This window comes from Dermacentor andersoni, chromosome 9 (assembly GCF_023375885.2).
Source record: "Dermacentor andersoni chromosome 9, qqDerAnde1_hic_scaffold, whole genome shotgun sequence".
NCBI lineage: Eukaryota > Metazoa > Arthropoda > Arachnida > Ixodida > Ixodidae > Dermacentor > Dermacentor andersoni.
The window spans coordinates 3,009,312-3,586,027 of NC_092822.1; the positions used below are offsets into that span (position 1 = coordinate 3,009,312).

Sequence of the window (576,716 nt, forward strand, 5' to 3'; positions counted from 1 at the left end):
TACCGAAGCCCCACTGTCAACGAGAGCCTTCACTTCAATGCTATCTACCTTAATGGGCATACAGTAAGCTTGAAGACACCACATACACTGTCTCACTGACGCTCTTTTTCTGGGGTTTGTGATCCACGTTAGTCAGATGATGTGAAAGTAGTTTGTCTTGAACTACGGTAATTGGTTCTTCACCATCCCCACATACTGACGCTTCCCAGGGGTTTGTTTATGAAGCTATCTTCACATTCAGGTTACAGCAACGACTCAAGATGTTCACTCAGCTTACGAGAATCAAGTTGCTCTGTTCTACCACCTGGCTGTCTTCTGAATGTAATTCTTGGTACGGAGGTTTGTAGAAAGTTCAGAAGGTCATCAAGTGTTCTTAGACCTTTGAGCTGTACATGACTACGGATCTCGAAGCACAACCCTTGCGTTATCAGGGCTACAACAGGAGAGGACAGCTTCGGTTCTGCAGAATACAACAGGCGACGCTTCTCAAAACAGTACTCAAGTAGAAAGCCACATGTATATCTGAACCGTAGTGCAGCATACATACTGCATTGCCTTCGAAAGCCGCTAAAAAGTTGCTTTTCCACAGTTCCCAACACGCTGTTTCATGATCCATAAGTTGCACATCATACCATTTTCTGGCTATAGCACCCAAATAGCGGCGCATATTCAAAATCTTTGTGCCGTCGGAGTGCCACATATTCTTGTCACAGGCGTACTCGAAACACCACAGCCAGTAGTGCGCACTTTGCGAGTTTCCTTCACAAACATCCGGTTCAACAACGCCGCGTACTGATTGTCTCTCAATTAAGCGCTTGGACCAAAGTTCTCAGTATTTCATTCTGTTGCATATTGTGCCTTTGCAGTTGTTCTATAACAATCAAGTCTAGGCTGACCTTCCCGGCAGGCGTTTCCTCTTTGAGGGTACCACGTCGTGTGGGTTTCAGAACGAGTTTGGAGCTGTAGATTCACTGTCACCGATCCTGTGTGCACCAGGACTTGGTGGCCGATTGCAGCCGCCCGTCGATCAGCGCGGTAGAACTAACTTCGATAGGAAGGTCCGTCGCCGTGCACTTGGTATCGGCTGAAAACTCCGCCTGGTCGACGAAAAACGTCACCCGCATGTCTGGTCTTCGAAAACTATCGGCTGCGCCAAAATGTAGCGTTTTTAACTGGAACGGCAGTAGAAGATGATGATGATGATTATGTGTGGTGTTATATGGCGCAAGGGCCACTTATGGCCAAAGAGGGCCATGGCACATGGTAATGTTAACGATGTACTGCGGATGGTATGGACAATGAATTCCTCATGGTAGTGGTGATGTGGCTGTAAAATGGCCTAAAAAACCCGCTGTGGATACGTAAAACGTATACATGCTAAAATAATGCCACTGATTAGTTAGCGATGTGGGCTATAGCAATTGGGTTTTGTTAGAAACATGATGCGACAAAACAAAACAAAATGTAATAATGACACTAGAGCTTCACGAGAGCCCTTGAATACAAGGGCTGTTAGTCATGTGCTAAAAATCACCTGGCCAAATGATTTCCAGAGTGTCTGTTACAGCTAAAAACTGTAACACTAATTTCAAGTTACAAAGTGGCCCATTCCTAAGAAAGAATGCCGGATGAAGACGTATACTTTCACGATACGCAGAAGGAAAATACCTTTTCCTCTCTGCTTCTATTGCAGGACACTAAATAAGAACGTGCAGGACTGTGAGATTTCTGCCGCACTTACTACAAGTCGGAGGATACCCACCAGTCAAGAGGTAAGAGTGAGTGCCGTAAGTATGTCCTATTCTTAATCAGCAAAGGAGCGCTTCATTGTACCATGACCTTTTCTCCGATATCCAATGCCCTAGTTTGGGTTTGATCAAGTGCAGTTCATTGGATACCTGAGTATTCCACTGTTTCTGCCAGTGGATTTTGAGCTTGTGACGTAAGTATGGTTTAAGATCGGTGACTGGGATGGGTACGTTTGTGTCGGTGTCGCTAAAAACTACTGAGGTAGCTTTCTCGTCAGCAGCTTCATTTCCTTTTATGCCACTGTGGCCAGGTACTCAGCATATCATGACCACTTGTTTAGAACTGTAAGCTGAGCATAGAAATGTATGCAGTCCATTGCAGACAGTGTTTTTACGTTTTCGTAGATTCATTAGAGCTCGTACTACACTCAATGAGTCCGTGGACACAATAGCCCTAGTGAGATTCGTTTGCTTGATGTGCTTGACTGTAGAGAGTATTGCATATGCTTCCGCTGTAAAACTACATGTATGTGGATTCCATGTACCGGATATTAATAACGACGGTCCTAGTGCTGCGTACGCAACACCAGAAGGAGACTTAGAAGCATCTGTGTGAAATTCAGCACAAGAATACTGCTCCTGAAGTTGAAGAAAATGTGAATGTATGTGTGCTTCTGGTGCTCGTTTCCTCAGTGAGACGGGTGTCTTCCGCCATTTTATTCTAACTTATTCGTCCTTCACTTCTCCCTAGCCCACTTGATCTTCTTTCATGCATCCAGCGAAGACCGCTTCAATAAATAATTAAATAAACATTATCAAGACTGTCTGACGGCAAGATTCGAGCACAGGACCTCTTGCGCCCGATATTGAAACCCTTACGCCACGTATACGCATGCATCGACAAGCTGCACAGAACGAATTGGGCAAGTCGGCGCGTTTCGACCTCGACGGGCTTGAGCAGCCGTGCTTGCGTGCTGCTGTAGTAGCGTGATGAAGGACGGAGTCGAAAACCATCTCCCATATCGCACGTGGCAACCGCTCTTTCGTAAAGGATTTTTTTCTTAAAACGGTACGCAATCACCGACAGCCCGTTCAATCGATCTCTGTGAGCGGAGCAGCCTTTGCTAATTCGTTCGACTTACATTTGAAGGCACTAAAAGCGCGGCGCGTTAGTCGGCAGTCACGTGGTATTTTTTAAATTTGTCGCACTTTATAGAAAAGCTGGAAAAAAATTAAAGAGGGCAGTTACCTCAGCATAGATGAAATAATCCGATGTTTCCGATGAAGCGCTACAACTTTTGTATTGAAGATTTTTCGCTAGAGTTATAATATTAACTGATTTTTTTTAATTTGATTTTTTTATTCATTATAGATTACAGGTTATAATAACAAATAATATACAGAAGGAGGTCCCATAGTCAATGACTGTATCGGGACCTCCTGTTATTTATAAATATGCGCTTTCTAAAGCAACGAATTGAACTACATTAAAATCATATATAAGCAAACATGGAAGAAAATAAGTACTGGAGAATGCAAAACAAGATTACGAGTTAGTTACAAGAAACCTAACGAAGGAAATTATACAATTGCAAGGAGCAAATGCAGTAAAACCAAATGAGCTAAACGAATTGAACAGTAACGGTAATTTTGCCCAAACATGCAATACAAAAAAAAAGAATGTCAAATATGCATGACCATAAATGCAACAGTAGAAACAACAACAACAAAACAACTTCGAAATACACATGACTATTAATAAAAAAGAAAGGTATCAGAACAGCGGAATATTTGAAGTAATAAGGGTGAAGAAAAAGAGAAAAAAGAAAGGAAAGAAAAAAGAAGTTAACATTAAATATTTTCTGTTAGAAGAAAATTCTTCAGATGTTTTTTAAGTACGGATGTTGAACGCGAAGTTTTGACGCAAAGTGGTATGGAATTCCAAAATGAAAAGGCAACAAAATGAACTGATTGTTTGCCATAGTTTGTGCGCACCTGAGGTAAAATTAGATTATTGTGCAAAGCAAATCTAGTGACATTAGTGTTGATCAGGCAGGTTTTAGGAATTATACATGCAGGAACTTCATTATTCAATAACTTAAAAATAAGTATACCCAGATTATACATCACAGTTTTTTTGACAGACAGAATGTTATTACGGTGTAGCAATGGGAGAGCGCTAGTATTAATTTAATAAAATGAAAATTTAATAAAGCAAACTTTGTTAATTACCCTGCTTAGTTAATTAAAAAAATATATACAATGACGTGCTTCGTATGGCTCAGAAGAATACTGCGCCAATTCGACACGCGTAGCGCCCATGTTTTTTTTTTTTTTTAGTATTTGGCCCAAGTTAGCTGAAACACCCTGTGTATGTGAGTATGTTTATCTGTGTACATACGCCTGCAGCAGTGGCGTAGCCAGAAATTTCGTTCGTGGAAGGCTCACGTTGCAGCTCGGCCTCTTTAGCTTTAGCTTGGGTGCTCCTATCTAAATACATGTAGAAAGAGAATTCGTTTTTCTTGGCAACCACTGCACCAAATTTGGCGAGGTTTGTGGCATTTAAAAGAAAAACGTAAATTCTAGTGACTGTTGGTTTTGATTTTTCATTTAGGTTGTCACTTCTTTCTTAAGGATTGACCAAAATCGCAAATTTTCGGTAAACGGAACTATCAAGTTTAAAACTCAGTAACTCAACAAAGAAAAATTATATCACAATTCTGTGAATTGCATATAACAGTGCATGTACAGCGGGCAAAATTGATATGTTACACATTAATCTAAAAAAAATTAAGTATTATGGAAATACGGCTTCTGCAGAACCCTTGTACATAACGCAGCCAATTCACGTAAGATACAAATTGACATATCGAATTTGTCTTCTTTGAATGGTCTAATGGATGCCGTTTACAGAACCGCTATATCTATTCTTGATGCAGAGCTATTATTTGTAACCTGCGTGCTTCTATTTTTTCGAACTATCGAATTTTTCAAAGTATCTTAAACAAAGTTCAGGCCCTAAATCGTAATTCCGCTTCCAACAGACACTATAATTTAACTTCCTCCCTCAAATGCAACAAATTTCATTAAAGCGACTCAGGGGTTATCTCAGAAAAGCGTTTCTGCGTTTTACATGTATTTGAATAGGCGCATCGGAGTTGGGTCTGAGCTAAAGCTTCCTCTTAAACAATTTGTCTAGGGATCTAATACATAATTATTAACTGCATTTCCATTGCCAAAGATGCTGCAAACGAATTCTTGAACGCTACGCACTGTCAGTACAAGTAAAATATGCATTTTTTTCATAAAAGAATATACTCGTCTATGCCAAAAATTGTGCCCAAAATAACTGATATCAATGCTTCCATGTTTTTCGTCTGTTTAATAAGTAAAGAAAATATCACACGAACTTTATAACTATATCAGTTCGAAATCAGCAAAGCAGTGCATGCCGCTGATATGAAAAATGTAAAGGCCATGAAATGAACAAGTTGAGGACGAATATGTTAATGAAACTTTGTCATTCAAAATCCTTGTTTACATTCTTGTACATTTGCAACGGCCAGTGAAAAATCTCAATGACGCTGTCATTTGTTCTAATGTATTACGCAGGAGCAGCTGTCAGCGGTCGTGTATCGTGAGTAATTCCACCGAAATTATAGTCGCATCCGAGAGCACGTGTAAAAAGCATGAGTTCTGCAAAATGTACGAGGGCGAGTCAAATGAAAGTGAGCCAATGCGAATATATGACAAACGGGGTACTTTATTTAAAAGTAGCTTCCATGAGTATTTAGACATTTGTCCCATTGACTAACGAGCCGCGTGATTCCCGTCTCATAAAGCTCCTTGGGTTGCCACTTCAAAAAGTCTGCAACTGACTCTTTCACGTCATCGTCCGACACGAATCTACTTTCCTTTAGCTGTTTTTTTCGGTTGCCCCAAAACGTGGAAGTCGCAAGGCGACAGGTCTGAGATGTATGGCGGGTGTTGCAGCGTTTCCGCTTGAACTTTGCCAGTTTTGTATTAACAACATCAGTGACGTGGGGACGGGCATTGTCGTGGAACAAAATGACCCTATTCGTCAATGTTCCACGCAGTTTGTTCTTGATTGCGACACGCAGCCGGTCCAGCGTTTCACAATATCTAAAACAATTGATAGCCTCTCTAGATTTAGCAAATTCTATCAGTAATGGCCCTCGACGATCGAAAAAAAAAAGTCAACAACACCTTTCCGACGGAAATGACGGCCTTTGATTTCTTTGGCGGTGGTGAATTCGAATGTTTCTACTGTAAGCTCTGCCGTCGTGTTTCAGGCTCGTAGTAGTGGCATGATGCTTCGTCCCCGATCACAGTTGCATACAAGAAATCGTCACCCTCATTGTGATACCGGATCAGATGACTAAAGGCAGCGCCGAACTTCTGCGTCTTCTGGCGGTGGTTCAAAATCTTGGGCGTCCATTGCGCACCCAAGACCCTATAACCGAGATGTTCATGAATCATGGCGTGAACCGAACCGTGACTGATGTTCACACGCTCTGCCAATTCATCGACGCTTGTCCTCCGTTCTTGTCTCATCAGCTCATCAACCTTTGCAATTTTGTTAGGGGTGATTGCACGATGGCTTTGGCCCGGTCTCGGATCGTCTTTGCAACTTTCACGTCCTTCTTTTAACCGTTTGCTCCAACGCTTCACAGTGTCCAATGAAATGCAATGTTCAATGTACACGGCAGCCATAGGGCGACTAATTTCTTTTTGGGAAACACCTTCAGCTGTCAAAAACCTCACGGCGCCACGCTGCTCAACTTCAGGAGCGTCCATTACGTCGCGCAACCGTGTTCAATCCAGTGTATGAGAGCATTAAAGAACATTTATCCTCAGACCTGCATGTCGCTTTTGTAAATGAGAGATGCCTGTGTGCTACGCACAAGCCTCGCAGATAATGAACCGAACCATTTTTGCGCGGGGTGGGTAGCTCACTTTCATTTGACTACAATCGATACAATGGATACAAAGATACAATAGAATATACAGATGCGAAGATACAGCTTGATAAAGGGCAAGAAAGTTCACTGCACGTATAGACAAAACCTCGCAACAAGATATTTAAATATGTGTATAAGTCTCCAATTAATCTACGTATCTAAGAAAAAGTAATTGTATATAATGTGTCAAACAAGGCAAATAAACATGTTGTGAAATCACAGATTCACAGAATCCTAGATCCCGCCCCAATTATATCCACTCCCCCCGATGTATCGCGCGCGACGGAAGGCGGCGCGCTTGCTCCTCCCTTTTCTTCCTTGCGCAAACAAGACAGAGTCACCATCGTCGGCTCACCCGTTCGCTTTCACTCGCACATACAGCATGCTGGGCACGGTCACGATGTTATCGCCCTTGGACTTTATACGAAACATGAGGGCGACGGCGACGACAGGAATGCTCCTGGAGTGTCCACATAATTGCTACCGCATTAATATTTTTTTATTTTTTATTTATTTATTCAGCATTGATTTAGAAACACTGAAGGTCTTGGATGGCAAGGCTAAATGCAGCACATTGTCTGCCTGACTAAGGCCCTGTCACCCATACATTGCTCAACAGTGAGGTAGCATATCATAACATATAGATAGTATACACACATATCAATAGCGTGGATTAGACATACGTAGCATACATTACAAACATACGTGCATTAAATACAACAATCACTGTACAACTTTCTAAGTATAAACAGTTTAGGATCAACAGAGTAATATGAACACGAAAAAAGCTTTATATATATACAAGCACAATATGAAACGCACCTAAAATAATTGTACATAAAACACACAAGAAACCAATTAGCACAATGTCAATCAGAAAGGGAAACAAATATTTTTTAATGGCACTTTTAAAGCAGTTTAATGATCTGAAGTTCTGCGCGATAGGGATCGTGCTAGGATGTGCATTTATAAAGGATGGGACTAAGTATGCTAGTTGTTTTCTACCGTAGTTGGTCCTGCAAAATGGAACTCTAATATGGTCATGCCTGAAATTGTATTGGGTGTAACTTGAAAGGTGGTTTTGATAAAAAATTAGTGAATTTTTCTCGAGTTCGCCTCGTATCTATATAGCGAGCTTAAGTTCGTACAGCTGATTAATTTTTAAAAGTGCATGTTTTATGAAAAAAGGTGCCGTGTGATCGCGGGGTCCAAGGTTCTCAACACAGCGAACTGCTTGTTTTTGGAGACATATCAATCGATCCAAGTTTGATTGGAATGTAGTCCCCAATACCAACAGGCAATAACTAAGATGGGACTGAATTAAAGCATAATAAAGACGGCGTTTCAACCAAGTAGGAACAAGGTATCTAATCTTAAACAATATGCCTATTGACCTACATATGCTAGAATGAATCTTCGTTACATGAGGTGTAAAACTCAGGTTCTCATCAAAAAGCACACCTAAAAATTTAAAAGCTGAAGTCCACTCGATTACACGACTATTGAACTTTACACAAAAAGCACAGTCATCAGGCCTATTTCTAGGCTTAAAAACTACATATTTTGTTTTATTGACGTTTAACTGCAGGTGGTTCGCTGATAACCAAACTAAAAGTTGGTCTAACCAATTATTAGCTGTAATTTCTAGCACTCGTAGACTGTCACCTGAGAAAAATAAACTTGTGTCGTCAGCATACAAGACTATATCTGGAGTAAGCGGTATGTTTACAATATCGTTTACGTATAGAATAAAGAACAGTGGACCCAAAATTGACCCTTGAGGGACGCCGAGTGCAATTTCTTTTTTGTGTGAACAAAACCCATTATAACACGTGTATTGCTGTCTGGTAGTGAAGTAATTTTGAATCACTTTTAGGGCCACTCCGCGAACTCCGTAGTATGACAGTTTATTAAATAGGATGGTGTGTTCAATGGAGTCGAAAGCTTTTCTAATATCCAGGAAAAGACCAACCGTATATAGATTGTTCTCGATGTCACTCAGGAGTTTTTCTTTGATCTTAACAAGTGCCATTTCAGTAGATCTGTGTTCACGGAAGCCAAACTGTTGGTCCACAAGGGCGTGGTTTTATCTAGAAATTTAGTTAGTCTGCACTTTACGAGTCGTTCCAACACTTTTGAGAAAAGACGTAGTATGGATATCGGTCTATAGTTATTTAAATCAGCGACAGAGCCTCCCTTATGCAATAGAATCCCTTTGAAAATTTTTATAGAATCGGGAAAAATGCCATTCACGAAAGCACTGTTACAGATATGGCATAATGGAGCCGAGACAACAGATATAATAAGAGTATCCGGCAACTGAAGCGCCCATGGCCCATTACTTTCCGCTAAAGAAGTAACAAAATTGAACTTTCACCATGCGACAATTCGCTGCGCCGCAACAGTATTTTTCTTTTTCCTTTCATAGGGGGGCACCGAAATGAGAAAAACGCAAAGGGAATTTTGTTGGCCACAATCGAATGCCTACTTTGGGCACCTAATGTGGCTACTAAAGGAATATCGACGAAAACGCGAGACGCTTGGTCCACCGAAAACCATGCGCATACTGCTCGGTATCCTAAACTGGCGAGACAAGACTTTCTGGAGAGGCTGCGCTCAAGCGAATGCGGTGCAATCCGTCGAGTCCCCACAGTGATGGCGGCGAGCGACCATTGTTTCTTTTTCTCGTCTGCTAGCTAGAAAGTGTCCAAAACTCTGCTAGGCGAAAATGCATTCGGCCAGAGAAAACCGAACGCGCACCGAAGTGCGCCGCGCAGTGGTCGGGGCAACACGAGAAAAATGCATGCGCTCTGGCTGGCTCTGCCAGCCTGTGAGTAGCGAGTACAAAAAAATTGAAAGGCTCAATGTGTCCTCGCGAATAAAAGTCAAAGTAGAAAAATATAAATAAGAACTTAGTTACCTTGGATGGCTTTAGTGTCTTGACATGGATGCTTTGGCGCCGGTGAAAAAAAATTTTTGGGTATTTTTTTTATGTGACATGACGCCGCGAATGAACCACCACAACGCTTCGTCTCATGAGACCTCGCTGCGTGCATTGTCAACTTGTCTGATAGTGTGTTGATTTGGCTTGTCTCGTTGTGTGTTCCTATGTAAGACTTTGGAAAAGTCAATGCGCCTTTGGCGTCAAATATTTATAGGAACATTAAACCGACAAAGTTCCGCAATTGAAAATCTAAAGCACACGTTTGGAAATGTCAATGCACCTTTCGCATCAAAAGGTTATAGAACTTTATACCCATAAAGTTTCGAAATTGACATCCACACGTTCCGTAGATTCCTTGGCCTCCACGAGATGTCGCGGCGAGCCCGTTCGCCATCAAAACGCCCTTGAAACTTTGTGCTCGGAGGGGGCTGCTTGCGTTATGTGACTCCCGGTGCATGGGCGTTGCCACGAAATCCAGCCCGAGTTCGCAATTTTCGCGCTGAAATGTCATTTCGAGCGTGAAAAAGGCATTCTTGACAAAACCCAAAATGATTTCCGGCGCCGGGGGTTGCTTTGGTCGGCGGTGCATGCACAGCGCGAAAAAATTTCGGGGGGAGGGGGCTGAAGCCCCATAAGCCGCCCCTCCCCCCTGGCTACGCCCCTGGCCTGCAGTATGTATATGTACTGCGGGTGGGTGAGTATTCCAAGTTTCGAATGGGAATCAAGCAACTATTCCATTCATATTCGAAAATGAACTATTCGGAAGCTTTCAGTTTTGAAAACTAACCAAATATTTTGCAACTACCGACTGTTAAAGTGTAGTTACTGTCCTCTGTCCGCTAAAAATAAAGCATAGCAAATTATCACAAGTTAAACAATGACATTTGGATTGGATTGTAAAACTTTATTTGTCCAACAGATGTAGGGAAGGTTTTAAGCCTTCCCACCTAGACGACGGCCAGGAGTCCTTGGACCCTAGCGGCGGTTTCGGCCAGTCGGACGGTCTTCAGTTGAATCTCCGGATCGGAGCTGAGTAATAAGGTCTCCCATTGTTCTAAAGACTTTATTCTTCCCTCAGAGGGAGCCTGTGGGCATTCCCACAGAATGTGATTAAGATTAGCCCTGGCTTTACATAGCTTACACTGGCTGGAGTACTGACCCGGGTAGTAGAGGCTGCACGACACCGGGCTTGGAAATGAGTTGGTTTGCAGGCGACGCCAAGTGGAGGCCTGGCTCTTGTTTAAGGATATATCAGCCGGAGGATATTTAACCCGCCCTAGTCTGTAGTGTTGTGTGATCTCTCTGTAACACACTAAGCGGTCCCGCCCCGTGAAGCCTTCGGCTAGCCCACCAGCTCGGAATGCAAGTCCTCGAGCTAATTCGTGGGCCGCCTCGTTTCCAACGAGGGAGGCGTGCGCAGGTGCCCAGATTATTTCAATTTTCCTGCTATCTCTGCAGGTCTGCAGAATTCTGTTCGCCTCGGGAGAAATTCTGCCTCTGGCAAAGTTCATCACCGCAACCTTAGAGTCGCTGACTATAATTTTGGCTGAAGTACTTGCAATTTAAAGTGCTATGGCAGATTCTTCTCTAATCTGAGAGCAATCCGTTGGAACTGTGCCACTGGCTATCAATCTACTTTCAGCGCTCGCTACAGCTAGGGCCATGCGGCCGTTGCCATAGTCTGCAGCATCAACGTAGACCACGTCCTCAAGAGCCTCGGCCCGTTTCTCTCTGCATTCCTTGTGATGGATTGGGTGCATGTTCTGAGGTAGTGGTGGGATTATTAGTCGGTTCCGCACGCTTCGCGGCAAGTCGACTTTGATGCCTTCCTGCCCCTCATAGTTTATGCCTAGCCTAGCTAGGATTTTCCCGCCCGTAGGGCTTCCCGCAAGTCTCTCATACTGCCAGATCCTCACTGCTTCAATAATCTCCTCAAGAGTGCTGTGGAGCCCTAGAGCTAAAAGCTTTTCATTTGCAGTGCGGATGGGAAGCCCCAGCGCCTGTTTTATACTTTTACGTATGATGCCCTCAATCTTCTTCTTCTCGAATGACCTAAAACTGAGGAAGGGAGCAACATAAGCTATTCTACCTATAACAAAGGCCTGGACTAGCCTAACAAGATTCGCTTCTCTCATCCCGGACCGCCTGTTGGGAATCCTGCGGATCAGCCTCATGGTCTGCAGTGCGCAGCCGTCTAGTTTCCTTATTGTTTCGCCGTTAAAGCTGTTGGCCTGAATCAAAAGTCCCAGAACTCAGATTTTGTCCACTTTTGGAATGGGGATCCCCCCAGCTGTGAGGGAGATTTACGGTTCCTCCTTACTGGCCCTGCCTTTCGGCTGGTATAGAAGCAGTTCCGATTTTTGCGGCGAACGTCTAAGTCCCCTAGGTCCGACGTAACATTCAACTGCCTGGATAGCCCTTTGGAGGGTTTCCTCTATTTGGGCATCGCTGCCCCTAGCTATCCACAACGTGATGTCATCAGCGTACATAATAATAATAATAATAATCTTTATTCAGTATAGTTAAAACAGTATACAAAACGGAAGCGCCGAAGCCACAAGAGGGCTTGTGCGGCGACAACCGGCAGCCGCGGCAATCTACGCGCCACACCAGAACTCCATCAGAAGCTGGTTGTGCATTTGGCACAACCATCACACATTATCAAAGATGCACTGATAACATCAGTACATATTAAAGGTTCTCTAACGCTTGAACAGCAACTCTCAGTGTTTTGCGGGTGGACAAAGAAAATACATCGTCCGGTAGTTCATTGAAGATAGCAGGAACATAATAGCGTCTTGTTGCTTTACCGTAGTAAGTGCGCACTCTCGGTTTAAGATAACGAGGAACATGTCTCAACGGTACCGGTTTCGTATTTATGTGCCTGTATGCACTGCTCCAAAAATATTTAAATACTACGATTTGTTTAAAAAGATTCTCAAAAGAAGGCAAACCGGCTGTTCTAAAGACACTGCTGGGCAAATTCTCCTGTGGCATGTAGAGGACGCTTGTAGCGATGTTTTTCAAAATCCTATTAACTCGACATTTCCATGTGAAAGAGCAGTTAAAAAAACAACACATACCGTATCTTAAAACACTATACCCCAGAGCCTGGGCGATTAGTTTTCTGATAGAAAAAGGCATCATGGTTTTTAAATTAAACAACAAACATGCAACACTTCTAAGTTTCTTACAAATGTGGGTCAAATGAGTATTCCACGTCAGATCACTGTCTATGTGCACACCAAGATACTTAACAGACTGGACGCTAGCTATAGGTTGACAAGAGCACAAAGAGCAATATGAAGGGTGTAAATATATGGAAGCGACGCTTGGTACATCTTTGTGCGGGTTACGAAAAGAGACAAGTCTGGATTTGGTGCTATTTATTTGTATTAAGTTTGAGGCAAACCAATCACTAACTTTAATAGCGTCCTCTTGAAGGTTAGCCAGGGCACATGAAAACTCAGGGTTACTTGACACTAGTAAAGTGTCATCGGCATAAAGGAATACGGTGGATGCTTTCACGTGGTCACATATATCATTCACATATAAGTTGAACAACAAAGGAGATAAGATAGACCCTTGCGGGACACCGCACACCAGACTTACCGCGTCACTGCAGATAGGCCCAAACATGACTACTTGTGAGCGATTGTGAAGATAGTTTTTAATTAGTGACAAAACAGGACCCCTAAATCCATATGAATACAGTTTAGAGATTAAAATTTGATGATTTACTGTGTTGAAAGCTTTTTTTACGTCCAAAAAAAGCCCAAATGCCACCTCATTGTTGTCCAGGCTTTGGTGCAGTAAATCAGAGAGATTTTCTAATAGCACCTGTGTACCAGACCCACTAACAAATCCATACTGATTCACACTCATTAGGTCATGTTTAGCAACAAATGCATTCATCACAGAAAGTACGTGTTTTTCTAAAATCTGGGATATGCAGGAAAGAACAGAAATAGGGCGGTAGTTGGCAATATCATTCTTTTTCCCACTTTTGTACAGAGGAACAACGCGAGCACTCTTCAGTGAATCTGGTCATGTACCAGTTGCAATTATGCCGTTTAAAATAAATAGCAGAACATGTTTCAGAGCTGTAATGTTTCTTATCAGATCAGCTATGAAAATGTTGTCAAGTCCGGCGGATTTATTACGTTTGTTACGTTTCGCCTACGACGCGCGGTATAGCCGGCGCGGATGCAACGGACGCCGGGGCTTCGTTCAAAGCGTCGGACATTTTGGCCCGTTCAGCGCCGCCGATACGCTTCCCCGCCAAGCGCGTCCAGGCATGTTTCAATGCCACGTGTGTTCAAGTGTGCGTGTGTGTGTGTGTGTGTGCATGTTGGTGCCCACGCTTGTCAAAGCGCGGCAGCCGGGGAGAGGAGCTCCCCAAGTGTGAAGCGAGGAGGTCTGAGCGGCGCCGGCCCGGCGGATGCGTCACTACACTCGTCTCAACGTGTCTCTCAGCGTGTCCGTGGCGCCGTCACGTGCGCCTGTGACGAGGCGTTCCTTCTTGCCCTCAACTCCGAGAGTATAAGAGCAGCTGCCCCCGGACGCCAGGGGAGAGGCTCCGAATTCTTCCGTCGAGAAGCGTGCTCTCCCGTCTCTCCACTTCGGTCGACCTGACCGCCCGCTCTTTTGCGATGCTAGAATAAACAAGTTGTTCTGTTAGCAGTCGACTCATGCTTTGCCAGGACCTTCGGATGCTTCCAGTTGTGCCCCAGGCCGCCAGGCCAACGCTACCCTTGGGGCTTGCGACCCAGTTGCAACAACTCGTGCCAGCGGTCCGATTGCAACAACGGGCGTCAGCGCTGAGATACCAACAACTGTCTGCCAGCGGTGAGATCGCGACAACGGAGGCCAGCAGCGAAGATATGCGGTTGACTGTATGCTGAGCAGCACAACGACCATCCGGGAGCAGTGCAACGAGCTCTCTGTGATGACTGGTTGCCTGCAGCGGAACGACTGCGCTGAATTCTTGGCTGCGAGGTTTGGTGAGTGCGGGACTTTCTTCTTCTGAGTTTTGCCAGGCTTTTGTTAGTGTCAGAAACAGAGCTGGTAATTGTGGTTGTCGTTGCTGCCGGGTTAGTTTGCGGCAAGACAATAGTAGGCAGTAGAGAAAGCAACATTCAGAGCAGCCATGGATTGGAAGTCGTTGCGCAAACCGAGATTGCTGGAGCTTGCAAGAGAGTTAGGTCTGGATGTCTCAGACAAACTCAGAAAACCAGAACTGCTAAGGGCTATTCTTGAGTTAGAAGCTGAGAATGACGAGCTGTCGGAATGCCTTGAGACCATTGAGGAGAGGGAGACTGCAAAAAGACAGGAGCGCGAACGTAAAGAACAGAAAGAGAAAGATGAGCGCGAACGTAAAGAACAGAAAGAGCGAGAGCAACAAGAGAAAGAAAAAGAGCGCGACCGTCAACACGCTTTGGAAATGAAGCGTCTCGAGATAGAGATGGAACGCGCTCGTAATGGAAGTCAGGCACACGGTGCAGGAGAACGAGTATTGTTCAAAATGACTGACCTGATGCGGCCGTTTAAGCTTGGAGAGTACATTGGTTTGTTCCTGGTTAACTTTGAGCGAACGTGCGAGAAGCAGGGGTTCTCTCGGGAAACGTGGCCACAGCGCTTGCTCACTTTGTTACCCGGCGAGGCGGCCGACGTAGTCGCTCGCTTGAAGAGAGAGGAGGCAGAGGATTTCGACAAAGTGAAATCGAGTCTGCTAAAAAAGTACAGGCTGTCAGCGGAGGCGTTCCGTCGGAAGTTTCGGGAAAATGAGAAAGGCAGAAGTGAGTCATATACAGTGTTTGCCTACAGGCTAATGTCAAACATGCAGGAGTGGCCCAAAGAAGAGAAAGCGTTTGGTGACCACGAGAAAGTTCTGCAGTGTTTCGGGCTAGAACAGTTTTATAGTAGGTTACCTGAGAACGTGCGGCACTGGGTCTTGGATAGGCCAGACGTTAGTACGGTTGCTAAAGCCGCTGAGCTAGCCGAGGAGATTGTGACGCGTCGGGCTCGCGGAGCTAAAGACGGTCAAAAGGGTGAATTTGGCTCCAAGTTTGAGAGGCCGAAGTTCACACCCATGAGAGCAAGGGGGAACACACGTAGTGCGGATGCGAGTGAAAGCAGTCCGACCGAACCTAAGGAGACGGCGGCAGCCGAAGCCGAACGCAGAAAACGGTTCGAGATGAGGCAAGCGCGCGTGTGTTATACGTGTCAGAAGCCGGGTCACTTTTCGGCGCAGTGTCCAGAAACAAAAACAAAAGTCGTGTTTTTGTCATTATGCAGCACTGACGAGAACATGAAGCTTCTCGAGCCTTACATGCGAGACCTTCTCGTGAACGGGAAAGAGTGCCGAGTGCTTCGCGATTCCGCAGCTACAATGGATGTAGTTCACCCCTCCTACGTAGAACCCGATATGTTCACGGGCGAGTGCGCATGGATCAAGCAAGCCGTGGAAGCTCATAGCGTGTGTCTGCCCGTAGCAAAAGTGCTTATTGAAGGATCTTTCGGAGCGCTTGAGACGGAGGCCGCAGTGTCATCTATGCTGCCCCCCCCCCCCCCCCCAGTACCCGTACGTATTTTCGAACAGGTCCGATCACCTCCTGCGCGAGAAGGGGCTTTTGTTTGGTGAGGCTAGCGTTCAGGCCTTAACCAGATCGAAGGTTCGGGAGCTCGGTGCAAAGGCGGTAGTTGCGGGGCCGACGTTGTCGAACAATGAGAAAGGATCAGAGGCGCAGCAAGCTGATATTCAGAGCACGTCCGAACTGAATAAAATTGAGCCTGTAGCGTTGAAGGCACCAGATACTGGAGAGGAAATGCCCGACACGGGAAAGTTAGAAGAGCTATCTGCAGATTTGCTCATCGCGCCTACGTCAGACGGACTTAATAGGTTGCTAAAAGTCAGCCGGTCGGCTTTGATAGCCGAGCAAAAAAAGGATGGCAGCCTAGAAAACATACGCTGCATCGTCAAGGAAGGTATCGCCAAGAAAAATGCTCATTTTGTGGAAAGAGGTGGGGTCCTGTACCGGAAGTATCTAGACCGCAGGGGAGTGGAGTTCGATCAGCTGATCGTGCCTCAGTGCTACCGTCAGGATCTGTTGCGCTTGTCGCATGGGGGTTCGTGGTCCGGACACCTAGGAGTTAAGAAAACTAAGGACCGTCTCTTGCAAGAGTACTATTGGCCAGGGTGTTTTCGGGACGCAGACCACTTTGTGAGGACATGTGACACCTGTCAGCGGGTGGGCAAACCAGGGGACAAATCGAGGGCGCCGTTGAAGTTGGTACCTATCATTACGGAGCCTTTTAGACGGCTCGTTATTGATACAGTGGGACCTCTGCCGGTAACAACCACGGTGTACAGGCACATTTTGACTGTGATCTGCCCAGCGACAAAGTTCCCTGAAGCAGTGCCGCTTAAAGAACACAGCTCAGTTGAGATAGTCAATGCACTACTGTCCATATTTGCGCGAGTTGGTTTTCCTGCGGAAATCCAATCAGATCAGGGCACAGTGTTTACGAGCGCTTTGACGACAGCCTTTCTCGAAAGGTGCGGGGTAAAGCTGTTACACAGCTCAGTGTACCACCCACAGTCGAATTCCGTTGAGAAGCTCCACTCCGTCATGAAGCGCGTGTTGAGAGCATTGTGTTTTGAACAACAAAGTGACTGGGAGCTGTGTCTGCCTGGGGTGATGTTTGCATTGAGGACCGCGCCGCATGCGGCTACGGGGTTTTCGCCAGCTGAGCTAGTGTACGGTCGCTCGCTGCGATCTCCGCTTCGCATGCTTCGAAACGGATCACTGCCCTCTCCAATGGCTGCAGACCATCTCTTTCACAAATGGCCGCCTCCTGCGCTGGAGCCTCGCTTTGCAACAACATTCCTTTGAGGTGCGTTACAAAAAGGGGAGTCTCAACGCTAACGCCGATGGCTTAAGTCGAAGCCCCTAACGTAGGAATCAGCCTCAGAGTTGTTTGTTACTGATGTTTTTCTTCCTGAGGCAGGATTTTTAACATATTGCTTTTGTTTAGTGTTTCAAAGTGATGACGTGCTTTCTAGTGCAATTTTCCAATTTGTGGACGCGTTCTGAGTGCTGCTAGACTACTGTAAGGAACTAGGCAGTGGTATAAAAGGGGAAAGAGCCTGGCAGGACTTGGTGAGGGTTGTTTCGTGCTTGCTGACTGAGCGGTTGAGTTTCGGCGTAGTTCTAACGCTTGCCGGGAACGAGAACAAAAATGTCAACTTTCCCGAAGTCACTTTGCAGTGTCCTGTGTAAACCTGAACGAGAGAACGAGGCCTTCTCTGTGCGCTGCGCTCAAGAAACGCCGAAGGACGCCCGACTTCGGTTATGAGCATCATCGAGCGACATCCCTCCGGACAGCGGATGCAGTCCCCTGACCATCGGGATCTCCTTCCCCCGGCGGGGTGGTCTGTTACGTTTCGCCTACGACGCGCGGTATAGCCGGCGCGGATGCAACGGACGCCGGGGCTTCGTTCAAAGCGGCGGACATTTTGGCCCGTTCAGCGCCGCCGATACGCCTCCCCGCCAAGCGCGTCCAGGCATGTTTCAATGCCACGTGTCTTCAAGTGTGCGTGTGTGTGTGTGTGTGCATGTTGGTGCCCACGCTTGTCAAAGCGCGGCAGCCGGGGAGAGGAGCTGCCCAAGTGTGAAGCGAGGAGGTCTGACCGGCGCCGGCCCGGCGGATGCGTCACTACACTCGTCTCAACGTGTCTCTCAGCGTGTCCGTGGCGCCGTCACGTGCGCCTGTGACGAGGCGTTCCTTCTTGCCCTCAACTCCGAGAGTATAAGAGCAGCTGCCCCCGGACGCCAGGGGAGAGGCTCCGAATTCTTCCGTCGAGAAGCGTGCTCTCCCGTCTCTCCACTTCGGTCGACCTGACCGCCCGCTCTTTTGCGATGCTAGAATAAACAAGTTGTTCTGTTAGCAGTCGACTCATGCTTTGCCAGGACCTTCGGATGCTTCCAGTTGTGCCCCAGGCCGCCAGGCCAACGCTACCCTTGGGGCTTGCGACCCAGTTGCAACAACTCGTGCCAGCGGTCCGATTGCAACAACGGGCATCAGCGCTGAGATTCCAACACGTTTCAGACTAGACAAACTGCTGAAAAGATCAGATTCTGTCATAAGAGGAAGGAAGGCTGATGGCGATACACTGTTTTTAATCTTTGTCGAGCTCAAAGTTTGGACTGCGACCCGTTGCTCAGCCGAAAATACGTTATTGAACTCATTAGCCAAAATAGGCGACACTACACCGAAATTATGCTCCACTGCTTCTTGGACGGACAAGTGTATGTTACCACGTAACTGGTTTATCAGAGACCAAGTGTTCCTTACGTCGCGACGAGTGTTGTGAAACTGCTGTGCAAAGAACTTCCTCTTTGATAAGCGGATAAGCGCAGTTACCTTATTTCTGGTGCAACGACCCATTGGACCACAAATCTCCAGTGAATGTCCAAAGGACGTCCTATAAAGGATATTTTGATGTCCGTCGGACATCCCTAGAAGTCCCGATGATGTACTACGGATGTCCATAGGATCGTCCGACGCAAGAGAATTGCACATCCCACGAACGTCCATCGTACATCAAAATCAAATATCCGGACGTCCGCAGGACCTCTGAAGATAGCCCATTTGAGCACCAGCGTCCTAGGATGTCCAGCAGAGATAAAAAAACGGGACATTCGGACGTCCAAGAGATGTTTAAATACGGATTATTCTTATTGCATAACCCCGAGTACATCCTAAGGACATTTTTGTCAGGATATAGGATGCTTCTGGGACATTCTACCAATCGTCCAAAGGACGTTTGTGGGACATTTGGTTGGGGATTGAGGATATCCACAGGGCGTCCATATTGATTATAAATTACCATAATTGGGACGTTCCTCACAATGGAACCTACAGTGCAGCAAGCCTGCTGCAATTTACATACCATTAACAAAGTAAGCTGGTTTTGTGATGACTTGTGGGCAATGATGAAAAGGAACTGCACGGCTCTTGAAGATCCATCCCAGCGGTTCAATAAGGCGACCAAATATTTATGTCATGCAAAAGCTGAAGTACCAGGAGACAAGCCAGGAATGCACCCCACCGCATCTCAAAGCACGTTAAATGAAGACTGCAGTGCAACTGAGCATTGTGCACAAGGTTCCCTGCTACGCTAAGCAAATACATTACATACAACTTGTTAAAAATGCATTAATTCATAACATATAGACATGCAACCTATACTTTTTTGTGCTAACAGGGACGAAGCTACAGAACAAAGTTCTGCAGACTGCTGAATCGTTTGACAATCTCATCAAAAAATACAGCATTTATTTCAATAAAACAGTTGCAGGAAAATCACTCTTTGAACTCTAAAATGCACTCAGCAGTTTTCAGTAAAACCCAGCAATGCAAACAAATAAAACTCGATAATTTCTTCATACAAGCTCAGCTATTAGGAGTTATTTATACCACACCATGGTTAGTAAAAGTGCACATTAATCAAATTTCAGAATTCGCAGTGGGCCCACTATGGAACTTATCACGAGGCTTGCTGTGGGCTCACTTCCATGGTAGCAGGCACATCAATGCAAAATTTGCTGAAAAGTTTAGATATGTTAGCCACTTTAAGTTGCCAGAGCTTTTCCCTAGGCCATATTCAGTAGTTACATACACGAACACGAGTTCTGCTAAATTAAGATGTCACAACTACATTAGGCATTAACAAAATTACTCGAGGCTAGTTCAGTGGTCATATATAGATAAACAGCTGCTGTATAATCATCCATTTACACTCTAAAGACAGTTGCACCCTTTGGGGTGTATATTTGCCACAAAACAAGAATCGTCATCTGTCTTGCTCCCATTTCCTTTTTTTAACGCTGCAAGCGTGGTACTTCCAATGTCACGAATGGCATGCGCATTATCAGCATGACAGAGCATTCTCGACAGGAAAGTAACGAGTGCAGGGTTTTCAAGAAAAGAAATGCAAGCAAGACAGATAACGATTATTGTTCTGTGGCAAAATTACACCCCAAAGGGTGCAACTGTTCTTAGAGTATAGAGCAAATGCACTGTGCATCCATAACAAGTTCTGGCAAAGGTCACCAGAGCAAACATCGACACTTTCGTGTGTAGTGATAAGACCATTTCAGTTGAGCTAATAATACGCAGATGCACCTCGGCCAGTAAAAGAACATTAAAAGCCCTATGCAAGGGTGGGGGGAGGGGGGTACAAAGGTAGTAGGAGGGCTACTGTGGGCTGGCTCACTTTAACGGTCGCGGGCACATAAATGCAATATTTGCTAGAAAGTTCAGAGGTGTCTTAGCCATGACGGAAGCTACTCCACTTTCTGCAGGCCTCCTTAGCGGTTGCACACAGTAAATGTACTAAATATTTTATAGACACACTGGGCATTAAAAAATTACTAAAGGATCACTTAAGTAGTTGCAAACACGAACATTACTGGAGAGTTCACAGATACAAAAGCAGTTACAAGGCACTTGCTTCAACACAATACCAAACTGATGTCACAAGTACTAGAGTTACAAGACACTTGCTGCACTTGTAACACACACTTGTGCACTTTGATTTGCGTTTGCACTTGTGGTCACAAACGCAAATTCACCATAAGTGTTCATAGGCTTGAAGGCCTCTAAGCAAATCAGCAGAAGCTGAATGCGACCTTTCCGTGGTCACAGCCAAATATTGCTGAACTGTCACAGGTACCTTGGCAACTACAGAACTAAAAGCTTGCAGCGTGCTCGCTTCAGCAGTCATAGACAGAAAAATGCATTATATGAGTTCACCCATATGAAAAGCTAATAGAGGATTTGTGTGGGCTTGCTTCAGCGGCCACACATAAACACAATTTCATCCTAAAAATTCACGGCTATCAGACAGCCTCGATGGAAGTTACCAGAGGCAGAGCATGACTGTTCTTCAATGGCAGCAGTTACAAATACTTCTGAAAAGATCACAGGTATCTTAGCGACTAAACATTTCACTAAGGCTCACTGCAGGCTGGCTCAGCGGTCGAAGACGACTACACTGCAGTTCACGTGTACTAAGAAATTTAGTGGGGCATTTCTGCGAACTCGCTTGAACAGTCACAAAGACAAAAATTAACCCAGAGTTCACAGGTACATCGGCCCATAAGGAAGTCGCCACACGCTGGGTGAAGCCTTTCGTCCATAGTTTCAGATGCAGAACAGAAGAGGTCACAGGTACGCTACACAATTTACTAGTCATCCTGAAGGATCGGTTCCAGTGGTCGCAGACACGAAAATACACTCTTGAGATCAGAGGTACTAAGAAAGCAGATTTCCGTGGGCTTGTTTCTGTGCTGATCCTCAACAAAGAATGATGTCGACCCAAAGTGACACCAGGCTGATGGCGGGAACACAGCATGACTGTAAAGTATGCAATAAAAATGTGTTAGAAATGTTTATGAAAATTGCTATCGTAACAAACTGCACATTTAACAGCAACCTGCAGGTTCTGACAGCAACTTTGCTTCTTTGTGGCTTAATACAAACTCGTTGAGCGAACAGTTATCAGAAAAGAAGTAATGATTTCATCTCTGTACAAAGATAAAAGGAATTCTCCTAGTCGCTACGTCAGCATAGCATAGTTTCGTCCGAAAAGCGACGCAGCGATTGGGATAGCAAATTGCCAAACGGCTATATTTAAGCAGCTGTACGTGTTTTCGCCAATTTAAATTACAGTAAACCTTCGCTTCCTTGTTAAATTAACAAACAGTGTTGTGCGCAAAGCCAAACATGAACACATCTCTGACGGTAAACACGCTGTATGAACGCTGGCGTGAAGCGGGGCAGCAGCGACACGCGATCGCTTCTTGCTGCTTCCAGCCACAAAGCCTTTCCAGAGCCAAATTTACGCGAACTTCGACACTAAGCTGCGCGGGAACAGCGCCCACGAAGCCACTGCCCACCGCGGCGCACGTCCGCGTCAGCGGAATTTCATCAGGAGTGTCCGTACAATTTCTATCGCAATATAATACAAAAGTTAGGCGATTGTCGACTATATAACTCCAGTAAATATACAATGACAATATGGGGATACAACAGTCGGGTAATCTTGTCCAGCGCGTCGCGCACACATGTCAGCACATACGCTGGCCCAAATTATAGCAAATGCGAGAAAACTGAAGCAGCACGGTTGGTCAACCACCCTGTGTGCGAGGTGCTGCCATTGAAATAAAAATGCCTACAATATAGTTCCGTTATTTCGAACTTCCGCGATTGAATTGGTCTTGCAAATGCGATTACGCAAAGAAAACTCAAAGGGTAGACAAAACTTAAGCGACACGGTAAATCACCTGACAGAGTGAGTGAGTGAGTGAGTGGATAAACTTTTATTGGGTCCAGCAAAACGCGATAAAACGCGCACCCGACAGAAATTTAATTAACAGTCAAATTAAATTATTGCTTTTTTACGTGCCAAAATCACGATCTGATTACGAAGCACGCCATAGTGGGGGACTCCGGAATAATTTGGACCCTCTGGGGTTCTTAACATGCACCTAAATCTAACTACACGGGTGTTTTCGCGTATCGCCCTCATCAAAATGCGGGCGCCGTGGCCGGGACTCTATTACTCAAAATGCGACAACGTGCGAATTCGGAGCGATAGTCTAATAGGCGCAAACGATTCGATCGTTACAGACATCTGAGACGTAAGCTTGACCTCACCAACATACTAGCATGCACGTGAGAACGTGTAAATAAGCAGAAGTTCCATGTCGCCCGAAATTTCGTTATTCCCAGAAACGAACGTGTAGGGCATTGTATGACAGAAACGCGTGGAGAATTCAGCAGCGCGGCAGGCCAACCATCACGTGCAACAAGTGCTGCGATCGCGGTACAAATGCCCACAAATGTTTAGTTATTTCAACCGCATGCCATTTTACGATCGCTCTCGCAGTCGCGGTTACGCAAAGAAAACTCAAACGGCAGACGAAGCTCAATTGGCGACACGGTTAATCATGAGGGCGGGAGCGTGACGCAAATTTAGCAGTCAACGAAGATCGACAAACGTTCCTCATTATTAATACGAAACAATACGACCACGTGCGAGCGAGCTATAGTATAAGTAGCGTAAATGTGTCGATCGCTACAGGAAGCTGAGGCCTAAGCTTGGTCTTATTCCCCTAATAATAGCATGCATCCGTCCACATGCAAACAGGCAGCAGCCTAAAAAGTCGTCCAAAAGTTTTGTTATTTCGAAAAATATGCATGTCACTGTTTGGCACATATATGTATGCTGTAGGTAATGGGCCGGCCGCACTGCTGAACTTTACCACGCTTGTCTTTACGGCTGGTATACCAGCCGTAAAGACAAGCGTGGTAAAGTTCAGCAGTACGGCCGACCAATTAGCCATCACGCGCAGCAAGTGCTCCGATGCGATACAGATGCCTACATCTGTATTCCACGTCCCAAGTTCACGTACAAACGTGCACGGTTATTCCTTCTTCTAAGGTCAGCGACAACCTGTCCCATCATACTTCAAAACCCCCATTTCCACTTATTGTATAGAATCCCACCCCTCTTTGTAACGCTCTGCGTGACATCAAGAGTGTTGAAATAACTAAATTCGGTTAATCCATCGTTACGCAGTTTTTACGATTGCTATCGCGATTGTTAAGCAATCAAAACAGCAATGGCAGACGAAGCTTAAGCGACACGGTTACTCACTACGAGCGTGTGATGGAGTCAACTCTCACAAACTCTTATAATAAAAAAATTGCTACCACGTGCGAACGAGCTCATCAGCGCGCACGTTTCGTCGTTACAGAGCTGAGACGTGAATTTGACCTTAACACCATACTAGCATGCATCCGTTCCCGTGTAAATATGCAGAAACCTAACAAGTCGCCCAGATGTCTCGTTATTACGACAACGTGCACGGCACTGTTAGCCAAAAACATTACCAGCCGTAAATACACGAGCTGTTAAATTCAGCAGCGCGACCGGCCATCACGAGCAGCAAATTCTCAAATCGCGATACAAACGCTAACAAAGTTCTATTATTCCGAACGTACGCAGTATTACGATTACTTTGGCAATCGCTGTTACGCAAACAAAACGCCAACAGCACACGTAGCGAAGTTCAAGCGACACGGTTATCAGTACGAGCACGCGAAAGTATCAGTCAAGTGAGAAAAAGTTTCATGTTACGTACTAAAAAATACGACCACATGCGAACGGGCAATTAAGTAGGCGCAAACTTTTCGTTCGTCACAGGGAGCCGAGTAGTAAACTTGTCTTGAAGTCTAAGTCGCCCTAAATTTTAGTTATTCCATGAAACGTGCATGCACTGTTAGTAAGAATACAGCAGCCCTAAAGACAGGTGTATTAAAGTTCATCAGCGTTGCCGGCCATAACGTGCAGCAAGTACCCCGACCGCGATACAAATGCACACAGAATTTCAGCTATTTCAACCTTACGCAGTTGTACGATTGATTGCTCTCGCAATCACGGTTACGCAAAGAAAACGCAAACGAAGCTGAAGCGAGGCTATTCTGGACAGTGTGTGTCGGGAAGCTATTATAATTAATATTCATTTTCTTATTATTCGCCACTGTTCAGCAAAGACAACGACAACTCTTGCGGACTCATCCTGTGGGCAACATGTGAGTTAACGGTTCTAAAGTTACGAATTCAGATTCTTTTCTTTTTCTTTTTTTGCGCATCTCAGCGCTGCGCAGAAATATAGGACAGAGTAAGCTCAGACGTTTGCAGAAAAGTAGTACAATGCGACCAAACGCAACACAACGCATGGTCAATCGCCGATTGATGTTACCGTCGCTTGTTACCGTCGATTTGTTACCGTGCAAAAGATGGGCATGTACTACAATGCCCGTCATTCGATTATGCGCAGACATGACACTTGCAGGGCTGCTAATAGAAAAACATTAATTTCATGAACTGTTACTTACCTCTTGATAGGCGTAAGACGTACAGGTGCCGCAGAAATGGAGCTCCAAAGCGCATGACAAAAACGTTCACTAGAGCTGACCAACGCTCACCCTGGAACTCATGAGCTCATGGCACAACGATACAATCACCACGTTGAGAGAAAGCGCGCGAACTGAGCGTATGAGAGCGCGGAGCACACCAACCCAGCAACCTTCAGGCCTTGGCATTCCGAGCTTGCACAGAAGGGCGAAGAGATCCAATAAGACGGTGTCGTTACGTCATGTGACCGACTACGCACAAATCAGCGCAAAGCGTGCGTGTGAACGCAACAGATAGTGGTGATTCGACTGGGTAAAAGCAGTCACTGCTCTGTACAACGGCGGGGGTTGTAGGCGTTGCAGAGGTTGCCGTACTCTTCTTTCTCGACATCTTCGGAAAGCGTAGGAGCATAGAGCACGATTGATTCGGTTACGCCTTGCGGTAGGTGGTAATGCGCAGTAGTTCCGGCGTTCTGCCCGTTTCTTCGTAACGTTTCCTCCCAATATGCTTGTGCAATTTCGGTTGTTCATTTCAACTTCTCCATTTATCGTCTGCATTGGAAGTTTGATTATGAGTGCAGCAACATCACATAACTGGCTGTCATGTCCTTACGGAAGAGCGTGCGCTGAAGGCAGCCGTGGTAGAGATTTAATATGCCGCGATGATCAAGTAGTACGTGTAGGACTGTGTGTGTTGGTCCCACATATGGCCGGTATGGGACATCCCGTTGAAAACAACCTTCGGACATCCATAGGATTAAAGTTTTGGGATTTTGTTTAGATCCCAGAAGTTCAATCGTGTGGATGTCTGAAGGATGTCTTAAATAGGACATCCCGAATTTAATATCCACATGTTACCCTCTGGACGTCCTGAGCGGGACTTGGGACGTTCGGATCTAATCGGGATGTCCAGAGGATATTCGTGGTCCAATGGGGATATTCTGCTCGAAGTTTGTCATTTTTTTGGCGCCCTGCGGCATCGAGACCAGAAAGTGTCCTTTTCTTTGATAGCAGCCAGGATTTCTGCAGTCAGCCACTGGCAGTCAATTTTACGTTTCTTGACAACCAAAGTGTTTTTGCACACTTTCTTTATTTCGCCTAATATCCTGACCAAGCTATCGTACGCAGTGTCGTTAGTGTTATGGTGAGTAAATGAATCCCAATCATATTCAGTGACATGATTATCGAACTTTTTTTGGTCTAGAATGGTCACAACACACCTGGTAGAGTTAGTGTGCTGCATAGAGTCTGTTTTCATAAGGCGACACGCAATGTAATAGTGATCTGCCAGTTTCTGTCTGATTACAGCTCCGGACACTGAAGAAATGTCCCACGCACGGACGTTAGCGTGGTCAATGCAAGTAGTTGTAATGCGATTATTAAGAAATTCTTCTCTAGTAGGATCGGCGAAATGTGGTACAATGCCAAATTCTGCGAGTATTGTTAAGTAACTTTCAGTGCCATGGCGATCATCCTTCATCAAATCGATATTGATGTCCCCTATCATGCACACGTTTTTAGCAACAAAGTTGGTTTTCAGTATAGTTTGTAATTCTTCAATAAATCCCAACACATTTTGATTAGGAGGTCGGTACATAGCAAGAAGATAAAATGAAATACCACGACAGGATACTTCAAAGGCCATGACCTCCGCTGTGCCGAAGGAAACGGTAACCTCGGAGATCATCAATGATTCCTTGAAGCATACCGCAATGCCACCACCCCTGCTGTTGTTGCGTGTAATGAAATAGGCATGGTAACCGGGAAGCCTAAATACATCGGTTAGAGTGTCGGTAATGTTAATTTCCGTTAATACAAACACGTCAACAAAGTCACTGAGAGCACAGGCCGTAACCGCAAATTGATCCCAGTGTTTCCTGATGCTCCGAATATTAATGTGAAGAATGGTACAAGAACAACCCAACGCTGGCTGAAAGGTCTTAACAACGGAGTCGAAATCTGGAAACGACATGCTCTTTTGCGAGGAACTAACAAATCTTAGGTCATCTTATCAATGTCGCTTACAGACGAGATTTTTAGAGCAGTAGCACCCTCGGTCTTCCTCGCAAATATTTTCCCATTTCGCACCCAGACAAATTTAAATCCCTTTGCTTTGCCTTGAACCCTAGCCCTCCAAAAAAGTTCACTGTTCGCACGAGTCCGGTTCTCACTGAAAAAAAGGTCAGGAATCTGTTTGTTTTCGGCCAACGCCCTGAGTCGAGCCCTTGCCTGCAGCCATTTGTCTCGCAAGTCTGGTGACGTGAATCTAGCCAATACCACCGGTATTTTTCCCTGGCCTCCTGATAAGCGGTGAACAGCACATACCTGTTCCGCCATATGGTCATGCAAATTAAGCTTCACAGCCAGGTCCGACAAGACTGCCGGCAAGTCCTCATTTGCCGTGACCGGTAATCCGCTTATTTCCAGGTTAGCTCTGCGAGTATACTGTTCACTGTCATTTCAAGAAGCTTGTCGTATTGTGACGACATGAACGTGACTGATGCTTTTAACTCAGCAGTTGTGGTCTGCAGGGACTGACAAGTGAGCGTCAGCTTATCAACGTGTATGGGTATCAGTGCAAGACTGTCAATTACGTCTTTTAGACCAAGGATAGCTGTCAGCTTGTCTTCGAGGGAAGATAACCTTGCCAATATGCCTGAAGAGCTGTCCTGCGACAGCTTCCCAGAAGCGACAGTGGCTCTAGAGTCTCCGCGACATGTACGACAACGCCATTTCTCACGTTTCGCAGACCCCATTGACGTATATGTCGACTCAGCAATACCAGAACAGTGCTGCCCAAAATGATAAGACAAACTGCATTCCGCACAAGTAATGCTACACTCATCTTCAAAAATCGCATTGCATAAACCACACTCTACACTGCTATCAGTCATAGTACCGGATCAAACACTGTACGAAAAAACGCTTTACAGTCAGCGGCGGAAAAAAATCTATATATATGTATATATATATGCAGCTCACCTGCCAACAAACACAGTAACATTCAGAGCACTGCAACAGATTGCCGCTGACTGCAGGGTTGAAGTGGCTCGCGTAGCCTTTTGTAGCTGCTGCAGGCTCCAGTAGCGCCTTCCGGTGGGAACTTTCTTGTCCTTTGCTCTCGTGGTTCCCCTGGTATGAAGCGGTGAACAGCAACGGCCTGATGATAGTGCAATCTTGGTGACGGTGATAACTTGAATACGGTTGTCGCTCCGTCCCTCACTTCAAGACGCACGGGTGGTCATCCGATGAATGCTGCCAACAAACAGAGTAACATTCAGAGCACTGCAACAGATTGCCGCTGACTGCCTACAGCATATGCTGTGGTTTAGTCCTTCAATAGCCTCCAGTCTTTCAGAGAGTTTGATCATGGCCACATCGAAAAGAAAGGGCGAGAGCACAGAGCCCTGTGGGGTCCCTTTGCTGCCTAATTTAATGTCATCCGATTGGCATTCTCCAATCTGGATTTTTGCTTCTCGGTCTGACAAGAAGTCCCTAATGTAATTGTAGGTTCGTTCGCCTACTCCCAAGTCCTGAAGGTTCTCAAGAATGGCTTTATGTGTGACAAAAGTTTTCGAGGCAAACTAGAAACAAAATTAGTAATACAAACTTTGTTTACGGTTTAGCCGCGGAAGCCTACATGACAACCTGTCATTTTTGCTTGCAGTCTGTCATTTAGTATTTTTTGGCAGTCCGTAGTCATGTAGCAGTTCAATATTTTACGCTACAACCTATGATCTATATCACGACGCATCAATACGATGGACATTTAAGCAGTGTAGCGACGCGTCATATTGCTGAATTATTGACAAGGGCACCCGCCGTTGTTGCTCAGTGGCTATGGTGTTGGGCTGCTGAGCACGAGGTCGCGGGATCGAATCCCGGCCACGGCGGCCGCATTTCGATGGGGGCGAAATGCGAAAACACCCGTGTACTTAGATTTAGGTGCACGTTAAAGAACCCCAGGTGGTCGAAATTTCCGGTGTCCTCCACTACGGCGTGCCTCATAATCAGAAATTGGTTTTGGCACGTAAAACCCCATAATTTAACTTTAATTGACAAGGGCGGCCGAACCAACATTTCGCTTTTCCTGACAGCTTTCATCTTTTTTTCACAATCTGTGGCAATCATTTATTTAGTGTTTTTTGGAAAGCTAGTGATAGAGCAGCCATTCATTCTTGGAAAGTTCAATTGCAACCTGGCTCTAAAACTGTTGAGAAGCTATTCGTGCAGTTTTCTCAACTGGCAATTAGTGATTTCGTGTTTAAGACTTATACTTTGTCCCTGATAGATGTCATTCTTGCACGAGTCAGCGCTGGCGTGGTGCCCAATTACACCAAAATAAAAATTTCTTCTGTAAATATATGCGTCTACGTTGGATATTCAATTTGGTACTTGATGCTTATTATTCCTACGTATTCGATTCGTATTCGGAAACATTGGTATTCGCCCATATCTAATATGTATATTCGTATAAATATGTCGATTATATACGTATATGGGCGATCAATCCTAAGCTTTATTGAATTTTTAAAGATTGCTTGTTGCAGGTAACATAATTCTAGTCCTTAAGCTGGATTACTCAGGGGCGGACATGCATGCGAAATCGAAACAGATATTCAATTAATAACAAAAATTAATTCAATTACTTCTTAAGTGATTACGGCACATATTGCAAATTTAGAATTGTAGCCGGTCAGTTTTCAAGGCGTATCCATTTGGAATGAATTTTCATAATACCGCCATTTCTGAACTACGTTCTCAAACTCGCCGTAAAAATGCAGCGTTCCACCTACTTTTTTAACAAAGCGGTCTTTTATTCCTTGAAGCTCAAAAGTAACTGAAACGCCAAGGTATTTCGTGCCACAGTTTGGGAAATAGTACATCGAAATTGGTGTCCCCTTGGAAATTAAAGTGGATAAGCCTTGCAAATTCACCGGCTACAATTTGTAAATGGCAATATATGCCTTAATATAATTAACTACAGAGATCATTACTAATTTTTAATTAGTCGTATATGTGTTTAAAAGTTCACACGCTATTTATAGGCCCGCCTCTTGGAATAACCCAGCTCAAGGACAAGAATAATGCTATCTGCCATAGGCGTTTTTTAGAATTCCGTAAAACTTAAAAATTATCATCCCGCATAATATTTCCGATTATCAGCCTATCAACATGCGCAGGATCGTTACATTGGGATAAGACATCTCAACTTCGTTGTAAAGTATGCGCGTTCTATCCTACCGATATGTGTTCCTTTTTTGTTCCTTAGCTCTTTCAGGCATTTCTGCGTCATGATACAAGCTGAATGGCTCATTTATTGCGTTAATTTTGCAATTAATTGAACATGTATAACATTACTGTAGACAAAAGGCATGAGTGAATACTCTTTTCTTTCATTTTCTGACACGCGTAGTTGTGTTTTTATATTTCGTCCGTTTCTACATTCCATTCGTTATGTGTTGAACAATCATTGATGCGCCCTCTTCTCTCAGCCCTGTAGCAATTACTAACGGCACTAACTGACAATGAAATATTATGGGTATTAGTTGAACAAGAAACGATCACGCGCGACTGCGAAGCGAACGCTTCGGAGGGCGTCGAACGGCCGCCAGCCGCGCTTCGACCCGCCGGTCACGTGACGCCGCCGCACCGCGGCGACGCGTGCAGTGCCCGACGGCGGCAGAAGCAGCGCGCACTGCCAACCGCAACATGTTCGCTCTCGTGACGCCGTCACCGCCGCCGCCGCCGCCGATTATACTCGTGCAGCAGCAACGCAGCGAGGAAGCGTCGCCACGGCTGCGACGCCGCAACAGGGACAAGGCGTTCCCCGTCGAGGAGTTCGTGGACGCCGTGCAGCAACACCGCTTCCTCTTCGACCGCAACGAGCCGGAATTCAAGAACGTCGCCATGAAGGAGGCCATGTGGGAAGCCATCGGTCAGCAGTTCGGAATATCAGGTAGGCGCCGGAATGCGGCGCTTTCCGGCCTCGCCGCTCGGCGGCTGCAGAGAGAGCGGCAGTTGCGCGGAGGGCTTTTCGAAAGAGCTCACAGCGCATTCCTCCAGGCCGCGAAGCGCGCCCGGTTTGAATTAGAGGTGTGCGCCGTGTCGGCGTGTTACTAGAGGGAAATCTGGCGCTGCTGCGCTCTGGTTAATTACTGTGGAGATGAAGGAGACAGTTTAGGTTTCAGTTTTAGTGCAGCTAAGTCCGGTGGGATGTTTTTAAACGATACAACTGATCAGGAGTTTACAATACAAGGCCATGAAATACCCCGAGTGGCCGAATACAAATATCTCGGGGTATGGATAAACAAAGGGCAGATGTACACGGAAAAGCACGAACAGTCTCTCATAGCTAAAGGGCGAAGAGGTGCCGGGATAATGAAGCATAGGGCATTGTGGGGGTACAACAGGTATGAGGTACTGAGAGGTATTTGGAAGGGAGTAATGGTGCCGGGGCTTACTTTCGGAAATCCGGTCCTGTGTTTAAGGGCAGAGGTTCAGTCGAGACTAGAAGTAAATCAGAGAGCTCTGGGAAGATTAGCACTAGGTGCCCACGGGAAAACCACAAACGAAGCAGTACAGGGGGATATGGGCTGGGCATCGTTCGAAGCACGGGAAGGTCAGAGTAAAATCCTATACGAAAAGCGCCTGAGGAAATTGGACGATAACAGGTGGGCAGCTAAGGTATTTAAATACCTATACAGTACAGAAAGAGCGTTGACTCAATGGCGGAAAAGAACTAGGAAGCTAACCAGTAAGTATGCCAGACACGAGGACGAAGAAAGACAGAGCATTAAACGACAGGTTAAAAACGCGGAAGGTAAAAATTGGATAAATTCAATGGAAAAGAAGCATAGTGTTGAACTATATCGACACTGGAAACAGCAGATCAGAAAGGAAGCGTTTTATGATAACTCAAGAGGCAATGCCCTTCTCTTTGAAGCTAGGTCAGGATGTCTTAGAACGCGGAGCTATAAAAAGAAATTTAACGAAGAAGAAGACACATGTACTGTGTGTGGTAAATCTGTAGAAACAATAGAACACCTCATACTAAAATGTGATGGTATCAATCCCGATGTCGATGCGGCCACAGTCACGCTTCCTGAGGCCCTTGGGTTCAGAATGTAAATAAATATGCGGTGGAAATCAGCAAAAGGCGATTGGAGGATTGGTGGCTCAAAAGCAGAGAGGTGACATAAGGTTAAAACGGTAGGAAGACGTATTTAAAGAAAATCGAGATTTTTAATAACACACAGCACAGCTGAATAAATATAAAAGGCAGAATAAAAAGCTGAGCATGGTGGCAACTGCCATCACCCCGTTTCAAAGGGGACGCTCCTACCTTCCATCCATTTATGTAGACTGCCTCGATGCGCGCCACATAGAGTTTCCTACAAAAATTACTAGAGGGAACTCTGGCGCTAGTGTCTACGGGAGCTGCAATGGGAGCGGTTGTCCCAGCATGGGAATTATGGGAAGTACATGGGATTTGCCTAAACTTCGTCCTTTTGACTTCAAACGGCTTTGTGACTTTGTAAACTCGTCATTTTCAACAGTGTATTGCGCAATAAATAAGTAAATAAACATCATTAAAATTGCCCGACGGAAGGATTCGAACACAGGGACTCTAGCACAGAAGCCTGATATTGAAACCATTAAGCCACGGAAGCTTTTTTTTTTCTTTATTTCCTCGTTACAGAAATGCCATGCGAATACATTGTTAAAAAGAGAATCAGCTTAGCTTATGCTCTCTGAAATTAAAATCGCTTGAATTTAGCCAACTAAACCAGAGACTGTCGATCACGTCTTCATTGATTGTTGGGATCCCTTTTTTCATTGGGACATCTTACAACGAACATTAAAGAAAGCATTACCAATAACCCCACGTGGTATCAGATACTTAGATACAGGCAATAACGATATTCCATATGACCTTATTATGCTGCTGAGCCTCCATAGTATATGGTCCACAAGAATGTCGGTATGTCATGCTGATGTGAATGCCCATTCTGTGCGAGAAAACTTTATTGAAAGTGTCGTCTACATGCGTGAAGTGTACAAAGCCCAGAAAGAACCGCCCGATTGGTTGCCGCTGTTCGATGAGTTGATTAAGCCACGGAAGCATGTATCGACAAGCGAATGAAACGCCCTTGTGAATTTATCGCAGGCATGCCAGTGGAGACGCTTGGCGCGTTTCGGTTTGGCCACCTGGGCAAGCTCAATCGTTGCAATTAATAGCAATTGTACGCGTTCCCGGCGTGTTCTGCGTTTCGAAGAATATAGATTGCGCAGAAATATACGACAATAAGATTTACATAGCGTAATATACAAAGCCACAAGGACGTTTGAATCCACAAGCACGAAGATCAGACAAATCCATGTACTTCCCATCATTCCCATGGTAGGACAACGACTGCAGCGCCAGAGTTCCCTCTTGTAATTTTATGGCGCGCCATGATGCGCACCATGGTGATGTGCGCGCTCCCCTCCGAAGCCGTGCAGGGTGAAGACAACCGCGTCGTCTGCTACGGCGTCCGCCATTATGATGCCCGCTCCGTAGGCAGTCAACGGGCGTCGCGCAGCTGCATGTACAGTTCGCTTTGATAGCGTGTGCTGCTTTAATGATATGTCGAGAACACGAAATTTTCGTATCAGCAGTGTGAAGGTATCAGTTTAATATTCTGTCATTTTTATATTTAAATAGGAATTTCCAACTGGACTTGCTGGCAGCAGAAAACTGCCGTCCACGCCAGCCCCGCAGACCTTAAAAGAACGTCTTGTTGGGGTGACTGTTCACCTTGTTTAAAAGCACGAAACATACGCGGGCACGAGTCCCGCCGTCTTTCGCTGTGTCTGTGTGTGTCTCGTGCCTTTAACCAAAGTGTAAAGACTGTTTGGCTGCCTGCTGAAACCCGAATTTGTTTAACAAACCGCGTGCTGCCACGGGACAAAAGAATGATTGTCATCGCAAACACTACTTTCAAATCTTGTTTTCGAATCATTCATCAGTTAGCCCATTTACGGCTGAATGCTGCAACGCTGAGTAGAAAGCAATGATCGTAACAGTCAAATAACCACTCTGCAGTTGGAACGAGGCCGTGTGTAAGTGATGTTCTACCAATGTTGAATGGTTGTTTCGGGGTCACGGAAACTGCAATTATTGTGGCAGCTTTTCATTTGTGTCTGTCTTACCTGTTTGTGTCTGTGTTACCCAGCTGTGCAGACATTTGCGAATTTTTTAACGTCGCATATTTCAACCAATATCACATCCACGGCCTTTCGTTATGATTTCGTGGCATCGGGTGTGATGTATCCGTGGTAGAGGGCATATGAAATTTCTACCACCTGAGGTTTTATTAACATGCACCGATACCGAACTACAGCACCATGTGTTTAACCTCTATAGAAACTCGGCCGCCGCGGCTGGGTGGCTCCCAAGTCCTCAGGATCAGCAGTTGAGCGCGATAGCTACGGAGCTTATACATCCGGGCCGATTTTATTGCTTCATTGTAGTTCGAAACGTAATTTATATTTGTTCTGTGGGATATTACACACTAATACTACGAAATGAACCATTTCTGGCGCATTTTTTGTTTAGTTTGAGTATATAGCAAGCGCTTTCATTGAACGTGTTATTTTGTGGCCGTATGTTTAGCAGTGCTTCCATAGTTATTCTTAATTTTGTTTTGAATTCTTTTACCTTACTGTAAATATGCAGATGAGGGTAAACAAAATATTGAATGCATACCAGATTATTTAGTGCCTTACATGGGGCTTATATTGCACTAAATCACGACTCTCACGTAGTAATTGACTATAAAGCCCTGTTTAGCATATTTTCTGCACGAATATATTGTCAACTGGTAATTGCTATAAGCCGGTCATCCATGCTGTTAAAATAAAGTGGCCACACGGCTTCTCAACACTGAGAAAAAGTGCATTCAATAGATAGCAATTTCCGATGTGATAGCTTGTTTATTTGGTCGGGAACTTTAAGGATTTCAAAATCAACAAGTGCTACAACTCACTACAAATTAACTGCAGCGCATGTCTTGCTTCCATGCCCACTAATTCTCGCAGCTTCGAGCTGGCCCAGGTGAATGCTTAGCCTTACTCTTTCATAACTTGATATCAGCATGTGTTCCAGAGAATCCTTGTGTCGCTGGCATGCCTCCAGACTGCACTGAGCCCTCTTGATTAAATATTCTGTCACAGCCTTTAGAGGAGACATCAGGGTGAACAGGTTCTCAGTCCAGGACTTGATTCCTTTAAAGTGCTCTTCGCGGGTGTGAGCAAGCTCATAACTTCACCGCTCGGATAACATAAGTTCTTACCATCATGAACATACTCTTTTAGTGCAGTTAAATATGCATGCTCATGGCTTGTAGAGCCCAGCATTGCAGCCCTGCACTGCTCGCAGTTTTCGTTTTTTTTTTTTCAATATTTCTTTCACAAAAAAAGCCACCAATATGGTGCAAAATGCTGCAGTCAACTGAAGTCATTGCTTCCTCCAGTCATTCCGTGAGTGGTTCGTGCACTGGGGCATGCAACACCCGGGCATTTCGGACCAGAAAACGCCGTGCACGTGTCTCTCTCGACCGACCGTAACAAAATGTGGGGAGCGCAATGGCGGCCGGCGGTCGGAAGGCGGCACTGACCCCTTCACAGAATGACTCCACCCTTTGCGAGGGCGCGCGCATCGAGGCACCCTAGTGGTATGCATGGGACTGCCGGCATATCGGCATTTGGATAGGCGTGGTTCTTGGAGAGCCAGGCAAGCACCGTTCCGTCTCTCACAATCATAAATTTTCTACTAAAACAGCATGCAAAAAGCTGTTTTAGCTTTATTATTACACAAAAGCATGTTTTGTTTAACTATGAGAACTTGTTATTGCATGTACATTTATATGAAACGTAAAAAGTACAGCGGGCCGCTAAAGTTGGAAGACAGACTACAAGATTCGTGCTCACTTTGGAACAATTGGTCGTCTGTTCTTGCTTTTCTTCGCTTGGTTATGCATTGTAGGTGAGTAAAATTCACTGGAAGATGTAATATGCATCAATGGAAACATTTTATGTAGATTTTACTTTAATAACGCGTTATTCGTGTAGTCATATCCACGTTTTAGACGAAGCCTCTTACAACACCAGCCAACACAAGCCTCGCAGACACACATACTATAGTGCCTAGAATATACTGGCTAGTGTGCCGTGCACCCGCTCTTTTTAATGGCGGAGTGTGGCGCTGCCTGCAATGAATGCCCACGGTGGCCGACAGAGGTCGCTGCCATACGAGTGGGTACAGACTGCGCGTGTCGTCTGCTTCGCACATCAGTTTCGCAGTGGTTGCTTCGGTTTCTATGTTTGTGTTTTCTGTCTTATTACAGCATTGCGTGTTTGTTCTTGGTTTTGTGAAAGAGTGAGTGCGTAGCTGCTGTGTTTGTGTGCTTGTCATTACGAGAACTATGCGCCGGCGGTGAAAAAATGACGAAGCTAAAGAGAGAGTGCAAGGAGAAGACCTGCTTTGTGCTATTGTGTAGAAGCGGCTACCGCTCGAACAAAGGGCGTGTATCCTTGTTCACTCCACCATCTGATACGAAGCGGTAGCAGAATGGGCAAGAATGACCAGGAGAACGGACAGAAGGCTGGCACCAACTGCTGTGATGTGAAAAACATTTAGAAAACAGTTTATTCCAACGTGCATTCTCTATTACCGTGGATTAAAGGCGTTGTCCACGAGATTCCCCGCGATAAAACAAGCCTATTACCCTACGCCATACCAACGATATTGCTACGGAACAGTATTTGCAATGACGAAGAGGCGAGCAGTGAGAAGTCGACGACGACGATTGGAGGCTAGCGCGGGCAGTTGCCTCTTGGCCAAGTGCGGCGTATTCCCTTGTAAATATACTTGTATATAGCTTTTCGTCGTAGTCTTCTCACTGCTCGCTTCTTCGTCATTGCAAATACTGTTCCATAGCACTATTTCCTGAGTATCCTAAGCATGCACCTCGTGAGTGCCAGGAAAAAGAAAAACAAGAAAAAATGAGCAGTAGTGCTTTGAACTACTATACTGCAGGTTATGTACGTTGCACGAAAGATCACTGTAAAAAATTCTTGTGTACAGGCTTAATTCCTCTACGTAAGTAAAGCTGAAGCTAGTGCCAATGCTGCTTCATATTGCACTACACCCATTTTGACAATGGAGGTCTTGTCTATCTTAGTCAGACCTTGTCAACCACTGTGAAGGTCATGGAAGGTGCTTTTACTGTGTTCTTTAGCAAAAACAAGTTACATGTAGCGAGTCTAGCTGATTTTTCAGGTCAGCTCCAGACACTGGCATTTCCGCAACTAGGGTGCCCAGAGCATGAAAAACCATGGCTTTGACAGCAGTTGTAAAGCTCTCTTTTCTTGAGGTTTGGGATTTTGTAAAAGGCATCAACAAAGAGAGGCAAGCGCAAAGGCAACGGCAGAAGCTCTTTAAACTGCGTCACTGCCACTAAATCTATCTTCATGTATGTGTGCATTATCTCATATCTAGTGCTGTCTTAATTGTGCCTGCGTTTGACTGTTACGCTTGAATAAAATCTTTGTTACGCTCAAATAAAAGACATGTTTCCTATTTTTGTTCACGATATCAGAAATAAAAAGAAATCTGCATGTATTTACCTGGTATAAAGAATGTATAGTACAAGGAACACCACATTTCATTTTACAGGCTAACTTAGTAATTTACTTATTATCATACCTTCGGGGCCCAATGGGCATGATGAGGGGATAGTTACATGGTTTACAAACAATCAAAAACATTCATACCTATGAGGACAACAGTATAAGATAAATAGGCAGAAACAGCAGCAAATAAAATAAAAAGAAAGAACAGCAAAACTCGAGCCATTTCAGAAGATGATCGGTTACAATGGCCTTGAATGGTTATGCATTAATATAACATTAATAGAACAGTAACACAACCTTAAAATTCTTTTACTTTGTTAGAATAAAAAAATGCAGCCTAAAGCTTGCCCTTAAAAAAATTACGCTGCCATCATCGCTGGAATAAAAAACAAGTGTCCTTACTTATCGCCTAAGAGACACGAAGGCGAACGCCTTGTAAAGCCTACTGTAATCCACGCTAAACCTCCTTCATCCGCTCTAATCCACCTTACCTCCTTAATCCCCCTGATTCAACCCAATTCACCTTAATCCAATCGCTAATCAATAAATAAATTTGCTAATCATTAATCATCTCGGCTGGACATGCTTTTAGTTCGCTTCTGGCCTGGCCTTCCTTGGATCGTGTGATATATTCTGTACCTCACAACACGACCTTGAAACATGGAGATCTAAGGCTTCTGCCTTAAAAATTAAGTTTTCTCTTTGACAGCATGAAACACATGAGGTTCTCCGCTAGAAGCCGCGCTGAGCTAGCACAAGCTTTTCAAGCAAGCGACAAGTGCTAAAGAAGCCTGTCGTAATCAAAACAAACCCTAATCAGTAATCAGCTGCCCACATTTGAACTGTGCTGCTGCTACGGCTTAATAAAAACAAAAAGTGCAGCAACCCGCTTGCTGATGCTGTGGAAACACGGCGGGTTACGAAGACTGGATGGTGCCGCGGCAGCCAACAGCATTCATTGCATCCGGTGCCACCCGAGAGGCCACGGACGGCGCACTAGCCAGTATATTCTAGGCACTATACATATACGCCTCGTGCAGCGCCTATAGACCGTTTTTTCATGGGTGCCACCATATTGCTATGCAGTGGCGCCATCTATGGGCAGTCTGCATGCTGGCTTGGGCGAGTGCTCCGTTTTGCATGACAGCTCGGCCGTAGTTTCTGGCTTTTGTTTTCGTGCTCGTGCAGTCTATTTAGTATGACGTGGCGTCTTCTACGTGGAAAACGGTTCTGTGAGACGTACTGAAGAGCTTTAAGTCGGTATGGCCGGACTTTCTGCTGGCGTTGAGGCAGACGGAGCACGCAGCCCGATGGTGTGCGCGCCTGTTTGAACCTACGATCAGCCTCGGATATGAATTGTATATCTCTGAAAGTTCCATTCCCTAATGTGGCCTTATTGCAGTATTATCCTCTAGTTCTAAGCTGCAGTCTAGGAGCAATGAAGCATACGCGATGATTGTAACAGCATGGGTGCCGTTCTGCTATGATAGGAGCTGCGCTGTTATACTTTGACAAGCGTTCAAACTGTTAGCTGCAGATTACATTGCGTGACTACTTGGTTCGGTGGATGAAGTTTCCACCCATGAATGAAATAGTTTTGGTTAGTAATAACAGCATACCTTACAGTGGAAACTATACTTGTCCAGCAAAGCGATCGTTTACGAACTGCGCGAGCGTCCTAGGCAGTGGTAGGTGCTGGATTACAGATATCTTTGTTCTATATAGCGCATGGTCCAAACATGCGGCATCGAAGTTTATAAATGTATAAACGTTGTGCGGCGTGACTATGCGAGATCGTACCGCGTGGCTAGGCCGTTTTATCTTTATTTTTCGAGAAAGAGGATGATAACCGATATTTTTTTTTTCGGTTGTGTTCATTCTGTTGTCTACGACGCACTCACATGTATCACAGAAATTTTGTCCTCAAAAATAGCCATCGCATTGTTTTTATGCGATCTATCTCGGATGTTTTGGCTTTACAGGGCAATAAGGCAATGCCAAAGCACATAGCATATATATATGTATCACGCTGGTTCACCAACCGCAGTGATCGCTGTCTTGAGCAGCGCCATCGGCCTCATTCAGGAGGCTAGCGTAGACATATAGTGATTTCAAGCCTACTAGATTTGAAATGCGTGAGAATGATGCCGGTGTATCGCAAATATTTGATAGCGCCTGCTGCTTACATGTTTCATGGTTGTCTTAGGTTGGCTGTACACAAGCATGCGCTTCTTTATGTTTTAGTGCCTACGCCAAGTGATCAGATAGGAAGCAGATTTACCATTTCATGCTGGTAATGCAGACACCAGTTATCTTCATTTAAATAGAATCGATATACGCAAAATAGTTCACAACATATACACACACCGCGGTGAATAATGCGCATCACATGTTTGTGCCCCAAGAGATATTTCCGTGTACTGTAGTTACCGATGCACCGAAGGGCTTCCTTGACGACCTTATATGAACGGATATTGCGCAAATTTCGCAAAGTACGGTCTAAAACATCTCGAAATTGTTCCACAGCACGCAACAGCAATACTTTCAAGCAGCGCCGCGGCAGATCGCCCAAGCCAGAGAGGAGGAAAGGCTCGCAGCCAACACCCCCTATACAAGTTCTCTAGAGGGTGCTGTTGCAGCGCGCCTTTTTCTCCTCGCCCGATGAAAAGGTCTATAGAGGCGCCACTGATAGCCACTTAGCGGGTGCTTCCAACAGTACGCGCGGGAGCAGTAGCAGACGACAACCCTTTGCAGCAAGGATGGCTGAAGTTCGCGGCTGCGATTTCTCCTTTGTTCGGGCGTCAGGCTGCTGCTTCTGCAGTGACAGCTGTAGGGAAGACGCTTACCTCTGTGGGAGCGGGTATGAGCACGATGTTACCGGTGTTTGGGACAACATAGTCCATATACGTGCCAGCTGCGTCCCGAAGCCAAATGTCATGAACCCCATGTACAAGAAGTGGAGCTCATGTCAAGTAGCCGATAAATTTTGTTGAGTAATGTGATCTCTCGATCGTTCTTTCTTTTTAAATTCTCCCCTTGCCGTAATGCTGCTTTTGTACCTCAATAATCAGCACCTGTCGTTAGTGCAGACTTATATCATACAAATTCGCACGGTGCAATGTCTGCGTATGCCGTTGTGATTTTTCTGCCGATGAATACATGTGACCTCACCGAATAAGTGCAATCAAAGTCGCCTCAAGAAGAGTAATTGCGTATTTATTGATGGAAACGCGTACACTAGTCAATGAAGTCACCAAACGCACGAGTTAATAAAAGTGCGTGTTAGTGCTGTACCGCCGATGCAGTTCTGCTGCATACGCCGATGAACTGCCGTTCCCGCTGCAGTTTTTGCAATTTTAATTTCACCAAGGAAGCTGCTTGGAAACGTACAAAGCTAAAGTCTGACTAAATTTTCAGTACTTTCTTTTATTTTACTAGAGAAAGGTGCCACATGATATATTTAAAGGCAGCTAGGGCAGTGCCAGTCAAAGTAGATGAGCGCTGACGGCAAGGCCGGGTTTAGTCCTCTGCAGCGTAAGCATAATAAGAAAGAATTCAGTTGAGTACAAAATTCACATGCAAGAAGGGACTACGTTGTGAAACAAACAAATCGCTTGGCGTGTTAAGTCTGCTCAGGCAGCATCAAGGTGTGATGACTTCCCAAATGTGGTGCGAACTTTTCAGTGAATAATGGAACAAAAATACCATATGCAGCAACTATTAGCAATTCTCGCCCTGAGCTACCTATTTTCTAAACACATTAAAAAAAGAAAAACAATATCTAAGATGCCCTCGGGCGAAAATAATAAAGCTGTGAAAGAAGCACTTCCTTGGTATCATTCCGATAAGACACAGCGTGATTTATACCCTTTACAAACGAGGCACGGCGAAAACCTCGCAGCTCAACAGAATCAACAAGAGTTATGCATGGAGCAACCAGCAACAGTTAAACATGTGCGAAGCCACGCATAAAATAGATGTAAAAACATGAAGTGCACGACAGCTGGTGCCAGGATTTACCGGGCCACATAAAACCAACAATTTCAGTTCTTGCAAACTGCAGTAGCTTTAACATACAACACAATGCGCTCGTGCAGTTGTGCTGCCTAGCTAGCGCAACGCTGTGAAGAAGCGGAAAACAATATAAGCAGCAAACGGCATTCCGAACTTTAGCGAAACGCCTTTAAACCGCATGCTCCACTGCATACGAACTTGGTTGCTTACGCGTCTAACTATGATCGAGTGGAAAAAAACACCGATGAGACAAAGGAAAGGATGAGAAGAAGAAATTTCCTGCCGAAGCGACAATCCTTTGATACCATTGCTCCCACTGATGAGGCTTGTGGGGAATGATTAGAACCGTAACGTCAGCACGTTTTCACCAGTATTTGAGCGCCACACTCTGCAACAATTCTTCTTCGACATTCCTTGAAGCTTTGGCCACCCCACACATACAAAGGGTGTCGTCTATTTTGCTCTGAAAACGTGAATAAGACAGAGAAGCACTATCAAAGACGCAACAAACTACGGTGCGCGCGTGGCTCCTCTCCCGCGTTCTGCGCAAGGCCGCCACCAGTGGTGCGTCCATCGGCACAGACTACGCGTACACCATCATTCTCATGACGGCACAGCGGTCCTTAGGAAACTCCCATAGATGGTGGCGCCAGATTTCGCTCTAAATATTATAGTGAGAAACTCTATGGTTTCGACCGTTGGCGGCAGCGTGGTGGTCGTTTCTAGTCGGCGTCGGCGCAGCTATAGCAGCGCAGCGCCGGGTTATCATCGGCGGCGGCCCATGGCCATTTTTCGTTGACAGCGCCGGCGGTGTGGCAACCGAAACCACAAATTTAAAAAGCCGTTTCCCTACACCCTTTGCTAAACTGGTTGAAATTCTGGCCTTTTCATGCTAAGGACTGAGAGGACCGAATGCAAAGGTGTTGAAAGTGAGAGAAATACAAAACGTTTTGTGTTTTGTTCCTCAGCCGACACATATAAAAAATTCATTGGGCACATATCTAAAAGCGTCTACGTTGAATGTGTTTTGTATATTCCTTTCTCCACGAATGTGCAGATCCTTGCTGTTACGTCCAAATCGCAATTGTTCTATTTTTTCTGTGCCTCTACGATACGATACATTTTTCCATTGAGCAAGGAAGCAGTGAAATTGTCTAGAAATGCTAAGCCAGCACCGACGCCCGTGACACTCGCTAGATAAGTTAACCTTGCTTCCACTTGTTCTGAACGAGATTGTGTTTATACAATATGCTTTACGTAAAAAAAAGAACAGACCTCTTCTATGACCAACTTTTGTTGGGTCAGCCCTTAAAGGGACATAGTGAGTTGACGTGGACTGTTTAAATACCATTCCAGAGACTCGCATCGCTTGTTTCGTGCCAAGGAAAGACTTAGTTTACGAGAGAATTGCATCTGAAGGGTCTGAGCACCTTTTCGAAATTCAAATATCCTGCCAGCTAACCGGGGGAGTGGTGACATTGCATGCGCCCAGCAGACGGCAGTAGCGAGCAAGACAGGGCAGTGAATCCGCCGCTGCATCTGCTTTTTGGTCAAGTGGAGTCGACCGTTCGGGTATCCTGCTACATCACATGGAAGCTGAATTAGCTGCTACTTACAGTTTGTGCGAGTTTTCCAAGCCAGCGAAACCAGCGCAGCACTATGCGATAACGAAACTACTGAAACGCGAGAGCGTCGGCGGCACAGAGTCGAGCGAAAACGGAACCATTCGACTGCCCGCATCGTTGTCAAGGCTAATTTCAATGAGTTATTTTTTTCTAAATATTAAATAGAAGTGGACAAGTAGCGTTTTATTTTGTCTTGTAATACAAGCCTGTTTTTTTTTTTTTGCAACGAGTGATTGAGTACTAGTGACGGAATTTAACTGAGAAGTGCTTTCGTCACCTGGCAAGTACTTGAATGTCCCGGGGAGTCTCTAACCACATTGTACATTTACCTAGATTTCTCGATTATTAAGGCTGTTTGCAATAGATTCCCGAGCACTAATCTATCACTTTAGCTTGACTTAATATTTGCCTTTAATGTCCCTTTAAGCTGTCAACCAATCAGCAGATGTTATAATGCAACTTCCCAACTGGACAAAAGTGAAATCACTTGTTCTGAATATTAATCACGCTGTGCTTGTGTAACTTTTCTTATAACGTTCTATTTCCCTGAAGAACAAAGAATCAAAATACTTTTTTTTCTGCAGGAGGTGAACATTCTTTTTTCAGCTGAGATATGTTATGATGCGGTAGAAAACAATTTGATCAATTTGTTAACTCGTCATCACCAGGTTGGATGAACGAAGTGTGGATTAGTCGAAGTTCAGGCATTGCTCGGATGCACAATTATTTCCGAAAATAAAGAGTTCTTTTTTAACCTGCACATCGAAACTGTTTCATGGTTCAGTGCAGCTATCAGTGTCAGTTGCATTCAGTTATTTGTATGACTGCTACAAAGAAACAGCACTATGCAGTAGACATGTAAAAATATTTTTTTTTTACACATAAAAATGTAGAAAAACTTCGAATGCAACGGCCTGTGTAATATGGCATGCGAAAACATCCGACCGGCATATCTTAAACACATCGGGGCCAGAAATTTATATCTTGCTACAAGTTGCATCTTTCATGTTAACGCCGCTATCAGACATATCGCCGATTCTACACGCAACTACAGTGCCCATGACCATGTCCAGGAATTTTGGACATTCTCCTTCGGAACTTCACAGCAACACACAAGTGTAACTTAATGGGAAATTTTTTTTTTTCAAAATTATATTTCAGGATATCGGCTGAGGGTCGAAAAGTTTCAACTGACTACAACAAGAGGGTAGCCCCTTCTAACAACATATGCATTTTGGCACTTACTCGAAACATTGGTGGTGTGTTAATGCAGCTAAAGCAGGTCAGACAGTGGCGGTGAAGTCCCACTACAGGAGGAAATCGTTTTGCGCCCTCCCGCCAAAGGGCACAATGAAGAAGCGCCAAATTTAAACCATAAAGCGATTTGCTACAATTGGTAATGGTAGAGGGAGTGTTATGCAGCCTGTTAGCACGTGCAGGTTTTTGAGAAGCAGCCGAGATGGTACAGAGTGGTTATGCGTGTGCATGTCTTGAGCGCGCCTGGGTATGGTTGTATGCGCGTGTGCACTCTGTGTATGAGTGTGCGGGCGTGTGCCTCCGTATTTGCGTTTGCATGTGCGCGAGTGTGTGTTTGCGGCGTGTGTGTGTGCCTGCGTGTGCGCGTGGTTGCGGTGCATGTGTGGCCGCGTATGAACGTGTACGCGTGCCAACGTGTGTTTTCGAATTTCAACATGCACGATTGCGAACAAATGTGCGCGTGTTTGTGTGCGCATGGATGCCTGTGCATGTGTATAGTGTGTGTGTATGACGGACGGAGAGAGAGTACGTGCGTGTGAGGGAGAGTGCGTTTGTGGGCGGGGGAGACAGAGAGTGTGTGTGTGAGAGAGGGTGAGAGAGAGACTGTGCGTGTGTGTGCGAGGGAAGAGAGTGTGCGCGTGCTAGTGCCTCTGTATTTGCATATGCTTGCACGCGAGTGCGTGTGTGAGCGTTCGCAGCGTGTGTGCATGCCTGCATCTGCATGTTAGTGCATGTGTGTGTGCGCTTTCATGCTTGCAGTGCATGCATGGCAGCGTGTGAACGTGCAGGTGTGTGACCGTGCGTGTTCGTGTTTCAGCATGCATGCCTGTGGACAAAAGTGTGCGTGTTTGTGTGCGCATGGATATCTGTGCGTGCGATGGAGAGAGCGTGTAAGTGCTTGTGAGGAAGAGAGAGTGTGCGAGGGAGAGAGAGTGCGTCCCACGAAACACACAAGCAGCTATTTGATGTCTAAAAGATGTCTTGAACGGCTAATTCAAAAGTCTATGAGCTGTCTTGATCAAGACATTTTGTAGCCATGGACATCTGTAATTACTTCAGTAAGCCCTGCTAATGTTACGCTAAAAGTTGGCTAATGGACAGCTTGACAAGAACAACTGAAGACTTCGTTTAACATACTCTCAAATTTTTGCGGCAGCTGTTATAGTAACACGAGGTTTACCCACAGTTACAATTTATTTTAAATGAGGCACGGACACCAGAAAAAAAAGTTTATATTGTCGGGTAGAGTGGTGCACAGGTAGTTTTTCCAGATGCGAACCATGGGAATAGTGTAGTACAGCCTCATTGGTCAATTAGTGCTTTTTACTTAGACCAATCAATTGAATGCCACCTGTCAGAATTATTTTGCAAATAAAATAAGATCTGTATTGTATGCTGATATCATGCCAATGTTCTGCCCATTGATATCATGCCCACTGACCTAAACAAGAACACCTCCGCATGAAACACGTCATTATTGACAAAACTTCACCCTGCTGGGTCTCCACCAAATTGAAATAGTTTCTAGCAGGGAAACATTTTGTCAGTGATGCTGCAGTTCAGGTAAAAATTACATGGTTTCAGCTACAGGGGGCACAATAGCCTGACATCTGTATATGAAACAGAACGCTGTGCTGCAATGAATTGTTCAGAAATAAAGGATAGTACACATCTGGAAAAACACTCTGCAAACCATTCTAACTGGCAATATAAATATGTTTTTTTTTTCTGATGTCCATGCTTCATTTAAAAGTAAATTGTAACTTACTTTGTGGGTGCCCCTTGTAAGGTAATGCCACATGCTTGTATAGCATCACACAGAAATAATGGCCAGTTCTTCGATACACCATCCTTTAGAGAATGCCTTGCACGTTGCATGTTACCGGAACTGAAAGATAAATCATAATATGCTGTTATTTTTTTCATACACTGTACGATGAGATTTTCATTCATAAAAGATGATTGCAAGCAAAAATGCAGCAAGACATCTACTTCACACCATGTCACATAGTCATACTTTATTACCTAATAAATTAGAAAAGATGCAGAAAGTGTAATTAGCAAGAGTGACAAATAGCAGCAAAGGTGAGCATTTTAAATTATGGGGTTTCACATGCCAAAACCACTTTCTGATTATGAGGCACACCGTAGTGGAGCACTCCGGAAACTTGGACCACCTGGGGTTCTTTAAGGTGCACCCAAATCTAAGTACACGGGTGTTTTCGCATTTCGCCCCCATCGAAATATGGCCGCCGTTGCTGGGATTCGATCTCACGACCTCGTGCTCAGCAGCCTAAGACCATAGCCACTGAGCAACCATGGCGGGTAAAGGTGAGCATGGATAAATCTTGAAGATGATTGCCGCCGCTGCCAGAGCAGGCCAGCCTTCGTAGGAGAGCACTGGCTGCCCACAAAAGCTTGCCGTCACAGGCTACGCGTGAAGGTTCTTGTAGACATAGACAAGCAATACCTGCACAGAAGAGGGAAAAAAGGCGAGGGAGGAAATGGGAATGTTGAAATTGGAACTTCAATTAGCAATATGTGCTAAGTAAGAAGTTTGGCTCACATTAAAAATAAATTTAAGCACTCCTTTCTCTTAAATTACGGGTATCTTAAGGTATGTATGTGATGATGTTTAAGATGACTAGCATATTTCATGGAATATAGTTATTAAATTGCAGAGCAGAGTCAAAGTCAGCCTTGAAATTAATATATGGTGTTTTGTGGCTAAAAAGCTCCTTATCAACTTGTCAAGCAAGTCTGAGAAGCTTCCTGCAAAATATAATCACTTTAAAACAGTAATACACTTTGCAGGTAAATGATGTACTAACTTAATTAAAAAGTTAAATAGTGTTTTATATTGTTAAACTAAAAGCAAGTTTGGCATTTTGTATTGCCTAGCTGTTGCCTTTTTTTTTTTTCGAACTTATACATGACACAGTACAGAGTAAGCAGGTAGCATGCAAAGGAGGACTGGTGATAAAGCAGTGTTCCAAAGCAACACTCCTAGCTGGATCAATCACTTTTGTTGACATATTTTCATGGGACTCTAATTGGCTTAGGGCAATCCCTCACACAATGATGCATCATCTTGGATGATGCGTCATACAACATTGAAAGTATCTCATGATGTGATCAACCGATAACATTGCCCACTGTCTTGGAAGTGTTCACATGCTGTTTGCGCGAGAAAGTGCAAAGTGATTCATAGAGGTAGCAAATTCATCAGTGCATCTATAGCCTCAGGTAATTCTGAGCATCTACGTTGACCCGCAATTGAGAAGCCACTGCACACAAAAAGGTGTATTCAAGTAATGGTCCATGCTGAATAATTGCCCACCAAGTGAAAAGTCAAATGTGGCAGGCTAATGGGCCAGGGAAAAATAAATTGCTAAATTCTGATAACACCTCCAATGATATTATTGAAATAGGTGACAAAAAACAGCACAGGTAAAATTACAGTTATGACAAAATTTTAAAAGCACCTCTGCAAACTGCTAGAACCCTCAGCATCATACCTGTTCTACACGCACATCAATTGTAGCGGCAAAGCATATCTTTTACAGCACACGCAAATCTTAAATTAGACTGCTTGCTGATGCTGTACAGTAAATTCCTGTAAAGAAACTAAATCATACGGAAAACATTTACAATACAGAACTGATCACATACTGGCTTGAATACATTTGTGCATTAGGGAAGCAAGGTGTAATGTACACTGTTGTAGCAAATTTTTACTCAGGGTATGGAATACTCATATGACACAACAGAGTTAATTTGTAAGTTATTACATAGCGGTGACTACCTACAGGTAAATTTTGTAAGGCTTAGGGAAACTAATTATTAGTAGAACTGTGTATGTACACTGGCACTGAGAAATTGGTTATAATAGTAGCAGCTTATAAGGGACCAGTGCAAGAAAGTGCCCATTTGTGAGACACCAACTAGCTATTTTACCACAAAGCACTCCCTGGCCTTAAAGGCTAAACCCCATGAGCGCGATTTTGTGTGCGACAGCGACGAGCGATGACTTCGAGCGACGGATCGGGCCGTCGCGTGAAGGGATCGCTCGGTCTTGTCGTGCGATCGCTCGGTTCTGCAAATCTAGAATTCGGCGCTCGTCGCCCGGAAGTGCTATGAGCGACCAGCCAATAGCGCGAAGCCGGAACTGGATGTACATAACTCAAGTACTTCCGATTGTCGCACAGAACGAGCATACAATTGAATTTTTGTACGTGCAAGGATAAGAACCTACTGCAAGAATTTCAGAAATATTTTATGCTGCTTTTTACAGTAAAACACATCAACTTAAGTTAATAAAGCACGCGTCACGCTACTTTCGGCGCCTATATTGCTGCCCTCATACCGGCAACACTGGGGAGACGTCGCTCGAAGTCATCGCTCGCATGGGGTACGACTTGTAGATGACGAGCGAACGCGACAGCCATCTCCATCGCGTCGCTTGTCGCTGTCGCGAGCAAGATCGCTTGCATGGGGTTTATACTTAACCCATATACAAAGCACTGGGAGGACCAGAGAGTGTACAGTTTGTTGGCTTACACTGATCATGATGAGGTCCCATCATCCAGCTAGCGCCAAGGTACAAGAAGGATGTCCAGCCGTTTATGGAGTGAAAGGAACAAAAGAGCATCAAGTTGGTAGAAAGACAGATTTGCAATTACAAATGAGGTGACCCAGTCATAGTGATTCATTAATAAATGCCAAGCAGTCGTGATTGCACTCCCAGATGAAGCACCTACTAGGCTAAAAGTTTTGCTGCTTATTTATAACAAAACAAGTGAAATTTGTACATCAGCAGACGATTGCATTTGGAATCGTATACATGAAGTAAACATTGCAGTTATATTTTTCTTTTGCCATAAAGTGGGAACGCTACACGCTGCATAGTCACTGACACATGTGCGCGCGCTCGCAACGCTGTAACCCATGCAAGAACAAAGGGACACAAAATAGGGCGAGTTCAGTCTGGTTCAGGATTACAACCAGCGCCATCTTCGAATGCACTCCCTTCGGTTGGTTCGTGCTACGTTAACCACAAAGAGTAACAAGCAGGGCGAAGTTCTGACTGGTGTTGCGGAAGTCGTGGAGCGCGGTAGTGCTGAACTGCTGAACACAAGCAGAACCCTCGTATAAAAGTAAAGGTGACGAAAACACGCAGGGCGAGAGAGCCTACTCATCAAGAATTGTCGTGGGTAACATCTAAAAATATTCACATTGTTGACGAAAAACGAAGTACAATGTATTTCACTTACCAGAAAAAGTGTTGCCCAAACGTGCGACGTACAAAGACGCATCGAGACATGAAGGCGGCGAATGCAGATCCCGCCATTGTGCTAGTAAGTCGTCGGCAAAAACACGCAATACAGTTGACGGCACGAAGCACTGATGCAAAACACACGGCAAACAGTATCAGCACAGCTAAATGACTCCAGCTAATATCCAGTATAAATGTATATAACGGCTTAGAATGACGTACAACTGGCATAACGAACCCACGACCGAGACATTGCGGGCGGCAGTGACTGCTTTTTTTCAAACTTCCTGCCTCCCAGTGTTTCCAGCATGGAATGAGATGTCTGACAAATTTGGAGCTTGCCTATACTTGACTGCCGCCGAAGTGGTCGCAGGGCAGTGGCTCTGTGACTCCGTGTGGTCGCTGCAACACCGGCGTTTCGCTCCTGCGGCTGTCAGTACCTGTGCGAGCATAGAACGATTTCCAGGCATCGTGTGCATGCCCTGTATGGAAAACAATAACACGCCCTTGATTGTTGAAGTTCTGGTGCGAAATTATTTAACATTAAAGCCAACTTATTATGTTGCTTCCAACGAGTTCGATTTGTCTGTGGCATCTTTTATTCACTAACGCCGACGGTGGACGGTAACCGCACTTTTAACATGTCATCTGGCATTTTATGCACTTTTAGACAAAAAGATCTAAAAAAGTTCTTGGGTTAGACGTTCTGAATGTGTTTACCAACATAGACTCTATGTGTACAGTGTAGTAGAAGAGTTATAGTGCGCTCACAACGTGGCAGAGCTTGACGCCCTTCATGTCGCCACTGACAGGTGGCGCGGTTCGCAGCGTCACCTGAAACTTTCCTACGCGTTGCAGTAAAGCGGCTATTGCACGTTGCTGTTTTGACCGTAATAAAAGTAAAATGCACAAAACTTCTTTTGCTGCACCTTTGCAGTGTGCACTGAACTAAATTACTATTGTTGCGGTTGATCTACAGATGGTTGGCGATGTTTTGTTGCCGGAAGCACGAATGAACTAACCTTGCTATTAACACTGTTCTGTTAATAGCTTGATACGGTCGCTGCAGTCACCGTAGCAAGGGACACTCGTTTTCTCCTGCTGATCAATAAAATTGCTAGTCTGGTTTTGCCACAACGACCGCGCATCCGCATTTCCAGCACCACCGCGCCGAATTTACCCACCACTTCGTTTTTTTCTTTCTTTCGCAGGTAAGGCGCGTGCTGCGTGGAAGTGTGTTGTAGTAAAGCAAGCGTTTTCATGTTGCCCTGTCTATTCAAGAAATTTAATATTTAGGTATCACTGCTGCACAAGTTAAGTTGGTTAGTTGGTTGTTTATGGATTACATCGTTCTTATAGTTAACACGACATGAAATCGAAAGGATGACAATACCAGGTACATTTGTGCAATAACAATATTTATTAACAACGAAATAAAGAATGTAGGCACCAGAAAACGTAGGTTCACAAATTGTATATGAACAAGTACCAGGCGCTCTCCTCACGAAGTCTTAGCGATCTTTCGGTGCATCAATCTCTTCCTATTCTCATATTTTTCACAATTAATACCCTTCGTAAAAAAATGCAGCCGGGTTGTAATGTAAAAGCTGATCACATTCTTAGTGAGCTCAGCTGCATGTTCGCTGCAGCCAGTTGTGCCTGTGCATTTTGTCTTCACCAGGCTCAGCACATCCAAGATGCTATCGGCATGCAGTTGCCTCTTGCTGAAGCATACGGTGAACATGTCTTCCAGCATTTTGATAAAAGAAAAAAGTACACCACGTGGGTAGAGAAGCCCGTCTCTGTCCTTGTGCATTGTGATTGCAGCAATTCAGGAGTCCAGATGAAATCGTCAGACCATCCATGCAAGCCTGGCAGTCTGTTTTCATTACGCACCTTCGTGCAACATACCCTGACATATAGTAAATTATGCAAGAGTGACTTCTCTCTATGTGTTGGTCACGATCTGCTCTAGACAACATCACTTCGGCACCAGGTAAATTGCCCGAACCAATGAGAGCATCAACCTGATCCCACAAGTTGTTAATTGCTGGGAAGGCAGCTGGTGCTGCTCACTTGCGCATCAAGCAAGGCACTTACTGCACATGGATCCGCATTCCCGTATCTTATGGTCTTCACTAAACTGTAAAAGGACATGCAATTCATTGTAATAAGAAACTGTGTGGGTGTCGGGTGGTCGTTGCAGCCTGAGGCTTGTCTGACGATTCCGAACAAATTCTCAATAGGGTCCTGACTAAGTCGAGATGTCATAAGGTACCTAAACCCTAAACTTGCGAGGTACGAAAGAAGCTCAAGTGTGCTTGAGATGCTGACACGGAGCCCAGTCGCTGTTGACTCGCTCAAGAACCCTCCAGCTCCACCTGCATGCTTCTCCCAAGCCGCCAGGTACTCCAAAAAACCTGAGAGAGCTTCGGCTGAGGAAGAGTTCGGTCTCAGGGCTTCTCCCGGGAACCGAGATGTCATAACACAGATGAGGCGGTTGATCCTCCTGTCAAAAGATCATGTAACTCATTATGAGTTTAAGGTCATCCAAACAAATGTTCTATAACTTTACTTATGTTATTGCAATAGCAATTATAGGGACACACCATGCAAAAATTTGTCGTCGTGGCACTGATGCTATCATTATCAGTGCATCGCCTCTTGGGTGAAGCTGTCACATTTTACAGATGCACTTTAATTTCAAGTTAAAAAACACACATACGCTAGTATACACATCTATCTACGTACATAAAATAGGCATACATACTAGCTGTGTGACCGCCATATTCACTTATTCAACAGCATCATGACAATTGCCAGATTATTACCTGAAAAATTCCTGTGTGCCATCTATGGGTCCAGTCTTTGCCTCAATGTCAGCCTTGTAGAGGTGAAGGCCTTGACAAACTCTCTCACCGAAGAGTTGGAAAGCGTATGAAACTCTTTGCTGTTCAAAAGAATTTGGCTGCAAGAGGAATATTGTTATGCCCGGCATTGCCTTTAACGTAAGGCTGCTGGAGTCGATCTTGTAAGCTTCCCTCACGTGGCACATTGTTACCTGAACAAAAGCAAAATAATTACTACACTTGGAAACAAATCAAATTAATCACTTTTGCTCAAACAAACGATTTGGCAAATGTGATATCTGAAGAATTTGATTTTATAATAATGTCTCCTTTTTGTCCCCTAATGACTAAAGAAGATGACTTATGTGTCCGTCAGGTGTGTTGGAAGGGCACTTCATCAGGCCATTTATCAAGCACTTGATTAGGTGCGGAAAGTCTGATATGAAGTGGAAGTGACGTCTGTCATCAACTGGATGTTCAACTTTGCACTTCACGTCTCCTGCTGTTCTCTGGAAGCCGAGAACTTTCCACATATGGCGGTTCCATACAGCGCCGTCACAAGTAATAAAATCAACAAAAGGCCACTTCTTTCTGTGAGTATTGTGGCTTCTATTATTACTGCCTTTCGTTGCAAATGTCCCAATCATTTGCGTCCACCCACCGACGAATGGCGCAAATAGAATCACCATGCCGTGATCTGAGTGCAGAGTTTTATCTGCTGCAGTGGTGAACTTCCCTAAATCTACAAACCTTTTGATTTGGCCAGATTGTTTTACAGTCAGATGCTCCGAGAGCTTGAGCTCATCTACAAGAAGCCCACCATGCTTCTTGAATGGGTCCATGTTTTGTGTCTTGTGTTTAAGATCCTCCAACACTTTATTGCTGAAGCCAAATGCTGATCAATACAGGGCCATGTATCGCTTGAGTGTGGACTTACTTGGTAATGCAAGTACTTCATTGTCCCTTATGTGGTCATAAAGACAGGAACTCTTCATTTTCATTATGATGCATTCGAGGATCCACATTTTGCTATAGCAGAAACCTTTCTTTTTCACTGCTGCTGCAGCAAAGCATTGCTTTACACATTTCTGTTGCTTCAGAGGAAGCTTTGAAATCTGTTTACTCAATGCTTCTTCTGTAACTTCTGCATTGTGCCCCCGCATCTTTTCAACGTCTTTCTTCATTGTGGCAATCTGCGAAGCGAACCGCTTGCTCTGACGGGCCACTGATCTCAGCTTTTGGGCAATAGTTTTACGAGGCCTGGCAGGCACTCGACGGACTCTGGACTTCCTTGTAAGAAGTGCCTTCCAGAAGTATCTGCAGCTCAAGCATTGTCCACCTGAAAGCAAGATGCGCGAAAATTGTTGAAAATACTTATTTAAACATACCAAAACAAAAAATCATATGTCACAAAGAAAAAGCATATACCGCCAGGTAAGTGAGAACCGCAAAATTAGGTAACTATACATTACTCACCTTTGGCTGTTACTTTTCCGCTGCAGTTGGCATTGAAGTGCGTCTCATGCTTGATCTTGAGCTGCTTTCCGAGTACTGCTGTCAAAAAACACGCATCATATTCTTTGGCATTCAGAGTGCCAACACATAGTTCAGTAGCTTCCACGCTTTTCAGCACGTTCTCTGCTTGTTTCTGAGATTTCAGGCTGAGTTCCTTAATCAGTTGTCCCCTAATGTATACCTTGCAGTAAACATTGGGTTGCCTGTCGCAGAGGAACGCGACTACTTTATTGGTCATGACAACGCCTTCTAGGTTGGTCGACGTGCAATAAAGCACTCCGTCAAGGTCGGGGAGTTGATGTGAACTCCAATACTTGAAAGGAGTCTTTAAATCAAAAAGAAACAAAAAACAGTGTTGACACTCTGCCGTAATGCCCTCCTCTTGCGCCGAGTCATAGTCTATCCGGGAAGCACAGGGAGCAGCCGGTGAAAACTCCTGATTATTGTCCAGTGCCAGTGCCTCCTCTATGCTTGGCACTGCCAGTGCACGTCGGATTGTTTTCTTCGTGGGTGCTTGGTCACTTTCGCACCTTTTCCTTTTGTTCCTGGGCTTCGGTGTCGTCTTCGTCAGGTACTGCGGTAAACTCGGAAGAGTCGTGGGAACAGCGTTTTGTGATAGCAGTGGCTTCTCACGAGGAATGCGCACCTCCTTGCTGTCTATAAGGTGCACGAAGTCCCTAATTATGAATCGCGGTTTGAAGTGCAACTCACAGACCGCGCAACATTCATTCAGTGTCTTATCTGCACGGTGGAGGTTCCTCTCCCATTCCTTTCACTGTTCTTCATCACGTGGAACGCTGAACAAAGACGCCTTTGGTGCATCTTTCATGCGACTGTAGCCAGTTCTGCACCCAGGTGCAAAGCAGTAATTTCGACGGCGGCTTGCCATTCACACTCACTCACAGTGCACATTAAGTAAAGCGTCAAGCACAGAGCAAGCACAGAGTATACTGCTGAAAACGCCGGGGGGACTTGCTGTCGACAGCATGTTAGTCCAACAGAACACACTGCACACGAAGCGAGGGCAAGTTTTCAGGAGAAACAGGTAGCAGCGCCTCTGGCGGGCACCAGAGCAGTCGACGCTGAGTGCGCCACGGCGACGCGGTGCAGGGATGCGGCAGTAAGCACACTGCCCCTATTCCAGTACACTGTATCTATGTGTGTGTGCATGCGAGGGTGTTTGTGTGTTTTCGGGTGGAAGCGAACATTTTCCTGCTTACATCTACTCTTGGAAACAAACGCGATGTGGAGACCATTAAAACCCGTGTTTAAATCCCCGAGACAAGAACGAATGACACTGCAATTGTAGCATTATCTCTTTCTGAAAGCGAAACCGACAAAAAAAGTGCCTGTGATGTCAGTATTGCCGCCCTTGGCTGGCACGGCCCCGTAAGAAGCTGCCAAGCGGTTCACATTCGTTATCTTGCTGCCGTCGGTGGCAGCGCACTGTCTTGAGGGCAATGACGCGCTAAATCTGCACTATTATTCAATCGTGTATCATTTCTGTGACCAAGCACTATTATTCAATCATGTATCATTTCTGTGACCAAGCAAGCTTTCGGCAGCGCATGTTCATTGCTACATTGACATTTCAACTTTAAACGGCTTGCCTTCGGAAAAACAATGTACATTTCAACTTTAAACGGCTTGCCTTCGGAAAAACAATGTGAATAAATACCGACAGTCATCTGGCCACAAGGAACTTGCTCACGGAGCCGTGCCATTCATGACAATATCTAAAAAGGCTGGAAGCGGTCAGGCCGATGTTACCCACAATCTTTTTCCGCGTCAGTTAAGCTTTCAGAGAGCCCTTAATTGCAAAATATTTGTTCTTAGCTCTTACAGGAGCATGTTTAATAAGCATATATTCGCTCAACTACACAATGTCCAAGACAGGCTCCAAACTACTCATTTGCTTTCCAAAATCAATTATTTAAAAGATAATTAACATACCTTCGTGAATTACGCACACAACCGCTCAACTTGCTCCGTATCCGGAGGTTACCATCTGAACACTCGACTGATAACAATAATTTCAGAAAGATTTACATTGATCTATTTCTTATAATTTGGTGCCATTAAGAAAAGGCCGCCTGTATTGATAGTGCAGGAGGCACCTAATAAAGCAGGTGCGAATGCTCGGACAGGTTTTCTTGATGCAATTTAAGTTGATGAACTTAGAACACATAAACCCAACTGTGCACCTCTGTCTTTACAATGTATTCTCCTACTCTGTACAAGAAATGCCTCAGTGCCACGGTACATTAAAAAAGGTGTGTGGGAGCATTATTTGCTCTCCCTAATAGATTTCTGAGCGTTCGTGGCATCATGCAGTTTTGTTTTCCTGGCGTCATCAGCAATGAAAACAGCACATACCTAGGGGCCCAAGCAAGTAGACTACTTCTGCCACTGGGTCGGCGTAAGATTACAGACAGACGGACGGACAGACAGTGAATTCAGGTCTGCTTTATCTTGCAGGAGTAATTGACATATCGCACAACAGAAGGTCCCCGGACTGATGTATGATGACGACATTCTGCCACTAGCATACAATGCACGTGATTTAGACACTTGCGAATATTTGTGGCAACGTGGTGACAAACCTAGGCCTTAAGTTTAGCACAGATAAATTGGGAATTATGATCTTTAATGAAAGGACGAATAATTACATAATGTCAATTCAACAGCAAGTCATATGCATAGTCAAACAATATAAATACCTATGCGTATATACAGGGTGTCCCACATAACTTGAGCCAAACATTAAAAATATGCAAATACAACGTAGCTGAACAGACTCAAGGTAATGTTGTTTGCCATCGCTTGGAGATACTCAGATTAATTTTTTTCATTCGGCTTATTTAGATAATTAACTTTAATTAATCAACTTCTCAAATATAATTTGGTGAAAAGTGTAAATGAAAAAATTGTGTAGCCACATAAAAACTCCGATCAAGCAAAAATGCAATGCCTCATAGCCCCGTAAGACAGAGGCTACAAGCACTCAGCAAAGTGAAGCAAACAGTGCTTAAATTCTTTCTAATCACGCATACAACATACAAAACAGCATGTCGAAAAATATCATCAATGGCTCATCAATGGTTCATCAATGGTTTTCCCGGACGGGAAAGAAGACCGTGCTGCTCTTGGGGCGGCACTGCATTATTTTCATCGTGCTGAAATCCTCCTCCAGCGTAGCACTCGACGGTAGACGGCGCTCTTCCTTCCCGCTTTACTCGCTCTCGAGCGCGCGAGATGAGCCGCAATCGTCTGTTCCCCTCGCACGCTTTCACTCGTACATACGGCGTGAAGCGACGGTGTTATCGCCCTTGGACTTTATACGGAACATCACGCCGTTGCCAATGGCAAAAATGCGCCTAGTGTCCGTATAATTGCTATCGCAGTAAAATGTTGGGATAGGGTACGCGCAAGCTCGGATACGTTAACAGAAACAAGCAAGCGCGTGGCAGTAGATTCCTGAATGCAGCACAGTCTCTTGATAATAACCACCTGTATTCACGACGAGCGTGTGTCCAGACGCATTGCATCTGGTCGGCTGGTGCTGCGCATGTGTGTACCTTTACCGACAACGCAAGTGGTTATCTAGAGACGGTACTTCAGGTATTGACGGCCACCGCCTCGCACGTTTCGTTAACATACCTAAACTCTGCACACATGCCGCCCAGCGAGCCACTTGAGCTAAATGGTGAACATTTATACTTAATAAAACTGCGCTAAAACACACGAGGAAAAAGAGGACGTGCTTGTGTCTGCCTTTCTTCATCCCCATTTCTTTAAGCGTTGTTTCACCACGAATTAGCTCCTGCAGTTTTGTTTAAATTCAGTGCGAGGCGGCCGTGGGAGCCATTCGCGAGCAGCGATAAGCGCATCCAGTTCTACCCACGTGATAGAGGCAAAGTCGCTCACTATCGCAGTACTTGACTACGTTGTCGGTCGTAGATGCGCTGACATGATGAAATTGCCCTTAGTCATTTGAACAGAGCACTGCCGCCGCACAGAACACTGCCGCCGCACTCTCGTAGCGCTTCAGTTTTACACGTACAGTTTCGCAAGCGTTCACTCAGCGTGGCCACGGGTGTTTACCGTTTGCACGCACTGAATGAAACTGCAATTTTCTCGGGAACTTGATGTAAAATAGAAGCGTATTCCTTCAGGAAATAAAAGTTCGTTGGTACAGTAATATGCCCTCAGTCTTAGACTTGCGCGGTGGACACAGCAGTCGCCGTGATCTAAAAACAGTCAAGTTTCTGGAGCAATGACTTGCGCGCATCGGTGTAAATGCGCGAAGCCTTTAGTAAGCCTACCCGTTGTCGCGCATGCCACTTTAGCAGCCGCATCAGAGCAATAAATGACACATTGTCCCTGCTATTGTACAATAGCCCCCGCAGAAATGTGCCGGCAGGCAACCTTTTGCCCCTCTTCCGGCAATGCATGTATAGGCGATGCCAAATGAAATAAATGGTTGCTGCGACGCAGGCAACAAGGCGATGAGCAAGTGGCGCAACATGCGTGACAAGTACTTCAAGCTGCGCAAGCAGGAGCTGCTGAACCGGCGCCTGTGCACGCCACGCTTTCGGAAGCCGGTCAAGGTGTGGCCCTTCTACCACGTGATGCGCCAGCTGTTCGATAGCAAGAACGCCGCGACGCTGGAAGACTCGCAACCGTGAGTAGGGTAAAAAAATTCACTGACAATTCCGATACTTCCTAACGCGAAATTTGAGCACAGCTCTATACGCATTTTCATTTTGCAATATATTGAGGCAAACAATTTGAAAGAGGCACGTAGCAGAGTCAGCAATCTTCGAAACTTTCATCTGCGGGTCAAGCGTGTCAGTTTTATATATGACTCGTTAAAGGTTCCAGGGTTATCGCTGGTGCCGCTTGGCTTCCATAAAGTGCTACACAATTTGCATTGCGCATACAATCAGATTACAAAACAATAGCAAACAGTGACAATTCAAATAAGCGCAAATGAGACCAAACCAAGCAAACAAAACAAGCGAGAGCGACAGCTGACGATAGTACAAAAGAAGCGGTCTGGCTGAGACCAAACACGAGTACGCATCGAGCGGTCGGGTGGGTCCACATGAAACCTGTTTCCCGCTTGCACGTCACTGAAGAGGCTGCTCTCATTGGTCTTTGCCATTCGCGGCTCGTGTCTTTTCATATGCCGCTCTGCATTCACTCTTTCATCTTTCGCTGTTGCTCTCGTTCGCTTGGTTACGCAGCCACTGCCACTCGCCGCAGGAAAGGGCCATTAAAAGCTGTGCTCTAAAAAATGACTTACATACTGTCCAGCAGCCGCAGAAATATGCATCGCAAAAAAGTCAGAAGCACCATTCGATACATAACCTTGATCCAACCATTGTAGACTAGAATTTTCAGCACATGCAGGGCACAGCCATCTTGTTCTGCGGGCACAGATGTGAACGAGCAAGAGGGCACACATCATGTACTTTTTGCATGCATGGTGATACATACGGTCTGGACCGGATGAGGTGTGTCTTCTCTGCAGGAAGCAAGAGACAAAGGCAGGCATCATGATGACAAGAATTGTTTTTACATTATATGTAGAAAGTTGTGACTCAATCACAGTCTTTAATGGTTGTGGTTAACACGGGGTGCAGGACAGCGTTAAATAACCTCCCGTGTAGAGCCGAGACAACCGGCAGAGAGGTACATTGTCAAGGAAAGCGGAAGGACCTCCTCAGAAAAAGTCTACCTGGCCCTCGTGGTTTCTTTGTTCTCAGAGTCATCACGGGGAGGCGGTGTGGGTGTGCAGGTGCCAGTGTCTAAGTGTCCGCCGCAGACTTTTGGTCCTCTTGTCAATTTGAGATTGCCATAACCTCCTCCCTTTCGTTGCATTATAGTGTACTAGAATATGGGGTAGTGTGTTCAGGGAGGACTCACGGCTGCTGCATTTCATGTCAAAAGATACGAGACGGCACCACCAGAGCATGGTGTGTTGCATGAACAGTGAACAGAAAGTGGAAATGAAAACAGTGAACAGACAGCAAACAGGGCCAGGAAATACAGTGGCAATACAGGGCCAGGAAATACCTCGGATAAGAGAATATAAATACCTTGGTATATGGATAAACGAAGGCAATAGATTTATGGAAACACAGGAAAAAACAATGACGGTAAAGGAGAAGAGAAATGCGGCCATAATGAAGCACAGAGCGCTGTGGGGATACAATAGGTACAAGGTGCTCCGGGGTACGTGGAAAGGTGTAATGGTTCCAGGACTTACTTTTGGAAATGCGGTTGTTTGCTATAAATCAGGGGTACAATCAGGACTCGATGGGAACCAAAGGTCCATGGGACGCCTCTCATTGGGCGCTCACGGGAAGACTACAAATGAAGCTGTGCAGGGTGATATGGGCTGGACTAGTTTTGAAGTGAGTGAAGCTCGCAGTAAAATTGATTATGAAGAACGCCTGAGGAATATGGAAGAAAGTAAATGGGCTGGGAGAGTGTTCAGGTATCTGTACAGGAAAAACATTGATTCACAGTGGAGGAAAAGAACTAGGAAGCTTACCAGCAAGTATGCGGCCTGTAGAGTAGGCAACACAGCAACAAAGAATGTCAAGACAAAAGTCAGAGAGGCTGAAATAATCTCATGGGTGGCGGCAATGTAAAAGAAACCTGCCATGAGTAATTACTTAAGAGGAAAGAACGAAATCAGGAAAGAAACAATTTATGATAAGTCAAAGGGAAGCTCATTACTTTTCGAAGCGAGATCGGGATGCCTTAGAACACGCACCTATAAAGTGAGATATAAGAAGGAAGAAGAAGCATGTGCTTGCTGCGGTAAAGCTAGGGAAACGATGGAGCTGGTTTTATTACAATGTGAAGACGTCTGTCCAGCGGTCAATTTAGGCACCACTGGTCTCCTTGAAGCCCTTGGGTGCTGCGAGAGCAGGGAGAAAATAAACATGTCCACAATAGAGATTAGTAAGAGGCGATAGGAAGATGGTGGAAGAAAAGTAGGGAAATGACAAAAAAATTGGAGACGTACAAAAGCAAAGTTCGCAATAGGGGGTCAGAAAATTTGGTTGTGGGAGTTCATAGCGTTTCTTATTTCTTTTCTTTATTTTTTTTTTCAACGTAGGTAGGATATTAGGCAGTAAAAGCTTGGTGGCGCAATCCACCGCCCTGTTCCAAAGGCGATGCTTATAACATCCATCCTGTTACATCTTGCATGGCTTCCGATGCTCTGCGGTGCTCTGCATACATTGCGCTTAAGAATCTGCTTTTTAATCATGTCCCTGCTTCAACAGCATTGTCCAAATCATTAACTATGGCTTCTCAGGTGGAGCCACCACGAGGTTCAAGAAGAGAGCTAATTTCCTCACCAAGATATGCATTGCCCGAGCTGTCTGCTTTTGCGAAGTTATAAGATGACAAGCAGTTTACAACAATCAGGAACTGAGTTGGTGTGGGATGCACTCAAAACGTTTACACACTTTGGGGCTTATCTTGACCCCAAATGATAATCTTCATCTGCTTTGCTTGTGTTTCCTCTCTTGAAAATTCGGAGCTCACTACTTTCCCATCGAGAATGCCGTGTCAAGCTGATAACACGCAAGCCATTCGTGACTAGGAAGTGCCAGGCTCACAGCATTAAAGAAAGTAAATGCGGGCAAGACAGATGACCAATATTGTTTGGGGACAAAATACAACCCAAGGGGTGTAAACTTTTTTTAGAGTGTGATCATTCGATCCACATTATTGTCTGACAATGCACAGAGAACAACTGTGGAAGTGCCCATGCAATTCTTAAAATTACATGTCACACTTGAAAAAAATGTATCAATGATAACCTACTCCTTCTTATGAAGATATCACTCAAAAAATACATGCACATTATGTAACGAGACTGGCAATATGCATTTCTAAAGTCTCAGGATCAACAATCTATTGGATATAGCAAAATTAATTCATTACAAGATGATTATTTACCTAATTACTTAATAATTTATATAGTATGAGTAATGGAAACCATAAATATTGTAATTACTTATTTAATTAGTTATCATAAGTTCTAATTACATGAGTTATTCCAAAGTAGGAAAACTGTGTTCAGCTCTTTATGTTGCGGTGAGAACCGCTGTATATAATGCTAAGAGATTTATTAGCAACGGGCGCGAACGGGTAGCTGTCACAAGCGTTCGGCGAAAGACAGCAACCACTAGCTCATGCCGGTGGCGATGGTGCTGTGGCGCAGGCGGCTACTCTTCTTCGTTACAATCGCCCTCCGCAGAAAAAGGCGCCATCCTGGCGGCTTAAGGCGAAGAGACTACGATTGGGTCGTAGTACGGCTTAATGCGAGAGACGTGGACAAGTTCGCGGCCGCGATGGCGTAGGTCCGTCGATGGCGTGAGGGGCTCTACGATGTAATTGACGGAGGACGTTTGCTCGAGAACGCGGTAGGGTCCTAGGTACTTTGCGACAAGTTTTGAGGAGAGGCCGGGTGTAGTAGCGGGTACCCGAAGCCATACGAGAGAGCCAGGGATAAAAGTTGGTGCAGAACGGCCGGCAGGTTGACGGGATTGCTGCTGCCACTGGTCCTCGGTGGAAAAAGAGCGGGCAAGCTGGCGGCATTCCTCGGCATGACGAGCAGCTTCAGATAGCGGAGTACTTTCGGAGGCGTCAGGTGTATATGACAGAATGGTATCGAGAGTAGTAGAAGGTTCTCGTCTGTATAGGAGAAAGTAAGGGGAAAAACCAGTAGTTGCTTGGGTCGCAGTATTGTACGCATACGTCACGAAAGGGAGAACTTGGTCCCAGTTTGAATGATCAGAGGCGACGTACATGGAGAGCATATCGCCAAGAGTACGGTTGAAGCGCTCGGTCATGCCGTTAGTTTGCGGATGGTACGCTGTACTGGTGCGGTGAACGATTCGGCATTCGTCGAGTAGTGCCTTCAAAGCCTCGGAAAGAAAGGCGCGGCCTCTATCGCTCAGAAGTTCGCGAGGGGCACCGTGGCGAAGAACGAAATGTCGCAACAGAAACGATGCAACGTCGCGGGCGGTGGCAGTCGGCAGAGCAGCTGTTTCAGCATAGCGGGTCAAGTGATCCACTGCAACAATAATCCAGCGGTTGCCTGCTGGAGTGGAGGGTAGCGGTCCGTAGATGTCTATACCAACACGATCAAAGGGCCGACGAGGGCAGGGAAGGGGTTGTGACGGGTAGACTTGTCCGGGAGGTAATTTTCGGCGTTGGCACTGAGCACAGGAGCGAATGAACTTTCTGACGTAGTTATACATGCCGCGCCAGTAAAATCGGATGCGTAGCCGAGCATAGGTCTTGAAGAGGCCGGCATGTGCGCACTGAGGGTCTGCGTGGAAAGCGTCGCAGATAAGGTCACGGAGATGGCGGGGTATCACGAGAAGCCACTTGCGACCGTCAGAGAGGTAATTACGACGATAAAGAAGGCCGTCGCGAATGCAGAAGTGGGTAGCCTGGCGGCGAAGAGCGCAAGATGGTGAAGAGGTGGATGGATCAGAAAGGACGCTGATGAGAGCACTGATCCAGGGATCCTTGCGCTGCTCCGACGGCATGTTGCGCAGTGCATGAGATGGAACTGTGGGCTCAAGGGCGGATAGGCAAGCGCAGTCAGCGGAGACCGGTGAGCGAGAAAGGGCGTCAGCGTCCGTGTGTTTGCGGCCGGAACGGTAGAGGACGCGGATGTCGTACTCCTGTAGCTTAAGGGCCCAGCGAGCAAGTCGGCCAGATGGGTCTTTAAGGGTAGACAGCCAACAAAGGGCGTGATGGTCAGTGACGACATCGAAAGCGTGGCCATACAAATAAGGACGGAATTTGCCAAGTGCCCAAATAATGGCTAAACACTCTTTCTCTGTAACAGAGTAATTAGCCTCGGCCTTTGTCAGAGTTCGGCTCGCGTAGGCAACGACATATTCATCAAAGCCCGCTTTTCGTTGTGCGAGTACGGCGCCAAGTCCGACGCCGCTGGCATCGGTGTGGACCTCTGTGGGCGCTGCAGGATCGAAGTGGCGGAGGATAGGTGGCGAGGTTAGCAGGTGGCGTAATTTCGTGAAGGCGTCATCACAGGCGGGTGACCAAGCGGAAAGTTCTTTGTCGCCACTTAGAAGGGCTGTCAGGGGTGCACTTATGGAAGCGAAATTTCGAATGAAACGTCGGAAGTATGAGCATAAACCAAGGAAACTTTGAAGCTCCTTTAACTTCTTTGGTTGCGGAAAGTCGGTGACAGCGCGGAGCTTGGCTGGATCCGGAAGGACGCCGTCTCGTGATACAACATGGCCAAGAATAGTGAGCTCTCGGGCGCCGAAACGACATTTTTTTAAGTTAAGTTGAAGTCCCGCGTCAGTGAGGCATTTGAGAACTTGCTCGAGACGGCTGAGATGGGTTCGGAAATCAGCAGAAAAGACAACTACGTCATCCAGCTAGCATAAACATGTGTTCCATTTGAGGCCGCGTAAAATATTATCCATCATTCTCTCAAAAGTGGCTGGGGCGTTGCACAGGCCGAAAGGCATTACGATGAATTCGTACAATCCATCAGGTGTTACAAATGCTGTTTTAGGTCGATCAGATGGTGCCAAGGGGACTTGCCAGTATCCGGAACGTAAATCCAGCGAAGAAAAGAACTCAGCTCCCTGCAAACAGTCGAGGGCGTCGTCGATGCGCGGCAACGGGTAAACGTTTTTGCACGTTATCTTGTTCAGACGTCGGTAGTCGACGCAGAATCGAATAGAGCCATCCTTTTTCTTAACGAGGACGACCGGTGATGCCCAGGGACTGTTGGAAGGCTGCACAACGCCATGCTTGAGCATGTCAGCAACCTGGTGGTCAATGACACGGCGCTCAGAGGCGGAAACTCGGTAAGGGCGCTGCCGCAAAGGTGCATGACTGCCGGTATCTATCTGGTGAAAGACGGTCGATGTGCGGCCCAAACCGGAAGCATGGCTGTCGAAAGAAGCGCTGAACCTCTGCAGGAGAGCAATAAGCTGGCTTCGTTCTGAAGATGACGTGCCATCGTCGATGGAGCAGTGGAAAGCGTCGAGGAGTGACTGATCAATCGCAGAGTCACAAGTAAGTGCGCCAAGGCCCGCAGAAGTAGAAACGGCAGGAGTGTCAAAGATGCAAAAGGTGTCGACCGGTTGAACAAGGCCTAGGCATTCACCATGAGATAAAGCTAAAGGGCAGGCTGTGGGATTGTCGACGACCATTTTCGTGACGCCATTGCGAAGAGTAAGGAGAGCAATGGGCAGCGGAGAACATCGGCGGCGAATGAACAGCTCAGAGGGCGTAAAGAGAACAGTGGCATCAGAAATAGCGGCGCACGACACAGGCACAAGCAGGGAAGAGCGTGGAGGGACGGAATTGTCTTCGGACACAAACAGTTTAACACTGGAAGGGTCGTTTTCGATAGGCTCGACGTCGGGAAGTGCAGAAAGTTCGAGTTCGGCGTGACAACAGTCAATAACGGCGTTATTATTTGCAAGGAAGTCCCAGCCTAATATGATGTCATGGGAACAAGTGGGCAGCACGACGAATTCGACGGTATACAGTAGACCTTGAATGAAGACGCGAGCAGTACAGGCAGCGAGAGGCGTTATATTTTGAGCGTTCGCGGTTCGAAGGGAGAAGTCGGAGAGAGGCGTCAAAACCTTTCGTAGTGTGCGGCAGAGTTCGGCGGAAATTACGGATACGGCGGCTCCTGTATCTACAAGTGCCAGGACGGCGATTCCTTCGACAGAGACTTCAATGACGTTGGCTGGAGAGGGATGAGGACTTGGGCATTGCGACGTGGACGCAGTTCGTGCCTCGGGAACTGCGGCCATCAGTTTTCCTGCTCGGTGGACACGGGACGACGCCGCATCGGAGAAAGCGAGCGACGACGGGGAGATGGTGAGCGGCGAGTAGAGGCGGTTGGGCGGTCAGGGGAAAAGGAAGAGGTAGGAAGGCTGGAAGGCGAAGAGGAAAACGGAGCGGGGAAAGGTGGCGCTCGCCGGATGTTCTGAAGAGGAAGCATGCCACGACGACAATGGCGCGCCACGTGACCAGCATTACCGCAAGCAAAACATATTGGGCGGTCATCGAAGGTGCGCCACTGGTGGGGGTAAGGTCCGAGTCGCGGTTGAGGATTCGCAAAATGCTGTCGGTCAGGAAGCGGCATAGGAGGAAAATGCCGGCGTTCGTGAAGCGGCATAGATGGCGGCAAAAATGTCGGTGGTCGATGCATAGAGGGCGGCAGGGGCGTTTGTGGACGAGATCGGGAAACTGCTTCAGCGTAAGTGAGAGGAGCCGTGACTGGTGTCTGCTCAACGGCTGGAGGAACGGCTTGAGAGACTTGTTCTTGAATGAAGTCGCGGATCGTAGGATGCAAAGCAGGGGGTGGTTCCTGGACAGAAGATATCAAAGATAGCTGGCGGGCGACCTCTGCGCGAACGAATTCCTGGATTTTTACGAAGAGAGCAGCATGGTTGTCGTCGACTCCAAGGCTTGATAGAGAGTCGGCGGGTGGGGTGGGACGTCGGGTGTGAAGCCGTTGCCTGCGCAACTCGTCGTAACTCTGGCACAATTCTATCACTTCAGCGACAGTGTGAGGACTCTTCGATAATAACATTTGAAATGCGTCGTCCTGAATACCCTTCATTATATGTTTTATCTTCTCCTCCTCTGACATCGACGCATTCACCCGTTTGCAAAGGTCGACAATGTCCTCAATGTAGCTTGTGAAGTTTTCTCCGGCCTCTTGGGCTCGTGTGCGCAAACGTTGTTCTGCACGAAGCTTTCTTACTGCAGGCCGACCGAAAACTTGGGTAAAGTTGGTCTTGAAGACCAACCACGAAGTGAGGTCGGCTTCATGGTTTAGAAACCATAGTTTCGCAACGTCCGTAAGATAAAATGCGACATTTCTCAACTTGGTAACGTCGTCCCACTGGTTATGGGCACTCACTCGCTCATAGGACGAGATCCAATCTTCAACGTCTTTGTCATCTGTGCCGGAGAAGCTAGGGGGATCTCGCTGACGCAAGGCACCGGCACAAACCAAGGTGGCCGGCGCCGTTGGAGGAGCTGGAGGAGTGCGTGCGTCGTCGGGCATGATGGGGGGTAGAGTGCGACTCCGAAGTTCCAGGGTGGTCGAAACCCAGCACCTCCACCACTTGCTAAGAGATTTATTAGCAACGGGCGCGAACGGGTAGCTGTCACAAGCGTTCGGCGAAAGACAGCAACCACTAGCTCATGCCGGTGGCGATGGTGCTGTGGCGCAGGCGGCTACTCTTCTTCGTTACAATAATTCGAAATGGGATACCTCAGGGCAAATTGAGCCTTTATTTTAAAGAACGCGTCGTTTGAGCGACATAAACTAAAAAAAAATACCACAAGCTACACAACCTTCGATGTATGCGCTAGCGGCACGCTGACAGCGGCAGGAAAGAGCGACGGACGTTGGCGGCGGCGGCGCTGCAGTCGCGTGGGCTGGCATCCAAGTGCCGGACTTTTCAACACTTGCCGCCTAAGGGCTATACATGGTGCATGCTGCCCCTGAACAGGATCTCACGCGTAATGCAAAGACGTGGGATCGTTCCCCACCTGCGGCAAGTTGTTTATTCATCAACTTTCATTGCCATTAATTTGTCATTTCTGTAAATCAATTAGTAAGTACTAGTAATTGCCCCTGTTTTTCCTAAGTGTCTTAGTTTGTTGGCTTCTCCATGATATGATTGATAAAAATCTGGCCCCTCGGTTAACCCCCTTCTACAGTTGGATACAACTCAAGTCTGCAGTGAAGCCCTGCCCATGCCCAGGCTGCAAATAGTTCATACTTCAGACCTTCCCTGTTGCCTAACTAAGGCGGTAACCGCAAAAATGGAATTATAAGTGCATAATTTTATACGTTCTCACTCATCTATTATAGTGGAATGGTGAAAGCCTAATTCTTTATTGAACTTAAATAAAACGCTTGATTCGTTATAACTATTTATTTTCAAGTATCGCTTCAGTTAGCAGTAAAGTTTCATGAGCAAAACGGTGTCAGCAGGGAAATGAACTGTACTACGAACTTTTTATGAGTGAAATGCTCAGACTGCATACACTTTGTCCATGTCTGTTGCTCACCTCATCTCTTCCGTCGACAAAAAGACACTTCAAGAACAGCAGACGCTCCTGAGGTATCAAGTACGACGCTATTTTGAAGTGGTCGCATGACGACAATTTTGTTTGCTTATGTGATTGGCTCACAAATTTCGTGCAGTCCACGTGCCTTGGTTGCCACCTGCTGTTTCTTTAATTTGTTTGTTACATGCTTTGTTGCCCGAGTCAGCGCACGGAGTTGCTGGGGCCAAAGTGGTGATGTTTTCTGGGAGAGGAGGGCAATCGACAAAGCAAAGCGAGCAAGAACATTGCCTGGACTTGCGACGCTCAATTTCAGGCCGATCATGACAGCTAGCATCTCAAGAAAGTACCGAGAAAGAATTCATTGCTTTCCTCCTTCACGTCAGCATCACAGACGCTAAATGAGGCGGGACCCATCTTCGCAAAATGGTCACTCGTTTTGCATTTCGCACATGCCCGTCTCTTCGCGGGACACTTGATTTTTTAATGGCTGTTGTAACCACAGAACCTGCAGAATAATAGCATGTCGCGTTTTGCAGACTCCTTAAGGACGTTCGAATGGCATCCGCGTTTATGTTCGCAGAGCTCTTATGGATTTCTAGGTCCTGGAACTTGAACTGTCCTTGCTGTTTTCTTACACTTTAAATCCTGCCTTTGCCACGGCAGTGTAGCTTACGTAAGGCTTGCATTGATCAGTACAATCTAACAACAACACGATCATGGATCAGTCGTTTATTCAAATTTCACAAGTCACAACATATTTCGGAGATTTCACAGAGCCACTGAATACGGCAAATCATTTCTGCGGAATAGCGCAAGGTGGAGGAACGTTTACGAGGAAGGTTCACTACACTGGGTGACAGCTTTTTTCATTCCTGAACCTTCCTCCACCTTGAGAGGTTCTGCATGCAAAACTGTTCTGTCAGATATTCATGCAGTGCCTCTCTGCTTTGAGTTTTCGATTAATTAGCACTCGCTCTACTAGCCTTTGTGGTTAGCTCAGATGGCGTAGAGCGACCGCTGCCCCGTAAACGCATTTGTCTCGGGTTCAGTCACTGGACCTGGAAGAATTTTTCTTCAATTGCGAAACTTTCTCATAATCCTGTAAGGGTTTTCTTTGTAGCCCAGTGCTACACTAGGGTGGATGGCAATTTTTTTTACAGTGAAGCTAGTTTCACTAGTATCGTGTCCACATGTAGAAACAAACTATCATCATCAAGTTTAGCTCCACCTTCGTCATAGTCTTCCACAGCTGGCTTGTTGGCACCCCTCGGCGCTACCGCGCGAACGCGCTCGTGCCACTGCTTCTGTGTTCGTCGTCATCATTAATTAATTAAGAAACACAAAGACGTAATGAATGATTGAGAAAGACATTAATGAACCGTCAGGATTCACCCAGTGATAAACACTGGGGCCGCACGTTTCAGCTTCGCTGGTTAACCATATGTACGGAGTGCTCGAGCTGATAACTTTTCGTAGTGTTAACTATATTATCAGAGTTAACTATTAGATGTTAACTATATTACTATGTTATGCAAGGTTTGTTTCCGAAACGGTAACACTATTTTGCTTTACCCACTTTTACGCTAACGTTAAACTAAAACGGTCCAATATAAAGAACAGGGGCGGTCCCAATATACTATATTGTGGTGCCCCGGAAGTAACCGGCAAATCACACAAGCAGAGACCATAACTGGAAACACACAGTTTCACTCGAAAGGCGAAGCATCGATTGCGATAGCAAACTACAAGACCGCTATACAAAATAAGGATAGGAGTTTTATCGGGCGTATAAACATGCAAACATTTGCTTATTAATTAAATTAACTGTCACGATCCACCCGGGTTCGTGAACAAGGGAGGGCTCGAGGCACCCTCCGTTAGACGGACGCTCTGCAGCGTTGTGGTGCTGAACGATGACTGACCGCTGAGCAGCTGTGCTCGTCGGTGTTTATTGCCGTGCGGTGACCAGTGTTGCCTGCCGAGCTTGGCAGGCCACCGAGCCTGGAAGTTCCTGGCGAAAACTGGAGCTCCCGACTCTGGCAAAGGCCTGGGATGGGCACCCTTGGTCAGCAGCCAGCTTCTGCTTCAGCTGCTTCAAGAGCACTGTGGATCGGAGGTCCGGATGCAAGACGTCCAAGGGTGTCTTGACCATCTGACCCAGCAGGATCTCACAGGGGGCGTGGCCAGTGACATCGTGGGGCGTGCTCCGGTACTGAAACAGTATCCGGGCAATCTGCATCCAGAAATCCCCAGTCTGGCTCTTCTTGAGCTTGTCCTTGATAATTTGCACCACCCGCTCGGCTGCAGCATTTGAAGCAGGGTGGTACGGCAGAACCATCATCCGGCGGATTTCGTTCTTCGTCAGCCAGGCCAGGTACTCTGTGTTAGCGAAAGTAGGACCATTGTCGGACACGATAACATCTGGCAACCCCTGGGCGGCGAAGACCTGTCGTAGCGCTGCAATGGTCACGCCTGCTGATGGAGTGGTGACAGGTAGAACCTCCACCCACTTCGAAAAGGCGTCCACCACCACCAGGAAGTAATCGCCCTTGAAGGGTCCCGCAAAATCCACATGTAGGCAGGTGTAGCAAGCATGTGACGCCCCCGCAGGCATAATGTTCGTTCGCCGCCAGGCTCGGTGGCCTGCCAAGCTCGGCAGGCAACATTGATCACCGCACTGCAATAAACACTGACGAGCACAGCTGCTCGGCGGTCAGTCATCGTTCAGCACCACCCTAGAACCCCACAGTAGGCAGCCCTGCTGCAAGCTCAGCTCAGCGGCCTTATGGCTATAGGCCTGCTGCACCAATTCCTCTCCACGGGACACCGCCTTGACCACCTGAGACAGGACTGGGTCCCGGCTGGTCGCTTGAGATACCGCAGATCTGAGTACCTCCGAGTACGCATGTTCCAGCATGAACACGTCAGCAGGTTCTGGCACAGCATCAGGCATCTCTGGCAGGGGCAGGCAGGCTCAGGGCATTAGCAGGTCCCAGGTCCTTTCCCGGACGGTAAACCAGCTGGTTACTGTAAGCTGCCAGCCTCAAGACCCAGCGTACCACTCGAGGTGATGCCTGCACAGGAACTGCCTTGTCAGGCCCCAGCAGCCCCAACAGCTGCTTGTGGTCCGTGACCGCCTCGAATTGCCGGCCCCACAAATACTGGTGGAAGCGTTCGACACCGAACATGAGGGCCAAACCTTCCTTGTCCAGCTGGCTGTAACGTTGCTCTGCAGCATAAAGCTGTCGAGAAGCAAACGACAGAGGGCGTTCCTGGCCATCTTTGTCCCGGTGTGCCAGGATGGCTCCCACACCGTACGGCGACGCATCTACGGTAAGAACGACAGGCTTAGCAGGATCGAAGTGCACCAGCACTGGAGCCTTGGTGATTAGCTCTTTGCTGCGCTTGAAGGCCCGGTCCTACTCCTTCTTCCAGACCCATTGCTGACCATCTCGAAGCGGAAGATGGAGCGGCTGTGGATGCTCCAACAGGTTCGGCAGAAAACTCCTGTAGAAGTTGATGAGGCCGAGGTAGCTCTGAAGCTCCTTCTTGTTCTGGGGCTTAGGTGCCTTGAGCACAGCATCAACTTTGTGGGGAGCCAGGGCTAGGCCTGCCTGGGAAATGACATCCCAATTACTCAACGCTGGGGGCTAGGAAAATCCACTTTTCCAGCTTGAGCTTGAGGCCGGCGTCCTGCAGTCGTGCCAGGACGTTGTGCAGGTTCTGCAGGTGGGCCCCGTCATCGCTGCCAGTAACCAGGATGTCGTCCAAGTACACCGTCACGTGCCTCATGCTCCTGAAGAGGTTGTCCATCCCCCTCTGGAATATGGCTGGGGCCGAGGCCACGCCAAACGGTAAGCGCGTGTACTGAAAGAGCCCCAAAGTTGTCGATATTGTGAGACACTTCTGGGAGGCATTCTGGAGCACCAGCTGCCGGTAACCATCTCTGAGGTCCGCTTGGTAAACTTCTGTCCACCGGACAATGCTGACCAGAGATCTTCGATCCGGGGCAGCGGGTACTTCTCGATGATAGTGACGGGGTTGATGGTAACCTTGAAATCCCCGCAGATCCTGACACTGTTATCTCGCTTGAGGACTGGTACGATGAGAGCGGCCCATTCAGATGTCTTGACAGGTACCAGGATGCCCTCTCGCTGTAACCGTTGCAGCTCCTGGGTGACCCCGTCCTTCAGGGTGAACGGCAGTGGGCGAGGTTTGAAAAAACGTGGCTGGGCTCCCTCAGGTACATGGATGCCAGCCGTCGTGCCGACAAATGTGCCCACCCCTGGCTGGAAGAGGGACTTGAACTCGGTCAGAAGGCTGGGGATGTCTTTCACCACATGCACGCTGGCTTCCTGGTACTCTGGCAGACAAATGCCCAGTGCATGAATCCAGTTTCGGCCCAGCAGCGTCGGCGACGACCCCTTCGTTAAGTAAAGGGGAAGAGTTGCCTCCCTGTCGTCAAAGCGAACGCTGATCTGTGCCTGACCCTGGACCTGGGAGAGTTGCCCGGAGTAGCTGCGCAGCATCACACCTGAAGCCTCGACGGACGTGCCGGGGAAAGTACGCTTGAAGAGTTGCCTGGCCATTACTCACACGCTGGCCCCCGTGTCCAGCTCCATGGAAATGGGGTGCCCGCAGATTTCGACGGTCAGCATGTACGGCGGCACAGATGACGGTAAAAAGCCTGTGTGCCACATGTCGAAAATCAGCGGGTCCTCGGCCACGACGTGGAGCTTGGCCGCGGAAGAACTTTAGCCTGCTGCCGCACGCCCCCGCCGCATACCCTTGCGATGGCTACCCTGGCTGTGGGCTTGTGTGGTACCTGGGCTTGAGTCAGGCTGCTGCTGCTGTTTGCTGTTCGTCCTCCCCCTTCGGCGTACACGTGCCAGGTGCCCAGTTTTCCCACACGTAAAGCATTGTGCTTGAGAGAACTGGCACTGTGAGAGGGAGTGGGCACCACCACAGCGACCGCAGGTACTGCCCTTTGTCGCCAACTCGTTGACCGCCGCTTCCGCCGACGGTGAGCCAGTCGCACGGGAAATCTCGCCGGCGTCCTTGGCGGCAGCTTCCATTGCCAGCACTGCCTTCACAGCGTTGTCCAGTGAAGGGTCAGGAAGCTCCAGGAGTCGCGTCTGCATGGCGGGGTTGTTGATGCTGCAGACGAAACGGTCCCGGAGCAGCCAGTCCGGCTGGTCCCCGAAAACACAGGCACTCGCTAACCCTCGTAGCGCAGCAACGAACTGCCTGAGGGTCTCTCCTTCCCGGCGGCTCCAGTTGTTGAAGCGGAAACGCTCCATTAGTGTGGACGGTGCTGGGTTGAAATGCGAACGCAGTATGGCGAGCAGCTCACCCAGCGTCTTAACGTGCGGTGTGGCTGGCTTGAGAAGGTCGAGCAAGAGGCTGAAGACGCGGGTCCCGCAGCTGGCCAGGGCTTTGCCCGCATGAGTTCGTATCCCATCCTCTTCGCCAGTGTCACAATCCACCCGGGTTCGTGAACAAGGGAGGGCTCGAGACACCCTCCGTTAGACGGACGCTCTGCAGTGTGGTGGTGCTGAACGATGACTGACCACTGAGCAGCTGTGCTCGTCGGTGTTTATTGCAGTGCGGTGACTAATGCTGCCTGCCGAGCTTGGCAGGCCACCAAGCCTGGCGGCGGATGAACATTATGCCTGAGGGGGCGTCACATGCTTGCTAGATTAACAAGCGCAGTGTTAGCGCGCACAGGCAAACATGCACACATCACACTCAATGACCGCAAACAGTCACTGTCAAAACGCTGGTGTGAGGAGGCATGGCAGCAGCAGTGAGTGAAGTGACCTTCATGCTGTCTATCGCTTCAACGCAAACTGAGTGGCGAGAACACAGCACGCACAAAAGTATGAGCCGTCGGCTCACCTACGACTCTGCCCCGAATGCAGATCGCCTTCAAGATGGGGTGCGCGCGACCGTGAATACGTAGTTGCTGCCAGATTACATCGCCCCCCCCCCCCCCCCTTCCTCTCCTTCCGGTGGCTTGTGTGCAACTAAAGACGGTGCGCTTCCTCCTTGCATGCGCAAAATTGAGCCGTGATCGTTGGCTGCCCTCGCACACTTTTACTCGCATATACAGCATATGGCGCGCGGCAACGGTGTTATCGCCCTTGGACTTTATACGGAACATCGTGGCGACAGCAACGGACTGCAACGGAATGCACCTGGAGTGTCTATATAATTGTTATCGCAATAAAAATAAATTGGACGTGGTTTGTTAAATAGGCAGAAATCCAATGAATTATTAAAGAGTGCGCCTTATTTTAAGAATAAGCGCTTGGCATGAAGCAAAGTCGAAAGGTTCTCAAAATGAAAGTAAAAAATAATTACATCAGTTTGTCCACATTTATCGAGGACACACGCAAAACTGTGAGTTACTGTGCGACCACAGAAAAGCTCCTCCTAAAGCCATGCAGAAAAGGTGAAATAATGTCTGCCAAAAAGTGAATCATGCAGTTTGCAACAACAATGTGTTCAAGTAGTTTACAGCAGGCAGAAGTAAGATATATCGGGCTATAATTTGCCAGCTGTGCATTGTTCATTTTGCGTGCATGTGCATAGCCTATACGTAAAACTTACCTGTGGCACATAGCACAATTCAAGTGCCAGTGCTTATCTCAAAACTGGTGTTATACTGAGCATTTTTTAAATTTGTATTTGTTTAGAAAGACCTCACAGGCCTATGAAGAGGCATAGGGGGAGGGGGGCATATGGCACAGTTTATCACAAGATGCAATCGGTAAAAAGATATTGATGCATGAAGAGATTCAAATATTGGCACAAAACGATGAAATTTGCATATTTACAGAAAGATGTCAAAAAGAAAGAAAGATGTCAAAAAGAAAGAAAGATAAAAAGCAATGAACAGATAAGCAGTGCATAAAAACAGCAATGACAACAAGAAGTATTACATAAAAGCAGCGAGATACTTTGCGTTGAGATGTTATACACTGCGTAATGTCAAAAACAGAAAACAAACCATGGCATAACGCGTGACAATACATTGAAAACACAAATGTAGTGGGCTTGATAAATACCCATGTGTTAACTCAACTTTACGCACAGTGTGGAAAAAAATGTTTGACCAAATTACTGCAAAAGGCATCATGATTTCTAAGCGAAGCAATGCTATCCAGAAGGCTGTCCCAGAGACGGATAGCACAAGGCAGTGGTGAAAAGTCAAGTGTTTATGTCGCTCCAGATACACGGACATAGCTGAAATTGTGATATCTGCCCGATGTGAAGACGTGTTGTTTCAAGCATGGTAGCTAGGGATAATCTGTCAGAGTGAATGAACTTATGGAATAATGACAGCAGTGTAATATCATCACAAATGCTCAACAACTGCAACAATACTTCGGTATGATCTGCGTTATGCTAGACTGGGTTCTGTAATTATGAGTAACGAAACGACTTGCCCTATTCTGAATGATTTCCGACAATTAGGTATTGCTGGTGTGGAGACCAAATGGGAGACGCGTACTCTAGCTAGGGTCGCACGAATGTTAAGTAAGTCATTTTACGCAAGGCAGATAGAACACTGCACATGTTCCGGCGCAAGAACCCTAATGATTTGTATGCATTGGCAGAGACACACGTAATGTGTTTAGAGCATGATAGGCAAGGTGTAAGGTGCATGCCAAGATACTATTGCGGGGATATTGGGAGTATAGAAGATTGTATTTACAATATATATGTATATATATACAAAATGAGTCACAGTAGTTAAGATGGCTGACCACCAACAATACACAGCAGCCAGCGTCCCGCGATCTTCTTCTTCCTTTCTTCTTTCATCCTTTCATAACAGGACCCCCGGGTGGTCAAGCACCGTCTCGGCGCATGGTAGGCGAAGAATTGCAAGCAAAGCATGGCTTCAGCCGCAAAACGTGGACGCCGTCAACAGGCGTCGGACTTGAGGATGCATCAAACTGCAGCGGCGCAATCTCGTAATTTACATTGTTAACTTGGCATAGGACTTCATAAGGCCCTGTGTAGCGAGAGAGAAGCTTCTGGGAGAGGCCAACCTGACATGATGACCAAAGGAGCACCCAAGCACCTGGCGCAAACTTAACATCGCGATGGGACTGGTTATAACGCTCTTTTTTGTATATGCTGCGAGGCTAATAAACGAGATCGGGCAACTTGACGTGCCATGTGAGCGCGATTGATGACTTCACGAGCGTACTCAGTTGTAACACGTGGCACAGAAGGCAGGATGGCGTCGGACGGCAATGTGGGGTCGCGACCATATGAAAGGTAAAAGGGTGAGTATCCTGTGGTGTCATGTCGGGACGAGTTATGCGCGAATGTCAGGTAGGCCAGCGTGGCGTCCCAGTCACGGTGATTGTTGGAGACGTACATCGACAGCATCTCTGTGATTGTTCGGTTGAGACGTTCCGTAAGACTGTTCATTTGTGGGTGGTAGGCGGTGGACAGCTTGTGCTCAGTGGCACAAGAGTGGAGTAGGTCGCTGACAACTCAAGACAAGAATGAGCAGCCGCGGTCTCTAAGTAACTATCAAGGTGCACTGTGGTGGAGAATGGCATCATGGAGGAGAAAATCGGCGGCGTCTGTTGCGCAACTAGTCGGCAACGCCTTTGTTATCGCGTAGCGTGTCGCGTAATCAGTAGCGACGGTGATCCACTTATTCCCTCAAGTAGTCGTCGGAAAAGGGCCAAGCAAGTCAAAGCCTACGCAAAAAACCGGTTCAGAGGGAACTTCAATCGATGTAGTCATTCGACAGGTGGCAAGAGAGGTTATTCCGGCACTGACGCAATTTGCAAGTTGCGACACCACGACACACGGAGCGGTAGAGACCTGGCCAGAAGAACTGGCATCGTACGCGGTCGTATGTACGCAAAACACCAAGATGTCACGCCGTCGGTGCATCGTGAAGTTGTTCGAGAGTGACGGATCACAGATAACAAGGAAGGGCAAGGAGCAACTCAGGGCCGTCAAAGTTGATATTGAGGCGGTAGAGGCCATCATGCTGAAAGAACATGCGGCACATGGCGTCAGTGCTGCCAGACTGCACTCCGGCGATGATGGACTGGAAAGATTCGACGCGTTGTTGTTCAGCGTGCATGTCGATCATGTCAGTAAAAGCCATCATGCAGTTCACCGGATCATGCGCAGCAGGCTCAAGGGGATTCATGGGGTGACGAGAGAGGCAGTCAGCATCCTTGTGCAGACATCCAGACTTATAGTTGACAACAAACGAAAATTCCTGGAGCCGCAAAGCCCAGCGACCAAGCTGTCCTGTAGGGTCCCAGAGAGAAGACAGCCAGCAGAGTGCTTGGTGATCTGTAACGACCGAAAATGTGCGGCCATACAAATATGGCCGGAACTTGGCAACAGCCCAAACTAAAGCCAAGCACTCCCGCTCGGTGATGGAGTAATTTCTCTCAGTAGGTGACAACATGCGGCTGGTGTAAGCTATCACATACTCGGTACCATTCTGCTGTTGGGCGAGAACAGCGCCGATGCCCCACTTGCATCAGTGTGGACTTCGGTCGGTGTGGATAAAAGTGGGCAAGTATGGGAGGGGCGGTCAGTAACCCTATGAGAGCGGCGAATGTATGAGCCTGCTCCGGGCCCCATGAGAATGGCTTGTTCTTCTTTAGAAGATCTGTCAAGGGCCGAGCAACGTCGGCGAAGTTTTTGATGAAGTGGTGAAAGTAAGAACACAGGCCGACGAAGCAGCGCACGTCAGAAGCAGAACGTGGCACAGGGAAACTGCATACGGTGCAAGCTTTTTCTGGATCTGGTTGGACACCCGATTCGTCAACGAGGTGTCTGAACACGGTAATCTGACGGCACCTGAATTGACACTTCGAAGAGTTCAATTGGAGGCCGGCTTTGAAGACCACAAGAATGGCAGCGAGTCGGGTAAGGAGGCTGCCAAACATGGGAGAAAAAACAATAATGTTGCCAAGGTAACAGAGACAGGTGGTCCATTTGTAGCCTCACAGAAGAGTCCATCATACGTTCAAATGTCGCAGGAGCATTGCATATGCCAAAGGGCATGACTTTGAACTGATATAAACCATCTGGCATGATGAAGGCCGTCATCTCACAGTCCATTTCATCAACTGAAATCTGCCAGTAGCTGGATCAAAGATGGATGGACGAGAAGTATTTAGCTCTGTGCAAGCAGTCCAAGGCGTCATTGATGCATAGTAATGGGTAGACATCTTTTTGTGTGATCTTGTTTAAGTGGCGATAATCAATGCAATAACGCCAGGTACCATCTTTCTTTTTCACAAGGACGACAGGTGAAGCCCAAGGACTGGCTGATGGCTCGATGACCCCTTTGAGGAGCATTTTGTCCATTATGATTGGATGACTTGACGTTCAGCATGCGATACACGATAGGGACGCCGACGAATAGGATTCATGTCTCCGGTGTTCATACGGTGCTGAACAGCAGATAGATGTTTGGCCTAAAGGCCTGTCGCCGAAATCAAAGATATCACTGTACCATTCAAGCAGGAGACGTATGTCCATGGCTTGTGCTGAGGTGAGGTCAGGTGCAATCATTTTCGCGAAGTCCTCCATTAAGGAACCAGAGCTGTGAGCTGCAATTGGCGCTAATAAGCCACTCTTGGCGTTCAGACTCAATGTCAAATTGGGAACCACTACTAATGCTGGCCAAGAACATTCCGGCCAGAATCACTTGAGGGCACAGGCTGAAATTCAGAAGCGGTAGAACGAAGTCGTTATTAGCAACCGTGACCAACGTATGCGGAAAAGCAACGTTCCGGTTCAAAAGCACGGCTATGATGGGGCGAAGCACATATTCACCGTCAGAAACCTGTGGCTGGGCGGTCAAAGTGACGTAAGTAAGTGCCTCGGGTGACAGACGCACATCGTGAAGCGAGCACAAGTGCGGTGGGGCGGTGCTCGGAGCATCGGCGAGTTGAGGCAGTTCTAACTGAAGAATGCCGGTCGCGCAGTCGATGAGAGCAGAATGAGTGGATAAAAAGTCCAATCCAAGGATAACATCATGAGGGCAGTTGTCGATCACAGCAAAGAGAATGAGTAGGGTGGCCAGCTGTACTTACACACGCAGTACACATTCCATGAACAACCAGCATGCTGCCGTCAGCCACACAAAGCACTCGGGCAGCTGCTGGGGTGAGGACCTTTTTTAAACATCTACGTAGGCTAGCACTAGTCACAGATACGTGGGCTCCAGTGTAGATGAGTGCTTGGGCAGATACACAGTCTATTTTAACATCAATTACACTTCTCTTTGTGGGCACAAACAGAGGATTTGCTGCAGTAGTCGACAATGCAGCACCACCTTCAAGGGCTGCATTTCCTAGTTTTCCGAAAGGGGTGAGTCCAAAAGCCACAGGGGACGTAGGGCGACGTGGCTGCGACGAACGGGAAGATGGCCGACGTGTTTGTGGTGAACGAGACTAATGTCTGCGCGGCGATGGTGAGCGGCTGCACCACGTGTTCCGAGCAGAGTTGTCGGCGCTGTAGACTTGGCGGTGGGCGAAACATTGCGGGCATTTCCATCAAAACTGCTCAGGTTGGTCGGCGTGCAAGGTGTTGAGGACCACGAGTTGACAGCATTGGGCGACATGACCAATGCGGCGACAGGTGAAACATATCGGCTGGTCGTCCACAGTTCTCCATTTAGTCGGGTTGCGGTAACACAGAGAGAAGCGTCGGGATGGAGCGAAAATAGTACAAGGGCATTCGTTAGCTCTGGGATTGGCAACAGCACACACAGACAATGTTTTCAAGTTCCTGGAGAACGATAGCTTGTATAAGGGGAACTGAAAATGTGGTAGGATCTCGGCTACGCGAACAGAAAGCTGCGGCCGCCATCGCATCCAGTTCATGTCTAACGATTCGCACAACGTCCTCTGATGGCGACGCATGCTGCTGTGTGGGTTGATCTTCACACGTCGGCGTTGCGGCAGTATTGGGAAGTCTGGCGAATGGTTGCAAGACGCGTCGGCTTTTGGCCTGCTCGAACTGTCGGCACTCTTTAATGATTGCATCAACTGTAGAGCAGCTCTTGCACATGAGCAGATTAACAGTGTCGTCAGCAATGTCCTTAAGCACGTGCCCGACCTTCTCAGCTTCTGTCATGTCGTGATCGGCTTTACGACAAAGTGCAAGCATGTCCTGAATGTACGAGACATAGGACTCCGTGGGGGATTGGGCACGGGAGGCCAGTTCCTGCTTTGCGGCAATTTTACAGCCGGCTGCTTTGCCAAACAACTCTGTCAATTTCTCTTTGCATTGGTCCCGGCTGGTTAGCTCCTCTTCATGGTTTTCGTACCATACCTTTGCCGTGCCTTTTAGGTAGAAAAACAGGTTAGCTAGCATAAGTGTAGGGTCCCATCTGTTGATTCCACTCACGTGTCCGTAGATGGCCACCCACTCTTCAACGTCGGCGCCATCGGTCCCGCAGAAAATTCCAGGATCCTTGGGTTGCACAACGACAACCGAAGATGACAGCCACGTAACATGTGACGGTGATGTAGGAGGCAGCAACGACGTTGATCCCGAGTGCTCACCGTCATTCATGGTGCGGACAGTGATGCGACGTCCACTGCGGAGGTCCGTGTCCAGCCGTAGTACCCCGCACCTCTCACCAATATGTGACGGGGATGTTGGGAGTATAGAAGATTGTATTTACAATATATATATACAAAATGAGTTGGAGTAGTTAAGATGGCTGACTAACAACAACACGCAGCAGCCAGTGTCACGTGATCTTCTTCTTTCTCTCTTCTTTCATCCTTTTGTAACAACACTTATATTGTGCAGTCGGGGATATACTGCATTTACTCGATTCTAACACACCCTCGATTGGAACACGTACCCGATTTTCGTAACCAAAAAAATATAAAAATGAAAACCTCGATTGTAACGTGCAGCCATTTTCCATAACCAAAAAAAAAAAAAATGAAGAGTACAATACTGCGCACCTCGTGATTTCATATAGAAATACTATTTTCTCTCATTTGGAGAAAACAGACTTATTCCCAATACACTAAAGTTGTGATGAATAAAAACACAAATGGAAGGAGCACCTTGCTGCCAAGATTTTCACCGCGCTGGTACGAGTCGCATGGGGCAATAGATATCACTCGTCGTTGCTATCAGACAACTCCTTATCGCTATCAACAGACTAAAGCATTTCATCCTCGGTGCCGTCCATGGCATTCGAAATCCCGCACTTTTTAAAGGCCTTGTTGACCATGACAGACGGGATTGTGCACCATGCATCTTTCACCCACCCAACAAAGTCTTGCAGCGAGGCATGCTTCATTTTATATGCAGGCGTGAATTCGTGACAGCCACTGACAAGCCATTCGGTGTAGAGCGCTTAGATTCTATCTTTCACTGGCTTGTTCAAACAAACATCGAGCGACTGGAGCTGCGATGTCATGTCGCCGGGTATCATGACAAGGTCAGTGTTGCATTCAGCTAGCTTGTCCTTGATGCGCTGGTCAAGGTGGCACCTGAACACATCGAGCACAAGCACCCCACAGAGACCCAAACTGCCGCCGAGTCTCTTCTGCCAAACGTTACCAATCCAGTCAGCGACCAAGTCCGTGGTCATCCAACCTTTTTCATTTGCACGCACAATCACACCACTCAGAAACACGATTCCTTTCAGGAGCATCTTCCGTCTGAAGATATGGGGGCAGCTTGTGCCCATCCGCAGTGCAACAAAGCATTGCGGTGACTCCAGTTCTTTCATGGCTGGAAGACAAAACGCGCACTTGCTTCGCCCCCTTTTCAACGGTTATGGTGGCAGGTATGTCAAAGTAGAGCGGCGTCTGATCGGCATTTCCAATCTGTCCGAAGTGGTAGCCGTTTCTATGGTGCAACTTCAAAATGTACCGTTGAAAACTGTGCAATCTCTCTTCATATTCTTTGCGCAATTTTCGGCATACACCTGTCCGCCTTCAAAGAGGAAAGCCTTTTCTTTTCATAAAATTTGATAGCCGGAACCTGCTTGCTTTGAAGTCACTCCATTTTAGCCCTTTCTGTAGGGCTAACTGCATCGCCTGTACTTTGAGCAGATCGGTCGTCACAGGCTGCTGTGCCGCTTGTTGCTCTTGCACGTATTCCGCGAGCAGCTCTGTTATTTCAGTGAAGCGGCCCTGCTTCGGTCCACTGAAACCTTTCCTTGTTGCTTTTCTGGCGAAAATATTCTCCTTCTGTTTGCGCCAGTCTCTCACACAAGTTTCGGAAACTTCGAACGCCTGTGATGCGGCCCGATTTCCGTCCGTCTCTGCGCAAGTGATAACCTTCCTTTTAAATGCGGCATCATGGTGGACTCGGCGTGTCTTCGCAGTCGGCGCTTCCGTGCTGATTGAATAAATGCAGAAAACGGGAAGATGGGCAGTAGTTTCACCCATAGAGTTTCTCACCATATTACCTAGAGGGAAATCTGGCGCGGCTATGCTGTGGTATGTATGGGCAGGATGGGAATGCCAGTGTATTGTGACTTCGGATTGGCATCATTCTCGGAGAGCCAGGCAAGCACCGTTCTGTCTATCACAATGATTAATTTTCCACTAAAACAGCATGTAAAAAACTGCTTTTGTATTATTACACAAAAACATGTTTTGTTTAACTATGAGAACTTGACGAGACGTTTATTTTAGGGATCACTAGCAGTTTGTGTGCAGGCGTGAGCAAGAGCGGGCGCGAGAGAGAAAATCTGGGGGCTTTTGCTCCTTGAATATGCCTAGGCTCATTGTTGAGTGCCATGGGCTCCCTGCAATGGTCACGCGGCGCAGCGATCGGCTCAGCCGTCAGCGCCACCGTGTTAGTTGTGCGAAACACTGAGGCGGCCACTGCTACGGAGGCATGCTTTTGTGGCGCTCGTTTGAAACCTGTTGGACGTTCTAAATTGCAGTTTTAACACGATCGAAAACATCAAGGCATATTTTAGACCACTGACACTTGAGAAAGGACGTCAGATTTACGACTACAACCATGTATATCGTCTCAAAGAAGTAAACATCACGGACATCACAGTGAGGTGCTTAAATTAAATTATGGTGTTTTAGGTGCCAAAACCACGGTGTGATTAAAAGGCACGCTGTGGTGGGAGACTCCGGAATAATTTGGACCAACTGGGTCTTTAACGTGGACCTAATTCTAATTACACAGGTGTTTTGGTATTTCGACCCCATCGAAATTCGGCCGCCGTGGCCGGGATTTAATCCCGCGACCTCGTGCTTAGCAGCCCAACACCATAGCCATTTAGTAAAGCAATGAAGGGGGCTAGTTGGTGAACGTTCATGGTTATATTGCGCTCAGTTTTGCACAGACGATATTAAGTGAAGAACGGGACGTGGACGAACATAGCGCAATTGACGTAGCGCTGGTGTTGTATTGCACTACGTACGTCCACGTCCCGTCCTTCACTTAATATCGTCTGTGTAAAACAGAGCAATATTACCATGGCCATAGCCACTAAGCAACCACTGTAGGTCGCGAAGTATTTGTCACAACATAGGAAGCATGCTTACGACGTCGAACTCAAAGTTAGTTAACCAATAATTATTTTATGCCACTTAAGCGAGCAAATACAGTCGTGGACGTCTCTTAACTGTCAATTGTCGCTTCATTACTTGGAGCATGCCTTGCACCTCACAATTGTAGAGATTTTGGCAAATTGGCAGGTAAGTGCTTTTTTTCTCCATTGACAAAGTTCCTTGAGCATATTCTGGTATTGTTGTTCGGGCTCGAATGTGAGAGGGCATTACCACTGAAGCATCACAGAGAGCAATCAGCTGAGACTAAACAATGTGAAGACTGAACAAATATGCGCTAGCGTGCGCGAGAGAAATACTAATTTTTGAATACTCGACGTGTGCTGCAGTGTACTCCAACCTTAGTTCTGTTGTTCTAACCACGAGAAAATATCAGCGCGAATGAGCCCGGTTCCAGAATTCGCGTCTTGATCTTGGCATAGGAAGAAACACAGCGCGTACAAAGCTCCAGCACGGAGTGCTTACGAAGCTAGATTTGACACGTAACAACCACTGCGCATTTGTTTTGGAGTAAGACGAGCTAAACAACTACCTAAACTAATTTACAAGAGCGGGGAATCAGTTTACACACTGTGTGTTTTTACGGATACCGCTGCTGGTTTTTTTCTTCTTGTTTTTGCATTTACGTCTTAGTTCGTTTAACAGAAATTCGCAAAACCGACACGAACCGCGACGATCCACTTCAGCCACCGGGTTGCTTCTCCCGGTTTTGAAGGGAAGCGGTACAATTTGATACCGACATCCCTTTCACGGTTGTGACAATCCTTAACGCAGAAGTATCTGCACTTGTTCTTTTTGTTGACACTTCTCACGAAGGAGCTGCCAAGAGGCCGCGATGAATCCATTGGAAAATTGGAAAAGCAGGCTTTCAGGCAGGCCTGAGCGCACCATGGACAATGGTGAAATGACGGTGAGGGCCTACCCGCGGGTGCTCACCGCCGCTGCTAGGTGGCGCGACATGTACAGGCAAACTTCATTGCAGGGTGCCCATAGAGTTTCATATTAGTATTTATTTAGAAACTCTATGGCTGAGTGCAGCCGAGCTTGTTTTCCGACGCTGGCTGGCCGTGCGATGAGTGGGCACGGACGCCCCATTTAATGATCGCTGTGTCTGAAGGGGCAAGGTTCTGACTGGTGTTGTATAAGTCATGGGTCGCTTTTTTCACCGCGCCGATAGATTGCATCTTTTTGCACGCGCTGCTCCAAGAGGACACATGTAGCTGGCAAACAGAGGCCTCAGGAGAGCACCTGTGCAGGCAGCGCAGGATCTCCGGGGCACCCAAGCGATGGCAGGGGGATCAAAGCTGCAAAGCAGGGCGGCCCATGGGTTGATGCTGCGGTGGCCGAAGCGTGGCAGGGGGTGTTCGCATAAAAAATTGTCTGTCTGCTGTCGCGGACAGCCACACCCGTGGCATGCGCGGTTCTAGCTTTGGTGTCCTTGTTGCCACTTTGGTGTCCAGGAGGTGCCACTAATGCGAAATAATGACACATTGTTGCAATTAGTGAAAAACACGGTTGAATAAATATTGTTACGTCCAGACACCAACTTGTGACGCTAAGCTCAGTACTACCGCGCCCTGCAACTTCTACAACACCAGTCAGAAATTTGCCTCTGAAGGTACGTCGGACAGACTTTCTCACGCCTGCGGCGCTGGTGCTAAGTCAGCTGTCATGCCTGATTAACCCTCTCTTGCTTCTTACGGCGCTCTACCCAAAAAAGAAAAAAACAGCTTTTTCCGGGGGAGCAGTAGGGGCCGTAGTAGAGGCCTAGCGGTTGCCAAATCGATTGTCAGTGCTCGCTGCTTCACCTATTGTACCGTGCCAGCAGCCAGCATCCGAGCGTTGGCAAACTCGACCCCACTCCGCAATGCCTAGAGACAAACGCCTACAAGAAACCTCCTCTGTAGTGCCTAGGCAGAGTCATCTATTCAAGGAGCAAAAGCCCGAAAATTTTCTCTCTCACGCCTGCTCTTACTTGCGCAAACGGCTGGCGATCTCTCGAATGAACATCTCGTTGAGAACTTGTTATTGCATGTACAATTATATGAAACGTAAAAATTATCAGCGGGCCGCTAAAGTTGGAAGACAGAAGACAAGATTTGTGCTCGCATTGGAACAGTTTCTCATCTGTTCTTGCTTTTCTTCACTTGGTTATCTGTTGTAGGTGAGTAAACATCACTAGGAGATGTAATATGTGTGAATGAAAACATTTTATGAAGATTTTACTTAAAGAACGCATTATTTCTGTAGCCATATCCACGTTTTAGACGAAGCCTTTTACAACACCAGCCAACGCAAGCCTGGCAGACACATATACCGTCATTCCCATGACGGCACAGCACCCCTTAGGAGACTCCCATAGACGGTGGCACCAGATTTCCCTCTAGGTGTTATAGTTTGAAACTCTATGGTTACATGGGAATGATGGTATATGTGTCTGCGAGGCTTGCGTTGGCTGTTGTTGTAAGAGACTTCATCTAAAATGTAGATATGGCTACACAAATAACGCATTCTTAAAGTAAAATCTTCATAAAATGTTTCCATTCACGCATCTTACATCTTTACTCACTTACAATGCATGACCAAGCGAAGAAAAGCAAGAACAGACGACAAACTGTTTCAAAGCGAGCGCGAATCTTGTCGTCTGTCCTCCAACTTTAGCGGCCCGCTGATACTTTTTACGTATTATATAATTGTATATGCAATAACAAGGTCTCATAGTTAAACAAAACATGTTTTTGTGTAATAATAAAGCTAAAACAGCTTTTTACGTGCAGTTTTAGTAGAAAATGAATCATTGCGACAGATGGAACGGTGCTTGCCTGGCTCTCAGAGAACAATGCCAATCCGAAGTCACAATATACTGGCATTCCCATGCATACCACAGCACAGCAGTGCCAGATCTCCCTATAGGTAATATAGTGAGAAACTCTGTGGTTACACCAGTGCCTGGTTACACGTACAAGGAGGTATGCAGATGGAGGAAGCGACAGCAGCTAGGCTAGAAGCGTGTACGAGGCAGCCATTTTTCGAATGCTGATGGCGATATGGTAACACGGATTTAGGGTCGAACTCAATTCTAATGCGCATGCAATTTTTGGACCCATTTTATCGGAAAAAAGGTCCACATTAGGTTTGAGTAAATACGGTAATACTATTGTTCATGTGCTAGATAAGCTGCGAATTAACAGATTTACGGGTGAAAGACATTGTTTTACATTTTGACACGTTTAGTGTCGTGAGCCATGTAGTAGACCACTGGTTTACTATCTCTAGGTCTCGTTGGAGCAGTGTATGATCATCACTATTTGTTACTGAATGGTAGATTATGCGAGCATCGGTGAATACTCGTACGCAAGACGATATGTTGTTAGGCAGATCATTTATGTAGATTAGAAACAACAGAGGCCCAAGGGCACTTCCTTGTGGCACACCAGAAGTAACATTAGATTTGGGGGAATTGAAGTCATTAACAAAGGTAAATTGCTCTCGATTAGACAGAGTGTTACATAGCCATGACAATGTACAGGAGTCTAATTTTAACGCAGATAATTTCGATATGAAGCGGCAATGTGCAATACAACCAAACACTTTGGAAGAGTCAAGGAATAAGCAGTCAGTCTGTAAGTAGTGATTCATGTTAAGGTGGATATTTGTTGTAAATAAGTCTTTTCTGAAACCATGTTTATTGCGAAAAAATGAACTGTTCGATTCGAGATGGTTATAGATATGTGAAGCGATGACATGTTCGAGCATATTGCAGCATATGCAGGTAAGCAAGATGGGCCTGCAATTTTCACTCAAGTTTTTACTTCAATTTTTGCAAATCGGTATAACTTTTGCTATCTTCCAGTTGGAAAGAAGCATACCAGACATTAAGGACTGCCTGAATACATGAACCAGGATGACGCTTGAAACAGAAGTGGCATTTTTTAATATCTTGGAATTTATTCCATCAATGCCACAAGAAGACACTTTAAGGTTGCTTATTAGCGTAGCAATGCCCACGACCGTGATGTTTATCGATGCCATGTAATCGTAATCAAGGTCAGGTACGAAGGGTACATTTGAGCTATCCTCACTTGTGAACATGGATGTGAAATTCATTCTAAATGGGTATACCTTGTGAAATCACCAGCTGCAATTTGTAAATTTGAATGTCCCGTGAGGTGTTTCGTTAATATTTTAATATATTTATTGTTTGATTATGCACTTCGATATCTCGTGCAAGCAACATCCAACTCTGAATAATCCAGCTCCAGAACTGTGAAAGCTTCCACAGAGGACTTTTAGATGTTCTGTATAATCAAAAAAGAAGACCAAAAGACAAAACTTTATAGCGATAGCAAAGTATTACACAACTCGCAAATTGACATTTTTAGTTTTAGTTGCCATATAATTGCAGTAAACATGCATTCACTAATTTAATTAGAATCATGGTGTCACATGCACAGGCAAACATGAACCTATATTATTTTATGACTACGAACACATGTCACAATGCTGGCGTGATGAAGAGCGCAAGCCGAGAGGAGCAAACATTTCTGCTGCCTCTCCCTTCAATGCGTCATTGAAACTTGAGATTACGTGACCTCCAGCAGTAGGCGCATGCTATGACAGCGCACATACTACAACCACTAGCCAGCCTGGCTTGCCCAGGCTTTGCCCCTGCCAGAGATTACCTCCATGATAGGACAAAGGGGGTGCACAGCTGGGCTAGAGGAGTAGATATGTGCTCACCTGCCAATCTCCCTTCCTCCCCCCATCACTTGCATGTGCGCAAGAAGACTGCATGCGTCCCCTCCTGCCTACAGCATGCAGTGTGCGGGCCACAATAGGATCTTATCACACATCATACAGAACATCGCAGTGATGCCAATGGTAAAAATTCACCTGGAGTGTCTATATAATTGCTGTTGCAATAATATATCAATTTATGAGTAGGACTTCTGTGATATTCTCGAAAACATTGTTCAATGCCACGTAAGCTTCAAATTAATGTATATTTGTCCATTTCAGATACTTTAAGACATGCAATTTACAGAACTACAATATCTGTTATTGCTTCAGATTTATGGATATGCAAACTTCACGCTTTTATTACACTGCAACGGCAGTCAAGTGCTTGACATTGGGTTTCCCTGGTCTAATCAGTTCATTACTCTGATGATGATGATGATGATGATGACGACGACGATGATGATGATGAACCCCTGTCATGGCTTGCACCCACTATGGGGAATAGGCCAAGAATCGGTTGGCAGGAGGTAGCTGAAGGAAATCCTTTCTTGAAAATGAGAAGTGCAAGGTAAAATAAAAAAAATAAAATAAAAAGAGATGTCGCCACAGAAGGCATCTAACGACGATCTTTGTCATCATCAGGCCACCTAGTCGTCTCCAGTGTCACCATCGCCACAAGGCGATGAAGAACAAAGCTTATCCACAACCACTGGGAATAAAACCTGTGCGACTGAAGCCATGGGCATTTTGGAGGTGGACGTGCTAACCATCGGCTATCATGCAACAACAGCACTGGGAAATTGCTGCAAGGTATCACGCTTCACATGTAATCTCAGTGCGTTGGAGACTGTGCATGTATTTTAGAAGCTAGAACCAACATTACTGTACGTGGATAACATTATTCTTGGCAAGATCATGGCATGTTGGCGTGTAATTCTTTGAAAAAAATTATGGGGTTTTATGTGCCAAAACCACAATCTGATTATGGGGCACGTGTATTAGGGGCTCCGAAAATTTGGACCCCTGGGGTTATTTAATGTGCACCTAAATCTAAGTACAAGGGCATTTTTTCATTTCACCTCCCACTGAAATGCAGCCACTGTGGCCAGGATTCAATGTCGCAACCTCGTGGTTAGCAGCCCAACACCATTGCCACTAAGTGACCAAGGCGGGTGACGTGTGTAGTATAGTGTCGCCCCCTGCCAGATCTGTGTTATCATACATTTATGTTTCGTAGTAGTTTAGCTAGATGGTGCACCCCCCTTCTGTCATGTGACGAGCTGGGACCAATCAGGAGGTGTCATCTGGCGTGTGAAGTCCTTTTTAGTAATAAACAGCCGTGAGCCAGCTCAGTCCTTGTCCGGTTTTCATCAGGAGCAGTTCGCTCCGTGTCTCCCTCTCTGCGTCGGCGCTCGCCGCGCGTTCGCTGGTCGGGGGCCCTTGCTTGCCTGCTGCTGCCGACACAACATTTTATGGCGACGAAGATGGGATTCCCGCTGCGGTTCCGACCGAAGCCCCAGGAAACCAACGAGCTTCGTAAGTGAAGCGAACCTTCCTGTGTCCGCACGGCAGGCAAACGCCGCCGACGCACTTGGCGTCGCGAGGCTTCCGAGCCTAGGCCTTCTCGCCCCCCTTGTTTTTCCTTGCACCATTCCTGCTGCAGGGCAGCAGGAATTCCGCAGGGCAGCCGTCTGCGTCTGTCGTGACGGTAAGCGCTTTTGAAACTAAAAAAGATTTGGAAGTTCCGGTCGTAGTTAACGGCGTCTCCATGCGACTGCTGGTGGATACGGGAGCGTCTGTGTCATTCATGACGGCCGAAGATTTTAGAAATCACTTTGGTCGACAGCACAGGCTGTCACAAACAACAGTGGACTTGAGAAATTTCTCCAAGCAACGCATCGACATTCAAGGCCTGTTTCAAGCCACTGTCCAGTTTTTCCAAAGGTCATGCTCCGCCACGTTCCACGTAATGACTACAGGAACATCACTGCTGGGTTTAGACGCCGTCCAACGCTTGGGCATACAGATCGACGGTACGTCGCTGACATGTCGTCTACCATCGCTTCCTTCAGTACAGAGCCCCACAGGTGTGCCTCCGGGTTTTGATCACCTCTTCACTGACGAGTTGGGTCTCGTCAACAACTTTGTGCACCGAATTCATCGGCAGCAAGATGCGAAACCAGTATCTTCAAAGTTGCGCCGACTACCCCTGGCTCTCCGTGACCAGGTCACAAATGAATTGCGACGTCTCGAGGACTGCGACGTCATCGAGCGCGTCAAGGCTTCTGAGTGGGTGTCTCCACTCGTGGTGGTGCGCAAGAAGGATGGAACCATGCGGCTCTGTGTAGATCTACGGGAACAGGACAGTCTTGTGCCTCAAGTTCAAGAAAGGGTCTTGCAGAAACAGTGGCAGACTAAACAGTACGTAGACAAACGTAGAGGTGCTCAGGCAACTCGTATCAAGGTGGGAGACACCGTCAGAATAAGATTTAACAGGAAAGGATTTTTTAAGTACAGTAGACCTCGTACAGTTAAGGCCCAGATAGGACCATCTACTTTTCTACTCAGTGATGGGAAGACGTGGCATGTGTCTAAGTTAACCCTAGTGATAAAGGATTCAGCAGATAGTACATTGTGTACAAGTGATAGAGACTTTTTGTACTCATATTCAAACCTGGATAGTCATTCCGATGACTCGTCTGTCGTGACATCGTCCTTTCATAGTCATAAGCATCAATTAAGTAGTTCGTCTGACTGTGTCACTTCCGAGTCTACACAGTCAGCAATCGTTTCTGATTTCGTGGGGGAATCGGTAGCATCCCAGGACTTGTTGGGACGTCGAGAGGAGCTTCCTGGGCAACCCTCTCCAGCTTTGAGCGACAACCACATTCAGTTTTCCAACCAGGGGGAGGGAAATAGTAGTGGGACGACTGGGTCTTCAAAGTCGATCAATACGCGTCGCAACCCCCAAAGTTCTTCTGAGGTATGCACGCGTCCTCATCGTGACAGAAAACGGCCTCCGTGGCTCGATGATTATGTTTCTTGAATGTAGAGTGTATGGCCGTCTTCGAAATGCCACGGCTAGGGGCCTCGCTGTGACATTTAGGAGACAGTTACATTTTTCGTTCACACAGGTATAAAATGTGTTCCTTGTTGCGGTGCAGTGAGTCTTGTGCCGTGTTCCTTGTCGGATTTTGTTTTGACTGACTGCCTGTGTTTTGGTGCCCAAGACTGGTGCGCGTGTATGTGAACTTGGGCGGGGACGGACTGAATTTGTTGTAGACTTAAGTGCGTGCCTTATGTGCGACTGGGTCGCGTGTGTGTGAACGTGGGGGGGAACGAACTGAATTTGTTGTGGACTTAAGTGCGTGCCTTGTGTGCATCTGGTGCGCGTGTGTGTGAACGTGGGGGGGAACGAACTGAATTTGTCCTTGGACTTAAGTGCGCGTTTTATGTGCGCGTTTCACTGTATGCTTACTTTGTTTCCAGGGGGGGATGATGTAGTATAGTGTCGCCCCCTGCCAGATCTGTGTTATCATACATTTATGTTTCGTAGTAGTTTAGCTAGATGGCGCACCCCCCTTCTGTCATGTGACGAGCTGGGACCAATCAGGAGGTGTCATCTGGCGTGTGAAGTCCTTTTTAGTAATAAAAAGCCGCGAGCCAGCTCAGTCCTTGTCCGGTTTTCATCAGGAGCAGTTCGCTCCGTGTCTCCCTCTCTGCGTCGGCGCTCGCCGCGCATTCGCTGGTCGGGGGCCCCCGCTTGCCTGCCGCTGCCGACACAACAAAAAAATTATGGGGTTTTATGTGCCAAAACCATAATCTGATTATGGGGCACGTGTATTGGGGGCTCCGAAAATTTGGACCCCTGGGGTTCTTTAATGTGCACCTAAATCTAAGTACAAGGGCATTTTTGCATTTCACCTCCCACTGAAATGCAGCCACTGTGGCCAGGATTCAATGTCGCAACCTCGTGGTTAGCAGCCCAACACCATTGCCACTAAGCAACCAAGGCGGGTGACGTGCAATTCTTCGCTGTCATGCTCCACAAAATAGCATCGGCAGCACAAAAGAGGCATAGATGGTAATGATGATGGTCAACCTCAAAAATGGCACATGCCCACAGTATTACAGGACATGCTGATATCCATGCAGTGTGTGTAAAACAACATCGAAAGCACCAACGACGTGAATGCAGACAACGTTGCAGCGATAACACCCAAGTGCCGGTTGTAGCAGTACTGCAAATGCACAGAGGGGAGTAAATTGTTGAAATCTCTTAGGTGGCACAGGGCCACTTTGCTTGTGACATCAGTTGTAGTAGATTTCACCCCACAGTTGATTAATGGTGGGGCCTTCAAATCGAACCTTGAAACCTGGAAAGCAAAAAGCCTTTCACACAGCAACTTCATCTCCGGCAGCCTAAACATTCATTTACACAAACACTGGATTTGAGAATTGGTATAAGGAAACATTATATCTAAAGGTCATGTCAAATGCCAGGCTGCCGTTATGTCAGGTAAGTAGTTGCTTGGACGTTGTCCTACCGAATGATATAAACAGGTAACATGACTATGTTCACAAGTTTTCCAAATTTACTACACTGACCACAACGCAACCTGGCAATAATAACACACAAAAGAAACTGAAATATATGATGATGCTGCAAGATTGTCTGCAAATATTTTCAAACAGTAAAATGTTGGAAGTACCTTGGGACAAAAAAACAAAAAAAAGATTGCTGCTATATAGCCTTTGACAATATAGCTACAAACAAAAGGTTACGTAAAGCTGTAGATTTCAACAAAATAAATATAGCCTACTTAGACGTGAAAAATCTGAGAGGTAATTTTTCTCTGCCCATTTATGTATTTGGAACTTCGCAAGATGCATTACTTGCCATAGTGAAAGGAAGCTGTGTACACTGCAATGAAGACAGAGTCAACTAGTTTGCCTATCCACACTTTTCTGTCTTTAATATCATTAGTTTATAATTATAATTTATATATTAAACATACAGTAAACCTTTTCAGATAGCTACTTCAAATTAATACATTTTCACCACAACCAGCCAGCCACTGGTTTTTTGTTCAGTTCCTGGTGGTGGTTAAGCGCATTAAATGAGTGCTGCAAATGAGGATAAAGCAGGCAAGGTAATGGTGATCTTAACAGTGGGAGAAGCAGTAAATAAGTTCAAAGCTGAAGGAATTACTGATGTCTGCTCCTTTTTTTTTAACATAGCAAATTTCTGCAAATTTTGTCAAAGGTCCTAGGTCTAAATGAAAATTTGGCTTTCTGCAGTCGCTAGAATTTTACTTTCTCTCTTTCAAAAAATTTCAGTCAAATTGGTCCACTGGTTGTCTCATGAGAGTATTTCTGTGGATCACATGTACTCGAACTGGAAAATCAAAATTAGCACCGAGCTAAATCTTCCTCCTAAGTAGCATGGACACAAGACATGGCACTGAAACTATGTCAACATCAGCAGAATGGGACACAGGTCTGTCATATCTGTCTAATAACCTTTCATCCAGTCAGCATTAGGATGATGCTGTTGTGTTTGTTGTCAAATTATGACAGCTTGCTGCTAAATGACACAGCTAATGATCTTTAGTTCACGTGCCTTTGTTGCATTTTACAGGGAAGCAGCCGGAGGCCAGGAAGACTTGGTGGCTGAGCTGGCGTTTGACCCCACCTGGATCACGAACAGCAATGCCGACGCTCACGACCCCGAGTTGGCTTCCATCATGACCTTGCACATGGATAACGGGTGACAGCTTGTCCCTCGCCTGAACCGCTTTCTAAAAAAAAATTTTTCTGATTAACACCGGTTAGACATTTAAAATTATCCCTTCGACCATTGCGCCAACCGTATCTGCCGTATCTGCTGGGGGAAGGGCCATGAGTTGTTTCCCATTAGCGTGGAAGAATGTGAAGCTGCGTACACAGATAAACCAGGGCAAATTTTGAACCACGACTCAGGCATCAGTCCTGACAAAGACGCATTAAAATTTAATGAGGGAAATTCCTAAAGGGATGACTACACCTGCCTGCTAATTTGCCAATGCCAGCCTCTGGTGATTTTTCATGTGGCAAAGCGTAATGTACTGCGTCCTTGCTTGTGTCAGCCCAGGGCCGTAGCATGACATTGATTTCCGCGCAGGCCACTGACCGTTGCAAGCCAAATGCATTTGGCCACCACACCGATGTTGAGATCCTGTCATCTGCTCCAGACGCCTGGTGCTTGGGCATCTCACGACGTGTCCATAGGACCTGGTTGCAGCTCACTGCATAAGCGATTTCTATGCCAGACGCTTAGTGACTTTTTATGGGAAATGAGTCCTGTTATCTCACCTTGGCAGCATGTCTATGTCATTCAATGACCCTGAGCCACCAACGCAGACCTGTCCCTGTGGTAATGTCACGCTAGTGATTGGACTGTCATGGCTTCAGGCAGCAAACTACGCTCTCCTTCGCTCGTGGCAGCTCTCCGTCTTGAAACAATTCAGACACTCATGGATGGTAGTTTGACCTCCAAGATTATTTTATGTTACTATGAAGGAGCCATCGTTGGTGAGTGTGATGTGGAACCACTTACTTAAGCATACAAATGCGCAAATGCAAGCAAGCATAGTACGCATGAACAATTCTCGCACTTTTCGCTCTTCATTGCTCGCGCCTTCTGACGACTGTAATGCCAATTTACGCGCACAAACACACCACCTCGTAGGAATGCTTCTATAAATTTTGTCTAGGCTCCCAAATGCACCCTCAGCCATCATTCTCCATTACATTCAGGGCTAGAGAAACCATAAAAAGTTTCAGTTTCAATGTGGAGTTTCTACACAAGAATTTCTGCACAATGTACTCAAATTTTCTGAGTTGCTGAGCGGCACCTAGTTTAACGGTATTTTACGGCAACATGATGTGGATTCGTCGTGAAAAATGCTGCACTGACGGCAAAGAACTCATCAAATTGAGGCCGCCAGAAGAAGTGTCAAACATCTCTAAGGGCATTCAAAGCGACAAAGAAAATCTGGGGCCATGCTGTTTGTGCTACTGGGGCCTATACCACATGATACCTCCATACCTCTTTATGATTACTTTTACTATTTGTGTAGCATTCGCCAGCCTCTATTGCCGCATAATTTAGTTCAAACATCAAATAGTCCAAATTTTTAAAAACATTTTTTCTGCAAGACTTGTGGGGCAGTGCTTCCGTGACTTGCAACGATGGGTTTAGTCATTAGAATGAGAACCTACTCAAAGAAACGGGAAAGCGTTTCTAGTGACATGGAACATGGTTTATCGCCAAAAATGGACAAACAAAGATGTGCGCGTACAAGACAAGCTTCAACGAGTGTTATCTAAGTAACAATGTTCATAACATAGACAAAAAGCAGCCGCTGTGCGTGGAGCACACAAAACATATCTGAGCACCACTATCCTCAAACAAGATCACATTCTTTGCCCATACAAACGAGGCTTCATATTGACTAGTTAGAGTTGTTTTTTTTTTCTTCCTCATACCAGGTATGTTTCGGTACATTCCTGTCTCGTCTTGTTTTGGGCTTCTTCTTTAAAGAAAAAGCAAGTGTCTGGTGGCGGTAACATTCAACACAGCAGCCTGATGCTCTACCCGTTTAGCCACAGACAAATGTAGGGATATGGGGGTGCACTAAAGGTGGATAATAGCATTTTTGCGACTTGGAGATTTTATAAGTTTGAAGACCTATTGTTCCAAAACTAAAACATTGTACATCGTCAAACATTTATTGGGATAAATTTAAGCTATCAGAACTACTGGCCCAAGGAAGCTTATAGACTTATGTTGCCCACAGTATATTTGTAAAAAATTGCCAAACCGCTTTTTGAGAAAGTGCCGTTCACAGACCCCGAGATCAGTGGCTATGTGGGGCCACTTTAGCTAGTGTGATGAAGCTTAAACATTTTCTGATAAATCTTGAAATAGTTTCTTGCAAGTTTCCACAGAATATTTGCAGCTACATGTATTTATTTCATAACAACTTGAAAATGCCAATATTGCATTAAAAATTTCCCTAAAATTTTAGGGTACCTTCAAAGTACTGAGAAATCTAATAGTGCAAAAGCATTAAAGAAATAAAATGAAGGACACCGACCAACATAGAAGTGCTTGTGAACAAGGCTTCCGTAGCGAAGCCGAAACGTCTTTTAGATTTTTTCATTTTTTAGCACTTCTATGTTGGTCGGTGTCCTTCGTTTTATTTCTTCAATGCTTCATCCCGACCAGACGGGCTTCCGTCGAACCCTCGATTTCAGTGCAAAAGCATGTTGCAATATATTATATTAAATAGAAAAATTGAGCCTACCTTTATAACCCTATATAAAACTTGTTGGGCGAGTTGGTCCATACTGTGACGAAATAAATGGACCGCGCATATTCAAGAGTATTCGCGTATGCGCGTATTCATAGTAAGGAACACGGACAAGTGCTATGACCCTGTATAGTCATCCCTATCGGCTGTGTAGTTCTAATAAAAAATCGAAATTACATTCATATTGCACTCTGAGCTCGTTGTTGTAGTAGTAAAGAAAAATTGCTGACGTTGCGTCCTTTTTGCCTCTTTTGCGCCACAAAATAAGTTGAGCTTGAGTTTTCAGGGCTCCTATATATGTCCATATTTTTCCTACGGTATACGCTGAAGTAGCAAGCATGTGAGAGAGTGCGCAGCTAGCTGTAAAGGCTGGTCTAGGAAAACTGCTGGCACTTCTCTCCAACCACAGCTGCTATCTGAAATGCTCCTCGTTTATATGACCGATGCGCAAGTGGCAAAGTGCAATAATGTTATCTGGGTGAGTTCAGATAAAAACAGCTACAAAAGGGGATGCCAAATATCTTAAAGTAGAGCTCTTAGGCGGCTGTTCCTGGATTGAGCGTCGCCATCCCTCAGCGTAACTGCGCTCGTGCCACAGCTCGCACGTTTGTTGTCTTCTTCTACAGCTGGCTCCGATGCCGCTCATCATGCCAGTGTTCCCATACTGCCCCTCGCTCTTGTGCCACTGCTTCCACATTTGTCGTCTTCTTCTGCACTTGGCTCCGATGCCGCTCGTCATGCCAATGTTCCTATACTGTCCCTTGCACTCGTGCCACTGCTCGCACATTTGTCATTCTCTTCTACAGCTGGCTCCAATGTCGCTCGACATGCCAGTGTTCAGATACTGTCCCTCGCACTCATGCCACTGCTTCCACGTTTGTTGTCTTCTTCTTCACTTGCCTCTGATGCCGCTCGTCATGCCAATGTTCCCATACTGTCCCTTGCACTCGTGCCACTGCTCCCACGTTTGTTGTCTTCTTCTGCACTTGGCTCTGATGCCGCTCGTCATGCCAATGTTTCCATACTGTCCCTTGCACTCGTGCCACTGCTCGCACATTTGTCATTCTCTTCTACAGCTGGCTCCAATGCCGCTCGACATGCCAGTGTTCCGATACTGTCCCTCGCACTCATGCCACTGCTTCCACGTTTGTTGTCTTCTTCTGCACTTGCCTCTGATGCCGCTCGTCATGCCAATGTTCCCATACTGTCCCTTGCACTCGTGCCACTGCTTCCACATTTGTCGTCTTCTTCTGCACTTGGCTCCGATGCCGCTCGTCATGCCAATGTTCCCATACTGTCCCTTGCACTCGTGCCACTGCTCGCACATTTGTCATCCTCTTCTGCAGCTGGCTCTAATGCCGCTCATCATGCCAATGTTCCCATACTGTCCCTCGCACTCATGCCACTGCTTGCACATTTGTCGTCCTCTTCTACAGCTGGCTCCAATGCCGCTCGTCATGCCAATGTTCCCATACTGTCCCTCGCACTCATGCCACTGCTTGCACATTTGTCGTCCTCTTCTACAGCTGGCTCCAATGCCGCTTGTCGTGCCAATGTTCCCATACTGTCCCTCGCACTCATGCCACTGCTTGCACATTTGTCGTCCTCTTCTACAGCTGGCTCCAATGCCGCTCGTCATGCCAATGTTCCCATACTGTCCCTCGCACTCATGCCACTGCTTGCACATTTGTCGTCCTCTTCTACAGCTGGCTCCAATGCCGCTCGTCATGCCAATGTTCCCATACTGTCCCTCGCACTCATGCCACTGCTTGCACATTTGTCGTCCTCTTCTACAGCTGGCTCCAATGCCGCTCGTCATGCCAATGTTCCCATACTGTCCCTTGCACTCATGCCACTGCTCGCACATTTGTCATCCTCTTCTGCAGCTGGCTCCAATGCCGCTCGTCATGCCAATGTTCCCATACTGTCCCTTGCACTCATGCCACTGCTCGCACATTTGTCATCCTCTTCTGCAGCTGGCTCCAATGCCGCTCGTCATGCCAATGTTCCCATACTGTCCCTCGCACTCATGCCACTGCTTGCACATTTGTCGTCCTCTTCTACAGCTGGCTCCAATGCCACTCGTCATGCCAATGTTCTCATACTGTCCCTCACACGCATGCCACTGCTCCCACGTTTGATTTCTTCTACAGCTGGCTCCGATGCTGCTCATCATGTCAGTGTTCCCATACTGCCCCTTGCACTCATGGCACTGTTCCCACATTTGTTGTCTTCTACAGCTGGCTCCGATGCCGCTCGTCATGCCAGTGTTTCGATACTGTCCTTTGCACTCATGTCACTGCTCACACGTTTGTTGTCTTCTTCTACAGCTGGCTCCGATACTGCTCATCATACCAGTGTTCCCACACTGCCCCTCGCTCTCGTGCCACTGCTCGCACGTTTGTCGTCCTCTTCTACAGTTGGCTCTGATGCCGCTCATCATGCCAGTGTTCTCATACTGCCCAGCTTGCCGTGTTAATTCGAATATCAATCAATCAATCATTTATTTCAGTATCAAAGATATGAAGTTTTCACTGAAAACAAAAAATAGCGGGGCCCCCTTAGTCTCCTTTCCGAACACACCCGGCCATGGCAGAAGGGGGGGGGGGCATGGTCACCTGTCTGCCAAAATGACTGCCAAAACAGGAGTGGAGGCACAGCCTTCCACACTTGCCGCTTGCTGGGCACTATAGTAGAATACAACTTAACAAAATACAGCAGTTGGCAACAAAGGCACACAGACCGCCCGGGGCTGTGTTACTCCACCAACCAGTCACAGAAGCAAACAAAATTGTCATTGTGCGACCTTTTCAATTTGGCGTCGTACTTAATAGCTCCAGAGCGTCTGCTGTTCTTGAAGTCTTCATCGCTGTAAGCGATCAGGTGTGCAAAAGACATGGACAAAGTGTATGGAGTATGAGCATTTCACTCTTCAAAAGTCTGCGGTACAGTTCATTTTACTGCAGAGTTCGTTTTACTCATGAGACTTCACTGCCAACTGAAGTGAGACTTGACAATACATATTGTCAAGTTCGCGCTTGATTTTGTTTCTCGTCTTGTCATGTCCTCGCGCAGTTCACCCAAAAGTTAATATGCACCAATAATCCCAGCTAGAACCCTTCTTGACTATGAATAGTTGCACTGAATGAAGACATTATTTTCTACGTCCTTGCGGTTCGTTACTTTCCACCCTAAAGCCAGGTCTCTTCATATTGATTGTGTGTGTTGTATCAGCCATTTGGAAATCTTTTTTTAGCGAGATGTGCTATTGCTCGAGGATTCAACCTGAATTCAATTGTACCCGTGCGTTCATCGCATCGTAAAATTCATACTGTTAAAGTCAATGTACATTTTATTGTAATTTTTCATGGTTGGGCAGGACCACTGAAGAACTGCTGTTGGCTTGCCGGCGTGCTTTGCGAACTGGCCACTGGCATTGCGGGCGTCCTTTTGAGATAGCCCAATTGTCAAGCATTATCCAAAGGCACATAATTTTCAGCTCGGTTTCATGATTTCTGGGTGTTCTGCAACGGTGAGCGCTGTCGTTGCAGGCTTACTCGGCTGCTGAGCCTGAGGATGAGCTTAATCCCAGCTGCAGTGGCTGTGTTTCGGTAGAGGCAAAATGCAAGGCACCTGTATACTGTGTGACGTCAATGCATGTTGGAGAACTGCAGGTGGTAGTAATTATTCCAGAGCCCTCCATTGAGCCGTCCCTCATTACCAACGTGTTGCTTTCGCCACTTATCCAATGTCACTAAGAAGTCATGAGCTGTGTTTGACGATTTGAGGGCGCTGTGCAATTATTTTATGCCTAAATTGTCTTTGTACTGCCTTGAGCAAAACCATCCTAATACTTGTGTGATCATTTTAATTGTGCAGGTCAAATGTGTGATGCACTCTTGTAGTACAGAACAAGCAAGTGGTGTCAGTAACCATGAACATTAAATGGTGGAGAATTCATTTCAAATGTCTTACGCGCATGTCTGATTCATGCACTAGCCAAACATTGCCTGATATTAAACTCACACATGATGTTACTGCAACTGGCAATGCAGCTAAGAAGCTGTGCACTACGTGTCTCATAGCCCATGTACAGCTTTCGGAGATTAAACACCACACAGCATGCCATACATAATAGTATGCGCAGACATTCAGGCATCCTTGAAGGCACCCTTGATTAGCAAATGCCATGAACAGAGTACTGCAAACATAATTTTTGTGCTGTTGCACATTCAAAAATCGAGCTGCATGTGATAAGACATTTGCAAAGTTCGTATGCCTAAGGTAGGTGCTTGGTTGAGCTGCATTGGGCACTCGGATGGTGTAAGCAGCCAATATTTCATTCATCAGCCACTGTACCATAAGCAATTTATGCAGAGTACCATTACACTATAGCAGTCCACGAGACAATGTTGCCGGGTCAACTTTTCACTCTTGTTCATGTTAACTTAGTGTTGTGGCAAGGCATCTTTGAGACACACACTAGTAGATGGACCTTGTGTTTATTTTTCCATTCAAACAATATGTAGTGCTGAGCTCAAGTGAAGAGACCCAAGACTCAGTGGCTTCAGCGTGACAAAAGAGCATGCATTAGACTAGGAGAACACATACCTATGAACAGATGTACGTACATACATACCATAGCATCAACAGTAAAACTTTTTCATCTCTCTCTCTCTGTCAGGTGTTAACTTGATCATTCATCGTTGGTGCCCACTGGGAGGGTTCATGAGGAGATACAGAACATGCCTGAGAACTATGGTTGAGTATCGCTCAAGGGGCAGACTGCGGAGAGGCGATTGTGGATGCACTGATCCATACAAAATGCAAGTTCATGTTGAAACAACACGTGAAGTTAGAGCACTTCTTGCCTTGCAATGGAAGGTGAAATCCTAACTGAACGTAATCGACTTGCTGCCCACTGTCAATGTCCGCTGTTCAGAGAGGAGGAAACACAAGTGTAAAAAATATGTAATTTCTCACTATACTTTAATCCACTGTAATGGGGATGGAACACATTGGAGACTGGTCCTATGATGACTGCACTTACTTTGCGCTTGAGCCAAGAAAATACATTTGTTGACGTTGACCCACTTCTACCTATTGACTGTATTGACTAAATACTGACTTCAGTCTTTCATACACTGGCTGGAGACCAATGCCACACAAGCACTGCTTTTTGCTGTCCTGCTGAATCATGAAATTATAATTACTATCAATTATGATGGTACAATTATAATAAAACCGTAACTGTACACTGTAAGCTTTGCAAAATAATTAGGCAACCTTGTAGCAATACAAAACATCCTGAGCAGTGTCATGTCGCACACTGGCAAAACCAGCATTCATTATATGATACTGAAAAGCATTTGAGAAACAGGTCCCTTAGCACTTTTGTATTTGGACAAACAGCTGACCCACTGGGCCCCCTCAGGGACTCTAACTGGGTGTCCCTAGCGGCAACAGTTGCCACTTGTCCAGGACAACTGAGACCACATAGCTAGCTACTGAAAACTATACCCACAGCAAAATATTCACAAGCAGCTGCGTGAGGACAGAAGCTATTGAAGGAAGTCTGCATAAGCATTGTATGCCCTGCATGAATGGAAAAGTTCACTTACAGGCATTTTTGAAAAAAGCACATACATAATACATCATGTAATACACTTCAAATTCATTTGGAGTGTTTTGTTTCCCGAAATACAGGTCTTAAAGGTAGTCCTCAACTACTACATGCATGGAAAAGAGCACTATACCTTTGACAAACAGCACTCATATTGATTGACACAAAGATGTGGGGCTCCCGCACCGCGGGACGGCGCGCGTGAAGGTTGGCGCCATGAAAGATGATGAAGTGCGTGAGCTGCATGTTCTTCTCCTGGCCCGCCATTAAACAGAGGCATCTATTTTGTAAGACTCCGTCCTCAATCTACGTTACAATATGGCCAAAACCTTGGTTGTGCTTTATGAAACGCTTGAAAACAGTGCGGCTTTGCAAAAGGAGAAAACCGTTACAAAAGTGTGTGACTAATTGCTCACACCTTACCACTGACTGGTTCACAACAGAACCACCTGATGATGATGATGATGATGAACCACCTGATAACCCCACCTATATATACTGTGGCGAGGAAAGCATATGTCGCCTTGAAGAAGACAAGTCCACTTGTCGAAACGTTGGCTCCTGCATTCACCTTGTTCACGTTTTGCTCATCGCCTTGAATTGCCATCTCCCGGATTCCCCGTCTTTTCTCTGATGATGTTGAGTACTATGGTGCAAAAGCACCTTTGGCCAGAGAGCCCCATTCCACACATTACTTTTATTTACATTTACATTTACATTTAATTTACATTTATTTACATTACATTTACATTTAAGTGGCGCGGCGACAGGGTACTGCTGATGTTGCATTGGTAGAGCCTCAGCAACTTGGTCTTCAATAACCCGCCAGAGCGTAGGGGCGAGCTGTGTAGGAGGCTGCTGCGGCAGCGGCTGCTGTTGGGTTAGCTCAGCGAAGGGTAGTAGAGAAAGCTGACGTGCAATTTCCTCCCGCACGAAAGCTTGAATTTGTGTGAGCAGGGGGGAGCGATCAGAGAAGACTTTCATGGAAGAGAGGGCCTCGTCAGCCACTGAGGGGCGCCTGGTCAAATCGCGCTGCCTCCTCAACTCATCGTAGCTTTGGCACAAGTTTATGAGCTCTGCTACAGTGCGCGGACTCTTGGCGAGCAACATTTGGAAAATGTCATCGGCAATGCCCTTCAAAATGTGCTTCAATTTGTCATTTTCGGGCATAGAAACATCCACACGTTTGCATAGGTCAAGAACCTCTTCGATATAAGAGGTGAATGTTTCACCAGGTTGTTGTGCTCGCTCTCATAACCGCTGCTCGACACGCAACTTGTGGACGGCGGGGCGACCGAAAACTTCAGCAAAACTGGCCTTGAATGCGGACCAGGACTGAAAATCGGCTTCATGATTTTTAAACCATAGGTGAGCCACTCCCACAAGGTAGAAGATGACGGCATTTAACTTGGTGGTATCGTCCCATCAATTGTGCAAGCTCACCCGTTCATAGGTAGGCAACCAGTCATTGACGTCCTGCTCATCCGTACTGCTGAAAACCGCTGAATGGCGTTGCGGGACAGTGCCAGAGCAGGCAACGGAGGGTGGCAACGACGTCGGCTGGGGAGAGTCAGGCATGACGGGAAGCAGAGTCCGACACCGGAGTTCCATGGTGTAGATATTTTTGAATACCTGGCACCTTCCACCAATTGTAATGGAGTGTATTGAACAGTTCAGATGGTTGCGTCTGTTCGTAACCGAGAAGGCAGGTGACGCAGAGCAGGAACAGCTGGTTGCCCGAACGGCTCACACTCGTGCTAAGCACTGGCGATTCAGCTGGCCCACTGGTTGCACTGCAGGCACGGAACAGACGATCTGGCTGGCCTTGTCCTTGTGCTCTTCTTCTTCATTACAGTGGATATAAACATTTATTGTAAAACATTACAGTATTTGTAATCTTGTATAAAACTGTGACAAATTGTGGCTTTCACTTCTTGTGAAGATATGTGGTGCACGACGAGTTTTTACGTTGTAAGCATTTTATTTCAGTTCAATAAAAAATTAGGCTTTCACCATTCCACTATTATAGATAAGTGAAACCATAAAATTACGAGATTATAACCTTACTTTTGTGGTTTCTGCATTATTTAGGTAACAGGGAAAGTTTGAAGTATGACCTATTTCAGCCTCGTAGAGAAACAGTGACTTATGAGCAGGGCTTCACTGCAGACTTAAGTTGTATCTGACTGTAGAGCATCTTGTGCATTCTAATGGATACCAAGAAGGCAATGCTGGAAGGTTCTCACACGACATGCCCAGTGGCGCTTGCACTGCTTGCGATTCCCACATACCGTTCGTGAAAGGAAGACTTCCCATTTCTCCCCAATCCCGCTGGCATTTGCCACATGTGCTACTGTCGTGGGACACGATAATTCCTGTACACACGCACACTTTTTTCTCAATCATTCATTCGTAGCATGTTTGAGGGCCCTAATTTCCCTGCGCGCAAATGCTTAGTGAAGCGGTACTTTGTCAAATTTCGTGTGCTTTCTCTGCTGCCCAGAAAAATTAAAACCACCAAAGCTATGAACACGGAAAAAAATCATTTCGATATTTCTCAATGGGCTCTACAGTTCTCTATTGACAATTCTGCATTTAATGCAATACTTTGAATATTGGTTAATTAACTCTTGTCAAGTACTTACCTAAGCTCAAAAGTAAAATTGCTCAAGAGGACAGTTGACAATACTAAATTGGCTTTATTGTCATGATACACATGTGATTTCTTTAAAGCTCGACATAAGGTATCTGAAACAACCTGTACGTTCGTTATTTGACGTGAAATTGTTGAATCTCGTTTATTTACTCGATCTGCAGGGTTCACGTTCAGTGATCCATTTTCATTCCAGTAGGGCGGCCCGGGCCTTAGGCATCTCAGCCACATAATGACGATGGAGGTCTCAGCACGCTTGCATTCCTCGAACTCAGCTGGCGTGAGAAGCTTCTTGGGGTGACTAATTCTGGCTGGAAATGGTCCTGTTTCTGGCTGGAAATGCAGCCCCCAGGGTGCACTGAAGCGGGAAAGAGCGAGTGCCTCAATATTGAGAGTCCTGCGTCACTTTCATGCACCTAGGTCATCTAGTATCAATCATCACGTAGCTTGCTAAACATCTAGTGCTAACGTCAATGCCAACAATCGCCACTTATGGAAGAACACTGGCACGCTTTTTCAGGAAGCCAAGAGCGGATGCATAGAGTGATAGGTGTTTAGACAGTGTTTCACTGGCATCTCGAGCACTACGTAGGCATATGATAACTAGACCTGCTTCGCAAGAACGGTCAGGCAGATGGCAGGTGTAGTGCAAGGACTTAAGTTATGAGCAAGGACTTAATTTATGTGAACGTGGACTTTTCAAGAACTCTTGAGGGTTTTGAATTTTGTACCGAAAAGAATGAAGAAAAAAGGAGCAAAAGAAGGCAAGCCAGGCACAGCTTGCGCGCTTGCAGTGTCAAGGAATTTCAACAAGAGGAAAAAGAAAGAAGAGGTGTGTGCCGAATGAGCGGGGAGGCGCTCATGATGTGGAAGATGCAGGACCAGTTCACTGTTCTGGGAGCTCCTGCTGCAATACCTGAGGCGGCCCTGAGGATGCGCCTGCCTGTTAAAGCAGATGCGAAGCAGCACCTGGTGACGCTGTTTGGAGCAGGCCTGGCAGCGTAAGACTGTATCCGAGACGAGGCTTAATTGAGGCCTTTGCTTTGAGGCCTTTGCTTTGAGGCCACCACTTGCTCAAGGTGGCACATGAAGTTGTGGTGGTGGAAGCCACCTGCCTGACACCCGTTCGAATGCGCTGGCCACTGTAATGCAGCCGGGGCCCGCCGCCTGCCTCATCGTGGCCAGTGTCGTCATCGTGCCTTGGCTTGCCTCCCAGAAGAGTTAGTGCCTTGGCTCACCTCCCACGGGGGTCATTGTGCTTTGGCACACCTCCAACTAGAATCGTCACGACAGTTCTACTGCTGATCGTCATCACCATTGGAACTGAACCTGTGAAACGTTTTCACTCCTTTCTTGAACGTTGCGTGTAGGACTTAATGTAGACATGTGTTTGTTTTAGTGACTTTCATTCTGTTCTTTATGTTTACTGCTTGTTTTGATTTACTTTTACCATTTTCCATAAATGCTAGTTTATGTCTGTCTGCGCATCTCTGACGTTCATTACCACTTGACTGCACACAAACATGCGTGACAAACAACTGTTACAGCAGGAAATATCGAGCTACACTTGACAAGAATGCTTTGCACTAGAATTGTCTCCCCTTTCATAATTAAAATGAATAGTAGCTTTCTTTTGCCTGTTTTCATACTCAAATGTTCGTCACCATGCACCTACTAGCTCTGTGAGACGTGCTGTCGCTCGAGAGAAGGTTTACATGCTGTGCTCGGTGGTGCTATTGTGTGGCGTTTCTCCACCATCAATTATTTTCTTGCCTTCTGGTCCATGCTCTCGAAATGTACGCTTCTTTCACGGGTATTACACATTTCAATGCCATGTACTCACCAACCTGTTTGTGAGTATACTTTCACAACTTTCTTGGCACTTGGTGGCTGCGATGCTTCTGCAGTAACCTAGCTTCATTCATAAATCAAACTATATTATTGGCCCCTCTACTCTCAGTTAGAATTATTAACTCAGAATAGCAGGGCAATAATGTCATTGCCCTTCAAAAGATGGGAACGAAAGCCACGCAAGGGATATTGTACCGTAAATAATTCATATTGATGTTTTCAAACATGTTCCAAAACAGTGTTGTCATATCTGTTGTGTCATATTAAAATTTATTTTGTGTCGCGAATATTTGGGTGTGCCAGGAACAGCAAATATTTAGGTTTGTGAATAAAATCTGACAATACGAGCAGATTTTCACAGTCCCTTCCAGTTAATTTTAATGAAAGCCTGCTGTATTAAAGCTGAGTAATTGCAGTGCAAATAAATGTGACATTTAGGCACACAAACAAAGTGTGTCTTCCTGTTTTGTTTTCTTTCGCACTAGAATTACATCAGCTTTCAAGAACAATATGAGGTCCAACTATGGTATAGCTGATACAGAGCAAGCACATCACGGTAGAGCGCACACCTGCGCTTGACACATAAGGGTTGAAGGAAGTCATTTTGTGGCACCACATGAACTCGTGCTGTAATTGACCTGTCATTCGTCTCTTTTTCTATGTTACATGAAAGGACAGCGGTGTCGGTCAAGCAGGAGCCACCGGACGAAACGGATGCATTGGAACACGAAGCCAGGTTAGTTCTCGACTCGCCGCCCAATACAGCTACCACATGATTAAGCAATGATTATTGATGTGCAGGTTTTTGAGGCACATATGAAATTCTTGTAGACGGGATGAAATTTTAGAAATTGCATTCCATCCCTGCTTGGTCGATGATGATGATGTGTGGTTTTTTATGGCGCAAAGGCCAGGTTTGGCCAAAGAGCGCCAAGCCAATGGTAATGAGGTCAAAGTGAAGCGATAAATTATGAGCAATGGATGTAACAGGACTGTAAAGGGGCCTAAAGGATGGTCACTGTAAAGTGTGTAAAAGCTACATGTAATAAAACTATGACAATGACTATGAAGCGTGCCAAGGACGCGAAAGATGCATTCTGAAAGACTTACAATGTGCTAAAATTGGTCATTGGATAAAAATTCGGAAAAGCACTGCTGCCCTAACAGAGTCCTTGAAGTGCCAGGACCTAAAGGATTGTTCTATACAATGACTACTATAACAGCAGCATCCTCTAGAGAGAGGATGCACTACAATACTATTGGGCTATTAACATGCAAAACCACATCATTCAAAAACCTAGGACAGCTTTGGTGGTAAAAAGGGGTTCCTTACCAAGAAACATACCGGGATGGAGAGGGAGACAATACCGGTGTGCTAGAGGAAAACATTTCCTTCTTTCTCTTTCGGCTTCTCGACACTCCACAAGGACGTGGAGGATGGTGAGCCTTTCACCACATCTACCACAGGTAGAAGGTTCGTTGCCTGTAAGCAGAAAATTGTGAGTGCCATATGTGTGTCCTATTCTGAGTCGACAGAATAGGACATCAGTCCATCTTGTTTTTGTAACGGAGGGCCAGAAACCTATCCTTGGCTTAATCACATGGAGCTTATTATTTGTTTCATTGTCCCACATGCGTTGCCAGTAAATTTGCAGTTTCGTTTGCAAATAAGGCTTGAGGTCTGTGGCAGGAGTAGCAGTGGTGGAATTACCAGCTTGAGGTGTAAGTGATGCGGCCATTTCATTGGCCAGCACATTATCTTTGATGCATCTATGACCCAGCATATTGTCACATGTCCACTAGACGAATAAATATTGCACAAGAAAGAGTAAAGCTCAATGAAAACATTATTATTGTGTTTTCTTAAGGACATTAGTGTTTTTACAACACTTAATGAGCCCGTTAATATTAACACTTTCTCTAGTTTTAATTTCTTTATGTGTTTTACAGCAGACAGTACTGCATAGGCTTCTGCAGTAAAGATGCTTGTATGGGGGTTCAGTACACCTGCTTCAGAGAAAGAGGGTCCAACAGCTGCGTAAGACACGGCAACATGCGATTTTAATGCATCGGTGTAGAATTCCAAGCAACAGTACTTCAGTTGGAGTGCATGGAAATGCATTCATATTTCGAGCTCTGGTGCGTATTTTGTAACTCTTACAAAAGGTATATCACATTCTATCATCTACCAATCCCAAAGCGGTAGCTGCTTTGCTGGAAGCATTAAACGGTGTTCGAAGAGTGGGATATCCATTTCCACGCTAAGCTCCCTCACACGGAGTGAAAAAGGCTGTCTCACAGAGAGTCGATTACGGAAAAGTGCAGTGCATGTCGAATCGTTAATAGTTTCACAACATGGATGTTCAGGATTAGAGTGCACTTTAAGGAAATATGTAAAGCTGATGTATGATCTCTGCAGATTGACCACTCATTCGATTCTACAACAACAACAGGGCTTGTTCTAAATGCACCTGTGGCCAGACGGATACCCAGGTGGTAGATGGATTCCAGCATCTTTAGTGCACTCGGGGCGGCAGAGTTGTATACTATGGTGCCATAGTCTAACCGTGATTGAATGAGGCTCTTGTAAGTATTCATTATACACTTCCTGTCGCTACGCCATGTTGTGTATGATAGTATTTTCAGTAAGTTTATTGTTCTTAGACATTTCACTTTGACATATTTTATGTGTGGGATAAAAGATATTTTATTCTGAGATAGAAGCTTGGTTGTGCAGTGGTGGAATACAGGACATGGTACCATAAGCTGACTCAATTTCATGCAGTTCATTCTGGCTACCTAGAGCAGCAGACGAAGGACCAAGAAAGGACAAGACTCAGAAGCCTTGAATATTGCAACGCGTATCTACTCCCCTTGCGCAAAACACAGATGTTTGCTCCTCCGATGAGGCATGCCTGAAAACAAACAAAAATAACAACAAAAATTATGGCAAATCTCTTCTCTCAATGAGTGTCGTTGGTAATACAATTAGCATTCAAGCAATGCAGCGGCACACCGTATTTCCGAATTCACATTTATTTAACATCTATAGTGATCATTCTGACACTTCCGTTGCTTTGGTATCAAGATCTCTCGTTGCTTGCCAAGGTCTCTCATGAGCATAGCGATATTACTATGATTGCATGACACCGACGCTGTGATGAAGATGCGATGACGTTGATGGAACTACAAAGGCGTTATAACGACAACAGCGTGACGACGGCATGAGGACAATGTGGTGACGACGAGTGTGTGACGAGAGGTGGATGGCCAAGCTAGAATGTCGACGATGGCACCACCACGTCAGCATGACGATGGCAGTATGACTACGGTTGCATGAAAGTAGCTGTCTGACCACGACATAGTGACGACAATAGCTTGAAAAGGGTGGCATAATTACAGTTGTATGACACCAACATGATTACAATATAATGACAAAGGACTGACATTGATAGAGCAATGAAGCCGGTATAACGACGATGGCATGACGGCAATGGTTTGACGATGACTGCAAGACGATGATGGCGTAATGACGATATGAAGAGTGTCAGATGACAAAGTTAGAATGACGGTGATGGAACGGGCGCGATTGCAACACGACGATGGTATGACAATGGATGCATGACGACGATGGCATGACAACGGTATGAGGACAATGGGATGAAGACGAGTGTATGACGACAGTGGTGTGACGACGACTGTTGACGATAACACCATGACGATAGCAGGATGACAAAGCTGTAGACAACGAAACAACCACAATGGCATCACGACAGTAGTGTGATAACAACTGCATGACGACTCTATGGCAATGATGACTTTACAACGACGGCATGACGAGAGTCTGAGGACAAAGCTAGTATGAATGACGACGATGCAATGACCACAACCGCATCATGAGCACATACGCAGTAGGCCACGCTGCTAGACAACTTGGGTCACTAGGTCGGCGTAGAAGGCGTAACAACGAAGGTGTGACGAGAGTCAGATCACAAAGTTAGAATGACGACAATGAAATGACCACAATGCCATCACAACCACATGCACATAACTAGTGGCCCAAGCTGTTAGACAACTTGGTCGGCTTAAGAGGAAGCTTTAGCTCGGGCCCAACTCCGACGCAGCCTATTCAAGTTCATGTAAAAACGCAAAAACGTTTTTCTGAGATAACCCCTGGACCGATTTTAATGAAATTTGTTGCTTTTGAGAGAGAAAGTTAAATTCCAGTGACTATTGGAAACAGAATTTTGATTTTGGGCTTGAATTTGGTTAAAGAGATTTACAAAAATTCAGAAGTTTGAAAAAAATAGAAGCACGAAGTTTACAAACTAATAGCTCTGCATCAAGAACAGATATCGCGGTTCTGTAAACGGCATCCATTAGATCATTCAAAGCGGACAAATTTTCTATGTCATTTTACATCTTATGTAGTTTGTTACGTTGTTTACGAGAGTTCTGCAAAAGTTGTAATTACATATTAATAAATTTTTTGAGATTCATGTATAAGATGTCAAATTTGTCCGCTTTAGATGTGCTATAAGGTACAATTCACAGAATTGCGATATCACCTATTCTTGCTGAGTTACAGAGTTGTAAACTTGATAGTTTCGTTTTCTGAAAATTTGCGATTTTTGCCAACTTTTAATAAAAGATTGACAACCTAAATCGAAAATTCGAAACCAACAGTCACTAGATTTTAAGTTTTTCTTTTAAATGCAACACATCCTGTCAAATTTGGTGCTGTGGTTGCCAAGAAAAACGAATTCTCCTTTTACATGTATTTAGATAGGACCACCCGAGCTAAAGCTTCCTCTTAAGGATGTGGACAGATGGACGAACGGGCGGGCGGGCAAGCAGGCGGGCCCACCCGCCCGCCTGCCCGCTTGTGTCTGGGAGGGCTTTAGACCATCTTCGGCACTCGCTCTCTAGTTGAGGGTTGCGAACCTAAACTAAATTGTCACCACCAGTCACTCGGACAGCCCACACATATAAAAGAAATGAAAAATTGTGCATATCATGTCCCTGTCCTAATAGGTAAATTTGTTTGTAGCTATACTTTCATCTGTTGTCCATCTTGGCACTTTTACTGAAAGTTAGCATGCACGCACACTTACACAAACACACACCTCTGTTTGTTTGGGTACCACATTCGCAGCAGCCTGGTGGTCTCCGGCGGCAAAGACGGGCCAGCCGTGGACAGTGATCACGAAGACCTGGAGACGCTGGCATCACTGCAGCGCAGCATCACAGTGGCCAGGGCACTCTTTCACAAGTCAGTCGCAGTTCTCTGACCAGTGTTTTTATTATTTATTCAACTTTTAGGTGTTACTGTTTCGTACACTTCTGCTAGGATGCAGTAAAAGCCTTCTTTTCCTTGATGCCGCCATGGTGTGCTGACACCATGGTGTCAACGCTCTGCAAAATGACTTGTTCCCTTTGGAAAACAATGCGGGAACATGGGAACATGTCCAGCAGTGAAGTTGACAAGGACAAGCACTAGCTCAAGGCCGACCCACGATCAACTGTACATTCATCATTTCTACCGGCTGGCGTGGCTCCACTGGGCATTGATGCGAAGGGAGGCGAGAGGCCCAGATGCCGAGAACGGGCCAGCCATTATCTCAGCGCTCGGGCTTGGTGTCTCAGCTTGTTGATGACACTTCGCTAGCCAATGCCACTGGAAATGCTGAATGTGCGTGAGTGTTTAGTGTACATGCTGTATCAGGGATGGAAGTGCTGCACCAATTGTGGCATCATGCCCCAAACTGTTGAACTATGCCAACATGTGCCAAAGCTGTAATTTCAAATCAAGTCACAAAATTTAGCAGGATGTGCATGTTTAATGGCAACCACACAGCCATAGACATGCGTGGGCCAGCACATAGCCCTGCAATCCAAATCTAAGCAGTCCGTTTCAGCGTCATTCGAGTGTGGATGTGTTTGGTGGCATAATTTCAACTAGGCCACAAGTAAATGAAAACAATTTTGTGCTAAACAATGCATTACGAATGTTTTGTAAAGGTGTTACGTGTTTGCGTATATGCGGACCACCTAAAGGTGATCTGAACTGGCGCTCATTTCATGGGGCTGTTCTGAAGGAAAGCCGCACTGATTGAATAAGGTCATACAGTCTGCTCAGTGTGTAGCTCATCAGTTTCATTATATATATTAGCATTCAATTTTGCCCCCTATTGGTACATCTGCGTCGATTAACGGGCGAACCCCATGTGTGCGACATTCTAAATTTCGCATGGGCACCACGTCCGGTCACTGGGATGATAGCACGGTACACCAACAAACGACATGTTTCCTTTCATGAAACTTCTTGGTCACAAACATCCAATGGAAACCGCAATCGTCACTCAAATTTGCACTCAGGCTGCGCTATTTTCTGCACGGTTACACACGATCAGGCTTTTGCCACCACAGAAGGTCAGACAAGGATGCAAAGTTTTGTATTTATTCAACCTTAGCAGCCAAATGGTGCTTTTAATTAAATGTTTGGTGAAAAGGTGAACTGTTCTCGGCAACGATGTGACATGTGCAGATCACATCACAAAATTTTAATAAACCATCGTTCGATGCATAAAATATTGCCATTTTACATTTGCTTGATGGTGCCTGCGGAGGAACCGCGAATAAGCCTGAATAATTGAGCTACGATGCAGATTAGAGAGCCAGTGAAAATTGTTATACCTTTATTGTTTTCAGAAATATCTTAAGAGTTCCTTTCTCGGCAAGCGATATGAAATATTGGCCCACGTGCAATAACCAATATGTCACTTCACATTTATTGTGGTTATTCTGCTATCTTAACTGAAGGTCATTAAGCATTAAAACTTACCAGAGGGTGCTGTGCGAACGGCGTTCGCTGTATCTTGATAGGTGTTGTTCATGGTGGCCACTGTGAATATTTCTCATTTATTGTGCGGGAATATGGTTAATTATGTAAATTTAAAAATTTACCTAATCAATGAGATGTCACTGAAAAAGTTGTGGATGCCATTGAGAAGTGAACGTTAACAGCATTTAAAGCAACCTATAGGATTTGTGGAGACCTTTTTTTAATGAACAAGAAAGCCTGTGAAATAAATAAATAAATAATAACTAAAAAACATTGTGACCATGAAAACGCTTCTGCGCACCAAAGATTGGATCAATGTTTACACAAACCTTATCAAATAGGGGCACTTGGAACGAGCATCAAATTTCTTTGCTCAACGCATCAGCAGTTTTTGGCGCGCACCTTGGGTCCTTATCAAACGCGAGGTAGCGCAATTTTGTTAAGGTCTGCTTTCCAAACTGTTGCAAGACCGCGTCTCAGGTTTACACACTTGTAATAAACACAATGTACTATAGATGACGACACCTACGTCTGAGACCACTTTTATCACTGGTGTGGGGACACGTCGCGTGAATTTTTTTTATTTCACAGGCTTTGTCTTTCTTTTTCCTTGCTTTTTGTGTTTGTTGAAAAAAAGAACCACACAGGACCTAGGTTGCTACATACGCTGTTATCAGTCATTTCTTGATGCATTCCATAACCTTTGCATCGGCACCTTAATGAACAAGTAAGGTAATAAATTGAAGTAAGGCATGTTGTTGGGCTAGTCGGTTCATAGATTCAGCAAAATTTTAAACTGCACAATGAAGATGGGACATGCCTCATGCACAGTTTCATCATGATTGTTTGTTCCTTGTTTATCTATTTTGTAGAACCTTATAAATTTTCTGCCTTCATGATATAAAGTCAGTTGGAAGTCCGCGCTTTGTGTGTGCGCCGATGTTTCTGTTCATGTCCCGTCTTCTTCGTGCAGTTTAGAATTTTTCTGAAGGTAATAAATATTAGCTGGTTAAACTTAACTATTAGTCGCGTGTTCACAATGAAAAAAAAAAGACAACTAGCATTAACAAAAGCCTATCAACATAGAGTAGGTGCTGTGCGCAGAAAGCCCTTAGTTATTTCTCTCTTTGCCACATTTAGCTAGCACATCTGGTATGCAACTAATTTAATGGTGGTTTCTGAGAAACCTGTATGGTGTCTTTTATTGCTCCATGCTACAACAGTCGGGTGGGTTACAGTTTTTCCCTGTCATGGATTTTGCTCGCCTTCTGCTGAACTGATCTGCTGTAACCTAATAGTGCTCTGCAATGTCAAATAAAGAACTCCTTTTCTTAATCTGCCTGTATTTCACTCATATTGATCTTTACCAAGCTGCTCCAAGATGCGTAATCACTGCTCTGAAACAAATAATTCATGCTCCAAAGTGTCAAAAGAGCTGCTCCAAAACTTCCTTGGCTGCTTCCATCCCTGCTGTGTGAATATACTGAGTGTTTTACAACAAAGTTGTTAGGACACTTGAATGTGCTCAAGCACGTTTTGTGCCTGCTTTAACTGTTTTCTTGGAAAAAAGAAAGGTAAAAAAAATGTCGCTCACGAAGTTTATTATTTTCATATCATCAGGCAATGTCACAATTGTTAGGAGTGACATGCAGGTAGATCTTGAAGAGCGTGTTAATTATGGACTTAATAGAAAAAAAAATTTGAGGACACCTAAGCACTTCTCCTGAATTGTGAACGCGAAAGCATTAATGTCCAATTGAATGTCGCTAAGTGGTCATTCAAGTGTTTCGCTTCAAGTAATGTCTCAGAGTTTTTCTGCGGGTTATGCAATTGAATTGGTGTGGATTTCTTCCGCCTGCTGCTTGCGACACTTTGCTTTGGCTTTGCGTTGTCGAAGGGCTTCATCCTCTTGCCCCTTGAGACGCTTTGCTTGGCGATCCACTTCCACCTCAGGCTTTCGAATGGCTTTGTGCTGTCTCCTAGTGTGTTGTGCCGCTGGTCGTTCCGCCCGCTGTGTATTAGGAGAGCTCATGACGATGGTGGATTTCGTTGCCTGCCTCTTCACTCATTTTGCTGCATTCTTCCACTACTTTACTTCGTCTGCGGTGTACTGCCGTGGACAGCCACGTATCGCTACTGCCAAGGTTGCAGCCACCGACGATGTAGATGCTTCAGACTCCATAGCAGTATGTGCCGCCCAAGCAGCAAGCAGTAGCAGCCTGCGGTGCCACGCCGCATGCCACCGACATCCTGCGCAACAAGAGACCGAGGAAGCAGCAGTGGTTGGCAGGTGCTCGCCAGCAGCTAGGCCTATTGGGGGTGAGAGAGAGGTATGGACTGCGCGCCGGCTCTCAAGAGCAAGGGTGATGTGGCGTCATGGTGGTGTCCTCTCCCCATACGCAACACCTGGCGTGCTATTGTGGCAGCAGGTGTTCCGTTTTGCCTGCTCTGCTCCGTCGCGGTGCGCTCGTGATGTGGTGTTGCAGCCAATGGAAATTTAGGTGCTGTTTTGCTGCTACAGACTTCGGCTTTTTCGCTCAATAGGTCATTTGATGCTGTCGCATCAAAACTGCTAAACCCTCGTCTTCCACTGTTTAGAGGTGCTAAAATGCTTACAAAGTTTCCGCGCTGCCCTGGGAGGACCAAAGATGGCAGCGATTTTATATTTGAAGTAACTGGGGCCATGTTATAGGTGACCTTTTCCAAAAGTTTTAAGTGTGTAGATTAATTATGTGTTTTGAATGCAAATACTCCTTTTATCCCTATTTTCATGCCTTATACGAGTCCTGCAGTTGGTTTTTCCAGTCTCCTAGTTCAACTATGCGAGGCACATTGTTTATATTTCTTTGAAGTAGGAAACATGCAGGGGTGGAGCTGCCCAAAGTCATTTCAGAGTAATTTTGGGGCAAGTAAGGTTGCGTTTTGGAGCAGTTTGGAGTAAACAAAATTTCATTTTCGAGCAGCTTGGAGTAGACTAAATTTCATTTTGGAGCAGCTTGGAGTAGACTAAATTTCATTTTGGAGCAGCTCAATCTGAATTTTGGTAAAATAATGGAGTATGGCAGCACACTTTGAAAAACCACGACAAAATGCAGAATAAACCAACACAAGCGCTGTACTACAACTATCTTAAGCAATGTCTTAAGCTGAATGCTGAATATTGAAGTGGATTACCTTGATACTGAGACCGTCTAGTTCATGCAAATTTTGGTAATAGTGCCTGTAGATTTTTAATTAGTGGTGGCAATCACAAAGACATGCATTCTGCAATAGCGAGTCCAAAATTTCTAAAAGTACCCCAAGACATTTTTTATAAAGACATTTTTCTTTAATGTCTCGACAGTGTGGGTGAAGTGCCTGGGAATGCTCTTCACCACCAGACCATATGGAAAAGCCAGAGCTACGAACTACTGTGGTTTACTGAAAGCCATTTATACACAGCAGAAATAGTTTCGCCTTGCCACAAGCCAATCAAAATGTGGGGCGATAGAAGCACGCTTTGTAGATATAGCATTCTAGATTATGGAAAAGTGGGTTGAGCGGCGGCATGGCGCATGCTTTCCTGTAAAGCCGAAAGCATCAGTGGCAGTACAATTGAACTACATATTCCCGCGCCGAAGCTTATGATGATAGTGGAAAAGGTTCTCAAAGTATGCAGTCCAGTCGACACGGTAACATAATTTCTGGATTACCATATGTCACCGCAGACCTAGAGAGCCTCAATCAACCCGGGGCCAACATCATCATCAGCAGCCTGGTTACGCTCACTGCAGGGCAAAGGCCTCTCCCATACATCTCCAACTACCCCGGTCATGTACTAATTGTTGCTATGTTGTCCCTGCAAACTTCTTAATCTCATCTGCCCACCTAACTTTCTGCCGCCCCCTGTTACGCTTCCCTTCTCTTGGTATCCAGTCTGTAACCCTTAATGACCATTGGTTATCTTCCCTCCTCATTACATGTCCTGCCCATGCCCATGTCTTTTTCTTGATTTCAACTAAGATGTCATTAACTCACGTTTGTTCCCTCACCCAATCTGCTCTTTTCTTATCCCTTAATGTTACATCCATCATTCTTCTTTCCATAGCTCGTTGCGTTGTCAATTTAAGTAGAACCCTTTTCGTAAGCCTGCAGGTTTCTGCCCCATAGGTGAGTACTGGTAAGGCACAGCTGTTATACACTATTCTTTTGAGGGATAATGGCCACCTGCTGTTCATGATCTGAGAATGCCTGCCAAACGCACCCTGGCCCATTCTTATTCTTCTGATTATTTCAGTCTCATGATCCGAATCCGCAGTCACTACCTGCCCTAAGTAGATGTGTTCCCTTACCACTTCCAGTGCCTCGCTACCTATCGTAAACTGCTGTTCTCTTCCGAGACTGTTAAACATTACTTTAGTTTTCTGCAGATTAATTTTTAGACCCACTGCTCTGCTTTGGCTCTCCAGGTCAGTGAGCCAATATAATGTAAAACTATTCCAATCTGTTTTTATTCCAAATCCACTATTAGCCCTTCGTGATAGGTCAAAATTGCTCAGGCTTCTCCCATATAGGCACAAAAACACATTGGAATAGTTTTACGCTATATCAGCCTTAAGGACAGAGATGCCCACAAGCTGAACTTGCTTCAGCGCATGCCTCCCAAATGCAGGATTATTTCACATTCCATGAAATCCGAGCTTTGGCAGGCACTTAATTTTCATAATGTAATTGCTGCTACACCTTTGAATGTAAGGGGATGTACTGTCACGAACAAATGAAATGTGAATAAGAAATCACAAATTAGAACACCTTTCTTAGCTGAAAAATTAACAGGGTCTCTTATGTTATGTTATATTATCTCCAAGACGACTTGAAGGCGAAAGCCCAAGTGCATTGAAGACGTACACATGACGTAAGCATCCCTCTTAATTCGCTTAGTCTACTTTGCTTAGCCATCCCTCTTGATTCCGAAGGTTGTGGGTTTGAGTGTCTTAACTATAATTAAATGTGCCTTAATTAACCTTGATTTCATTAACACCAAAGGTCGTGAGTTCGATTCCGACCTATTAGAGTGGGTTTGAGTTTCTTAATTAACTACATTTTAATTACATGTGCCTTAATTAGCTTCACCTTAATTACCACCAAAGGTGGTGGGTTCGACTCCCATCAAAGGCCCAGGGTTTGACTTCGACCAAAGGTTGTGAGTTCAAGGGCCTGAACTCTATCTTAATTAACTCTTCCTGCATTAACGTCACCTTCATTAACATCAACAATCGTGGGATTCAGCTCCCAGCAAATGTCGTGGGTTCGAGTGCCTTAATTAACTATATCTTAAGTAACTTTGCCTTCATTAACATCAAATGTCATGGGTTTGACTCACAAATGGTCGTGGTTCGATCACACTAAAGGTTTGTAGCTGTTTCGTACCGTTCATGACGTTGACATGTTTTCACTCTAGGTCGACTGACTGATGATATTGTTACGTGTAGCTGGAGCCCAATACTATATACAAATTATTTACAGGGAAGGGAAGCTAACGGAAGGCCAAAATGGCGACGCTATATCAAGTGGGCCCACGTCGTCTTCTTCATCCTCAGTGCAGCCTCACTGTGGCGGCTGTTCCGTAGCATCACCCCCGGTGGTAGAAGCACCGTCCCGGTGCTTAATCTACACATCCGCGGTGAAAGGTGTCTGGTATCGCTTTAGTCTCGCCACGTGAACGACGTCACTTGCAGCCAACGATGACGCCGACAGGTCGGCGGGGATGACTTCATACGTGACATCGGTCACTTGTCGCACCACACGGTATGGGCCAGTGTGGCGCGACAGCAGCTTTTCTGAAAGGCCCACACGTCGAATGGGTGACCAGAGAAGCACCGGAGAAACCGGAGTAAAGTACACGTCACGATGGTGGTAATCATAGAGGCGTCTCTGATGCTCCTGTGAGGCCTCGAGACGGGTGCGGGTGAGCTGGCGCGCGAGGTCAGCGTGTGCGATCGCGTCGCGGGCGTATTCAGTGGTTGAACGTGTATAGGAGATAGAATGGTGAATAGCCGGCGGTGTCGTGACGCGATGAATTATACGCGAACGTCACATATGGTAAGTGAAGATCCCAGTCATGGTGGTCGGTCGCAACGTACTTTGAAAGCATGTCGGTGATGGTCCGGTTGAGGCGCTCCGTGAGGCCGTTGGTATGTGGGTAGTAGGACGTGCTGAACTTGTGCTTTGTCGAGCAGGAGCGGAGGATGTCCTCGACGACTGCCGACAGAAAGCTGCGGCCACGGTTAGTGAGTAATTGGCGCGGAGCACTGTGCACTAAAATGATGTCATAGAGCAGAAAGTCAGCAACGTCAGTAGCACAACTTGTCGGAAGGGCTCTGGTGATTGCGTACCGCGTCGCATAATCAGTAGTGACGGCGACCCATTTATTTCCGGAGCCCGAGAGAGGAAACGGTCCAAGAAGGTCTAGACCAACACGGAAAAAGGGTTCCAGTGGGATGTCGATCGGCTGGAGGTGTGGAGGGCTTCTTCCGGCGCTGACAGGGCTCACAAGCGGCAACGTAGCGCCGCACGGAGCGGGCGAGACCCGGCCAAAAGAATCGACGGCGTACACGGTCGTATGTGCGCGAGACGCCCAAGTGTCCAGCCAAGGGAGCGTCATGAAGTTGTTGGAGGACAGTCGAACGCAGGTGTGATGGAATTACGAACAGAAGGTCAAGGCTGTGTGTATCGAGAATGCGCTGGTATAATGTCCCCTCCTTAAGGAGAAACATCCGGGGAGAGGCGTCGCCAGGCGTTGACTTCAGATGGTCGATGAGGGCTCGTAATGAAGGATCGCGGCGTTGCTCGTTGCCGATTTCAAGCAACTGGGAGACAGAGAAAATGCAAGCGATGGCGTCCACATCAGCCGGTTCGTCGACGGGGTAGCGGGACAAACAATCGGCATCCTGGTGCAAGCGTCTTGTCTTATATACTACGGAGAAGATATATTCTTGCAGGCATAATGCCCAGCAAGCGAGTCGTCCCGTGGGGTCCTTGAGTGAGGATAGCCAGCAGAGCGCGTGGTGATCAGTGATGACACAGAAGGGGCGTCCGTACAAGTATGGACGAAACTTCACAACAGCCCACACAAGAGCGAGGCACTCGCTCTCTGTGATTGAATAATTGCGCTCAGCGGGTGATAGAAGTCGGCTGGCATAGGCTATAACGCGGTCATGTTCACGCTGGCGTTGTGCCAACACTGCTCCTATGCCGTGACCACTGGCATCAGTTCAAACTTCCGTTAAGGCAGACGGGTCAAAGTGTGCCAGAATTGGAGGTGTGGTAAGGAGAGTAGTGAGCTGCGAAAAAGATGCGGCATGGTCAGGTCCCCAAGAAAATGGGGCGTCTTTCTTCAAGAGGTCGGTAAGGGGACGTGCGATAGTCGCAAGATCCTTCACAAAGCGTCGGAAATATGCACACAGCCCTACGAAACTACAAACGTCCTTGGTAGACTTCGGAACAGGAAAGTTCGTAACGGCGCGAATTTTGTGTGGATCAGGTCGCACGCCTCTGGCGTCCACGAGGTGTCCAAGGACGGTGATTTGGCGGCGAGCGAAGTGACATTTTGACGAGCTCAACTGCAGACCGGTGCGGCAAAACACGTCAAGAATCGCTGAAAGACGGTCTAGATGCGTGTCAAATGTGGGCGAATAAACGATGACGTCGTCCAGATAGCACAAGCAGGTGGACCACTTGAACCCCTGAAGCAAAGAGTCCATCATTCGTTCGAAGGTGGCGGGCGTGTTACAGAGACCGAAAGGCATCACCTTGAACTGATAAAGGCCGTCAGGGGTAATAAATGCAGCCTTCTCTTGGTCCATGTCGTCGACGGATATCTGCCAGTAGCCGGACCGTAAGTCGATAGAAGAAAAATAGGTGGCACCGTACAAGCAGTCTAGAGCGTCATCAATACGTGGCAAAGGGTAGACGTCCTTTTTTGTGATTTTGTTCAGGTGGCGATAATCTACACAAAAACGCCACGTTCCATCCTTCTTTTTGACAAGTACGACGGGAAAAGCCCAGGGACTACAGGAAGGCTCGATAATGTCCTTTGCAAGCATCTTTTTGACTTCCTGTTAGATAACAGCTCATTCGGACGCAGAAACACGATATGGACGTCGGTGAATAGGGTTCGCATCGCCAGTGTTTATGCGATGGGTCACGACGGACGTTTGACCTAAGGGTCGATTGTCAAAGTAAAAAATGTCGCGATAGCCATCAAGAACGCGGCAAAGGGCTTCAGCTTGAACAGGTGTAAGGTCAGAGGAAACCATCTTCTCAATGTCGACGTCAGTACCGTGCGATGACGTCACGGTATGGGCTGAGCTATGACGATCTTCCACTGTGAATGGCTCGATCTCATCATCGTGCAAAGCGCTAATTATAGCCAATGAAATCCCCTGAGGCAGAACTTGCGTGGTTAGCGCGAAATTGACAAGGGGAAGGCAGGTGCGGTTGCCAGTAATTGTCAGCACAGTGTGCGGCACGGTAACACCATGTGTAAGTATAACTGCCGAAATTGGTGCGACCACGTAATTACCGTCAGGTACAGCTGGTGCAGACAACAAGTCGACGTGTGTCACAGATTGAGGCGGTAGGCGAATAAAATCCATGCAGCTCAAATGGCTTGGAGGCGGGTCCACAGGGTCGGCAAGAAGAGGCAAGTCAAGGCGAAGTGAGCCGGCCGAACAGTCAATGAGGGCCAAATGATTGGCAAGGAAATCCAGACCGAGAATGAGGTCGTGAGGGCAATGCTCGATGACGGTGAAGAGAACGACGGTTTGTCTCTCAGCAATGGTGAGTCGGGCAGAGCACACGCCAACAATAGCTACAGTCCCTCCGTCGGCGACTTGTACAAATCGGTTCGGGGCGGGCGTCAGAACTTTCGTGAGCCGACGGCGAAGAGCAGCACTCATAATGGACACATGCGCCCCAGTGTCAATCAACGCGCACACGGGAACATTGTCGACGTGAACGTCCAAAAGATTCTTGTTCGTGGGTAAGGTGAAGCGAGGATTTCGTGCCAATGTCGTCTTTGCAGCTTCACCTCCAGAAGCTGCACTGTCTAGTTTTCTGGTCGGGGGTGCAGTGAGTAGGTCAGAGAAGGAGCACGGCTTGACGGGGGCGAACGAGATTGACGACGGGAGGGAGAAGGCGAGCGGGAGAAGCGGGGTCGTGTCAGAGGTGTCGCAGGGTCAGATGATGGAGCGGACAAAGAAGAGACGAAGGAAAAGGACGCGCTAGAGGGGCGAGGGTGGTAATCAGGAGCATAGCGCATCGGAGAAGTCCAGCGGCTGCGGCAGTGGCGAGCAACATGTCTAATGCGTCGGCAATTAAAACAGATTGGCCTGTCGTCCACTGTTCGCCATTCGGAGGGGTTGCGCTGTCCGTAAGAGGAGTAAGAAGAGCGCGACGGGGATGTGCGTGGAGAAAGAGGTTCCGAGCGTATGGAACGAATGGATTGCAGGACAACGTTGGACAACTCTTGACGGACGACGGCCTGGATCAAGGAGATTGTCACCGGAGAATGATCAGGTGACGGGAATGAAGGGGCCGCCAGTTGTGCCGCTTCGACCTCACGACGAATGATGCGGGTTAAGTTGTCACATCGCGACGGCTGGTGGAAGAGGTCGTCACAGGATGACGTAGCAGCTGTGTTGGGAAGTCGCGTGATGTGCTGGGATACCCGGCGGCTTTTAGCATGCTCAAGACGGCGGCACTCCTTGAGGATCGCATCGATGCTGGTGACGTTCGTAAACACCAGTAAATTGAAGGCGTCGTCAGCAATGCTTTTGAGGACGTGATTAACCTTATCGTCCTCAGACATGGTTTCAGCCTTGGCACAAAGGGCCAAGACGTCGAGAATGTACGACACGTAGGACTCGATCGACATCTGTACACGTGTGGCAAGGGCTTTCTTGGCATTGACTTGGCGACCGAACGGATTGCCGAAAAGGTTGCGGAGCTTCTCTTTGAAGAGATCCCAGCTCGAGATCTCCTCTTCGTGAGTCTGGAACCATGCAAGTGGAGCTCCGTCAAGGTAGAAAAGAACGTTCGCAAGCATAATAGTCGGATCCCACCTGTGACTGGTGCTGATACGTTCGTATAAGCGGAGCCAGTCGTCAACATCAGGACTGCCAACTCCGTTGAAAACACCAGGATCTCGAGGGGAGGAAACGGCGACGTAGGTCGGGGCTGCAGGCGGAGACGGTTGCGTAGATGAAGTGCCGCCAGCAGGAGCCGAAGTTGTACTGTCGCCGTTGGGACCGCTGCGAAGCTCCATGACGGGTACGGGGAACGTCCACCTCCACCAAATTAATGTTACGTGTAGCTGGAGCCCAATAATATATACAAATTATTTACAGGGAAGGGAAGCTAACGGAAGGCCAAAATGGCGACGCTATATCAAGCGGGCCCACGTCGTCTTCTTCATCCTCAGTGCAGCCTCACTGTGGCGGCTGTTCCATAGAAATATGATGAGACATCTCATGCTGCTACTTATCTGGTTGACAAAGGAAGCATAGGGCTCGCACTAAGCTTGAAGCCAAAATTATGCCGGCATTACATATTAGTGAAAACAGATAGAAAAAAATATGTTCTAGTTAGCCCCAACTTATTTAACTGCCATGTCGCCACGCTTTATCATTCTCTTTCTAGGTATGGGTTTATGAGGTGGTTTCACTCTACACAGGAAATAATCTAATGAAGGCACTATCAGCATAAGTTCTATCGCAAACCATTCTGAAACTGCTCTATTTATTTCTTTTCCAGTTTAGGTGAACCTAAGAACATCTGTAACAGTGGCTTAATTCAGACTTTGAAACATACACATGGCACTACTCCAGGCTTAGAAACTAGCTGCCAGTCAACGTCTAATTTTTCAGACTCCGTAGGGGCTGCGACAACATCCGAAAAAGTGAATGCATGCGCTTTACTGTCCCAAAAGCTCAAATTGTCATAGGCACGTGCAGAACAGCTCTGAAGGCCTGCCTTATTAGGCATATCATAGCTCGTACTTCGAGAGGAGATGGTGGGTGCCTGCGTGTATAATTAAAGGGACTCTAAAGGCAAATACTAAGTTGGCGGGGATTGTTTACATATCATTCCAGAAACATTGCAATGCTTGTTTCGTGCCAAGAAAAACTCTGAAGGGTCCGAATACCTTTTTCGCAATTCAAATCTCCCGCCATCCAACCGAGGGAGTGGTGACGTTGCTTATGGCATCACCACACTTTGCTGCCGTCAGTGAGTAAAACAGCGCCCGACAGATGGTGGTACCGAGCCAAGAGAGGGTTCGCCACTGCAGCTTCTTTTTGGTCAAGTGGCGTGGACCGTTAGCGCATCTCGTGACATCACATGGAAGCTGAATTCTCTGCTACTTGCAGTTTGTGCGAGTTTCGAGAGCCAGCAAAACCAGCGCAGCACTACGCGATCAGGAAAGTAGTGAAGCATGAAAATGTGGGCGGCGCAGGGTCGAGCGAAAATGAAACGTTTCGACCGCCCGCGTCCTTGTCATTGGTAATTTTAATGAGTTCTCTTTTTTTTCTAAAGATGAAATAGAACTATACATGTAGCATTTTGTTTCATCCTATAATACAATACAAGGATGTTTCTTGCGATGAGTAGTTGAATACTAGTGACAGAATTTAACTGAGGAGTGCTTTCATCATCGGGCAAGTGCTTGAATGTCCTGGGGGAGTCTTTAATCAATGTCCTGCATTTACCTCAATTTCTCGATTAGTAAGGCTCTCTTCACGATAATATTGATGCCTTAGAGATTCTCGAGCACTAATCTATCACTTTAGCTTGACTTAGTATTTGCCTTTAGTGTCCCTTTAAAGAATACATACCATGTCCCGTGACAGTTGCCTCTTTACATCATGGTACGCTTCGCTATACATGTGCAATACTTAATGTGTGCTTGACCGTCTAACACTGCTGTATTGCGGCGAAGCTGACTTTTGGAAATCTACATCATGCAACGTGTCATACTTTCTGCACTTCGAAACCAACAGTCAAGATTACAGAAATGGAGTTGGTGCCATTGCAGACAGTGGCAAACTTTTTCAATGAAAATAACGACACTGAACATCGAGAAGTTTGGCAGTGAACGTCTGAAGAAGCTAGGCCTAGCGTTCCCGCGGTGGTGGGTGCCAGCAAATCAGCATGCCAGAGCGCTGGTTCGATAAGCTCAGCAGCCCTCCTCATTGCAGTATGTTGCAGCCTCAACCTCCCACTCCAAGATGTGACCAGCAAAGACGACATCCGTATTAACTCCACCAAGAATACCTTCACTATCAGCACCTCAGTCAAGTCCACGGCACTCATCTATGTTACCTTGAAATCTCTCCAATTAGATGCCCAGACATACGCCATGGCTGCCTACATTCCGCCGCTGAACGAATCTGAATGGGGGATCACCTACAATGCCTACTGGAATGAGACGCCGTCGGAAATCCTCGACGACTTCCTCCATTACAATCAGAGGTTCCTGTAGCAGCCGCTCGCCACCTGGGACAGACCACCTCCACCGTAATCACCTTTGCGCGGACCAAAGTACCCCGGTCGAACTGCTTCCGAACGGGTCTCTTTGTCTGCCACCCCTTCTATAGCTGCGTGGAGACCTACTTCAACTGCTGGCAAACCGGCTACCGCACCGATGTTTGCCCAAGCCTGTGACCCACCTCTGTCACCGATGTCGTGAAAATAACCCACCCACTCAGGAACCCATGTGCATACGAAACTGCATCATCTGCAGTAGCTCCCACCTCACTAGGGGAAAGAACTGAAAACACCGCTTCATGCATCCGCACCCAAAAAAGGCCAACACATCTTGAACTGAAGGCGAGGTACATGACCACGAATCCTGCGCACACCAGAAATCCCAGCACAGAGGAAGTTCCCAAACTTTGGATCACAATCGCGGGAGATCCCGCAGTTGATCTACCTCTTTCTCTCCCCTAGACACCAGCCAGAACTCCACCAAAAGGCGCAATCGCAGCAGCAGCCGCTCCGAGACACAGGCGAGTTGGATGGCCACAACCTCCCACAACCCTCCTCAACATGAGGACGTGCTCAACAGAATATCAGCCTTAGAAAAACTAGTCAAGTCCCTCCGTCAGGAAAATGTATTACTTAAACAAGCTCCACATCCAACACATCGCCTCCCCACCAGATTTAATTGCCCTCCAAGAAAATAACGGCCTGGCCAAATTACTGGGCTGTAAAATGTATCAGCCCCCTGATGTGCCGGTCGCGAGCATCGCGATCCTCCTCTACTGCAATATCACCGCAATTCACTATACTGCCGATGGCTCAGACGCAGGTACATCTTGCTTGAAATCATTCCACGAAAAAGGAGACCTAAATCTTTTTGTTTTCAACCTCTATAGCTCTCCCAAAGACAAAGGTTCTGGCATCCCAGGTCTCCTCCGAAAGGTAACCCATTTAGCGGCCAAAGCCCAACTCCTCATTTGTTGGCGACCTTAATGAGCACCCCTCTGCGTGGGGTTATCACAAAAGTAATCCCAAAGGCACTAAACTCTCTCTCACCACCCAGAAACTCAGCCTCACCATACTGAATGACCGCCAGACTACAACCCACATAGGGAACAGTGTCAGCATGGACGCCTCCTCCGACCTCACCCTCGTCAAACATATACGCAACACCCACTGGTCTAACACTGGTCACACTCTCGGCAGTGACCACTACATTCGCTGCCTAACCTTCGACACCATGCCTCACAAACGTCTCCCTCTCCGTACGCAAATCACAGATTGGGAAAAGTTCAGACACCTACGCGACCAAACTTCACCCACAGAGATTAATGTGACGAGTGGGTGCACGCCTTGACGTGTGGGTGCACACACTCAAAGACATTTCAGCCACTACAAAAGACACAGTAGCTCTTGATTCTAACCCCGCAAGAGATACCTAACTCCTCCACATGCGAGAAGCATACGCCAGCCTTCTTAAACACTGGAAAAGTCAACTGCACAACCGCCAGCTGTGTCGCAGGAGCACAAAACTGGAGCGCCGGATCGAAGACTACATGCTCAGTCTGGCGCGAAAGCAGTGGGGACAGATCTGCAACAGCATGAACGGACTGTTAGGCTCCAAAAAGTCACGGCATTTGTTGCAACATTTCCTTGATCCTACGCAATTAAAGTCCTCCCAACACGAGGTTTTATCAAGCCTCATTTATCAATTCCAAGATACTGACAAAGATCTGGTCGCCGATTTACATCACCGCTATCTAAACACGTCACACAACAACCCCCTCCCCACTTACAAAGGCCTCCCTAACAAGACCTTCGACACGGACGTCACTGACGCTGAAGTGCGCTATGCACTAAATCAACTCCGTACAACTTCGGCCCCGGGCCCAGACGGGGTCTCTAACAAAGCCCTCTGAAACCTTGATCTCACGTCTGTATCGGCGTTAACCGACCTTGAACTCCTACTGGCAGGAAAGCAAACTCCCCCAAGCGTGGCGAGATGCTTGAGTCACACTTATTTCAAAACCTGGCAAACCCCTGTCAATCAAAAACCTTCGCCCCATATCCCTTACCTCCTATATAGGCAAGTTGATGGAGCATGTTATCCTCAATTGTCTCCAAAATCATGTGGAAGACAACGACCTTCTCCCCCCAACCATGATTGGATTCTGTACCCGTCTCTCCACGCAGGACTTCATGCTTCAACTCTCGCGAGATATTCTCGACCCCACTTATAAAACGGGCACGAAGGCCATTCTCTGGCTCGACTTGACCAAAGCCTTTGACAACATCTCGCACAAAGCCACCCTCACTAACCTCTTCTCCATCAAACCCGGTGAACGCTTTTTCAACTACATATGCTTGTTCCTCTCCAAGTGGACTGCCAAGATTATGCTAGACAGTTTCAAGTCGGGTCCAATACCCCTAGACAGCTGCAGCACACGGCAAGCCTCAGTTCATGTGCCATTCCTCTTTAATCTCGCCCTTATCACGCTGAAAACTCGCCGCCATTTCGGGCCTGCAGCACTCCTTCTATGCAGACGACATCACCCTGTGGGTAACCGCTGGGCATGACGGCCAAGTGGCGGAGACACTGCAGAAGACGGTCGACATAATCGAGCTACACATCTCGGGCGTAGGACTAGACTGCTTTCACCAAAAGTCCAAACTTCTGGTCATCGGGGGCGCATCGCCAGGCCTTGGCGGCTACCCTATGCTCCGAATAACTGCAGGCGGCCTCCCTATAAAGGAGGTCTCCACCATCTGCGTTCTGAGTATGCTCATCCAGAGCAACCGTAGGAACACTGACACCCCTGTTAAACTGACCACAACGGTCACTCAAACCATCCGCCTCATTCGGCAAATTGCACAAAAACATCAGGGCATGAAGGAGGCTGTCCTCCGCTGACTGGTGCAAGCATTCGTCCTGAGCTGCTTTTCCTACACCCTACCTCATATCTACCTTACTCCCACTGAGAAACTAAAGGTAGATGGTCTCATCCGCCAAGCATATAAGTCAGCGCTACATCTCCCACAGACAACCTTTACAGCGAGACTCGCTTTAGGAATCCACAACACTCCCCATGCTGTGCGAGGCCCACCTCACCTCCCAGTACAATCGCCTCACCCGCACTCGATCGGGCAGGGCTATCCTCTACCGCCTTAACATAGACTTAGAGTCCTCAGACCCAGACCTCGTTCAACTCCCACCACACATTCACAATGCGTTAAAAATACGCCTTCCAAAGAATATGCATCTTATCCATCATAACGGTCACCATACGGCACGAGCACATGCCTTCGATGCCAATCACAGCCAGTACTCCAACTCCGTCTATGTTGATGCAGCCGAATACCCTACCCACGATGCATTCACACTGGCAGCACTAACTGGGAAAGGCACCTATCGCGGCTGCAACCATATATTCAACCTCCCTCGAAACAGCGGAAGAAGCTGCAATCGCTCTAGCGATAGCTAACATCACCGTCGGTATGATATTCAGGGACTCGAAAGCTGCCATACGCAACTTTGTAAAGGGCCGCTATCCCCCACCACCTTCCACCTCCTTCGTCACACCGCATGTCCCCTCCAAGAGATTGAATTGATCTGGGTACCAGCCCACTCCTCCAACCCAGGAAACGAGGCAGCCCTCACTAGCGCCCGAGGATTCGTTGGCCGGGCTGTGGACGTCTCTAACCTGAGGTCTGCGAGAAACAGGCTGGTCTCATTTCACGATATAGCACACCACTATCACCTTAACAGGCAACTCTACCCACCCCCTCACAGGACCTTAACCAAGACCCTCAAAATCATCTGGCCTCTCCCTCCTGCATTTATTGTGGTGATAGAGCCACATTATATCACATACATTGCAATTGTCCGGAGGACCTCCCTCCTCTGGAACTGGGTCAGCTCCTCACTTCCGAGCAGTGGGAGGCCATACTGCTCAACTCCAACTTGGCAGTACAGCTCCAGGCCGTCGAGCAGGCCAGAGAGGTTGCCGAGAGCCAGGGGCTTCCGGCCACCTAGTGTGACCAACAACCCACCATCTCCCAACCTTCTGCCGATGAATAAAGTCTTCCATCCATCCATTGCTAACGCGGTAGTTGCCGGAATGTCAGGCATGGACTCCGGTCGTCGATCTAGCTCGTGATCTCACGCCCAATCAACGAAGTAGTTTACTGGTCCGAACCACACCTCTATAAAAGAAGTTGTGGTGCAAACAAATTGGAAGCTATCTCGCCGCAACGACCTGCCTGCCACCACATAAGCTGGCAGCGAATTTTTGTCACAGCCGTATACGATACAGCAAAGCTTAACCAGTGGCGCTACATCAGTATCCAGCAGCAAAAGTTTGCTGTTTGGTGCCGAGTTGACCAAAATCTTGGTAGCGACCGTACCCCATTCTTACGCTGTGAGATCGCCACGCCAAGAATATAGTGGTGGATATGCAACAAATTGAATAGTGGAAAAGTTGCTCACGGTCGCTATGCCTGCGCCAATGTGTATATTATGTTCAAAAAATCGAATGAGACACCATACAGCGTCTGAAAGTTCGGTCACCATATTACGTTGGTCACACAGGAGTGTAGGATCTGGCTCGGCGCAAGCACGTTCACTCGCTGCTGCCAAAAAAATTGAGGTTGTCCCATTGCCTAAGCAGCCCGCACGCGTCGAGGTGGAAGGTATTGAATATAGACAGCAACTCACAGCAGAAACATGGTACAATCCCTTGACTCGGCCCACCGCGGAGCTAATGCAGCCACTGGTCCACACCATGCCACTTTAGATGGTGCAGTAAAACGGCACTTGAGGGTATAGTTCTATATTTTGAAAGCGCGAGCAACCCTTTGGCGCAAAGTGGGCGCAGATTTCCCATATTTTGCTGAAATGTAGCAGGATGTAGCAGCGTTCGCCTCTCAGGCAATTCGAATTCGGCACAATTGGCACAGCCGTAGCATCATTGGTTACGGTAGCTGTTTATATTCGTGCTAATGGTACCAGAGCAAAACCAGAGGCCACAGTGGCAACAATATAATGAAGCACTTGATGTGAGGGAAAAAAAGTTAAAAAAGGTGCCAGTTTGCTCACAGCATCCTCAGTCTACTTTTTGTTGTTTCGCACCTCAGCTATTGGAGCACCATGTCGCTAAATAACATGCTAAATACAGCCACCCTGGCCGTTCCTATAGCAGCGACGAAAGCCGCGAGTGCTGGAAGCGCCGTAAGGTCTAGTGCTATAAGCGCGAAAATTACGAGAAACTGTGCGGGAGGTAAACAGCTGCACTCTTTTTCAGAGACTGAATCCGCTCGCTGAACTGCCAGAGGACACGTGCCAAAGCTGTTCTGGTGCAGCGTGGTGCAATTTCGGTCCATTTTCTGTATTTGGTGCAGTTTGGAGCAGAAATTGGCATTTGTATCAAAATGTTACAGTTGGCGCAGGTGTCCCACCCCTACACATGTTTGTGGGTGTCATACGATAAATGTTTTGTCATGTATGTTAATTATAGCCTTTCTAGAAAATAATGCTTATTACAGCATTCCAGAGTGTCATATGGCTGTTCGCAATGTTTCCCCGAGTCCTTAAATAATACTATTTTACTGTAACTTCACATTTTGTGGAAGTGGGGGAACATGTTAAGTGCAATGCATAGCAAAACATTAACATTCCTAGTTTAATTAGTAGTTATCAAATATTTACTGAACCCTTATTTTCTCTCTATTTTCACGTGTTAGGCAATGTTCGTAGTTGGGTTACACGGTGTCCTCAGTGAACTAAACAATGTACCTTATTTGTATTGGATTTAGTTAAAATTAGGGGCAGGCTACAGGTAATGTGTAGGCAAAATACAAAGTATGCGGGCTAATTAGGACCTTACTCCTGCATTCAGAAATGCATCTTAACTTGAAAGCCATGCTTGACCTGATTTAATTATGCCTGTCATAAATGCACCACAGGAAACGCAATGAGCATCTCGGCCGCGTTCGCAGCAGGCGTCATTTATATCAAGTCAAGCATGGGCTTCAAGTTAAGATGCATTTTTAGTGTGGGGGTTAGTAGTAAATTACATATGCAAGTGATCTGGAGCGTTACACTGTACCTTCGTAGTACAATATAACGCTCCTGGTGAATAAGGTGCCTTTGTTGGTACCTCCATCGACGAAAAGTGACAGCTTTGATTTTCTCAGCATTGTGGGCTGGTCAATCATGGTCTTCGCCAAGACATCTTAATTGCGATTAGCATTCTTTACCTACTTCAGCCATTTTGAACCTACCTACCTACCTACCTACCTACCTACCCACCTACCTACCCACCTACCTACCCACCTACCTACCTACCTACCCACCTACCTACCTACCTGGCCACTTACACCGTCCCAGTGGCCTAACTTGTCTAATAGGTTAAGTCACTAAGTATGTGCTCATGGTCCTGATGCTGGTGTGGTCGTTTCACAGTTGTCATTCTAGCTTTGTGATCCGACTCTCATCGTGCCGGTGGCACCACGGCTTCTATACTGACCCAACGCCCCTCGTTGTCTAATAGCCTGGACCGTTAGGAATGTGCTCGTGGTTGCGATGCTGTTGCAGTCATTTCATTGTCATTCCAGCTTTGTCATGCGACTCTCCTCATGCCATCATGGTCAGGACATCATTGTCACACAGTCATCATGCATTCGTTATAACACCACTGTCTTGATGCCATTGTGGTCATTTCATAATTGTCACTCCAGCTTCGTCATCCGACTCTCATCATACTGTCGTCGTCATACATTTGTTATCATCCCATTGTCCTGATACCGTTATCATGCCATCATCGTCATTGTGTCATCATCATGAATACATTATCATCTCATAATCGTAATGCCGTAGCGGTCATTTTATTATGGTCACCGTAAACTTGTCATCCAATTCTCATCATGCTGTCTTCTTAACACAGTCGTCCATACCATTATCGTCACGCTTTTGTTTTCCCATTGTCATCATACTGAGTTTGCTGTATCATTGTCAGTCCTCCTTTGTCATTCTATCATAATCATGCTGTCATCATTCAGTCGTGATTATGTCATCGTGGTCATGCCATCGTCGTCATTGCATCACTGTCAGATAGTTGCTATCATGCATCCTTTGTCAGACCGTTGTCATTTCATCATGGTCATGCTATCATTGTCACTTCAGCTTTGTCATCCGAGTTTTGTCATTTTGTCATTGTCACACCATCATCGCCATACAGGCTTCATTATACAGTACTTGTCACGCCACTGTCATCACCGCGTCGTCATACAGCCGTCGTGTTGCTGTCACTTTCGTCCCATTGTCGTCACTCTAACTTCGATATGCAACTCTCATCATGCCGTCGTTGTCATACCTCCTTCGTCGAGCCATTGACGTCATTCTGTCATAATCATTCTGTTGTCATTCAATCATGATTATGCTGTCGTTGTCATGCCATCATCGTTGTTGCATTGTCAGACAGTCGCTATCATGCATGCGTTGTGATACTGCCATTGTTATGCCATCGTGGTTGTGTCATCGTCGTCATTCCAAGCTTTGTCATAAAGCAGTGTGCTTGCTTACTGGCTTTGGCTTTGCACTGCTAAGCATGAGGTTGCGGAATAAAATCCCGGCCGCGGCGGCTGCATTTCAATGGGGGCGAAATACAAAAACACTCATGTGCCGTGCTTTGGGAACTCGTGGTCAGAAATAATCCGGAGCTCCCGACTATGGCGTGTCTTATAATCAAATTGTGGTTTTGGCATGTAATACCCCAGAAAAAAAGATTCATCATCCCTTTGTCTTCATAATGTCGTCGTCACACCATCGTCATCATGCACTCAGTCTTCTCATTGTCATGTCTTCGTTGTCATGCTGTTGTCATTAAACCATCATCATCATTTAAGAATCATCTTCTCAAAATTGTCATGCCATCGTCATACCGCCTTTCCCGTTCCATTGACATCATTTCTTCGTTTACATTCCATCGTTGTGACTGTGTCGGCATGATACAGTCGTTTTCATGCCACTATGCTTGTGGGCGACCATAGCGAAGTGGAACAATACGGGAGTATGTCGCATACAGCCGAAGCAGCGAAAGTTTCAGAATGACCACTATTGATGCTAAATAAACTTCAGAAACATGGTGTGTTGCTACATTGCTCAAATACTAATCGCATCTTAAATTAAATTATGGGGTTTCACATGCCACAACCACTTTCTGATTATGAGGCACGCCATAGTGGGGGACTCTGGAAATTTGGACCACCCAGGGTTCTTTAACGGGCACCTAAATCTAAGTACACAGGTTTTTCACATTTCGCCCCCATTGAAATGCAGCCACCATGGCCAGCATTCGATCCCACTACCTCGTGCTTAGCAGCCCAACGCCATAGCCACTAAGCAACCATGGCAGGTCTTGATTGATTGCATTACCATCGATCGTGAGACGAGTTCTGCAGCCATTTATTTTTGAGTGCACAGGGCCCGAGCGACCATCTGCATGTGCATCTCCTTGTGTGCACGCATTTCAATTCTTCCTGAGACAGAGCAGTGGCTCAGCCTGATTGCACTAACACTGCGGGTTGCAAAGTGCGGCCCCAATGTTGACAAATTAAATGGTGAGCGACAAGCGGCGCATTTTTTGCCAAAACAGCTCGTGCCCACGAAATGTCCTAAACAATGCACCGCTTGTTCCTCCCTCAAATCATTCCACGGGAATGGACAAGTGAGCTAACGAGATGGACACAAGCTATGCAGAATTGTTTCGTGTATGTACGTTATGCCATCATCATCACGCAAATCCACAAGATAGCAATACTTTGCCATTTTATACCTACCTGATGGTCTGGAAAGTAATCATAGAGGGGTTATTAAGGTTTGCTTTATTAAAGGAATTTTGCTCATGACAACGTATATTTGTCGCAGTGAAGACATTTAAGTATCATTTCTTTTATTACTAAGTAATACTGTGATCAATATGGCCCGCAGCTTGGGTAAAGGCAGTAAAAATAGTAGTGCTTGGAAGTGTGTTTTGGCCTCAGTCAGCGTCGACAGGTGATGGCGTTCCTGCCTGACAACTGTCACCGCTTTCAGTCACCGCGGTGGCTCATCTTTTGACCAGTGTTGTAAAACGTTAAGTAATTACCCTACTGTAGAGTAGTTTGTGCATTTTGACTGCTTGCTAGAGCCTTAGAGGTGTGCGGCAATTGTAGGTCATATTAAGCAGTTTCAGCAATTGACCCTATTGATGACTTCTACAGAAAATTTTCCCCAACTTGATAATTTCAAATCAAATGCTGCTACATTGCACAAAATGCACAGCAATAAAAAAAATATGGCAGAAGACATCTCACGATAACTGTCACCGGTAATACGATAAGCATTTGAGCAATCTAGCGACGCATAGTGTTTCTGAAGTCACATTTATTTAACATCTGTAGTAGTCACTCAGAGAATTTCGTTGCTTCTGCTATGTGCAACATACTCCTTTATCGTCCCACTTTGCCGTGGTCACCCATGAGCCTAATGGCATGAAAGAAATTGTATGACGAAGAAGGAATGAAAGCAATGGAATGACAAAAGCACTAAATAAAGATGGCATGACGACAATGAGAAGACGATTATTCAACAATGATGATGATGCAATGATGACGGCGTGATGATGAAGACATGAGGACAATCGAATGACGATGATGGCTCGACCACGATGGCATAACAATGGCGGTATCACAACGGATGCACGATAGCAACTGTCTGACGACGACGAAGGCATGATAACAGCAGAATAATTACAGTAGTATGTAAAAGTTAGAATGATGACAGTGTAACGAACGCGACTGCATCACGACAAAGGCATGACAACAATGACATCACAACACATGAGGGAAATGCCTTAGCGAAGAGTTTGCGAGGACAATGATGTGAAGACGACTATATAATCAAGCCTGTATGATGATGATGCCGTGACAATGGCGGCATGATGAGAGTCATATGACGAAGCAGAAGTGATGACAATGGTACGACCACAATGGCATGACAACGATCTGATAAAGAATGCATGATAGAAACTATCTTACGACGACGCTGCAGTGATGACGGCATGACAGCGATGACATAATCAAGATTGAATAATGACAGCACGATTACAGTAGAATGACAAAGAAGGATTGACGACGATAGAACGCCAAAGGCACTATGACAGCAATGGGATAATGTCAGTGAAGTGATGACGATGGCAAAATGACAGAGTGATGATAATGGTATAACGATGAAGGCATGCTGAGAATGGGATGACAAATTTAGAATGATGACGATAGAAGAACTGCGACAGCATCACAACGATGGTATGACAATGTAATGCACCATGACACAATGACGATGACGGCATGATAATGGTATCAAGAGAATGGGGTGATGACAAATGTATGACAATGCCATGATGATGACTGTATCATGAAGCCTGTGTGACGATGATGGCCTGACAATGACGGCATCACGAAGCTGGAGTGATGACAATGGAATGTCCATGACGACATCATGACAGCGGTGTGAAAACGAATGCATGACGACTGTATGACAATGATGGCCTCACGACGACGGCATGAGGAGAGTTGGATGACAAAGCTAGAATGACGACAATGAAATTACTGCAACAGCATTGTAACCAGGAGCACATTCCTAGCGGTAGAGGCTATTAGACAAGGAGGCGCACTAGGTCGGCGTAGAAGGCGTGACGCCAACAACATGACAAGAGTCAGATCATGAAGCTAGAGCAACGACTATGGAACAATGACACCGGCATTAAGACCACGAGCACATACCTAGTGATCTAGGCTATGAGACAACTTAAACCACTGGGTCGGCGCAAATGGCTGAATAGGTAGATATGCTCAAAATGGCTGGAGTAGGGCAAGAACGCTAATCACATTAAATATAAAATAGCACACTTTGGGCGCAAAATGCCGTGTCATAGCAGCATTGTAACACATTATTGGTTGCATGGGTGTAATCTATGAGAGACATTGTAGTGGAGGGAATTAGTAATTTGTATTACCTGGAAGGTTCTTAACCGTGCATCCAAAGCACGGTACACTTGTTTTACATCAGTTAGGCTTATTGGAATGCGTCCGTTATTCGAACCCACGACTTTGACAAGTTTGGTGTTATAGTTGCATTACCTCTCATGACAGATCTGACTGACATTTGTGTGACTGCATCATACTTTGCAGACGGCGCAAAGACTTCAAGAATGCCGTTGAGTCGTTCGAGCCCCGTCCGGCTTCTGTTGAAACCTCCGATCACCCAGGCGGAGACTGTGACACCCTCCAGTGCGATGCGCGCACACAGACGGTAACACCCCCGCCTGTGACGGCTGAAGACGGCCTCGAACATTTCGGTCTCTTTGTGGCCCAGAGACTGCGCATGACGGACCCAGTGACGCAAGCACGTCTCATGTCATCCATCTTAAAGCTAGTTGTCGAAGCACCAAGTGGGCTTTCAGAATGATTGTGCGAATGATGTCTTCAGCATCGCTTTCCAATTGCATCGCCTACTTTGAAACAAAAAGGTGCATTGCTTAGTGGGTTCATCCCGTCGCCAGTAAGAACGCTCATAATGAAAAAAAAATTTATGCAGGCAGAACGCAATGTTGGCACCTAAACGAAACGAAGCTTTTGTGATATTGACCCTTTTCGCAGAGCAGTTTGTTCTATAGGAACGAGATGGTGCTTTCAGCAGCGCGCTGCATGTCGCGCGACAGTGCATACATACGAAACCATCACGGCTTTGACCTTGCTTCTGTGCCATCGGCTGTCGGAAATGAAACTAAGTTTTTGCTAATTCACTGTGCTGCAATCATGCCAGATTGAATCATGTGAATTGAAGACATGTGCAGTAGTTGGCTGCAAAAATAGTGACTGGCATATTAAATAAGGGGATGAATCTGTGTAGCCAAGTTCGCGGACCATTTCTGCAACTGTCCGTACATGTTACAACACTTCGAGATGTACGGCTTTCTTCAAGGATGCAGAAATTTGTTCATCCACTCGCATTGTATCGCTAACCTGCAAAGAAAGTGCTTCAGCCCTGGAACATTGGCATGAGTGAGTACCACTCGTTAAACAATGACAAAGACAATAGCACCACTTCCTGTCATAGTATGTTTAATGCGCAGTATCTATACTCGCAGACAACTTTCTGTGGCTATGAAGGGAAAGCTACGGAGGCAAAGTGCACACAAGTAAGAGCACTTCTGAAAGGAATCCCACGTTTTAGTCCACATTAGTTTAGGCTGGGGAAAGTAAAACATAAACAGGTACATAAGCAACAGGTAAATAAGACAGAACACACCACTGAGTGCAAAGGTTTACTTATTTTGCAGCTTTGCCCTTCTGCGTCTGGGCAACGTGAAAATTTTGCACATGGAAGCTGTGTCAATTCAGTGTCTGTTCCGAGCAACCAAAAGCACTGTCAAACGCTGCCAGACTGCTTGGCACGGTAACATATGTGCAGCATCCATGGTCCCGTAGCTTTCCCTTCATAGCCACAGAAAGTTGTCCACGAGTATACAGTGAAACCTCATTAAACCGTAGTTGGCTGAAGCTCGGAAAAAGTATGTACTAAACGGTAGTACTGCTTAACCGAAATAGCATGAGATTGCCCACTTACCTGTCAAAAACGGAACTCAGAGAGAGTGCGATGAAAGGGGAAAAAGACATGCAGTATTTATTCACTTCGCGCAACAAAAGTGTTATTTTCGTTTGATGCCGCGGCGGCCTAGTAGTGACGAGAGGGGCCTCAAACTTTTTGAAGCTGCAAGCCAGCTTTTCAGCCAGCCCCCTATTATCGGCAAACACTCGCATGGCAGATTCCTCGTTTGCGTTGCATATTCTCTGTGCACGGGTGCGGTAGCGTTGCAGAAGTCACGGGACACCTTTTTCATTGTGGGGTGCTGTTCTCATCATGACGATTGCATTCATGAGGCTGACGTAACGCGCAGCTTTTGCCACTGTCGGGCCTGAATCGCCCATGCTGTCACTTCTTGTGTCGTCCTCATCACTGTCGCTAAGCGACACTTCGGCAACAACAGAGGCAACGATGGCGAAAAGTCAAACCTCGTAGCCTACATCTCTTCGTGGTCGCAGCAGCGCTGCCGAGCAACTTCTTCGCATTCCAAATGCCGCACACAGTAGTCAACAGTAGACCCATATCGCGTGCCAGCTTCTTCGTGTCACGTTCGGTAGCACGAACGGTGTCTAATTTTTCTTCTATGCTGAGCACCCGGCATCTTTTTTTTGTATCCTAGCTTCGGCAATAACGCGAGTCCTTGCTTGCACGACGCCACAACACTCTCTGGCACGGTGGCGAAATGATGTTGATGTGCCTTCACGCACAAATGCACAGGGTGCTTGGAGGCCGTTCTGATCTCTGAGGCTTGTTGTTCTGCCGGGCCGCCCGATGGAGACGACATACCACCGTGTTTGCATGACGAAAAGTGGAAACACTACGTGTTAACCGATACGTACTCAATAAGCTGGTACGGTTTATGCAGATACAAAACACATTATGGTCAATGGCCTCTGAGTCGGGGGCTTGACTTTACTACTTTTAAAACGAAACTACTGTTTAAGCGGGTACGGTTTAACGAGGTTTTACTGAACACACATTTACCCCAACTGGCACGAAATATTATGCCCACTCTATCGCCAACGTGTCAATAAGTGAATGGGTGCACACTTTAATATATGTGCACCATACACGCACAATAAATGATGGACTACAACGATAGTGCACGAATGGTCGAAGCTGAATGTTTCGCGACAATCTACAAAAGTCAGCAAGTTACCAGCGATAATACATCTTTGCCACAAGGTATTACAATGGACAAAATGGCTATGTTTTAAGCCTTGCACCCAGCAAGAACAAATCTATCTGAACTGAGCACACCCACGAGCGATTAGGCAGAAATAATCAGACAGTGATGGCACCAAGGAAAATTACTGAATCGGAAATGTGACAACCTGCTGCTTCAAAAATATTTGGCAAATAAAGAACAAAGAGCAAAACACACTAATCCTGATTGAATTCATGAGCGGAAAGTTTGGATAGCTTGAAATACATATTTAGCCTCGCTTTTAAAACAAGCACCATATACGTAGCTCGCGCCATTTGGACATAGCTTAATGAGCTTCCAAAACACTTTTGCATGTTCTCTGAAGCTGTGGCCAAAGCTTCATGTCATCCACCCATTCACCATCTACGATGTCTCCTGAAACAGAGGTTTGCTAAGCCGCGCCAGTGTCATACACACTCATTGTAAATGCGGAGGCAACGGAGGCAGTAGAGGCAAGCAATGGATGCATCACCATGTGATCAAACATGATAACGCCCACAGAATCGCCGTGAAAAGGGTCAATATATTTTCATGTGCTTATCAAATGTCACGTAAGGTCAATTTGAATGTCGCAAGCAGCGTTCACTGAAGGTGCAAATGTGCAACTTCGACAAAAACGCTGAAACTGTGAGTTAAGAGCAAATGTGTTTATATTTTTTCTTGCAAGGTAGTGTCTTGGAGCGTATACAAGTCGTGCTTTTCTTACAAATCATGGAAGTGAATTATTTGCATTAATAGTATACACAATATATACTAGATTTTGAGGGTGCACCTTTAGAGGGTGCATGGTCGAAGATGGGACACAGCGATGAAGCTGTTGCAAGCCCGCACAACCGTCACAGGAATTTCGCGTGCTCCTGCACGCGAAAATAGTGGCATGCAGGATACGCGCAAACAAATACGTGGTGGCAAACATGTTAAGGGCATATTGAGAGGCGATATCAATGTGAGACTGTAGGTGTCCTTCATAAAATAGAGGGCCCACATTGTTAAGATTGGGTAGCGGGGTCAGAGGACTTCGAGCCGCTCCTGCATTCCTGTATGATCTACTTCGGCTTGATGAAGCTCTCAGTATGCAACCCCCACCTCCCCTTCCTTCCTGCCAATACAGACCAACTGTGATGCCATTGTGGGACACGTTTAACTGAGAATATGTGGTTGGATGGATGATGTTTGACTGCATCACGACAGACGATGGGTTCAGGAAACTACTAGAAAAGCAGGATCCACACACACCACCCTTGTGATCATGGTCGAGAATTTCAATCCGCGTCAAACTCGATTGCGAGCGAAAGTGACCGTGTAAGACCTTTATGGCCACTGCTAGCTGCCAAAGCCAACTGTCAAACAAACCAGCTAAGTGCATTCATTCAGCGACCTCTTCCTTCGTGGGGCAGTGAACCATGTGTGCTTGTGAGTACTTGCCACATTGTGTTCAGGGAACAGAGGCGCCTTTGTGATTGTGTGTGCCCTCACCCTGAAGGTGGAGTTTTCGGCGACTTCGAACACTTCGATTGGAGGAAGGTGTCATTGACGGTTTCTCTGGCCTATGGAAGACAGAGGGGATACAAAGGGCCATCTTGTGTGCTAGCAAGTGAGCCCCTCCAGTCATTTAGTGTGGTCAGACAGAAAGATGTGTAAGTGCTCCCATAACGATGTAGCTGCAGGCTACGATTTTATGTAATGCACTCTGTAGTTTTGCCAGTATGAGCTTTTTTTTCTGTAAGCAAGCTTTCCTTTAATTCTATGTAAATAAACTCTTTGCTTCGTTTCTCCTTGCTCCTGACCTTGTAACTTGTCTTCAAGTTAGCAACTCTCATCAAGAAAGCATTTTGCAGGCAGCTGGCTGCGCAGCATTGTTTGGGTTTGTGCAAAGCATTACCAAGTTGACCAATGTGTTCGCGTAAATCCAGTATTTGTGTGTGACATAAGTACAGTGAACTAGAATTAATGCAAGTGCGTGTGTGTGACGACAGCAGCAAGACGAACCGATGACAGTAATGACAGTTGCATGATTTCTACATAGCAAAAGGAGTGCAAAAGGAACGGCCACCTGTGTCCTTTTATAGCCGTTCAGATGAGTGGCGTGGTGCAGTTTTCCATCTTGGCTGAGCAGTGGTGACACTACTATAGTGTAATGTGATGCAGCACTGTCATACTCAGACAATATATGCATAAGGAAAGAGCACGCCTTAAAGTTTGACTGAGCAGTAGGCAGGACAGGTGCTGATCACACTTCTTAGACAGTACATCAGCGCCTACTTCTCTGTCTTGTGTTGCCATTCCTTTTGTGCTGCTTTTACTATAAAGACCGACCAACTCGCCCAGTTTTACGCTCCATTGCAATGATTTCTATGAACAATCAGATTGATGTAAACGAGTGGCATGAAGGTGCGAGATGGGTAAGAACTACAGAAACCAAATGCTCACTGACGGCAGCATGTGCTATCACTTGGAGGACACGAACGGGTGAGTTGATGGCAATACTGTAGCATAGCCACCTGTGTGCTTTGATAGCCTTTCAGATGAGTGGCGTTGTGCAGTTGCCCAGCAGTGATGGTGCTACGATAGTGTAATGTGATGAAGCATTGTCATACTCAGACAATATGTGCACAAGGAAAGAGCATGCCTCTATGTTTGACTAAGTAGTATTGTAACGATGAGAAGGGCCATAAAAGTCGAGTACGAGCTTTGGGAAGAACGAGGAGGCAGCACTTTGCTGTCTGGCGTTTAGAAATCAATGCTCATGGAAAACTTGGTCCACTGGGGCGGCATAATTTCTTGCCATGGTAATATCATGCCATGCATGCATGCATGCATTTCATGAATTTATCTCATTCTTGTCGTGTATGTCATGGCATTCATGGTAATCATGTCACGGCTTGACATACAGACCATAGCATTTATGCGAATCATTGTATGGGATTCGTGGCACGACATTTCATTAATCTCACACACGCATGTGAAATGCAAAGAAGTGCATGTAGTATGTCATTCAATCCATAATAGTAATCTCATTTATCATATTCATATCATGGTATGCATGGCATCTCATTTATGACATGATTGTAATTCATGTCATCTCCATTTTATAACAAGTTATATATCAGGATATCCAAGACATCAACAACATGCCTATATGTCATGAGGTATTGGGGTGGCTGTCATTTCTTTAACTGAATATGTATCAGGATATGTGTGGCGAGACAAATGTGTATGACAAGGTATGACATGCTCATGCATGTTCTGTCATGACACGAGTGCCATTCATGCCAGGTCATTCACATCCAGATATACATCAAGTTAAAGAAGCAACCATGGCAGCATGTCATTCATACCATTTATGTCATGCATACATGTCATGACAGGCATCTGATGTCACCGATTTCATGAGATGCACTTGTATGTCTTGTCATTTATGTCACGAAATCCATGCCATTCATATCAATCATGTGAGGTCATGCATGCATTTCATTCATGTCCTGACATATAGTAAGTTAAAGAAACGACCACAACGGCATCATGTCATTCATGCCATTTATACCAAGACATACATATCATTCATGTTATGTATGCATGCATGTCATGCTGCCTCATGCCTATTCTGATATATATCCAGTTGAAGAAACATAGGAGGATGGACAGACAGACAGACAAACAGAAAATGCCTGAAGTTTGTAGAGAATGTGAATCGGATGATGGCGTGGGCCAGCTCCTCCCTGTGACACCCCAGTAGCGTAGGCCAGCTACCCGCCTAGAAAAGCACCAGTGGTGCAGGCTAGAGTGCGACCCTCTGTGACGCCAGAACCCGTAACCATGGTACCCAACCCCAACAACTGGTGACAGTTGTGAGATGGACTTTAGATGACTCCCTGCCGCTGCAACATAATTTGGGGTTTGTGAAGATCACCATTGATGTCTCCAGTGATGATCACAGGCATCAACTTACCTGTGTCGGTGTCATAGCTTGGAATTACACTCAAGGGGAAAACTCAGCTAAACATAATTCCCACCTTCGCTTGACACGTGCCCGCCTAGCACCTGTTTGTCCATCCATTCATGAACAACACAATCATCCGATTCAACAATCATCACATCAATCATCAAACAATCATCAAACAATCATCAACACAATCATCCGAACAACAATCATCCGATTCATGAACAACACATAATAATTTTATTTCATCATCAGGCTAACTCGTCATCCCCAGCTTCGCCATTGCCACATCGTTAAACTCCACAATCGCCTTCAGTGGAATTTTAAGCCATGCCAGTAAGAGAGAGAAAATATTTCTTAAAATGAAGGGAAACCACGGTGTCCTTTGACGGGCACTGTGCATGGGTGGAGCCCTCAGTGCAGAACCTCATTCTTGTTTTCCTGTAGGAAGACAAGAAAGAGAGCTCACCATGCAATAAGCTACATAAGCATGCAGGGCGGCAGAAGAAAGGAAAAGTGGGCAGAGATTGAGCAGCAGTTAAATAGAGAACAAATAGGGGTGTGTGCAGTTACAGAAACACACCTTAGAGACTCGGAAGTGACTGAGAATTATGTTTGGGAAGGGTGCAACAGAATTAAATCGGAAAGAAAGGGAGGAGGAGTCGGAATGCTCATCCATCACGGTGCCAAATGGAAAAGAGTAAATTGAAAATGTCAAGAGCATCTTTGGTTATCAGGTACAATGAGTGGAAAGATAACTTGGCTAGGCGTGACATATTTGCGGACCGAAAATAATTGCACAGAGAAGCATCAAGAATTAGCAGAATGCCTAAATGCTGATATTAATTAAGGGTTCCGGGAATGACGCCAAAATTATCCTATTAGGTGACGTGAATGCCCACATACAGGATCTAGATGATTATATCAACAACGGGAAGTCAATGCTAGATCTTGGTGAGCAACATAACCTCATTATCAAGAATACAGGGCCTAAGTGTGATGGGCAGACCACGTGAGAAGCGGGAAACCAGCAACTGACCATTGATTACTGTCTGATGACAGAAGGAATTCATGATAAGTTTAGAGAAACTGTCATGGAAGAGGAAGGGTATAGCAGCATAGGGGGTGACCATAAACGGATCATTTTGAAAATGGAATATGCAGTTTGGAAAGAGAGCAAGCAGCTCAAAATGGCCAGTCCAAATTTGAACACTGAACAAATGACAAATATAGTCACAAGAGTCGAAGAACTTGGCAAATGGCCAAGCAAGGAGTGGGAATATAGTGAGCTTCTAGGTGTAATAACGACAGAAATACGGAAAAAGAACCAACATGTTTGTTGGAAAGAAAAAAAAAAGAAGCCAAAAAGCTGATGGAACAGGGAAATACGACGAGCGATCACCAAATGACAGAAAGCATCCTGAAAGCACAGGTAGGCAAAAAAAAGCGCAGTTGCTACAGGATGAAGTAGCCAGAAAATGGGAAATATAACAGGAGAAAAAATCTATGGTTCAAATACTGGAGCAAGCAAAGATAAAAGGTGAAAGTGAACATTGGGTGTCAGAAATACATGAGAAAAAGAAGGCCGCACCTAGGATATTTTGGAACCACATCAAATTATTTGGCAGCAAGTCTGGAACAGTACAACAACATATCCCAGACAAAGATGGAAACAAATTGGAAGGGGACATGGCATTAAAATATATTCGTAAAATAACAGCTGAATTTTTCCAAGGCAATGACGAGGTTGTGGTTGAGGAAAAAATGGGCATGAAAGAGAACCAGATGGAAAAAGAGCTGATGCTGACAAATTTCCCCATGTGAAGAGAAGGCAGGTGCGAGAATATACTCACTATCCCCCTGAGTGATCTTTCTCACTTCACCTACCATATTACACATGAATTTTTCAGGCCGAACTACTGTCAATAATGCTTGCTTTATGAAAGTTACCCCTTCATGCTACAAGAGTTATCATCACAGATTTGCTTTCTGTATGCAGCGCGCTTAACGCGTCTACAAATTTGACAAATTTGCAAACGTTTTATACATTAGCTCCACCCCACTTACGTTTAGTCCATTTAGTATCAATCTTAATGAAATAGCCAATTCTTTAGCACACGCTTCTTTAAATGGTCCGGTGTTATCTGTGCTGCCGGCAACTGTGCATTTCACTGCAGCTAGAAAAAGGCATATTTGTTTGACCAAAGACAGAAAAAGTCTCTCATTAGAAAAATCTACAGACTTTATGCATTTTAATTATTCTTGAAACCAACAATAGTGTCCTATCCGACGATTCTAAGTATAATTTACAAGGCTGCACTGCCGTATTACATACACTTAATCTTTTACTTGTACATATGTAGTCTGGTGGTATCCCCTTTGTGCTACCTCAACAATCCAGAATCCATCTATAATTTTTTACTATCGTGTCGCCAGTTTTCTAATATACGAAAATGATGTTTATCATTAATATAATTATTCAAAATTACCTCAGTGATTTTTTACGTCTACCATTGATTTTATGTATTCTTAATATCAAGTTCATGTTGCTAGTGCTATCAAGGCTGACAAACTTATTGCACACTACTTAATTTCATTTAATTTTGGTTTCTTTCCCGTCCTCAGTTATTCATTTATATTCCTTTTTTTCTAAATCATTTTACCACCTGGTTCGTGGCCTATCCCCCACAGTGGGTTGTTGCCCTTGAATAAGGCATCATCATCATCATCACCATCATCAGCATGGTTAACGCAGCCAAAGGACACGTAGCAGAATGGGGCATACCAGGTACGCTCTGGGATGATGAGCAGGATGAGCTGGAAGCCGGACATGACGGATGGCTCATCATGACAGCGGCAATCGAGTGGAGGCTGTGCTTCAGCTGCCATGACTGCGACCTGTAAGCTAAGTGGTTGCCTCACCGGAGACCTCAGCTACAGGCTGATGGCACTGTTTCTGAGAGCCCCTGTGACTATGATCAGCAGGCTAGTGGAGTTGGCCAGGTGATTCAGGTGCCTCGGTCACCCGGCCATTTTCACAGTCTGGCCAGATCAACCGTGAACCGGACAATGAAGACTGTGACGTTGAATCCACGATGCATCGGTGGGCCCAACAACTTTTTGATGGAAACAGCAACGGCAAGGAGACATAACAACACTGGCGAACTCAATGTAAATATTTTGAAGTTTCCAACACATTGGGGGTGAGGACTTTCGGGAATACATTGAATTAACTCGCACTGTGCGCAGTTTGTTGATTATCAGGATTTTTTATTGGGTTTGTAGTGTGCGTTCATTGATGATAAAAGGATTTCATTTTTCTGCTCATCCCCCACAAAGGCATTTTGCAACTCAAACGTTCCTTGCGTCGTGTTTACCACCAAAAGACCTCGGCAAAATAATGGCAAGCCTGCTGGGTTTTCTGAATACAGCAGAACCTCATTGATGAGTGCCCGTTACATACGTTTTCCCGGCGACAACATTCTAAATCGAGAACACAATAAATGACCCAATAGAGTTAAGCTCATTTTTTACCAGTTCATACGTTCCTGGAGAACATGATTTTTCGGCACCAACATTCAGTAAGCCACCAAACTGTGATCCTATGATACGTTTTCCAGTCACTAGATCGCATGTAAACAAGAAGATGCGCGAGGCACGCGTGATCGAAAACAGTATATAGCTGCTCGCTGCGGCAGCTTCACCACCATACTTGCCCTCTCGTCTCATGTGAAAATGCCATCGCACACTCAGTTTCTCATTTTGCTACTAGCAAATCTTCTGTGGGGTCGTCGTACACAGCATTCACAGCTATCACCGCCAATCTTATTGCAATAAGCGTTTTCACCTATTTGTTTCACAGCGTGTGGTGCCGTGGGAAGCATAGTGCACGCTTTCAGTAGGTGATAACTGAAACGCGCCGCCGTTCGCTGCTGCAGGCAGCGATCATATACGTTTTCCGGTCGCTAGATCCCATGTGAACAAGAAAAGGGGCGAGGTGTGTGCATTCGAGAACAGTATACAGCCGTCCTTCTCACGTGAGAACAAGGCGCGCATCGTTTCTTATTCCGGTAGCAGTAAATCTCCGCCTGGGTCGTCGCATGCCGCATTCACAGCTACGCACACTACAAGTCATAAACATCTTCATCTATATGTTTTACAGCATGTGGTGCGTATTGGGGGCGAAGACTTACAGAGTCACCATCTGTCAGAAGTGCCTCCCTTGCGTAGTACGAGGGATCACCGCGGCGCGCTCCTCATAGGTTTCGCTTACGGCGCTCAATAAAAACACCATACGGCAGCGCTCCGGAACATTTATGTAAGTACTCTCAAAATGAGGCAAGTTTTTGACTGTCAATATAATAATCTTGGGCAAACTGAAAGCACAGAATCGTTTACAGACGCTATCTCTTTACCGAATCCGTACTGTGAACGCCATTGCACGCAGTCGCCGCGATGGAGTCTCCCGAACCGGCTTCTTGCGTTAAAGGTAGGCAAACACTGGGAGTAAACTATGTTAAATATGTTCTTATAGTGGATTGTCTGTATAACCAAATGGAGCATAACAGAATGAAGCCTCAATGCAGCGATCGCACGGGTTTGCAGCAACCAACTGCGCGTCTGCATGCATGTTCGCGCACAATGTTTTGCTTTCGCTGTGAGCGCGTTTTCACACCATGCCGTGAGCTTTAGGCCGCAGCATATGAGCATTTGACAGTACACTAGCAACCGCTGTTGCGTGGACGCTATCAGAACTGTTCAAAAATATTTTCGTTATAGAGACTTCGATGCCTATGACGACTGTGATCTGCCATCGTGACAATTCAATCTGTTTTTTATCTTCTAAATTCTTGGACATCTCAATATTATTTCTCAAGTTGCATCGCACTGTATGTTTATCGGACTTCTCAGCGTGCAATTTCCCTCTGCTTCTTTTTCGTAATCCAGTGCATTAATTCATAACACAAACATGACCATATGCCATGCCTTCTTTTAATGTGTGTCGTACCGCTCCTTTCCGTTCCAGTGAACTTGCCAGTATCTAGCATCAACAAGTTTATAGACCAAACTGTCATGACATTAGCTGGACAGAGAGCGCGTGCGGGCGTCTCAGAATGCGTTTTCTGCTACTCACCAAACATTGCAGTTCCGGCGCCGTAGCACAAATCTTCCTCGCGTCTGTGCTTGCTGCATACCCGAGCTGCAGCTGATGGCTGTCTGCCGGTTCTAAGTTTCACGAGCCAAGCTTCACGCAGCTCCTTGTCCTGCGGCTACGTGTGAATAAGGCTGACACCGGGCTCCATTGCGTACGTCCGGCACTGCGGCACCGAGCAGTAAGCTAACATGCTGCACGCCTCCAAAGGCAGCCACTACCTATTAGTATAGTACTTTCAAATGTTGTCAAGCAGGCACCCAAGGCGTTAAAGCCTCACCACTTAACCAGAACCGCAGTGCAGCTGGGACTTTAAACTTTTGTTTTCAGCTCGCTTTGGCACTTCCGAAGCAGCCGACGTGGCCGCTGTGTCCACGTGATTCCTCATGCCTAGTCACGCCGACGGTGGCGGCAGCTTTTCCAGTGGTGGAGCTGGCCCCCAATAGTGCCATTGGTAGCATACTGCACACTTTTAGTAGGCGATAATCCAAATGTGGCACCATTCTCTGCAGCAGGCGGCGTGATGTAGGCATCACTTTTCGCTTCGGCTGCACCTGGCATCGCCCACCAGCTCGATTTCGTTTCAGTTTCCCGTCGCCCCCTTAAAACACCATGCAATGGGGAACCAGCGCTGGATAGGCGGCGCGTCGAAAAGAGTGCGTTGCACGCCGCCCTGGCGACGAAACGCGGCATATTCCAGCCACACAACCAGACGACACACACATACGCAGCCGTATTATAGTTCGTATGTTTCCGTCTTCGCGCCGCTTCAAATGGAGTTTTTGTAAAGAAGCTAGCGCCATCAAGTGAAGAAATGACGAAAGAAGCTTTTTAAGCTTTATACATTTTTCACAGTGCGTCGCGGCGAGCACGTGTTTCTTTAACGGTTGCGTCGTGTATCGATGCCATGCTTGCGTGGCTGCCTGCCTCGCAAATCTAGCAGTTATGGCTCCGGTCGTGCTAGGCTATGGTTTCGTAAGTATTAGTTGGCCTGAAGATATTCCATATTTCTCTGGCTAGACATAAAAAATTCTGATGTTACTTCGCCACAGCACTCAATGGAGAAGAAAGCTTTATCGCATCAGCTGACTCGCGCAAGCAAAGGTTTGAGTGCTCGGCTGCTTGATCCGTAACAATCCTGGCTACATTTAGCACTAATTACATTAATTTGCCGGATGCATCTCAGCGCCGAGTCCTCATCCGCATGCGCATTTTTATAAACACATAGGTGGCTTAGTCGCGCGTGCGCCGGCACTATGCGCATACAACTCGTATTACAAGGCAGCTTCCCTCCCACATAATTCTTGGCAATGAATGGATAATTTTTACCTTTCGTATCGTTCACTTGGTGCGGTGGCGTTGGAAGGGGCTTGGCGGTGGCATTGCGAAGGAAAAATGGTACATATGCCGAATGGTGCATGCTATTGCTCATTTTGTTTCCGACGAAATACCGACAGCAGATTCTGCTGTTTGGTACTGTCTGCCATGGCTGACCGTCTTCACTGTCGAATAAACCAAGGATACACGCGAAATTTGATTTAGAAACCAGCCCGACACCGCTTGACAGGGCGACAAGACGGGAGCTCACTCCGCTCGCCTGACTGCTTGGATCCAACGCCGCCTCCGTTCTTGTTCGTAGGGTTTAGATGGAAAGACGCAGAAGGATACATCCTCCCTCATCCCGACTTAGTTGTGGCACTTGTATACGCAACAGTATCGTCGGCGCCCTTTTGTTTTCCTTCGGCTTTAAGGGCACGCAACGCAATTTTCGTCCGCGGGGGAGGCTGCATTGTGCACGTTCTGACCGCCAGGGCGGCGCTGCAGGCGCCGTGAAAACTCCAGCGCTGGTTCCCCATAGAGAGTTTTAGAATAGGGGCCCCAAAGAAATAGCGTCGAAGCCACTGCGCATGCGCAGACGCAAACTGCGTTTGGGTTTTGCGCAGTTTTCTGTCGAGCACGCTATTTCACTGATTTAGCAAGAGCCCCAAAAGTTGCGTAAACAAATGTGGCGTCACCCATCGAAGCGACGGCTCTAACCTAGCCCCAAACTGGGTTCGATTCGCGGCAACATGTGAAGTTCGCAAGCTAGGAGAAGTGACTGCGGTTATCGCTTTCTCTCAACTAACCTGTTATGAAGATTGATTCATTAGATGCCGCTGGTTACGAATTTGATTGTGGATTTTATGGCTCGTAGGCCTAACACGGCTTAGCTTGGCTGGTGAAGGCACATAAAGTTGGCTACTCAAAACTGTGCGCAACTAATTGTTTGCTGCTTACAGAATAACCTCTAAAGTGTAATTAAATGCAGAAACACGAAAGTCAGTATTACTATTCTTATCACAAGATGGTGTATTTTATTTAATCATTTCTAATAGCTTTTCTTTGACACCGTAGTGGCGCTGTCAGTGCAAGACACTATCCGCAAACACAAAGATCTGTTCTAGAACTTTTCGCTCCCACGTGCCCCAACGCTAACACCCACACAGCTCTTTGGGGCCCCGAACTATTGGGCCCCTATTCTAAAACTCTCTAATAAAAAAAACAACAAAACACGTCTCGGGCTGCCGGAGCACCACCAGCTCGACGCACGTCGGCATCTCGTGCCGAAACGATCAGTGCAACGCTTCACACTACGTATATGTCAACAACTGATTGTGTCAAATTTTTTTTTTAGTGACTTCGGATCGTACTCTTTTTTGGTTAGTGCGTTTTTCTCGCGTTTTATTTAAAATGTAGGAACGAAGTTCTACTCTACTTGCTGACACTTCCTAGAAGCATGGATTATAAGAATCTGTTGGGGGTAGCCAGTTCTCAGGGACTAAGACGCAAAGAATTGCTTAGCCTTTACAATCAAGAACAACAAGAATCTCAGGAAGCATGCAAAGCCGAAAAGGAGATTTTGTCAAAGTTGCGTTGGCTGACGTGTCTATCGGAAAAGATGATGTGTACGAATCATCTGTTTTTCAAAAATGGAGCCACAGAGAACAAAGAAAATGAAAGTTAATGGCTTCATTCGACAATAACAGAGCCAGTGTTGGAGCTTATCTGTATTGTTTTGAAATAACTGCTGTGTAACAAGGCTGGGAGCGAACAGAGTGGGCGACAGCACTTTGTGTTTAGTAGGTGAAGCCTTGAACGTGTTTGGAAGAATGTCAGCAGCTGAGTAAATTAACTACAACAAAGTCAAAAATGCACTACAGCAGAGATTCAGGCTTACTGCTCAAGGATTCCATGAAAAATTTCTGAATTGTAAACCAAAACAATCAGAGACTAGTAAACAGTTTCTTGCCATCTGACAAACTATTTTGATAGATGGATAGAAATGTCAGACACAGAGAAGACGTATGAAGGGGTTAGGTTAGGTCACCTAACAATGTGACACAGAAGATGAGGACTACAGAGGCTATTCCAGCAGTATCGCTGGCAGTAGTCACACAATCTAGTATGCAGCAACCATTGCAGGCACTGAAGGTACCTATAACCAAAGTACTTTCAGTGACACTAACAGAATTCGTGGAAATGCAGAAAAAGGATGGCTCTGTCCAAGCTTGCTTCCAGAAGGAAAGAGAGTGAGCGACAAATAAGAGAAAGGACCATTTTCGAATTTCAGGGTAAAAAGTTATACAGGAGATGCAATTTGCCTTGGGCAGAGAAGTACTTCAGTTAGTGGTCACTAAATCGCTATGACAGGCGGTCTTGAGTTTGGGGCACTACAGAATCATGGCCGGACACCAAGACATAAAGAGAACAGTAGCTAGGATCACAGAATAATTTTTCTGGCCAGGACTACAAGTGAAGTAAACTGATTCGTGAAATCCTGCGACATTTGCCAGTGGATGATTCCAAAGGATGGGTGGGTCGAGTACCACTTCAGTTTCAGTTTCAGTTTATTTTTCGTTAATAACAATTTGTTGCAAGAAATGGTACACAGACAAAGGTCCCAAAGTCAGAGACTGCACTGGGACCCTTGGATTAGAAGTTATATAAAAAAATAAAGCCGAATACAGAGCAGAGAAACAAAATAGAAAATAAGCAAAAGATAACCAAGAAACTGAGGGATGACACACATAAAAGACAAAAGGAAGAGGAAAGATGCACAATCAATGGTAATTACAAAGCTTCTAATTAGCAAAATAACATTATAGAAAATTAATCAGACAGCAAATAATTATTGAGTTCATATTTGAAAGAGTACAAGGTAGACGATAACTTAATGGAATATGGAAGACTGTTCCAAAGTTTAAGCGCACAAAAAGAGGAACCCATGTTTCCGTAATTAGTATACTTCATTTTGTACGGTCCGTGCATCCTTACGTGGCTTCGTGCTTACCACCGGTGGACTTGCTATGGCTGGCTTCTTTCCTTCCGGCCTTTCTTTGACAGGTGCGACAGAAAGGCAGGACGCAAAGTCAGGCAGAAGGGTAGGCACGGCGCCAGGCGCCATGGAAGTCACGCTTCGGTGCTATTAATACTGTGGACGTAATCCCTCAAAATGTATCGAGGCTCAAAGCGGCGCCCACATACCGCTGAAGATTCAGTGAGAGGCTTGACTGCTCTTCGTAGATTGCGCTCCCACTTCTACCGAAGTTCATTTTCCGTTGGTGCAGCGAACAATGACGCTTTCGGAGTGCCCGGATAATCGTTGTGGCAGGTCGGAGCGTAGCAATGAGAGTCCATCTTTATTTTTGGCATCGTACCTCCTGTGCTGCAGTAAATGCAGGGATACACCTTCTTTTTCATATCATCCACTGTTTTTCACAAGAATGACCATGTTGAACATAACAGCGTTCGGAAAACACACGAAGCAAACAGCCGCACATGTCTGAGCCGGCCTGACTGTGCACTAGCAGCTAGAATGGATGGATTTTATGAGCGTCCCCTTTGGAACGGGGCAGTGGCTTGCACCACTAAGCTCTTGCTATTATACTGCCTAATGTCCTACGTAGGATAAAAAAGAAAAAAGAAAAGAAAACCACTATGAACTCCCACAGCCAAATTTTCTGACCCCATATTACGAACTTTGCTTTTGTACGTCTCCGTTTTTTTGTCATTTCCCTACTTTTCTTCCACCAATCTTCCGATCGCCTCTTACTAATCTCTATTGTGGACATGTTTACTTTTCCACTGCTCTTGCTGAACCCGAGGGCTTCAGGAGGCCAGTGGTGCCTAAATCGACCATTGGGCAGACGTCTTCGCATTCTAATAAAACGTACTCCATTGTTTGCCTAGCTTTACCGCAGCAAGCACATGCTTCTTCTTCCTTTTTATATCTCACTTTATAAGTGCATGTTCTAAGGCATCCCGATCTCGCTTTGAAAAGTAATGAGCTTCCCTTTGAGTTGTCATAAATTGTTTCTTTCCTGATTTCGTTTTTTCCTCTTAAGTAGCTACTCATGGCAGGTTTCCTTTCCATTGCCGCCACCAACGATATTATTTCAGCATCTCTGACTTGACGCTTGACATTCTCTCTTGCCGTGTTGCCCACCCTACAGGCCGCATACTTGCTGGTAAGCTTCCTAGTTCTTTTCCTCCACTGTGAATCAATGTTTTTCCTGTACAGATACCTCAACACTCTCCCAGCCCATTTACTTTCTTCCATATTCCTCAGTCATTCTTCATAATCAATTTTACTGTGAGCTTCCCTCACTTCAAAACTAGTCCAGCCCATATCAACCTGCGCAGCTTCATTTGCAGTCTTCCTGTGAACGCCCAATGTGAGGCGTCCCACTGACCTTTGGTTCCCATCGAGTCCTGATTGTACCCCTGATTTGAAGCAAACAACCACATTTCCAAAAGCAAGTCCTGGAACCAGCCCGGGTAACATCGGGAGTCCCCCAAGGAAGTGTTCTAGCTCCCCTTTTATTTCTAATTTTTATTAACGACTTACGTGCAAAAATCACAGGAAACATTAGGCTATTTGCAGATGACTGCATTCTTTATCGAAATATTAACTCGCATGATGACCACATAACATTAAACGACTTAAAAGCTGTATCTAACTGGTGTGCTTACTGGAAGATGACCATCAATACTAAGAAATCTGCTGTTCTTTCAATCACCAGAAAAAAGCTAACTCGAGCTTTATGTATGCCATTAACGACGTGCCACTAATACGAGTTCGTGAACACAAGTACCTCAGATTAACGTTAACACATGACTTCAGATGGAACTCCCATATAAACAACGTTACAGCGACTGCAATGAAATGACTTTTCTTTCTTGGAAGGCACCTCCGACTAGCACCACCCGATACAAAACTTCTAGCTTACAAAACTTTCGTCAGGTCAGTCCTTGAGTACGCAAATGTTATCTGCTTCTCATACACTAAACAACTAATTAAAAAACTAGAAAGTGTATGAAGGAAAGCTCTATGGTATATATACAATTCATTCTTTCCTTTAGCACTAAGAGAATGGAATAAACTGAGTGAATCCATTAGTAACAGTTCCTCATTAGATACATTTCCTAATTCACTGGAAAAACATCTCCTCGCCTTACAGCTCTGATTTACATACTCCGGTTTGTTGCCGATCTTCATAGCCTTACAATATAATCTACAAGTGTTCTTTTTGTATAATGCATTATACGCATGACTGCATCCTGTTTGTGAAGTTCCTTAGGTGTTTTATATCACATGTGCTTTCAGGTGGTTTTCTTTTTTCCTTTCTTGTTTGGTTTCTTATTCTCTCAGATTCTTCTTTGTTATAGTATATTGTACCCAAATATTGCATTTGCGATGAAGTAGTTAATTCTTTTGTTCAGTGAAGCCAAAACCTTTGCAATAACACGCTCGTGATTATATAATGTATTTATATTCTTTGTTCGCAAATACTACCATATGTACTTGCCCTTCCCGTTAGAATCCCATGAGGGATTGACAGTATGTAAAATAAATAAATAAATATATATATATATGAGATGGTGCTGTAGTAGCATGGGTTGTAAGCCCCCTGAATAGTATGCTGATGATGTCATTACTAAGCCATGTGGCGAGCGCAGCGACCGATACCATATATGGAAACAAAGCACTGGCGTGTGCTCCAGACCCAGACTTCGTCCATGCTGTCGCTGCTAGACATGTAATATGCTAGACATGCTAGACGCGCACGAGAATGTGCTCCACGCGAGACATGCGTTCCCGTGTTCGTGCTTTCTTTGCGAAGCAACCGGTGGAATTCAAAACACTTGAAGAGCTATGCTGAAATTTCACATTAAGGAGCATTGTAATCGTCGGTGAATTTTCTTCCTTCCCCCATAAGCCGCGCTCATGGCCGCTGGCGGCTTCGCTCGCAGTATGGCCAGCGGCTGCTTCACTTGCTTCCACAGGCTGTAGCTAGGACTGCCACACCAGAAGTGGAACATAGGAGGCTCTCCAAAAATGAAACTAGTCCCCGCCATCTTGCTAGATGCAAGAAGCATGAAACGCCATAGTGGCCATTGCCGAACGCAGTGTATGTTTGTTGTGTTTAGATTGTGCACGGTTGCAACTGATTGTGGCATGCTTGCCGAGGGCATTACAACACCTCAATATGTCATAGCTGCACCAGTCATGTAAGGATGATGCCTGGTTTACCTTTTCACTTGTAAAATAAGCTCTTGTCGTTTGCTCACGACCGTATGTACGACATGCATACATTTGCTTCAGTTGGAAATGGTTGGGAAAGTGCTCACACATATGCACATGTCAATGTAAATTTGTGTCTTAAATACGTACCCATTGGCACTTCACTTGGTATGATTTCGCATATAGCACATGCATGGGCTTCATATATCAGAAGGACGGGACGGGACTTTGCTCCTGGCTTGCAGTGGTCTTGGGTTGGGCTCGAACACGCTGTGCAGTTTCCTTCTACGACGACATACTGTTTGTTTCTACCACATGGTGTGCACCAAGTACTTAGCGCGCAGTGCTAGTATTTTACAAGAGAAGCCAGTGAGACAAACGCGCATAGCTAGAGAAGACGTGGACAGGATGAGCGCTGGACTTGTACAAGGGAAGAGTTGCAATTTCAGTGCTCGTTCTGTCCATTACCTTTGCATACGTGTATGTATGGTTCATAGGTTTTCTTCCATCTATTTGCACCAACTCATCTAGCAATAAATTCTGCTGTAAAAATCAGGCTTGAACGCAAGAGCATGAGCTCTCTATTACAAGAAAATCGCAGAGTGCTAAGATTCTGGGTATGCCACATTGCTGTGAAAAAAAGAAAAAACAGTGTGCGCACTGATTTCAATGCTTGTAATATTTATAAATTACTTAACACAGAACCTGGGCTCCCAACTGTGCTTCTATATAGTGAATGAATGTGCTTTTTAATTATTGTTAGGTATCACTTCGAAGTGTTTTCTGCTGTTTTGATGTGTGTGTAGCATTTTTTTTACTCATATGTTTCAACTGTCGTGTGTTTTAAAACAATAATTTTCTTTGGGCGCTTATAGATATAACAGAATATTCACAGTAAAGTTCCATACAACGAAACCTCTAGCTTCAGTATATGAAGATCAGGTCTTTCAGGATGTAATTAAATACATGGTTTAATTGTGGCACCTTTTTTGTGCAAACTATGTTGTGTGCTAGAATAAAGAGCAGTTCATATAGTATTGCGATTTAAATAAGGCCTCCAATGACATGAAGGCCTTTTCAGAACCATTTGCAGCAGATACAAAGTATTCAGTACAGTTTCTCCCCATGTCCAAGCCATGTCATAGCGCTCACAAAATATAAAATGATGGTCGTGCCGTGTGGTCAAACATTGGCAGGCGGAAAGTGTATTCAATCTTTATACAAGGTGGCTGAAAAGATCTCATGTGAGTTAGTTGGTAAACAGTGGTGAATATTCATTATGCAATCACATCACACGAACCTAGTTTGTGCAGAGAGACTATTCACAATTTAACCAAGTGAGGAAGTATGATTAGCGAAGCATATCACCTATTAGATTTCTCGAATCCTGCCGCAACAAATTGATACATGAATACTTTTACCGACAACAGTTTCACATGACCGTGGATTAGTATACTTCTTAAAGGGTTTCTCCTTTATTTTTCATTGCGGAACCACAAATGCAGTGGAGTGCCGCACCTATTCCACAGCTCACTATGCTGGAGTTTCCCTCTTTTTCTTGTAACAATATGGCCGGTGGCGGCTTCACTCGCTTCGTAGGCGGCTGTAGCGGCTGCCACTCCATAAGTTTTATATAACCTCCGTGGTTTGGGCAAAACTGCAGTGGCCGGACACGAGCCAGGGAGTCATAATAGGTTTAGTTTAATGTCCCAATTTATTCTGTTGGGTAGAGCAGAAAATTGGACTCATTGGTTTATACTCATGGTTGCGGGCGGCACAAGGTACAAAGAGAAAGAAAACCGAGACAAAACATAGTCACTGCCAAACTCCTGCCCACTGCACATTTAAATGGCATGTTAAAAAATAATTTAGCACAATTGCGAATAGATTATGTAATGGTGACTGATGCACCAATGAGTGAGGAGAAAGCAGGTATGAACATTCCCTCCAAGTCACTATCCTGGTCATATAGACCACAGCGCTACATCACTAAGATGCAGTGGCGGTGTGCGACTTTCGCATGCTGGCACTCTGTCGCTGCTGAACCGAGGCACCCCATGTGTTGAGAAATGACAGTGCCCATGCGGCAGTGCTGTAATAATTACTTCTGATGTTGCTGCACTTTTCACTCGCCTGGACGGGTTAAGGCAGGGCCATGCTAGCAGCAGGAGAGTGCGACTACTGCGCGAATGGGTCCAAGTCCCATTTAATTGCAGCAGCCGCTGAATAAACAACAAAGTGAATAGTATGCACTTTCTTTTATTCAAGTTTGCCCACAGCACGCTTTTTATGGGATATATACACAGTTTATTAATGTTATATTTACTTTTAGAGGCACCAAAGTAAGATCAGCTGACACTTTACAAGCAGTACATCGCTTTTAGATCAGAATAGCATTTTCAGCAAATTTGCGGTTGTCAATTTCGCCTGCTTCAGGAATTTCACTGTATAAGCTTGCCTGAATGAATTGGCATAGTATTTTATTTATTTATTTATTTATTTATTTATTTCCACAAGCAAGCAGGTACATGGTTGTGGCAGAAAAATAAGGGGAATAAAGCTGCGGAAAAGCAGCTTGACTGGCCCCAGGTTCCGTTTACAATGGCAGCAGCAGGGCAGGTGGGAAAATAAATGTAAGGCACTTGAAAAAGACAGAGACAAAGACATTGCACTCATGGTTGTCTAATGAAAATATCCTGTGCTGCTAATCTACCTATATGTATCAAAGTTTGCCCCAAAATAAAGATTTACAGTGCTGATTGTTATGTATGATAATGTAGCCTCATTCTCTATTGATCCAAGCTGAAGTAGTGAATTCTGATGACAGGTGCTGTATGCGGCAGAATGCACATGCGCCACATGAACGGAGGCCACCATTGCATGCATCGCAATCAATAAGTGATGGCATCTCAAACGTGCAGCTTCCTGCACCTCATCCTGCTTCCCCCAATTGCTGACCACTTGTGTTCTCCACTTTCACTCAGTGTTTTGACAGAGGCAAGTCATGGCATGATAAAATACCCATGGCATGTCTATGGGAAGGTGCTAGGAAGCTTCCAAGCTCTTCCAGTATAAGAAAACATACACGTATATGAGGGCAGCAGAAAAGTAACAAGAATTGTTTTTTATTTTCAAACATTTCTAAAACATTAATCAACTTTAAAGGACGCTCTACAAAATGCAATGAACTTGTCTTATCGCTTTATCCATTGTTCAAAACAGTTCAGTGCTTCCATTGTTTTCTTCATCACTTCCACACCTTAAACACTTTCCATTAAGTGCTCATGTCAGTATTGGAGATAGGTGCAATATCCGGGAAGCATAGAGAATGAGGCGAGGTTGTCACCCAGTTTTTTTCAACAAGCGCTGTGCTCAGCGACAGCTCAGGTGGCAGCGCTGGTGTGGTGCACAAGCTCATCGCCCGAGTTCTGCTGGTGTGAGCATTTTCTTTTAATTGCATCGCATCACACAATCACTTAAGTTAAGCATTTTAACGTGAAAATGCAGCTATAGTGTCTGGTCTTGCAGCACGAATTTAAGAATGAATCGGCTCTTTGATGTCAAAGCATCTCCGAAGAGAAAATAGAGCTTGATATGCATTGCCCTTGGTGCTGAGCCTCGAAATAAAGCAATGCTGTGAGCATGCAAAAATTTGCCCAAGTACACTGCTTCACCAAGTGATGAAGATGATAGCGCAGTATGCATGCCTAGAAGCGCGGGCAATTATTGCTGCTCTTTGGTTCAGTAAAAGGTTTCCATTGCTTTTGGGTCCCCCCTCATATTATCCACAGCCTCGGAAGTCTTCTGTGGTTGAAAGGGACTATGGCTGATTAAAGACAACAAAACAAAATATTATAAAGGAGTGTGCAGCGAGACAGAAATATGCAAAGAGCTTAAAATAGCTGTTTCTTTTTATTCAATGTTTTGTGTGTTTCTTACACACATCCACACACACAAAACAAACAAATATCCATGTCTAATAGTCCGCTAGGCAAATGGCCTGCACTGAAACAAGAAGAGCACATACAAAGAAAACAAATATAGCCCTTCAACATGAAACCAACAATAGCAAAGCAAGCTGCAGTAATAGAAAAAGTCATCAGTCCATTGTCTGTACAATAGAAAGAAAATGTACTGGAAAGGTAACAAGTACAAAAAAATGCAGCACAGACAAAGAAAACTAGCATTGGCATTGTACATTGGGTATTGTAATTCTGACATTACAGTCAGAATTACATATATATATATATATATATATATATATATATATATATATATATATTGATGACATACTTGAGTTGTCTTCAATTGTGAGCTCAGTTCACATCCTCATCACGTCATCTTGCTTGGTGCCATTCAGTCTGTCTTGCATCTGTGGTTATGCTTATATATTAATATTTATATATTACTGCTGCAAGTCTTTCCGTCTCTCTTGTTATGGGAGATGATAGTCACAATGATCTCAACAATTCTTGTAACAAAACAAGACACGAAAGCCCAGCATGCCCAACACAGCATGCAAAATCATACCGTATAATGTAGGAGAAAGCCAAGAAACAATGAAGGCATGCTATTTTTATGTACAAGCTAGAGCAATGATGTGTGTAGACACCAAAGGAAACAATAACGGGTGTGCAGGAGTGTACAGTTGCAGACTATACAGTCTTATAAAAGTGAATTTCTCTATATTTTAGGTCTTGCTGATTCGATAGACATCACAAGCAGAAACTACGCAATCACCACCCAGTGTCCACCTTCATTCCATCAGGGAAAATCAATGCAGTGCTAATAACTGCAACAATGCACCCATGTCAACACTCCACCTTGCAACATGCCGTGCTTTCTATGGACAAAGCCCAATTGCAAAGTGTTCAGGAAATGCATTCAACAATAAATGAACGTCATTTTTAATGCACGTCAAGCTCACTGCTCGAAACACAGAAAACGCTGTTCAATTTGCACCAGTGTGAGTGAATACAAATATGGTTTATGTCAGCACCAGCACTTGTCTCTTCAGTTGCCCCCATGCCATGAAAAGACCTGCATGCAGGCAATGACAGCACCCTTACATTTTGTCAGTCACTTGAAGGATGGATGGGTCACCATGCAATAATGGGCAGGGCACTATTGCTTCTGCTACTGGTTTGTTTTATTTCATGAAGATTTATTCATCTGCCACATCACAAGCAAGTACTTTGAGCCTCCTGTCCATGCGCTTCTTGGTATGCTCACATGTGCCTGAATTAAAGGGAACCCTTATTCTGTGTCCAGACAGTGATTTTACAAGTCACAAAGTCACTTGCTGCCACGCTCTACATAGCTCTTGTGTTTTTAAACATGAAGGAAAAGTACTAGCTTTAAAGGGCATGTTCTCTTTTGTATAGGTGCACAGTGTAAAAGACAAGCCAGCACGTTGCTTCACACTAGTGAGCTTTTTATATAGAGGTACAAGAGCTCCATGGTATCACTAGTAAAATGGTCGTGCCTGTGCTAAAGTTTTTATGCTTCTTTGTACTGAGAAACCATGCATAATTCATGCTGCAAGTCAGTGTGGCATGCTGGGCTGATTTTCTACAGAAAAGGACTGGGTGACTGGCAGGGATGCAGCAGATCACGTGATCAAAAGCACTGACTGACTGTGTGATGGAAAACAGCTTATCAGGGTGTGAAGCTCTTACACTCTAAAAACAGTTGCACCCTTTGGGGTGTATATTTGCCACACAACAATAATCGTCATCTGTCTTGTCTGCATTTCCTTTCTTTAACGAACGGCATGTGCGTTATCAGCATGACTTAGCATTCCTGAGAGGAAAGTAACGAGTGCAGCGTTTTCAAGGAAGGAAATGCGGGCAAGGCAGGTGGGGATTATTGCTGTGTGGCAAATATACACTCCAAAGGGTGTAAACTTTTCTTTGAGTCTATATAGCTCAGCTCAGCTCAGCTTACGTAGATTACATAGCTCAGCTTAAGATCTTGTGCAGTGCCACTATTTTCAAAAAGACAGGCTTCTACAACAAGCAATGCAGGTTCATCATTGATCACCAGTGGTGAAGCAAAATGTGCAGTGGAAGCAGTCTTTATTTCTTCTGCAACTGGCTGCACCTAAGGCTTTTCTGTGTCTCCCAGAAAACACAGCATTTGTTTGCACATGATCTACCTCCAACACCATTGGAAGAAAGAAAATGTACTATATTCTGCATGCAGTGTCATTTAGGCAAAAACCCGCATTTTGAGCAGTACGCTGTTTCAGGGTGGAGATTCAGGTAAAGCTTGGCACATAATCAGAAGAGCACAGCACATCTTGCATCAGTGTGGCTGGCTGGCTTTCCTCCCATGCTCATTGGAATGAAATTGAAGCTCCTGTGCTCAAGCAATCATCTCATGGTGAATAATGCATCCAATGATGGGGTGCCCATCACAAAGAGCAAGATCAAAACACATGTAGCCCACTTCTGTGAAAACATTACAACTTGCTTTCTAACCTTAAAGTGAGATGAACAGCTGCATTTTTATCTAATCAGAGCCTTGTGTATAGCTCTGAGGAGATTGGTGTCCTCCTAGGCAAATAAATAAATGGACAGTCAAAGAGATTAATGCAGAACAAGAAGCAGCTCCCAAGCTCAGAATTTACCAAACACACCCCCCGCACAGAAAAGCAGAGCACATGACAGCTGCAGATGCAAATAACAGTGCAGCGCATGTAGGTTTTGTAGCCCAAAGCAGTCTTGCAGGATGCATTCAAAGCAATGCTAGCCTCACACACAACTGAGGCTATGCCAGTAAGCGTTTGTGTCAGTGCAACTGGAAGATGTTGAATGTGCTTGAAAAGTGGGCTAAATGAAATGCTGAGAAGTAAATTTTACAGTTGTAGAAGAGACAAAAATGTGTGACAAATGCAGCAAAGCAATGTTCAACCCTGAACATGAAAGGCAACTGTATTTACATTATGCCAACATGGTAGTGCACATTAGCATAAAGCAAAACATGTTAACTGCAGCTGTGTAAAATGATGCACTTGTAGGTTAACAATGTATGGAAGAGCAAAGCTTTAAACTAAATGGCAGAGTTCCACCAATAGCTTTCTTTCTTTTTTGCATCGTTGGTTTCCAGGATAACCTTGGCCCATAAATACATTCTATAACTCACAGGTGTGCATTGTGTACTAGAAATACAACAGGGACACTGGACACACAAACAGATGCATGACAGTGCGCCCAGCATCTCATATTTCCTGTTTTTCCAGCATGATCAGTTACACCATTGCACCTTGTTTTATGCATGGTGCATCATGAACTTGCATTAAGTGATAAAACTTATCAAAATACTTATGATAAGCTTGTTCGAAATTTATACTGTCTAAAATCGAAAGTGATAGCATGCTGTTGAATATAATCTTGCAGAAGTACTAATTCAAGTACTGGCTAGCTATATGGTAAAGAATATTAACAGCAAAGCTGTTTAGGGACTCGCAATGTCCGTTGAGTGCGGTTGTCAGCATGCCTATGTCACGCCAGGCGAAGGTTCCCCGCTGGGCCAACAGGGGAGAGGATAGGAGTATATAAGAGAGAGCACGCCCATCAGACGACCATAGAGACGCCCTTTTGCGCCATGGACGCCAACGGTTAGGAGGTCCCAGTGCACATGCTGGTGAATTCTGCCTGTACCCACTTCGGAAACAGCGGACACCGAACGGCTAGAACGTCAGCGCACGCTCGTCAAAGCATCGGGGTTTTCCTGCATTTCCCTAAGAAACATGAACCGCATATCCTAGCTCAACGCAACGATACAGATGATAAATGAGAAGATTGGAGTAATAAACATTAGCAATAAATTGAGAGGATAATCAAACAAAACCAATAATTACTCAATAACAGAATAGATAATCATAAGAAAAGAATAGATTATCACATGAAAAGAAGAGATAATCACAAGAAAAGAACAGGTACACAAAAGATAATCACAAGGGAAACATAGGAGGACCACAGCTCCGTCGTTTCCTCAGATTTCACAAGCGTGGAACTGGCTTTAAATTTTTTTAACATTTTTAACCAACTTTTTAGTCAGCAAACAATTGTACAAATCCAAAAATAAACTGCTACATGAAATACTTAATGGCGAAATTTCTGACACATAACCGAGATTTGTGCAAGGTCATTTTTCACACAAATAAATAAAAAACTTCAAAATCAAGCAGATGTGCCAGAACAACACATTCAGTTGCCATGTTGAGCGAGGCCCTGCCACCCACAGTGCTCTGCTTTACACAATAACTGAACACCTTCGAACCATTATGTGTCCTAATATTTCTGTGCTTCGGAAAGACTCTCGGATTCCAAGCGGCTAAAAACTTTACACTATAATATTTACAGGTGCCTATGCAAATATGAACTGCACCGTAATCCTGCACTGCACAGCTCTCCTTGCCACACTTTTGAGACTGCGTTGTGACTTGCATATTCATTGTGTCAATCTTGACCTTACCACCTTTTTATTAGTGTTTCCAAATGTCAAATTCTGTCATCTATTCAGTGTCACCCCTATTGATCAGGGGCACACAAAGTAGGTCTGTGCACTGACTTTCCTCCAGTGCTGCAAGAAGACAAAACAGGCGGCACTTCACTTGGCTGAAGCAACTCTGTTTTCGAAGTGCTACGTTCACAGAGAACAGATGTTTTCCAATTCTAGTGGATGAACAATTGAGTTGTGAAGACACCGTGTGTTACAAAACAAAATAGGGCACGAAATGTGATCCCTTGTTAGATATGAGACGATGAGCCAGGAGTAAATTTTAAAAGCTTTTTTTTAAATTGTTATGAGACATATGCATGTATGATGTATAACCTGATTGGCATTTTTTTGTCTCTCAAAGTCCATAGCCTCTCTTGTCTTAAGTCATCACTTACACATAAAGCCCTATGGTATACTTCCTTTACTACTGATATAGAAGTGTTAACATATTAGTTAGTTAAATGGGGTTTAATGGCGCAAAAGCGGCTAAGGCTATGCTGCACCAAACACGAGGTGTTGTTCTTAACATATCCTGTAAACAGCTTTGTACCTGATTTACGTGTAACAATGTTAAGCTAAACAAATTAGGAAAATAAGATTGTCTTAAGAAATTCAGCTATCTCATCTCAAACATACCATACTGTTTTCAAACATATACACATTGGCTGCTCTTGGAATAAGGGCTGCCGTGTGAACCACTGCCGACACAGGGGTAACATCTTGCGGACACACTGCAATGCCCAAAGTTGGTGAGGAACGCTCTAATAAGGTCAAAACACAATTTCAGACCAGCTGCAGACAGGCAGGATTACAAAGTCCCCCCCCCCCCCCCCCCCACTGTATTAAAACAACTTCGAACCACACAGAGTTCTTCTGAAGCCATTTAGCACCAATTATAAGCAACTGGATTGAGAATACATGCACACTTGTGCTTTGGGTTTAGCACAATAGTTACAAGCAACATCTGCCAGTTTCATAATCATATGTAAGCACAATATAAAGGCTAAGCTCAACTTATGTTGTGGATGCAACCAGATTTATGCACCACATTTATACACTTGGAAATGCTCTTGTATCACCTTAGCATTTCCCCCTGTATTTTACACACTAGAATACAAATATTTGAAGACACAAACGTGCTCACGCACAAGATCTTAGCGCTTCATTAATGGAACTAAAAATTGAAATGATCAATTGCGCTTTTCCACTAGGGCCTTAACAGGACACATAAGTGATGTGAGGAGGGAAAAAAAATAAAATGCGACAGTCGCAGTAAAGCAATCTATAAAACAAAGAAGCAAAAGGAACTCACATGAGTTTTCATGCAAGATTTCAGACTACATTTTCATCCTATGACAATAATAAATGCATCTGTACACTCATAAAACAAGTTAGAGGAACACACCTAAACTATATCAGTCTTTAAATTGCACAATGGTGCCAAAAGCTAAGCGCCTTGGTATAACACACTGTCGTTACTGCCTCAGCCAGCTGTGTGTGCCATACTGTAATTGGGGTGCATTACCTCATTTGGGAGATGCCCAACAGTTCAAGGACCATTGTAAATGTAACACAGCACAAAGGGAACCTAAAATTAAAGATGTGCCTGCAGTTCACATTTTAGCACACATGCTCGTAGGCATCACCATTCCTGCACATCAGTCTGCTACATTCCTTTATTGCGCCAGATTGTGTATGCAAGTGTTTGGTTATTTTTGTTAAGATCAAGTGCCAAAAGCAGAGGTTGTGTGTGAAATGATACTTTCTCATCGAGACTACATCCTTGCTTTATTTGTGGGTCTATCAGTTTTCTTGGAATTTCCAACAGCAGAGCAAAACATGCAATACAAGTATGAATTTCGAAGTCATATGGTAAACTCAGACCAATACATATACATTATTTATAACATCAGAAATGTACAGTTCATTGACAGGTGACATGCAGGCAGTGTCTACAAATGTGTTCAATAAATATGTGGCCTTTGCACATGTAATATTTGCCTTACAACTACACTGACATTGTACAGCAGAACATAAGAACTTGACCAATGCAGCCACGAGGTCACAAGAATACTGGAAAGACTTACATTAACGACAACCAGCAGCTGCTTTTGTAGACAGCTTTTCTGGAACTACCTTTTGGTTTAAAGGTGCTTCGATTGGGGCTTTTTGGCACGACATGATTGAAGGTGTATTGATGCACTGCAGAGATGAACAGACACTGACAAAAAATAAAGACAGGTGTGAGGTACCTGCTCCTTTCTTGTTTTTTCGTCAATGTCAGTCTGTGTTCACCTTTGCAGTACATCAATTAACCTTCAGTCATGCCTTTTGGTAGACCACAACAGCAGAAAAAAAAAAAAGAATGCAGATCATTTTTGTCTTCCTTTTATTCTACAATGGTGACCTCATGGTATGGCCTCCATCACCAGCATGGAGTATTACATGTTAGCCACATTTGTATACTACAATAAAAGTGAGCTAAGAAAAAGAAAAGAAGAAAGCAGCCGTTTCTGAGAGGTACCTTCTGCCTTCTACACATTGGCCATTCGAATATTCCAACTTTCAACCTTTCTGTTAACTTTCATGATTACATTCTCAGCTTTGCTGACATGGCAGTCATCAGAATGAAAATTTGTGCGCCTGCATGAATTCCTTATCATTCATTTCTGATGTAAAAAAAAGTTTAGTATTCTGTTCTTTTTTTTTTTTTTTTCAACTGCGGTAACGCTATTATACTCCAAAAGTTTTTAGGAAACACGAGAATTTGCTCAACATACTTCTCAGAACAAGCAGGTGGATTTATGATTCAATCATAATACCCTCAAGAAATCTGCGACAACAATGTGTGGCTGATGTATGAAATGCTATCATAGATTGTCAGCTTGCCATACCTGGTTGGTAATGCACAAACAGTTTACCCCCCATTGTAACATAAAACTCTTGCAAGGTGACTTGATTCATTGGGTCCACACAAAACCACATTTTGTTTAAACCAGTGTTACCTTAACAAGTGATGCATACGTAACACTGTTGAAACCCAATGACAGTGATTGCAGCCAAGCTTTTTCACCATGACTTGGACATTTTGGCTAGAGTGACCAAAAATAGATTGCATTGCGTTTATGCCAACCACGCTGCTAAGAATCGTTTGGAGGCCTTAATTTGTTCAGATTATCTGAAAGACAAAGCTGTGTTCCTTCTCCTCCTTGCTACCATGACATGATTTGTTTCCCACAAGCAACCTTGGCACTAAGTCTTCTCCCAAATGCAGGTCCGCCACCACGGACATCTGGCACATATTGGCTTGTAGAAATGTTGAGGGTGATGTCACAACCTGCTCTGAGTGATTATGCTCTCATGTGGCAGAGCTCTACAGTGAAGGTGCACATTATTCAAACCAGAAGCTGCTTGACTCGTGTCTCTGGGCTGCACAGGACTCATCAAATGCAGGTACGAGATGAACACACAAGGATGACACACTGCACTCGTAGTGGTTGTCACTCCTCCCAGACTTGGCTGCTTTCTGAGAAAAGACAGGAAACAAATGCCCTTGTTTGCATGCCACAGCAGAGCCCCACAACATGCGACCCCGAAAAATGTAGCGAGGCACTACAGTTAAACATGGATACAGTCAGACCTTTGTCATCCTTTGTCATCACTCCCTGCCACCCACACAGGTTGCAAAGACTTTCACGTCAGCAGTATATTCTACCGTCAAGATTTTCTCCCGCCTGCATTCCGAGACTACCCCCGTGGGTCCTGCCTAAACCTTTCATTAATCTGCAGATCCCTGGAATCACAAAAAGTCTTACGTTTTATCCATTAGCCTCAAGCAACTTACCCTGTTTCACATTTATGCAGAGAACGGAGATACTGTACATATGTATACCAATGGCTGTGTCACACTATATGCCTCCATTGCAGCCTTCGTCATCCCACATATCATCATCGCATGGTGGTTTAAACTAGACCATAGATCAACATCAACTGCCACAGAACTTGATTCTATCCAGGAGGCGCTCTTTGATTTCTCTCCAAGGAGCCTTCTTGTGTATGGTAGATATTCTGCGATTACAAGCCAGCTCTTCAAACCATTGACTGTGTCCTCGGACAGGGCCCATATTATCCAGCGGCTATAGGAATTACAGAGCATCTTGACCATACAAATAGAAATGGCCATAATATCACCTTTCAGTAGGTACCTTCACTTTGTGGCGTGATAGAGAATGAACAGGCAGATGCTGCAGCAAAAACTGATTTAAATAATGCTACTGAGGTACGCATTCTGTTCTCACAAACATGCACAAATGCCTTACTTCGTTGCGTAATACGCAACCTTATGCTGCAGCACTGGACCCAACCAGATCGACGACACAATAAGGTGCATATATGGGACCCACAAACAATATTCTGTATGCCTCAAGAGTTCAAAAGAAGCCAAACGTGCATGGTGCACCAGATTCACCTTGGTGTCGATTTCACTTAGTGTTATAGGCATCTGATAGGTTGCAGTGATACTAGCCCGAACTGAATACTGTCAGCTGCCAGAAACACTTGACCATATATTTTGCGTTTGTCCTACATATGCGCGAGAATGACAGAAACTGGTCTCTTTCATTGCAAACGTCGATAAAAGGCCACAATCAGACGAGTTTATTTTAGGACCTCGGCCTAATGCAAACAGTGCAGCCCTGATAACCAGCGCCGCCATAGCCTTTCTACAAGCCACCGGGCTGGACACAAGGCTTTAAAGAGGCCACAACATTGTGAACTTGTATAAATGCACCTCCTTGTATATATGCCCTTTTCCTCCCCGTCCCTCTTCCCCAGTGTAGGGTAGCAGGCCAGGGCAAGTTATAGCTCAGGCCAACCCCGCTGCCTTTCTGTAAACAAATTTCTCTCTCCCTCTGTCAAACCCACTTATAACAATATTCAAGTGCCACAAAAATTCCATTCTTATGATCAATAATTGTTATTGCGGGGTTGCATGAAAAAAAAATCAAAATAGGGGGATCAGAGAGCTGTAGCGAGAAAAATATAATGGCGGGGAGGCCAGTGCCCCACCCAACTGCATTCCTCTATCTGGCTGCCGATTGGGTTCACTCGTTTAACTGCTTCCTGGGTGCTCCAATCGTGCGTAACAAGCCATGGCTGTCACCGTTAAAGAATGGCAGTGCTATAACAACTGCAAAGAGGGGTCAAGGGCGGCAAGCGATATGTGAGCTCCACCAAGGCATCGCTTTGGTGGCCTCAAAAGGGGCCTTTTAAAATATGCGAGAACATTGCCGTGGCAGCCTGTCAGCTTGAGAAATCCAGAACAAACACTGGGGCAAGACTGCCACAAGCATCTCACCACCCATGTACTTCTCACTGACTTGCACAAGAAAACCCCATGTCCGTCGGCCTTGTTTGCTTTGCACGAAGCTCACCAGTATCCTTCTCCAAGGCATCCAGTTGCTCTATGTAGTGCAGCAGAAGGTTCCTCGTGACAACGAAGCCCTGGAGGGACCTGCCCTACTGCACCGTCGCTGCTGTCGTCACTGTCGCTATCCAATGCAAGCACATTCACAACGATCGCTTCATCGGACAGAAGCACTCAGTTTCCAAATCTATAGCAGTGTGCTTTTTTTCTCACCGGCAACATCATGCATTGCCGATAATCAGCAGGCAGATCAGTGATCTTCCATTTCAGTGGCAAGTCAAACAACGCTGAGAAACCAAGTGGCCAGGAACGACTTTGATGCAACCAACAAAGATGAACGTGAGCGACCTAATCCATTGGCAAAACTACACAGTATGAGAGGCCAGTGGGCAAGCTGGGAGCAGCACAGTTGGCGCGGTCCTTTAGTGTTGCGGAGGATGGCGCAGCATAGAACTATGGGTGCAGCCCATTCATGTAAGGAGGGGTGGAAAGGCGAGGGAAGAGAGGCGCACGAGACTGGTAATGCAGAGAAAAATGAGCACACGGTGGATGTTATGGCACTGGGCCATCGTGCAGTGGCCCAAATTTCTTTTTTTCTTTTTCCTTTTCAAGGACTTTGCATTTCATTACTTTTTGGTACGGACACCTAGTAGCCAGATTTCATTATAACCGATAATGCGACATGGTGGCATTGTAGTAAGCAGGTTACTGCACCATAGAAAATATACAGAAGTTGACGGTGCACAGCTTCTCCTTGTTATAACCGATTTGTTAAAACCAGTACCATTATTTGTCATAAAATTTGTAACAGCAGTAGTGAAGGGGGAAGGGAGTGGTATCACTCCATCTTCCGTCAATAAAATTTGGTTGACAGTCAGCACTTGTGTCTCGTCCTTGTTACTTTGTGGATGCATGTGTTGGCGCTGTTACAATTTTTATGTCAAGTATGCACCAACTCGCCCAGAAAGAAGTTTTAATGAAGTACCGTTATAAGTGGGTTTGACTGTATATTGAACTCTGAGGTAGTGGAAGGGGATCCCAATAGTTCACTAAGTTGAAATATAAAATACTTGAAGCTTATCTGAAAACACCACACGTCTCAGACAGCCTCCTGAGAATGTGCAAAGCAGGAATTTACCGCACCCATGCCCAGAGCCACTCAGTGAAAAGATTGAGTGCCATTGATTTCATGTGGAGTGCGTGTGTAAGACTGGGAGGCCTTTCATGTTCTTGAAGCAGTTCAGTGATCCTCTTTCCTATAACAAAGGGCCGCCGGTAGCTTGCTTCACTGCAGGCTGGTTAGTTCTTTCTGCTATTAGTATGCTTCACCGCATTACACTATTGTGATGCAAAGTTTACTGAAACAAATCTGGCATAATAGAGCACAAATAAGACCCTTGCTGCCCGAGTGTTCCATGTTTTGAGGCACGCATCTTGCTAAATTTAACTGCATGACGTGTGCTGCCTTCATATTTAATGCCTTGACAGCATCTTTCATGGGTGCAGTGTGTGTCATATCAGGTCAACTAACACGCCATCTACACAGCCTCGAACTACACATGCCTTTCCTTGCCCGCTATTTCCACTAACCTCCGTTCCCTCGTTCTGGTATAAAATATCAAGTGCAATAATGGAAGTGAAAGGCATCATTCAAAGAGCCTGATAGATTGGATGAGCCCACTCACTAGTCATCATGCTTAAAAAAGACAACAGGTTGCAGTCATGCATGGACCCAAGAAAAATAAATTAATGCCATAAAAGGGAGCATTATCAGATGCCCCACCGAGAAGACATACAAGCGGAGCTGTCAGGTGCGAAGATGTTTTCTCGCCTTGACGCTAACGCCGGATTTCATCAGATCCTTCTGGATGAGCTGTCTTCCAAAATATGCATGTTCGCAACTCCCTTTGGCCGTTATCGGTTTCTTCAACTGCCTTTTGGCACTTCATTGGCAAGCTAAGTGTTTCAGAAGGCATTGATGAGATAGTTAATGGCCTGCCTGGTGTGTGTTTGTATGTAGATGTGCTCATTTCGGACACTACCAGAGAAGAACACGATGACAGGCTTAGAAACGCAATACAAGCAGCAGCAAAAGCAGGGCTGACATTCTACGTGTCAAAATGCTTGTTTGGCATTGAGGAAGCTTTATTTCTTGGTGACATTATCAGCAACAGGGGCATACGTCCTAACCCTGCTTTAGTCGAAGCTCTGCTGAAAATGCCAGCACCACAGAACAAGCTAGCTGTACAGAGGCTCTTAGACGTTGTCAACTACTTTGGAAAATGTGTACCCTCACTCTCCCAGCGCACTTCCATTTTGCGTTCGTTGCTGAAACACGATGTTTTTCACTCAACGCCCAACCATCTGAGCGAGTGGGAGGCTTATGCAAAAAGCTTAGTAAATCGCCACTTCTAGCAATTTTCAAGCCCAACAGAGAAATAAAGGTAACATCAGACACCTCGCAGTACGGTGTCGGCTTGGTGCTGATGCAACGTCACGTAAGTACCTGGAGGCCTGTGGCTATGCTTAAAGAGCTCTGAACGAATTGGAGCAACGCTATTCCCAAATCGAAAAGGAATCTCTGGCATTAGTTTTCGTATGCGAAAAGTTTTATCACTTTGTATACAGTCACCCGTTTGTTCTTGAGAGTGACCATCGCCCATTAATTTACACATAAAAAAATCCATTGCCGATACGCTGCCAAGAGTGCAGCATTTATTTTTGCGGTTGTTGAAATATCATTACACTTCAACTTTTGTTCCCGGAAAACAGATGGTTGTGGCAGACTTGCTTTCCCAGGCACCTGCTTCTGAAGATGACACAGCCTCGCCCACAAGTGACATCGAAATTCACGGAGTCACCATAGTGTTGGCACTCGTAAGTGAAAAACCGCTCCAAGGCTTGCAAGTGAGACCGAATGAGACATATAGCTCAACCAGGTACTACAAAAGCTTACGAAGGGGTGTGCTGTGAAAGGTCCGCTAAAGCCAGCTGCTTCCGAACTCTCTGTGGTAAAAGGGATCCTTTTGAAAAGAACTAAGGCTGTAGTGCCAAGTAGCATGTGCTTGGACATATTAAAGCACATTCATGCAGAGCATCTCGGCATTGGAAAATGCAAAGCTAGAGCAACACAGCTAGTATATACTGGCTAAACCTAAATTCTGATATTGAAATGCTAGTCCACAAGTGTCTGGTATGCGCCAGACTTATGTGTATAAGCAACAGTTATAACCACTAATCTTGTGCGGAGCACCTACACAAGCTTGGTACCGTGTTGGTGTTGATTTGTTTCAGTACATTATCTGTTTGCCTATGACTCAACGTCAAACTTTCCAGAAGTGGAACTATTGCCCAATACCACAGCCAGTTCTGTGATACAAAAATTGGGAGCTATCTTTTCCCATTGTGGTATACCTATCGAAGCTTGCATAGATACTGAATGGCCCACAGTTTGCCAGTAATGAATTTGCGTTATTTGCACAGCAGTATGATTTCAAATATATCACGTCCAGCCCAGGGTACACTCGGATGGTCTTGCTGAAAAAGCTGTACAGATAATTAATTGCATTCTAAAAAAGACAAAGGCAGTGAATTAAAGCTTTTGGCTTGGCGGCCTAAATTACAGAACAAGTCCATTGGAGGATGGCCGGTCACTATGGAAGCTGCTGCAAGGAAGATGTCTGCGCATGCCCATACCGGACCCTTGCTGCCACGTGAATGAGGAAGCACAAGCAGAGCAAGCACAGCAGACGTGCACTTCCCAGCCTCAAATGCAATGACCTCGTTCGCATAAAGGGGACGGCACAGGCACAAAAAGCTGCTTGAATTAGCTGGACCATGTTCCTTCTACATGGAAACACAAGACCGCAACACCTTACGCTGTAATCGGCAGCACCTCTTGGCAATGAAAAAACCTTTTGAGGATTATGATGAAGGCCAGGTTCAGGCCTCTCTAGAATCTCGCACATCCAGCTCATCAAGTGCACCAGTGGCAAGTTCTCGACAGCCACCTTCACAACCAGTTCTGCCACAATGAAGGTCACTGCATCAAACCCGTCCTCCTGAACGCCTGGGATATGATCAAAACTTCCAGCAGACAAGCCAACGGCGGTGAAGGGGAAGATGTATCATATCAGGTTAACCAGCACAAGCCATCTATACATTGTTGAACTACAGGTGCCTATATTTCCATTAACCCCCTTGCCCTCGTTCTGGTATAACATGCCAAGCGAAATAAACATAGCAGTTCACTGTTGTGTTGACACACGTGTTGTTTGTTTCTTTGACCATGACCCATTTGATACACAGTGTGAAGCAGCATTCGATATATTCGGTGTGGCAGTAAACGGGAGTTCAATTTATGCCTCGCAAAATGCTATACTTTTCCATGGGATTTCCAAGGGAATGTCAGATATGTTTGATCTAATCAATAATTCGATATATGTGGGTTCGATTTATTTAGGTTCGACTGTAGCTGCTAATCTTAAATCTTGAACAAAGGCAGCATGTTGGTACATACCAACACACGTGCTGCATCCAGATGGCTGAAACAAAGCTTTTTTTACTTAAATGGCAGGCTTCAGCGACACAACCCAGCTTTCCTGTGATGAGATTATCATGGCCACGCATAGTAGCAGAGAGTGTACAGAGAAGATCTTCCTTGAAGAAAACTGTTACTTCCACTACAGTCACACACTTCTACAAGGAAATCAATGACCTGTATACTGAAGGACTCTGCATGTTTCGTATGCTTTGTAGCTATTCTAGTGTATATGTACACAGGTGTGCTTACTGGTTGTGTAATTCTTGAATGTATGGTACTCTTTTTCTGGTTACTTATTCTTTGTTTGTGTATTTGTATGAATACTTATACTGGTGTCGTAGTGTTGTATACATTCTGAGGCAAAACTCATTGTCTCTTTTCTTTCGTTGTACTTATTGCTTGTATTCCCCTCCTGCAATAATGCCTGTATGACACTACAGGTTTTCAGTAATAAATAAATAAAATCATAAATTAAAAAGTTGACAGTCACTTTAGCATATGCTGAAGATGATGAAGGCAAAAGCCTGCACAATCACGAGACATTAATTAAACTACTTGGCATTCTCATTTGAATGCATTGTTACTTCCTATTGTTTCCACCAAAGGTTGTGGGTTTGAGTGTCTTAATTAGCCCCACCTTAATTACCTGTCTTAATTAAATTTGCCCTAATTAACTATTTCCATACCATTGGGAAAGTAGGTGTTTTTTGGAGGTGAAGGAAGTACTGCACTTCATATTTTATGTAATACATAAACAAAAAGTAGAATGAATGCACTTTTCATGCATAAAAGCTTTATTAACGAGATGTATGTCACAAAAGAAGTTATAATAAATTGCCAGAATCAAGATTGTGGGATAAAATTCAACAAAGTTTGTAAAGCCATGCTTGCATCTACTAAGAAATATACAAAATGTATTGCCGTCTAATAGGCACTACTCCGAAAAAATCAAAATTTTTCATTGAACAGGTATTCCACTACCAAAAATTAAGTGCGAGCGCTACAGTTTGGTGTCCGGGCTGTGGCCGCCGATGTTCCGGGCTGGCTTGCATTGCTGTCGCTCTCTGATTCAAAGTCCAACAAAAAGGTAGCATCCTCAAATCGCTGCAGCTCAATCAATAAAATCAGCTGCAGATGCAGCAGGATTACGACATCTTTGATCTTTCGAAGTGTGCGTGCCGCTCCTAGAGGCGGTCATTTTTGCTTTTTACTTTGATGATCACGAAGCTTTGGAGCATGTTAAAATATTAGTGCCTGGCGGGGAAAAAGCGAACTGCTTAGAAAACAAAAATTTAGTTCTCCTCTTTCACGTCCTATGATACAGGGTGTCCATGAGCGGCACAGGTCTCGAAAGTGGCATTTCAAACCATCGATAGCGGGCGACCATTTTTTCTTTCTACTTTGATGATTGCAAGAACTTCGGAAAGCGTTCAAGAATCACTGCCTGGGGGAAAAAAGCAAACTGCTTAAAAAATGAAAAACTATAGTTCTCCTCCTTTATGTCCGATAGTGCAGTGTGTCCATGAACAGCACAGAAGGTCTCAAAAGTGGCACTTCAAACCATCGTTAATGGGCTAACGATGCCCAATGGGCGTGGTACAGAAAGAGTTAACATCAGAGGTCGTAAGTTCAACTTTTACTAAAGGTCGAAGGTTCGACTCCCACCAAAGGTTGTGGGTTCGAGTGGCTTATTTACTCTATCTTAGTTAACTATGCCTTAGTTAGCTTTGCCTTCATTAACAACAAATGTCGCAGGTTCAACTCCTACCAATGGTCGTAGGTTCAACCACCAATTGTGGCACCATACTTTTGGTATTATTGAATTTTGGTGCGGTCGGACAGCCAATTTTTCTACCCATGAGTCATCTAAGGCTTTCGCTTTAATAAACTATCAGTTGAGTACTATTGATAATTCTGGATCACTACATGCAGTGGCCTAAGAAGTGCTCAATGATTAAGGCTGATTTTTCCTCCTGGATGTCTTAGAATCACTTTTACAATGTGAATACTTTTCACAGTTGGCAATGTCATTCAGGGTACCACAACTGCACACCATCTGCAGCACAACAACATGCCTGAACCTTTTAACCAGACCGCTGGTCACAAGTTAACAATGTGTGTTGCCTCTGACCTCAGCAACTGGGACTCCACTCTTACATTTGTGACCTATGCATAAAATAATACCACATAGACAGACCACCACTGCCTTTTGCCCACACATTCCCTCTGTATGGATGAAAACCTTCTAGTACAATAGGTGCTATTCTTCAGTACTGCCTTGTTGTCAATGGCTTAACCACCCTTTCCGAGGGTGCTTACTTGTGCCAATCAGCAGCGTCAGAAGCCTCACTGTGTCCTCATCCTCACCTAGCTGAGTGAGTGGCTTCAAATTATCATGGCCCCTATTGTGTCATCAAGCAAATGTCACCTGTCAACTACATGACTGAGCTTCTCATGCTGCTTGCTGACAACTGCCACCAAGGATGTTAAACTGTCAATTTCGAATGGCTCAAGCCACCTTGCGATTTTCATTGTCTGTTCTGTCAGGATGGCTCCCTCCCATCAAGGGCAGTAACTGTAGAGGGGATGAATGTGCACCACAGCTGAAAATAAATGGCTTTTCAGAGCGAGGCTGGGTATTGTTCTACTAGAACCAACAGACTCTATATGCAGTCAATGACCGATTCTTTGAACATGCCCAATAATTCGGACGCTTTTGCGGCACTGCCATGTAAACCATAGAGCAAAAAAACGTATGAAATTTCGGACGCAAAAAACCTTCGCCATCTGATTTTACGGACCTTATGCCATGACCATAGGTCCGAAACGGCACTAATCGTATTGCCCACCACTGCCATTTTATCTCGCTTCCTCTAACTGGTGCTCTTGCACACAGATCCGCTGGCAGACGTAGCCACCAATGCGACAACGCTAGGCCCAGCTACTTCGACATTCGCTACCAAGCTTCGTTCTGTTCGGTGCCATGTTTTCCACTGAACCAATTCACCGCTGTTAGCAATGGCGCCGACTCCACATTTGTAATCCTCGTCAATGTCTTGGAAGCTTATGCACGGCACGTTGCATAATGCCAGTTCCTGAAAATCAGCTTCGCCTCAATACAGCACTGTTAAGCAATGAAGCATACATAAAGTATTGCAGTGAAGCATACCAAGAGTGGGAAGGGGCAATCTGCCTTTCTCACGGCGCGACAGTGCAAGCACCCTGCCCTAGCGGATTAATCACGAAACATTTTGGAAGGGCAATGCATGTGGCCACGCGCCGAAATGTCCCCCCCCCCAGGAAAGAAAAGTGCTTGGACGCGTGCTGCTGCAAACACTCGTGCCATGTACCGCGTTAAAACTGTACTGGTAGCTCGACGTCGGTGCAGTGCCAAAAATGTCTGTAGCGTAAGACTGCAACTACACTTTAACAGAAAGCCGCCAGGGCTTCGTCCGAGTTGTCCGGACTGCATCATGAGCCAGGTAGTTGCCGCCTTTCATTGATGGCTAGCAAATTTAATGAAAAACCTGTGCGTTACACTTGGGTGACAATTAAACACATTGCGTTGCTGACGAAGTCTTCTTGCAGTGTCAGTCCTCATGTGGTGGTGGCAGCGCGTGCCTGACTTCATGTACTCGTAAGGCACGGTAACACTTGGTCAATACAAGACCGACAAGGCACTCATGCCAACAATTGACCGGCTATTATGAGTCACTGAAGCGATTTTATCATACCAGGTCGACAACGATGCAACCAACAAGCATGAGTTGTACTGCGACAGGCTTTCTTCTCGACAGCACCGGCAAAATCAGCGTGCCAACCATCATTCGACCAAACCCCGTACGATCGGCCGTCGGACAGACAACACAATAGCGACAGCGTCTTCACTTGTATATATAATTAATCATGCTCAAAACAAGTCAAACACGCCTACTAAGTTGAAATGCACAAGCATCAAGCTCTTTAAGCCGTGCCCATAAAGTTTGAGCCAATGTCGATCCTGTTCAGCAAAGATTAAGCCTGTCGCCGTCGAGTTTCTGCATCCGCTACAGGCGCATCTGAACTGGAATGTAAGCAGTTAAGTCGAACGAAACTGCTTTTATAGTTTAGTTCTAATCTTAGCGATTTGAACTCAACTACACTTCACTTCGCAAGGCGCGTACACAATAAGCGGCAAGCGGCGATACAGCGCTGTGCCAACATCTGTACCTCACCATACCTGTAGGCCATCGGTCGCATTCGCTACATATATAGGTGAGTCTGTATGTGTTGCTTTGCCGGCACATTCCTTAATTTCAGAGAGGCACTGTTTGCGTCTGCATCAAATGGCAAACAAGAGACAGTGCATTCGGTACAGCAGCATAAACAACCACCTTGCTCAGTTATACCAACACCGTGTGAGTGATGACATCCATGCGTTTTCGCGAGAGAACACGGCCTATAAATGAGCACTTATGTGAGCTCACTTTTCTCTAATAATGCTCTATGGCAAGCGCAAATTGTAAGTGTGATGTAGTAAAAGAAAAGTGAGAACCAGTAATAAATTAACAGCCCGTGATATATGTATCTGGATAACAGTTGCCATCGTGTAAGTGGTTTGGTCACTCATGCTGACTCATCTCAGGGTGGAACAACACGGCACATATGCACAAATATGTACGTTTTCCTCATTTTGGCAATATCTCATATCAGCGATGCACCTTGCCCACAATATTTGACGATAACAACGATCTGCGGCTGTAGATGTCAATGCAAATAAATGCACAGGTTTGATAAATTCGATACAGAAGGCTGCGCTCGAAGACTTCTTGAATATGCAATATGTCTAAATAATGTGTAAAAGGAATAAAAGAAAGCAAGTGCCAAGTGCACAAATCAGCGACAAATTCCAAGGCAGCCAAGTCAGCAAACGGAACTCTGGATACCTTTATCGACCGCACTGTTTGCAGAACAGCGCACTCAGGCCTGCTCACCCAGTAGTCGGTTAGTGCTACATGGTTTCCAGGAATGACATGCTGTCCTGAAGAAACCATTAATAATGATTCGCGATCCACATAATGCGAAATCGATGCGCACTCAACGTGGGCGCAGGTACACAAATCAACTGATGAAAGCCCTGGGACCCTTCCAAAACGTTTTCAGTGGCGTGCGGCAGAGGGCACAGGAAAATGAAAAAGGCAGATTGTCATGGGTCAAAGTATGTATTCCTTAATTATAAACACGTGCACACACCGTCTCCTATCACAGCATGCATACTGATAAGCATAATAAGTGTACTGGAAGGCCTTCAGAGCAATTTTGGACTTGCGTGTGGCAATTTGAGCCCTTGGGGGCAGTAAAAGGCATGCATTCATTTTTTTGGACTGCCCGATTTTTCGAACGTTTTCGCAGTCCCTAGGAAGTCCACGAAAAATCAGACGTTAACTGTATAGCAGCAAAATGAAGGTTGGACTACAACGACACTACTAAAATGAACAAGTTCTGGCGGTATACTCTTATAATGCCACCTTGTGTCAAACCAAACATTAGTAGCCTAAGCTTATAGGTCCAGTTATTTGGGGCAAACAAATCAGTTCACCACTTTAAAAAGATAAGCTGTTTACTAGTGCATAGTGCCTGATAACTGTCCGGGTGACCCAATGCATTCTGGCCAACCAGTAAAAGTGCTTTGCTAATGAGCCTGACCTGAGTGAACAGCTTTCAGCAGTAACCGCCCCCAGTCTCGCAGGAGTCCAGTGGCTCCTGCTTGAGCCAGGACGGGAACTCGGCAGCACGGCAGAGGTCCTCCGAATAGGTTGATGGGTATGCCCAGTTGGACCCTGGTGGGCTTGGCTCGGCTGGCTGCTCACACGCGTACTCCAAGGGCTGCTGTGCCCCGCCGCTCCACTGGCAATACGACTGGGTGCCATGCTGTGGGGGTGGGTGAACGTCTGGGAAGCCGTCCTGGTAGAACTGTGGTGGTGGCTGGACCAGCCGTTGCTGATTGTACTGAGCATTGTAGTAGCCACCCGTAGTGCTGTGGTAGTCCATCTGCTGCTGTTCATCTGAGGGGCCGACCTGGTGCTGCTGCTGTTGGGAATGAAGGTGTATTGGCTGCTGCTGCTGCTGCTGCTGCTGCTGCTGCTGCTGCTGCTGCTGCTGCTGCTGCTGCTGCTGCTGCTGCTGTGGTGCCATGTGGTTATTGGACAGGTGGTGCACTGGCTGGAGGCGCTGGTGTTGCATTGGGGGCTGTGGGGGGTGCATCCCAATAGCTGCAGGGCTGTAGTCAGATGGTGCATGGGCTGCAGTCTCGATGGTTTTTTTCTTACGGCCCCGCTTTCTAGGCTGTTCGGGTGGGTAGCTTCCAGGAATCATGTGGTCCCCAGGCTCCTCCTTAACCTGCGACAAACCTCTACTGATGGCCTTCCACAAACATGGGTTGCAAAGTGCAAGACAAAACATGCCTATTAGAAGCACTGTTTAAAGAAAAATTTCTGTGTAATGCTAAAATCTCATCTCATGCTGTCAATTATATAATAGGGCTTACATGTTGGGTGCTACCACCATGCGGTACCAATCCTTTCCTATATTTACAAATTCGCCCCCCCACAAAAACTCTTCTTAGCGGTGGGTGAATATAAACTTTTTTAATACGAATCAAATACGAATAGGAAGTATTGAACATTGAATTGAATAGTCAAATGCAGATGCATATATTTACAGCAGGAATACTTATTACGGTATAATTACGCACCATGCCGTGACTAATGCAAAAAAAAAATATATATACAGTTGAACCCACTTATAACAATATTTAAGTGCCACAAAAATTCCATTGTTATAACCGATAATTGTTATATCCGGATTGCATGAAGAAATCAAAATAGGGGATGGCAGAGCTGTTGTGAGAAAACTATAATGGTGGGGAGGCCAGTACCCCTCCCCACTGCTTTCCTCTATCCAGCTGCCGATTCCGTCCACTCGTTTACCTTCCTGGGCACTCTAATTGTGTGTAACAAGCCACGGCTGTTGGCGTTTAAGAATGGCACTGCTATAACAACTGCAAAGAGGGGTCACGGGCAGTAAGCAATGCACGACCTCCACCGAGGCATCGCTTTGGTGGCCCCAAAAGGTGCCTTTTAAAATATGTGAGAAGGTTGCCGCGGCAGCCTGTCAGCTTGAGAAATCCAGAAGAAACGCTGAGGCGAGATCACCACAAGCACATTAGCCACATACTTCTCACTGGATTGCACAAAAAAACCCTAAGTCCGTCAGCCTTACATGCTTTATGTGAAGCTTGCCGACATCCTTCTCCAGGGCATCCAGGTGTTCCATGTAGTGCAGCGGAAGATTCCTAGCGAAAACGAAGCCCCGGAGGGAGACTGAATCATCTGCCGGACCTCCTGTGAGGAACATTGAGGCAGTCTGCCCTACCACGTCATCGCTGCCGTCGTGATCCAATGCAAGCACATTCGTGACGATCTCCTCATAGGTTAGAAGCACTTTGTTTCGAAATTTGTAGCTGTGCGCTTTTTTTTTTTCGCTGACAACGTCACACATTGCTGATGATCAGTGGACGGATCAGCTATATTCCGTTTTGGCACCGAGTCAAACAAGGCTGAGAAACCATGTGGCCAGGAAAGACTTCGATGCAACCAACAAAGACGAACACGAGCAGTTTGCAGAACTGCCCTGCACTGAAGGATGAGGAGCCAGCGAGCAATCTGGGAGCCAGCGAGCAATCTGGGAGCTGTGCAGCTGACACGGTCCATTCATGTTTCGGAGGGGTGTGAGGGTGACGGGCGATAGGCGCGCGGAGAATGCTGCAAAATGACCATGCGGCGGCTGTTGGGGCAGCAGGTCATCGTGCAGCAGCCCGAACTTCTCTTTTTTTTTTTTTCTTTTCAGGGATTTCACATTTCACTACCTTTCGGCACGGACACCCAGCAGCCAGAATTCATTGTTATGACCAGTAATGCAGCATGGCGGCATTGTAGCAAGCAGGTTATTTCACCATGGAAAACATACAAAAGTTCATGGTGCAGCAGCTTCTCATTGTTATATCCGATATAAAATCAAATCAAATCATATTTTATTCTCCAGTAAGTATCTGGATGGTCACCTGGGCTAAAAGCTGCACGAACAGCTTGAACAGACAAGCTATTGTTAAAACCAGTATCATTATAAGTGGGTTCGACTGTACCAAGAACGAAACACCAGTTTTAAACACAAGATCATCAATTGTTAACCCTTTCGCTGTCACGGACGTACCGGTACGTCATCGCGCTTCCCCCCCACGGTGTCACTGACGTACCGGTACGTTCTCTATCGTGCGTTCAAAATTTCGCGCCTGAGCGCAAAGCAGGCGCTCCTGGATTGGCCACGCCATCTGTTGACTCTTTCTACGAGTTCGTATATTCGCCCCGACCTGTGTTAGTCCATGTATTGAAGAGTACGGTGCGACTGCCACTCCCCACTTTCTCTTTGCTGAGTGGCGCGGTGGCTCCGCGTTCGCTGGATCATGCGTCGCGCGCGTGTGGTTATGGGTTCAAGGGTTGTTCTGTAATCTCCGCTGGTTTAAAGGTTTTTATTTTTCTTCTGTTGGTGTGCCTGCTACGGCGCGTCAAGTTCAGGCGCACGTGCCGTTGCCTCTCCAAAAAGGGTGACTCGATTGCTGCTTTCGCTCTCTCGCCGCACCCTCGCTTCCGACTTGCAGCAGTAAACGTAAAGCCCTTCGAACTTTGTTTAGCCTTTTTCCATCTCCCTCTGTCTTCTTGATCACGCAACATCCCATTTCTCTCCGTTGCGCGGGCGACTGAAAGCGCATCCTCCCTGCGCGCGGGACCTTCGTCTGCTCATGGGAGCGGTGGCTGAATTCCGATTCAGAATACGAGCCGAGCTCGGATTCGGACTCGGACAAAGTCGCATGAGAGGAAGAGGGTGCCGCATCGTCAGATTCGGATGTTGAACGGATATTGTAGTCAGGCTGATGATGATGATGATGATTACTAACAACAGCTGCAGAACACTGAAATGTGCATATTGCATTGACTGTGTTATTTGTATACCAATCATAATCAAAAATAAATTGCTATGTTCATTCCCTGTTGTGCTCGTTCCCTGAAACCAAGCCGACACTGGGGGTGCGTCACGGCCAGAAACGTCCGACAGCGAAAGGGTTAATAGAGACTGTGCAGATTCTATGCACTGTGGAAATGATATTATAAGAAGCATATTGCTGGTACCTGGCTATCTAGCATTGTTTGGGGTTCTGCAGGGCGACACCAAGGGGAACAGCTTGTTTGTGTATATTAAGTAGTTCATCATGAGTGTACATGTCTGCGTCAACATTGGCATGACGACTACCACGTTGAGGAGGATCGTACGGCGGCAATGACACGATTTCCACGCCAGCTGTTTGAGGCAACCTTACGACATGACAATTGCTGGTTTCTACATACACGAATCCCTCGTTAGCTCAAATTTGCACATCTCGAAAAATCGGCTAAGTCGATATTTTTCGTGGCACCGAACCGATTCCCATACATGTCATGTATTTATTGCCCTTTATCTCGAAGTATTTTTGGGCCAAATTGCGCATATCTCGAAACCTTGTCTGAGAGCAGAAGAAAATCTCCGCCACTGGAACGTTTAACAAGCTTGGTGCGCGGCTGCCATGTCTACCACAAAGAGGACATTTTCGCCGAATGTCAAGTTGGAGCCTAGCAGCATAACTTTGTCAAGCAACCATGTGGCACATCATGTGACGGGAGAGAAATGTGCAAAGGCAGTCCCTGCAAAATAGCATGCTTGACGCAGTTCATTTTGTTCACTTTATGCAACACACATGATTTACCATCAGAGGTTTGATTTCCATTCTATGCAACATACCGTATTCACTCGATTCTAAGCACCCCCTTTTTTTCATGATCGCGATGCCCAAAGTGAGGGGGGGTGCTTAGATTCGAGAAATCTAGAATGACCCTTCCTCCCCCTTTTCGCTGTAACATCACGACGAGACGGGTGCGAGAAATAAAATGTTATTTTGCAAGCATCCTAAAGAAAAATGGGTGCTGACCGTGAGCCCACTGCTTGTGTCGGATGCTTAGTCACTATCATTGCCACTCATTAGTCCGCGCGGCTCTGCAGTCCAGCTGTGCGGCAAGATCGCGCCGCGGTCACCATTCCACCTCAGGACCCCGACGGCTCCGGCTCGATGACAGAGCGAGCAAGTGTGCTTGGCGGTCTTGGCTACGCGCTCTTCGTAACAAATAGGGGAGTGCTTAGATTCGCATGCAAACTTTTTCCCCAATTTTTTCACGAAAATAGAGGGGGGTGCTTAGAATCGGGGGGTGCTTAGAATCACGAAAATACGGTAGAATAAAAACGCACATGCTGCATGCATTCTGATACGCTCTGCTTGCATAGCGCATACTCGTGAATGCTCATGTCACTTGCATACGCAACCCATGTAGCACGAACTTACCATGAACAGTGCTACAGAAAGCGACGTGAGCATTTATGAGTATGCACTATGTGGGCAGGATGTACCGGGTGAATTCATCATTGCCAAAATTTCTGAGATAGCTACAAATGAAGGAAACGGTGAACGTTGCGACGACGAAAGACTTCAAGCGGTGCCGACATCAGCCAACCAAAGCAAGAAACACGCTTTGCTTGCTGCGAAATAAAGTTAAGTGCAGTGGCGGGAACAATTGGCTCATGCGATGTGGGAACCAGCTCAAAGACACCTTTCTAGGTCCAAGTGCTACTGCAAAGCAAACCAGCCTTACATAATTTCTATGCACTGAATAAAATGGCAGTGCCAAAAAATAGAGCTGTTTGATATCTCTGGTATGGTTCTATTTTTTCTTTGAAACCATTACAAAAAGCCAGTTTAGAAGCTCTTGTTGAAAAGCTAGTCAGTAGCGGTGAATTTTTTTAGAAATTACTCGACATTTCGCTGCAATTTCCGCAACATTGCTTATCTCGTAAATTCACTTATCTCGAAATTTCTTCTGGTTTTTACTACTTACAAGTATTGCTGTATTTAGCAGACAAGTATAAGCGAGAGACACACGAATTGTGATGTCATCGGCAACTACCTCCTGTGCAATGGCACGTACCTATGACTATGTCATGCGATGTATGTTAAAATGACAATGGCATTCATACTCGGGCAAAGAAATGTTAGAGCGTGATAAACTTGGACGATCATGAAGTTCGTACAACACTGCACAATATCTATGTAGCATGCTACGAGGAAAGCGCTGAGGAAAGTGGTCCAGTCCCGGAGGTAGTGCACTCTAACACGGCACCTCAGACTGCAGGCTGTCACAAGGAACGAAGACGAGCAATTGGCACAAGGCGCATGTGCCGTGCATTTCAAAGCGCTGGCTAGCTTTCGAACGAGATAATTGTGCATGCTATCATAGCCTAATGGTTAGAACACAATGCTGCTGTGCTCGACAGCAGAAGTTCCATTCCGCGATCGGTCATACATTATTTTCTTTTTATTCAAGCGAGGCGAGACAGGAACCTACCCAGCGACCTTCCTACATTCTACCTGCCACAAAATGCCAAGAATGAGGCAAAGCATGCTTCACATAAAAAACTGCACGAATAGACTCGTAACATCTTAACAAAAGCTGACTTTTGTGCCACAGACATGTAAAAGGGCCTGTTGCAAGGAAAACATCACTGGTTGTAGCATAAAAGATGAAACTGCTACATAACTAGACTGCCAATAACACTAATTGACAGCCTACAAGCAACAGTTTGTCACGTATGCTTCAACTGCAAATCGAAAACATAGCTTGCATTACCCATTTTTATTTCAGTGAGCTTCAGCTGTTTCAAGTTTTTACCAGGCACGAGCAACCCCTGCTCTAATTTGACCAAGCATTGCACGAGGCCATGGTCGCCGCTCATGCATTCAACCTTATTTTGCAGCAGCCGTAGGTACTCCCACGTCTGAACCATAGTTGGGACTTCACGTGGCTCTTCGTCCGCCGGCTCTTTGTCCTGATGAGGGCTACCAACAGTGTCAATTATCTCCACATCCGTCACTGGGGTGATCACGGCAGCAGCAGCGTCAAACGAATGTATCGAAGTCGCCTTCTACCTCTTGGGCAGCAATTTTATGAACAGCCTCGTACAGATTGCTGCAAGCCCAGTCACTGTCAGAGTCGGTGACGATGACAATTTATTCCCGAGCTGTGCAATCATGAGGTTTGCAAAACAAGAGTTTTTGACGACACTGCACCAATTCTACGGTTCGCGTGTCGGTGTTCACGCACCATCGCGTCCGCGCCATTGACAAATGTCTAGGAACAGAATTCAATGACCCTACCACGCATTTGGACTGTTTGTCTAAAGTCGGATGGTGCGAATCGAGCATGACCGGCTCGAGAAAATCACCAGGGAAACACCACCTTGCGTTAATCCGCCATGTTGATAGCCTGATTTGCCGCTGGCGACGCTCGGATTTTTCGTGTTTTCAGCAAAGTTATCAGTCGATTTGCACCATCAAAAGTTCAACGAAGCTAGGGACAGTGTTTTATTGTGATGCAGGACAATTATGGCGAGCGGCAAGCAAATTTTTAGACCGGCTTCTCAGAAGTCGTCTTCCCTATTTGTTAACGCAGCGCTTCACATCAAACATGGTACTTATCATCGGAGGGATACTTCTCTTGTGCTTTTCGGCACGTTTCAGCACCAAAAGTGCTTTTTAGAGCGGTAAAACTTGGCTCATCGATCGCACTCCATGGAATGCTACGGCGCAAGTCTGCCCACGGTCTTTTGGCCACTTTTTGGCATCTAAGAGACCATGGTTTTCTGGCATCACAAAGCGTCAGGAAAACTTTATTTCTGTCTGGATTCTATCACGGGAGATACCAGCGACGCAATTGTGACTGAGATTAATGGTTCGGGTGTGCTGCAGCATTTAATTTGACAGCTTCCGTTCACTTCGCAGTAAACAGCTGGGAGCACTCGGCACTCGCTTGGTACCCGTTACTAGGCGGTCATTGGTTGTGGGTTTGGTACTTTTGTGGCCTGTTCTGTGCCTGCATAAGACTTATTCGTCGGTGGTATTAATTTGACACTGCATGTGCAGAAGGGTCGCTGCCGCCGAGCGGCGACACTTGCTACTTCACTCTAAGTGGGTCAAGCTCTTCGTGCAGTTCGAGTAATGCGGCTTAAAATGCATGCATTTGGATCGGGACCACAAGAAATTTCGAATAAAGCAATATTTCGAGTAAAGCAATTTCGTTAAAATGATGGATTACTGTAGTTTTTCTGGGGCATCACACAGAAAAACAATGCTCACGATATTTCCAGGATAACTGCAATTTTATGTTGCAGGGTTTCAAGCGGTCACAATAGCTGTGTGATGCAGTTACGTTGTGTTTCAAACAACTCCATGTCCCACCCCTCCCTGCCCGGATAGTATGGCAGCGGGTCATAAAACAGTGTCACTTGGCTGCTAAGCCGCCCATGGGGATGTCAATGAGCTTCCCCCATTGGCTGACTTTTGGGCAGAATTCAGAACTGCGCTGGTGCAAGCGCAAGGCAGGGCCTGGGGAAACAACATCCAGGCATCTGAAGGTGCGTATGTGTTCCTCTTACACCCTTAAAAAAGTTTGCACCCTTTGGGGTGCATCCTGTCCCACAACAACAATTGTCATCAGTCTTGCCCACATTTCCTTTCTTTAACACTGAGAGCCCGGTACTTCCAAGTCACAAACGTCGTGCACGTTATCAGCATGGCATAGCATTCTCGACAGGAAAGTAGCCAGCGCAGCATTTTCAAGAAAGTATATGTAGCCAAGGCAGGTGACGATTATTGTTGTGGGACAAATATACACCCTAAACAGTGCAACTGTTTCAAGGGGGGAAGTGGGTATTCTGACCTTCATTAAGACCCCTTTTACCAAATTTAATGAAAATGTACAACCTTGTTCAGTTTTTCATGCTGATTCCAAATATACAATTGTTTTTAAAATATGCAAATTAGTTCTAAAGTTAACTAAAATTAATTAGCATTGTTTCTGGTAACAATAGAGCAAAAACTACTCATCAAAGTTTTGCTTTAGGCACATAGCTGGATACTAGGAACTATAAGCTTCACAATGGCAGGAATAGTTTTTTGGTATAACAATTATTAACAATTATACAGCACATCAAAGCTTTCTTTTCAAAATGGGTTCAAAGTGGCTGTTTAATGTATGGACAATAAAAAAATATTAAAACTCAGATACAAAAATCTGGTCCTACCATTGTGTGCATTATTCACGTAGCTCAGTACTGCAACAAAAATTACAATTCTAGGTGCTGCGAAATTACTGCGAAATCACTCCCAAAGGATGCAAATATTCAAAAATTCATGTTTTCAGAAAAAAAAAAATGGACAAGCTCATTTTTATTCCACTATAACAAAAACTATTGATATATCCACATCTAAATGGTCAGTAGCCACCAGGGATGTAATCTGTCTGCCTACAGCTACCAAAATGGCATTTCTTGAAGGCTTGTCGCAGATTTTCTGCAGATGGATGCTTGCGGGCTGATGCTGCTGCTCGCTGGTTATTTTTCTCGGCCATTCTCATGCTGTTCGGTAGCCCCTGATTCAAATGAAGCTCCTGGAGTATGGCAGATGAAGCTCTCTCGTTCCCCGAATTAAATTTAATTATTGCCTCAGTCACAGCAGCTTCAACAGCAAAATCCGAGGCATGCTGTTCCTTAGGTGCCAATGCCCAAATCATGGAATGCAAGCATTCATTATTGTTTTGGATCATGCTACGCTGGCACCTTTGAAGCAATTTTTCTTCTGAGAGGCGCTCATACACTGGTAGAAGGGCTTGACAAACATGGACAGGCAAATTATATCGACGCTTTGGGATGGGCTCATTTTTTGCTTGCGCATTATTCTGACGGCACCAAGAATCTAGACCAGATGGGCAAAGACTGTGTTTTCAAACCTTTTCCTTTGACCTGATGTGGCGGTATGTTGCCATCACAGCCTTCTGCATAGCCTTCACATCCCCTTTGTTGGATTTTAATGCCCATCTATAGTAGGCACTGAGTTTGGTGATCATGTCAACCGTCAATTTTCCTTTACCACGAAGTGTTTCAGAAGCAGAGCACTTGTGTTTGGCAACGAGAGTGCGCAAGGCAGTCCCCATCCATTTTTTGAACGTGATTTATGCAATCTTCCTTCACGACTGGCACAAAGCCATACACTTTGGCTTGTCTGAGAGCAAGAAATGCACGACTATCATCATCTGAGAGGACTGTGGTGTATCTCAGTTTGTGCAGCTGAAGTGACCTCCGGAACAGTATAAGCGTCGCTTCAACTTCCATCTCCCCGGCTTTTTTATTATTACTTTTTTTTTTGCACATATGGCTTGCCTTCCAATCTTGGTAGTCTGGGTCACCTGATTTCAGGTCGTGCACACACCCACACAGAAGTTGCTCAGGACAAAGTAGTCGGGCACAAGTCCGGAGAACAGTTTGATGACCGTGCCGACTCCGATGTGTGACGAATGGCTGCGCGTCATGCACGAGCCACCGTAGGATACCGCAATATTCCTGGAGTTCGCAACTTTCAAGTCAGTATACAATGACTTCACTGATAGTGCACATATGCCCATCAGCTTTTGGGCCACAGACGCTGGAACCAGCTTCTGTTTGAGATAGCCTTATCACGTTTTGTTATGAAGGCCACGATGCGAGATATTCATTGCAGCAAAAACGTCGTTTATTGCTGTTTGTCGATTTCCAGTGCTAATCATCGTACAAACGGCAAGAATGTTCCCTACGAAGGGGTTGACTGTTTTGTTGTTTTTCACATGCAGCAAGCTCCACTCAGAAACAACATCACCGCAGTTTTCACAAATGGCGAAAAGCTCGACTGCAATGCCATATTCTCGCTCCTCTGAGTCAAAAGTCACGGAGCCGCCACGGAGACTGCACTTTAGACGCGAGGCCAAAGCACTTATCGCTCCCGCACTGATAACATAAAACTGCGACTCCATCTCCGCCAGCCTGTCCGCACCATCGTTGATGCTCATACACATGTCCAATTTTCGCTTCGTTGCCGAAATTCCTACCAGTTGTTAGAGGTTTTCCCCTGCTTGCTTCTGCCGTTGGAGCAATTCCGCTGGCTGCACCATCTTTGTGTCGTGTCGAACGCTGCTCCTGTGATCACACGATGTCATTAGGCCTAGCTCGCTCTCGCCAGATCCATTGCACCCCACGTCGCAGCCATCACTTGATCCCTGTCTCCCCGGGGGACACGTGTCTTAGAGACCAAAAAATCACGAAAAAGAATGGGTTTCTTGAAAGTGGTATTTTCATAATATACAAACACTGCTGCATGTTCTGACCAAGCTTCCCACATCATGGATCAATATTTTAGCCGCAATATCAATTTATGTAACTGACGCGAGCTATAGTTTGACAGAAAGAAGCATAAAAAGGGGGCTTTTTTCATGCCACGCCACTGGTAAACGACGTATGCTGTCGTGGCCATCTTAGTCGCATTGGAAAGAACTACTTCTCTTCTTCAATTTCCCACCACATTTTTGTTCGTCCGCATATTCGCTACCGCACCAAGAAAAGCTCCAGCGTGCGACCCCATTCGCCCATTCAGTGCACGTGACTAAATAAAGTCCTGCGATTGGCTTAGGTGGCTGGCGCCGTCTGCTACAGCATGCGAACGTGCTTGAAAAGCGAACCGCGACGCCATTTTGAAAGCCGCTAGCGTAGCATGTAGTGATGTCGGAATGTTGGAAGTTTGGCAAGAAAATAAAGCGAGCACGCTACAACTTCAAAAAGTACTCCGACCCTGCTGAAAAACACAGCAACAACCACCTGCCGGTGGTTCCAAGCAACGGCTGCGACACCGGATGCAACGAACCTGGCAAGAGTGAGCTAGGCCTAGCCCGGCCTCGGAAGCTCCGCCACTTTCGTGGCAGAGGTAACTGGTGCCATCCATCGGGAGGACGGGAAAGCAACTCCGCTTCCCTGGCACGGCCTCTTAGATCAATGCACGCGGCGCACCGATCCAGGAGGCTGTGCCCTTTCACCCCTCCTCTCAACTCCTCTCCCCTTGCCCTCTTATGTAACTCTCTCACTTTCGAGTGTCATAGCGCGCGCCCGCAAGCCCGGCACCAGCTTAGCCCCGGCATGAAGTTTCATGTTTCGTTATCTGCTGTTATCGGGAAGCGTGCGCTGCTGTGCGTTGACCGGCATGGGTAGTTTCGTCAGTTTCGTGGTCCTCGGTAGCTGTGTGCTCGTGTTCCATGATGCTTCACCCGTTTCACGACTCGTACGTACCGCTCGTGCATTGTGCAGTGGTGCACGAATACCTCAAAAACAAGCCCTGCAAGGTTGTTCCGAGTGCCTAAAGACAACAGGTGAGCTCGCAGACCCACGGACATAAGAAGACCCATGTACACGAACACAGCCCTGTGCACGTGTGTGTTCCATGAGCCTCCGGACGTCGTTGCGCCTTGATTGTGCTACACTTCCCTCTTGCCGGTAGAGAAAGCTGACAAACAGATGTTCCTCCTCATTGTCATTTGGTCTATGACTTGTTTTTCTGTGCCAAGTCTCATTCTGCAACTTCACTAACTCGCCCAGCTTTCCATTTCGCCCTCAGTGCTTTTTCTGTGTCACCGTTCTACAAAAGTACTAACAGCTGAAAAATTATCTTTCGTGTTTATATATTATCTCAGTAATTGGCGATGGGAAGACCGCGCGAACAACCTTCATGTGTAGGCATGATACGCTTTTTTTTTTCTGGAAAGCATGAGCATTGCAAGTGTCCTATATGCAGATTTTTGCAGTTCGTGTTTATGGCATGAAGGAGTGCCCAGTAGGTATGACTTAGAGCCTTAAGTGACATAATATTACTGCTAAGCATTGCATTCAAGGTTAAAGAAAAGTCGTGTTGTTGGCTTATTTCACCTGGTCTTTGATTGAAGAATAAGCCTTCTTGCGAATGTTTTGTAGGTGCTGCTGCGAAAGCTGACTACCTTCTGCTCCCCCTTGCCACCGTTACTAAATTTGTGGCCAAGTGCAAAATAATGTCATAATGTGTACTTCCGTTTTTAGTGCAATGTTATTTTTGTTCTGCCGTGTCTTTTTCATTTTGTTCAGTAGTAATGAACATGTCACGCATTTCATATACTTTTGTGCAGGTTTATAAGTAAGCTGTGTTTTTTCTTGGTATGGCTGTCACTAAAACAATCTAAGCATTTTATTCTATTTTTTAGGTATTTTGCAAGTCATTGTTTTTGCCATTCCCAGTGAATTTTCCCTTTCTTTAGCTGTCATGACAATGTCACACACGTCGTCCAGTTTTGTGCAATATCTCCGTGAGTATATCAGAAGCTCTCAGTGCACATATCAGAAGCTCTTCTACACTTTGGTCTTAAGAGCATTATATAAACATCTCTTATATGTGTGTACATGAAAAGGCCTTCGCATTCTCTCGAGTTTTATTTATTTATTTTAGTTATTTCACTGCCTGTGAACATTTCTGTTGTTTAGTAGTCATGTGCATGTCATGCCTTTTTCACTTTTGTTTATTTTCTAAGCGTGTATCATACCAAGTTATGCAAAAATATTTGTTTTCAGAAACGGAAGTCAATAAAACGAGGCCAAAGATATGTTGTGTTGGAAGTGGAATTTATATACGTTCTGGCATAAGCTGGCACACTCAAAGTATGCATGTGTGCTAACACACGGCACACCACTCGCCAGTTCACAAACAGTGCCTGGGGTAGTGCACACGCACAATTAAAAAAAAAAGGAAACGCCGCAGACACGCAAAAAGAAAGCAAAAGTAAAGGTGCGCAGGGTGGAGAGGGAGCGGAGCGGGTCGGCATAATAAGAACAAAAAGAAAGAAAGGCGGTGGCACTAGATAGCGCACAGTGCTCTTAGGGAAGTGGGAAAAAAGAGTCCTGCTGCAGTACACACCTCATACATAACTCGTTTCAATGGTGGCAATACATTGTGTCGCTATAATGATTCAATGCTAATGCATTACCGTCGACAGTTGTTGTGAGATGGGTTCTGCCACAATTGTTTTTAATAGCGTACGTATACATAATTTGTGTATCCTTCAAAATAAATACACCAATGTAAAGATCTAGATGTTTCTTCAAACCGATCGCCCACTACCACTTGAGAATGTGTTTTGTCAGCTACAGCTCTGGCAATGGGGAAGACAATGGGACGTGGAGAGTTTCGCACATGAAAATAGGAGCAGCAATCTCTTCTTTTCCGGCAGCAAGACAAATGATGCCAGCGCTACATTATGCTTGCCTTGCACTGAAAGGTGTGTGCAGGGAGTAAACTACAGTGACTACATGCTCTAGGAGACATGAATGCTGCACGTCAATGTCCACACCAACCTCCTTGGTCAACACAGCAGTCATCCACAGTTTTGAAAAGAAAGGCACTTTTAGCAGTAACCACAGGCTGTGCATTTCTCAGAGAGCCAAGTTCTGTATATAATTTGCCCAGAATGATAGCAGAAAAATATTTTAGCAAGCAGAGATTCGGAAAACAAGCATTGGAAAGGAAATTGAAGTGTTTTACGTCTCTTAATGTATGTTATAAAGCTGCAATCTTCAGTTAGACGTTGGTGTAGCGGCACAGTCTCTGCCTCCCATGCAGAAAGTATGGGTTCGAGTCCCTTAGAGCTACAGAAATTGAAGCTAGTTGGTAGGGAATCATTGTGAAGTAAGGTAAGGCTTGTAGACATTGACACAAGAGAAGAGAAGCACACCACATAAACGCTGACTATCAACTGAAGGGCGTACTGCGGTGGAAAAGAAAGTAGACACAAAACTTATCTTCGCATGCTCAGATTTGGTAGTGTCACCCGTCAATCAGGTACACGTGCGAGCCTATGCGAGAGATAATTGTTTACACAATTTATTTCTTCTTTATGCAAGTTCATCGAAGGCAGGCTCATGCGTGCACTTCCGCTACTATTGATATGCCAGGCCTCAAGCATTAGACGCATTTCTCCCTTTCTGCTCCAGTGCGCCCTTCAGATGATAGTCGGCTTTTATGTTGTCTGGTTCTCTTGTGTTCGATTCCCTAAAAATGTACTTTCTTCTTTATAATTTCATTTTTTCTTCTTTTTTCAGATTGTACAGCAGTGAAAACATTATAAATAGTCCATTTCAACACATTCACAGCTTAACAGCAGCGCTATCTTTTTCCACTGATAGCTACAAAGAAATCTTACTAGTGGAATATAGAGACAATTGTATACGTACGTATGAGATATTTTCATGTTATCAGGAGATTATCAAACCAAAATAATACCGTATTTACTCGTATAATTGGTGCACTTTTTTTTTATCTTTCAGAAAATCGAAGTTTGGGGTGCGCCTATTACGCGGGGTAAAATTGCGAAATTGGGCGAAATTTTTTTCAGTCGCATTCTCGCGCTTTAAATTTGAACATGTGTCAGGAATATGGCTACTCTCACATAATTGACCAATAAATCCAGTATAAAAGAAAAACTAAAAGCTACCTGCTTACCTTTTAATGAGCAGGCAAGAAACGTCGACTGCATACACACGTAAAATTTATTTAGCCATGTCATGGATGCTCCTCTCCTTCCCCTATTCGAAGTCTGAGTTGGAGAGAACATACTCATCATCGCCGAGTGGAGACTCATCTTCTTTGTCTGAACTCCACAACATGTCATCTTCGCTCGCATCCAGTGCGTTGGAGATCCCCGTTTTCTTGAAGCTTTTCCTGACGACGTCATCAGAGATCTCTCGCCAGGCTTCCACGATCCATCCGCACAACATTTCCATAGGCGGCCTCTTTATTTTGCCATCTGGAGTTAGTTGACGCTGTCCTCCAGCCATCCAGTTAGTGTACAGCCTTCGAACGTCCTTAAAAGGCTTATTTAAGGACACGTCCAAAGGCCGCAGTACCAAAGTGAGGCCTCCCGGAATCACAGCAATATCCGTGTGCAGCTCTAACAACTTCTCGCATACACATTCTACAAGGTGCCCGCGAAAACCGTCCAAAACGAGCCTGGCTAGATACAACAGGCCGCCGGCCCCAGACGGTCTTGACCTAGTCCACCATCAACTACGTGGACATTCAACCTTTCTCCTGGACCCTGACGCAGATGTCGCGAGGGAAATTTCCCTTTGGGAGCGTCTTCCCCTTAAAAATAACATAAGGCGGTAGTTTGTGCCCATCCACAGTCTCTACCAACATCACAGTACATTGTTCTTTTTCCGCACCAGATGTTCAAATAAGCACACTGATATTTCGTGCATATTACTCAGTATGACAGCAATGGAGGCATTACTCATTCTCTGCCTTTATTCCATCCTTTTTTTCCTCCCCCTTGTCCGGCTCCAAGCACACGCCTTCTCATGGCGCTGCAGTAGGCAGCAACACCTTATATAACATATCCCCTCGTGAAAAAAAAATGGTTGTCCATTACTTCCTGATGCAGTCCTGCAGCACCTCTGGTGTCTTGTTGCGGGCGCTTCTCCTCACGCGCTCTTCGCATCTTGGCAAATTAAATGAAGCTTGTGCAGGGCTCAGGGGTGCATTATCTGCGCTTGATGTGTCAGGTTGTGACGGATGGCTTCCAGCCGCTCTAGTTGAATGATCGGATGCCGGTGACCAGTTCATGACAGCAGCGGTACCTAATTTCATTCTGCTGATAGCTTCAGGGTGAACGGCTGCTAATTTGGAAGCATTCCACACCCGCCCATCTTCCAATAGGTAAGAGGCGGGTCCACGTTTTCCCATAATTTTCTTGGGCACAGAAATCTGTGAAGATAACTTCCCATGAACTGCAGGTAATTTAACACGCACTTAGTCACCAACGGCGAAGTTGGGTTCCTTGGCACTGCGTTTTTGATCGGTGTAGCGCTTCGACGTCATTTGCTTGTTCTTGATGCACTCTCTCAACTGCTGTAGTGCCTTTGAAGGGTCATTGGTGAAACATTTGTCAGGCAATGCCACAATGTCAAGTCTGATGCGAGGTTGGCGTCCATGAAGAAGAACAGCGGGTGCAACACCAGCAGTCGCATGAGGCGTACAGCGATATGTTTGCAGGTAATCAAACATTGCTGTTCTTATATCACGACATTCTAACAGGGCTAATTGAATACAGGACTTTAATACCCTGTTAAATCTTTCCACCAAACCGTTAGCTTGTGGGTAATACACAGAAGAGTTGTAAAGCGTGATTCCGCACTCTGTGAAAAAATCTTCAAAATTCGCTGAAGAAAATTGTGGTCCATGATCGGATACGATACCATGTGAACATCCTTCTCTTGCGAAAAGTTCAAGTAGGAATTTGGTCACTGTAGACGTGGTCGCATCGCGTATGAAAGTCACCTCTGGCCACTTGCTGTAATAATCAATAAGTGTAATGGCAAATTGACAGTCAGCTGTAGCTTGCGTGAAAGGTCCCACAATGTCGATAGCAACTTTGTCCCAGGCTTTCTCGGGAAGAGTGACGGGTTGCATTGGGGCTGCAGATGTACATGCTGGTTTGTCACATGACTGGCAGGCTACACATGTGTGTACAAGTTCTTCAATGTGATTATCCATGCACGGCCACCAATATGACTCCCTAAGACGAGCTTTGGTACGACTAATTCCTGGGTGTAACTCATGAGCCAGATCCATAAGACAGCGGGTCAAAGCTGAAGGCACGACAATCCTGTCACCCCGGCAAAGAATGTCGCTAATAACAGAGAGTTCAGATCGCACGTGAAAGTAAGGTAGCAGCTCTTTTGACAAGGATTTCTTGTCAGGCCAAGAAGTAGTGTTAAACTGCTTAACTTGAGAGTTAGCCTGGTCGGCTGCACTTGCTGCTTGAAGCTCTTGCATGGTAACTACTGGTGACAAGACACATATAAATTCTTCTTCGGGTGCATCACGGATGAAACTCTGTACAGGCAGCCGGGAGAGTGTGTCAGCCACGACGTTTTCGCTACCCTTCCTGTATTCCATGATGTAGTTGTAGCACAGCAACCGTGATGACCAGTGCACTATCCTTAACGGACGGCGACCTGTGCCTTTCGTTGAGAGGAGCAGCGTGGTCTGTCCGCAAGATGAAAGGTCGGCCCCACAGGTAAACGTGCCAGTGCTCGCAGGCCCAGACGCATGCAAGTGCCTCACGTTCACCGACGGAATACTTCCGTTCATGCGGTTGAAGAGTATGTGAGGCGAACGCGACAGTTTGCAGTGATATTCCGTTATCCTGCTGCAGTACAGCACCTAATCCATATCCTGAAGCATCAGTGGTAACGTACACAGGTAACTGAGAATCAAAAAGGTGAAGAACTTCGCAAGATGTTATCGACGTTTTCAGCTGCTCCAAGCCGCTTTGGGCTGCCGCAGTCCAAGCGAAAAGCGCGTTTCCTTGAAGCAAAGCACGCATTGGCTCCACAACATCAGAAAAATGCGGGATGAACTTGGAGTAGAAGCCTGCAAGTCCCAGCAGTGAGCGAAGTTCATTGATATTTGTAGGTGATGGTGCCTTGGTTATCGCTTCGATAGATGACATCAGTGGGAACAACCCTTTGGTGCTGACAACATGGCCTAGGAAAGTCAACTCTGCAATGTCAAAAACACATTTATAGTTGGGCCGGAGGCCAACGTCAGAGAGCCGTTTCATAACAGTGTGCAAATTGGCCAAGTGATCCTCTCTGGAGCGTCCATACACGATTATGTCGTCAATGTAAAACAAGACGCATTTGCATCCTTGGAGGATCATATGCACCATCTTCTGAAATACTGACGGTGCCGATGCCAGTCCGAAGCAAACCCTCTTAAAGCGAAATAGTCCATCGTGCGTTATAAACGTCGTAAGATCACGACTCTCTGGACTTAGTGGTAACTGATGGTATGCAGAAGCTAAATCTAGCTTAGAGAATCGCTGTGCACCAGCCAAGCTGTTCAAAAGTTCCTCAGTTTGTGGCAGGGGAAAACTGTCCACTACTATAGCTTTGTTTGGCTCTCGTAGGTCTACACACATGCGAATTGAGCCATCCTTTTTTCTGGCTACAACAATTGATGAGACCCACTCTGAAGAATCGACGCGCTCAATGATGTCCTGAGCTTCCAATTTTTATACTTCTGCCGAGACTTGCTCACGAATTACGAGTGGTAGTCGTCTCAGTTTGCTGGCCGCAGGTTGAACAGATATGCGAACTCTGACCTTGTGAGTGAAAGCTTTGACAGTTCCTAGCTGCTTTTCAAACAAGTGCTCGAACTCGGAACGTAATTCAGGAAGAAGCACAGGAGTTTCTTGCGTCATTGGCAGACACCTGAGAGGTGACCCTTGAATCTTCATATCCAGAGCCGCGATACCATCTAAACCAAGAATGGTTGTTCCTCCCGACACAACATACAGAAGGACAGAAGTGCATCGGCCATGAAATGAAACTGGAGCAATGAAACATCCTTTTATAGGAATTGCGGACTTAGAATAATCGAGGAGCTGGACGGATGTTGATGTCAGAGGAAATACAGTATCGAAATGACGTCGGTAAAGTTATTCGGCTAGGATTGAAACCGATGATCCAGTGTCAATCAGGAACAACACAGAAATTCCTTCAGTTTCCAACACTGCATAAATTCCCTTCTTACGGCTCCAGATGTGACAAACACTTATGTGATCGTCCGTATCAGCTGTATCAGTGTCGTCTTCTGCGACATGCTGAATTTTTTTGTCAGACTTTCAGAAAGACTTGCACATCCTTTCCAGATGGCCAGTCTTGCCACATCTGCAACACTGATGTGTCTTAGCTTTGCAGTGAGGACTATTCGCCAGATGGTCCAAAGATCCACAACAATAACATTCTTGCTCTTTCAGAGCTCGACGACTTTCAGTTGGTGTTGTATAGTATGTGCACGTGCCACAGTGCTTTTCTCTCATATTTGAAGTGTTTGTGTTTTTAATGTGATGCACTTGTGCTTCATGTCGCGCAAGTTCTCTCGCTTCTCTAGTCGCCTGATCCTGCTGTCTCGCAATGGTAAGGGCCCGGGAAAGTGTAAGAGACTCTTCCAGTAAAAGACGTTCATGCAAGTATTCGCTAGTAGTTTTTCTATAAGCTGGTCGCGCATCATGTCGTCCGCCAAGTCACCGAAGTTGCACGCTCCTATGAGACCTCGTAGCGCGGTGACGTAATCGACCGCAGTCTCTCCTGGGGCTTGTGCACGTCGACGGAAACGGTGACGCGCTGCGGTGACATTGACAGAGCTCTTGTAGTGACCTTCAAGCGTCGCAATAGCGCAGTCAAACTCATCTAGGGCAGGAGTCGTCAACGTCCCTCCGGTGGCGCTCAAAGCCAAAAAACGCGGGTCGTCCTACGACGTAAGAGTCTTGAAGATATGTTGTCCTTCCAAGCCCAAGCAGTTGAGCAGAATCGCCTTTCGACACCTGGCAGGTAGGTCAGAGGCGCCCGAAGCCACCATGTAGTTCTTGAATGCTTGAATCCATTGCTCCCAGGGGATGAACGGTTGTCCAGGTGACGACAGGAATGGGGGTGGCGGTTGTAGCCCCGAAATACTCATCATAGAGGATGATATGCAGTATGGCACAGATGAAGGGCAAGCCGGTAGCACATGGGTTGTTAAATCCTCGTCGCCAAATATGTTATATCGTGCATATTACTCAGTACGACAGCAATGGAGGCATTACTCATTCCCTACCTTTATTCCATCCTCTTTTTCCTCCCCCTTGGGCGGCTCCAAGCACACGCCTTCTCATGGCGCTGCGGTAGGCAGCGACGCCTTATATAACATGCACTTCCTGCACCTTTCTCCTCTACAGTTGTGTTTCTCGGCATGTCAAAACAGAGGGGGGTCTGATTTGCATTCCCAATCTGGAACAAAATGAAGTTCTTTTGCTGCCAGAGCCGTATAACAAAATGGTGAAACTCCAGTACCTTGTCCTTGTATGCTGAGGGCAAGCGCTGGCACAATGTTGTGCGCCTTCTCAGGGTAAGTCCATGGCGTCGCATGAAGCACGTTGTCCATCCAGAGCTTGCCTTGAAATCTTTCGCTTCGATTCCCTTCGCTCGGGCAATTCTGCACGCCGGTCAGTCTGCACTATGTCGAGAGACACTGCACAATTGTCCTGTCAAAGGCCCCGTATGTGTTGAACGAGTTGCTCCTCCACTTGCAGATACTTTCTGGACTTTGCACCGCGGAAGGCCTGTCGCGACTTCTTGGTGGCCTGAAGTTTTTCCTGCTGACCTCGCCAGTAGCGAATGCTAGTTTCTTCGACACTGAAACGTCTGCTTGCAGCACGGTTCCCATGCTTGAGTGCATATTGCACAGCTTTCTGTTTGCATGCAGCCACGTAGCTCCCGCACTTCCCCATTGCGGAACACGCGACCACATGAACCACACGCCGCTTGCAAAATGGTGAGATCACAGAACACCTATACATGGTGAGATGCGGCGTTTTTTTTTTCTTTTCTTTGCCTGTGTGGAGCATTGATGGCGATGGCACTGCCGCTTGTGTCGAGTCGCCTGGCCTCCGAAAGTGACCCAGCTTTCTGAGCTGCCTCAGCGAAGGTAGCGAAAAGCTTACATCCGCGCGGCGGTTTGGAGGGAGGGGGGAGGGAGGGGGTATGGATAGTTGATGGAAGAACTATTTTTCGCTCGTTGATGCGTTCTTTTTTTTCTCTTGTTTTGTTTCCGTGGCCGCGTTAGGTCGTCATGCTCGCTGGCTTCGCAGCGGTTCGGGGAGGGGGGTATCTGTAGTTAATGATGGTTAACGGAAGAACTGGTTTTCGCGACGTTGTACGTACTGTGGGTCCTCAGCAACTGCGACGGCAGCAACACTAATGAGGACTTCTAGTAGTCGGTTCAGCAAATACGTTAATAGGCTTGGGTTGTGGAATGTGCATGCATGTTTCTTTTTTTTGCCTGAGATGGAGGGGGAGGAGGGCGTCGGCTCGCAATCGTGTAAATACGGTACTGATCACAGTGCCAAGTTCGGGGTGTGCCTATTATGCGCGGAAATAAAAAAACACGGATTCCGCAACCAAACACGGGGTTGCGCCTAATATGCGAGTGCGCCTATTATGTGAGTAAATACGGTACTGCAAACAGCTACTTTGTAGTGTGTACATTGCATATACACTTGCAGCAATGCGGCAAACAGTCGCAGTGACACTCATCTCTTTTCAGTTTGTGTGGCATTAAAAAAGGAAAGCCAGAGTGCTGCTGAGTCTTTATTCACCACGTGCAGTTCGTCTTTAAATTTTGCTGCATGTAAACCAGGCATAATGATAAAAACTCCTTAAGAGGAAGCTTTAGCTCGGGCCCAACTCCGACGCGGCCTATTCATATACATGTAAAACGCAAAAACGTTTTTCTGAGATAACCCCTGGACCAATTTTAATGAAGTTTGTTGCATTTGAGAGAGAAAGTTAAATTCTAGTGACTGTTGGAAGCGGAATTTCGATTTAGGTCCTGGATCTTGTTAAAAGAATTTTCAAAAATTCGGAAGTTCGAAAAAGATAGAAGAACGAAGTTTACAAATTCATAACTCCGCATCAAAAACAGATATTGCGGTTCTGTAAACGGCATCCATTAGACCATTGAAAGCGGACAAATATCATATGTGATTTTATATCTCACGTGAATTTGTTACGTTGTTTACAAAGGTTCTGCAAAAGCTGTATTTCCATATTACTAAATTTTTTTTAGATTCATGTATAGCATATCGATTTTGTCCGCTTTAGATGTACTATTAGATGCCATTCAAAGAATTGTATTATCGTTTTTCGTTTTAGAGTTACAGAGTTGTAAACTTGATAGTTCTTTTTTTGAAAATTTGCGGTATTTGTCAAATTTTAATAAAAAATTAAGGACCTAAATCAAAAATTTGAAAGCAACAGTCACTAGATTTAAAATTTTTCTTTTAAAAGCAACAAACCTCGTCAAATTTGGTGCAGTGGTTGCCGAGTAAAACTAATTCTCCTTTTACATGTATTTAGATAGGAGCACCCGAGCTAAAGCTTCCTCTTAAGAACGAGACATGGGAACACACTCAGTTCAAACAAACCAGACGTAGACAACACTTGTGTCACTGCTTGAAGGCGGTGAGACATACTGATGGTCACATGGTGTAAATATTGAGGTGAGAGGGAACACCTGGGCTTGAGGGGAGCGTAATGTTTAGCCAGTCGTACCTGTGTTATTATAGCACACTGGCACGAAAATCTCGAAAGAATGCATTCTTTGAAAGATAACATCTGTGTGCAGGTGTAGGACAAAAACTGTTTCAGGGACCCTTCTTAAGTCCCATTTCAGGAAGAGGGAAAAGCAGAAAAGAATGCATGCACTGTTACAAGTGAAAGCAGATCCAGACAGCACATGTACCTGCATGTGAGACGTGTTGTTGCCATCATATCCCGAGCTCCCGTCATCTGTGCCCTCGGTAGAAAAAGGGTCAGATTCATTTGTGGCTGCATCTTCATCATCGCATGGCTCTTCCTTTGTCTCCACCTAGCAGAGACAAACCCCATTACCAAGAAGAAAGATATGCATATCCCATGCACTGTGGGAATCAATGTTAAGCAAAGCATTTGGCAAGTACTTGACAATCATGTATAACACGAATGTGTGTGACATCAGCAAGACGACAATGATGGAAACAACAATAGAATACCTTTGACAGCATGATGACTGATTTTTTTGTGCTCTGCCCAAGAGCATTACAATCTGCACTACTGCGACCTGGGCCAATCTCAAAGGTGGCCTAATTTTGCACAGCTGATTATGTTGCCCTAGTTTCTACGAAGAAAGGACGAGGAAATATGAGCCATTCTTGAAGACAATGCAGTCGAGCACAGCACCTCTAAGTGCTGGCTGCCATGAGAGAAGCACGGGAAAAACTGGCACAATTCAACCCTCATTAATTCAGAAAATCGGATAATTTGTACTCGTCCTCTAGCCCGGCAGGCGTATACATTATATAATGCAATAAAACTCTCATTAATTTTGGATTAATTAGCTGCACATCTGTTAATTAGCACAGCTCTTGGAGCTCAGCAAGCGCAAAGTGCAGCAAATGTGCGACGTAAGAGAGCAAAAACAGCGCTAGCGTCCAACCCAAATGAAGCGGCGGAGGCCACATCGCCATAGTGGTCACCAAACCACATGACGATCCACATCGCCAAACTGGTGTGCGCGTCGGCTGTGTGCCTCTAAAACTGCAAGATCGCCATCCACAATCGCATTTATAGCAGCTGCGGTTTCGTCCACAGCCATTGCGAAAAACAGTAGTTTCGTTTTGACTCAGTGCACGTGTCGGACGAGTTCCCTTATAACTGCGTAGTCACCATCCATGATCGCAACAATAGTGACTGTGGTTTCGTCCACAGCAATTGTGGCAAACAGTAGTTTCATTTTGACTTGCTGCAAAGCTGTCAAGGATGGAGAGCACCAGCTACGTCGTGATCGACAGATTAACGGTTCATGACCAGCTCACTGGCGAAAAAAATAATCAGGATGTGCGCGTGGCAGTGAAAAGTGTGTCTGAAATGAAGTAGCGAAGCCTTTGCTGCTGCGAGGGCCAGTCAATCATGAGATGATGAGAATTGCAGCTTCCGTACTACTTTTGTGCAAAATAGGAACAGGATTTGCTCATTCATTCAGTAAATAAAAGCGTGTTGACGTAGAAGGTATTTGTTTATTGTTTCGTGGATAGCCTCAATAATTTGACATTCAGTTAATTTGGACATTATTTTTGGTCCAGTGAAATCCAAATTAACGATGTTTTACTGTTATGTTACGCATAAGAGTGGTAAGGCTGACCGTTACAGTTAAACTTATATAAGGAAGTTGGTAAATCGACAGTTTACATTGTTATATAGAAATGTTGTTATATTGAAATTTCAACCTTTTATGCAAATAAGTACAATTGCTGACAAGCTTTTCTTAAATGCAAGGGGCCATAAAATTTTCCAAATTATGGGGCAATCAGAAAAAGTTGTGGGAGAACCAATTTAATGATGACTGTCAACGGTAATGTGTTAGCATTGATTCAACATAGCAACACAACGTATTGGCACCATCGAAACAAGTTATATATGAAGTGTGTACTGCAATGGGGCTCCTCTTTAGTGCTTCACTAAGAACACTCAGCATCATTTAGTGCCGACAACGCGAGGGCTGCATATGGCCTCTGAAATGCATGGCCTGCAAATGTTTGTGATGGTGGAATTTAAGTGACAGAGACAGGGTTTTATGATATATTCAATTGCAGAATGTTTATTTACGTATGAGGTTTAGGTGCTTTTCGTAGACATCTTTAAATATAATAATGTGCATTTGAATATAAATAGATGGTATGTATGTTCTATAAATTTGAAAAGTTTAAGACAAAATGTCCATTGTTTCAGAAGCGATAATGAACAGCAGTGCATGGTCTTCTCGTTTGTCTCTGACAGCGACAAGCAGAGGGCAGTGGATAGAGAAGTACAACGCATACGTATGAGGTCTAAAGTGTGTTATTCCACAGATAAAGACGTGATCGAGTACACCACCAGTCCTCGCCGTGCGTATCATGTCGAGGGAGGAGCGTTCAACATCAAATGCTTTTGTTGAACTTGGCGGTAAGATCAGTCTTCTGGTAAGGCATGCCAGATGGCATCACGCAATGCCTTACTTGCTGTGATGTGTGGTGCGCGATGTGGTGCGGTGATCGGGACGGTCGAGAGCAGACGACGCTGAGTGCACGCGCGCCGAGCTGGAAGGAGGAAAACGACGACGCCGAAGAGCGCCCGGCACGTGAACGCGCGGCGCAGGAAAGACAACAAAAAGAAAAAAGCAACCAATTAGAAAAGACCACGGGGCGTCGGGCAGCCAATCTGAGAATGCCAAATCGGCCAGACCAAAAGAAAAAACGTGGTGCGCTGGCAGAACGGGGGCGACACGCAAGAGGACACGCAGGGAGACGCCGGGGAGACGCCAGGAGAGTCCCAGGAAACGACGGCAGGAGGAGGTCAACCACCGGAGCGGGCGTTGAAGACGGGCCGTCGGGTTCCGGACCTGAGCCCACCAGGACTTCACCCGCCCGGGGCCTCCTGCCAACCTGTTCCTGTGCGTCGCCCGTCTACCTGAGCGTGCCATCAGCTCTTCAAGGCCGGTGAGCTTCTGCGCCAGTGGGCAGGACGAGAACAGTCGGGCTACGGGCCCGAGTTCTACGCCAGCTGCCCGGCCAGAACGCCACCCCTGTCTGCCGTGCCGCCTGCTGCCCGGGGCCGGCGTTCGAGCTTCCGCGCCGTGGGCGAGAGGGGAGCACTCGGGCTACGGGCCCGAGCTCTCTGCCCGGCCAGAACGCCGCCGCCATCCACTCCAGCCACCCAGCCGCCAGCGTTACCTCGCCTCGCCAGAGCTGGCGCGCTCCCGGCGCCCGGTCGGTCAACCTACGCCGCGACCTTTGATGAGACCGGCGCCACTCCTTCTGCCAGCTTGTCGCCGCATTGCCGCGTCGAGACTGCGACGCGTCCCCGCCCTCTTGGCAAGCCCGGACTCGCACCCTCGTTAAAGCCCTAAGTGTGTTCCTTACCGCAATGTTTTCTTGAATGTTTATTTTATGCATGCTTTCCGTTTCGTTCTATTTGCTTTATGCCTTTTTATGTTTGATTAAAAGTCTTTGTGTGTGTGTTCAAACCAACGGCTTTGTCCTCAATTGGGTTCTCGGAGGCTCCGCCTAAGAGAACCATTAAAACATTGAGAACTCGAACCTTTGCACACTTCCCGTCACACTTGCTTGCTTGTTTGCTCATTATTTCATGGCAGTTACCCACTACGGGGGCTTGACTAAGAAGCCAATGCGTGATGGTGCTTGCAGACAGAGTTGTCTTCGTCATCAGGCTTCCTCATTTTCACAGTTAATTTTATGCTCTACTGCGCTAAGTGCATAGCTATTTTAAAATTTATTCTTCATTACAAGTTGGGATATCCACCTATTCTTTGGTCAATTCCCCATAGTGAGTAGGAGCCACATGTTTGACAGGAAAGAACAACAACATACGCTTGCGGCAATGGCCAGTTTGCAGTGGTTTGAAACCAAGTGAAACCACAGTTGGTTTCGAACCCTGCTCCCTCAACCCACACCCAATGGCACATAGCCAGCACTCCAAATCGCTGTCAAAGAGTTTCGTCTAACAGCGGTACCTACCCAGTCCCGAGTCTACAGTGACCCATGTTGGTGCGAAGGAGGTTCGTTGAAGAGCGGCACTCATGTACAAACTGCCACACACTCCTTGACGCATGTTGGTGCCATGGTTGGTTTCGAACTACATTACCTCAGCACAGCAGCCCGATGGACTACCCATTCAACCACGACCTGCCCAGTGACCCAGGTAGGTGGGAAAACAGTTAGATACAAACTAGGGGGCACAACACCGCTGCAGGAATGGCGCAGTCACCCTTATTAGTGTTCCAGGTGATCGTGCTGATGAATGTGCCCGTGGCTGCGTGCCCGGTAGCTTCAGTGTGTGCAGTGTGTGTATGTGCTGTGAACTATTTTGAGTGTATCAGTCTTAATTCAATGAAGAGAACCGGTGTCTCCGTATTACTAGCACGAAATGGTAAATCTGTTCACTATCTGATCGCTTGGCGTAGGGCCGAAAATATAAGAGCGCATGCTTGCCTACGGCCAACCTAAGGCAACTACGAAACATCTAAGCGGCAGGCGCTACCAAATATTTGTGATGCATCAGCATCTTTCTCACGCATTTCAAGTCTAGTAGGCTTGAAATCACTATATGTCTACGCTAGCCTCCTGCATGAGGCCGATGGCGCTGCTCAACACAGCAATCACTACAGTTGGGGAACCAGCACAATATATATATAAGCTATATGCTTCGGCATTGCCTTTTTGCTCTGTAAAGCCAGAATATCAGAGAGGGATCGCATAAAAAGAATGCGATGGCTATTTTTTAGGACAAAATTTCCATAATACGTGCGAGTGCTTCGTAGGGAACGGAACGAACACAACCGAAAAAAAAAAATCGGTTATCATTCTATATTTCTCAAGAAAGATCGTACGAGCTAACGCCACAGTACGACCTCGCATAGTCGCACCACACAGCATTTATAGATCTATAAACATTGATGCCGCATGCTTAAACCATGCGCTATATAGAACAAAGTTATCTATAATCCAGCACCTACCACTGCTTAGGGTGCTCACGCAGTTCGTAAACAGTCGCTTTGCTAGACAAGTATAGCTCACACTGTAAGGTATGCTGTTATTACTAACCAAAACAATTTTATTCATGGGTGGAAATCTCATCCACCGAACCAAGTAATCAGGCAATGTAATCTGCAGCTCACAGTTTGAATGCTTGTCAAAGTATAACAGCACAGCCCCTATCGTAGCAGAATGGTACCCACGCTGTTACGATCGTCGCATATGTTTCATTGCTCCTAAACCGCAGCTTAGAACTGGAGGATAACACTGCAATAAGGTCATATTAGTCAATGGAACATTCAGAAATACACAACTGATCTCCGAGGCTGATTGTGGGCTCAAATATGCGCGCACACCATTGCGCTGCATGCTCCGTCATGCCTCAACACCAGCAGAAAGTCCGGCCATATGGACTTAAGCCACTTCAGTACGTCTCACAGAACCGTATTCCATGTAGAAAACGCCAAGTCATACTAAATAGACCGCACGAGTGCGAAAACAAACGCCAGAAACTACCACCGAGCGTATACCTGCCATGCAAGACAGAGCGCTCGCCCAAGCCAGCATGCCAACTGCCCATAGATGGCGCCACTGCATAGCAATGTGGTGGCACCCACGAAAAAACGTTGTATAGAAACCAGTAATTGTGATATTCTACTACTCACAGAAACATGGCTCCACTCCGATATCACTGATGACTAAGTCCTACAACCATCAGCTGACTACAGCATCTATCGTAAAAACAGGGGTGGAAGAAGGGGCGGCGGGGTATTGATAGCCGTAAGAAAAAACATTACTGCCTTTCCACTTGAAATTTCAAGCCCACTTGAAATAACCTGGGTCTGCATTCCATCTTCACATTCTAAGAACGTATTTGGAATATGTTATAGAACACCACACAGCACAGAAACGTTCACATCTTATTTGTATGAAAATCTTTGCAAAATTACTACAAAATTTCCAAAAGCTAACACATTCTTATTTAGTGATATTAGTTACCCCGAAATTTACAAGGCTAACCTAATGTCACCCTACCAACACTCCAATGATTTCATAGCGCTTGCACTAGACTTCTTTCTAGTGCAAATGATTCAGAAACCCACCTGTGGCAATAATGTTCTTGACCTCGTTTTCACATCCATCCCTGAAACAGCTGCATCAGTTTCTTTGATGCCTGGTTTTAGTAATCATCTACTCGTTAACCTTACAATAGAACTACCCTTATACAAACGCACTACGACACCTAAGCGCATATTTAATTATATGAAGGCCGATTTCACTGCCATCACCATAGGTTTAGAGAATTTCTACAGCTCGTTCATACGTAACTTCGTTTCCCAACCTGTTGAGGAAAACTGGAAACTCTTTAAGGAAACACTAATGCAGCTTACACATGCTCATTTTCCACTAATTTACTTCCGAGTAAATAGTTCAAAATCGTGGTATCACAGGACGCTACACTCATTAAAAAATAAAAAGAAATGCCTGTTCAGAATTGCAAAGCGGCAAGGAACCCCGGGGTAGTGGCATGGTTAAAACATAAAGAGTCTGAAAAAACATACTGCTGTAACATTCGTAGCACTAAGCACAAATTATTTTCACATGAGCTCCAATCCAAGATACAAGATAACCCTAAGCAATTCTGGGCAGTGATTTCCCCTTGAAAAGACTCCGACCGAATTTCACGCCAAGACAATACCGGAGCACCTATTTCAGAAGAATCCTCAGTTGCTTTTAATAATTTTTTTATCTTGATGTTTACATGCGAGGATTATGCTACCATTCCCGCAATCGCAGACATGAACTACAGGTATATGGAACAAATAAAGATTGATGCCTCTGGCATCTTATCTCTAATTAAGAAACTGAAGGTCTCTACCTCAGCCGGCGTTGTATAGATAATAAAATTTTAAAGCACACATCCTCATATACAGCCCCATCGTATCACGCATTTTTGAGCAGTCCTTATCCACAGGAGAACTACCATGCGACATGAAAATTAGGAAGATCATTCCCATCTTTAACCCTTCACTGCACAATTGTTGTTTCCTCAAAATATTATTCATGGAGTTGTAGGGAAGCATAACAGTAGCTGAACTCCCATGGAAACTTACTTTAGTGAATTTCTGTGGTTTGAATTTGCAGAAAAAGGGTATGTTGAGTATTTGCAACAATGTGCAAATAAAGAAGAAGTTGAAAGTGAAAGATAGACTTAGTATAATTCATACTCAGATTCTTATTTGCATGTGACAATCATTGGTGCACCTATGATTTAGTGTGGAACAAAAAGAAGCACTTGTACATGCTTTTGCAGCACAGGTGGTTCCCACACTTCGTACAGTGCCTCATGCAGATTCCTGTCCAGCCAGGAAACAATGCAGTGTTTTCGGGTTATTGTCAAGATTTAGAACACAGAAGCACAGACGTAAGGCTGTGCCCGTGACGATGCAACACGGCAACGTGCGAAGGCACAGCATCCTTTTGAAGAGAAAAAAGGAAATTCGACCAGAAAACATCTTGCCCACATATTGAATCGAAACGGACTTACACTCGTGGTTGTCGTGACTAATTGAAAGGTCACTGCCTTCACTATCAGTACGAATTTCTCGGCCACACCACCATTTGGGAGTCATTTCACTTTTCCAAGGAAAATAAACCATGTACATGTTGTTGCATTTGTGCAACATACCAACGTTCCGTCGCCAGGAACAAATTATTCTGAGATAACAATGTTTTTTTTGAACCTACAGAGTCAGGAGGATGTGAAGCTTAGCGTAAGAATTTTTGTTTGCGCTTTGTCTTGTGGAGAAATACATTTATAATTGGCAAAACTTGCCTATATCACTGCTCGCGGGCTCGCGCAGCCTCCGCCACGTTTGGTTTGGTTTGGTAGAAGATGCAAAGGATGAGCACAGATGGCAGCACAAGGCGGCGCGTTTTACAGACCAATGTTGCGGAAGTGCAACAACGTGTATAGACAGCTCCAAACAGACTTTGCTTCGGTTTTTAACGCCATTCATCAGAATCTTGCGTAAATGCAACAAGGTGCAGTAAAGGGTTAAGTCTGTCAATAAAAGCAAGATAAGTAATTACCGAACCATATCATGAACAAGCATTCCACGTAAATCACTAGAGCATGTCATAGCATCTAATATTGTGCAGCACTTAGAAGCTAACAATTTCTTCTATGCAAAGCAACACGGTTTTAGGAAAGGACTTTCCTGTGAGACTTTACTAATCGAATTCACTAACGAGCTTTTCACATACATAGACAATGGTTTCCAGATTGATAGTATCTTTACTGACTTTTCCAAAGCCTTTGATCGTGTTCCCTACTCTAGATTGATAGCCAAACTATCATCATTACATTTAGACAGCCTTATATCATGGATAAGGAACTTCCTCACATACCGCAAACAGTTTACGTTTACTGACAATCATTCATCTTCCTTGGCCGATGTGTCATCTCGTGTGCCTCAAGGTAGCGTGCTGGGTCCGCCCGCTATTGTTTCTCATCTACATAAATGATTTGCCATCCAACATAACATCAGCAATCAGATTATTTGCTGACGATTGCATAGTTTATCACCAAATTAAGACACCCGACGACCACATCACTCTTCAAAGAGATCTAGATAAAATTACAAACTGGTGCATGCTATGGCAAATGTCACTAAATACAGAAAAATGCAAGATAATGTCCATCAGCCGAAAGAAAACAAACTCTCTTTACACTTACTTAGTAACAGTGCTGTCACTGTCACCCCCTTGTACAAATATCTTGGTATCCATATCACAACAAAGTTATCATGGAAGGCGCATATAAAACATGTTACAGCAAAAGCATCTAGCACACTTGGTTACCTAAAACGAAACCTACGTGAAACTCTTTCAGCCACTCGTGAAATAGCATACAGAACCTTTGTTCGTCCTCAGCTCAAATTCGCTTCTGCCATCTGGTCACCACCTTAGAAATATTTAATAAATTCTCTCGAATCTGTTCAAAACCGTGCCGCATGTTTCATCGCAAAAGATTACAGTAAGCATTCTAGCGTTACTGCTATAAAAAAATCACTATCACTCCCATCTCTTGAATCTAAAAGGACGATATCTCTGCTTTGCTGACTGTACAAAATCACTCACAGTTAACATGCAACTACATTACCCCTTCCCCGCCCATTTCGCACATCTCACCGCTTATATAACGCACACAGTTTCACACGTACGTTTGGCCACACAGATGCATTTAACAAATCTGCATTACATCTGGCAATAGCAGCTTGGAATGAAGCCACATTGTTGAAATAAATAATTTGGAATCATTTATAGAAACATTAAAAAAATTATTCTGTAGTTATGTGCACACATTGTTTCATTTGTACCATATGACTTAGCTGTTGTCATTCTCACTTCTTGCAAGAAGTTTATAGATATATATGCGTTTGCAGTTCTTTGCCAAGAGTGCGATGAGCCATGCGCATTTCTGATCGTCCAGAGTGTCATTGTTGTTTTTCGATTGCTTGATGTTAAACGGCGTCTTTTTTTTTTTCTACTGTTTGATTTGTTGTTCTTCTGTTTTCGCTACGTGTTGTTTCTCTTAGCCCCCTCACACAATACTCCAGTTGGAGCCTATGAGGTATGTGTACAAATAAATAAATAAATAAATAAATAAATAAATTGAAACGGGGTTTATTGCAGCTCGTTCAAGGGATCGCAGGTAGCCCTTGATCACGAGTCCTAGCACTTCGCATCAGCAGCCCGAGCTCGGGTCTCACGGCGAAGAGGAGCCATCCTGGCGACCTAAGGTGATGATACAATAAGGGGGCCGTAGTACGGCTTCAGGCAGCTGACGTGAGCCGTCTTGCGGCCACGGCGGCGTTTTTCCGAAGATGGTGTCACCGGTTCACCCACATAATTCACAGGCGGTGTACACGCAACGATCCGGTATGGACCTGATATTTCGGTGCAAGCTTTGGGCTAAGGCCTAGAGCTTGGAAGGGCAGCCGAAGCCAGACGTGAGAGTCAACAGTGAAGGACTGTGTGAGCTGATCACTGTTGTGGCGATTTTTGTGGATTCCTTGGGTATCCAACGCGAATGAGCGAGCCAGTTGGTGGCACTCTTCAGAATTGCGAGCAACTTTGGAAAGAGGGGTGAATTCAGAGGCATCCGGATGATACGGTAGTACAGTGCCGAGGGCAGCGGATGGTTCACTTCCATAAAGAAGGAAAAATGGTGAGAAGCCTGTGGTAGCCTGAACGGCGGTATTGTATGCGTATGTCACAAAAGAGAGGACATCGTCCCAATTGGAACGATCAGACGCAACATACATGGAGAGCATGTCACCAAGAGTGCGGTTGAATCATTCCGTTAGACCATTAGTCTGTGGGTGATACGCCGTAGCAGTGCGGTGAATAGTGCGGCACGCAGCGAGTAGCTCATTAATTACTTCGGACAAGAAGACACGGCCTTGGTTGCTGAGCAGTTCCCGTGGTGCGCCGTGCCGTAAGATTAATGTGGTGACATCGCGAGCAGCAGCCGAAGCAAGTGCAGCAGTTTCAGCATATCTTGTGAGGTGGTCTACTGCGACAATTATCCAACAATTTCCATTAGCAGTGCATGGAAGAGGCCCATAAAGGTCAATGCCAACCCGATCAAAAGGACATGCAGGACACGGTAAAGGTTGCAGAGGGCCTGGCATATGAGGAGATGTCTTGCATCGCTGACAGGCTGCACATGACCGAATGTATCTGCGGACATAAGAATATATGCCGCGCCAGTAGTACCGCTGGCGGAGCCGCTCGTAGGTTTTCCAAGACGCCAGCATGAGCTTGTTGTGGGTCAGCGTGAAAATACGTGCATACGTGGGAACGCAAATGGCAAGGGATGACTAGCAGCCATTTGCGACTGTCTGGCTGATAGTTTCGGTGGTACAAGATGGCGTCTCGTAGCACGAAGTGGGTGGCTTGGCGACGAAGAGCTCGAGGGCATGTAGCCGTTGAAGAACTGTTAAGAATGTCATTGAGAGACACAATCCATGGATCTTTTCTCTGTTCAGACGGCATGTCACTAACAGCAAGCGTAGCAAACGGGCACTCTATGGATGAGGGTGGCGTTTCCTCAGATCGCATGGGAGAACGGGAGAGTGCATCTGCATCAGAATGTTGGCACCCAGATCGATAGATGACGTGAATGTCAAATTCTTGGAGCCGAAGAGCCCAACATCCAAGACGCCCCGACGGGTCTTTCAGTGACGCAAGCCAGCAGAGCACATGGTGGTCTGTCACAACGTCGAACAGACAGCCGTACAAGTAAGGGCGAAATTTGTTTAAGGCCCAAATTATAGCCAAACATTCTTTTCCTGTGACAGAATAATTGGTTTCTGACTTCGTGAGGGCACGACTCGCATATGCAACCACATATTCTGGAAAGCCAGGCTTGCGTTGCGCAAGGACGGCTCCAAGACCAACGCCGCTGGCGTCCGTATGAACTTCGGTCGGTGCACTCGGGTCGTAGTGGCATAGAACAGGCGGTGAGGTAAGCAGACGACACAAAGTGGTGAAGGCTTGGTCGCATGCCGGAGTCCAGTCGCGAAGGTCACCAGGGCCAGCCAGGAGCTTCGTCAAGGGAGCGATGATGCAGGCAAAATTGCGCACAAAGCATTGAAAATAAGTGCAAAGACCGACAAAACTTCGGAGCTCTTTCACTGTAATCGGCCGTGGAAATTCTACGACAGCACGAAGTTCGCCAGGGTCGGGAAGGACGCCGTCTTTGGACACGACATGGCCAAGTACGGTCAGCTGTCGGGCTCCGAAACGGCACTTTTTCAAGTTAAGTTGAAGGCCGGCGGTGGTAAGGCAAGTAAGGACTTCGCGTAGACGAGAGAGGTGAGTGGTGAAATCAGGGGAGAAAACTACCACAGCGTCTAAATAACACAAGCACGTCTTCCATTTGAGGCCTCGCAGAATATTGTCCATCATCATTTCATATGTTGCGGATGCATTGCAGAGGCCGAATGGCATTACTGTAAACTCATACAGGACATCAGGCGTAATTAAAGCTGTCTTCGAGTGGTCGGATTCATCCACTGGCACTTGCCAATAGCCCGATCGCATGTCCAAAGAAGAAAAGAATTCGGCACCATGAAGATAATCCAGGGCGTCATCTATGCGCGGTAGAGGATAGACATCTTTTCGTGTAACCTAGTTGAGGTGACGACAGTCCACACAGAAACGAATCGAGCTATCTTTTTCTTAATGACTACTGCGGGAGACGACCAAGGGCTGAAGGATGGCTTGATAACACCACGTTGAAGCATGTCTTCAACTTGCTCGGTGATGGCACGACGCTCGGTGGATGACACGCAGTATGGACGCTAGCGTAATGGTGCGTGATGTCCCGTATCAATGTGGTGAGGGACGGTACTTGTGCGGCCTAATGATGCTTGGTTCCAGTCAAAAGATGCATGAAAATCATTTAAAACAGTAATTAGCCACTCACATTGTGTCGGCTCGAGGTCATCGGCAATAGAGCAACAAAAAACATACGGTGATACTCGGTTAGATGGCACATGGGGTGTCAGTGCTGTTACGTTGGCAGTATCCACGTCGTCGGCAACAGGGAAATGCACAATAACGTTAGCGTCCACTGTCTGGGTGGTACCAATAGTCTCGCCACAGTGCAAAGCCAAAGTGTACGAATTTGGGTTAGAAATCAGTATTTCTGCAGCACCATGGTGAACCGTGAGGAGGGCGAAAGGCAACAATATAGGCTGGCGGTGAATGAAGACGGCAGCGGGTTTTTGAAAACATGAGCGTCGCTTCGGCAAGCGATGCACATGAAAGAGGGACCAATACAGCACTGTGAGGGGGGAAGGTCAGTATCTGAAGCTACACAGATCCTGCTAACATCATGAACTTGAAAGTCGTGAGATGGCAAATCGCAGAGAACGGAGAACTGAACCTCAGCACGTGCACAGTCAATGACGGCGTGATGGCGCGACAGAAAATCCCAACCGAGAATCACATCGTGGGAGCAACAAGGTAACACAAAGAAATCAATCGAATACAAAATGTCTTGAATCAGCACCCTGGCAGTGCACATAGCGACAGGCTGAACTTGCTGTGCACTGGCTGTTCTAAGCAATAGTACCGAAGGCAGCATGGTCACTTTCCGTAATGCACGACAAAGCTTCTCACTAATCACAGATACAGCAGCACCTGCATCGACGAGCGCAAGAGATTGGATGCCATCAACGGACACTTCAATAATGTTAGTGGGGAAAAAACGTGGACTTTGATTTTCCAACGATGACGCAGTTCGTGCCTCAGGAACTGCGGAAATCAGTTTTCCGCCTCAGTAGTACTAGCACTGGGCCTATGATGCATGGGTGAGAGTGAGCGTCGACAAGGGGAAGGCGAGCGACGAGTACCGCAGAGCTTTGACTGAGGTGCTGGTATGTCATCAGCGGCGTAGACTTCCGGTGGTGGTCGTTGAGGCATACTGAATGGTCGGAAGCCGGAGCTAAGTGGTCGCGGGGTGCCCACAAAGGCCGGCAAGTGCCGGCGGCAGAAGTGCGCTACATGTCCCGGGGTACCACATGCATAGCATATTGGGCGGTTGTCAGCAGTGCGCTAAGGATTTGTACCCTGCTGCTGTGCACTGAAAAAGGGAGCCGCCGGCTGGCGAGGCGACGGCGGAGGAGAGAACACCGGCGGGCGAGGCGCTGAAGGCGGAGAAGAGAACCCCGGCAGACAAGATGCCCGTGCAACGGCTTCAGCATACGTCAGAGGCGCAGCCACGGGAGCCGGCTGACACGAAATTATCTGTTGGATCACTGGAGCCAAATATTGAGAAGGCTTCTCCGTGGTAGGCAAAATCAAGTGCTGTCGCACGACCTCCTCGGGCACAAATTCTTTTATTTGTGTCAGCAATGTTGCGTGGTTGTCGCCAATAACCAATGCTGCTAACGAATCTTCCGTAGGTGGTGGGCGCCAAGCAAAGATGCGTTGTTTCAGTAGCTCGTCAAAACTTTGGCACAAATTGATAACTTCGGCCACGGTACGTGGATCCTTCACCAACAAAATTTGAAAGGCGTCCTCATCAATGCCTTTCATAATGTGTGTTATCTTGTCCTGTTCTGCCATTGACGGATTCACGCACTTACACAGGTCAATGACATCTTCGATGTAACTTGTGAAAGTTTCACCAGGATGTTGCGCACGCCCCCGTAAGCGTTGTTTTGCGCGAAGCTTGCGCACAGCAGGGCGCCCAAACACTTCTGCGAAACTTGTCTTGAACGTGCTCCACATTGTGAAATCGTGTTCCTGGTTTCGAAACCAGAGGTTTGCGATGCCGGTTAAGTAAAACAGCACGTTGTGCAATTTGGTGACGTCGTCCCACTTGTTATGGTGGCTCACCCGTTCGTAAGATGACAACCAATCCTTCACGTCATGATCATCGGTGCCACTAAAGATGGCAAGATCACGCTGGCACAACGCGCTAGAAACGATGACCGCCGGAGGCTGTGGTGCATCTTCCTGGGTAGTTTCGTCAGGCATGGTCGCAGCAGTTGGCAGCGTCCGGCTTCGAAGTTCTAGTTTCTGAGGTTACGCAGCAGCTCCACCAAATGAAATGGGGTTTATTGCAGCTCGTTCGAGGGATCGCAGGTAGCTCTTGATCACAAGTCCTAGCGCTTCGCATCAGCAGCCCGAGCTCGGGTCTCGCACTGCAGCGGTGGCAGTCCGCACAGTGCCACACGCGTATTACCTACAAAATAATAAATAAATACAATGAAACAAACGCACACAGATAGATACATAGATAGCCCCTGGAAAGTGCATGAAGTAACATAAGTATGCGAACGCATTAAAAATTAACTTCAGTGAGAAAAAAAAATCATTTTGTTGCATTTGAGAGTCGGTGATCAAAGATACAGTTTTTCATGCTGTGTTCAGAATATTTTCATGTCAATGATACAAAGTGAAGCTTTTGCATCTACTGCGCCGCACCTGCTGACAAAGTCACCTGCAGTGGGACGACTCTCTCCATGTAGTTGGACCAATACAGCATCAAAACTCATTGGATGCCATAACAAAGCTTCACACATGAAAATGGGACGACAGGTCCCATTTCCAAAATGATCCCAAAATGGGACGACAGCCTCTTGTTCACGGCCACCATGTTTGATGTAAATTTGCAACATTGTGTACAAGTGTCATGTCTGAGAAATTGAGCAAAGTCTGGTGAGGGGTCCAAAATTTCAGTAGCTGTTACACATTGTTTCGGTATTGGTTCAGTGAGTAAAACAAGTCAGAGTTTCACCCAAAATGTTAAATATTGATAGCGATAGCAAAGTATTAGAAAACTGCATGAAACATCTTCGAAAATTCGACATTTTGTCAATTTGGACATTTCTTGCAGTCTCGCGAACTCTGAATTAACAAGGTTAATTTGTATTTCACGGAACTGAAAAAAAAAGAACGCCCGAATTAACGGAATGTGAAATGATCGAGGGTATCAAGAAAATAATAAACAAGTGTTTACAACATCAACATGTTTTTATTTACTGAATGAATGAGCAAATCCTGTCTCTATTCTGCGCAAACACAGTGTGGAAGCTGCAATTATCACTAGCTCAACTGGTTGCGAGGCGAAGGCCTCGCGACTTTTTTCGCAGCTTGGTGGTGGCATGCACCTTTATCTGAGACAAGTATTTAATTACCACACGCACATCCCGATTGTTTTTCGCCAGTGAACTGGTCGCCAGCAGATTGTCCATACATCGCGATGTAGCCAGTGCTCTTCAATGTCAACAGCTTTGCACTGACTAAAAACGAAACAAATGTTTGCCACAATCACTGTGGACAAAACTGTGGCCACTATATATGAATGCAATCATGGACCGCAACCTTGCGGTTCTGAAGGCACGTGGCCGACGCATGCACCAAGTCAAAAAGAAACTACTGTTTGCTGCAGCAACTGCGAGCGAAAGCGTGATCACTATCAACACGGTAACGAATGGTGACTATGACGTTAAGGCACGCAACCAACGCACGTACTGAGTCAAAATGATACTACTGTTTGCAGCTACCTCTGTGGACGAAAGCATGGTGGCTATCCACACGATTATGGATGGTGACCACGCAGTTATGAAGGCACGCAGCCAACGTGGTGCGTTGCATGGTAGTTAACGCAAGAATAAAGGCTTTAAAGGCACAAATAGGCACAAAGCATTCTGGCATTGGTATTCACATACAATTTCCGCTGATGACTATGGCGATACGGACTGAGCCACTTTGTTTCAGTTGTACACTGGTGCCATTTTTGCTCTTTTGCAGCGCTCCATGCTTGTCAAGCTCCAAGAGTTGTCTGAATTAACCGACGCGTACCCAGATACATGCAAATTAACGAGAGTTTGATTGCATTAAGAGGGGACGCGTCTTTCGCATCGCGAAATATTGCAAAAATCGATTTTTTGAAAATCACATTTCCAGTTTATATAACCCTTTTTCTATCTCATACCCAAATATCATCCCTGTAACACTTAGAAGTGCTCTAAAAATTCGTTTTATCAGCCCAGGCGGCGAGAAATCTCGCGGAAATCAAGAAAGAACAGCGTTTTTCAAGCCACAATATCTCCGGAACGGCGCGACCGAGCGCCGCCATCTTGGTCTCGTTGGAAAGCACATTTCTCCGTCTTCAAATTTGCCGCTTTAGCTATCTCCTCCATACAGAAACAAAAACACAAAAAGCAAATAATTGAAGGTCGTGCCGGAGCCTGCGATTGGCTGCGCCCGCCACATGACTCCAGCGCGGTTCGCCATAGGTCCGGCGCTCGAGTCGTCTGCTCGGCTCTTTGCACCTCGGAAGTCTGGACGTCTCCACTTGCCATAATCTCGACGTGTCAAAACGGGCGCTACGCGGACATCGCAGTAGTGTGGCCGATCCCTATGCTTGTGGACGTTTCAGACTCACGGCTAAGCATTCCGAGCATCGGCGACGCGGACTTCGCGACCAAGATTCACGCGCGGAATCCTCGGACATGCGGCTAAGCCTTTCAGCACTCGGTGTTTTGGAATTCGTGACCAAGCACATCGCGCACGCAATCCTCGGACACGCGGCGAAGCATTTCGCGCATAGGGAGTCTCCGACTCGGCGATCATGCACACCGCGCGCGGACTTCTCGGACCCTCACCTAAGCATTTTGTGCATCAGCGCCTCCGACTACGCGACTTCGAGCGTCGACTCCTCGAGTCCGCGTCTAGGAACTTCGCGCTTCGGCACATCGGACTGCGCGAATAAGCGCATCGAGTGTCGACTCCTCGTGCCCGTGACTAGGTATTTCGCGCGTCGGCACCTCGGACTGCGCGAATAAGCGCATCGAGCGTCGACTCCTCGAGCCCGCGAATAGGCATTTTGCGCGTCGGCACCTCGGACAGCGCGGCTAGGTACTTCGCGCGTCGGCACCTCGAACTGCGCGACTGAGCACATCGTGCGTCGGCTCCTTGTATCTGCGGCTAGGCATTTCGCACATCGGCACCTCGGACCCGCAACTAAGCATATCGCGCGTTCACTCTATTATCATATTGTCACGATAGCTCGTAACAATATCTATCATACCACCCCTTCATAAAGAGAACCTCATCATGAGCTCTGTTCACTAGGCCCTTTGGGCTGGCACAGACACCTGGCTGCAGAAGTGATCGAGGCATCATACAAACGTACAATTCTGGAAAGTACCTAGCAGCTGCATATCTATAACTGGTTCTGTGATCCTAAGTTCTACAGCCATTGTCAAGTAAAGATAACGTGGGAGGCTGCTGACACTCAGAGCCTTCATTCAGTAACATGGTCAATTCTACCAAAAAAAAAAAAAATGCCTCGCTGATTGTACTGAACATTGCTGTCAATCGGGCAGCCTACGGGTAGGGGCTGCCTGAATGTACACTGGAACTATATTCATGCCCACACAGAGTTCTGCACGTCACTTGGTTTGAAATAGAAGCATCATGTTCTTTGTAGCGCAGCAGCAGCAAAGAATGCCCCTCCCCCCTTTTTCTTTTTATAGAAAAATGGGGGGAGGGAAAGTACACCAGATCAGAGGTCACATGTATAAGAAGCCCCACATCACAAAACACCCCAAAGACTACAAATTCGGTGCCTTTTAGAGAACTGAAGAGAAGGTGAAACTTTGAGAGCCATTTTCTCAAAACTGTTTTTCTGCCTTTCTGCTCAGTTTCTGTAGCTGATTTCTTTGTTACTGTTTAACGTAGTTTTACTCCGTGTTTTTTTTTTTTTTACTTTCCTTGGGCTTCATTGCAGGTCATGACATTCTCACTTTCTTATCTTGGCCCTTTGTAAGTTTACGATATGGCTATTCGTCTACCCCAAAAGTGTGTTTGATGCGAAGGTAACATAAAATATGGCACTCCAAAAAATTTGTTGCAAAAAAAAAGCAAGAATGTCACGACTTTCAGCACACATTTAGCTATGCAGTCAATACTTAACAATCCTTCTATCACGTTTTTTAAGTTCCCCAGGCTCTCCAGAGAGTTAGAGGGAGAAAAATTCTGCTCAATAAAATTAAATAAGATGATCTCAAGATATCACTCTAAAACTTTTATGGAAGCATCAGAGAGACATTCTAAACATTTGTGCCAATTTTCACCAAATCCATAAAGAAATAAGGAAGTTGATTTTCAAAGCCACGTCCCCCTACTACACACGCCTGCTGGCACCAGCGGACAAGTCCGAATCATATAATTTTCTGAATAAACTCGGGGCGAATTAATGATGTTTTACTACACACACACACATACAGATATATATATTTTATATATTTGTTTATTCTGACGAAGGCCGTGCCACAGTCAAAACGTTAAAACTTTAAAAATTCCATTTTCGTAAGTGTGCGCCTTCGTTTCTTCAACTATATATATATATACACACACACACACACACGCGCACGCACGCCATGTAAAACTCCCAATGCTAAGCATCAATACGTTGTGCAGATCCAACACTCATTTTTTAATTTACATGAAGTGAAATTTTCGTGAAGCAGTTAATCTAATGCTATAAATTTGACCATTTCATTCCTGCATTTCTGGCGCAAAGCAAACTGGCATGTGCACCTGTGCTATAGAGTGTGACAACTCTCATATTCTTTTGTATTTCTTGATTTCTTTTTTACTCGTTTTAAATGTATACTGGCTGCTTCTTGACCAATCTCTTGTTGTGGGTATGTGCCATAGTATCGAAATCATCCTCATAAACAGGTGGCAGTCATCTCAAGGAGCTCGCTGCAGCATGTGTGTGTATGTTGGTGCACCATGACTCTGTTTACGAACTCAGTGTTGTGCGACTTGCCTTCGCCTTGTGTGTATAGGATTCGCCTGTGTGCTATAGATTTTTGGCCTAGGAGGTTGTTCTTTTCCTTTTCTTACTATATATATAGTGAAGTGATTGTGATAGTGACACCACAGGATATGCCAATGTCCCACAGCAGCGACCAACAGCCACCTCTGGCCACTGCAGCATGGACAACAGGCACCTGGATGCATCAGATGGAGCTACGCCCTTTCTCAGGAAAATTCGGCAAGGACGTGGAGGAATGGCTCGCCCACTACAAGCGTGTGAGCAAGTACAACGGCTGGAACTCCACGGCTCAGTTAGACAATGTCGTTTTCTTCCTCACAGACACTGCTTAAGTGTGGTTCAAGAACCACGAAGATACATTCGTAACGTGGGACAGCTTTGTTACTGACCTCACATAGTGCTTTGGAGATTCCACCACGAAAAGGAAGTGGGAGGAGCAGACATTGCTTCATAGTTCACAAGTCCCAGGTCAGACCTGTACTACATACAAAGAGGCCATCCTGAAGCTATGTAACATGGTCAGTTGAAAAGGGGCGGAATTACATACTCTGTCCTGGCTTGCAATTCAGCCCCTTTTCAAAACAAGCCTCTTGAAGTGCACTCCGTTACTTCTTTGTCATCCTTTGTTAAGAAGTCTTCCGATCAAGAGCAGAACAATACTGTTGATATTTCGGACATTTTATTAACAGCTGATGAGTGCAGTATTCTGCACCGTGGTCTAAATTTTTGTCCAGCTATAGGCAGACATAGTGAATTTCAACTGCTGAAAGATTTGGATAATATTGCCCATAACCTACGCCTACACAAGTACTTCCATGACCGGCCCAATTCGAGCTATTTGAAAAATGCATTACCTTTTGGCAAGCACTGGGTCCCTCCTTCACGACGCGATAGATGCTTGGATATGTATATCAAAGCAGTATAACAAGATATTCTGCAATTGTATCAAAAACAAGCACCCTTCTGCCGTAATTTGTCTGCCAGCAAAATGAATGCACTAGATATCTGTCCTCTCACTATGACATTGTCATTAAGCCTCCTGACAAAGGTAGTGCCGTTGTCATAATGAACAAGTCCGATTATACCACAGAGGCGCACAGACAAGTAGCAGATGCGATGTTTTATAAATGGATTTCGTTCAAATTATGATAGAGAAGCCTGTGAATCCTTTCTTATCTATAAGTTTGATGCCGTCGCATCTGGTTGGAATGAAAGTGTAGAAAAATTGAGTTGCCTGTCCGCACAGCCCATCACACCTTCCCTTGTTTCCCTTCTTTTTTACTAGTATGGCACTATTTTTCCTTTCTACTAGCACATCACTATTTTTTTTTCTTCATTTTTTGTTGTTGATTGGTGACATAGCACCTATTCGGTGATGTTTCCTGCTGTCATCTGACAATTGCCTTTCGAATTTAATTTTTTGTGCGTATCTTTAAATGATGTGTTTGAAAACGCCATCAAACGCAAACGCTTAAACTTCACTTTTTTCGTAAGGTATATTAGATAGTTCTCTTTTTCAAATAACATGCTTTACCAGGAATTCGTCAAGCCTGAATGTATCAAGATCTGCAGCCAATACGCTCAGAACATTGTTATGGTGTTACACTTAAATGCGTTTTCACTAAACAGGAAACACGACAAATTCACGTCATTGCTTGACAGTTTTCACTTTACATTCAGTGTAATTATGGTGACTGAGACATGGTGCAATGCACTTAGCAGCGCGCCCACACTAAAAGACTACAGACAACCTTCACTTAACAGAACAGATCAACGCGGCGGAGGAGTGGCCATATATGTTCTCAACACAGAGAGCTGTATGACGTTAAATGAATTCACCGAACTCGCATCAGATTATGTGGCTCTTAGCTTGCAAGGCGATGGTGCTATTTTTTCTGTAATTTATCGCCCTTCATCGGCAAATATGGCAAAGTCTTTAGGTTTTATTGATGCACTTTTGGAACATGCGTCGTTTAACAGGTGCCGCCTCGTTATTGGCGGTGATATCAATATTAACATTTCCCCGGAAAACAAATCCTCGGAAGATCTTTTAAATAACATAGCTTCGTGCGGTTTCATTATTATCATTACTACGCCCACTCGAGTATCGCCAACAAGTTCAACTATATTGGACCTTTTAATCACTAACATAGACACGCACGTCATCACTGCAGGTACAATCAGCAGCGATATAAGTGATCACTGCCTGATATTCATGGCCTTCGTAAGTTCTGCAACAGGAAAGAAAACTGCTTGCAGCCCAAAGCTTGTCTACCAGGCTATAACGCAGCCATCATAGATATATTTCGATCCGAAATTGAAGGTACGGACTGGGAGCCTGTTTTAAGCGAAACGACTGTAGAACCCGCATACGACACGTTCATAAAGCTCTTCAATGGCCACTACAGCAGCTGCTTTCCGATGAAATCATTTAAGACGGGAAAACGCACACGAAAACCTTGGATTAATCCGGAACTGAAGCGCATGATCACAGAAAAGCATAAACTTCATGATTCCTTTTTGAGAACGCGTGACGTCAATACTTTGGCGACTTTTAAAAAGCTACGGAACCGTTTAAATGCTTTACTAAAGAAAGCTAAAAAGGAATATTATGAGAACCTTTTCCAGACAGGATCGGATTGCCCACCTGATCGTATGTGGAAAATAATTCTGTACTGGGCAGAAGTTCAGTGATCAATGAAGAACACGAAATTGTCATTAATAACAAATCACTGTCAGGGATTTTAGCGAATATCACGCATCAGCAACAACCAGCCATGCTCCTCCCACAGACATGTCGTTGTTAGGATCGGCCTGCAGGGGTACTGCTCTGCAAAGCTATTTCAGCCCGCTGCACGTGCTTCGATCGACCCGCGGTGGGGGCGCCCTACAGAGAACCAGCGAGGACAGCGCTAACCAACCATGAACTTACTTCAGAGAACTGCGGACTACGGCAGCTCTGGAATTTAGAGGCGCCGGCTGGGGTCGGGCGTGACCACCCGGCTGCGGGGACGCAAGACAATGGACACTACGATGGCCGCATTGCGAAGGTCAGCTCCGAGTGCCGCGAAGGTCGTCTACCCTCGGTGGGGGGCAGTGAAAGTGCGTACTGTGTGTGTGAGCCCTCCTCCTCCAAAAAGGCGGGTCGTCTACGATGACGTCGAACGGAGTGTTTATAAGCAGCTGTTTGTCGCTGCTACAGTGTGCTCGTCATCGTGCTCTGTGCTCGTCAATGTACTCGTGAGCTGTGTGCTCGTAAGCTGTGTGCTGTATGCTCGTCTTGTGTGCTCCATTTGGGAGCCACGCTAGACTGTCGATGTATCTCTTGTTTAAAATGTAAATACTGTAAATAAACCCTGTTCACCTAGTTCCTCCCAAGTTCCTCTCTACGACCGACAACCCTTACATCGTACAGACTGGAACGAAATGTTTGGGAAACGGCATTTTTTCCACCCACAGATCCTTCCGAAGTATATAACACCTTCTCTGCATTAAAAAACAGTAAAGCCACTGATATTGATAATACAGTCAACGACTGAATTTTCGGACGCCCAAATTTTCGAACGTGCCTGATATTTCGTATGTCTTCGCGGCAGTGCCACAAGCCCCATAGAATCAATCTATAAGGACATCTGAAGTTTCGGATGCTCGAACCCCCCGCCGTCCAATTTTCCGGACTTTTTGACGCGACGGAAGTTCCTTTGGCACCTCGCGCAGCGCCCTTGCGCAGGAAATCGACTTGCAACCGAAGCATATCACCGTTTTGAACCACAACTAGCCAAATCTAGCCGTCACACACACTGACTTGGTCTGGCCACGCTGGCTCTGTTCATCGCCGCGCTTCCGCCTCCGGCGGAGTTTCTGGAGCGGCGCCATTTCATTTGTTTGCATAGGCCACGTTTTGGCTAGCGTGGTTAGGGTGGCTAGAAGGGGAGTTGGGAATACCGGCGGCGCAAACGTGACCCCACAGCGCACCGATACCGCGGGGCGGCGCTGTTGACCAAGGCGGAGTAAAGCGAGATATAAGAAGGAAGAAGAAGCATGTGCTTGCTGCGGTAAAGCTAGGGAAACGACGGAGCATATTTTATTAGAATGTGAAGACGTCTACCCAGCGGTCGATTTAGGCACCACTGGCCTCCTTGAAGCCCTTGGGTTCAGCGGGAGCAGTGGTAAAGCAAACAGGTCCGCAATAGACATTAGTAAGAGGCGATTGGAGGATTGGTGGAAGAAAAGTAGGGAAACGACAAAAGACGGAGATGTACAAAAGCGCAATTCGCAATAGGGGATCAGAAAGTTTGGACGCGGTAGTTCATAGTGTTTTTTTTTTCTTTTTTCATTGGTTAACCTAGGTAGGATATTAGGCAGCATAGTAGCAAGAGCTTGGTGGCGCAACCCACCGCCCCGTTCCAAATGGGACGCTAATAACATCCATCCATCCATCCGGTAAGCACGCAGCCAAAATGAGCGCCTCGCCAGCCTCGCGTCAGCTGCATCTCTACCACCGAAGTGAAAGTGAGCTCGTTTCGGGTATCGCGCGCTTTCTGCGAGCGTCAAAGAATGAATCTTTATCATGAAAACAATGTTATGTCAGCCCACATCATTACTCCTGTGAAATTTTACAGGCCCAGTTCGCACTGTATCGAGATTCAAACGCGTTTTGTCTGTGCGCATTTCGTGAGCTGGCTTTGGGTGTTAGGGGCAGTGGGGGGGGCTTCGAAATAATTTCGACCACTTCGGGTTCTTTAACGCGCACTGACATCATACGGCACACGGGCGCCTTGCATATCGCCTCCCTGAAAATGCGACCGTCGTCCTCGAGATCAGCAGTCAATCACCCTATGCGTACCGTAAGACCTGTAAACTGCAGACATTACCTGATAAAGTCTGGATGTATTTACAAACCACTTTTTGTCTGCTCTTGCAGACCAGTAGCATGTCATTTTGACGCTCATATAAGCAATTTACTATGATTGCAGTCAGTGAAGCAACAGATCTGGTCATGAAATCGTTTATTTACACGTGAGGAAAAAAATTTACAACACACAAGGTTTCAGTGTTTTCCGTTTCTTCTCACTGCTCTGCTGATTGACACCTTTAAGCAAAAAGTGAATCCTTGTGAGGCAATACAAACGTATAACTGAGGCTGTCAGGGTAGCAGAATGGTCTAAAGCAACCAATCTTTGACATTTAACCAATTGACTGCAAAATCTCGGCCACAGCTTTGGCATGCTAGCGTGTTACACTGAATTAAAAATTATGGGGTTCTATGTGCCAAAACCACTTTCTGATTATGAGGCACGCCGTAGTGGAGGGCTCCGGAAATTTTGACCACCTGGGGTTCTTTAACGTGCACCTAGATCTAAGTACACGGGTGTTCTCACATTTCGCCCCCATCGAAATGCAGCCGCCGTGGCCGGGATTCGATCCCACGACCTCGTGCTCAGCAGCCCAACACCATAGCCACTGAGCAACCACGGCATGTGTCACACTGAAGAAACGAGTGAGTTTGTTTTCAAGGGCATTGTCCAGCTTATAGAACGATTCTGAGGAATATAAAAGGCCCTAAAGTCCCACTCTTTGGATGCCTCTGGTGGAAGCTCTCTGGGTACAGTGGCTCTGGGTACAGCCACTGTACTCTGGGGATATTGCCTTTATGGCGCTTCGCAGTCTTCACAATGTGTGGGCAAAACACGCCTTCTCGCCACATAACCTGCAATGTAATAAACTAGCCGTGCGTCGCTGCGGTGCTTAACATAATTTTGGTGGTCCACAGCATCTCACCCTCGAATGACGGAATGTCGGGAGGAACACTCCAAAACAGGCGACGAGACCAACTGACAGCGGAGGGCGCAGGCCAGCGCGGAAGTACCACGCCGTAATACGGTAATACCACGCCGCGAGCAGCAGCGCCACGTTCCCCCTGGTGGCATCGGTGCGCAAGGGGGTCACGCGCGCCCGAAGGAAAGCGCCGCCAGTATTCACACCTCCCCTTCTAGCCACCCTAGCGTGGTGTGTGGTTGTGCTGTTGTGTCAAGTGTGCTCTGCGACGCTAGGCCTAGGTGCTTCGACGCTCGTCTGCGAACTCCACTGTTCGCAACTTGAGGATTTCGCTTGCCTTCGATGGCCCCAACTCCGTCGTCCTCGCTGATGGCATCGAAGCACGGAAAGCAGTACCGTCGGTTAACGATGGAGAAGAAAGCCGCCATTATTAAGCAAGTCGTGAGCGGCCCATCGCAGGCTGACGTGAGCAAGGAGTTTGGCATGGAGCAAGGAGTCAGGTTGTGGGGGATTCAGAAGACTCCAATGTTGAAAATGAGGAGCCGATGCCTGCGCCGCCTACAACCGCCGAGTTGACGCGAGCACTGTTGACTCTTTCATCGGTGTACAGTGCTGACATGACCCTAACTCAGATCGAGGTGAATATGATCGCATGCAGCCGGAACGCCGTCCAAACAACAATCAACAAGTTCTTCAAGCCACTGCAGCAATAAAACCGGCTGCTCGACGATGCACATGTACATAATAAACCGGCAGTCGGCTGCATACAGAGTTTTTGAATGCGTTTTTTATAGCCACTTCACTGATGCTTTGGAAGGGTTTCGGAAACCTGGTACTTCGCCCTTTACCTCTAGATCCGAGAAAAAAAGAAAAAAAGTGCGTTTTTTGCATGCATTCATTTTTTTCGGACTGCCTGAATTTTCGCACGTTTTTACGTTCCCTAGAGGGTCCGAAAAATTGGTCGTTGACTGTATCCAGATAACACCCGTAAAATATGTGATCGACATTATCTGCCCGTTCTTGGTCCATATCTTCAACCTAGCGATTGGTTCAGGGAGGTTTCCTGCTAAAATGAAATGAGCCAAAGTGTCTGTTATATTCAAAGGGGGGGGGGGGGGGAACAACATCGGAAACTAACGACCAATATCTGTTTTGCCTATATTTTCCAAGGGCCTTGAAAAGATAATTTTATGTCGACTACATAGTTTTTTTTTTTTTTTTTGAAGCACGAAATTATGTCTGAATGCCAGCACAGTTTCACAAGGGGTAAGTCGACTGAGTCTGCGCTCCTGGTACAAAAATAAATAATTCTCGAAAACATTGAAGAAGGAAAGTTAACTCTTGAAATCTTCATTGATTATAGCAAAGCATTTGATTCACTCTATCATAACGCTTTTAAGAAAACTAGAAGAATGTGGCATACGAGGTGTCGTTCACTCACTTTTGCAGTCTTATCTCTCCGATCGACAGCAGTGCATAGTTATAGATGGTTCTACGTCATCATTTCGCCCATTACTGAGTGGCGCACCCCAGGGAAGCATCTTGGGCCCCTTTTTATTTAATGTATATGTGAATGACTAACCTTCTATTGGTAAGTGTACAGATTTTGTTTTATACGCAGACCACACTAGCCTTTTCGTTTCTTCTGATAACGAGTCAGACTTGTTTTTATACGGCAATAATGTTCTGTCCAAAGTGTTCGAGTGGTCCTTATGTAACAGCCTACAAATCAATATAAAAAAATCAATGGCCGTTGTTTTTGCTGCAAAGAACAGATCTGTGTCATGCGTCGATTTAAGCATAGGTTCCCAGTCGCTTGATGCAGTACAGGAACACAAAATTTTGGGTGTTGTATTTTCTAGTAATGTGGAACTCGCACATAAACCTTGTAGCAAAGAAATTGTCTGCTGCTTTATCTGTGTTATTTAGATGCCATCATATGTTCCCACCTCGTGTAATGTTCCAGCTTTATCATTCCCTTTTTCGGTCGCATATAAACTATTGCACCTTAGTATGGGCTACGACTACACTACGTAACATTAACAGGCTGTTGCTGCTTGAAAAGGAAGCTATTCGTTGTATTCATAATGTTCACTATTTACATCTTACAAAACTGTTATTTCAAGAAAGCAGAATAATTAACGTCAAAGATCTTTATGCATACTGTCTTCTACACCAATTACAATTTGCAGATAAAAAAACCATACAATTCCTAAAAAATGTGTCAGCCCTCGTAGAACGACCCAGCACCCGTGTAACACGAGGATCGGAAAAATGGATGATAAGGCACCATTGAACAAATTACTTTATGCAAACCCTGACATACAACATACCCCCGCAATAAAATCAACTGCAGAAGTGGGTAAATGGAGATACGGTTCTATCACGCATGCTATTGCACAATATCTTTGTCTTTGATAAATTTCACCTGACTGTTTGAAATTTGTAAATTAGTTGGTTTCCATACCTATTCAGAATGTACTCATCACATGTATATTCATTTCATTTCTTGTAAGTTGCACGTGCACATTCTTGTTTGAAGTTGTCTGACTGTTTGAAATTTGTAAATTAGTTTGTTTCCATACCTATTCAGAATGTACTTATCACATGTATATTCATTTCATTTCTTGTAAGTTGCACGTGCGCATTCTTTACTGTTGCTTAACTTCCTTTTAATTATTGCTGTTAATAATGTTCATTTTTTAAAGTGTAACAGTATATATTCCCCTGGCGCTAATGTTATTCACCCTAATTTCAATGAGCTCGTAATGATTATGCATGTATGTAGATCTATTCATGCCCAGGGAAGTGGATATATACCACGTGTTGTATTAATGAAGCTACTTACGAAAGCTTATTGTTTGTATTGCGGATGTGTGCGATGCTGATGTTGCCTGGTGGTGGCCCCCTGGCCTTGTCAAGCTGTATGTTTACAGCTTTCTTGCCAGGGTGGCCTTCAACACTGTACCTTGTACATGTTGTAAATAAACTTGACTTAACTTGACTTGATCTGTTTAGACATGTATCAGTCGTTCTTCAGAATGACTGACATGCATTCTGTTTGTGCATTTTCTTTGTTTTTCACATAAGCATATCTTTATCTGGTTGATGTGCACATGTATATAAACTGCACTTGACGTAGTAGTTCTGTGGAAACCTGCAAGGTGGAGAGAAGTAACGAATAAAGGGAAAATCAGACATCTACCTGTTCGTAGCAATTGCTACAAAGGAAACCCCATACGGGTTCCTCGAAAGAAAAGCCTCACAGTTGAAGAAAAATTCTTCCTGGTCCGGGAGTTGAACCCGGGACCACCGCCTTTCCGGGGCAGCCACTCTACTATCTGAGCTAACCAAGGCGGCTAGCAGATGGCAGGGCGAAGTCGAATTTGTTGACAACACGAAGCAAAGGCAAGAGTTTGACGTAGTAGTTCTGCGAAAACCCACATGGTGGAGAGAAGTAATGAATAAAGACCAGGACGAATTCCTAGTCCCGGACCAGGACAAATTTTTCTTCAACTATGAGGCTTTTCTTTCGTGGAACCCGTATGGGTTTCCTTTGTAGCAATTGCTACAAACGGGTGGAGTCTGATTTTTCCTCTCTTCGTCTTCTCCTCTTCTTCGAAAGAACAGATGACAACCATGCCACGACTAGGCGGTCGGAAAAAAACACACACACCACGTGGTTTGTGGTGTGGCAGATCGCCGCTTTGCTCTCACGCCGTTGTAAGCGCCAGCGATGTTACTTTGTTCATGGCCTACGAGATCACATGCTTGCTCGTTTTGTGCGGGCAATCTCGGAGGCCATGCCTCGTTGCCGTTCGTTTTCCACGCCGCCGCTTTGCCCCAGGGGCACTGTAGCGCCAGCGACGTTACATTGCCGCTGGAGCGGCTGTTTGATGAGGGCGGGAATCGTTTCTGATCATAAAAATAAGCCTTGGTCCTCTGAGCGAGTTCATTAAACTGAAATATTGACTGTTCCGAAATTCGTTTAAGTGAAACATTTTTGCATAGAATCTATAAGAAAACTGCCGGGGATTTTTAAAAAGTTCGTTATTCTGAAATATTCGATAAACCCACGTTCGTACAACTGAGAGTTTACTGTAATTTGTTCTGTCACTTATTTCTTATTGCTGCCAGTCTGCATGGCATATTTGTCTAGCTGTGCTCACGGCAATCATGATGCAGTATATGAGACAGCGCAAACACAGACCTTGAGTTTAACGTCCGGGAACGTAACCTCGGATGGGTGCAGCATGGGTAGGTGCCCTCGCAGGTGGTCGCGCAACTTCTTCAGTGCCACATAGAATGGAAGCTTGTCCACTGCTCTGGGCAGCTGAGCACACCGAGCACTTGAAGATGGCATCACGAACACCGACTGCAGGAGCAGAGCAATTGTGCACAGGCTTGTACAGGCAAGCAGTCACCAGTAGCACAGCGCTTGGATGACACCCTGGTGGCATCAGGCATGGATTCAGGTTTGCTTCAAGAGGGCGGGGGGGGGGGGGGGGGGTCCGGCTTTGAGGTAGTGATTTATAATGATGACGACTGTACAGAGGCTTAAAATCAACAACAACAATAATAATAATAATAATAATAATAATAATGGTGACAACGATGATGATGATGATCAATTTATTAGTCTTTCTGAGCATTCTCACGATACATATTCTTTTTTAAACAAGAAGCCTTGGCATTCAGGCATGCCGCTTCACTTCTGTACTGAACACACAAATTTAAGGAAGGGGAATTCAAGACATCCGGACATCCCTCCTGGATCCGCGCATGAATAACATTAGACTTCTATTGCACGAAATGCAGGCGTGCTTATGCCCTGTCTTCAGCATAGTGTTTCTCACCATATTACCTAGAGCGAAAACTGGCACTACAATGCATGTGTATGCATGGGAATGTGCTGGGATGTAGTGGCTTCGGAATGGCATCATTCTCCAAGAGCCAGAACACCCTGAAGGCATGCCTAACTAGCACCATTCTGTCTGTCACAATGGGTCACATTTAACTAAAACAGCATGTATAAAGCAGTTTAAGTTTCTTTTTATGCGAAAACATGTTTTACTCAATTACGAGGACTTATGCATGGATGTACAATTATATGAAATGCAAAAAAGTATTGGTGGGCCCCCCAAGTTGGAAGTCGGACAACAACGTCTGCACTTGCCTTGTGACAGTTTATTGCCTGTTCTTGCTTTTCGTCACTTGATTATGCACTACAGGTGAGTAAACTTGATTGAAGGACGCAACATGTGGGAACAAAAGCTTTTTGTGACCATTTTATTTTAAGAAAGCTTTATCTGTGCAACTAAGTAATTATGCCAAACCTCGCTCAACACAAGCCCCATGCACCCATGTACAGTCATTCCCATGACACCACAGCACCCTTTAGGAAACTCGTATCGATAATGGTACCAGATTTCAGTTTAGGTAATACTCCGAGAAACTCTATGGCCTTCACAATAAGCAGTCCAAAAACCGTCCGACCCTGTTAGTAATAATAGGACACTGCATCAAATGCCTTTCTCAATGAACCTTTCTTTATAGATTTTATTAAGCTGAGACATGAAGGAAACAAACAAATAGGAGAGGCCCTGACGCCGCATTCTTAAAGTCGTAAGTGCAGCCATGTTTGTGTGCCATCTCCCTTTGTGCCTACAATTAGCTCGCTGGAGCAGATAGGTGCGAGCTTTGAACGTGTATTGCTATGAGCCGCCACAAGTCTGTGCTGCCAACGCATGTCAGAACAAAGCCTACAAAACTTCTGTAACAGTTTTAGTGAAGCAGACATGCTCCTGTGCTTTTCCGTGGCACGCTGAAGATGACAACGAGGAACCGCACCGCGATTACTTGTGTATGTCTGATGCTGGCTGACACCGACACTCACAGACACTAAGCAAAACTTTCAAGCTTAAATACCATACTCCAAGGTAAGCGTGTCTAGCAAACAGAATGTGCTGCAAGAAAGACACAGGCCGAAAAATTGTATCTTACTTTTCAGAGGCCAAGAGCAGCAGCGATAGCTTCAGGAGCGTGGTTGCTATGGAAGCATTGACATTCGGGGTACCAGTCCCAGTGCTCCTTTGCGAAAAACAGCATGTGACTTTTGCCACACTTTCTCCAAGATGTCCATGCTGTCTGGGGCCTCTCCTATGCTTTTCTTCCTCTATCAGCCAATACATATTTCTAAGTATAAAGCTGCCTAGATGCCGCGTTTACTCGCATAATGATTGCACTCGTGTAATGATTGCACCCCTGAATTTTGTAGTCAAAATTCGATTGTTTTTCTTTCCCATGCAATGATCGCACCCCGAACTTGTTGCAGCTATATGTCATGTGCCAAGTCTAGCTAATGATGATCACGCTTACCATTTGTCGAATGCCATGCGAATGACTCTTGAAGACATACCAAGCGGTCTGTACGCATCAAACATTCTTAAGCAGATGCTCCATTTCATTCCTTTTATCACTTTCCGTACTTCCACGAAAAAAAAAAAGCTACAACCAAACTTACCTTGGCTTTATTATTTGTAGGCTTCATAATGGTTTTGGGCAACAACAACAACAACAAAAAAGGTGCCTTTCGATTCTTCTCATCTGCATTCATGGACATGCAACAAATCGCAAGCCACAACGATAGTGGCCACGTTTACTCTGATATGTCAGCAGCGTACCCTTTTCACACGCCAACGCTTGTAACACAGCTAAGATATTCACCCACCCTCAGTGGAAACGTGCCGTATTAGGATAGTAGTGAAGACAAATGCCGCAGTTTCCGCAGCATGCCGGCCATGTGTTTCTATGTCAATGGCAGCTAAGCGCGCCCACTTGTTTCTGTCCCCTCAAGGTGGACATGGCTATGTTATTGTCGCAAACTTGTCGATATTTACAACATCAGATGTTCATTTGAGGGATCGCCAGTCGTTTATGCACAGGCGCGAGTAAGAGCACGCGCAAGAGAGAAAATCTGGGGGCTTTGGCTTCTTGAACATAAGAATTCTGCCTAGGTACTACGGAGGAGGTTTCTTAGCGCATGTGGTAGGAATTTGTCCCTAGGCATGCCGGGATTGAGGAGTGGGGTCGAGTTTGTTTACGCTTGGATGCTGGCTGCCAGTGCAGTAAAGTAGATGAAGCTGCGGGCCAAGTCAGTAGTGGCGGATCGTAGCTTTCTCGCGCCTTACAGTGATGTACCTCGTAAATAACATCACAGGTGTTTCTGTGGGAGTAATAATTACCGTAGTAGAGCTCAGGCTGCATATATTGAAAATCTGGAAGGCAGAGAACCTTAGCAACCGCAGTTGAACGGAAGTGGCTGAAAGGCCGCCGGTGACGATGATTGACCCAGCACCAGCGCCGCAGGCACGACAAAGTCTGTCCGACGTACCTTCAGACGCAAAGTTCTGACTGGTGTTGCAGAAGTCACGGGGTGCGGTAGTGCTGAACTTGGCGTTACAATTTGGCGGCTGGACGTAACTATATTTATTCAGTCGTGTTTTTTACTAATTGTAACAATGTGTCATTATTTTGCATTATTGGCGGCGCCTCCAGGACACCAAAGTGGCAACGAGGACACCAAAGCTAGAACCCGGACTTGTCTGCCATGGGTTGGGGCTCGCCGAGGCCTGCGCATGCCAGGGGTGTACAAGATCTATCACAGACAGCCAATTCTTTATGCGAACACCCCCTGGCACGCTTCGGCCTGCGCGGCCCCAACCCATGGGCTGCCCTGCTTCCAGCTTTGATCCGCCCGCTACCCCTTGGGTGCCCCGGAGATCCTGCGCCACCCGCTTTACTATAACCTCAGGTGCTCTCCTGAGGCCTTTGTTTGACGGTTACATGCGCCCTCCTGGAGCAGTGCTTGAAAAAATCCAATCTATTGTCGTGACGAAACAAGTGACCCGTGACTTATACAACACCAGTCAGAACCTTGCCCCTTCAGGCACAGCGATCACCAAATGGGACGTCCGTGCCCACTGCCTCACCGCGCGGGCACCCAGCGGCAGAGCGTAAACAAACTTGACCACACTCCACAATGCTGGCATGTCTAGGGGACAAACGTATACAACACGCGCTAAGAAACCTCCTCCGTAGTGCCTAGGCAGAGTCATATATTCAAGGAGCAAAAGCCCCCCACATTTTCTCTCTCGCGCCCGCTCTTACTCGCACCTGTGCACAGACTGGCGATCCCTCAAATCAATGCCTCGTGCCGCCTGCTTGTTGACCTGTTGTCATCCCGCAGCCAACGCAGGCTGAAAAAAAATTTTTTTTTTTCCTTTCGCCGGAAATTTAACCCGTGTAATAATCGCATCCCTGAACTTGCGTCAATTCTTTTTGACAAAATGTGCAACCATTATGCGAGTAAATACAGTAGTTGTTTTGAAGTACTGAGTAAAAGCAGAGCAGTGCATTGCAGAATGACTGCACCAGAACTTCCCACTAGTAGTATGTATCTACAAAAAAGGAAAAGGCTCAATCTTTAAATCACACACCAGGGGCCTATGACAGGATTTGGACTGGAATTCTGGTGCAGCAAGCAGGACAGAGACAACAGAGATGACACATGTTGTTTGCTGTCATGCTGCTATTGTTCATGTCCTCATTTCTGGTCTAAAACATGCACAGACTAGCCCTACAAGATGCTTTATTATGTCAAGCACCTTACTGTCTGCAGTGCTGTCTACAGTCTACACTGCATCTCACAAGGCTTTCATTATTGTGACAAAATGACAGTAAATAGAGTTACAGGATCTCTCTACCCTACAGCTTCAAGTATGCTTTCAAAGCAAACTTACAACTTTGGTCACATTGTACTACATGCCACACCAGCAATTTAAACCGGTGGTAGAGAACACATATATATCGTCAACTTCAGTCTAAACACTGCATCTTACTTCCTCTTTTAGTTATGTCAAAGCTCGTGTAACAGGTAGTCGTGCCCTGGCAAAAGAATAGACGTACCACATTGGTCCCTTCAATTGGCTCTGGCTGTCGCCCAAACACAAAGTTCTTGTTTCCAGAAAAAATTTCATAGATTCCTGAAAGCAATCAGAGACATAACATTACTTACTGGCATGCCAACAAGCTTGTTTCCACCATGATACAGCTGACATTTTCATTTGAGACAAACATCAGGCAAATTCTGTGACATATTTTTGCCAGCTCGATAGCTGCTCAAGATGCTTCACTGAAATTTCACTACCTTCAGACATCTTCCATCGGGCAACTGAAGGCAGTTGACAAGTATGACCTCAACATAATCCAAGTCTGCATTAGCCATTTCTTGTCACACCTTATTCCTTGCCACATCCTCAAGCCCACTGGTCGGAAGGGGCAGCAATAAAGCACTTTGCTCAAACTTTTCCCAATTATTACACACAGTATTTCGCAGCTTGCTTCAGCAAAACTCCCCTGGCAGAAGAAGGCACAAGGCTCTATGCCACCTTTCCTGCATCATCTTCCGATGGTGCCATCAAATTATTTGCCTTGTTATGAAACTCCCCTACTTTATAACAGAACAAAAACATGTTCCGACACATTTTACTTAAATGAAATGCAGTTACACAAAGCCTGCTACTTTCGTTGCTTTCCTTACACCATGTCAATAAAGTCCTCACACATTAGCCAGTTTGAGAGAAGTAGAAACAGCAGGGGCAACCTTTTGTCAGAATTTATTTGCAGCACTTTTTGTCTCTATGCACAACATGCATTAAACATGCTTTGCATGTTTGTGCAACATGCTTTGCTCCTAAATTTGCATCCAGATTTTTTGGGTGAGGCCCATGCCAAAGCAAAGAACAGATAAATGTTTATCCACGTTGGAAAACAGACATGGTTGCCACTGTGCCTTTATTCTAGCTCTGATCAATACTACCTCATTTGTTTAACACTGGCATGTAACGAGCGAGCTGGAGTCCGATTCCCTGCAAGCACACTGTACAAAGGTGGAAGTGCCGTGTTGCATATGAGGTAACACCAGACTGTTTTAAAACAAAACATGAAAACTGAATGTCGTCCCAGGTTTCTGTGTGCTGCGTTTCCCGTGCTGTGGGGAACAAAAAACACACATTGTGCTGCAAGGTGCACAGGGACAGGGACAATGCACTGGAATACAAATTCCATAAAAATGCTTAAAGTTGGTGAGCTTACAAACTGCACAAGCAACAGACTGCACAGAGGTGTGGCGGGGTGCACTTGTATGGCCCGTGCCATAGCCACACAGCATGTGCCATAAAAGCTTATAAAGGGAATGCCTGACTCATGTACTGTGTTGTGAAGTCGGAGGTCCAGAGTGGCCACTAAGGTTCCATGGCTGGTGCCGTACCAGGGGAAAGAGAGCTCCAAAGCAACATCCGAGCGACAAGAAAACAAGTTTTAAGTACAAATTTATGTGACGATGGTTTACAAGAACGGCTCCACGATTCTTGGAGAGCACTACATGTCCAAGCTTTTACATGTCCGAGCACCTCACGACACTCAAGCTCCCCTATTTAAGCAGTAGAATACTATCTTTCATCAGAAAAGGAATTCAATGTTCTTCTTCTCGGCCAATCGGAACTGTCGCACAGTCTGCAAGATCCTGTCCGTGGTGTTGCACCACTCTGCCGGACTTCGTGCCTCTGGTGTCCAACCTTCAATCCGCCCTCAATGCAATGAAGATGCAATTTCATGTGAAACCAGGGTCGACGCTGTTCCCACAATTAGTATGTTGCACACGGCCGATGACCCCTTTACAGATTGGGGTCCCAGAACTCATCCATTCGTCAGCTCCAGGTCATTGAACAGAAGACGTGACATATAATCGCTTGTCAATTATCTTGATGTGACGCTGGTTTTGTTGCCAGCTCTTTAGCATCGAAAAGACGATGAAGCATGAATGGCATTCCATAGCTGCGCGCTCGGCAGTGTGCAACCTTTGTCCAGAAGGACCACCACACACAACAACTGGTAATTACTTAAATATCTTTCTTTCTCAAATGCAGTGCAACTTTCCTACAAAATAAAGAGAGCCAAAATGTGCTGGCACTGAAGGGGTAAGCCAAAGCCAACAAAAGAGCCCATCATGCACCACCAAAAATCATGAAAGGAAAAAGAAGGGGAGGGGGGGGAATGCACACATCAATCTATTCTTTCAGCATAAACAATTTATTCTTCTGGCTTGCGGTATAAGCTGTGCCGTCTGACTACACCTACAACGAACTGCTACAAATGCGCAGTTGAGTTCAAGGGAAACTTAAGTGGTTTTGGAATTGGAAGATCTAGGGTGCTGTGAAAGCTGTCACAGTACATATAATTAAAGCCTTGAAATTATTTTCTCGAATGTACATATCGCAGCACAGCAATTGCTGGTTATCATAGCTCTGCCCCTCTTGCATTTCCAAGTGTACAGGGTGAAAGAAAAGCCACCAGAATAGATGTCAAAACACTGGTTATATGCATTAACGCAACAACCAGAACAGGCGTCAACACACGGGTTATATGCGTTAACACAACACGCATCAACACATGGCTTGCTCGCTTTGGAGCAAATTGTTGGATTAATTTTTCAGTCTTTCTGAACTAATCTTTAGTGAAAAAGAAATATGTTAATAAGCACACATATTTTTCAAGAACTGAACACTGTTGCTGGCATCACAAGCTTGTCATGCTTGTATTTTGTGTAGTGCTCTGTTGTGCAGTGAGTAATGGTTGCAACACACTTGCATAAGTTGAATAGCTTAACTTGCCATTGCATTTAATAACAGAGAAGTTATAACAAGGCGCCTTATCCGACCTTTAGCAATGATAGGTCCTCTTGTCGAAATGTTGGCCAGCCTTTTTGAGGCACTTTATCGTCTTTTATGCCACAGTGTTCTACTCGATCCAACAGCCCCCTTCTTGATTTTGGATTACTGACCACAGTAACAGCTGCCAGCTCTGTTCACCAGTGGCAGATGGTACAAATGCACTACAGTCGAACCCACTTACAACAATATTCAAGTGCCACGGAAATCCCATTGTTATAACTGATGACTGTTACAATTGGGTTGCATAAAAAAATCAAAATAGGGGGATGGCAGAGCTGTTGTGAGAAAACTATAAAGGTGGGGAATGCCCCTCCCTACCACACTCATCCATCTGGCTGCTGATTGTGTTCACTCTCTTAAATGCTCCCTGGGCGCTCCTGATCGGGCGTAACAAGCTGTGGCTGTTGGCTTTAAAAAATGGCACTGCTTTAACATGCAAAAAGGGGTCATGAGTGGCAAGCAATATGCAAGTTCCGCCGAGGCATCGCTTTAGTGGCCCCAAAATGGGCCTTTTAAAAAATGTGAGAAGGTTACCACGGCAGCCTGTGAGCTTGAGAAATCCAGAAGAAACGTTAAGGCGGGATCGCCACAAGCATCTCGCCACATACTTCTCACTGGCTTGCACGAGAAAACCCTATGTTCGTCAGCCTTGCATGCTTTACGTGAAGATTGCCGACATCCTTCCCCGAGGCATCCAGGTGCTCCACATAGTGCAGCGGAAGCTTCCTCACGAAAACGAAGCACCAGAGGGACTAAATCATCTGCCAGGCCTCCTGTGAGGACAACGTTGAGGCAGCCTGCCCTACCGGGTCATCGCTGCCATCATCGCTGTCGCTAACTGATGCAAGCACATTCGCAACGATAGCCTCATTGGTTAGAAGCACTTAGTTTGCAGATCTATAACCGTGTGATTTCTTTTCACCGGCAACATCATGCATTGCCGATGATCAGTGGGCAGATCAGCCATCTTCCGTTTCGGCGGCGAGTCAAACGAGGCTGAGAAACCACGTGGCCAGGAACGATTTTGACGCAACCAACAAAGACGAACGCCAGCGATTAAATTGTTTACAGAACTGCTCTGGATGAGGAGCCAGTGAGCGATCTGGGAGGAGCACAGTTGGCATGGTCCATTTGTGTTTCAGAGGGTGGTGCAGCATAGAGCTATGGGCACAGCGCATTCGTGTTGGGAGGGATGGAAGAGTGACGGGAGAGAGGCACGTGGAGAAGGCTGGAAAATGTGTGAGCGGTGACTGTTGGGACCATCATTCAGGGGCTCAAATTTCTCACTTTCTTTTTTTCTTTTTAAGTATTTCACATTTCACTACTTTTTGACACGGACACTCATCAACCAGACTTGAGCGTTATAACCGATAATGCAACATCGAGGCATTGTAGTACACAGGTTATTTCACCATGGAAAACATACAAAAGTGGATGGTGCAGCAGCTTCTCATTGTTATAACCGATATGTTGTTAAAACCGGTATCGTTATAAGTGAGTTCGATCGTAGCAGAAAGATTACAAAAATGGCATGTTGTGCTCTCGCAGGCTCACACAAGTTGGCACAAGGACCACACTAATAGATCAGCATAGCTGATGGCTAGTAGCCAGTGGCAACGGGTCTGCTTTGATGTGGAAGCAGAGCGGACTGCACTTCAAGAACCACCACTAATCAATAAAAAGAATGTATAGTGCTTTTCTCACAATTTACCTGCTACACGCTATAATCTTATGCAGAAAATAAGATAGAATGACATTCGCAGCTTCTTTGGTTTCAAAGTGTGGGCAGGGATGAGCCATCTGCCAATGTTGCAGTGGGCACAGCACTTGCTCTTGTTTGTGCAAGAGAGATTTGACAGTTGTCCTAATTTAGCATGAAAAACTAAATTCATACAACGCTTTAGTCTACCAGGCATTGTTAAGCATGTAAAACAAGTTGTATCTTGCGTTTGCACTGATGGTGCTTGGGGAGAGGTGCCCATCAAGCACAGGTGGCCATGGTCGTCCATTGTCTCATCAGTTGTGAGGCAGGTGCCGCACGGGCAGGAATAGCAGTGGGACCCATTTGCTCCCCAGCAGAGACATGTAACCATTTTGAAGGGGAAACAGCTGTTCACCGGCTGCCAGTTCCCGGCGAATGGCTAGGCGCTTGGTGCTAGTGAGTACACTTAAAACAATTGACAGTGCACACATTACCAGAGCAGCGAATCTGATCATTTAATACGTGGGAAGCCATTGCAGTTAGCTACGATTCCACTATGCTAAAATGCAGTAGTGGTTGAATCGAATGAAAAGAACCAATATCAAATATAGGCCTCATGCACATTTTACTTCGAGTGACAGCGAGTGGTTGCAATGGCGCTAAGGATTGGCACTGAATTGGAAGTCGCACAGATGTTTATTTGTTTATTTATTTTTTTAATTAATTAGCTAATTAATTAATTAAATCGTTACAGCACAAGAATGAGGAACATTTGTGGAAGCATAGTGGTGGATGTGCAACATCCTGCTGACCGCAGGCATCACATTGTCCACAAACTTAGGAAGAGGGAACTGGTTAAAATTGAGCAGAAGCAATAATCAGAGGAAAACTACTCAATTTAAACAATAGCTTCCCGTTAGACCTGCCCAAATATGCTGCTAGAGACACTTTTTGGTTAGCTTTATTGGTAATATGCTACAAGGCGTAAGGGTGCTGTGACGTTCCACTATTACAAACTACATTAAAACCCTTGTGAAGACATACAATGTAGGCCAGCCCACCACGACTGATTACATTGTCTCTGGGATCAGCCCTGCTTTGATTATACTTAATTTATTAGTTGTTAGTAACGACCAAACGAAGCCAGGAAACACTGAAGCCAAAGAGTGCATACTGGAATTCAACTGTGTGCATCTTTAAAAATTTTTATGTAGAAATAATTTAATTGAAAAGGAAATGAAGGACAACTTGTCACCACTGGGAGCAGAACCCACAGCCCCCAATGTGATGCATGCTATGTTTTACCAATCGAGCAGTGGTAGCTGCCGTTCCAAGTAGTGTTCATATTTGCTGTAAACTAAGGAGTGTTCATTATATTTATGAAATCTCTTTATTCATGTTAACAAAATTCCTACATTCAAGAGAAATTTGGGCCACTTCATTGTCTGCTTTATTTCATTATAATGAGGTTTGACTGCATTAACACTCACCATGTTGAGTTGCAGTCTCAGATTCTTTGACGCTCAACATTGTTCTTCAAGTAATTCTTATAAGGTCATATTCACACTCAAAGGAAAAGTTAGGTTCACACAAGTCTATTTTAGAAAGTCCTATTGCATGAGAGGACAACTTTAGATGTGAAGCGCACTTTGTGCAAAGCACCTTCCATACACCGTTCTACAGCCCACACATCCACATGGCTCCTGAAATAACCAAAGAGCAAGAATGTGTCCGACAATGAAAGAAGAGCTCTGGGAAACAGTATGGACTAGTGCAGTTCACCTTTCCCATTAAAGACTGCTATGCGGGGCTGGAATATTTTTAGCTTGTCCAGGAGTATCTCCGCACCTTCCTTGATCTCTTTCCTGCCGAAAAACAAGAAAGGAAACAGTGCTACATTGTGTGCGAGCAGCATCATTTGTAGAAGAGGCATAAGCCAGCAAGAACAAATGTATCTCTGCAGCAGCAGTGGTTTCAGCTTTTACATTTGAGCTTCCCGCTACAAAACCATGGAGATTAAAAGCCCCGCAGTCTTTTGTAATGCAATCGGGGCACAGCAGAAATGCTATAACAAAAATTAGCAGACATAGAACTATGGCTATAACATAACACGCTACTTGTTTATCAACTGCACGGCTGCACATCAAAGGGAACCTTCCCCTCGAGGCAAACTCTGGTTGACCACTTCAAGTACCTGCATGTGAATGCTCTCATTAGACTACTGCTGAATCTGTTGTATCTACGAGAAAAAGGTTAATTCTACATACTGTAAGACAATATTCAGCACAGGTTGTTAATCTATAAGTCAGTACCAAAAACAGATATTGCACTTCTACCAATTGCATGTGCTAGAGAAATGAAGCAGATAAATGTGATACAAGAGATTACATGAAATTTTTCAATTCATTCTTTTGTGTTAAGTGAAGGTCCCAGACATTGAAATCTTAGAAAAAATATACAGGCAAATCTCAGAGCACCCCGCAATATTGCTCTAGAATGATGTAGAATTGCTGCAGATGATTTTCGAAGTAAGCAAATAGCTTACACACACCAAATAAATCAAATGGAGAGACTAGAAATACTTTCAAAGTATATATTGCTATAATGTTTGATAATTGCGGCACAAATTATAGTCGCCATATTTTGGTAGATGGCATGACAGTGTGTTGGTGCCGGCAAGTGACGATGCAGATGATGAAGGCCCAACAATGATGGCAGCATGACCAAGACAACATAACAAGGGAATCACAACAGCATGACAACGACAGCGGCATAACAACAGTTGAATGACAACAATGTGACGACAATTGCATTACAACGGTTCAACATCTGTGCTTCCCTTTCCACTCCACAAAGGCCAAATACTCCTTAAACTACCTGCATTAAAATCATGCAGATTCTATTCACTGTGTGTGGAGTCAGTCTAAGTGATGCTGATGATGCCCAAGAAGACTGGAGACTGGTGCCCATGCAGCGATTACTGGTACCTTCTCCCAAACATTCAGGACTTCACGGTAATGTTGTATGGTGTGACTATCTTTTCTAAAATCCATCTTGTTCCCACCTATCATCAACTACCGGTTGCTGCCAGAGACATTCCCAAGACTGCCATCCCCACACTGTTCGGTCTTCTTGAATTTCTCTACACACCCTTCGGCTTATGGAACGCTGGCCAATCCTTTCAGCGTTTCATAGATTCCATTACTTGAGGTGTGTCTTTTGTCTTTGTGTACATTGATGACCTTCTCGTCGCAAGCTCTCGTGTAGAAGAACATCTTCAACACTTGGAGATCTTGTTTTCACGCCTTACCAGTAAAGGAATTGTCATCAACACCACCAAGAGCGAATTCGGTCGACTGGAACTCGTGTTCTTTGGGCATGTCGTCAAAGCTAACAGCAACTGGCCCTGGCCGTCCAAGGTTCATGTCATCGAAGACTTTCCACGACCGGCCCCACTCACCAAGCTTCTCCAGTTTCTCAGTTTCGTCAATTTCTACTGCCGATTCATTCCCAATTGCACATGACTTGTGGCTCCACTAGATGCTCTGCTGGGAAACAAGCGTACGGAAGTGCATCAGCGGACTGAAGAGGCCACCGAAGCATTTTCTTTTTTTTTCAATCCACCAACGCTTTCACAAAAGTCAAGCTTGCCCTTGCTGATGCTATGCTGCTCGGAGACCCAAAGCCAGATGCACCCACGGCCATCACGACAGACGCTTCAAACACAGCTATTGGTACTATTCTGCAGAAATTCATCAACATAAAGTGGTATCCACTCTCCTTTTTCTGCAAGAAAGTGAAGAATGCGCAGTCCTGCTACAGTGTGTTTGGCCGAAAATTACTCACCATTTAACTGGCTATCAGACATTTTCATCATTTCCTCGAAGGCCATGCATTTACTGTCTTAACAGGCCACAAACCCCTTGTGCATGCAAGGAATCATTTGGGGCTCTGTTACTCGCCTCGCAAGAGTCAACACCTTTCCTACATCTTGAAGTTTACAACAACGTTCCGTCATCTCAAGGGCACCGACAACATTCCAGCCAACGTTCTGAGCGGTGTCAATGCCACTTCTACATCAACATCAGAACCTCATCATCAATGTTGATTTACTTTCCAATCAACAGCATGACGACACCTAACTTCGAACTCTCCGGAATTCGTCAACCTCCCTGAAATTGCAGCACGCCGTACTGCCTCCAGATCGTCCATCAATTGTCTGCAACACATCTATCAGCACACCTCGACCATACATTTCGGCATCCCTTCGCAGACGTCTGTACGAAACCGTGTACAACTTGTCGCATCCCAGAATACGCACGACACATAAACTTCTTTCCGGTCATTTCATTTGGCCTCAACTAAGCACGCAATATTGTGACTGAGTTCGCTGCTGTTTGTTGCGTCAACGCTCCAAGATCTAGCGTCGCTCCATTCGGCCCGCCAAGTCCTTTTTTCTACCAGATGCTCATTCTGACACCATGCACCTGGACCTCATTGGCGCTCTCGCACCTTTGAAAGGTTACTACTACATATGGACATGCATCGACTGCTACACAAGGTGGGCAGAAACTACATCCATATTTGACATCTCAGCGCCCAATGTTGTAGCAGCTTTCATCTCTACATGGATTGCGAGGTTCGGCTGCCCATCCACAATAGTCACCAATCACGGTCGGCAGTTCAACTTGGCACTCTTCAACGAGCTACTCAAACTTCTCGGAACAACCCGTCTTCACACGACTGCTTACCACCTGCAGTCAAATGAACTTGTTGAATGTTTTCACCGGCATCTCAAATCCTCCCTTATGGCGCACGAATTGCCGGAGAAGTGGGTTCTACATTTGCCTCTCGTCTTATATGGCATAAGAGCTGCAGTCAAGAGTGACCTAGGTTGATCCTGTGCTGGGCTAGTCTACTGCACTCACCTACGCCTTCCATGCGATTTCTTTGCCGCCACCACCAAAACACCTATACCATCTCCTGCCAACTACATTGCTGAACTGCAAGCTTTCTTCAGCCAGATAGGCCCCGTGCCTACACGTCTGCAAGAAGCAAGGTCTCTGTATGTTTCTCCCGCACTCACCTCTGCTACCCACGTTTTCGTGCATAACTGTGCCACGCGGAAGCCTTTGCAGCCATACTACTTCGGACTATATTCTGTTCCCGAGTGCTGCCCGAGGACTTTTGTTGTGAACGTCAACGACCGACCAGACACAATTTCCCTGGAACATCTCAAGCCTGTCTACATTTGAAGCACCCTCGCTATCAACATTACCAGTGTGCCATGCAACTCTGCTGCATCCCCCGATGCCGCCTCCGTGCGTGACCCCCAAGACACGTCACGTCCCGTGGATTTCCCATCATTCGTTGAACTTTCCTCCTCTCCAAAGGAGGAACCCTCCATAGCAACAGCAGTATTGGTGTCGCATCAGAATTACGTACACACTCGCATTTACATGAGGCAGGTGCTGCTGGCACGTGCTGGCATGGGTTAGGGTTCGAAGATGTTAAAAATGCGCTAAACTAAGGGATCAGTCATGTCAGTTTGTTATCTCTCATGTAAGGCCGAGACTTTACCAGTCTGTGTGGTCACTCATTGCTGCAACATGAATGATGGCTTTTACTTAATCAAATGTGACAGTCATCGACAAAGCAAAAGAATAGTTGCTGACATATCCCAATATTCTATACCTCACTTACAGCTAACCACTTTATAACAGAGAGAGAAGATACAAAAAAAAAGCTACAGAAATTCTGAGGATGGTCTACTAATGCGTAAGCATTCTTTGACTCAGCTGTGACTTTCTCTTACTTAGTTTTGCTTACTTGCTTTTCCTAGCTTATGGGCATCTACCCATGGCCTTTCCTGTGGCAAAGAATGCTTAGGCTTTAGTAGATAATTGTCAGATTTTCTCGCTGCCTCCGGCCCCTTCAATGCAATCGTACCAATTGAGCAGGAACGCCGGGCAAAGGAGTGCTTCAATGTAGCAGCGCGGTCGAAAGGAAATACGAGCTGCTGCAGTAGCGCGTTGGGCATCGTATGAGGGGAGGGTGCATCGCCGCAATGCCATGCCACCCTCGCTCTCGCAAGCCTGTATTGTGCATGCATTCCTTGTCCACACAAGCTCTTGCCTGCATTCTAACTGTGCCTACGTAAGGCCCAATGAAAATATGCCAAGTGTCTCAATGCGCTAGCTTGCCTGCGAGGTGTTCATAACTCGAAGGACGCTCAGCAGCGTCGAATTGGACACTGGGCCAACCCAATATCTCTAGCTGGCTCACACCCAAATTTCTAGTTTCCCCTTCCCTCCCTCCCCACCCCCCAATATTTAAGTAGGCCTACCCAAAATTGAACTTGGCCCACGCCTACTATAACCTTCCCCATGCATTTTCTAAGGAACCCTATGTATCTCTATGGGTATTCTCTTTCTATATTATATTTCTGCTTGAAATTGTTCTTTATTGCTTAAAATCTACCAATCACCTACATTTACACTATCATAACGATTAAATGTCTTAACTTTCAAAATTGCGCATTTTTGTGCAGATACAAAGCATTACACTTCTTGCATGACAGGGCTGGGGAGCTCGCCAAAGAATGCTTACGCATAAAAGTTCATTACAATTGCTGTTGTCCATTAAACAACTTTTCAGGGGCCCAGTAAGTTGCAGGATCAATATTTATTGTACAAATGTCACGAACTTGGGATATTTGGCAAGGAGCGCGACACTTAAGTCTGCTTAACTAAAAAAACTCAGTGCACTTCCACTCTGTGAAGAAGGATAACCAGCGAAGCTCTGTAGGTGGGCCCCTTAATGACGAACTGCACTTCTGCCGCAGGTCGGCCCAGCATTGCACTATCTTCTGGATTTTTTTCTACACACGGACATGATAGTGAGAGAAGTAGCCCTTAACACCTTCGCTATAAAATTAGCCATTTGCAAAGCTATGCACACCATATGTACAGTGCTCAGCAATTCAAATGCATACTCAAACTGGATGGCGGCTGGCACTTTTTGCACCACTGGTGAGCACCGTGGGATCAGATGCAACCATACTGCATCACAAGCTGTCTTGCCCTCATCAAATATCACAGTGCATTAGCTCAGTTTGCCCAGTGGCCAACGATGGCACAACAAGGCTGGCAGCCAGTACCATGAGTACCATGAGTATTTGGTGTGTCACAAAAGTGCACGCAATCAAAGCGTGCGCCATGTACCACCCAAGCCAGCAAAGAACACGTCGGCCCCACGATAGCTTCGTTAGAGGGAGAGCGCATACGCCACCGATAACCAATGCGATCAACGGCGGCTAGAAACTTCTACAAGATACTCAAAGAAGAGAGAGGCGAGACAAGGCACGCACCAGAACACCCTCTCAGACCTCAACACACGGCAAGGAGTGCGAGAGAGAGGGGGACAGCCCGAGCATGCACTGACGGATGAATCACTGTGGCCGCAGCCAAAGACGTGAGAAATGTCAAGAAGATTCCCACGCTTTGTTCATGCTATGTGAGGACAACTCCGTCAGAAAGCTTTAAAAACGCTGGCGTAGGCTACAAAGGCGTCGTACTGGAATCCGAGAGAATCAGACAGGAGAACATGCCGGTGAAGAGATGTGAGTATAGATTGACCTTCTGCAGAAGAAGGGGATTCCCCGGCAAGCTGGCTGACGAGTTTCTTGAGCGTCTGCATTTCTGGAAGAAGTCCCTTCTTTGAGATTTACCTCAAGCTACGCCAAGGACGTCTGGCTCAAGACCAACACTGTCGAATATGAGTGGACACTTGCTGCGCCTATTCATTCTGTACTGTACATGTTGAACTCTTAGTGCTTGTCATTAATTATTTTCTAGAGTTTTGTTAATATCCATCTGGATTGCATTGTGATGTGTTTAGCCAAAGAGTGCATGTGTGAGTGTAACTGCCTTATTTGAATACATTTTGCTGAGTTTTGACAACTCTGGGCTCTGACTTGGTCTCTGGACCACAACCAGCGTTCGCTGGCACACCAGAAGGCCTCTTATTAATTTTCGGAGGCTGATAAGTCGGCTTTGGCATTCGGCCCGGTGTTGGCACCTCATTCATGGGGTGTGTGAACAGACTTTTGTCACTAAAACATCATTATCGAAATTCGTTGCAATTCCCATTTACAGTCACCTTCCATTACACTCGAACCTCGTTATAATGAAGGGGGAGCCGAAATTAGTTACATCCATTACTTCTTTATATACATTATTGCCATTTACTGCAATATATGGGTGCACAATTGTAAACAAGCTGGCAATCAGACAGTGTTCCAATGTGCGATTGAGGACACAAGCTAACTTCACGGCACCAGCTTGGCTCAGTCAGCTCATGGCCTCTGACACTGCACCAATGCTATCGCGATCTCGGAGGCCACGCCCAGTTGCCAGCCCACACAGCATGCCACAGGAAGAAGGGGAAGTGCATGCACGGCCTGGCTGTGATCCCCGAGATTGTGCTGAGGAGACCTCTTTGGCAAGGCCAATGTTACTAGATAGGGGCAGTTGGGAAAGTCCATGGGCTCACCACAGCAGCAAGGTGGCCCCTGGGTCTCGCCCAAAAAGAGGCGACGCTGTGATCGAGATGCCCCCTGTTCACGTGAGTTTTGCTCTGAGTGTCATCGACTTCATTGTCTGCTGCTGCTAGCATTTAGCTCAGGTAAACCGCCGCAGCCTTTTCAGAACACCTCCACGTCTCCAAAATTGATTAACGATGTGTGTTGCAAGAGGAATGTGTCACCCTGCCTCGAGCACAGTAACCTTCTCACTCAAGGAGGGCAACTCTGAACTGTTCTATAGGGCAGGAGGAGCTCTCAGTGCGCTGTCCGGGGCTAATGATTACATACCTAACCCAGTGCTGCTTAGGTACAGTGTTTACACTAACTTAAAGAGTAAATGCTCATAAACACATGAAGGGTGAATTTTTTCGCCGAGGTCCTTTTTCTTTTTAATTATGGCTCGCATGCCCACTTCTGTGATAAATGAATAAATAAACTGTGTGTAGCAAGCATACAATTTATTTATTTATTTATTTATTTACTTATTTATTCATTTATATTATTATTTTTTTATTTATTAAGAGTTGCAAGCATTACAAATGACGCAGCTACTTGAGTGCTGATATGACCGCACCAACATATATGTTTTGCCAACTGCAGTTTTAACACGCCCCTGCTTGCACATTACCGCATTTTTGTTGTGTTTGCATTAATTGTAAATGTTCTGTTTGCACTAACAAGCCTTATAAAGCTTGGAGAAGTGTAGAATAAGCAAGCAATACTCAACAAGGCAGAAAGAAAAGAAGGTATACAGGAATGTGTTCGAATGAAACGTGATAATTTTAGCTGGCTATGCTTGGCGTTCAGCTTACAAAGTGCTGTTCCAGGAATTTTTTTTCTCTGAAACTGCGACAAGCCTGCCCTGGTACAGCTCAACAGAAAAAAGACCTTTTGCCTCAGAGATTGTAGCGAACAGTAATATCCACTTGCACTTGCTTATCTTCTGCATTCAAGCAAGAGAGCAGAACTGCACAACAGTCATCTGCTCAGACTCTATCATGTTTGAACGGGCTGAACGCAGTTGGTTTTCAAATATCTGTTTGCTAACAAAGAGCAGCAGTCTTTATTTGCAGAAGAACTCGTCTGAAGGCGTATGCTAATCATGCCGCGTCGTCTGCTGTGCGGATGGTCTCACGTGACCTCGTCCCGGCGACAGATTGGAGCCACTTTTTCGAGAGAGTTTTCCAACTGACCTCATCTGGTAACACTGGGCAAGGCCCAACTGTGGCAGCCTGTACGATGCACTGCTGAGAAAAGAGAAGTGAATGCACTAAGCTTTTGCACCGCCACGCAGCATGGTGCAACTCGTGCAGGCTTGTGCGTGACCCCCAAGATTGAGTCGAGGAGATCTCGAAGGCCATGCTTAGCTGTGCCTACCTGCACAGCTCGCCATGCAGAAATAAATGCACACGTCTTTGGCACCGCTGCACTTAGCAGTGCAGCATGGTATGGCTCGCGTGGCCAGGCACGCCCAAGGAAGAGAGGTCAGTGGACAAGTTGTGAGCTAACAGTGAGCTGCTGCTTCAGCACAGGTGCGCAGCTATGCGCAGTCGTGAGAAAGAGCAGTGTTGCTCGATGGCATATTAAACGCAGGAATGCAGCAGTTTTGAACTGCCGTGGCAAACAAGTGCCGAACCCTGCGGAAAGTGATGTACTCGGCGCACAACAGTAGAGTATTCCTGGGCTTTGGAGACGAATCTAGTTCGTTATGTCCATTGGTAGGACAATTTCACTTAGTGAAAATGAGGTTTTAAATACATGGATCTCTATGGGGATTTCAAGGGGAATTTAATTTACTTGTTTATATTCATTATTTCGTTATAACTAGGTTCGAGTGCATATAATCTTTATGGAACTGGATCGAATTATCCGGTGGTGCGAATTAGAAGAGGCATTAAAAAACACCGCGAGAAACTACTTCTTCATTTAGCAGTATTTGCCAAATATTATTGCATCCTCAAATCAAGTGTGCACCTAGTTTTTACGGATTACTATTAGTACAAAAACAATGTGCACCCAAATCTAACGTGCACCAAATTTTATAACTCACACAAAGAAAGTAGCTTGCCTCCGATTCTGGCAATCACAAATAAGATAAAATCTGTAGTTTACCTTCACATAATGAAAATAATTTACACTTAATGTTCATCGTCGCAAATCTCTCAAGCAGCTTTTTATCACTGTGTGCAAACTACAACGTATCTTCTGTATGGTCCATTGTGTTTGATAATCTGCAGCTCTTGAACAACTCCATAAGTATAGCAAACAAGAAAATGACCTACGTCTGGACTAACCTTTTTGCCAGTTTGTCCTACATTGTATGAAAGTCTCTGGAGCACAGAAAACATGTGACACAACTAGGCTGCTGCTAGCTTAGCATATAATATAACTTGTCTTTTGAATGAGCCTATGCTTAATAAGCCTGAAAATGGTTCATCATCAATGCAATTCTAAGCAAAAGCTTATTCTGCCGCCATCTTGTGACGGCAAATTGCTGATAATGCTGGCTCTGGTATGCTGTTACATGCTGTGAATGCCATTTTGTGCGTGTGCAGGGATGTTATGGACCACTATTTTACAAAAAAGAAAGATGCACATTAAAATCGAGTAAAAACATTAATTATTCATTGTGAGCATTGCCATTTTCGCTTCGGTAGGAGACATCCACTCAATTATTGTCTCCTAAGCTCCTAAGGTTAGGGTTACCATTACAATCAGGAGCATGCATGCTGACTAGTCAAGCTCGAATTATCCAGCGAAAACCAATTTCAGGGTCAACATAACCAAAGTTTGGACCCATAGAAATGTATGGGTGACAATCAGCACCTTCAGTCAGAGTCGAATTAATGGAAGCCTACTGTATTATCATTCTGAGCTTTGAAGATGCACAACCTATTACAGTTAAACCTCGATATAACAAACTTCAATATTGCAAAATTCTCTATATAATGTAGTATTTAACTTTTCATAACCTCTTGTTCATAGAACACCATATATTTAGAACCTCATTGTAACAAAGTGTGCTTGTATGCAATTTCAATATAATGAAACTTTGCTTCCACCGCAAAGGAATGTAGAACACGCGAAAGCGTGGCTGGTTTTAGTTCGTACCGCCAATGTGAAGGTACTGTCAACGTGGCATGAAACAGTATCATTTATCGCCAGCTACTAAATCCATGGAAATGAATTGTTTTCTCATTCAAATTTGCTTTTATCGATTGCCCGATAATTCTGAGAATTCTGAAGCCCCTTTCCATGTAAGAAAAATTTATCGACAACTCTGCTTACTTGCATAAAAGGTCAAATTTCAGTACAATGAAATTTCGATTTAACGAAGCAAATTGCCAATTTTACCTACTTAGTTACATCGAGGTTTAACTGTAATTCGTTGCAAGTCCTACTTATTATAATATTGAGCTTTGAATCCTATCACACTCTGCTGCAACTGTGCCCTTCCCATGCTTGTTCCACAAGTTTTGGACAGCAGAGATTACAGCTAGCCATGGTGAAATGGTTCAACAACAGTCCCTCTTCCTAGCTGCTAAAAACACAACGCCACTTTTGTACTGCTAGCCACGAGATTGTACACTGAAAAGAAAAACATGGCAGTACCCTACATGAGAGGAATCAGTGAAGCACTCTGAAGAACCTTTAGCGAATATACAGTGGGAAAACTATGCAATACTGACGAGAAAGCTGAAGCAAAAGGTTTTACAAATTTCATGACACAGGGGAAACATACCCAGCAAACACTGAGATGTGGCAAGGCTGGGTACGTCAAAAGAAGAATCAAACAACATCACGTGGGCATCAAGAAGCACAATGTCAGCTCATACTTGTTGGAGGAACTTTATAAGAACACTATAACCACTTCAATGACTGGGATTCCACTTCTGTAATAAAGACAGAAAAGCATCCTTCTTTGCATTTGTTTTTATACATGTTATCAACTACCCATACAATTCTCCAGCTGGAAAAGTCCAAGCTGTGAAACATTTCTGGTTTCATAATTCAGTTAGGACTGTCAGCTATTTCCACCTGGGATTAAGACATCAAAAATATGTCCAACATTTTCATCATGTGTCTTAGACTCAGTTTTCGACTCCATGGTTTGTACCAGGGTTAGAATGTTGTTTGTTCCTTCTGACCTGGATAAATCAGCACTGCTTCGTGTTGTGCGAGCCACAATGTTGGTGAAGCCAATGCCATACTGGATAAGTTTGAAGTCATCCACAGCCGTCATGGGCTCGGGAATGAGGCCAGCCAAGAACAGGCAGCGCCCTGCATGAAAGAATGCAGCAGTCCAAAGTAGTCACATTCCACTACAGGGGGAGGTGCAGAACCCTGGAGGGACAATAATAAATCTTTTCTGTCTCATAAATGGACCTCTAGTTCTCCATTATAGTGAAGCTCGGTCCAACACATAAAATGGGGAAGGTAGACATTCGGGAGAAGGTAGATATTTGGGCAATTTGGTATAAATGTATGGTAAAATGAGGGTGTGTTCGCGTCCTTCCCCATCCTTGTCTTTTCACGCTACCCTCATTTTATCACTAAATGGAGGAGTATGCAGCATTGAATAAAATGCAACTGTAATGACATTAATAGACACTGGCCATCAATTAATTTCTTTTTCAGAAAAACGTCACCATGCAGCAAGCCAAAAAGCGGATGTCAAACCTCCTTTGACATCAGTATGCCCCAGTCATATGGCTTTAAGAAGAAACAAACCTCCCCATAAATGTTACCTTCAGCATTCTTGATGCTGTTATCACCATTTTTCAAAATTTTCTACTCCGCTGGAGCAACTGGCCTAAAACCATGTGCCTCCATCAAATGCGAGAGCCAACGAGAAAGAGCGTGCCGTGCGCAGCATGCGCAGCCAGTGCGCGAGGAGAAACGAGGAGGGGAGCGCACCAGGGAGGAGAGTGTCGTCACTTTCAAGTTATCAAGGGGCTTTATGCAAGGAAACTTCAAGGCGGGCATTTCTTCTTATAAATTAAAAAGCAGACACTGTCATAACTTCTGATGATGTGAAAAGTCGTTAATCTTGATTACAAGACAAGAATAAAAAAAATAAAAAAAGTGTAAAAAGTCGCAAGAGGTTTATAATGTTCAACCAATATTATTACAAATAAACCCGTTTTTTGAAAAAATGATGGCGAAAACACAAATGCCAACACCACCCGAGAGCAATGCAAATACTACGAGCATGCATTATGAACAAAATATTTTCATGGCCCCAAACAACGAAAATTCAGCAATATGCATTCCTCTCAGTCGCCATTGCATATGGCCGCTCATTAGCATAATTCCCGTTGCTTGTCGCACCACAAATTATGGCGAAAAGTCTCTACAATGGCGGCCCAGCACAACGTCACGAAACTCAGACAGGCCTTTACGATACGGCCCTTCCTGTGACGCTCCCCACGAGATATTCCTTCAGCCAATCAGCAAGCTGACACGGCGGTTATCATGAACCACCACCATATATTCACTAAATCGTACATGCATTACAAGGGCTTCTGCATGCCACCACTCACTTTCTTGTTAAAACACTAATGTCACAATATAGCTGCTGAACACCAGAAAAAAGTATTTAGTAGTCGCTAAAATTTGCAGCTCCATGTCACGTTTCATCATGTTGATGAAAACGCAAAATTGCATTTTCCAAAACTTCCGTTTCCTGCCAAAAATTTCATGGCACGTGAACTCTCGACAGCCAATCAGAAAGTCGACATGGTGGATATTGGCGGCCGTGCAGCCACCATGCGTGTAGAGAATAGAGCGGTGGGAATATTTTGAGTGGTGTGCGAACAGCGACGCCTCATCGTGCTGAGAGCAGCACATTGACAACTTGCGTGTCTTTCGGACATCCTCCGAGCGCTGGCGCTATATGTTCGGGGCTGCCAGCTCATTCCAAAGGGTAAAGTCACATCAACATCACATCATCATTCGCATTCGTTGTATGCAGTTGCATGTACTTCTGTGCTTTGTGCTGGTATACGTGTGTTGCTTTTGCACGGTTTTTTGCGGTATGTATCGTTTTGTGAACCTGTTCACCCATTTATTTTTTACCATGGCAATCAAAACAAGCGCTAACGAGACCAAACCGACCAAGCGTGAGCGAGAGCTGACGCAAGGAGACAGTACGAAATGAGCAGTCTGGCATGTCCGCATGACACCAGTTTCCCGCGCGCACATCACTGAAGGGGCTGCTCATTGGTTTCCGCCGTTCAGGGCTCGCGTCTTTCATCTACCACTCCGCATTTGCTCTTTTATCTTTCATTATGCTCATTCGCCGATGGCCCCAACACGAGCGCGCTATCTTACAGAAACTGCTTGAAGCACATGCAAAATCTGTGTGCTGGGATGGGCTCCGTTCCCACACCTCTCATAATATTCCTACACCATGAGCTATAGTACAATATAATAGAGCCCCAGAAGTGGAAAATCGAAGAAGCCCGCTATCACATCATTTCTGAAGTATACGTCTGTGCCACTGATTGGCCAAAGTGCGCACACCCGTCGCGTGCCTCGCTCCTATTGGTGCGGCGCTGTTTGTTGTGCTGATTCCTGCACACTTGACCACTGTCACGTTTCGTTGCATTTCTTTCACTATCTCTGTGGTTTCATCACGCCGTTGTTTACGTTTGTTCACTGCTTGCTTCTCGACAACGTTTAATAAAGTATCTTTTTTGCTTCCCAAATGGCTGGAGGAGAACATCATCTCAAGTTTACTACGTGTCAAGCATTTGGCAAAATGCGAATGCAGCCATGGAATACACAACGGAAAACGGCTAGGCCTGTCATGCTCCCAGAGTTGCTGGTCTGCCTAGAGATTCTGCCGGATCAAGTTCCAAGCTGCAAACTGGCAAGTCTAGCATCAACACTTCATCCGCCCGCATCTCACGTGTTGTTGCATGTTGGCACAGACCACATAGACACTGTTTTCTTCACCATTAAAGAAAGTAGCAAGCTCGCAGCGATTGCCAGTAAGCCAAAAACGTGCCTGGTGTCGCATTCGCAGTCTGCAACGGAGCGAAAGTTCGCGCTGTTGGGTGTCGACACGAAAGAGGACATCAACGACAGCAGAACTGAATTTGCAATCGTGGATTTACCCATCATACAAGTGTTTCTTGGACTCATGCTGCGTCCCGGGTGCAGCAAGAAAGTGGTGATGCTTTCAAAGGACCTCGGCAAGGAGTATGGGCTCTGGGTGGCAAGGCTTCTTTTGCACATTTTTGCAGAAGGATGTTCATTTAACTCAAAGGGGGACCATTAAAATATGCCTCTGAAAAGTCACGAGCGAAGATAGTGATCCAGGAGAGCAGGCCCGGTCTCTACTGTGGCCTCTACCGCTCCCCCAGAAACTTCAATGAAGCTTGTGCTGGAGTGATCCACCTGTGGCATGCGCAAATGGTGTGTCAAAGCCTTGCAAAGGATTGTCGGAGGTTTCACATGTCCAATAAGGAACACACGAACAGAAATGCTGTGACAAGCAAGCTTGCAAGAGGCACAGGCCAGCAACAGACTCTGCCTACAATCCTGGACTACTATAGGTCTAGGTGTGACCTGTGCTTAATGCACAATTGTGTGAATGTGCAAAAAAGATTTTTTCTGTTAATTTGAATTCTGGAATTTTACATGCCAAAACCAGGATATAATTCTGATTAATTTTGACCACCCGGGGTGCACTACAACACAAGTACATGAACTTTTTTGCATTTAGAAATGTGGCCACCACTGCTGGGATTTGATCCAGATTTTTTGTTGTGTCCATAAATTTTGTGCAAAGGACATATTTTGTTGTGGCCAAGAGCTTTGGGCAACTTTATTTGCACAGGGATGCCATTTGTGTGCCCTCTGTTCAACAAGGAACTAAAATAGAAATATGAAGGGGTTGGTGCTAGCTTCCTTGCATTGCTTCGAATGACTATGCACAATGCTGCAACCAATACCTCAGTGTTCTTTTTGTACAGTTGGCACATATATGTCATGAACTTGCTGCTGAAGTTTGGGGCTACATAGTGATGCAATTCACACTGCCGTATTGCTAGGCCAATAAAAGTTATAGTGAACAGAAAGTTTAGATTTTTACTTCTCAGTTTAATTTTTTTGGACATCACACACTGCCTTACGGACCATCTTCGCACATTCTTTGTAAGTACCAGTAAAATGTTACGTATCAATATATTCGTATTGAATGTATCTAGCCAGTGATACTATTTATTAATTTTCACAAATTATAAGTCAAACTTAGCAAAAATGTTGCGATCAAGTTTACATCTGTTTTTTCATGCTCTAAGTGCACTGAGAACAATATAATTAGCATCACCGGCTAGAGTTACTATCTGGCATTCTCACCATATATATTGTTTTTGATTTTGGCTAAGTGAAGTTTTTGAAAAGTTTTCAAAAGTTGAAAAGTAAGAAATCGACTGAATTTCTGTATTAACAACTTTCTATTGTTTGTTATAATGCAGATATACAAAATCTAATTAGATATTTGCAATCAGCAGAAAAAAACTGAACAATAGTGTTAATACACACTAAGATACATGCCCAGCACTGCCCCAGTAGAAACACATCATCCAGGAGGCATCCAGGCCATGCCCCAATATCTGCACCTTATGGAGAAGCATAGGGCATCCGCTGGTCATCCAGTTTTGAATATCCTACTAAGGATGTCCCAAAGATCTGGACGGCCCACACATGAATAGTTGCCCTCCCAGAAGCTTTGTTTTCCTTGAGACAGAATTATCTTTTCTCTTATCCTCTAATTATGATCCAAAGCTGATCATGTGTACATTATGTGTTGTGTATTGTGTGATGCAATTTATTTTTAAAGCTTCAATTTTTTGATGAAATTCTGTAAGCCAGTTCTCAGATGAAATACACAGAAAAGAGCAACACACATATTGCGCTGACTAGTAATCGTATGAACTTAATGCTTCTTGCTTTGAAGTTTATGCATTTGCAAAAAACAACAGAAAGAAAGGGGGGAGGGGGAACATAGATCAGACCTATCACGACAGATATAATATCTCCTTTTTGTACAGCAGCACTGATTGCGTGCTGATGCACGTCTCCTTTCTTGTGTATCAGAAAAGCTTCAAATATCTTCCAAGTGCACTCCTAATGGTAATTTTACACAATCTGACACCTGTTGAAATCCAGATGACACTTGCTATAGTGCATGGCAAGATGGCTACACATTGAACCCTTCAAAGAATTCCCTCAGATGGTCACTGATACAATGACCTGACCTGGCTGATGTAAACATCACCCACAAGACAGTGGAATCAAATTGACAACTTTGCTGTGGCGTTCGATATACCTTTTTGCATGGTATTTCTTGCATTCTATGGTTGCTCTTTTTTTCTTATTTAACCAATCTACACAGATTCTACAGCTGGTTATGAATATTAAAGAGAAGCATGACTCCTGCCTCAGTAACTGTCTATTTTGCCTTATGTGACACCTTATGGACATATGAGATTACTGCAATGCTTCTCTTATCGAAATTGTCAAGTGCTTCTGCTTAGTTTGATTTTCTTTCAGTGCCTTGTATTCAATCAACAGACCTTGCACCACACAGTTGTCTACTTGATTCCCCTGTCCTGTAGCCAATATTACATCGGCTGGACAGGCCAATGACCATCTGAGGGAACACAGAAATGCTTTGAAGAGTTCGATAGATAGCAATCTCGCCATGCATTCTAGCACGTGTAAGTGTCACCCAGATTTTGACACAACAAATCGGGTCAGATTGTGTGAAATTACCGTATGTAGTGTGCCTGGGAAATAGTTGAAGCCTTTTTGATACACAAGAAAGGAGACATGTGTCAGAACAACATCAGTGCTGCTGCCCAAAATGGAGATACTGTTAAACCTTGATATAACAAACTTCAATAGAATGAAATTCTCCACATAACAAAGTACTTAACTTTTCATAACCTCTTGGCCATAGAACACCATGTATTTAGAACTGCAATATAACAAAGTGTGTTTGTGTGCGATTTCAATATAATGAAATTTTGCTTCCACAGCAAAGGAATGCTGAGACAATAAATGGAAACTTCTGTGAACACGGATGGCCAAATGATTGAACTACAAGTGGCTGCTTGCAAACGCACCTCTCAAATCACATGTGGCGTGACAAGAGCGACCGCGGAAGTGGAGCCGCATCGTGTTCTGTATAAAGACCAAGTGCGACAAGATCTTATTGCGCCCGGCGCACTGTGTATTTTAGGTGCGGGTGAAAGCGGGCAAGGGTAAGACAAGGAAGATGGTGGCTTCATGGGTGATGCTTTCCCGTGCAAGCAAAGGGAAGGAGAAGGAGGGGAACGAGCTCGTAGTAATGCGATCAAGCTCAAGGGGGGGGGGGGGGTAAGTTGGGGCAGGTCTGGGCCGTGGCTGCGCATGGCTGTAAGCGTGAGTGAGTGCATACACAGCCGTGCAACCTGCTTTAGAGGTTATCTGCCACGTGTGCAAAAAGTGGGCATGCCGAGACAGCGTGGCACCATGTAAGCTGTCTTACCATGCGTTTAGTACTGCAGGTTGCGTAATTTCAAAATTTCGGTGATCCATTGGAACGAGAGACAGAGGAAGCATTTGCTCCCCACTGCTGGTGCTTTTCCTTGTTAGCGTCGTCCCAGTGCAGGTGACGCTATCAGCCGCGTCACAATTCACACCACCGAGAAAATACCATCGATGTACGCGGCATGAAACCATATCATTCGCCCCGCCTACCAAATTTATTAAAATGAATTGTTTTCTCATTCAAATTTGCTTTTTTTGATTGCCTTATAATTCGGAAAATTCTGTTGCCCCTTTTCGTGCAAGAAAAATTTATCAGCGACTGTACTTATTTGCATAAAAGGTCGAATTTCAACAGAACTATAACTGACTTCGTTATATCGAGGTTTAACTGTATTGTACCTATTGAGATAGGTCTTATCTGTGTTTCAACTCCTTTTTTCCATTGTTCTTTTTTTTTTTTTCAAATGTACAAACTTTAAAGCCAGGAGCAATAAACTCATACAGTAGCTAGTCAGTGCACTGCGTGTGCCGCTCTTTTCTGTGCATTTCGTCTGAGCGCTGGTCCTCCAGAATTTGAACTGTGCTAAAATAACTGGCCCAAATGTTTGCTATACTGAAGTTCAGTTTGTGGAATACACCACTTATTAGGAAGCTTGGCCTAGAAGAATAAAGAGTACACTGCATTGACATGCTCATACGTGTGCATGCAATATCTTGCTGCTTGGGCATCTGTCGTACATCATTTGCTGCAAACTCATACTGTGCAAAAGGCTCTGACACATCCACACCCATGATGTCCCTCGCACACGTGCAAAGGATGTCCACTGGATGCAGAAAGTGCAGCCAAACGATCATGTAAAGTAAGTCTGGTTAGATAAATTCAGCCCATCCCAAGGATATCCAATGGATATCACTGCAGTCACTAGGGTGATCCCTTATGTACATGGCCTTTTGCATTGCCCGAAGAAGAATGTACCTGTGCACACGGCAGCATTTAGGTGTTTTTTTCTTGTCCTTTTTACTTCTTGCTTTGTATTTGTGCTTTGCTTTTTTGTGTTTTTCGCATACATGATGATAGGTTCGCGTTCACTTAAGCTGCGACGCTGGCTTCATTTGCTACATGTAGTTGCACAAGCATGCTAGACAGACGTTAAGATTATCACAAATATATATCTTCAGTAGCACTGAGTTCCATGTTACATGTGTGCGTTATAAATGATATATCTCTACTGTGGCCTTTTAAGTGTTTAAACTTTTTTTCATATAAGTTCTCTTTCTTTTTCTCTTACATAATTTCTGTACTGCAATACTTATATACATGTCCTTCCTACTATGAGTTCATGCAAGATAGGCAGTATTGTGAAATAAGTAAATATATAAATAAATAAAGAAAGAAGATATGTAAAAACTGCAGGGCGATGACTGCTTTCTATAGCAACCAAACTTTTAAAAGTTTGCACCCTTATCAGGTAAGAAAAAGAAGATGCACATGCGTTGCAGCAAAGCAAGTGCAGTGTACAGCTGACGGTACAAGTTTACAGACTGCATGAGCACGTGCCAAACAGTCTTCCCGTGGCACTTCAAGTGTATCAGCTGGTGTCCAGAGCAGCACTAGGTCAGAGATCTGTCCTCTTGTTTGCCAGCACGTTTTGGTCGACACAGGCGTTTTCTATTTTTCTATTTCTCATGCAACGCACTCTCCAGCAGTCGTGGTGATGTGCTTCTGTCTGAACAAATATCACTTGAACTGATACAACATGCATGCCACTGGGCTGGGTGCTTTGCATGAGAATGAGGAAATAGAAAAGCATTGCACCGCACACGAAGCTTGACATGCCGGTGAACAACAAGAAGGCACAGTTAAGACGAAATGGTGGTTTCAACGGCAGGTGCTGCATAATTAGGTGGCAAAGAGAGGAAATATGGCATGTGTTTGCGTGGCCTGGCAACTTTGCTGACCAGGCAAAGCAGGAGTGGTGCATCAGTTGCCCTTAACATGTAGGAAATCATACATGAGTGGAAGTAGGAGATTGAGTAATCTCAGATTAAAAGAGCACGAGTGCTCTTTCAGGGACATCGAGACTACAGTGGCCAGTACACTGCCGACACAGAAGGCGCAAGCCAGATTTCATGAACGCAGTAGTTCTGTCAAGAGAAAGAATATTCATAGGGTGTACAAACATCAAGGCACTCAATATCAGGAGGAGGGAAGAGGGGTTTATTAGCCACCCTTCACTTAATCTTTCAGACAGGAAATATGTATGTCTATTTATGTTTATATTTATGTTCCACATGTAAAACATGTATGCGAATCGTGCCGTCGTTTGCGTACACTTGTATCTTTGTAGTCGTGATAATAACACAACACTCTGGCTATATACCAAATAAAATCTGTTTCCTTTTTCTTTTTCTTTTTTTCAGTAAACTCGTGCAAGTCTGTGGCCATATCTGTTCCATTTCTTGCCTTGTCTTGTCACACTGTTGTAACGATTAACTCATTTCGACAGACTAAACCACAATAGGCTTTCCATCTGGCTTCAGAGCACGGCACTGATATCTGCAAACATGACTGCCTGTACGTGCTTCAGGTGATGGGACCACACCCGTGAACAACCTAGGCCTCAGTGTTTGACATGGCTGATAACTGGCTTGGTAACCCTAGGTCGCGAGTGAAACTGTGTTCGTTCCTCAGCATGGCTTATTGAGGAGCTGGTGTTTCAGCTAGCTAGTATCTAAAGAGCATTAAATTCCCCTTTTATATCATCCTTTCTTCTGCTGCTTGGTCAGCTCATGCAACATGGGCGCATGCAATCACAGAGTGGGCTCAACATGTTTGCAGAACCAGGGTCTGCTTCCCACTCGAATGCGGAAACCCAACAAGATAAAGAAAAACCTTGGCAACTTTCAGGCATTATAGTCAAATTATTTTCATTGGAATAACTTTGCACTCCGAGCTACAGACGACATCGTCTCTTGTTATCTTTAGCAATACAAATACACTTGGCTGATAAATATGTTGACCTTCTACCCATGCCCCTCTGAGGTCTTATGAAAGGTACTTCAAGTTCTGCCTCGTACCTCGCAGGTCAAGTATCGCAGGTCAAACAGCAAGAGTCAAGTATTTAAAGAAGCACTCACAAAAATGGTTCCCAGGACCAGCATAGTGGTGACCTTTGAAAGCAGCAAAAAGGCCAGGGTTGATGCCAATCTGCAAAGACGGACAAGTGCATGATGGGCACTCCACAAGAGCTACATACTTCTTCCAATCCTAGCACACCAGCACTCAGCATCAAATTTGTGCAGAGCACTTATAACAACAACGGTGTTAGCAAGAAATTGGATAAAACAATGAGCAACCCTTGCACTGTGAGGTTATGTGTTTTCTAGGAAATTTGGCTAGTGGGTATCTGTGTTGAAAGGAAACGAAAGGCAAAATCCTGGAAAAGAAAGTTACAGCATAACTCATCTCATAACTCCCAGTGGTAAGGCGATTAGCGTTCGAGCAATGTAGCAACACACCACATGTCTCAAGTCAAGTTTATTTACCATCTGTGGTAGTCAACCTGAGACTTCCACTGGTTCGGCTATATATGAGATACTATACTTCGGCTATATAGAGCATGAACGGTAGTTTCCGTGGCTTCTCATCGGCACCTGGAGAGGTAGCGGCGGTAGGCCTAACCAGAAAGGCCGGAGTGCGACGTCACCGACATAGTTCGGGGCACTGACATCCGAGACGGAGGAGCTGGCCGGTCGATGCCACGACAACAAAGCTTGCAAGTCGGCAGGAGCACCGACTGGGATCAAAAGCCGACGCATATCGGACTTGGAGTGACGTGTGACAATGGAACCTTGTAAGAGCGTTTCTTTTTGTTAATGCGCAGCCATAGGCCAGGGTTGCCGGACTTGTGCGCGAAACGTGCTAAGGACGCACGTAGGCGAGGATAAAGACATTGTTTTAGCTATGCAAGTGTGGAGTTTTATTTTTTGCCAACTGAGTTTTGACTTTTCCATTTCGAGTTTGGTTAAATTAAAATCTGTTTGCTGTGCTTGCCTGCATCTCCCGACTCCATCTCTCCCAACATCCGCACGGCCCATTAGATCAGTGTGATATCCATCATCCTCTCTCTCTCTCACACACGTTATTGCTAAGTGGCACTTTTCCGGTGACTGCCTCACGTGCCAGTTGTTGTGTTTGTTTCGTTTTGCACACTCTGCACGAGAAACCCTGATCAATGGCATAATCACAATTAATGAGGCAGGCATGAGAGATGAAAGAGCAGTATTGCAGCACTGGAAAATGGTATAAAATGAGACGATTTCCTTCTTTGCATGGGCAACTGCACAACGTGGGAACAAGCTGACGAAAAGCAAGTACAGTGGCCCAGCAATTTTCCACACCTCATGGGGACTGAAAAATAGAAAAATTTATTCAGTCAATAAAATGTATTAAGCTTAGAACAGCTTGAAAAAAATCTCTAATAATGCCCTGCCTTGTACCACGCTTGGAGGTGATCAGATCAGCTTGGATTTGCACAAGAGTAATGTTTCCGTGGTCTCCGTACACAGTTGCACAGAGAGTCACCGTGTTGGCGATCTCCGCCGACAGAGATGACCATGAAGAGCTAAGAAAAGAGCCACATTTCTTTGCACCATTTGGCTCTTGCGAAGGTGCAAGAGGCGGCATTGAGCACACAAATAAAAAGCCACACAAACATACGCACAAGGATGCGACGCCTCCAAGGCACACTTGCTTTGCGGATGCACCACGTGCAGAATGGTGACAAAAACTTACCAAAACTGTCTTTCATAAATTTTTTTTTCTTGAACCAGTCATTGAAATGCGAACTTTTACCACAACCATCGTATTTGTCATCTCGCACTGATAACCAACATAGTCGCCATTCCTTTTTGCCATACTAGCCTGTTTCAGGATTCATTTATACCTTCAGAATACATTTATACCTTCAGAATATAGTTCAGAATGGAACCACCTTCCCAGCACCATCACCAGCATTGAAGATGCAGTTATTCAAGGCCGCCGTCGTTGAACACTTCTCAGAATAACCTGCACTGCTATTTTTTAATTCCGGTTTCTGTTATACATGCACAATAGTGTTGCGCATGGTATTGTCATTAAGGCCTCTGTTATTGAACTCTGTTAGAATAACCTACTCAGTTAATTATTCGTTTTCTATTTTATTTCACATATAACAATGTTGCTTCCATTATTACAATGGTATAAACAGTCCACCCAACCCCTCTGGGATGCCTTTCTCGGGCCCTGAGGGTATTCCAATAAATAATTTTTTTTTAAATCCACACCAAGTGATCATGATGATAGTGCTGACCGGAAAAAAAAAAAAGAAAAGAAGAAAAAAGTGTCGCCTAAGGCATTTTGTCAGCCAAGGAAGAGCTAGCATGGCCTCCGAGACTAGAGGATAGCGTACGCCTTCCAATCTTGGAGGCTATAGAGCGAGCCACTGGAAGCCAAGCCAGCAGAATATCCAACATTCCGACTTCTAAGATCAGGTAGCGTGGCTTGGAATGAGTGATTTAGTAGGGAAATTCGAACGTTGGGACCCAAATTCGTCCAAAAGATTGGCCGTGCAAATGCATTAGCTCTATGGGAACCCTGACCATGCATTTATTAAGTCCAGAATATCCATCAAGTCCGAATTTTTGGTGTCCGAAAAATCCATCAGCAACTGTGGATCTCTCTTTCTATGGTACAAAGTAAAACAAAAACACGCAGAAATTCAGCTTGTACGTTTTATTATTTCTCTAAACTTTAATCCGTCCTTGAAGCAACAGATTGAACAAATAACTGATGTTGCCTTGGGTAATTCTCCAAGTCCCATGTCACTATGAGTGACGTCACAGCACTGCGACGTACATAGGCACACAAGACCAATATACGTTGACTCTCCGGCTGGGCACGTGGCGCCCGCGAAAAGGGCAAATGGTGTTTGGTCTGAAATTTAAACTCTTTCCACAGTGCGTAGGGATGTAATACTTCACAGACACAATCATTAGTGTGCACTGTATGCACTGCGCTTGTCAGCTCAAAATGGCCAGACCTGGTGAGGGGCCTTTTAAATGATGACGATGATACGACAACAGTGGCTTAACGGTCACAACTGCATGAAAAAGCTGGAATGATTAGGATGGCATAACCACGACAGCATGACAATGGCAATATGACGATGGATGCATAATAGCGACAGTTAGACGACGCAATGACGATGATCACATGGCAGTGGTGGCATAATTATGACAGAATGACAAAGAATTGACATCGATGGAACAACAAAGGTGGTACAATGACAACGGCAATGGGATGATGTTACTAAAGTTATGACGATGGTAAAATGACAGTGTGATGATGACAACCTGATGACGACTGTGTGATGACGATAGTGTGACAACGAAAATATGAGAAGAGTCATATGATGAAGTTAGAACATCAATGAAACAACCGCAACAGCATCACAATGATGGTACGCAAAGAATTATTACTGTATGAAGACATAATGTCGACAATGTCATGGTAATGACATGACAACGAGTGTATGACGACAGTGACGTGACAACAACTGATCACTAAGCCTGTATGACAAAGATGGCGTGACGACGACGGCTTGTCGAGGGTCAAATGACGAAGCTGGAGTTAGGATGATGGAACTACCACGATGAGATCACAACAACGGTGTGACAACGAATGCATGACTGTATGACAACGGTATGTAGACTGCCTTTGAAACTGTAACAAACAGAACAGTGACTGAAAATGTACACAGGAGAAGCTGTTCAGCCTCGCAACATCATCAAAGCTGCCGTACGGTACAAGGACTAAGCCGGTGACCTTCCATTGTACGTGTACGTTGTAGACTATGGCGGACCAGCTCTACAAGGTCGCGAGTGGCTCGAAACATTTTGTTTGGACTGGGATGAAACCTGCGGTTTACCCAAGCTATGCCACTATTCGCACCCTGACGCAAGCCAAGAGGACCACGGCACGCAACTGAGTGGACTTCTGGACAAATATAGCACCAATTTTGATATGACATCCTTGGTAAGATAGAAGGTGAGTAAGCTAGCTCGTTTCTAAAGGAAAACTGTCCAAAGTTCCTTAAAGCTCGAAACATGTATTACGCATTACATTCAACAGTGGAGGAAGAGCTGCGAAAGCTACAGGGGATGGGCGTCATTACCCAAGTTTCCACTAGCGAGTTTACCACACCGATTGTACCGGTTGTTAAGAAGAGCAGGTCAGTACGTGTGTGTGGAGATTATAAGTAAAGGTTTAACTCTTCTAGACATAGAGCAGTACCCTCTACCTAGGCTGGATGAGACACTAGCTGCACTTGCTGGAGGGTGGTACTTTTTGAAGCTGGATATAAACAGGGCATACCAAAAGGTGGAAATGTCGGAATAATAAAAAAAGCTGCTCACGTTGAATACGCACAAAGGACTGTTTGCTGAAAGAGACTGCCCTTCGAAATCGCCTCGGCACTGGGGTGGTTCCAGTGCATTATGGATAACATCTTGAAAGGTCTGCCAGGAGTGACATGTTATCCAGACGATAATCTTGTGACAGAAGCTACTGCTGAAGAGCACCTCAGGAATCCTGAAGCAGTGCTTCAAACACTGGTGTGGAAAGGAGTCCAATTCAAGAGCCAGAAATGCAAGCTTTTCAAGGAAAGCCTTCAGTATCTTGTGCATGCTATCAGTAAGGTGGGTGTTGAACCAACAAATTAAATAATTCAAGCTCTTCTGAAAGCCCCAGCACCTGCTAACATAGCACAGCTGCGTTGGCTACTTGGACTCATTAACTACTATGGCAAGTTCACACCGCAACTGGCAGCGCCTGCTATACCCTTCTATAGATTGTTGCAGAAGGACATCTCTCAGTCCTGGGACCGAAACTGCGAGGACACAATTCAAGCTATCAAAGCAGTGCTGCCATCAGCCGAAGTTCTTGAGCACTATCACCCGGCGCACCCGCTGCAGCTGTCCTGCAATGTGTCTGCGTACGGTCTCGGCGGCCTGTTATCACATGTTATGAAAGACGGCATGGCAAGTGCAATTGCTTACGCTTCTAGGACACTATCAAAGGCAGAAGAAAACTATAGCCAGATTGAAAAGGAGGCACTTGCCTTAATCTTCGGCATCAAGGTAGGTTAAAACTGCGCGAAAAACGAGGACAGTGAAAGAAACATACAACACACCACAGCGCTCGTGGCGTGTTGTGCGTTTCTTTTGCCATCCTCGTTTTTGCGCAGTTTTAACCCACCTTCAAGTATGAACCAACTAGCCCTCAAGAACGTCCTACTTCAACATCAAGAAATTTCATTTTTATATTTATGGTAAAGAATTTATGTTAATCACAGACCATAAGCCTAGCAGCAGCTATAGCCTGCCGCATAAGTCTAGCGGCAGCTATGGCCGGGAGTCCATAACTGCCGCTAGACTGCAACGGTGGGCTGTAACGCTTTCAGCTTACAAGTACGACTTTGTCTACCGAAAGTCAGTTGACAACGTGGATGCAAACTGTCTTTTGTGACTGCTGTTAGAGACAAGTGAGGGAAAGGACAGCTTGTGCGAGACATTTTATACCCTTCGCTTAGCATTTCTTCTTGTTACAAGCAAAGAGATTGAGCACTACACCGCCCGTGATCCTGTTTTCAGCCTTGTCTTGGACTTCACCAGGAAAGGGTGGTGTTCACATGTTGATGACAAAGTGTTACAACCCTACTTTGCCAGACGCAGTGAACTGACTTTCCACGAAGGGTGCCTGATGCATGGAATACGAGTGGTTGTGCCGCCAAAGCTGCAACATCAGTCTTGGAGTAGATACACCAGGCATACCCAGGTATCATGTGGAGCAAGGAACTCGCCCAAAGCTACGTATGTTGGCCATCCGTCGAAAAGGATCTCGACAATCAAGTAAGACAGTGCATGTCATGCATGCAGCAGCTCAACATGCCGCAAAAGGCACTTGTGGTCGTGGCCTACGTAACCATGGCCACGTGTACATATTAACTTTGCAGGTCCATTCCGTAATCGTATGCTGCTAGTTGTAGAAGTGCATTCAAAATGGCCAGACGTGTACATCATGACATGTGCGTCCGCACAAGCAACCACAGCATGCAAAGTTTGCAATAGCAAAGTTACGCGATTTGTTCACTCGATACAGCACATCGGAGACAGCTGTTAGTGATCACGGCACACAGCTCACATCGTCAGAGCTCCAGGCGTTTATGAAAGAGCATGCCATTTGGCAAGTTTTTACTTCTGCTTATCACCCCAGCAGCAATGGACTGGCTGAAAGGTTCGTGAAGACGATAAAGAATGCCTTACGCAAAGGCCCTACAACAGAACATCTTGAAACATTGTCCAAATTCTTGATGGCATATCGGAACATGCCGCATGTGACGACTCTTGAGACACCGTCTTATCTTTTGTTTGGTCGCCAGATGCATACTCGTTTGGATGCACTGAAGCCCACTTTATCACATGCGGTCAGCACAAGTCAGTTCAAGCAAATGATGCGGCGAAGTACCGATCATACTGTGTTTCAAGCTAACAGACAAGTTTTGGTGTGCAATTTCAAGAGTGGACCAAGAGGGCTCAACGCAACTATCTTGCAGTGGAGGCGGCCAGTGTCATACAAGGCCAAGGTGCGGACACCCAACGGACCTTGTACGTGGAGGCGATACAAAGACCATTTGCTACGAGCCTCTGCTGCGACAGTGGTGTCCTCATTTGCGGTGAAAGAGGAGGCCGAAATCTCTTATCCAGTCCTTGCAGTTCCTCCGCCAGCATCAGCCTGTCTCTAAAACTAGACCTGCACCCGTAGTCAATGGAAACAGCCCTACAAGGTGGTACCCTCAACGAGCTGGGATTCCATCTGACTGATACCAGCTATCCTGACTCTTCAAATTGCGGTGGAGGTGGAGGAAGTTATACGAACCGTCGTAGTTTGTTACCGAAGTGATAAATGATGCGCCTAGTGACGTCAGCAGAGGCTCTATAGAAAGCGAGCATCTGCATAAGCACAGCCAGACGGCATTCTAGCTGCCGCCCAGTAAAGTACTACACAGCCTTTTTATCGCTTCTTGCTTTCGAGAACCCGCGAACACCACAGCAGCAACAGCGGCGGCTTACATTCTTTTCTTTTTCATGGCTTCACATTCCTTTCCCTTTCAGCACCGACACTCCGTAGCCAGATTTTGTTATGACTAGGGGTGTGCGAATACCGAATAGTACATTTAGAATAGAATACCAAATGGAATCAAGAAAAAGAAGCCAAACATCAGAAAATGTTTAACAAAATTTAATGCTCACTAATTTCAGACAAGAAAATGTGGTGCTGCACGTGCTCAGGAGTCTCCTAGGAATGCGTTGCAAGAATTTAGCAAGTTATCAGTAACTTAGGTACAGTGCTCAGCGATTGAAACGCAATACTCAGACAGCATGGCGGCCGGTACGTTTTGCACCACCAGTGACCGCTGAAGTGGCCGAATGGAGTTACGATGCATCAAATAGATTCTCGCTTTCATGTGACATAAAAATGTATGATTTCAGTGTCACCAGCGCCCAAAGGTGGCACAAGAAAGTACTGGCCGCCACATTGTCTGAGTATCGCATTTCATTCGCTGAGCACTGTACATATAAATCAAGATTTACAGTACTGTCTACTCTTATCAAAGGGAACCCCGAATTAGTATGCGAGCACTCATTACAGCTCAGTTCTAGTATATGAAGGTGTGAGAAAAAATTTTTTTGTTGATAGAATTTCTGTTGAATAGAGTCAAGTGCTTTGCTTCCTCTGAAACTAATGAATTAGTGACGTTCTGTAGTACAGAATAGTTTTGAGGTTCTCAATTTAATAATGGACCTGTGTTTTGTGGCAATAGTTTATTTATTGCATAGAAAGTTTTGCTTTCCAGCTTTTCTCTAAAACGCAGAAAGGCTATCACAACTTTACGGCAGGTGGGTTAGGTCAACCTACGCCACAGACGAAAGGGCCACGCATCATGTGACTCTAGTAGCTGGCACCAAAAGTAAAGAGCAGGCACTGTATGCATCATTTCACCGTCAGGTTTGGCTTGATTTGCCACCTGTCAAAGATTCTAAAACATGCAGGGCCACAGCAAGTTCACGCGACACTTCCCCCCCTCATTTCCCACTCATCAGCCGTCTGCGCCAATGCATGCAACCAGGTCATGACACCTTTGCGCCCACCCTGTAAATCCACAGCTAGTCACAGGCCTGCGTGGCACATGCAGCATACTCGCAGCGTAAGCTGAAGGAGCGGCACCACAGGAGCTCCATTTTCAGCACTACACATTACAGCGTCTTCACAGGGAAGTTTCTTCGCTTCGTTTTTACGAGAACGACTAGGCCTAATGGCTTAATCGAAAATTTCTGCCGGCCGATGTGGTAACGGGTTCAAGTTGACACGGAATGCTTGTCACTAGTATGTTTATACGGGTGGCTCATCATGTGAACAGTCCCAAGGCCACGCGGGCAGGTTAAACTGACAGCTGTAGACACGACATCAAGTTTCTCGTTGCGTGTCCCACACCATCTGTGTACCTGCAGGCGGCTAACCGGCCCGATCTTCAAGCTTCACAAAATACGCGCTGCTTTTGTTGCTATTCCCTCTTTCCTTGAGGTGCTATCATTTTGAACGGTCCTGTCGACCCGGACGAAACTTGTACTGACAGAGGTGGCCCTGGCCGAAGCGGTGCTGTTTTGTGAATTGCAGCATTCAGGCGCTTTGTGTGCAATCCCAGCATTGGGCCGACATCGGGTAGTCAGTGCATAAATCAGGAGAGCCCAAGGGGCCCAGACCCCCCTCCAAATTTTCAAGGAGGGTCTCGGCCTTTCCCTCGTCAGGTCAACTGCAGCACTGCAGTGCCTCTTCAAGAGGCATTGGAGGTGATTTTATTACCAGTCAAGCCTTGTGCAGAGCCATTCTAACTTTCCAATTTTTTTATTCATAATATAATCCCAACTAATTAGTTGATGTGGCATGAGCAAAAATAGGAAAGCAGGTACTGTCATACAGCTGCATGCATTTGCTTGAGTCGAGACGCTGCACACGACAGTCACCACACTTGGACTAAGATTCTTGACACAACATAAATGAGAAGAAAGGAAACCGAGGGCCCAATTTTTATTAGTCATATCATAAGAAGCTGACAAGCAAAGAACAGCATAGGGGAAATTACTTGCACTTATTAACTGAATTAAAGAAATGACAAATGAATGTAAATTAAAGCCTATGAAAAAATGTTTCAGTTTCACCCGAATGACAAAACATCGATTGCAATAGCAAATTAGTGGACAGCTATACGAAGGATAGCTATACGGTGCAGCGGTGGCGTAGAGGTAGAACACCCACCTCGCGTGCAAGGGGTCCGTGGTTCGCATCCCGGTGCTGCGCAATTTTCCACCGGATTCAAAAAAAAAAAAAAAAAAATCCGTGTGTTGATAAAATTGCATAAACAGGCCAGGAGTGTGGCCTGATCCCAGTGACAAGAACCGGTAACGCACTCCCTCACCAGAGCAGGATTGGCCACCCTGGTGCAGTACTTGGCCACTACCTCCTATATGAACACAAAAATCAAACCCCGGCCCTCAGTCCCCAGCAGCTGCGAAGCAACTGACCACAGCGGCGGTTGCTAAGAATCCCTGGCTTTGGACAGGCTGCCATTGGAATATGAACCTGGCAATGTTTAAAGCTAGAACGTTATCTAGTGAGGCGAGTCTAGCAGTGATATTGGAGGAATTAGAGGGCAGTAAATAGGATATAATACGGCTCAGTGAAGTTAGGAGGCCAAAAGAAGCATATACAGTGCTAAAAAGCGGGCATGTCCTGTGCTTCGGGGCTTAGCGGAGAGACGAGAACTAGGAGTCAGATTCCTGATTAATAAGAATATAGCTGGTAACACACAGGAATTCTATAGCATTAACAAGAGGGTGGCAGGTCTTGTTGTCACACTTAATAAGAGGTACAAAATGAAGGTTGTACAGGTCTACGGCCCTACATCCAGTCATGATGACCAGGAAGTCGAAAGCTTCTATGAAGACGTGGAATCGGCGATGGGTAGAGTGAAGACAAAATACACTATACTGATGGGTGACTTCAATGCCAAGGTAGGCAAGAAGCAGGCTGGCGACAAGGCAGTGGGGGAATATGGCATAGGCACTAGGAATAGCAGGGGAGAGTTATTAGTAGAGTTTGCGGAACTGAATAATATGCGGATAATGAATACCTTCTTCCGCAAGCGGGATAGCCGAAAGTGGACGTGGAGGAGCCCGAACGGCGAGACTAGAAATGAAATAGACCTCATACTCTGCTCTAACCCTGGCATCATACAAGATGTGGATGTGCTCAGCAAGATGCGCTGCAGTGACCATAGAATGGTAAGAACTCGAATTAGCCTAGACCTGAGGAGGGAACGGAAGAAACTGGCACAAAAGAAGCCGATCAATGAGTTAGCGGTAAGAGGGAAAATAGAGGAATTCCAGATCAAGCTACAGAACAAGTATTCGGCTTTAACTCAGGAAGAGGGCCTTAGTGTTGAAGCAATGAAAGACAATCTTGTGGGCATCATTAAGGAGTGTGCAATAGAAGTCGGTGGTAACTCCGTTAGACAGGATACCAATAAGCTATCGCAGGAGACGAAAGATCTGATCAAGAAACGCCAATGTATGAAAGCCTCTAGCCCTACAGCTAGAATAGAACTGGCAGTACTTTCGAAGTTAATCAACAAGCGTAAGACAGCTGACATAAGAAAGTATAATATGGATAGAATTGAACATGCTCTCAGGAACGGAGGAAGCCTAAAAGCAGTGAAGAAGAAACTAGGAATTGGCAAGAATCAGATGTATGCGTTAAGAGACAAAGCCGGCAATATCATTACTAATATGGGTGAGATAGTTCAAGTGGCTGAGGAGTTCTATAGAGATTTATACAGTACCAGTGGCACCCACGACGATAATGGAAGAGAGAATAGTCTAGAAAAATTCGAAATCCCACAGGTAACGCCGGAAGAAGTAAAGAAAGCCTTGGGAGCTATGCAAAGGGAGAAGGCAGCTGGGGACGATCAGGTAACAGCAGATTTGTTGAAGGATGGTGGGAAGACTGTTCTAGAGAAACTAGCCACCCTGTATACGCAATTCCTCATGACCTCAAGCATACCGGAATCTTGGAAGAACGCTAACATAATCCTAATCCATAAGAAAGGGGACGCCAAAGAGTTGAAAAATTATAGACCGATCAGCTTACTGTCAGTTGCCTACAAACTATTTACTAAGGTAATCGCAAATAGAATCAGGAACACCTTAGACTTTTGTCAAGCAAAGGACCAGGCAGGATTCTGTAAAGGCTACTCAACAATAGACCATATTCACACTATCAATCAGGTGATAGAGAAATGTGTGGAACATAACCAACCTTTATATATAGCTTTCATTGATTACGAGAAAGCGTTTGATTCTGTCGAAACCTCAGCAGTCATGGAGGCATTACGGAATCAGGGTGTAGACGAGCCGTATGTAAAAATACTGAAAGATATCTATGGCGGCTCCACAGCAACCGCAGTCCTCCATAAAGAAAGCAACAAAATCCCAATAAAGAAAGGCGTCAGGCAGGGAGATACGATCTCTTCAATGCTATTCACAGCGTGTTTACAGGAGGTATTCAGAGACCTGGATTGGGAAGAATTGGAGATAAAAGTTAATGGAGAATACCTTAGTAACTTGCGATTCGCTGATGATATTGCCTTGCTTAGTAACTCAGGGGACCAATTGCAATGCATGCTCACTGACCTGGTGAAGCAAAGCAGAAGAGTGGCTCTAAAAATTAATCTGCAGAAAACTAAAGTAATGTTCAACAGTGTCGGAAGAGAACAGCAATTTACAATAGGTAGCGAGGCACTGGAAGTGGTAAGGGAATACATTACTTAGGGCAGGTAGTGACGGCGGATCCGGATCATGAGATGGAAATAATCAGAAGAATAAGAATGGGCTGGAGTGCGTTTGGCAGGCATTCTCAGATCATGAACAGCAGGTTGCCATTATCCCTCAAGAGAAAAGTGTATAATAGCTGTGTCTTACCAGTACTCACCTACGGGGCAGAAACCTGGAGGCTCATGAAAAGGGTTCTACTTAAATTGAGGACGATGCAACGAGCTATGGAAAGAAGAATGATGGGTGTAACGTTAAGGGATAAGAAAAGAGCAGATTGGGTGAGGGAACAAATACGAGTTAATAACATCTTAGTTGAAATCAAGAAAAAGAAATGGGCATGGGCAGGACATGTAATGAGGAGGGAAGATAACCGATGGTCATTAAGGGTTACGGACTGGATTCCAAGGGAAGGAAAGCGTAGCAGGGGGCAGCAGAAAGTTAGGTGGGCGGATGAGATTAAGAAGTTTGCAGGGACAACATGGCCACAATTAGTACATGACCGGGGTTGTTGGAGAAGTATGGGAGAGGCCTTTGCCTTGCAGTGGGCGTAACCAGACTGATGATGATGATGATGATGATGATGATGATGATACGAAGTAAGGATAGTAGTTTTATCGGCCGTAAACACTTGTAAACCAAGGCATACTATACTTGCGGACAACTTTATGTGGCTATGAAGGGTAAGCTACTAGCGCATGGCTACTGCACGTGTTACCGCGCCAAGTAGTCCGGCGGTGTTTGACAGTGCTTTTGGTTGCTCGGCACAGACACTGAATCAACATAGCTTCCACGTGAAATGGTTTCAAGTTTCCCCAGATGTGTAAGGGAAAATCCACAAAGTAAGTAAACCTTTACACTCAGTGGTGTGTTTTGTCTTTTTACAGCGAAGCTGTTTATGGCTAGGTTCTGGCTGATCTCATCTCTGTGGACACAGACCAACAGTTTTTCTTACATGGACCAATACCGAAGATAGTGCAATACCAGGCTGATCCATGGCAGAGGTGAAGCATGTGTTAAGCACTCCCAGTACGTGGGTTGATCCCGAAGATAGAGCAATACTGGGCCAACCCATGGTGGAGATGAAGCAGGCATTAAGCACTCCCCATACGTGGGCCGATCCCAAAGATAGTGCAATACTGGGCCAATCCGCAGCGGAGGTGAAGCAGGCGTTAAGCACTCCCCATATGTGGGCCGATCCCGAAGATAAAGCAATGCCGGGCCGAACTACGGCGGAGGTGAAGCCCCAGGCGAAAATATTCAACTGGAATCCACCTGGCTCCAACTGACATTGACTGGGACGAACTGGTCCCAGTTACAGGCCAACCGGTCCCTGTTAGAAACGAACTGGGATGCAACTGGTTCCAGTTACAAGCCAACCGGACACCAACTGGCTCCAGTTGGGATCTAACTAGAACCATACCCAGTTGTACTGGAAGCAGATGGTCTCAGTTGGGCCCCAAATGGAACCTGAACCAGCTGTACAGGAAGCAAGTGGTTTCCATTTGGATTCCAACTGGAACTTTGACCAGTTGTGTAGTAGCAACTATAGTAGTTGTGATCCAAGTGATATCTTGACAAGTACTCATACAACTGTTCACATAAGAAAGATGAGCTAAGTGATATAATGCTGCAACGAATGCAACATTAGAGATGGGTTTTATCTGATAAAAGATTTATTTATATGGATAACTGAATGATGCATGATACCGTTGAGCATATGCGGAGCATGTTGCCTTGACACGTGAGCGTGCTATAGTTTCAGCGCACTAAATTTGTAATACTTGGCCCTAATCTTTTTCAGTTGTCCAATGAGGCATTGGTTCATCTCGTGACATTAAGCTGTGGTGTTATGGTAATGTTGCACCAACTCTGTTCCGCTGATGTCGTCGTCTAGCTAAGCGCTAGTGAGCTGAATGGTATTTGTTGGAAACAACTGGTGTTTGCAGCACAGCGATTACTTTGCTACGACAAAAAAGAAGATGCTCCACAATGCATAGTGCTTACTAGAGGGAACTACACATCCATGACCACATTTTAAAAAAAAATGCCATTTTTAAAAGGCCATTTTAAAAAAAAAAATGTTAGTTGCGTGTCTTGTCATGCTGGGCTAAAACCTCTCGGCTCAAACAACAATAATAATATAGCAACAAATTGAAATTATTTCGAATAGAAGTAAAATAATATTGTTACCTCACATAAACAGCCTAATTTTTCTTAATAGCAAGAAACTGCATCACAAAGACGAAACTGTGGAAATGTGACGGCGTAGTTTGGCAGACAAATTGACAGCAACCTAGTCGAGCGAGGCATGGAACGAGGCGTGCGCCATTGTAAAGATTTTTTCAAGAGGAACTTGTGGGGTCATCGCCTGCGTAACCTCATTTATGCAGTATTAGTGTTGGACATTTTCACCCTTGGAAGACAGCATGACTACAGGCCAACGGATGGCACCTGTTTTTAACACTGACTACGCGGCTTTGTGGATACATCACGTGTAGATTGACGTGCGCAGTTTTCCCTGGTCTTGATTCTGCCATTTGGAGGTAATTATATATTTATCTTATTTATGTTTCGAGTGCAAGTGGTTCTTTATCACAAAGGTGTAAATACTGCAGCACAGTGTCATTGACTCAAGTGTTGTACTACGTGACCTTTGTACACATAGAATGCTTGAGAGTTTGGTGCTTGTTTTTGAGCCCCATTATCTGCGAGTCTGACGCACCATTTTTTACATCACTCACAGAAGGTTCCAGCGTAATCGATGGTACCCCCATTACTTCCAGAAAGTACTACACAATTCGTGTTGTGCATACAATCTGATTACTCTAGGTTCGGCGAGAACATGTATACACAAGAAATAGAATGAACGATAACACTCCAGTAAGTTCCAATCATGCAGGCGCACCTTGCGCTGAGCGATAAATTTAAGTTGCTAGCAGATGAGTGCAGTCCCCGAGAAAAGGATAAATGAGTACATGTGTCAAAATGAACCAATGTCGTGCAAAACTTGTGCTTTGTGTAAGACTTGTATAAACTAGTGTGCATCTGTAGCTCTGTCTAACGTGTAACAGAAGCACATAGAGTGCGTATTCCCAAACTTGCTCCATATGTAGGCTATATTAGGGCAAGAAAATAAAAGAAAAAAAGCTCTGGCATAATAGAGCCATATGCAGGCATAAAGATAAGATGGTGATGTACAAGAGCTACAAAACATGCGATAGTTCGAACATTATACATCTGAATTCTTTTATAAGAAAAGGTCAGAGCACAAACGCTGCTGATAGTGTTAGTGATGCAGAATTCAGAAGAGTGAGCTTCAAATAAAACATGACTTGAATTAAAAAAATTGCAGTGCAAGATTTTCGCTTCAGTTGTAAATATGACAATTAATGAACACTTGCATGTACATGCAGCTCCACCCACTGTTACAGGCTCATTCGATCAAGGCGTGCTCATAATGAAACTTGTTTTTTCTTGCGTAGGCATTCAAATTTGCACAAAACATTGATCACATACAAGGGCACGTGAAAAAGGATCTCATGCTTCTGAATACTTGATCAGAAAAATGTTTCTTGAGAGGTTTTTGATATATAACACTGCTATCTCAGTGGTCAGTTGTGTCATGATCTACTTAAACTAAAAGCTGCAGTTACTGCTAAACAGGAGTTATTTGTCACTGCATACTCTTTATGTGGCCAATAGCTTCTGCTCAAGGACAGTTTTGGCGTTACATCAGGTCACGCTGTATTATGTGTATCAGAACTACTGATACACCAGTATGTGTATGACGTAGAAGTAAGATGCGTGATAGAATTGCTTGTATGAAGTAGTGATTGCTTTCTTATTGAATGCACATAAATATTTCTTTCAGGTGGTGATGTGCAAGAGCTACGAAACGTGTAAACGCGTGCCACGTCAAGGGAGCATTCAAAATGTTTCGTCATTAAACACAAGCTGCAATTGTTCCAATAAATGTCAATTTCAACACCAAGCTGCTTTGGCTACATAAGTTCAATGAACCGGCTGTTTCTTTGTGACATGCGATGGCAACCGCAAAGATGCATACAAGCTATGGCCAGCTTGAATCCCATTTGTATGTAAATGCTTACCTGTAGTTCCTGCTGGCCATAACTCACTATCCCTACTGCACAATCGATACCAGTTGCAATAGGCACTGTAATCTGTTCCGGTGGGGACCAACTGGGACCAGTTGCAATGGGGACCAACTGGGAATTGTACCATAAGCCAGTTGAACTCGAACCAAATGCATTCCCAGTGGCAAATTTTCACCACAGGCACGCGTTAAGCATTCACCATACGTGAAGATAGTGCAATGCTGGGCCAACCCGCAGTAGAGGTGAAGCAAGCGTTAAGCAGTCCCCGTATGTGGGCCGGTCCCGAAGATAGTGCAATACAAAGCCGATGCGTGGCAGAGGTGAAACAGGCATTAAGCACTACCCGCACGAGCGCCTATGCCGAAGACAGTGCATTGCCGGGCGGACTCGCAGCAGAGGGGCAGTTCATCATTAACGGGTCCACACTCACCGCTTCGCTGGTCATCCTTCTTCACAGAGTGGAAGGGCACTGAATTTTTTAACTGTTGCTAATAAGGCATTTCTGTTTCCTCTTCTCCAGACTCTGTATCATTACGGATGGCTTTCAAGATACAGCAGCCAGGCTGGGCGCATGCGGCTGCCCGTGCCGCCAGGAGTAGAATGCGGCCCGGAAACCTTGCGTGCAATGGAAGGTGTCGCGCAACGGAAGGCGGCGCGCAATGGAAGGTGGCATGCTTTGTCCCTGCCTTTCGCTGTTGCATGCGCGCGACTGAGCCATGATCACTGGTTCACCATCGCATGCTTTCACTCACACATACAGCGTACTGCATGCGGTGACTATTTTATAGCCAGTGGACTATACACGGAACCTCACAGCGATGACCACGGCAGAAATGCACCTGGAATGTCCGTATAATTCCTACAAAAATAAAACAACTGGTCACAGGTGGGGCAAGAGCCCACGTCTTCACATTATGCGTGCAATGCTCTTACCAATTGAGCTACCACGGCGTCGTTTTCCCATCCACTTTCTGAGGCATTTATGTTTATCTGGTAGAACTAAACCTGAGAGTGTTAGCCAGTGCCACAACTCACGGGCTTGACGGCGGACGTGGAACATCCTTTCTGCCACAGGCGTGTCGTGAGTCACCAATCTCAGGGGCGTGTGGATGTTACGAGAGATGGGGTTGGGAGGCGCAGAGCAGCACCGCAAACAGATTTTAATTACACTCTACCCTAAACTCAAAGTAAAACTCACTCAAACTAAAACACAATGAATAAATACTAACACTTATGCAACCTACTTAATGATCACTAAACATTTCCTTATTACCAGCTACATTATTCCTTGGCGTTTACTACGCAAAAATCAGGCTACCCTAGCCTATGGCTGCAATGCTACTAGAAAGGACCGTTTTTACTGGCTTTTGTCCTCGCGCATATCTTCCAAGTCCAAAGCGTGTCGGTTCTTCATCAAAGTCGGTGTTCTCACCAACTCCGTAAACGCTGCTGTTAAACGCGGCCAGTTAATTCGTCCGTCTCTGATGTCGGTGACGTGGCACCCTAACCTCACCGGTTAGGCCTAACTCCGGGTTTTTCCGCTGCTTCTTCGAGTGCCGACGAGATGCCCCGAGACTATCGTATGTGCTGGTCTGTCTCTGATGGGGGATCCTTCCTCGAGTGCCCGGCACTGCCGTGAGAGGCTGCAGCAGGTTCAAAGAGCCTCGCTCGAACGTCACCTAGGTCGATGGCCACCCCCTGGACCACCAGCGTCAAGGACTTGACCGAACCTCCATGGCTGCCATCGCCAGTACAATGCTGACACTACAACCTTCTTGGCCCAGAGCCACATCAATAATCCCAGCTAGGCGCCGCTTCTCCCTCGATCACAGCTTGGGTCACGCGCCTCGAGGGCTCGTGCCATTCAGACCGATACATGCACGTCGTCCTCTTCGTCCTTTCTGCGTTGCCTGCCTCTTACATATGACAGGGCGTCACATACATGTGTACGTGAACTTGCCCCACCCTGAAATATTTTTTTTTTTGTTCTATGGTAAATCAAATTACTTACTACAATGTACCCATGGCACATTATTGGTTTTAACAATAAAATCTGGATATTGGGTGTCTGCGCCGAAAAGAAATGAGATATCCAGGAAAAAGAAGAAAGAAACGAGCTGCTATTGCCACACCTACCTTTGGGCTGTGCACCCTGCATGGCCACACCGTCGCCCCTCTTCGTTCTCCTTTCCATTCTTTTGACGTAGGAACGAGGATGGAAGGAAGAGGGTTGCGCAAGGCCTGCGATGCAATGTGACGAAGGCATGCCGTGCAGGATGCGCGGAACAAGAAGAGAGTGATGAAGCAGCTCACTCTTTCTTATTTTTTTTTAAGGCAATGCTACAGAGGCATGCCGTGCAGGGGCTGCGCACGGCACGAAAGCCAGTATGACAAAGGGGCTTGCATTTTTTAGTATTTCTTTTATTTTTCTCTCATTTTTGGGCACATACCCAGTAGCCAGATTCAATTGTTGTAATTGATGAAGCGATGTGGGATTATTGTAGTAAGCAGTTTGTTTTACCATAGAACACTACAAAAGTTGGCCATGTATCGGTTGTTCATTGTTATATCTGATATAGTGTTAAAACAGGTACTGTTATAAGTGGTTATAAGTGGGTTCAACTGTACTTCCTTTTGTCAAAGTAAATTCTATTGATGTCAGTCCCCCGTTTTGTTCATGCTGCCCAGTTACAACAATTATCAGCTATAACAATGGAATTTTTTTGCCTTTTGAATATTGTTATAAGTGGGTTTAACTGCGCAGCAAACTTGATAGTCACAATATTCTAAACCGTTTGCTCATGGTCATCAGCAATAGCATGTGACGGTAACTTCACTGAAGAGATATAGCTAAATAGAATCTGTTGCTGGGCTAGTTGATTCCTACTTGCCAGTTTAACTAACACACATCTTAGACAGGACAAAAAGAGAGTGAGCGCCTGTCCCGTGACTGCTTTCTTTTGCCCATCTAATGTGCAAACCTGCAAGTACTATACTTCACCTTCCCGACTACTACATGCAGAGCACAAGGGCCAGCTCATCAGCGGCGTAACCAGGGGTGGCACACCGGGAACGTGCCCTCCCCTGCCCAAACTCCCCCTTCCATCCATGGTCAAGTGCACTTATTCCCGATCAAGGTTTGCATTGCCACCTAATTTTTTTCCTCTCCTTAACCCTTTACTCCAGTTGTGCAGTAGCAGGCAGGAAACAAGCTTCTAAAGCCAACCTATTCCATCAATAAACTTTTCTCTCTTCCATATCGAATAAATGTGGCCAAGGTCCATTTCATTTGACAATTAAATACAGCCTAAATATATCCTTTACCATCAGTAGTAACTATACAATTGACTGGCTGTAATTGGCACATGTTAAATCAGGTAAGCTGGTACCACACTTCACTTTACCACACTTCAAGGCAAGACTTTTTGTGAGCATTCAATTTTCTCTTGCACTCAAGCTGATAATTCCCTTCAGCACCCCTTCAATTTTCAGTCTCAGCACTACTTTATCATAAGCACAAGTAAAAATTCATTGCGACTGCTTTCTTCATTAATGCATCCTGACTATACTACTTACTTTAGTGTATAGTATTCCTCTGTGATGAAGCTTGACATAAGCATTTTAACTGACCAAAGCAGCAACAGGTATTTCTTTCACAGTGTCACATTCGCTTCATACTAAGACATTAAATTATTAAAATGAACTGGACATGTTTTCTTTGAGCAGTCTTAAGACTTTGAGCAGAAACCTGTGCCAGCTACACAGTAGAGGGAAAGACATACGATGACAATGTCCAGGTTGGGCACCAAATGGTCGGGCAAGGTCCGCTTGGCAACTTCTTCCTCGGGCATGCCCTCGAAGCGGTCAATGCGCTTTCTCTGCTTGAACGAATCTGTTATCTTTTCCTGCTTCAGAGGGCGGCGGGAATCATCCATGCTGTCAAGCCTGCAGAGGAGGTTGGCAATGGAATCAGGTACACAGCTTCACGCATGATGCTAAGACTTGTCAAAGCTCACATGAGGAAACAAGAGTGCTCAATGCCACTTGATACACTGGCATAAGTCTGAGACCAGCTCCCATGTGCTCCACCAGATTGTGACATTCTACCTGGTACAGAAGAAACTTTCACTATATGTCAGCTTCTGTGAATGTTTATGAGGGTGCCAAGCAAACTGCATCTGATTAAGCAGGTGCATTACATTTGCTGCTGTATGGGTGGCAAGAGCTCAGTCAAGCTGCAAGAAACCAGCTTTTTCTCTTGCCACTTATCTTCATTGTATCGTGTACATGAAAGATGAATATAAACTGATTGATTGATTGATTGATTGATTGATTGATTGATTGATTGATTGATTGATTGATTGATTGATTGATTGATTGATTAGTCAGTGCACTTCTCAGGCAAGTCAACAAAGACGGAACATGACATCTTGGTTTCAGCTTCTAATAAACTGAGTAAATTCTTGTTCACAATGGCATTCTTGTTCACTTTGATGCACAGAGGTGAGCGCCATCTGTTGCAAGGAACCCAGCAGTGCATGCAAGCAAGGCCACAGAAGCACCCAGAAAGTTCAGGAGAAGAGGCAAAGAAAGCTTTGTTTTATTATGCAAATGCAATGCAAAATGTATGCGTATTGACACTATGTGGCACACATATCGCAGTGCATGTCTCAGGGTGTCTACCAAATTCACATTTTCGAATTCCCCGAGTTTTCCAGGTTTTCCCTGAGCGACACGGAACTTTATCTTAAGTCAAGACAGGCTGACACCACTTTGCTCAATGCTGGCACTCTCAAGTAAGCATTTTAAGAAAACAAAAAAAAACCTAATATAGTTTGAATAGTAGGGAGTAGTGTTTATTTTATTCAAAATAAAAAATAGAAGGGAGGGGTTAGTAAAATGCACAGCAAATATCTTCAAAAAAGAAAAATGGTAAAGGCCATTGCAAATCGAGTTGAACATATTCAAATACGAAAAAAAAGAGATGCATACTTTCGAAAATTAGCTATTTCTATCAAGTGGTAGCAAGATCATTGGTATTAGGCCTGAACTTTGTCACAAGTGAGATTTTTCTCAGCAGCTGGAAAGTCAATCTCAACTGTCCTCACATACACTCAACCCATGCACAATGCCTCTGTTTTGTGTTTCACTGTTTTCAATAGTTTATTTTGGTTTGGATGATGGTCACCTTCATCTTTCCGTCAGCCAACACTTTGCTTCTTGAGCTCAAGCTCCTTCAAAGTAGAGGAGGCACAGTTCCTTTCCCGATCATTCCTGAATTTGACGGTCATTTCTGTTCTTGTCCTCATGGCGCCGCGTGTTCGCCCCACGGATGATTTGAAGCACCCTCTTGGTCAGTTGTACAGTCAACATCAAATTTTTCGGACTCCCCAAGGGCCACGAAAACATCCGAAAAAATGGATGCATGTCTTTTACTGCACCTAAGGGCTCAAGTTGTCACAGGCACGTCCGAAAAAGCTCTGTACACCTATTATTCATATCGGTGCTCCTACTGTGACAGAAGAGGATGGGTGCACACATGTGTATTTATGGAATACGTACTGTGTCCCGTGACAATTGCCCCTTTCCACGCTTGTTAAGCTTCACCGCAATAGTTCACGTATGCTTCACCGCGTAACATCCCGCTGCTGAGGCAAAGCTGTCATTCGGGAACTGCATTATGCAACGCGCCATGCTTTCTAAGCATCGAAGCCAATCGTGAGGATTACAAAGGCGGAGCCGGTGCCATTACTGACAGCGGTGAATTCTTTCAATGAAAAACACGGCACCGAATGGCAAGAACCTTAATAGCAAACATTGAAGCAGCTAATCCTCACGTTGCTGCGGTGGTGGCTACGGCTGCCAGCAAAGCTGAGTGCGAGAGCGCTGGTTTGAGGCAGCAAGATAACAAAAACGGCAGTGTTGGCTTTGATTAATACTGTTTTGGACCTGCGGTCACAGCAAAGAGCCCAGAAAATTGGACAGTGAAGTGTTCTTGCGTCTCAAATTACAGACGTTCTTATACATTGACTCTATGGGGGTACATGGTGGTGCCGCAAAGCCGTCCGCATTATCAAGCATTTCCCTAAAACGGGGCGTCCAGAAAATCGGCCGTTGACTGTACACTGACAACTCCTCCAGCCGACAACACAGCGCCAAAGACAATTTGTTATGCTTCCTTTTACTCGAGCCAGCACTAGGGCGACTTTCATTCCCTTTCAGTAAAATGGCAGCTAACTTTCCCTGATTGAAGCACAAATTCCCTGAGTTTGCCCTGAATTTTTCCAGACTATTCAATATCCCTGAGCATTCCCGGTTTCGCTGGTTGGTAGGCACCCTGGTGTCTCCTTGCGTGCTAGGACACATTTATAGGGCATTTTTCCGCTGCATGCTAGCAGGTGCTGGCGTGGCTCAGTGGTAGAGTAGGTGACTCCCACGCAGCTGTTCGAAGTTCGATCCCGGCGGGAACTGGGTAAATTTTTTTTTTCTAATTCCCGGCGGTAGCTGCTACAGACGACGGTCGCAGCAGGTACCAGTGCCAACCTAAACGATTACTGGAATGAGCCCATAACAGCTTATGTTGTAAAATGTGTATGGAGGGTCCTCCTCACTATTTCGTGAGCACTGCGTCACAGATGGCAACACCAAAGGAGCCACAACGTGGAAACAACACGACGACTGCACATTGGCAACAAACAACCTTGTACTGCACAGCCAGTCACATCAAGTCCACGCTCACTAATCCTGTTTTATATCAGCAATGATCACGATACGTCCATGCTCTTGCTTACCACCATTATGGCGCACTCTCGTCCCAATTGCCTTTGGTTCAAACTGTCATAATGCCAAAGCAGCTAGCAGTGCCTTTACGACTGGTTACATGAATGTCTTTGCAAGTAAGTTCATAGGGGGACACCGTGGCGAGACCAGATCTGCACATCCTCACTGTGCCTTTCTAGTTGTTGTGCCATCATTGCTGTCCAATCTTCCTCATAATGCACTTACAGTGTCTTTGATCACCAATATCAAAGAAACTGGCTTCCCAATACCCCAATGTGCTGTCTCACAGGCGCTTGCAACTCGACACCAGCAGCGTTTTGCCCGCTGCAGACAATGAGTCTGTGGTTGGCCGTTGTTTCACTGGCACCAATTCCTCCAAACTTATTGCAGGCACCTTGCCAGATGCTACCACAACATGTCTCAGAAGCATCCAAGCATGCCACTGAGCTTTTCTTCCCAATTCTGATGAACACTCTGACAAGAGTGTCACAGTTACATGCACCAAGCAAGCCCAGTCCCTTTATTGTGAGCTTATCCTCGACCGCAATGAACAGCGATGCTCTTTTCTATGAGTTCCACAAAAAGGCCTGTGTTGACACATAGCCCACATCAAGCTCACAGGAGCTACCTACAGCACAACCATCATATTGCAATCCCATCACAACCAAGACCTCGTTTGCAGCTGCTCACCCAAGCCAGACGAATTGTTTGCAACCCTAAGCCATACTCTTTCTGACATGGACCCTCTAGCCCCACTGGCATCAGCCTGCACTGAAGTTGTATAACTACACATAATTTCGTCTCATATATGCATTTACGTTTACATCCCATTCCTTCACATGCTCCTACTATCTGTAACCTTTTCATTACAAAACAAATTCCTTGCCTTCCAAACCAATTAATAAACACACTAATCTTCCTAACACTCTCTTTACTGCATGAATGTGTAGCGCCACCGCTCCAACTGCAATGATGAGAAAGTAGGCTGGGCACACAGTGGAGCGCCTCAGTGGGTCCAGCACATGACTGGATGGTGGCAATCTGAGCTGTGTCCGCCACAGCATGGCTGGCTCCCGCAATAAACATGGCGGCTCTTCACCGCTCAGCCACCAAATGATAGTGCGTAAGCGTACCCTTCAGCGATAGGATATTTCCGTGGCCGACCACGTTTCCGGATCACAGGAACTGGCTGCCCCGGCTCAAGACCCAAGGCCTGCTCCTGGTCTTCCACCTGTTATTTAAAACAAGCAGCCTTTATGTTTGTAGCCACTGAAAATCCAGCTGTTTATCTTGCCCACATTTAAGGCACAAAGATATAATAAATGACAAGTGCCACAACAAAGAACTTTAGACAATACAACCGAAAGTACTAAGCAGCATGTCAAGCGCACAAATGCCTTTGAAGATCTAATCATTTCAAATAACCAGTGCTGCTGCCCCTGCTAGAGTGGCTGGCTATAGAGTGGTAGTTTACGATTATGGTATCTGTCGTCAGTTTTAACATGCAGAAACTCTGACTGCACACAATCAGACACTATTTATAAACTGATCCTCCAAAGAATCTACATGCCATGCTGTGCAGCGTTCCAAAACACACATCCACAGCAAACACATGCATAAGTGAGTTGAAAAATAATGCCTTGAAACATAACATAAGAATATGGAGCTTGATGATGCACTAAATCTTAGCATGTGTGAACAGAAAGACATGTTTGCTATTAAAAAGGATCTAAATAATCCACATTGTAACAGAGAATGCAACCACCAACAACTAGGCTCCAACAGTCCATTCTGTGAGCCACCTATTTGGATTAAGAATGACAAGACATCAAACTATGTTGTTCTAAAATAATTTGTGTGGTAATAGCTTTTTAATGCGCATTAGGTTTTTTATAATTGTGCACAGGCATCAAATCAAATTTTTAAATGCTATTTGTCTCAATACAAGAAAAATTTAGAATCTTGTGTTGTGCGATTTCTGGAAACTTTCCAAAATAGCCCCAAATGTAGGCTGTTGAATCCTATTTGCCAACCTGTCACTCATGCTTTACAAATGCAGCTGCTCATGACAAAGTTCATTTACCCCTGTCCACAGTCTCCCGTGGTCTGAATCCACACTGGACACTTGGCCATCTGAGGCCTTCCCCGGCCAATTTGACATCAGACAAAAAAAAACAGGGTAAGAACTACGGGAGATCACACATCAGCAGTGAGTCATGCAAACAAAGCAGTATACAAGCCTACAATTTCACAAATTAATACATCAGAAGAAAATCATTTAGAAAAATTAAGACAAGAGTATGTGCCGTGTGCCAAGGAAAAAAGTTCCATGCAGGCTTAACTGTAGAATACATGAAAAACAACAAATCACAAGAAACTGCAATAAGGTTAGAGACTGGGCTAGTTGTTAACATGAGAAACTGACAGCACAACAAAAGTAAAGAGATTGCACAGGAGAGGAGAATCGAGATGGTGCCATATTTTGTACGTTGATTCTATGTGCATGAAAGCAGTTCACTAACTGGAGTAAAGTGTTTCTAACTAGTATTTGAAGGCCACATAATTATTCTACAGTGGACCAACCACAACTATATACTACAACTATAGAAGTTTCAAGCAACTTTTGCTGCTGTCTTGCGAATCAGTAATATTTGTGAAAATCTGTCACTATAACAATGTTAGAGATTTGAAAAGAAGTAATCATGAATATTTGCTAACATGCCATGGAGGGCAGCAACATGGTCCAAATGAGCTAGAGGCTGCACAAAGCTCGTCCTGATACCTCTTTCTGCACAATAAACAGGAATTAGGCACATTTCGTTCAGTTTCCTTTTTTTTTCTGCCTTAAAGAATGAAAAATTCCCTCCGTGCTGCACAACTCAAGCAAACACAATAAAAAGAACATCCTGAGACTGTCACTTCACCCCGGTACTTCGAAACGAGTGCGCTTATGTATCAGCTTTATCTCCAAGATGGCCAGCTACTTACTCGACTGGCAATGAATCAACAACTTCGCTAGGCATCAAGCCAGACGACTCCTTGGCATTCTGGATGAGATTTCTGGTTGAGATAGCAGCTCCCGCGAAGCTTCCATTGAATATTTCCTTTTCTTGAGTGCTTTCTTTTTCTATGCGCCACTGCAGTCATGGGCTTGGGTATACTTAAAATGGTATGAGTGCGAGCTAGATGGCATGAATCTATCGCTGAAAAACAATGCAAAATAAACATGGACAAGGGAGGAACACAGAATAAGCACTGTCCTGTGTCCGCTTTTCAGTGCTTGTCCTGTGTTCCTCCCTCGTTCATGTTTATTTCACGTTATTTTTCACCTACTTATGTATACGTCAGTGTTCTGTTTCATGGATTTCCTATAGAATCGGCATAATGCATTGTTTAAGAGGAAGCTTTAGCTCGGGCCTATTTACGATGCCAGCTACTCAAATAAATGCAAACCACAGAAATACTCTTGTAAAGAAACCACTGAACTAATTTGAATGAAATCCGTTGCATTTAGGAGAAAGTTAATTTACAGTGACTGCAACAAGCAGAAATTTAAGTTAGGACACGGAATTTTTTATAAGAATTGCTGAAAATCAGTAAACTTGAAAAAAAGAATTAATAGACACAAGGTTTACGAATCCGTAACTCAGCATCAAAACAAATGTCGAATTTCTATAAACTGTGTCCGTTGGAGCATCTAAAGCAGACAAGCTTCATGTATGAATTTACAACTTATGTGAATTTGTTACAATGTCTGAAATATTTTGCAAATGACATATTCTCAAACTATTGGTATATTTCAGGGTGGCATACGACGCATCATTCTTGTCCGCTTTAGATGCATTATAAAGTAGTTTACAGAATTGCAATATCACTTTTAGTTGTCGAGGTACACAATTGTATACTTCAATATTGTTTCTTGAGATTTTGAAATATTTATTAATTTTATTTTAAAAAAATTTTGACAACCGAAATAAAAAACAATAGTTTTGAAATCAATGCATTTTAACATTTTCTTCCAAATTCAATATAACTCATCAAATTCGGTGCAATGGTTGCTAAGAAAAAAATTGCAGATTTCCCATGGATTTAAATAGGAGTCCCTGAGCTGAAGCTTCCCCTAAAGTTTGAGTTAGAATAATAAATTTGTTGGTAGGATATATTTGCAAAGCTGCTTGGGAAGGAAGAAGAAGAAAGAAAGAAAGATGGCAGGAATGTTAATCAGAAGAGCATCTGGCTGGCGAAAAATAACTAAATGCTTACTTCTGGAATTTTATAACAGTTAGGTTAAATAATTTAGAACATGGGTTCTCAAGTGATGGGGCAAGTAGCCATAGCCCTGATCGTGCTAGCCGGCAAACGGGAAGTGGTCTACAGTGACTCCAGCCCGGCCGTCAAAGCCTTCGAACATGGCATCGTCTCCGACCAGGTGTTACGCTTCCTCCATAGCGCTGATTCGAGCACTCTCAAGCACCACACTGTTCATCTGGTTCCCCGCCCATCTCACTTGGGTGCCGGGCGCTCAGCCTCAACGACATCATCCATGACGCAGCGAGCATGCTTACCGACTGCACCATCCCCGGGCAACCCCATCTCGTAGAGCTAGAGGGCAACCGGGACGCGCTCATTATGCACAGTGAAATTACAAAGCACTTCTACCTGGGGCGCCGCATCTCCCCGCCACCAGACCGCAAATTTAACAGGTTGCAGGTGCTAACACTACGCTTACTACAGACACACATGTACCCAAACCCCACCAAATTACATGTCTTTTATTCCGACCTGTACCCCAGTGACACATGCCCCTCATGCGGAGACACAGCGACACTCGCACACATGCTCTGGGAGTGTAGAAATGCTCTTCCCGACTCTACCTCGGACAAGTGGGAGAGGTCCCTCAGAAGTTCACTACTCGCTGACCAGCAATGGGCCATCCTGCAGGACCATAATAAAGTTTTCCAGTCCAGTTCTCAAGGTGGGTTCATAGGTTCCGCAAGCCCCTCCTCGAGGTTCCGCAAGCAACTTATAAATTCACCCTGGTTCCGCACTCGCAAGCGGCTAAGACGGCGAACACGAGGTTACAGTGTACTAGAAGAGGCAGTGCAATGGGTGGTACTCTCCGCGTGGCTCTGGCATCGTCACCAGTGGCGGTGATGCTGCGATAAACCACTCTTCAAAAAGCAGTAGATGAAACACTTGCATCCACTGCGACCAGTGGCGTAGCCAGAAATTTCGTTCGGGGGGGGCTAACGTTGCAGCTCGGCCTCCTCCTAAGAGGAAACATTAGGTCGGATGCTCTTATCTAAATACATGTAGAAGGAGAATTGGTTTTTCTCGGCAACCACTGCACCAAATTTGATGAGGTTTGTTGCATTTAAAAGAAAAACTTAAATTCTAGTGACTGTTTGTTTCAAATTTTCGATTTAGGTAGTCAATATTTTATTGAAAAGTGGCAAAATCGAAAATTTTCAGGAAACGAAACAATGCAGTTTACAACTATGTATATCAGCAATGAAAATTGATATCCCAATTCTGTGATTTGCACATAACAGGACATCAACAGCGGACAAAGTTGATATGTTACACATGAGTAAAAAAATGAAGTCTTATGGAACTACGGCTTTTGCAGAACCCTTGTACATAACATAACCAATTCACATAAGATACAAATAGACATATCGAATTTGTCCACTTTGAATGGTGCAATGGATGCTGTTTACAGAAGCGGGATATCTGTTCTTGATGCAGAGCTATTAATTTGTAAACTTCGTGTTTCTATTTTTATCGAAGTTTCGAATTTTTCAAAATATTTTAAACAAAGTTCAGGCCCTAAATCGAAATTCCGCTTCCAACAGACACTAGAATTTAACTTACTCTCTGAAATGCGACAAATTTCATTAAAAGCGATTCAGGAGTTATCTCAGAAAAGCGTTTCTACGTTTTACATGTATCTGAATACGCCACGTCGGCGTTCGGCCCGAGCTAAAGCTTCCTCTTAAACAATTTGCCTATGGATCAAATACATGAATAATAACTGCATTATCATTGCCAAAGATGCTGCAAACGAATTCTTGAACGCTACGCACTGTCAATACAAGTAAAATATGTATTCTTTTCATAAAATATTATACTCGTATGTGCCAAAAATTGTGCCCAACATAACTGGTGTCAATGCTTCCATGTTTTTCGTCTTTTAATAAGTAAAGAAAATATCACACGAACTTTAGAACTACATCAGTTTGAAGCCACCAAAGCATTCCATGCCGCTGATATGAAAAATGTAAAGGCCATGAAATGAACAAGTTGAGGACAAATATGTTAATGAAACTTTGTCATTCAAGATCCTTGTTTACATTCTTATACATATGCAACGGCCAGTGAAAAATCTCAATGACGCTGTCATTTGTTCCAATGTATTACGCAGGAGCAGCTGTCACCGGTCGTGTATCGTGAGTAATTGCACCGAAATTATAGTCGCAACAGAGAGCACGTATAAAAAGCAGGAGTTTTGCAGAATATACGAGGGCGAGTCAAGTGAAAGTGAGCCAGTGCGAATATATGAAAAATGGGGTACTTTGTTTAAAAGTAGCCTTCATTTGCATTCAGACATTTGTCCCATTGACAAACGAGTCGTGTAATTCCCGTCTCATAGAGTTGCTTGGGTTGCTGCTTCAAAACGTCTGCAACTAACATTCACGTCATCGTCCGAGACGAATCTGGTTCCCTTGAGCTGTTTTTTCGGTTGCCCAAAAATGGGGAAGTCGCAAGGCGACAGGTCTGAGCTGTCTGGCGGATGTTGCAGCGTTCCCCGCTTGAACTTTGCCAGTTTTGTATTAACCACATCAGCGACGTAGGGACGGGTATTGTCGTGGAACAAGATGACCCCATTCGTCAATTTGTCACGCAGTTTGTTCTTGATTGCGACACGCAGCCGATCTGGCGTTTAGCAATATCGGAAACAATTGATAGTCTCTCAAGATTTAGCTAATTCTATCAGTAATGGCCCCTGACAATCGAAAAATAAATGTCAACAATACCTGTCCGGCGGAAATGACGGCCTTTGCTTTCTTTTGGGGTGGTGAATTCAAATGTTTCCATTATAAGATTTGCTGTCGTGATTCAGGCTCGTAGTAGTGGCATGATGGTTCGTCTCCGATCACAATTGCAGACAAGAAATCGTCACCCTTATTGTCGTACCGGATCAGATGAGTGAAGGCAGCGCCGAACATCTCCGTATTCTGGCGGTGGTCCAAAATCTTGGGCATCCATTGTGCATACAAGAGCCGATAGCCGAAATGTTCATGAATTACGGCGTGAACGGCGACGGTGAACCGAACCGTGAGCGATGTTCACACGCTCTGGCAGTTCATCGATGCTTATCCTCCGTTCTTGTGTCATCAGCTCATCAACCTTTGCAATTTTGTTAGGTGTGATTGCACGATGGCTTTGGCCCGGTCTGGGATCGTCTTTGTAACTTTCACGTCCTTCTTTGAACCGTTTGTTCTAACGCTTCACAGTGGCCAATGAAATGCAGACGTACACGGCAGCCATACGGTGACTTAATTTCTTTTTGGGAAACACCTTCAGCTGTCAAAAACCTCACGGCACTACGCTGCTCCAATTCTGGAGCGTCCATTACGTCACGCAACCATGTTCATCCCAGTGTATGAGAGCGTTAAAGAACATTTATCCTCAAACCTGCGTGTCACTTTTCTAAATCACAGATGCCTGTGTGCTACGCGCAGGCCTTGCAGATAATGAACAGAACCCTAATTGCGCGGGGTGGGTAGGCTCACTTTCATTTGATTGCCCTCGTACATTAGAAATGCGAAGATACAATGGAATATACAAATGCGAAGACACAGCTTGATAACGGGAAAAAAAGTGCCACTGGAAACATAGTTCACTGCACGTATACACAAAACATACGTATAAGTCTCCAATAAATCTACGTATCTAAGAAAGAGTCACGCTATATAATGGGTCAAACAAGGCAAATAAACATGTTGCGTAATCACAGATTCACAGAATCCTAGATCCCGCCCCCATTCCATCCACTCCCCCCGATGTATTGTGCGCGACCGAAGGCGGCGCGCTTGCTCCTCACTTTTCTCCCTTGCGTACGCAAGACTGAGCCACTATCGTCGGCTCACCCATTCCCCCTCACCCCCCACATGCTTTCACTCGCACATACAGCATGCGGTGCACGGTCACGATGTTATCGCCGTTAGAATTTATGCGGAACATGAGGGCGACGGCGACGGCAGGAATGCGCCTAGAGTCTCCATATAATTGTTATTGCAATAATATAATAAGAGTATCCGCAGCTGAAGCGTCCCATGGCCCATTACTTTCCGCAAAATAAGTAACGAAATAGAACTTTCACCACGCGACAATTCGCTGCGCCTCAACGTTTTTTTTTTTTTTTTCTCCTTTTGTGGGGCGGGGGCACCATAATGAAAAAATAACGCAAAGGAAAGTATGTTGGTCACAATCGAATACCTACTTTGGGCAACTAATGTGGCTATTAAAGGAATATCGAAGAAAACACGAGACGCTTGGTCCACCAAGAACCATGCGCATACTGCTCGGTATCCTACACCGGCAAGGCAAGACATTCTGGAGAGGTTGCGCTCAAGCGAACGCGGTGCAATCCGTCGTCCCCACAGTGGTGGCGGCGAGCGACCATTGTTTCTTTTTCTCGTCTGCTAGCCAGAAAGCGTCTAAAACTGCCAGACGAAAATGCACTCGGCCAGAGAAAACCGAATGTGCACCGAAGTGCGCCGCGCGGTGGTCGGGGCAACACGAGAAAAACGCATGCGCTCTGGCTGGCTCTCGCAGCCCGCGGGCAGGGGAGCGAGAACAAAAAAATTGCAGGGGATCAATGTGTCCTCGCGATTAAAAGTCAAAGTAGAAAAAATAAATAAGAACGTAGTTACCTTGGCTGGCTTTAGTGTCTTCACTGGATGCTTTGGCGCAGGTGAAAAATATCTTGATATTTTTTTATGTGACATGACGGCAGGAATGAACCACCACAACGCTTCGTCCCATCGGGCCTCGCTGCGGGCTTTGTACAACTTGTCGGATAGTGAGTTGATTTGGCTTGTCTCGTTGTATGGCCCGATGTGTTACTTTGGAAAAGTTAATGCACCTTTGGCGTCAAATATTTATGGGAACATTAAACTTACAAAGTTCCACAATTGAAAATCTAAAGCACATGTTTTGAAATATCAATGCACCTTTCACATCAAAAGTTTATGAGAACTTTATACCCATAAAGTTTCGGAATGGACATCCACGCGCTCCATAGATTCCATGATAGAGTGTAGATTCCGCGGCCTCCGCGAGATGCCGCGCCAGCCCATTCGCCATCAAAAGGTCTTTGAAATTTTGTGCTCGGATGGGGCTGCTAGCGTTATGTGACTCCCGGTGCATGGGCGTTGCCGCGAAATCCAGCCCGAGTTGGCAATTTTCGCGGTGAAATGGCTTTTTGAGCGTGAAAAAGACGTTCTAGACAAAATCCAGAATGATTTCCGGCGCCGGGGCTTGCTTTGGTCGGCGGTGAATGGACAGCACGAAAAAATTTCGGGGGGGGCTGAAGCCCCATAAGCCCCATAAGCCCCATAAGCCCCTGACTGCGACGCCCCTGACTGCGACGTACATATATGCTTGTTGAGCGCAGGATGTTTTGTACATATTTTTCCTCAAAGCACTTCATATTTATTTGGTCTGTATTCTCTGCTTACAATCAAGGAAATGCATGTTATATTTTGCCACATGTGCAAAAGCGGTTCCTGAAATTACTACAGCACATCTGTCCCTGCCACTGGGACCTAGCCACACTGTCGAGAACATGGCACTTTCGATCGCAGTTGAGTCCCGTCTGGATGAACTTTTTCAAGATGATTAAATATAATCACTCCTCTATGTTCAGCGACCAGGATTGATTTTGTTTAGCTGCCAGAGCTTGAGGGCGCAGGTGACAGTCTATGCAAACTTGAGTGAGCAGATTCAGATTGCACATAATCGCAATCGAGCGACTGTGCAACAGGGGAATTATACGAAACTAGTCCCCGCAACATGGAAAGTAAGGCTAAATTAAACTGTTACGTTGCTTGTTTGTTCTCTCCTTGGCACACCTTTCAACAGCATATTATAGGCGACACCTTGGATAGAAACAGAAACTGCGCTAATGAATAATGTTGAACAGCTGGACTTGTTGCTCCTGACGTGAACAGAAATGCTTGCAAATTGAAAAGTAGCACAGAAAAGGTGCATGCACGAGTTGAAGTCACATAAACCCACAGAAGCCATTTATTCTGAAAAAGTCACCAAGATTCATCTGTAGAATGATGATGATGATGAATGTTGATGAATGTGGTGTTTTGTGGTACAAGGGCCAAGTATTGCTAAAGAGCACCAGGCTGGTGTTAGTGAGATCGTAGTGGAGCTATGAATTATGAGAGGCAGATGTTGCGTGGCTGTAAAGGGACCTAAAAAAGAAACAGTTGCTGTAAAGTGCATAAAACCTATATGTAATAAAATTATGCCAATGGTTAATGAGGTCTACTATGGACATGAAAGTCACAATGCGAAATAATAATGATATAGTAAAATATGTCAGACATATACATTTGCAAGAAGCACTCCTGCCTTAACAGAGCCCTGCTATACAACACTACTACCACAGCGACATCCTCTGGAAAGAGGATGTGCTATGAATTTACGGGGCTAAAAACATGTAAGTCAACAACGTTCAAGAAATCTAAGACTGTTTTGGTGTCAAAAAACGGTTCTGGACCAAGAAACATTTTGGGATGAAGAGGGATATGCTGTTGGTATGCTACAGGAAAGTGTCTCTTTCTCTCAGCTTGTGCTTCCCAACACTCCAGGAGGACGTGGAGGATGGTCAGCCTCTCCCCACATCTACCGCAAGTTGGAAGTTCATTACCAGTGAGCAAAAAACTGTGGGTGCCATATGTATGTCCTATTCTGAGATGACAGAGAAGGACATCACTTAGTCATTCTTTTGTTGTGGAGGGCCATGAACCTAACTGTGGCTTAATCAAGTGAAGCTTATTATTCGTTTCAGTGCCCCACAAGTGTTGCCAGTGACTTCGCAGTTTCTTTTACAAGAAAGAGTGCAAATCTGTGGCTGGGACAGTAGCTGTAGGATTTACAACATGCGATGTAATTGACATGGCCATTTGCTCTGCTAGCAGATTACTCTTGATGCCTCAATGGCCAGGCACTTAGCATATAATGACATGCTGGTTAAATGTATACACTCTACACGGAGCAGAATAGAGCTAGATAAGTACAGGATTTTTTTGTTTACAGAGTGACTTCAAGGCTTTTACACAGCTTAGGGAGCCTGTGTACATAATTGCTTTATGAAGTTTTAATTTCTTTATAAGCTTCACAGCTGACAACAGTGCATAGGCCTCAGCCTGAAAGATACTTGTTCCCCGGTGGATTATACCGGATTCCAAGAAGGATCGACCGAAGGCTGCATAAAATACTCCAGCATGTTACTTAGAAGTGTCTGTGTAAAACACTGTGCAGGGGTGCTTGGACTGGAGTTCTAGAAATCGCATTCGGATTTCGAGCTCTGGAGCATGCTTTGTAACTTCTAGAAAAGATATATCACATTCTGCCACCTGCCACTCCCAAGGAGGTAACAGCTTGGTTTGATGCATTAAGCAATGTTCGAGGAGTGAGACATCCATTTCATCGCTAAGCTCCCTCGCAAGCAGTGAGAAAAGCTGTCTGACAGAGGGGGAGAGAGAGAGAGAGATAGAGAGAGAGAGAGAAAAGGGAAGGAAAGATGGGGAGGTTAGCCAGTGTAAATACCGGCTGGCTACGCTGTGCTGGGGAAAGGGGTAAAGGGAATAAAAGGAGAAGGAAGAGCAAAAAAAAAAAGAACAAGAAAAATGCACACAGTAACGCGATGTTATGCGCAACAATAGTCAAAGGCGTTCACACAATTTACATGTCCTTAAGAACTTGAGCAAAGCCCTTAAGGCCTTGAGCTCCGAAACCCATCTGGACCAGTGTCCTAGAACTTTCTCTTCTGTGAAGGGGCGATTGTCCAGTTTTTCGAGCACGGTCACGAGCACTTTTCTTTGCACATTGTAACGTGGACAGTCACAGAGGAGGTGCGCGATCGTTTCTTCGCAGCCGCAGGTGTCGCAAGCAGGGCTGTCGGCCATTCCAATGCGGAAGGAATAGGAGTTCGTGAAAGCCACGCCGAGCCATAGGCGGCACAGAAGTGTTGCTTCCGCTCGTGGCAACCCTGGTGGAAGACAGAGTTGCAAACTTGGGTCCAATCTGTGAAGACGTGTGTTCGTGAATTCACTGGTGTTCCACAGAGTCAGCGTAACCTCGCGTGCGAGGAAGCGAAGACTTGTGGCTGCATCTGTTCTTGACAGCGGTATGGTTACAATCTGGGCACCATAGTGGGCCAACCGGGCAACGTCATCCGCACTGTCATTTCCCGAAATTCCGCAGTGACCCGGTATCCACTGGCAGATGATGTTGTGTCCCTTGTCGATTGCGTAATAGTGGAGTAGTCGGATGTCTGTGACTAATTGTTCATTTGGTCCATGGTTGAAAGGGGACAGCAGACACTGGAGAGCTGCCTTTGGATCACAAAAGATGGACCGTGAATGTGGTGATTTGGGACCTATAAACTCCAGAGCAGCACGGATAGCTGCGAGTTCTGCAGCCGTCGATGACGTAACATGAGACGTCTTGAATTGATAGTGACAGATTGAGCGGGAAGTACCACTGCTCCAGCTGAACTTTTAGAGGAGACAGAATCGTCCGTGTAAACCTGAGTGCGTTCGTTGTGTTTTTCATGTAAGAATGAAAGGAAGGTTTGTTTGAGGGTGATAGATGACATCTCCGTTTTCTTTTTGATGCCGGGAATAACAATAAGGGCCTGGAGTGGATGCAGGCATGACAGCGGTAGAGATGGTCGTGCTGCAGGTGTGAAGTTTGACGGTAAACTTTCGTGGTTGGCGGCAATAATTCTGCTAAACGCTGAACGAGGTCGAGCGGCAGGAAGGGAAGCAAGATGATGCGATGGAAGTCGGGCGAAGTGCCTGATGAGCACCCTTAAGGAGTCGACACGAATATACGTATTGATAGGGTGGTCATGCACGATGGCTATTGTTGCTGCCGTTGATGCACACCTGGGAAGGCCAAGACAAGTTCGCAGAGCTTGAGCTTGTACAGATTGGAGGGCTCGGAGGTTGGTCTTACTGGTCCCACCTAGTACAGGTAAGCTGTAGCATAGGAGACCCAAGAACAGTGCATTATAGAGTTGGAGCATTGCACTCACAGACACACCCCATGACTTTCCTGCAAGAAATCTGAGCACGTCTGTTATCATCGCTAGTTTCCTTTTTAGGTAAGAGACGTGAAGACTCCAGGAGAGGTCTCGATCTATTATTACTCCTAGAAAATGGTGCGTCTTCTCGTAGGCAATAGGCTGTCCATTAATTCTAAAAACGTATTGTCTCATTGCTTCGCGCGTGAAAGCGACCATAGAGCCCTTCTGGGAGGACACCTCCAAACCTCGTGCTCGAAGATAGCTGGATGTTAGTGTGGCCGCTTTTTGCAGTCTGGCGCGCACCTGTGGACGCGTCACTCCTGATGACCAAATGCATATATCGTCTGCTAGATCAACACATGAACGGATTGTGGAAGGGTGTGAACCAGGTCGATGAGCACGAGGTTAAATAGAGTGGGGCTCAAGACTCCGCCTTGTGGTACTCCGCGGTAGGCGTTGTGTTGTGATGATGCACCATCCTCTGTTTGCACAAAGAATGACCTGTCTGTCAAGTAGCTGAATATCCATCGAAACACAAGTTTCCCTAGGCCGACATCGCCCAAGGCGTCCAGGATGGCTCGATGTGTTACGTTGTCATAAGCGCCTTTAACGTCCAGGAACATCGCCGCTGACAGTCTCCTTAGGCTTTTTTCATGTTGAACAGACGAGACAAGATCTATGACATTGTCTACTGAAGAGCGTCCGCGTCGAAAGCCTGCCATTGCGTCAGGGTATATCTTGTAGTGTTCTAAATACCACTCTAGACGTGTCAGCACCATCCTCTCCATCACTTTTCCTAGACAACTGGCCAGAGCAATGGGATGGTAAGACGCCACATCTAGGGGTGATTTACCTGGTTCAAGCAGAGGCACAAGGCAGCTGGACTTCCATGCAGCTGGAACCACTCCTTCCCGCCATGAATTGTTGTACACCTCTAGAAGAGCATGCCAGGCTGTTTGACTGAGGTTGCCAAGAGCTGCGTAAGTCACCCCGTCAGGCTCAGGCAATGAGGAACGTCTCCACGCTACCAAAGCCACTTGTAACTCTTCGATGGAAAACAGATTGTCCATACGAGAATTACGCGAGATCGGAACATCAAGGGGGTCATGTACGGGAAACGAGGATGGTAGACCCGCTACCCTTAAACAGAAATCCTCCGCTACGTCGATCTCTCGGCGACCTTGACTGAGAGCCAGGCATTTGAAGGGGTGGCGTTGTTGTGGTGATGTTCGAAGACCACGCACCGTTCTCCACATATGTGATAGGGGTTTATGTGGATCAAAGGAATCACAAAAAGTCTTCCATCTTAGAGACTGCAGGGAGTTGATCCGGCGTTGGATCGTCTTCTGTATGCGTCTCGCCTCCCTTAGGTCGTAGATGGACTTGGTGCGCCTGTACCTTCGTTCCGCGCGACAGCAAATTGCTCGAAGCCACTCCAATTCTGCTTCAAATTCAGAAAATTTAGGAATAGGCCTAAAAACTCTTGTGGCTTCTCGAGCAGCATCGTTAAAGAGCTCCTCGACGTTGCCAGATGGACATTGTTGGATCTTTTGGCAATTCTGCTCCATGAGCAACGTGTATTTAGGCCAGTCGATGCGTTGAAGAACTGTGGTAGAGTGTGACTTGCGTATGCCATCGATTTTAACGTACGTTGGAACGTGGTCACTACCATGTGTTTTGTTGTCCGGAAACCATTTCACACTGGCACTGAGGCATCTTGAAACAAAAGTTAAGTCCAGGCAGCTACTGTATGTCAATCCCCACAGAAAAGTGGGACTGCCATCATTTAGCCAGCAGAGTTCATGGTCCGACGCGAAGGATAGTACATGTCTTCCTCGACAATCCATCTTCAAGCTTCCCCATAGCGGGTGATGTGCATTGAAATCGCCGGTAAGAATCCATGGTCCAGGTGTCACTGTTAAAATTGTACTTAGCCTTGCGTTGTCAAATCAACTCGAAGGTGAAATATAGGCACCTACCAGCGTGAGTGAAACGTTCTTGCATTTTATAGTCAAACATATGTACTCATTGTCGTCATCAGGTGCCACTGGGTGTAAAAGATAAGTGAAATCGCATCTGACGTAGACGATGACTTTGCTGCAGTCGGTATAGGTGACAGACATGAAAGCTTCATATCCTGATAGGCGGAAAGCGCTCTCAATGTTTGGCTCACAAATGACAATGATTGGAAATTTGTGCTTGAAAACAAACGGACGAAAGTCCGAAATGCGGGATTTAAGGCCTCTGGCATTCCACTGGAAGAGGAACGCTTCCTTGACTTCTTTAAGGAATGAGTGCTGAGGAGCAGCCATGGTGCTTCTCAAGACAGGACAGTACCGGATTCAGAGCATTCAGTATTTCAAGTGCACCTCGAGCCGCCGGAGTGTGTACGACAGTCAGTAGTACTCGTAGCGTGTTCATAAGGGTCCGTATCATGGTGACGACTTGTTTGTTGTCATCTGGGCTGCTGCCAGAAGGTGAAGCATAATTCGGCGAGCGTGCTACATCTTGCTGCTCCGCTGGTTCGTCTAGCCTTGGCAACGGTGGCCACTCCTCGCATGAGGCAATGTTAGTCGAGACTTTCTGCTTAGGAACCTCGTTGCTTATATTGCTAGTTTTCTGTGGAAGTTTGTGGACTGTCAGTGGCAACGGTGCATCCTTAGCAATAGCAGTGGGTTTGCTAGATCTCCGGCGATGTGAACGCTAACGTCGCACTTTAGCGACAGCCTCCCTGTGTGACAAACCATCTCTGACCATTTGCCTCAAGACTTTAAGCTCATTTTTCACACGTGGGCAATTCTTTGAAGATGCATCGTGAGAGCCTTGACAATTGGCACACTTTTGGTTTTCTGCACGACATGCATCGAAGCTGTGCAACCCAGAGCATCGTGAGCACACGGCACCATTTGTGCAAACAGCACTAACGTGCCCTATCTATTGACACTTCCAGCACTGAAGCGGCCTTGGAACAAAAGGCCGTACTACGTGTCTGAAGTGCCCGACCTTGACATGTGACGGTAGGCTGTCTCCCTTAAATGTTAGCTTCATACAGTGTGAATGCAGGCTTGCAATATACAGTGCGAATACAGGCTTGCAATATGGCAATTCCCTCTGTCGCTGGCTTAATGAGTATATGCAGGTCAGCATCGCTAATGGAATTGTCGACGTCATACACCACACCGGCCGTAGAGTCACGATCGTCTTGTTTGTAGCAGCGTACGTTGACGCTATCCAGCACTTTAACGTTACTCAGAACGTCTAGTGCGCTGCGGTTTGTGACATCTATAGCAAGAATGTTCTTTCGGGCGTTGATCCTTATATCATTGATCTGACCCGGAACAAGCGCCTCGAGCGATACAGCTTGGCGGTTGAGCCGGTTTAGACTGTCGCTAGCAGCCACAGGCACGAATAAAATTGTGTGGTCCGATGACTTTCGCCTCGGGACCAGTTGTCTTACTTGTGGAAGGAGATGTCCTGACGAGTCTCCTCTTTGCTTTGCGCTTTGCTACGGGCACGAAGTCACTGTCATCTGAGGTTTCATCACTGGTCGTTGAATAGATCACAGTGTCCTCGCTGTCGGTGTCACTCGGGCGACTAGACCGTTTTCTCGGAGGGGCCGCTGTTGACGTGGAAGGACCCGGCACCCATCCAGGTGACTGCACGTCCATCGTAGTAGTGAAGGGAGCGGCGTCTCCCACAAAGTAGCTTGAAATTAGCAGAGGCAGAAAAGCAGCGTTCCACACAACACACTTCTTCGTCGTCCCCTGACAGAGGGATGATTATGAAAAAAGTGTAGCACACGTCATATCGTTAACAATATTAGAACACGGATGTTCATGATTAGAGTGAATTTTGAGAAAATATGTGAGGCTGATGTACCTTCTCTGCAGATGGAGTGACCACTCATTTGATTCTACATATATTCAGTACGACTTGTTCTGAAAGCACCAGTGGCCAGACGGATACCTAGATGGTGGACGGGATCTAGCATCTTTAGTGCGCCCAAGACGGCAGAGTTATATATGACGGCACCGAAGTTCAATCGTGACCGAATGAGGCTCTTGTAAAGATTCCTTAAACACTTTCTGTCACTACCCCACGTTGTGTGGGACAGAATTTTCAGTAAGTTCATTGTTTTTAGACATTTCCCTTTGAGATATTATATGTGTAGACTGAAAGTAAGCCTGGAGTCAAGTATAATATCTAGAAATTTGTGATCTTTGTAGACAGGTATTTGTTGTCCGCACAGTTCTACACAAGGATCTGGAATCAGGCCCCTCTTTCTTACAAAAAGAACACAGGAACTTTTGTGGGGGTTAAATTTAAATCCGTTTTTGTCTGCCCACTTATGGCAACTGGTTCAAGTCCTGCTGTACCTATCTCTCGCACACAGGAAGGTTACAGGTCTTGAAGCCTATTTGTATGTCGGCCACGAAGATGGAATAAAAGATAGCCGGTGGTAATGAGGCACGAAGTATGCTCATCTTAACGATAAAGAGTGTTAAGCTGAGCATGTCTCCCTGAGGTACACCAGCTTCCTGCATAAATGAACATGACAATACATTGCCGATTTTGATGCGGAAGGTACGATTAGACAAATAGCTTTCTATTAAGCTTAACACATTGTCACAGTCGCCCATTTCCAACAAGTCCCTCAAGATTCCGTAACGTCACGTTATGTCACATGCCTTCTCCATATAGCGGAACATTGATAAGAAAAACTGTAGTATATACAAATATGTTATGGATATTTCCTTTAATGCATACAAGATGATCAGTTGTTGACTGCCCTACTATGAAGCCACGCTGAGAGGGATAAAGTTTTTTGTTCATTTCAAGGAAATGTATGAGTCGCCGATTAATCAGTCTTTCAAACAGCTTACAAGGGCAACTTGTAAAAGCTATCAGATAGTAACTTGCCATCGACGAACAGTCTTTACCCTGCTTCAGAACAGGGACCCCAATTGCTTCTTTCTATGTATGCCTATCAGTAAAACAGATAGGCGAAGATGCTTATCGCAATACAATTGGTGGTGCAACGTGCAACAACACCGCTGCCACGTGCAATGACACCGGAGAAGATTTGCTGGTACCGAAGTGAGAAACTGAGTGTGCGCCGACATTTTCACAAGAGATGGGTGGGCAAGTATTGTGGTGAAGTTGCCGCGGCAGGCAACTGTATACAGTTCTAGATCATGCGTGCCTCGCGTATTTCTTCGTTTACATGGGATCTAGCGGCCAGAAAATGTATCATATGATCACAGTTTGGCGACATAGAGAGCATTGTTGCCGAAAAATCTTGTTTTCCGGGAATGTATGAACCAGCCAAAAATGATTGTAACTCTATTGCGTGATTACTTGCGTTCTCAATTGCGAATGCTGGCACCAGAAAAACATATCTAACAAGAATGTATCAACAAGGTTCTACTGCAAATCTTATTTCTGAGTTGATAGTTGAGTGGTGTGTGTGGGTGTGCGGGTGCGCGTGCACGCGTGTGCGTGCGTGCGTGTGTGTGTGTGTGTGGGGCAGACAGTAATCAAATGATTAACAAAAACTGCCTGCACTGACACTGCCTCAAGGGGTGTCGGAAGTGACAAGTGTTGACAAGCAACACTCTTGTTGATGACTACAACTACACCACCAGATGAGATGTTAGCCTCGTCGCGGTCTTTCCGAAAAATTACATAATGTAAGGAAGTTTTTGTATGTAGACTTTGGGTTCATTTCCTGGACACATGGGGCTTTTGGACTTTGTTTCTGAAGAAGCTCTTTAATATTGCTGTATGCATGTGATATTTGCTTGTTTGAACAAGGTGCATGGGCGCCATCACTCAAGAAAACATACAGGAAGTGCTCGCGCTTTGCCGGAAAGTCGACGAGCACATGACCGAGGTTGACAAGGTGAGCCATATCCTAAAAGGCATCGCGGACGACGGCTTCAATTTGCTCGTCTATAACGTCATTTCTATCGTCGACGCCATCGTCAAAGAATGCCGCCGCTTTGAAGTAGCCAAAAGCCGCCACGTCGTCCCATATTTTTCCCGGCTCCCAAACACCCCTGCCACTTCCTCTTGCTCCACTCTTACCGCCACACGACCATTTCAGGATAATGTCACCTGTATCATTTGCCGTGAGATTGAAGCGAGTCCGGCCCCCCTTCATCCACGACCCCCTGAAGGTACCTTCGACCAAGCGGCCCCCATTATTTCCGTTATCCAAGCAGTTGTGTGGCAAGGAATTGCAAACCTTGGCATCCCTACTGCCTGCGCTGCCTCCTGACCTGAGTCAGCACCCATTCCCATGTCCACAACCTGTAATGACCAGTATTTCACTCCCAGACCACACAATCCTGCCGAATGGCGAACCCCAGATGACAAACCGATCTGCTTCCGCTGCCACCGCGTTGATCATGTATCCTGCCACTGCCGTACCACCTGGATACTGCTGTACTGGAGCTCGTTCCCGGCTCCTCGCCCATAAGCCGACGCTCGCCGTTATTCACCTCGCCATCTGTACCCTACTTCTGATGCCCCTGACGGCTGCTCCTCCGTGCGATCGCCGTCACCTCAACGCCGTCGCTCCCCTTCACCCCAGCTTCGCCGATTTTCCTCACCAAACCGACGGACAGAAAACTAGGCCATGCAGCTCTTGGAGGTAGTGCTGCATCACGTTCGTTCTGTCCAAATCCTCCGTTGATGCTCCCCACTAACATGAACCTAATTGAAGTAGACGTAGATGGTTTTCCGTTGATGGCTATAATTGATACTGGAGCCCAAGTGTCCGTAATGAGCACTAACCTATGTTGTTGCCTCAAAAAAGTTCTTACGCCTGCCATCACTCGAGCCGTATGCATCGCCAATGGCGCCACTGTTGCCGTCAGGGGTATGTGCACTGCTCGCATAGGAATTGCTGGCCGCCAAGTTCCAGTCCTGTTCACCGTGCTGACCAGTTGCTCTCATGACCTAATCTTCGGGCTCGACTTTCTGACGACGCATTCTGGCTTCATCGACTGTACCACCTTCATCGCTGTGCCTAGAGCTTCCTCTTCTTTCAGACATTTGCCCCGAACAACCGAACACCCTTTGCACTATAGCTTTTGTTCGCTTACCTCCAAAAGCCCTAACCTTCGTCGAATTGGCCTCAATGGCAACCATGCCTGATGCTGACTATGTCGTCGCACCTATTTGTGATGCCCTCCTGGCGCACAATATCTCTGTGCCACACTTCGTCGTAACCCTTGCCGCTAATCCGATGTGTGTCCCCATTATCAATTTTGGCTTGACGAAGCAAGTGTTACCCGAAGGCATAGCGGTGGCCACGCTCCAGTCAGTGACAGACAACCACGTCACTGCTTTTTCATCTCCAGATCCTCCCGATTACCCGCAGGATGCCTTGAACCTCGACAGCCCATTACGTCCCATAGTCGCTCCGGACCTCGCACCTGACCAAGCAGCTGCCCTATATCGCCTTTTGCTTTCCTACCACGTCATATCTGACACTGACAATCGACCACTTGGTCAGACGTCCCTTGTTAAGCATCGTATAACCACTGGTGATGCTGTTCCCATTCACCGCTGACCGTATCGCGTGTCCATGGCAGAGCGGCAAGTTATTCAGCAGGAAGTCAACAAGATGCTCGCCAGATGCATTGTTGAGCCCTCATCAAGCCCTTTGGCGTCGCCGGTTGTGCTTGTCAAAAAAGAAAGATGGCACGTGGCGTTTATGCGTTGATTACCGCCACCTAAAAAATTAAATTATGGGGCTTTACGTGCCAAAACCACTTTCTGATTATGAGGCACGGTGTAGTGGAGGACTCCGGAAATTTCGAATGCCTGGGGTTCTTTAACGTGCACCTAAATCTAAGTACACGGGTGTTTTCGCATTTCGCCCCCATCGAAATGCGGCAGCCGTGGCTGGGATTCGATCCTGCGACCTCGTGCTCAGCAGCCTAACACCATAGCCACTGGTGGCGGGTGGTACCGCCACCTAAACCGAATTACTAAAAAGGACGTTTACCCTTTACCACGAATCGACCACGCTATTGATTGTCTTCACGGTGCCAAATACTTTTCATCCATTGACCTTCGATCTGGTTATTGGCAGATTTCCGTCAATGAGCAAGACCAAAAGACTGCTTTCGTCACTCCAGATGGCCTCTACCAATTCAAGGTTGTGCCGTTCGGTTTATGCAATGCCCCCGCCAAGTTTGAACGAATGATCAACTCTCTGCTTCAAGGTTTCAAATGGTCAATTTGCCTTTGTTACCTCAATGACGTCCTTGTATTCTCTCCTAGATTTGAGACGCACCTTGAGCGCGTCGCAGCTATCCTTGACATCTGACAGATTACAGTGCTAGGCCATCTCGTCGATGCTTCCGGAGTACAACCTGACCCAAAGAAGGTTCGAGCGGTATTGGCTTTTCCTGTACCTCGGTCTGTCAAAGTCATTCAGAGTGTTGTGGGACTCTGTTCTTATTTACCACAGTTCGTGAAAGATTTCGCAGCAATCGCTCGACCACTCACTGAACTTCTGCAGAAAGATGTGCCTTTTACGTGGGGTTCCCCTCGGGCTGCCGCATTTCCACGCCTTATCACGGTTCTCACCAATCCATCGGTCTTGGCCCACTTTGACCCGTTTGCACCTACAGAGGTGAGAACTGGTGCCAGTGGTTATGGGATCAGCGGCATCTTAACGCAATGCCAACACGGACACGACCGTGTTATAGCCTATGCTGGCCGGCTTCTGACAACTGCAGAGCACTATTCCATTACCGAGCGCGAATGTCTTGCTCTCGTCTGGGCTGTTTCAAAGTTCCGGCCATATTTATATGGCAAGCCCTTCTCAGTAATCACAGACCATCATGCACTCTGTTGGCTTTCGTTGCTCAAGGATCCTACTGGCCGGCTCAGTCGTTGGGCCCTCCGACTACAAGAATATCCCTATACAGTGACTTACATGTCAAGATGCCAACACCAGGACGCAGATTGCCTCTCTCGCTACCCTGTCGAAGACGCGACCTCTACGTCTGATACTGACACCGACGCCTGTGCTCTCTCCATTTTTCCACTGCTCCATGTCGCCGACGAGCAGCGCTGTGACCCGTCCTTGCGTATCACTATTGACTGCTTAAATGATATTGCGCGACAAAAAAACGACACGGACGTGAGAGAAGACGACACACCAAGCGCAGTGGCACAATAAACTTAGTTGAAAGTTTGCGCTTGGTGTGTCGTCTTCTCTCACGTCCGTGTCGTTTTTTTGTCGCGCAATATCATTTAAGTAATGGATTACCAACTTGCCCGGAATGCTGCTCTCATCATTGACTGCCTAGAATCATTGCTTCCCGACAGTTCCCTTCGCTTATTCACACTTCAAGATGGCGCACTCTACCGCCACAACATTCACCCCGACAGCCCTGCATTACTCCTTGTGATCCCTAAACACCTTCGTTCGGCTGTTCTGCGCGAACTTCATGACCTCCCCACTGCTGACCACCTGGGTGTGTCACGTACCTACGACCGGATCCGCCGATGCTTCTTTTGGCCAGGGCTTGCTCGCTACGTTCGAAGATATGTAGCTGCGTGTGAGAAATGCCAGCGACGCAAGACACCGTCGATGCTCCTTGCTGGCTACCTTCAACCACTCGACATTCGTGCGGAACCATTCTTTCGGTTTGGTTTAAACTTACTTGGCCCTTTTCCTCTTTCTACCTCTGGGAACAGGTGGATTGCTGTGGCCACGGATTACGCCACGTGCTACGCCATCACCTAAGCGCTTCCTACAAGCTGTGCCTCAGATGTCGCTGATTTTCTTCTACACGACGTGATTTTATTACATGGAGCTCCGTGACAACTTCTCACAGACCGTGGCAGGACATACCTATCAAAAGTTATCACGGACAGCCTGCAATCCTGTGCCATGAGACACAAGCTATCCATGTCATACCATCATCCGCAAACAAATGGGCTCACGGAGCGTCTCAATTGCACTCTCACAGACATGCTCGCGAAATATGTCTCTTCAGACCACACTGACTGGGACCTCACTCTACCATTTGTCACACTTGCTTACAATTCCTCACGGCACGACCACAGCAGGTTATTCCCCATTTTTCCTTCTGTTCAGCCGAGAACCAGCACTGCCCCTCGACACAACCATCCCTGTTCACGCGGCACCGACCAGTGAATATGCACTTGATGCCATTGCCCGCTGTGCCCATGCAAGGGAAATTGCCCGTGACCGCCTTCTGAAATCTCAAGAGAGTCAAGGGCATTTGTACGACCGGCCACACTGAGACGCACACTTCCCGCCTGGTTCTTTGGTGCTTCTATGGTCTACGTCGTGTCAGGTCGGCCTGTCAGAAAAACTGCTGTCTCGTTACACAGGCCCATACCGAGTGCTTCGTGTCGTGACTCCCGTCACCTACGAGATCGCACCTGACGCCCCATCTGGTTCCCAGTCCAGCGATATTGTGCACGTCACACAGTATCACCCTCCCAGTGGTGACATTTAGATGCTCCAGGACGTCGCTTCTGCCGCCGGGGGATTATGCTAGACACGTGTGATATTTTCTTGTTTCAACGAGGCGCGTGGGTGCCATCACTCGAGAAAAGAGGAGAAAGAAAAAAACTGGGCTCGCGCTGTAAATCTAACCGGTCAGTGCTGCAACCGCTGTTGTAAATATAACCTGTGAATATTTGCTCGTCTTACTGACTCATCCTTCACGTAACAATATCATCTAGACTGCATTGGAGTCCCCAGATATTCCACTACAATATCTGGGAGAAGAGGATGGTGCTGTGTGTCTAATCGGTGAAAGCAAATTAAGCCTACAGAGCCCTTTTCGGACCCTGTGATGCGGGGTTTCTCTTTTTTGAAGCGTTCGAGAGATTCCTGCTGCTCCTTAGGTGCTTGCTGCACAGTCTGGCTAGAAGATGTGTCGATCACCTCTTCAGGAGTGCTAGACACCTGCTCTTTCGAGCGTTTTGTTCACATTGAAGGCCTCACCTCGACAGACGGAACCCTAGGAGCGACCAACCCGGAAGTCGATGGCCCTTTCTTTTGGGACAGCGGAGCAGTGCTGGCTGCAGCCACGAAGGGGACAGATGGCATCACCGTCGGTTCATTGCATGTGGGCTGGACAGCTGCCGGAAACTGTTGTGTTGCTGCCCCCTGATGCGTCACATCGGCAAAGGTGTGCTTGGGCAGGTGGGATACCCGTTCATGCCTCCTTGAAAGTATATTTTTTCTTGCTTCAACTGTCACCATTTCCTTTTTTTTTTTTTTATTACAGGATGGGCACGACCACGAGAATGTGGTGTGCTCCCCATAACAGTTCATAGAGTGTAGGGAGTTTTCACAAGACTCAGATGAGTGTTCACGAGCACTGCATATTGCACAAGTTTGGCGGCCTCGGCAGTTCTGTGAGCTGAGGCTGAATCACTGGAATTTAAAACATCAGAGGATTTGTCACACATGCCCTGACCCGAAGTTTGATGTACCTGGCCTCGATGGACTTGGGCAAAACACTTGAGCCAAAAATGGGCACCAGGTGCTGTCTGGATTTCTTTGCCGTCGCGTCTCATCTTAATCCATTTAACGTTGATGACATTCTGCTCACTGAAGCCCTACAAGAGTTCAGCCTCAGTCATCTCCAACAAATCAATGTCTGAGACAATGCCACAGGTGGCGTCCATAGTACAGTGCGGGGTTACTGTTACTTGAACGTCTCCAAATAATACTAGATTGGGCAGCTTTTCATATTGCTTTTGATCATGGAGCTCCTTATAATGCCTTATAACCTGGTCCAAGAGCCTCAGTTACAGATTTAGAAACAAGAAAAGGGGAGATGGTGCATACTTGTCTTTCCGCTTTTTCCAAGTGAATCACACAGAATCATAGGAAATTCTGTCTCTGACGTTCAAAGAACTTAAACACATTTTCGGTATGCCCTATTTTTGAGGGCGATCAGGGAGTGGTAGGAAGGAACAGGCCATAGGAATATCTGGAGTTTTCAGCAGCAATGCCAGCCACTCACCATGCAGTCCAGCAAGGAGACGCCGCAGAAAGTGTAAAACAGCCCCTGCAAGTGCCAGCTGTAAATTACGGCTATAACCAAAAATTCATGAGCCATTCCACTCTGTGAAGGTGCATGACCAGCAAAGCTGATCTGATCGGCATTGAGCTTTGCAAGATGTGCCGGCACATGCAGGTACACATAACAGTTCATTGTCGAGAAACGTGGAATCGCAGCTTTTAGCAGAGCCTCTCTACATGTACTACACACAAGAAAGTCTGATGCACACTTGCAGGGAAAGCACCGCATAACACTTCCAACGCACGATGCCACTTCTCGTCGTCCCTCGCGGCAGCGATCGTAGTGAGGTCATTATCTAACCATATGTCACAGACGTTGCAAGTAGAGCCAAAATGACGATCAAGGAAGTCTCTTTGGAATCTTGCATTCGCACCCTTGAACTCATCCACGTTGGCCCCTTGAAGCTGAAAGCACTTCACGCCATTCTCTGACTCGCGGTATGCTTCGTCAGTTCTCGCTAGTCGCTTACATGCCGTCTCATGGGCACACTCGTCGGCCGCCGCATCAGCGTGCGCACGCCTTCGACGATCCCACTAACGTCACTGCTCCCTTCATCACAATTCATACGCATGCTGCTCTTCTGCAGTCATGACGACATACGGCCTACCCATTGCACCGGTGGAACGAAACAGAGATTAATTAAGTCATTCCCCTATTCGCCTGGCGCACCGCTTATACAGGCGCCACTGATAGCCACCTAGCAGGCACTTCCAACAGTACGCGAGGGAGCAGTAGCAGATGAAAACCTTTTGTAGCAAGGATGGCTAAAGTTCGCGGCTGCGATTTCTCCTTTGTTCAGGTGCCAGAATGCTTCTGTGGTGACAGCTGTAAGGAAAACGCTGGTCTCTGTGGGAGAGGGTATGAATGAACATGATGTTACCAGTGTTTGGGACAACCTGGTCCACACATGCCAGGTGCGTCCTGCAGACAAACGCCATGAACCCCATTTACATGAAGTGAAGCTCATGTTGACTAGCCACTAAATTTTGTGAAGTATTGCAAGATCTAAATAGTTTTTTTTTTTTTACATTCTACCCTTGCCGTAATAACTGCTTCTGTACCTCAATAATAAGTACCTGTTAGTGCAGACTCATATCAAACAAATCCACACGGTGCAATGTCTGCACATGCCGTTGTGATCTTTCTGCCGATGAATACATGTGACATCACCGAATAAGTACAGTTGATATTGCCTCAAGAAGAGTAATTGAGCCTTTATTGATGGAAATGCATACACTAGTCAACGAAGTCACCAAAGGCACAGGTTTAATAAAAGCGCGCATTAGTGCTGTGCCGCCAATGCAATTCTGCTGCATACGTAGATGAACTGCCATTCCTGCTGCAGTTTTTGCAATTTTATGTTCCTCAAGGGAGCTGCTTGGAAATTTACAAAGCAAAAGTCTGACCAACTTTTCAGTACTTTTGTTTAATGTTACTAGAGAGAGATGCCACATGATATGTTTAAAGGCAGAGCAGCGCCAGTCAAAGTAGATGAGCGCAGGCGGCAAGGCCGGGTTTAGTTCTCTGCAGCGTAAGCATAATAAAAAAGAACTCAGTTGAGTACAAAATTCACATGCAAGAAGGGACTATGTTGTGAAAAAAACAAACCACTTGGCATGTTAAGTCTGCTCAGACAGCATCGAGGTGTAATGACTTCCCAAAGGTGACACAAGCTTTTTAGCTAAAATGAAACAAAAATACCATATGCAGCAACTATTAGCAATTCTTGCCCTCAAGTGCCTATTTTCTAAACACATTTCCCAAAAATCCACAATATCTAATATGCCCTCGGGCGAAAAGAATAAAGCTTTTAAAGAAGTACTTGCTTGGTATCATTACGATAAGACACAGTGTGATTTAGACCCTTTACAAATGAGGCGGGGTGACAACCTCGCACCTCAAAAAAATCGACAAGAGTTATGCATGAAGCAACCAGCAACAGTTCAACATGCGCGAAGCCACACATAAAACAGATGCAAAAACATGAAGTGCGTGACTGCTGGTGTGAGGATTTACTGGGCCACATAAAACCAACAATTTCAGTTCTTGCAAGTTTCTGCAGCTTTAACATACAACACAATGCACTTGTCCAGTCGTGCTGCCTAACTAGCGCAACGCGGTAAAGAAGCGGCAAACAGTATAAGCAGCAAACGGCATACAGAACTTTAGCGAAATGCCTTTAACCGCATGCTGCACTGCAGACGAACTTTGTCACTTACCCGCCTAAACATGATCGAGTGCAAAAAACACTGACGCAACAAAGGAAAGGATGAGAACAAGAAATTTCCCTCCGAACGGAAGCGATCCATTGCTACCGTTGCTCCCACTGACGAGGCTTTGCGGGGAATGATTAGAACCGTATTGCGGAGACGTTTTTGCCAGTATCTGAGCCCCCAACCATACAACAATTCTTCTCCGACATTCCTTGAAGCTTTCGCCACCCCACATATGCGAAGGGGGTTGCTTATTTAGATCTGAAAACGTGAATAAGACAGAGAAGCACAATCAATGACGTAGCAATCTATGGCGCACGGCTGGCTCCTCTCCTGAGTGTTCTGCGCAAGGCCGCCATCAGTGGCACGTCCATCAGTGTGCACTACGCAAATAGATCCATAACGTCAGCCGCACACGAAAGAGCCATTGGTGATGATGATGGTCTTTTTGCACAACGGAACCAGCTGTGGAAGAAGACAATGACAAATGCACAAGTAGTGGCATGAGCGCGTTTGCATGGTTGGGCCGAGGGGCACCAACAAAGACGACGACGAAGCTCGATCCATTGCTGATGATGATCATTTCTGCTCGCAGATGAAACGAAACCCCAAATCTGTGCCACATACAGCTTCACTGTAAAATAGTATACCAAAGGTTGGTTACCCGCACAAGGTTAACCCTTGCTGCCCAGAAAACCAGAAGTTAAAGGTGTAGAAAACAAGAAAGATTGAAAGCGAAAGAGAAAAGTGAAGATTGAAGAGGTGGACAGGAAGCGGCGACTGCCGACTTCCTCTAGGTGTGTCAGTCTGGAGGTGTCTGTGTGAAGCAGAACCCAAAGAGGTGTGTTGCCTCCACCGAGGGGCCTTAAAGGTCTGAACACCCGAATTGGCTAGACTCCCAGGATTCTCCTTTCCCCAGACTCGGCTAAGCTGTGCATGACTACACACGGGAAGGTCCAACCCTCATATGCTCAGGTACGTGATGTCGCAACACACCAAACGCCTGCTCATGGAGACGCCCCCTGCAGGGCATCTGTGAAAATCATGTCATGCCCACACAGTTAACAAGAATGAGCAGAAGGAGAAGACTAGCACAACAGTGATGCCGGAAGCCAAGTGGCAGCTTCACTGAAACGGCAAAGCAGCTTATTGTTTTATTTATGGTGACCATGCATTGGCGAGCAGTTTAAAGACCCAGTGAAAACACTTTGTCCATGAGACATCCAATTGATGTCCTAATGTCCATGCACCATTTCATATACCAATAGGACATCTGCTGGACGTCAGTCTTGGATATACTATTATGAATGTCTCAAGGATATCCCACGGGGACCTGTTCCGGATTTTCTACCACGAATGTCCCAAGGTTATTTCACATGAACCTTCTTTCGACATGCACGTGAATATTTGTCCTCTAATTGAAGCTATGTCTCATGAGTTTTCTCGTAACAGAATTATGTTTTCTCGCATGTTCAAATTACAATCTGAAGTTATCACATCTGTAGCTTGTGTTTACGTTGTACCACCAATTTTCTGATGCAATGTTGTTTGAAAACTTCAATTAGTTCAATATGGCAACAGCGCTTGGCAGAAGGCCTAGAAGAATGAGGGGTATGCATGACGCACTTCTGCACACAAGCATGCACATGTAATGTGTGCACACAATGTATCTGTTTTTGATGCGTGAGCACTCTGCCCATTACATCCACCACACGGCGTGTGCTGCGACCGTAATTTGCATTATGGCTAACACTATGCAAAAGCGCCAGGCATATGTCAGTAAAATGTATGTAGCATGTCCACATAATGTCCCTGGTTGCATGTCCGCAGGACATGGAAAGTATGGCCAAATGGTCATGTGAGGGATGTTCGTAGGACGTGTTTGGCACATTCCTAGAATGTCAATGTCCTGGCAGTGGATATCGACAGGATATCCACAGGTCACCATTCTTGTCACTGGGGATATGGGTACAGCATTTTTCACAAAAAAAAGGGCACAATTCCATGGTCTGTGCAATCTGTAACAGTCGACAAGGGAACAGTGCTTGCGGCACCACTCCTAATCATCTTGTTTTCACTATTCAGATCTTGCTTATCATCATCTTCCAATGGTCATCCTGCTTATCCTGTGAACCTCCACTGTTCCATTCACTTGAGCCAGTCTCAAGCATGATTGAAGCCTGTCTCAGCAATATGCCAGCTGTGATACCAGCCTTTTCGCTCTACATTTCCTTCGGCCTCCCAGCCACATCGACACAGTCATCACCAGGAGACACTGATTTAAGCAGCTGACCCATTGACCTACACTTCTGTAGACACGGGAACAGTGCTTGCGGCACCACTCCTAATCATCTTGATTTGACTATGCAGGTGCATATAATTGCCTCTTTTCATGCCTCTCTTCATTTCGTTGACATCCACGTGCTGTAAAACACTAGAACACATCATCGCTCATTATATAACTAATTTTCTTGAAAGTAACAACTTGCTCTCTCCATTTCAGCATGGCTTTCGAAAGAAACTGTCGACATCTACGCAACTTTTAACAACTGTTCACGAAATCGCTCTAATGCTTGATTCTTCCGGACAAGTTGATCTTATCTTTCTTGATTTCAGTAAAGCGTTTGATCGTGTCCCTCATGGTAAATTTCTTGGAAAACTTACTAAGCTCGGCCTTCCTACATTTATCATAAATTGGATAAGAGCCTACCTTTCAAACCGTAGTCAGTTCGTAGACGTTAACGGCCATGCTTCTACTGCATTACCAGTTCCGTCCGGAGTACCTCAAGGAAGCGTACTCGGCCCGATCCTTTTCTTAATCTATGTTAATCTATAACTAGCACAATTCATCCACAAGTTAACATCAGATTGTTTGCAGATGATTGTCTTGTCTTTAAAGAGATTACTTGTCGTGATGATCAAGTTCAGTTAAGCACTAGCTTAGCCAGACTTAATGAATGGTGCACCACCTGGTCTATGACCCTAAATGCTCACAAAACTGTCTTACTTCGTGTCACGAACAAAAAGCAACCTATGGCATTTCCATATTGCATCAATAGTACACAAATAAAGGAAGTCTCGGAATATAAATATCTAGGCATGACGATTACCAACACTCTATCGTGGTTGAAACACATTGCGAACATTTGTGCATCCGCCTCTCGAAAGCTTGGCTTTCTGCGTCATAAACTGAAAACAACACCTTCAAATTTAAAACTTCTAGCATACAGAACTTATATATTGCCAAAACTAGAATACGCCTCAATAGTATGGGACCCCTATTACATAAAGGATAAGTATAAGCTTGAAATGGTTCAGAGGTGAGCAGTACGGTTCATTTTCAACAAGTTTAGGTCCACTGATTCGCCGTCACAACTAATGACCGGAAACAATATCCCTACCTTAGAAGCACGAAGAACTGTGGCACGACTAAAATTTCTTTTCACGATGTACGACAAGTCGCCTGAATTTAATGGACGAACATACATTCAACCTTACCTGTCACGCGCGTCTCGATACCGTCACGCTCACAACTTGCTCCCTTTCCGTGCACGCACTAACCTGTTTAAAAATTCATTCTTTCCTCGTACTGTTGTTCAGTGGAATGATCTACCCTCAGAAATTTTCTCTGCTGATAATTTCGAGCAGGCACTACTCATGTATTTTGCACAATGATATGGAATGTTATTTTTCCCCTCTTTTATTCATGTTATTTTTACTATCGCCTATGCAAGTGCATTTTGTTCCGATGAGAACTTGTTATTTTGATGTGATATTGACTATCACAGTGCATTTTTCTGATGGTGTGAATATCGTTCTTTGCAATACAAAAATGCCAATTTGTTACTTTCTTTTTCTCTTTGCTCTCTTCCTTTTTCTGTTCCATATATCTAGCAAAGAGCACATATTATTCTTGTCCTACATAAGTGTTTGCAGAAATATGCCCACCTGCTTGGTCTGTATAGATTGCAGTATGTACAAATAAATAAATAAATAAATAAATAAATAAAGAGATCTGATAATCGCTACCTGGTACGGTTTTCATGTCCACAGGTACTATTTGACGCCCCTCAAGATGTGCTCACTCGTGCCACATCTTTACTCAGCGTCGTCTTTCCATCCTTTCGATAAATTCTCCTCTGTTGGTGGAATGACGCAAGAAATCACAGTGTACGACTGTTTTTCTCTCACCCTACTGTTATTACGTTCGGGGGATGTCGAGTCTAACCATGGACCTAACACACGTTCCGAATCTCTGCATGATATTGAATCACTTCCTGCTGATCCTTCAGAACAAATGGATGTTTTGTTCAAGCTACTTAAGGATCTTCACACTTCAAACAATTGCTTATTTCAAAATTCCAAAACACAATCTGAATTAGCTGCCAACGTAAAGGCAATCAAGAATGTCCAGAAAAAACGCTGAAACGAAAAATTGCTGGTCTCCAAAATCACTTAGATGTACTCGAAAGAAAGAAAATATATAAAAAAACGTCGACCACATAACCAAAGAAATCTCAGACGTACATGTCAAGGTAAGCAGTACGACCTGTCGTTCGGAAGCGCTTGAGCTACGCCTCGTTGACATTGAAGACAGATCACGCCATGATAACTGTGCCTGACACCAAAGAATTACGGCAAAAATACCGAGACCGATTTAACATCAACAATTAAATCATTCTGCGATGCATTTCCAGATGACGCACTCTATCGAGCACACTGCCTCGGCCCTTTCGAACCTAACAATCGTCGCCCCCATAGTTGCAAAGTTTTCAAATTCCAAAACATGGGAGAAAGTGTCTGCGCTGCACAATCAATTCAAACAAAATAACCTTACAATTAGTGAAGACTCCTTGGTACCCACCCACGTTGCTCGCAAAAAGCAAATCGAGTTCGGTACCAGTCACCCCGGTTCCCCCAACTTTAAACACCGCTACAATAAATTGTTTATGAACAATAAATGCTATATTCATGACGTGTCTACCGATAGCACCCACAAAAGAGAGCACAACGCATCTGGCACATTACAGAATCATATGGTTCCACTACGGGCGTCACAATATGGATGCGTAAGGGGTAGTGGCCGAGCATCACAAACAGCTTTACCTTACTTGCCTAATGTTTTTACAAATATCAGAAGTCTTGTAAATAAATTTCATTCTTCATCTTCGACAATCGACACGTGCAAAGCAAATATTATTGCCTTGGCAGAAACTTGGCTCGCTGCTCATGTGCACGATTATGATACCTTCTGTGGCGCCGACAATTTCACTGTCTACTGCTGTGACCGATCTGCACGTCAAGGAGGAGGCGCTCCACAGTTTATAAAAATATTCCATAAGTTCACATAGATATTAACACTGAACTTGAAACCATATGGGCTTGCCTAACTCTCAGTCCCACAAAGGTAATCCTCGACGTTTGCTACTGCTCACCCTCATCATCTGCCACTTTCACTGAAGAGTTACACGATGCTATTAATCTAATTTTTTTCGAGTTTTCCCATAACACTGTTATTCTTACTCGGCAATATTAATGTTCCTAATTTAATATGGAATACACATCCACCAATCCAATGATCGCACCCCTAAATTTTGTAGTCAAAATTTGATTTTTTTTTCTTCTTTCACGTATAATTATCGCACCCTGAACTTGCCGCAGCGATGTGTCGTGTGCCAAGTCTAGCTAATGATGATGGCACTTACCATCTGTCGAATTCTACGCGAACGACTCTTCAAGACGTACCAAGCGGTCTGCATGCACAAAGCATTCCTAAGCAGATGCCCCATTTTAGTCCTTTCATCACTTTCCACACTTCCATGATAAAAAAAAAAGCTACAACCAAACTTGCCTTGGCTTTATTATTTGTAGGCTTTATAATGGTTGCGGTCAACAACAAAAAAGGCGCCTTTCGATTCTTCTCGTATGCACTCGTGGGCACGCAACAAATCGCGAGCGGCAATGATAGTAGCCACGTTTACACTGGTACGTTAGAAGTGTACCCTATTCATATGCCGACACTTGCAACACAGCTAAGATATTCGCCCACCCTTAGCGGAAATGTGCTGTATTACGATAGTAGTGAAGACAAATGCCGCAGTTTTCGCAGCATGCCCGCCATGTGTTTCTAAGTCACTGGCAGATAAGCACACCCATCTCTGTTTCTGTCCCTTCAAAGAGGACATGGCTATGTTATTGCCGCAGACTTGCCGATATTAACGATATTATTCATTAATGATACAGAAGAAACTGTTTCAATGTGCGTAATGTACTCACAAAAAGAAAAAAAAATCCCATTCAGTGCATTTGGCTTGCTCTGCTGGCCGCCATTTTTGTTTTGGTGTCCCGCGCTGTTACAGCGACAGCCACCTGTTTGTTGACCTGCTGTCATCCCGCAGCAAATACGGGATGAAAAATTTTTTTCCTTTCGCGGAAAATTTAACCAGTGTAATGACGCACCCATGAATTTGCGGCAATTTTTTTTACCAGAAAGTGCGATCATTATGCGAGTAAGTATGGTAGTTTCAATGGCTTGAACTTATGAATAAGGTATGATTCTCTGTAATTACTTTCTCATTCAGAATAGAAATTTGACTGCAAAATATAGAGTTCATCAAAGTTATGACCTAGTTGGCTTAAATGCTCGGCAACAGCTTTGGGAAGCTTTTTAGCTGTGTCCGCTTGAAGTTCATTTATACTGACGTTCATTGGTTGTTTAGTTTCACCAATATACTTTCGCTTACAGAAACAACATTCAAGCATATAAATGACATCCGAACTTGTACAAGTAAAGCTCGTTTTTACTTTGTGTGTATAACTATTTGCAGTGCTTTTAATTTTAATGTCACTTTGAAGGTGCCTGCAGGTTTTGCACCTGGAGCAACAACATGCTTTTGTTATAGGGGAATGATGTCGGCTGACTTTTGTGTGCAATAACATGTCTTTTAAAGTTTCTGTTGTGGTGAAAGGTAACCCTTGGTACATCCGGGAACACTTTTCTCCATTTGGCATTTTCATAGGATGTTGTTTATGTTTGGGAGGGCATTAGAATATGTTGTTATAAAGGCTGGCTGTCTGTCAGGTTCTGGTGTAGGCTGTTAGCTAATTCTGACTGTCTCTCCAATCTTGACACAGCATCATAAGCTCTGTCAAAAGCAACTTGTGGATAGTTTCTTTTCTAGCTTTGCTTTTAAGGTCATTTAGGTGGTGGATATAACCATTGTAATCACTGCAGATTCTTCTTATTTGTTTCACTTGTCTGACAAAAATTCCTTACTTCCAGTGTCGCGGGTGACGACTGTTGTAGTCTGAATATTGCTGGCTATTCGTAGGCTTCCGGTAAAGTGTCATTCTCAGTTTTTTGTTTTTTATGTAGACCATCATGTCAAGGAAGTTGATTTGACTAGGACAGTGGTTAGCAGTAAATTTAATACTTCGGTGAAAGCGATTGAAATGGCTAATTAAGTAGGTTAACGCGCTTGTGCCGTGTTCTCATATTATATGTCGTCAATGTAACGCAGATAGGAGTGGGGTTTTAAATGGTAGGATTTCAACAGGTCTGCTTCAAGCTGTCCCATGAAAATGTTCGCATACGTGGAAGTGAATGGTGTTCCCATGCTAGTGCCGACAGTTTGCAGGTAGTGAACAGAATCAAATTAAAGTTAGTTGAGCGTGAGAACTAACCAAAGATGTGACAGGTAAACTTCAGGAGTGTGTGCTTGGGGATTTACTGCGAGGGATTTCGATGCAGCTTCTATTTCTTCACTCATGGGTATGTTAGTGCACAGGGCAGTAACATCCAAAGTGACTAGAATAGTGCAGTCGGAAAGGATTTCATCATCATCATCATCAGCCTGGTTAAGCCCACTGCAGGGCAAAGGCCTCTCCCATACTTCTCCAACAACCCCGGTCATGTACTAATTGTCGCCATGTCGTCCCTGCAAACTTCTTAATCTAGCAGTCTAGCAGTGCTATTGGAGGAATTAGAGGGCAGTAAATGGGATATAATAGGGCTCAGTGAAGTTAGGAGGCCAAAAGAAGCATATACGGTGCTAAAAGGCGGGCACGTCCTGTGCTACCGGGGCTTAGCGGAGAGACACGAACTAGGAGTCTGATTCCTGATTAATAAGAATATAGCTGGTAACATACAGGAATTCTATAGCATTAACGAGAGGGTGGCAGGTCTTGTTGTGAAACTTAATAAGAGGTACAAAATGAAGGTTGTACAGGAAAGGATTTGGTTGGCGTTAATGCCATTGATAATTCGAAGGAAGTGCGGCACGTCTTGCACAAAAAAGATGGGAGGGTGGTGAGGATGTTTGACAGATGGTGAGTTAAGAATTTAGATAGCGACTCGGTAGGTGTGTTATTATTAGACACTATACACCGACTTGGGATTCCTGCTGTAAATATTTTTTCTACTGGAATCTTATGCATTTTAGGAGAATAAAAGCGGCCTTGTTCTTGTTCCTGGGCATCATGAAGCGATATTCAGATTGTGTGATTAGTTCCCTAGACAAGAGCTCCGCCATTTTGCTTTGCACAGTACTGCTGTAGTCTCAGGTTGGGTTAGAATCGAGTTTTCTGTAATGGATGGTTGCTCAGTTGTTTGAAGGCCTCATTCTTGTACTAACCTATAGACTAGATTATGATACTGCCACCTTTTTGTCTGCTGGGTTTATTACAACATAATTTTTTTCCGTAAGTTCTTTAAGGATTTGGTGCTGATCGGGGGACGAATTTTTTCGTTTCCGACAATGCTGCGCTGACTGTAAATTTTCCTTTGAGATTATCTTTATGTATAAATCAAGGTCTGGGCACTGTTCGGCTTCTCATGTCCACGTGCTAGGTGGTCCAAGAGAGTCTATCCTGCTTTCCTGCGTCTGGCCTATCGAAAAAGAACTCCTTGATGCACGTGCATCTTGAAAACTCTGTTATATCTTTATTTGTTTACCACATTGTTCATGGGACAAAATGTGAGACCACATTTCAGGAGATCAACTTCATCAGGGCTTAGACTCTGGGATATGTCTACTATGTTGCTGCAGTGCTCTGGATGCTCGCTTGTAGCACTATCGGTGGAGCTATGTGCTTTAGGGATTACATTAGTTTTCTTGGGTAGATCTGCAGCTCTAATATCTTTGTGCTTGTACCTAGTTTTGGCGAATTGTTCAAGTTCTCTTTTTTCCAGTTCAGATAAATTTATGCTGTCGAGCTCACTAGTAATTATCTTAAGTTGTTCCTTGCAGTGTTCTTCGAGAATATCAATTAAAGAGAGCGATGCACTTTCTAGGACAGCATTCCACTGTAATAATAGCCTGGAGAGTAAAGAGCCGAGGGCACATCTAAATTAATTTTGAGACCTTTTGGGATTTTCCTCTGTTTAATGCAGCTTGTGCTACCACGCGGAAGCACAAGTATCTGATATGGTGAATGTATGCACTGCGATGTTGTTACACCTTCTCTTAATGCTAATTTAACAATTCTAATGCGCACATACAGAGGGCCTTCTTTCTGCATAATTGCCATAATATGATCCAGGTTGATGTCAGATAAAATGGCAATCGCACAGCTTTTTTTTTTTTTTTTTGTGACGACATGCAAGCTATGATAGCAGCAAAGAATGGATGTTTGATGGTTTTGCTGAGGCTGCACAGAGCCTTTATTTTTGCTTCTCCTGCATCAAAATGCATCACCAACTTCCCCACAACAGCTGCAGTTGACCGAACATTGGTTGAATAAGTTATTGAGGTCAGTGAATATTGACAATATTCTGTGTCAGAAACAAGCTCATTTTACTTGAAGGGACCTTAACCTGTACAAAAAGTTTCTTAGTTACCCTTGAAGCTCATTTAAGCTAGGTTTTATGGTATTACACAGGTTAATTTCATGAGCATGTTGACAGCATGGAACATCAAGATTTATGTTTTAGAGAAGCATCCAAGCCTCTCATTCTAACACTTACGTTTTACATGAAAACAAAATGTGTAGTAAAGCTACATGACCACCAAAAGCTGGGGGGCTCAAAGACAAAAATGGGGAATAAAAATTATTTTCTTGTTTCTAAAATCATAACGGTATAATGAATCAAAACATGCGTGCATGGTGCAACATGTGTGCTTCGTGAGCTGGTAGTGTAAACCTCAATGTGTGCACATTCTCAGGCTTATTTGCATACAAGCGTCAAGTTGCAAATTTTGGTCACATCATGCCCAGCTAATGAGAGAGATTTTCAGTGAATTTAGCACAAAACAGGACTGCAATGTTTCCTGCACATGTTAAGCAATACAGTCGATGACCAATAATTTGGACTCCACAGGGATGTAAATAAGCCCAAATTATCCAATGTTCTATGGCAAAGAAGTCCGACATGGCTGTGGACGACACGAAGGACGCCGACAGGAAGACGCAATAGTGTAGACTTAGCCAGTCACACCAGGAACAGCATCTAGCCTGAGCCCCACTTCAGTAGCACTGGCGATCCGGCTGCGGAGCTCTGCACGGCGCACTTCTTCCTTACAACTTTCCCCCTCGCTGAAGACAGCGCCGCACAGGAGGCCTAAGGCATTGTGAGGACGAAGGGCTCGTGATACGGCCTGAGCCGATCTACATGCACAGTTTCGCGGCCTTGGCGACGCAGGTCCGTAGGGGGAATCAGAGGTTCGATGACATAGTTCACCAGAGAAGTTTGCCGTAGAACCCGATAGGGTCCATGGTATCGGGATACAAACTTGTAGGAGACACATGGTGTTGAAGTTGCAGGCACCCACAACCAAACGAGAGCGTCAGGTGAAAACTGGTGGTGGGGGCGCACGTCATTATGACAAAATTTCTTAAGCACTTGTTCTTGCATTGTAAGGGAGCGAGCTAGTTGCCGACATTCTTCTGCATACTGGGCGGCTTCGGAAACCGGTGTACCCTCTGATAAGTCGGGACGGTAAGGAAGAATAGTGTCAATAGGAAATGATGGTTCGTGGCGATATAGAAGAAAGAAGGGAGAAAAGCCCGTCGTTGATGGGGTGCCGTATTGTAGGCGTACGTGACATAGGGAAGGATGAGGTCCCAGTTGGTGTGGTTGAAGGCGACATAAATCGAAAGCATGTCGCCAAGAGTTTGGTTAAAGCACTCTGTCAATCCGTTTGTTTACAGGTGATATGCGGTGGTACATCGATGTATAACGCGGCAATCAGCGAGAAGTTCTTGAATGACATCAGCAAGAAAGATGCGGCCTCGGTCGCTCAGGAGTTCGCAGAGCGCCGTGACGTAAAACGAAGCGTTTAAGGAGGAAGCAGGAAACGTCACGAGCCATAGCGGCTGGCAAAGCGGCCGTTTCTGTATACCTAGTGAGGTGGTCCATAGCTACAATGACCCAGCAATTGCCAGCAGCTGTGTATGGCAGAGGTCCGTATAGGTTTATCCCAACCCGGTCAAAGGGTCGCGAAGGGCACGGCAAAGGTCGCATTGGTCCAGAAGGGCGGCAAGGATCAGGCTTGCGGCGTTACCATTCTGTGCAAGAGCGAATGTATTTTTGCACAAATGTGTACATACCGCGCCAATAAAACCTATGACATAGTCTGGCGTAGGTCTTGAAGAGACCAGCGTGTGTGCACTGAGGTTTGGCATGTAAAGCGGCGCATACATCAGTGCGGAGCTGCCGAAGTATTACAAGCAGCCATTTGCGGCTGTCGGAAGTGTAGTTAGACGATTCCGTCGCGGATGGCGAAGTGCAAAGCTTTTCGGCATAATGCTCGTGATAGTGGGCACGCAGGTGAATCAGAGATATAATCTATCAAAGATGAAATCCAGGAGTCCTTGTGCTGCTCGAAAGCCATGTCGACAGAAGCGAATGGGGGAAGTGGGTCTTCTAGGACGGAGATGCTGACAATGTCGGTGTGGACTGGCGAGCACGAAAGAGCATCGGCATCGGCATGCTTCTTGCCTGAGTGGTAGACAACTCGGATAACATACTCTTGGAGCCTCAGTACCCACCGGGCTAGGCGGCCGCAGGGATCCTTGAGAGACAACAACCAGCAAAGTACGTGGTGATCAGTAATGACATCGAAGGATCAGCCGTACAGGTACGGACAAAATTTTGTGATGGCCCAGATAATCGCTAGACATTCTTTTTCCGTGACTGAATAGTTTGCTTCAGCTTTCATGAGAGTGTGGCTTGCGTAAGCAACAACATATTCTTGGCAGCCGGGCTTTCGCTGGGCGAGCACAGCACCAAGACCAACACCGCTAGCATTCGTATGGATTTCCGTGGGAGCAGTTGGATCGAAATGGCGCAGTATCAGTGGCACTGTTAGCAGGCAACTTAGTGTCGCGAAGGCATCATCACAAGCCGGAACCACGCGGAAAGATTGGGTCTCCCCGAAGAAGCTCTGTCAGAGGTGCCATAATCGAAGCTAAATTCCGAATAAAGCGGCGGAAGTACAAGCAGAGGCCAATGAAACTGCGCAAATCTTTTAAAGACGTTGGCCTCAGGAATTCTGTAACAGCACGGAGCTTAGCGGCATCAGGGAGAACGCCGTCCTTTGACACATGTCCGAGAATTGTCAGCTTGCGTTCCCCAAAGTGACATTTTTTCAGGTTTAGTTGGAGGCCAGCGCCACTTAGACAGCGTAAAACTTGCTCCAAGCAATGAAGGTGAGTAGGAAAATTTGGTGCGAACGCTACTACATCATCCAAATAACAGAAGCATGTGTTCCATTTTAGGCCTCGAAGAATAGTGTCCATCATCCGCTCAAAAGTTGCAGGCGCATTGCAAAGTCCGAATGGCATCACACGAAATTCGTATAAGCCATCTTGTGTGATGAAAGCAGTTTTAGGCTTATTGTCTGCAGCCATAGGCACCTGCCAATAACCAGAGCGTAGGCCAAGGGAGGAAAAGAACTCCACCTTGTAAGCAGTCTAGGGCGGCGTCGATCCACGGCAATGGATAAACATCCTTTCGGGTTATTTTGTTTAGGCGACGGTAATCCACACAAATGTGGATCGAGCCATCCTTCTTTTTAACTAAAACAACTGGCAATGCCCATGGGCTGTCGGACGGTTCAATGACACCACGCTTTAGCCTGTCACCTACTTGCTCATCAATGATGCGGTGTTCTGTCGACGATACACGGTATGGTCGCTGCCGTAGCGGTGAATGAGAACTGGTGTCAATCCGGTAACATACAGTTGTCGTTCGGCCCAGGGAGGTGTTATGGGTGTCAAAAGCAGCGCGTAATTTCTCGAGGAGACGGAGAAGGTCATGGCGTTGCGTGGGGTTTAAGGCGTTGTCGATGATGTGGCTGAAAACGTCTTCAGGCAATGTGGCAGTTACAGGACTACAGTAGAGGGTATTGACCTCTGACGATCCAATAGGAAGTTCCAACGTGGTAATGGTGTCGTAAGACTCCACAGTGCCGAAAGATTCACCCCGAAGCAACGTAATCAGGAATGGGAAGTTGTTGTATACAGGGAGGTGAGTCATACCAGCTTGAAGGCCAAGCAGCGTGGTTGGTAGTGGTGAGAGGTGGCGATGAACGAAAGCAGTGGAAGGTGTGAAGAGTACGGTGGAGTCGGAGGCAACGAAACAGGATACAGGTGCCAGAACGGATGCATGTGGAGGTATTTGGATGTCGTCAGTGAGGGACAACTTGGTGCAGGAAAGCGAAACGTCATCAGATATGGCATTGCCAAGTAAAGAGAAGGCAACTTCTACACGGGAGCAATTAGATCTCTCAGACTTAGTGCTGCGTCCAAGAGAAGGCCTCAGGAATTACCATCTAGCATGTAATCTCTGAGGCCATACTTGATGTCTCTCGTCTCTGATGCCATGCTTGATGTCTCGTCGAGGGTGCCTGAGGAGATAATGGCGGCAGAATTAGCGTATGCGGACGGCGTCCGGATAATCTAATGTAGAGCTGGCGGCTTTCCGAAATATCGGTCATCTTTACACAATAAGTCTATGGGGCCATTGGCGGTGCCACGAAGCTGTCAGACTTACCGAGCATGTCCAGATTATCGGTGCGCTATTTATCGATTGGCAACTGTACGCACTTGCTTGGTGACAGATTTTAAACTGAACAGTTGTTAATTTTACAATAACCCAATGCATACACTTGCTTTCTCTCATCAAGTCATGTTTGCTGAATTCTTTTTCTGAGCTAGCTTAATTGTGAAGTAACCTCCATGGATTGCTGAGGCAAAAACTACCCGAACAGTCTCTAAAGAAAGCTGCCAACACTCTGTGTAAGTTCTACAAGTACAAATATAAGTGCTTCCATTCATTTTCAATTAACCATACATATTTTTGACAGATCACAGACTGTACCATGTGTATGATGCTATGTCAACTCTATGGCGCAAACATGTTTCATCACTGAGGTACCTCTTTTTCTGTACATGCTTGCAATCTGCTGCAACAGAATGGAAAAACAAAACAAAAAGCAAGATGTTTATAGCGACATTTGTCTACAGTAAATAAAACTGTACTAAAATTTAAAATTTAATTATGGGGTTTTATGTGCCAAAACTACAATCTCATTATGAGGCATGCCGTAGTGAGGGACTCTGGAATCATTTGTGCCACGTGAGGTTGTAAATTTGTACTGGTCCTAGAAAAGTGCCAGTGAATCATAATGGCTCCTCAACAACTGTGTACACCTGTGGGAAAAAGTATACAGACTGCAGGGTTGCCGAAAAATCGGAATTTCTTCGTAATTATCATGCATAAACAGGAAGTGAGGAGTGCACTAGAAAATTCGTAATGTCAAGTTTGGACCGCAATCTCTACTTTCAAGTTGCATTCACAGACTGAGAAGAAAATGAGTTTTACTGTGCAATCCCTGGTCCGTATACTTTTGCTCACGTGTGTACATAAATGGAAAGCATCACTAGGCCTTTTGCCTTTTGTCTACAAAGATCAGCGTGTCTTGAAGTGCATTCAGTGAATCCAATAATACCATTATTCAAAAGCAGCTTATGTCACACACCACCTGTGTTCTGCACAGCCTTTCAAGGAGGACAGGTTCAGAAAAGTACCAAACTTTTTTTTCTTTCTTTTCTTGAATTCTCTTTTGCGAGACTCAAACCTTCTTGCTTTGTCTGCTGGATGTGTTGCGACAGGTTGTGCATTGTGAAGAGCTCTGGTTCAACAGCTGTCCCCATGGCCTGCATTGTGTAGGTGACAGAGGATCTTAAATAATGGCCGATGGCAAAGCGTCCTCACACTTCCTAGATTTCACACTGCTCAGCTAGACTGCATAGGTATGCCATAAATACCATGGCTGCCAGCACAAATGGTAGTTAATAGGTACAAAACCAAGCTTGCTTCTGCAATTGCCTCACAAGGCGCTTCTTCAGTTCAAGATTAGCATGTGGGCGGTATGCACCAGAACCTCATGCTAGGGGATGAGAGAACTTTCTTCTGACAGATGATCGCACCGCCTATTTTAAAGTTGAGAGTTTACTATGAGCTGTCTCTGAATTAATGCTTTAACCTACCTAATTTGTAGAAGCAAGTTCCCAAAAATGATCATCTTTTTAATTAATTATCATCGAGCACAATGTACCAACTGCCGTCACATACAAATTTCTGATTGGGCATGCAGCTACACGACCTTTAAGCTAGACTAGTTGATTTTTGTTATACATTCATTTTGTTTAAGACTAAAACAAAAAACACAACAAATTAAAAAGAATAAAAGAAGAAATCAATAAAAAGTTTGTAAAGATATATACACCCAAGAGACAGCCAAAAGATAGAGTACGAAAAGCAAAAGGTGATAAAAGTTGCTGGCAAAGTATACATTTCAAAACTAATAGTCCAGATATGGTTAATCTATTTCTATAACACCGTGTGCACTGATCTATTAAGGCAATATTCTTTGTACCATCCTTGCCTCTTAATTATTTGTCTTTAATGAATTCTTCCTTGATGGTATCTGCGTGCTTGTCAGCTCTCTTTTGGAGAGGGCCCGGCAGCAAGCTAGCGATGGCCTGTGCTAATGTTCCACGCTTCTTCTTGGTGCAGTTCCCCGGACTTCGGAGCTTGCAGCTACTGGAGTCCTCCAGCTTTCGTGCCCTGTGCCCAGCATCTGTCGCCAGGTCAAGTCCAGGTGCAACACTTCCGCTCTTCAGGCATATTGCGGTGGAGCCAGTGGAGCCGTCCTGGGCCTCAAATCACCCGTTCATTGACAGCACATCATAGTCCGTGCATTCTGTACACGGCCACCAACCATATCTGCAAGCATTGTGGCTTTCACTCTGCCATCTGAACACCGGAACCACCCCTGTACATTCTGCGCATGCGTGGAATTCTGTTAAAAAGCTAGACTCGAGCAACGCGCCCTTTAATGAGGCTGGCAGCAAGCTAGCGATGGCCTGTGCTAACATTCCACACTTCTTCCTGGTGCGGGTAACAAACTCTTATTGCCTTTACGCAAAACCTAGTAGCCACCGTGCACTCTTTATGCTGCCAGGCCCACGGTGTTTTGTTCCATTGTGTGACTGTGCGCATATGCTGTTAAAGCTTCTCATGCTAGCTGCAGGGTGTCTACCAAGTTGACGTTTCCAAATTCCTTGAGCTTTCTAGGTTTTCCCTGAGTGCCCGCAAAATTCCCTGAGTGACACAGAACTTCGTTTTATGTCAAGACGGCCTGACACCATGTCGCCCTATGGTAGGCGGAGTCGCTGCCATTGCTGACAGCGGCGAATTCTTTCGATGAAAAAACACAGCACCAAACAGCAAGAAGCTTAACAGTGAACGTCGAAGCAGCGAGGCCTAGCATTGCTGCAGTGGTGGTTACGGCTGCCAGTGGATCCGCGTGCGATAGCGGCGGTGGTGGCTTTGATTAATGTGTTTTTGGACCTGCGGTCTCGGCAAAAAGTCCAGAAAGTCGGACGGCGACGGGTTCTTGCATCCAAAATTTCATACGTTCTCCTCCATTGGCTCTATATGTGGCTCCCTGCAATGGTCGGCGGCGCAGCGATCGGCTCAGCCGTCAGTGCCACCGTGTCAGTTCCGCGAAACACCGAGGCGGCCACTGCTGCGGAGGCATGCTTTTGCAGTGCTCGTTTGAAACTTGTCAGTCGTTCTAAATTGCAGTTTTAAGGCAATCAAAAACATCGAGGCCCGCTTTGGACCACCAATACTTGAGAAAGGATGTCAAATTTATGACTACAACCATGTACATCGTGTCAAAGAAGTAAACAGCACGAACATCGCAGTGAGGTGCCTAAATTAAATTATGGTGTTTTAGGTGCCAGAACCATGATCTGATTATGAGGCACACCGTAGTGGGGGACTCCTGAATAATTTCAACCACCTGGGGTTCTTTAACGTGAATCTAAACTTAAGTACACAGGCGTTTTCGCATTTCACCCCCATCGAAATGCGGCAGCTGTGACTGGGATTTGATCCCGCGACCTTGTGCTTAGCAGCCCAACACCATAGCCACCAGCGTGGGTCGCGAAGCGTTGGTCACAATAAAGTAGGCATGTTTACGGCGTTGAACTCAAAGTAAGTTAACAAATGATTATTTTACGCCACTTAAGTGAGCAAACACAGCCAGAGACATTTTTCAACTTCCATTTGTAGCTTCTTTACTTGAAGCATGACTTGCACCTCACAATTGCAGTGAAACATTGTTAAACCGTAGTTGGCCGGAGCTCGGAAAAAGTACGTACTCAACCATAGTACTGTTTAACCGAAATAGCACGAGATCGCCCACTTACCTGTCAAAAACGGAACACGGAACTCAGAGAGAGTGCGATGAAAGGGTAAAAAAACATGCAGTATTTATTCACTTCACGCAACAAAAGTGTTATTTTCATTTTTTGCCGCAGCGGCCTAGCAGCGATGACAGCAGCCTCAAACTTACTGAAGCTGCGTACCATCTTTTCAGCCAGCCCCCTTTTCTCGGCAAACACTCACATGGCAGATTCCTCGTTCGCGTTACGTATTCACCGTGCACGCGTGCGGTAGCGCTGCAGAAGTCGCAGAGCACCTTTTTCATTGTGGGATGCTGTTCTCGTCGTGACGATTGCATTCATGAGGCTGACGTAACGCGCAGCCTCTGCCACTGTCGGGCCTGAATCGCCTGTGCTGTCGTTTTCCATGTTGTCCTCATCACTGTCGGTAGTCCACACTTCGGCAACAACAAAGGCAACAATGGCGAAAATTCAAACCTCGTAGCCAACATCTCTTTGTGGTCGCAGCAGCGCTGCCGAGCAACTTCTTTGCATTCCAAATGCCACACACCGTAGTCAACAGCAGATCGCTGTAGCGTGCCAGCGCCGACTTCTTCGTGTCACGTTCGACAGCACGAACAATGTCTAATTTTTCTTCTATAGACAAGAAAGGCACCGCGAGCGGCGCTGCTGCGCCGGCGTTAAGAGCGCCGCATGCGGGGCAAAATTCAACTAGTAGACTAGCAGGTGGTATGCCTCTCCCATCTCTCGTTCGCACCACCTTGATTGCCTCTCGCACTGCACGTGTTTGGGCACGTTTCGTAGCGCGTGTGGTGTGTGCCTACGAGCGTGTACGTCGACGTTTTATTCGAAGGACGGCGTACACGCTCCTATTTGCCTTTAAGAAGATCAGTACGCTTGACGATTATTTTTATGTCTGCAATGCGGCGAAAGCGCAGTGTCTGCTTAGCCATGTAAGTGACGCTGAGCAGGTAATTGGAAACGACATCGTATGTGCCACCGGAAAAATCATTGGCATATATGATGCGTGTTAGCTGAAGTCATTTTTGCAGTTTCCCACAAATTGTTTGCTGCAAATTCGTGTTGTCTCTGATGGCGACAATGGACTTCCATCGACACTGTGCGGAAATAAACAAAATATATCGCCGCATAATAGCACACGTATGACATGCACACACAACTTTAACTAGTACATCCCCTACATTATAGAATAGAGGCAGCAATGTAAATAGTTTGGCCATTTTTTAACAGTGCTCAAGAGACGGATGTTGAAAGTATTAGCAATCATTTCTGCTTCAGTAATGCCAGCGCGACGAAGATGTGGGCGTGTATCGTCCAGTAACTTGACCGTTCGGTGCAGTGGTGATGCAGGAATGAACGCCGGTCATGTACAATGCATCGTGCACATATTCAATTTCTCGGCACACGTGAACTTCGGCCACTGATAATGCATGCAACAGAAGTGGTTTCCATTCTTGGGCAGAGCACACACAAATGAAACGCGAGAAAGAAGACAGGACAAGCGCTGGTCGAACAACTGAAAGCTTTTATATAAATAAAAGGATTATATACCGAGTAATCATGAAATTCATGTGGGTTACATACAAATACCGTCATACACTCACAAATTATCAATGTACGAGCTCGCTTCGTTTGCCAGTTTTTATTTCGTTCGGCGCACCGCAGTAATCCATGTCTGTCGTCTGCTTTTTTCGTACCATTTTCTTCAGAATCGGCAGAATTTCACTGGTGGCATCAACCCTTTCGTGTTTACATTGCTGTCGTGAGAGTTAACAACACAATAATAATTTCCGGTCATCCGGAGAGGCACCGTGGCAAACAAGAGACGTTTCGCGTGCAGCGCGAACTGAACGCGGGCACGACCGTGAAAGGAAGCAGCGGCGAAAACCTACACCCGTTGGAGATGAAATCGTTCCGCCAGGGGAGAAACGAGCGCTGGCGTCTAGGATGAAACTTGGCGTGCGGACATCTATGCTGAGCACCCGGCATCCTTTTTATCCGAGCTTCGGCATGACGTGAGTCCTCGCTTGCACAACACTCTCTGACACGGCGCCGAAATTATGTTGATGTTGATGTGGCTTCACGCGCAAACGCACAGGGCGCTTGGAGGCCATTGTTCTGATCTCTGAGGCTTGTTGTTCTGCTGGGCCACCCGATGGAGACGATGCACCACCGTGTTTGCGCGTCGAAAAGTGGAAACACTACATGTTAACCGACACGTAAGCAATAAGCTGGTACGGTTTATGCGGATACAAAACGCGTTATGTTCGATGGCCGCCGATTCGGGGATTTGACTTTACTACTTTTAAAACGAGACTACTGCTTATGCGGGTACGGTTTAAAGAGGTTTTACTGTATAAAGGTTTTGGCAAATCGGCAGGCAAGTTCTTTTTTTCTTCGTTAACAAAGTGCCTCGAGCATATTCTGGTATTGTCGTTCGGGCTCGAATGTGAGAAGTCATCACCGCTGAAATATAATAGAGAACAATCAGCTGAGACTAAACCACGTGAAGAGTGAACAAATGTGCATTAGAGCGTGCGAGAGAAATGCTAATTTGCGAACAATTAACATGTGCTGCGGTGTAGTTCCAGCCTTAGTTCTGTTGTTCTAAGCGCGAGAAAACATTGGGACGAATGAGCCCGGTTCCAGCAGTCGTGTCTTGATCTTGGTGCAGAAAGAAGCTGCACGTTGGCTTATTAATGCATGACAAAAAGCACAGTTTGTACAAAGATCCAGCACGGAGCGCTTACAAAGCTAGATTTCACACGTAACAACCACTGCGCATTTGTTTTGGAGTGAGAGCTAGACATCTATCTAAGTCAACTTACAACAGTGGGAATCAGTTCATGCGTCTTTGTGCAGTTGTCGCTTTATTGTCCATATTTAGGGATGCTGCTGCTGGCCCTCTTTTTTCTCCTTTTTGCATTTACGTCTTAGTTCAATTAACAGAAATTCGCAAGAGCGACACGAACCGCAACGATCCACTTCACCCGCTAGTTGCTTCCCACGGTTTTGAAAGAAAGTGGTAAAATTTGATGCAGACAACCCCTTCGCGGTTGTGACAGTCCTTAATGTAGCAGTATCTACGCTTGTCCTTTTTGTTCACACTTCTCACAGAGGAGCTGCCAAGAGGCCGTGGTGAATCCATTAGAAAATGGGAAAAGCAGGCCTACAGGCAGGCCTGAGCGCGCAGACAATGCTGAAATGACTGTGAGGGACTAGTCGCAGGTGCTCACTGCCGCTGCTAGGTGGCGCGACATGTACAGGCAAACTTCATTGCAGGGTGCTCATGGAATATGTGGTGGTGCCGTGAAGCCAACCGAATTATCGGGCATCCAAAAAGTCAGTCGACTGTACACTGGCAACTCCTCAAGCCGACGACACGGCGTCAAAGATGATTCGTTACGCTTCCTCTCGTTACTCGAGCCAGCATTACCGCGACTTTCGTTCCCTTTCAATAATATTAGAGCAAATTTTTCCTGATAGAAGCACTGATTCCCCGAGTTTTCCTTGAGTATTTCCAGACTATTAGGAATCCCTGAGAATTCCCAGTTTTCCCAGTTGGCTGACACCCTGTAGCTGGTGATATCAAATCTAACCCCAGCCCCAACAAAGAGATTCTTAATGTTTTGAAAGAACTGCAATCTGGGCAGACAGTAGCACTACAGCAACTAAAGTCTATTGAAAAAAAAGAAAAACTAGTTAATCATGATAAAACGTTCAGTGAAATTAAAGCACGGCTAGACAAAATTTAGAGAGCCTATGCTGGTATGGCGGCATGCAGATTCAATTGGGTAATCTTCATGAGATAAGCACCGAAAATATGGCACAGATAGGTGTACTGTCTGCCTGGATAAACAATGCTGAAAATAGATCCAGAAGAAATAACTTTGTTTTCTTTGGCATTGAAGATATACCAAAAGAATCATGGTATGATTCTGAGAAAATCATAATTGCACATTGTAAACAATATTTAGATGTACAGATAGAACCGCGTGATATTGAGCATGCACATCACATTGAGTCTTTCTAAACTGGAAAGTGCAGGCCTGTAATTGTGAGGTTTGCTCACTTTAAAGGCAAAGATTATGTTCTGTCTACTGCTTGTCAATTCAAAGATATGGGTCATGCCGTTGCACAAGATCTTGCCACAAGCACGCGCCTTGCCCAGAAACGCCTCACTGAGTTTAAAGGGCCCGTAAACTGCAGTACAAGTTGCGACATGAAAAGCTTATTGCAGGTTAAAAAACCTACTATTTCGACTACACCTCTAACCAGGTCATTGAGGCATGCCCTTAGCCATCATTGAGACCAAACTGTACACTGCGTCAATGGAATTGCCAGTCTTGATAATTCCTGCTTGCTAATATTCGAACTGTTGTTCCCAAGCGTGATGCACCGTGCAGTCTAATAGGCTCATCTTGTTCCAATGTGTTACTACTAACAGAAACATGGCTTAACACATTCATCGATGATACCGTAATTCTCCCTTAACTCTCGCATTTTGACATTTTCCGGAAAGATAGACCCGATAACTCGCACGGTCGGGGTGTATTAATTGCCACTAACCAAAACCTGCATTGTTCACTTGTAAACCCCTCTTCACAACTGAAAATGAGTTGTATTCAATGCATTGCTACACACCCGCACGTCCTCATTGATATTTGCTATCAGTCACCTTGAAGTTTAGAGAAATAATAAAACACACAAACGGAATGTCTGCGTGTTTTATGTTTTACTTCGCACCGAAGCATCAGAAATGTACTTCCGCTTCGTCTGCTGGTTCCCACGGTCGTGCGGTCACGTGCGCAGGTACCCAAACTACAGTGTTCCAGCGCGTGATCACGCTCTGTGATCCACTTGTTCTGCCTCAGTATTCATGTAGCACTGAATTATAAGACTAGTCATGTTTCCCTGTGCACAGTGCGCAAAATTGTGCGCTGCGCGAACGAGACAACAGCTCACACGTGGCGCAGTCAGCGGAAATGCGTAGCGCAGGAAAAAAAAAGGCGAGGGGAAAAAAGAATGAAGGCGGGGCCTGTGACGTATGCGTCATGCGATCCCCCAGGTCTGGTGCGAGAGAATGCAGAGAAGGAACTTCGCTTGCAAAGTCTAGACGGGGCGAGTGGAGAGAGCATCTTGCTTCGCAGTGGAGCCCGCCTGCTGAAATCATGGGTTCGCGGCACTGAAATATTTCTATCTCGGCTATTAATGAGCCAATTTGAAAAATTTTTGCGGCAGAATGCTCCCTAGAGGACACGTAACAACTTCCAGTGTATAACCAAAATTTGCTATGGGGCCTGGTGAGGGGCCCTTTAGCACAGCTCGTCACTGACCCAACACGCGTTACCGCTCACTCGTCCAACATTTTAGATCTTGTATTAACAACTCACCCTGATAACTTTACCCCCGTCACCTTATTGCGCAATCTGAGCGATCACCTGACAGTACATACTTCGTTTCATTGCAACATACTAAAGAAACAAAAAAAATTGAAAAACACTTACACTCTATGATAAAGAGGACTATGTCAGCTTGAAGCAAAAATTATTTGAGTACTTCGATACCTTCATCGCTAACTTTCCACTAAATTCTCTCGAGTCAAACTGGTTGCTCTTCAAAGCAGAGATGCATTGCCTTATACGTCTTTACATTCCCACCATTACAATAACAGAAAGAACCATATCACCATGGTTTAATGTATCCCTCAAATGACTAAATAATAAGAAGAAATGCCTGTTTCGATCAGCCAAATGATCTAACTCTTCTTCCACATGGCAGAAGTATTACGCAGTCGAGAAAGAATATGACAAGTTAACCTCTAAAACTAAACACAAGTTTCTTTCTACCACTTTACCAGTTATGCTGCAAACTAACCCAAAACGATTTTGGAAAACCATTAATCCTAATCAATGGAATGAGATTTCACTTAACAATAGCTTCAAACTTCCGATCCCTGAGACTGAGGTTGCCGATCTTAACACAGCATTTGGTTCAGTTTTTACTAATGAATAATGTGACAGCTTGCCCGAACCACCATACTTCGCATATCCACTCATGAAAAATTTCACATTCGATTCCATCTGCATTGTCAAAGTAATTGAATCATTGAAGAACTCGTCATCCATGGCAGTAGACGATATAAACGCCAAGGTGCTAAAAAATACTAAACATGTGTGTAGCCTGTTTTTATCACTCATATTCCAGGAATAACTTAACAGCGCTTCAATTCCACATGACTGGCAGGTGGGCAAGGTCATCCCAGTCTTCAAGAAAGGAAGTCGATCATCACCGAGTAACTAATGCCCTATTTCCATAACAAGCGTCTCCTTTAAAATAATGGAACATATGTTATACTTGCATATTGCTAACTTCCTAACATCTGTCCATTTTTTTCACCCAAGTCAACATGTTTCCCGAAAAAATTATTCCTGTGACACCCAACTTGCACTTTTCTTGCACGACTTACATTTAAACCTAAATCGCAATATCCTGACTCACACAACAGTTTTAGATTTCGAAAAAGCGTTCGATAAGGTCCCCCATGGTCGTCTCTTCATAAAGTTATCCAGTCTTTACATTCACCCGGGTGTTCTAAGCTGGATTCGAGGGTTTTTAACTAACCACCAGCAGTTCATATAAGCTAACTCACACTGTTCATGCTTAACACCCGTGCTTACAGGCGTACCTCAAGGTCTCGTATTTGGTCCCCTCTTTTTCTTAATATATATCAATGACCTGCCTTGTAATATTTCTTCTCATATCCGACTCTTCACAGATGACTGTGTGGTTTACCAAGGAATTACTAACGCCACTGACCATTTCGCGTTACAAGGTGACTTATCATGGATACAAAACTGGTGTAACACTTGGCTCATGTCATTAAATGTACCTAAAACAGTGTTTATGTCTAGTCACTGTCACTGTAATTACGATATGCCTAATTATAGCATCAATAACATGCAGGTTTCAACGACTGATTCATTCGAATATCTTGATGTGTATATCTCGCATGACTTAACTTGGACCTGTCATGTTAACCACATAATAAATTCTGCTAATTGTACTTAACAAATTTTTAACATCACATGGATCAAGCAATTAAAACACTATGGGGCTTCAGAGGAAGAGGTAGGTTTTCAGTCTTTATTCTTTAAAACTGAACAATCTTTCATTTTAAGCTCTCTTTTGTGAAATTATGAAAACTAATGATGCACTAAAGCAAGTACTAAATATGCAGCTGCAGTCATAGAGACAAAGTGTTTTGGATGATGTAGAAGTAAGTATATGGACACCAGTATTCTTCTTTGGAAGCACTAAAGTGAATCGTCCTTTGGTGTCTCCTAAAATAGGAAGGGAATTGACATAATCTCTTCAACAACCATAACAGCGAGCAACTGATGACCTAAGCAAGTAGTCTGTTGCAGAAATAAGTCAATATGAGAACAGCTGTCAGTGCAGTTCCTCCAAGGCAACTACTTTCTAATAGAATAATCCGTGTTATGCCCCACATCTAGCAGGAACATTGGAAGCACAAAGTGCACATGCCCAATAACCCACCTTGATTTTCTTCTTGCGGCCACGCTTTTTGGGTGTGCCAGGGCTGTCTTCCTCATCCTCTGGCTGGCCCACCTCGGCCATGCGATAGTGGCAGCCATTCTCCGGAGTCATCATGTATTGGGACTGCTGCTGAAAGTACGATGACCTTACGAATTCAGAGCCTGACTGATGATGCTGTGACGAAGAGTTCTGCTGTTGGTGCGGATGCTGCAACTGGTGCTGCTGTGGATGATGATTGTGATGACTCTGCAGAATATGGGGGTTAAGAACATCAAACACACCTCTGTAAACCCCAACACCTCTCAACAAATGACCAAGCACAAGTAATAACTCGAAAAAGCAAGTGTTGCCGCGTAGAAGTAAGCGTATGGAGCTGCTACAAGTACAATAGAACATCGTTCATACGTTTTGGAACAAATCACGAGAAAAAACGTACTGATTGGGAAAATGTATGATCCGAAGTCGGCGACGCACGTCGAGCTGGTGGTGTTTCGGCGGCCCGAGACGCATTTTGCTGTTTTCCTATTGCGTAGTGTTTTAAGAGGGCGACAGGAAACCAAAAGGAAATCGAGTTGGTGAGGGCTGCCGGATGCCGCCGAAGCGAAATGTGATGCCCACATCATGCCGCCTGCAGCAGGTAATGGCAGCGCATTTGGATTATCGCCTACTAAAAGCCTGCAGTACACTACCAATGGCACTACGCACCACATGCTGTAAAAGAGATAGGTGAAGATGCTGCTCGCAATAGGTTTGGCAGCGATAGCTGTGAATGCCGCGTGCGAAGATCCGGGCGGACATTCGCAGGTACAGGAATAAAAAACTGTGCACGCCATCATTTTCACGTGAGACAGGTGGCTATAGTTGTCGATTGAGCGCGCCTCGCATCTTTTCTTGTTTGTGTGGGATCTAGTGGCCGGAAAACGTATATGATCGCAGTCTGCAGCTAGGAACAGTGGTGTGTTTCAGTTATCGCCTATTAAAAGCATGCGCTATGCTTCCAACGGCACCACATGCTGTGAAATAGATAGGCGAAGATGCTTATCGCAATAAGATTGGCGGTGATTGCCGTGAATGCCACATGCGACGACACCGGAAAAGATTTGCTGGTACAGAAATTACAAACCGAGTGCGAGCCGACGTTTTCATGCAAAACGGGCGGCCGAGTATTGCGGTGAAGCTGCCGCTGTGGGCAGCTAATGTACTGTTGTCGATCGCACACGCCTTACGCATTTTCTTGTTTACATGAAGTCTAGTGGCCGGGAAACGTATCATACGATCGCGGTTTGGCAACGTAATGAACATTGGTGCCGAAGATAGTGTTTTTCGGGAATGGATGAAACAGTAAAAATGTGCATAACTATATTGGGTTGTTCTTTGTGTTCTCGATTTCAAACGTCAGCACCGGGAAAACGTATGTAACAGGAGCGTATCAACAAGGTTCTACTGTATTTCAAGTTTCAGCATGCCTCTCCTGCTTGAATGTGCCGCAGTTAGAATGCAGCAGCAGGATGTTCGCCAAACTGCATTGCTTTGAGAAATGCAACATCTCTGAGCACGGGTTCGCCAAATAAACACAACTCACTCCTCCAGGGAATTAGTCCTGAAAAAGGGCGGACGCTTGCAGTGCTTGAATCTTTTCATAGTGCTAATTCTTTCAATGCAAGACCAATGAGCCCGACAGTTAGTTGCTCAAACTCATTCAGAAAAGACATCTTTAGCTTTGGGTTCATGCCGACTCCCTGAAATCAGGCTCAGCTGGCCTCACTTCTAATCAGACTCGTGAAATTAAATTTCCGAGAATCAGAGACAACAGGACCCACATGGGCTCAGAATCGCCGTCAGACTCACCAGCTTGTTGCACGTTGTCATTAGGCATCAAAAAAATTTTGAGGATGTTCTGATAGGACGACCAAATTTTGTTTATGCTGCTTTGTGGAAAACACCGTGATGCAAGCATGTGCTAGAGGGTGCAGGTGAGCGCGCGTCTCCTCCTCTAGCCTGGTTGTATCTTTGCATGACATCGCTGAGCAGATACATGTCCTACATGCCCTCCGTCTTGAAGGCTATCTCCAACATATGCAAAGGTGGGTGAGCTGAGATGGCTTGTGGCTCCATGTATGCTGTTTTCCTGCACAACTAGTGTTGGAGGTTGCATAATCTCAAGTTTTGGAGATGCATTAAAGTGAGAGGCAGCAGGAAGTGGTTGCTCCTCTCTGTTTGTGCTCTTCATCACACCAGCACTGTGGCGGCGAGTGTTCGTGGTCATCAAGTGAGACCTGTTCGTGTTTGCCTGTGTACACACGACACCATGCTTGTTAATTTAATTATAGTAAGCGAATGTTTACTGCAATTTATACGGCTGATAAATCTATGACCCTTACTTCACGCAGTTGTCTAATACTTTGCTATCGCAATCATACATCACCTTTAGGGCAATATCGCAACTTTTTTTATACCTAACTTAACTCTTCTGGTTCTGTCCAGAATGAGTCAAAAATAAGTTCTTGCTCGTAACAATGATCCCTTTCTTACTGAAGCAGACTACAGACATTTAATATTCCCTTGAAATGTCTGTTCATGTTCATGACAGTGTAAGGTATCAATTACACTTGAGGTCACCTGCAACAACCTCAGTTATAATGAATGTTCAGTTGTTATGAACGAAGATAGCACGATGGTCATAATTTTGCACGAGTGACGGCGTCATCCATGAGGTGCAAGGCTTAACCTGTCAGCATTGAATTGGATGAAGAAAGTAAGCAGGTCGTAGAACTGATACCATCATCTGAAAGCAAATCATCGTGGTCGAGTACATTGCGTCACTGACACAATTCATCTGCAGCCAAGCTCTTCCTAATGATTTCATTGCCTTATTTTCACTTGTCCACTTATTACAAAATTCTTGGCTATGACAAACGCATTCTGCGTGACTGTGATGTTCAATATAAGTGGTCTTGACTGTACCCTTTTACACTGTCAAATGTCGCAAAGTGGTTACAGTGTCCACAACCCCAGCTCTTTCTCCCCTTTCACCATCATTGCTTCTTTTCTTCAAATTAACCTGAATAACAATCAGTGCACTTTTGCTCACAAATGGAATGCCTTCGTCTGGACATCAAGCTGACATGTTTTCCAAATGTCTCATATTTGTGCCTAGGTAGGAAACGAGTGCTATATGATCTGCTCAAACATGATGTGCATGAGCCTTTTAAACCACACGATACAATCCATGAACAAGCTAATTGTAGTGCTAGTCATAATCATCATCATCAGCCTGGTTACGCCCACTGCAGGGCAAAGGCCTCTCCCATACTTTTCCAACTACCCCGGTCATGTACTAATTGTGGCCGTGTTGTACCTGCAAACTTCTTAATCTCATCCGCCCACCTAACTTTCTGCCACCCTCTGCTATGTTTCCCTTGCCTTGGAATCCAGTCCGTAACCCCTAATGACCATCGGTTATCTTCCCTCCTCATTACATGTCCTGCCCATGCCCATTTCTTTTTCTTGATTTCAACTAAGATATCATTAACTCGCGTTTGTTCCCTTGCCCAATCTGCTCTTTTCTTATCCCTTACCGTTACACCTATCATTCTTCTTTCCATAGCTTGTTGCGTCGTCCTCAATTTAAGTAGAACCTTTTTCGTAAGCCTCCAGGTTTCTGCCCCGTACGTGAGTACTGGTAAGACAAAGCTGTTATATACTTTTCTCTTGAGGGATAATGGCAACCTGCTGTTCATGATCTGACAATGCCTGCCAAACGCACCCCAGCCCATTCTTATTCTTCTGATTATTTTCTCGTGATCCGGATCCGCAGTCACTACCTGTCCTAAGTAGATGTATTCCCTTACTGCTTCTAGTGCTTCGCTACCTATCGTAAACTGCTGTTCTCTTCCGAGACTGTTAAACATTACTTTAGTTTTCTGCGGATTAATTCTTAGACCCACCCTTCAGCTTTGCCTCTCCAGGTCAGTGAGCATGCATTGCAGTTGGTCCCCTGAGTTACTAAGCAAGGCAATACCATCAGCGAATCGCAAGTTACTAAGGTATTCTCCATTAACTCTTATCCCCAATTCTTCCCAATCCAGGTGCTAGTACTAATATTTAAATACCGCTTTATTTTTAAGGAATGAATAATGGCTCGTTACTAGCAATGATCAGTCCCAGTGTCTCTGTTAGGACTGTTTTTTACTCAATGGTTCCTACAGCATGTGACAAGTAAGATCAGGGCACATCTCATTAGATGAGTCTGCAATTCCTTGTCTCGCTAAGACATCCATTTTCTAAGATGATCTGCTTCTTATAGCAGTGCCATATTTCCAACGAGCCCCTAAGCAGCTTGTTAAACCACACAAAAGTAAAGATGTGCTGTCGTCTGTACAGCTTCATGAAAAACTATGCACAACTCTACTATCTGCAAATGTGCACAACCTGCAGTGGAGCTGAGAGGAAAACTACAGGAGAGACCATGGCCACCCAGGCACACAGTGCTGCTGCACACTGCCTAAAAATGCATTACACATATTCAATGAACCCAACAGCTGGTGCTGGTGTCTCTAAGCACCACCGAGCATGTTTATGACAAGATACAGGGGCAGGAACTGCGACCTCGACACAATGGTTGAGTTTGGCGACATTCCTACTTTCGCTTGTGCCAGCCATTGGGTTGAGTTCATGTAATGCATACCTATCTTTATAATGAGTACCTGATGCTCCTTGTTTGTTAGCTGTGCATGATGTAAAAATCTTATGTAGCAAAAAATATTGTAAGGAAGATGACGAACGTGCGTGCAGTCAGCAGCATTGGCAGCATCAAGCGCGCAGCAGAGGCTCGAGCTCGGGGACTGTGCTCGGTGCATCGTAGAACCGGCGGTCGCTACGAACCCCAATAAGCCTCCTTTATAAGTGGTGGAGCCGTGCTGGGTAACGTTCCACTTTACCATCCTGGAACTCCGTTCTCGGACGCTACCCTCTGCCATGCCGGACGCCGACCAGCAGACTCTTCCATCGCCACCCGTCCCTTGCGCTGGCACCGTTCGCCAGCGGGAGCCTCCCATCTTCAGCGGAACCGACAACAACGACGTTGAAGAGTGGCTGTCGTCCTACGAACGGGTGAGCGTTCACAACAAATGGAATGACTCGGACAAGCTGGCTTACGTATCATTCTACCTCGCGGGCGTGGCCAGTCTCTGGTTCAGAAATCATGAAAGGGATATCCGAACGTGGTCAGCGCTCAAGACGTTGATTACAGAAGTATTTGACCGACCCGCCATCAGGAAACTCCGAGCCGAGCAGCGTTTGCGTACACGCGCACAGGACACGGGTGAGACATTTACCAGCTATATAGAAGACGTTCTCGATTTGTGCAGGCGCGTGAACACTGCCATGACGGAAACGGAAAAGATCAAGCACGTCATGAAGGGAATCGACGATGACGCGTTCCAAATGCTTCTGGCCAAGGACCCGCGCACTGTTGCCGACGTCATCAGCTTGTGCCAGAGCTATGATGAATTGCGTAAGCAGCGAGCTCTGACAAGGCGACATCCCACACCAAATGCGGCATCACTCTGCAGCCTTACCACCGGCCCAGAACAAGCCTCCCTGATAACGCAAATCAAGGATTTCGTCCGCGAAGAAGTCGCACGACAGCTATCTCTGGTGTCCGTCACTCAGGAGTGACGGATCTGCCAGCACTTTGCCGTCTCATATCCGTAACGTGATCCATGAAGAGGTCGCGGAAGTGCTGCTGGCTGTCCACCAGCAGGATGTCGTGACTACACCAGTCACTTATGCTACGGTTGCTGCAATGGCCCCTCGCAGTGTGCCCGTGCATCGCTTCCAGCAGCCTGTGCACCGCCCTCCCTCTCACGTCCCCTGGACCACCACTGCTGTCGCTAACCCGTGGCGTACAACAGACAATCGCCCTATGTGCTTCGCATGTAGGTATCCCGGTCATGTCGCAAGGTTCTGCCGCCGCCGATCACAGGCGTTCGATGACGATCGCCGAGCACCCTATGTGCCGCCTGATGCAAATGCACCTTACAAACCCTTCGACCCATCACCAGCTCGCTCCCAGACTGATCGCCGTCCTCGCTTCGAACGCCTCCGGTCACCCTCCCCACGTCGTCGATCGCTTTCCCCTATGCGTCGACGACCCGTCTCTAACGAAGAGGGAAACTAGATGACGCAATTCCTGAGGCAAGAACTGCGCAAGTGTCGACATGCCGAAGTCCTCCTCCTTTACCTGCCAATGTCATTGATGGGTTTATCGAAGATGTCGCTACAGCCGCCTTAGTCGATACCGGAGCCGCTATTTCAGTTATGGATGCCCGGTTTTGCCGTTTGCTTCGTAAAGTGACGACGTCTCTGTCTGGATTGTTGCTTCGAACGGTGAGAGCTCAACCCATTCGCCCTACCGCTGCTTGTACTGCCCGTGTGATCATACAGAACGTTTTGTACACGATTGAATTCATAGTTCTTTCATCGTGCTCCCACGTCGTTATTCTAGGATGGGATTTTCTCTCACGCCACAATGCCATCATCAATTGCGCTCGGGCTGAGATTGAACTTTTCCACCTTGGTGACCTGGCCTCGGTCGATGCTCATCCTGCCGCTAAAATTGTCGTGAAAGAAGACACCTGTATCCCCCCGTGCTCTTCAGCATTCGTACCAGTCTTCTGTAGTACCATATCCGATGGGACGGTCTTCTTCATGCCCTCTCATCACTTTGTTACCCGAAAAGCGCTTCCTTTGCCCTTTGCAGCTCTTGACCTTGCCGCCGGTGTGAGCACGATGCCCATTTACAATCATCTTTCATCGCCGCTATCACTGCTCCTCCGCGAATGCCTTGGTTAGGTCGAGTCAGTCGATTCAACACAAATTGTCTCCGTCCTCGACGAAGTGTCTTCTACTGCCGCCCATGAACTGAGTTGTGGTATCCGTAACTTCTGGTTTCGGTTTTGGTTCTTTACATCAGGGCGCCACCCAGCGCCAAACACTGTAAGTGCCTCCTGTAAGTTGCGTCCTCAGAAATAAAGAGTCAGTCTTTGTCTGGTCCCCGACTGGAGCAGTCCGGCTCTTTTCTTGCGGCGCTGCGCGCCCCGGCCGTTTAGGCCTCATGCCATAACCCTTCCGTCCGGCCGCCCCATCGAAGCCACAACAAACTGGCGACGAGGTAAACCGCTCACTTCACTTTTACGGCCCCTTGCCTTTCTACTTCTGCTGCTCCCCTCCTTCCGGCATGCAAGACGCTACGTCCACTTCGACGTCATCCACCGCAACTCCCCCGCCTTTGTTCTCCGTGCCCAGCATGGCGTTCGCACCACACATGCCGCCTTTCCTTGCATTACCCGGTACTCCTTCGGTACCGTGGCTCACATGGAAACATTCTTTTTGCACGTTTCTTCAGGCGACCGGATGCGAAGCATTACAAGACGAGAGGAAGAAGGCCATTTTACTGAGCAACTTGGCTTCGAGGGGCAGCGTCTCTACTATGACCTCGCGTCGCAAATGGACCAGACGGCCGCTACGTTCGAAGACATTCTTCGCATCTTCGACCAACACTACGAAGAAAGCTCAAATCCCCTGGTGCACCGCATTATCTTCCGGGACAGGAAGCAACTACCTGGGGAAACCTTTCAGGACTTCGTCACCGCGCTACAAAGGCTAGCGCCTGCTTGTGCGTTCGGCGCTTGGCACGACGAGTCTCTTCGCGACCAAATTCTCCAAGGCGTCGCATCAAAAAGAGTTCGAGAATGGCTACTGTACGAAGGATCGTCTCTCATGCTCAAGAAAGCCGAGGAAATCGGACGAAGTGTGGAGCAAGTTGACAAGGAACTTGAAGTCTTCAGCAAGTCGTCTATTCAGCGTGTCTCGACGCAACGCCAAGATGGCGTCGCCAGCCATCTCCTTCCTCGCCCGGGCGCACAAGATGGCGGTCACCGCCCCCCTTCTCCCTCGACCCGGCGCCTTCAAGATGGCGATCAACGGCGTGGCGGGCAGTCGCATCAAGCGGCCGGCCAACGTGACGTCCGGCCCGAACTCCGCGAAGCCACTGGAGAACTCGCACCTCATTGTTACTGATGTGGTTCACCTCGCCACATCGCATCCGATCCAGCCTGTCCGGCAAAGCACGTTATCTGCCGTGCGTGCGGAAAAGTGGGACATTACGCTTCGGTTTGGCGTTCGAGGAACCGAACGCAGCTACAGCCTCCTGCTCGAACGCAGCTTGTTTCCGTTACCGCTGATACAGAATCAGCCTCTACAGTCCCGTTTGTGCTTAAAATTCAAGCACCAAATTTCCGTCCGGCAACAATTCGCGCCGAAGTCCTCATTGCGAATACTACACTCAAGTTGCTCGTGGACACAGGAGCTACAGTGTCGCTGATAACAGCTCCCTATACGAAGAACATTTCAAGGTTTTTCCATTATCTCCTTCGAGTCTTCGACTCAAGAATTATTCGCAGCAAGAAATTCTGCATTCAGGACGTTTCTCTGTGCTCGTCAAGTATCGCAACAATGCTGCAGTAGTGACATTTCACGTCACGAACCAAGGCACTTCTCTTCTGGGCTTAGATGCCATTCAAGCTTTGGGCATTGACATTCAAGGGTCTTCGCTCACATGACAAGTATCAGGACTTCCAGCTGACCCAAGCGTTCAGCCTCCGTCTCTTCCGCACAACGCTCGAACAGAGTTCGCCCATCTGTTCTCAGGACAATTGGGACTTGTGAAGGGCTTCGTCCACGACGTTCGTCTCCGACCTTCAGTACAACCAGTCTCAGCGAAACTGCGTCCTCTACCTCTGCTTCTCCGGGAGCAAGTCTCCGCCGAGCTGCAACGCCTGGAATCAGCTGATGTCATCGAATGAGTCACTGCGTCCAAGTGGATTTCTCCGCTTGTCGTCGTTCGAAAGAAGGACAATTCCATTCGACTTTGCGTCGATCTTCGAGACCCCAACAAGGCTATCATCATTGACGCCTTTCCACTACCGAGGGCTGACGAACTGTTGCATCGACTTGCTGGTGCTACCGTCTTTAGTAGGTTGGACTTGCAGTCCGCGTATCATCAGATTTTATTATCCGAGAAAAGCCGTGAGCTTACTACTTTTATAACTCATGACGGTCTTTTCCGCTTCAAGCGTGTGTGTTTCGGTTTGGCATCTGCGCCATCCGCTTTCCAGCAGATCATGTCATCTGTTTTGAAAGACTGTCCAGGCACCTTGTGCTACCTTGATGATGTGCTTGTATGGGGTCACACTCAACGTGACCACGACAGAAATTTGCAAACAGTCCTGTCTAGGATAAGTAATGCAGGCATGCAGCTTAACCACAAGTGCGTATTCAGTGTCCCAGAATTAACTTTCCTAGGACATAAAATTTCCGCAAACGGCATTTCGCCGATGGATAGTAAAATTCAGGCAATCGTGGAGGCACCACAGCCTAACGACAAAAAGGCTCTACATTCATTTCTGGGCCTCACGGGATACTATGCTAAATTTATCCCGCAGTATGCCGACGTAGTGGAACCGCTAAGGAAACTTTTAAGGCAAGGACAAGCCTTTGTCTGGGATCGGGATACTGAATGCAGCTTTCAGGCTATTAAAGACGTGCTTGCATCACGCCCGGTGGTACGCATGTTCCAACCGCATCTGCCTATTGTTGTGACGGTTGATGCTTCTGACGTTGGCATAGGAGCTGTCCTACAGCAAAAATGCGGAAATGAGCTCTTTACAGTAGCTTTTGCTTCTCGTACGTTATCTTCCGCAGAGCGACGGTACTCCGTAGGCGAACAGGAAGCATTGGCATGTCTGTTTGCATGTGAACATTGGCATGTTTACTTGTGGGGTCGACAGTTCACTCTACGAACTGATCACCAAGCTCTAGTTGCATTGCGATCTTCAAAGGGTCCTGGACAGCGACCGTTAAGAATTTCAAGGTGGAATGCAAGATTGCTGTATTACAATTTCTCCATTCAGTACTGTAAAGGTGACCAAAATGTCATTGCGGACGCATTGTAATGCCTACCTGTCCCTCCCGAATGTGAACCAGCACTAGATGAGGAAATAGTGTCTTTAGTTTCATCTTGTATTACAAAGGAGGAATTCCAAGCAGCCACACAGGCAGACCCAGTGTGCGAAGCATTAAAAGACAAAATAGTAAAATGATGGAGAACTGCGGCGGACCTTCCGCCAGAGTTACAGGCGTATGCTGCTGTACAGTCCGAATTGTTCTACATGGATAATCTGCTTCTCCAAGGTGAACGTATCATTCCTCCTTCTTCCTTGCGTCACACCCCCCTGTCTATTGCTCATGAAGGTCACTTAGGCATTACTAAAACCAAGCTCAGATTGAGAGGCATCTACTGGTGGCCTCACATGGATAGGCAAGTTGAGGAACTGGTGGGAAACTGCTTTGTGTGCCAACAAGCAGATAAATCTGCCAAACCATCTTTTGCACCATTACAACCTGTCGAATGGCCATTAAGACCATGGGAAAAGTTAGCCATAGACATAATAGACCCTCTTGATCGTGCGCCACAGTATGCTCGCTTTGCTTTGGTCATGGTTGACTATCATTCCAAATGGCCCGAAGTTGCTTTTATGCCTTCCGTCACATCGGAAGCCATCATGCACAGTCTCATGTCCATATTCAGTAGGGAAGGATTTCCTGATGCTATAGTGTCCGATAATGGACCACAGTTTGTTTCTGCACAGTTCGAAAACTTCCTGAAGGAAAGAGGCATTAAGCATTTCTTATCCTCTCTTTACTACCCACAGGCCAATGGCCAGGTAGAAAGATTTAACCGTGTCCTTAAAGAATTCATACAGATTGCTATTTTGGAACAGCGAGACCTCAGACTTGCGGTCTTAGAATACTTGGCAATTTACAGGTTTACTCCCCATATGACTACCGGTGTGTCTCCAGCTATGCTGCTCCATAGTCGACAACCACGAACTCGGCTGGACGTTGCAAACATGCCTCCAATTCATCCTGAATTTGCTTCTCCAAAGTTGCACCAGGAAGTGCAGAGTAGAGTACGTGAAAAACAGGAAAATACTAAAAAGTATGTGGATCGTCGTCGCGCAACTAAATGTCCTCAGTTTCAGCCAGGCGATCTGGTTAGGGTACGTACTTCACGGAAATCTGGTCCTAAATACTCCGGTCCGTTCAAGATTTACCGCAAAGTAGGTCGAAGTACTTTCCAGCTTGAAAATGACAAGCGTTGGAACGCGTCTAAACTGGTGAAGTACTCGGTACGTCAGGGGGAAACAAATGAAAGGGGTCATTTCAATGATGGAACATCCTTTGACGATCGTTTTCCACCTTTTCTTCCAGTTCCTACCGGTACTCATTTTCCTGCTGCAACCCCTTCTTTGCAACCACCTGTCTCACCACCACCACCCCTGGGTTCACCCCGTGCAGAACAGTCTCCTCAACGTCCGTGCGACACTCCTCCCCAAGACACTGCCCCTGCAGGCACTCGGGTCTCTGACACACCTTCTAGCCCCAGTACGAGTAACACTTCTGCTGTTCCTCCTCTACAACTTGAACCAGTCCTCCGTAGGTCTACACGCCATAGACAACCTCCGGAACGACTTAAGGATTATGTTTCCAAGTAGCTTGTTGCCTTGGGTTACTGTCTACAGAGGTTTCAACCCTCCCATGCGAATTCGGCTCTTAGCGCCAAAAGTATTTCCTTTCATGTTTGTTAGCTGAATAAGACATAAGCAGTATCCTTCAAATGGGGGGATTTCTGGCAGCATAAACGGTGCTATACGCACGCTGTACTTACTGCTATACTGCAGATTTATCAGTGGATTCTAGTTGTAGGAACACTTTTCTTCATTTCTTAGCATCCCCGCAGAAGGGATACCATACATTTCTTGTATGTTACGTTTCTTGCAGCATAGACATGTATGCATTTTCACTACGGTAGTAGCCGCCATACTAATTTGTCTTTCATGCCAAAAAGAAAGAAGTTTTAACATTGAAAGTCGTTAGCATTCTTAAGGGGGAGGGGGCACTATGGAGTGTAAAGTGCTTTTACGCACAATGCCAATCCACGACAGCCACAGAGACTGTCTCGAGTCAAGCTCAGGGCGAATGAGCCACCCATCAGTGCTGTCCCAGGGGGCACACAGATGTTTGTTACTGTATACTTATGTACTTTGTGAATTTTCTATGTGTTATCTGTGTGTGCAAGGCTGCATCTCATCGTCCTCCCAAGACGGGTACTGGAACTGCAGATCTGGAGTGCAATAACTCATTTCAGTGTTTATGTGCGTTTTTTTTTTTTAAATGGGGAAGCCAGAGATATCATTTTCTATTGTGTAAAGATGTATCACTAATCATGTGTATTAACAGTACTAACATGTGTTCTTTGACTCGTGACTTTTGTTGCGAGGAGAGCGAGTAGATCATTTTTCCTTTCAAGGGAGAGGTGATGTGGTATCCGTAACTTCTGGTTTCGGTTTTGGTTCTTGACATCAGGGCGCCACCCAGCGCCAAACACTGTAAGTGCCTCCTGTAAGTTGCCTCCTCAGAAATAAAGAGTCAGTCTTTGTCTGGTCCCCGACTGGAGCAGTCCGGCTCTTTTCTTGCGGCGCTGCGCGCCCCGGCCGTTTAGGCCTCATGCCGTAACCCTTCCGTCCGGCCGCCCCGTCGAAGCCACAACATGAGTGCCCTCTCCGTACCAGACTCAACATCGACTGGTGTGTTCAGCCCATTCATTGCCGAAGATGTGACGCCTTCGCAGCGATCTCAACTTGTCGCAATCCTTCAGCACTTCCGCCTTTCTTTCGACGTTGCGCAAACCTCTCTTGGCCATGCAACGACAGTCAAGCATTACATCGACACTGGCACTCACTCACCCCTGCGACAAAGACCATATCGCGTGTCCGCTACGGAACGTCGCGTCATTGCAGACCAGGTCGATGACATGCTCCCTCGAGGCATCATTCAACCTTCCCATAGCCCATGGGCCTCTCCTGTGGTCCTCGTCACAAAGAAGGACGGTTCCATCCGCTTCTGTGTTGACTTTCGACGGTTGAACAAGATCACGCTGAAGGACGTCTACCCATTACCACGCATTGATGAAGCTCTGGACTGTTTGCAGGGAGCCGAGTTCTTTTCTTCGCTGGATTTGCGGTCAGGCTACTGGCAGGTTCCGATGGCAGAGGCCGATCGCCCGAAAACTGCCTTTGTTACACCAGACGGCTTGTATGAATTCACCGTCATGCCTTTCGGACTTTGCAACGCACCTGCTACGTTCGAAAGAATGATGGATAATGTTCTGCGTGGCCTCAAATAGAAAATATGTCTTTGCTATCTTGACGACATTGTGGTGTTCGCCCCTGATTTGCCAACACACCTGCTCCGCCTCCAGCACGTACTCACTTGCTTGACCAACGCCGGGTTGCAACTTAACTTGAAGAAGTGTCGATTTGCTGTTCGTCAGCTAACAATTTTAGGCCATGTCGTGTCAAAGGAGGGCATTCGCCCGGATCCCAAGAAGCTACATGCTGTTACTGCCTTCCCAAAACGTACTACTATGAAAGAGCTACGCAGTTTTATCGGCCTCTGCTCTTACTTCCGGCGATTCGTTCGAAACTTTGCATCAATTATATCGTCTCTCACGCAGCTCCTTGGTGACGCTAGAGATCTCTCATCATGGTCTCCAGAGCGTGACGACGCCTTCACAACCTTGCGCTGTCTTCTCACAACGCCACCCATTCTTCGCCATTTTGACCCACAAGTGCTAACCGAAATCCATACCGATGCAAGCGGTGTAGGCCTTGGCGCTGTGTTGCCACAGCGTCAACCTGGCCACCCAGAATACGTTGTCGCATACGCGAGTCGCACGTTAACCAAGGTGGAGACCAATTACAGCGTTACAGAAAAGGAGTGTTTGGCCATTGTGTGGGCGCTTGGCAAGTTTCGCCTATATTTATACGGCCGATCTTTTGACGTAGTGACCGACCACCACGCACTATGTTGGCTGGCGACGCTTAAAGATCCATCGGGCCACCTTGCCCGCTGGGCATTGCGAATCCAAGAATACGACATTGGCATGGTGTACCGTTCCGGGCGAAAGCACTCCGACGCTGACGGGCTATACCGATCACCGCTTCCCCCGAAGGCCAGTCACGACTCCCCCTGCGAGTGCACATTATCCTCTCAGGACGTTGACACTATCGCTGCTGCACAGCGTAATGATCCCTGGACTGCATCTCTGCTCGACCTTCTCTCGGATACATCGAAAGCGCCAAGTGGCTCATTTCGCGATTCGCAACCAGCTACTATATCGACGCAACTATGCCCCAGAGGGACGCACCTGGTTACTCGTCATTCCGAGAATCTTGCGATCAGAGCTCTGCTCCTCGTTCCACGTCGACCCTCAGTGTGGCCATGCGGGAGTCTTCAAGACCTACGAAAGACTTCGACACCGCTATTACTGGCGGGGAATGTATAATTTCGTTCGAAAGTTCGTCCGCTCTTGTCATGAGTGCCAACGCCGGAAAGCGCCACCGCACAACTCTGCCGGTGAACTCCAGCCTTTACAATGCCCATCCCGACCCTTTGATCGCGTGGGCATAGATCTCTACGGGCCACTTCCGTTGACTCCTGCGGGCAACAGGTGGATAATCGTTGCGGTAGACCACTTAACCCGTTATTCGGAGACTGCTGCTCTACCAAATGCTACAGCGCAGGAGGTCGCCAATTTCCTACTTCGCCGTTTTCTCCTTCGTCATGGAGGTCCACGTGAACTTTTAACCGATAGAGGCCGTGCCTCCTTATCTGAAGTCATAGAACAACTGCTTGCTGAATGCGCTATTGTTCATTGTAAATGCACTGCTTATCACCCACAGACTAACGGTACCACGGAACGCTTTAATCGAACTCTTGGTGACATGCTCGCCATGTATGTCTCACCTGATCACTCTAATTGGGACCTAGTTCTTCCGTTTGTCACCTACGCCTACAACACCGCAACTCAGGCCACTACCGGATTCTCACCCTTTTACCTTCTTTACGGCCGTCATCCTTCGCACACCATCGACACCATTCTGCCCTACCAGCTGGACCCATCCGAATGCCTGCCGATCTCGGAAGCCACCAGACAAGCAGAGGAATGTCGCCAGCTTGCCCGCCGATTCACCTTGGACGACCAGAACCGCCAAAAAGCCGTTCACGATGCCCAGAACTCGACTCCCACTTTTCTCCCGGGCACTCTCGTCTGGTTGTTGGTGCCACACCGCACGCCTGGGCTCGCTTCAAAACTCCTTCCGAAGTACGACGGTCCACACCGCATTCTCGAGAGAACATCACCCGTTAATTACCTGGTTGAGCCGCTAACGCCACCGTCCGACATGCGACGTCGTAACCGCGAAGTCGTTCACGTTCAGCGTCTCAAGCCGTATCACAATTCCGTCCTTCCAGAAAACTAAGTCGCCAGGATGGCTCCTTTATTTCTGCGGGGCCATTGTAAGGAAGATGACGAACGTGCGCGCAGTCAGCAGCATCGGCAGCATCAAGCGCGCAGCAGAGGCTCGAGCTCGGGGACTGTGCTCGGTGCATCGTAGAACCAGCGGTCGCTACGAACCCCAATAAACCTCCTTTATAATATGTTGGTCTGTTGGTTATGGTGTTTATTACAAGCAACATTAGCCCGGCAGTCTGAGCCAGCAATTCATCCACCTGTTTATCTATTTCGCTGTACAGGAATCTGCTATCACATGTCTGTGAGTTCGGTGTCATGTAGATACTTCTTATAACCAAATACAGGTATAAACATGCTATTCTGGGAATCACTTAGTTGAGAGCACAGTGCCTTGGCTGCAACTTATGATTATCAAAATTAGAATTTCGCTGCACAGAAAAAACAAACAAGTGCAACAAGGTGGCCATAGCAAGCAGTGCTGACAAGCTTCCACCAGCAAAATCCCTTATGTTGCTTGTTATTGCACCTTGTATACATATATGCGTTTGGGCTAGGGCAAAAAATGTTTGTAGTGTGTACATGTGCTCATCTTTGTCTAATGGTGCTTGCAAATTTGAAGTAATTAAACGTTGCTGCCTGTGTGTCTCTATTCTTTAATAAACCTAGCAAAATAAGCAAGGCTGAGTGTCATAAGTGTAAAAAATGCAAACTATTGTAATTCGTTTATAGAACTACGCTCAAGCAGCATGGCTGAAACAATGACACACAGAGAAACAAATACCACAGAACAAGCACTTGTTCTGTGGTATTTCTCTTTCTCTGTGTGTCGTTGTTTCAGCCATGCTGTTTGAGCATAGTTCTAAAGATGAACCAACTAGCGCTCACCAAGATGTTACCAACTTCGTTTATAAGGCATGAGGAACTCATCATGGTATGTGTGCTTGCTGACCTGTGCTGTGTCTCCGTACGGGTCATACTCTGGTTCCTGCTTGATCACCACCGGTGGGTTCCACGTGTGCATGGATCCCCGGTAGTTATCCATGGTTGTGCCTTCTCCGTTCATGCCCCTGCAATGCACATGAAAGTGAAGACCCCTACATATGGCAGGGCCCTTGATTTCAGTCACCAACGCCAACGCACAAGCATGGTAAATCTTGAGGAAAGAGCTCCGAGTACGTTTGACTCTAAACCAAAAGAATTCAAAAACCAAGAATAAATAAAAGTACCAAAAAGTTAAGCCAAAAGTAGGCGGATGACTGCTTCTGCATTGTACAGACATTACACGTCGACAACATTCTCAGCCGCCTAAACACCACAGACCCTGACACATGGTTCATGTGTTAGCACAAAAAAAGACAAATCCTTCCCATTCGTCGAAGTACAAGTAAACGGAACAGGCGACTCTCTACTATAATTTGTCTACTGTAAACCAACCCATACAGGCCACTACCTCCCCTTCAATTCAAACCATCTGGCAAGCCACAAGGCATCAGTTATAAATACTTTATTAAAGGGAGCTGAAACTCACTGCATACTGATTGGACAGAAAAAGAAAAAAGAATAGTCCTCAACAAACTCGGAAGCAATGGCTACCCAAATTACTTCATTCAAATAACCAACCCTTTAGCCAAAATAAACACCAAACTACAGAAACTACAACCCTTGAATGCCCCCCATCCCCACAAACAAACATCCCTCCCTTACTTTGAAGGTGCCAGCAAAGCTATCAGCCAAATATTGAAGAAAGAAGGCCTCAGCATCGCCCACAAACCATCGAACACATTAAATAGCTTTCTTCCAACATCGAAAGGCCATCTACTAAGAGAAAAAGCTCAAGGCATTGTTTGCAAGATCAATTGTGCCAACTGTCCAGCAACTTACATTGGGTAAACAAAAAATCTAAACAAAAAATCATGCAACACAAGAAAGACGTCAGGACTTCCTCTCAAGCATGCAGTGCCATCGTCATACATTCAGAAGGTGCAAAACACAAGACTACATTCCATGATTTTTACATACGGCTCGTCTACACCCTGATTCCTTAATGCCTCCATGACTGCTGAGGTTTCGACAGAATCAAACGCTTTCTCATAATCAATGAAAGCTATATATAAGGGTTGGTTATATTCCGCACATTTCTCTATCACCTGATTGATAGTGTGAATATGATCTATTGTTGAGTAGCCTTTACGGAATCCTGCCTGGTCCTTTGCTTGACAGAAGTCTAAGGTGTTCCTGATTCTATTTGCGATTACCTTAGTAAATATTTTGTAGGCAACGGACAGTAAGCTGATCGGTCTATAATTTTTCAAGTCTTTGGCGTCCCCTTTCTTATGGATTAGGATTAGGTTAGCGTTCTTCCAAGATTCCGGTACGCTCGACGTCATGAGGCATTGCGTATACAGGGTGGCCAGTTTCTCTAGAACAATCTGCCCACCATCCTTCAACAAATCTGCTGTTACCTGATCTTCCCCAGCTGCCTTCCCCCTTTGCATTTCTCCCAAGGCTTTCTTTACTTCTTCCGGCGTTACCTTTGGGACTTCGAATTCCTCTAGACTATTTTCTCTTCCATTATCGTCGTGGGTGCCACTGGTACTGTATAAATCTCTATAGAACTCCTCAGCCACTTGAACTATCTCATCCATATTGGTAATGATATTGCCGGCTTTGTCTCTTAACGCATACATCTGATTCTTGCCAATTCCTAGTTTCTTCTTCACTGTTTTTAGGCTTCCGCCGTTCCTGAGAGCATGTTCAATTCTATCCATATTATACTTCCTTATGTCAGCTGTCTTACGCTTGTTGATTAACTTCGAAAGTTCTGCCAGTTCTATTCTAGCTGTAGGGTTAGAGGCTTTCATACATTGGCGTTTCTTGATCAGATCTTTCGTCGCCTGCGATAGTTTACTGGTATCCTGCCTAATCGAGTTACCACCGACTTCCATTGCACACTTCTTAATGATGCCCACAAGATTGTCGTTCATTGCTTCAACACTAAGGTCCTCTTCCTGAGTTAAAGCCGAATACCTGTTCTGTAGCTTGATCTGGAATTCCTCTATTTTCCCTCTTACCGCTAACTCATTGATCGGCTTCTTATGTACCAGTTTCTTCCGTTCCCTCCTCAGGTCTAGGCTAATTCGAGTTCTTACCATCCTGTGGTCACTGCAGCGCACCTTGCCGAGCACGTCCACATCTTGTATGATGCCAGGGTTAGCGCAGAGTATGAAGTCTATTTCATTTCTAGTCTCGCCGTTGGGGCTCCTCCACGTCCACTTTCGGCTATCCCGCTTGCGGAAGAAAGTATTCATTATCCTCATATTATTCTGTTCCGCAAACTCGACTAATAACTCCCCCCTGCTATTCCTAGTGCCTATGCCATATTCCCCCACTGCCTTGTCTCCAGCCTGCTTCTTGCCTACCTTGGCATTAAAGTCGCCCATTAGTATAGTGTATTTGGTTTTCACTCTACCCATCGCCGATTCCACGTCTTCATAGAAGCATTCGACTTCCTGGTCATCATGACTGGATGTAGGGGCGTAGACCTGTACAATCTTCATTTTGTACCTCTTATTAAGTTTAACAACAAGACCTGCCACCCTCTCGTTAATGCTATAGAATTCCTGTATGTTACCAGCTATATTCTTATTAATCAGGAATCCGACTCCTAGTTCTCTTCTTTCCTCTAGGCCGCGGTAACACAGGACGTGCCCGCTTTTTAGCACTGTATATGCTTCTTTTATATATATACATGCTTTTTATATATATATGCTGTATATATACCAAAGTTTTACAGACAGAGACAATCCCCCCAAAAAGGCTATTGCTACAGTCATGGCACATCCAGAACACGAAAAACATAAATAGTTCGAAGGGCAATGTCCCTACCATGTATGTAGGGACGCTGCCAAAATTGAGAAGCGACAAAAAAGAGGCGCAACAACCTGATCCACTCTTTGGCTCCCCTTCCTGACAGTCAAGAATGCACCCTTTTCCAGTGAAACTCTTCCTCCATCCCCCTATAATGAAGGACATTGAAAAGCTGCAACATCAGTTGTGGAACACCTGAGGAAGGAGCTGAGTTGGCCTGAAACGTCAGGTATAAGAAATCCACCTTTTGGTTGGAGTCGCTCCTAAATTTCTGATATGAATAAGTTCTGACTATAATTTTGGGCCAGTTGCTACATGCCCCACTGGCCCAAATCACCTAAACAAAATATATTGGCATGCTTCATTTGTGTGCTTAACATTATTGTTTTCTAAGGTTGGTGGAATTGCCATGAGAGGTAAGCTTGCGCAACATGCGAGACTTTTTTCTACTGCATGACTCTTCATTGCAACCCTGAACAGTGCTACAAATCTATGTCAGCCCGGGGCCTATGCAACGGTCGTTAGATGGTTTAAACGCACTGTATGATGATGGGCGAACTCAATCCATTTTCACTAAGTGCTGCAACACAGAGGGTGAACAATATTCATGGCATGCTTCAGCTGTTTATAACAAAGAAAGGCTACCTTTTCAGCGTCATTACTCGGCACTCACTGCTCTACTGCTTCCAGGAAGTCCGCTATGTGGGAACGCGCCGCACCTTTCACCTCACTTCCACTGGCTGACACCACTTTTTCCACATTGTATACATGATTTGCTTGATTCCCACAGTAGCTTCCCTTTTGCGATATTCTCGGGGTGTGCAAATAGTAGTCATTGAGACTGAATTGAATACGAATTTAATAGTGCCAGAAGCAAATCAAACAAGATACCTAATATTTTTTTCCAGTAGTTTGCAAATAATGTACAGCCTTCTCACTATTATATAAAACAAATTTCATATCCTAATGTTCATAACATTAGAAAATTTCTGTCACTGCGCTGCACAATATAAAGCATGCTTTATCAAAGGCACAAAGGGAGCATTAGGAACAAATAAACCGTTTATTTCAGGATTATGTTCAGTATTTCATTCCTTTGATATCTAAAAGGGTTGAAAATTGCAATTTTCAGGTAAGAATAGAAACACTACACCAACAACGAAAGATGGAATGGCTATAAAAAAGAAGGGTTGAACATAGAGAGTTGCTCTGTTTTGAAAACAAGTATTGGCAAAAGCTCAAAATAATTAAAAATAAGTTTATGAAAATGAACGAAAACATCTCATTGAGAAACTTGTGACATTCATTAAAAGATGCCGAGACAAACTTTGCAGGGTGGTCATTCAATTCATGTGCTATATAATAGAGGGGAATTGGAGAGAAGGTGCTGCTGCTGATTCAGCTTTTACTAACGATTTTACAAGCATTCACAGAAAAGACACCAGCTATCTTCTGTCCTTTAATTAGAGTCTACCGCAAACATCTGGTGTCATTTTCGTGGAAGGTATCCTAAAGTTTATGTTAAATCTTGATATCCGAAATCAGTAGAACCAGATGACATGCCCAATGCCTTCCTAAAATGGTATGCGTACTGATGCACTGTGTATTCGTGTTATGCACTAAAACTGTGAATGAGGGTGCTTTACCAGAGCACTGCCAGTGTCAAGGCTTTACACAAAACAGATGACAAAACATTAATTCAAAATTATCAGCTAGTTTCACTAACCTCAACAACCTGCACTTCCTCAAGAACATTCAGTACTCACAAGTGCATAGCATGGGTATTCAACCTCTCTTGTGAATGTTGCTTGCCCCTCCTACACTACCCAAAGTTATGGGTCCCTATACCCAATTGCAGTGCTTGCCAAGTTATATTCAACCAGTACACAACTGGTCGAAACTATCCATGATTTTGTAGCCACATGTTACATGAAGAGAAACAAGTAGATAAGACTTTTATCGACTTTCGAAAGGCATTCAGGAACATATTTTACAACAAACTCCTTTTACAAGAAACTCCTTCACAGATTAAGTTATGTAATTAGAAATTAGATATTACTGTCTTGAATATATTTTGCTAAGAGGTGGTGCAAATATGGCAGCAGTGGGTTCACTGGATCGTCGCAGTTGCCTACATCAAAGGGGCTACGTCATGCAAAATGAGTGGTGTTTGGTCGTGCAGGGAGTGCAGAAAGATGAAAAAATTGCCAAACTCAGCCACCAAGGTGTTGTATTTAGAAGAAAATAGAAGAACGATACAATCGATGCGTGTACATCATCTTCCTTTCTTTATTGTCCCCACGCAACTTCCTTTTTCTTCCTCCATATATGACATTTCCTCAGCTGATAAAAAAAAAAAAAAACTATCTTGCGTTTTCTTAACTCGAACGCTCTTCCATGGTGATGGGCCAGTTTATTTTTTATGCAGTAAAGACGGCTCTCTACTTGATTCACTGTTATGCGTTTGTGTTATGTCTTGCCATGACATAAATGGACAGTCAGCAGGCTTTTCAGCCAAAGACAACATGCTAACTTGAAGAGACTGGTTGGTTAGCGATAGAGCCCATTCTAAGAAACCAGAACGATTGGTCACAGCTTCTGGGTCCATTGCTTGAAACCTGGAAGCACTCCATAGTCAACCACATTCCAAAAGAAAGGACGCTGGTTTTCGTTGCTCAATAATCCTTTTGGGGTCTGAAAAGTGTGAAGAAATCTTGTCGCGAACTGTAGGCTTTCCTACACGGATGTAGTCTCCGACGACAAATTGTCTTGCTCAAGCTCCACAATGTCTATCTGTGTAAAGCTTTGAAGAAGCTTGTTTTTGTCCGACACGCTGACGCAGCATTTTCAGTGCCTGTGCTTGATTTTCATGAAAAGAATTATCCAGCAGGCCAACAATATTTAATCGCGTTCGTGGCAGTCGTCCATGCAGCAAAACGGTGGGCGCAACTCCCATTGTGGCCTGAAGTGTGCAGCGGTAGATGCCCAAGTAATCTGTGACAGCGACAAGAATATCACGCCGCTCATATATTGCCATCTGCACAACATACTTCAAAACTCTGTTGAACCTATCGACAAGACCGTTTGCTTGAGGGTGGTAGACAGACGAGAAACAATGGCATATGCCACATTCCTGAAGAAACTCTTCAAATTTAGCCGAGCCGAACTGCGAACCATAGTCGAAAACTATCTCATTGGGGTAGCTTTCACGAGCAAAACACTTGTACCAGGAAATTCTTGACTGCCACTGTAGAAACTTGTCTAAAAATATTCACTTCCGTCCATTTGCTGTGATAATAAGTGTCACTGCATAAAGACAATCGATGGGAGCTTGTTCAAAGGGTCCAATAATAACACCAACCTTCTCGCAAGCTTTGTCAGGGAGAGCTACTGGCTGCATAGGTGCTGCAGCTGGCCGTGCGGACTTATCACAGGACTGACAAACAGCACTGGTTCTAACTAGCTGTTGAACGTGTTTATCCATTTGAGGTCACCAGTACAACTCTCTCAGTTTACTTTTCGTACGACTGATCCCCAGATGGGATTCATGTGCAACTTCCATCAAACAAAGAGTAAGAATACTTGGAACCACTATCCTGTCAGCACAGTACAGTAAGTCGTGTACAATTGACAGTTCTGCACGCAGATGAAAATATGGCATTAGCTCCGCTTCTAGATCTTTTTTATGAGGCCAGGATGATGAAGTAAAGTCTACAACTTTGCAATAGTACTGTCAGTTGCCCTCACTGCTTGGAGTTTTGTGATCGTTACCATCGGAGAAAGAAGGCAAACAAACTCATCTTCCACACCAAGCTGAGCAACGTGAAATATGCATAGGGCGTTTTCCAGTACCTATCGTTGACAACGAGGCGACGAGAGCACTATGGTCAGTTTGCAAGACAGGGGGACGACCCCAAAGATAGACGTGCCAATGTTCACAGGCCCAAACGCATGCCAAGGCTTCATGTTCGCCTGCAGAATATCTTCGGTCTTGTGGGCTCAATGTGCGGGAGGCAAAGGCAACTGTCTGTAGAGTTCCCTTGTTACCTTGTTGCAGCACCACACCCAGTCTGTAACAACGTGCTCAGTATTGTTTTTGCTTCAGGTTTCTGTAATTCAGCTGACACTTGCTCGCGAACAGTAAAGGGCAACCTTCAGAGCTTGCTGGCAACTGGTGAAATGAACTCCCAAACCTTGACTCCGTTTGAATCCACTGGCAAATCCAAGCCATTTGTCACAGTTGTTCGTACTCTGAACATAGCTCAGATGGAAATACAGGAGTGCTAGGGGTCAGTGCAAGACACTGAAGCGATGTAACTTCAATCTTCATTTGTAGTGCCGCAATGACATATAGACCCAGAAGAGTGGTGCCCTCAGACACAACATACAAAGAATGCAAGTACTTCTGTCATGAAACATTGCTGATGCAATAAAGCATCCTTGAACTCCTATTTTAGAGCGCAGCTTTTTGGCGCCTGTTCCCGTGTTTCACGTGGCTGTCGGCCTCACCATAACCAAAGTCATCAACCATGTGCTGCTCTAGCTGCACGCGCTCCTGCTGCCATCTCTCATGCTCGGCACGAGTCTTGCTCTCCCCTTGTCCTCCAAAGCCAGATCACATGTTCTCACCTATCCTCTCACCCGCTTCCTCAGCGCAGCGCTGTTGCGGTGACTCTCACCGCTACCGTCCACTCTGCCCTTGCCGTCCCTTCTCCCGCTGTCGCAGCACTGCCGCGGTGCTGGTGGCGGGCATTCCTTGCCGCCTCACACGTGATCCACGGCTCTCCGCTCCTTCGTCTCCACGTCGCGTGGCTGTACGGCTCTCAGCCATGCCTCTCGCCTCCCCGTTTGTGGGGCGCGTTCCTCAGTAGCATTTGTCGCCTCTGGCAGTGCTTGCACCATGGTGTCCTTCTCCCGCCTCCACCCTTGCCCTATACCTCCCCTTACCTGGTGCCGTGCCATTGTGGCGACTCGAAGGACAGTTACAGCGTTTCGTCCCCTTACTTCTACTTCCCACACCCCAACCTTGTGCAGCCACATTGAGGCCTGTCTGTCAGTGAATGAGTGTGTGACCTCTACTCAATACCCCTGTTCTCCACCCATTCTTCACCTCAGAAGAAACATTAAATAATAATTGCTAATCTCCCTCCCCGTCTCCGCAGCAGTGACCCACTATAAGATTGCGCATCACCGGAGCGCCGGCTCAATAGCGACGGATCGCAGTGTGTGCTGCCCAATCTGAAATGCAGAATTGCCTCCATTTTGCACTGCGTATTCTGTATGCGGTTGCCTATTGTTGAAACAAGGCAGCAGCTGCGTTCAAAGATTGCATTACCAAGAAGAGTAATTGTCGGCCATATTTTTACTTGTGTAATGAAGCAGACAAACCTCATGTTTCCGATAGCAGCTCGGAGATGATGACGACGACGATGACCCGTGCTATGATCAGCAAGAGAGCTCAGGCTGTTCGCTGCTGCTAGGCTGCTGTTTATCTGCTGCTCCTCGCCTTTAATTAAACGTCATTACATTTGGTGGAGATTGCTGGAGTTCCTCAAGTCACCCTGGAGCTCCACAATCGTAAGTTGCCCACAGTCACCATGACTGATGTGACTTACACACCGACTGTACCCATGGCTGCCCCTGTCACTTGCACCGGCGTTCTCCATCAGTGCGACCCAGCCATCTTTTGTGGGACCAGAGAACATGATGTTGCAGATTGGCTGTCCTCCTATGAACGTGTAGGCGATCACAATAAGTGGGACGACCAGTCTAAACTGAATAACGTCATATTTTGCTTTGCTGACATTGCAAATTTATAGTTTAAGAATCACGAATCTGACGTTTCGAGTTGGTCCACATTCAAGACACATTTCGCCAAAGTGTTTGGCCGCCCCGCTGTCCACAAGTTATGTGCCGAACTGCGTCTACGCCAGTGAGCACAGCAACCAGGCGAGGCTTTCCCCAGCTATATTGAGGATGTCTTGGATCTCTGCAGCCGCGTTAATCCAACGATGGCGGAGGACGAGAAGATTAATCACATTCTGAAGCTGTCACTTATCACTGTCACCTATGCGTTGTCGGCCACCTACTGCTGAGGGAAACTGACTAGCGCAGTTCTGGAGACAAGAACTACAAGCTCGTCGGACTTTCTAAGGCCTCAAGTTTCACCACAGAATGTCATTGACATCCATGTCGAGGGAGCATCCGCCCAAGCGCTTATTGATACCTTGGCCGCCATTTCCATCATCCATGAAATCTTTTTTCGCTAGCTGAAAAAAGTCATGACCGCTCCATCTGGCATGGCACTCTGCACTGCTAGCGCACAACGCATTCATCCTATACAGCTGTATGCACCGCCCATGTAGTCATCCAAGATGTTTTGTACATCATTGAGTTTATTGTGTTGCCCTCCTGTTCTCATGATCTCATCCTCGGGTGGGACTTCCTGTCACGTCATTGTGCCATCATCGATTGTTCTTGCGCGCAAGCGGCCCTTTCACCGCTATGTGACTTGCCATCGGTCGGTGCCGACCTCAGCATTCACAAAGTCTTCATTGATGATGATACTGATCGACCTCCAGAGACGTCGGTGCTTGTGACCTTGTCGTGTACTGCCGTGTCAGACTCAACTGAGCAGTTTACACCATCTGACATGCTTGCTCACCGCAAGGAGTTATTTCTCCTGTTCGCCGTCCTCACTGTTAGGTCTGAATCTGCTTTGATAGCCATCTGTAATCCGCACCGGTATCCAGTGACCATACTGCGCGGTGAGACCTTAGGATTTGTGCAAGCTGTCATGTGTAATGAAGACCTTGATGTTCACGATGGCACCCCCCGTTTGCATCTGGACGCGATAACTTCTATCTCATCAACACCACCTTCAGCAGTTTTCGACGCCATCGCTGCAGACCTCTCGCCGTCTCATTGCACTCAACTTCTTACTCTACTGAACGAGTTCGTTTCTTCGTTCGACTGCAACGAACCATCCTTGGATCGCACGACAAGTGTCTCTCATACTATCGACACTGGTTCCCATGCCCCCTTGCAATAGTGTGCGTATTGCGTTTCCGCAGAAGGGCGCCTCACACGTGATCCACGGCTCTCCACTCCTTCGTCTCCACGTCGCGTGGCTGTACGGCTCTCAGCCATGCCTCTCGCCTTCCCGTTTGTGGGGCGTGCCATTGTGGGGCGTGCCCCGTTTGTGGGGCGTGTCCGCTTGTGCGGAAATGCACAAGCGGACGACATGCTGCAGTGTGGTACCATTCAGCCTTCTCAAAGCCCATGGTCGTCACCTGTCGTTCGAGTGAGAAAGAAAGGTGGCACCATTCGGTTGTGTATCGATTATCACCGCCTCAACAGGATTACAAAAAAAGGTGTCTACCCACTACCTCGGATCAATGATGCTCTTAACTGTCTGCAAGGTGCCGAATACTTCTTGTCTTTAGATCTCCGCTTTGGCTATTGGAAGGTTGCCATGGCTGAGGCTGACCACCCAAAGACAGCTTTCATCACTTCCGATGACCTGTACGAGTTTAACGTTATGCCTTTCGGGCTCTGCAATGCTCCCGCTACCTTCTGGCGCTTGATTGATACTATCCTTTGCGGACACAAGTGGAAGACTTGTTTATGTTACCTGGATGACATAGTTGTTTTCTCACAGGATTTTCCGACACATCTCGGCCGTATGCATGATATCCTGACCTGTCTCACTTCAGCTGGCCTACAGCTCAACCTCAAGAAGTGCCGTTTCGCTGCCCGAACATTAACTGTCTTTAACTGAAACACGGCGTTTAACTGAAACACAGTATTAACTGAAACAAGGCATCCTTCTTGATCCCGACAAGCTGCGCGCAGTTGCCGAGTTTCCAAAGCCCACATCTATCAAGGCCCTGGGCAGTTTCATAGGCCTGTGCTCTTATTTTCGACACTTCATGCGGAACTTTGCCTTTATTATCGCACCCTTGACGAAGTTGCTTACCGCAAGCAAAGGCATTTCCGCGTGGTCATCAGCACGCGATGAAACCTTTGACAAGTTATGCGAGTTGCTGACTGCACCGAAGATTCTTCACCATTACGACCCGACTGCGCCAACAGAGTTTCACACTGACGCGAGGGAAGAAGAAGACGACGACGGTGCAAGCAGTCGCATGTTGCCTCGGCTCCTGCATTTTTTCTTTTTGTGCCTACCCGATCACTTCAAGAGCCTGATTTCCTGCCTGGACCTTTGTGAGTGTTATCGACACTTCTTGACAGTTCTTTTATCAACTCCGACGTCCCTTACGTGAGCTGCAGCCCTTTTTAGGGCTCTCGGCTGACCGTCTCACTGCTGGGCCTAGATCCGCCTAGCATGGGCGCAGGAACGGAGCGCGATGGCGCGCGCACCTGGCGCGAGATCCACGATAACCTCTCAAGACAGCGTGAGCATCTTTCGCCACCAACATACCCCACAGTGGCTCATAGGACTCAATCAAGAGCAGAACCGAAGCCCCCGCCGCTGCCGTGCAGCGATTATAATATCATCCTAGGAGCTTGTGGGGGCCTCAACTGCGCTGAAATCCATGCATGCATCCTCAGACAAGTCATCCTCAAGGCTGCGGGGCTCCCCATCACCGACCGCACCAGTTCTGATCAAATTCGTGTCAACACCATCAACAATTACCGTTCTAATCAGAACACCAGACATGGAATGTGCAGATCTCTACCACAACATCCAGAGTCTGCAATTCAATGGTAACCCTTACGAAGTCGCCACCCATGTGGCCGATCCCATCGATACCTGCAGAGGATGCATTCACTTGCACCCAGATTACTCAGAAGATGACATCGCCTCAACCCTCCGCAGATGCAACCCAACATTGATTATTGGGGGTGCACGACGCCTGGGCAATACTGAAACCATCATGGTCATATTCCAAGGCAAAATCATCCCTTTCTACGTCAACTACGACGGCTGTTCACTTTGATGCCGCCCCTTCAGGCAGAAAGTAGAAGCCTGCACCCGATGCCGCGGGATTGGTCATCGTCAGGACGTCTGCACTAATGCCACCGACACACTCTGCCCTAAGTGTGGAATGAAAGATGCACCCATGGACCACGAATGTGACCCGATATGTGTTGTGTGCAATGGAAACCATCAAACCGGCTCCTCACTGTGCAAACAAAGGTTCAAACCGCGCCCTACACGTCCCAGGCATAAACAAGACACTTCACCCACCAACCGAACTCCCAGTCTCGACGGCACTCGCGACTCAAGCCGGTGAAGAAGTCGCAGCAAAAGCAAGGACTACGGGCCTGGCTATACAACCCAAGACGTCGCCTGGCCAGCTCTATCATCAAGCCCTACTCTCACCAACTCCTCGCGCAACCCACCCCAGGTAAGCTGGGCTAAGGTAGCCTCTTCCAGCTGCTCCTCAAACCAGACTGCTAATAATGAATCCCTCCTTGAAGAAAATACAATTCTAAAAGCCGAAATTCAAAGACTTAAACTAGAACTCCAATCGCGTCACCCCTCTACTTCAACCTCTGAAGCCCCTCTCTCTAACATGACCCTTTCGACTCATCATCCATCAGCTCTACCTGAAACCTCTTCACACCGCCCCATGGACACTAGCCCCTCCATTGAACCGGAACCGCTTCACCCTCCCCCCAGTAAACGTAAAACTCAGAGCACTCCGCGATCAGAGGACACCCTGGACGAGACAATCTTAAATTATAACGACAGGCTAACCGCTTTGGAGACTAAATTCCATAATATACTCACTGCAATTGAAAAAATCAATACAGATTACACAGCCAGGAATGAAAAGCTCGACAAATTTATTGAATTCGTACAAGCACACATCCAACAAACTACAGGTTGGATAGCTGGAGTCACTGCGAATCATCCTAACATAGTTGCACCTGCTCGATCTGCCTCCCCACCAGCTCCGCTTAACAATGGCCAATAACCCGACACGCTCCAAGTTTGAAGTGTGGCAGTGGAACTGTAGGAGGTTTCGAAAAAAGAAAGCACACCTCCAGCAGTTTCTAGCCTCCTCTTCTAATCTCCCAGCTGTCATTGCGCTTCAGGAAACTCACGGACTAATCAGCTTCCCAGGTTATAATGTCTATCAGAACAATAAGGTATTCCGGCCCGATACGGCAATTCTTATGCAAAAGCACCTCACTGCCAATCACTCCCAATTCAACAGCGTCGATTCGATTCAGAGCACGATTTTCTAGAAATTATTCCTCGCAAAAATAATGCATCTGGCCTTTACATTCTCAATATCTATAGTCGTCCACAAGACAAACGTCACCGCTTTGACTCCCTTTTCGCTCAAGCCATTGCCGCTGCCACCCACCACCCCCTCCTAATTCTTGGAGATTTCAACGCACCCAACCATTTGTGGGGTCACTCCGTTTCTACTCCTAAGGGCAGAGCCCTATGGATCCACATACAAGACCACAGACTCACATTACATAACGACATCGATGGACCAACCAGGCTAGGCAATAGCGTAGCTAAGGACACTTCCCCCGATCTTACGCTTACACACAGAATCTAGCACGTCACATGGCACAACTCACAAGTTAACCTCGGTAGCGACCATTACATCATTACCATCACACTACAATTCAAACTCAAACCCTTTGCACCCAAACGCCTCAGCCTTACCAATTGGGACAATTTTCGAGAGGCCCGCCAGATATCAGCTCCCACAAACATTCAAGACATTTCAGAATGGGTTCAGCAACTACACTCAGACGCCAAGACGCACACTACCACTCTGCTCCCCGAAACCGCTCTCACTATGGTTGATTCCAAGCTTCTACACATGTGGGAAGCCAAACAGTCTCTTCTCAAACGGTGGAAGAGGCAACGGTTCAACCGAAAACTAAGACTCAGAATTGCCAAATTAGACCTCCAGATCCAGGAGTACGCCACACAACCAGCCTGCCAACAGTGGGGCCAGGTATGTGAAAGCATGCATGACAACCTCGATAACAAGCGCACATGGCAACTCTTGCGACACTTATTAGACCCTACCACATCGCGCACACACCACAACCATAGCATAAACAAACTGCTACATGCACACAAAAACAATCTCAACGGATTCTTCAACGACCTCCGCCATAAACATCTGCCTCCCGCTCAGAAGTATGACATGCCAAAATATACTGGCGAACCCAACGAGCTACTTAGCGCCGCTATCACGAAAGCAGAGGTTCACCATGCCCTCGCCACCCTGCGCACAATGTCAGCACCAGGCCAACACCTTATTAACAATAAAATACTCCGCAATCGAGACGACAACTCTGTCACAGCCATCACAGCGTACTTCAATCACTGCTTTGACACTGGCACCCTCCCTAGTTTGTGGAAAGATGCCAGGGTAATTTTTATCCCAGAGCCAAACAAACCACTCAACACTTCTAATCTCAGGCCTATATCACTAACCTTTTGTCTAGGTAAAACACTCGAACACGTCATCCTCAACCGACTCAGTAAATACATGGAGGACAACAATCTTTATCCATCAGAAATGGTAGGTTTTCGAAAATCTCTCTCATGCCAAGATATCATGCTTCGAATGAAGCATGACATCATTACACCCAATAGCAGTCTAGATACACAAGCAATTCTCAGTCTGGACCTCCACGGAGCCTTCAATAACGTTTCACATTCCGCCATCCTCCGAGAGCTTAATCTCATTGGGGTTGGCAGAAAGACATATGACTACATATGTACCTCCTTATCCAACCGTACCGCAACGATACACATAGGCACAGAGCAATCCCTTTCATACGCTTTAGGTAGCTACGGCACACCCCAAAGCTCAGTGCTGTCCCCTTTTCTTTTTAATCTTTCTATGATGCCGATGGCGCAAGCATTACGGTCTATTCCCAATCTCAAGTTTTCACTTTGCGCCGATGACATCACTCTTTGGACGACTGGCGGCTCCGATGGAGAGATTCAAGACACTCTACAGGCCGCAGCAGACGCCGTCGTGGCTCATGCTGGGGCTATGAATCTCACATGCTCCCCTCAAAAATCCGAGCTACTTCTTCTGCCATCCCACCGGGGCGCCGGAAAACACATGTCTAGTATACAGGTCATCCTAAACCACATCCCCGTTACTAGAGTAGACAAGCTCCGGGTGCTTGGTTTACACATTCAAAGCAACCGGCTCACCACATATACCCTACATACACTACACACCACAGTCGATCACACCCTGCGCCTTCTAGGGCGAGTCTCCAATAAACACGGCGGACTAAAGGAGGCCGAACTTCTCTGCTTGATTCAGGCCTTCGTTATCAGTAAGATTACATTCGCAACATCATATCTACATTTCCTTAAATCAGAATCAGATAAGGTCGACACTTTTTTACGCAAAATATATAAATTCGCTCTGGGGGTCCCCTTACATACCTCCACTGAAAGGCTAATGCTTACTGGAACTTTCAACACACTTACTGAACTCACAGAAGCCCATCTCACATCCCAATATAGCAGACTTTCTAACACTGCAACAGGTCAACACATTCTACAAGCTCTTTCTATCACTCTGGCACCCATCATCAAGACTAAATACACCATTCCACATCACATACATGAGAACCTCTGCATCCCCCCACTTCCTAAAAACATGCACCCTGTGCATCACAAACAGCGCAGGAGGCAGCGAGCAAAGGCTCTCCAAAAACAATTCTCCACCTCTAAAGACGTGCTCTATGTTGATGCTGCCGAATATGGGAACAGAAATCATTACGCAATATCAGTCATTAACTCTCACAGCCAGGTCGCTGTGGCCGCCTCCATTCCTGGCTCTTCCTTGGAGGAGGCGGAGGAAGTGGCCATAGCCCTGGCCCTCACAATCCCAAATTCATCAGTTATCGTTAGCGACTCCAAAGCAGCCATACATAACTTCGGAGCAGGTAGGGTCTCTAAGCCAGCCCTTTCTCTCCTCTTGGCCCATCCTTTCCATCAAACTGTGGCATTAATCTGGACTCCCACGCATGCGGGCCTTGCCGGAAACGAGGCAGCTCATGCCAGTGCCCGAGGATTTACAGTCCGGGCTCAGGCATCAGATGTGTCGGACCTCGCCACGGAGGAGGCGCTGTTTACAGCGCGGGATCGACTTATTACTTACCACGACATCTGTACACACTACCGATTAGACCGCTTAACCATTCCGCCACTCATAAGCAAATGCCCGCGTAGGTGTGAAGTTCTGTGGCGACAGCTGCAGACTCGCACCTTTCCGTCCCCTTACCTCCTCCACCGCATTCATCCCGCCATTTACCTTTCTCCCTCTTGTAAATTCTGTGTCTCTCCCAAAGCAGACTTAAACCACATCATGTGGGAGTGCCCTAAGCACCCCCTTCCCCCTTTCCTGAAGCAATTAATATCTAGTGAGGAGCAGTGGGAGGCTGCCTTGCGCAGCTCCAGGCCCGATCTTCAGGAGGCCATCCTGGAGTGGACTGAGAGGATAAAGGAGGCCTACTTCAAGTAGTTCCTCCCCCCACCCTCTATTCCATTGCCCCCTTCCCTTTAAAGAGGGATAAATAAAGTTCTTCATCATCATCACACTGACGCCAGTGGTGTCGGCCTTGGTGAGGTCTTGGCCCAACAAAAAGCCACAGCAGTGACAGCGGTGACAGCGGTGTACGCACGTTTTTACAAGCATCCATTGCATTTTCCCGAGCGTAGCACCGAGGGATATTGAGAACTGCTGAGCACTGCTGAACGGCTGCTGAAACCACTATCTTATCGACGCATACGAAAGAGCACGACGACTGACCACAAGCGACGACTGGCGGGTGAGGCTTCAACAGGTCACGACATCTGGTCCTCATATATCTGGCACCGCCCCATGTATAAGCATTTTGGCAGCAGTGACAGCGGTGTACGCACATTTTTACAAGCATCCATCGCATTTTCCAGGTAGGTGCCCATATTTTTGCATTGATCTGGCATAGCTAGCATAATATTTAGCCACTGTCGCTGCTGCCCTTTGCCCTTTCTTTCCTGTGTGTGTTTGTTGTACCTATCATGTCAAAAGAGTTCGCAAAGCTGTTGCAAGATTTTAAAGAAGAAATGAGAGCCAAGTGGAAAAGCACAAAAGATGCTGTCGAACGAAGCATGCGCACAGATGAACGAAAAATGCATGCAGAATTTGAAGAAATAAAATCTATCTTATGTTAGCACAAGTCTCGATGATGCGAGCCATCGACTTGACTTTGTTCTGAACGAGAACAAAGGTATTAAGAAGAAAAATGGTGCTCTCAAACTCAGGATCAACGCTCTCGAAAAATATTTTGCTGACTGTCAAATAAACATGCTAAAACCGGAGCAATACTCGCAAAATCGAAACATTGTAATCAAGGGAATAGTAAAGGCAGGTGATGAAAACCTTGCACAGCTCCTGACGAAAGTTGGTGAAGCTATCGGAGAACCCATATCAGCTTGTGACACCGATGTGTGCCACAGGGTGCAGACTAAAGATAAAGATAAACCGAACATCATTGTCCAGTTTCAATGCCTCGAAAAATGTTACAAGGTTCTCAATGTTGCTCGAAAAAAGAAGATAACAAACGCTACCATCAGACTGCAAAACGATGCTCCAATCTATATAAGTGAGCACTTGTGCCCGTCAATGAAAAAAATCCTGGGGATGGGAATTTCCCGAAAGCGCAAAAATGGTGGAAGTTCGTTTGGACAAGGAATGAAAACATCTTTGCCCGTCACACAGAGACGTCACCTATCATTGCTATCTGTCGCGAAAGTGATGTGGAAAAGATTACCAGCACTTAACAATTGTAGTTTCAGAAGCAATCGATGATGTCTATTCGCAATGTTATGTCAGCTAGTTATATCGCCCCTGAAAACATTCAGCACATTGTGAAATCAAGAAAAAACAGCATTACGTTGTTCAAAGTGATGCACTTAAACGCACGGTCACTTCAACAAAAAAAAGATCACATCACTTTGTTGTTGGAATCATGTACCATAAACTTTGACCTTTTAATGTTCACATAAACGTGGTATACTAGTGAGTCAGAACATTTCATGCTGCCGGGGTTCAACCATTTCTTTTTAAACTGCACGGAGAGTAGAAGAGGTGGCATTGCCATTCTAGAGTTTTGTGAAGTAATTGAAGAATATAGCCTTATCACAAAAAACTACGAAGCCTTATGTATCAAGAAGGGTAGAAATGTATTCGCTGTTCTGTATCACCCTCCTAGCGGTTCTACGGCTCATTTCCTAACATTTATTGATCATATTTTGCTATGAATGTTATGTATGAATGTAATGCTATGAATTATATGCTTACTGTCGGTGAAGATTTTAATATAGATGTCTTGAACTCAGTTACAAGTAATAAATTTTTATCAGTGCTTGAGTACAACTCTTTTAAACATGTCATTACTATGCCAACACGAGTTACTGAATCAACAATGTCGTTGCTGGACACGTTTGTTACCAATTCTATGACAGAAGAAAGAATTTCAGGGGTGTTAAGTTGCGACATAAGCGATCACTTGCCTATATTTGTTTTCCTAAAAATGCACGCCAACCCGGCATACGTGAAACCAGAGGAATTCACGTACCACTCAGTGACATCTGGAACATTGAAGCACTTTAGGCACCATATCAAGCAATTGGATTGGAATGATATATTGGCCGATGGAGATGCAAACAAGTCGTATAATAACTTTACAACAACAGTTAAAGAACTTTACTTTGAGTCGTTTCCTCTTAAGACATATCACAGACCAAACAAATCATGGAAAACATGGATAAACTATCTCCAGCGACAGATAAACCATAAAGACAAGCTTTACCAGCAGTTCATTAAAACACGCAATGCAGTCTTATGGGCCGAATACAATACAGTACTGTAGAAATAAGTTGAATAAAGAAAAATAAAGGGCGAAAAGGGACTGCTACTACCACATCATCGATCCACAACATCCAGAGCGATGCAATACCATATGAAAAAAAACTCAATGAAGTACTGAATCAAGGAGCCACTCCCACTAAAATCGATAATCTGGAAATAGACGGAAAAACGTTAAATGGAATTGAGCTTGCAGAACAATTCAATCATTTCTTCATGAAAATAGGAAGTACCAGCCACAGCACACAAACAGCAACCGGCATAAATCCGATACCAAACACGCTTTTTCTTAAACCAACTTCCAGTTCTGAAGTAATTACACTATTCAGTAGAATAAAAAATAGTCGCAGCTGTGATTCTGACGGCATAGAAATGCGATCAATAAAGCATGTATCAGATGTCATAGCAGAAGTACGAACACATATCTACAACTTGGTGTTATCAACAGGTATTTTTCCAACGCTCATGCAGCTAGCAAAAGTTACCGCTATATACAAAGCAGGAGATAAAAACAATTTAAGCAATTATTGCCCAATATCTATACTCCCCATTTTCTCGAAATGCATTGAAAAAATAATAAACGATAGAATTGATATCTTTTTGAGAAAGTACAATCTTATTACCGAACGTCAATATGGTTTCAAAAAGAAACATTCAACTGAAAGTGCTCTATTAGCACAGAAAGAAATCATATTATACAATATCGAAAAGAGGCTTTCGACACTTGCATTAAATTTGCACTTCAGTAAGGCCTTTGATCGCGTAAGTCATGAATTATTATTAAATAAATTAAAATGCTATGGATTTAGAGGAATCTCACTCAAACTTATTCAGCCGTATTTGAGTGCACGCACGCAACCAATTAAAACCGAGTGCCACAAGGCACCATTATAGGACCTCTATTATTTTTATATTACATCAATGACATAATCAACATTGATGAAGATTGTAAATTTATCATTTATGCTGATGATTGCACACTATTTCTTTACCGGAAAAAAAGTTAGGTACTCTCGAGGTGCTAACAGCAAATACTTGTTATAAGCTTCCCGATTGGTGAACTAAAAACAATCTAACGGTAAATGAAACAAAAACAAAATGTGTCCTTTTTCGAGCCCTTGGCACATCCCTACAGTTACATAACCATATTACCCTAGGCCCACACACAATTACAGTAACCAAACCAATTAAGACGCTTGGAGTAATATTTATTGAACATGTCTCCTGGAATGAGCAAATAGATCAGATTTCCATTTCATTTCGTTTATTTACCTTAAAGACCCCTCTAGGGGGTATTACATCAGGGGTGGTGTACATAAAGAATGAATAAAAGACTCAATTTTGCGACAACAGGTGCTCAGTCACATTGGCAGAAAAAGATGATGGACAAGCTGAAAGCGAAGATATAATGAGGAAGGCCGTTCCAGTCTTTGACTGCATGAGAAAAAAAAGATGCTGAAGAATTAACAGTTCTCACACGTGTACGGAAAACTTGCAGTTGGTGACCAGAACGAGGAGATATGTATGCGGGCGGTGTGATGTAAGGAGCACTGTTAAATGATGAATAGTAAAGCTTATAGGATAGACAAAGTGTTGCTATGCGTCAGCGGAGGGATAAAGTTTGGAGCCCAGATTCCGCTTTGAGGGTAGTAACTTCGTGAGAATAGGATGAGTGAACAAATCTGATGGCACGATTTTGTACCACTTCAAGGTCATCTACGAGGCATACTTGATGCGGGGACCATATGGCTGACGCATACTCTAGCTTTGAATGGATAAGTGACTTATAGGCTAGTAATTTAACGTTTAATGTTTAAGATTAGCTTAAAGCTGAGACGTGTGGTTGGTGCTTTAAATTGTTGTCAATGTCTTTTGCCTCTTACCATGAAGCAACTTATTTATCAAACTCTCTTCCATGCTCGCTTGAACTACTGTGTTTCAAAATGGGGAAACACTACATTAACCAATTTGAATAAGCTAAAAATACTTCAGCAAGCTATTAGGGCAATAGAAAACATACCATACCTTGAACACACCAGACAACTTTTTGTTAAGCGTAAAATTGTTATGGCGAACGATATATACAAATGCAGGCTGCTACAATCCTACATTAGTGCAAATCGCGGGAAGCTTGACACATTTCTCACACTTTAAAATCTTGAACATACTCAATGTATTTACTTCCATCGGTATAAACCACCCTGGAAAACTCCATTCTCATGCACTATTTATGGAATGCAAAGGCTTAGCCGCACATTACCAAGCACTCTTAACTCATATGAGCAGCAAGACATTGAAATCAAAACACTAAACCCCACCAATGTAATTAGTTTGTTTTTGTAACCAGCCACCCCTATTGGGGTGTTGGAATCGTCTTTTTTAATTTTCTTAAACTGCCCAAAGAGTGCCGAAGGGACCACACAATGACTCATTTTATAAATAATTTCACATAGTTATGCAACAGCCTCAGGGAGGCAAAGCGCTGAAACGTGGCTGGTATTGCAATGAGCGCGTGGGAGCCCACGGTTCACTCTGCAGGGTCACAACGAGCTCAGCCAAAATCACATGCCACACGCTATAACCTGCAATGTGAGAGTTGCACTGAAGGCGGTAACCCCCGCCATCGAAGAAACGCAATTTAGCATCACTCTGACAAGTATCAGCCAGTGATCAGAGCGCTAAAGTTTTCTTTAAAATTGATTCACTCTGCAACTTAATTGGCCCAGCATGGAGCGACTTTTTGTCTATCGCCGAACCTTGCGTGTCTGTTCATTAACATAGACATCGTGTCGCGAAAATTCATTGTGCTTGGTGTCGCGGATGGACAGTGTGCGTCCGTAGAAGGAATTTCCACCAGTGCCAAAGTCCTATGTCATCAGGCTAGTGAAGACCATGTTTACTGTGTCCGGCTGAACTCAAAGAAACCATCTATGCTGAGACAAGGGTTGCCTATGTGAAGTCACAACTTTGGATTAGCCAATAATTTTTCTTCAAAAAGGTCTCAGCGATCCACTTCGCCAAAATCAGGCATGCTACTCTCCCTTCTTCTCTGTCCTTCTTTCCCTTGTTCATTGTTTCTTAGGCTACTCGTTTCTCTGTGTTTTACCTAGCCCATTTCATTTTGCTTTTGTGTATGTGTTTATTTGTGTATGTCTTGTCTTGCTTTCATGTTATTGATTTATTTGTATCTATGTGCCTTGTGCTACGAGTGTTCTGCACGAGTTTTCACTGCCGTGTTGAGCCAGCAGGTGATGTCGACGTGGATGGAGGCATGCCGACGGTGACGGCACGGCTTCGGATCAGGCTGTGCAGGCACGACGCTCGGCGCGGATCATGGCCGTGCTAAGGAGCAGCCACCGCCAGAAGCACCGGCACCAGAGGCCATTGCCAGACGCTGTTGAAGCGGCGTAACGTCACACGTGTGGCATGTGGGCCTGGTGTTTGGACTATCGAGAGATTATTTGCATATACTTTGTCTTTGTATGTCTTTCAAAGTGCTTACCTTATTTGCTTTTGTTTTGATTGATGGTGTGGTGAGGCCGATGTTTTCTTATTTTCACTTGTTTGCATTTGTGTCCGAATGCCATTGTGTATCTAAGCATTTGTCTTTTTATTGTTACCCTTGCTTTTTTTTCATTGGTGGATGCTTTATTGCACATGTTCGCGTTACAGCATAGGTTAGCATGAATTTTTGCTTTGTTGCGTGCCTCAGACCTATGCCTGTTTAATTTATTCTAATGGCTTGTTTCTTTTTTTTTTTTCTTTTTTTTGGGGGGCTGGTGATTTTTGGTTTCTACCTGTTAATGAGTAGCTCTGGTGCCGCATAGTAATGACTGTTTGTTGTTTTCTGCATCTTGATTTGACTGGCACTGAAGCCGCCAGCCTTGCATTTTTAGGGAGCATTTTTCAGGGGGGATGGCGCTCGCGGTGGATTCATGATGCTGCTACGTTGCGTTGCGTTTCTGCAGGCTTCATGCACCTCTCCTCCCTGCCTGGATGGGATGGCGGTGGGTCATAAAACACTGCCACTCGGCTGTCATCCCGCCCACAGGAAGGTCAACGGGCTTCGTCCACTGACCAACTTTTTGGTGGGATTCGGGCACTGCTTGCGTGTGCTCCGGGTAAGCACGTGGAGACCACATTGGGGCGTCAGAAGGTGCATACGTATTCCTCTCTGTCAGCGGCGGCCGCTTTGTCCGCCACCAGCTGATGATTACTTCGGCTCGTCGGGGTCCCGGCCTTGGCAAGCACAGGTACTCTTCCGTCGTGTTGATGTCCTGAGGCAACACCATCCGATCATGCCCCTGCCTGTTCTTCCATTCCTTTCTGCTTCCATTTTCTCTGCTGCGGGTTGCACGAAGGCAGGCGCTAGCCGGAGGATAGGCAGCCTCCTTCTGCTGGGTTCTTTGTTTTCTCTGGCGGTGACGACAAAGGAAGCTGACGCAGAAAGCTTGCCACTGAGTTTTCGTTTGTGCATATTTGCCAGCTTACCAAGCCTTCACTCACAACAAGAGTGACATTTTCAAAATTCTAGAAACAAAGTCTACTGATACGGCTTAATGCGCCTCTTTAGTCACATAAGCCTCTTTAATTCTTTAAGTGCGATGGACGAGTCTTACTCGGTTATAATATTTTTTAAGTAGGTGCTAAGGATGATAACATTTCGTCCATGGGCTTTGGCACTCTTTCAAAGTCCCAGTAATGGGCTGGGCTTGCCGAATGCATTTTTACGTTCTAGCGACTTTCTTCTTTCGCCACTCGGGGGCCTACAGACTCTGTCCATCTAAGCTTGTCCTGCAGAGATTTTAAAAATGGCTGCTGCCAATAGTGTTTTGCCATGCCCATCACAAAAGCGCAGCTTTCGTTTTAGTCAGTCGTCAAGCGCCAAAGATGATTTGCTCTGGCATAAAAACATTAATAGCGACGACAGTGTTTTCAGTTGTACAGATACATCCAGTAATACAGATGCCACCAACTACGACAATGGTATTGATATGGTGCGGTAGTGGACAAAGTTAGATGCACGAAACCTGCTGCCAGCATCTCCTTATTTTACATTTGTGTATTTTCAGACATAAGTTGTGAATTTATTACCCCCCTGCGCTACATTTTTCGAATCTGCAAAAAATAAGCTATCTAGATGTGCAATAAAAAGAAATGTCGTTTTCTGAACTCTTTTAAACATTTTTTGCCATTACTTCAGTGATTATGTGCAAATTTATACAAGCTAGAATGTCAACCAGACAAAAGCGTGGCAGTTTGGGCGAGTTGGTATGTCATGACCGTTTTAGGCTTGTAGCGCAGCTCAGAAAGAGCAAAAAAGGAAGGAGGTAGGGGTAATCAAAGGGAACGGAAAACAGAGTGAGCGCTAACTTCCAACTGATTACCCCTACCTCCTTCCTTTTTTGCTCTTTCTGAGCTGCGCTACAAGCCTAAAACAGTCAACTAGACACACATCTTGTTTGCTGGCTTGCACTAGCAATAGCAAAGGGAATAAAGTGATGGAGGGAGAAATTACACCGCATGCTTATCGGAGGCTCTGAGCAACTACCGAGATCACTTGAGATCAATAACTCCAGCAGTGCCAGGTTATCACCAAGAATATTTTTGAACCTAAATAAACACGACACCCACTATTTTGTTTTTGTAATCTTACAAGAAAATAAAATGTAGAAGAGCGCACAGCAAACAATACTTATTCCAAAAAAGATCAATCACAGAGCAAATCATACAGCACTGTCACATAAGGTAAGGGGGAAAAAAGCGGGTCAAAGGAGTTGCCACTGTTAAAATTCAACTGCACACAAAAGCAGAGGTGCCATAATAAATTGCCAGTGAAATAGAGATACATGGTTAAGAGTGTTGTATAGCAGGCTATGAAGCAAGAAATTATACAAGAAAGATTCTCAAAATTATTAGAAGTAAAGATACCTTGATTTGGGCGAGTTGGTTCATCTTGACAGTTTTCATAAAAAGATGCTAAAGACGAAGGCGAAGTCAAAGGAACACATACGACACGGCAACAGTCCTGTCATATATGATCCTTCGACTTCGTCTTTCGCACTTTTTTATGAAAACTATTAGAAGTATTAGTGCTTCAACTGGTTTTTCAAATGTTATAAAAATCTGATGTATCTACACTACTTGCCCACTTCTTTAAAGTAAAAAAGCAATAGAGTACATTAATAGACTCGCTGGCTCTTACAGAAAATTTATATTCAATCTAGACACTATGTGACTGTACAAGCCTCAAAAATGTATAAATTAAAGGGCACAGAGTATAGCGCAACTTTCCGTAAGTGCCAAAAAAATTAGCTTTGTCCATTAAGGCAAACATAAAAAATTAGTTCGACAGCAAATCACAGAAACCTTTGGAAATTAGAGACATTGTGAAAGGCCAACAGTTGCGGTGTTGCTCCTTTCCTTGTGCCCAGCTGCGTAGGCATTTTGTGACTACAGCCTGTCCAGTCATGATAGAATGACATCCTTGTGGTTCATGTGAAGACAGAAAAGCAGCACCTTCAGTGATGTGTGTTCGTCTTGGTATACATTCCCTGAAGCAGTGGTGGAGAGCAGAAAGAGCTAAGCCAGCTTTCATAAGCCTCTCATCGTCACCCTGTGACTTTTGAAGAGAAGGAAATTATTCAAGGGAAGCAAACACGAAACACACGCCCCCTGCACAGCCCACAGCTGTGTTTGTGAAATGCAGAACAAGGAACGCCTGTCCGAAGAACGAGACTTCCTTGATGAAGTGCCTGTTGTTTCCAGAATGGTGATGCATGCATATACGACAGGGGGAACATGCTGACAACCACCTTTTCCATAACTCTTTTACTAGGGTCACTCCATGCCAACTGTCTGAAATGCGGCGCTCAAACAATATCAATGTTTTTTCTAAAATTTCTGAAAAAATTACAAGAATATAAGCATTAGTTGCACAGTACTGAACAAAATATTTTGTATGGAAAAATTTTTTTGCGCCTGTGAAGGCCATTTTTTTTCATGAAACGGTGGAAAACCAGACGTGAAACAAACATTCGGCAAAAATCAACCCTTTTGCTCATTATTTCTAACTTTGTGTTTCTGCATTGCCTGAGCATTGTGCTTTCATTATAAATCATTTTCACAAACTGCCTTAATGTGTTTATTCCTTAGAACCGAAGTGAAAATGTACAAATTATAGCATTCTTGCAATTTCTTACACAAAAGATGGTCAGACAGAAAATCTGGAATTATTTTTATAGAGCTGTCCCTAAAATGTACTATCCTTTGAAGCTATTTTTACCAATGTGTGATGCACAGCCTCTAAATTAAGGCTGAATTTGGCAAAAATGCTATTTTGGCCTAAGGTGATCCACGGAAAAATACACTAAATAGCGGATATAATTGAGAAACATAACTTTTGCTGCAGAAATTTTATTCGAAGTAATTTTTGTTACCACTGAGAAACCTTTTCTTTAACCTGAGTTCCCCCATTACAATATTTTGGTTCATACTTCGACTTCACATCATAGCATCTTGGCGACCCACACAAACCAACTGAATTTCCTGTGCAAATCAGGGTGTTGTATCCGCAACATGTGGTTTTCTGTTCTCTTTTTCGTACTGTATTCTTTGTATATTATACCGCGTGATCATTTCTAAGTTTTATGTCGTTTTTAAAAATCGCCTGAGCCAGATAGCATAATTGTTGTTCTTGAACTGGATTATTTATTATGTGTTTTGATTTATCATGCAAGTAATGTCCGCTTCTCTGACTAGCCTGCTCAAGGACTAGAATTATGTTCCCTGCAACTGCTTATCTTTAAAAATTCCATAAAATTTAAATGTGATCACCCCATATAAAACGTCATGACAAACAAAGTCAAAAATATAACAATATCACTGACTTAATTACCACAATGTCCTGAATAACAAACAGCTGTACTTATTAGTTTCTTCATGCTTGGCATCACAAAGGCCCTTAGCTGCGTGTTTCAACAAAAGCTTCGTAGACTACAGTCTATCTGGCCCCAAGTAGCTGGAATAATAGAAGAGACACATTACAGAACTAGTGAAATAAGCTCAATAAAGCTGCCTATCAACAATATTCACCAAATGCATTCGTCTTTTTTCAATGGTTTCATAGTGACTGAATGTGTGTTGTGCAAGTGGTGCTTCCAGTTCATGCCCATGAAAGCGATTTATCGCCCACTCTACCACATTAAGCATAGGCGGCCGCACAGTATACTTCCAATAGCACGGAAGTGCACAATGTCCACCTACCTTAATAAGTACGTATACCTTAAGGATCTAAATTCTTACAAACTTATGGCAACCACGGTATTTATTTCTCTCCGTACATGCCACCACGTGCACCACCATGGTGTGTATTTCCGGCCAGTATGCTATGAGGTGAAGTCGAAGCACGAGCCAATATATTGGAATGGTGCGACTGTCACAGACGAAATTCCCGCCACTTTATGGACACTTACTCAGCACGTAGTCGTGCTGAATGTCACACAAGGCAAATGTGCTGATCAACAATGCGAGAAACACTCACCGGGGGAGGCCCCGGGACGGCTTGGAGGCGGGTCTGGCACCGCCACCGTTTCTCCGGACACGGGATGCTCACACGCCTTCGCTGCAACTGGAAAAGAGAGGATTAGTTAACACAAAGAGAACTTTCATCAGCTTTGCATCGAGGCTAGGTACATGCTACAAAACGTGACTGAGAAGCGAAAATGTGAACGTGCACCTATTTCAAGCATTGCAAATGTGTTCAATTAATAAATGTATGAGATAATGTATGAGATGCGTGGACAATTTTTATTAAACTATGGGGTTTTACATGCCAAAACTACACTATAATTATAATGTTTAGAAACAGCACAATGACGTACACTGGACAACAGAATAGAGGATGGGACACGCATGGCGCTGACTTACAACTGCGTTTATTCGAAAGAACACAATTGCTTTTTGAAGCCTTACATCAAGCGTGCGCGCATGCTCTATGTGAATAAAAGCACCTGGCATTCCCAAAACATTGCCTCGTGGAAGCGGGTGAGATTAACACCGTTGTTCACCCCTGTTCAGCAAGCCCATTTCCTTCAAAGATAAGGATACGGCAGCCATCGTGTTTTTTTCCAATTAACACAGTTGTAAGTCAATGCCGTGTGTGTCCCGTCCTCTATTCTGTTGTCCAGTGTATGTCATTGCGCTGTTTTAAACATCATGAAAAACCACCAACTCACCTAATCTGTTGTTTCTCTTCAGTTCATTATAATTATGAAGCATGCCGTTGTAGAAGACTCCAGAAACTTACAACCTGAGACCTTTAAAGTGTGGGATCACACGCGCATCCTGATATCTCCGGAGCGGCCACGTGGTTATCACGCGATAATCACGTGCTCGATCGCGAAAGGTGGCTGGGAGAGGGCACGTTCGCCGCTTCCGCTGCTCTTTGCACCTGGCCGTGATGCCGAAGCCAAGGCACCCCGTTCCCTCCTTTCCCTTTCTTGGAACCGGGGAGACTCCCTCTCCACTGCTCGGGGAGAAGCGCTATTCTCCCGATGCATCTTTGTCTTTCGGCTGAGGAGCTTGCAACTGGCTGCGTCTCAATTCAGCCGCTGAGACCGCCGCACGCAGTCCCCCTGCTGCGCTCAGCCTTTGTGAGCAACTGATCGCCCCAGGGCCCGAGCGCGGATCCCCTCTGGGTGAGCTGAACCTAACACTGTGCGGTTCATTTCGCCTCAGACGTGCAGAACACTCCGCCACTGTGGTTTTGTATTTGTATTTGTGGTTGCTGTTGGTGCTTGTTGGTACTTATATATTAAGGTGTATAAACACCTTGGGTCAAGACTCACCCTGTCCCCCCTGGCCTGAACCCACCGTGGTCGCAACTCACTGCGAACCGGCTGGGGGTTAGGGGTCACAGCTCTGACTTTTAGGGCTGCTGCGAAAGTGCTAGCGAGCGACTGCCGCTCCGTCGGCGCTGTGCGATCCAGGGAAGGGTCAGGTGCACACGCACGAACTTGAGTAATACCCTTATATTTGGCGCCCAACATGGGGCCAGAGGTGTGACAGGTTGAGTCTGTCTGTGTGAGTGACTGCCACCACACGAACGAACCATGGCAGCATACGGGGCTTACAGCCATTGTAGACGCTGTCACAGGTGGCTACCAACAGGCAACAATTCGAAGTGGAGGTAACTGCTACCGCTTAGTCATACCCTGCGGCGAACGTTAGCCCTGAAAAGTTAATCAGCTTCGAAGAGGGTAGCGCTACACATGAGGTGCTCTCTCCGGCAGGGCGTACCCTTGAAGGCGTGAGGCACATTACGCCGAGCCCTTCGCCAGAGTTTGCGGAGAGCATGGAGCCACAGCGGCACACTTGCTCAACGCGTCCCGCTCCTGTGCCAGACTTTACTGGCGAGAGCGAGCCTCGGCAGGCGCTCTTGCCTAATTGAAAGGTGCCATGCAGAACACTCTGCTGACATCCGCAGCAGCTGCTAGACCGAGAGTGAGGGTGGACATACCCACCTACAGCGGGTTCAATGATTCAGTTAGCGTCAACGAATAGCCGAGTGGCCAGCTCGCGCGATGGGCACTTCTCCTGCAGCGATACGACTTTACCGTTCGCTACAGGAGAGGAAAGAACAACGTTGTGGCGGACGCACTTTCGCGCGCGCCCTTTGACTGTGAGAAGAGTAACATTACTACTCAACTCACCTCGCCCGAAACTGAGCTTGAGAGCGGACTAACCGCTGCGACGATTGAGGTTGTCAGGAGGGGTAACATTAATACCCATCGTGACTCCTCAGTGGCTCAGCCTAAGAGCAGAGTAACTGTTACAATGCTCAACGGTGCTGGTCCCAAAGGAAGATCAGACGAACCCCCTTCTCAGGACGAAAGCGTGAACCACTTGGACTGCGTCAGTTCAGTGGGGAGCGAGTTCAGCAGAAAGGAGCTGTTAGAGGCACAGCGGGAGGATTCATTTTGTAAAAAGGTGTTTGAGGGGCTCTGGGAGCCTGGCAGCGTGGCCGCAGCGCACATGGATGCAGTGGGTATTGCTGTGGGTGCGCGGCGCACCGAAACAGCTGGTAATGCTGTGTGCACATTGGATTCTTACCACTAGACTCTGACGGCATCCTGCTGAGATACATTACCGCAGAGAAGGATACACACGAGTCCTTCAAAGCGGTGATTCCACGCACGCTGAGAGGAGCACTTTTACGCTACTTTCACGATACGTGCCTGGCCGGGCATGCGAGTAGGCCTAAGACTTATCTGAAGTTGTGCCATTTTGCTACCTGGCATGGAATGAAGTGGGATGTGAAGCACTACGCCCGCTCTTGCAACGTGTGCCAACGCATGAAGTCGCATGGTGGACGACCACCCGGGCTCATGCAGCCGATCAATAGCCGAACACCGTGGCAAATTATGGCATGTGACGTCATGGGACCTTGCCCCAAAACACCGAGCGGGAACCGATTCCTTCTTGTAGTCACAGACCATTTCAGCAAGTGGGTTGAACTGTTCCCCCTACGGAAGCTGATGGCACGCGTAATCATGGGAAAGCTGATCAAGATGTTAACACGATTTGGCTATCTTGAGCAGCTGATAACGGACAATGCGTCCTATATCACTGCCAAACTCTTCGTGGACCCTTGTACAGCTATCGGCATTAAGCACAGGAGAATAACCACGTACCATGCCCAGGCGAATCCCACTGAGCGTGTGAACCGCAACATTAAGCACATGCTCGTTGCATTCGCGGAGACGCACAATGAGTGGGTAGCTTGTTTTCCTGAAATTGGATTTGCGATCAGGTCGACAGTGAATTGGTCGACTGGGTGTACACACGCCACCCTCAACCTTGGGAGGGAGCTGTTAAATCTGGTAGAACGTACTCTACAAGAATGAAGCAGCATGGAACTGGTTGTTTTGTCGGCACGTGCCGATTATGCGACTGGGCTGCGCACGAAGGTAACAGAGGCTTTACGAAAAACGCGACGGAACCTAAGCACTGCACGTGTCGAGCAGAAAGTGCAGTACGACCGTTCTCATCAGGAAGTTCACTGCAAAGTGGGCGACCTAGTGTTGAGGCGGAATCACGTCCTGAGTGGCGCCAGTAAGAAATTCTCAGCTTCTCTGGCGCCGAAATGGACAGGACCGTACCGGGTGCGAGAGACTGCTTCTTCGCTCGTGTACAGGCTGGCGGACTTGAAGTTAAGACCGATCAGCCGACCGGTGCATGTATGTGATCTCAAACCCTACTACGACAGAGGGAATGAGTGGCCCGAGAAGAATGCTCTCCCACACCCGCAGGCAGCGGCATTGGGTGGCACAGCTCGACATTCGAGCCCAGTGCGGCGTTACAACTTGCGATCACGGCAAAACTAACTCTGTCCGGTTCGCAGAGGCTATATTATTGTGCGTGATATTGGACGGAATGCTCCTCCGATGTCTAGCATGCAGGCTTCCAGAGCGAGCACGCGCTTTCTCTTTGGAAGAAGCGAGATGGGCTAACCAAATTATCGCAGCAGCAGACCGCCCGTCTCCGCTGTGGGTACGAACGAGCAGGCCGTAAGCAGTCAGCAACGCAGTTCACGCAACAGGCGGCGAGAAAAGAGGATCCTCCGGCAGCCTACAACGAGGTGAGAAGCGCAGCGAGTGGCTTCCGGTCCAAAATGGTGGCAGCAGCACAGAATTCGCCGAACCGCGCCGCACAACCCCGCGACCAAGTTGCGAGCCCCGCAACCAAGCACCCAGCCTCAAGGCCGAGCCAGAATTTTAGCCCGCAAAGACAGAGAGGACCCCCTGCTACACAGCGAGGTGCAAGCCATCATCAGGGGTGGGTCGGCATGCCTTTGCCGATCTTGCGTGCCGAAACCCGCGAAGATGCGCAACGACAGAGAGAGAGCTGTGTCGTGATGAACAGAAAGAAACGCGTTCGACCATACCAGAGGGCAATGACCTCCGGGAACATCAGAAGACAGCTGTCCTGCGCCATCTCGAGGCTGGTTCGGGGATCGCGTCAACATAATCGAAGCAGCTAAGAGAAATCCAGGGGCCCTTTCACCACTACTGACCCGGCACGTCCGACTAGGCAGGTGGTGCCGCCGAGAAGCAAGGTGACCCAGACCCAGCGACCTTCTTGCCTCCTACTACATCCCGTTACTGTCAAGCTGCTCCGTACCATCATTCAATGTTCCGGCCTCGCTCGTGACTACCTACATGGCGACAATGGTGGTCTGCAGCTAGAGCTGCTTCCTCACCAACATGCAGCCAGCTGCTTCCTCACCAAACCGTGTTGATGTCGGAGTAGCATGTCCCTCTCAGGAAAGCCTCAGGTGACGGTGGCCTCTTTGTGGCTAAAGGGTGATTTTAAGGACGGGGGGATGTGGGATCGCACGCGCATCCTGATATCTCCGGAGCGGCCATGTGGTTATCACGCGATAATCACGTGCTCGCTCGCGGAGGGGGGCTGGAAGAGGGAACGTTCGCCGCTCCCACTGCTCTTTGCGCCTGGCCGCGACGCCGAAGCTTAGGCACCTCGTTTCCTCCTTTCCCTTTCTTGAAACCGGGGAGACTCCCTTTCTGTCGCTCGGGGAGAAGCGCTATTCTCCCGATGCATCTTTGTCTTTCAGCTGAGGAGCTTGCGACTGGCCGCATCTCAATTCAGCCGCTGAGACCGCCGCATGCAGTCCCTCTGCTGCGCTCGGCCTTTGTGAGCGACTGACTGCCCCAGGGCCCGAGCGCGGATCCACTCTGGATGAGCTGAACTCTTATCAGCCTCTTTTGTGGTTCTAACACTGTGCGGTTTCTTTCGCCTCAGACGTGCGGAACGCCCCTCCGCTGTGGTTTTGTATTTGTATTTGTGGTTGCTTTTGGTGCTTGTTGGTACTTCTATCTTAAGGTGAATAAACACCTTAGGTCGAGACTCACCCTGTCCCCCCTGGCCTGAACCCACCTGATCGCAACTCACTGCGAACTGGGGGTTAGGGGTCACAGCTCTGACTGTTAGGGCTGCTCCGAAAGTGCTAGCGAGCGACTGCTGCTCCGCCAGCACTGTGCGATTCAGAGAAGGGTCAGGTGCGCACGCGCAAGCCTGAGTAATACCCCTATAAAAGGGACTGACAACCAATTTTTAAAGGGACACTAAAGCGAAACAATAAATCAGTTTAGACTAATGAAGAATTCTTTCAGAACCCTGCAGGCAGTCATTACAAAAAAAATTGTTTGATTATTAGATGAGAAAATGAAGGTCCAAGTACCAGTATTTGAATTTCGCGACGAAATCCCAGCGCCGGTACGTCAGCGTGACGTCAGGGAATCCAAAGTATGTTTTCGCATTTGGGCCGCGTTGGCTGAGTAAAGGTTCCCGAAACTTGCCATGTTTAATATTTGGTTCCTTTAGAACACAATGTAGTCAACCTGTACTGCTATATATAATTAGTAGGCCCTAGAAGATACCATAAATATCCATGACGTCACAGCCACCAGGTGCAGGAACTTAAGTAGGCATCGCCACCCGTATTTCGTTCTTGCGCTTTTTCTGGCTTACCAAACGTCTTATCGTTGTAAGAGTGGTGTTTTTTTGGTGTTGTAGAAAGGTAATTTACTGATGCAGAAGAAATCCTTTTTCACTTTAGTGTCCCTTTAAGCACCTAGTTGTTTATGGCACAATGCAAAGCTCACCCTCAGTAGTGTTTATCTGCAGCGGTTACTTCCAAAAGCGCATGGATATTTAGTAAGCAGAATTTTTCTATTTCAACCACTTTCAATAATAAACAGCTGGTGCAATAAATTCATGCTGTTGTGCAGACATTTCTTATATTTGTACACTGTTTTCCCCCAAGTACACGCCTACGTCATGGCTAGCTGGTCCCCGTCATTGTAGTTCTGTCAATAGACAAGCCAAGCCAACTAATCAAAATGAAGGCAAAGGCAGCACCACTTTTCTGCTCACTACAAATGAAGGCTTATCTGTACATTGCAAATCAGGAAAAACTTATAATAATAAAAAGTATACTGCATTTCAACAATAATAAAAAGACCAGTAACCGCTTACACTAGTAGAAGGTCGCGTGGTGGACCCCTTATGCAACTTCGTGTTTTTGCCACGTGGGGTGCCAAAGGTCACTTTTTGCGGCCTTTTAGTGAGGAATTAAAAATATAAATCCACATTTATTGAGAAAAACATGGCTCATTTTAGCCGCTACAATAGAGAACCATTCCATCAGCGGAGTTATCTTGATTCATGTTCTGAGTGGTTGTCTATCCCGTAAACTTACCCCTGCCCAATACCAGACACACAGGCATCCTTGCGTTTTGCCCCCATCAAAATGTGGCTGCTGCACCTAAGATTTGATCCCATGACCTAAAAGTTATAAGGATGAATAAGCTACACTGTGGAAAAGGTAAGTGTTCTGCAAATTGCTTGTACAGGTAAATTTCGAGGCTGTGTTCACAAGAGAACTACTCGGTGTGTCAGGTAAAAACCTTGCACGAATTGAGAGTGTCAGGTGGGTGAGGGAGCCATATTAAGTGCCTTCAAAGGATAGCCATAAAATATGCTTGGTTGACAATTTGTAGACATAATAGTCACCAATTTATACAGTGGACATAAAAATGGGCTTCTGCTGCTGATGATGATACAGTCTATATATGCTTGCATAAACATGATGGAAAAATGTCCAAGTCGTGGAGCAAATAGTCGACAGGCAACAAATTGACTAAGTTCTATAGTACTTGCAGAACACTCTTTTGAGTAATGACATACATCCCTACAATGAAGGTTAAGCATGCACTTATTATGTGGTTTTTGCAAGTATGGGTAATGGTGATACCACAACTGCCATGACAAAGCACATGTTAAAGTATTCGGTATTTTAATTCAGCCAGAAGTGTGGTCGATTCCACCGACCAGAGAAGCATGCAGTGGCAATTTTTAGCATCGGATTAGACAATATGCAGTTCGTTGCGATCGGTTGAACCGTAAGGTTGCACTTATTTTCTTCATAACCAACAAAAAAAATACATAAGCTTCACAGCGTTTTCACCTAAGATGCAAGTACAAACATAACATTGTGTAAAGATGAAAGGCAGCAAAAGAAATAGGAAATAAAAATTCACGGACAATTACGATACTCCCTAATACGAAATCTGAGCACAGCTCTATATGTATTTTCATTTCACAATATATTGAGGCAAAGAATTTGCGAGAGTTCCTAGGTATACTTTGTGGCGCAAAATACATTTCTTGGAAAGGGACAAAAGGAAGGAAGGATGTAGTAGAGTCGGCAAACGTTGAAAATCTGATCTGCGGATCAAGCTCATAGGCTTTTATATATGAGTTGTCAAAGGTTCCAGTGTAATTGCTGGTGCTGCTTGGCTTCCAGAAATACTACACAACTAGCGTCACACATACGATCAGATTACAAAACAACTGCAAACCATGACAATAGAAACAAGAAACAAGCACGAACAAGATCAAACTAAGCAAACCGAGCAAGCGCAAGCGAGCGCTGTCATGTGCAGACGATAGTATGAAACCAGTGGTCCGACTGAGACCACATACGAGTAGTACGCATCAAGCGGTCAGGTGGGTGGGTCCGCACGAAAGCAGTTTCCCACGCGCACGTCACTGAAGGGGTTGCTTTCATTAGCGTGCACCATTCGCGGCTCGCGTCCTTTTTTATCTGCCGCTCTGTGTTTGCTCTTTCATCTTTCCCTGTTATACTCGTTCACTCGGTTACGCCAAGACCAATGGTGACACTCACCACAGGAACGGGTGCATAAGAGCTGCCCTCTAGAAAACGAGGTGGAAGAAGTGAACAAGTAAACCAGTCGTTCGGAGGGACGGCCTCTTTATTTTCATTACAATTAGAATATCCAAAGGGTAAAATTGTGACATGGGAGCAACAACTCGAGACGGTGCAGACCACTTCAACTCGAAGCATGCCTCGCTTTTCACTGGTCGCTTCATCTTGGCCATTTTTCTGGAACACGCGGCAACCCTCCTGGAGTGGCTGCTTTCCACAACTGCCGAGAGGTGGCACCATAAGCTTATACTAGCTAGAGGTGCTGTACAAGGAGCTCCCTAAAGGGAGCCTATATAGTAACTCTTATGCAAGCTAAGGACTTATTTTATGCAGTGATATTAAAGGGCCCCTCAGCAGGTCAGGCCATTTTGAACTGACAAGCACAGTGCATACAACGCACACTCACGATCGTGTCTACTAAGCAAGTGAACTAATTATATCCCACAGATGTCCATAGAACACCATGTTTTACACATTGCACACATCCTATAGACATCTATATTTCCCAAAATAACATTACAAATACATCCCATTGATGATGTAAGACTCGTCCAGATCACATTGCTGTAACATTGAAAGGATATCACAGCTGGACATAAGTGACCTCTTGAAGTTCATTTCAGGGATGCAGGAGGTCCACAGAACACCTAATGCATCTTTCTTGTTCATTATATAATGAGTTACATACCTGCAAGTGCCACAGCAGACGTACTATTGTATACAAATGAAATGCAAACAGCAGATCATGTGGCCGAAGCCTAACTGAAAGCAGTGTGCAGCATCAGCCAGCTACCACTGTACACATGCATGCACATGTGGTTTCGATGCGGAGTGTGGTGCTGCTTGTCCTACTGCGATAACATCACCCGCATTTTTCTTTTAAAGCTTGAATTCTCCACCCGCCACTACAGTGCCATTCCTATCTGTGATTACTGTTAAGGTGGCTAGCACTGTTGTTGTTCCTCCAGCGTAATATATTTTTGGTGCTATTCAAATTACCACAGACATTGGAAGCTTTGATGGTAGTAATAAAAGCAAAGCAGTACACATTAGGAAACTGGGCGCATTCCAACTATATCATGCTACAAACGCCGCACTGGTGCTAGCCACAATAACATTGTACTGCCAGGTGGGAATGGCCCTGCTATGGCATGATGAGAAAACAACTTTCAAACAAAATATGGGGAATGTTTATCGCATTAGGACGAACAGCATTGCACTCTGTGTGAGAACCACATGCCCACGTATGTGCACAATGACTGGCCAACGAGATGCACTGTAGTACGTCGTTATGCTTCGGCCGTGCACTCTGCTATTTGCATTTCATTTGTCCTCGATGGTACATCTGCTGAGGCACACTAATGCCACAGTTGCCACCATTGCCGGCAAGCAGCTGGTGACCTTGTTTGAAATGTTTTGTTAATGTGTAAACGTGTCAATATCAAAATATAAATTGCAACACTCACGCAATACCTTTCCTATCATATATAGTTGTGGCGCTCACCAAAATGTGAAAACAGGCTCACAAAATCGTAGACCTCTAGTTTGATTATTATGAATTACTACAAATCCTGCAATGGACATTTGCGATTTGCTAGGAAGTACTACCCTAGCAAACCACAAATATGCATTGGATGTACCACAAAAGACCAAATATCCAAGACATTTCACGATGTCTAGTTTACATTTATAATATGTTCCACTAATACATGGCAATCAAGGGTCATCCAAAGCACATCAAATGTCTTTGTAATTTGGCCATCTCTTGCACATACAAAGTTTCTGCCCATTGATTGTACACTGTGCATTGCGACTAGATGAACGCACCATGCCACAGAAATACAAGTAAATTGTCTCTAATGTCTAACAGTGAGATGCTGGGAGAAGAAAAATCGCGCTGTTGTCTGTTCCAGCACTATGGGGGGACATTTACTTTCGTTTTTTCCCATCATGCACATGTTCGGGATCCAACGAGAAGGAGAGTGTGTTCTTGAATTGCAAAATATCTATCTGTTCATTTTGAAAAGATTCAAGTTGAAGTATTAAAGCAAAGAATTTCAGTTATGACCACATGTAGCTTTACAGTGAAGCTGTATACAGCAAGCTGATCCATCCGTCCGTCTGTAACCTGTATGTAACTACTCCAGCGCAACACCATGTGCATGCGTGAAAAAAAAAAAAAAAGAGAGAGAGAAGGAGAGGTGCGTGACTGTCTGCGTCAGTAGTGACGTCGTTGCTCTCCATCGCGGCCGAGCCCGCGCAGCAGTTTCTCTCCAGCTCTGAAATGGGTAGGCCACGCGTCATACATCCAATCATTATGTTTTTTGCGCCGGAACTTGTGCAGTGTTCCATCTGCCTTGCATAAAATGGCTTACTTAACATTTGTGTGACCCGAGCTTGAGTACGCATCTCCCATTTGGTCTCCACACCAGCATTACCTAATTGAAGCGTTGGAAATCATTCAGAATAGGGCAAGTCATTTCATTACTCATAATTAAAGCACCCAGTTTAGCATAATGCAGATCAAAGCTGAACTATCGTTGCATTCATTGAGTAATCGCTGGGATATTGCACTGCTGTCATTATTCCATAAATTCGTTCATTCTGATGGATTATCCCTACCATGCTTGAAACATCACATTTTCACAATGCACATATTACCAAATAATTTCATCGATGTCCGTGTATATGGAGCAACACAAGCACTTAACTTTTCCCCACTGCCTCGCACTATCCGGCTCTGGAACAGCCTTCCGGATAACATTGCTTTGCTCAGAAGTCATGATGCCTTTTGCAGTAATTTGGTCAAACATTTTGCTCCAGACTGTGCGTAAGGTAGAGTTAGTAATCAGGTACTTATCATACCCATTATTTTTACATTTTCAATGCATTGGCACGCATTAGGCCACAAGTTTGTTTCCTGCTCTTTTGAACGAGCTCGTCTACGCCATGCCAATGCTGCAGCCAGGACACAAGAACAAGCTTGTGCAGCTGAGCGCAAGCAGCAACAGCGCACCGAGGATCCAGTTGCCTATCAAGTCCTCATTTAATGAACCGTCGGGATTAACCCAAGGAGGTTAAAGAAGAAAAACTGCTGGAGCAGAAGTCGCCTATACCGGCCTATGAGCTCGGGTGAAGCAGGCAGTGGCCATCTTGCGGCGGGCAAGAAGCAGCCTGCCAAGAGTTTTGCAGAGCTGTTCGCCGACTTTTCCAGCATATTTTATTTCCTTAATGAATTTTCAAGTTCTAATGCAAAACTGCGGACAATAAGGCAAGCCATATTGGAGGTCTCCGGATCACACTTACTTGAGTACTAGGCCATTTTTCCATTTTATTGGCATGATTATGCAGTCCCACAAAGTAGAAAAAAATTTGCACAATAATTGTTCTTTATTCACCTTCTTTAATGCAGAGTGGAAATTGATCAATCATGAAAGCTGTCATAACAAAAACCAATTAAACAGTGAAGGTGTAGCATGAGAAACAGCAGTACATGCAACAAACATAAGTATTTATCATTATTTTCATTGTCAAGTGTCGCCGTGGCTTTAGCATTAGTATCCTCATTGCATGGAGGGTCTCGGAACTTTGGTGGCGACCATTTCCTTTTAACCTGAAATGTAACATTTTCCTTTAATCTAGAGCAAGGCAATGCTAATCTGCAGCCTTATTTAAATCAGAAGGATAACGCTAACGTTTCAACTGCTTGTATGTCAACTTTCCTAAAAACACTCGAGCACGCTAGCACATTTTGGGATCCGCACAGCACCGTGCATGGCAAGATACGAGGACCTGAAACACATAATCTAGGGTGGCTTGGATTAACCCAGTGATAAACACCAGGCCCGCAGGTTTTAGCTTTGCTGGTTAACCAAGTGTATGGAGTGCTTTGGCGGTGATTTTTTGTAGCGTGGTTAAGAGTAGCAATTTTGCATGACCTCTGCAAGCATTGCTGTACACCGTGCACCAAAAGCCAAAATTTTCTATTTCAGTTAGGTCATCTTTTTTTTTGCATACATAAACACTTTCTTTTTTGGTTATATCTATTAGTATACTGTTCAATATATTGACACATGTACTCGTATATCTTTTTTGGGTGACCGCTTTTCACCGTCTAAAAAATGTTATCGCTCAGCGCGGGGTGCGCCCGCACAATTATTGGACGTTTCTGGAATGTTATCGGTAGTTCTTGCTGCTGTCTGTTGTCACCGAAGCTTGTGTAATTTGACTGCATGTGCGACGCGAATTGTGTAGAACTTTTTGAGACACGCGGGCGCCAGTGATTACTCTGGAACCTTCAATGGCTCATGTATAAAAGCAGACACGCTTGACCGGCAGACCAGATGTCACGATCGCTGACTGTGTTTTCCGCTATCATAGTGCTTTAAGTGTCGGCTGTTTTTGTGGGCACAAGTTCACCCTATAAAAGTTAGTTTCATCATTCACAGTAATGCTACTGTGTTCTTTGCCATCACTACTATGTGGCAATAAGTAATCTTTAACTTGCTGATACATTTGGACGGATTATAAGAAAAATTCGCAGTTCCACCCGAAAGGCTCAGCACCGATTGCGATAGCAAATTGATAGATAGTTGTACGAAGTAAGACAGTAGTTTCATCGGCCGTACAAACTTGTAAACATTCACTTACTAAGTAAATTAACAATGACAGAATATGTAAGCTAGACTCAAGGGGGACGTACAAAGAAACACACAGAGACAGCGTTGTCTTTGTGTATCTGCTTCTTTTTATGTCCTTGTTCAGTCGCTATTACACATTGTATCATGGATTCAAACCAACTAGCCCGTCAACGTGTTTTAATTAAATTAACCAGCACAATGTCACGCGCGCACAGGTAAACATGAACACACCTCACTTGATGAGTGCGGAAACTCGCTGTGAAAATTCTGGAGTGAGGAATCACGGCAGCAGCAAGCGAATTTACTTTCATGCATCTCTCGCTTCAGCGTGAATGAAACGTCAAAAGCACAGAGCATGTGAACCTACCGGCACTAAATGCACCCTGCAAGCATCGCAGATCACTTTGAAGATGAGGCCCGCATGGACCTGCACTTTAGCCATGTCGCAAACTGCTTTCAAGACATGCGAGCGCCGGCAACGCGTCCTTATGGCACCCACGATTCGCGTGGCCAACGCCATAGTAGACACCACGGGTGTATCCACACTTTGCGGAGCGCCGAGCAAGGAGAACATCGAGGCACCGTAGCAGCCACCAGAGAAGAGTGCCCCTCTTCCCTTGTCTCATCCCCCCTGCGTCGCGCGCCACAGCAGAGGGCACGCATCCGGGCCGCGTTCGTCGCACGTGCACGTGAGATTGAACCGGGTTCCCCGGCTAATCCTCACATGCTTTCACTCATACGGAACCTCACGGCGACGGTGACGGCAGAAATCTGCCTGGAATGTCCATATAATTGCTATCGCAATAAAAAAGAAGCTTCACACCTTGCAATACATTTCACTTCGCACTGCCGCACGCGAGCAGCATGAAATGTGCTTCATCGGTGTGTCTTTGCGACTTTTGTTCGGTTAATTATGGCCCAAGTACGTATATACTAGACAGAACTGTACAGTTGTGTACTAAAATTTAGAGATGTCCTTCTGATTGCTATTGTGGTACGTCTGTTTGCCGAAGCGCTCATAGAAATGTCATGAGGGCAACATTTTGGTATGGTTCATTTTCAGACATCTTTGTATCACTTGGTTCCTAATGCTCCTCTTTAAGTGTACGAGATATTTCTAATTTCCAATGCTCATCTCTAAGTCTCTGGAAGCATTATGTTTTTGGCACTTTCGTGGTGTGATAAGCTACCTGAGCAAGTTTCCTATCGAGATGAACATTCCATCGCAGGATACTGCTTGTGTGGATTTTCTTTTAGTATATATTGTGACGGGGATGTTGGGAGCACAGACAGACTGTATTTACAATATACATACAAGCACAGTCAATGTAGTTAAGATGGCTGACCAGCAACAACACACAGCAGCCAGCGTCTCGTGATCTTCCTTTCTCTTCTTTTATCGTTCCGTAACAGGGTGCTGAAGCGCCGTCTCGGCGCATGGTAGGCGAAGAATTACGAGCAAAGTATGGCTTCAGCCGCGAAACGTGCACGATGTCAACAGGCGTTGGACTTGAGGATAGATCCAACCGTAACGGCTAGATCTCGCAATTGACGTCGTTATATTAATGTAGGACTTCAAAAGACCCTGTGTAGCGAGAGAGAAGCTTCTGGGAGAGGCCGCCGACCCGACGACATGGTGACCAAATGAACACCCGAGCACCTGGGGCGAACTGAACATTGCGATGGCACCGGTCGTAACACTCTTTTTGCAGATGCTGTGAGGCTAATAAATCAGATCGGGCAACCTGACATGCCATGTGAGCGTAATCGATGACTTCACAAGCGTACTCAGTTGCAACATGTGGCACAGAAGGAAGGATGGTGTCAAACAGCAATGTGGGGTCGTGACCATACAAAAGATAAAAGGGTGAATATCCTGTGGTGTCATGTCGGGACGAGTTATACACGAACGTCACATAGGCCAGTGTAGCATCCCAGTCGCAGTGATCGTTGGAGACGTACATCGACAGCACCTCTGTGACTGTTCGGTTGAGACGTTCCGTAAGACCGTTTGTTTGTGGGTGGTAGGCAGTGGACAGCTTGTGCTCAGTGGCACAAGAGCGGAGGAGGTCGTCGACAACTCGAGACAAGAACGAGCCACCGCGGACTGTAAGTAACTATCAAGGTGCACCGTGGTGGAGAATGACATCATGGAGGAGAAAATCGGCATAAGTTGCACAGCTACTCGGCAACACCTCTGTTATCGCGTAGCATGTCCATAATCAGTAGCGACGGCGATCCACTTATTCCCTGTAGTCGTCGCCGGAAAAGGGCCAAGCAGGTCAAGGCCTACGCGAACGAAAGGTTCAGAGGGAACTTCAATTGGATGGAGTGGTCCAACAGCTGACAGAGGAGGTTTCTTCCGGTGCTGACACAATTCACAAGTTGCAAGATAACGATGCACAGAGCGGTAGAGACCTGGCCAGAAGAACGGGCATCGTACGCGGTCGTATGTACGCAAAACCTTAAGGTGTCCCGCCGTCGGTGCATCATGAAGTTGTTCGAGAACGACGGATCGCAGATGATGAGAAAGGACAAGGAGCAAGTCAGGGTGCTCAGGGTTATATTGCGGCGGTAGAAGATGCAGGGTGTCTACCAAGTTGACATTTTCGAATTCCCTGGGTTCCCAGGTTTTCTCTGAGCGACACAGAACTTTATTCTATGTCAGGACAGGCTGACACCACTTCACCCAATGCTGTCACTCTCAAGTAAGCATTTTAAGAAAATAAAAAAAAAAACTAATGCAGTTTGAATAGTAAGGAGTAGTGTTTACTTTATTCAAAATAGAAAATTGAAGGGCGGGGATAGTAAAATGCACAGCAAATATCTTCGAAAAAGAAAAATGCTAAAGGCCATTGCAAATCGAGTTGAACATATTCAAATACAAATAAAAGGAGATGCATACAGAAGCGAATATTTTCGAAAATGAGCTAGTTCTGTCAAGTGATAGCAAGATCATCGGTAAAAGGCCTGAACTTTGTCACAAGTGAGATTTTCTCAGCAGCTAGAAAGTTAGCCTCAACCGTTCTTACATACTCTCAGCCCACGCACAATGCCTCTGTCTTGTGTTTCACTGCATTCAAGAGTTTATTTTGGTTTGGATGAAGGTCACCTGCATCTTTCCGTCAGCCAACACTTTGCTTTTTGAGCTCAAGCTCCTTCAAAGTAGAGGCAGCACAGCTCCTTTCCCGATCATTCCCGAATGCGACGGTCATTGCTGTTCTTGCCCTCGTTCTGCCGCGCGTTCACCACACGGACCATGTGAAGCACCCTCTTGGTCAGTTGTACAGTCAACATCCGATTTTTCGGACTCCCTAGGGGTCACGAAAACGTCCGAAAAATAAAATCGAGCAGTTCGAAAAATCGATGCATGTCTTTTACTTAGGACTTGAGACTGACTCCAACCAAATAACTGAATTTTATTAGCCCGACGTTTCGGAGCCCATTCGGCTCCTTCTTCAGGTGGTTGTTCTGCGGGGGGTGGCGGTGTGCCGCTTTTAAAGCGTCTTTTTTGAAGAAAGGAGGGGGGAGCACGGGAGGTGGGGAGACACTTCACAGACGGAAAGGTGGGGGGAACAAAAGGAAAAGGGGGGGGGGGTGTTGTTGACGGCTTCCATGGTGCTGGGATGACTGGTGCTGGGGGGAGTGCTGGAGAGGGTGCCCTTGATGGGAGGTGGGTGGGGGGGGGGGAGGTTACAGGGTCGCGCCGACGTTTTTTGTGTTGGTGAAACAAGCGGGAGTCTACCTGGCTGTGCGTCCTTTTCTTTTCGTCATGTCGCCAAGGCCATGGACATACACCGAGGGTAGGTTGCCCTTTACGCGGTTTATGTTATTCCCCGTATTCTGAATGTGCCATGACTCCAGTAGTAGTCTCATTCACCAGTTCGTTTCTGTTTGAAGGATTTCAGTTTCCTGGAAAGCAATTTTGTGGTCAGCGTCTTCAGAGTGTTCAGCGACGGCACTGCGAATACGGTTGAATGTTCTGACGTCGTTCTCGTGTTGTCTAATCCTTTCTTTTAGATTTTTCGTTTCCCCGATGTACGACGCCGGACAGTCGGCACAACTGATCTTGTAGACGATGCCTTGAGCTTTTTCTTTAGGTGGACGATCTTTCGGTTTAGGGAGGAGGATATTGAAAGTGTTTATTGGTTTGTGCGCCACTTTGAGGCCTTCTTTTTTTAATATTCGGCTGAGCGCTTCGCTGATACCTCTGACGTACGGGATGGACACTCGCTTCTGGGGTTGGGGAGAAGTCAATGGCTGAAGGTCCCGCATTTTGCTTCTTTTTTGTTGTCTGGTTGTTGTCTGGTGACTTTTCGTGTTCCCCACTACGATCACTATCCACTTACTTGCATCAGATCATATCACCACTCACCGGAAGGACAGCATCGCACGTGCGCGACTCCGAGAATTTCATCAAACTCACATCAAAAGTACGTATCGAAGATGATGAATGTCTGGTCTCCTTTGATGTAATCTCTCTGTTCACAAGAGTACCCATTAGGTTGGCTGTTTCCGCAACTAGGGATGCCCTGGAACGTGACGATATGCTCAGTGAGAGAACCCCTTTGAGTGTAGACGAGATCTGCCGCCTTCTCGAACTGTGCCTGTCCAATACCTATTTCACCTTCCGAGGCAGCTACTACAAACAGGTTAAAGGAACTCCTATGGGGGCCTCAATTTCTGTTGCCATGGCTAACTTGACTATGGAGAGCATCGAGGAGAGAGCTTTAAATACTTTTTCCCCGAAACCAAAAGTCTTCCTCGGGTACGTGGATGATTGTTTTTGCATCGTGAAGACGAGCCAAGTCGAAAACTTGCAGAAACACTTAAACTCGATAGACCCGGATATACAGTTCACGTATGAGCGCGAACAGAACGGATCACTCCCATTCTTAGACGTACAAGTTACACGAAAAGACGGCACTCTAAAATTTTCAGTCTACCGAAAACCAACCCACACAGGCCGCTACCTTCATTTCCAATCCGACCATCCGGCAAACCACAAGGCGTCCGTTGTAAATTCTTTATTCAAACGAGCTGAAACTCATTCCTCATCGGAATCGGATCTAAAGAAAGAAAAGAGAACGGTTCTCAACGAACTTAAGAGGAATGGCTACACAGATGACTTCATTCGAAAAACAACCAGACAACAAAAAAGAAGAAGCAAAATGCGGGACCTTCAGCCATTGACTTCTCCCCAACCCCAGAAGCGAGTGTCCATCCCGTACGTCAGAGGTATCAGCGAAGCGCTCAGCCGAATACTAAAAAAAGAAGGCCTCAAAGTGGCGCACAAATCAATAAACACTTTCAATATCCTCCTCCCTAAACCGAAAGATCGTCCACCTAAAGAAAAAGCCCAAGGCGTCGTCTACAAAATCAGTTGTGCCGACTGTCCGGCGTCGTACATCGGGGAAACGAAAAATCTAAAAGAAAGGATTAGACAACACGAGAACGACGTCAGAACATTCAACCGTATTCGCAGTGCCGTCGCTGAACACTCTGAAGACGCCGACCACTAAATTGCTTTCCAGGAAACTGAAATCCTTCAAACAGAAACGAACTGGCGAAAGAGACTACTACTGGAGTCATGGCACATTCAGAATACGGGGAATAACATAAACCGCGTAAAGGGCAACCTACCCTCGGTGTATGTCCATGGCCTTGGCGACATGACGAAAAGAAGAAAAGGACGCACAGCCAGGTAGACTCCCGCTTGTTTCACCAACACAAAAAACGTCGGCGCGACCCTGTAACCTCCCCCCCCCCACCCACCTCCCATCAAGGGCACCCTCTGGAGCACTCCCCCCCAGCACCGGTCATCCCAGCACCATGGAAGCCGTCAACAACACCCCCCCCCCCCTTTTCCTTCTGTTCCCCCCCCCCCTTTCCGTCTGTGAAGTGTCTCCCCACCTCCTGTGCTCCCCCCTTCTTTCTTCAAAAAAGACGCTTTAAAAGCGGCACACCGCCACCCCCGAAGATCAACCCCCTGAAGAAGGAGCCGAATGGGCTCCGAAACGTCGGGCTAATAAAATTCAGTTATTTGGTTGGAGTCAGCCTCAAGTCCTAATCAATTTCCCAACCAGACAGGTAATTATGTCGAAATGTTTAGCTTCATGTCTTTTACTGCCCTTAAGGGCTCAAGTCGTCACAGGCACGTCCGAAAAAGCTCTGTACACCTATTAGGCATATCGGTGCTCAACTGTGACAGGAGACGGTGGGCGCACGCGTGTGTAATTATGGAATACGTACTGTGTCCCGTGACAATTGCCCCTTCCCACGCTTGTTAAGCTTCACCGCAATACTTCACGTGTGCTTCACCGCGAAACATCCCTATGCTGAGGCGAAGCTGCCATTCGTGAACCGCATTATGCAACGCGCCATGCTTTCTAAGCTTCGATGCCAATCGTGAGGATTACAAAGGCGGAGCCGGTGCCATTACTGACAGCGGTGAATTCTTTCAATGAAAAACACGGCATCGAATGGCAAGAACCTTAATAGCTAACGTCGAAGAAGCTAAGCCTCACGTTGCCGCGGTGGTGGCTACGGCTGCCAGCGGATCTGCGTGCGAGAGTGCTGGTTCGAGGCGGCAAGATAATCAAAACGGCGGTGTTAGCTTTGATTAATGCTGTTTTGGACCTGCGGTCACAGCAAAGAGTCCGGAAAATCGGATAGCGAAAGGTTCTAAATTGTGTCTGAAATCACAGACGTTCTTATACATTGACGCTATGGGGCACGTAGTGGTGCCGCGAATCCGTCCTAATTATCGGGCATTTCCCTAAAACAGAGTGTCCAGAAAATCGGTTGTTGACTGTACACTGGCAACTCCTCCAGCCGACGACACGGCGTCAAAGACAATTCGTTACGCTTCCTTTTACTCGAGCCAGCACTAGGGCGACTTTCGTTCCCTTTTAATAAAATGGCAGCTAATTTTCCCTGATTGAAGCACAATTTCCCTGATTCTCCCTAAGTTTTTCCAGACCATTCAATATCCCTGAGAATTCCCGATTTTCCCGGTTGGCAGACACCCTGGGATGCCGTCGTGCAGCACGAACACGCGGCACGTGCTGTCGGTGCTGCCAGATTGCACTCCAGCCGTGATGGGCTGTAAGGATTCGTCGCGTCTTTTATCAGCGCGCATGTCGGTCATGTCAGTCAAAGCCATCACGCAGGTCACCGGATCATGCGAAGCAGGACCAGGAGGATCTACGTTGTCATGAGAGAGGCAATCAGCGTCCTTGTGCAGACGTCCTCACTTGTAGTTCACAATAAATGAAAATTCCTGGAGCCGCAAAGCCCAGCGACCAAGCCGTCCTGTCGGGTCCCGGAGGGAAGACAGCCAGCAGAGGGCGTGGTGGTCTGTAACGACCGAGAACGTGCGGCCGTACAAATATGACCGGAACTTGGCGACAGCCCAAACTAACGCCAAGCACTCCCGCTCGGTGATGGAGTAATTTCTCTCAGCACGTGAAAGCAGGCGGCTGGCGTAAGCTATCACGCACTCGATACCATTCTGCTGTTGGGCGAGAACAGCGCCGATGCCGCGCTTGCGTCAGTGTGGACTTCGGTCGGTGCGGATAAAAGTGGGCAAGTATGGGAGGGGTGGTCAGAAACCTGATGAGAGCGGCGAACGCATGAGCCTGCTCCGGGCCCCATGAGAATGGCGTGTTCTTCTTTAGAAGGCCTGTCAAAGGCCGAGCAACGTCGGTGAAGTTTTTGACGAAACGGTGAAAGTAAGAACACAGGCAGACGAAGCCGCGCACGTTAGAAGCACAACGCGGCACAGGGAAACTGCGAACGGCGCAAACTTTTCCAGATCTTGTACATCGGATGCGTCAACGAGGTGTTCCAACACGGTAGTCTGACGGCGCCCGAATTGACATTTCGTGGAGTTCAGTTGGAGGCTGGCCTTTTGGAAGACCGCAAGAATGGCAGTGAGTCGGGTAAGGCAGCTGCCGAACGTGGGAAAAACAAAACAATAACGCCGTCAAGGTAACAAAGGCAGGTGGTCCATTTGTAGCCTTGCCGAAGAGAGTCCATCATACATGCAAATGTCGCAGGAGCATTGCATAGGCCAGAGGGCATGACTTTGGTATAAACCATCAGGCGTGATGAAGTCCGGCAGTCCTTTTCATCAACTGAAATCTGCCAGCAGCCGTATCGAAGATCAATGGACGAGAAGGATTTACCTCCGTGCAAGCAGTCCAAGGCGTCATCGATGCGTGATAGTGGGTAGGCGTCTTCTCGCGTAAGCTTGTTTATATGGCGATAATCGACGCAAAAACGCCAGGTATCATCTTTTTTTTTTTTTTTTTTCAAGGATGACAGGCGAAGCCCAAGGGCTGGCTGATGGTTCAATGACTCCTTTGCGGAGCATTTCGTCCACTTCTGATTGGATGATTCTACGTTCAGCGTGCAATACACAATAACGACGTCGACGAATACAATTCATGTCTCCAGTGTTTATACGGTGGTGAACAACAGATATTTGGCCTAAAGGCCTGTCCCCGAAATCAAAGATGTCACTGTACGATTCGAGCAAGAGACGTATGTCCGTGGCCTGTGCAGAGGTGAAGTCAGGTGCAATCATTTTCGCGAAGCCATCCGTTAAGGAACCAGAGCTGTGAGCTGCAAGTGGCGTTCTCGGCATTCAGACCCTCAATGTCAAATTCGAAACTAGTAGAAACGCTGGCCAAGAACATGCTGGCCGGAAGCACTTGAGGGCACCGGCAGAAATTCAGAAGCGGTAGAACGACGTCGTTATTAGTAACCGTGACCAGCGTATGTGGAACAGCAACGCTCCGGTTCAAAAGCAAGTCAACGATGTGGCAAAGCACACATTCACCGTCAGGAACCTGTGGCTGGGCGGTCAAAATGACGTAAGTGACTCAGGTGACAGACGCACATTGAGAAGCGAGCACAAGTGCGATGGGGCGGTGCACGAAGCATTGGCGAGTTGAGGCAGTTCCAACTGAAGAACGCCAGTTGTGCAGTCGATGAGAGCAAAATGAATGGATAAAAAATCCAATCCAAGGATAACGTCGTGAGGGCAGCTGTCGATCAGAGCAAAGAGAACAGAAGTAGGGCGGCCGGCTATACTTAAATGCGCAGTACACTTTCCAAGAACAACCAGCATGCCGCCGTCGGCTACACGAAGCACTCGGGCAGCTGCTAGGGTGAGGACCTTTAAACATCTACGTAGGCTAGCACTCATCAGAGATATGTGGGCTCCAGCGTCGACGAGTGCTTGGACAGGTACGACGTCTATTTTGACATCAATTACACTGCTCTTTGTGGGCACAGACAAAGGATTTGCTGCAGTAGTAGGCAATGCAGCACCACCTCTGAGGGCTGCATTTCTTAGTTTTCCAAGAGGGTGCGGCCAAAAGCCACAGGCGACGAAAGGCAACGTGGCTGTGGTGAATGAGCTGTTAGTCTCAGTGGCGGACGAAACAATGCGGGCATTTCCGTCAAAATGGCTCAGTTTGGTCGGCGTGCGAGGTGTTGAGGGTCACGAGTTGCGAAACTATCTGGCAAAATTACCAATGCGGCGACAGGTGAAAAATATCGACTGGTCGTCCACAGTTCTCCACTCAGTCGGGTTGCGATAACACAGAGAGGCGTCGGGGTGCAGCGAAAATATTAGAAGGATATTTGTTGGCTCTGGGGCTGGCGACAGCACAGACAGAATGTAGACCGATGTTTTCAAGTTCCTAGCAAACGATGGCTTGTACGAGGGGAACTGAAAAAAGGGTAGCATCAGGGCTACGCGAACAGAAGGCTGCAGGCGCCATCACATCCAGTTCACGTCGAACCATTCGCACCACGTCCTCTGATGGCAACTGCGATAACGTGCGGCGCATGGAAACTGCGCCGATACTATCTCATGTGTGACGTCACACCTGCCCATAAAATGTATGTGCTTGTGAATAAAGTGTTCTTGCTTTGTGTCATATCAACTGGCGACGAGGATGCTTAAACCCCGTAGGCAAATGCGGCAAATGAACCGGACGGCAGAAAAGTAGGCGCATTTTAGCGACTGAAAAGGCCTTCCTATCGAGTACGTGCTCTGGGAGTACAACACCACAGCTTGCAATGTGCGACACAGCGGCTTCCCAGAGCCCATGATGCAGTCTACCACATCAAGCTTCCATGGCAAAAAAAGTAGGGATAGAGCTCTTTGAGAGGCATCACCATACTTGCCTTCTGGTCAAGGTTCATAGAATTGTGCCTGCTGAACAGAGGCGCAACTGCAGCACCTGAGGAGTGTCTTCGCAAGACATGGAGTGCCGTGCACAGTTGTCAGTGACAACGCCCCTCAGTTCAATTGCTCAGACTTCAAGTGCTTTGCAGCAACATACGAGTATGTACAGCCACATCACATTGAGTGCAAGATACCTTCAATCAAACGGTAAAGTGGAAAGGGCAGTGAAAACTGTAAAAGCAATGCAAACAAGGAGGAGGACTCGTATCTAGCATTATTAGATTACAGAAATATTCCTGGGCCAAGTGGCCTTAGCCCCGCTCAGCTGCTAATGGGACGCAGGCGGGGGCATGACTGCGTTGTTTTCATAGCCAATTTCAGCCTCAAAGTTACGACATACAAGGCTGGCGAAAAGACGATGCTGAGGAGAAAAAGATGCACAAGTACTATTATGACAAACGCCGTGGAGCCAGACAACCGAGCAAACTGAAGCCTGGTCAGGAAGTGTGGATACCAGCTAAGGAAACAACTGGAGTGATACTTCACGAAATGTCTGAACCAATTAAGGTACTACACTCTTCAAACAAGCAGTGGCACCATGCGTGATAATAGAAGGGAAGTCATTGCCTTACCCAGTACCTTACTGGTATCCATACGAACTGAGACATGGACAGGCAGCCCCAGTGTCATCCAGCTATAGCAGGGAAACACCCGGTCACCACGTGCGTTTGATGGACAGGAAAGAAACATATGCCGGCAAACTAAGTCGGGCTGTGCCATGAAGAAGCCTTGTCGGCTAAGTTTGATAGGCGAGTGGTGTTCTTAGTGAACTCTTGCTTGGATGAGTGAGTGGTGTTTTCAGTGAATTGCTTGCACTCATTCCCAGTGAACTGCTCACATTGCCTTTTGGAGAGTGAATTGTGCGTTCAGTGAATGACTCGTCTTCTTTCCGTATCAGGGGAAAAAATAAGATCAAATAAAAAGGGGAGCTGTAATACCATTTTGCCCGGTAGGGGGCCTCAGGGAGTGACGGACACTGAATATTTAGGAGCGCTATATTGGAAATAAAGGAATTCTCACACTTGGCACGGCACCTGACAATAACTATAAGCTAATTGTGAAAAAAGTGTGCAGTGGTATTCTCTATCAGCAGGAGCATCAGTGGTATTCTCTATCAGCGGGAGTATCAGCATTCAATGCTTTATCCACTGCTGAGCTCTGCAACTAATATGCCCACCCACTGAAGTACTATAGCGCCAAACAGACGACACACCCACCCCAACCCCTTCTTTTCCCCTCCCTCTCCCCAAAAAGAAACAGAAAGAAAGAAAGAAAACAAAGGATGCCGGGGAAGATGATACAATGGTACAACACACCACCTGCACAAACCCGGAGGCCAGGGGTTTTAGGACAACCTCTTCTCCTTTCTGTTCATAAAAACAGCTGTAGCATGCTGGGACGTGGATTCCCAAGTACATATCACTCACTGGCGGAGTCACCCTAAGTGCACATCCAGCTCATTCTTCCCATCACAAAAAGGAGAAATGAAATAAACCCGATTCTTAGTCTATCCTCCTTAGTGGGTGCGATCCATGACAGAGGTTCATAATCACCATCATCACGATTTCAGCCTCGGGGGGGGGGGAACAGATAGGACGGCCACGTATTGCGCGTTCCCCCGAGGGACGGGCAGCCTTCGTCGAGCGGCGGCGAGAACTCGCGCGTGAAAGGGCTGGCCGTCAGCACGGCGATCCAGCTGTTAGAGGCACCATAAACTAAACTGTTAGAGGCACCCTAAACTAAAGAGTGATGAACCCACCAAAATTAACCTCATGATCAACAGAGCCTACAAGCAGGCTATACACTTATCAATTACGACTGGAAACGAAGTTCGATGCTCTAGGAATACACAATACTCTTGATGAGCTCAAAGAAGCAAAAAAAAATTGCCCAACTGGAGAGACTCTCACAGTCCCAGACGGGGTAACTGATTCTCCAATCACTCTGGATTACATACAACACCCAATTCGGACCAAAGCGAGACATTCCCACAGAGTTCAGAAAACACGTCTCACCATTGCCTAAGAACACCCACTCTTTATGCAGCCAAGAAAGCGCAGGTACGAAAAGAGCCAAATACTCATAAAAACACTTTGCAAACTCTATAAGGACGTGGCCTAGGTAGACGCGGCCGAGTACCATGATCGAGACACCATGACAGCGGCTGTACTAGATCAACAAAAATCAAACTATCGCTGCAAGCTCAGTCATTAGAACCTCGCCGGATGTCGGGGAGCAAGTCATGATCGCCTTGGCGTACACCTCCTCTATAGCCAAATTCATAATCAGCAACTCAAAGACAGCCATACGAAATTTCGTGAAAGGGCGCATTTCACCCGAAGCCCTTAAAATTTTGGCCAGGGTACCCGAAACTCGGCGCAGATAGACGCCACTCGTTTGGGCACCGGCGCACTTCCGGGAGACGAAGCCGCTCACAAAGCTCACCGTCTGCGGCCACACGACAACATCCTGCAGTGATTCCCTCTGCTGCCTCAGGCAGGGACCGGATGGTATCCTCCAATTCTACCGCCAGGGCAGGGGGCATTACCCCGCCGCTCACAAGAACTTGGATTAAAAGCAGTCAGTAAACTGGTGCCTCTTACAGACGCACACTTTCCCAAACCCAGTGACGTATGGTCACCTCTATCACAGGCTATGTACAGCAGATTGTAAATAATGCGCAGGTAGAGCCCATCGTCACCACATAATGTGGGCGTGCCCCCTGATAAGGACCAAAAAACGCACCAGCTCATTACCTCCCCTCCCAATCACCACCCTACAGCAGTCGGAGACTGCACTGCTCAGCTCAAACCTGGATATCCAACTGCGGGAAGTGTCCAGATGGCCGAAAACGCCACCTGAGGAAGAAGAGGACGGGTCCTCCCCTCCTCCCTAAACCCCATCTTGGACAAAATAAAGTTTACTACTACCTGAGAGTCTACTGATATTGAAAATGGTGCCCATTGATAACTAATGTACTGATAATGCATATCCAAGTGGTGAGACGCGTAAGCTTTTGCATAAAATGAAGCGATTTCGCATCTAATTTGGGAGCTGAGTTATTGCACACGCAGATTAGTTTACAGACACAAAAATCCACGGAACCCTAACCATAAATAGCTTCGTAGTAAGATGTCCCTAATAACATGGCATCAGGACCCGATCAAATCCCAATACATCTAATCAAAAACCTAGGTCCAAAGAGCAAGGCACTGCTGACGAATGGCATTAAACAAGTGATTAAAACGAAGAAAATTCATGTTGGATGGCATGAAAGCAAGATTAACATCTACAAAGGCAAAGGTGACAAGGATAGGACGAGCTCGCACAGGCCAGTTATAGTAACGTCAGTGCTATATAGATAGGGTAGTTCGTTTTCGAGTAAAACCCGATTTTACCCTATTTTTTCACCACGAACATGTTTCAGGAGAATTGAATTGCACCCGATTTCTCCCCGCATAGACCTTCCCAGTAGCAATCTCCACAATCATGCGCTGATGGTCTGCTGTTCTCTCCGGCGTTACTCCTGACTGGCAGCACATGGCTGCCAGTCGGGGAGTAACAAATTTAGGACGAGAAAAAAAGCAAAGAAAACGGCGCTTTGCCTACTGCAGATTAGTCTCGGGTATGTGCACTTGCTTCCATGGCTATCATGTGAAAAGAATGGGTGGCGAGTCGGTGGGTGAGTTGAGCGGCGAAGATATTTCGGGCACAGGTTTTCTACCAGTGAGGGCCCGAACGCCTATATCATTTTTCTTCAGCCAGCCTGCGTCACAGTGACCTAGACACGCTCGTCGATCGGCCTTGTTGAGAACCATGCAGCGTTCTGCATCCCCTGCGATTCACACAACTTGTGATATCCTCTTTCGACTGCCCACAAAAGAAGGGAAAGAAGCCACTGCACTCAAAATTCTGTTTTGACAGGAACAGCAAGATTCCGAGATTGAAAGGTCTTCAAAAAAGGGTCATGCTTTAGTGCGGGACGGAGACAGAAAGACAAACGAGAGAATGTGACCATCAAGTGATAGGAGGCTGGTGTCTTAGGTTTTCCTACAGGTTTTTTCGACAAATTCGAAGCACTGCTAACAAAGAACTCACCAGCCACCTGGAGAGAAGGAACTGGCGATGAAGTGCGTCACGCATCTGATTGGTTTAGAGTGCGAACTCTAACCAATGAGATGCATGATCGCCATCGTCACTTCCCATTACCAGGGGCGACTGGTGAGCGCAAAGCCACTGTTGCCAACATAAGACTCCAGTACGCAGCACGGGAAAATTCAGTGTGAAGATGGTAAGAAAATGAAAGACACTGTATGGCTGGTGTAAAGAGCATAAAGATCTCCAGATCGCAATGAAAGACGGTGAAGGCAGTCAGACATCAGTATGCAAATATTGCAACACCGAGATGGTCATCGATCCAGTGAAGAAGCCCTTGCATCATCTCGTCATAAGAAGTTCAAGACACAGGATGCTGAGAAGGCGGGAACATCTCGGCAGATGCTCTTTGGTATGTCCTGTAGACAATGTGTAGACGAAGCGGATGGCGTAATCCATGACTTCGTTCGTGCCCTAGCGCACAGTGAAATCAGCATGCACCAGATGGACGGACCTCTGGGGGACTGTATGCAAATACTGCAAAGCTGCGAAGGCCATGCCAACAGGACAAAGATATCGGCTGAAATACCTGAAAGACGCTTTTGACAAGGACATTGTGAAAATCCGCGATGATATGCAAGATGTGAAAGCGAGTGTCATCGACGAATCCCCAGGCATCACTGGAGTGCCTACCATCAACACTCTTTTGCGCTACTATAGCCAAAAGCCGTGAAGAAGCAGGTTGTTTTGGTCGATGTCGACAGAAAATGCTTCGAACAGCTACACGGCGACCACCATAGTCAGCAAGGCAAGATGTAGGCAAGACTGTAGGCAAGATGTACTGTAGGCAAGATGTGGCAAGACGTTGTGGCTCTAGCCACAGACTCAGCGGAGTACATGCGAAAAATGGTACGAGAAATCTGTCAAGCTGAAGGGATCCAAATCTTGCATGTGAAAGATTCAGCACACCTGATTCATGCGAGTGTTGACCACGCCATTTCTTTACCATGCATGTCAACAGTTCGATCCATAGTGATCAAGTTTGGAGCGTTATTTAAGCATGCTAACAAGCTCTACCAAAAGTACATCAAAATCAAAATTTGTGCTTCTAATGGCCTCTTTGGACCTGATGTTAAGAAGCCACCTTCTGTAGTCCCGAACAGATGGCAAAGCTTCTACAAAGCACTTGTGGTTGTCACAGAAATGTGGAGCTCGTTAACAGAACTTGCTGAAAGCTCGCATGATAGCAGAAAAGCAAACCGATAGCAAAGCAAAGCAAAGCAGATAGCAAAGCAAAGCAGTACGATAGCAGCAGAGTGTCAGCGAGCTTTCAACGATGATATGCAAAAGCAATCAGACCAGAGCTGTTTTGTCTATGTTACCTAAGAGCAGTGCCACATTAGTAAAAACATGTAAAGAGTTATTTTATTTATTTATATATACTGCGATCGGAAATCAGATCTTAGCAGGGTGGGTATACATAGAAATATGCAAGCATGTAAACGCACACAAAATTCATCAGATATGCAGGTATTTTTCAAACATTGGTGAAGAATACATAACATACAAGCAACTAACACACACAAATTCATAACATTGGCAGGCATTTTTCAAACATTGATAAGGAATTCTGGATAACAATATCAGAATTAAGATTATTCCAGTCTGTTATTGTCCTAGGAAAACAAGAATATTTGAAACAGTTATTCCATGCATTCATGGGGGTTATTGATAAAGCATGCCTTCGTCTCATGTTATAACCTGATGAGTAAGTAAAGAACTTGGAAGTATTAACCTTATAATGGCCGTTTACAAGTTGAAAGAGGAACTTTAATCGGCACATACGGTTGTGCACAGTCACGGGGGTAATCCACTGCATCTTACAAGCTCACCAACAGACGCACGGCCATATAAATTGAAAATAAACCTAACTACCTTATGCTGTACACGTTCCAGTTTTTTAATATTAGTTAAAGTGAATGGGTCCCAAATAATTAAGGCATATTCCAACAATGGACAAATGTAAGAATTGTACGCCAGTAAACGTACACTAGACATAGATGATTTCAGTGAGTGCCTCAAGAAAAACAGTTTATGCAAAGAATTGCAATGACAGTATCTATGTGCTTTGTCCAGGAAAGCTCATTGGTTATCCACAGGCCCAAATATTTGTACTCTCTTACCTCTGATAGAGATATGTTGTCAACATTAGTATATGCAAATTGAAGAGGTTTTTTCTTATGTGTGATTCTCATAAAAACTGTTTTTTCAAAATTAATAGACATTTGCCATTGTTCGCACCAAGCAATGACCTTTGCCAAGTCATTATTTAGACGCACCTGATAATCAACAGAAGATATTTTTTCATACAAAATACAGTCATCTGCATAAAGTTTCACGGAAACTGAAAGTTCTGCGACTATGTCATTAATAAACAATAGAAATAAATGTAGTCCCAAAACGGATATCTCTGGGGGACTCCAGATGCAACCTCTGCATTGTTAGAAGAAGCATTGTTTAAGGTGATGAATTGGTGTCTGTTAGTAAGGTACGCTCTGATCCAAGTAAGTATCTGTTCATTTTTTATATAATACCCTAATTTATGGATTAATTTATGTGACACTTTGTCAAATGCTTTACGAAAATCCATGAACACAATATCTGTTTGCTTCCCTTCGTTAATCGCCTGTGCGAGATTGTGAACAGTCCCAACTAATTGAGTACTTGTAGAAAACCTATGTCTGAAACCATGTTGGACATCTGCAAGTACCTTGTGCTCTTCTAAGAAACGTAATATATGTTTATGAATTATATGCTCTAAAATTTTGCATGATGTAGATGTAAGAGATACTGGTCGATAATTCTCTATATGTGCTTTTTTCCAGGATTTATGTAAAGGTTTGATTTCAGCCGTCCTCCAGTCATTCGGTAGGGAACCATCGCATAAAGATGTGGTGAATACGACATACAGGTACTTAGCACACCATTCCGCATAACGCTTTAAAAACGTGTTTGGTATGTTACTGGTCCTGGTGACTTTTAGTATCAACGTTCAATAGCAAATTAAAAACGCCACTTTCAGAAATTCTGCATGTAACTCGCCACAACATGGCACTGCACTGTTGAATGGAGCGTCTCAGACAAAGATGAAAACCAGCTAACACTGTGAAAGTTGGGAGCCGTCCTGGATCCATTTCAGAAGAGTCTGTTGGGGCAATCATTTGATGGCAACCACCAACCTCTTTTCATGTCCGTCACCGACAATGTAGATTCACTTAACGAGTTCAACCAATACTTGCTGGAAGCAAGCCCCACAAACACAGCTGTCAAACTCATTGAGTATTGGCATGACTCTACCGCTCTCTACCCAAGGCTGGCAAATGCTGCACTGACATTGTTGTGCTTAGCTAATGGAAGCTGTGATGTCGACAGAAATTTCTCCCAGCTGTGATAGTTTCAACGACTAGACAGGACTTGAATGGAGACTGACATGTTGCGCAGTCAGATGATAATGTATGTAAACAAGAGTGTGTAAAAAATCGATGACCAGCTTTGCATGAATAAAATTTTTCATTTCTTAGAAGTTATCAATGCTCTTAACTGTTGTCATTACTGATTCATTTCGAAACAAGCACCTAATTTCGAAGAGTGTATGCTAGAAAACCCTGGTGTCCCCCCCCCCCCAATTACCAGCTTGAAACAAACAACAATTTCAACGCGTTAAGAGTTACGAAGCCCGTGATACCTTCTGATAAAATAAACTGAGTGTATTACTTAGTACATCTGTAGATTTAACAAAAAAAAAAACGTATTTCGGAATGGTATCACAAAAAAAAAAGCTTTCTCCCCGATTATCAGTTTGAAAAATAGCACCTGATTTTTACCCCCAATCTTAAAAAAATATACATAAAACCCGAAAACGAACAACCCTATATATAGAATGGCAATGCTAGCCATCAAATGAGAACTGTCAAAATGGGCAGAAACAAATGATGTACTGGAGGAAATACAGAATGGGTTCAGATGAGGCAGATGCTCAGAAAATAATATTTTTGTTGTAACTCAGTGCATAGAGATTTCAGTAGCTCAGAATAGATCTTTATGGGTAGCATTTCTAAATTTTAAGGGAGCCTACGACAACGTAGACAAGGAGTAGTTATGGGATATTCTCAAGCACGAAGGCATAGATGACCATTTCATGGAGCAGCAGGGAGATATATAGAGGCAACTGAGTAAAAAATGTATGGGAAGCTAGGCCGAAATTGTAATGAAGTGGTGGAAATTCACAAAGGACTGAAGCAAGGATGCCCTTTGTCTGCACTGTTGTTCACGCTTTATGTTATGGGTGTCTACCAAGTTGACATTTCCAAATTCCCTGAGTTTTCCAAGTTTTCCCTGAGCACCTTTGCGAAATTCCCTGAATGAGCCAGAACTTTGTTTTATGTCAAGATAGGCTGACACTATGCTGCCCAATGCTGTCATTCTCTAGTAGGCATGTTGAAACAAAATAATGACAATCCAGTTTGAATAGTAAGGAGTAATATCTATGTTATTTAAAAAGAAAACAGAAAGAAGGTATTAGTAAAATGCACAGCGAAAAAAATGGTAAAACCCATTCCAAATTGAGTCAAATATATTCAAATACGAATGAAAAGGAGATGCATACAGAAGTAAATATTTTCGAATATGAGCTATTTCTATCAACTGATAGCAAGCTCATCGGTATGCGGCCTGAACTTTGTCACAACTAAGATTCTCTCTCAGCAGCTGGGAAGTCAATGTCAACTGCCCTGACATACTATCAGCCCATACACAACACCTTAGTGTTGGCTTTCACTGCTTTAAAGAGTTTATTTTGGTTTGCATGAAGGACACCTGCATCTCGGCGTCAGCCAACATTTTCTTTTTTGAGCTCAAGCTCCTTCAAAGAGGCGGCGGCACGCTTCCTTTCCCGTTACTTCCTCAGTGCGTCGGTCCTCTCTGTTCTCATCCTCCTTCTGCCACGCGTTCACCCCATGGATCATTTGAAGCATCCTCTTTGTCAGTTGTACAGTCAACGTCCGATTTTCCGGACTCCCTAGGGGCCGCAAAAACATCCGAAAAATCGGGCAGTCCGAAAGAAATGAATATGTCTTTAACTGCCCTTAAGGGCCAAAATTGCCACAGGCACGCCAGAAAAAGCTCTTAAGGCTTACCAGTACATTTATTAGGCATATCGGTGTTCGTACCATGACAGGAGACGGGGGTGCACGCGTGTATAATTAAGGAATACATACTGTGTCCCGTGACAATTGCCCCTTCCCACGCTTGTTATGCTTCACCGCGTAACACTGCTGTACTGGGGCGAAGCTAACTTTCAAAGACTGGCATTACGCAACGCGCAGTGCTTTGCGAGCTTCGAAGCCAATCGCGAGGATTACAAAGGCGGAATCGGTGCCATTGCTGACAGCGGCGAATTCTTTCAATGAAAAACACGGCATCACATGGCAAGAAGCTCAATAGCGAACGTAGGAGCAGCTAGGCCTAACGCTGCCGCGGTGGTGGCTACGGCTGCCAGCGGATCTGCGTGCGAGAGTGCCGGTTCGAGGCGGCGGCGGTGGCTTTGATTAATGCCATTTCAGAACTGCAGTCAGGGCAATATGCATTGACTATATTGAGTACGCGGTGGTGCCGCGAAGCCGTGCGAATTATCGGGCATGTCCGAAAAATCGGGCGTTGGAAAATCGGTCGTTAACAGCTCTGGAAATACCTCGTGCCGATGACACGGCGTCAATGACGATTCGTTGCGATTCCTCTGTTACTGGAGCCAGCATTAACACGACTTTCGCTCCCTTTCAATAAAATTACAGCTAATTTTTCCCTGATAGAAGCACAAATTCCCTGAGTTTTCCCTGAGTATTTCCAGACTATTGAAATTCCCTGAGAATTCCCGGTTTTCCCGGCTGGTAGCTAGACACCCTGATGTTAACAGCATGGAAATACAACTCGCAAACAGTCAATTATGATTCGATTTATCATACAGGCGTAATGGACAGATAGTGCAGCAGAAGGTCTCCGCACTGATGTATGCGGACGACATAGTGCTACTAGCGCACAACGCAAGAGATTCACAAACACTGGCCAATATGTGTGAAAAGACAAAGGTAGGTCTTAAATTTAGCACAGAGAAATTAGGAATTACGATCTTTATGAAGAGACGAGTAACTACGAAATGTCAATTCAACAGCAAGTCATACCCATAGTCAAGCAATATAAATACCTCGGCGTATACATAAACAAAGGAAAGACTTACTCAAGCACCAACCAAGATAATCTTAAAAAAAAAAAAAAGGAGGAAGCAGAATGCAGCAATAATGAAACAGGACCCGTTGGGGCCACCATAAATACGAGGTGGTGCGTGGAATCTGGAAAGGAGTCATGGTGCCAGCGCTGACATTCGCAAGTGCCATTCTGTGCTTCAAAAAGGATATCTTGTCTGGGTTGGAAGCTAACCAAAAATAGGTGGGCTGGTTGGCTTTGGGAGCCCTTGGAAAAACTACAAATGAGGCGTGCAAGGGGACATGGGTTGGCCTGGTTTGAAGTCAGAGAAGCGCAGAGCAAAATTAATTTTAAAGAAAGACTCAAGGAGCATGGATGAAAATAAATGGGCGGCTAAAGTGCACAAGTACCTGCACCTGAAAAGCGTGGACACAGAATGGAGGGAGAGGTCAAGAAAGTTGGCAACCAAGTACAGAGTAGGAGGAATCGGAGTGGAAGTGAGAGAAACAGAGACAGCAAATTGGATGCAAGGAATGAAAACGAAAAATACCGTGGAGATTTACAAGAATTAGGAAGAATAAATTAGAGGGGAAGCTCTGTACGGTAACACGAAGGGAAATGCTTTGCTTTTTGAGGCTCGAGCTGGTTGCCTAAGGACAGAAACATACAGGAGCAAATATCCCTAATTAGATGAGGAATGTGTATGCTGCAGCAGGAATCTGGAGACCATTCAGCACATCCTAATGGAATGTGAAGGTATTCACCCAGCGAAACCAGTACGTAAGGTACAGCTTCTGGAAGCAGTTGGATTTAAAGTGGAAGCCCGCACCCCCACCTCCCCCGAAATTAAGACGCATACCCCCCTCCCCGCCCACACCACCACTTATCACACACATTCCTAACGCGCCACGAAATCAATGTTGAAACTTGACAGCTATTCGGCAGTCAACATTTTGCTGCCTTTTTCACTCCTTTTGAATGGCAGTGGTTATCGGCATCTCCTGGGGTGTGAAGGCCAGTTTCCTCATCGATTCGGTGCCCACGCGATTTACTCGAGATTAATTCAGCATCGCTGTTGCTTCGTTAGTTCAACCTTATTTGTTTGGACTTATCCAGGGTCCAGGAAAGGGATTCGGTTTGTGGTCAGCTGGTCTGTATACACATGGAACGAATTGCAGCCAGAGAAAATGCCAAAGGCGTTTAACTTTTGCTTTTGCTTCATCATTTCCTCGAGTAACGACTTGCAGCGATGCTGACAGATTCTCGGAACCATATACCCGCAATATGGGTTAGCCAAGGTGGAAAGTAAAATAATACGCGACAGCGTCCATCATCAAACCCTGCAATAACCCTTCAACTCATTGGCAATATGACTGCCACCCGTTAACTCGTCTGGTTTTTCCCTAATTGTAGAGCTCTTTTCATGCAAAATTGCCAACTGGAAACAACAGTCGCAAGAAGTTGAGAAATGTGGCGATCTACTGAGGGAGAGAGCCAAGGCAACAGCCAAACAGGAAGGAAAAGCGAAATTTAACAAGTTTAACCGTTGTTTATGAAAACATTTATGGATGAACATCTTTTTATTTAAAAAGGAAGTAGAACAGAAAAAGGAAGTGGAGAAGAGTTTCGTGTGTTCTGAATGACGCTTCTACAGTTATCATTCGAGCCGCCCAACGCAGCCACTTCTCTGCTGTGCTTATGTAGGTGTTTTTCTAACCTTCCGCGGTGGACGTAGTACATCTAGAATCACAGGTTCCTGTGCCCTACGCAGTTGTATGGGACTGGCAGCCACGCATTGTGATGTAACTTCCCAGATAACAATACGAGTCGGTTGTGGCACTTAACTTGGTAGAGCATAAACGAGGGATCCAAAAGAACTGTGATTGTTCTGCAAATATATATTTCTCCTCATAACTGCCAGCCACTGTTAACCCTCCCCCCTACACCGCGAGGCTGCAAATAATTCGTACTTCAAACTTTTCCTGTTACCCAAATAAGGCGGCAACCACAAAAATAAAATGATTAGCGCGTAATTTTATACCTTTTGCCTCACCTATTATAGTGGAATAGCCAAAGCCTAATTCTTTATTGAACTGAAATAACATGCTTGCTTTGCTGCAACTATTTATTGTCAAGTTTCACTTCAGTTGGCAGTGAAGTTTCATGAGTAAAACGGTTTCAGCGGTGAAATGAACGGCACCGCAGACTTTTGAAGAGTGAAATGCTCAGAGTGTCTACACTTTGTCCATGTCTGTTGCACACCTCATTGCTTCCGCCGATGAAAAGACTCTTCAAGGACGGCAGATGCTCCGGAGGTATCAAGTACGGCGCCGTTTTGAAAAGGCCGCATGACGATTTTGTTTGTTTCTGTGATTGGCTGGCGAAGTAACACAACTCTGCACGGTTTGTGTGCCTTGGTTGCCAACTGCTGTTTTTCTTTTTATGTTGTATTCTACTAAAGTAATCTTTATTCTACACTTTGGCTTCATTACTTGTTCTTATCAGTGTTCTTCCTGCGCAAGCCCATTTGACGTAGTTCCTTGTTTGCCAAGTAAAAGAGAGGTGTATCGCACAGGCGTACCTGTAAGATACACCTTATGTCATTTCTCTTTTGTGGGTTTATATGTTTTTATGGCGAATGGTGGACGTTATCATTCACATATGTACTAGTAAAGTACCCCCCTCCCCCCCCCCCCTAAAGAATATCCTGGGTACATGCCTGGACATATATAGTAATGGTGAAAAAATAAAAACAGGGATGAGACGGATACGATCGGATCCATTACAGGCATAGGCAGCAGTACAATGTAGCTAGAGAAGATTAAAGAGATTTATACAAGAAAACTAGAAGGAAAAGCATTGATAGCATGCCTGAGTAACTCAAGCAGGCTAGGGGACCATTTGTTCCCGTCTCATTTCAAAGAGGATGCCAATAGATCATCATCATCATCATCATCATAATAATCCTTGGTTTTGACGACTTGGAAAGTAGACCTTGCTTTCAAAGCGTTGTTATAACAAAAGCGCCCCTCCGATAGCGGTGTAAAAGCGACAAGATAACCCCACGTGACGCACGTGCTTGAAATGTGTTGCGTTTTAAATGAGTAAGCATTTCTATGTTTACCCAACGAAAAAACTATCCGTCCGTCTCTCCTTCGCGTAATACGATCGCTTTCAAGATAGAGCCAGCCAGCCGTGGAAGATGACGACGATCGCGCGAGCAGTGGCACGAGCGCATCTCTGTGACCACGTGACGTGTGCAATCAGGCACTAGGCACGCACCAGAACTGTGGAGCAGCCGTGGCTTCGGATCGGAACGTCATCAGCGCACCTGGCGCCGCAGTAGTTTTCTTGCCCCATCAGTTCACGTTGCGCCGCCTTCCGCAACAGTTCGTGTCGCCGTACCACTGTCGCATTTACCGCATAACGGCGCCAAGACGTTTAGTGAAGAAGAACGGAAACGCAGGAACGCAGGGTATCAAGCGTGAATACAGATTACGCCAGAAACAAATGAACGAAGCTGCGCAGAGCGGGGAACTACAGCTGCCGAACGCAACAAACAAGAGAAACGACGCCGTGCCGACGCCGTCCGATACCGACGTTCCAGAGAAAGCTGCATACATTTGCTTCGTTTCCGATCATTTACCTCTTCATTTCACCCACGTCTACATCCACTGCGGGCTCTCTGTAACACGAATGAACATTGCTTCTACTCGCCTCTTCTAGGTCGTCTTGTGCAGGTCTCACCTAACAGTTCGGTGTTGAAACCACGCTTCTCCGTTTCACGTTCTCGCAATTATACCAAACCCACCAGCGCACGACCACTCAACACCACGTCGTTACTACGAAATGCTTACGCATCATTCAAATACTCCCTGAGGGGATTCTACGTACAGTTTTTCTACTCTTTGTCTCTCTTCTTGGTTGTTTTTGTTTCTTTCTTGTTTTTTTAGTCGGCTAGGAAGGGTAAATTGGCCACAAGATGTAATCACACCTACACCCGCCTGCCCCACCCCTTCTCCTGGTCAGGTGCGTGCCCCCCTACGCGTGGGTGCACGTCTTCATCTAGGGAGGCCGACCTCGCTACCTGTTTCTGCGCGACAACGATTAACCCCCACCTCCCGTGTTTCTTTTTTTCTGCTTCTTCTGGCGTCCTGCGAATAATTTCGGCCGCAAGAAATCCACTGCACCAAAAGAGCCCGGAAATACGAGACGAGTCTTACGGTTAAAACGCGCACAAACATACACGGGGTCCATGCAACAGGCTTCGGAAACGAGCACGCCCAGAAACACGACGACAGCGGAGCCAAAGAACCGCGCCGTCGCGTCATTCGACAGACACGGCGGCACTGCGTGCTTCCTCGGCCGACGCGACGGAGTCCCTGCGTACGCATGATAGAAAACAATTGTGAATAAAACCGCTGCAGGCACAGGACGGAGGGAGACGACAAGACATGGCGGTACTTGCAAGCGAGTTTTTATTGATATCTTTATCTGATATACTTTATCAATAAAAATTCAGTTGCAAGTACCGCCCTGTGCTGTCGTCTCCCTCCGTTCTGTGTCTCTAGCGGTTTTGTTCACGATGTCTCAGAACTGGCCTATAACTTTACCTTGCTAAATGGAAAACAAACTGCTAGGTAGCACAATGTCAACTGCAAGGCGAAATTAACTGGATTTTTCGCCCCATACTTCCCATTATTACAATGACGCGCACAGACGTATACGTTACAAAAGTAATTCTGACTATCCTGCCCGGCAGCTTCGTTTCCTGGACGCAATATATTTGTAATACACGTCAAGAATGTCACCGAATTACCCGTAAATCACCGTACCAGCGCGCAATGGTGGCTGTGCTCATAAGCAGGGTAATTTTGACGCTGGAAACGATGAATGACAACAGCGGCGCGCGCCTCGGCAGTCCCTGCCGCCCTTTTCACACCTGACGGGCAAACGATTTTCTGATGCCACATTTAATACGACTCGTTCAAATAGTCTCGTAAATAACATTTTCTCGCGGGAAATGCAATGCGCGGTGCGCCCGTCTTTCTACTGGAGAGGCGAGACTACGTCACGAAGCATTAATGCTCAAGCATCTGCTACAATGGCGCAAACCTCACGTTCGACTCGTCCAACTTGAAGCTGGAATTCACGTTTATTTTATTTCCACTGTCAAGGATATTTCGTTCATATCCACATGCAAGGTTTCACAAACCGGGCAGACTTCGGTTGCCTCACCTCAGGTATGAGCGGAGCAAGTGCTTATGCACGTTTATCAGAGGGTGTACGGTAATACGTACACACACACACCACACGTGGCACTCGCGTAGCGAAACAAGGAATTCTCGCCCCCAACGCACTGTAACGTAATGCACGGACTCAACAATTTTGTTGCGCGTCACGGAGAGTATCTCTCAAGCGCAAGGTACTGTTCAAGAAAGTGTTGTTAAGAATAGCCATACGGGGTGGCAACGTGCCAGCTTTCAGCCCGCTGCACGTGTTCCAAGCCCACCAGTCGGGGCGCCCTTCCAAGAGCTGCGGTCGGCAGGCAGCCACGTGGCGCGCGATCAACTCCGGAAATTGGTACTTGGCCGAGCCACCCGGGACGGAGCACAGTTTTACGAAGCCCTCGGTCGTCGACTCCGGAGCCTTTGTGTGTATGGGTTCGCATCTGTGTGTTTGCGTGTGTGTGGGCGTAAACGATAGTGCGGGGCGGCGGCAAGTTTACAATGCTTGGGCGAACCTTCCCGACCATTCGTGCTCCGTCCACGACCGAACGATGACGTCGAACTATGACGTCAAGCGGAGAGCTTATAAGCAGCGTTTGCCGGCTGCTAGGAGTGCTCGTGTCGTGATTGTTGTCGGGAGCTGAGTGCTCTGTCATACTAGAAATGTACTAGTGAGCTGTGTGCTCGTAAACTGTTTGCTGTATGTTAGTTTTGCGGGCTCCATATGGGAGTCGCCCAAGTCGGCCAATGTATGTCCTGTTTTAAATGTAAATCCTGCAATTAAAGCCTGCTCGCCCAGTCCTGTCGTCCCAAGTTCAACGCTACAGCTACGTCTGCCAAACTCTGACAACTGAATGGCAGCGGTGAGATCCGACTACGGCTCCTAGATCGGCCTACGACTCGGAGACAGCAACGGTAGCTGACGGACGTTGGCACATGGTGACCGACCGGCATCCTGATCAAGTTGGAGGCGACTTGAGATTGACCACCTCTTGCAACTGACTGGATACGGCGGGGAAGGACTGGTGATATGGTGCTGCTTCAGTGGGTAAGCGTTTGGTTTTGGCTGTAAGATTTACCAGGCTTCAATTTCACTGTGTTTTTGGATTTGATTCGCTGGGATCTTTTACTTGTATTTTGATTTGCGTGGGTATCGCAGCAAGTATTGTGTGACAGCAGAGCCAAAGCTTAAAGTAGCGACCATGGTCCTAATGTGTTTGACGAGAGCTGACCTGTTGTGGTTGTGTGAGGAGATCGAGGTAAACGTAGAGGAGGACTTGAAGGAGTCAGAGATTCGTAAAACCATTCTAGAAAGTAACAATGATTTGAAATTCATAGAACAAATGAGCAAACGAATTCTAAGTAAAAGACAGGAACAGGAATCAATTAAGCAAGAACGCCAAGAGCGTGAGCAGAGACGGCAAAAGCTTGAAAAAGAAATGGCAGCAGTAAAGAAACAGATAGAGGATTCGCAGCAGTTAAGCGCACGAAGTCAACAGCGGCTGGAGAAATCTGTAGGCTGGACGCAGCGAAAGTGGCAGGAAATAGACAGCAGATTTCAGTCGAAAGCCGAGAGAAGTAGTAGTACCCGTGAGAGTAGCAGCACGTTCACAAGTGAACTCGAAATGCTAGCAGCTAACGATGCCTTAGTGGCAACAGAGGCCGTTAAAGGCCAGAGTGAGAGCGACGAGGTGCTGTGCCAACAGAGGACTGTAGGGACAGCTAGGCCAGCTGCGAACAAATTGGCACAGTTACCGCGCGTGTGCGTCGCATCTCATGGTAGCGAGGTCGTTAGCGAGGTACAGAATACTACGGACTTGACAGACGCGAGCACCCATGTCGAGTCAGATCTGCGTGCAGAAGTAATGTGCCAGCTGGACGATGCAGTTGAGAGTAGTTCTCGGGGTGGCGAGCTCCGTAGCTCACGAGAGAACAACTGCATTGTTCAGGGATCGGTGCGGCTCTCCGCCAGTCTAGATAGCCTAGATAGGGATGATTCAGTTGTTAATCATTCGGACTGTGCGCGTGAGACAGCGATCGATACCAACGGGCTGTGTGCAGATGCACAGCGTGAGCTGGGCAATGCAGTAGAGGGCAGTTCGCAAGAGTGCGAGTTGCATCACTCGAGTAAAGCCTGCTGCATTGTTCCAGAGTCGGTTGAGCTGTCCGCCAGTCGAGGCAAAGTGAGAGTAGATTTAAATGTAAATCACTCAGACTGTGCGGGTAAGAGACCGATCCGAGCCGACGAGATGTGTAACGGCCAGCACGAGGCGCGAGATGACGGCATGAAAGTGAGTGCGAAGAAAAAGCGCCGTAAAAAGAAGCGCGGAACCGAAAGACGGTAACTAATGTAGCGCCGCCAAAGATGGCGAGAGACCCAAGAGGGCAGGGCGCGAGGAAAAAGGTGCGGTCGTCACTGACGATGTTGACGCATCGAAAACGTTCGAGCCACCGGTCAAAGGGGGACCGAGAAGCTTGTTCTGCACGGACGCGGACAAAGGGCACGGGGCAGTCAACTTCCTCGTCGTTCCGTCGTTCTCTTCGAAGCTCAGCGTGCAGTACAAAGAAGCGCAAGGTGGCAAGACGAGACCAGGTGGGGAGTAGCAACGCGGTCAGTCGAGGTCATGTTGAAAGCGGGGCGCGAGGACGCAAATTGGCAGGAGACTGTAACGTCTTGGGGGAGCTGATAGTTAGTCAGCCTTTTTGTTGTTCCTCGGCAGCCAGAGTAGCTTTCAAACCGCGGCCACCTCGGGTCCGACTCAAAGTATGAGTCAGACGAAAGCGTTTGGAAAGGGAAGCCAAGAGCCCTTCCGTAGAAACATGTTGTTTTGTTTGATTTTTTGAGCATCGGAGAATTTTCGCGAATTGAGACTGGGATTTCCTTCAATGTGTAAGGTTTGAGCTTTGTTTGTGTTTTCGTTAGAGAAGCTCCGAGATTTGAAAGATGCGTTTTATGTAAACCTGTAGTCTCGCGAGATGTTCATTACTGAGTACATAGGCTTTCTTTTTTGTATGTGTGTGAGTAACCTGTAGGTCAAGGTTATCGTTGAGAGGCCTATCGTAACGCGCGTGTGTGTTATTTAACCTTCTTTCTTTTTAGGTGTTTTTTATTTTTCTAAGGTTAAGTGCGTAGATTTTCAGTAAGTGCGTGATTTGCACTGAGAAGAGCTCTTAGGTCCATTAGCGCGTGTCCTGTGTGGACGGAAGGAAGCAGAACGTTTATGACTGGGTTGCTCGGGTGTGTCGAAGGCAGCCGTATTCTGACTTCTCTAGTACGCGTGCGAAGAGCTAGTTAGTAGAAGACACATTTGTTCGAAGGTTCCTCTGTGTTGCGTAAGTTACGCAAATTTGGTTGTTTATTTAAGGAACGTGTCCTGTGTGGACTAAAGGAACAAATGTGAGTCAGCATGATAAAAACTTTGTATGATGCAAGCACGTGTTCGGAATAGGGACCTCAAACTTAGCGCGTCTGTGATGACGTACCTGTGGTTGGCCAGACGGTTCAGTGGCAGCAGTACATGAGATAAGTACGCCACTGTGATAGGGTAGGAACAGGCTGTTCGCGAAGTTATGCTGCTGAAGTTATATTTGAGTATTGGTGTTTGAAAGGCTTTGGTTTAATTCTGCGTAAACCTTTACTCTTGTGCAGCGCGACGGTCGGGTTTGGTCGAACTCAGGAGGAACGTGAACGCTCGCTTTGGCGGCACGAAATTTTGGGGCAAAATTTGGGATTCCCAGTTGAGTGACTTGCATGGAAATTGTGATAGGAGGCCTGGTGGGTTAGCAGCTAATTCCGGGCGTTTGAACGCTGAGCGGTATTGTGTTGCCGGGTCGACTCTTCTGTGCCAGTTGTTGTAAGATGGGTGAAGGCATTCCAAGTATGCAGGGGTTGCAGAGAGCAAAGCCATCGTCTTGCTCGCCAGCCATTCTCTTCCTGCCCAGCGGTTGCCTGCACTGGCCAGGCGAGATTTTCCGGGCCATGGAGGAGCTGTTAAGAATGGCCATACGGGGTGGAAACGTGCCAGCTTTCAGCCCGCTGCACGTGTTCCAAGCCCACCAGTCGGGGCGCCCTTCCAAGAGCTGCGGTCGGCAGGCAGCCACGTGGCGCGCGATCAACTCCGGAAATTGGTACTTGGCCGAGCCACCCGGGACAAAGCAGTTCTACGAAGCCCTCTGACGTCGGCACTGAAAGCTGGGCGGTACCGAGAACTGCGGATGACCGGCAGCCACGTGGCGCGCGATCAACTCAGGAAATTGGTACTTGGCCGCACCACCCGAGACGGAGCACAGTTCTACGAAGCCCTCGGTCGTCGACTCCGGAGCCTTTGTGTGTATGGGTTCGCACCTGTGTGTTTGCGTGTGTGTGGGCGTAAACGATAGTGCGGGGCGGCGGCAAGTTTACAATGCTTGGGCGAACCTTCCCGACCATTCGTGCTCCGTCCACGACCGAACGATGACGTCGAACTATGACGTCAAGCGGAGAGCTTATAAGCAGCGTTTGCCGGCTGCTAGGAGTGCTCGTGTCGTGATCGTTGTCGGGAGCTGAGTGCTCTGTCATACTAGAAATGTACTAGTGAGCTGTGTGCTCGTAAACTGTTTGCTGTATGTTAGCTTTGCGGGCTCCATATGGGAGTCGCGCTAGTCAGCCAATGTATCTTGCTTAAACTGTTAATATGTAAATAAATCCTGTTCACCGAGTTCCTGTCTACGACCTTCATCTCCTTCAAATGGTGGCAGCGGCGAGATAGTCCGACGACTCCTACATCTGGTCGACAGCGGTAGGACCGTCCGACGAATCTAATAGTGTATACAACAAACTGCTAACGGCACGCACTGTACCAAGGAAGTCTTCAACAGACTTCAAACTACTAATGGACACCAACAGGCCCAAATGACAAACTTGTTGCCGGTGATGTTTTCTGCACCCTGCATACTGTTCAGTTGACCAGTACCCGACGCAAGAAACCATGAGGCACGGTATCCTTGAACGATTTTGACGGTTTTGTACAAACCTACTGCGTCGCCACGGTAGGTCCTGATCATCAAGTGACACATTTAAGCGCTGTGCGCAAAACAAGCAATTTATTACTAAGTTTTAAAAATGTGCATCGATACCGATCGCAGCGGCGCCACTCCCCTGAATTTTTAACTGGCCCGCTATATAATCTATGTAGCTAGCGCAATTGACGTCATATGGGCGAGCTATCCGATTGGCTATCCAGATTGTCGTCGATAATTTTTCCGACATTATGGTGAACAAATGTTCGTAATAGTTGGAATGTATGTTAATCTGTTTCTATTTTTAAAAAAACAGAGAATACGCTACAATTTATCACTACAGTCTAGCATTTCCGGTCCACAGCGAATGTCGTAGGCTTGTGTTACACAACGTACTCCGTGTTGACGCGAGCTGCGCGACCAATGCTCGTCTCGAGTTTTTCTTTATCTACCCGCTTGCGATTGTCACTTCGCGACGGATGACAACTTATACAATGGAGAGCTTTAGCATGTCCGGTATTCCGGTAAATGCAAATGCACTGGGCATTTTACCGGATTGGCGTAGCCAGGGGGGGGGGAAGGCGGGTCGCCCCCACTCCGAGATTTTCCGACTTTAACTTCTCCCCCCCGCCCCATTTCCCGCGAAACAGAAAGTTTCGGGAGATTGGCTCCGAAAGAGCGATGTGGATGAAACGGAAAGCTTGAATCTGAAAGCAAGGCGAAGACTAGCGGCTGTCCGAAGGGGAGGAGGGGGTTGTCGTATCACCCTACCAGGAAATTAAAGGGCCCCTCACAAGGCCTGGCCATTTAAAGCTGACAAGCGCTGTGCATACAATGTGCGCTAAGTATTACATCGCTACGCGCTGCGGAAAGAGCTGGAATTTCAAACCGAACGCCGTTTGCCCTTCTCCTTGCGGGCGCCGCGCTCCAAGCAGGATAGATGACGTATACGTGTTAGTGCGCCTACGTACATGTCTTTGCTGTGACGTCGCTCTTAGTGACTTCGATAATTATTCGAGGCAACATCTGTTATTTGTGCAATCTGTCGCATCGATAGACGAATTAAGGTATAGAGAAATAATAAATCACACAAACCCAATGTCTGTGTGTACTTGTTTTCGCACCGCGGCAAGAGAGGCGTACTTCCGTTTCGTCGGCTTGTTCCCACGTCGTGAAGTCGCGCGCGCCGACACCGAAACTGTGCCATTTTCTACCGTGTTCCAGCGAGCGATCATACTCTGTGATCCGCTTGTGTCAGCCTCAGTATTCGTGTAGCACCGACTTATACCGCTAGTCAGCTGTGCACGCTGTCCTCGTGCACAGCTTGCACAATCGTGCGCTGTGCGAAACGAGACACAAACACAACAGGAGGCGCGCGACACCGTCAGCGGTAGTGCGCCGCGCAGCAAGAAAGCGATGGGAACAAAGTGAAGGCGAGGCCTGTGACGTAGGCGTCACACGATCCTCGAGCTCCAGTATGGTTAACGCAGGGAAGGAATCCCGCTTGTGGAGGCTACGCGGAGCAAGTGGAGAGAGTCTCTCTTGGCAGTGGCACTCGCCTCCTGAAGTCATGGGTTCGCGGCGCTGAAATATTTCTACCTCGGCTATTAATGAACCAATTTGAAAAGAAAAAAATCTTGCGGCTCAACGCTCCTTAGAGGGAACGTAACAACTCCCAGTGTATAACAAAAATTTGATATAGGGCCTGGTGAGGGGCCCTTTAAATTTATCCAGTTTCCCTGCAACCACTGTCGTGACTATAGTAGCAGCGTTTCCTTGCCATCTCACGTCACCTTTTCCCTATCCCCTCCTCCCTCCCCCCTTTTAAAGAGTGACAAGACTGTTATTCACTCGTTTCGCGACTGTGTCGGTTTTACCAATTCTCTGCCTCCTCCCCCCCCCCCCCCCTCAGTACTTGGGTATAGTAAAAAGATAAGCACTGCAATTTCTGCAGTGGTTTTGCGGTGGGTCACGGATAATTACAGCTGTCATAAGGCTAATGTGGCGATCAACGCCCAGGGAGCTCCAAAGAGCATTGTGCACATTCGACGGAGTGCAAAGGCCCAAACGAGTTTCTCGCGTCTTCTTTCCTCTCTGCCACGCTCCTTCCATGTATTACCAGGTGCTTTTATCTCTGCTTTGCCGTTCATGCGTGCTATCAGTTTTCCGTGCGCGCGCAGCGACGCGCGCGGCGTCGCTGGACGCGTCTCGATCATATCTGTCTGCCTGCGTGCCAGCCAGCTCGCCGTCTCGTATACGTGACAATATATACACGCTCTGAACCACCTCCGACGAGGGCTAACTTTCGAAAAAAATAAGACTCGCTTTAAAACAACGCTTTGCGCACGCCAAAAATAGACCAAGGACGGGTGTGTGGGGCAAGGAAGCTAAGAAACCGCCACAACAGCTGGGAGGGCAGGTAGGAGAATGGCATCGAAGTCCACGCAGAAACAGAAATATAGGAATGTTAGCCGCCGTGCGCCGTTCAACAAACGGGTGAATGTTGAAGATTCTGACAGTGATTAACGGAAAAGAATGTTAAGGGGAGTGAAGTGATGAATACGAGGTGGGGGGGGGGGGCAGGCATGCGCATAGAAGGCGTCAAGAAAGAAGTTGGCGGATAGTTATGGACATAGGGAGCGCGTCTCGGCCCTGCCCGGTCGCCCAACAGCCGACAGACGTGGCCAGTCGCCTAGCTGAGGCTCACCTACCCCGTCCTAACACGTGCTGCTTAATTGTTGCGGAGAGTCCATCCTAACTAAACGACTCGGCAATTTTTAGAATAGACTGGTGTCGGTAGACACGACGCTTTCAAATCTCTCGGAGCTACTGGCCCTTATTTTACTGCCGATTACGGATGCCGTAATTTTCACAAAGGCTTCTAGACAGGAACCAGCCTTGCTTCGGACTGTCTGCCTCATCAATTCCCGAGTGTGATCAAATAAAAATATGCGTCGCGTGATTACTACAATACCATGATTGCAAGTTATTCCCAAACATCTCTTCAAACAAAAGTGAGTGAAACTCGCATCACATGATACTATCGAATTTATAGAGCAAAACTTCGCTCCTTTATTTTTAAACCTAGAATATAGCATGCTCACAACGCCGAAAGCGCGAGTGAGTGATAGAAAACTTGCAGGATAGTGCCCGCCCTCTCTCGTACGTAGCCGTGGCCGCACCACTCAGTGGACGGTTCGTTTTTACAAGTCATGTACCAGCTAGGTCATTGACAAATATGTGCATCAATTCGTAAACGAAATCTTAGTTTTTACAGCGAAGCTGCATATGGCTAGCCGATTCGTCCGTCCGCCTGTCGCCTGTACACCGAAAACTCCTCCGGCACAACCCCGTGCGCATGCGCGAAAGAAGAAAACAGGAAGCGAGGCGCGCGATTGGCTGCGCCAGTAGTGACGTCGTTGCTCGCTCACGCAGCCGAGCGCGCGAGCGGCAGTTTCTCTGGCTCCGAGAGGTTCCAATCAGTCGGTCGAAGTCAACGGACGTGTCGTCGGTGCGCTCCGCAACCACCGAGACGACGTGACCTTCACCGACCGCCTTTGCCCAGGCCGCTTTCGCCGGGAGTCATATGGGAAGCGGCTTTCTCGCCGTTTCCCACCGACCGCCTTTTCCCGGAACTTTTTGCCGCTCCCCGCGCCTCTATAGCTCTAAATCAGTTCCAACACGGCTGCCCCTGCCGGAGCCATAGCTGCCTTGGCGTGTTTTCTACACCATGAACCAAGAGCGCCAAGCGACCAGCTCTTCCGAGGTCCATGTTCTAAACGGGCGTGCAAAGGGCCTTCGGCCAATTCACCGCTCTGTTTCGATGGAACATTTATCTACCGCAACGTCATTTTCCAACGAGCAGGAGACGCAATCGGCGACGGAGAATGCCGCCGCGCATTCCTCGGCAACAACGAAGACGCCCGAGGTGGACACCGCGGGACTGGCCGCCGATCCCATCGTCGCCAATTTTCCCTCAACAACGAGAGGTGAACACTCCGACTCCGGGGAAAGGATGGAGGAAGATGCTGCCCCGAACATTTACGACGACAAAACTGACGACGACGCAGGTGGCTGTTGGAAGACAGTCATGCATAAGCGACGCATCCATCAAACGCACGCTAAAACGCAACCCTCCGAGGACATCTTGAGCATTCCGAACGCCTCTCAGCTTACCGTACACAAGCGCAGTCGGAATCAGAACCTGCCTCAACTTCCTTTGCACGATGAAAAGATAATTCTGCGGCCTCACGGAGGACTTTGTCTCGATAAGTGGACGCGCCCAGAACTCACCAGTGCTCTATGGATGATGATGATGTGTGGTGTTTTATGGCGCAAGGGCCAAGTATGGCCAAAGAGCGCCATGTCCGTGTTAATGAGTTTGCAGTGAAATCATGAGTTCGATGAGGTTGGTGTGACGTGGCTGTAGAGGGGCCTTAAAAATGTTCGCGCTAAAGTGCGCAAAATCTGTACAATAAGATTATGGCGATGTCTTATGACGTGTACTATGAACATTTAAGGTGCATTTAAAAAGAATGATACGATGTGTAAAAATATATATGGTTAAAAGATATGCTAGAGCACTGCTGCCTCCTTAGAGCCCTTGAAGAACAAGGGCCTGGAGGCATGTGCTATGCAAAACTGTTATCGCAGTGGCATCCTCTGGAGCGAGGATGCTCTACGAATTTAATGGGCATATAACGTGTAGTACGACATCATTTAAATAGCTGAGGATTGCCTTGGTGTCAAAAAGCGGTTCCTTGCCGAGAAACATAGCCAGGTGCAGAGGGATGTTATAATGGTAAGCAAGCGGAAAATGTTTCTTTCTCTCCGTTTCGGCTTCCCGACACTCCAGGAGCACGTGGAGGACGGTAAGCCTCTCACCGCATCTGCCACAGGTTGGAGGTTCACTTTCAGTAAGCAGGTAACTATGGGTGCCAAATGTGTGTCCTATTCTGAGGCGACAGAATAGGACATCTGTTCGCCGAGATTTTGTTGGGGAGGGCCAAAAACCTAACTGGGGCTTTATAACGTGCAGTTTGTTATTTGTTTGCGCGTCCCACGTGCACTGCCAGTGATGTCGCAGTTTATTTCGTAAGAAAGGCCTCAGATCTGTGACAGGCACATCAGCGGTAGGGTTAGCAGCTTGCGATGTGATTGACGTGGCCATCTCGTCCGCGAGAACGTTACCTTCGATTCCCCTATGGCCAGGGACCCAGCATATTATGATGTTCTGGTTAGATGAGTACGCTTTACACAATACCGAATACAGTTCATTGAATACGGGATTTTTATGTTTGTAGAGTGACATTAGGGCCTTCACGACGCTTAGAGAGTCTGTATAGATCGCTGCTTTTGGAAGTTTTGATCTTCTTATATGCTTCACAGCAGAGAGTAATGCGTAGGCCTCGGCCGTAAAGATGCTTGTTTCCGGATGCAGTACATCGGATTCCGAGAAGGATGGGCCGACGGCTGCATAGGATACCCCGGCATTTGACTTCGAAGCGTCTGTGTAGAACGCTGCGCAGGATTGTTTGTACTGCAGTTCTTGGAAATGCATTCTAATTTCGGCCTCAGGAGCGTGCTTTGTAACTTTTATAAAGGATATGTCACATTGTATCACCTGCCACTCCCAAGGAGGTAAGAGCTTGGTTAGGTGCATTAAGCGATGCTCGAGGAGTGGGACACGCATTTCATCGCTAATCTCCTTCACACGCAGCGAGAAAGGCTGTCTTATGGAGGGGCGATTGCTGAAAAGTGTAGCGCACGTCATATCGGTAACGGTATGAAAACATGGATGTTCAGGATTGGAGCGTACTTTAAGGAAATATGTAAAGCTAATGTATGATCTCTGTAGGTGGAGAGACCATTCATTCGATTCGGGCTTGTTCTGAAAGCGCCCGTGGCTAAGCGGATACCTAGATGGTGAACAGGGTCTAGCATCTTTAGCGCGCTCGGGGCGGCAGAGTGATAAATCACGGCGCCATAGTCTAGTCGTGATCGAATGAGGCTTTTATAGAGATTCATTAAGCACTTCCTGTCACTACCCCATGTAGTCTGGGATAGAAGTTTGATTATGTTCATTGTTTTCAGACATTTTTCTTTAAGATGTTTAATGTGGGGGACGAAAGTGAGTCTGTAGTCAAGTATGACACCTAGAAATTTGTGTTCTTTGTTTACAGGTATCTGTTGTCCACGCAGTTCTATGCAAGGATCTGGGATAAGTCCTCTGTTTCTTGTAAAAAGAACACAAGAGCTTTTGTTAGGATTGATCTTAAATCCATTCCTGTCTGCCCACACTGACACTTTGTTCAGGCCATGCTGTACCTGTCTCTCGCAGACTGCGAGGTTACAAGATTTGAAAGCTATTTGAATGTCGTCCACGTAGACAGAGTAAAAGATGGCCGGTGGTAATGAAGCACGAAGCGTATTCATCTTGACGATAAAGAGCGTGCAGCTGATCGCGCCTCCTTGGGGTACACCGGTTTCTTGCGTAAAAGGACGTGAGAGTGCATTGCCGACTTTTACGCGGAAGGTACGATTGGACAGATAGCTTTCTATTATGTTAAGCATTTTACCGTGGATGCCAATTTCTGACAGGTCCCTTGAGATTCCGTAACGCCACGTTGTGTCATACGCCTTTTCCATATCGAGAAATATCGATAGGAAGAACTGTTTATGTATAAATGCGTCCCGAATATTCCCTTCAACACGAATGAGATGATCGATTGTGGAGCGCCCTTCTCGGAAGCCGCACTGATAAGGATCAAGCATTTTGCTCTGTTCAAGGAAATGAATGAGTCGCCGATTTATCATTTTTTCAAACACCTTGCAAATGCAACTTGTGAGGGCTATCGGGCGGTAACTTGCCACTGAGGAAGGGTCTTTCCCTTGTTTCAGAACAGGGACCACAATGGCTTCCTTCCATGCGGTTGGAAGGTACCCTGCATCCCAGATGTTGTTGAAAAGTGTGAGTAGTGTAACCTGGGTGTCATTGTGTAAGTTTTTGAGCATTTCATACATGATTCTATCAGATCCTGGTGCGGAGCTCTTGCATGCGCTCAAGGCAGCTCTCAATTCGGCAATACTAAATGAACAGTTGTAAGGCTCATTCTCTCGACATTTTCTTGTTAATGGCTTACGTTCTTCTACTTGTTTATATTTCAGGAAGGATTGCGAATAATGATTTGAGCTTGATACACTCTCAAAGTGCTCCCCAAGTGAGTCGGCCTGATCTTGCAATGTATCGCCCTGTGTATTTACTAGAGGGAGTGAGTACGTTGGTCGACCTCTAATTCTATTTACCCTGTTCGACTTTGGCCTCGTCTGTAAACGAGGTAATACTCGATAAAAAGTTCTGCCAACTTTCTCTTCTGGCCTGCCTGCAGGTTCTCCTGCCTTGAGATTTTACTTTCTTAAAGTTAATAAGATTCTCTGCAGTGGGGGAAGCGCGTAGCAACCCCCACGCTTTGTTCTGTTTCTTACGAGCAATCCTACATTCGTCGTTCCACCACGGGACACGCCGTCTGCATGCCAAGCCGCTTCCTTGAGATATGCATTTAGATGCGGCATCTATTAAGAACGCTGTAAAATACTCCACAGCGGCATCAATTTCTAGAGAAGACATATCAGCCCATGAGATGCTAGATAGTGTTCGAAATTTCTCCCAGTCGGCTGTATCTATTTTCCACCTAGGAGCTTGTGGAGGAAGTTCATTTTCTTTGGATGTTCTTAGCAGTACGGGGAAGTGATCGCTCCCGTAAGGATTTCTCGTAACTTCCCATTCGAGTTCGGGCAGTATAGACGCGGAAACTATACTAAGATCTATTGACGAAAAGGTTCTGTTTGCAAGTGAGTAATATGTGGGCTCTTTCTTATTGAGAAGGCACGCTCCAGAAGAAAAAAGGAACTGTTCAACGAAACGACCTCGCGCATCGATGCGAGAGTCTCCCCACAAGGTATTGTGTGCATTGAAATCGCCAAGAACAACATAGGGTTCTGGCAATTCATCTATGAAGGACTGAAATTCAGGTTTGTTTAGTTTGTAATGTGGAGGTATGTAAAGTGAACAAATAGTGATGAGTTTGTTTAGCAGGACAACTCGAACCGCCACTGCTTCGAGGGCCGTTCGTAGCTGCAAACGTTGACACGCTATGCTTTTTTGAATTACAATGGCAACACCACCCGATGATGCGACAGCATCATCGCGGTCTTTGCGAAAGTAACGTGTTGTCGAAGAAAATTTGTGTGTTTTGGTTTTAAGTGTGTTTCCTGTAAACACAGCACTTTTGGATTGTGTTGGTGAATGAGTTCTTGTAGATCATCGAGATTCCTAAGAAGATCTCTGACATTCCATTGAATGATTTGTGTATCCATATTAAAGAAAAATTTGGTGCTGTGTTTACGGAAACGGAGGTGACGCCTTAGGTTACAGAGCTCTTTCGAGGCCCTGTAACGGGGGTTCTACCCTTTCTGGAGCGTTCGAGGGAGCCTCGCCGCTCCTTAGACGCTTGGTGCGCCTTGAGAATAGGTGTAGTGTCCATTGCCTCTTGTAAGGCGCTGGACACGTGCTCTTGCGAGCGAGATGTTTCCCGAGAGAGTCCCGCCTTGGAGGGCAGGACCCCTGCGCACACCAGCCCGGAGGTCGATGGGGCTCCCTGGGGGATTTGGCTGCGCCGGCTGTTGCCAGCGCTGGAAGGGGCCGGGGAGGTTGGGGCAGTCTCGGCTGCGCCCACCTTCGGGGTTGGTAGTCCCTTCTGCTCGGTTGGTGGAGCAGCGCAAGCTGCGACCACCGTGGGGGCAGATGGCGTGACTGCCGACTCAATATTTGTGGGCCGGAGGCCGTTGTGGCGCTGCCCCCTGACGCGCCACTTCGGCAAAGCTTTTCTTTGGCAGGTATGCTAACCGCCTTCGTGCCTCTTTGAACGATATGTTCTCTTTTACTTTTATGGTTACAATTTCTTTTTCCTTCTTCCAGGAGGGGCACGACCGCGAGTACGCGGCGTGATCCCCGTCACAGTTTACACAGTGAAAAGAGTTATTACAAGCTTCAGTGGCGTGTTCAAGGGCACTACATTTCGCACATGTTTGGCGGCCCCGGCAGCTCTGCGAACTGTGGCCGAAACGCTGGCATTTGAAACATCTTAGGGGATTCGGCACATATGGTCTGACACGGAGCTTGATGTACCCCGCCTCTACAGACTCGGGCAGAATACTTGAACCAAATGTGAGTATTAGGTGCTTTGTTTGAATTTCTTTTCCATCTCTTCTCATCTTAATTCTTCTCACATTGACGACATTCTGATCACTGAAGCCCTCCAGGAGCTCAGCCTCTGTCAGCTGGAGCAAATCGTCATCCGAGACAACGCCGCGGGTGGTGTTGAGAGTGCGGTGTGGAGTTACTGTTAGTGGAACATCTCCAAATGATACTAGACTGGGCAACTTTTCGTACTGTTTCTGATCATGGAGCTCTAACAGGAGATCACCACTTGCCAGCCTTGATACCTTGTAGCCTGGGCCAAGGACATCAGTTAAGGACCTGGAAACTAGAAAAGGGGAAATGTTTCGTACTTGTTTATCGGATTTTTCTGAGTGGATGACATGGTAACGTGGGAAGTTCGGTCTTTGACGTCCAAGGAACTGGAAAACTTCATCGGTGCGCCCTCTTTTGTGAGGGCGATCAGGAAGCGGAGGGAAGGAGGTTGCCATAAAGGGATTGAATTTTCGGCAATAACGCCAGCCACCCACCGTGGAGTCCTACAAGGGGACGCTACAGGGACTGTAAGAACAGGTCCTGCAAACGCCAGCTGTACGTTATCACTATAACCAAATATGAGATAACCTAGGTTGGTTATTCACACAAGGTTAACCCTTGCTGCCTGGAAAATTGGAAGTAAACGGAAGCTAGGAGGAGACAGGAAAGATGAAAAAGTAAGAGAAAGACGAAGATTAGAGGAAGAGAGAGACAGGAAAAGGCAACTACCGATTTCCCCCGGGTGGGTCAGTCTGGGGGTGCCGTCTACGTGAAGCCGAGGCCAAAGGGGTGTGTTGCCGCCGCCGAGGGGCCGTAAAGGTCCAAACACCCGGCATTGGCTCAACCCCCAGGATCCCCTTTTCCCCGGACACGGCTAAGCCGCGCACGGCTACACGCGGGAGGGTCCAACCCTCGTGTGCTCGGGTCCGTGGTGTCGCAACACACCAAACGCCTGCTGACGCAGACGCCCCTGCGGGGAGTGCTCTATGGAGTACAGTCGGCTTGACCACCGAGGATCGTCAGGACAACATATTCCGACAGCGACCTCAGCAGACCTTGGCAATCATCAGCACACCCCAGTCACACGTAGCCGACGCATTGTACAAGGTGAAAGAGCTGAACCTTGGTCAGCGGGTCTACCCCATCACAACATAGTTTGCGGCCCCAGACAATTCATGCAAGGAAATTGTTCCTAGTCTTTTTCCCGGTACACCGTCTTCCAAGCTAGTGGATGAACTTTTGGCTCCTGGAACTCGAATACTTCAAGCACGAATGATGGGTCAAACCAACGTTGCGTTGGTAACATTTGAAGGACTTAAAGTGCCTCGCTACGTGCGTTTCTATGGTGCAGAACTCCGCTGCTACCCCCATCGACCCCGCCAACTAGTTTGCAAGATATGTCACAAGCTCGGCCATTGGGCTGATTACTGTCCTACGCCGCAAGTGGTCATTTGCGCGACGTGCGGGACTGACAACTCCACTCCTTCGCATCTGTGCGCCCCACACTGCAGATCCTGTGACGGGACCCACCCTACAACGGATCCAAGCTGCCCGCGGCGTGCTAGGCAGACACTGACCAAAGCTTGGGTGCGCAAAGCTCTCGACAAAGAGCAGCGTGAACTCCAACCCTCCAGCGACCCGACCACAACTACAGATACGGCGGAGACCCGAACGTCACGCGCCCCAACGAGGGAGACCAGACAAGTTCGTTCGAGATCCTGTCGCAAGTTACGGACCCGCTCCAAGTCTCGGTCCCGATCCCGCGAGGCAACGGTGCGACTCCCGGAGAAGCGCCCTCCTTCCCCATCTTCCCAACAACCCTACAAGAAGGCCCTGCAGACCAACGCCCCAGCCAAGGTGACCCTGTTCCCTTCAGGGGTGCAGCGGACCCCGGAGAAGAAAATAGCAATGGAGGCGCCTAGAGTGATAGGTCGGGCGGAGGGTCCCCCACAGCTAGCTCTGCCCCGTAAATCTCTCCCTACCCCTTCCCCTATTACCAATTCGTTATCAACTCCCGATCCTCTAATAGAAATAGCCCGCCTACGTCGTGACATGGAGGCGCGCTGTGAGCGCCTGCAAAAACGAATGGAAGCGCTGGTGGCAGACATGAGCACTAGTATGCAGGCGGCTCTGGACAGGATAGAACGCCAAATGGAGGACCTTCGAATAGGGATTACGGAGCGAGTGAAATCATGTATAGAGTGCACTTTCGCACGCATGCAAGTTCCTGAGCTTAGCGGTAACAACGAAGCGGGCTTTCCGACTAAGGCTCTAGGCCGCAACCTTCAAATGTGGGCACCCGGCGTCCGCATCCCTATGCACGAACGCCCGCTTCCTCTCACGTCGATGATGGCGCCGCGTAACGCGGAGCAACTAGTGGTGTGGCATTGGAATTGTAGTGGATTCCGCCAAAAACGAGGTTCTCTACAGCAGTATATCGCCACATCCACGAGCCCTCCCGATGTCATCCTCTTCAGGAAGTCAACTGCACCCCTTCTTTATCCGGCTACAGCACGCTCTCGGTGTCTCTCCTCTTGTGGGAGCCTTAGTTTCGAAACATGTTACATGTCGCATGCATACGACTAGCATTGGTATTCCTCACCAAATATTGTAAATAATTACGCAAGGTAAACGCAGCGAGAGTCTGTTTATTCTCAATGTATACAGTTCTCTCCGTTCGCGTACGCACTGTTTTCAGCACCTACTAACAGAATTTGGTAGTTTTGGACGGGTTTGTGTGGTGGCCGGCGACTTTAACGCTCCGCATACTGCATGGGGTTACGTTAAATCGCTGGCTAAAGGGACCCGCCTGTGGAATGCCATCTGTAACATGAGATACACACTGCTTACCGACCCAGAGCACCCCACTCGGATAGGCAACAGCGTATCTCGTGACACCTCCTCCGACCTTACCTTCGTGCGCAATACTGACCCAGTCGTTGCGCACGGGCCTTTAGAGGAGCACCTTGGTAGTGACCACTACATTGTGGCGACTACCTTGTCATTACGGGGTGCGCGCAGGCCCGAGCGAAATGTGCGTATAACGGATTGGACGAAATTCAGAAAACGTCGTCAGGACCCTCCTGAGGGCCAGGGGTACGAACGCTGGCTTGACTCTCTCGCACAAGATCTAGAGGCCACCACGTGCACACTGCGCACCACAACCGAGACACCAGACATAGACACGCATTTACTTCATCTTTGGAACGCCCGCAGAGGGTTGACACGACGATGGAAACGACAACGCCCCAGCCGCAAACTTAGAAAACGTATATATCAAATTACACGGGAATCCCAGGAGTATGCAGAGACCCTTACGGGGAATAACTGGCGAGGATTTTGCGATCGCCACTCAGGCACATTGAGCCCAGCAAAAACGTGGTCGATTCTTCGCTCACTGACAGACCCCGCCACAACAAAGGGAAAAACACATTTCAACAGCTGCACATCCTAATGCACGAGTACAAGGACGATGTCTCGACACTCCTCAGGGAGCTAGAGAAGCATTTCATACCCACAGGCCCACCGCCGCAGTACCCTGACTATCCTTACGTAGGCGAGGCGAACGAATTGCTCGATGCAGACATCACATCTGACGAGGTGCGGGTGCTACTACAAGACCTACGCCGCAACAAGGCACCGGGAGCCGACTACATCGATTCGCCACCCTTCGTAACCTCAGTGACGCGGATATTAAGCACCTCACCCATATCTTCAATTATTGCTGGCGCAAGGGCATGCTTCCCCAAGCATGGCGAGGCGACATCACACTGATCCCCAAACCGGGCAAGCCTGTTAAGGTTGAAAACTTACGACCCATCTCCCTAACATCCTGCATCGGTAAGCTCAAGGAGCATGTACTCTTGCGGCGTCTGCAGCCCTTCCTCGAAGAAAAATCATTCTTTTCAAACTCTCAATTAGAATATTGAGCTCATCTGTCTGGCAAAGATGTGCTTTTACAATTGCGGGAGGAGCACTCATCGCCTTAGACATAAAAGGGGCATTCGATAATGTTGAACATGACCTCACCCTTCGCAATGTTGCCCATTCGCACTGTGGAATTCGTATGTACAACTACATCCGCGCGTTTCTTCGAGATCACACAGCCACCGTAGGAACGGGACCGCATCGATCCGATACGATTCGCCTTGTAGGACGTGGGACACCGCAGGGCTCAGTTCTTTCCCCTACTCTATTACAATATTGCTCTTGCAGGGCTCCCCCTGCTACTCGAGCAGATCCCTGATGTCGTCCACGCTATTTATGCGGACGACATTACTATCTCGTCGACAAGGGGTTCCGACAAAGCCATTCATGACCGACTGCAGTAAGCAGTCGACACAGTTTCTGAGTACGCGAGAAAATGCGGCTTAAGATGTGCTCCGGAAAAGTCGGAGCTCATAATCATTCGCCCCCGCAGCCGTTCCTCTACTCCCCCTATCACTGTGCACGTGGATGGCATACCCATACCACAGGTTAATCGTGCTCGCATCCTCGGCCTACACGTCCAAGCGGATGGCAGGTCTAACTATACTGTTGCACGTCTATCCAGACAGATTGAGCAAATTCTGGCCATGATCCGGAGGGTCTCCAACAGGCGCTTGGGCCTTCGAGAAGAGGAACTGCTGCGCTTGGTGGAAGCACGCGTGATCAGCCAGCTTACCTACCATCTCCCATTTCAGCGGTTGACCCAAACGCAGCAACTTCGCTTAGACGCAATGATTCGCAAAGCGAGGAAGCTGGCCCATGGCCTCCCGAACTATACTTCCACGCGCCGTCTCCTGTTGGGGTTAGCGTCTGACACCACGTGGCAAAAGGAATTTCATCCGACCATCTTCGTCGAAATGAGGCGTGATTTCTCCGGCGATGGTTGGCGTCCCGCACATCGTGCACAAAGAACTTTCTCTCACCGGACCTTTTACCAGGCCTCGTCGAAATGAAGCGTGACTTTCTAATTCGCCATGACCGTTTCGAGTGTGCCTGTCTGCCGGAAGCCCCGCAGTGTACAGCCTCTTTTGTGGGTGTGTGTGTGTGCGAGTGTAGAGAGGCCCTTTCCTCGAATTGGACCTAGAAGAGAACTTCCACGAACCCGCAAAGCGCAGAAGCGGCGGACAGGCGTCTACAATTCCGGGAGGCGGGACGACTTCTTCCTTCAGCAGGCTCGGTATAACCCGAGGACGAGGGGCCCTCTTTGCGTGCCGGTCACGTGACATCGACGGAAGTAAGATTCCGCTCACGATTGTAGACAGCCTATTTAAGGGGCTCCGAAATGTACTTTTGATCACTTCATACTGTTCTCATTTTCTTTCATCTACCTTTGAATAAACCGTGCAAGTTTCGCACTAGAAAATCGTCTCGCCCTTGTTTGGTCGCCATGGTCTAGCGGATGCCTGCAGCCCGCCGACAACGCCACGCTACCCAATAAGTAACGTCGGTCGAGCTTCGGTAGGCAGGCGCCGCTACTTCTCGGCAGCAGTACGATACGCTACCCTGGAGTACGCAACACTCCTTAACTTAGGGACACATAGCACACTAGGCGAGCTGCTAAAGGCACATGGGTCAGCCATCGCCAGCGCCTCCTACTCACTCCTACTGGCCGCCATCTTCTCACACGGCTAGGATACTCTGTCCCAGCCCTTGAGTCTGAAACCCGTCCAACGATCTTGTCGTCAGCGATACGCCAAGCACTAAGTATTCATCCATTGCCACGTAATATGCACCCCGAGCATGACGAAGGACGGCGCAAAGCCCGTGTACGATACACTGGCCGCATGCTTGCAAACATCCCGGAAACATACTTTATACACGGACACATCACGCACTCACGAGGGCTATACCTCGGTAGTTTTGGATGGCACTGAATCCCTGAGAGACTGCTGGAATGCGCGGAACAAATGCCGCTTACGGAGAAATTCTCGCTGTTGCTCTTGCAATTCGATACGCCACCTGCCTTTCTGAGGAAGTGTATATGTTGACGGACTCGCAACAGGCATGTCGGGCGTCCCTATCAGGACATGGCATCCCGAGAGCGGCGCACCAAATTCTCAAACAGATCCCGCAAAATGCACCAACCACACCTCCCCGCATCCTCTTACTCTGGACCCCTGGTCATACCTCGCTGCCGGGTAACGAACGCGCACATGCGGTTGCCCGAGAAATTTCCCTCCGGGCGGCTCGGCGTGGTGAGGCGACTAGTTCAGAGTAGGGGGATCCCTTGCTCCGTTACAAAGACATACTTCGTCATTATACACGCATTCGTCGCACTCACGCCGCACCACCGCCATCCTTCTCGCGAGAGGAAGCAGTGGCATTACGGCAGTTACAAACCGCAACTTTTCTAAATCTTGTCTCTCTCAATAAATTCTACCCACACTGTTATGCAGATCGTTGCCCTGGCTGTGGAAGCTCGCCCACAATCTTCCACGTCACGATTGAGTGCACTGCAAACCTCTTTCCTCCCTTGCCAACTCTCCTTTACCCCCTACGCAACAAAGAGCTGTGGGACGATGCCCTCCGCGACGGACCTCCGAGCTGTGATACAACGGGTTCGAAACATCGCCGGAATCATCTTAGGGACCCTGGACTGAGGGTTCCTCCCACACTGCTCTCGCCGTTCAATTATTAATAATAAAGATATTTTACCCTATCTCTCTCTCTCTGGCTCCGAAATGGGTAGGCCACGCATAATACGTATTCCTGAGGAGCAGGCAGCTTTCGATCAGCAACGTCGCGAGCAGAACCGGGAACGACCTCGTCTACGCCGTGCCGATGCTGCAGCCCGGGCACAAGAACAGGCTCGTGCAACCGAGCGCAAGCAGCAACTGCGTACCGAGGATCCAGCAGCCTACCACGCCGTCGTTTAACGAATCGTCGGGATGAACTCGGCGATAAACACCGGGGCCGCATGTTTCAGCTTCGCTGGTTAACCATCTGTACGAAGTGCTTGGGCGGTGATTTTTTTTCAATATCATCATTTTGAAATATAGCATAGGGATGATAGCATAATTGATGCAAAGTGGCTGTACACCTTAACAATGAAAAACTTTAGTCAGAAGTGTTATTTCAGCAACGCAAAGACGTGCATCCTCGGTGTGAAAGCATACTTGTTGGGGGTGCTGGGAGTTTGTCTTTGCGCGGTTTGCAACTTCCATATATATATATATATATATATATATATATATATATATATATATATATATATATATATATATATATATATGTGGGGAGAGATAGCGAAGAAGGGAGAGGAGTGGTAGTTGTCGGCGGAGAACTCCCCCCCCCCCCCCCCCCCCGAAATAAATTTCTGGCTACGCCACTGGTTCCGCTACTGAACAATACAAGTCATAACAACGGCCGTGTTCCGCAAAGAGTAGCTGCTGCTGAGCGCGACGTCGCTCTTCGGGTGAAAATAAAAACTCCACTCGTCGCTAAGGGGCACAGCGGCCGTATTCCATCCTGGCACAGATCTAGCGCGGTTTCTACCTTCGCGACGTCATACAATTTTGACACGCTAATTATTTTTAAGCTTGCTTTCGTATGTCTTCAATGCTAATGGCAATCATTACGGGTTCACACGAATGGGGCGAACTTACTTGTAACAGCAATGTGAAGCGGACCCTGCGACCTGCCGAGGCGTTTTCAAGAAACTGTCATTCTGCAGCGAGACGCTACCGAGGCACGCCTTCTCTCGCGCCCAGAACTGGAGAGAAGAAAAATATAAAACGAAAAATACGCCGTGCGATAAGAGCTGTGCCGAACACTCTGTTTACCTCACGAACATTCGTAATGGTCGGAAAGGCGGCGTTTATCGATCGGAGGACAGCGCGAGCTCGCTCGTGAAACAGCGAGGAGGGGAATTGTTACGCGGAATCAATAGCACAAGGCGAAGCTCCCCGTCCCTGCGCCAGATGAAAATTAGGCGGGGTGGCGCTCAGGCGAGTTCTTGCAAACAAGACGAGAGCCAAATCGGCACTGCAAATTAGGAGCGCGCACCTCCTAAACCTTAAGGCGGAAGATGTGGTCCAATAAGCAACAAGCGCACATGTTTATTACTATTATTCGGCTAACACTTCAGAACTAACATCAATTGAGGGACCTCGAAAAAGCTCGTGGAATCAAAAATTCACAGTTGTAGTGCTACTACGATGGCACTGTTAAACGCAAGGGAGACGCACACACACGTACAAAAACACATGCACACAGAAGTGAAAAGAAAGATGCTTAGTGTAGTGTTCAACAGGTTTCTCAAACAGATCAGTGGCCCAAACGAACACTTATGGTGCGAGAGATATGCCTGAAAATCAGACGCGAACCGGATAAGTTTACAACATCTTACGATGAATATTGGAACTTAGCAGGCGTGGCATATTGGTCTTTAAAACAACATGACCGTTTCAAATTACATTCGGGGTGCGATTACTTAGCCCGCGCAGTAACACTTTACCGCAGGCGCATTCTTCCGGGCAAAATGTGGGCGCAGCCGCGAGAAGCACAATGGGCAGTCAAGAAAATGGAACGAGCCCCAGTGAAATGCAAACGCCACGTCTCGGCCGCGTCTCAAGTTGGTTTCAGCAGCTCTTTAGTTTTACATGTCAATACGCTGCTGCGCCGCAGTTTGACGATGGCGGCTGCGTGCCCGGTCTTAGCGCAATTATACTGAGCACGGGTATAAACGAGAGCCAGGGCAGCCCTGCAGGGCGACTCTAGACGCTTCTAAAGTAGTCGGAGACAAAAAGAAAATGCACGAGCAGTCAGGGAAGATGAAATACACTACTTGCGGCATATACGATTCGGGTTCAGGTGCCGTGGTAAAGAATACAGTCTGCTCTCCTCATTTACAATAACCCCGCAACGCGAGCACATCATTGCGACACACATAGCTGTGGCCCATCGCTCGGTACACGGGAGCTACCGTCCGGGAACGCAGCCCGTTTCCTTGGCGTGCACCGTGTTGAGGCCGCCACACGAACATCAAGCGGTGCGCCAGCTCTGTGCCGAGTAAAGGCATTGGCCGAGTGGTCGCAAAGACGAGCCGCGGCTGTGCGGATAGCGGCGACGTCCGTCCGATCTCGCGGTCCTCAGCCCGCTTGCGAATCGGACGTCGTCGAGCAAGAGTCCGGCCTGACGTGCGACAACAGCCTTATATAAGAAAGAAGAGAAAAAAAGAGCGCTAGCTCGAGGCACTCACCTGCACCAAGCCATTTTAAGCGTTTTCCTAGTATTAACAACAAATTTAATCACTCTTTAAATGGGTCCTTTCGCAAATGTCCAACACATGGCGCCCCCTACAGGGATCAAAAGGCAGAATTGGCGCCACCTGATGCGAAGGAAAGAAAGCTCGCAAACGACAAGGTTGCTGCCATAGGTTGCGGCCGTAGCCACCGCCACCATGTAAGCTATACAGAGATTTACACGATGCTCTGTCCTTGCTCAAATATTGCAGCAAGAACGCACTTTATGGTCTAAATCTTCAATATACCACTTGACACTATTACTGGACTTTTTTGTTAAGAGGGAATAGCGGTTTTTCAAATTCACTTCCAGTACACTGCACTCTCTATAAAAAAAAGTTTGCACCATAGAGTTTTATATTGGTACACCTAGAGGAAAATCTGGCGCTGTGATCGTTCAACCATCATGGAAATGATGGGAAGTACAGGCTTCGGATTGGCAGTCTAAAAGTATTTTTTTGCAGTTTTGGTTTCGGTCCAAGCGCAATTGCTATAACCTGCAGTGGGAAAGTGCAACGCAAAGCTCTCTGCCTTTGTTATGTTGCCCGAAGTGGCGATAGCGCGCTGGGCGAGCGACTGGGACGATGTTTGTGTCGCGGTGTGGTGTCGAAGCCCTGACGAGAAAGCGACGGCATCGTAAACGTTGAAAGAACATGTTTTGAGCGTTTGGACCTTGGTTTGTTAAGTGTGTTAGGTTGGCACTGTAGTGTTACGTGCTTTATGAAACTTCAGAATAAGAAAAGGAAGGCACTACTGATACAAGACATAGACAATTGTACTTCTAGTGGCTTGACAATGAAATTTTATTGAGGGCTTCATCATGCATTGCTCGTTTATGTGCTCACTGAAATGCGTGTTTTAGGACTTTGAGAACACAAACTTACATGTGGTAGGAAAGGTTGCTGCTTCCTGGCTGTAGTCTAGTGTCGCAAAATGGGTAAGGGCAAAGCCGCGCCATAACGCTTCGGAAGCGGTACGTCAGTATAAGATATGATGAAGCATATATATATGCGTAGGAGGACGCTAGCGTCCTAGCCAGCACTGCAGCAGATGTGCTTAAAAGTACTTGAAGACGTTCAGCAATCGTGACAGCCGACGCAGCCTTTCGAAAGAGCATGAGAGTTCACAAGTGCCTGTCGTCTGCGAGAGAGAGAGAGAAAGAAAAAACTTTATTTTCATGCTCGGTGGTAACGTGGAAAGGCCCTCAGTCCAGAGCCTCGCTTGCGGCATTCTTCAGTGCAGCACTGATAAACGCTGCAAGGTACCGTTGGTCGTCGGCGCTGGCTGCTTCTGTCAGCCACCCGGCATGGGGTTTAGGGGAAAGATTTGTGGGGGTAGGAAGGGGAGGTGGGGGTGGTCCACAGGACCAGAGGATATGGGATGTGTTCGGGTGTTCGCCACAGTATCGGCAGGGTGGGGGATCTTCAGGTAAGAGGCCGTGGAGGAGGTGCATTCGCGCTGGTGTAGGGAGTGTTTCAGTCTGGGCCTGACGAATCAGTACACCCTGTTCACGGGTGAGCACTTTGCTGAGCTTGGAGAACTTGCGTCTTGCCTCTTGATATGGCCGAAGAAGCAGGGGAGCCCACCTTTTCGTCTGGGCTGGTCGCGGAATGCAGGGTGCCTGGTTCAAAGTCTCGCAGGCGAGCTGATTAGCTCTTTCATTTCCCGGCAGCCCGTCATGACCAGGTATCCAGATGATTTCCAGAGGACCCTGAAGGTGCTCTTGAATAAATGTAGAAATGTGGGCCGGGAGATCGTTGTGGAACAATTTCCTGCAAGCCGCCATGGAGTCGGTAAATATGATTTTTGGGTAGGCTGAGTTACTAAGGGGCATGTGTTTGATCGCGGTTGCGATCGCTGTCAGTTCCGCTAAGGTCGGATCTGTCTCTGGGAGTAACTCAGTATGTACAGTTTGGAGGTTGTTATTCACGACTGCTATAGCGGAGCCCCGTGCACCAACGCTAGCATCAGCGTAGAAGTATATGCCGTCAGGGTGTCTTGCCGTGTACCTCTTGAAGCAGGCAACTCGCTGTCGTCGCCTCTCCTTGCCTCGTTCTGGATTCATGTGGCGTGGCAGTGGAGCTATGGTTAGAAGTTCGCGTTGTTTCGGGGGTAGTGGGCACGTGTTCAGAAGGGGCGCAGCTTCTGGATGATGACCGCGATGCTATGGAGGATGTGCGCACCTTGACACGTGCGCTGCAAACGCAGTTCTTGGCGACGACGATGAATGCTGACTAGATCCGCCACCGTGTTATGGCAACCGATGTCAAGGAGGAGCTTAGTGCTGGCACTAAACGGGATGTCGATGGCCAGCTTTGTCGCCTTCCTGATGAGCGCACCAAGGCGATTGATATCTTGCTTACGGAGATCGGTATAGGGCAGGTGATAGCGCAGGCGCGACATAATTAGTGCGTTTCTTAGTTGAAGCATATCCGCCTCTTTGACTCCATTTGCTCGGTTGGAGACCCTACGCATCATGTGCAGCACCTGTTCTCCTTGCCTGAGCAGGTGATGCACCGTCGCAGCGGGACCTCCATCTTTCTGGATATGGAGACCGAGTATCTTAATACATTTTGGTTGGGAAATCAGCACGCCTTCGTTTACAATTTGTATGGTGGGCGGTCTCCATCTCTTGTGATGGGCCAGCAGCAACTCAGATTTTTCCGGCGCACATCTAAGGCCAATTGTTTGAGCAGCCTCATGCTACCTGTTCATAGCTTGTTGGAGAGTTTCTTGGATATGCCCTGGCGAACCCGTGTTGATCCAGATGGTAATATCATCTGCGTAGATCGCATATTTGATGTCGGGAATGTCTCGTAGCGCTCTGTGGACTACGCACATGGCAAGGTTAAAGAGAGTGGGCGAGATCACGGAACCCTGCGCGATACCTCTCTGCGGATGTTGTGAGGTGATGTCGCCTACTCGTAGCGTGTACGTGCGACTCCGTAAGAAGTCCCCGTCTGCGAGAAAAGTCTCTCGTTTGCAGCGAGCAGGTGTCGTAGCAGACGACACTTGCAGCATTCCGCTCAAGGGCGCAACACTTTGTCACAACATTTTTATTTCCATAAATACTTGATGAGCAGTTTTATATAAGTGCACGCACGGTTGTTGCTGCCGTTTCAAAAATTAATACATAATTATTCTCTGGCGTTACATCGGGAACAGAATCGCACAAGAATGCATACCCGGGTGTGCCCTGTTGATAAACCCGGATCACCCGGATAAACCATAGTGAACCGTGCTTCCATCTCAAAGTCATAGAAAGTTTGTGTAGGGTGATTCCACGAGAGATCAATACGGGTCAAAAAATTCATATTTTAGATTTCATTTAATATTTTATATTTTATGCACATATCACTCGGTAGCACTAAAGTGAACGTGGCTTCTTTTCCAAATGAATATTTTAGGAGGAAAAAAATAACGAGCTTCTTCAGTGTGGAGGTGCCTATTTCATGCACAAGGCATTTCCACACGTTCACAACGATGTGAAATACAATGTATTACAGATACAAAGAATACATTCTTGTGTGCAAAATGTAGACGTAAAGAATGGTCAGCTAGCACTGTTTGGGGCTTCCGTGCAAAACGGAAGTGTTTTAGGAAAATTCCTTAATTTGCTACAATCTTCAAAAGTTGCTATATTTAAAATTTTTTATCGACTAAACCAATCCATGTAGCCTTTTGAAATTTGCTGGACTGCGAGGCCTTAACCTATTCAGCAATTGTGCTGAATATTCTTGGTGTATCATAAATTACAATTTCTACAATTCGCCTCAGATTTGAAGTTTTGACAAAAATGAACGCTATTTAAAAATCAAAATAAAAAAAACCGTCGTAAATTTTTCTCAAGATCTCGCAAACAACTGTTCTCAGGCACGTGAAAAGGAATATTAAAAACATGTTGCATTATTTTGTTTGTAATCACAATACAGGTGGTAGAAATGAGAGCTTTGCCAGAATGCAGCGAGGTGCTAAGAAACAGGGACATCGGGGTAGAAAGAGCGTGCATAAGGCTCTGACTTGCCTAAACTTGACCGTAATTGCTACGTAAAGGCAGTTTTGACCTTATAATTAATTCTTCTGCATAAAAGTGCGTTAGTATACTACTTATTCGCTTGAATGGGAATGCAGAAGCGTCAACATAACCATTACGTGGCTCATTTTATTTAACAACAAGTGCGTGCACCTTGCAGCGTAGATAATTTGTGCCTTCTGTTAATGCAGGTTTGCATTTCTTTGTGCGCTACAGAATTAACGGTTAACTCTGTATGAATGTACAGAGGTAACAGAATGTACGGCAGGTAAATGCCTCTAAAAATGTCGTATTGATCATCACATGAACGTCATTATACAACCTAAGAGGCGGTGGTGGGAGTGGCGACGGTGTTGGTTAAGGCAGGGTTAGCTGGCAGATAGTGCCAGCGATTGTTTATTTTACCGTCTCTGAAGAAAAAGAAAAAAGAAATGGAACTGTTGGATTACTAAATAATTAAAAGTTCACAGACATAAGGATCACCACTTGTCGGAAACTTTAGTTTCTTAGAAGAGCTAGAAAGAAGCACGACACTTCCTCTTTCAGATACTTGGGTATTTTGGGAACATTACCTGTTCCGCGCACTCATGAGGAAATTGCCTTCTGTGCAAAGCCTCAACTAGAGCATTTATTTCTTCATTGAAGTATTGGCAGGACCAGATGAACTCTCGGCCAAACTTGCTGGTATACAATGCATGGGATAGTTGTTGAAGCACCACTGACGAATGCTAAACGATGATAGCGTGCTGAGAACACGTCCTCAGGTTACGAAGCGCTGCAGTACTGGCAGCTCTTTCCGCAATTTTCTATAGGACAAACTGACCACGTAGTTCTAATGAGGAGAATCCAATACGCAGTGGCACAGTTGCTTGCCTGTTGACTTACTGACCCGTAAGTGTACACTTGTTGATGATCCGCATATGCCGCATTGAAGTGCTCTAGCATGGAGGCAGGGAGAGGGCACAAGGAACTTCGAGCATAGTCGATGTATACGCTCACAAAGGCTTGATCCTTTTCCAATTACCTGCAGCAGTGCGAGACACTAATACCACGCGATCGAAATTGGTGGTATCAGGCTCGCTTAACCAAATGTGCCAAGACCCTATGCCTGGAACACGTGGCAAAGGTTACCACTGGTTCTGTTTGCGGCGGCGAAAGTTCTCTACTTCGTCTGCATCTGCATAGAGCAGTTTTACGTTTTTCAGCGTTGCGGTCATTTGCGCCACCATTTCAGAAGCTGACCTAATGACTGTAGTGCTGTCTGCTCCGAGAGTGTAGAGCGAGGCTTGGTGCTTTACTAAGCCACCATCGCAAGCGTTTTTCCCATGTCCTGCGGCCGAAAAAAGCCACTTCGTTGACGCGTGCTGCTACTGTGACAGCTCGTAAAGCTGATACTTGTTTTTGAAATGGCTACTGGCGCCATCAGACACGTATGTAACATGTTTGTCAAACTGAAGTTCTTCCTTCATGCACTCATAGACTTTTCTAGTGCAAAGTAAGCGTGTGCAGCATCATGACATACGTCATCACTGATGACAGCAAAACATTGAGTGGATCCTCTATTCGTGACGACACACATAAATAGCGAGACCTGTTTTTTGTGCCAATGGTACGATTGTACCTCGTTCAGTACAACAGCTGTCCAATTCTCTGCAAAGTCAAAGTGAAAGACACGGGATCCGTGCTGTTGGTGCCGTTTGGCGTCATGTATTGTTGATGCTTGAATGGCCCTTATGTAATCATGGGTGATCCACTTGACAAGCCATACACCAAGCGGCCGCAGAAAGGCAGTAGCCTGTGCTGTCTTTTTGACGAGGTCGCCATTTTCCCATACCGCATAGTTTACCTCTGTCTCTTCAGGGATTCCCAAACTTGTAGTAGTTAAAGCATCCTCATTTGCACAATAATTACAATCGCCCAGGAAACAATAAGTCGTGGGTGAGATGCAAAGACATAGTTCTTTGAGGTGGGTAATGGTGTAGGCACCTTCAGTGAGCTCTTCTAGCGCGGAAACACACTGTGTGGCGTTGGCGCAATACATGCAAAGGCACACTTCTTGTTGTGGAGCAACAAGAACTTATTTTGACCGAATAGAATAAAACTTTGAGAGCCCAATTGATGTATCCGGGTTGGTTTCCTTAAAGAGACGATATGTCTCCCGCACAGAGCGGGTCATGAACCTCTTGGCAGCATACTGTTTGTTCCCATCAATCGAAACGGATACTACATCCTTTTTCTTGGGACTCTGCCGAGAACATCCATGCTCGTCTTTGGTATAATATTCCACAGCGGTCTGGACGTCTGTTGGCTTCCACCGTGTTCTCTCAGGTGTGTCTGGTGCTGACCATATTCCACGCTTCTCGGGCCAACGTCGGGATTTGTATATCATGTAGGCTGACAAATTTGGAATGAGAGCCTGAACTTTTCGGCGCTCCAGTTGGCTTGGCAGCAGAGTCAACAAGCGCATTCGCTCTTGATACGAAGAGCACAAGTCATAGGCTTCTTTAAAGTTGGTGAACCATTTGGTGCACACGCCGCATTTGGTACCTGAGGGGTCCAAATGGCGCTTGCACTCTACGCAGTGAGGTTTGGACCTTGCAGTGCCACCGAGTTGAATTTGCTTTAGCACCGGGCGAAAGTTCCTTACTCGCGGATCTGATTTCTGCTGATGAACGTGAGGCAAAGATTCAAGTGGATGTAGGCACTCCTTTCTACCTCCCAGTTCGTCTTCTTCCGGTAAGAATTAATCAGCTGTTTCAGCAGGGGAAGCATCAGAAAAATAGAGCATTTCTTTTAGTCGCCGGAAACAATTTTGGCATATCTGGTCGTCATCCTGTGCATGGCGGGCAGCTCGCGGCAAGAGTTTCTGCAGTGCAGATACACCAATGTCTCCAACCTTGCGGAAATTTCTTTTAAGCGGTATTTTCTTCTTGTGCAGCTTCAAGTAATCTGCACAAAAGACCTTATCACCACTGTAACGGTGAGCCATCGCACCTCTACTCAAAGCTCAAATCACTGCGAACACTGTTAGCACTTGTCTATGATGAAGGATGACTGTGGGGTGTGCGCAGAACCCTCAGCACAAAACTGGCCTGTCGTCTGTTTCGAGGTCGTTCACGCCTGATACAAGCAAGCAGACGTAAAAATGACAGCTCCTACCTGAACGAAGTGGAGGCAAAAACTAAGGTGTACTAGATTGACTCTGTAGCTAATCCACATTCATTTTTTATAGTATGTAAGATAACGGTACCATCACCTATAGATGGTGTTTAAATGATGGCACCTATGACATATTACCGGCTCCCCGATTGCTTCCGGTGGTTGCAATCAGCAAGAGCATGACGTTCGAGATTAGCTTGTGTTACCCAAAGAGCGCCATCGCTGGGGCAATAATTTGGACACCAACTATACCTGAGAAACCATAAACTAAATCATTGCTTCCGAAACGGGGAACACGGTGTCTAATCTCGGAGTTGTCGAGCAGAAGGCAGCTCTTGAGTGCAGGGCAGACGGCAGTGCATCCGAAACAACCGGAGTGCACGTAGCTTCTTCTGGTTAAGGCGGCGGCCGCACTGCCAGAAAATTTCAACGTTTTTTACTTCACTTGATCCGTCTGCCACCGCCTCCCATGCATTCACTCCCTGTTCTGCTACACTCTACCAACTCGATCAAAAGAGAAGATTTTTACGGCAGCCGCATCTGAAAGCATGAACTAAATATGGGCGCCAATGATGGCCGAGGAGAGCCATCACACCAGGAATTTATGTCGGAAATTCATACATTTTAGAACGGCGCGCGGTTGAAATAATATAATTCTAGTTTACCAAAACTGCCTTTACGTAGCAATTACGGTCAAGTTTAGGCAAGTCAGAGCCTTATGTACGCTCTTTCTACCCCGATGTCCCTTTTTCTTAGCACCTTGCTGCATTCTGGAAAAGCTCTCATTTCTACCACCTGTATTGAGATTACAAACAAAATAATGCAACATGTTTTTTAATATTCTTTTTCACGAGCCTGAGAACAGTTGTTTGCGAGAATTTGAGGAAAATTTACGATGGTCATTTTTTTATTTTGATTTTTAAATAGCGTTCATTTTTGTCAAAACTTCAAATCTGAGGCGAATTGTAGAAATTGTAATTTATGATGCACCAAGAATATTCAGCACAATTGCTTAATAGGTTAAGGCCTCGCAGTCCAGCAAATTTCAAGAGGCTACATGGATTGGTTTAGTCGATAAAAAATTGTAAATATAGCAACTTTTGAAGATTGTAGCATATTAAGGAATTTTTCTAAAACACTTCTGTTTTGCACGGAATCCTCAAACAGTGCTAGCTGACCCTTCTTTACGTCTACATTTTGCACACAAGAATGTATTCTTTGTATCTATAATACATTGTATTTCACATCGTTGTGAACGTGTGAAAATGCCTTGTGCGTGAAATAGGCACCTCCACACGACCGCCGAAGCATATCGCGGCAAAGCCAACGCAGAACTAGATCGGGACTTCTCAACCGAAGAGATACGCACGGCGCTTCAGAACCTAAACAGCAAGTCAGCGCCGGGGCCGGACGGTGTAACTAACAAGGCACTTAGAAACCTCGACGAAACCTCAATCGAAACCCTCACAGAGGAAATCAACAAAATCTGGAGGAACGGAGCACTACCCGAAGACTGGAAAACGGCCCTCATCGTGCTCCTCCCAAAGCCTGGCAAGGCGCCCAACATCAATAACCTCAGACCTATCTCGCTGACGTCTTGCGTCGGTAAGGTAGCCACGCGGTCCTAAACAGGCTCTCGAGGCATCTCGAAGAAAAAGATATCTACCCCGCAGCAATGATCGGCTTTAGACCCGGGCTATCCACCCAAGACGCCATGAAGCTCGATCCTCAAGCATGAGATCATTGACGCAGACACGAGAGACGCGAGAGTAATCCTAGGGCTAGACCTCGAAAAGGCATTCGATAACTTATCACATGACTACATACTCGACACGATCTCCAGCCTCGACCTCGGCACGAGACTCTACGCTTATACAAAATCGTTCCTGAGCGACAGAACGGCCACCCTCCGTCTAGGGGAAATCAAGTCCCAGAAATACAAACTCGGCGGCAAGGGCACACCACAAGGTTCTGTCATCTAGCTCTCCGACGCTTTTTAACCTTGCGCTAGCCGGCCTAGTAAAGAAACTGGATCAAATCGAGAACGTCAAATACACGATATACGCAGATGACGTAACGCTTTGGGTCTCCGAAGGCAGCCTGGGATCAATTGAAAGCGCTCTGCAGCAAGCGATCGACGCGATCGAGGAATACCTCGCTCCCACCGGCCTACGATGTTCGCCTGCGAAGTCGGAGCTCCTCGTCTACAAACCATCGAGAAGCGGTCCCAAGCCAAAGAACGAAATCAGAGACACACACTCCATTACTCTCAGAACAAAAGACGGAGGAACCATTCCACACGTCAGCAAAATCAGAGTCCTTGGGATGCTCATTGAGAGCAACGGCTCTAACGCCGCGACAGTGGAGAAGATCGTGACAAAGTCGAATAATGCCTTGAATCTCATACGACGCGCAGCAAACAGACAACACGGCCTTAAGGAAGAAAATCTCCTCAAGCTAACACACACCTTTGCGCTATGCCACTTCACCTACGAGGCGGCCATGCACACATGGAAGGTAGCGGAGAAGGACAAACTCAATGTACAACTGAGGAAGCTAGTCAAACTAGCGCTGGGAATCCCCAAGAACACCGAGACAGAGCTCCTGCTGCAACTGGGGGTGCACAATACACTTGAAGAAATCGCCGAAGCTCAAGAACGGGCTCAATGGACAAGACTCTCTGGAACCAAACCAGGTAGAGAAATCCTAGCCAAACTAGGTCATGACACCACAGTAATGGAGAATCTATATCAAAGCGTTCCGACGGACACACGCAACTCCTACACGGTTCGCCCACTCCCGCGGAACATGAACCCCGCGCACCATCAACCCAGAAGGCTGGCACGCGGATCGTTCATCCTGCGCGAAATACGTCATAAGAAGATCTTAGCCTTCGTAGACGCGGCACAGTACCCGACCAGGAAGGCCTTCGTTGCCACCACGATCAATAAGCATTGTCAAGTCACAAACGCTCTCACAGTCAAGACCCACAAGTCCGAGATAGCAGAACAGGTCGCCATCACACTCGCGCTCACAGACCCGACCACCACTCACGTCTTCAGCGATTCACGCTCGGCCGTCAAATCCTTTCAGAAAGGAGCAATTGCAAGCCAAGCTCTACAAATAATCAATAGATCCGCACCGCTGCAGCATCACACCATCTGCTGGTTCCCGGCACACCTCGGAGAGATCGAGGACGCCCCTCGCAATCTTAATGAGATGGCTCACAGGAGCGCGCGAGACCTAACCCTCCACGACGCCACCTATTCTGGTCGTGACCATCCCAGCGAGAATCGGGACCCTCCCTCCACATATAACGAGATAACAAAGCACTTTTATCTAGACCGCAGAATATAGAGCACACCTCACAATAAGCTCACCAGGCCTCAAGCCCTCACGTTCAGAATGCTTCAAACAAACACGTACCCCACGCAGAACAGACTACATCACTACATGCCTGACCTATACAAAACATCATATTGCGAAAATTGCCATAGCACACTAGACGTACAGTCGCGGACAGAATAAAATGGACCACGGGATCTCCGAAAACGTTCAATTCCCGAGCAGCCTGTAGCAGTATCCAGTAAAACTGCCCACGACAACGTTGTTAGCATATTCTTGTCGAGGTCCAAAATGAAAATACCAGATTGCGTTGTGAGGTTGCGGAGATATTCAGCTTTTTCTTAGATTTCATGGTCCGTAATATTCTGTCCGCGACTGTACATCACTTGCTCTGGCCGTGTGTTCGGACCCACGCAAACAAGGATCAAGACTCTGCCAGTCTACAAGACGCATTATGCAGCACGGACCTGGCGGAGCAGCTCTGGGCCGTCCAGCGAGCCCACGATGCGTCCAGGGCGTTACAACTCCCGGTCCCAACGTGGGAGTAGCCCGCTCTATGGGACCTTGCACCCCGTAGCTCGCAGGACCTTTCAATAAAGTTACTCCATCCGCCCATCCATCCATCCATCCTTCCAGTGGCGGAGTGGTAGCGTCCCCGTCTCACACTTCGGGTACCCTGGTTCGATTCCCATCAGCCAATCTTGCAAGACGTTTTTTTTATTTATGAAGGGCCTTCTGGGATTTATCGCTCACGGCCAACGCCGCTGACACCGGTTTTCTGAGACACGAGCTCCTTAACGCTGTCGCGTTAAAACAATCAATGCCGCGGAGACCAAAGGTATGACACGCGCTCAACCACGCGGCCACGCCTCACTTTTCTACCAAACACGCACAGTAAAACCACTAATAGCTATTTGTCTTGCCACTTCTAAGCTACTATTTAAAGACTACAAACCATGGAGTTTCATATCAGTATACCCAGAGGAAAATCTGGCGCTGCGATCGTTCAACCATCATGGGAATGATGGGAAGTACAGGCTTCGGATTGGCATTCTATTGACTGGCAAACTAGTCTACAAGTATTTTTTGGCACTTTTGGTTTCGCTCCAAGCGCAATTGCCATAACCTGCAGTGGGGCAGTGCAACGCAAAGCTCTCTGCCTTTGTTATGTTGCTCGAAGTGGCGATAGCGCGTTGGGCCAGCGACTGGGACGATGTTTGTGTTGCGGTGTGGCGTCGAAGCCCTGACGAAAAAGCGACGGCATCGTAAACGTTGAAAGAACATGTTTTGAGCGTTTGGACCTTGGGTTGTTAATTAAGTGTGTTAGGTTAACACTGTAGCGTTACGTGCTTTATGAAACTTCAGAATAGGAAGAAGAAGGCACTACTGATACAAGACAGTTGTACTTCTAGTGGCTTGACAATCAAATTTTATTGAGAGCTTCATTATGCATTGCTTGTTAATGGGCTCATTGAAACGCTTTAGGACTTTGAGAACACAAACTTACTTGTGGTAGGAAAGGTTGCTGCTCCCTGGCTGTAGTCTAGTGTCGCAAAATGGGTAAGTGCAAAGCCACGTCATAACGCTTCGGAAGCGGTACGTCAATATAACATATGATGACGAAATACTTGTAGGAGGCCAATAGCGTCCTAGCTAGCACTGCAGCAGATGTGTTTAAAAGTACTTGAAGACGTTCAGCAATCGTGACAGCCGACACAGCCTTTCGAAAGAGCGAGAGAGTTCGCAAGTGCCTGTCCTCTGCGAGAAAAGTCTCGCGTTGCAGCGAGCAGGCGTCGTAGCAGACGACACTTGTAGCATTCCGCTCAAGGGCGCAACGCTTTCTCACAATACAATATTTTTATTTCCAGAAATACTTCATGAGTATTCTTATATAAGTACATGCACGGTTGTTATTGCTGTTGCAAAAATAAATTAATAATTATTCTTTGGCGTTAAATCGGGAACAGAATCGCACAAGTATGCATACCCTCGTGTGTCCTAGTAGCAAACCATAGTAAACCATGCTTCCATCTCAATGTAATACAAAGTTTATGTAGCGTGTTGTACATTATATAACATACTGCAGAAATAAAATTATATTTTACGCCATAATATCTGAGTACAGCTTTTTTTACTGCGCTGCAAGCAAAGACCACTAGTCTAAAGATTGAAGTCAATCCGAAGCCTGTACTTCCCATCATTCCCATGTAGGTTGAGGCAACGTTAGGTTGAGGCAAGGAGGATATATAAATCTATCCTCCTTGGGTTGAGGCAACGCTCACTAGAACCCCCGTAGACACTAGCGCCACATTTCCCTCTAGGGTATTATTTAGAAACTCTATGCTACAAACCTACAAATCACGACCTAGTGCTCCAAACACTCAACGTCCCACTCGGCTCCTACAAGGAGGATATGGGCTCCTACTGGTTGAGCAGCGCCATCTGGTGTCCGCCCCACTAAGTTCCATGCGCTGCCGCTGCTTATTTTCGTACCACTGTGAAAGGTACACAGTTTTCCTTCTCTAAGATTGGTTCTTAATTGTTTGACAAGGCAATAAACGGTGCCAAGTGTTATACTAAACAAAGCCAAAATGCGATCGTTCTGCAAAATTTGAGCAAGAACATCGCAGCGATGAATGCAAAATCTTTTTTCGAACATGCGCAGCGACATATTCAGGACCCTGTATACAACAGCGCAACTATGGTGACTGGAGCAGCGTGGCAGCTCCAGATTTCCTTCTAGGTAATATCATATTGGAATATAGCGAGAAACTCTATGGGCGGAGATAGTGCTGGTAGTATTGGCATAGCGAAAGAAATTGTACTGACATGCTTAGCCTGTATCATTTCTATGGTGCCACGCGCTCGTGTCCTCGTGTGCATTAGTCCGTTTGTGGTAATCTGTGGTCTGTTATCGCACTTGATTTAAATTGTGGGAATGCATGACATATATTCGTAACCGTACGCATGCCATGACTAGTGTGGTCTTGAATGAATTTTATCGTTTCTAATCGTGCGCTGCTGCTGTTGTGCGGTAGGGTTGTCATCATTTGATCCTCTCTGACCTCCGGAAGCGATGACAGTGCGTTCCCGGCGCCACAATCCAGAGAGCAGGTTCTCGCTCTCCCCGATGTAAACTTGTATAAAAAGGACTTGGCAATTTAAGTACGCTCTCCTCACTATCACGTCGCACATGCTTTTGCCTGCATTGCATCGACTAAATTAGTTCCAGCAACGAACATTAATTGTATGCAAAAAGACGTATTATGCATGCCTCAATGCGTTTAGTTAAAATTAAATAGCACCATAAGAAATCTGTGCAATTTCTTTTTTAATTTGTTCTAACCAACAAAGGGCCACACGACATCCAGTAAAACGAGGCATTTGGGCAGTTATGCTTAATTATTTTGCAGAATCCGTATTCACACATAGCCACTTTTTATCATATGTCTGGCAAGCATTAAGGACTTCAAAGGCAAGCACAGGCTCTTAATACTGAAGAAAACACTTCATTGAAGGACCCGTTACCAAATGGAGTTTTGTTGTCGACGCACAGTATAGTACGATTTCCTTTATATTTTTTCAGTAAGTATGCAGCAAGACGCATGAGGCTGTTTCTCTAAACAAACCGATGAAGTGTTAAAGAAATTGTGTCTCTGAATAATGCAGGAAAAAAAATGATTAACCAATTTTAGTCATGTTGCAGCATTAGACATTTTTAAATTGAGTGTTGCCACTCACATTTCACATGTTCAGAAATTGCAGAGAACTCTTGTTGTTTTCATTGGCATCTGAGCGCATTTCTCGGGTGCCAATGTCTTGCAGTCAACTTGGCTGTGAAGGCCCATTTGGCTCGGTGTGGAGCAAGGACAGCCCAGCTGGTTCCACCTTCTGGTAGCAGATGAGCATTGTGAATTGACAGTCTGCCAAATCGGTCCAGTTGGTACGCCAGTAAGCAGATGCAGACGCTGTAATTGATGAGCACAATGGAAAGTTTGCAATGTGAAGTTTCAATTGCAGTCCTCAATTTCAATTTACATGCAAAGGTGAGAAGACAAATCATATTTATGGCATAATTCCTTATACATGACTTTTACTGATGTCATCCAAGGTGCCATGTTGGTGAACTGGCACAATGAGTAGCTGCATCCATTGGTGTCTTGTGCAGCTCCAAACACAGCTGGTAGGGCAGAAGCCTCTCCTGACGTTTTCTTCCTTCATGGAAGAAATTTATTTATGGCACTGAATATGATACACTGATATCATCTTAAGTGCCTTATTGAAGAACCATCACAGTGACAAGCTGTGTCCGTAATGTCACATCCAAGCTATTTATACTTTTGCCCATGGGCGTGTGTACTTCGGTGAAGAAACAGTGCCATCTTTAATAAGACAAAAAGACACGAGCACGACGGACTAGCAACCAGAATGTTTATTCTTAGTGAAAGGCCAATTGCATGAGAGCAGGACACATTTTCAAAACGCATTTAAGGTATGCCAACTCCTTGAGATAGAATGTGGAGGTTTAACTGATGCACAGTTCAACGTACTTGTGGGTAGCAAATGCTTCTGACTTCTCATGCTTTTTTTTTGTTCGGGGTATATCTTCAAGGTGATGCATTGGTCAATGCCTGGAATGCATTTACACGCACACACATGGCTAACAGCACTCGTGTCTATCATCTCATCCCATTCAAAAGCAGTTTCCTCGCCGAAGCATTGTGCATTGCTGCTGTGCAGCTGTGTTTAGGTTTTTAGGATATGATGGTCCGAACGAACAATAAATGTCAAACTAAAGAGGCATGTGGTGATTCGAAACCCTGACAAAACTAGAACTATACTAATCACACAGCGCCGTGTGTGCAGCATGTGGACGAAGCTGCCGAAGGCCTACATGACAGGACACCATGCTATTGTGGTAAGGGCTTTGACAACTTGAGAGTACAGCTGCAGCAGACATTCACTGCCCGACATATTGTGTCACTGTGAAGTATAATATGTTGTGGCGTTGACCTGAATAAGGGCGGAAGAAAATGATTTCCTTCTGCCCTTTGGGCTCAAGGAGCCTGGTCTCACAATAAAGTTTATTTCTCTCTTCTGCCCTTTATCTGCTCAGCAACACATAATGCACCAACTGGCCCAACAGTCGATGATTCTAAGTATAAAATTGTTTTTGCAAGCACTAAAATTATTAGCAAGACAAAATTGTGTTTTGCCTTGTTTTTGGTTGTTAAAGAGCTGCGTGTGAGGTTACTGCTCTATGCCCATGCAGGATCCCTTTTCACAGCGGTCCTTTACAAAAAATTCTGGCAGAATGCATATCAAGATGAAGGCTTACACTATTGCGAGTAGCATTGAAGCAATGTAGCTACACGCTGCATTGCCACTGCTGGGCAATGAATTGTGTACTAGGCGCATGGCGCTCCTCTCTTGCGCTTCCCTCGGGACATGTCCATGCGTGGTGCATGTGTGAATATATATTTAGACAGGACTACCCAGTTGCCGAAGTTGCGTGGGTTATGAAAAACCGTTGGAAATGGACATAGACAGCTAGATAGATGCCGGAAAGTGTGTCAAGTATAAGATTGCCAATTGCAGTAAAAAAAAAAATGTGTTCACACTGTGTTAATGCCTTTCTGATAGATGTCACTTAGTCCAAAGGCCTTTGGAGTGTCCATGTGTCAGGGGTGTAACAGTCAAAGTTGGTGTGATGGGTACAAGTGATTTGCAAAGTAAACATTATATTTCAATACAGCCTAGTGCAAGGGCTTGTAATACCTTTTTTCTAATAATGAATATATATATATATGTAGCTATTTAACGTACATACTTACTCTATCCAATTTGTCACTGCATGACAATGTTTGTTCCTCATATTTGAAACGTTCAAAAAGCGCAGTGCAAAGGACAGGCCAAAAGCAGAGACGACATACACTGTGCTGTCCTGTCCTGTTTGTCCTATTCATGACTAGTACATCATGGTCGCATATTGTGGTTTTGTGTGTTTTATGAAGGACTTTTTGATGCCCAAGCACTTTTCCTGCGCGTTTTTATGAATTCATTGAATCTCAATTGGGAAATCAAGCAGGGATAATGCAACATAACTAGACGCTACCATAAAAGAAATAACATACTCAGAAAGAGACAGCAAATTGGCAATGAAAAACATCAACATTGGTGATCCTTCATGCGAACCCCACAGGGGCGTCTGCGTCAGCAGGCGTTTGGTGTGTTGCAACACCACGTACCCGAGCACACGAGGGTTGGCCCCTCCCGCGTGTAGCCGTGCGCGGCTTAGCCGTGTCCGGGGAAAAGAGGGCCCTGGGGGTTGAGCCGATGCCGGGTGTTCGGACCTTTAAGGCCCGCCGGCGGAGGCAGCACACCTCTTTGGCCTCTGCTTCACGTAGATGGCACCCCCGGACTGACCCACCCGGGGGAAATCGGCAGTCGTCCTTTCCTGTCTCTCTTCCATTTACTTCCTTCCTCCACGGCGGCAAGGGTTAACCTTGTGTAGCTATCCTACCTTGGGTACACCATATTTGGTTATAGTGACGGCGTACGGCTGGCGTCGTGCAGGCTTGATCACAAGCTCTGCCGCGTCCCCTCATTGGGCTCCGTGGTGGGTGGTCGGCGCTGTTGCCGAGCACACACACTTTCCTATGGCAGCTCAAATCTCTGTTGTCCATGATCGGCATCTGAAAAGATGCCGCACCGAAGTACCATTTCAATTCTCCTTTTGAAGCAACGCTCCATCTTTCCCCAAATACTATGTAGTCCACAGTGAAAGCAACACGCCTGTTAGAACGCTCTCCCCATTCCTTGTAGCCAAATGCCTAAAAGATAAAATCAGACCGACATACAAAGCCTCTAAAATGCCTAGCGGGGACCTCCTCCTAGAACTGAGTAATAAAGATCAAGCAGATAAGCTGTCTGAACTTACCAGTATTGGCGAGGCGACAGTGACTGTTTCAGCCCACAGAACATTCAATACAAGCAGGGGAGTAATATCTGAAGAAGACTTTATTGGTTTAAGCGACGAGGAACTGCTGGAAGGTTTCCAGGAACAAAATGTTACCAAAGTACAGAGAATAGTAATCCGCAGAAACTATCAAGAAATCCCCACCAAACACGTTATACTCACCTTCGGAACAAGCGTAATGCCTACCTCGCTCAATGCTGGTTATGTTAAAGTCAATGTGAGACCATATATACCAAACCCCAGACGATGTTTCAAGTGCCAAAGGTTTGGACACGCTTCACATGCATGCCGAGGACAAACAACTTGTGCTAAATGCAGCTCCAATGAACCCCAATCTGAGAATTGCACCTCTTCCCCACATTGTGTTAACTGCAAGGAAGATCACTCAGCTTATTCGCGGTCCTGCCCTTGCTGGAAAAAAGAAAAAGTAGTCATTGCTCTAACTGTAAAAGAAAAAATTTCGTTCTTTGAAGCCCGGCAGCTATCATATCTTCTGCGAAGAAGTTATGCCGATGTGACGCAGGCGGGGGCAGCGTCACAGAGGCCTCCGGAGTCCTCCGAGCCCACGCGCAGTGGTGCCGCAGTGACTCCTCCCGCCCCTGTGGTGGAAGCAGTCAGTACTGCTCCACCCTCTTCGATGGCCCTGCAGACACCAGTCCCGCAGGGCCCTAAAATCAAACGAACCCCAAGGCCCGAGGCACATGTCTCGGCGCCTAACTCTCGGTCCTCCAGCGCCTCAGAGAGAGCGATGGAGGTCGACACAAAAACCCCGGTGTCATTGACACCGAAGGACAAGCGCTCTCTCGAGCGCGGTAAGAGGGACAAAATCCCAGTAACCACTCAAAATAAGAAAGCGATAACCTAAAGGTTATCGCTCATTTGTATTAGTCTTTTTATCCATGTCACCTATAATCCCACCTCTTAGTTTTCCGTAGTGCCATTTCTGACCTTTCAATTTCAAGATGGCTTTTATTATCCATTGGAATTGTAGAGGGCTTTTACACAATTTAGGTGACATCAAAGACTTGTTAAGTAACTTCGCGCCTCTGGCCTTGTGCTTACAAGAAACAAACTTAGGCGAAAAGCACAAAAACATTTTAAAAGGCTTCACTGTTGTACGGTGCGATCGTACTCAGGCGAACCGGCTTTCGGGTGGTGTAGCTATAGTTCTACGGAGCGGCATTGCAGCTAGAGAAGTTGCCATTAATACTCACTTAGAAGCCGTTGCTGTCACGGTTTTAGCACATAAAACCATTACCATTTGTTCAATGTACATTCCACCACATTCACATTTTACTGTAAGACATCTGGAGTTAATTTTAAACCAGCTACCTAAACCTTTTTTAATAGCAGGTGATTTTAACGCTCATAACATATTATGGGGTAGCAAAACAACTGACACCAGGGGACAAACACTTGAAGATTTTATCCTGACTAACGAAATATGCCTTTTAATCACTGGTGCGGCAACCTACTGCTCCCCAAGCACAGGAGCCATGAGCTGTCTTGATCTGGGGCTGTGCACTGCATCTGTGTTGATCGATTTTAAATGGAGTGTTATTAACAATCCTTATGGTAGTGATCATATGCCCGGCATTATTAAAAAAACATCTCCTTTCCCTACAGTACCATTAAGATCACCCCGTTGGAAACTCCATCTAGCATACTGGCCTCTCTTCAGTGAGAAGGCGAGTCTGGATGACATATCAGATGATCAAACTATAGACGAAATGAATGAAAAGATTATTGCCTCCATACTTGCTGCAGCAGAACAGACGATCCCGCAATCCTCCGGCTTCTTAAGGAAAAAACTAAAACCCTGGTGGACAAATGAATGTACACAAACTAAAAAAGCACAAAACAAAGCGTGGGGTATCTTTCGGCGATACCCGACACAAGATAACCTCCTGTATTTCAAAAAAAGCAAAGGCGAAAGCCAGGTACACGCGTAGGCAAGCTGAAAGACAGTCTTGGCAAACGTATGTATCCTCCATCAATAGCTCAATAACATCCAAAAGAATGTGGGATCAGCTTCGTAAATTTAGAAGCGAGTACGCTCCTTATACGATCCCCATACTCTCACCTCCAGGTACACAGACGAATTTAAAAGAACAAGCAGACATATTAGGGCAGCATTTCCATAACATATCAAGCTCAACAAACTATTCCACTGAATTTCAAAAATATAAACAATCAGTAGAAAAACAAAAGCTTCCGACAACAGGAAGTTCCGAGAGATCATATAATGCCCCTTTAACACTTCCGGAAATGAACAGAGTACTTACTACTGGCAAAAAAACAGCGCCAGGTCCGGACAGAATACATTACACAGTGCTCGCACACCTATCCCCAAAAGCAATTAAGACATTGCTCCGTTTTTTAACATAATCTGGGAAACAGGAAAAATGCCGATTGAGTGGAAAAAAGCCATTATAATCCCTTTCTTGAAAGCTGGAAAGCATCCTACAACAGCTACCAGCTACCGGCCTATAGCACTAACAAGCTGTCTTGCCAAGTCCTATGAATCCATTACAAACATCAGATTGGCATACGGCCTCGAAACTGAGAACCTGCTCGACAATCATCAGTGTGGGTACAAGAAAGGCTGCTCTACAACAGATCAGTTAGTTCGGCTAGAACACGAGATACGTGCGGCCTTTCTACACAAGCAATACTGTCTCACTGTTTTCTTTGATCTAGAAAAGGCGTATGACACAACATGGAGGTATGGTATTTTAAGGGATTTAGCGGATTTAGGGATCCGCGGTAGAATGCTTAAATGTCTTGCTGATTTCATGTCCGATCGAACATTCCAAGTGCGTTTAGGAACGGTGCTGTCCCGCGTACTTATTCAGGAAAACGGAGTACCTCAGGGATGTGTATTGAGCACAACATTGTTTGTAGTGAAAATGAACTCGCTCAATAATGTAATTCCATCCTCCATAATGCATTTCTTATATGTGGATGATCTACAAATTGCGTGTCGTGCATCGAACATGGCAGCCTGCGAACGACAAATTCAAATTACATTAAACAAACTAATGCAATGGGCATCTGAAAACGGCTTTCGCTTCTCAAGTGAAAAAACTATTAGTGTTGTCTTTACACAAAAAAGGGGCCTACAACCAGATCTCATCCTTAAACTACAGGATGCCACGCTACCCGTGAAACAAGAACACAAGTTTCTGGGTGTTCGGTTTGATAAAAAGTTGAACTTTCTCGCGCACATCAATAGTATTAAAATCAAAGCGAACAATGCACTTAACATTCTAAAAATCCTCTCCCAGAAACGGTGGGGCTCTGACCGTAAATGCCTGCTACACATCTACCGCACTTTGGTGCGTAGCATATTAGACTACGGTAGCATTACATGTGGTTCAGCCAGACTATCTTACGTCCAACGACTTGATCCAGTCCATAACCTAGGACTACGACTGGCATGCGGTGCTTACAGAACATCGCCTGTCCAGAGCTTACATGTTGAATGTAATGAGCCTCCTTTACAGCATCGCAGAGCGCTACTAACTTTTTCCTACATACTCAGAATCCGATCCTCACCACAACACATATGCTACAACATCGTCACACAGTGCAGCTCACGCTTACATTATACAAATAAACCAAACATAATTAGGCCGCTTATCCTGCGGTACGAGGAATACTATCGGGATTATGACATCCCTCGCGAAGTCCTCCAGGTTGCCAGAAAGCCAGAACGTTTGCCCCCGTGGTGTGATTTCACGCCGTTAGCTGACTGGACACCAACACATTTAAAGAAAAGAGACACACCACATGAACACATCATACAAGAATTCCGCGCTCTTCAAAACAAGTATAAAGATTACATGAAATTTTATACAGATGGCTCTAAAACGGAAAAACACGTGGGTGTGGGGGCCACAACAGAAAATTGGGAAACAAGTATTCGACTACCTCAGCATGCCTCTGTCTACACAGCCGAAGTGTATGCAATATGGACGGTAGTTCAAAAGATCATTGCTGACAAACTTGAAAGCACTGTAATATACACAGATTCATTAAGCGTACTGAAGGCTCTTCACATGAAATCCCAAAGTGAACCCTTGTTAGGCAATATTTTGAACGCATTATCGTCAAACAAATATGGCAGATCAATTAAGTTTTGCTGGGTACCAAGCCATGTTGGAATATTGGGTAACGAAGCAGCGGATAGATGCGCATCAATGGCAGCGCACAAAAACATTCAAAATACAAGACTTCCATATAAAGACAGTGTCAATGTGATTCGGAAGGCCCTGACGTCAAAATGGCAACACGATTGGGACAATTGTTTAAGCAACAAGCTTCATCTAATTAAACCTGTAATTGGCGAGTGGAAATCATGCAGTCACCAGCAACGATTTTACGAGGTGATCTTGTGTCGACTTCGAATTGGACACACACATCTGACGCACAATTTCCTTCTCCGAAAAGAAAACCCGGCAACTTGCAAAAAATGTAATGAAGCTCTTAGAGTCATGCACATCTTAATAACATGTCCACACATTGATACACTGAGACGGAGGTTTTTACACAGCCTGTATAATTTGCACATTCCATTACACCCTGCCCTATTACTAGCAGATGACCCCCTAGTGCCATTTCCTAACCTCTTCGACTTTTTAGAAAAAACTGGTTATTTACACCAACTATAATGTAATGCAGGTTTACCTGCCCTAACGTTCCGTTTTATTTTGTCTTGTGACTGGAGCAGCATGGCCTTAGTTGCCTTTGTGCCACTAAACCCAAACTAACTAACTAACCTTCATGCGAATAAATATAGTCAGTGAAAAATGCTAGTGACTTATCGTATGAATAAAGTACCCATTGAAAAAAACTGAAAACAAACATTGAAAACAAAGTTGATAAAGGTATGTAGAAAATTCAAAAATGGGGGATAAAGGCTTTAATTTTAGCTAAATACTATTGTGAACGCAAATACAAAATAAATGTGCATACATGCGTCTTTATAGTTTGGTCATGTCATTTCACTAAGTATACGCGCCGTGCACGCCGACGGACGCGCCACTGGTGGCGGCCTTGTGCAGAACACGTGGGAGAGGAGCCTGGCGCGCGCCGTAGTTTGTTGTGTCGTTGATCGTGCTTCTCTGCCTTATTCACGTTTTCAGAGCAAGATAGGCAACACCATTCACACGTGTAGGGTGGCCCAAGCTTCAGGGAATATTGAAGAAGAATTGTTGCAGGGTGGAGGGCTCAAATACCGGTGAAAACGTGCCGGCGATACGGTTCTAATCATTCCCGGCAAAGCCTCATCAGCGGGAGCAACGGTAGCAAAAATGGATCGTCGCTTCGAAGGGAAATTTCTTGTTCTCATCCTTTCCTTTGTCTCGTCGGTGTTTTTTTCCACTCGATCATAGTTAGACGCGTGAGCAACGGAGTTCATCTGCAGTGCAGCATGAGGTTTAAAGGCATTTCGCTAAAGTTCGGAATGCTGTTTTCCGCTTCTTTACTGCGTTACGCTAGCTAGGCAGCACGACTGCACGAGCGCATTGCGTTGTATGTTAAAGCTACTGAAGTTTGCAAGAACTGAAATTGTTGGTTTCATGTGGCGCGGTAAATCCTCGCACCAGCTGTCGCGCACTTCATGTTTTTACATATATTTTGTGCGTGGCTTCGCACATGTTTAACTGTTGCTAGTTGTTCCATGCATAACTCTTGTCGATTCTTTTGAGCTGCGAAGTTTTCACCCTGCCTTGTTTGTAAAGGGTATAAATCATGCTGTGTCCTAGATATTATTTGCGTTTTTGGAAATGTGTTTAGAAAATAGGTAGTTCAGGGCGAGAATTGCTAATCGCTGCTACATATGGTATTTTTGTTCCATTTCTCGCTGAAAAGTGCGCGTCCTGTTTGGGAAGTCATAACACCTCGATGCTGCCTGAGCAAACAACACGCCGAGTGATTTGTTTGTTTCAAAACGTAGTCCCTTCTTGCATGTAAGTTTTGCACTCAACTGAATTCTTTCTTATACATACGCTGCAGACGACTAAACCGGGCCTTGCTGCCAGCGCTCATCTACTTTGACTGGCGCTGCTCTGCCTTTAAATATATGTGGCACCTCTCTCTAGTAATATAAAAAAGTACTGAAAAATTAGTCAGTGTTTAGCTTTGTACGTTTCCAAGCAGCTCCCTTGAGGAATTTAAAATTGCACAAACTGCAGCGGGAACGGTAGTTCATCGGCATATTCAGCAGAATTGCTTCGGCGGTACAACACTAACACACGCTTTTATTAACCTGTGTGTTTGGTGACTTCGTTGGCTAGTGTACGCGTTTCCATCAATAAATTGGCAATTACTCTTCTTGAGGCGACTTCGACTGCACTTATTCGGCGATGTCACATGTATTAATCGGCAGAAAAATCACAACGGCATATGCAGAGATTGCACCGTGTGGATTTGTTTGATATAAGTCTGCACTAATGACGTGTGCTTATTATTCAGGTACAGAAGCAGCATTGCGGCAAGGGTAGATTAAAAAAAACCATAGAGAGATCGCATTACTCAACAAAATTTATCGGCTAGTGAACATGAGCTCCACGTCATGTAAATGGGGTTCATGGCGTTTGTCTGCGGGACACACCTTGCACGTATGTGGACCATGTTGTCCCAAACACCGGTAACATCATGTTCATACCCGCTCGCACAGAGGTCAGCATCTTCCCTACAGCTGTCACCGCAGAAGAAGCAGCCTGGCACCCAAACAAAGGAGAAATCGCAGCTGCGAACTTCAGCCATCCTTGCTGCAAAGGGTTGTCGTCTGCTACTGCTCCCGCGTGTACTGTTAGAAGCGTCCGCTAGGTGGCTTTCAGTGGCACCTCTATAGGCAGTGCACGAGGTGTATAGGCTCCATACACTGGTCAGGGTCTGCAAAGAGAAGGTTGCCTCCCGTTGGTGTGCTTGAGCAACGTGCCTTTTCTCCAAATCCACTAACAATGCGACATGTGCCATTTTTATGTGTTCATTGTGTGACAGTGCACTGCATGTGTTAGTTTTGCCTCTGTCTATGTTTAAAGAATTCACCATTGAAAATGAGCATTGCAGCAACACAATGAGGCAAAGCCTGGCATGCAGACGCCTTATATGCAGGAGAATCCAATGCTAGACTTGTAGTATAGACTATAACAATTTAGGCCACCTAATTGTGAATAAAAGCAACAATTCTGATGGCAAGTGCGCCAAGGCTATTTGAGAGAACTTATTGGGTGAAACGGAACAAAGGATGCAAGAAAAAGACACTTGTCGGTGCTGACCCTTAAGGTGGAAGGACACACACAAAACATAAAAAAAAATATCAGAAGCCAGGATTGAAATTACTTTTTTTCCTCAATAAGCGTGTATTATTTAACGTACTCAACTATTTAAAGTGAAAGAAATTGTTCATTTTATTTTTTGGCAGGTAATTTTTGTCATATGTGTTTAAAGTGCAAGTCGTGCCGTCAGTAATAAGTAACTAATCAATTGCTCAATTGACTAAAGCTTTGTCGTTTATGTAGCTTAGTGTGGGACCTATGCAATGAACGAGGACAAATTTAATGTGACAAATATTAAGGAATTAATGTTTGAAAAACTAAGCAAAGTAAAAAGAACAGCTCATTTGGGCCAAATTTATTTGTAAAATGAGCTGTAAATTAAAAAAAAAATATTGTATCAATTTCTTTTGTCCTCGTTCATTACCCACATCTATATGGGAGAAATGCGTGTACAAAATTTCATTTGAAGATATTCATTCAGAAAAAAGTTATCAAAGTTTGCCTAACATGAGGTGGAGCAAAATCTTGTTTTGAGAAAAACATAAACAAGTGCTTCAAATCATGTGAAAGATGTCAAAAACAACACATACAGGCTATAGAGGCCTTGTGACCATTTTTAGAGATATTAATATAATTACAAATGCACAACTAATTACAAAAATACCCATTAATGTTACAGACATTAAATGAAAAAAAAGTATTTTGAATAGTACTTATATTAAAGAAAAGTACTGATTTTCAGAACCAAAGCAATGTGGTTTCGGTATTGCAATATGAGGCATGGGTTGGAAAACTCACTGTAACTCCCAAATTAATGATGGTAGGAAGATAATTTCTTTTCAACATGTTTCTGAATGTTTGGGCATACATAAAATGTTAAAAAAGAAATCAATCTTGTGCAAGAAAACTGGATTTTGAATGTGGCCTGCCATCTTAACTGAATGTTACTGGATTCATATATCCCACTTATCAATGGCGCAGAAATGTCAGCTAGTGCGGCAGAAAAATAAATGTAAATTTTGAGAAACCAGCAGGCGCAAGACCTGCTCTTTGTCATGCTTTTTTTTTTTAATGAACGGGGACAAACAAAGCATTCATTTCATTTCGTATGCATTACAGGGGTGTGCAGCAGCTGTTGGTCAGTGTTCCCAGCAAAGTCGTTGCCACGGTGCAGCGAGAATTGACCCTTGTGTAGTACTGGAGGTGAGTGCCCTGGGTGTATAGGCGGCCAGTCCCCCCACAGGCTGCACCGGAGTGGGCATGATGACTGGCAAGTACAAGTGAGGCGGAGAATGAAAGGTCAGGCAGCTGTGGTAGCCATTGTGTGACGGACACCTTGTCGTGCTCTTAATTTTCACCCTAATCTTTCTGCCTTGCCACTTGCAATTTTCAACATGTAGGGCAACTTAAATTTGGAGTGTATTTAATTATAGTGTGGATTTTCCACGCTTTCAAGAGCTCTTAATTAGGTTCTTGCTCAAGTGCAATACATGCTGTTAGTCACATACACAACGAATACTTTTTAGATGTTATATTGATTTATGCCTTTGGAATATGTAAGTGGCACACTACGGATATAATTATATACTTTGGTTGCATCCATCATTTCTATCTTCAGTGAATTGCACAGTTTCTTCTCAAAATAGGGATCTCACAAGTGTACGACCAGTAAGGATGGGCTAAATACTTATGCTATTTTGGTTTTTCCCCAGTTAGTTGTAATCCTGATTGGCACATCCACTTTAATACATGCAACCTAGGAATGCACTAAGCGCCCTCATGGGCCAAATAGCAATGACACAACGAAGCAGTGGAAGGCACAACTCACCTCACCAGGTGAGGCAAGGTGGCAAAGGCTAGTGGGGCCTCAGACTGGGGGGGAGGGATCCGACCGCCCCGCTTTCAAACCTCTTCACCCCCCCCCCAAGAAAAATATATATGTGTGTGTGTGTGTGTGTGCGTTTGTGTGTGTGTGTGCGTATATAATCCTGATCTGTTCAAGCGGTTTATAGCTTCAGTGAAAACTTAAACTACAGAGGCGGAAAACTTGCAGACTGTGATGCAAGGTTCGTGTACCCAAATGTTTTAACGGTTCTCTAGGCGGCGCCTCCGAGAACCTAATTGAGGACAAAGCCGTTGGTTCTGAAAACACACAAACTTTTAATGGAACTAGAAAGAGGCTTCAAAAAATAAATAGAAGGGAATAGAAAGCATAAAATAAACACTCAAATAGACATCACGGCAATAAGAAACACACTTGGGGCTAGTATGACGTTAAATAGTGCGCGTGTCCGGGCTTGCCACGACGGCAGGGACACATAACAGTCTCGATGCGGTGACGCGGCGACAAGCTGACGAAAGGAGTTGCGCCGGTCTCACCAAAGGTCGGGGTATAGGGTGGTTGACCGGGCAACGGGAGCGCCCTTGCTCTGGCTTGAAGATAGAGGCAGGCGGCTAGGCGGCACGAGTGGATGGCGGGGGTGTTCTGGCCGGGCAGCTAGGCGTAGGACTCAGGCCTGTAGCTCGACTGCTCTCGTCCAGCCCACGGGCACAGAAGCTCTAACACCGGCTTCGGGCAGCAGGCGGCATGACAGACGGGGGCGGCGTTCTCGCCGGGCAGCTGGGTGTAGAACTCGGGCCCGTAGTCCGACTGCTCTCATACTGCCCACGGGCACAGAAGCTCGCCGGCCTTGAGCAGCTGGCGGCACGCTCGGGTAGACTGGCGACGCGCAGGAACGGGTTGGCAGGAGGCCTCGGTCGGGTGAAGTCCTGCTGGCTTGGGTCCGGAACCCGATGGCCCGTCTTCAACTCCCGGTCCGGTGGCTGACCTTCTCCTGGTGTCGCTTCCTGGAACTCTCCCGACGTCTCGTCTCTTCTGCCAGCGCACCTCGCCTTTCCTTTCGCTCTGGACGATTAGTCATCTTCCAATTGGCTGCCTGACGCCCCATGGTCTTTCCTAATAGGTTGGCATTTTCTTCTTGTTTGCTTTTCTTGCGCCGCGCGTTCACATGCTGGACGCTCTTTGGCGTCGTCGTTTTCCTCCAGCACAGAATTCGCCTCGACGCGCGCACTCCTTGTCGTCTGCTTCTGTTAGTCCCGACCACCGCACCATGTCGCGCACCACACACATCACACAGACACAGCGTGCACCACAACCTATACTGGCATGCCAGACGTGCGCCGACTGTAACCAACTTCTGTAGCAATCGCCTACGCCCACTCTCACTCAGCTGTTGGTGCCGCTTTTATGACCTGCTCATTTGCTACTCTAGTGGGATGGCGTTGTAATTAGCGTGGCAGCTGTTGCATTGTGATGAACTCCTTACATAGTTGATTATTTGTGCGAACACAGTGACAGTAATATCACAAGGCTTTGATTGGTCACTTGGCTCCAAAAGTTGACTGCCAGAACCTGAAAAATGTTGGTGCATGTAGTCCGCTGCTCTCTAATATAGCGTAAAATATCCACTCCTAATGCCTTTTTCACACAGTAGCAAAGTGCGCTGATCTTGCACATTAAGTCACATTCTTTATAGAGTTTGTAATGTCCACAGCAGTTTCATTTTATACATTGTAAAGTTTGCTTCTGCACTTTTTAGAAACTGGAAACCACTGTAATGTTCAATCAAAGATTGATGAACACTCATTTGAACTCTTCAAGGTTGCCCGTGAATGTATTGAGAGTCCAAAAAGAGAATTACACATACAGCTTCACTGCATGCATGTCTTTCGCACCACTGTTATGCTGCCACTGTACCAAGCGGAAAAGCTAGCTTTGCAGTTTGAAAATAGTTCTGTGACACAAGGCCTACGGTGCAGCAAATTTTTTAAATCACTGGGATAGCTTTTGCAAGCTTTCAACGCGCCCAGACATCAAACAATATTTTAAAAAATCTCTATGGTAGAAAAACAGTATGAGAACACAGGATGAGCGCTGAGTATTTAAAATAAAGGTATGCTCACCTTTCCTTGAAACAGACTTGATCAATTTCTTGCAGATTGGGTGCAGGAATTACTAGTTAATATTTTTAGACAGATCCTCTGCCTTTCATTACGGCTCACAGCAGTAAATCCTAATGTCTTCTCTGACATTAGGCTATCTGTAATCAACTAAAAAAAAGGTTTATCCAATGAATCTTCTAAAGCAATTTTTTTCAGTCTCTTTTGGATGCTAGAAAAGGGAAATTTATGTCGTTTCGCATTGCAGTTGCCACCTGTGCTCGTTGTTTACCTTTCTTGCACCACTCCTCCTCCTCTAATCTTACTATTCAAGTGCAAGGACAACATAGAGGAAGTTACTTGTGCTTAATAAATGAAATAAAGAAACGATAAATTAATGGAAATGAAAGTGGATAAAAAAACAACTTGCCGCAGGTAGGGAACGATCCCACAACCTTCGCATTATGCGTGCGATGTTCCACCATTTGAGCTACCGCATCTTTTTCTTTTTTCTTTCATGGTATTTATTATAGTAGCATTCAACCCGACAATCACCAGTTCTGCATAGTCAGAGAATGGAGAGCACAATGAAAGTCACACACAGAAAAGGCAGCGTTCATACTGTGAGTAGAAACGTTGGTTTCACTTTAGAAGGGTAGTACGGATAAGCACCTCACCAAAATAGGGTACCAGTCCGGTTGTATATCGAGTCCATTTTAAACATGTTCTAGGTGTAGGGTCATTTCCCCATCCACTTTCCTGGGTATTTGTTTCCCTGTAGAACCCTGGGAGTGTTAGCCAGCACCGCCACTCACAGACCTTGGCGGCGGATGTAGAACATCCTTTCTGCTGCTGGCGTCACAAGAATGCGATCGTTTTGGGTGAAGGCAACCGGTCAATAAACCCACACATGCTACCTGAAGGCATCAATGTTGCCATATTCGAGACTCTCGTTATGTAATAAATGAAAAGAAGGGCGGTTAATTGAGGAGCCTGATTTTTATTATTCAAATCATAAGAAGTTTCTTATGATATGATTCATAAAAATCGGGCCCCTCGGTTAACCCCCTTTCTTCTCATTTATTGAAGTGCAAAACATTCACAAATTTTGTTTTCTTTTTATTTGTGAATTTATTCATTCACCACCAATACAAGCGCGTTTTTCCTGCCAAAATGGCAGCATGAGCATTGGAACAGATTGCCGAAGCAGGTGACAGTGAACCGGTTATAACTAGTGCCACTCTGCCCACACGCTCTGACCCTAGCAGCAAACCAGTTGAACTAGACCAGGTGTGCTGGGCAAGGGACATCTGTGCAGCTATGGAGTTCAGTAGGTCGTGGTATGTACATTGAAATTAAATGTGCTGTTGCATGAGCTCACGGAATCACAATGTGCTCTTTAGCAGCACCTGCATACCAGTCTTGTGCTCAATATAACAACATTTCACCCCTGGATATCTCGTGTCGTGCCCTAGAGCTCTTGGTTTATAGAGTATTTTTTTGTTTACATTTGTTGCACTCGGTAAAATGCTGCAAAGGACACTGCAAAGCTGTGCTGGTATTGAGCAACATGTTCTCTGAGCACAAGCCGGTTCAGAGATGACCAAATTCGCTGCAATACACTCGGGGAAACGTGCAGCATTTTTTTTTTGTGGTGGACACATTGGCAACATATTGTGTGCAAATACACATTTTATTGACATGGCTATGTTCATGAAGCCTTACATACTGCTAGAATGTCATACCGCTCTGTATTCGAGGGGAGAACACTTGTAAACTACACCGTGCTCTGCAAAGTGATGTGTCTGCATTCCAATCCATGAGGCAAGCCTGCAATCACATTGTTTTGGCAGCCCTGTGACAGATGGCGCATGGGTCAAACTCCACTGTGCGGAGCCCATAGGACAAACACTTGTTTCAACAAGTGCTAGGTGCAGCTGTTCCTTTGTTGCTGCAGAACAAAGCAAACCTACATGCGCTGTCTACAGCAATCAACATCTTGCTATCGCAGGTATGAAACGTTCGAGGCACTTGTCGAGGTTATTGCTGAACTGGCCAGGCAGGAAGACTTTTGGCCTATACAGTTTTATGCCGGTATTCTTTGTCCTTGGCGCTGCTCTTGAACTTGTGATGATCAAGTGGACTCCTGGAGGGCACACCAACTTCTGTGAGTTATTTGCCTTGTTTTGTGGCAATCTGTGCGTTTGCTTCTTCTCTTTCCAGTTTGGCCAGTCTTAAAGAACATGAAAATCACACTCCTGAAAACTACTTTTCTTGCTTTCACCAAAAATATTTTTATTACTTAACACCTGCACATTTCTCTCGCTCTATGTCCAAGTGTTCACATCATCTGAAGCAGCACTGGACCATGGTGGAAGACTGAGTGATGGTGTAACACATGGCACTGCAACTGCTATGGCTTGCGCACATTCAGCCAGCCATGCACTGCTGCATTTTAGTTGTAGCCAGGCTCCTTGCAGTAGATAGGCTGAACTGTGGCAAATCTGTGAGATTCCACTGTGCTTTTTTTTGAGCATGGCCAACTCGTTTGTGCAGTCGGATGTTTGTCGTGAGGCCGTGCCTGGCTCAGTGCACTGTACAGTGGAGAAGTGCATCCATGTTGCAGAAGTAGGGGTGCAGAAAAAGTCTGATGACATGGCCAGCGACACTTGCTGATGTAACATTTTCTTAGGATATGCGATAGGTTTGTACATTTTTTGGCAACACTTCTGCAGAGCCAGAATTGAAATGCTTCACCCCACAGTGTTTTAAAATGTGCAGTGGTGATTGCCTACACTGTCGGTCCAACAAGGCTTTGACAGGATTGGGCTTACAGCACTGCACTGGTTTTGTTGCAGGCAAGGACAAACAACTGTGTAAACTGTCAACTGTTTATTGTTGGCAGGCCACGCATTAAGTGCTATATAGGACAAGGAAGGTAGGGGTGCGTGGATATTAAATGTTTCAGAATGAACAAGAAAATCCGCCAGAACCCATTTGATATGATAATTAAATATGTATTCGAAGTTGGCGGATATCTTTTCTGTTTGAATATTGCCGCTAGGTGTCACGAGCCAGCGCTGAAAAAGAAGTTGGGACTGGAACGCGCGCTCAGCAAGAGACGGGCACTGGAGTAGAAGAAGTAGAAGCTGAGGACGCCGGCTTGAATTTATTGTACGCCATCTTGTACAACTGTCTGCCTCGCCGACGCCAGGCACATCTTACATTGTCTTTTCGTGACAAAACTGGTGGAGGTGCGGGGTATGGTTCACCCGATGCCACAAACCCCTCCTGGTAGCAGGAGTACCAGCCCTATACTAGTGGACACCCCTGTTCACCGGGCAAGCAGGAGAATCCGAGGATTGCCTCCGGAGCTTGATCCTCTCTCCGCAACAACATCGACGCCCGCACACACCGGTATGAAAGGAACATCGACGTCCCTACCGACCACTAGGCAAGGTACGGCCACAACGGCAACTCAGTATCTGCTGCAGAATCTCCGAGTGCCGAAAGTGTTCCACGGGGATATCTTCGAGGATGTAGAAGACTGGCTAGCCCAATTTGAGCGCGTTGCCGAGATAAACGAATGGAGCGACGCGGCGAAGTTAAGGAACGTCTATTTCAGCTTGGAGGACGGTGCCCACACTTGGTATGAGAACCGAGAAGGGCTCATCAAATCGTGGCTCGAGTTCCGTCGTGCCTTGCTAGAGACCTACACCAATGCTGATCGCCGCGAACGAGCCGAACGGGCGCTCCAATCCCGCATTCATCTACCGAACGAGAGCGTGACGACGTACGTGGAGGATATGACGCACCTCTTCCATCGGGTGGACCCAACCATGTCCGAGGAAAAGAAGCTGCGCCATCTAATGCGGGGAGTTAAGGAACAGCTATTTGCTGGCCTTGTTCGAAGCCTGCCGAAGACCGTGGCTGAATTCTTAACCGAAGCCACCACGATGGAAAAGATGTTACACCAGCGCTCAGCTTTCTATGAAAGGCAATTGAACGCAACTTCACCTTCGGACCAGCGCTCAGCTCTGTATGACAGGCACGCGAACGCTGCTTCACTGACGGACGCGATGGCCTTTGGAAACGTGGACGTTCTCCGAGACCTTATCCGCTCTGTGGTGCGTGATGAGCTTCAACGGCTCACCTGCCCGCCTCAGCCCACGCTAAGTTTCATTTCTGCCCTTGTGAGGAACGAAGTGCAGCAAGCGATCCAACGTCCCGTTCCAAGCAGTAATGCGCCGCCTGTGACAGCACAGTTGCAGCAGCCGTCGTATGCGGAAGTTTTGAGGCGAGTCCCTGTCCCCGCTCCGACCCATTTCGACCCCACCACGTCTTACGCCGCGTCATACGCCCCGCCGCTCCCATCAGTGCAACCGATCCAACGTATGGAGGATCGGCGGCCGCTCGAAAGGAAGTCTGACGTCTGGCGTACCCTGGACAGAAGGCCTCTGTGCTATCATTGTGGAGAAGCCGGTCACATATACCGCGAGTGCCCATACCGCCGCCTCGGACTGCAAGGTTTTGCCGCGGATTCACCAAGGCCCAGATATGGCAAAAGGCCTAGGGCGATTGAAGAATACTTGACCCAGCAGAGTGTGCCACTGTTCCCGCGGCGGCAGTCGCGCTCGCCGTCCCCCAGGCGTTCTTCCCCCGCTCCTAGAAGCCCCCCAATGGCAGCGCAGGGACGATCGCCAAGCCCTCGCCGGGAAAACTAAGAACAGCGACCTTCGGGGGCAAGGCCGCTGATAATCGCCCTTCCGAAGACCTCCCATCGACGCGAGCACGGTCTATTCAGCACGATTCAGCGATGACAGCAGCCGAACTCAGCGACAGACTCTCGCTACACATACCTGTTGTGCTCGACGGCCGCCACGTTAGTGTGTTATTGGACACGGGGGCCGACTACTCAATCTTGTGCGGAAAACTAGCGAAGGAACTTAGAAAAGTCATCACGCCTTGGTCTGGAACGCAAATTCGTACTGCTGGCGGGCACATCGTAACACCGTTGGGCATGTGCACGGTCAGAGTACAAATTCGTGGGTCCACGTTTCCAGCCAGCTGCCTTATACTCCGCGATTGTTCTCGGGACCTCATCTTGAGTGTCGACTTTCTGCGAGAGTATGGTGCCATTATAGACCTCCGGGAGCGCACAGTGACTTTTTCGACAGAAAGAGCAGCGAACAACCGCGACAATTGCCGACGTAACGCGCTTCGAGTTTACGCCGACAGTGTAACTGTACCACCACGCGCAAGTGTCCTGGTAATGGTCGTATGCGATGATCTGTGTGACGGTGAAGCTGTTGCCGAGGGCAATTCCTCTTTTATGCTTACTCATGGTGTATGTGCAGCCCGCAGTCTCATTATGCATCGAGGTGGACTTTCGGCGCTCCTCGTGACGAATTTCAGCCAGGAACATCGGCACCTATTTCGTCGTACTACTATCGCTTTCGCTGAGCCCATAGCCGACGTTGCTGAATGCTTTGCGTCTATGACGAAGGAGAACCCAGCTCAGACACTCAGCAATATCGACATCAATTCAGACCTGTCGGAGGAAAAGCAGAAAGCGCTGCGCGAGTTGCTCCTTCGGTTCAAGGAGTGCTTCGCATCTTCCTCTAAGGTACGCCAGACGCCCATCACGAGGCACCGAATAATCACGTATGACGATTCTCGTCCCATACGACAACTGCCTTATCGCGTATCGGCGAAAGAGCGCAACGTTATTAATGCACGAGTGAAAGAAATGCTCGACGATGACGTTATACAACCATCCCAAAGCCCTTGGTCATCGCCGGTGGTCCTCGTCAAAAAGAAAGACAGAACGCTTAGGTTCTGCGTTGACTACAGAAAGTTGAATAACGTCACAAAAAAAGACGTTTATCCGCTTCCGCGGATCGATGATTCGTTAGATCGACTGCGGCGAACCAGGTATTTTTCATCCATAGATCTGAAGAGCGGATATTGGCAAATCGTTGACGAACAAGATCGCGAAAAAACTGCCTTTGTTACCCCTGATGGACTGTACGAATATAAAGTACTTCCATTCGGCCTGTGTTCTGCACCGGCCACATTCCAGCGAATGATGGACACTGTTCTGACGGGTCTGAAGTGGCACAGCTGTTTAGTATACTTAGATGACATCGTCGTGTTTGCGGCGACCTTCGAAGAACATCTGAAGCGTTTAGAGGCGGTACTTGAGGCGCTCCGCTCCGCTAATCTCACACTAAAGCCAGAAAAGTGTCACTTCGGTTACGAAGAGCTGAAGTTTCTCGGGCATGTCGTGAACGCCGATGGCGTCCAGCCTGACCCAGACAAAACATCTGCTGTTGCTGCTTTTCCGACTCCTCGTGACAAGAAAGCAGTACGCCGCTTTCTCGGTCTGTGTGCGTACTATCGTCGCTTCATCGTTAATTTCTCGCGCATCGCCGAACCACTCATACGCCTCACGCGAGAAGACACACCCTTCGTTTGGACGGATGAGCAGGACGCAGCTTTCACCGAGTTACGGCAACGCCTGCAGGAATCACCCGTCCTCGCTCACTTTGACGAGGACGCTGACACCGAGGTACATACCGATGCAAGTAACATCGGTCTTGGCGCTGTACTCGTTCAACACCAGGAAGGCGTCGAGCGAGTCATCGCTTACGCCAGTCGCACACTTTCACGAGCCGAAATCAACTACTCCACCTCCGAGAAAGATTGTCTAGCGGTTGTGTGGGCCATCATGAAATTTCGGCCTTATCTCTACGGTCGCCCTTTCAAGGTGGTGACAGACCACCATTCCCTGTGTTGGTTAGCCAACTTACGAGACCCATCCGGGCGACTTGCTCGACGGAGTCTCCGTCTGCAGGAGTTCGATGTTACCATCGTATACAAATCGGGCCGCAAACACGAAGATGCTGACGCGTTGTCGCGTGCTCCCATCAAAACTTATGATAAGGACATGGACGAAGACGGCGCATTCCTTGGGGCCCTCACCGCATCTGACTTGATCATACGGCAGCGCGACGACGCCAAAATACGCCCTGTCATCGATCACCTAGAAGGCAAGAATGCTACAATCCCACGACACATTTCTCGCAGTCTTTCGACCTTCTGCCTGCGAAATGGTGTCCTCTACAAGAAAAACTCGAGTGCCAGCGACAAAGAGTATCTATTGGTCGTACCTGCCGCCCTTCGTGATGACATTCTCCTAGCCTACCATGATGAGTCCACGTCTGGACACTTGGGATTTTCACGCACTCTTGCAAGAGTACGCCAGACGTACTACTGTCCCAGACTTTCTACCACGGTGAAGCGTTACGTGCAAAGCTGCCGTGAGTGTCAACGCAGGAAGTCGCCGTCTTTGAAGCCCGGGGGGTTACTCCAACCCATTGCACCACCTAGCGTGCCCTTTGATCAAATCGGCATGGATCTTCTGGGACCCTTTCCCTTGTCAGCCAGCGGAAACAAGTGGATTATAGTCGCCACGGACTATCTAACACGCTACGCCGAGACGAAAGCTGTACAGCGTGCCACGGCCTACGAAGTTGCCCAGTTCTTTATCGATCACATAGTCCTCAGACATGGTGCCCCATCACATGCCATCACCGACAGAGGCACTGCCTTTACAGCCCAACTGATAGAGGACATATTCGAGCTGAGCTGTACACAACATCGCAAGGCGACTGCCTATCATCCGCAGACCAACGGACTGACGGAACGGCTAAACAAAACCATAGCTGACATGCTGTCTATGTATGTGGACGTCCAGCATAAAACATGGGATCAAGTCCTGCCGTACGTTACATTCGCGTACAACACCGCCATTCAGGAAACCACACGATTTACACCGTTCCGTCTTGTCTACGGGCGCAAGGTCCAGACCACGCTAGACGCTATGCTCTCGCACGACACCGACGCATCACTTACTGCCGACGCCGAGCAACTTACTCAACAGGCAGAGGAAGCTCGTCAACTCGCGCGCATACACATCGCGAAGCAGCAGAGTACAGATGCATGGCGCTATAACCTTCGACATCGGCAAGTCGAGTACCAGCCAGGTGACCAAGTCTGGGTGTGGACTCCAGTCCGTCGCCAGGGGCTGTCTGAGAAGCTCCTTACTAGATACTTTGGACCCTACAAAGTGATACGCCGCGTTAGTGAAGTGAACTATGAGGTCATTCCCAACGGTGCCGCGTCGCCTCGGTGTCGACAGCACCACTCGGAGATAGTGCATGTCATTCGCCTAAAACCGTATATCCCGCGTTAAGGCGACGCCAATCCGATCTCATAAGACTTCCACACTTCCTTTTTCTAGTTTAGTAAGCATCGGGTCGATGCCTTTCTTTTGGCGGGGGAATAATGCCGCTAGGTGTCACGAGCCAGCGCTGAAAAAGAAGTTGGGACTGGAACGCGCGCTCAGCAAGAGACGGGCGCTGGAGTAGAAGAAGTAGAAGCTGAGGACGCCGGCTTGAATTTATTGTACGCCATCTTGTACAACTGTCTGCCTCGCCGACGCCAGGCACATCTTACATTGTCTTTTCGTGACAATATATAATCAGTGGCAACTCTTGGAGTTTTCAGGGAGAAAGCCTAATGTAAGTGGTGACCAATCTGTGTGCATCCAGTGATGCACTGTTCCAGCATTTTATTGCTGTTGCAGTCAAAGTGCACCCAGTATAATCGTGCTCCACTTACCACAAATACTTTTGCAGCACACTGTTGTTGGCAACCCCTCGTGTCCTAAATTATGTAAAGGTGCCAGGACAAAAAATGTTTTATAAAATGAAGAGAAATACATCACGAGTACAGCAAGAGTGCGCACATGCACGCCGCAGTCTTTTGTGCCAGCTGCTGCGTATACTGTAGTTCCTTTTTCAATGGTGATGGTGATAGGTTCCACAGTGCTACCCAATGCTAACACTTAGTCCATTAGAACGTTGGCAACACAGTTGTAGTGCTTGAGCTGGGGTTACTCAGAGCAGTGGACATTAGGAGTGTGCGAATACTGAATAGTAGATTTTGAATTTAATATCGAACCGAATCAAGAAAAAAAAAATGCCGGATAACGAATATGATATTTTTTTAAAAAATTTTATGTTTACAAATTTTGGGCAAGCAAATATGGTGCTGCACATGCTCTGGAGTCTCCTAGCATTGCATAACAAGAATGTTTCAAGCTATCAGTAAGTGTAGGATGCATGGAGATCAAGGTACAGTCTCCTCTTACTAAACAAAACACCAAATTAGTATGGTGGCACTGATTGCAGCTCAGGTCTAGGATATGAAGATATGGAAAATATTTTTTCAGTATAATCTCTATTGAATAGAAGCAAGTGTTTTTTTTTTCTTTTACTCTGAAACTCGTGAATTAGTGAAGTTCAGTGGTACTGAATAGAAAAGAATCTCACTTTAACAGTGGACCTGTGTTTTGCGGCACTGTTATTTATTGCAGAGAAAGTCTTTCTTTCCAGTTTTTAAAATACAGAAGGGCTCAACATCTTTAGGGCAGTGGGATTATCGTAAGGCCACTTTGCGCAACAGACAAAAGGACCGGGCATCACTTGACTCGATCACCGCTCTGTGCGTAGCTGGCACTAACAGTAAAGAGCAGGCGCCACTCACGCCATTGCATTGTCGGATTGATTTTCCAACTGGAGGGTCACGGCTAAGTCGGGGCAAGTTCGCGCGCCGCTTACTTCATGCTCGCAGTCGGTGTGTGCGCACTTTTGTGCTCTTTGTTCGCCGCTGGCAGGGTGTCACTTGTGCAGCATGACAGCACACCTTCCAGGCAGGATGCTTTGTATGGTGGCTGTGCAAGGCAAAGAAGCAGCATATTTGAGGACGCTCATTTTTCATCTTGATTCTGCTGCGGTTAGTTTTAATACATTTGTGCCCTGGCATTTTATCTGCATTTTTTTCTTCTTGCTTTGTCATGTAAAGCGATGTGTGCCACATAATTCTACTTGTGTGTCATTCTTTTGTTTTGCTTCCTGTACTCCTGCATGTTGCTACATACGAGGGAGTCCGGACATTTAGTCAAGCCTCTATGGCTTTTAGTCTTGGCCCCTCCTGTCAAAGAAAAAATAAATTTAGTTTGACTTGAATTAATTGGAGCGTTTCTTTCACATACATGTGCCCTCTTCACCTGATGCAGTGGCCTGTCTGCCCTTTGAATGATTTCCTACACATGAAAGCGATTCTCTTGACAGTGGTGTTTATGCTTTGCAAGGACCTGTTTACATACTTTATTTAGCTCTATTTATTTATTTATTTATATATATATTTTTTTTTTTTTGTGGTGGCAATCACTCTTTTGCATAGTCCCTGGGCCTTTAAAGGAGCTGGAAACACTTTTGCACTGTGCTCCTTGCCATTCTTTTTAAGGCTGTGGGAACTTTTGTGTGTGTAAGGAATGGCGTTCACCTTTCTGTTATGCTGAATGTCCTTTTTAGCTGCCTTCTTTTTACCCAAGTCACTCAACACTTTTTTAAGCAAATGATGTTATCGAGGGAGTAGAGTAAGCACTGTCCTTTAGCTTTCTTACCTGTTGCTGCATACTGTCGTTGACTCTTTGCTCACATCATTTTCTAATAACATGGATAATGCTTGATACTAAACTTAGTCTTTTTACTAAGAATTCCTGAAGTTATAAGGGAGCAAATATTTTTCACTCCTGGTTCCGCACTCCCGACATGTTTGCACAGTTGTTTGCCCTTTTTGTTGCCTCCTGTGTGAAAACGGGGAGAGTAAACTGAATGATGGCAAGCTGAGTGGGTATTGTGTCATAGAAGCTTTCACTGCAGCACCACAAAGGACAAGCCATGCCTTGGTGCCCATTTGGCACTGTGCCTGGGGCGTGAACCACTTGCACGCATGGGCTGTGCAGTTTCAGCCAAGCTTGTGTACCAGCAGAGTGCTCTGCGTGGGCTGGTTTGGACACCACAACTGACAGGACCTTGCAGTCTGCGACAACTCCTCATAATGAGGAAGGAACGTATTTCATGTACAGGTGGTGCACGTACGGTGTGGCTTCACTTAAACTCAGCTGTTGCTTAGTGCTAGCAAAAGCACTAATGAGGGCCAATTTGGGCATATTGAAGCGCAATATAACAGGTCGGACAAAGTGGAAACCCTCCTTAGTGCTAGTACTTGTTCATAAGGATCACATCTGTGCAAGCTTGGCTACAGTACACACTGGGTGCATGTGCAGTGGTCCATCTTGTGTCACCGTGGCACAAGGACTGTGCAGTCACCTGGATGGCAGTGTCTGCTTCGAGCAATTGAATGAATTTTGCACAGCAAATTACGTACTGTACCACACCACTCTAAGTTCCCCAAACTTGTTGATGTATTGCTGTTATGTAGATAGACCTTGATACTGTGGTCACAGGGCAGGGAACAATTGTGAGCCACAATACTTGCCTTGGGCAAGAATTTGCTGCATAAAGAATGTTCCTGCATTCACTTCCTCATAGGTGACTTTGAGGGCGCTTTCAGCAAACTTGTGCTGCAAAACGGGTCATTGCAAGTGGGCTTGTTTAAGGTCAACTTTCGTTAATTTGACCCTTATGGGATCGACGAAATTGATCAAGATTGGTAGAATCAAACAAGATGCAGAAAAAATGCCAAAGCACACCGCTGATTCATTTGCGAGTACTATTTGTCCGATTCAAGCCTATGTGCACTTCTTATGTGTCAAAAGTAGGAAAATCACTTAGAAATGACAATAAAGCTCCTAAACAAAGTAGAAATATTATGTGCACTCGACTTTCAGCAAGAAAAATGGGCAAGGGTCTAAAATATGTGTTATGTAATGGCGGCCGGCTTCCTAAAATCTGCTTTGCTGCGCGGTTCTTAAAAGTCAGCTTTGCCGCAATACAGCCATGCTATACGGTAAAGCATACGACCGCCTTGAACGTGCTTCTAATTTTGTATGCAATTGCACAGCACATGCTATTTTAGGCCTAATATTCTTGCAGAAGAGATTATGTGCTTAGAATTGAGCAAATACTGTAAGCAGGCATTGGTGAGCTATCTAATCAGACATAGTATTCTTCATAGGGCAGGCCAAAAATAGGTATTTTTAATGGGAGATTACGTGTGTTCAATAAATCCACTGACCCCTAAGCTCTGCCTAGACACGCTGCCACTAAGGGGTCGCATAGGGGTCACCATAAGGGCCAGGGGTGTGCATGTTGACTGGTAAAATTTTAGTTATCCGGCAAAGGCCAAATTTAGGATCGAAATAATAAAAGTTCGTGCCCATAGAAATGCATGGGCGTCGAAAGGCACTGTGGTTGGGATCAAATAAATAAAAAGATCGGATTATCTGGAGTTGAATTACTGCAAGTGTGCTATGCTTCGAGCCTGCTCCTTCCGAACATGTGCACCTCCTTTGCCGCATCTGCACAGAGGCATTCTTTTCCTTGCATGAAAACTCAGGCAGGATAGCATTCTTACCTGTGTGCTAAATTGTAGTGTACACCTTCAAAAAGATGTTGCACTAAATTTTGTAACTGCATTTGTGCTTAGCATAGAAAATATTTGTTAGCCTACAAAGGCAATGCTGCGTGTGCCTTGCTCAGCGTTATTCATTTTGATGCTCACTACTCGCTCACAAAGCCAGTTGGAGATTTGTTACAGTAAACCCTCATTCACTCGAACTCTGATGTATTGAAGTATCAGTTATGTTGAATTGTTTTCCTGGCTTGGCATCAACCCCATGTATTTTTCACCTCTTATCTTGAAATGCTTGTGCGTCATCTCCAGATATCTCGAAATCTCGACTGTGAAAATGGTAGGAAAAAGTCGCTTCCAAAAGGTTTCCATGCTTTGTGCACAGCTCTGATATTGCCAATAAGTAGTAGGACCGCAAGTTTCATTCTACACCACTCCTATCATCCACTGTTCATGGCTGGCTGCGATCTCATTAATAACGTGGGCAGAGTGTCGTTCTTGGCATTTTCTTAAGTTACAAGTTCAGGGCTGCCATTTCATAGTGATGCCTTTTCCAATGCCGTTTCTTATCACTCTTCATCAGTGGTGATAACGACGCCCACGTTGTGAATGGAATAAATCAGCAGAGAATGGTGGATGAAAGAGTTGCATAGGATCGAGCAAAAAGCATGGCTACAATACCATGGCCCGGATGCCTTATTGCCGGTTGATTTCTTTATTGGGATACGAGCGATTTCACGTGACTATGCTTTTGACACCTTGGTGCCTATGTGCAACACCGTTTGCTTGGCCCTGTGCAAGGATCGCTGTTGCCAGTAGACGCCCAATGTGTCGGGTGCCGAGGCACACAATGTCTCGCAAAAATTATTTACTGAAAATACTGCCCCTGGTATATTGAGCTTTTGCGAGAAACTTAGTGACTACTGGTGCCTATTTCGAAAGGCTCTATGTGGTCTATGCGCAGCCTCATCAGTGTGTTCAAAGGGACTGGTTGGTTCATCTTCCGAATAATAACAAGAACAGCACAACCCAGGATGAGCCTGTGCTCTGTACTCGCTGGTCCTGTGTTGCGCTGTTCCTGTTTTTATTCTGTAGGGGCTTATATTTCTGTGAATTCACGTATCTCAACTTTGAGTTAAGAGGGTTTTACATATTTTTTAATCCCAGGACAGCAGGGCGGCTTCATGATCGCTCGTGCCATTTTTAAAACTTTTCTCGAGTTGTTCCTTCTGCTCACTCTTTCTCGCTTGCACGTGGATTTCAGATGTGACATTTAAAAGGAGACAAGCCAAGAACATTGTTGCCTCTGAGTCAAGATTGTGAGTCAAGTCCTGGTAAGAAGTTTGTCCTGCCAATCTGTTTTACATCATAACGCTGCTTGATAAGGAAGTGGTTGCCTCCATCTCGGCTGGCAAGACTTGTTTATCAGGAACACTGTGTGCAAGCACGATGCTGTTGCGTATGGAACAGAGCGTGCATGGGCAAGTGGGGCAACAACTTGCTTCCATGCCTTACTGTTGTAACTGCATTCGAAATCTCTTCATTTGCTATTTCTTCCTAAGGAGATAGATGCTTCAATACTATTTTCTGGTGTTAACAGCGAAAGCACAGTTCAGAGATAAAATTTTCCCTTACAGGGCCTTTTAGGATAACGAAATTTGGTGGTAGTTCACTATTTCAGCTATTACATGTTGAGATCACTATAATAAATAACTCTTCTTGAGAAGTAAACAGAAAAAAGATTGTTCTGGTGAGGCAGAAGAAAGAAGTAATTGTTTGTTTATGCATGCACCTACAAAAGAAGAATGTTTACAGTCACTTTAGCATATGCTAAAGAGAATGAAGGCGAAAGCCTGCACACTCATGAGACATTCATTAAATTACTTGACAGTGTCATTCAAATGTGTTGTTACTAACTATTACTTGTTTCGTTCCACCGAAGGCCGTGGGTTTGCCTGGCTTAATTAACTTTGCCTTAATTAATTAACTTCACCGTAACACCAAAGGCCACGGATTTGGCTCCCACCAATGGTTGTGGCTTAGACCATCAATGGTGGCACTATCAATTTCGGTGCTGTTGAATTTTGGTCCAACCAAAGGTTGAGGGTACGACTTGCACCAAAGGTCATGGGTTCGAGTGCCTTAACACCAAAAGTTTTGATTTCGAGTGCCTTAACACCAAATGCCATGGGTTCGACTCCCACCAAAGGTTGCGAGTATGACTCCATTAATTAACTCTATCTTAATTAACCGTGCCTTAACTTATACCTAATTAATTCCAAAGGTTGTGGGTTCGACTCCCTCAATGGTCATCGGTGGCACCATCCATTTTGGTGCCATTGAATTTTGGTGCCTTAATGCCAGATGGTCATTTTCCGGTAATGCTGGACAATGGATTTTTCGACCCCTGAGTCACTTAAGGCTTTCGTCCTAATAAATGACACTCACCATTTCAAGACTACTAGTACTGGCCTGCGTTGTAGAAGTAAACAGCACTTGTCTCTGTGTGGTGGCTGTGTGTTGCAAGCATATAATCCAAGCCTGATGTTGCGGAAGATCTTGTGGCTCACTTGTGGAGCACACTTGGCTTTGGTTGTTACATTTTTGTCCACATGTTGTTCAACATCATAATAAGAGGTGAAAAAATACACACACTTTTTTTTATATACACACACCTTTTTTGCCTTTTGCTGCAGTGAATCGTGAGTTCATGAAGCAAATATGCAACAGCTTTTGTGAAGCCACGTTTCACTTTTGTGTTCTACCGATTCCTATGAAAGAGGGATCAACAATATCTTTTTTTTTTTTCACCTGCTGTGTTTATATGACTACAAAGATGGGCAAGCTTGTGGGTAGGAAATACCACGTCAATGTTGTGCCTACTCGCCACTTTCTTGAAGTTTCTGATACGGAACAGAAATGAGATTTCTTGAGATGTATATCACATAGTCAGATCGACGGCAAACAACTTACCTTGGTTCTGTCCAGCTACGTGACATTTGCATATTTTTAAACACACACACGCATGCACACACGCACGCGCGCGCACGCACGCACACACACACACACACACACACACACACACACACACACACACACACACAAATGACTACATAGGACAGCAGTACCTATACCAGAGCTCATCTTTGAGGTCACAGAATTGCTTTTACTGTTTACATTGGCCTGTGCAGTAGTGACATGCTGCAGTGCCTATGCTTGTCTAGTGCTCAACTCAAGGCCGAGTGGTTGATTCACATGGTTTGGTGGGGTTGATATTCACACACACATGATAACAACTGATTATCTTGCACATTGACAAACTGGTCAACATTAATCTGGAGCCCGCTGCTACACAGCCCATGCTGTATTTCTGTGGTGTACATTCGGTAAGTTGTTAGCCTAAGTACAATGCAACAGACAGAGTATTGTACTAATGTTGCACGCATAGTATTGCATCTTCCTTTAGGCTATAATTGCCGGTCGTGCGCCTCATTAGTGGTTTCTTGTTGGCAACGTCTTTAGGGGCAGACAGCATCAAACAATGAGTTGTGATCTTTTTCTGAAAAAGGAGGGAGCTATGTTTGCAAGTATTAATGAAAAATGTTCATGGGAACTGTGGGGGGTCATAAGGGTGAAAAGGTGGACATCATTGTTTAGGTGTAACTCATGGACTAGTCAATGCAACCACGAAAGAAGAATAGGTTGCGAGGTATGTGTTGGTTGCCCAGGTTGCTACAGAGTTGGGCAGTTGTACTGGATGATAGAAACAATAATGGGCGATTGTGCTTGTCAGTGGTCTGCTTATGCTGGTCCCTATAATGTTTCGACCTCAAATGAAGGAATATTGAATGGAATGTTGTGCGGAATAGCCGCACGGAATGCTCATACTAAGGGTAGCTTTTACAAGTGGCTGGAGATGGAGCCTGGCTGTGCCGATAAGGCCCTAGGAGCAAGCAAGAGAGCGTGACTTGAAAGCACGCACGTTAGCTGCCAGCACATTTCGAGATGGCCTCTATCGGGAAGGTCAAGGTGACAATCTTTTGGAATGGGGATGCTGCTTGACGGATTAGCTAAACACCAAGAACTACAATAACATGTCTGTTGTTCCCAGTTGCTGCCAGTTGTATGCATGAAGCCATAGAAGAAAAGCAATGAGCAAGATTAAGCAAAAAAAAAGAAAGCTTGCTAATGCAGAGTCCAGAAACCTCAGTCAAGGGATGATGGAATGCGGGTTTGTGATCGCCAGCCACTTAGCTGATTCTGTAGACCTTGCCTCCATCTAACTTTCTTTAACATTTTACAATGTTCTTTGGGGAAAGCTATAAGTGTAACCCTGTGTCCATTGGCGTGGCAAGTCTTTTCTTACCACGGAACAGAACAGAGCACTTGAAAAGCATTGTCTGAAGTGCATTGATTATGTGAAGAAGAGGGGTGGGGGCTTAATTGGAGAATATATATTTCGTTAATCACAGAGTTCTTGCTTCCAAGACAGACTAGGAGATTACTGAATGTCCCTGGTAGAACGCGGTCAAATATATTACCTGCTCAGAAGCGCACATGAGATCAGACTGTGACCACGTATCACACTGTAGCCATAAGCACACAGATAGACAAACTGTACCATATCCACAGCGTGTAATGTCATTTCGAGCAGCACAGGCAGAATAATACAAAGGGTTTTGTCACAATCCGCCCGAGTTCTTGAACGACGGAGGGCTCGAGGCACCCCCCGTCAGACGGATGCTCTGCAGCATGGTGACTGACCCCCGAGCAGCTGTGCAGTGCCCAATGTTGCCTACCAGGCATGGCAGGCCACCGAGTCGGCGAGCCACCGAGCCTGGCGGGCCAACGAAGGTTTTGCCCGAGGGGGCGTCACATGCTTGTCACAGGTTTCATGTTGGAACCAGTCTGAGGTGAAGACTGTCTCCTCTTCAATGCTGCACACCCATTGACGCTAACTGCCAATTCCTGCAGCTGCATGCAACTCCATTGTATGTATAAGCATTCATTCTACAATACAGAAAAGAGATAGCTTGAAGTTGTGTACTAGTTACATTATATAAATAGTTGAACTTCACATGACAAGTTGTCCTTTATGAATATCAGCGATGCTCTGCCAACTTCCATTTAATTCTCCGAAGTTAAGGTGCAACCAATGGTGGAAAAACGCTTTAGGACAGGAAAGGGTGTCACTTGCTCCTAGCTTATTGAAAAGCAGACGAGATCATATTTATAGGCGAAGATGGCCATGTGTGCATATACGCTTACGCACAATACTTAAACTTTATGTAGCACTGAATGACAGTTTATGCACTGTATGATTGAATAACAATGCAAACTTTGAGTATTGTGCGTAAGCATATGTGCACAGATGGCCACCTTCGCCTATAAATATGATCCCATCTGCTTTTTGATAAATTAGTAGCAAGTGACTTTCCTGTCCTAAAGCTTTTTTCCACCCTTGGTTGCCACTTCAAAGAATAAAATGAACCTACTAGCCCAGCAACAAGTATTGATCCAGTTAATTATTAATGGCGACTCATAATCTTTTTGTTGTTAGTGTTCTTTGCAGTGAAGGGGTTTCCACAATGCCATATGGACTTACCTGGCCTGCATTCTTGCGCTTTGCTGGAGCCGCAATGCTGTCCATGTTTGCTGGAGCACAGTGTGTTCACCAGTACTACAAGCCCCTTTCTGTGAGTTGGTGTAAGCAGCTATCTTGCACAGTTATTTTTCTTATTACTTTGTAGGGGTTACTGCTAGGTTGCTGCATCAGGGCCAACAATTTCTGATCCTGATCACTAACCATGTTCAATTTGAGAGCAGTGGCATATTTAGGGATTTGTGCAGCAAATGGCCTCAGGGACGTCGTTCCTGTGGCAGTGTAGTCAAGCCTTGTTATAGCAAAGACGGATAATTCATACCGTCAATTATTTCAACTTATCTCTGAAATTTTATGACAGTTACGTATACACAAGACTGTGTATACAGAATCCGCTAGGGTTTGCAAAGGATGTACATTGGATGTGTCCCACTGTGCTCTGGGTGCATGTGGCAGGCTTCTCCACAGTTCCAGTGAGAGGTGGCATGGCACACACTGCCAGCTCATGCTTTTCAGCATGAACCAAACTTTCACATTGTGGGAGTTCTTTCGGTCTGACGGACACAGTCGTTGCTGTGCCTCCAGGCTCATTCTCCAGTGCGAAGCACCTCCCGTCCCTTGGCCCTTTGCTGTTTTTCCTAAGGCCCCTTCATCCACGTGCCACCGCTGATTTTGCTAAGTAGCGATAACCTTTGTCGTGTGCCGCTCTTCCCTGATTAGTCACTCAAACCAGTTCTGCTTCCGCAGTTTTCGCTTCCAAGATTTCCATTTACAGTTATTCTGCTTCCAGGATTTCTCATCCACAAATTTTTGCTTGTGGTATGCTCGTGCCTCTATGTAGCTGTGATGTCACTTCCACTTAAAACCAGAAGCTAATACTACATAAGTTCTGCTTGATGCTGGAAGTTGACAGGGTGAGTGAGGGAGGAGCGCAGAGGAGGAGGGTAGATTGGCGCTACTTAACCTGGTCGGCGAAACATGTAATGAGGGGCTTTAGTCTTCCTGAGTGCTATGGCCGCATCTGAAGGTGCCATGCAACACGGCCGTCTGATTGTGTTGTGACACAGGGGAGAGGCTTTGACTGGGCTAGCGTGGTCGCGGTGCATGGTGAGTCGAGCACCGGAAAGGATGAACGACGGCCATGAGGTACAAGCGGCACGATACAAGAGCAACCATCTTTTTGTGTCCTCAACGCTCCAGCCTTGGGGCATTCACGTGCTTTGCCAGCTTGTGTCAGTGTGACTTGCAGAGCGGCTCTGCGTTCTGCCCTTGCGGTAGCTGCAGGTGCTTGGTGCGTCACATTTTGTGTCTGAACCGTCGCTGACCAGAGTCGGTGGTGGAAAGCGCAAGGCAGTGTCTGCGAACATATCTCAGCCCGCATGTGTGAACCATTGTTTGACACAATGCGGCGTCTGCCTTCCTCCGCCATCGGGGCAGCGGACACCGAGTCTGCTCCGTGCATGTAAGTGCAGTGTCTCGAATCCGGCAACATTGACGCCTTCAGGTAGCATGCATGGGTTTATTGACCGGTTGCCTTCACCCCAAAAGATCATGTTCTCATGACGCCTGCGGCAGAAAGGACGTTCCACGTCCCCCGCCAAGGTCTGTGAGTGGTGGCGCTGGCTAACACTCCCAGGTTTCTACAGGGAAACATAAATACCCAAGAAAGTGAATGGGGAAACGGCGCCGCGGTAGCTCAATTGGTAGAGCATCACATGCGAAATGTGAAGGTTGTGGGATCGTCTCTCACCTGCAGCAAGTTGTTTTTTCATCCACTTTTATTTCCATTAATTTATTGTTTCTTTATTCATTTATTTAGCACAAGTAATTTCTGCTGTGTTGTCCTTGGTGTCAATGTTTTTTGGCTTCTTATGACATAAGTGCAGTGTTGTATTTTATGGCGTAGTGTTTTAGGCAATAAATGCATTAACTGTCCTGGATGCCTCATGTTCCTGAGAGATAGAGAGCTCCATACTTATCCATCAATGACTTTATTTTTACCAATACAGAAAACATACAATGAAAAAAAACGTGACTGGGAAAAAGATGCCTAATGACAGCTTGACCGAGCCCCTGTCACCCATTGGCAGTGCAGACAGGGTTATTAGATTCGTCAGACGATCTCGCCGCTGCCACCATTTGTTAGAGTTGTCGGACGATCTACGAGCTGTAGGCCGATCTCACCGCTGCCATTCAGATGTAAGATTTGGCAGTCGTATCTGTAGGAAGGAGCTTGGGGCGACAGGACTAGGCGAGCGGGATTTATTTACATGTTATTTACAGTTTTAACATGAGATACATCGACAGTCTAGCGTGACTCCCAAATGGAGCCCGCAAGACGAGCATACAGCAAACAGCTTACGAGCACACAGCTCATGAGTACATTTCTAGCACGACAACGAGCACGCAGCTCACGAGTACATTTCTAGCACGACAACGAGCACACAGCTCACGAGTACATTTCTAGCACGACAACGAGCACGCAGCTCACGAGTACATTTGTAGCACGACAACGAGCATGCAGCTCACGAGTACGTTTCTAGCACGACAACGAGCACGCAGCTCACGAGTACATTTCTAGCACGACAACGAGCACGCAGCTCACGAGTACATTTCTAGCACGACAACGAGCACGCAGCTCACGAGTACATTTCTAGCACGACAACGAGCACGCAGCTCACGAGTACATTTCTAGCACGACAACGAGCACGCAGCTCACGAGTACATTTCTAGCACGACAACGAGCACCCAGCTCACGAGTACATTTCTAGCACAACAATGAGCACGCAGCTCACGAGTACATTTCTAGCACGACAACGAGCACACTCTAGCAGCTGACAATCGCTGCTTATATGCACTCCACTCGACGTCATAGTTCGACGTCATTGTAGATGACCCGCCCATTTGGAGGAGGCGGGCTCACATACACGTGTTGCACAGGTTTCAGTGTCGCACAGGTTTCAGTGCTATCTCGAGGGCCGACAACCTTTGCAGAACAGCCGTCGCCTCTAAATTCCAGAGCGGACCTCGCACAGGGGCCTCCACCGCAGTCCATTGTCTGGCGTCTCGAAAAGCGCATGGGAAGGAGCCTTCGTCGACTTTCCCGTGGCAACTCCCCCACCCGTAGCAGATCAGGTCCACGTTGTTGTGTTGCGCACAAAGCCTGCTTCGTCGAACGCATCCTAGCTGAAGCGACGGAGAGTGGAGGATGCATGCATTGTTCCCGACACAAAGTCGACTTCGTCACACCGTGGCTAGAGGTTGGCGGCGGTGTTCCAAGATGAGATTGCCACCGCTGGCGTAAATGGCTGGCAAACTTGCACTGCAGCTGGCCGTTCTTAATAGGGTACTGCACTTATAATATTTAGCATAAGAAATTATAAGAAAAATAAGCAAACATAGAATGTGATCTCAAGTAATTGTTACACACTCGCAGATTTGAACTACAGTGGATGATGCACTGCTAGTACATGTCTACAAGTAATGTGACGATTACGACACATGTATGTCTAGGGAAAACTTATTGTGCACGGTGGAATGAAGCGGCCAGGTTGTCAAGTTTGGCAAGGATGGCTATAACCAGCCGGGCCTTTCGCTGCACGCCATGTCGTGAAGCCCCCTTGTGGGGCGATTTACCGAGACCGCGTGTGGAGACGTAGAGTGAGCCCACAATGTTTGTCGAAGGAGCCGCTTGGAGCATGGTGACAAAAACAATGAAAAGCTTGGTATTGCACTGTGCCATATTAACGTACACAAAATAAATACAGAAATAAAGAAGTGACCCTGTTGCTGTTTCTACACCTCCCTAAACGACTGGTTCGGTTTAGATAAGTGTCAGTTCCATACTAGTTGCTAACAGAATAGCGCATGCTTTGACCATGTTATAATCTATATAAAATTACTGCAATAATGAACTTTGGCTCTTGGCTGCTGCTTTGTGTGGCTGGGGTTTGTATTTTCAGATTCTTGTAGGTGACTTTCACTACAGCTATCTTACACTGCACAGCTCATAGAGCCTTCGAATAGCTCTGCCTGAATTAACGTTAGGTGCGTAAAGTACAACTGCCTTGTGCCCAGGAGGCGCACGTAAGATATTGTATGAATCAATCAAGTCCACGCATCTGGAGGATTGCTGTTCTCATTTTCACTGTTACTGATGCTGACTTATTCTAGCCAGACCAATCAGAATCAGGTTAATTCAGTAGTACTACCACTGTTGATGGATGAAGATGCCTCTGGAATGATGCATTTTCATTGTTGATTCTTGTATACGCTGTCCCTGTCAGTGGAAAATGCCATTTTTAAAGCACTATTATGACCATCATGGATTGAAGTCTGCTACGCATAATCATTTTGAAGTCATGTGGCTCGTCTTAGAAGTGTAAAGCCATTGATGAGCAGTAGACATGATTGATATTTCAAACCAAAACAGGAATTGTTATAAATGAGCTAGCCTGAAGCTAAGATTTACCTTTAAGGGTTATTTATAATGTGGCTTTTCTTTACCCCAAAGCTACGTCTGCTATTCGTCATCTGAGGTTTTGATTTCCACAGTGGCAGTTACTTGCAGGAGGGCTCGTAGATTTATTTTGTCCCTTCTGTTGGTGTGCCTCTTGGCCACTACAAGCTCAACACATTCAGTTAGGATTTTTGTTTTCTCCTCTTCACATAGATAACAGATGCATTAGCTCGGATTTATTAAAACATCTGTGACACTGCTGTCAATCTGTGGTATGCAAAGGCCTGCAATTTGTTATGTAAAACTGCACTGGTGCCTTGGCCAATTGTTGAAATCCTAGCTTTCTCACTAAGTGTTGTTAACTGACCAAATTGCGTGTCACGTCCACATTTTAACCCACAGGTTAACTGCAAAGCACATATATGCGTGCCCCTCAATGCAACAATTCTTTGTTAGGATTGACTGACAGGCTGGTTGGTTCATTATCACAGAAAGAACAGCGCTTCAAGACGGGACACAAAGGAGGAACCATGCACACACAGTGCAGTGTGTGTTGTTCCTCCTTTGAGTCCTGCCTTGAAGCGCTGTTCTTTCTGCAACAATTATTTTGCAATTAAGGTAACTTCCAGGTTGGCAAGCCAAACATTTTGTTTTTGGTGCAAAGTACGGAACATGAGAAAAGGGGGGCAGGTAAGAGGAGTGCCACGTGTCCCCCCTTCTTTCATTTTCCATATTTTGTGCCAGAAACGACATGTTTAGCAAGCTTAAGCACCAACTAGCCCAGGAACAAGTTCTGGCAAACCGCAGTTCTCCACATGCTTACTGTTGATCACCCTTTTGTAATTCACTTTTACTGGAATCTGCCGCGCAATGTAAAATATCGAGTACAGTACTTTGATCTGAAAGCTAGCGTTTTCTAGGCACTAGGCATAGCAAAGGTGACACTGAGACACTGTCAAAAATATGGGCCCATTACCTCAGCCTCACAAAGCAAGAAATTTAAAGCATTTCTTAAATAACAAGCTAGTTGTAGGAGAGCTTGGGAGTTTTGTAGGTGTCCGTATGTAGCCTGCTAATGTTGTGAAATTCAGCACTGCTGGAACTAACACATAGTACAGTCATGGTATTGAATACATAGTAGAGTACATTCCCCCCAAAATCAAAGTAAGTGCAGTTAAAACTCGATATAACGAACTTTAAGTATCACAACATTCTCGATATAATGAAGTATTTAACTTTTCATACCTTCTTATCCGTCATCATCAGCCTGTTTTATGTCCACTGCAGGACGAAGGCCTCTCCCTGTGATCTCCAATTGCCCCTGTGCTGCGCCAACCGATTCCAACTAGCGCCCGCAAATTTCCTAATTTCATCGCCCCACCTAGTCTTCTGCTGTCCTCGACTGCGCCTCCATTCTCTTGGTACCCAGAATGGGTACCAAGAGAATGATGCCAATCCTAATGGTCAAACGGTTATCTAAGCTGCGCATTACATGGCTTGCCCAGCTCCATTTTTTCTCTTAATGTCAATTAGAATATCGCCTATACCCGTTTGCTCTCTGATCCAAATCGCTCTCTTTCTGTCTCGTAACGTTATGCCTAGCATTCTTTGTTCCATCGCTCTGTGCATGGTCCTTAACTTGTTCTCAAGCTTCTTTGTCAGTCTCCAAGTCTCTGCCCCATATGTCAGCACCCATCTCCATGGAACACCATGAATTTAGAACCTCAATATAACGAAGTGTGTATGCAATTTCAATATAACGAAATTTTTCATCCGCTTCAAAGGAATGCCGAGACAATAATAGCGGGAGACAGACGGCTCGATTCGGTGTCTGATTTGGCATCCAACGCGCCAGAGCGGCAGCCGGAATCGAGGTGTTTTGCCATGCCGAAGCGTCAAATCAGACGCCCGGCGTACGACAAAGCAGGTAGGTTTTCATCGTCCGACGCATCCGACAACCGCACCATCATTTGGCTGCAGCCAATGACAGCATGGCTGGCACATGACGTTCTCGAAACGGGACAAAGCGCGGGAGCGAATGAAGATGCTAAAACAGCGTTGAGTGCTCTGATTTGTGCCTTGAGAACCTTGCTACAAACAATTTTTTTTATACCTGACATTAAGTTTCAGTTATGTCCAATTTATCTGTGATTTGTGTTGAAAAGAAGTCCTATTTCCTGAATACAACGTGCAATAATTGTTTTGGCAACCTGCATTTGGTTGCTGAGGTTGGTGACTGTTTCTGCTGTGCTCCTTCATTAGTTGGAGGATGTGCCAATAACTTAAAAGCGCAAGTGATGACATAAAGGCCTATAGGGAATAAAGTTCTACATGCAGTTTCAGCTTTTGAGAGTGATTGATTATCGCACCGCACTCAATAGGGAGAAAACTCGTGATTCTCATACGAAGTCCGAGCTCACGATGGCCAGCTCCAACTAATGAAGGAGCACAGCAGAAACAGTCACGAACCTCAGCAACCATACCCAGGTCGCCAAAACAGCATTTATTGCGCATTGTATTGAGGAAATAGGACTTCTTTGTAACATAAATCACAGAGAAATTGCTAAAAGGTGCCCATGGCCAGCCTAACCCAACGTGTCAGACGCTCCGCGCATCGTGCTACGGAGAGCAGCGCCACCTATGCAAGACATGAATCAGAGGAGCGGCGCTCACCGCCCGTTGGCGTCACCTAACAACTTCTAGCCAACGTAACCGAGCAATCGAGCGACAGGACAGAGCGATCTGTTCAAGCGACAGCCTGTTTTGTCGCTCGTCACCATCGCACACAAAACTGCTCTCATGGGGTTTAGCCTTAAGGCTTTAGGTGCGAGTGAAAGTGTACGAGGGTAAGACAAAAAAGATGGCAGCTTCACGAGTGCCGCCTTCCCTCACGAGCAGAGGGAAAGACGGGGAGGGGAGCAAGGCTCACAGTAAAAGTATAAACCCCATGCAAGCAATCTTGCACACGACAGCGACAAGCGATGCGATGAAGATGGCTGTCGCATTCGCTCGTTGCCTACAAATCGTACCCCATGTGAGCGACCATATGGAGTGATATTTCCCTGGTGTTGCCAGTATGAGGGCAGCAAATATGCGTCGAAACTAGCGTGACGCGTGCTTTATTAATTGAAGTTGATGCATTTTACTGTAAAGAGCAGCATAAAATATTTCTGAAGGTCTTGCAGTAGGTTCCTGTTCTTGCACATATAAAGATTCAATCGTTTACTCGTTCCGTGCGACAGTCAGTAGTATTTGAGTAACGTACATCCAGTTCTGGCTTCACAATGTTGGCTAGTCGCTCATAGCACTTCCAGGCGATGAGCGATGAATTCTAGATTTGCATAACTGAGCGATCTGTTCAAGCAACAGCCCGATCCATCACTCGAAGCCATCGCTCATCGCTGTCGCGCACAAAATCGCTCTCGGGGCGAAGGGTTGGCGATAAGTTGTCGTGCTCGCTATTTCTGGCGCCCGTCTTGGCCGTGGTTGTGCATAGCTGTAAGCGCGGCTGAGCGCACAAGCAGCCGCGCATGCCGCTTTAGGTGTAATCTGCCGCGTGTGGAAAGAGTGGGCGTGCCAAGATGGCGTGGCATCATGTAAGCTGTCTTCCTGTGCGTGTAGTATTGGAGGTTGCGTAATCTTGAGTTTCGGTGACTCGTTAGAGCGAGAGGCAGATGAAGCATTCGCTCCCCGCTGCCGGCGCTTTTCCTGATAGTGTTGTCCCCGTGCAGGCGACACTGTCAGCTGCGGGGGCAGAGTGCACGCGAAAGCGTGGCTGGCTTCACTTAATTCATACCACCTATGTGAATTTTAGTAAAACTTCATTTGGGCCTAGTTGGTACATAATTCTGAACTTAAACTTACAGCATAAACACCTACGACGGACCACAAGAGGAAGATATGACACACACCGTGTGTGTGTGTCGTATCTTCTTTTTGTAGTTCGTCTTATATGTTTGCGCTGTAAGTTTAAGTTCAGCACCAATGTGAAGATATCGCCAATGTGGCATGAAACCGTATCATTCGTCACCGACTCCCAAATTCATCAAAGTGAATTGTTTTCTGATTCAAATTCGCATTTTTTTATTTCCCGATAATTTGGAACATTCTGTGGCCCCTTTCCATGCAAGAAAAATTGATTGGCAACTGTACTTATTTGCATAAAAGGTCGAATTTCAATACGAAATTTCGATATAACGAAGCAAATTGCAGATTTTATCTCATCATCATCATCAGCCTGGTTACGCCCACTGCAGGGCAAAGGCCTCTCCCATACTTCTCCAACAACCCCGGTCATGTGCTAATTGTGGCCATGTTGTCCCTGCAAGCTTCTTAATCTCATCCGCCCACCTAACTTTCTGCCGCCCTCTGCTATGCTTCCCTTCCCTTGGAATCCATTACGTGTCCTGCCCATGCCCATTTCTTTTTCTTGATTTCAACTAAGATATCATTAACTCGCGTTTGTTCCCTCACCCAATTTGCTCTTTTCTTATCCCTTAACGTTACACCTATCATTCTTCTTTCCATAGCTCGTTGCGTCGTCTTTAATTTAAGTAGAACCCTTTTCGTAAGCCTCCGGGTTTCTGCCCCGTACGTGAATACTGGTAAGACACAGCTGTTATAAACGTTTCTCTTGAGGGATAATGGCAACCTGCTGTTCATGATCTGAGAATGCCTGCCAAACGCACCCCAGCCCATTCTTCTGTAGATATAACAAAGTAGATTTTATCTACTTTGTTATATCTAGGTTTAACTATAATTAGCATTAAGTGAAAATTATGCCCATGCCATCTGTATACAAGGCTACACAGCAACAACTAACATTAAGGTTGTGTCCGTATCTCAACACAATCGAACCTCAATATAATTAACATGGATATAATGACATTTTGGGTATAATGAAGTAAATCTAAAAGGTATATTGGCAATATCAGCATGTAATGAATATATGCTTACAATGGGTATTGAAGGTATTTTCATATCGGATGCAACTTTGTTATATGTATTGAGGTGTGAGAGTGTATGATAATATTATTTACATTACATTAAAATCATTTAAGAATGTTAAGCAGGAAAATTTTAATGGACAAGATACCTTTTCTGAATGGCTATAATGTGTGCTTATTGCAATATAACACTGGATATTCAGAGCAATAATTTTTGTTTCTTCACATACTACTTCAAACACCTGTTCTAAAAAGAACAGCATGACACTTTGATTTCACAGTGCTACCATGAAAGCATTCCTAACAGTAGAGCAACAAGAAGGAGCACTACTTTTGGAAAAGGCTGTGTCTCATTTTCTAATTCTTTTCTAGGATTTGGATGTGTATGTGCAAGAAGAAAAACAATCGCAAGTGTCACCTGTGCTCGGCCAGCAGCGGGTTCACATCACAGAATGAAAGCAGGAACTGACGTGACAGCATGAAGTCTCTAGGTGTATTGGATGTTCTGAAAATAAACTAGCTACATGGTCATGTTTCCACATGGTGAACTGTTAATGACAAGATTATTAACTGAAAGTTAGTGTGGCACTTCAGCTTTAGCTAAGGGTCCAGGCCGTACGTAAGTACAAACTCGAGCGAATGCCAGTAATTGTAAGTGGTTGCGAGTATGAATGTGATTGAGTTATGTACGAGCATGAGTGACTGTCGGTGAATGGTATTTTCTGTAAGAGAGAGTGAGTGTGACTACCGGTGAGTGTGAGGTGAACATGTGTGCATGGATATAAATGTCATATTATAGCTCACTGACCTGGCCAGTCTTTGGTGCCAGAATCATAAAAGTTACTTTGACACATGGTCGATCTGTCATGTTTGTTCTGCTTGCCACCTATTACACCGCGATGGATCTTTACCAACTAGCCTAAATTTCATTTCTTCAGGAAAGGCAAGGCTAAAGGCAGAAAGCACAGCCTGACATGGCACTAACACCCATGCTGTAAAGTGACACTGAATATTGTATGAGAATGTATCCAGTTCATAGTGGATGCACTGCACAGAAAGGAATAAGATAAGCTCAGATAAACAACAATACACAGAAGATATATGTATATTTAATTTAGACCACATGATTCTTCAGTATTATACCTGTGCAATAATACGGTAATCTATTTCTGTCTGGAAGCCAGCAGATGGGATTCAATGACACCTTTAAAATGAATCACTGACTTGGACTTTTTGCACATTTTTATGAGTGGTGAGTGTCATCACAGTGCGCTTCACTACTCCTCAGCTGCTTGGAAAAACGGTTTGTGGATTCCGGTGACTTCGCGTTGGACCTATTGCGAGTATTCTTCATCAACATCATTTTAACCTCAAGAGACCGAACTCCTGCCAACAGCGGTTTTAATTTGATGTCCATAGAAGCCTGCTAATGTTCTTAGCTACACAGGTCATTTAGGACTTCGTCCTGCTCAGGCTTAATTCGTTTAACAGTCCCAAGAACGGCAGAAAGCACCTTGGCGTTGTCAAGAACAGGGACAGGAGCAAGAACAATCGGCCTATACAGACAGCTATAAGATATAAGATGCCTTATATCTTTGAGTCCAAATCGAAAACCACTTCGGCAGAACACCACAAAAGGATAGCAGTTGCTGCTCTTTACACAAGAATAGCAACTGATATGTGATAACAACAGCGATGAACACACCATAGATGCAGCGATGTTGTGTCCCCGTGGGTGGTAAGCGAATTGAGTGGCAGCCATGTCAATATAACATGCTGCGATTCATAAAGGATGATGACGAGCAGAATCGGAAATTGCACTTGAAAATGTGGTGGTCGAGTGTAATCCTCAAGTTGGTTGATCCAGGGACAGTCTTTCAAAGGCTTACTGTTCCATCAGCTAACTGGCACAGTACGATCATCTGTAATAACTACAGAAGTGAGATTTGGCACAACACACAGCCAGTGTACATCAACAACTACCAAGTGCTCTCGTACTTTTTCTCTTGACAACTCACAGTGATGAAGAATCTCGCTGGCAGAAGCTTTCAGATGTCTGTGCAAGAAGCTGGCAATCGTCCACTTGAGTTTGAGGATTTAATGCACTTCGGTAGATGGACGAAAATGCATGTTATTTTTGGTACAGAATTTCCGCCAGTGTTCTTGCGGAGACCACTGTGTCTGATATTGTACGGCATCAGCAGAAAAATATCTTGCAAGACAGGAACCGTTTCTTTACATACAAGCAACTGTTAAACTGAGGCATGAATTTCATGATTGCTATGTTTGACTATGGAAATGAAATTAGTCTGCAGGCATGAGTGGCAAGTGATGCCTGTTTATTTATTAAAGTACCATCAATGTAGTAACGCACATTACAGAAGATAACAGGATGTACCGCAGGAATCGAAATTGTTAACAAATATGGAAGTGAACTTTAGCTACAATATCAACACATAATTTCACACTAAGTGTGAAGCAATGAACAGAGGCCACAAGTTTTGACACCTGTTTCTGAAGCCAACTACCAGTGCTCGGCTGGGAAACCGTTCGTGGGCCTCACGCTGATCGGCTTCACCTTGAGCCTGTCGGAGTCTTGGAGGCGCCGGCTCTTGCGCTCCTTGTACTTGTGGTAGAGCCACGTGGTCGCCTGGGTTCCGTACTCGAGCACGTTCAGAAACGACACGCCGATCCATATGCCGATGAAACCGCCCAGGTACGAGAACAACTCGATTTGCTGCGCCATGATGTAATTTATACAAATGGGTTATACGGACCCTGCAATGATAACCAGAGTATCGAAACAGAACCCTAAAAAATAATGGAAAAGATATTTTCACCCACTGGAACTGAACCAGAAGGTTAGTTATTTTTTTAAACTCTGAAATAAAACCGAAAAGGAAACAAGCACTGTCCTGTCTACATTCTTTCTGTATCCATGTCTTCGGTGCACTTTGATCTAACACTAACATGAACGTCAACCCAACTCCCCATATTATCACAGTTATTGGTTCACGTTAATTTCATTATTTACAGCAAGAGCTCGTTAACTCGAAGTAGCCGCCGCGATTGGTCTAGCAATGTATCGAAAGCAATATGTAACACATCCGCTAATTCACACAGAACCGCACCGCCACCGATAATTCGAACTCCGCGTTATCGTGGATGAGGTTAGTGCGCGTGAGCGCGTTGGCGACTATCCTGCGCAGCGTTGCTGTTTCCACCTGCGGCCCTTTGCTTAGGCTTGAGTGGAGAGAGACGCGTTTGTGCCTGGCCATGCATGGCCAACGCCTCTATTGCAGGCCGCTTCCCTCCCGTGTGGTTCCGTATAAAGCTCAGGGGCGATAAAATCGTCGCCGTGCGCCGTATGTGCGAGGGTGTGGGTGAAGCCTGTTTCACATGATGCGATTTTCGTCGCACCGGAAGTGCGATTTCCGTCGTTTGCGATGAAAATCGCAGTCGCAGTGCCGACCCCCCGATTTTCGGCTGCGACCAACCGGTTGGTCGCACAAGGCTGTTTCACATGCTGCGACTGCAACGACGAAAATCGGTGCTGTCGCACGCGTCGCAATGCGATTTTTTGAGGGCTCATTTCACATGATTGCGATTTCAACAATGCGACTGGTGCGACGCCCAGGGTTGCTTACTGCCAGGGTCTCGTTCGGCTTCGTGGCACACGCTGCATAATTCTTTTATTGTAGTGAATAAAACGTTTACACTATAATATTATTGACTTCTCTTGATTAGAAGCAAATAATATGTACGTTTACTCATTTAAAAACGTTAGTTAAGATTTGTCTTGGGGTGCGCGACGGCGGTTTCTGTAGTTCAGTGTGACATCGCGCACGTAAACAGCTGTTCGCAGGTGGTTCAGCGCTGTGTGTTGTCTTATCTACATTCTATGACCGTTTCGTTCTGCCTGCGCTACAACAATCTACAAGATGACCTATCGACAAGTTCATATAGCTACCCTCATTGTATATGCAGTATTCGGAATTCGGCTGCCACGAAGTTGTCGTGTCAGCCCAACAAGATCCTCGCGCTACCCGTGCTCGGCGTCAGCTTCTGGAGAAATGATGCGTGTATATTGCCCGTCATTGCACATATGTGGTGCCTGCTCCTAGCCATATTCTTACGCCAAACGCAACAAGAAGCACCAACCCGAACGCCCGCGTGTGCCCCTGAACGAAGCCTCAAACGATCTGTGTGATTACGACGTGGAATGAAAATCGTGTTGTGAAATTCAACCTTAGCGCTAGCCTGGTTCGTCCATCGCCGTGCTTGCGCTGCGAATATATATATGGGAGCCCTCTCTAAATATTTCTAAAGGCGCAAAAGCCGACGCATCAAATGTTTCGAGCAGTTACCGTCACTTTTGTAGAAACCTGTACGTTGTAACATAGCATTCTAAAAGACACGCTTCTCGTCCACTTTGTTGTCCCGTGTCTCGCGCTGGTAGTATACTCGGAACATCTAACAAGAAGACCATATCAGTACGCGCTGTTCGTAATGCAGGATCGTAGGCCCACGGCAGGCGCACTTGCCGTAGAAGTTTTCAGCTTTCAGCTCAGCCTCGCACGCCTCTCACGGTTAGCCTGTTTTGTGGAAATAAATATTATTATTATATTATTAATGTTACTAGATATTATAGTTTCTTCACTGTAATATATAGCAATCATCCAGATTTCTTAAGCTAGTCATGCATTTAGTCTGTGTTAGATCAACATTGTTACGACATGCTTATGGGAGTCATTTCAAACTAGATTGCTCAGCCAGAGAAAGTACAAATGCAAGCCTCAATGTTTATTCCAATTTGGTATTCCTAAACAGATTATATTGGCAGAATTTTATGCCTGCTTGCATTTCCTGCAATTCAATGTTCAGAGCTTGAAAAACTGATTCCTTTTCTAGCTGTCGAAAGGCTGCTTCAATGTCGATAGCAAGCTATAATTATTCATTTCGAAAGTGTGAAGCAATGACTATATGTCTAAGCTTATCAATGCGTTTTTGTTCCACGCACAAAATGAATGCATGACGTGCTTATGTACTTATTTATTTATATACCTCGCAGGCTGCAAAGTTGGAGTATTATGCAAGGGGGAATAAAAAAGTTGTTACAAAAGGAAGAAGGGCACAACATTAAGAAAAAAACCAGCAAAAAAAGCAGTACCAATACATTGCACCAACTAGCCCAACGTGTTTTACTGGCACAACATTATGCAATACTTAACAAACAATAACAGAAAAAGTTACTGCCCATGCACCCTGTAGAGACGGTGAACCAGCAAAGCTGAAATGTGCAGCCCCGGTGTTTATCACTGGGTTAATTCCAATGGTTTATTCAAGTCTTTCTGTATTATTGGTTATGTCTGCGTTTCTTAATGAAGTTATGCACATGTTTGGCTTGGGTTTATCACATTCCTTATTTGGAATGCCACACATTGCACTTTGCAAGATCACCATCATAGAAAGTGCAATGGAGTGGTTCATTGTGTTAATCCAGCGGGTCCATCAAAGTCTTTCTGAATTATGTTACGCACTTGTGTTTTGTAATGCATTAATCATAATGTTTATGACTCAGTTATGCACTGTAGTTACGAAGTGACACACTGGGGCTGCACATTTCATTTAATTAAATACAGGGACACATTTTCGAACCTATTGGGAAGTCGGAGAGACTGCTGCTAGAGAGAAACGACGTCACTATCTGTCTAGCCAATGGCCCACCACACCTTTGCTGTGATAATAATGACATCATGATCTTGTCTTAACCCCATCCCCCTCTGTGTCCCTTCCCTGCAATAATACGCAGATATAATGTATGTTTGAAATGCATAAGCATTTCTATATCTACCCAACAAGAAATGTCTCCGTCCATCATGCAAGACGAATGCAATAGCTCACACCCCCTTAAACAATGGCTCATACCCCTACACTAGGGTTTTTGGGATCGGACCATGAGTGTTTCGCCTAGGCACATACAGCTTCACTGTAAAAAGAATGAACGCCTTTCTGCTAGAGACCAAGACAATCATGAGGTGTATTAACAAATGAAAGTTTATTGAACATGCCGAGTAAATGCTGTTCGACAAGCAATAAATCGAATTTACACAAAAAGCAGAAGCAAGATCTGATGTGTGTCCATACAGATCCCAACAGGAAACGCATCCATCTCTGAAAGTGTAACAGCGGCCATGCTGACACAAGATTCTCCCAGTGTATTTGCATCTACAGCATCCATAATTTCTCTAGGCAGCGGATCTCCACAGAATGCTAGCTTCTTCCTCTACAATGCACTCTCCACATCTGAGCGTGCATTGTAGAGGAAGAAGCTAGCATTCTGTGCAGATCGGCTGCCTAGAGAAATTACGGAAGCTGTAAATCTAAAAATGCTGGGTTAATCTTGTCAGCACGGCCTCCTTTAGAAATGGATGCATTTCCTGTCACGAAACGCACATGCATTTTTGCTTCTCCTTTTTGTGTATGTTCAGTCTATTGCTTGTAAGCGAGCATTTACTCGGTGTGTACATTAAACTTTTGGTTGTTAGATCATCTCGGTTTTCTTGTTTGTCCTATGTGTTCTCTGGTGCCATTTGCAGCCAGGCTATTCATTTTTTTTTTTAGACTGCAACAAGTCACTTTAATGGCCTTCATGATACCTTATAAAATCTTTTATTTGGCCAATGTAGCAAGAATGTACAGTGTGAAGCAGTAAGAACAGGGTATGCTAACTTCTAATTAAAAGGTTTATTGTGAAAATGCAGTGATCTATAAAGGTTACCACAAAGTAGTACAGCAATAAAACCTGATAAAGACTAGTGCTTGATGAAACCAAACATAAAAGCAGGAAAAGGAGAAAATACATATAGATATACAAGTCCAGGGGAAAAAGACATTGTGATCACCAAGTGTGCATGTGGCTACCTTCCAGGAAACTCATTTTTTTCCCAATGGCAAGGAACTGGAAGAATGTGCTTGCATAAACAAGCTGTCAGTCTGTCTATTGGAATAACAACAGTGTTTCTTGAAAGGTGCTGGCATGCAGGATTGGCAATTGTAATGATTTTTTCCTGCACTTGGAATTTTTCTCTATTTTCTTTCTGTAGCATATTTATTTATGTTTGGCTGCATCAAGCACCAATTTTATCTATCCTTCAAAGATGTCTTTCTTTTTCTGGGGAAAACTCGGGGAAGGCAGGAGATGGAAATTCAAGACGATGAGCAACATGAGAACAAGGTGAAAGTAGGAGCCAACGCTTCCACACGTGGACCTTGAAGAAGACAAGTCCACTTGTCGAAACGTTATATGGGGTTTAAGTTTATGTAGTGTCATACTACTGTTACACTGCTATTGCCAGATCAGTGTACTATATGTGCCTTATGTTTGCTTGCATCTTCATGATTAGCAACCTCCTCTGTGTGTTTGGCAGTTGCATACAGTCTCCTGGCCTAATTGTTTGCCCCCATATTCCACGGTATGGGCCTGTTATGTTTCAAGTTCAGGTACTCCTGAGGTTGTGTTTCTGAAGGGAGGGGTAGTCGTCTTTGCATCTCATATGCTAGCTGGCATAGTATCTTGGGACGAGGTTCTCAGCTCTTGAGACAAAGAATTTGTGCTGCAGGCTGCAACCCTACTCTGTCTAGGTGCTTGTTCGTTAGCTCTTTCTCATAGAGGTCTTCAAGCATGGTACAGTTGGAAAGACCTGTTATTACTACCCGATGCCTGTATTCGATGAGTTGTCTTTCTTGTGTGCTGCTGGTAATGCATACCGTACCACACCTTGGACACAAGCACAGCATCTGTGATTTTCTATAGTATCCACTCGTCCACCCCCATTATTTCGAGATTATTCTTTTCACCAGGTGTGGAAGTTGCGCCCAGGCATTGCATGATTGTTTCACCCACGCGCTGGCTCTGCCGTCATGGGCTTACACTAGCTGAGGATTTGTGGATGTTGACTTGCGGGCATATTTGTTCAGCTATGTGGATCACAATGTGCAATCTGGGGTAGTTCTTGATTCTAGTCTTTCTTTTTTTGCCAACGTCGATATGAGCTGACTTATCAGAAAGCGAGGCCAGACTGGCCAAGAAAGTCTGCAGTGTTGTCGAGGGCTTGTTGCATCATTCTTGATTTCTGTATAAGATAGCTTTCCCATAGACTGTAATACACCATAGGCTGTAGTGTTTCTTGTAGTATGCCTGTGTTGTTGTTGTGTGTGGGCCTAATGTACCTCCAACTCTCACCTGGAATTTTCTGTCTTTCAGAAAGTTACTGTTTAAGTGCTCTACCAGAAATGTTTTTGCTCATCGTTCCTCTTATTAGAGCAGCATGAGCTACTGCTGTTAAAAGCCTCTTCACTCTCTTCATTCTTTCATAAGCGGTATTACACAATGTCCTGCAATAAAGTTTCTGCTGCTTATGGCCCACTCATATCTGCCAGAAGGGACAACTCTTGAAAAAGGCTTTTTTTTTTTGCTATGTGTGCGACGTAGTATGAGCATTCATGCCTTGACATTTATACATCTGTAGAACCAGCTTCCTGACAGAGTACTTGCTATACCTGATCATGCTTATTTGTGCAGTGCTGTTGAACAATACATATTGATGCAATGAATATTTACACACTCGAATTATCACGAAAGATGGTTGTTTTACAATTCTGCCCTTTGCTTTCTATTGGTGTTAGATTTTGCATAAGCATGCCCCCCTATGCAATAGCATTTTGAAGTGTAAGGGTTCAATAAAAGGTGAACTAAACCTAAGTGCAAGAGCTTTTTTTCTCACCTACGACTCCCATCGAAATGCGACTTCCATGGCTGGCAAATCAACCCCTCGCCTTGTGTTAGCAGCAGATTGCTATAGCCACAGTGGCAGGTGAACAAATTGAAGAACAATATTTCTGTCTATAATTTTTTTTCTTCCCTATATGTAAGTAAAGTTTGGAATAAGTTTGTCATTGCAAAAAAAGCCCAGTTTGTGGTCTTTTATTGAATAAACAACATATTGTGTATAGTTGAATCGCAGAAATTTGTTCTAAAATCCTCGGGTGATGTATGTTCTTGCAAGTAGCATGGTATTTCATTACTTATAAAGATAGTAATCGCAGCGGATATCGTTATATGGGTTTACACACTAATATATGTGATCACAAACTTATTAGAAACTTACTAGAAACATGTAAGGCATGAATGTTTCTGCACACTTGATCAGCTGTGAACATGCAAGAACTGCTTGTACTGGCTGACTTCACTGCACAGTTTTGATTTACTTTTCTTCAGCGTGTCGTTTTATACTGGTTTATCCCCACAAGAACAGGCCGTTTGCCTGCTTTTCGCATTGTTGCACGAGTTCTACATAATTGTGCAGGAGGGTACGTCGTCACTTTGCCACTATAGCAAGCAATTTAATTAATCTACTAGCTGTACAGTTAATTACCTTGCAAAGCAAGTGTTCATACAGATGCAGTAAGGATACAAAGTCCGCAACATAGTCTATGTTTATTGGTTTCTGTGCAAGGAAAAAAAAATTCTCCAGAGAAGAGGTGCAACTTAACGTGCATGTAATATTTTATTCAAACCACGGATTTAATGCTATTGTAGCAAATTCATTACGATAGCCTACACTTTTGCTCTGTCAAATTTAATAAGAGGCAAGATAAGCTTTCAAGATGCATCGGGAAATTCATGCTTGAAAACCGACAAGAAAATGCAACTAAATGGTACCGCGTTCAGCGCAACGTTGAAACTTCGGGTGCTTTGCTGTCTTGTCATTTGCCCTTGCCGAGGTTGAAATAATTCAAGCTGCACCGTAAGCGCGATTTTACAAAAGAACATTGTGACGACCTCGTCGTCTGCTGGGGATCGAACACCTCCTAGCACTGGCAACTTGCAAAGGCGTACGAAGCAAACGTGAAAATGCACTTCATTTGCTGTGTAGCGTGTCAACAAACGCATAGCAATCGGAGAATGCAATCTGCGGTACAAGTTTTTTTATTCTCCCTGCGCGTACGTACCGAATTCGACGATCCACGTCTGCGCGCATTGCACTTGTCGTACGAGACGCCATTTTCCAAAACAAACCGGCGAAATAGCTCCGTTGACAGCTCTCCGCGCAATTTCGACGGAAAATCGCAGCGATCGGTGCGACGGTGCGACTGTGCGACCAACCGGTTGGTCGCAGCCGAAAATCGGGGGGTCGGCACTGCGACTGCGATTTTCATCGCAAACGACGGAAATCGCACTTCCGGTGCGACGAAAATCGCATCATGTGAAACAGGCAACAGTCGCACCGTCGCACCGATCGCTGCGATTTTCCGTCGAAATTGCGCGGAGAGCTGTCAACGGAGCTATTTCGCCGGTTTGTTTTGGAAAATGGCGTCTCGTACGACAAGTGCAATACGCGGAGACGTGGATCGTCGAATTCGGTACGTACGCAAAGGGAGAATAAAAAAACTTGTACCGCAGATTGCATTCTCCGATTGCTATGCGTTTGTTGACACGCTACACAGCAAATGAAGTGCATTTTCACGTTTGCTTCGCACGCCTTTGCGAGTTGTCAGTGCTAGGAGGTGTTCGATCCCCAGCAGACGACGAGGTCGTCACAATGTTCTTTTGTAAAATCGCGCTTACGGAGCAGCTTGAATTATTTCAACCTCGGCAAGGGCAAATGACAAGACAGCAAAGTACCCGAAGTTTCAACGTTGCGCTAAACGCGGTACCGTTCAGTTGCATTTTCTTGTCAGTTTTCAAGCATGAATTTCCCGATGCATCTTGAAAGCTTATCTTGCCTCTTATTAAATTTGACAGAGCAAAAGTGTAGGCTATCGTAATGAATTTGCTACGATAGCATTAAATCCGTGGTTTGAATAAAATATTACATGCACGTTAAGTTGCACCTCTTCTCTGGAGAATTTTTTTTTCTTGCACAGAAACCAATAAACATAGACTATGTTGCGGACTTTGTATCCTTACTGCATCTGTATGAACACTTGCTCTGCAAGGTAATTAACTGTACAGCTAGTAGATTAAGTAAATTGATTGCTATAGTGGCACAGTGACAACGTACCCTCCTGCACAATCATGTAGAACTCGTGCAACAATGCGAAAACCAAGCAAACGGCCTGTTCTTGTGGAGATAAAACAGTATAAAACGACACGCTGAAGAAAATTAAATCAAAACTGTGCAGTGAAGTCAGCCATTAGAAGCAGTTCTTGCACGTTCACAGCTGATCAAGTGTGCAGAAACATTCATGCCTTACATGTTTCTAGTAAGTTTCTAATAAGTTTGTGATCACATATATTAGTGTGTAAACCCATATAACGATATCCGCTGCGATTACTATCTTTATAAGTAATGAAATACCATGCTACTTGCAAGAACATACATCACCCGAGGATTTTAGAACAAATTTCTGCATTTCAACTACACACAATATGTTGTTTATTCAATAAAAGACCACAAACTGGGCTTTTTTTGCAATGACAAGCTTATTCCAAACTTTACTTACATATAGGGAAGAAAAAAAATTATAGACAGAAATATTGTTCTTCAATATGTTCACCTGCCACTGTGGCTATAGCAATCTGCTGCTAACACAAGGCGAGGGGTTGATTTGCCAGCCATGGAAGTCGCATTTCGATGGGAGTCGTAGGTGAGAAAAAAAGCTCTTGCACTTAGGTTTAGTTCACCTTTTATTGAACCCTTACACTTCAAAATGCTATTGCATAGGGGGGCATGCTTATGCAAAATCTAACACCAATAGAAAGCAAAGGGCAGAATTGTAAAACAACCATCTTTCGTGATAATTCGAGTGTGTAAATATTCATTGCATCAATATGTATTGTTCAACAGCACTGCACAAATAAGCATGATCAGGTATAGCAAGTACTCTGTCAGGAAGCTGGTTCTACAGATGTATAAATGTCAAGGCATGAATGCTCATACTACGTCGCACACATAGCACAAAAAAAAACTTTTTCAAGAGTTGTCCCTTCTGGCAGATATGAGTGGGCCATAAGCAGCAGAAACTTTATTGCAGGACATTGTGTAATACCGCTTATGAAAGAATGAAGAGAGTGAAGAGGCTTTTAACAGCAGTACCTCATGCTGCTCTAATAATAGGAATGATGAGCAAAAACATTTCTGGTAGAGCACTTAAACAGTAACTTTCTGAAAGACAGAAAATTCCAGGTGAGAGTTGGAGGTACATTAGGCCCACACACACCAACAACACGGGCATACTACAAGAAACACTACAGCCTATGGTGTATTACAGTCTATGGGAAAGCTATCTTGTACAGAAATCAAGAATGATGCAACAAGCCCTCGACAACACGGCAGACTTTCTTGGCCAGTCTGGCCTCTCGCTTTCTGATAAGTCAGCTCATATCGACGTCGGAAAAAAAAGAAAGACTAGAATCAAGAACTACCCCAGATTGCACATTGTGATCCACATAGCTGGACAAATATGCCCGCAAGTCAACATCCACAAATCCTCGGCTAGTGTAAGCCCATGAAGGCAGAGCCAGCACGTGGGTGAAACAATTATGCAATGCCTGGACGCAACTTCCACACCTGGTGAAAAGAACAATCTCGAAATAATGGGGGTGTACGAGTGGATACTATGGAAAATCACAGATGCTGTGCTTGTGTCCAAGGTATAGTACGGTATGAATTACCAGCAGCACACAAAAAAGACAACTCATCGAATACAGGCATCGGGTAGTAATAACAGGTCTTTCCAACTGTACCATGCTTGAAGACCTCTATGAGAAAGAGCTAACGAACAAGCACCTAGACAGAGTAGAGTTGCAGCCTGCAGCACAAATTCTTTGTCTCAAGAGCTCGGAACCTCGTCCCAAGATACTATGCCAGCTAGCATATGAGATGCAAAGACGACTACCCCTCCCTTCAGAAACACAACCTCGGGAGTACCTGAACTTGAAACATAACAGGCCCGTACCGTGGAATATGGGGCCAAACAATTAGGCCAGGAGACTGTATGCAACTGCCAAACACACAGAGGAGGTTGCTAATCATGAAGATGCAAGCAAACATAAGGCACATATAGTACACTGATCTGGCAATAGTAGTGTAACAGTAGTATGACACTACATAAACTTAAACCCCATATAACGTTTCGACAAGTGGACTTGTCTTCTTCAAGGTCCACGTGTGCAAACGTTGGCTTCTACTTTCACCTTGTTCTCATGTTGCTCATCGTCTTGAATTTCCATCTCCTGCCTTCCCCGAGTTTTCCCCAGAAAAAGAAAGACATCTTTGAAGGATAGATAAAAATTGGTGCTTGATGCAGCCAAACATAAATAAATATGCTACAGAATGAAAATAGAGAAAAATTCCAAGTGCAGGAAAAAATCATTACAATTGCCAATCCTGCATGCCGGCACCTTTCAAGAAACACTGTTGTTATTCCAATAGACAGACTGACAGCTTGCTTATGCAAGCACATTCTTCCAGTTCCATGCCATTGGGAAAAAAATGAGTTTCATTTCATTTCATTTTATTACCTTAAAGGCTCCAATAAATGGAGCGTTACATAAGGGGTGGCAAGAATAAAAATACATAGTCACAATAACAGGAAGTTTTTTACATTTTCGATGAACTTGGATGGGCACATAATGACAGCAACGTCGTTAGGAAGGCCGTTCCAGTCTGCAGCTGTGCGAAGAAAAAAAGAATTTAAAAACGTGACAGTGCGTGAGCGTGGACGGGCAACCTGTAGCTGATGGCTGGTGCGGTGAGATATGCGTGTAGGAGGAAGGATATAAGGTGCGATGCGCATAGGGCTATGAAAGAATTTGTGAAATAAAGATAGGCTGGCAATGCGACGACGGAGCGATAAGGGGGATAATGCGGATGCAGTTTTTAAGGAGGAAACGCTGATGTCAAAGGAATATGACGAGTGGATGAAACGAGCGGCGCGATTTTGTACAGATTCAAGATTATTAATTAGGTATGCCTGATGAGGATTCCAAATAGGCGATGCAAATTCTAGTTTTGACCTGACAAATGATTTGTAGGCTAACAATTTTACGTGTTGAGGAGCATGATGCAGATGGCGTTTTAGAAATCCTAACGTCCTGTTCGCGGATGATATTAGGTTAGTAACATGAGGATTCCAGGAAAGATCGCTTGAAAGTGTTACTCCTAAATACTTGTATGAATGAACTAGTTCAACCGGAACTTCAGATATTACATAAGGAAATAGGAGAGAATTACGGCGACGGTGAATGGACAAATATTTACACTTACGCGGGTTAAGTTCCATTAGCCACTCGTTACACCAGTCCTGGACTGCATTAAGATCACTTTGAAGAGAAGATTGGTCAGCGGTAGAAGTAATAACACGATATATCACACAGTCATCCGCGAACATACGTATGCTAGATGTTACGTTTAATGGTAAATCATTTATGTATATTAGGAAAAGTAGCGGGCCGAGCACGGATCCTTGTGGGACGCCTGATGTTACAGAGACTGAATTACAGATGTGGCTACCTTCCAGTTTCCTGGAAGGTAGCCACATGCACACTTGGTGATCACAATGTTATTTTTCCCCTGGACTTGTATATCTATATGTATTTTCTCCTTTTCCCGCTTTTATGTTTGGTTTCATCAAGCACTAGTCTTTATCAGGTTTTATTGCTGTACTACTTTGTGGTAACCTTTATAGATCACTGCATTTTCACAATAAACCTTTTAATTAGAAGTTAGCATACCCTGTTCTTACTGCTTCACACTGTACATTCTTGCTACATTGGCCAAATAAAAGACTTCATAAGGTATCATGAGGGCCATTAAAGTGACTTGTTGCAGTCTAAAAAAAAAATGAATAGCCTGGCTGCAAATGGCACCAGAGAACACATAGGACAAACAAGAAAACCGAGATGATCTAACAACCAAAAGTTTAATGTACACACCGAGTAAATGCTCGCTGACAAGCAATAGACTTCACATACACAAAAAGGAGAAGCAAAAATTCATGTGCGTTTCCTGACAGGAAATGCATCCATTTCTAACGGAGGCCGTGCTGACAAGATTAACCCAGCATTTTTAGATTTACAGCTTCCGTAATTTCTCTAGGCAGCCAATCTGCACAGAATGCTAGCTTCTTCCTCTACAATGCACGCTCAGATGTGGAGAGTGCATTGTAGAGGAAGAAGCTAGCATTCTGTGGAGATCGGCTGCCTAGAGAAACTATGGATGCTGTAGATGCAAATACACTGGGAGAATCTTGTGTCAGCATGGCCGCTGTTACACTTTCAGAGATGGATGCATTTCCTGTTGGGATCTGTATGGACACACATCAGATCTTGCTTCTGCTTTTTGTGTAAATTCGATTTATTGCTTGTCGAACAGCATTTACTCGGCATGTTCAATAAGCTTTCATTTGTTAATACACCTCATGATTGTCTTGGTCTCTAACAGAAAGCCGTTCATTCTTTCTACAGTGAAGCTGTATATGCCTAGGCGAAACACTCATGGTTCGATCCCAAAAACCCTAGTGTAGGGGTATGAGCCATTGCATTCGTCTTGCATGATGGACGGAGACATTTCTTGTTGGGTAGACATAGAAATGCTTATGCATTTCAAACATACATTATATCTGCGTATTATTGCAGGGAAGGGACACAGAGGGGGATGGAGTTAAGACAAGATCATGATGTCATTATTATCACAGCAAAGGTGTGGTGGGCCATTGGCTAGACAGATAGTGACGTCGTTTCTCTATAGCAGCAGAGCGCGCGTGCAGCAGTCTCTCCGACTTCCCAATAGGTTCGAAAATGTGTCCCTGTATTTAATTAAATGAAATGTGCAGCCCCAGTGTGTCACTTCGTAACTACAGTGCATAACTGAGTCATAAACATTATGATTAACGCATTACAAAACACAAGTGCGTAACATAATTCAGAAAGACTTTGATGGACCCGCTGGATTAACACAATGAACCACTCCATTGCACTTTCTATGATGGTGATCTTGCAAAGTGCAATGTGTGGCATTCCAAATAAAGAATGTGATAAACCCAAGCCAAACATGTGCATAACCTCATTAAGAAGCGCAGACATAACCAATAATATAGAAAGACTTGAATAAACCATTGGAATTAACCCAGTGATAAACACCGGGACTGCACATTTCAGCTTTGCTGGTTCACCGTCTCTACAGGGTGCATGGGCAGTAACTTTTTCTGTTATTGTTTGTTAAGTATTGTATAATGTTGTGCCAGTAAAACACGTTGGGCTAGTTGGTGCAATGTATTGGTACTGCTTTTTTTGCTGGTTTTTTTCTTAATGTTGTGCCCTTCTTCCGTTTGTAACAACTTTTTTATTCCCCCTTGCATAATACTCCAACCTTGCAGCCTGCGAGGTATATAAATAAATAAGTACATAAGCACGTCATGCATTCATTTTGTGCGTGGAACAAAAACGCATTGATAAGCTTAGACATATAGTCATTGCTTCACACTTTCGAAATGAATAATTATAGCTTGCTATCGACATTGAAGCAGCCTTTCGACAGCTAGAAAAAGAATCAGTTTTTCCAGCTCTGAACATTGAATTGCAGGAAATGCAAGCAGGCATAAAATTCTCCCAATATAATCTGTTTAGGAATACCAAATTGGAATAAACATTGAGGCTTGCATTTGTACTTTCTCTGGCTGAGCAATCTAGTTTGAAATGACTCCCATAAGCATGTCGTAACAATGTTGATCTAATACAGATTAAATGCATGACTAGCTTAAGAAATCTGGATGATTGCTATATATTACAGTGAAGAAACTATAATATCTAATAACATTAATAATATAATAATAATATTTAATTCCACAACACAGGCTAACCGTGAGAGGCGTGCGAGGCTGAGCAGAAAGCTGAAAAATTCTACGGCAAATGCGCCTGCCGTGGGCCTACGATCCTGCATTACGAATAGCGCGTATTGATATGGTCTTCTTGTTAGAAGTTCCGAGTACACTACCAGCGCGAGACACGGGACAACAAAGTGGACGAGAAGCGTGTCTTTTAGAATGCTATGTTACAAAGTACAGGTTTCTACAAAAGTGACGGTAACTGCTCGAAACATTTGATGCGTCGGCTTTTGCGCCTTTAGAAATATTTAGAGAGGGCTCCCATATATATATATTCGCAGCGCAAGCACGGCGATGGACGAACCAGGCTAGCGCTAAGGTTGAATTTCACAACACGATTTTCATTCCACGTCGTAATCACACAGATCGTTTGAGGCTTCGTTCAGGGGCACACGCGGGCGTTCGGGTTGGTGCTTCTTGTTGCGTTTGGCGTAAGAATATGGCTAGGAGCAGGCACCACATATGCGCAATGACGGGCAATATACACGAATCATTTCTCCAGAAGCTGACGCCGAGCACGGGTAGCGCGAGGATCTTGTTGGGCTCACACGACAACTTCGTGGCAGCCGAATTCAGAATACTGCATACACGGTGAGGGTAGCTATATGAACTTGTCGATAGGTCATCTTTTAGATTGTTGTAGCGCAGGCAGAACGAAACGGTCATAGAATGTAGATAAGACAACACACAGCGCTGAACCACCTGCGAACAGCTGTTTACGTGCGCGATGTCGCACTGAACTACAGAAACCGCCGTCGCGCACCCCAAGACAAATCTTAACTAACGTTTTTAAATTAGTAAACGTATATATTATTTGCTTCTAATCAAGAGAAGTCAATAATATTATAGTGTAAACGTTTTATTCACTACAATAAAAGAATTATGCAGCGTGTGCCACGAAGCCTGGCAGTAAGCAACCCTGGGCGTCGCACCAGTCGCATTGTTGAAATCGCAATCATGTGAAATGAGCCCTCAAAAAATCGCATTGCGACGCGTGCGACAGCACCGATTTTCGTCGTTGCAGTCGCAGCATGTGAAACAGCCTTGAGCCGGCGAAGGCGGCTCGATCTCGCGTGCTCGAGCGAGGAAGGAGTTTCTCCCGCGGCTGCTGCTAAAGCGATCTGCGGCGTGGCCGAAGTGTGCGCCCGCGTTTGCGATGTTTGCAGAGTGCGCGTATTGCCGGCAGCTTCGTATGCGATGTGCTCTCTACGTTTCGTTCGCGTTAAGCGAGAGCTGTACCAACGTCACTTCGCTCGCTTCTACTACCGCGATTCCTCGCACCAGCGTTTTTCAGCGAGTTTCAGCGGTCATCGAGCGAGGTGTCATGTTTACCTGTGCTCGCGTGGCACCGTACTGGTTAATTTAGTTAGTAAGCGAATGTTTACAAGATTATAAAGCCGGTAAAACTACTATCCTAACTTCGTATAGCTATCTACTAATTTGCCAGCGCAAGCGATGCTTCGCTTTTCGGGCAAAACTGCGACATTTTTTCTCTGCGCCAGTCGACGCTAAAGCAGGCTAAAGCCCCTGCACAGTGGCGTAGCTAGGTCGTCTGGCACCCGGGGCCTATAGGTCTTCTGTCACCCCCCCCCCCCCCCTGATGTAGTCGAGGAAGGCGAGGATATCGACAATTTCCGGGTTTCAGCTCCAGTACAGCCACCTTGGATACCGCGCACGTTCCCCGGGTCCCCCTCTCGTTCGCTTTCTTTCCCAGAGATCGCGAATGCAGCTAATATACACGCTGTTTTTCCTGCGCCAAATAACACAGGGTGCTGCACTGATAACGTCTGTTAAGCCCATGTGCCCATCTTCCGTCAGACTGTAAGGCTTGGCAGCCAATACAAATGCGGCATCGTGGAAAATATGACTCAGGTTACAAGTAACGAAAAATATCTTTATAATAAAGTTTTAATTGCCAATTCTAGCGGCAATGTTGCTTTTGCAAAACTGAAGCCCGACATTCATATCTTGCCCAACAACAACTTCACAAAAATCGTCGTAGGTACTATGGCACGTAGTATTTTGTCTGTGGGCAGCCCTGAACGAAAACGAAAATTAAATTGCTTGTCAGTGACGCTGATCTCCCCATAGTAGAAAACTCTACCTGCCTCCCCGCTGCGCGGGCGCCAATGCTATGACAATTACGAGTTCTCTTCATTCTGATCAATAAAGCCTTGTTTACATTTGAGGAGTTTTTTTTCGAAATGGGTCAAATCCACGTAAACAAAAGTTGAGAAAAAAGCAAAAATTTGTTACCGGACCTAAATGCAACGCTAGCAAAGCTATTATATGATATGCTTTACATGTCGGCTAGGACAAGTTTACGACCACAAGTAATGAAAAATTATGCGGCAGATATGCCCAATATTAGGGTATAGAGGCTAGTATAGCCTCTATAATTAGGGTGAGAACTCTGGATTTGGCTCGTATTGAATTGAAACACTGGATTTTAGGCGGTATTGTTATGAAAACTTTATTAAAATTGGCTTTCCAGAATGGCATCATGTAATAATGACAGAAAAGCTATAATAACATTGGCAGCAGGGCTTTGCTGCGCTTCAAGAACAATAGAACTATACTTGAAGAGCAGGTGCGTCTTCTTGGCAGCATAAGCAGCTCTCTTCTAATTCTTCCGCAGGATCATTTCCTTGGGCGCGCCTGAAGACACTAACGAAGTACGCAAGCTCTTCATTGTCTTGCCAGGAATTTCCGAAATGCTTCACAAGAAGGCTGGTCACATCTCTGACTTTCATTTCGTTGACGTGGTGTGCGTACAGTGCACATCTTATGGGTGCTTGTGCAAGGGACCTTCCCCTTTTTAGCACTGACACGAAATTTGACACAGAAACTTTATAGTGAGGCTCTGCTCTAATTTGAGGACTCCTACCAGCTGCATTTCTTTGAATGTAGAAGACCTTCGTTTCGGTTATCTTGAACGGCAAGCTGGATGTCGACTTCATCACCGCCGTGCAGTAGGCCTTCCAGTCGTACGCATGCCAATGTTTTCCAAGCTCTAACACAGTGCCGTGATTTGAAAAAATCCTTTGGTAGCTTTGTGGATTCAGGATTTCTTCGTGTCGTCTAACATCTTTTTCAATTCTGCCAAATACCCTGTCTGGGGGTAAAAAACTGTGTCCTGTGACAGGAAACACAAGGGAAACTACTGAGACACCTGCTGGAGCCTCATTCTGGAGCCACCAAAGAAGCATGCAAAGCACAGTACTGTTCTTGTTTTGTCCAGCACAGCCATCGGCTACTAACCGCACCTCTCTAATTCCTTCGAAGTTAGCGCTTCGAAGTGTATTATGTACCGCACTGGCTACTTGGTTGCTTCCTTTGGAGCTTTCATCTTCGCTCCATGTGTAGGAATGGATGGCCTCTTTGGGCATTGATCCATCTGCCTGGTTTTCCACCACGCAGAGGTGGTACTGATAGAGCTGGCGGCTGTAGTAGGCTTCCTGGTCCGGAACTTTGGGGAGCACTTGATTTTGTTGGCAATCAAATGAGAATGTTTTCAAGTCTTCCCTCTTCTCACGCAGCAGGGAATAAAAAGCCTTATACTTCAACTTGTGTACACGTTGCTCTGTTATGACACGCTGCTTCTGTGAAACATCTCCACAAGTTTTCATCTCTTACGCATTTTTCAGGCACACAGAGCAAACGTCTGTCCTCGGTGTTCTGAACGAAAGATTGAACGTCGCTCGAAAAATGTGGTGAAAGAAGCCATACTTCACCCTCACATCTTCGGGTGCTTGTTGGTTATAAATCTGCCACAGGTTTCGGATGCTCTTCAGCTCACTTGGAAGGTATAACTTTTTTGTCTTCTTCCGGTTGTAGTGCGACTCTCTTGCCCGAAGTCGCTTAATGAAACCCACAACAGCTGATCGCTTTCGACCGTAGCGCTTGATCTTCTGGTCACCTCCACGACTGTCGGCTTTCACTCCACCTTTTTCATGCTTGTGCTTTATATAGCGAGTAACTGTGCTGTGACTAATATCAAGCACTGCGCAAAACATATCGCGACAAACACGAATCTCTTGGCCATTTTCTATCCGTACCTTGTAAACAACAGCAAGGCTCCGGCGAGGTTCCGCTTCTTTTCCTCTCCTACGTTTTACGGCTGTTGGCGTGCAGTACATCAAAACGAACGCCTTTTGTTCCACGCTACACAGTTCGTAAAACTTCTCCTTGAAACGTTTAGTGGATGCTTCTGTCACAAGCGCACACCTGAGAGTCTTTTTCGCGTGTTTACATTTTGGCAACGGCGCATTCTTGCTTTTACGGTGGTGATGCGGCTTTTTTTCACTTCGCCGTCGACGTCTAGGGATAGATCTTTCGCCGATCTCTTCATTGCCATCCGAATCCATGAACAACGATATCAGAAAAGCGAAGAACTCGCGAAAACACGAACGAAACACTCTGAGCTGTCAGGCGGGAACCAACTCCTTGGCGGGAACTGACAAGGAGGCAGCGATGGCTAAATGACGTCATGCCAAAAGCGCTCTCCTATTGGGCAAATGGATTTGGCTCATTTTGATCCGTGCAACAGCTGGATCTGGCTCAATTTCGATACGAAATACGATCTGCGAACACGTTCGCCTGGCGTTATTTGACCCATTTCGTTGCAACGGTTTTTCTATGAGAAAGTTGCCTAGTTTTTCTTGTCATTACCGTTTTATCTGACCCAGTTTCGGTTTGTGGATTTGGCTCATTTCGAAAAAAAACTCCTCATTTGCTGCTATACGAACCAACGTATTTATCAGGGCTGCGGTACCACCGCAAGATTGGGAAAAGAATAGAGCACGCTTCGCGTCGATTCTTGGCGTCACCATAAAAAAAGAAAGAAAAGGCCGCGATGAAGCCCGTGCCAGCGAAAGCTTGCACCATTTGCAATGGAGAGGATTAAGGAATTAACGTCACTGGTCCACTATTTCATATTTCTTTCGCTGCTGCCATATACTGGGCGCCGTCCGCAGTGCCAAAGTACTGTAGATTGTAGCACCCAAAACGATTTTGTTTAAGAAATTTTTGTTGAGTTAATAATATGACTTTGAGTCCTCAATTCTCGAATTGAAGTGCTTCCTCTCTAAGTACTAATTACGGGATTATTAAGGATATGGTTATTACTTATCTGCCATATTTTTCGCGCTACCGAGTTCCTAGTAATCACAAAAAGACATACCTTCATAGAATCTCGATCGGGAAATATCCTTACAAAATTCACCTTTTTTTTAATAAAATTCTGTGCCGCTGATACAGACACTCTACTTGTGACATGAAGTCACACAACAACAACAATTTTCTGAAACTTTCGAGGGTAAGAAGGAAAGCGTGAAACATAACGGCAGGTTTCGCAGCGGCTTCTCGGAGCGAGCGGAAGACGGGAAGTAAAAGCGAGCCGGACATCGCGGCGGGTCTGCTACTACAGCCTGTCGAGTCATACGCCGCCAAACTGGCCAAACTCTTCGGCCAAACCGAGTCTGAAGACGATCCAGAGAATCCCATTCGCGACTTTTGACGGCCCCACTTATGCAACGTCGCTCTCAACGAACGCTTCGCCGTAAACGCGAGCGCCGGGCGCGCTGGTTGAACGCCCTCTTGCTGCTGTCTTTGTTCGGCTTCGCTGCGCGTTCTGAACGGAAGAGGGACCCAAGAGCCCCAACGCCTTACAACGCCTCACTGTATGTTTAGCGACTCCTGCTCCCAGCATGAACGCACACTGCGAGCGCACCCCACATGAAACGTTCCGCTAAGGCGAGTAGTTTAGCGACCATTTCGCGAATTAAATTTTTTTTTTAGCCCGCACATTCGTGCAATTATTTCGTGGGGTGTTGATAGAGCTGCAGCCGACAATTCTGCGGCGCAGCGCATCGGGTGCATGAGCTCGGGCTACTGGATGCCGGAGCATTCTTTGCAATTTGCGCCCAGTCAAGCCGGCGGAAAGAGGGGTGTCCTCAGGCGTATATGACCCCCCCCCCCCCACCCACTGGCCCCTTGCACCCGGGGCCCACGGCCCCCCGGCCCCCCCTGTTGCTACGCCACTGCCCCTGAATCTGCGCGTAGATGCAGGGGCTTTAGTCGACGCGACGAACGCGCGGATGGGCCTGTATTCGTGTGGCTGCTGGGTGGATGTGGCGGATGTTCCTGTGTCGAGGCTTCAGCGACGTCGTTCGTAGTTCAGTACTCTTTTCTTTTTATTAGCTAGTGTTTTCAAAGTGTCCTCTTTTGTATGGAGTAGGGGCCAAATTTTGAATTCTTGGTAAGAGTAGTAAACGTACCGGCTTTGTCTGGGTCTGGCGGTTCCCCGTTAGGCCTAGGTGGTAGGCGGGACCTGTTAGGTAGGTCTATTTAATTCTCTCAGCTAGCTCTTCGAAGTGATTCTTACATGTGGTAGGGAGTGCTAAATTTTTATTTTTGTTTGGGATAACGGTCGAGGTCGGCTTTGCTGGAGTGATTTGGCGGACTTGATCAATGAGCCTAGGTACGTAGGCCTAGCGATGAAACCGAAGAAAGGGACGGCCGCGGGGGACGGGGAGCAAGTGCAGTGCGACGAGCGCCTGCGCTGGTGCTTCATCGACGAGACCAGTTTCCAGAGTTTAGCAGACGCGGAGGGGTCTAGCTTTACGTGCAGGCTGTGCGAGGGTGTTCGGGAAGCAGTGCGAAAACTGGAAGGAACTTGGGCAGTCAAGTTCGAAGAGCTTAAAGCAGACCTGAGGGAGGAGCGGGAGAAGCGGGTAGCACTGCAGGCGAAAGTCGACGATTTGGTCAAGGTGTAAGCGGTCCAGGCCGCGCAATTAGTAAGGACAGTGGCCGAGCTTGGAGAAGAGAAGGAAAGGAGCGCAGAACTGGAAAGGCGGCTAGATGCACTTGAGACGCGGGCAGCGGAGAATTATGGGTCGGGACATCAAGCCGGTGGCAAAAGCCCAGAAAGTAGGGTAGACCCTACAGGCGAAGTGGGATGCAGGGAGGCAGTGCAAGCGGTCGTCGGCTCGCCGCCGGGAAATCGGCTTAGTTATAGTGAAGCAGCGCAACACGCCCCGAGTGAGGCAACGCTGCAGCCACAGGGGCGCCAGCGGGCGCGAAGAGCAGGGGAACAAGCTAACCCCAAAGGAATGAGGTCACAATTAATGATAAGAGGCAGCATAATCTGGAAGTTAGGAGAGAAAAAGGGAATGCCCTAGTACTTATCGGTGGTGACTCAAATATGAGGAGGTGCAAAAGAGCTATAATGGAGCGTGCAAAGGGTGATAAGCGGCTAGCAGTCGGGACGTTCCCAGGCAGGACAATGGACGCAGTATACTGAGAGAAACAAAAAGCGAGCTTTCTGGAAATGTTGCAAAGCGCAATTTGGTAGTGGCAGCGGCGGGGCTAAATGATGTCTTGAATGGCGAAGCCGCAAAAGTAGTGGAAAGATTAGCGGAGGGAGTTGACCATCTAAGGGCGATAGCACAGCAAGTCCAGATCGTGGTATGCACAGTGCCGGAGGTGCAAGGACGGAACAGAGAAATTACGAAGGATGTTGTGGCTGTTAATCGTGAGATAAGAAAGCTAAGCCAGGAGAAAAGCTTTGAAGTGGCAGACATAAACAGAGAAGTGCATAGAGCAGGCTTTGGCGGAGGCTTTACACGAAATGGCATCCACTTTATGGAAGGCTAGGAGCCGAGATCGGCTGACGCCTGGCTGGTCGGGAGAAGGAGGAATAAACTTTATTAGTTGAAATGAGCCGACGGTAAAATCGTCCGAGGTGGGCGGCGTCCCTAGTCCAGGATGCCGTGGGCCTGAGCTGATAGCTTGGCCCTGCTCACCAGGCGATGCTGGTCTTCAGGGCTCGAGCTTGTCAGCTGGGCCTCCCACTGCTCGACGGTTGGTCCGGTGATGGGCGGTGTCGATGGGTTTTGTTGACATCCCCATACCATGTGGTAGAGGGTATTGGGCGTAGAGCAGAAGGCGCATTTGTGATTATAGCTCGTAGGATGCATGGCGTGTAGCAGGGTGCCGTGCGGGAATGTGCCGGTCTGTAGTCTTCGGAAGATCACCGCCTCTTCTCTTGTCAGCTGGGGATGCGGGGGTGGATAGATCCTTCTACCCAGTCTGTAGTGGCTCAGGATATCGGCGTATCTTTTCGGGACGCCATCTTGTTGGTCTACCGGTGCTCGTGAACCTGGTGGGACAGCCCGGAGAATGTGATCTCGGGCAGCGGCATTAGCCGCTACATTACCCGCCAGGGACTCGTGTCCCGGGGCCCAGACAATGTACACTTCTGGAAAATTGTCTCGTTTTTCGAGGATGCTCAGGGCTTGTTTGGAAATGCGGCCCTTTTGGTAATTTCTACATGCTATTTGTGAGTCGGTGATGATTGTGATTAGATCTTCCTCTCGCTGGCCCGTAGTGGCCGCCAGGGCCATCGCCGTTTCTTCCGCGCAGTTGATGTCTGGAGTGCTTACCGAGGCCGCTGCTACTTCTTGTCCTTGGCCGTTGATCACGCTGATAGCGTGGGCCGCTCTGTTCTTGTACTTTGCCGCGTCGGTGTATCGGACTTCTCCTTGTTTTGGTCCTTCGTAGGCCTTACGTCGAGCTTTCACTCTCGCTCGCCTCCTTTCTCTGTGGTATTCAGGGTGCATGTTTCTCGGGATGCTGGCCACCGTGATCTTCTCCCTCAGGGGCAGAGGAACCCGCTGTTTTGTGGACTCATATTCGACGGGATAGCCCAGTCTTATTAGCGTGTCCCTACCCGTGCTGGTGAGCTTGAGTCGCTCTATCTGGCTCGTCTTGTGGGCCTCTACTAGTTGCTCCCAAGTATTGTGGATGACCAGGCTGAGTAGCTTCTCCGTCGACGTCGTCGGTGGAAGCCCCAGTGCCAGCTTGTAGGTTTTTCGTATTAGGGTGTTCAATTTGTCTCTCTCGCTGTTCTTGAGACCCAGGTACGGGATGCCGTAAGTGACTCTGCTGATTATCAGGGCTTGTATTAATCTGATTGTGTCCTGCTCTTTCAGGCCGTGCTTTTTGTTTGTCACTCTTCGCACCAACTGCGCGACTTGGGTAACTGTCGCTTGCAGTTTTTTAATGGCGGCGAGACCGGTACCGTCCTTCTGGAGAGTGAGGCCCAGTCGGCAGTAGCTTATTTAGGGGGTCCACTGCAGCTCAGGGCGTAGGGGTAGGTAGAAACAATGTAGAAAGTGCAGCAATAGAGGCTGACGCCAATAAAATGGCCACTAGGAGCTCCAGGAAGAAAACTACAAAAAAGAAATTTAACACCAGGATCAGGTACACCCGGCCACAAAAGTTTACGGACCACGGGGTCACAGAAAACGTTCATATTCCAAGCAGCCTGTAGCCGTAGCCAGTAGAACTGTATACGAAAATGTTTTTAACATATTCTAGCCGATGCCCGAAATGAAAATACCAGGTTGCGTTGTGAGGTTGTGGAGATATTCAGCTTTTTCTCAAATTTCATGGTCCGTAATATTTTGTGGCCGGGTGTACATAAACATGCAAGGCGATAGAAAGAGTGCGAAGTGGTTAGAAATAGAACAGCAGTTAAACGACGAAGAAGTAGATCTATACGCGCTATGCGAAACACATCTCAGGGATCTAAAGACCCACCGTTTATTGAAGGCTACGTCTGGGAAGGGAGCAACAGAACAACAACGGAGAGGAGGGGATGACGTGTAGGTGAGCTGATACATCAAGGAACAAATTGGCAAAGAATAATGTACACTTGCAAAGAACATGTCTTGGTATCAGGTACAATTGCCGTTAAAAGGATATGGCTAGGAGTATTTTATTTAGGGACAGGGGACAAATACAGGCAAGAGAACAAGGACCTAGTGAAGTGTCTCAATGACGATATTAAGCAGTTTGGAGAAGGTGCCGATATTTGTCTGCTGGGTGACATGAATGGCCACATCGAGGATCTGGATGGATACACAGATTGTAACGGGAAGTTGATGCTAGACTTCTGTGAGCGACACAACCTACTTATCGTAAATAGAGAAACTAAGTGCGAGGGACAAATCCCGTGGGAATCCCGTAACAGGCAAACGACCATTGACTTAAGCTATTGGCAGCGAGGAGTTACGGAGTCGCCATCTATCGGAAGTGCCTCGCTGGCGTAGTATGAGGGATCACGCGGCGCGCTCCTCATAGGTTTTGCTGTCAGCGCTCACTGAAAACACTACGCGCGAGCTCTCCCGGATATTTCTGTAAGTACTTTCGAAACGAGAGAAGTTTTTTAATGTCTAAATAATAATCTTGGGCAAACTGAAAGCACAGAATCGTTTACAGACGCTATCTCTTTATCGAATACGTACAGTGGACGCCACTGCGCGCCGTCGCCGCGATGGAGTCTCCCGAACCAGCTTCTTGCGTGAAAGGTAGGTAAACGCTGAGAGCAAACTATGTGAAATATGTCCTTATAGTGTTTGTATAACTAAATGGAGCGTAATAGAATGAAGCTTCATGCAGCGATCGCACATATTCGCAGCGACCGACTGCGCGTCTGCATGCTTGTTCGCGCACTGTTTCGCTTTCGCCGCGTGCGCGTTTTCGCACCGTGCCATAAGCTTTAGGCCGCAGAATATGAGCATTTGACAGTATACAAGCAACCATTGTTGCGTGGGCGCTATCAGAGCTGTTCAAAAACAATCTCATTGTAGAGACTTCGACGCCTACGGGGACTGCGATGTACCGTCGCGACGATTCAATCTTCTTTTTTTTTCTAAATTCTTGGACGTTTCAATATTATTTCTCGAGTTGCGTCGCACTGTATGTTTATCGGTGTTCTCAATGTGCGATTTCCGGCTGCTTCTTTTTTGTAATTCAGTGCATTAATTCAGACCACGAACATGACCATTTGCCATGCTTTTTTTTTTAATGTGCTTCTTACCGCTCCCTTTCCACTCCAGTGAACTTGCCAGTATCTATAGCATCGACAAGTTAAAAATTAAATTAAATTATGGGGTTTTACGTGCCAAAACCACTTTCTTATTATGAGGCACGCCGTAGTCGAAGACTCCGGAAATTTTACCACCTGGGGTTCTTTAACGTGCACGTAAATCTAAGCACACGAGTGTTTTCGCATTTCGCCCCCATCGAAATGCGGCCGCCGTGGCCGCGATTCGATCCCGCGACCTCGTGCTCAGCAGCCCAACACCACATCGACAAGTTCATAGAGCAAACCGTCATGACCTTAGTCAGGCAGCGGACTCGGCGACCGTCTTGGTGCGCATTTTCCGAACATCGCAGACCCGGCGCCGTAGCAGATATCTTCCTCGCGTCTGTGCTTGCTGCATACCCGAGTTGTAGCCGATGACTGTTTGCCGGTTTTATGTTTTGCGAGTCAAGCTTCACGCAACTCCTTGTCCTGCGGCTACGTGTGAATAAGGCACTGCGGCACCGAGCAGTAGCCTACCATGTTGCGCGCCTTCAAAGGCAGCCACTACCTATTGTAGTGCTTTCAAGTGTTGTAAAGGAGACACTCGAAGCGGGAAAATCTCGCCACTAAATGAGGACCGCAGCGTACGAGGGAATTTAAACTCTCGTTTTCAGCTCGCTTCGGCCCTCCCGAAGCAGCCGACGCGGCCGCTATGTCCACGTGATCCCTAATAGCACGTCACGCCGACGGTGGCGCCAGCTTTTCCAGTGGTGGAGCTCGAGGCCAATAGCAAGCTCGCAATGATGGAAATAGACGAAGAGGGAAAGCACAGCCTCGGAAGTGATCAAAAGCGTATTAGACTACAGTTGGGAGCCCTGCTCAAAAGAGAAATGCAGGGAAATCAAAAAGAGTATGCAAAAGTAAATAACGAACAAATAGTGCAAATAGCGGCCGGCATAGAGGAAGCAATAGAGAAACATCTCATGGAACAGTGGGATTTTAATCAGAACTAATAATTAGTATAAAAATAAAAGAAGTAAAAGGAGTACACCGCTGGAGAGGAAAGAGGAAGCCACGAAGTTGGTGGAATAAGGAAATTAGGGAGGCCATCGAACAACGACGGTTGGCATAACGGGAACACAGAGAAGCAAAGAGGGCGCAGTTATCTGAAGAGGAAATAAGCCTAAAATGGGAATCTTATCGACAAAATGAAACAAGTGCAGGTCCTCGTCCAGGCTAAAATAAAGCATGGTAACTATAAAATTCAAACAGCGCTAAAAGACAGGACCAGAATGAGGAGGAGACAAACACGGCGCTGAGTCCTAAATAAAGCAGTCCTCTGATCGTTGGCTGACTGAAGTTCGCGATGCAACTAAAGGAGGCTCAAGAAAATTCTGGAACCGTATAAGCTGGCTGAGTAAAGCGAATCACAGAAAGCAGGGACAGATTCAAGATGCCGAGTGAAATTGTTTACAGGGAGATGACGCTGTAAACTACATTGGTTCAGTAATAGCTGAGTCATTTAGGAAAGACGATAGGGTAATCGCCCCAACTGAGGAAGCAACACAGTATAGCACAATAGAAAACAGCTTAGAACTGACCAATCATAACTGGAAAAAGGCGGAAGCAAATGTTCCAAAAGGCACGTCCACAGGGATAGACGAAATTCCAATCAAATTAATGAACTTGGCACAAGAAGCAACGAAACGCTGATAAAAGCATTGTAGGCAGCCATTACAAATAAGCAAATTCTGCACAGCTGAAAACAGAGTAAAATGAATTTGATTTATAAAGGGAAACGCAATAAGACGAACATAAAATCCTTCCGACCAATTACGATAACATCAGTTATATATAGGCTGACAATGCAGGCGATGAAACAAAATTGCAGTCATGGGTAGAAAGTAACAGAATACTCGGAGAACTTCAGAACGGGTTCAGAAGTCGTAGGCGCTTAGATGTTCGTGCTTACCCAGTGCATAGAAATAGATAAGGCGGAAAATAGACCTCTGTATTTAGCCTTCCTGGACATAAGCGGTGCATACGACAATGTGAACAGGGAACTCCTGTGGAACATATTAAAAGATGAAGGTATCGGTCATGAGGTAATTGATTTTCTACAGGAAATATATCGAAAAAATAATGTTGAAATAACATGGGAAGGAATTAAGAGCACGACAACTGTTGAGGTGCACAAAGGATTAAGGCAAGGTTGTCCTCTGTCACCGCTGCTGTTCATGCTTTATATGATAAGTATGGAAAGAAGGCTACAAGGAAGCAATCTATAGGGCGTAATCTGCCGTACAGATTAGGCGGGAAGGTTGTTGAGCAACGACTACCGGGTTTAATGTCTGCGGACGATATTGTACTGTTAGCAGATAGCCAGGAAGATTTGCAAACTCTGGTAAATTACTGTGGAGACGAAAGAGACAGTCTAGGTTTCAGTTTTAGTGCAGCTAAGTCCGGTGGGATGTTTTTCAACGATACAACTCATCAGGAGCTTACAATACAAGGCCATGAACTACCCCAAGTAGCGGAATACAAATATCTCGGGGTATGGATAAACAAAGGGCGTAGCAAAAGGGCGAAGAGATGTCGGGATAATGAAACATAGGGCATTGTGGGGTACAACAGGTATGAAGTACTGAGAGGTATTTGGAAGGGAGTAATGGTGCCGGGGCTTACTTTCGGGAATGCGGTCGTGTGTTTAAGGGCAGAGGTTCAGTCGAGACTAGAAGTAAATCAGAGAGCTGTGGGAAGATTAGCACTAGGTGCCCACGGGAAAACCACAAACGAAGCAGTACAGGGAGATATGGGCTGGGCATCGTTCGAAGCACGGGCAGCTCAGAGTAAAATCCTATACGAAAAACGCCTGAGGAAATTGGACGATAACAGGTGGGCAGCTAAGGTATTTGAATACCTATACAGAAAGAGCGTTGACTCACAATGGCGGAAAAGAACTGGAAAGCTAACCAGTAAGTATGCCAGACACGAGGACGGAGATAGAGCATTAAACGACAGGTTAAAAACGCGGAAGGTAAAAATTGAATAAATTCAATGGAAAAGAAGCATAGTGTTGAACTATATCGAGACTGGAAACAACAGATCAGGAAGGAAGCGTTTTATGATAACTCAAGAGGCAGTGCCCTTCTATTTGAAGCTAGGTCAGGATGTCTTAGAACGCGGAGCTATAAAAAGAAATTTAACGAAGAAGAAGACACATGTACTGTGTGCGGTAAATCTGTAGAAACAATAGAACACCTCATACTAAAATGTGATGGTATCCATCCCGATGTCGATGCGGGTACAGTCAAGCTTCCTGAGGCCCTAGGGGTCAAAGATAACAATAGCAATGTAAGTAAATATGCTGTGGAAATTAGCAAAAAGCGATTGGAGGATTGGTGGCACAAAAGCAGAGGCGACATAAGGTTAAAAGTGTAGGAAGTCGTATTTAAAGAAAATGGCGAATTTTAATAACTTACAACACAGCTAAACAAAACAAAAGAAAGAAAGCTGAGCATGGTGGCAACTGCCATCACCCCGTTTCAAAGGGGACGCTCCTACCTTCCATCCATCCATCCATGGTGCAAGAGCCATGTCGACGTTGGATCGCGTTCGCCGCGTCCGGTTACGCTGGCTGCGCTACAGTGAACCGCTGCAGTGAACAGTGAACAGCGCTGCAGCGCCAGTGCTTAGAAGTATAGATGTCGTTGTTCACGCCAACGTGACGTAGCGTGTGTGCGCGCGTGCTCACGCCTCGTCGGACCATGGACGACCGCACGCCAAGTTTCATCCTAAAATCCCTTGATAATTCGAAAGTAGCGACACTCTTTGAACTCTGCCGCCGCCGCGCGACCTCCTCGTCTCCTCCTCGCCCCTTGCGCGTTCCCCCGCGGCAACCAGTTTTGCCCCCGTTTTTCCGCACGACGATTGGTCTCCCTGCCGTTGCCCCTGGAAACGCGCGGATCTTGAGTTTTGCTTGTGTTTTTCTTTTTCGTTCGCGCCATTTTCCTCCCGAGCACGGCTGGCTCGGCGCTTTAGCTCGGCGTAGCGAACGTTGTACGCTGTGTTTCCTGCTCTATGTGCTAGCGCTATGCCAGGTTGTTGCGCATATAACTGCAGCAAGAAGCCTGAAGATGGTTATGCCGTTTTTATGATACCAAAAGGAAAGCGTGACGGCTTGCGCAGGAAGCAGTGGCTGCATGACATTGGCCGAAAGAACTTTGTTCCGACAAAGAACAGCGTTGTTTGTGAACTGAGGCGTCTTTCTTACAGCTCGTAGCAAAGCATCCCGTAATGCTGCATTTATTTTTCATTCTTCCGGCCTGCTCACCAGTGTTTTTGTTGCGGTTGTCCTCAGTATGCTTAGTATTCTGGGACGGCTCCATCACCTCACACGTCGCTAACTGTTGTTATTCAGTTGGAAGTGCAGCATTATAGATTCTGTGCCCTGAAAACATTTGTGGCAAGTATACCCGTGGTATTGCAGGTGATGAGCGTTAGCTAGTCAACATAGAGTTTTTTGTTTTGTTTTAAGGCGAAAGCCTTTAGATCTCTATGTTTCAGGGTCGCGTTGTAAACTGGAAGTATCACGTAACCCAAGGAAGGCCAGAGGTGACCCAAAGCATGTCCACCCCTGTATAAGAGAATGATTATCCAAGGTAATTAATGAATCATTAGTGATTGACATAAGGTGGATTAGGGAGGATTAGGGTTGGTTAGAGTGTATTAAAGAAGATTAAGGTGGATTAGAGTGCACTACGAAGGATTAAGCTGCATGAATAAAGATTAAGGTGGGTGGAGGAGGATTAAGGCGGATTATGGTGGATAAAGGTGAAGGATTGATGAAAGGGTATTAAGAACTATTAGGGCGGATTAGGGCGCATGAACAGGGATTAGGGAGGGTTAAGGTGGATAAAGGGAGATTATAAGGTGAGTTATGGTTGATACAGGAGGATTAAGACCGATTAGGATGGATTAGGGTAAATTAAGGTGGATTAGGGGCCATGGAGCTGGATTAGGTTTGATTGAGGTGGATTAGGGTGTATTAAGGTAGATTGGGAGTATCAAGCAGGATTACGTCGGATTAAGATGCATGAATAAGGATTAAGGTAGATGAGGGTGGATTAAGGCGGATTATAATTGATTAGGGTTGATAAAGGAGGATTAAGATTGTATAGGGTAGGCTAATAGGCTAAGTGCATTAGAGGCGATGTAGGTTGATTAGGTTGTATTAAGGTGGATTGGGAGTATTAAGCTGGATTAAGGTGGATGAAGGAGCATTAAGGTGGATTAGGGTGGACTAAGGTGAATTAGGGTTCATTGGGTATTAATACCGATTAGTTTACCATAATCCTCCTAATGCACATTAATCCAACGAAGCCACATTCATCGACCTTAATCCTTCTTCATTCACTTTAATCCACCATAATCCACGAAAGTCCTCCTTAATGCACCCTAATTCACCTTCATCGGCCTTAATCTACTCTAACCCTCCTTAATGCACTTTAATCATCCTTAATCAACCCTAATGCTTCCTCATTCACTTTAATACATCCTAATCCACTATAATTGTCCTTAATGCACCTTATTCCACCCGAATCCACATTCATCTATCTTAGTCCACCCTAATGCTCCCTAATTCACCCTAATCCTCCATTCAAGTTAATTCACCCTAGCCCACCATAATCCTCCTTAATGCACCTTAATCTTCCTTAATCCACCCTTATCCTCCTTCATGCACTTTAATCCACCCTAATTCACTATAATCGTCCTTAATGCACCTCAACGCACCTTCATAGACCTTAATCCAACCTAGTCCTTTATGCACCTAAATTCACCTTCATTCGCCCTAATGCACCTTCATCGACTTTAATCCACCTTAATCCTCCTTAAGACACCCGAATTCATCTTAATCCAATCACTAATCAATCATTACTTTGCTAATCATTAATCATCTCTTATACGCGGCTGCACATGCTTTGGTTCGCTTCCCGCCTTCCTTCGGTCATGTGATATTTTCTGTAGCACACAACGGGACCTTGAAGCAGAGTTCTAAGGCTTTCGCTTAATAAGCCACGCACAAAGGGATGTGTCACAAGCAATACTAGGTGAGACGCACGAAGTAAAGCATCTGTTCATGTGGCAGAAAAATTGTCTGGAGTATAGAACTCGCCTCAAAGCTCCCTTTACATCGGTATACCCCGTTCATACGGCTTTAAGAAAAAACCAACCTCCTCATAAACGTTGCCTCCAGCATTTCTCAAAATTTTCAACCGCACTGGGGCGCGCAACTGGCCCAAAATAACACGCCTCCACAGAATCCTGCCGCCCGTCCGTGGGAGTCCAGAAGGAAAAGCGCGCCGTGCGCAGCCAGCGGGCGAGGAGAATCGAGGAGGAAAGCACCGTGAGGAGGAGAGTGTCGCTACTTTCAAATGATCAAGGGGTTTTATTTCATCCTAGACGCCAGCGCAATGAACCTGGCAACGTTTAACGCTAGAACGTTATCCAGTGAGGCGAGTCTAGCAGTGCTATTGGAGGAATTAGAGGGCAGTAAATGGTATATAATAGGGCTCAGTGAAGTTAGGAGGCCAAAAGAAGCATATACAGTGCTAAAAAGCGGGCACGTGCTGTGCTACCGGGGCTTAGCGGAGAGACGAGAACTAGGAGTCGGATTCCTGATTAATAAGAATATAGCTGGTAACATACAGGAATTCTATAGCATTAACGAGAGGGTGGCAGGTCTTGTTGTGAAACTTAATAAGAGGTACAAAATGAAGGTTGTACAGGTCTACGCCCCTACATCCAGTCATGATGACCAGGAAGTCGAAAGCTTCTATGAAGACGTGGAATCGGCGATGGGTAAAGTCAAAACAAAATACACTATACTGATGGGCGACTTCAATGCCAAGGTAGGCAAGAAGCAGGCTGGAGACAAGGCAGTGGGGGAATATGGCATAGGCAATAGGAATAGCAGGGGAGAGGTATTAGTAGATTTTGCGGAACAGAATAATATGCGGATAATGAATACCTTCTTCCGCAAGCGGGACAGCCGAATGTGGACGTGGAGGAGCCCGAACGGCGAGACTAGAAATGAAATAGATTTCATACTCTGCGCTAACCCTGGCATCATACAAGATGTGGACGTGCTCAGCAAGGTGCGCTGCAGTGACCATAGGATGGTAAGAACTCGAATTAGCCTAGACCTGAGGAGGGAACGGAAGAAACTGGTACACAAGAAGCCGATAAATGAGTTAGCGGTAAGAGGGAAGTTAGAGGAATTCCAGATCAAGCTACAGAACAGGTATTCGGCTTTACCTCGGGAAGAGGACCTTAGTGTTGAAGTAATGAATGACAATCTTGCGGGCATCATTAAGGAGTGTGCAATAGAAGTCGGTGGTAACTCCGTTAGACAGGATACCAGTAAGCTATCGCAGGAGACGAAAGATCTGATCAAGAAACGCTAATGTATGAACACCTCTAACCCTACAGCTAGAATAGAACTGGCAGAACTTTCGAAGTTAATCAACAAGCGTAAGACAGCTGACATAAGGAAGTATAATATGGATAGAATTGAACATGCTCTCAGGAATGGAGAAAGCTTAAAAGCAGTGAAGAAGAAACTAGGAATTGGCAAGAATCAGATGTATGCGTTAAGAGACAAAGCCGGCAATATCATTACTAATATGGATGAGATAGTTCAAGTGGCTGAGGAGTTCTATAGAGATTTATACAGTACCAGTGGCACCCACGACAATATTGGAAGAGAGAATTGTCTAGACGAATTCGAAATCCCACAGGTAACGCCGGAAGAAGTAAAGAAAGCCTTGGGAGCTATGCAAAGGGGGAAGGCAGCTGGAGAGGATCAGGTAACAGCAGATTTGTTGAAGGATGGTGGGCAGATTGTTCTAGAGAAACTGGCCACCCTGTATACGCAATGCCTCCTGACTTCGAGCGTACCGGAATCTTGGAAAAAGGCTAACATAATCCTAATCCATAAGAAAGGGGACGCCAAACACATGAAAAATTATAGACCTATCAGCTTACTGTCCGTTGCCTACAAAGTATTTACTAAGGTAATTGCAAATAGAATCAGGAACACCTTAGACTTCCGTCAACCAAAGGACCAGGCAGGATTCCGTAAAGGCTACTCAACAATAGACCATATTCACACTATCAGTCAGGTGATAGAAAAATGTGCGGAGTATAACCAACCTTTATATATAGCTTTCTTTGATTACGAGAAAGCGTTTGATTCAGTCGAAACCTCAGGAGTCATGGAGGCTTTGCGGAATCAGGGTGTAGACGAGCCGTATGTAAGAATACTGAAGGATATCTATAGCGGCTCCACAGCCACCGTAGTCCTCCATTAAGAAAGCAACAAAATCCCAATAAAGAAAGACGTTAGGCAGGGAGATACGATCTCTCCAATGCTATTCACAGCGTGTTTACAGGAGGTATTCAGAGACCTGGATTGGGAGGAATTGGGGATAAGAGTTAATGGAGAATACCTTAGTAACTTGCGATTCGGTGATGATATTGCCTTGCTTAGTAACTCAGGGGACGAACTGCAATGCATGCTCACTGGCCTGGAGAGGCAAAGCCGAAGGGTGGGTCTAAAAATTAATCTGCTGAAAACTAAAGTAATGTTCAACAGTGTCGGAAGAGAACAGCAATTTGCAATAGGTAGCGAGGCACTGGAAGTGGTAAGGGAATACATTACTTAGGGCAGGTAGTGACGGCGGATCCGGATCATGAGATGAAAATAATCAGAAGAATAAGAATGGGCTGGAGTGCGTTTGGCAGGCATTCTCAGATCATGAACAGCAGGTTGCCATTATCCCTCAAGAGAAAAGTGTATAATAGCTGTGTCTTACAGTACTCACCTACGGGGCAGAAACCTGGAGGCTTACGAAAAGGGTTCTACTTAAATTGAGGACGACGCAACGAGCTATGAAAAGAAGAATGATGGGTGTAACGTTAAGGGATAAGAAAAGAGAAGATTGAGCGAGGGAACAAACGCGAGTTAATGACATCTTAGTTGAAATCAAGAAAAAGAAATGGGCATGGGCGTTACATGTAATGAGGAGGGAAGATAACAGACAGTCATTCAGGGTTACGGACTGGATTCCAAGGGACGGGAAGCGTAGCAGGGGGCGGCAGAAAGTTAGGAGGGCGGATGAGATTAAGAATTTTGCAGGGACAACATGGTTACAATTAGTACATGACCGGGGTAGTTGGAGAAGTATGGGAGAGGCCTTTGCCCTGCAGTGGGCGTAACCAGGCTGATGATGATGATGATGCCAGCGCTCGTTTCTCCCCTGGCGGAACGATTTCATCTCCAACGGGTGTAGGTTTCCGCCGCCGCTTCCCTCCCTTCACGGTCGCGCCCGCGTTCAGTTCGCGCGAAACGTCTCTTGTTTGTGACGGCGCCTCTTCGGATGACCGGAAATTATTATTGTGTTGTTAACTGTCACGACAGCAATGTAAACACGAAAGGGTTGATGCCACCAGTGAAATTCTGCCGATTCACACGAAAATGGTACGAAAAAAGCAGACGACAGACATGGATTACTGCGGTGCGCCGAACGAAGTAAACAACTGGCAAACGAAGCGAGCTCGTTCATTGATCACTCCTGAGTGTATGACGGTTTTTATATGTAACCCACATAAATTTAATAGTTACTCAGTGTATAATCCTTTTATTCATATAAGATCTTTCAGTTGTTCGATCAGCGCTTGTCCTGTCTTCTTTCTCGTGTTTCGTTTGTGTATGCGCTGCCCAAGAATGGAAACCAGTTCTGTTGAATGCGCTAGCAGTAGCTGAAGTTTACGCGTGTTGAGAAATTGAATATGTGCACGATGCATTGAACATGACCGGAGTTCATTTCCGCTTCACCACTGTACCGATCGATCGAGTTACTGGACGATACACGCCCGCGTCTTGGTCGCGCCGGCATTGCTGAAGCAGGAATGATTACTAATACTTTCAACTTCCGTCTCTTGAGCACTGTTAAAAAATGGCCAAGCTGCCTACATTGCTGCCTCTATTCCATATTGTAGGGGACGCACTAATTAAAGTTGTGTGCGCATGTCGTACTTGTGCTATGCAGCGATATATTTTGTTTATTTCCGCACAGTGTCGATGGAAGTCCGTTGTCGCCATCAGAGACAACACGGATTTGTAGCAAACATATTGTGAGAAACTGCAAAAATGACTTTAGCTCGTATGTGCCGTATGTATGTGCCGCATCGTATGTGCTGACGATTTTTCCGCCGGCACATACGATGTCGTTTCCAATTACCTGCTCAGCGTCACTTAAATGGCTAAGCAGACGCTGCCCTTTGGCCGCATTGCAGCCATAAAAATAATCGTCAAGCGTACCGATCTTCTTAAAGGCAAATAGAAGCGTGTACGGTGTGTTTCACACTTTGGGGAAAACTCGGAACGTATTGCATCGCGATGCGGCAAGCAATGGAGTCGTGCGGCGGCAGCAGCTCGAGCAGGCGAAGACGCTCGAGGGACGGAGTCGTGATCTGCGTCGTCTGCTACGGCGGCGCGCGCTGGCCGCATTGTCGGGAAGTGTGCTACCGCCAGGGGCAGTGCACCGATTTGATCGGTACTGCGGGAACTGAACTGATATTCTTTACTAAACGTTGTGCGTTGCCAAATTCTGAGCCTTCATTGGCGATAATGGAGTTCCACAAACTTCTTTTGACAGCATGCTTCGTTTGTTCTTTCGAAAGGCCGGGGTACTGAGCGCGTGCACGTATATTTCTTTAGTGTGTGTGCTACCGTAATAAGGAGCGACAAGACGCACCAAGATGTGCGCGCAACGTGTTCAGTCTTTGTTTGACTCGAAAGGAAAACAAAGCACTCAACAAAGATAACTATGGGGGTCGAACACGATGAAACAAACGGATAGGATTAAAGGAATGCTTTAGGTTCAGACAATGAGCTGGAAGTGATTTTTCTCAACAATCATTCACTACACCATACCGACCCTGCCCGCCGTCGGGGAATTGGACACGTCACGCTCCGAACTTCAGTTAGTATCTCGTCATGTCCCCAGCGGCAGCGATGACAGCGCTCATCCTGAAGGCAGTGAAGTGTAGAATGACTTGATCAGGGACGTGTTCATTCGCAGCAAGTCTCAGTCGCTGACGATGGTGGATCGAAGCCTATCCTCGGGCGACTGATAGAGGGGATGGTGCGCCAGCGATACTTTCAACGAGCCCCAGACATTTTAAATGATGTTGGCGCCCGGGGATTGAGGCGGCCACCCCAGGAGTGTGACTGCGCGCTCTTCCAGCAGTTCTTGCACAACACGAGCAGTATGGATCGGCGACCTGTCGCGTTAGAATATATAGTGGCCTTCCAGAAACGGGCCGTCAAGAATGTGTGGAATGAGTACGTCGTCTATGACTGCCCTGAAGCGATGAACTTACCTTTGAGGCGTATCAGTGGGCGTCGCACAACGCTTAGTAAAGAATACCGACTCATTTCACGCAGTGACGATGAGATCGGCGCCCTGCAACTGACAGTAGAACGTTTCCCGACAATGCGGCCAGCGCGCGCCGCCGTAGCAGACGACGCCGTTCAAGATCCCGCCCCTCGAGCACCTGCGCGAGCTGCTGCCGCCGCCTGACTCAAGCGCTCGTCGCATCGCGATGCAATGCGCTCCGAGTTTTCCCCTAAATGTGAAACAGACTGTACATCGCCCTTCGAATGAAATGTCCACGCGCACACACGTAGGCACACACCGCGCGCGGCACGAAACGTGCCCAAACACGCGCAGTGCAGTAGGCAATCAAGGCGGTGCGAACGAGAGGTGCGAGAGGGGTACCACCCGATAATAGAATTTTGCTTCGCATGCGGCGCTCTCAACGCCTTCAACGCCGGCGCAGCAGCGCCGCTCTCGGTGCCGTTCTTGTCCATACACGCGCCTTAACGGAGCAATTTTTTTTCTGACTTTCATTAGCTCGAATTCTGTATAATTCGAATTTTCGTAGCATCCCCACGGAATTCGAATTAACGAGCTTTTACTGTATAACTGTCATAACCCTTTAACAATGGAAAATATAAGTACTTCGTCCAGTCTTTTTTACAAATCAATGAAAACAAGCGCAGAACAGCGTTACTGTAAAATGAACAAGTACGGGCACTGTTTTGCTGCCTTTGAAAAAATTACATACTGCAAAACAGAACTAATTTTCTTTATGTTGCGGCTAGACCAAGCATCCGAATGGCTTTATCACAACATTCTTGCATGAAATTTGTCGACCTTGCGGCGTTTGGGGAAGACGTCTTGAGTTTCCGAACGCGCCGATTTTCCCCCTGTAGTTGTTCATAATTCTTTTAGGCTTTCGTTGGCTCTTCCCCACTCTGCATGCATGTTTCTGCCTGGCCCTTTATGTGACCATGAGGGTGATCTTCATACACATGTATATACATAAATTGTTTCCCATGGTTGGTTTTGAACCCGGTTTCCGCAGCACAGAAGACCACTGCTCTAACCATTAGCTCACGGACAAAACACCTTTATGAGTTTCGCTCCTGCAGGCCAGTGCCAGGAGACGCTTGGTGCGTTAGGCACGTCGTATATATAAGAATTCTGGTAGAACCAACGTGACGATGACCGTAGACGTTAATGAGCAATGTAGCGACACACTGTGTGGGCCACCACATACTGCAGCCGGGCACATCTCTTGTACTTCCCTCTAGACATCCAGCGGCAAGCCATCGAAATCTCTTAGCATGGCCTCCGAGATCGTGCCAGTGGCACTCCGGTACGTGTTAAGCTCCAAGGTTCTTTCTCTTTTTTCTTTTTTTCCCTCATTTTCCTGTGCTGCCCTCTGCCGCTGGAAACATTTTGGAAGGGTGCCGGCATAGAGTTTCCTACAAAAATTACTAGAGGGAACTCTGGCGCTAGTGTCTACGGGAACTGCAATGGGAGCGGTTGTCCCAGCATGAGAATTATGGGAAGTACATGGATTTGCCTAACTTCGTTTTTCTGGATTCAAAACGGCTTTGTGACTTTGTAAACTCGTCATTTTCAACAGTGTATTGCGCAATAAATAATTAAATAAACATCATTAAAATTGCCCGACGGCAGGAGTCGAACACAGGGACTCTAGCACAGAAGCCTAATATGGAAACCATTAAACCACGGACTCATGTATCGACAAGCGAATGAAACGCCCTTATGAATTCATCGCGGGCATGCCAGTGCCTTGAGACGCTTGGCGCGTTTCGATTTTGCTACCTGGACAAGCTCAATCGTTGCAATTAATAGCAATATTGTATGCGTTCCCGGCGTCTTCTGCACTTCGAAGAATATAGATTGCGCTGAAATATACGACAATAAGATCTATATAGCGTAATATACAAAGCCACAAGAACGTCTGAATCCACAAGCACGAAGATCAGACAAATCCATGTACTTCCCATCATTCCCATGGTAGGACAACGACTGCAGCGCCAGAGTTCCCTCTAGTAATTTTTGTAGGAAACTCTATGGGTGCCGGGGCTTTTGTTGCTTGACTTGTGGACCTGCGCCCGTATTAACGCGACAGCGCTAAGGAGCTCGTGTCGCAGAAAAGCCGTTGTCGTCGGCGTCGGCGGCGTTGGCCGTGAGCGAAAATGGCGGAAGGTAATTCATAAATAAAAGCAACTTGCAAGATGAGCTGGGTGGGACTCGAACCAGGGTCTCCGAAGTGCGAGACGGAGACGCTACCACTCAGCCATGAGATTTTTTTATATTTGTTGCCTGTTTTGTACTACTATATCAAACAAATGACATTTGAGAAAACAAGGTAAATTAGCAAGTTTTCAGCACCAAGTGTCAGCCTTACAGGGCTGACTATTTTAGTATTCTTTGAGCGCGGTCAAGGGTTCCACCCTTGACAGCCAAGCAGGTACACAATCTTGCGCTTTCTGAATTTCTACAAATCTCGGCATGCATTCTCGAAAAGCATTCGTGCAGGCCGACCATCTGGATCGCAGTGATACCCCGCCATACGGACGCGCCATAGACAGTGAAGGCCAACTAGCATAATAAGGTCAAACGGCAGTCCATCATCGTTTTCTATAGGTAAATATCTAATACCCTGTGGATCTAAAGGAAAGTCTTTTTTGATAGTCCTCTGAAGCACATGCCAAAAGAAGACACCCGCCCAGCAATCTAGAAATACATGATCTATAGTTTCTGGTTTCTTACAGACTTGCGCCCGTATTAACGCGATAGCGTTAAGGAGCTCGTGTCGCAGAAAAGCCGGTGTCGTCGGCGTCGGCGGCGTTGGCAGTGAGCGAAATATGGCGGAAAGCAATTCATAAACAAAAACAACTTGCAAGATGGGCTGGGTGGGAATTGTGAGACGGAGACGTTACCACTCAGCCATAAGTTCGATGGTTCAAAATGTCACAAAAGCGCCTCTAGTGAATGCGGTGTTGCCTTAGAAACGTGCCGTAGTAAGTTATACTGCAGTAGAAGTTATATCGGTAATTATGAGCATGTAAATTCGCAGTTAAACGCGTTAAACGCGTTAAACCAGGCGACTATAGCGGATGGCAGGGCGAAGTCGAATTCGTCAACAACTCGGAGCAAAGGCAAGAGTTTGACGTAGTAGTTCTGCGGAAACCCGCAAGGAGGAGAGAAGTAATGAATAAAGGGAAAATCGGACATCCACCCGTTCGTAGCAATTGCTACAAAGGAAACCCAAGTTGTCGACAAATTCGACTTCGCCCTGCCATCTGCTAGCCGTCTGGTTAGCTCAGATGGTAGAGCGGCTGCCCCGGAAAGGCGGCGGTCTCGGGTTCGAGTCCCGGACCAGGACGAATTTTTCTTAAACTATGAGGCTTTTCTTTCGAGGAACCCGTATGGGTTTCCTCTGTAGCAATTGCTACGAACGGGTGGATGTCTGATTTTCCCTTTATTCATTGAAACGTATGCTGTTCTGCATGTTGTATGCGAGAGTTTCAATGTTTCTGTCCCCTCCTTTCTGAAGAGTACAGAGACATTGTGCCCCTTCCGGTGGCAGTTGCCAGCCTACTCCTCGCTTCCCCTTTCCTGTCAAGTGTATATATGTTTTCAGAACAAAGAATGTATGCACTGTTAGCTGCACTTTGCTGAGTGCTTGTAGTCTCTGCCTTACGAGGGTATGAGTAATTGATAATGACAGTTTTCGACATGCTGTTCTGTATGTTGTATGCGTGATTCCAAAGAATGTAAGCACTGTTCGCTTCCTGTTGCTGAGTGCTTGTAGCCTGTGACGTACGGGGCTATGAGCGATTACAGTGTTTGCATGCTATCGGGGTATGAGCCATTGATGACGAAAGTTTTTGTTCACGGAGAACAAGAATACACTGAACCCTTGCCGTATACAGCTTCGCTGTAAAAATCAGGGAAGAGATTGATACTATCGGATCTGTCACGGGCATAGGCATAGATAGAGAAGTGCATACGAAAACGCTAGAATTAAAAGCATGTACAGCATACATGAATAACGCAAGCAGGCTTGGTGACGACCTGACACCACCCCATTTCAAAGAGGATGCCAATAAATGGTCATGATTATCTGATAAAATAAACTGATTGATTGCATTAGAAGCGATATTAATTAATGAGTTCAAGAAATTGGGCCAGGTGGTATTATTAGGAGATTTCAATTTGCGCATTAATGATTTGGATGGATATACTAATTACAACGGTTCTCTAGTGCTGGATCTGTGCGATGAACAGAACCTTATAGTAGTTAACAGGGAAAACAAGTGTCATGGACAGGTAACACGGCAATGCGGAAACAGGCAGTCATGTTTCGAATACGCTTTAGTCGCAGAAATGGTCTACGAACGACTAGACCGAATGACGGTGGCTGAGCATGGAAAAGATATCATAGGTAGCATACATGAATGTTTAACGTTAAAACCGGGGAGAGATGCTGACGCAAAACAGGTACCAATAGCATCGAACTGAATGCATAATTCACAATTGAATGAAAAGCAAATAGCAGAGATTGCAATAAACAGAGAAGATGGAGGTGCTTCCTCCAACAGCTTGGGAATATAAGGAACTGGCAGACGTTATGCAGCAGGAGATAAGACAGACGCTGCAAAAATATTGTTGGATTGTAACGAGGAATCCACGCAAGTGGTGGGACAAGGAAACAAAGCAAGCTATAGAAGAGCGTAAGCAGGCGTCTAGGGATCATCGAGAAGCCAAAAAGTTGTGATCACACGAAGAATACGTACTCCTTGAGTGGACCAGCTGCCGAGAAAAGAAAAGGGTGGCGAGTGAGCTTGTGCAAGAGAAAATTAAATACACAGTGAACATTAGGTGCATGACACATGCAAAAGAGATAAAAGCGCACCGAAAATATTCTGGAACCATGTACGAGCACTCGGAGCTCCAAGTAAAAATTTGCAAACGGCTAAGGGATGAAGACGGCAACATCTTCAAATAGACCATGCGCTGTGGTACTTGATGTTATCAGTGATAACTTCGATATACGAAAGAAAGCGTAGTTCATACTCAAACAGATCCAGCAACAACGGAGACGCCTGAGAGATTTAGCGTAGAAATATTTTACTCGAAAAACGTGCAGCAGATCCAACGAGTTGGAATCTATATACAGCGAAACATTGTGTGAGTGCATAAAGAGTCGAAGCACGAGTTTGTGTTTATTGAATGGCCGCGCAAAGTGACACGGAAGGTCGGGCGCTGCCGAGAGAGGATGGACGGATGGAAGGTAGGAGCGTCCGCATTGAAACGGGGTGATGGCAGTTGCTACCATGCTCAGTTTTTTATTTTGCCTTTTATTTTTATTTACCTGTGCTGTGTGTTATTAAAATTCTCGATTTTCTTTAAGTACGTCTTCCTACCCTTTTAACCTTATGTCACCTCTCTGCTTTTGAGCCACCAATCCTCCAATCGCCTTTTGCTAATTTCCACCGCATATTTATTTACATTGCTATTGTTATCTTTGATCCCTAGGGCCTCAGGAAACTTGACTGTACCCGCATCGACATCGGGATAGATACCATCACATTTTAGTATGAGGTGTTCTATTGTTTCTACAGATTTACCGCACACAGTACATGTGTCTTCTTCTTCGTTAAATTTCTTTTTATAGCTCCGCGTTCTAAGACATCCTGACCTAGCTTCAAACAGAAGGGCATTGCCTCTTGAGTTATCATAAAACGCTTCCTTCCTGATCTGTTGTTTCCAGTCTCGATATAGTTCAACACTATGCTTCTTTTCCATTGAATTTATTCAATTTTTACCTTCCGCGTTTTTAACCTGTCGTTTAGTGCTCTGTCTATCTCCGTCCTCGTGTCTGGCATACTTACTGGTTAGCTTCCCAGTTCTTTTCCGCCATTGTGAGTCAACGCTCTTTCTGTATAGGTATTCAAATACCTTAGCTGCCCACCTGTTATCGTCCAATTTCCTCAGGCGTTTTTCGTATAGAATTTTACTTTGAGCTTCCCGTGCTTCGAACGATGCCCAGCCTATATCTCCCTGTACTGCTTCGTTTGTGGTTTTCCCGTGGGCACCTAGTGCTAATCTTCCCACAGCTCTCTGATTTACTTCTAGTCTCGACTGAACCTCTGCCCTTAAACACAGGACCGCATTCCCGAAAGTAAGCCCCGGCACCATTACTCCCTTCCAAGTACCTCTCAGTACCTAATACCTGTTGTACCCCCACAATGACCTATGCTTCATTATCCCGGTATCTCTTCGCCTTTTTGCTATGAGAGACTGTTCGTGCTTTTCCGTGTACATCTGCCCTTTGTTTATCCATACACCGAGATATTTGTATTCGGCCACTCGAGGTGTTTCATGGCCTTGTATTGTAAGCTCCTGATCAGCTGCATCGTTGAAATGCATCCCACCGGACTTAGCTGCACTAAAACTGAAACCTAAACTGTCTCCTTCGTATCCACAGTAATTAACCAGAGTTTGCAAATCTTCCTGGCTCTCTGCTAACAGTACAATATCGTCCGCAAACATTAAACCCGGTAGTCGTTGCTCAACAACCTTCCCGCCTAATCTGTACGACAGATTATACCCTAGATTGCTTCGTTGTAACCTTCTTTTTATACTTGTCATATAAAGCATGAACAGCAGCGGTGATAGAGGACAACCTTGCCTTAATCCTTTGTGTACCTCGACAGTTGTCGTACTCTTAATTCCTTCCCGTGTTATTTCAACATTATTTTCTCCATATTGTCACGTGGTGGTGACGTTGAAGAACACAATAGCAATACTGTCAACGACAAAACTAACTTTTATTGGGCGAACCTGTGCCCACAAGACAGGCTACACTTATAGCACAACGATTACGGCGAACACGGTCGGGTCAGATCACGGGTGATCACGGGGATCTGATCAACGGGTCAAGCGCGTAGGCTTTTATACATCAATCGTCGAATGTTCGAGACTAATCGCTGGGACCCGCGTTCCTTCCACAAAGTTCTACACCATTCGCGTCAGGCGATGAAATCAGATAACATAAGCTTCGGCGACAACAGACAGCGGATAGATGCGTCGATAACTTTCCATAAACTTCGGATACATGCAGGCGCGTCCCGCGCTTTGCAATAACATTTGTTAGGCGGCGAAACGTGGTCGCCCGATAAAGATAAGTACACGTGCCAATATATTTCCTGTAGAAAATCAGGTACCTCATGACCGATACCTTCATCTTTTAATATGTTCCACAGGAGTTCCCTGTTCACATTGCCGTATGCACCGCTTATGTCCAGGAAGGCTAAATACAGAGGTCTATTTTCCGCCTTAGCTATTTCTATGCACTGGGTAAGCACGAACATCTAAGCGCCTACCACTTCTGAACCCGTTCTGAAGTTCTCCGAGTATTCTGTTACTTTCTACCCATGACTGCAATTTTATTTCACCGCCTGCATCGGCAGCCTATATATAACTGATGTTATCGTAATTGGTCGGAAGGATTTTATGTTCTTCTTATCACCTTTCCCTTTATAAATCAAATTCATTTTACTCTGTTTCCAGCTGTGCGGAATTTGCTTATTTGTTATGACTGCCTCCAATGCTTTTATCAGCGTTTCCTTGCTTCTTGGGCCAAGTTCATTAATTAACTTGATTGGAATTTCGTCTATCCACACGGACGTGCATTTTGGAACATTTGCTTCCGCCTTTTTCCAGTTAGGATTGGTCAGTTCTAAGCTGTTTTCTATTATGCTATCCTGTGTTGCTCCCTCATTTGGGGCGATTACCCTATCGTCTTTCCTAAATGACTCTGCTATAACTGAACCGATGTAGTTCACAGCGTCATCTCCCTCTAAACAATTTCCTTCGGCATCGTTAATCTGTTCCTGCTTTCTGTGATTAGCTTTACCCAGCCAGCTTATATGGTTACAGAATTTTCTTGACCTCCCTTTATTAGTTGCATCGCGAACTCCAGCCAGCCAGCGATCAGAGGACTGCTTTATTTTAGCCTGGACGAGGACCTGCACTTGTTTCATTTTGTCGATAAGATTCCCATTTTAGGCTTATTTCCTCTTCAGATAACTGCGCCCTCTTTGCTTCTCTGTGTTCCCGTTATGCCAACCGTCGTTGTTCGATGGCCTCCCTAATTTCCTTATTCCACCAACTTCGTGGCTTCCTCTTTCCTCTCCAGCGGTGTACTCCTTTTACTTCTTTTATTTTTATACTAATTATTAGTTCTGATTAAAATCCCACTGTTCCATGAGATGTTTCTCTATTGCTTCCTCTATGCCGGTCGCTATTGGCGCTATTTGTTCGTTATTTACTTTTGCATACTCTTTTTGATTTCCCTGCATTTCTCTTTTGAGCAGGGCTCCCAACTGTAGTCTAATACGCTTTTGATCACTTCCGAGGCTGTACTTCCCCTCTTCGTCTATTTCCATTATTGCGAGCTTGCTATAGAACTCCTGCGACATTAAGCAGTAATCAATGGTCGTTTGTCTGTTACGGGACTCCCACGTGATTTGTCCCTCACACTTAGTTTCTCTATTTACTATAACTAGGTTGCGTCACTCACATAAGTCTAGCATCAACCTCCCATTACAATCTGTGTATCCATCCAGATCCTCGATGTGGCCATTCATGTCACCCAGCAGACAAATATCGGCACCTTCTCCAAACTGCTTTATATCGTCATCGAGACACTTCACTAGATCCTTGTTCTCTTGCCTGCATTTGGCCCCTGTCCCTGAATAAACTAATCCTAGCCATGTCTCTTTACCGGCAATTGCACCTGATACCCAGACATGTTCTTTGAAAGTTAATTTTATTCTTCTGCAATTTGCTCCTTGATGTATCAGCATATCTACTCCTCCTCCCTTCCTCTCCGTTGTTGTTCTATTGCACCGTTCCCAGACGTAGCCTTCAATAAACGGTGGGTCTTTAGATCCCTGAGATGTGTTTCGCATAGCGCGTATAGACCTACTTCTTCGTCGTTTAACTGCTGTTCTATTTCTAACCACTTCGCACTCTTTCTATCGCCTTGCATGTTTATGTACCTGATCCTGGTGTTAAATTTCTTTTTTGTAGTTTTCTTCCTGGAGCTCCTAGTGGCCATTTTATTGACGCCAGCCTCTATTGTTGCACTTTCTGCATTGTTTCTGCCACTACCAAATTGCGCTCTGCAACATTCTCAAAAAGCTCGCTTTTTGTTTCTCTCAGTACTGCGTTCATTGTCCTGCCTGGGAACGTCCCGACTGCTAGCCGCTTATCACCCTTTGCACGCTCCATTATAGCTCTTTTGCACCTCCTCATATTTGAGTCACCACCGATAAGTACTATAGGGCATTCCATCCCTCCCTCCTAACTTCCAGATTATGCTGCCTCTTATCATTGGCTATGAGCTGATTCCTTGGGGTTAGCTTGTTCCCCTCTTCGCGCTCGTTGGCGCCCCTGTGGCTGCAGCGTTGCCTCACTCGGGGCGTGTGGCGCTGCTTCACTACTACTACGCCGATTCACCGGCGGCGAGCTGACGACCGCTTGCTTTGGTTCCCTGCCTCCCACTTCGCCTGTAGGGTCTACCCTACTTTCTGACTTTTTGCCACCGCTTTGTTGTCCTGACCCGACACTCTCCGTTGCCCGCTTCTCGAGCGCATCGAGCCGCCTTTCCAGATCGACGCTCCTTTCTTTCTCTTCCTCAAGCTCGGCCACGGTCCTTAGTAACTGCGCGGCCTGGGCCGCCTCCACCTTGACGATATCGTCGACTTTCGCCTGCAGTGCTACCCGCTTCTCCCGCGCCTCCCTCAGGTCTGCTTTAAGCTCTTCGAACTTAGCCGCCCAATTCCCTTCCAGCTTTTGGACGGCTTCCCGGACACCCTCGCACGACCTGCACGTGAAGCTAGACCCCTCCGCGTCTGTTAAATTCTGGAATTTGGTCTCGTCGAGGAAGCACCATCGCAGGCACTCGTCGCACTGCACTTGCTCTCCGTCCCCCGCGGCCTTCACGTTTTTCGATTTCATCGCTAGGCCTACGTCCCTAAGCCCAACGAGCAAGTTCGCCAAATCACTCCAGCAAATCCGACATCGACCGTTATCCCAAACAAAAATAAAAATTTAGCACTCCCTACCCCATGTAAGAATCACTTCGAAGAGCTAGCTGAGAGAATTAAATAAGCCTAGATTTTCTAGATTTTTATGAACCATTCCTAGATTATGTAAGCATGAACAATTTGAAGCTTGTGTGTGGCGGCGACCTTAATATAGATGTACTTAAACAGAGTAACTCATCCTTCCAACTGAACACGTGCCTCCAGTCTGCAGGTTTTGTAAGTACAATCACCACACCAACACTAATTACAAGTCATACATCTTCTCTACTTGACTTACTCATCGTTAATATTTCTACTACTGTATGCAACACAGGCACATTGGTGTCTGACATAAGCGACCACTGCCCTATATTTTTAATCTACACCGATGACTCTAAGAAAACAGCTGATGCCTGTCAACAATTCACTTATCAGCGTATAACACAAGTAGGTTTAGAGCAGTTCAAGAGTGACGTTATGAATCACGACTGATTACATGTTTTGAACAAAACAGATGCAAATGAGGCATATAACGAATTTATTCTAACTTTTACGCATATGTACGCCAGCAATTTTCCAATGAGGACAGCTAAATATTCCAAAAAAGTTAGAAAGCCTTGGGTTACTCATGAGCTTGCAAAAGTGATCAAAACAAAAAACAATCATTCCTTCTTGCGCACGCGCTGTGAATTAGCATGACAAACATTCAAAAGATTTAGAAACAGGCTGAATGCTGAACTAAGAAAGGCAAAGGCGGACTTATTTGCAAATGTTTCTAGACAACGCCCAGAGATTGCGTGGCAAACGATTAATCTAGTTCTAGGTGGCCGCAAGGACGATGCGCACCTGACATCGATGGAGCTGGGCTCCCGTGAGATAACAGGCACAGCGCTTTCCGATTACTTTAACCTCCACTTCGTAACTGCACAAAGCGATATGGATGAAAGCAATGATAGCGTAGGGGTGGCTTGTCATAGCGATGCTGTTCGCGAAAGCGCATTCTTTGTGCCTACTGATGAATATGAAGTATACAGTGTGTACATGGGGCTGAAAAACAGTAAAGCTTTAGATGTAAATAATTTTCCGATTAAACCTATAAAACATGTTTTGCAATTTATTGTACTTCCGCTTGTGCACATTTACAACTTAATTTTAGAGACTGCAGTTTTTCCAGATGCAATGAAACACGCCAAGGTTTCGGTTATTTATAAAGGTGGTGATCGAAATACTGCGTCTAACTATCGACCGATATCGGTGCTCCCAATTTTTTCAAAACGAATGGAAAAGCTTATTTTTGCTCGAATGACGGAATTTTTCAATAAAAAGAGTGTGCTTACTGATTCACAATATGGATTTCGGAAAAACAGATCCACAGAAACGGCTCTTCTTACGCTGAAAGAATACGTTTTGCAGAGCTTTGAAAATAACCACTACGAAGTCGGCATTTTTGTAGACTTTAGTAATGCTTTTGACAGCCTCAATCACGAGATCCTTATTCGGAAGCTTTGTTTGTATGGAATTCGTGGGAAACGGCCAGAATTACTCAAATCATATCTGAAACATCGACGTCAGTACGTTTCCATTAATAAACATAACTCGTCCCTCTTAAGTATTGTATGTGGTGTGCCTCAAGGAAGTATTCTTGGGCCACTTTTGTTTAACGTTTTTATAAATGATATCGTAACTACAAACAGTGAGGTTCAATTCATTATGTACGCGGACGATTGCACATTGTGTGTCTCAGGTCCTGATGCGAATGAACTTGTGCAAAAATGTAATAAAATTATGGCAAGTTTGTCCGATTGGACACAGACAAATAAGCTTAAAGTAAATTCAAAGAAAACGAAAGTTCTAATATTTCGCGCAAAAAGTAAACCACTTAACATTAATCATGCTATTTCTTTTCAAAGCCAACGCATTGAACTGGTTGAAGAATTTAAAATTCTTGGAGTATATTTTTCTTCTAATTTACGTTGGGATGCCCATATCAAACATCTCTGCGGCAAACTCTCTGCGGTTACCGGTGCTATGGCACGTTGCCGCACATTTCTACCTACGAGAGCGAAACTTCAAATATACTATGGTCTCTTCTTATCGTATATAAGTTACTCTTATCTTGTCTGGGCTACAACATCTAAATCTAACTTGCAAAAGCTGGCAATACTTTAAAAGAAAATCGTTCGGTATATAGAGAACGTTAATCGGCTTTCACCAACAGATAATATATTTCTCAAATACAGACTACACCGCGTAGATATATTATACGAATACAGATTACTAGAAACGATTTACTTTTCATCCGAATATGTTAAGAATTATTTTACATCTCTTGCTCATCTAGAACACACTACACGAAACCCTGAGGTGTGGAAGGTACCATGGTTTCGAAACAATTGCAGCTTACAGTTCTTAACACATAATATACCGACAGTACTAAACAAATATAAGCACACAGCTACGCTAAATAAAAATAGATTGCGTGACTACTATCTTTCTTTATAGTGACACTTTAGTATCTTGCATTCAAGTGTAATATGCCATTTTTATGCATACGTACGATGTGTAATGTTTGTTGTGTATAAAGACTTCAGTGTATGTATCATGTGAGTTCTACTGCCTTGTAAGGGACCCTGGGCCTCCGTCAAGCTGCTGCGACAGCTTTTTGCCCAGGTGTCCTTCCAGTTCCTTTTGTTTCTGGTAAATAAAATTGATTGATTGATTGAAAAGCCTATCAAATAGGTCCCTCCTAGCACCTAGGCCTAACGGGGGAGCCGCCAGACCTAGACAAAGCCGGTACGTTTACTACTCTCACCAATAATTAAAAATTTGCCCCCCCCCCCCCTATTCCATGCAAAATAAAACATGAATACTTTGTTTAGCGCAAAACGACAGAGACAAGAAAGACGACAGGACAAGGCGCTACTCTCAACTGACATCATTTTATTGCGTCACTCCTTTATAGACCGCTCAAACCAGAGGAACATGCGCAGTGAGCACCATGCGGTGGAGCCACCAACATCCGATCCCAAGAGCGCACTCATGCGACAGAATCCAAAAAACCAAATTCAGCGCTGTACAAGGTTAAGGAAGGCACACTAATGCACTGTGACCCCAATGACTGAATGAAAAAAGCTTCCGATAACTCTCGGGCGGTGGTGTCACGGCTCTTTTTCAAAGTCGTGGTATCACGAAACATGGGTATGCACTTGCATGTTTTACAATGCTGAGCCAAATGGGAACCTGTGCCTGTTGGTATGGATCGCTCATGTTCTCTAAGGCGCTCGTTAACACAGCGGCCTGACTGCCCTACATACACTTTGCCACATGACAAGGGAATCTTATAAACCACACCGACTCTGCAATCTACAAACTTCACGTGGTTCTTTTCACAATCAGGTTTTTTACTTGTTTTAGAAATACGGCTGCACAACATTGACAGTTTCTGAGGAGCGGAAAACACTACCGGAATTTGATATCTAGTGGCGAAATTCTTTAGATTGTGAGCCACTCTGTGGCAATACGGCACAACTTCAGGCCTCTTCTTTTGTATGATGCGGTTACTTTTGTGCCGCTTCCCTTTCAGTTTCTGAAGCAATACCTCCGAGACTGACGTCACCACCACACTTGGGTAACCAGCAGCCTGCAGCCTATTTAACTGAGCAATGAAACTCATTTTCGCAGAGTGATGACAAGATTTCATTAAGGAAGATTCTAAACACATCAAAGCAATGGCGCGTTTCACAGTCTTTGAGTGCGCAGACGCGTAAGGTAAAAGTTCCTTACGTGCACGTGGCGAATACATCCAACAGGCGTGGCCTGTTTGTAGGGAAAGCTGCAAATCTAAACACTGGAGTTTTCCGTCCCTAGATAGCTCATGTGTGAAAGTTAATCCTTTGCCATTGTCATTGAACAGAGTTAAAATATCAGCTACCGTCACGGAGCAGTCATTGTTAGTCTGTTTCATCACAACAAGAAAATCGTCAACATATCTAAAAATTTGAACTGAGTCATTGTTTAAGGCACTCTTAAGAGCGCGGTCGACAAACGATAAAAAGATATTACAAAGAGCAGGCGCCACACATGAACCAATACACACACCATTTTTCTGGATAAAAAGGTTGTTTTCGAACCGGATAAAAGTTGCACTTAAATAAAATTCAAGAAGGGACATGAAACTTTCCGAAGACAACCCGGTCACATTGCGAAAATCTACCTCGCCACTTTCTTCGATGCACGTCATCACACTGCGAAATAGCTCATCGTGCGGTATTGAATAGTAAAGATCTTCGACGTCAACAGAAAAAATGTCAGCTACTAAATGGTTGTCTTCCAGAAAGGAAACAACATCGAAAGAATCCTTTATGGCATAAGGATCGTCAATAGTTAAATGCTTCAATTGTTTTTGCAAAAAGCGGCTAACCAAAACCTGCCAACAGTTGTTTTCACTGACTATTGTACGGAAAGGCACATCCTGTTTGTGCGTTTTTGCAGTGAAAAAAACCTCTAGAGCAAGTACCTTACATTGTTTTACATTTTTCACAATCTTGGTGAGGCCCATATTTTCCAACAAAGAAATGGCTTTGCGTTTTACCTTCTGAGCTTTCTCATTTGCCAGAATTTTTGCCAGAGTTATCGGAAGCTTTTTTCATTCAGTCATTGGGGTCACAGTGCATTAGTGTGCCTTCCTTAACCTTGTACAGCGCTGAATTTGGTTTTTTGGATTCTGTCGCATGAGTGCGCTCTTGGGATCGGATGTTGGTGGCTCCACCGCATGGTGCTCATTGCGCATGTTCCTCTGGTTTGAGCGGTCTATAAAGGAGTGACGCAATAAAATGATGTCAGTTGAGAGTAGCGCCTTGTCCTGTCGTCTTTCTTGTCTCTGTCGTTTTGCGCTAAACAAAGTATTCATGGATTCGAACCAACTAGCCCGCCAACGCATTGTGCTGAACTATCTTTCTTCTACTGTGGGCCCTGATATTTGTGTGTCTGTGTCATCTCCTGATCCTGCTGTTCTGGTCAGTCACATAGCTTTTGCTGTGTGCCGTGCAAGGATGCTTACGTTCTGCATGAAGAATGGACATGTTCCTCAAGACGTGGCGAGTCTCTTCGGGAACGTCAGACCTTCCGTCGGTCACGTGCGGCGAATGTGTCGGATTCTTCGTTCTGAAATTTGGCGGCAGGTACGCCTTCTGTACGACTGGTTGAGAGCTGTCTGCTACTCGCGCGATGCGCCTATTGTGGCTGAGAAGAAGTTTCGTCTCTACAGACGTCTATCAACTCAGACTACAGAATTCTGGTGGACACAGCTGCTGCTACTCCTCCGGTCCAGACTCCCGCGCAGAAAGGAACGAACGCAACCTGTCACCGCTGGTTTCCAGGTACTCGGTGACGCCAGGCTTCCTGACGAAGTTGCTGCATTGTTAAAGAATGGGCCGAAGTATAGCACGGAACCAAGAATTCCTGCACATGAGCTACTGGCTTTGAACAGGCGTATCGCAAGGAAAGCAGAACTAGAGGACCAGGAGCGGTGCCTCCTCGATGGGGTGGACTGCCTTCGTAGGACCGTCACCGGGAGAGCACCACCTTCGACAGCTGTGATCAAAAGGACAGTATCTTTCTTTAGAGACAATGAACTTCGGCTGTTACTCAGTGACAAAGAGGGCGGTTTTGTGATAGCTCCGTCTGCTGTCTTCAACAAAAAAGCCATTGAGGCTGTCGACAAGAACTTCATTCTGGCAAATGAGAAAGCTCAGAAGGTAAAACGCAAAGCCATTTCTTTGTTGGAAAATATGGGCCTCACCAAGATTGTGAAAAATGTAAAACAATGTAAGGTACTTGCTCTAGAGGTTTTTTTCACTGCAAAAACGCACAAACAGGATGTGCCTTTCCGTACAATAGTCAGTGAAAACAACTGTTGGCAGGTTTTCGTTAGCCGCTTTTTGCAAAAACAATTGAAGCATTTAACTATTGACGATCCTTATGCCATAAAGGATTCTTTCGATGTTGTTTCCTTTCTGGAAGACAACCATTTAGTAGCTGACATTTTTTCTGTTGACGTCGAAGATCTTTACTATTCAATACCGCACGATGAGCTATTTCGCAGTGTGATGACGTGCATCGAAGAAAGTGGCGAGGTAGATTTTCGCAATGTGACCGGGTTGTCTTCGGAAAGTTTCATGTCCCTTCTTGAATTTTATTTAAGTGCAACTTTTATCCGGTTCGAAAACAACCTTTTTATCCAGAAAAATGGTGTGTATATTGGTTCATGTGTGGCGCCTGCTCTTTGTAATATCTTTTTATCGTTTTCGACCGCGCTCTTAAGAGTGCCTTAAACAATGACTCAGTTCAAATTTTTAGATATGTTGACGATTTTCTTGTTGTGATGAAACAGACTAACAATGACTGCTCCGTGACGGTAGCTGATATTTTAACTCTGTTCAATGACAATGGCAAAGGATTAACTTTCACACATGAGCTATCTAGGGACGGAAAACTCCAGTTTTTAGATTTGCAGCTTTCCCTACAAACAGGCCACGCCTGTTGGATGTATTCGCCACGTGCACGTAAGGAACTTTTACCTTACGCGTCTGCGCACTCAAAGACTGTGAAACGCGCCATTGCTTTGATGTGTTTAGAATCTTCCTTAATGAAATCTTGTCATCACTCTGCGAAAATGAGTTTCATTGCTCAGTTAAATAGGCTGCAGGCTGCTGGTTACCCAAGTGTGGTGGTGACGTCAGTCTCGGAGGTATTGCTTCAGAAACTGAAAGGGAAGCGGCACAAAAGTAACCGCATCATACAAAAGAAGAGGCCTGAAGTTGTGCCGTATTGCCACAGAGTGGCTCACAATCTAAAGAATGTCGCCACTAGATATCAAATTCCGGTAGTGTTTTCCGCTCCTCAGAAACTGTCAATGTTGTGCAGCCGTATTTCTAAAACAAGTAAAAAACCTGATTGTGAAAAGAACCACGTGAAGTTTGTAGATTGCAGAGTCGGTGTGGTTTATAAGATTCCCTTGTCATGTGGCAAAGTGTATGTAGGGCAGTCAGGCCGCTGTGTTAACGAGCGCCTTAGAGAACATGAGCGATCCATACCAACAGGCACAGGTTCCCATTTGGCTCAGCATTGTAAAACATGCAAGTGCATACCCATGTTTCGTGATACCACGATTTTGAAAAAGAGCCGTGACACCACCGCCCGAGAGTTATCGGAAGCTTTTTTCATTCAGTCATTGGGGTCACAGTGCATTAGTGTGCCTTCCTTAACCTTGTACAGCGCTGAATTTGGTTTTTTGGATTCTGTCGCATGAGTGCGCTCTTGGGATCGGATGTTGGTGGCTCCACCGCATGGTGCTCACTGCGCATGTTCCTCTGGTTTGAGCGGTCTATAAAGGAGTGACGCAATAAAATGATGTCAGTTGAGAGTAGCGCCTTGTCCTGTCGTCTTTCTTGTCTCTGTCGTTTTGCGCTAAACAAAGTATTCATGGATTCGAACCAACTAGCCCGCCAACGCATTGTGCTGAAAAATAAAACAGTTAAAAACACTAGCTAATAAAGATAAAAGAGCACTTAGCTACGAACGAAGTCGCTGAAGCCTCGGGCACAGGAGCGTCCACGAGCAATCCAACCTCCTGCCGCCGGACGACGTGTCCGGCATCAACCCGCTGCTGCAACAACCGGGGCGATTCACCGGCGGCGAGCTGACGACCGCTTGCTTTGGCTCTCTGCCTCCCACTTCGCCTGTAGGGTCTACCCTACTTTCCGACTTTTTGCCACCGCTTTGTTGTCCTGACCCGACATTCTCCGCTACCCGCGTTCTCCGAGGATGGATGGATGGATGTTATGACCGTCCCCTTTGGAACGGGGCGGTGGGTTGCGCCACCAAGCTCTTGCTATTATACTGCCTAATGTCCTACCTAGGTTAAACAATGAAAAAAGAAAAAAAAACACTATGACCTACCACGCTCAAATTTTCTGATCCCCTATTGCGAACTGTGCTTTTGTACGTCTCCGTCTTTTGTCGTTTCCCTACTTTTTTTCCACCAATCCTCCAGTCGCCTCTTACTAATGTCTATTGCGGACATGTTTGCTTTACCACTGCTCCCTCTGAACCCAAGGGCTTCAAGGAGGCCAGTGGGGCCTAAATCGACCGCTGGGTAGACGTCTTCACATTCTAATAAAACAGGCTCCGTAGTTTACCTAGCTTTACCACAGCAAGCACCATGCTTCTTCCTTCATATATCTCGCTTTATAGGTGCGTGTTCTAAGGCATCCCGATCTCGCTTCGAAAAGTAATGAGCTTCCCTTTGAGTTATCATAAATGGTTTCTTTCCTGATTTCGTTTTTTCCTCTTAAGTAGTTACTCATGGCAGGTTTCTTTTCCATTGCCGCCACCCATGAGATTAATTCAACCTCTCTGACTTTCCGCTTGACCTTCTTTGTTGCTGCGTTGTCCACCCTACAGGCTGCATACTTGCTGGTAAGCTTCCTAGTTCTTTTCCTCCACTGTGAAACAATGTTTTTCCTGTACAGATACCTGAACACTCTCCCAGCCCATTGACTTTCTTCCATATTCCTCAGCCGTTCTTCATACTCAATTTTACTGCGAGCTTCCCTCACTTCAAAACTAGTCCAGCCCATATCACCCTGCACAGCTTCATTTGTAGACTTCCCGTGAGCGCCCAATGCGAGGCGACCCACTGACCTTTGGTTCCCGTCGAGTTCTGATTGTACCCCGGATTTATAGCAAACAACTGCATTTCCAAAAGTTAGCCCTGGAACCATTACACCTTTCCACGTACCTCGGAGGACCTCGTACCTATTGTATCCCCATAGCACTCTGTGCTTCATTATGCCTGCATTTCTCTTCCCCTTTACTGTTATGGTTTTTTCCTGTGTTTCCATATATCCATTGCCTTCGTTTATCCATATACCAAGGTATTTATATTCTGTTACCCGAGGTATTTCTTGGCCCTGTATCTCCACTGTCTGTTCACTGTTTTCATTGAATACCATAACACCTGATTTTCTAACACTAAATTTCAGACCTAAATTGTTGCCTTCCTGTCCACAGATATTAGCCAGACGTTGCAAATCACTTTGCTTGTTAGCTAGCAACACAATGTCGTCCGCATAAAATAAACCTGGGAGTTGCTGCTCTATTACTGTACCTGCCTGTTTGTATGAGAGATTAAACCCGATATTACTTCCTTCTAGCGCCCTCTCCATCCTCACCATGTACATCATAAACAGCAGCGGGGATAAAGGGCACCCCTGCCTCAGTCCCTTGTTGATACCAACTTTCTCCTCGCTCCTCATCCTTTCCCATTCAACGGAAACGGTATTTTCTAGGTAAATCTATCTCAAAAGCTGTATACAATCGTTACCTAAGCTTTCCCCTTCCAGAATATCCCACAAAATGTTGCGGTCTACGTTGTCGTAGGCTCCTGTAATGTCTAAAAAGGCCACATACAACGGTCTGCTTTCTGCTTTTGATATTTCAATACACTGTGTAAGAACAAACAAGTTATCATCCAAACGCCTACCTATTCTGAAGCCATTCTGAAGCTCTCCCAAAATGTCATTAATCTCTGTCCATGCTTGAAACTTTGATTTGATTGCCTGCATTGCTAGCCTGTATATTACGGATGTAATGGTCAACGGTCTATACGAGTGAATTCTGTCTTTCTCCCCCTTACCTTTATAAATTAAATTCATTCTACTTTGTCGCCAACTGTCTGGTATTCGTCTATTTTTTAAAGTTTTTTCCACTGCTTTCACCAGAGCTTCCTTACTTTTTGGTCCTAGTTCATTTATCAGCCTAACGGGAACCTCGTCTAGCCCTGTGGCTGTGCGCTTATGAATTTTCTCTTCCGCTTTCTTCCAGTTTAAATTTGTCCGCAGCAGCTGCTTTTCCCCTTGGGTCTCTTTCATGCTCTTTTTTTCATCAAGTATAACCTCGTCATTGCCTTGGAAAGATTCGGCTGCTGCTTTTCGGATGTAATTTATTGCCGCTTCTCCTTACAGTCTGTTTTCATCTTCGTCTAGGATATGTTGTTGTATTGTTGTTGACTTCCTGCCTAATAATTTTATGTGGTTCCAAAATATTCTAGGTGCGGCCTTCTTTTTCTCACGTATTTCTGACAACCAACGTTCACTTTCACCTTTTCATTTTGCTTGCACCAGTATTTGAACCATAGACTTTTTCTCCCGGTATATTACCCATTTACTAGTTATTTCATCCTGTGGGAACTGCGCCTTCTTTGCCTGCCTGTGCTCTCGAGATGCTTTCTGTCGTTCGGCGATCGCTTCTCGTATATCCTTGTTCCACCAGCTTTTCGGTTTCTTTTTTCCTTTCCAACGAACATGTTGTTTCTCTTTCCGTATTTCTGTCGTTATTACACTTAGAAGCTCACCATATTCCCACTCTTTACTTGGCCATTTGCCAACTTCTTCCTCAACTCTAGTGACTATATTTGCTATTTGTTCAGCGTTCAAATTTGGACTGGCCATTTTGCTCTCCTTGCTCCCTTTCCCAACTACATATCCCATTTTCAATATGATGCGTTTATGGTCACTCCCAAAGCTGTTAAACCCTTCCTCATCGATGACCATTTCTCTCAACTTATCATGAATTCCTTCTGTCATCAGACAGTAATCAATGGTCGATTGCCGGTTTCCCACTTCCCACGTGATCTGTTCTTCACACTTAGGCCCTGTATTCACGATCACGAGGTTCTGTTGCTCACAAAGGTCTAGCATTGACTTCCCGTTATTGCGGTATAGCCATCTAAATCCTGTATGTGGGCGTTCATGTCACCTAATAGGACAATTTCAGCACCACTCCCGAAATCCTTAATATCAGCGCTTATGCATTCCACCAACTCTTTATTCTTCTCTGTGCACTTTTTTCCGGTCCACAAATACGTAACGCCCAGCCAAGTTTTTTTCCCGCTCATTGTACCTGATAAGCAAAGATGCTCTTGACATTGTGAATTTAGATCTTTTCGATTTGGCTCCCTGATGGATGAGCGTTCCGGCTACCCCTCCCTTTCTTTCCGACTTAGTTCTATTGCACCCTTCCCAAACATAATTCTCAATAACTGGCGGCTCCTCTGAGTCTCCAAGGTGCGTTTCTGTAACCGCATGCACCCCTATTTGTTCTCTGTGTAACTGCTCCTCAATCTCTGCCCACTTTTCCTTTCTTCTGCCGCCCTGCATGTTTATGTAGCCTATTGCATGGCGAGCTCGTTTTCTTGTTCTCCTCCTTTTTCTATTATCGACGGCGATACTCTTCTGAGGTTCCCCTAGGGGACCTTCTTCATTACTACCTACTCTGACCTCCTGAGCGCCCGCGGGTCCCCTAAAAAAGCAACAGCGCGACCACCAAGTCGCCAGCCCACTTCTCGTGCTAACCTGTAATTGAAGTGGATCCCGTCTCGTTTAAAACCACCACAACTTCTCACTTCCCTGTTTACTTCGACAATCTCGAAGCCTTTCTCTCGGCTCATTTTCCATATTGCCTCATTAGCAGCCGCTACGGCTCTTTGTACGTGACTGTCACGCACAGGCACCTCCGGCACCGTGCACACCACGATCTGCACCTGAGGGGATAGCTCACGCAAGTCGTCCACCCCCTTCGCCAAGCGCTGGGCTAGTCCTGGCCCTTTCCTGTTTAGGACGTCATTTAGCCCACTTGCTACTATGACGAGGTTGCGCACGTGGGGTTTTTCCGCGAGCTTTTCTTTTGCTCGCTCCATGACAGAACCCAGTGTGCGCCTTGGAAATGTCCCTACCGCCACTCTTTTGTCGCCTTTCACCCTCTCCACAATTACTTTTGAGCACCCAGCCAGGTTTGAATCGCCAGCGATAATCACCCTTTCACTTTCTCCTACCTCTCCCTGCTTCCCTTTGTCATCTTACGCGTGATTCGGGCTCGACAAGGGGCATTGTCCCCTGGGCTACTGCTTTTTCCGCGTAGCGGCCTCAAAGTAGGTGCTGCTCTTTCCAGCTAACCCTTCATCACCCTGCCTGCGTTCGACGTATTTCGCTGACCCTCCCTCGCGTGTCGCTTCGGGGGTCTGCGTTCCATTGTCACACACATTCTCGTTCACAATGGCGGCCCAGTTCAGCTTTTCCTCGGCTGCTTCCAGTCTTTTTTCAACTACCTTCCCTGCCTCACGCTCCCTGTTTAGCTCATTTTTGAGCTCTTGCACCTGTTTGAGAAGCTCTTCCTGGAAAGCCTCCATTTTCTGCAGCCTAGTATCGACATCACATTATGTGCCGGTTGTTTCGACGCCCTCTCCATTCTCACGCGACTACTCATCTGCCTTGAGGGACGCCCCCCCTCCCCCCCCGTACTGCCTGCTTTACCGGCTTTCTCGCCATGTATTGCACGGCTTTTTGCAAATACTATAATACTATATCAATGTAGAGCACGTGCTTTTTAGCACAAAAAAAAACGATACCCACAGGATCCAAATCCTCAATATGCCGCAAAGCAACTCTCACCACTGTTTCAAAAACAATCAATGTCGCGGAGACCGAAGGTATGACACGCTCTCGCACGCGCTCAACCACGCGGCCACGCTCTCACTTTTCTACCAAACACTCACAGTAAAACCGCTAATAGCTATTTGTCTTGCCCCTTCCAAGCTATGTTTAAAGACTACAAACACTGAACGTCCCACCCGGCTGCACGTGTTGGAACACGCGGCACGAAAGGACGCTCTAATCATCCTGCAAAACAAATGTACACGAAGCACACCCGCGCACCCGAAATACGAGAGACAAAAAAAGGAAAGAAAAGGAAAACCCCCCCAATTACTATTTAAATGTAAAAAACCAGCAAATAAAAACAGAAGCAAGCTCAAAGCATGCACAAAAACTTATGATTTCGTCGTCGCCACGGAGCCCCGAAAACCACGTCCGTCCGCCACAAAATCCAAATGCTACGATACGAGGCCACGAGGCCACGCGAATCCTACGAGGCCACGCGAACGCGAGCGCCATCTGGTGGCGGTTCAAGGAACCCGGGGACGCAACCGGTGGCCTCTGTTGACAGCATTTCCCGATAACGAGGGCATAGACAGGGAATTGTTATAGGACGAAGACACAGATGACAATTTCGTGGAGCTGCTGAAGGAAATACATAGAGAGTATATACTGGGTACAAGTTGTATGGGAAGGCCGACAATGTAATCAAGTACTGAAAATTCATCAAAGGCTAAAGCAAGGATGTCCATTGGTGTTCACGCTTTATGTTAGGAGCATAAAAATACGACTGGAAAACATTGAGTTTTATTTATCTTACATGCATAATGGACAAAAGGTGCAACAGAAGGTCTCTGGATTGATGTATGCGGACGACAGAGAAACTAATAGCGGACAGTGCAAGGTGTTTGCAGAGTCTTGCGAATATGTCTGGCTACGCAGCGACAAATCTAGGCCTTAAAGGGGCCGTGAAACGATGTTGATGATTATGTACAAACGTACTGAGTCGTTAGCGTAGGCCCTTCTGATCTTTAAGTGACACATTTAAGCGCTCTGCGTAAAGCGTGTAATTTATTATAAAGTTTTAAAAAATATGCACCGCTACCGATCGCATCGGCGCAGCTGCCCCTAGTTTCTAGCCTTTACCAAATTACCTTACTTATGGCACATATTGCAATTGGTTACCTATAGCAGGGGAGTTTGCAAGGCCAGTCTACTTGGAAGGAATTCTCAGGATGACACCAGTTTCCAGGTATTAATTCCCTAACTTTGCGCAGAAATTCACTGGCGTTCCAGTTTATCTTATGCTTCAATTCGTAAAACGTTTTGTTAAAGTGTAATGACAGTGCATTTTAACGCGACAGCGTTAAGGAGCTCGTGTCGCAGAAAAGCCGGTGTCGTCGGCGTCGGCGGCGTTGGCCGTGAGCGATAAATCCCAGAAGGCACTTCATAAATAAAAAACATCTTGCAAGATGGGCTGGTGGGAACCGAACCAGGGTCTCCGGAGTGTGAGACGGAGACGCTACCACTCAGCCACGAGTTCGTTCCTTCAAAACGGGACAAAATCGCATCTAGTGAATGCAGTGTTCCCTTAGAAACGTGCCGTAGAAAGTTATACTGCGGTGTATATCGGTAATTATGACCATGTAACTTACAGAAGTCGCAGTTTCACAAGTAGCGAAGTACGTTTCTGTTACATTTCTTCTGCGCTCAGCGCACACGCAGAGCCATCTTGCGGCAAACACAGAAGACCCCCTCCTCGCAATGTACGGCGCTGCCCCGACACGTGGCGCGCCACTCGCCACATGATCGCGTCCGCCTTCATGGCGTGTCGGGGCCCGGCTATCTGTGCCGATGGCGACGTTTGGCTGGCGTAGCGCGTTTGAGTAGGCGGTGCGAACGGGGTGCGATAACGCTATCGCGTTCCACTCTTGAAGGCGAAGCTTAAGCGTCCTCCAATTTTTTACCGCATGTTTGACGGCGTATATGTCCTAAATGGTGTCATCCACATAATTATTTTCAAGTGGATATGCCTTGTAGTCTTTCCCGCTAGAATTTGTAAATTGCAATATGTGCCATAAGGTAATTAGCTGAAAACTTAAGTAGTAAATTATTGTTAATTCGTCGATTATGCATTTCAACTTTGGTGCAATATTCGCCTCTTCTAGCAGACCAGCTCATGGACTAGAATTGAGCTATTTGCCACAGCCAATTAACAAAAAAATGAAAGTGTTCGCTGAAACACCCTGTACATTAACTCTAGGCCGATCAAGTCGCTCACGTACGTACATACGTGTACACCTTCATCACAGCGGTAGCAGTATGCGGATGGGCTTACCGCCCTTCCGTCATGACACCCCGCTCGCCCGTGGTTACCGGACACAATCGGTGCTGCGACAGAACGCGCGCAAAGCACGCTGTTCTTCCTGGCGATCGACGACCAGGCGGCCAGCGGAGAGGGTGGAGAGTTGGCTCCAAGAGAAGTAGACGACACGACGCCAAAGCATGACGCAGAGAGACGGAGATTAGCCCTAATCACTCGGCAAACGAGAAAAAAAAATGGCTAGGAGGGAGGGTAGCCTGTAATCGTCTGTTGCCCCCTCGACATGAGACGCTTCACTTAAATCGCGGCGCGAATGTTTTATTGTAGCTGTACCCTTTGCGTCGATAAAATTTGCTCGAACCGCTTCAGGGACCCTTTAGGTTTAACACAGAGAAATCGGGATCTTTAAAGAAGAGACGAGTAATTGCGTGGTATCAATTCAGCAGCAAGTCATACCCATAGTCAAGCAATATATACACCTGGGCGTATACATAAACAAAGGAGACTTATTCAAGCATCCACCAAGATAATCTGAAAGGAAGCGGAATGCAGCAATAATTAAACATGGAGCACATTGGGAATACAATAAAAATGGGCTGGTGCGTGGGATCTGCAATGGGGCCAGCGCTAACGTTCGCGAATGCCATTCTGTGCTTAAAATCGCACATCTTGGCGGGGTTGAAAGTTAAGCAAAGATCGGTGGGCCGGTTGAGCGGCCATGGTAGCCCACGGTAAACCCACACATGAGGCAGCTAGTGCACGGTGATATGGGTTTGGCCTCTTTTGAACTCACGGAAACGCAGATCAAGATTAGCTTAGAAGAAATACTAAGGAACATGGATAAAAATAAATGGGCGGCTAAAGTGCACAAGTATCTGTACTTGAGAGCCGTGGATACAGAATGGAGGAAGAGGACAAAAAAGTTTGCGACCAAGTATAGGGTAACTGAAAGTGCAAATAGACAAATGTGAGACAAACAGAAATAGTGAATTGGATGCAAAGATTGTAAACAAAAAAGGCGCAGTTTCGCCCGAAAGGTGAACATCGATCCTGATAGCAAACTAGTGGACAGCTAAACGTAGTGAGGATAGTAGGTTTATCGGCCGCATAAACTTGTAAACATAGGCATACTAAATACACTAATAAGCACGGTGTCGCGCGCACAAGCAAACATGAAACCATCTCATTCGATGACCGCGAAAATTAGCCCTCAAAACGATGGAGTGAGGAAGCGCAGCAGCAGCAGCGAGCGCATTGACTTTTGTGCTGCGAATTGTGTACGCGAATTGTGTACGCGTGAGCCGCGATCGCCGTCTCAATCCTCGCACGGTTTCACTCGCACGTACGGCCCACGGCGATGATCTTATCGCCCTTGGACGATTTCATCGCCCTTGGACTGCCGTCGGCAGAAATGTGCCTGGCTTGGGCGTATAATTGTTATCGCAATAAAAAAAGCCCTACCACACTTCTTTGTAGAGGGTTTTCAGGGGTTTTGTCAAGCTACATACACGTAGAGTGCTTCATGTGTAAAATGCTCGCGGAGTTTCTTTCCCAGAAAACGAGACTGACTTAGGTTGACCATTTCTTTCTTCCAATTCTATGGACACCCCAGGCGCATTTCTGCCGTCGCCGCGAGGTTCGGTATAAAGTTCACGGGCGATAGAATTGTCGCCGCGCGCCGTATGCTGCGTGTGCGAGTGAAGGCGTGGATTGAGACGGCGATCGCGGCTCAATTTCGAGCACGCAGGAGAGGGCAGGAAGCGCGCCGTCTTCTGTCGCGCGCAAAGCTCCGGCGGGAGCGGGGCGCATTCTACTCCGGGCCGTTGTACCTTGAAAGCCGTCTGTGACGCTGACGCCACGCGCTGTTTTCGGGGCTCGGATGATGCGCAGTTCGCTCGCTGCTGCTCCCTCGCTTCGGCGTTCTGAGTCATCGTGTGAGATGTGTTCGTGTTTGCTTGTGCGCGCGTGACACCATGCTTAACTATTTAGTTAGTACGCCTATGTTTGCAAATTAGTACAGCGGATAAAACTACTATCCTTACTTCGTATAGCTAGCTGTGCACAAATTTGATATCACAATTCGACGCGTCGCCTGTCGGGTGAAACTGCAACTTTTTTATGCCTTATCTTTTTTTGGTTTGTTCTCGCGGTGCTTTCTTAATGACTTAGTGTTGTCTCTCGGGGCTCGTCTGCCTAGAGCAGTCACACGCACACGTCCCGCCATCTATGTATCAACAGAGGCACCGTTGAAAAAAAAAACATTATTTTGTGATACTGTGTGTGCTGTTTGGTGATTGTAGCAAGGAACTCTTAGATGTCGCTTTTTATAATTTTTTGCCTCTACATTTTCGTTTTACTCCGTTCGTTTTTATATTCTAATCGGTCCTTTACAGCTGCCTAGGCGCGGGCGCCCTCTGACATTCTTTGTTCTCTATTCAGGGACTGCTGTTGTACTGTACTGAGCTTGTCTTTCTTCAGTACAAGTTCGAGCCCGTACTAATAAAATTCAAGCCGTAGAAAGCTTTCCTTTTCGGTGTCACTTAGCCCGCTGTTGTGTGTCCGATAAGTACATGGCTCACCTCGTATTTGGCTCTGTGGCGGTACGTGATTTTGTTGAGGGTCCCGTAGATGAGGTAGATTCTTGTAAGATTCATGCTGTCACAGCAGTAGGTGCAAAAGGGAGAAAGGCAAGAACGAGCGTCATTAAAGAAACCGGCGCTTGTAAACAACCACAATATCAGGTCTAGGAAAGAAAACTCGGATTGCGGACAGCCGCTTTCCTCAAAGCAACTTAATCAAGACCACGAATACGCTCAACGAATATAAGCGTGCCATTAAAAAAAAAAAAAATTACCACCCACTTGATGCCCTACAACACTGCTAAAAAAAAAAGCGACAGGCCTACTATTTACTTCACTTTTGCTACTTTTTTTGTGAGGTGGCTGGGAGTGGATTACTACTAACACTGCTTGGCACAACGTAGCGTCGTAATCAGAGATGACGACAGGGCCTTCGGTAGTTCTTCTATCAAATTCTCGCGGCTTAATACACCAATAGCATGTTCCTGTTTTATCCGTGGGGTATGGCGGATGGAGTGCACTGCCGTGTCAAACGAAGCGCTCTGGGATCTCGCGCGATGTGATTACGAGTCACGCCGTGCACGTTGGGGGATCGACGTGCAGACACACGACGACCGCCGATGCCAGGATTTGATGCCGCCACATTACATTACAGGAGCGGTCACTAAGCCACTATTTAATTTAAATGCTATGCAAAGACACGCGTGCTTATCTTTTATTTAAAAATATTTATTTTTACTACAACATTTATTACTACATTTTTATTTATTATTATGCCTCCTTATAAAACGCAAGCACTATTTCACATGGGTGCTTGATACGCAGCGTGCATAAATGATGTCTTGTGTAGGAGAAATGTGACAACAGTCGTGCGGTACTCAGAATTATGATATCGGTGCCTGTTTAGCGCTTGAACAACTCTGACGAAAACGTTATCAATGGTTCCTCCCATTCTTGACGTCGGTAAGTATTGTTGGTAGAAAGGAACCAAACGCATATAGACCTTCTCATCGGGCGAGGAGGATAGGGCGCGCGGAGAGCCTTTCCTCCTCTCTGGCTTGGGGTATCCGGCGCGGCGCTGCTTGAAAGTGTTGCTGTTGCGTGCTGCAGAACCATTTCGAGATGTTTTAGATGACACTTTGTGAAATGTACGCCATGTCCGTTCATATAAGGTCGTCAGGGAAGCTTTTCGGTGCATCGGTAACTACAGTAGGCAGAAATATGTCTTGGGGGCGCAAAAATGTGACTCGCATAATCAGCCGCGGTGTACGCGCATTATCAATCGCGGTGCATGTATGTGTTGTTTACTATTTTGCTTATATCGATTTTAATTCAACAAAGAAAACCGGCGTATCTGTATTAGCAGCATTAAATGGTAAATCAGCTCACTGTCTGATCGATCGGCGTAGGGAGCAAAACATAAAACGTAAGAGCGCATGCTCGTGCACGGCCAACCTAAGGCAACCATGAAACATCTAAGCGGCAGGTGCTATCAAATATTTATGATGCACCGGCATCGTTCTCGCGCATTTCAAGTCTAGTAGGCTTCAAATTACCATATGTCTACGCTAGCCTTGCTGCATGAGGCCCATGGCGCTGTTCAACACAGCGATCACTGCGGTTGGTGAACCAGCACGATACATATGTAAGCTGTGCGCTTCGGCATTGCCTTTTTGGCCTGTATACAGCCATAATATATGAGAGGGATCGCTTAGAAAGAATGCGATGCCTATTTCTGAGGACAAAATTTTCGTAATACGTGTGAGTGCGTCGTACAGAACGGAACGAACACAACTGAAAAAAAAAAAATTCGGTTATCATCCTCTTTTTCGAAAAAGCAAGAGAAAACGGGCTAACGCTGCAATACTACCTCGCATAGTCACGCCGCACAACGTTTATAAATATATAACCCTGATGCCGTATGCTTGGACTATGCGGTAACAGGACAAATATATATGTAATCCAGTACCTACCACTGCTTAGGACGCTCGCGCAGTTCGTAAAGATTAGTCCCTTTGCTGGACAAGCTTAATTCAGACTGTAAGGTATGCTACTATTGCTTGCCAAAACTATTTTATTCAGGGGCGGAAATATCATCCATCGAACCAAGTAGTCACGCAATGTAACCTGCAGAGAACAGTTTGAACGCTTGTCAAAGTATAACATCACAGCTTCTATCGTAGCAGAACGGTACCCACGCTGTTACGATCGTCGCGTATGTTTCATGGCTCCTAAACCGCAGCTTAGAAATAGAGGATAATACTGCAATAAGGTCACATTAGTGATTGGAACATTCAGAAATACACAATTGATCTCCGAGGCTGATTGTAGGCTCAAATATGCGCGCACACATCGCGCTGCGTGTTCCGTCCACCTCAACGCCAGCAGAAATTCCGAATTAAACCGCTTCAGCACGTCTCACGGAACCGTTTACCACGTAGAAGACGCACGTCATACTAAACAGACCGCACGACCGCGAAAACAAACGCCAGAACCTACCGCCGAGCGCATACCTGCCATGCAAGAGACCGCTTTCACCCAAGCCAGTATGGCGCTGCTCATAGGCGGCGCCACTGCGTTCACAATATGGCGGCGCCTACGAAAAAACGGTCTATAGCGTTAGTGCAATTCAGTGTCGAGGTCTCCTCTTATAGTCACAGACATCCTTTGTCTTTGGCGTTGTCGTACCAACGAGTCTGCGCCTTTCGCAATAAGAGACGGCTCCCAATCGAAGTAAAAAGCGTCCTCCCGACTGAGCTGTACGGAGCCCGTGTGCGTACAGAGCAGCGGCGCACCGGGCGACCGAGTGTCGCCGACGCGCGGCCCGGCAGTCATTGACGCGCTGTCATCGGCGAGAACAGCGGTCACATGATTTGGACGATTCTCTGGCTCCCCTCTTTGTATTGCCCGGCTGTTTATTTGACATTGAGGCTGACCTTGACAGGAACCAAGTGTCCGATGGTGAATCGATTTAGAACCCAGTTTCCCCCAGCACAGAAGCCCGGCGGTCTAACTACTAAGGCCGCGGCCGCATGCACAAAAGAGCGGCAGATAAGAATGTCCCTCGTGCAAGCAAGCGCTTTGGAACGCCTGGCGCGTCGCACGGCATCAGTTTGCCGAGAAAATGTGAGCGAGCAGATCTTTTGGCTCACGATGAAGGTGCCAGTTACCGGACGCGTATGATTGTTATTGTTTCTGTAATTCAGCATTTCTGAAGTTAGTGTTTCGCTTTTATTTAGAAAATTCCACGTTACTTTCTCTTTTAAGCTTTCTCTACGAAGCGTTTTTTTTTTTTTTATAGGTGGGCGAATATAAGGGTTTTTCGAATACGAAGAGTTTCGAACGGTCGCGTTTTATAGCGGGAAGGATTTGTCTGGGTGTGTGTTTACGTACCACGCCTGTGTAGTGCAAAAATAAAAAAAAAACTGCTATCAGGGACAAAGCGTTAGTTTTAAACATAAGATCACTGGTCGTCTTTAAAAAAATCCACGAGTAGCCTATCAGCACTGGCCTGAATTGCAGACTTTGAGCATGCCCAATTGCTTGCCATCTGTTCTACGTCTTCCTTCTATCGTCACCATCATGCACCTCTTTCTTTCCCCCTTCCCCCAATGCCGAGTAGCTGGCTAGAGGAATATACCTCAGGCCGACCTCTCAGCATTTCATATCATTAAACTTCTCTCTCTCTCTCTAGCCTATCAGCAGCTTTAGACCCTGGTTGCAAACTTTCGAAGATTGAATGGCTGCTGTATGATTCGCCTAAATGGCTGTGTGAATACCTTAAAAACGGCAAATAAACGGTTTCCGAAAACGCCTTCGGAGATTGCGAAAAAAAAAAAGAAAAGCTGCTGCAGGAATTGTGTGCTTTAGAGAGACGTAAAAGGGCCAGTTGCAGGGAAAACATAACACTGTAAAAGATAAAGCTGCTACATAATTAAACTGTCAAAAGTGCTCAATGGCCGACAAGCAAAAATTAGTCACGTATAGGCTTACACCGCGAAACTGAAAACAAACTTGCATGACTCATTTTGTTTCTGCTATACTCAAAAAGAATTGTGTTTCACTTCTGATTTGCGATACTTTATTTGGCAGACTGACAACAGTAAGCAGACTTCAAGAGTGAGTTGTTTAGAAATATTTGGTTAGCGTTGATTATCCGAAAATTACGAATCGTTCTTAAAAAAATACATTCTCGGGTTCTACGTGCCAAGACCGCGCTATGCATGCCTATGGGGTACGCCGTATAATGGGATCGGGCAGCGCGACGCCAAAGAGGCACCACGGCGGGTCTTTCGAATGTACAGGGATGGGCTAGTGTGTGACTATGAATATTCGCACACCCGGGCTACCTGGTCACATTCGATCGCCATCGGGCCCGTACGAGCTTGATCGCGATCGAGTGCTGCTACACGATCACTTTCGAACGCGCCTTGTTCGATCCAGACAATGGCGAACGTAGGGTGACCGCCATGCAGTTTTGAGAGTTGAAGACGATCGGCAGACGATAGTAGCCTCACCTACAACGACAAAAGAAACAATATTTGCTTTTAAAAACGAGCTTTACGATACAATTTCTGCAGCATATTAGAGAAGTTTGATAATTGCTTTGGACCCCCTAACGACACCTGGTGCGCTTGAGACGTCCCAAAACCGCTCTGGATCCTTGGGTACCAGCAATCATTGTCGATCAAGAAATTCTAGTCGGATCGGGTTGGCAGTGTGACACTGATATTACACTCGATCGGCAATCCTCCCTGGCAAAACTGGATTCGCTATGCGCCGGGCCAGTCGCTGATTCTGCACCTATCGTTGTTCGGCCGGCGCGCTCGGCTCCGTCGCCATTCTGCTCGGCTCGTAAAGAGCGTTCAGCGCGGACCAATCGCTTCTGCGAACGCCCAAAGCAACGAGCGCACCCCATCGAGAGCGCATGTTCACGCGTTTATGTTGTATTAACAGGCAGAAAAACGGGAGTGTGATTTTTTAAGAGGACACCTCTCAAGAAATAGAGCAAATGATCAGATGAGTGTCGCGTGCAAACTGTGAAACGAGCGACCTGTGCGCGATGCGAGCACGTGCACGCGTGCGGCGCACAGCAGCCGGCGCGTAGCGACGCGCAAGGACACGTGGCTACCCGCATTCCTTAAGTGAGGCACTTCGGAAGGAGGAAACTTGAAAGAAGAGAACGCTGAAGACGAGCCAGGAATACGAAGACGAAGGAAACGATTGTTCAGGCCGTTCTCTGTCGGAGAACGTTCCACGTTCCCTGCGGCTTCCATCACTTGGCCAGGTTTTGGGTGGTATTAGGCTTTACTAATCTTATTTGTTGAGCTCTCACTGATTCTAACGCCAGCTTCATCGTAGGCTGATGGCCATAAACTCCCCCGGCAGGGGTTTCTCCCCACGGGCGGCATCTATTCCAACGGATGAATTACCTCTAGATTTGTTCATCCGCAGTGGTGTGAGCAGCATCCCGGTGGCTCTGGTTCCTTCAAATGGAGGCTTTATACGTCTGACCAACCTGCAGGCGATCCAGAAATCTCTGCATGCTGCTACCTCTTCATACCAGACCATCACGGAAGTGAGGCAGTTCGGCCGCGGAGGTATCGTGTGTCGATCGTCAGACCAGTCCTGTGTCGCCGATTTGCTCAAGTGCTCATCATTCGCGTCATTACCGGTGAGTGCCTACATCCCTGCTCACCTCGCCTGCACTAAGGGAATAGTCAGAGGTGTCGATGCTGGTCTTTCTCCCGCTGAAACACTAGAGAGATTGTCTGGGACTGGAGTAATTGCTGTTTGCCGATGCAATCGAGTGGTAGACAATAAGCGGGTCCCAACGGAATCGGTGATCGCAGCTTTTGCTAGAACTTCCGGCCCATCAGAGCTAAAGGTGTGGCCCCTTGTGTTCAGAGTTGAACCCCTGGCGTCGCGTCCGATTCAATGCCGTAATTGCTGGCGATACGGCCATAGTATGGCAGGGTGTAAATCAAGACAACGTTGTTGCGCATGTGGGGAAGAACACGCTCAAAGTGATTGTAGTGCCCAAGAAGAGCGATGCTGTCTCTGTGATGAAAATCATCCAGCCAATTATTTAAATTGTTCTGTTGGGGCTCAAGAATTACAGGTGATTGAAATAATTGATCGACGACGCTGCTATAGGATGGAGGCCATAAACATTGTGAAAGCAAGCGCATCTGGCTATGGCGGGGATACTCTATAGGCAGACAAGATCTCATTACGGACCTATCACTTACTGCAACTATAGAGGCCGCTGTGGAAAAGGCAGTTACAAGAGGTATGGAAAGGTTGGCAATGAGCCTTGGTGAATGTATCTCACAGGCCGTTCCTAGTCATTTATCTCAATTGATGCAAGCTACCTGTCCAGCCCCTGTAACAACGCAAACAGTTGATCCTGAGCACCAAACTAACCATAGAAGATCAGATGCCGATCCTTGCAATAATGATATTGAACTTTCAACTCATTCTTCCACGAGCCCTACAACTTGTAATCTGATTAATACAGATTTGGAGATGACAGAGGTGGAACAAAATGTTCGAGCATATAAAAGAACCATGTCTTCTATTAATGAAGACTCCTACCCCGGTCCTCACTCAAAAGCAAAGAAAAGTCAGTCCAGTGTTGTGCTAAAGGAAACCATTCCACAGAAGGCAGTTTCGACTGCGGCACTTTCCAATAAATAGGATCACTAAAAGTGCTTCAGTGGAACTGCCGCTCTTTATATTCTGCTTCAGTAGATTTAACTTGTCTAACTTCTCAACTTAATCCTGATTTATTTATGTTACAAGAAACGTGGCTAAATCCTGAAAAATCTTTTCAAA

At 45.9% G+C, this 576,716-nt stretch overlaps 2 protein-coding genes and 5 long non-coding RNA genes across 11 annotated transcripts; 3 read left to right on the forward strand and 4 right to left on the reverse strand.

Annotated features, from left to right (window-relative positions):
• Nucleotides 1–19,998: 19,998 nt before the first annotated feature.
• Nucleotides 19,999–25,888, reverse strand: LOC129383690 (uncharacterized). The gene is made up of 2 exons (XR_008611566.2): nucleotides 25,647–25,888; nucleotides 19,999–22,097 (listed from the first exon to the last, which is right to left on the reverse strand). It is a non-coding gene; the product is annotated as an uncharacterized lncRNA (long non-coding RNA).
• Nucleotides 25,889–31,234: 5,346 nt separating this feature from the next.
• Nucleotides 31,235–142,843, forward strand: LOC126526924 (uncharacterized). 2 transcript variants are annotated; one of them, XM_050174631.3, is made up of 6 exons: nucleotides 31,235–31,623; nucleotides 59,375–59,561; nucleotides 94,970–95,098; nucleotides 108,486–108,548; nucleotides 112,971–113,084; nucleotides 138,402–142,843. In XM_050174631.3, exons 1-6 carry the CDS (start codon nucleotides 31,377–31,379, stop codon nucleotides 138,676–138,678), a joined length of 1,017 nt encoding a protein of 338 aa, XP_050030588.1. In that variant the 5' UTR covers nucleotides 31,235–31,376; the 3' UTR covers nucleotides 138,679–142,843. The 2 variants fall into 2 exon arrangements, with proteins under 2 accessions (XP_050030588.1, XP_050030587.1); XM_050174630.3 differs by having other exon boundaries at nucleotides 31,238–31,623; nucleotides 112,968–113,084.
• Nucleotides 47,242–53,107, reverse strand: LOC129383734 (uncharacterized). Its single transcript, XR_008611594.1, has 2 exons — nucleotides 49,799–53,107; nucleotides 47,242–47,708 (listed from the first exon to the last, which is right to left on the reverse strand). It is a non-coding gene; the product is annotated as an uncharacterized lncRNA (long non-coding RNA).
• Nucleotides 105,689–113,023, reverse strand: LOC129383733 (uncharacterized). The gene is made up of 3 exons (XR_008611593.1): nucleotides 112,939–113,023; nucleotides 109,146–110,727; nucleotides 105,689–106,319 (listed from the first exon to the last, which is right to left on the reverse strand). It is a non-coding gene; the product is annotated as an uncharacterized lncRNA (long non-coding RNA).
• An 18,758-nt stretch (nucleotides 142,844–161,601) lies between the features above and the next one.
• Nucleotides 161,602–447,027, reverse strand: Tdg (Thymine DNA glycosylase). 3 transcript variants are annotated; one of them, XM_050174627.3, is made up of 15 exons: nucleotides 446,936–447,027; nucleotides 445,341–445,447; nucleotides 384,745–384,831; nucleotides 357,395–357,512; nucleotides 341,007–341,252; nucleotides 289,212–289,309; nucleotides 285,081–285,243; nucleotides 265,334–265,403; nucleotides 255,799–255,931; nucleotides 244,849–244,931; nucleotides 238,540–238,616; nucleotides 233,783–233,947; nucleotides 204,593–204,718; nucleotides 181,882–182,574; nucleotides 161,602–169,754 (listed from the first exon to the last, which is right to left on the reverse strand). In XM_050174627.3, the coding sequence occupies exons 4-14, from the start codon at nucleotides 357,506–357,508 to the stop codon at nucleotides 181,897–181,899; spliced, it is 1,953 nt and encodes a 650-aa protein (XP_050030584.1). In that variant the 5' UTR covers nucleotides 357,509–357,512; nucleotides 384,745–384,831; nucleotides 445,341–445,447; nucleotides 446,936–447,027; the 3' UTR covers nucleotides 161,602–169,754; nucleotides 181,882–181,896. The 3 variants fall into 3 exon arrangements, with proteins under 3 accessions (XP_050030584.1, XP_072140505.1, XP_050030582.1); XM_072284404.1 differs by lacking the exon at nucleotides 445,341–445,447 and having other exon boundaries at nucleotides 161,602–162,760; XM_050174625.3 differs by lacking the exon at nucleotides 445,341–445,447.
• Nucleotides 169,593–175,919, forward strand: LOC129383735 (uncharacterized). Its single transcript, XR_011890239.1, has 3 exons — nucleotides 169,593–169,681; nucleotides 174,426–174,530; nucleotides 175,279–175,919. It is a non-coding gene; the product is annotated as an uncharacterized lncRNA (long non-coding RNA).
• Nucleotides 447,028–460,025: 12,998 nt separating the features above from the next.
• LOC129383736 (uncharacterized) lies at nucleotides 460,026–503,563 on the forward strand. Of its 2 annotated transcripts, none has more exons than XR_011890241.1 (4): nucleotides 460,026–460,258; nucleotides 472,900–472,983; nucleotides 489,431–489,500; nucleotides 503,546–503,563. It is a non-coding gene; the product is annotated as an uncharacterized lncRNA (long non-coding RNA). The 2 variants fall into 2 exon arrangements; XR_011890240.1 differs by lacking the exon at nucleotides 503,546–503,563 and adding an exon at nucleotides 493,727–493,746.
• Nucleotides 503,564–576,716: the final 73,153 nt, after the last annotated feature.

Excerpts from the sequence above, each read along its gene's own strand:
- LOC126526924 (XM_050174630.3), top strand. The coding sequence starts at position 31,377 with ATGTTCGCTCTCGTGACGCCGTCACCGCCGCCGCCGCCGCCGATTATA. Across the intron at positions 31,624-59,374 it reads TCAGCAGTTCGGAATATCAG|GCAACAAGGCGATGAGCAAG; the intron begins GTAGGCGCCGGA and ends GCTGCGACGCAG. Across the intron at positions 108,549-112,967 it reads GCATTGGAACACGAAGCCAG|CAGCCTGGTGGTCTCCGGCG; the intron begins GTTAGTTCTCGA and ends CCACATTCGCAG.
- Tdg (XM_072284404.1), bottom strand. The coding sequence starts at position 357,508 with ATGAACGGAGAAGGCACAACCATGGATAACTACCGGGGATCCATGCAC. Across the intron at positions 341,253-357,394 it reads CGTACGGAGACACAGCACAG|AGTCATCACAATCATCATCC; the intron begins GTCAGCAAGCAC and ends CATATTCTGCAG. Across the intron at positions 182,575-204,592 it reads ACAACACGTCTCACATGCAG|GTTAAGGAGGAGCCTGGGGA; the intron begins GTACATGTGCTG and ends GGTTTGTCGCAG.